The sequence below is a fragment of the Nipponia nippon genome, unplaced genomic scaffold (assembly GCF_047370975.1).
Source record: "Nipponia nippon isolate SJK-2023a ecotype South Korea unplaced genomic scaffold, ASM4737097v1 scaffold_20, whole genome shotgun sequence".
Taxonomy (NCBI): domain Eukaryota; kingdom Metazoa; phylum Chordata; class Aves; order Pelecaniformes; family Threskiornithidae; genus Nipponia; species Nipponia nippon.
The window spans coordinates 1786820-2346545 of record NW_028262337.1 but is presented as its reverse complement, the minus strand read 5'-3'; the positions used below and the strand labels follow the sequence as shown (position 1 = coordinate 2346545).

The window sequence follows — 559726 nt, the reverse complement described above, 5'->3', positions numbered from 1 at the left end:
GAAAAAGCAATGAATTTAAAGCAAGCACATTTGGTGAAAGAATGAAGGGGTTTAGGAAGAAGAACATGTATTCACATTTTTAAAGGAAACTTTAGATATGGAAAAATAGTTACATTTTATATAAGACTTCATTCAAGACGTTTCAGGTTATTAAGTTCACTAAAGGTAAGTAAGCTTTAGTAATATAAGAATACCAGTGTATGAGCACAACTTGGTAATTCATGCCCCTGCTGAAACTGATTGTCTCTATTCACACAATCAGTCATAACTGCTTCAAGGAGTGATCTTGAAACTAATGCATGAAGGCAGCCCCTTTTTTGAAGTATCAAGTATCATTCTTTACTCTATCAAGCTAGATTGTGGGGCAGAATTCATCCTCCTAATTTCCTGTTATATTGGAGAAAGAAAAGTACAACACACAACACAAACACATTTTCTGCTGCAGCTAGTCAATGTGTGATTACTGATGGTATTTTTCAGAAAAAGCTCATTGACTGAAACAATTTCAGTGCAACTGCAAATAACAAACACATGCAAAAAAAAAGTTCTTTACCATCACATTATAAACAAAAAATAGAATATGAAAAATAAATTGGTTTTGGACCTATCAGATTATGATTCATAGTTATGCTTACCTGCTCAAAGTGTTTGAACCTCATGTTTAACTATATGGGAGCTTTCTCAGAATAAGTTTGGGGATTTTCTAATGAAGCATGGTGAATCTCAAATACCTGATTGATGTCTTTTCACGCACTAATCCCAGAAAAAAATTGTAGTGTGTCCTTTGCCCACCCCAACAATGTAAAGAAAGTATGCTCTTGTGAAAGGCAAAATAAAGGAACCACGACTAAGCCTCAAGTAACTGACACGGGAGCACTAATCTCTAAGTTACTGCAGTATAAATGAGAATTTGCATTCCTGCAATTCCTCACTAGGACCTTCAGTGGTGCCACTGTATACTATTTCATTAATGCAAAATACTAATAACTCATACAATTGAATAAATGGATATGCTGGTGGTGACATCAGAAATACATGTCCTATTAGACCGTTGTCCAAATATAAGGCTATGAGACTCACAATATGTGAAAAAAACCACAGAAAATACCCCGCTGTATAGTTCTGTGCAAAATATTTAGGTCACTGATAGTATATAGGTAAGGTACCACAGCAGAAAAAAACAGAGTCTGTATTTACATCAAAGCTCAGACACTGTATTTATCTTGTGATAATGTGATAAATGAAGAATCAAGATATTTCAGGTTCTTTATTACTACTGAAATGTAAAGTGTGCGTAACTTTGGTGTAGTCATTCATTGAAGCTCCAGATGTACTAATTCACCATCCAAACTATTCTGTGGCTTGGTTTAAATTATGTTATATGATTTTTTGATTATGAAATTGTTTTACTAATTGCTCAATAAACTTTTAACCCTTTCATTTGCTAACAGTCTTCACAGAAGCCTGGGAAAAGGCCAAACAGTAGTCTACACCTGAATCTGCACTTTTTTTCTAGCTAGAAATAGCTGAAAAAGAAGATTACATTCAATGTTGTACATTTTTTCCAAATTGTACTGAAATAATCCATTCAGGACAATCAAAATGTTTTGACCTTGGTCTTCTAGTATCCATATGACTAGGCTTCAGATACAATTAACTACTTGAAAAAACTATGTTATACTCATTTGTAGAAAAACTAGTCCAGGAACAGCAGAATCTTGGGAAAAAACTCAATACCTTCTAGACGTTAGGGTCAATAGACTAGGACCTTTCAGGCAACATTTCTAACAAGTCACCATAAAAAAGTGAGGGTATTGCATGTAAATAAAAAAAATCACAGCATAAGTAGTCACATGAGGTATTTTAAATTTTAAAATTTGCACCAAAAAAATGTAAGCTCAAAAAACACATTCTTCATTTAATCTTTTTGAAAAATATAGTTTTCAGTTTACTCTTATACTGCTAACTATGTGCAGTATATTTCTCATCCAGTTATGGTAATTTCCTATGATTTCTTTCTTCTTTTACATGCAGTGATGCCCCCAAACAACAAGATTCATAAATGGTTCACTGAGAGAGCTTGCATGACTGATGTCTGCAGCATGCTGTCAGTAATGCCACAAACAAGACTCTCATTTCTCATTCCATGCAGAACATGACACAGAGATCCAGTGATACTGGAGTGTTTTGATAACCCTTGGCTCCCCTGAAATTACTTATATACTTACTAGTAAACATGCAGATTTGTGCAAAAGTTAAATATGCATTGTGAGGATAGCTTGGCTATTATAACAACCACCATGCACAAGATATGCAGGAAAGAATATGATATTATTATTGTTATTTACAGTCTTCATTGTTTTTCTTAATTGCTAGCCAATACATGACATATGCTCGTCTTTGACTGGATCTTATTTGAGTGATGAAATAGAATAGAGATATCGGCAATCTTGTAAAAGAAGGGTGGCCTTTTTCTCTTCCTTATGGTCAGCCAATTTGACTTACTGAGTGCTACTGATGTAGCATACAGTTTATGCTCACTTAAATATAGATTAAGCTAAAAGATTCCAGCTTTGGAAAAAAGAGATATGTCTCTGCTTATCCTATTAAATGAGTACTGTATCCTTTGCCTGACAGAGATAGATAAGATTTAATTCATTCATTTATTTAACCGATTGCTTCTTAAATGCTCTGAGGTGAACAATTTAGTGTGAGAGAAAAGCCTTGCTGATAGCCATAATTATTACATTTCTATGGTAATTGGGAGGTGCAATGGGAAGGTGCAGTGTCAGGACAGTTAAAATACTTCAATAAAAAATCCTGCAGCAAGGTTCAGCCTGTATTCATACTAAAAGCCACCATCAGGTTGTAAATGAATGCCTGGGCCTCCAGAATGAGGTATTCAGTTATCCAGAAGCAACAGTAGACCCTTTGCTCCCCTGACAGCTCTAGTGTCTTAACCATTCTCCACATTAAAGTCACAACAAACTTGACCCTGATTATGTCTACAGGTGTAGAATGTGAGGCAAATTCTATTCCGTCAGAAAGTGACAGCAACAAAGTTTCAGTCAACTGCGGCAATCGTGTTTCCCTTCACTCTTGTAACATTTTCCCTGGACTTCTTGTCTGAGTCCTGACACAAATACAGTTTTCCCTCATTGCACTTGAAATGCAATACAGCATGAGGTTTCTAACACCATGTCTTATGTATACCAAGTACTAAGGATGAAAATTCACTAGTGAAAAAAATCAAGTGAAAACTGTCAGGGGGCACCTTGCAAACACAACCATTGCTGAAAACTCCCTGTGACACACAGGACTGGATGTAAGAGCAGACTACTCAGCACTTACGTGACAGATATTCTGCTTGGGGTTAAGCCTTACACAGACTTCCCCCAAACTTGTAATTTATTTTGCCATAAAGGACTTCAGTGAGCTTCAGACAGTTGTCTTAGCTTGCCCACTGAGGACTATTAGTACAAGACACCAGGTTTTGGCCCAGGAAGTACTTGAGCTTCTTAGTGCAGGACTTTGGAATTATGCTTAAGGAAATACTATAAAACTGCTCCATTCTTCTTCTCATACCTCTTGCCACAGTCTTATGCTCACTGTTGGAGGCAGAACATTTTAGAGGATAGTTTTTAGTCTGGCACAATATGGCTGTTCTCATACTTTATTTGGCATGTCAGTATTTCCATTTTGGCTTCTAGACTTCCAAAAAGTTGGCCCACCTAGCCACTGCTCTTATGTAGATCAACACATAAACAGCACTGCAGTAGTTGGGCATGCCCAGCTCCATTCAGACTGACTGCATGTACCTCTGTCATTTGTGGAACATAGACACGATACATGCAAAATATCCCAGAAAGCCAGACCCTCAGTTTCTACTCTACATGTAATATTCACGTCCAAGAAAATCAAGATACTATGGCACTACGTAAGAAATACTTAAACATTTCTGCCCAAAATGCTTGTATTAGTTTACTAAATCAAACTGCAATGAAAGATATCCAGTAAGAAATTCTGCAAAATAATCCTGGATTGATAATCCTAGAGACTGACCTCTTCTCAAAAACCACAATGCTTGTGACCATCATATGACAGCATTTCCATATCACCCTGTATGTCTAGCCTCATCTGACTTTGAGGTAGAATTACTACTACTGAGGAAGCTGTTCTATTTCCAGAACCATTAGTTTAGATTAGTTCTTCAAATATGTTGAGACCAGTCAAAACTGGTTGTGTTGATTTTTGATACATGTCCAGTTGGGCTATTCTGTTATGTTGATAAATAAAGTATCCATATTTTCATCACAGATAGTTTAAAAAAAAAAATTATCAAACTGAAGTAAGGGAAATTTAAGTTTAAATATTTGGAAAAACCTTCTTAACACTAAAGCCTCTGAAGTAAATTGATTAGGATAATTGTACAACTTACTTTCTGAGGTTTAAGCATGTAAGAGCTATTAGGAATGGTTTACTTTGTTGATACTGCCACAGACAGGAGGATGGACTAGCTCTCTTCCAAGGTCCTTTATAGCAATATTTTCTATGACTCTATGAACCATCAACTGAATCTATATAAAACATGAGGCAGTCAGCTGCAGTCGTAACTTTCCATTATTACCAACAGGCTCAAACTCAAGCCAGTAACATGTAGAAATCCCATTAAAAAGTGCCCAGAGCCATCCGGTTCCACCCCTCTGCCCCAATTACTTTACACAAGTGTGTTGCAGTGCTGAACAGGAAAGAAACATAAGTAGCTGAGATCTTTCTAACTAAAAGAAATCACAGTGACTAAAAGTAGCCTAAGTGTAAGTTTTTCCAGCAGACCACAAACTCTTCCAGGAAACGTCAGCAAGATGGTATCTGGTCCCTTTTCACTAACCATTTTAGAGAGATGCAATCTGGGTCTGACTCAAGCTTCTATTGCACACTGATTGCAGGAAACGAGACTGACCCAAGCAGTTACGATATGCCAAGGTCAGTATCCACCTCCTTTTGACATTTAGTAACTTGCACAAAAAGCAACAGATAATTTTCATAGATAATTGCTATATTTTTCAGTGGTCCTTGCAAGAATAATGCCACAGTGAATAAACCTCTCCATTAACCCACTCCTTCTCAAAATGTGCTATGTCCTAATACCGGTTGACTTATGGATACTGTCCAAGAACCTTTACTTATTTCAGCTATCACTAATAGCACTATAAATTAACCAGTAAATCAGTTTGTTCTATTTAATGCAAGTTTTTGATCTGATAGCAGTTTAATAATTTGTAGTGCTCATTTTATGTTTATTTTCTTTTGTTCATTTTTAAAGTAAGTGCAGTAGTTGATCAAATGACAGACTGACTCTGCATTATATAGAGTTCTCTATTCTGGGGACAGCTGAGCCACTCACAGTTTCTTCTTCTCACACTCTGTTTCACCATTTTATATAAGCCCTGAAAAGAAGGACCACTCTAGGGAAGAGGGAAAATATGCAGTGTTCATGACTATTCTGTTACTGCTTAGACTCTGCAAGTGTGACAAGTATTCAGCATAACTAAAATACAGGGAGAAGAGGGGAAAATTATTCTTCCAGTTAATTGTAGCACTAACAAGATATGGATATATCATAAAATATATAGTATGCTACATATCCTAAACTCCACTTTCTTAAATTAATTCTATGTTAATGCATATAACATGTAACGATATTTATACCCAGTAGTCATAAATACCACACACATGCACACAGACTTCTACCACTGGCAGTTTCCTGCCAAACTCATTATGTTGTTTTCGTTTTTTTCACCCCATAGGAGCACGAATGTTATCCCCTGCTGTGGCTTCTGTAACTTAGGTAGGAGGTTAGCTTAATCAGTATCCTTCAAAGATAATGCCCGTCTCTAAAGTTCACAGCTCTTACAAATCCATATAGCAAAACCTTGTACCTCAAAGTCATTAAGGCAACTCTTCTCATTTCTCTGTATATGTAGCAGCTATCAGTTTACTATTCAGAGTGAAAATACAATTGTTAGCTACAGCTACTCCTGTTATCAAAACTCCATTGTTTTTTTACATGACAAACAATAAAAGGTAAGAGAAGACACGTTACTGCTCCAGTATGATTAGAGCTCTCTTATTTGATATGGTGGAATATGACAGAGAACAATAAATAGATGAGAGTGTTATCATTGAAGTATCGTATACCTTTAATCCATATCAGGGAGGATGGGATACAGTCCTCACTGAAGAGGTGGAATTCAAGGAATGATTCATGAGAAAGTAAAAAATTATACAGATTTTCATTTTGGAGGATTTTTTTTCCTCATTCCAATGGAAGGAAGATGAACAAAACCCCTGCAGACATACTGAAGGCAGAGGCAAAAATCACAGCTAGTATCATGAGACCAGTAAATCATATAAGGTATATCAGGGAAAGTCTCAATGGAGCCCTCTTCTTTAAGTGTGGTTAAAAATAGAAACACAATGAAAGGGTCCCAAGCCCTGTGATAGAAGAATGATTGTAGCAGCTGTGTCCTTAATACTTATAATGAGGGGACTCAGCACAGCTGGCATCTGAGCCAAAGAGCAATAGAACATAACGGTCTTCTCAGAACAAGGCACATCTTTCTCACTTAATAGTTTCAGGAAGGAGTTAGAAGTAAATTGATATTTACCTCTTTGAAATATAGTCTCTAAACAGGACTTCATTATTTTAATTTAGAAAACAAAGTTACTGAGAAAAACATAGTAATCATGCAAATACAGTTGTGCTTTGGAAGAAAATACTACATGTATTTCAGAGGAGCATAAGATGAACCTTGCCAATGCACTGTAACGACCAACATAAAAGCTGAGCGTTGTTCAGAAGTGGCAGGATCAACTGTGTTGACCAAGAGCTGGAGGAAGGGGGGAGTGGATAGATCTAGAGCCACACATGAAACTTTTATTGAAAATGTTTTACCTCTATTTAAACAAATAGTTAGCTCAGAGATATATTAAATGAGAATAAAAGGGATCATATCAGCATTGTAGAGTAAAATTAGAGTCTTAGTCTTTACTTAGAAGGTATGCCCTAAGTGCAGCAAGGTAATATAAGGAGTTTTATGCATAGAGGATAACTGTAAGAAACTGCTGGGCAAGGACAGGTGTCATATCACAAAAGCAACCAAAGAATTTAAATGTCGCTAGACCAGCAAGCACAGCAGTGGAAATAAGGAGTATTGGGAAGAACAAGTTAAATTAACTTTGCAGAACCTCAGAGAAAAGGTTCAATTTAAGTTTTGGGCAGTGCCTGAGCCTTAGGCAGAAGTTCAAATTTTCTTCAAATCCAGTCCTAGAAGCAAGTTGCTATTTGGTTCTGATTATTAAATTAAATGTGATTTTTGTTTGTTTCAGTCCCTCCCAGATTGTCCATGTTGTAAACATTTTACTGGTAACATTATTGTGTTTTATGTAAATATGGAGAATTTTCTTAACTTGAGCCAGATCACATTTAAAACAAGCACCATGTAACAAGGACAGCCCTAATTAAACAGAGGACAGCTGGCAGTACTATTGGAATACATAGAAATCTTGTGCTGTTTCCTGTCTTTTTTTTATTGAGCATGAAATCCACAACAGATTTCTTGCCACCTAGGTAGAACTGAACAAACGCACTCCTGCTCTTATTCTTCCCTGCAAATGCATATAGCCAGTACTGTACAGAGCCACAGCATTGACTGTGGGACTACGCAGCAGTCTGTGTTTACCCAGGCACGTGATACGGAGCTCGTGCCAACCCAGGTGTTTCTACAGGGGACATTGAGATAGTTTAGCACGCATGGTAAACCAGAACTCTACCATTGAACGTGCTTTAGAAAATCCATTAGGGAAGAATTTCTTCACTTTGGCAGCTGTTCACAGTTGCAATACAACATCAGACTTCACTCTTTGGAAGAATGGCAATGTAAAGCAAGAATGGAAGTAGTTTGCACAGGGGAAAAAGGGCAAATAGAGCTGATGTAATCAGTGTTTTATATGACATGTTCAGGTAAGGACTCCACTCTGCTCTAAAGATTGCAAGAGGAGAGAAAAGATCACAAAAAATGAAGTCAAGACAAAAGAGGAAAAAGGCTGAAGTAGAAAATGCAGAAAGCTGGCTGCACAGTGGGCTGGCAGACCCGGGCTGGTGCAATTAACTGTAATTTAACATACTGTCTGCAGTGACCAAGAGAACTCCATCAATACAAGAAACGATCTAATCATTCACTGCAAACACTTGACACTGTTTAAAGAACCACTGCCTCCACACTCCCACAACTGTTGTGCCTTTGATCATGAGTAATTATTTGACCAATAGTTCTATACACATATTCAGATATAGAAATTTTCAGTAGTTTTTCTTGCAAACATGATAATTACCTTGTTCATCTTTCTCTCACATACCCAAAAAAACATGAAACTAGAAGGGAATATCATTTCATCTTCACAAATTTCTCTATAGTAGCCACATTTAGCTCAAACAACTACAGCCTAATTTGTGTTTGACTAAAGCACATCCTCTTGATAATGATCTTATCTTCACAGGAGTATCTGAAAAGAGAGTGAGTCCAGTTTTGTCCCAGTTACGTACTTTATTTAATATATGTGTTTTTCTGGCTTTAATGCGAATCTTAATTTCAATTCTACCTTTTCCACTGAAGCTAAAAGGCCAGTGTTTTACTCTCTGTGAAGGACCAGAATCAAGTCACTCTCAACATTTCTGAACAGACAGAATTCTTTCAGTTGCTCAGCACAAGGCACATCACTCTTCCTTTGATAATGTTTAACACTCTTTTTTGTGTGGCGGCATCTATAGTGCCTACAGTATCCTACCATGCCGAAGCAAACCAAAACTTTCTGTTTTTATCACACCTGCTTATAAGTCTGAGGATGAGACTACTTCACCTTTTGCCACAGAATGCTTTTTTATGAACTTAGTTTGTACACGTATGTAAGAAGTTTATGTTTTTGTCCAGGTCATTGATTAAAATCCTGAATAGCATCAGGCTTAATATTCTCACTTCTGGAACTCCTGTCTAAACCCTCTGTTCAGTTGTTTTTCCCTGACTGCTGCTTTTTGCCATTGGTATATCATTTAACATGTGTTGTACTGCTATTTCATAATGTTGATTTTTGTAACTGCAATATGATATGATGCTAAATGGAAAGTTTATAGAACATAGTATATCTGCACAGTTACTTTTATCTATCAGACTTGTTATCTTATTAAAGAAAATCTAATTTACTTCATAAGGTCTAAATTTCCTTTGAGGCCTATTAGCTATTACTATGCTTTCATTCTCTGATTCACAAATCTTGTAGCAGAAATTATATAATGCTGGCTGGCTTATATACCCCTGAGTTATTCCACATGCCTTTCTGATGATAATTACAATTTTGTATGCTACATATAAGAAGCCTGATTTAATTCAATAATTTTGAATGTACTCTGTGTAGATAGGTCCCAAAGAATCCAAAAGATTAAGAAAAACAAACCTATCATCAATATGCCTAATTTGCTGAACATAGGTTCACATCTCCATTTCCATTGAATCTGCAAATTATTCATCTAATCATTAAGACAATGGCTTGTTGTAGGAACATAACAAATAAGAAAATCCATGCTAGTTTTGTTGCTTATGATTCATTAATAATGTGTCACATACAAAATTTGGCAGCTTATCCAGTAAAACAACCAAGCAATGAATTACTGAATCTCTCTGAAAGTTTACAGTTAGTTTTCTATTTGCCTAGTATTTATTACTTTTATTAGTGAGCTAAAGATATAAACCTGATAATTTTCTATTTCAGACCTTTTGTCAAAGGTACAATCCATTACCTAGAAAATCCCTGACAAAAGTTCATCCAACAGTTTCAACATATCTATTTATGGAAATACTGCTGCTTCATGAAGTAGCCTGGTTGAGTGTTGAACTGGCCTTTTGATGTGAAAGTTTTTCTTAATATCTAACACAAATGGTCCTTGCTACAGATTAACCCAATTAATTAAAGTTGTATCTTTTGCAGGGTTGAAAACACGTGATCACCATCTTCTTTGCAATAACCCTTTATGTATTTGAAGCCTGCTAACATATCCCTTCTTCATTCTTCCCTTTTTCAGTCTAAACAAATGAAATTCTTTCATACTTGCTTTGGAGGTCATGTTTTCTAAACTTCTTATCATTCATATTATTTATGATGAGTTATCTCCAATTTCTGTGTCTTTCAGAAAAATTGTCCCCTCCCCCAAAAGTGCTCACCAATACCAGGTAGCATGACATAAGAACATCCTAAATCTAACAAGTGACATGCTTTTAATAACTTTCTGGAATGACATTTGCCTCTTTTATAAATGAACATTCACTTGCATCTGTGTCCCCAGCTTGTTCCTGAGTTTGCTAAGCCAGTCCTTGCCCATTTCCTATTCATGTAGTCAGTGAACAATAGGTAAGATGGTTTTTGACCATCTGTGACCTCACTTTATATCAGTTTCACTGAGACCATATGTCCCTAACTTGCTTGGTCATGGAACAGAGGATTGCATGGAAAGCATCCAACCAATGCAGATAAATATTAACTCAGACTCTGATAATTCCCATCCAGAGCCAAAATTCTTATAAACTAAGAATCTCCTCTCTGCCTTCCAACCTTACTCTCTACAGACTCCTATCTACCTCCTGTCTGCTCCTGATCTAACAATTTAGTTAACAGGTTTGTTTCTTGAGATCCAGAAAGTGAGAGTTAAGCTAAATTGGCTCGGTTTTCACAGAAACCTCATATAGGCAAGTGTTTACTTTAGTTAGTTTACTCTAATGTGTACCACGTGTAACATGTTTACTTTACGCTAACACTCACCAAGCCTGAGTGTCTAACAGACAGCTAACTACGTCTATAATAATCTAAAGCAATCCTACACATCCCAGATATTGGTGTTTTAAATATCTGGAAATAACTAGTTAGCCTGTCTCTAGTAACAGGCCCCAGTATTATATAATACAGAAAAAACAGGAATATTTGTTATGGTTATGAGCAGCTAATTAATTAAGGTCAGCACTAGAAAGCCTTTTAAGTTTTTGCTTCTCTGTCTTAGGACAGGAGTGATCAGGATGAAGTACATCCATGAAATGCACCCTATACAGCTTGTCAGCATGCCCATGGGTGTTCTTATGTTTAATAAGAAAACACAAATCACAGGACTCAAAACTCCAGCAATAATTCCATATTGATCTCATGAAAGAAACAGAAATTTCATGATGAAATAAAATAACACAAGAGCAAAGAAATAGCTGTACACGGTCAGACCAAAAAAGTCCTTCTTTTTGGAAACACAGGTACATCATACCACACAGGTACAGAACACTAATTAAATTACATTATTCATAGGTTTTTCATAAAGACACAACTTTCCCTCTACAGTATCCATGTTATGCTCCTTCACTCTTACTGTATTTTCTTTGTATCTACTAGTCCTACTTGCCAGTATAGTTGTATCAATTTGCCTTGCGTGGTTCTTCTTTCACTTCACATACACGACAACCAGGTGATCAGGCCCAGTTAGCATGGGTTTATGAAAGGAAGGTCCTGCTTGACTAACCTGATCTCCTTCTATGACAAGGTGACCTGCTCAGTGGATGAGGGAAAGGCTGTGGATGTTGTCTACTTGGACTTCAGTAAGGCCTTTGACACCATGGAGAAACTGGCTGCTCATGGATTGGACAGGCATACTTTTCACTGGGTAAAAACCTGGCTGGATGGCTGAGCACAAAGGGTTGTGGTGAATGGAGTTAACTCCAGTTGGCGACTGGTCACAAGTGGTGTTCCCCAGGGCTCAGTACTGGGGCCAGTTCTGTTTATCTTTATCAATGGCCTGGATGAGGGGATCAAGTGCACCCTCAGTAAGTTTGCAGATGACACCAAGTTGGGTGGGAGTGTCAATCTGCCGGAGGGTAGGAAGGCCCTACAGAGGAATCTGGACAGGCTGGATCATTGGGCCGGGGCCAACTGTATGTGATTCAACAAGGCCAAGTGCTGGGTCCTGCACTTGGGTCACAACAACCCCATGCAACGCTACAGGCTTGGGGAAGAGTGGATGGAGAGCTGCTCAGAGGAAAAAGACGTGGGGGTGCTGGTCGACAGTTGGCTGAATATGAGCTGGCAGTATGCCCAGGTCGCCAAGAAGGGCAACAGCACCCTGGCTTGTATCAGAAATAGTGTGGCCAGCAGAACTAGAGAAGTGATCGTCGCTCTGTACTCGGCACTGGTGAGGCTGCACCTTGAATACTGTGTTTTGGGCCCCTCCCTACAAGAAGGACATTCAGATGCTGGAGCATGTCCAAAGAAGGGCAATGAAGCTGGTGAAGGGTCTGGAGCACAAGTCTTATGAGGAGAGGCTGAGGGAGCTGGGGTTGTTTAGCCTTGAGAAAAAGAGGCTGAGGGGAGACTTTATTGCTCTCTACAACTACCTGACAGGAGGTTGTAGTGAGGTGGGGGCTGGTATCTTCTCCAAAATAACAAGCAATAAGACAAGAGGAAATGGCTTCAAGTTGCACCAGAGGAGGTTTAGATTAGATATTGGGAAAAATTTATTCACCAAAAGTGTACTCAAGCATTGGAACTTGCTGCTCAGGGAAGTGGTTTAGGCACCATCCCTGGTGGTATTTAAAAAACATGTAGACATGGTGCTTAGGGACATGATTTAGTGGTGGACTTGGCAGTGTTAGGTTTACGATTGGACTTGGTGATCTTAAAGGTCTTTTCCAACCTAAACGATTCTATGATTCTGACACCTGTTTATAGAAAATTAGTGTCACGTTGCAGGATACTTATCTTGAACTCAACAGAGGAGACAAATGTAAAGAGTTTTCATCATGGCATGCCACCCAAAAGTTTTATTTGAGAAGACCTTTTTCTGCAATTTTATTTTATCAAAATGCAAATTACCTTTTGTTAGACTTAGTAAACAAGAATCCAAATGTCAGAAGTGAAAAAGAATATTGTTCAAACAACATACCTCATTTTCACAGACATGCTGTGAAAATGCCAGCTTACTCTGAGTAACTTAAGCACTGCTGTGCTTCAAAGAAGGGACTTGACGGTTGGCAAGAAGTTTGAATTTCATTCTGTCATTCTCCCTGTGATGATATGTCCAACTTGAGCCAATTTATAGCGGCTACTATGCCTACATCAAGCTGCTTTTTAATGTAGAGAATGTCCTGAAACCAAAGAGCAGAACCTAGGACTCTTTCTCTCCCTGAACACATCCTCGTCCTTGAAATGGATACAAGTTTCCCCTTGCTTCCTTCCTCTCTAGCCACACTAATTTGGTCCCTTCGCTCTGCAGTAGCAATCTTCATGGTGAGAGGTGGGACAATGGCCACCTCCTGCACACCTTCTAAACTGATGGTTATGTCACTTTCTTAGGAGCCAGAGGATGGTAAATGCCCTCAGATTATTATATTAAAGGTGACTGGTGGGGCTATTTTCTTCCCTAGGCGTGTTTTAAAAGAAAAACTAGACACAAAGTCAATGGCATTTGAGGTATAAAGCCTTTAGCCAAACTCTTACTCTATCTACAAGGGACTGGTTCTGCACTGTGAACCCTACTCTCACACAGACATTGAAAGCAGAAGAGATGTATGTATGGCCAGGAGACCCATGGGATCCAGGACACCTCTTCTTTGAGTCAGCTTGGGCTCAACCACGCTGCAGTGCAGGCCATCAAGAATCCCAGTGCACCCCAAATTCTTCCCCTTAATTTTTAGAGAACTCATATCCTTCATTCAGGTTTTGAACTCTACTTGCAATGCTAAGTACCAAGAAACTGCCTTGTTTAGCCATTCTCCAGAACTGGTCACTATGTAGTTACTAGGTAAGTTTATAAGTAATGTATTACTCAGCTTTCTTTTCTTTAAGCTCAGATCCCATACACTTCTACACCTGCACCCTGCAGTGTCAATCCCCCATATGCAGAGTCAGAGCATCATTGTCTGTTCACAGACACAAAAAAAAAGAAATAATATTTCTGACAAAAATATTTTTCTTCATTTTCTGTTGTTTACTGGTAGATTATTCTTTTTTACTGTAAAAAAGATAATTGGGAGATTCAGTTAACCTATTGAATAAAAGCAGCAAGTCAGCAGCTGCAAGCTCTTTAACTTTTTGTACAATTTACAGATAAAAAGAAGGCAGCCTCCAATTTTGTAAGACATATTTTACAAAATGTTGTAAATATATGTGCTAACATTTCCACTACACACCATCTGGGATGTTTTCTATGCCACTGTTCCAGTAAAACAAAAGGTTAAGATACTCATGATACAGGGGGTCAGGACGGACTGGAAGTGAGACAGATCTTTAAAACACATTGGATTGTGTTTGGGTGATAAATGAGCAGTATGAAGACTAGCTTATCTTTCAGAGCAGAAATCTACAGAGGCTCTGATATTATGGTGCATGCGAAGAACAGGTTACTGAATGTAAACAGTGCCTTACTGAAACCTGCTTGATGCAGAAACTAAGATGTTGAGGCTGGTGCCTTGATGTGATTTAAATGTGTGTCTTTAATTACAAAATGGCCAGTTAGTTTTGAAATTATTTAATCTGAACTTAGGGCCTCAAACAAGCATGTTTTTCAATTGGTTTTCAATGTGTTCTTAGAGTCATATGAGCACTGAAGCATTAAGGAACCTCACATGAGGAAAGCAGGTTAAATAATATGAAACTTTTATTTTATTTGGCTTTGACAGAACGAAATTCTCTTTCCAGCCTAAGCTGGGGAGAACAGGAGAAAACCCATATTAAACGTATTATTACAGCCTTATGCTCCACTTCTGAAGAGCAACTGTTGAGTGCTAGATCCTCATGTCACCTCAAACCAAAAGCTATCCCTCTTTGAAATGTTTACTGTAGAAGACAGGAAATCTGTTTGCAATCTTAACCACAGACCAAACTTTTCAAAAGATGTCTCTAGTGTCTAAGCATAAAGATAATCTTGTGGGGAAGGCACTGGACTGGAATTCTGAGCTCAAATCTCAGCTGCCAGAGTGGCTATATATGACCCTGGCAAGACATGCAGAGCCAGATATAAATAAAAATGCCTAAAATAAAGATTCAAAAGTACATCTGTGGCAGATGATAAGTGTCTGCATCAAAATTTGTAATCTGACAACCTTTAGTTTGTTGCTGCTTAAATTCCATAGGCATTTTTCTCTTTTTGGTCAAGATTCCCTACACTGTATGTGTTGTACTGCTTATTGTGATCCACCATCTCAGTTACAAGCCCCTTCCTAAGCATGTTTTTCTTCTGTGTGAGGTACTCACAGGGGGAGGATTCAGGTAGCTGATCTTACATCAGCAAAACCAAATTGACAAAAAAATATGGCTGCTGTCTTCCACAACACAGTGACTGGCAGAGGTGTTTTCCTTATCTATCCCTTGGAACAGTGTTCTCAGAACTTTGGTAAGTATGACCTTTTCAGCGATTCTTCCACCCTTGTGGGACAAACACCCTATCTAGGTCCATCACATTGCAGTTGCAATTACTAAGGAAACAACTAAATACTTTCAATTTAACTGGTTAAATTAAAAGAGTAACAAGTGTTTGTAAATGTTTGCATTTGGTACTTCATAGTACTTAGCTGCCCCTGGCTGGTATAAAAATCCTATAATGCCCTTCACCCACCTATGGCTCCTTTGGTGATTAACTTATTGCTTAGACTAAACTACAGTTTGGATCATCTCTCAAGGAAGTAGAAAATCTATGTTCAAGTCTGTTCTGTTTTACTGCCCTGCACATCAAAAAAAATGACATTTCTTATAGAATCAAATGCTGAATTGTAAAGATTTCTCTTGAAACTGCACACTTGGGCACAGCTCTAAGAAGTTTAAGTCTTTCCTATTAACTTTTTCTTCTTACATTGCAGCCTTTTCTTCCTGCCACAAACAGAATCATGTGCAGCAGGGATGTTTTCAGGGCTCCCAAGAATAAACTCACAGGAGGTTACCTCTATACAGGTTAACACTAAGATCTGCAGAAAATTCTCTCAGTCTGTGTGTCCTGAGAAGTCAGCTGTCTCCCCATTAGCTACAAGAGAAGCGTAGTTATCCAGCTTGGACTTTCATAAGGTTAAAGGCAGACCGGATAGTCTTAAGACTTTAATCTCTTCAGGAAAATTACTGTCTTTCTTATGTGCCACTTTCACAAAACATCCATAATCTTGATAAGAGCTTCTGTGGCAACAAATAGCAATTAAGATGTTGTTATTAAAAATTATGACTTCTTTAAGTTTATCCATTATTTTAAGCAATGCGTTTTAATAGCAAAAAGCACTAATAGACATTTTCTACTCTTTGCCCACTACAGAAAGAAAGTAGCTGCTCATTTTTTATTTCTCTGGTCCAACTGGAACCACTGGTATGAATTAAGTCCTTAGATCAAGATGAGATTAGTTTAACTAAACACAGTTAAGCGTAATTCATGAATCTCATACCAAAGCTCTAAAGTGCAGCTCCTCCATTCTGACCCCAAGGAGGTCTGTATGGGTTTATAAGCTCTTGTGTTTTACAAGCCCTTCTTCAAATGCTGTGCTTGATACAGTTGTTCAATGCTTAGGAACAGTACATTGTTACTGGATGTTCATCCCAATTCAAAATACCACGACATTAAACATTTTCAGCCAAACATAACGTCTAGAGAATGTTCCACATGTTTGGCCCACAGAGAAGAGGTTATAACACTATTGCAATTACATCCTCTACAGATGGCACATGCTGTATGGATTACAGTATTGCTTGTTCTGTTGCTGTGGACTTGGTTTGAATTGTCTGTGAAACATTGGAACCATAAATCAATTCTTCTCCTCCTCAAAGAAAAGAAAAAATATTTCAAAGGGAATTTTGTGCAAAATGGCAAGGGTCAGGGAAGCTAGGGTAACCTTCCACTTTGTATCAAGGACAAGAGGCCCTCTGAATAAAACAAAGAAGAGGAAGCCGCCTGAATAAAACAACATTTTTCTCCTGACCTCATACCTCAGAAAGAAAATCTCCATCAGAACAAACTATAATGGAAGGCAGACTATATTCAACCATGTCTTGTATAGATCGCCAGGGCTGGCAATTGTCCTCAAGAACAGCTTTACCAGCATCAGTGGAAGACTGAACCAAACTCCATATCTAAGATATACTCTTCAAAGCCAAACTATTCGTGGCTAGAAGGATTGTAAAATATTATAACAAAATGGTTTTCAAGCTGAGTGTTGAACCAGATGACAAGGTAATGTCATGGCTTGATCAAGCCTTATACAACTGTTTTGGTGTGTGGCAACATTAAATGTCAGCTACTCTTACTAAAATTTATCTTTATACACAAACTGATCATTAGAATTACTGTATTTAGAGAAACCCTTTTGATAAAAGTGCCAAATAATTTTTGCAAAATTTAATCTTGATCTTGTTTTGCAATTATTCCCAGACCTTTTTGTGGTTTCCTGCACAAAATTATATCCTTAAGCATACCAGTCCAGCATTTAATACAGGCAGAGGACAATAAAAAATCAGCAGCAGGAGACAATATGTTTTATATGTGCAGTTAACTTTACACAGTGCTGGAAAATATTGGCAAGTGGCACTTAATTATGGTACCCTTAGTTTCTTACAATGTATCACAAAGAACACAAAGACACAAAGCACTTATTTACTGTAGTTACTTTTAGGAATGACTTTTCAGAGGTACAGGCTTTGCATCTTAGAACACAATTTCAAGATGTTCTAATTTTGCTAACACAATTATTATTTCTTGTTTGTAGTCTTTGCTAACTTATAAATAATTTCCAATTAATAATTGTATCAAAAGTGGTTTCATTTGAGACATCTGAGAAATAACTCCAGAAATATCTAATTCCAATTTTTTTACCATGTTGTCTCTGGGTCTGTAAGTTTCAAACAACACCAAAGGTAGAGGATTTTCTGCTCCAATGCACAATACCTAGATCTGGAAATAGGATCAGTGATGGAAAGAACCCTATGAAACGAAAGGCAGGGTACAGAGAAACTAACAGTAGGACATTTAAGTTTGTGGCCCATTGAGACTACAACCTAACCTGAAACTGCAGGAAATGCTGGGCTAAAAGTTCTTCAGAAAAAGAAACTAAGATCTGATGGTCAAACCTTCCTGTTTTCTTTCAGAGGTGCACTCAGATTCCAATAATTTATTCCCATCTAGCTAATATTGATCAAACTTGTGTGCAGAAACCATATCCCATTTATTTCACTTCCTGATAAAATGTTCTAACAAGAAATGAAACTAGCTTAGCACAGTCATCTTTAACTAAATGCAATGAGAGCAAAAACTTACCAGCTGACAGTAATCTGTTGCTTTAGTAGCTTGTGGAAGAATAATTTTATATATCAACATAAAGAAAAATATTTGGGACAGTAAACACCTTCTAAAAATTATAACTACTACCTACACTGTAGCATGTCAGTGTACAGTGTACTCCCTCACTGTCTGAAAAAGACTAGTTCAGGGTCTGATTCAAAGGTCCTTGGAGGTACTAAAGGCAATTCTGGAAAATATTTGATCAGAAATTTTCAGCTAAAGATGAAAATGGTAAAAAGGGATAGCCGTAAAATACTTTATTCTCATTTATTAAAAACATTTGCCACCTACAAAAAAACATCTAGAGGAACTGACTTACTTTTTTGTAGATTGTAGGCTGACAATTTTCTTAGTTTTATGATTGCATTTTATTAGGAAAGTAAATCTGTAATATGATAAGCCCACATGGATTACACAAAACTTGATAATGCTGTACTTTCAATAGTATGAATATATCTTAGCAAATACTGCCTTTACTTTCACTCAGTGCTACATACAGCATTACAGCTTAAACATTGTGTTTAATAAACAACCATTTTTGTTGCTACTCTGGGAGAAGTGTGCTATTGAGTTATTATTAGACTCAGTACTGCTAACTTTTGAGTCACACATGGAAGAATTTTTCTTACCAGCCCCATAGTTTGACTTTATAGACATTTTAGTTTTGCCAGCTTGATTTAAAAATACTGACATTTGTCTCATTGCAAAAACTTCAGAAAAACAGCCGTTCCTACCATTCTCTTTTTAATTTTCTTATTACTACCAGGACTGCACGTAGCCACGAAATTGCTGTTGGCAATTCAGAAGCACATCTTTTCCTGCCATCTGGAGATGTGGAGTGTGCATGACACAAGGCCATGTTCATGGGTCTACAGTTCTGTTAGCCCCTCCTGCTGAATCCATCCTGACTAGCAGAATAAAAAGTGATGGGATTTGTTTTGTGTTTGGATGTGTTTTAGCAAATTTACATTTGGGTTCAGTTCTAAAAGAAACAACAGAGAAACCTTTGACCAGACCCTTCTCTGACATGAAATACTGTTCCACTCACTTTAGTGGCATCTATGCTGATTTATACCTGCTTAGGATCTGGTTTAGCATGTCTGTGTTAACTCCAAGGCAGAATCTGAATCTGTGTTGAGCTCTCCTGGACAGTGAAAGCTGCAAAATGAGCACAATGAAAAAGACAGTGCCATGTGAGAAACTGCTATATGTTTTGTCTTCTAACCTCACTCAAAGAAAAATGGCTGTTGTCTTTGCTCTCAAGAGGTGCTTTCGAAGGTCAAAATGCAATTCACAGAAAACTAAGACAGCACAGATTTGAAGTTATATGAACCCAACACCTTTAAAAAGATTTAGATTCTTCGTTCAGAAAAGGTAATGAAAAGTTCTTTGTGATAAGCTAGCACTAAAAACTTGGAGGAAAAGTAAGGAATTCTGCCCTGTAACAGCCTGCTAGGAACCTCTCGATGTATACCTGCACTCACAGAAGAATACAGCTCAAGGAAAACTCACCCTCTTACACTCTCAGTCTCCTTCATATTAAAAGAAAAAAAAAAAATGCCACTGGGCATTCCCCGCCCTCATAAAGTAAATAGTACATGCTGAGCGAGGTATTTTACAAAGAATTTGCAGTTAGGCTGGCAGCCCAGAAGATGAATCCTTGCTTTCCAGACTTTAGTTTAGTAGATTATGGCACATTAAAATGGATTCTTTGTTTTGTTTATACTCTGCTAAAAATTACTCTTTGAGAATACTTACATACTTTTCTTCAGCCATTTAGGAGAACGACTGCAATATAACCAGTTAGCGTAATTTCACACTACTGGAAAAGCAGGATGCAAATATTGATCCTTACCATATGAACTGATATTAGCCAGTCTAGCATTTGCTTATGACATCTGGAAGAATGGTATCCTCCTTTGTAGGAATGATACTGTCGTGCTGTGGTTTTATCTTACTTCAATTACAATGGACAGTCTGTCAAACCACAAAGATGTAAATAGTTAAACTTTACTTTGATCCTTTAACATGGTTCTGTCTCATTAAGCAGATACATTTGCAGTTTCCACTTCCTTTTCAGACATGATATATCTTTGTTTTTCCTACATTTTAATTAAATAAAAAGTGTGCTAGATAGGAAACTCTTTCCTGAAGTACATCTTTAAACCTGATAGTTCAGATGATATGAATAGATTTATAGATATAGGTTCATCTGATTCATCTTTAACCATCTAAATGGCAAGTGGGAGCCCTCTTTATTCAGTGTACAAAGTTCCATTTTAGGGTGATATGAGTCACTCTCCAGAGTTGACAACCTCCTTCCATTGACAATCAGAGGCAATCACTCAGATTAAGAGACTAGGTGAGAAAAATCTCACGCTTAGTCTTCCAACAAAATGAAATGTGTACTTTCAGGTATACTGACAGGCATTCCTTGGACACAGGCCACTTCTGTGGCCATGAACTAAAAAAACATTAAAATCAAGTGATGCATAACTTCACCACTCTACAGTTTCTGTGAGAAGCATTTTGCAGAAATAATATAGTCAACTTCTCCACAAAATTTACAATTATTTAACTGAGCATAAACAGAATGAGTAAAGGAGATTACAAAATACCTCTGATATGTCTACACTTTGGATACCCCTGTGGAAGAAACTTCTAAGCATATATCTATTCTGAAAACTAAAATCTTGCTCCTACTACTTCTTACATAGTCTCAAGAACCACAGAGCCAAAAGGAGTTCTGTTCTGCCCATGAAAAGCCACACAGCATTTGAATAGACTGTGCATTTTCAGCAAGTTAAATCTACCTGAAGCTTTTGCAGAGCCTTAAGTGTAAGGCAGTTTTAAATCTCTATCATGTGGAAATTACACTGAAATATAGCAGTGAGCCCATAATAAGAGTGGACATTAATAGACAGTTAAATTTACACAAGCAACAGACGATGCAGATCTCTTCAGTATTCCAAATTGACTGCTGACATTTTTTTATAATAACTGTTGCATCTTAAACTACTACTGAGAGTATTGAGAGTTCATGGGGCAAAAAGAATTCATCAAAAAGGGACTGAATAAGCCAAGAAGGCTGAGAAGAAAAATTGTTAAAAATGAGAGTATATTGAAAATCACAGCTATTTTTTCTTTTATTCTTCTACTGGTCTTTATTGTTCATAGTGAAGACACAGTATATGAAACTCTAAAGAGCTGAATGAAATATGTTAGCAACAAGCTGCATTTAAGACCAATTAATCATGTCAAGATGTACAGCAGTGTGTTATTAACCCACTTCTGAAGATACTGAAGTCTCTCAGCCTTTGGTCTCCAGGCTCACATCACATCCAAGAAGTATACCAGCAATCTGCTAATGTGCGCCCTTGTTGTGGCTTATTATTTTATGTCTCAGTGCAGATTCCACATGTTCCAGTTTTAAAACTGTCTGACATTTTTTGGTTGATTGCATTGTGGCTAAACATGTGCAGGAGCAGTTTTTCCAAAATGAGGCATTTAGTTATTTTAAAATGTTTATTTCCCTGAGTAGCCAAAAGTACCACTCCACAACCACTACAGGGTGGATTGGGAGGGCTTGCAAAATTACATTTCAAAAAACAATGCAATGTTTGAGTTAGAGAAGTGTGGAAGAACATCTGAAAGCAGTAACTTCCTTTTTTTTTCAGTTTTATTTGTGTTTTTTCATTCGCACTACTGTAATTTGAAAAATAACCAAACGGGTTTCTCAAATATTATGAAAACAAATGTGCTGCTGGATTGAATACCTAAGTGTCAGACTGGGAAAACATTTTTACAACCACATTATAGTTCCCTGAAAGATATCAAATGTCTTATTACTGAATGGGGAATAACTCAGGTTTTAAAGCAGTTCTATTCTGCTTTGCATTGCTGCATCCACGACTAGAGCTTCAGCATTGTTTCAGTTCACAAAAGGGGAAATATATTAGGATACCATCATAGCTTGTGGAACTCTTGTGATCTGAATGAAAAAGAGCTTTGACTTTTGGGCAATTTTCTTTTGTACTCCTATGGTGTATTAAGGCAGTTTTGTTCAGCATTTTGAGAATGGAACATTTGATTTGTTTGTTTGTCTTCATATTTTTCTTCTTTTCTGACCTTTTCCAGTTGTTTTTTGTTTGTTTGTTTGTTTGTTTTTTCACCCATTTAGGCCATTCCTATTCAAAGGCTCTCTTTCTGTTAGAAATCAAGCAGAACTGATAGACAGAAAATAATAATCCCTATTAAATATCTCTGCATCTATTTCTCATTTCTCTCCTTATCCTTCTTCTCCCTTACTGCCACTTCACTTCAGGCTGTTTAATTAATCCAATTCTTTTTCTCATTTTCCAACATTTCTTTACTTACATGCAAAGACACCATTTCCTCCCTTTTGATCTTACTTTTAGTCCTTACTGCAACCAAATTAAATTTGGACTGCTTACTTCCTCACCCACTCTGCTTTATGGAATTGCTTGCAAAGCAGTAGTTATACTGTCAGATGCAAACGCCTCACAACCATCCCAGTGAAGCTGCAGAGAGGAGAGCTTTGAGGAGACCATCTTCTCAGCTGAGGAGTACATTGCTGAACTGTTGTGGATCAAGACCACACCAGATCATAGCAATCATAGCAAAAATGCACACACCAAAAGACAACAAATAATGAGGCTATTCTTGTCTTTAAAAATGGAATATCCTTTTTCATTCTAATTACCTAGGTGTGGTCTTCATACCAGCTCCCTGTAGAAGTGACAGCTGACTCACAAGAGACATAGATGAAATAAGATTGGAATTCATATATTTATGGCCATTTCTCAGTCCATAAAAACTAAAAGGAACACCACTCAGTTCAGTGTATGTTGGATGATTCACTCTTCTGCAGGATTTGGCCAAGAAATTCCACGCAATGATGTAGTTGATTTTTGTGCAATAAACAAACAGTGCAACATTAAATTTCTAAAGAAATTATTCAAAGTTGCACTTAATTTGCATGAAAATATAAACAAAGAAGTATAGGAATAGAAAAGGCTCTTGTAGAATTAATAGCTCTTGGTCATGGCTAAGTGTTTTAAACAAAGCACTATAATACTTTCATTTTATTCTGATCTATTAGAACTATGAAATCTGCCTGTTGTCTCAAAAAATGTGTCAATACTAAAAGGCAGGCATCATTCTGTGAACATTGTTCAAACAAGCAACAATGTAACCCAAAATGAGATTTCCACATACACTGTAGAACATCCCAATTAATTTCGTGAAACTGAGCAGCTTCAAAAAAAAAAATATTCAGAGAATGGAAAGGCGTGAACAGTGTTTACATCTGTACATGCAAATATATTTACATATAGTACTTATGACTGGAGGTACACACCTTGAGGCAAAATTGTCACCATTGTTATAGAAACCTACAGGTACAGTCCAAAAGGCCTGGTGAGGAATTCTAGTCTATGCCTCTGCCTAAATCAGAATCAGCTCTTCCCTTTGTTATTCCTGAATGATGCCTTTTGGACCCAATTTTTAAAATGTTCAGTAATGGAGATCCCACTATTATCTCAAAAAAATCTACTTTAGGATTTTTCTGTCTTTAAAAACTGCAGGATTTCTTTTTCCTGTTCACCTTAAATTTCCCATATTGTTACACAAACATATCAACTTAAGAAAAGAGTTTATTTCCTTACTTTTAATAACCTTTCACATTTTTAAAGAACATAATCATGTATTTCTGCCTTCTCTTCTAGGTAAGTCTAATTAATCACAACTACTCAGTCTTTCCTTATAGAGCATGCCCAGGCTTGGGTGAGTAGAAATACTTTGATCCATTACCTAATGCTAACCAGCCATACCATGGGAACAACTGAATGATGTTAAATAGAATTTCATTTCGTACTGAGCTATGCAGTTCTTAGCACAGCTTCCATGGAGTTCTACAGAAGTTTACAACACTCCTGAGGTACTCTATACAGGATAATTAAAAATTTAAGTATATTATTTTGAATAAAAGTACAAAGTCAGTATACCTTTTCTTGTTCAAAATACAGGAGACTGTGAAAACAAGTTTAACAGAATGGTATATAGATATGAACTGTAACCCATTACATGAAAATCTATTATTTACTTCCATCTTGACCTATTCCCTTGTCTCTTAAAATTGCTTTGGCAAATTCAGTTGCCTGTATTATTGTTAAACAGTAAAATATGTTGGCCAAACTTATACTTTCCAGCTAAAGTACAACAGAGACACTCCATACAGGTCCCTGAAATTGACTTTATGAAAGTGTCAAAATATATTGATAAAAATTATTTCCTTTATTGCAAAACTATTTAAAAAAAAAAAAGGTAAGGACTATATACTAAATTGCAAGGAGAAAAACCTTGCAGGCTGGTAGGATGCAGGTCCACGAAAACTGCACAGCAGATGGTCTGCAAAATGTCTATGTGAGACTGAAGCTATTGAAGCAAAGCATTGTATTACTGCTCTTGGAATGACAAGGCAGATTTTTGCCTAAGTTAAATTGCTGGATGACTCACTGCTGGGCTTACATCACATGTAATAACTTAATCACTCAGGTTTGCCTAAATTAAAAGCTACATATCAGGAAGTGGCTTTAATTCGTCTTCCACTTGCATATAAATTTAATATTAAAGCAAGAAAATTTAATATTAAAGCAAGAAATTTATTTCAGTTTCCTAAGAATCAACGTACCTTATTAGCTAAGGTTTTAGCTAATAAAAACTACTAGCTTAATAATATATGAAAAGACGAGACCATTATTTCAATAAGTCTTTTTCTTGCACTGAAAAGATCATTAGCTTTAATCTCTAATTAAGTAGTTGCTTCTATCAGTCTATATCCTACCTGACACTGTAGAAGGAGAAAAACACAGAACGAGAATAGAAAAAAAAAAACAAACAACTTGTGGAAGATTTAAACCCCAAAATAACGGAGCCTGGATGAGAATGGAAAAGGTTAAGACACAAACAAATTAAGTTGGTAACCATTATTGCATCTGCAGATAGGTAGTGTTCCACACTCGCTGTCAAGTTTTGATGTTACAGACAGCATAAGCAAGATCAGTGAGTCCAGTACTTTGTGCTTTGTGAAAGGACAGAAAGACTCTTTATTTAATTGTGAGCCCACTCAAACACTGTGGTTATTGTGTTTATTTTCTTTCTAGGAGAATGAGAGAGGGAGACAATTCTGCTATAAAAGTGAATTAAAAATGACTCACAGAAAATAAGCAGAATACATCTTGGTCAGCGCTAGAAAAGTCAAGGTCAAAGAACAATGTTTTAAATTTAAATTAGAAGTCAGTGAGTTCTGTGACGGTTGTTAGATCACACCACAATTTTGGTCTGTTACAGACACATTGCCTGCACAAATGAACTGGCACAAAGGATAATTATATAATTACATTCAAATATGACAATCAGGACCTTCGTCCTGGAGCTTTTGGAGGTCATCAGCTACCCTAGCCCAGACAAGCATAATCTGACAGCTAGAGAAGCACAGACACCACTCCCTGAAGGCACCTTGCAGGTCACTGCTCTGTTTTTAGGGTTAAGACAGTTTACTGGTATAGATAGAGGTCACATCATGCTGGCTGGGAACAGTCTCAGTGCCTGGAAACATTCCACTAAATGGCCAGGGATGGAGGGGAGAGGAGAGGTACAGGGACTTGGCAATCATAAACTGATATCACGGACATTTGGCTGTCATGCCAGTCTGCAAAATACCCTTGCTATAAGTTCACCAGGCACTGGAAAAAAGATATTGAGAGAACTTAGTATATCAAGCTCAAGAAGTACAGCACTTATTGGTATACTCAGCATCTGAGAAGAAAATACCATTCTTTTCTGTTAAAAAGCATTTTTTTCAACTGTAAATGAAGCAAAGGAAGTTCCACTACTGAAAAATAGAGATGTGATTAACTTGCCATGTGCAGCAGCTGACTTCGGCAATACAGAAGGGTTGAACGCTACATTTTGAGCTCCATCTTCTCACCATACCTCTGCCAAAACCAGACCACTTTCAACAGTCATGTTTTACTATGCTCAATTCCACATATTAGAAAATCCTCACTGATTTTTACAGACTTTCTCACATCTTATACATAAAGTTGGGTATAAGCACATCATCAGCATTAGATATGAATTGATGATGACTATTCACTTTTATTTGATGGCCATAAGGCAAACTAAAGCAAAAGTCATCGAATATGAAAAGCAGAGAAAGAAAAGGAATACAAATTCATTGCTGTGGGTGATATGTGACTTTGGACTTCCATCCAAAAACCAAACAGAGGGTACTTTTTTGCTGTTTGCACATCTAAAAAATTTTGTTCTTTTCCAATTCTTGTTGCATAGCTCTGCAAAATATTACAGAAACAGAAAAACTATAGAGATATATATAGATAGATGCACTCGCTCCTCTGGAAATAGCAGCTCAGATCAGATAAAGCAGCAGTAAATCCAAACTGCGACCTAAAATATGAACTTTTTCAAACTTTAAGAGGTTTGGATGACAGGCTTGCTAATCTGTTTTTTATTGTTGTGTATTTCTAAAATTCATTTCCTTCTTAGGTCTCATTCTAAAAATCACATGAAGACAGGCATTCTCCAAAGGTTTTGCATGTTTTTGATTCCGGACAGACAGACAAAAATAACTTCTTTGCTTGTAACCTATTAGCACATCAGACTTTAATGTTTTTCCAGTTTGGTTTTAGCTTAAATCAGAAAATACAAAGATTTCAGAACGGGCAAGCCCTTTTGTTATTTTAGGTATTCATTCTCTGCTAATCACTATTGTATCCCAGGTGTTTTTAACTCTAAATATAACCCTCAGGTATTCTTTTAGCACTAAATATATCCCTCAGGTATTCTAAACACAAGATTCTCTGTCTTTTGTCCTTTACCAGGAAAAAAGCAGACAGAAGCGGATACAGTTCATAAGAGGTAAGGTAAAATGCAAGTGAACATAGTGCTTTTGTTCTCTGTCAAGAGTGTCCTGCAATAACTACCTGCAATATTCTAGCTTTTGGTCTCACTCTGTCATAAGTGTGGCCAATACTCTGAGATGTCCTGACTCCCAGCCCAGTGCTATAATCATGTTTGTAACAACTCTACTCTCAGGAAGCATGTACATATATGTATATATGTCATGTCTCTCTGTATATAATGTACACATCCATCTCAAAAGCCATTGATATGCCACTTGTAGCACACTTATCAGATACTAAAAAGTAATGGTTCAGAAAAAAGTTATAGGATTTACATTTTAACAACCATAGTCATCAACTAGGATAAATCAGCATATCTCTAAGTCAGAATTTCACTGATTTACACCGGCCAAAGTCTACTCTAAATGCTTGTAAAAGGCACTCTATATGCAAACCAGCCTGTTTTATACCAGTGCTATATTCTGTCAATGAACTTTACAGTAATTTCTATTCTCCTAAGCACAATTACAGTCATTAATAAAACTACCGTGACTTATGTGGATTCCTAACAAATACAGCAGAGTCCTATAGTTAGATGTTTTGCTCTATTTGCAAACCACTCCTTATATTGTCTAAGAGATTCATGCCTCATGTAACTTATGTAGGAGGTCATATTCTAGCTTTAATTTCTTCTTTCCTGTGTTCTCTATATTGATGGATAGTTTTCTTACTTAGCTGGAAAGTTGAAAAGGGAGTTTTCCTGTGAGGCCCAAGTAGGAACCAGTACTAATCCACTTAAGAAAAGCCAATGTAACAGAAAGAAAAGATGAAAGGAGTTGTAACAGACAGTGACCATTTATAGGACAGGCCCAAGCCTTTGTCTTTTTCCCCTTCGGAAGTGAGGCAATTAATAGCCACCACAGACTATTGCTTACAGTTTTCTCCCTGTGGTTGTGCATAAAGACAGTGGAAGAGGAAGCTGATTCCTTTTGGACTGCCCCAGAACAGATCAGGTGTACGTGCATTATCTGGGCTTCCAATAGCAAAAAACCACTGAAGTGATTATGGACTATAACTATGTCAATTTTTGATATTTTGTTAAGGAAATTATACTCTATTCCAGTTTGTATGGAAAGGTCTTTTTTGCTGAGACAGTTAAAAACACTTCAGCCTGGGTATCCACTGCTGGGCACGCAGCAAGCTAAGAGAAACTCATAACTTTATATGTAAAAGCTCTACAAAAATGACAATTTTAACTGTGCAATGAAGCAGCAAAAAGAAATAATTGTCGAACACATTTCCAGGGTTTGTCCATTCTGCTTTAGTTCAGAAGCAAGATATGACACTAAAGAGAAAAAGCATTAAAAAGGGAGGGATTAAACTTAAGTGTACATGGTCTAGATTCTAGTTCTAAAAAATACGGACTGTCATTAGCTCATCAATCCACTAACAAAAATGAACTTTGCAGACAGGGGCAGATATGCAGACAGTTTTTAGGAAAAAGACACACAAATTTTAGGCAATGTGTAGTTTACATGATACCTACCAAAAGAAAATAACTGTAAGTTTCATCAATGGATAACAGGACGAGCAAATGCTGCTGTGATGATTTGTGCTGGAAAACACTAAGATAACATTAGTTTTTCAAAGTACCAATATCTTGGCATTAAATTCACTGGCATTTTTTGGTCCATATTATTAACTGTGGAATAAAGAACAAACAAGGATTTGATCACCGCTACCTGTTCTGTGTAGTTTTTATTTACATATGCAAATACAGCTTCAAAGTTGTATTAAAAATTAAGCTTTTAGTAGGGAATTGCCATATTACATCCACGTCACAAGTTTATTGTTAATTTTGCAGTATTGGTTGTCACTTCCTCAGGCATGTACCCGGGTAGGGGAGTCAAAGAAATAAATGAAAACCTTGCTTTTTCTTTAAGAAACATGTTTGTTTTAGCATTTGTACCTTCACAGAAAAACGTTGAACACCTAAAGTCAGAAGACTCAAGCAGCAGAAGACGTAAAATCCCAGAAGGCATTTTATTACATCTTACGATTTTCAAGACAGTCATATATTTTAGTGAGGCAGAATTACGGAGTTTTAAGTGTCTGAAAGAATATTGTATATCTGATTCCTGCATGAACTGTGTCTGGGGTAATAAAAAAGAAATGCAAGCGGAACAGCAGCTGTATTTTTGGTCCTCTGAAGTGACTCAAACTGTTGCTAACACAGCTGAAGCTGCCATATTGAAATGAATCTTCAGAGTCAGGGATCTGCTAGGATTCCAGGCATCCATATAACTGTTCTGTATTCCAAATGCGTTTTTTAAAGGAAAAGCAATAACCAGATTAAGCAAGAAAATGGAGATCTATGTCCCAGCCAAAAGCAACTTCCTTGTAATTTTAAAAGTGAAATGCTAGGTTTCAAAGTTATGTGATTGAAGACAGAAATAAATTAACCTGCTTAGAAAGAATTTAAAAGCATGTGTCCTTAATTTTCATGATCACACACAATCTGTGCATTCAGTAAATGACAAAACTGACAAAGGATAAAACAAAAGGAAGGATCATTTCCTTGCATTCTGGCACTTGGGTGACCTGAACACAATTTCTAATTTAGATTTTCTACGTAACCAATCTCACAACACTCTTTGCCTCAATTTCCACTAAAAAATACCTTCACATTTCATAGAAGCTCTCTGAGGATAAAATTCATTCACATGAAATGTTCTGACACTACAAAACTGAGGGCTATGTACCTTGCTTGCTATTACAGTGAATCATAGAATCAGACCATAGAATCATAGAATATTTTGGGATGGAAGAGACTTTTAAAGGTCGTCTAGTCCAAGCCTCCCGCAATGGGCAGGGATATCTATCTACGACTAGATCAGGTTGCTCAGAGCCCCAGCTAGCCTGACTTTGAATGTTTCCAAGGATGGGGCATCTACCACCTCTCTGGGCAACCCATTCCAGTGTTTCATCACCCTCATCGTGAAAATTTTTTTCCTTGTGTTCAGTCTAAATCTACCCTCCTTTAGTTTAAAACCATTACCTCTTGTTCTGTCACAGCAGACCTTGCTAAAAAGACTATCCCCATCTTTCTTGCAGGCCCCCTTTAAGTACTGAAAGGCTGCAATAAGGTATCCCTGCAGCCTTCTCTTCTCCAGGCTGAACAACCCGAGCTGTCTCAGCCTGTCCTCACAGAAGAGGTGTTCCATCCCTCTGATCATTTTTGTGGCCCTCCTCTGGCCCCGCTCCAACAGGTTCATGTCCTTCCTGTGCTGAGGACCCCAGAGCTGGACACAGTACTCCAGGTGGGGTATTAAGGATGCAAAGGTCATTTTTTTGCAAGGGGCTGAAAAGGTGGCTATGTATCAATAGCAAACTGGCATGTCATGATGATAGGCCATTTTTTTTAATTAGTCTTCTAAAACAAGAGATAATTGACTAAAATAGGAATCTCTAAAGTGATTCCTATGCCTTCTTTCCATAAAAAAATCCATAACCAGTATGATCTTGTTAGAGCACAGCACAAGTCTCTTAGAGCCAGAATCCTCTCTGAACCTGCAAATTAGGTCCCATTACAGTACTCCAGCAAGAAAGAGCTGGTCTTGTTGGAAAGCTCAGAGAACAATCATAATAATTCCTTTTAACGCTTTGCACCAACTTGTCTGGAATATCTTGACTTAATGACTTAGTACGAATAAAGCCTTGTCTTTCTAGCCTGCTAGGCAAGTGTCAAAATGTACAACATATTCTAAATCAAAGTGAAATAGGTAAAAGCAGCATGGTTTTAGAGCTATTTACTATTCACTTGTTTACGTCATTTCCTCTCCCTTGCTCTCACTCTGTATCTTCTTACAATCCAAAGACAGAATGAGCTATGCAAACTTCGAGGCTGCTCCATGTGTCAGAGTGTCTTCAGAAACAGCAGAACTGTGCCTTGTGTCTGTGTCGGCAGGCATGGGATTGGAAAGACAAATGTTGTCATAACCCCTACCCACTGGAATCTGGTTGTAGGTTTAGTTAACACATCCTCTGGCTATTTGAACTGGTCACTTGAGAAGTCAACAGTAAATCAAGTTGTCATGCATTCCTTATTAGTCATTTCTTCCTACAGCTGGATCTTCTGCATTCATGTTTACATATCGGCTGAAATCTTGTTTGTACTTTGAGGATGAACTGAAGACATTAGAGGAGTATCTACTGTTCAACTCTGCAAACTAAGTAGATTTAGGTTCCCCCATGGAAGCAAACTCCACCACTTTGCTGTTTGCCAGCTGTCTTGCTACTGCTGAGTTGCATGGGTTTTTCAGTATCTGATTATTTATTTGTTTTGTTTTGTTTTGTTTTGTTTTGGGGGTGGGGGGTGAGTGGGGGCAGATGGATGACACATCCTCTCATCTCTTCTACATAAAGTACCCAGGCAGGAATCTCAGCTATTTTCAGTGAAGGAAATGCTTGAGTTATTTCATGTAGTTTTTGCTTGGCATGGTAGCACTGAGCAGTTGTGTTTGTTCATAGAAAGAAAGATGTGAATATAATGACTTTTTCTGTCTTAATGCAACAGCTATTTCTGGCAGTATTTCCAGCTATCTGGGCAACTGTTGAGACTGTGAGTCAACATAACTACTTACTTTTGCTTACATTCACAGAAGAGAATAAAAATTTTTACCTTTAGGATTTTTTTCAGTTTACTGAATGCAGAACAGGCAGCATATGAAAGCAGGCAAAATTGACATGATACAAAGGAAGAATCTGGAAAAATTCTAGCCAAATCCAGCTCATTGTCAATGTTATTTGTCTTGATGTACTGCATTTCTTGACGAAATTACTCTTTCTCTTCCCTCTAAAGAGTTACCTAAGGCATGGCCCCATCCTGCCATATCTGCTGGTATGTCATTCTTTTCCACAAATATCTTTGCTTATTAAACACAGAAGACTTCATCTATCATTTTTTTTTTCCTCAAGTATTCTCACTGGACCAATCTTTTTTTTTGACATCCAAAAAAAATTTTATTCTGTTAAAAATTGCCTTGAGAGAATGCAGAATTGTCTGGAGAAAAGCAGAATACACTTGCATTTAAAATAAAAGCAGAATCAAATAAAAATGTCCCTCAGGTAAATTTTGTTAATCTGTTTTGAAAGGCACATTGCTTATGCATTAGTCAGAACATTTTTATGAATATGTCCTTTTAAATATTTAAAGTCATTCTTTAGAAATAACTACTATCTAATCATCATCTTTTTGAAGAAGCGTTTGTATTCTTTGCATTCTTTGTATTTTTTGTGACATCCCATTACCAAGAGATTAATAAATAGAATACACCAGCTGTGAAGGTCAAACATGTCTATTGAGCTGGAACAACAGAATCTAAGACTCACACCTATTTTTTAGAATAGTTAGCCATATATTGCTCTTTGACTATAGCTGCAGATAGAAATGCCAAGATTGACTTGTGCTAAGTTGGATACCCAGAGACTGAGGAATCCAAGCATATCATCCATAAGTGGGAAGTCTGACTAACGCTCAGATTTTACAGCACTTGCTTACACAAAAACAAACTCTGTGATAGAAGCAGGGACAGTTCTCCAGGGCAACAGCCCAGTGCTTAGGCTGTACAACAATCCTTTTTTCCTAGAGTCCCTACAGTTCCCTTATTCACCAATTAGAGACTTACTATTAAGAGGTTCTATAAGCAAGCTAAGAGATGCACACTAACTCACATCACTGCCCAACCATTATATATCTCCAAGGTCAGGACCAACCCACTAAAAAATTGAAGATAAGGCTTCTCTAACTATCATGGGGAAATTTCATTGCTGCTGCTGCTTTAACATGAAAAGTGATATTTCATATTATTACTTTACGCTAAAGCTCCTCAAAAGGCTTCTTCCACAACTGTCTAAAGCACTGTCAATTTTACAGAAGAGCCAACCGACAGTTATGGGCTGCAGAGATGAAAAATCTTTCATGGAAGTTTTCTAAAATGGTGAACAGTCTTATATAATTTTTAATGTATTTACTACCAGGCTTCTTTAGTCTTTTCTAATGAATAAGAGGTTTGATGCAAAATAATTCCATTGCTGTAATGACAGAGTTGCAGCAAAATAGATGCCAGTTTCATTTGTGTATATTATGAAGCGGTAAGTACATTTTGCAAACACATCTGTTTGCACTGTCAGGACTACAGCTTTTTTCTCAGAGTTCATCTCACAGCAACCATTTTCTTAGTTCCAGATGAGACTTGTCTTGAACCAATCAAATATACATTTTACAGCTATTCGTCCACCTATATGAAGACAGATTATCTGCTTGACACTGAATGTTTTCTTGTGTGCTTGTTGCCAGTAACTAAACATCACAGCAGAAAAATATGTCTGTTGGCACTAAGTTTTTTACCTTGACAATAGAGGGTTACACTCACACACAGAAGACCCATTTTGTTCAAATTCACATTTGTGCTAATGATTTCACAACCACTGCTGATGATGATGATGCTGCTGTGTTTAAGCAGTTACCTTTCTTGCAGACCACTGTACTCTTGGGCTTATTTCCAGCAACTAATATAAACTGAGTCATAGGATGTACTTGGCCAGCAGATGGAAACAAGCAGAAGGAGGAGGGAGGCATGGCTTCCAATGCTTTGTTTATTAGAACATCCTTCCTGTCATCAATATCCGCATTCCATTAACGTATGGTTTCAATTCTGTCTTTGGGATGTGGTTCAAGCACTATAGTCAAAGCATATATGCTCCAGTCAAGCACATTTCACTTTATATTTAATCAAGTAAGCAGGGATACTACAGCAGTTTCTCTGAAAGCTCTAGCTGCTTACTAACCTGCTGCTCCTAATCATTCTCAATGGTACTGCAAAGCTTTTCCATGACGTAAAAGAAAATTCAACCTCTGATAAAATATTATGGATAATATACATGAAAAATAAGATGTACTCAAAAATTGTGGTTTTAGTTACTTATCTAGTTGTTTAAAATTTACATCATTTAAACTAGCATTCTGTCAAAAAATTGTTTTAAAAGAGCAAGAAATTAGAAACCAAGCCTGAAAGAGAACTATTAATCATTAATAAATCAAAACCTCTATATATGTTCCTTCTTTTCCATAGCATACTTGTTGTATCCAGGTTCATGGCCTGAGAAGAGCCTTAGGGAAATGGGAAAATCTTTGGAACATGAACTGACATTGGAAAGGAACTGAGGAATCTATTAAGAAGATATTTGCAGAGTATGAGCTATACTTTGTCTTGAATTGCTGAGGGTCAGCTAGGGTATGCTCTAGGTTAGCTAGAGCCCTATTGGCTGTGATGCAAGTGTAAGTACACAATTTACATGCAGACACCTATATGCAATCACCTAAATGTAGGTGTCTCAATCTGTGAGATGAATTCCACATTACAGGTCTGAAGACCCAACTTTAATTCACCTGGAGATGCATCAAGTAGATGTCTTCTATTTAAGTAGCAAACTGATGCCTGTATAGTCCTAGTTACATTTACATAGCCTGTCAGGAATACTGGCAAAGTTTACTGCATATTTTAATTCCCAATATTAAGAGGGTGCTCTCTGATCAAGCAATCGTAGATATTTCTGAAGAGCACTGCATCATCCCATGCATGTATAACTCTGCAAATACGAGGTGAATCAGAACCAGGGACTGGATCTGCTAGATCTTTTTCTATGGCTTGAGTTTATGACATTGGCACAGCCTGTGGCCAAGGAAATAAAATCACCTTGATCTGCAACTCTAGCCTCTTTTCTAACAACTAGACATTCTTGACTAATGTGAAAAATTTCCAGTAGACAATTAATCATAATAGGTATTATAATGAAATGACTAATTGCTGAAGATTGCACTAAATCTGTAACTATGTGTGAATCCATTAGGCTGCCAAAAACCAGCCTCTGGCAACAGATAACATAGATTCCTCTGTGGAAAAAGGCTTGGTATGGTCCAAATAACAATTTCTCTTATGGTGATGGGAATTACTGAAGACACAGGACGACAACTGTGTTGGGAAGGATGCCACCTGTACTAGGGGTCTATCTCTAATTCCTTTTGTCTTTTCTGAGGCTTCCTGTGACTTCTCCTGGATAATTTGTTTCTTGCTAGAGGGATATAAAACAGGATCAGACTATTGGTATCACAGAACCAGCAGCTGTAATACAGAAACTGCACCTGGATACTGCATTGCCATTTTTCTTGTTTACAGCAGGTTCTGTGTCTAACTTAAACCTGCTTGTGAGAATGTGTTACATGTTTTCTAAAATGCCTTCTCTAGTCAATATTTAAGACCGATCTATTTCTCCTTCTCTAGAAATGAATAGAACCAAAGTAAAATCATTGGCTCCAGTGGAATTACTCCCAGTTCACAAAGCTGAACTGCTCTTCAGCACAGCTTCCTCATGAAAACGAGCCTAATGACTGCTGGAAAAGGGTCTGGAATACTGCAACTTTCATATTCTTTTGAGCAAAATCTCAAGGTAATTTAGAGTAGGGTAGAGGAGGGGAGGGGACAGGAGGGGAGAAGGAGGGGAAGGAAGAAGGAGGGCAGGGCAGGGCAGGGCAAGGCAGGGCAGGGCAGGGCAGGGCAGAGCAGGGAAGGGGCTATTTCAGCTGGAAGGGACCTACAACGATCATCTAGTCCAACTGCCTGACCAATTCAGGGATGAGCAAAGGTTAAAGCATGTTGTTAAGGGCATTGTCCAAATGCCTTTTAAACACTGACAGGCTTGGGGCATTGACCACTCCTGCATCCAGATCGTTGACAAATATATTGAACAGAACTGGCCCTAGAACTGAACCCTGAGAAACACCGCTGGTGACTGGTCACCAGCCAGATGTAGCCCCATTCACTACAGCTCTTTGATCCCTGCCCTTCAGCCAGTTCTTCAGCCAGTGCACCATGAACCCGCTCATCCCACAGTTGGACACCTTGTCCAGAAGGATGCTGTGAGGGACAGTATCAAAAGCCTTACTAAAATCCAGGAAAAGCTACATCCACCACCTTCCCTTCATCCACTAGGTGGGTGACCTTATCATAGAAGGATACCAAATTAGTTAAACAGGACTTTCCCTTTGTGAACCCATGTTGACTGTGCCTGATGATGTATTATTCTTTAAATTACTTTCAATAGTACCCAGTATAATCTTCTCCATAATTTTTCCAGGAACAGAGTTTAGACTAACAGGTCTGTAGTTCCGTGGGTCTTTTCTGACACTCTTTTTGTAAATTGGAATAACATCAGTCAGCTTCCAGTCAGCAGGGACCTGCCCAGACTCCCAAGACCTTTGGCAGATGATAGAGTGGGGTCCTGCCATAATATCCACTAGCTCCTTCAGAACTCTAGGATGAATCACATCAGGCCCTGTGGACTTGTGAACATTCAGCTGATACAGCTGGTCCCTTACAATTTCAGTGTCCACAAACGGAAAGTCACTGTTCCCACACTTGTGGTCCTCTGACTCAGGGGACCAGCCAGCCCAAGGTCTATCAGTATTATTAAAGACTAAGGCAAAAAACACATTGAATGCCTCCACTTCTTTGTCTTCATCCCTCTTAGTCAGATGATCATCTTCCACAAGTATCTGTCCAATGTTTTATTTAGACCTCCTCTAGCTATTAACATACTTGAAAGACCCCTTCTTGTTATCTGACACAACACTGGCCAGTTTCAACTCTAATTGAGCTTTGGCCTTTCATGTCTTCTCCCTGCATATAAGAACCACAGCTCTATAATCTTCCTGTGAAGCCTGATCTTGCTTCCAGAGATCATACAATTTCTTTTTCCTCTTGAGCTCTACGAGGAGATCCCTGTTCAGCCAAGCTGGTCTTCTGCCCCCCCTTGCTTGACCTACCACACAATGGAATTGCCTGCTCCTGTGCTTCTAAATGGTGGTTCTTAAAGACTGACCAGCACCTGTGGACTCCTACACCTTCAAAAGCAGATTTCCAGGGTACTCTGCTAAATAGCTTCCTGAATAGCTTAAAGTTTGCTCTCCTGAAGTCCAGGGTAGCAGCTCTGCTGTCCTTTTTTCTCATTACACCAAAAATTTTAAACTCAACCATTTCATGATCACTGTGGCCGAGACAACCACCTACCATCACATCCCGCATGAGTCCTTCTCTATTCACAAATAGCAAGTCTAGGAGGACACCTTTCCTAGTTGGCTCACTGAGGACCTGTGACAAGAAGTTATCTCCTACAAACTTCAAGAATTTGAATAAACAGACATAAAACAAGGGAAAAAAAATTATGTTCCCATTTACAAAGTTCAGTTGTTGCAGAGAATCAAGCATTCTGGAATATAGACAAAACTGTTTTAAATAAGCATGTCATCTGAAAGTTTCTTGTGGGCAAAATAGCTATCATTTCCTGGAGTGGAGCCTAACTTCACTCTAATAAAAGTGACTCCAATGCTATGTGAAAGAACTGGAGGGTGGAAATTAAAAAAACAAACATTTGACCGCATTTCAATCTTGCGGCACAGGAAGTGATGGGAAGACACAAAATTACCTGAAATCCTGCCAAAGCTTGCAGAGAATCTGTCAGTTCCTAAAGAACAGGGTGTGCCTCAAAACAATTGCATGGTTGTTGTAGCCACCAAACAATGGACTTCATTAATATGAACAAGGTATTCAGGGGTGGGGGGTGTTATTTCCACAATTTAGCTTCTTGGGATTATAGCAACTGACTCCTAAACAAAATGTTCCAGCAATGTGGGTCACAACTAAGAATTTGTAATTGATACAATTTATGAGGATGTATCATTTTCTGTTAATTCTTAGGCTTCTCTCTACACGCAGCTGGAAAAACGTATTTATTCTCCTGCAGAAATTCAGATGATGTGACTCAAATACCAAAGACAACACAAAAGAGCTGCACTCCCAAGTTGTTTCTATTACTTTGAATAATTATTATGTTCCTAGTAGTAGCAGCAGTTACAATGCCTCAAAATAGGTCTTAGTTTATATTCATAGGTAAAAAAAAAGTTTCAACAAGCTCATAATACTTTTACTGGAACAAATCTTGCTTCTGACACTGTGAAATCTCCCTGACAACACTGGAAGTGATATAAGTTCATTTCATGGGAGCAGGGGGTTATGAGCACAAGGATACAGATGTCAGGACACAGAAATTAGGACTGCATGGACCAGAGTTTGTGGAGAGCCGGACAGTGAGTCACAGTGTTATGTATAATACCCATCACGAAAACCAGAGCAGGAAAATAGCTGTTGGAACTACTGCAGCTTCAGGGTTTCTTTTCACACAGCCTATTAGCTGGAAAGAACTAATTTGCGATAATGGAGTACAACTGGCCTCTGAGGGATTTTGTAGGTTTGTAAATGATTGCTCTTTCATACCCGTAACTAAATTCCTTATTGCTTGTAGTCCAGCAGGCTAGCTGAGAAAACCATACAGTAAGCAAGGCAAATTAAAGTGGACATGACCTTTACTCCAGTTTTTGCACTACAAGAGAACTGTGGAATCACAGGCTGAACCTGAGCAAATGTTAATTCCCACAGAAGTTTTTTTCTGTTGTTCTGGAATTGTAAGTCACAAAAAAAATAGAAGGTATGAACACTGGGAGGCACAGGCAGAAGGAAGAAGGCAAAAATACTACTAGGAGAAAAATGCAACCATTCATGAGAAGCTCCTGGACAACAGCATGATACCCAAGTAGTCAAATGGGGTATGTCACTCTAGTACCCATAAGAGCTGGCCCAAAGAATCCACAGTTAGATGTTGTGTGGTTAGGGATTCACCTAAAGAAGACCATATTAATGGATCTACAATTGATAATGAAAACACAGTTTGTGATTACGAATCACCAAAAGCAGACACTAATTAATTGTCCCTCAAATAAGTTGTTCAGTCCTCCTACTGAAAAAGGAATCCTAATACAGTTCAAACAATACAGTCAGTACCATTCACCAGATGACACAACAGCTCTAGCCAGAAATTGAAAAAAAAAAAAAAAAAATAGAGTGAAAGTACATCGTGTCTTCAAGGGGAGATTCAAACCAAAAGCTACGAGAACTGTGAAATATCATTTTGCTAATATTAAGTGATGAACATCTCATTACTAATATTGAGCAATGAACTGAACAGGAACACTGGCAGTTTCCACTCAAAACTTCATTCGCTGCAGAGAGCATGGATATTACCCACAGATAGCCTGGTCAACGATCACTGACTTTCATAGATGGCTTTATTAGTGGTTACATATTCTTCTCTGCCATGTGCTAGCTTGGTGGTGATTCTTAATCTTCTCACCCTTTTCTGCCCTTCCTCAGATAGTATACTAACAGACAGAGTATCATTCAGACAGACCCAGAGAAGTGGTCTGGAGGCTGGTCACAGACTAAGCCATCCTCCATCACTTATGAAAAAACCATCAACATTAACAACCAGGACAAATGGGTTGGTCAGGAAGGTACTGAACTAAGAATCCAAAATTCTGAACAGAATTCACAAATCAATATGGGAATTCTGAGGAGATTAATTAATTGTATACTGTGGTTTCTATCCTAAATAGGTGTTTATTTTTCCAGGAGGCAACCATAAAGTTCTGATTTGGAGCTTATGTTATGCCAGTGTAAGACAGATTCATTGTGGAATCTTCATCAGGTACCCTCTTTCAATTTTGCTTAATTTTTCCAAAAAGATTCATTAACTGGTCTATATTTATAAGAAAAGCAACCTTCAGATCACATAATTGTGTTTGGACAGCCATAATTTTTGTCTTCTCAGATGCAGCCAAGAGGGTAATGTGCAGGGATATTATGATTACGGTTGCTTATTATACATATCACAAATAAAAATAGTCTCTGTAAAGCATACATTGATTCTAATTTCGGAGGAAAGGAACCAAAGGGAGTTACTTTATCTGAAACCAGCAGCTGCAAGTGAAAGCCAGGTGAAATCAATAAGATTTAGAACAGGAAAATTCAGCTCTGTAAAAAAAAATTATAGCTTTACAAAGAACAATACTCATTGAAAATCACTCACCTTCTTTCTAGGGTCTCTAGACACATAATATGTAAAGAAGTGCATCTCCAAGCTTTTACCAGGGTATTCAGATTCATCTCATCTCTATTTAGATGTCTAATTGTTAACTTCTAAAGTCATAAAGAATCAACATTTAGGCTCTTTCTCCAGTCAATGAAGAGTAATAAAGTATCCATAATGCTGTGCATTAACAGAGTTGTGAGCTTGAGTTGCATTCAGTTACTTGAGTGCAATTCATATCCTCCTGAGAGAGAGTGACGAAAAATCACCTTCCCTGGAAAAAGCCATGGTACTTCACCGACTCTGAAGGAAGCTTTGGGATGTCTTATGTCTTTGTATCTTACAGATGTAAGATACCCAAATTGGACAAATTAATCCATCCCTCAGTTGCCTAAATGCCATTAATACTTAAAAGCCTGTTAGATATTTATATGTTTTATGCTCAATTTTATTTAAACTAGGGCTCTTTTGAAACCTGGGTTTCATGCTACTTGCTTACTTCATGCAAGTGCAAGATCCTCCTTGCTGTTCAGTCTTCTGCAATCTTAAATCTAATCACTAATGCTCTGAGGGAAAACTGGGCTCCTCTGAAAAAAGGTGATTAATATAATTTATTTAGTTTTGGACTTTTTTTTTCCCTTTAACAGATGGTGACCTTCTCTAACTGCCAGGAATCCTCAAGCACGTGTTGACCTGTAACTAGTCATTTATTCCAGGGAAAGTGTGTAATAGTTTGACTCTCCTCTTTCTACTGGCTGACCTACAACGTTTTTCCTAATGTTTCTACTCACAGTAAACTGGACTTTTCACCATATGACAGTGACCTCAGAAGCCAACAGCATAATCTGCTACATAAACAATATATTTTCAAGATAAACATAATGGTGGATCAAAGCATGACGACTGTTTCCAAAAAGGGGCATGTTAGCTTCGTATTTGTTACACAATCATCCTGAGCTTGTTGCCTTGCTGATTTTCTTTCCCTTGCATATTAGTTTTCATCTGTATTTTATATATCCATTAAAAAACACCATATATTTACTCCATCAGAGGTTAAATGTGCTAAAGATGTATTTAAGTGGACAATCTCTCCCACTTCTATGTGATTACATTGCCTTCCATATTGCAGTACTGGTCTCAGAATAACTCCTCAGTTCCCTGCAATCAAAACTCCTGAGCTAGTTCAAGCTCCAGGAATTCAGCCTACAGAGAGCTCAAACTAAACAGACTCTGGCCCGATGGAAATCAGGCACTTTCCCAAAAGGTGATAATGGATAGGTACCAGATGGCTGACGGAGGACAAAACAAACGCTTCTGGTGTATGCCAAAAAAAAAAAAGAAAAAGGGGGGTGGGGGGGTGGGATGGGACAAAAAAAGAGAAAAAGATTGGCATCAAGGGAAAACAGTAAAACTAGCAGTATTTAAGTGTGTCTGCAATCTGAATTATCACAACACAATAGACAGCAGTTTCACACACTGAATTCAGTTAAAACTTCTGTGCTGTGCTTATTGATAAAATCAGTGAAGCAAATGAAGTACAAGTTATGCTTTAGCTCAGCACAAATTGTTCAGCATCATACAGGCATAAGTAGGTGAACCTGAAAGGCTTGTGAAGTGCAAGGGGTCAGGCAAACGGGCCATTCCTTCCCAGCCTGAAACCCCAGAGCCTGCGAGCCCCAACCCGCCCCTCAGATTCAGCTCTAATAAGCACTTTCCTGCAGACCCTCCTCTAGATCAGCCATCCATTTCATCTGCTTGAGAAAGATATTTCAGCCCCATAATACAGAGTTAATGATCGAAGTTTCATGCAATGTCATCATGACTCAAGAAAACAAACTTTCATTACCTTTGCAGACTCCAAGGATCTTCTGGTCTCTTGTTGGCAAGGTACCTTGAACATCAAAATGAGCAGCTCCAAGAACGATGGAGGCAGTGAGGCTCTGTTTCCAGGCTGCACAGGCTCCTATAAAGGCAGAAAGTCTCTTTTCTCTCCAGGGGCATGCAGCATTAATCTTGCTTCACCAGCCCCTCTGGGAATGGGAGTCCTACACCAGATTACAATAGGGCAGGCAATCCTCACAGCAGCAGGACACAGCTCCTGCTTGTCCTCCATGCTGTGCCTGAGAGGTGGATTCTCTTCCAGAACAGGCCGCAGACCCCAGGGGAATCAAAGCATATGGGAGGTCAGAGGAGCAGTGAGGGTGAAGGGGGAGCCCAAAATCCCATTGATGGCCCTTTTTCAGAGCTCCCTGAAACCAGCTTTCCCGGGGAGCTGTGGTGCTGCCACTGCAAAGCTGAAGCATCCTCGGAGCAGCAAAACGCAGCACTGTCTGTACAGGCAGCCTCAGCCACCGCATCTGTGAGGCTCTCCCTAGCTTGAGTCTCCAAATGGTACAAGGATGGGTAGAGGCTTAGGCAAAGACAGAGGGGCCGGACAGTCATGGTTTCCACAGGAATGCAGTAAAATGCAAGGCGAGGGTGCTGCCTGGCAGATGACACAAGCCAGGAATGGAGGTGAAGGACAGCAGGATACAGGACCTCTGGAGCCAGGCTGTGGGGACAGGGACAGGCTTCAGTGGCGGTGTGTAGCCCGGTGCACAGCTGAGAAGAGAAGCAGAAGACTCCCTGGTGGCCATGCCTTGGTGGTCCTGCTCTGGCAGCAGCGGCTCCAGGCCCCCTGGAACCTTCCAGAAGGAGAAGCCATGTCAGAGCCACTGGGCAGCCTGGCCAGGCAACACCTGCAGGTGCCCTGGGAGAACAGGGAGGGCCAAGGAGGAGCCAGGAGCCAGAGCAAAGCCAACCCTTAGCAGAGAAGGGCCTTTCCCAGGGGCACGGGGGAGGCTGGGTGGCAGTTGCTGTCGCCTGGAAAGGCACTGCAGATGTCTGAACAGGGAACAAAATGGCAGCAAGTTGTCCTTCCTTTCCTCCCTGCCATGCAGCTGCAGCACCTGTGGGGAAGTGTTATCCCTTCTCCACCAGCACAGCTGTGCTTTTTAAAAGTTTGCTGTTCTGCATTTTTTAAATTGTGTGGTTTTCATTTAAAATGCAGCTTTGGAGTTTAAAAGGCTCCATTGGTGTTTGCTTGCTTTCAGGGAAACGTGACATGATCTACCTCAGAGCTCTGCATGACTGGGATTTCATCGGGGAAGAGAGGAGGAATTATGTGGGGACAAGGCAATACCACTATTGCAATAAACCAGATTGCTGGGAATAGTGCCCTTAGATTTACCCTAAAATATTCTGCCTATATCATTCAGAAAAGGCACAAAAAACATGGGCTAGGCTCACTCCCAGTGCAACTACAGGTAAACTTACTAGATTCTGTGGCATCCCTGCAAAGGCAAATTATCTCCATTCCCACTTTAAATGTTCAAGTAAGTAAGCAGAGCATCTGCAGAGTTGGGGGAATTTATTATCCCACAGAATAACAGACTTGACCATACTCAAATACTCTGAATTAGATATACAATTGCAGATCCCTGTGCTGATTTGAAAATCAAATTCTGCAAGTGAATAGATCACAAGGCAACAGATGGCAGAAGCCACTGCATATTTCACAGAGGATCTTCCTATTTCCATTCAGATTAAAGAATTTTATTAGAGTTAGTGGATTTTTGAAAGGAAAAGCAAATTAGCACAGTATTCCTTCTGCCATTATAGGCTTCTTTAAATTTTCGGCTTAGAAGTTCCATGTACATTAGCTACCACCTTAAACAAAGGAGACTGTTAGTTTTCAAGACAAAGCTACCCTAAAAATTCATATGTATAACAGGCCTGTTCATTTAAATCACTCAGTTTAAAATCTAAATATCGTTAGACCTGAGAACTGAAAGGTGCCAAAATATGGAATTTCCACAGCTGTAAACAGTAAATACCTGAAATGGGGAGAGTAAGAATATATGAAACTTCCAGTAGAGTATGTTTTGCATTAATGTACACGAATCAAATGTTTTGTGAACGATTTAAGTAAGTGAATGAAACGTCAGGAATGAAGCAATATAATCCAGTAAAATAAAGCATGCATACCCTGAGGCAGAAGTGTTTTTAGTTTTCTTGTCATAGCACAATATTTTGTTGTGTGTTTGTGCAATGAGGTAGGGGACACTCGAAACAAGGAGCTGAGAAAATTCTAGAAGGTTTTTGCAGATATTTCTGGTGCTAAAGAGCAGGTCTCCGTTTAGGTCACAAACCAAACGCCAAAGTGCCTTGAAAAAGTTCTACTTTCCCTCACATAGGTTTTCACTTTCCTCTCTGTTCTGACCACCAAAATCTTCCCCTGCCTTGTCCTGCATGCAAATATAATGCAGATTGCAGACAATGTATAATTCTAGCATTACTTGTTTATTTTTTACTGCCACACTCAAAAACCCATTTTCTTTTGGACACACATTTTTTTTATTCTCTTTTTCCCGAGCTCTGAGCTAAAGAATTTAGCAACTGGGAGCTGTAGTGTTCCGTAGGTCCAGTCTTGTCCTTCCCAAACAGATAGTCCAGTGAGAATCCAAACACCCTAAAGATTTTTTTAAGCCATTGCAAGATCAGACTTCCTCAAACAGAGAAAAAAATGCCTCTGTAAACACCCTGCCACCCACTGACTTTGCAGAGTTCAGGCATTTGCTACAAAGTGCTATCTTCAGAAGAACTGCTTTTAATTAAATCTTTACATCCTATCTTTGTCTTTTGGATTACATATCCATGTATTCATTCTTTTCACAAATCATCTCTGTGTTTCATTTCAGGTTCATACGTTGTCTATTACTCTAATTACCAGTAGTAAAATAAGCAGCTTGAGTTATGTCTTTTTGAGGGAGTTTAAAATCACTATGCATTATAGCATCCTTAGAAGTAGGAGAAGGCTGGCCCTTTCCAAAACCTTGCTTGGGATGATCACCTCTGCACTAAAAGCTTGCACTTCAGATGCTGTGCCTTAGCCCAAAATAATCTCCCATTTAATTAGAGAAGCAGTGTGTTCCATTTGTTTTCCTTGTAATTTTTTTCAGTTGTTCTGAAAGTATTTATCAGGAAACAGCAGTTATATAAAGAACAAGCCCTCAAATACATTTCTGCATACTTTAATTTCATTAAATTAAATGTGAAGTGTGCTTCATTAGTAGCCCATCATGAGGAGGTATAAATCATAAGAATCTCTGTCAGTTTATACAGTGATTTTTTTAAAAGGAACAGGCATGTTTCTCTTATGCTTTACCTTTCCCAGGTCACACAATTTATCCCTGACATTGCCATCCCTGCCACAGTACTGTGTCCTCCTGTCTTATGGGCTGATAAGTGACTGCAAGCCTGGAAACAAATTTTCCACGTTATTGGGGTGCAGGACAGGACCCCACGTGCATCTTCTTGCAGGCCTGTTTTGAGCTGTGCTACCCAGCGTTGGGCTTGCCAGAGGGTAACCCCTGGTGTTATGGTGCATGCCTTGCTGGCGAGTATACAGCACTTTCCATGCCGTCATGGTGCTTTTCACACTTCAGTGTGATTCTGCTGAAAGACTTATCTTTGATCTCTCACAGCTCTGCCTTTCAATGGTATGTATTTTTAGATGCAGTGGAGGTAAGCCATTGACATTTTTCTTCTTTTTTTGAAGAGGACTTCTCACATGTTGTTTACTCTCCTCCATCTCTGTGAGCTTTAGTGGAGTGTTTCTTCTCCACTGAAAGGAACATGCTGTTCACGTGCACTCTCTCCTGCTCATGTTTGTGTTGCCTGGAAAAGACAAGTTTTCCCTAACTGCATCATGCCACGCACTATAAATCACATTTGTGTCCCATTTAAAATATAAACCACAACAGACACAGAAGAACAAAAGGAACCACACGCCCAGCTTTTTTGACAAAACTCCCACACATTGATAATTAGAAGCACATAAAACCATACGCAGGCTAGGAGAATTCAAGCAGCTGTCATGCCTCATGCTGTCTGTCTCAGCCTCCTCCACTTTCAATTCTGCCACAAAATTGCCTGGAACAGTAAAAAGGGCAGGAGAAGATTAACATAAACAATCTGTGAAACAATGGAGATTAAAATAATAGTAAAGATTGCCTGGCAAGTGTGCTTTCATGAGACTCTGGGAAATCTTCGCTTTAAATAATTATCTGCACTTGTCTGAGGGATATCTGAAGCACTTAAACACTGCAAGGAGAACAACGCATTTTAAAAGCCATCTCTAACACAAATACTTTTCAAAAACCTTTTTAATAACTTACTGCATAGGCAAAGTGGATAAGGGATTCTGGCCGTATGTTTGTTTTATATTTTGCAATCAGACTTACTGGCTCTACAGACTTGAACTACAATCCTGCAGACTCACATGTGTAAGTATTCCCACTAGACTGAACAGAACTATTTGAAGGACTGGATTGTCCAGTTTGTTATATATACTACCAAATTTAATGAATAGTGCTTACTACATTCGCCAATATTGGTGCTGCTGTTGCAAGGCTCCATACGTTTGTGCTTACACTGTGTAAGGCGTGGTGAATCTCCATGCCTCATAGACTTCATTGCCCTATTAGCAGTTTAAACAAATGGGAAGGAACTGAACATATTAGCAAAGTGTGGAAAGAGGAATAATGGTTTGACGGGCTAAAGGACTTTACCCAAGGATGTTTAACAGATCAAAGGCAAAGCTCAGTAGGAAAACTAGCACTCTTCACTCCCCACACAATGTCACATACTAGATGGCAATCCCTACTTCACACTAGGATTTTCTCCAGCTTGCAGAACCAGGCCCTTATTTTAGGCATATTACAGCAAGTGTAACACAGGGAAATGAGTGAAGCAGAATCCCACTGATCTCAGCAATGTAATGATGAATATTTATTTTAGTCTAAAAAATTATCAGCTTTGAGCAGTCTCATTTCTCAATTTAGATAATTTTGGCACCAGTTTTTTTCTCATTAAAATATATTTATCTTCCATTAATCTCACCTCCTAATTCAGGTGAATAAGGATTGGTAGGACATAACCATTCTTAAAATGAAAGATGCCCTTTTGTAAAAACGGTTCTTTATATTCTTTCTCTTATTTTTAAATCTGCTGTTAGGTCCTCTGTGCCAGCATGTTATAGGTGTTTCACCCAAAGCAAGGGAGATGCACTTGGGGAACTTACATAAAGTCACATGAGCTCCACACCTCCAGATCATCCTGCCACATATTCTATCATATGTGCTCACTTTGAACAGTGCCAGCCTTTAATATACCCTAATTTCCCCAGGTCTACACCAAGGCTAAGTACCTACTGAATGCAAGTGAATGACTGTCAATCTAGTGATCATAAGACTAATTACTCCCAGGACAAATTTACTCCTCTTGTGTGTCTAGTTACCAGCAATCAACAAGAACAATTATTTAGTTTAAGAGCCTAAATTAGCACCTAGGTTCAAGTATACTGACAGCAGGCTGAAAGTTAATTAGCTCTATATGCTAATTTTTTAAATGCTAGTGAAAAAGACCTTCTCATCTTGAGGTAACTAATTGCCTTTTGGCCATGCAAGCTGTTCATAATGGCAAGCCTGGAAGGGCTTGTTACGTCCCAAGTAAACAAACCAGCCTTATGAAACCCTGGAACATCCTACCACCAAGCCATCAGGAAATTCAAACAACTCTTTGTCCAGAAATCAAAGAAGCAACAAGAGGAAAAAAAAAAATAAACAACCAAACTTTTGAACATGGAGTTCTAGGAAAGAAGAGTCTTGAAATACCTGTTATTAAATAAAAAGCAAGAAGTCAAACTTTCATTAACTGTATGCTGATTTTCTTGGGTACTTTGTTTAATCTCCATCCTCCATCAAAAAAACTAATCTAAAACAAGTGACATATTTCAATTTACACATTGATTGTATTATCTGAATTAATGATGCATTGACATCTGATTTTTTTTCTGAAAAAATTTGAAAATACACTTGTATATCTTTGGCTTCCTGAAAAGAGTTATTTCTTTTGTATGATCTGAAATTATTTTAAGCTTTTCATAGTAGTCTTTGGAATTGCAACAACTGAGCACAGTACCAAAAACTATTTTCAACCAATTTTTTATGAATTTAAAAAAAAAAAAGTAAATCAGACATATCTATGTCTGATTCTGTCTATGCCACTCCTGTACATAGAGTAATTTTGCTTAGCTTTTAATACTGAGTTTTCACTCTGTTGTTGCTTGTTGTTTTTATTTCACCCTTCCTATGAGCAGTATTTTTAATGTATTTAACTGTAAGCTTATTAACACAGATATCTTGTTCTTTCTCTAGTTTATTGTTGCAATATAAAAAAATCATGACTATACTAAATTAGTCTAGTAACTAAATATTATATGTGGTATCTACCTTGACTTCTCACAATGCTTCACTATTTCTTGCACATTGCAAGGCAGCACCCAGGAGAGAATCTTGAGTAACAAATCTAAGCTGCCTCATATAAGCCATTTCCAAAGAAGTATAGCAGAGTTTGCATATTTTATTCTACTTTTTTTTTTTTTTTTTAGTTAAGCAGATGCTGGTGAGACTAGCTGACTTCTAAATCACTGCAACTGACACAAGTTTTCTCAGTTCCTCAAAGAAATATTTTCACTCACAACTGGAAAAAAATCTTTCCCAAATCATTAAAATTCTTGCATATTCTCAACTGAGAAAATAATAAATTATTTTTCTGTGGGGGCTTAATTTCCCATACGGAAAAAAGGAAACTTGAAATAGTATTTTAGTAATTCCTCAGTCTCTCAGTAATTCCTATTCATAAAACTTTATGTGAATGTTTTTTTTCATGGAATTTCTTCCTAAACTCCAAACTGAACTGCTCTTTCCATGTTTTGCTTAACACAGAATGAGACCTAAAGTCCTAGCCCAAGAAATGGTGACTTAGAGGTTCCCCATTATGCGGTCAGTCAATGGTTTATAGAAAGAGAATTGAAAGAGCATATTAATTTTCTATACAGCAGACACTTCTACCCACTAAAATTGTTCACTGAAGACACACACATGCACATGAAATTCTACAAAATTTCTACATTCAACCTAGAATCTTGTCTGAAAATAATTATGTTATATTGATTTTTTTTATAACTTTTCATTTGAGTTTAATAGGAAGCTAAGCTTGGATATTTGGGACTGTGTTTTTTATAATTATTTTGGGGACAGAAAGGAGAGGAAGAATTTGCTCTTTTTATTTAAAAATTATAGGAAAAGGGGGAATTAAAATGCCTAAGGAAGTGGAGGTTATATACACTTAAAAAACAGAACCAGTCATGTTGTTTGGCTTATGTCCAGGAAGACAAATCTAGTGAGACATCTTGAAGCCTTTAAAATCGTAATTTTCAGCTCTGAAGAATTCTTATATTATCCATGCTAAAAATAAATAAATAAATAAATAAATAAATAAATAAAAAGGAGCATAGGTCCTTTTTCTCCATACATTTCCAAATCACAGTTAAAATGTATTATACATACTGTAGATGTTATTTTTAAGTCAGATTGCCTGGTACTGTATTCTAGGTCCTCCACATATGGGTCACAGAAAGTTCAGTAATAGACATACACTGTTGCTCTGCTGCATGGGTAGAATGTGTCTTTCCCAAGGCCTTTTACTCATAGAAACAACACTTGAACTTTATAAGACATTTTAAAGTGTTGTTGGTTTGTTGGTTGTTTTTTTTTTTTTTAATTTGTTACACTCCCCTTAGGAAGGTTTTTGTTGTCTCTGTTTTGTTTGCTTGCTTTTGTAAGCTGAGAAGCCATGTTGGCTAGGAATTAGTTAGCAAAACTTCCCAACTCAAAAGTAATTGACCTTTGGAAACTAAGTTAAAAATGCTGGTCCAACAGAGAACCCATACATCAGGACTGTTTCAGTTTAAATGTTTCTCACCCTTCACAAGCACAAAGACCACATGAGGCGATGGAAAGCCTCTGCACATGTTTCATAACCCTGCCAAATTATTCAGCTGAAAACTTGGTAATTACATGTAACTATTTTTGGCCATTTAAGCAGAGGCCTCACGCAAACAGTCAGAATTTCATTGTTCCTCAGCCTAGATGATTACCAATGACACATCCTCTTCACCAGAATTTTCCTTCTTCTCTGTACTTTCTACTATACACTCTGGCAAGATAAAGCATCTTTCTCAAATTCTCTTTTAATCAAAGCTGCTGTAAGCACAACAGAGAAACCAGCATGACTAGCTGGTGTGGCTGCTGCTCCCTGAGCCCAAATACACACCTGGTAGCTGCCTCCTCCTGCTGGCCTATACTATCTGTGAGTTTTGTTCATCAGTGTTAGAACCAGATTGATTAGAGCTCTTCAGCTGATGGACAGATTAGGAAAAGCATTAACAACTGCTCCATTTCAAGTGCCATGTCTTTTGAAAGCAGCCCAATCATTCCATCTAGGCAGGATTAAGAGCCAATCATAAGTAAGCCAAGCAAAGGGTAGCCAAAGCATAAATCATCGTTACATGCTGGCAGCTGGCTGCAACTACATGACAACTATTCACAAACAGGATGCTTGGTGCCCTTTTATGTGGATCTTGTGTTCTTCGCACATGTTTATTCCACATGAATTGTTCCCTTGGAAATACAGGGAGAGAACTAAGGTGCCGAGAGAATAATAAAATACTTCATTGTCTCCTGCTGCTTTTTATTCTTGGACAAAAGACCCTTCATTCATGGACAAAATAAGATTTGCAGAACTGATACAAAAAGAGATAAGCAAAATCTGCAACGTGTCCTTTAGACATGGTATGCAAAGCATATATGTTCTTGAGGTTTTGCCACCAACATAAACCAACTTACAAAATTATATGAACTGCAATCCATTCCTCAAGGTTTCCATCCAGCCACAGCATTCGTACCTCTTCACTATTACCTGGAGCTCTCTAGCTACATAGTATTTCTGCCCCACGCTATGGTCTCTTTAATCAGAGAAGCATTAAAAATATCAGCAAGACCATAGGTTCCTTTCCTCTTGGAGTGATCCCAGCAGTGTTATCACATGCATGAAGATCATCTCCCCTTCAGGAAGAAGATTGTATACTTAAATTACTCCATTTTTAAAAGTCACAGTTTGGAATTCAATATGATTTTAGTGGCTTGGGTGGCTGGGTGTTTTTTCTACACTTGTTTTACTACCTTTTCACTACTTCTAATTGTTTTTCATAAAGAAGTCAAGGATACATGTATTTTAGTCACATAGATACATAAAATTGTACAGTTACACCAAGATGAAAAAGCAAAAGGAAACCCTACTAACTTGCAGAATCCATATTTTTCCCTCATAATCAAAACCAAGCTTTGTGGCATGATTCCATGCCAAATGTTATTCTTTATGGCATTATCTCAGTTAGTTGAATACGAAGACCCAATATCCATAATAAATACCTGTAATAAAGAGTGCTGGAACAATCTCAAAATCAACAGAATAGGCAGGTAACACACTCTTTTCTCTACCTGTACATTCACATATATTCACACCTCCTAGCATGGGAAATACTTTTGAAAAGCATAATCATTACAAACTGTCTCAAAGCAATCCCAACATCTGCCATTCAGTTGTTCTGTCATTCAATACCTTATCTGTAGTAGTTGTAAATACCAGATGTAAATACCAAAGAAAGGTGTAAGAATTTCAGCATAGGCAAGTGTTGGGTAATCATCTGTCATGTTAGCTTTCATCTTGAATCCTAATCTTTGACAACGGTTTATGCATCAAAACATGACACTGAGTCCTTTCAAAATGTGTTAGCTTTAGCAGGTGTAAGTCTGAAGTTCTTAAATCTCATATAAGTGTCCAGGACTTTTCCAGGCCTTGCTGAGTGCTTCTTCTCATTGACTCTCTGGAAAAGTGCTGCATGGGTGTTTCAGTAGACTTCCTGGTTATTGCTGAAGTCTGGGAGGGCTTACTAGGGTACATTACTGTGTTGCTGTTTTTTATATAATCCTCATTTAGCTAGACCAAGAAATATTTACAGAAATTCCAGATTTTTAATTTCACACATCTTACAGCCAGCACGGACATAGTCATCTCATAGAAGAAATTTATATCCACAAGGAAAATCAGAACCCCACTAAAGTCTGTTTATACATAGTGCTATGAAAAGAGCTTAACATACTATGAAACCTCTTCCAAAAGTTAACGCGACTTTTCTGACTAAGACGGATCTTATATGATTTTGCGTCACAGTGGTTGCTGTTCTGCACAGAAATGAGCATCACTCTTATCTTCTTTGGATTACATTATGTAAACAGTAAATTCCCTCCAAATAGCCTTAGTTATTAAATGTGGCACTGGCACAGTAATCAAGTGATTTCTTCCTGCCCAATATTTTTTTTTATCCATATATTACATCTAACAGACCAATTTAAATACCTGAATGCTAGATTCACTAATATTCATTGTCAGAATTGTCAGTAGCTTCATATCCTGATAACATATTAAGTAAAATGAGAGTTGCTAATTATTCCAGAGCTGGAACCTATTAAAAATACCAGAATGCTAAACCAGGCAAGGGTGCTTTCTATTAAATTCCCAGCAGGAGTGAAAAGTCTATGAATCCAATTAAGTGACCTCATAATTTCTGCTTGAAACCAAGGCCTTGTTGGGCTACACACACTTTGTCCTGAGATAGCTTTTCAGATGAATGGGATTATTTTAAGCAAAAGCTGTATTGATATCCTGCTAATAGGGATCCTTTTATTTCAGTAAACTTATTTGCCTTCATACAGGGTATAAATCAATTGTAACACTTTTGTATCTGCATAATTGAACACACAGTAGTAACTTTTATATCACTGCAGAAGTGTTAGTAAGACAAAGTAACTTAAAATAAGCAGCTGGGAAAGGCTGGCAGAGGGTCACATAAGCTTCATAAAATAAGCTTCAAGGAAAGATGGTGTCTCCTGGCTTAGATGTTAGCCCACAAGACTTGTGGGTCCTTGTGAGTGTGTCTAAAAGCCACTGTAGTCAAAAGGCTTTAAAACACATGCTAACTATTAGAATACACTTAAGCACCATTTCTGAATAAAAATGTTTTCCTGAATCAGGGCCACAGACAGGCTCAGAGCTTCTCTCTGTGACCTGGCATCCCATGTGGGTTGCTGTAAGTGTTGCCCTGAGGAACTGGAACTGGATATTCCACACAATGATTCAACAGTCAACATTTTTCCAATTTGTGCTGGTCCTTTATATTTCCAAGAATGGGTGGTCCCAATTGGCACTGCCCCAGTGTTAAATAAGGTAAAGGTGTGTTGAAAGCAAACCTCAGGAAGATATTACTATTATACTTACTTGTATGGCTTGTAGAAGTAGTTTTCTTGCCAGCAGCAACAACAGTAGTAAGTAACTGGAATTGTTTTATTTCAGAGACTAATGGCAAATGCAAATAAAGACTTCTTTGCTCGGAAAACAACAGCCCTGTGAGTTAACAGAAAACAGAGTAACTGGTAGCTTACCCTCTAACTAACAAATCTGGTTTAACAACAATCCACATATATGTTTCAGAGGAATCTTTCTGCTACATATTTCTCCCTAGCTCAGTTACTGTCTACAGGGATACTACCTTAGGTCTGCTATTCAGAACTGCTCCAGCAGCTTAGAGAAAAAAAATATACATTACAGAGAAGAACTAAGTTAGCAGCTCTACTGAATCTGAGAAAAATTGTTTTCTTCAATTGTAAGTGCACCGTTTTATAACAAGAACAGCTTTAATTACAGCCCTTCCTGCACCATAGAATAAGCAATAAAGCTCAGCAGCTGATGCAATTTTTCTGTGCCTGATGATCAGTCCAAGAAGCCATTGCAAAATAGGTTTTAAAGTAAGTTTTGAAGCCTCCTTCAATACGAGATCCTCGTTTTGGTGCACAGGAATGGGAAAATCAAACATAAGAGATGGAAAAAATGAAGTTATGACTGGAACTATGGAAAAAGGTATCTTTTTTTCAAGGTGGGAAAAAAAACACTATTACAAACAGTCCACTCCCCTATGGAGTTTTAATATGATGCCATTATTTGGAAGTAACATGAAGGTTTTTCATTTAATGATGTCTACTCTCCTTCCTACTGGCACAAGCTTTTGTTATTTTTTCACTCTAAAGTAAAATTAATTTATTTTCTGTAAGATTCTTGTCATAACAGTGTAGTAAACAAATATTTCCATCTGTTTTGGGAGAGAAATGATTAAAGATTTGCCAACAATGGAAGTTAGTATGGATACAACCCAACCCAACCCAAACCCAACCCAGCCCAGTCCCCAGACTTAATAGCAATAATCAGAGGGGCAATGGACAGAAAAAAGGTGACAGAACACAAACTAAAACCCTGGACATAAAGGATCCAGAACTGAGGAACAGATGAGCTAAAATATCATTCCAAACTTAGTGACTTGATCTTATCCCAATGTGGACTGAAATTAGGTCCACGACTGCACTGCCTTGCTAAGTGGGAACAGAGCTGTGCCACAGCCCTGTGTCTGGTTTGAGAATAAGAGGATTCATTGTTGCAGTCTCGATAACTTAAATATTAAATGCAGATTGAGCTAGTAAATTCAGGGTCTGAGTTTTGAGCAATATGGGAGGTATATGAATCCAACACTGAGTCAGGCCTCAGGCTCTCTTGCTGTTAAGCCAAAGCTATACGTCTGCCTAGTATGCATTTCCAAATTCTGTACATAATGGTTGTCTCTCCTCCACATATTGCTTGTTCTGAAAACCCCCTTGCCCTCCCAGTTTCTGATTCTTTCCTTTTTCTTCTTCCTTGGATTGCTTTTTATTTTTCTCCTGTTGTTTTGTTGGGGATTTTTCACCTGTTCTGCACGTTGATTTGGACTTCTCTTTATGGTCCCTTTATTGCTCATTCTTTTTTTCTCTTTACTCTTCTTTTACATTGATTGACTGACCATAACTGTGTGGGAAATGACTGGAAATATTTAGCAATTAGCAAATGGCATAAAATGAGTGAGTCCTTATTACCTGAAAAATGAAGAATCCCTGCATTTCCTTTTGGTCAGGTGGTCAACATCTTTAGGAATCAGCCAGAGATTTCTCCTCTGTATATTCTGGACTCCACTGACCTCACAAAGTGTGCTAACAATGATAGCAAGAATGGAAAATGCAAACAAACAGACAATTCTGTGTGAAACTTAAAGCAAAGAAAGCAGGAACCGCATCTTGGACACTGAAGGTCACCTTACAGATACAGGCATTTATGGAGTGAAGGGACATATGTCAAAGGCATTAGAAATAAGGAATGTGATGCTTTGGTTATGTCTTCCACAAATAGAGATCTAACAGTGGAAACAGCAAAACCTTTTAATTAGTTTTTTAGGAGTATATTCCAGGAAAAAGCATTGGCAATGATCTTATTCTCATTATCTGGATGTTGTTTTCCAGAAATTTCTATGCGGTGTTACAGAAAAAAAGAATTTTCCAAACCTTTCATTTAAAGTCTTTAGTCCTCAGTGCAATGCTCAGGTGTGGCTCTACTTTGAAAGGGAAACTCATATGACATTTCATTTTCTCACACTGATTTTTGCATAAATTACCAGCTTTCTAGTACAATGAATCTGGAATTTTAAACATCCTGAGCCATCCATGAGCTTTTTCTTCCCAAATTGTCTCTTGGAGTCAAGGAGGCTAACGTCTCATTATTTTTTCTTCTCATTATCTCTGAAAATGCTCTATGATGTTTTGTTTTCTATAGCATCTACTCACACATTTTCCTTGCTTATTTAGACTTCTGGTAGACTTTACATATTAGCTTTAGGGTTGTGAGTTTATTTTCTAAGTCTGGTAAACTGAGATGTAGATGGATATGTGTCATATGCATATGCATTGCACAGGCAGACCTATAGCAAAGCTTGTGAGGATGGAAGTGAGATGAGCAAGCTCCTCCAGACCTACTCTGATGACTCAAGACCTCTGAGACATTACCTTTTACTCACACCTCAAGACCAGTCTATCAGGCGCCTGGATCTCCCTATTGACGTCAGGGTCTCACAGACTCTCCAGTGCTGCAAACTGCAGTCATACCACAGCAGGCTCCTGGGTCTCAGCTCCATCCTAGCATGCCTTTCACAACAGGACTTGCAAAAGAATCCTCAAAGACATCTTTCCAGCAGACTACCACAGTGCCTGCACAATGGGAAATAAGTCTCTCAAGGGCACCTTTAAAACAGCTAGATCACCAGTCAGATTGTGAGATGCCGCTTTCTGCAAAATATCTAAAGCATTAAATCATATAAGCTATTTTTCCACTGACAGCTTATAATTAGCCTGTTTCCACTGCTCATTTGAAAAAGTCCAAGGTCCCATCTTCTCACTGACTTGCTACTGTGTGCAAACAACCTTTTTTTTTCTTTCCTTTTTCTGAAGAAAACATAAGCAGTACTGTGTTTTTCATACAATGATTGCTAAAGTCACTTAAAGTGATATGATGCAATATGTCATCTGTCTCTACCAGCTCAAGCTCTAGTGAGCTTAAAATATCAAAGTGGGAGAAGGTTTGGCTGCTAATCTAGACAGAATGTAAGGGCTCTGAGAATGCCCATACTGGACGTTTCACTGGAAAACTGTAAAAAGTGCATTCCATACAGCTTCCAAAAAATCCCACAGCCGCTACCAACAGGGAAATTGGGAGGCTTTTAGAAATCAACCTCAAAATTCTTCCGTTGTCTGTCTCTCTGGACATTGTGTTCCAAGATTAGCACTAGAAAACAAAAAACCCAAACCTTAAATAGCTTGACACAAATAGAATTAATACATAAATTGCTACCATTCAAGAAGATATTTTTTCAAATCATATTTTTTCACAGATTTATGAAAAACACAGTGTGCTAGTGCATGTGCTTTCATATCAGAGCTATGGATTTGCAATTAGGAATGGTGAAACTGTGCACTTGCAAATTTGACCTTCAAAAAGGCCAGGACATCATAGCTGTAGGAAGGACTCAAGGACAGAGTGTTTTCATGGTGACATGTGATTCCCAAACTAGTCCTTTTTTTCTACAAGATAGCCTATAGCTTGACCTAAGACCAGACTGTAGTGGCACAGCTGTTTCAGCTGAAGAAGAGTCAGGCTATGTCTAGACTACAGGAACATGCTGTGGTTTCCCGAGACCTGTATGTCTGGGTTTTCATCCTGTGCAATCCGGGACAGGAGAGAAATACACCTGCTCGGGCCTCAGGCTGAGTGCAAGCCACCTAGAAGAAACAGTGTGGAAGCAAGATACCAGCTCTTGGGTCATCCTGAAATGTGAAGTGCTACTGAGCATACTCTAGCAACTATCTCTTTCTGAAGATTTTATTCTTCTTAGTTATGGTCTAAACTTCCACTGCTAACTTTGACTTTTGCCTTTCATGTATGTATGTATATATTATCTATATTATCTAGAATATAAGGAGTAAGACAGACATTCAGGGATTATTATTTACCCTACTTCATGATGAGCAATGCGCATAATTCTAGTTATTGTTCATAGTAATTGTGTGTACATAATACCGCACCACAAAGCAAATGTAATTCTTCTTCAGTGGTGAAAAAATAGTGCTGGTATGCCACAGCCTATGATTTGCTAAATTCTGGAAATCATACGGCTATTGTAACTCCAATAGGCACAAAGAAAACTTTTTTCACTGAACAGCCAGCTGCATTTAACTTGCAAATTCATAGAAACTGCATTCTTAAAAAATTCCTCCAGTGCTGTTCACAATATAGAGCAGTAGAAAATTTGACCAACTGGCTAAAACATGACAACCTGACATGTGCACCAGTATGTCTATGTACCTATGCTTAGGAAACCATAAAAAGATCAAAATCAAACCACATTCATCCTGAAAAGAACATATTCCAGACACAAACACTAACAGAGCCACCAAGTCTTCTAATTCAAATAAACTAGCACCTTTTGTAATGTATAAATCACTGGTTTGAACACATGTTAAAACTAAATACAGACAAACACACTACAATTTTTTTTTTTTCCAAGTGCAAGTCTTGTAATCATATAAGTCACTGTGGTTTCCAAAAAGACAAATGGCCTGGAAAATGAAAAATAAATTAGATCTGTGACTAATTGGAGTCAGAGATTGGAGGTCAGACTTGGTTCTGCAGCTGACCCTGGTGACCAGTAAAAGTCCAGCTTGGCTCGCAGTACAACTTTCTGTATTTAAGAGTTGTTTACAGTAGAGAAACACTGAAAGTGTACATTAGAAAACTTCCTCTAACAAATCTAAAACACATGCCAGTTCATAGGCAAGTAATAAACTTATAAGGGGCCATGTTGACAGTTTCAAAGCCTTTTGGTAGGACCCTGCAACTTAAGATTGGAAACATTATAATAAACATCTCTGCTTTTAAATTTTGCTGCTTGTCCTAAGATGCTTGAAAAATGTATCAGCTTCATAAAAGGTTTCATTTCCCCCAGTCTTTCTCATCACACAAGTAAAAATATCATTCAACTTTGAGCATATTTTGCTCATGTATGAATCTCATGCAATTCTCTTAAGGTGAAGAGAGTTACACTAGTGAAACACTTAAATAACTCACTTCAGAATCAGGCCTTTTATTTTTCACATAGAGAACAATATGATATTAATTTAGTGCATTGGCTTGGACTTGTAATGGCTGATATTTTCATTGTGTTCTTCAAAGTATTTTGCTCTCTTCAAAGTGTTAACACTGTTTATAAAACACATCTGTTTCCTTGCATCATGTAATCAATGAACATAAACTCTGTTTATGAAGCACCACACATACTACAGGTTATAAAATTCCTCTAAACTTTGATGAGCATGAGACTCTAATCAGAGAAAAGCCAAGCTCTTCATGAACAAGCATTATCAGTATTACTACTTGAATACACCTGTAGCCATAAAAGAGGAAACCATTTCGCAGTGGAAAAATTCATTAAGACCAAATCTTCCACTGCTTCCCAAAGCCCCAAGTAAACAGGTGATATGATAAATGGAGGAGCTGACCTGGAAGGAGCAACCTGGCTTACGAGCTCAGGAGGGAGCAGATGCAACTCTGACTATATGGCAGGGGGAGAGGAAGCTGCACAGTCACCAAGCTCTCATCACCTCACCGGTATTAGGATAGATCTGTGCTTGTCTTAATCAGCTGTACTTGCAATTTTAGATTTCCTGCTACTTTTCTAGTCTCATCTGGCCTATTTCATTTTCGTCCTCTTCACCTCACCCAACCTTTCTGCACATCCCCACTACTCCCATGCCAGATACAAAAGAAAGCAGGGCACTGCCTTTTTTCTCAGCCTGCAGAAGGGAAGGCAATCACAGTAGCTCCCAAGTAGCGGGGCATTTCAGAAAATGTTGGAAGTGCTATTTACAAATTGTCCCTGTTCCCAACACTGATCTATGATAGTTTGAATGCATTTGCTGGTCTTGCCTCCAGATAATTCTCAAAGCATTGTGAATTCCATTTTAAAGTCAATCATATCACAAAAATAGCCTTCCAGAAACTGTCTCCTCAAGAGCTGCAAGCTGGGATTTTTCCATGACTAATAGATTCCATGTCTGTTTAATCTATTTTAATTCCATTGATGCATCCATTTTTCCCCTTCCATTGTTAAGCATGCTGCTACCAGTGCTTAAATGAGTACTTCTGTCCTTGTTTGCCTCTAACTTGGGAATGTCAAGGGCAAGGACCCTTTACTTTCACTGTTTGCCCACAGGGTAAAATAGCTTCTGACCTCCACTGTCTTACCCAGCAAATAACCCAGAAGTCATTAAAAAAAGATTTTCACCATAAAATACATTTATTTCTTGGATACTACCATGGGCAGACGACTCCTCTTTAAATTTGTGGCAGTAGTATCAACTGATAAAGAGCCTATAAAAATTCCTCATACTGCATAAATTAGGAAACTAATTTATCTAAGCAAACATTCAGGGAAATATATGCATCCAGAGATTTCGTTTGTTTGTTTGTAGACAGTGATGTGGAAGATGCAGAAGGGCTTGCAGAATAGATACAAACCTGGTATCTATGAATCAGAGATAATCCAGTCCTTACGAGTCAGAAAAGTTTCTTGCAAGTCATCCAAGTTTCCAATGAAAAACCAAGCTCTGTTTATTTAGGGAAGCCTGTGAGGGACCTACCAAAGCCCAATATATTTGTAGAACAATACATATATGAAATTCAAAGGGATATTTGCCCAGCAGCACCATTGGAAGAAATAATATGAATTTACACGCAAACAGATCTTAAGGTTATTGGGAAGTTGACAGGGAAATGGTATGGGTTGGCCACGTCCAAAGAATTTTCCACTTTCACAGCAGCGAGACAAAAGACCCTACCAAATGTGAGATTGTATGACAGAGAGGAGACAGGCAGGAACTGAGAAGATGTTGAAGTGGTGTCTGCCAATATTTTGAACCATCTTTGCAGTTGTTATCTATGCCAGCAAATAGAGAGGACGTAGAATGAAAATTATCTCCATCTCCAGTGCAGTGAATGAGACTCATGTGCCACAGTGGGTGTGTGAATGTCCAGCTTGGCCGATCACAGCACAGGGCTGACGTCTTCAACATACTGCCAAAACCCCAAAGCCCCTGACAGTCCCCAAGCCATTGTGCAGTCCTGCTCTCATCTCCAGGTCTCCCTCCATCATGCAGAGTAGAGGAGATGGCCATCCCAGTCAAGAATTGAAAGAGCAGTTCCACCTCTGACCAAGTCTGCTGTTCACTCACCCCAAGAAGCACACAGCAGCTAGCCAGTTGTTCTCTTGCCCTTGAGATGCAGAAACCAAAATGCTTACAGGATATTCAATAAATAGTTCAGCCTTTAGTAGGTCCCAGAAGAAAAAGACCTAATAAGAAAGAAAAACTTTTTTTTTTCCTCATTTTCCTAGGTCCTTCTTGAGTCTCTATTACAAGACTTAATTCTCCCCAGAGAAGTTACCACTTCACTGTTGAAAAATGCTGATTTAGAGTAGGTGTCTCAGCTAACTCAGATAAACTCTACTACTGTGGATTAATAGCTCTCTCAGGTAATTTAAAAAACATACTGCTTTGGATTAAATTAAACAAGAATCTTATTTTAATAATAAGAGGGAATAGAAAAAATAAAGTTTGGCACGCAAATGAAAAAGGCATAAGGTATCTTAATGTACCCACCATAGGTGATGATATTAAAACACTGTTTAGCTTATAGTTTAAGAAAATAATATTCCTGTCATCAGATATTCTCCACTTACGTTTTACTAATGTTATAAAATACTTTTTGACTAGCAGCTGATGAGACATGAAAGGAAAACCCCCTACAAAATATGCCACATAAAAAGAGTTCAACTTACACACTGTTATTTTTTCCTAGTTATTAAAACTAAAATTTCCATTTATAAGTGTCCCCAGAGCATGGGTTTCCAACATCAATTAATTGTTAATAAAAACAAGTAATTAAACTGCATTGCCAATAAATTGTGCAATGTTAATACAAGCATGGAAAGTTACAGAAACAGAAATAATATAACAGAAGGCAAATGGGTAAGACTATGTGTATGAAATTTGTGTCTTTTCTAATTTGTAGTGTGAGTTCATCAGGGTCATAAACTAAGTCCTGGACTCAGGCCAAATTAAAATTTAGATCAGAGACCCCAGGATTTACAGGAAGATGTATTTTCCTGTCTTGGTTAATGTCAACCTATTACCAGAAGTAGAAATACTGGACTGCTGGAAGCACCATATTTCAACTGTCATATAATGCATGTGTAATGCTTATTTGTGTCATGAAAAATATCACACCACCGTTCTAACTTACAAGATACATTAGTCCTGCTATATTTGTCAGAGTCTCTGCAGAGATAAACACATTTTGCCTAGCTAAAAGATCTCCCCATACTTGCACGGGCTAGAGTCTTCTTATTTGTTTGAATGTAATTTGGATTTTTTTTAATTAAAATTATCTGTATACCAATTAAAAAAGCATACGTGCCCCCAAGAAATTAAAAGCAAGTGACCCTTAAAACATCCCTTTATTTGTGATTCTTTAACCCAAACTAGAAACAAATATTCTTAACAGTGCTACATAATCAAAAATGTGTTTCGTGTGTTTGGTGATCAGTAAATCCATGTTCTCATTCCCACAGTGGTGGATATTACTGTGACAAAAGCAGAGTCAAGAGTCAATATCATTAAAAGTCAGGAGCTACGTTCTAGTTATGGCTTCCTGTGTTGTCTGAGCCACTCTCATAAATTCTCCAGACCTTACCTTTCTGCTCTGTAATGTGGTGGTCATGTGGGAAGCTGAGATTTTTAATATGTGTTTGTGAGTCACTTGGTACCACAGAAGACTGTTTAGACCCCAACATATACATGCTAAAGGCTTACAGTCAACAAAGAATTTAAGCTTGCAATTAACTTTAAGCCTTCCAACTTGAATTATCCTATGATCCTATGATCCTGTGCTGAAACCCCACTGAAGCTGGAGGTAAGGCTTGTCAGCTGTCAATGAAAACCATTGGTATTTCACTGTATTTGTTGCCTGTGAAAGTTTTAAATCACAAGTGACATAAATGAAAAAGCTGGATGAATGGGCAGATGCTGCTGACAGCTCTGCTGTGCTTATCACTGGAGATTGTCAAAAATTTAATTTCTGTGAAACGAAAGACATTTCAAAAACTGTCAGTGAGATTCAGTTGTCAAGTTGGCTTTAGGATTTGCATCACAACATCAGCCAGTTAAAGCAAGAATGGTGAGAGTTGAACACAACACTGAAATTCCCGCACTGAACAAGGAGTTAAGAAATGCAAAGAGATGCATTTCTAGGCTTCATCTTCCTCAAGAGGCTACACATTTAACCTCACAACCTGCCTACATGTTCTCAGAAATATTTCCTGGTGTTAGGCAGTTTAATTCAGATCAGGCTTTACCTTAAAAAGGAGCTAATTCTCCACTTAGACATAAGGGCATCTGAGATGCAGGAGAGTCCACTCCAAACCCTCCCACTGCTCCACTTGGCAAGATATTTCAGTGTTGAGTCTCTGTGTCACCACCATAAACCGAGTCACCACCATGCTCCTTCTGGCCAAGCTAATTCTTATATAATATCAGAGAAGTAAAACATCTTCACCATGGGAGTCTAAACGGTGTTTATCAATTCAGAGATACAGACCATGTCTTAAAATATGGGATATCCAGGACGAAAATCTGTCTTCCAAGCCAGAGAAAGGATTTGGATGCATATTAACAATATCATGGATGATTGTGGTAGATGAGTTAGTGTAGCTCTATCTCATGGGCTACTGCTGCAGTAACAGCAGCAACAGAATCTTCAACTTGTGTAGTGACATATATTCCAACATACAGTACATACTATTCATTATCTGAAATCTTTTTGCTGAAATGAAAACACTTCTGGGATTTACAGCAACTGTCAAACTGAAAAACAGATTAAAATATATTGAAAAGGAATTATTTTTGTTCTTGCTTTATTTACTCTCCTGTAATGTTTGGGTTTTTTTTAATTAGAACTGATCAACCACATCCCATCAAAGCCTAGGAAATTACTGAATTATACAATACTTTTTAGAACTCTTTTTTCTACATTGCATTTTTTCTTGTGCATAATATGAATTAATATAACTGAAACCCTGAATGCATAATTCTCTACAAGCACATTAGAGCCTATTGTCTCCAACACAGTCTTCCCAAATGTATTTGCAGGATGCAGGTATCTCAAATTATAGCCTCCTACTATAGCCTCATAGAGTATTTAAAATACGGTGAAGTTTTTTAAATAGAATAGAAAAGACACTCTATTCACCCACATATCACAACTGAATGGTTTTAGGCTAATATTTACTGGCACCTTGAGTCTTGTTGTTGAGCACCAACCAGTTTGGTATGTACTGTCCCGTGTGGAACAGGCACATGGTTGCACGACCTCCACGTTTGGAGAGGGACTGCTTCTTCCCATTTCCATTGTGCCTGATGGATATTGTGCAATTTTTTCTTGTTCTTTCTATAGGAAAATGCCTACTTTTTTTATACTGTGAAACTACTTTCAATATGGAAACTATTAGTCCAATTGAATTTGGAATTTAGAAATTGAAAAAAATACTTCATTAAAAAACTTAATTTCTATTAAAAGAATGATACTATCCAGGTGTTCCGCTATCTTGGAAAAAGGCATTTGGGATATACCCTGTCTGTTGTAAATATCATTAGGACACAGATTAGGCAGTGTTATACAAAACTTTAGTAAAACACGGGGATAATGAAAAAAACATTGTTCAAGTTCAGTGGAATAAATTGCCAAACACGTGACATCCAGAGCACCGGAGTGTCCATATCGTCAGCAGCAGGCTTGTAACGTCTCATGCAGAGACAAACGCAATATTAGGTTCTTCTGTCACAGGCACACTAGAAAAGGATTAACAGCTACTCTGATGCTATAAAAGATTTTCTGTTAGTCACATAAAAAGTATGTTTCACTTACTCGTCGAGGGTCCTTATAATATCTTGGTAATTTTATTCAGGTTACAGGACCAATGTGTTAACCTTGACTCGTTGCATGACATAATTCTGATGCAGAAAATAATAGCAATCAGAAGTCTCCAACGGAAGAGAACTGGTGTATACCCTCTAAAGATCTGGCCCTTGGGATCAAGTACCCTTGCATCCAGTTTCGTTTATATACTATAACCACTGAGCTGTTTAAAAACAAAACAAAACAGAAAAAACTGCCCCTTTTGTTGAACTACTGGGAGAAAATACAACCTCAGGGTTAAAGGTTGCCATCGTTCACAGGTGGGATTGTCTGTGGAGGTGTACATTTGCACAGGGGAATTTACATACAGCCAAAAGAAGCCACTGCACAACAATTTGGGCAGGAGAGGAGGAGTTTTTAACAAAGCAGTAAAATAGCTGCGTCTGTTTGTAGTTATTGGGCTGTTGTGCTTTTTGCTTAGTAGGTCAACACACTGTTGTCTTATTAATTTGTTTCTGGGCCTATCACGCAAAAGCTGTTACTTCACAGGCGGTTTCAATCAGAGCAGTCAAACCAGCAAAATAGGACATCCTGGTCAGAATTACTCTCTCAACCTCATTTTGAACTGTTGCTTTTTCAATCAATCTTGGCAGATTTCATTATAAGATATTTATTATAGCACGCACATTTCACGTGACATAACAGTTTTATGTAAGAAAAGTGTGTGTTCCAGAGTACACCAGGTTACAAAATACTATTAGTCGAAGAAATAGCCTTAATCAAGTCACACATCATGAGACAAAAACAGCTGGTGTACTTCTACTACAGTCATTTTCTTTTCTTATATTCCTTGTAATGATATTCTATAACAAGTACAATACCCGCTCCTGATCCGTCAGAGGCTGAGCTGTGTGACAAGCTGACTCTTCACTTCCCTGGTCAAACTGGACAAAATAATTCAAAGTAAATCTGAAGCAGCTCAAAATAGAAAAGAAATTGTCTTTTCCTTTAGGTAAACTCCCTCTCTGAGAAAGAAATGAAAGAACTTTTATTCCGTGTTTTTAGCTTTAAAATTTTACAAGCAAATTTCAAAACAAAGTGTCTTTCCAAAGAGAAACAGTAAAACAACTCATTTGGAAACCCTTGAAATGAAACATGTAGCTTTTACAGGAAAAAAAGTAAGAGACTTTCAACCAAAATCATTCCCTAACTGCTGCATGAATTCTCAAGTAGTTCTGACTGAAACTGTATCTCTGTTTTTCAGTGAACAAAATATCCATCAAAACTTTTTCCCCAGGTCCATCTTTTAGTCTTCTGCTCTTTTCTTCTAGCTACTCCAAGCAAAGGATTCTTCTCACCTCAGCAACCCTTAATAGAGATTAATCCTCCCTAGATTTCAGCATTGTATATAACTGTTTGTTTAGCCAAAGTCAAACTTATTCCTGCAAAAACTTAAGACTTCCTTCCAACTAAATAAGAATTATTACTTGCAATATTTTAATATCATAAACCATCAGCTTTTAAATTCTTAATAAGGCAAATGTGTGCAAGTATATGTCAGCCTGAAAAGGAAACAGGAACACCAAGATGGCTGAAGATAAACTAACTTGTTTCTAATTCTGTTTGTGCTTAAATGTAATTTTCAGTTGTTAACTAGGTGACTCAATATTGCATCTTAAAAACTTACAATGAGGACATATTGATGAGACATGTTTTGACCTTGCTGTGTGATTTTACACCTCTCAAAATATGATCTTGATACAGTTCTGTTTGAAATCATAACATGCAGTTTCTATTGTAGTATCCATGCTGAGAACAAGTCACTGAGTGAATTATTCTTTGTAGCTATGGATCATGGAATATATTGAATGCATTATGTTTATTTGTAATGGAAGCAATTATGCTATTGAAATATAAGAGGAGCAAAAAAAGTTTAACTATTTTCTCTTAAATACATGGATTTCAACTTTAAGCACTAAAACTCACATTGTATTACTATACATATGTGGTCCTGTATTGTACCTTAGGCTACATACATTGTAGGCATCGTTCCAACAGCTGTATTGTCAATACAGGTAACAGGCTATTTAAGAAATCCCAAATCTGTCTGGTTTTCTTGTAGTTCATGTCAACAGGCAAGCAAAAGACACCAGCATGACTGGAACAGAGGCTGGGTAACTGGTGCTGCCTTGCTTACTAGCTACTGTGGATACTGTGGTTAAGTACTTGGCATCATCTCAGCTTTTAGCTAGTGTGGTTCCATTTAATGATGTCTTGGTTGCTAGCTACTGGGCAGCTTTGGTGCCTTCTCGATTTACTGCAAAGTGTTACTGTTTCTGCTGCACTTTTTCTTTGCTGACCTACTGGCAGGATCTGCAGGATCCTCCAAATCTTGGGATTTCTTCTCGGCCAGATGCTTGTTACTGCAAAGTTTTCCTTCATTTGGAGTTTCAGGATTCAACCTGACATCATTACATCAGTGCATTGTTGATGGATGTAACTGGAATATATGTTTTATGAGGGCTAGATGGTATTTAGGAGTTTCAAAGGTACATACAGGAGTTAGACACCCTTTTTTTAGTACTTCCTCAGGGAATGACCACTCTCTAATTCCTTGTGGCTTCTCTAAAGTCAGAGGACTTCTGGTTAAAGCAGGAACAGAACTTTCTGCTGTAACCTGTTTAGCCCAAAACTTCCTGGATATTTAGCTCTCTAGACTGGAACTTTCACGCAGATTTAAGAAGCTGTTTCTTCTTTTTTGAATGCTCTGCAGCAATGCTGCCAAATAGTTAATGGTCACATCAGAGTGAAGCAAGGAACCAAGAGATGGCTTGAGAAAGCCACCTCTCTGGGACCTCAGTTATGACAGGACATAATTCACTAGTTGCTAAGTCAGAGTTATACTCAGACCATTTTTCCTATGTAGACACTTAGAGAAAAGAGAACAAGGGTGGCCAGATCAGAGGCAATCACACATGAATGCTTTTCAAAAGCAGAATTTTCTGACAGAGTGATGGTCACACAATTACAGTTTCCCCACTTACTAGATATTTTCCCTGCTTAGTTTTTGATTTTATGTTAGAAACTTATACCTTATAAGAGAGACTGCATCTGTGCTTCATTAGACTGTAAATTCAGGGGAAGGGGGAGGGGAAGAGAAAAATCTGAAGTGTTTCTCCAAACTTCTCTGGATTCTCCCAGTGGGACTGGCAAATGCAGAAGGAGAAAGACAGAAATGAAAGATTAACGAAGAACGTCTCAAAGAAGGCATAAATGAACACATGAAGTATAAGGTCTACTACAAAACACTGCTACAGTCCAACATTGCTCCTAAATTTTTGCTTTAGAAAGCATATGTTTCACTTAAAAAAAAACAAAAAAATGTTTTATTAAATGTATAAATGAGGTTTAAAAACACAAAAAAAGAATAAAGACAAAAGATGAGAACTGTCAATTAATAATCTAATTGTTCCTCTTACATCAAGACCATCTTGTACCTTAAGTATTCTCTTCTTCCTAGTTCAGTCCTCAATCATGAGACTCCCTTTCAGTGACACATCATTTACCCCTTCAATTTATTTTCTTCTCTTCTGTCACATATCTTCCTACTCATCTGACTTTAGATTCTGAATACTGCTTCATGCCACATGTCCTTGCTTTTCCTCCACCAGGATTCATATTTGCCAAATGCCCTTTTTTTCCCTCCCACTTATTTCTTGGCCCACTTTTCTCAGTGGCTACAGTGCCAGCTAGGACAGCTTCTGTGTCCTCTTGCTCATTATACACTTACTTTTTTCCATGTTCCTCTTGTGCTCCTCATTTTTTAAATTTAATATGGGGTTTATGAAGTCACTAACACCACATGTCTTAGCACTTTCTTCATATTTTCTGCTGAGAACAAGAATCATAGTTTGTTTTTACAAAATGTAACCATGATTACTATTTTTAAAATTGACCAGTGGCCTCCTTTTAATAATCTTTTCCAAATGCACATGTCACTTACTGTCCAGTTCTAAAATAAGGAACATAACACTTTGGGGGGGGGGGGGGGGGAAAGCTGATGTCAGCTCTAAAATAAAAAGTTATTTTTTATTTACAATTTTAAATAAATTCACAGGACAAGTATATTTGTAACTTCATCCAGTTATTTGAGAAATTTACTGTAATAAACAAGTACTGTCTGTCCTCTGCATATATTAGCATAAATGCTTCTTATGAAGCTCACCACTTCAGCCATGAAGTCCACCAGACATTACTTTTAATAAAGAGCCTTAGCTCTCTCCATGAATTAAGAACTTTCTTTTGTCAAAAGACATAATTCAGCCAGAGGTCTATCATCCATCCTGGATATTTGCTCACCCAAATGCAGCACTCTGGGAATACAGGCCACAGAGAAAGGGTCTAATTCAAAACGTGCTCACCAGCTACAGTCTTTAAGATGCTTTGTGTCACTCCCTGGAACTGCAGTTCTAGTAAGTCAAATGTCTGAAGCTGATTTCTCCTCCCCAACCCAATGAAAAATGAAGAGAAGCAGAAGAAAGAGAGGTACAAACACCCAAAGTTGGAGTAATGTTGATTCACTGCCAGACACCAGCCTGGGCTTCTCTGATGCAAGAGTTTTCTAGGTTATTGCAAAAGCATGTGCAGATCTCAATGCTCAGGGATATAAAGTCCTAAAAAAGAATAAGCAAGTACCTAAATATGAAGATAGCCACGTGTGCCAAAGTCTTTTAAAAATACTCTTTTGGCTCTTTAATCACTTAATGGCATTGTACCCATGTGCTCTTGCACACAAGTAACTGTGAAGGCCACTCTGAGCTCTAGTCAGGGAACCGACTAGTGAAAAGCCGGTTCAGCTATCCCAACAGTAAACTGTAGTAATGTGCAGCCAAGACATCCCTCTCAAGAAGAAGGAGTAAATCCAGTGAAGTCCATGGAGTTACTGAGATGCTAAAGGCAGCTCTGCAGGTGGCTGTTAAACTCCACTGCCTGACACAGCCTTGACAAAACCTAAACTTGGGCCCAAGCTTCAGCTAAGTACTAAAATGCAGAAGGAAAGAGCTTTCTTTGCACACTGTCTTTCTCGTTCTCCTTTTAAACATGAAGTACTGGTCATTATTGGAGATGAAGCTTTACTAGTTTGACTTTTGCTCTGATCCACTGCAAGAGTTCTTATGCTATGGAGTGTAACCAAGAAGAAAAATCTGGTCCAGTGAGTCCACAGCTTTTAGCCTTCTGACTTTAAACAGGAGTACGGAACAACGATATTGTTTTCATTAACTCCAGCAATAAGCTGGCCTTCTGGGTCCAATCTAAAGTTACTATGAAAAGAATTAATTATTTTACCAAGCTCTCAGTTTTGAGGAATGAAGATTACATAATTCTAGCCTGGCCTCCTTAATTAATTTAATACAGGAATGTTACTTGCCCACAGTCTGTCTCCTATTGTCCAGTAATGCTACACAAACTAAAAAATAATCAGCATAAACAAAAGCTTATGTTTATTATCTAATTACCAAGAAAAATTGAGCGGTGAAGTTTGGACTTTTTCCCATGTTAAGCTATATTGGCACCCAAAAGTTAATCTAGATATTTATTTAGGCTAGTGAATTGTTTGGTACTTCCCTTCACTGGCGCCAGAAGGTAGAGGACAGGAGGGCACTGTGCCTCCTACCTGCAGGCCCTGCCAGCTAGAGAAGACTCCTCCAGGTGGACACGACCCCCAGGGAGCTCCTGCTGCTGCTCCAGGGAAAACCTCCTAGCGTGACACCAGGGCACTGGCATGACTTGATCAGCAGGGACACGGCCACTCTTCCACACTGGCAGACAGCTGCCCCAGCAGGCAAATGGATAGGCATGCCCAGCATGCTTGTGCCCAAACCACCAAGCTGCTTAAATGCACGCTGGCCTCTCTGCCTGCACTGAGGCATACCTCTAACGCCTGCTGAGCCGGTGGATCCTTCCCACCCTGAGCAGGATTAAGACGAGGCCCCTTAGTCCCATAGCAGCCCCTGAGACTTCAGCCATTGCCTTTTGCTAAGGTGAGGCGGGTTTAAACTCAGGCATAAAGCTGAGCACTGTGAATTTGGTCTGATTCTGCACTTAGGAAACACCTCTTGCCTGCTGCATGGGTGTTTGCATAGGGCTTTCAGCCACGATCTGCGCAAGAGCTGCTTGGAGGGACACTCGCAGCACAGCCGACCCACCCACTAGGCAGAAACCACAGCGTGGCCTGAGAAAATATTCGTTCCCCCAAACAAGGTTATCGGGAAAACATGGACATTTCTGGGCAGTTTATTTTCTTGATTTGTGGATTGCTCAATAAGAAAACATTTCTGATCCTACACAATCCACATTCAAAAAAAAATGAGGGGGGAAAAGAAGTATGGAAATCATGGCATAAAAACTTCTATGCTACTAAGCCTCCAAAACAAATTTAAAACACATGTATTTTTTTAAAGTAATTTTTTTCTACAAATTGGACCATGTTCAAGTCATTGCTTAATTTGTGCCAAACCAGAAAAAATATGCCAAATACAGAGCTTTGATGAATGTGCAGGTGATGTCATTTCAAAAAGTCCAGGGACATTTAAGGGGGGAAAACAATTTATGATTTCACCTCTGAATGAGAACAGTCTGCTGTTTATTCAGACTTGATGCTTGAAAACAATACTAATCTGGCCTACAGAAAATGAGATAATTTTATTTATTTCAACAAAAGAACTGCTTATACCTAAACAAAGCTGTAAAAATTTTTCCTTTCATATTGACTGTGAAATATGAAAATATCCCTGTAGTAACCCTCCAAAATGATCCTTCTTGAACCATTGCAACATTCTGCTCTTTGCTGGCTTTGCAGATTGCACTTCCATACATGATCTCCATATTTACAGTAAAGTTCCCATGTATAAGCAGAGAGCAGAACGTTAAAATGGAGATAGGATCAGCAGATCTTAGAGCAGAGTTTTGTCCTCAGGAAAATGAAAAAGATGTGAACAAGATGAGAAGTTACCTGTCTTTCTGTTGCCTCAGTGATCATCAGTTCCAATTTTCCTCTTTTTCTGGTCAGCATACAGTGGAGCATGTGAAAACTAACCCTATCTTTCTCTGTGTTCCTAAATGGCCATAACTTGTATGAACAGTGACTTGATGGATGCGGACTCTGCCGCTCTTTTCCCTATGGAGTAGGCAGAACATAGTGTGGGTATTAGGAAGTATCGCCCAGCCACACCATGCCTAACCTCTAGCCTTGCCACCTTCCAGATGAACAGGAGGAGGGTAGTTTGCTTTGCCATGTTCTTCTGAGGTGTTCCCCTTCATCAGCCACCATCTAGTTTTGCATCACTGCAGGGGAAATCTAAAGCTATGAGGTAGTTGGTGTCATTTAATGAAAATAGCATAGCCAGAAATTAACTCCTGATCATTTCTTCAAACTTGAGCAGTGTTACCTGCCCACACATCCAAGCACAATGGCCAGAGTCATCTATCTTTCCTCTCACTGAACTCATATAGCTCTAGATTTAATTATCTATATCTTTTCATATTTAGTATCTAAACAGGCTCCCTCTGTTTCACCATGGGGTGTTGGAGCTTGTCCTTCTTCCACCTTTCCCAGTGTGCTTCCATTCCTGTCCCCACAGCAGCTCCACCTTTGCGGACTATTTGCCAATTTCCCACACACATATTTTCAAGGCAACCCTGCCTGCTGCTTCCAAGTCTCTTCTTGGGAGCGTATGATACCTTGGGGAGCATGCGATATACTTTGCACTTATTTTATCTTCTTAGCTACTTCTGTTTATACAAAATTGCATTCAAGTATATCCCCTGTGGGTTTCTCTGTACAAGGAATGCATATGTTTACTTCTTTCTGCCCATGTTGTCACATTTGGCTCTATGCCAGTTATCTGAGAACCATAACACCAGGAAGACATCCCAGATCAGCAAATCTTGGCCTCTGAGACTACTGGCAACATATTTATATCTTTATATTCTTTAATGTGATTATGTAAGAGGATAAGGAAGAAAAACCTAAGAACACCCATACTCCAGACTGAGCTGAGACAATATTGGTAACCTCAAATTGCTGGAAGTTAACAGTTTTGAGTGGGCTCAAGAACATACCAGATACTTGAGAAAGCAGATACTGGGAGAGCACTTTAAGAATACTCTCTGACCAGCTTTCCTAGGATAATTTCTTTAAACAGCAAAGAGGAATCCTAGATAACAGGACTGAAAGAGAGGTCATTTAGCCTATTGCTATAGGAGCATCGGCTATACCTAAACGGTACTTAAACCGAGAAGGATGTGAAGGATTCTGTAAGCTCATGGCAAACATTAAATCTGATATATTTCTGTCTGAGACTTTCACCCAAGAGCTCACCTGTTAATGGGCCCAAATTGTGTATATCTGAGTTTTAAGAGGCAAGAGCTTTTTTTGTCTAACACTGATTGAATACAGTGATCTCCTGCATCTGTTAGTTTACATAGCAGTTCTCCCAGGCATTCCCTGACAAAAGGTCTAAAGAAGGTTAATTTTTGCTCCTTGTTTTAAGGGGAAGGAGGAGAATGAAGAGATTGGTGATGGGGAGATGGAAGGAGATTTAGTTTTGTACTACAAGGGAGCTGATGGCCAGCTGAATACCTCTGTGTTTGTGATTGTACATCTAGCAGTTTAGAAGAAATCTAATTTTCATAGCACCCAGCACCAGAGCAGCTGGAATCCTGTTTACAAAGTTAACCACCCTAAAAGGTGACACCAGGTAGCTGTTTCTGCCTAAGAAACACTTGCTACCATCTTGTCATTTTGTCAGACAAAATGACTAAGCAAAACAAATCAAGAAAATAACCAGCCTTAAACTACATAAACAGCCTAGCATTGCATCCCAGACACTACCTCCAGTGGACCGTCAAGAAGAAAAACATATACAAGCAGAGCCACTTGGCTGAGAGATTTGTGCAGCCAGGCTTGAAGGTTCAGCCCTGCAAAATCTGCTCTGCCTGCATGGTGGGGTGAAGCAGCAGAGAGGGACCTTCAGAAAACGAGGATGAAGAGACTAGTTAAGAGTGTAAAAATAGACCAAGTGCTGCTGTAAGTTTTAGCTAAAATGTAAGACTAGTGTTACAGCAACTCACCTCAGTTGTGAACGTGAAAGACTTTGCATCACATATGCCTCTCGAGAGACAGGGGCTGCTAGCAGAACAGAGCACAGTAGATAAAAGGCTGAGATGGCTGCTGTGAAGTTGCCATTAAAAAGCCATAGTTTAGTGCACAGGGAGGCACAGAAAATAAAAGGCTGCAGTGCTGTCCAGGAGAATTTATTTCTCCTGTAGGATAAAAAAAAAAAAATCTAAAGAGTTTAGCCATTTTTCCATTATTAATTACTGTCAATTATTCAATTTTAAAACATGTGTGAATTGTTGATGCCATGTCTTTTGCTTATTAAGTAATGGCCATGTTTGGAGTCTTGAAGTTACACTGTGCAGAATTCAGTGGGCTTGGTTGTGTGATTTACATGATTTTGCCATCATCATTGCTTTGATTGCACGATCCTCAAACAAATGAAGAGTTTTCAAAATGTGTTTGCGTATGCTTCCTATATGACTGCATGGGTAAATCCAGCACATTATTATTATTATTATTCTCCAAGGATGCTTCTGCAAATAAAGTTTTACTTATAAAATGCTTGCAATAAAGAGAGAAAAGGGAATGAGTTAGAATGAAGTTTGCACCTTTGAGTCAAATAAATAATTATAAGCAACGTTCACCCAGCTCTGTCCAGCCACATCGCCATTTCAGAGAAGGGCTTCCATGCTCTCCCAGTGCCAACAAGTCCTTTCTGCAGTTCTCCAGGTGCTTCTCCTGTTTATTTCACATACAGTTTCTGTCTCCTTCAGATCAAATAAAGCCTGTTCAGTTTTATCCTCTTGGCCAGTCCCACTCCCTAGCATTTATTTATACCCTAGATGGTGCGTTATCATGATGGAAGTTTCTCTTGTTCTCCTCAGAAGAATCTCGGTAGATATTTCTGGCTAGATTTTCAACATAATAATTAACTTCTGCATGAAAACCAGTCTTGTTAAAACTGTCACAATGCAACTTTAGTGAAAAGTGATAGAAATCAAATGTAAACATATGAACAAATAAAAATTCTCCAGATAACTTGATCAAAAATCACCACATAAGGCTTCTCTCAAAACAGGAGGACAAACTGTCCTTTAAAAGGTCAGGGTATTTGAATTTAAATGATGGAGAAGTTTGGGGTAACATCTGAGCTCTGCTGTCCCAGTGTAGCTACAAAGAGCTGCTGTAGAATGTGGTTAAATGTAAAGATGAGCTGACAAAGACACAAAAGCCTGATACATGCAGTGGTAGCTGTTGTGGAGGAAAGATAAAGGGAACCCCTACCTCTCTGCAACTGCTATGTTGCAACACTCATTAGCCCATGAAGCCAATCAGTCTGTAGCCAAGAAAAAATACTTTCCATATTTGTTACTTTTGTTCTGTTTGTCTTTCCTACCTCATTTAAAATCCTTGCTTTTAGAAACAAACTTGTAAATATTTACAAAACGAATCATACTAAACAGCAAAGGAGATTAGAGAAATGCTTTGGTACTAAAACAATGTATTTCACGTAGCTTGATTGTATAATTCAATTTTATATTAGAGGGGAGACATGTAAATACAAACGGTCAAATGTAACCCAGTTTTACAAGGTCATATTTCAAACAATACAGATGAAATCCAAATGAAGTTCTAGTTGCCATGTTTACTGTGGTGAAACTAAATTTCATAAATATATTAGCACCTGGAGATATTTGGATATTTCTGAATAACGATGTTAAAACCTTCATAAATAAAAATGTTTGAGTGTGGACAAAAAGTATACATTTGGCTTTTGAGGGCTTTTGCTACTGAGATTTATTTTGTTTGATCATTCATAACACCTACTTCTTTTCATGTAAACACATGTAAAACTTGTGTTAACTATTAAGAAAAAACAGTGCTCCTTTTTGTTTCTTAATGGTTTATCAATACTGCAGTAATAACGAAAACCATGAGAAACAAGGCTGCACCACATTTGTAGGTAATTAGGCTGTGGTTTATTTGTATAAACCGCATTTGCAATTTATTGAAATGCAATGTGGTTTATAAACAAAAATTACTCACATCATATGCCATCATAAAAAGACTATCTATCGTAACACCAGAACAAAGGCATGCAGACCACTTTGCTCATTAAAAAAGCACTGACACTGAAAGTATATCATTTCTAGAGAGAGCTGAAAGATAAGTAGAAAACAGGAAGAGTTTCTCCTGTGCAAAGCACTCAGTACAGCTAATGAGATTAAATATTTTATGTTAAAAAGATGCAATGTTCCTTGTGGTAAATGACATCAGATGTTATCACAGATAAATCATTTTCAGGAGGACACTAAAAAGACAGAGGAGTCTAATGAAATTGTAGCTTGTAGAACATCCAGCTTAGTGTAACAGGAAGTCTAAATGGTTCCCTGCCCATGGAAATAGCAAAAAAAGGGGGATGGGCACAGGTCACCTGCCTGTGCAGAGGACGTCCAGCACCTGCCTGACAAAGATATGAACAGAGACGAGCTGCAGAGGAAATGAGGGATGAAATCTCTCGAGTCTGGTACAGCAACCACTCCAGACTGCAGATCCTAACCTTTTCCAGAAATCCAGTCTACTTACTTCTTCGTTGGTACTTCTCAGAGAAAAACGATCCCTGTCTCACCTCACTCATCCTAAAAATTATTTATTTCCTAGAGATATGCAGCTATTGGTTGAGCTATTTCAAATCAAGTAAGACCATGAAGGTCAATAGAATAGATTCAGATTGACTTGGAAAATTCCAAGTCTGTGATACCAGCTGAGGTACAATATTACCCTGACACTGTTGTTGCTGTTGTTGCTGTTGTTGTTGTTATTGTTATAGACCCAGATGAAATGGTACTTCTTCACCATTCACAAGGCCATGCTCGGATCCAATGCCATTAGCAGCTGGCTAACAAGATTGTTGTGAGCACGTAAGCAAAACTCAAACTGAAATAAAAATTAAATTGCAACTAAATGCTAATGCCAAGGAAGGCAGTCCCAACAGAAAATGTGAATAAACTGGACATAGGAGAAGCAGTAACAACTCAAAAACAGACTGTGATTTCCTTTCCTGCCCTGAGGCCTTCTTGGCTGAATGGGAGCAATACATTTGGGTCCTGCCAGTACTTTCTGACAGGCTTTTACTAAAAAAGGCTTGCTTGTCTGATGCCAACTTCTAAGTACAAGTTTAGGCACCTAAACAAGTGCTAAAATCCCACCTCTCAGGTGTTTTTAGCACAAATCCAAGATACTTGGTTTAGACCACAGTTTTCTCAGAATTCAATAGGGGTGAAGGGTGCTCCTTGTTGGAGAAGTGTGTGGTTCAGCCCCTAAAGAAGTGACAAACTTTCTGGAAGAATCTAGCTGTCATGCAGACTGAGAAGGAAATTGTGGTAACAAGGCTCCAGACTTAGTCATGTCCTCATGATATGAGTCTACATCTTTTTCCTCAGCTGCAACATGGGAGTAGTCACATATTTATTGTATTTCATCGGACTCTTGTGAGGCAATTAGTTTAGGTCACTTTTCAGAACACTCAGTATTTATTAATACTGCTCCCACCAGCAGGTATTAATTACAATTTTATTTTGTAAATAATTTGTAGAGTTCTCTTTCAGTTGCACTTAAGGTTTTCCAAAGAAAGGAGCTTGTTAGTAGCTTCAGAAATGTCTCACTAAGCCCCCAGTTATTTGTGTCTGTCAGCTTCTCCAAGTTGGAAATGGAAGAGTTGCGTTAAACATCCCTATTAACCTTCCAACATGTGACTCAAAGCAATTCTTCTGTCTTTGATTAGGTAGAAGACATCTGCAAAGTTGAGTTTACAATACTCACATATAATCTGAAATGCAGATCTTATCTGTCATCTGGACCATACATGTTAGTGTCAACAACAGCAATAAACAATACAAGACCAGGCTCACATAAACATTTCAGAAATCATAAGCTTAATCATTGTTCAGAAGTTGGACCAAGCTATGACTAACCTCTTCAGCACTATAAGCCCTTGGCTTACTGACTTTGAAATATATCCAGAAGAAAGTGTATCCAAAACCTGAACCTAGAGATGAAAGGGAATTCATGTGGCATAATGATGTCAACAGCAATAAACAACTTTAAAAGCTGGTCAGCTATGAAACTGAAGTTGTGTTGAATTGCAAGCCTTGCTGAATGCCAATCTCCACTAGCACTGCGAACACTATTGCTCTTACAGGATAAGATCATTTCTTAATTCATTTTATTAGCTACTTCTTTTCCAGTTCATTGAAGTCTGCTGGACTTTCTATGCTGCTGTCCCTCTAATCTTTGGCTTTCCAAAAGGATTCTGGCAAAAGCATCAGTGGGTAAAATTGATTGAGAGTTGAACTTGGGGAAAAAAAAAGTGAAGCAGTGATCAATGGAAAACATTTGCAGAAGGCAGAGCCTAGAAAATGCCTGTAAAGCTGCTCTGTACACACAAATGTGAGGTTTTCACACACAAGTGCCAGTGTGACTCATGACAGTATGAATCAGAGCCCGTGCACTTCCAGCTCCTGAGGCCAGGTGGATTCTCAGTGCCTTCCTACTTGTGCCACCTCCCTGCATTCTATGATTTCCAAGCATGAAAACCTGAATGCATTAAAAAGGGAAGAACCACAGCATGTTCTCTTGTCTGATGGCAGTCTAGACATGTCCTTTGATCATTCTTGGGTTTTTGGTAAAATACAGGAAGTAAGAGGATGTGCCAGTGTTTCAGATAATAAACTGAACTACTGAAAATTGTTTTCTCCTTATTTCCATACACAGACATTAGGTCAGAGATTACTAAATTCTAATATTTCAGGTCCAGCCTGTATGAGAGTGAAAAGGTTCTTACACGATATTTTAGATAAAGCCCATGCCAAGCATGTATTTCTGTAGCGTCATTCCTGTCAGAAGTGTGAGAGCCAGCAAAGATCTATACCCTATTAGCACCATATATAACACTGCGTGTACTTGAAACAATCATCTACCAGAGTTAGCTGTCAGTATTCAGAAAAGCAGGGAGGAAAAAACTCTTATGAAAGAGAAAAAGAAAAACTATCTTTTTAGACTGCTGGATATTAATAAGCATCCCCATTTCCTCCTCTGGGAGTGAAATAAATGTCATTGACTCAGTGAAACTGGGAATTATTGCTGGTACAGAAAATTCTGCTTGGTTTTCCTTAAGACAGTAGCAAATATGAGTTATCTAAAATAACTCCCAGAAGAATGTCTGGTTTTAATCTATGGTCTGAGTCCTAAAAAGGCCGTGTTAGTGTAAGGAGAGAAAGGTAGCCCACAATTATTTTGTTATCAGATCCGTGAACCAGTGAGGGTCAAAATGCCCTCCAAAATCCCTTAGGTTGATATTTTGCACCAGTATCCAGGCATTGGTAGATGAGCACTGTTTCCCCAGGTAATTTGTTAATGCATGTCTCTCACTCCTTTGAGAGACACTAAATAGAAAAGCCAAAAAACAAGAGCTAAATTAGCTGTCATGTGTTGACTTAGATTTCAGTAATCATGATTTGATAGCCCAACAGAAAGTTATTGTGCATGTGTGCTATATTTAAGACATTCCTTCCACAGTCTGTTCTGTCCGGTACTCTTCTTATGTTGCTGTCTAAACCTTCAATGAGACTCAGGGTTATCAAAGATTTGTTATTTTAAGGCGCTAAGTAGCAACCTATATCAACTGGCAGAAGCTACAAAGTGCTTTGAGTGGCTGGAGCAATAAAAGAACGTTGCAGGCCCTCATTCAGCCCAAAACAATGATACAGCATAACTGAAGCTGAACTCCTAGGTACTTCTAGTTATAAAGCTACTGCTTAAAACAGGAAAGACACTGAGAATACTGGAAGTTTCTTAAAATAATTGATACTGCATGGCCAGTTATCAAACTGATGATTGCGTGTGTTTGCTGCAAAGGGAAAAAAGTGACTATTGTCTGTTCTGCCACCTTCTCATGCAGAGTCCAGAGCAACTCCTGTTTTGTGGATTTCACAGAAATCATCTGCTACTTAACATTGTTAGTACATAAGTTTCCAAGAGCAAAAGAGTTCTCAAGATATTTTAATACCTTCTCAGACAAGAAGCCCAAGGAAGCTGGCAGGCTCAAATGCAGTAGAGTGCCTTTGACCACGTCTGCTGCAAAGCACAGCCATGACAGGGAAAGATACCAAGAAAAAAAAAAAAAAAAGAAAACCAACCATTGCATTTGACTTTGTTGACTGCCTTTCCTATGAGATGTGAGAGAGAGTACTTAAAAATACACATATCACTTTTTTTCCCTGATTAAAAAGCAGAGGTTTCAATTGATCTTCAATAGTTGCATCAAATTAACTCAACTGAGACATTTTCTTGGGTATCTACAGCCAGGATTAAGTGTTCTTTTCTTTCCTCACCAAAAATCACAAGGCTCCAGAATCTGGATGACTGAGAGCATCAGATGGTTATGATAAAGGTAAGAAATTAAAATAATTTCTCCAAAACTGTTGTCTATTTTAAGATTAAAGCAAAAAATCACCAACCTGTAAGTCAACCGCAAAAAGCAATCATCACTAATCAACACAGAATCATTGTCCACATGTTTTCTGAAGCAAGATGGCTCATCACAACTATTTTATCATGAGACTGTAACAAAAAACGATAGCTGGCATGTTTCTATGAAAGACAACAGAGATTACAGAGACTGATTGCTCCAAACAATACATGTTCATGGAACATTTTGCTAATTCTTCCAAGGTAGGGTGATTTATGAACTTCTGATCCAATTTAAAATTTGGGGGGATTTTTTTCTGGCCTTTTTTATGGAAAAGATGTGGTAGAATATGCTTAGTATTTTAGGTGTACACCAAAGAAGAAGTATGTAAATAAAATGTTTTATGCTGGTGTAACATCATGGATTTGAACAGAATTACTCTTTATATATACAGTAGACTTTGGTGGAATTACTGTTTATTTATATGTACCACTTGTTTGGAACAAAGACACAAAATTCTGCATGTGATCCAAATATATTTGTCTTGAAAACACCACAGTTTCTCTGATTGCAAACATCTATTTTAATTTCTATTTCCATAATGCTTAGGAGCCCCAGACATGGACCAAAGCCCCATTTTGCTGGGAAGTGTATGGTCCTTTAACAAGAAAGCAACCCCTGTACCTGCAGTGTGAGACAAGTGGAGGAGAGGAAAGAAGGTTAAAGATATACGAATGGCAAGATGCTCAATACTCTCAGTTTACCAGGAGCCCAACAATCAAGAAGGCTATGTTCCACTTCTTGTTTGGATGGTTTCCCTTTTCTTGGTATCATAACAAAGCAGAATTTTAAGGTATATGTATACACTATCTAACTAGAGAAAAGTTTTAAGTTAAGGCAACAGTTAGTTCACATTACTGAGTTATCCACTTTTGTATAGTATCACTTCAAAAATGTCATGTCAAAAAAGTACCAATGATAAATAATACCATTTCGAGGAAAGCAATATGTATGGTTGATGATGGAGTGGTTTGAACACAGTGATTCAGGATCATGAACAAAGAAAATCTGAACTAAATTTCCATGTCCTTAGCATATGAAGGTTTAAATAAGCAGAAGATTGTGGTTTTATGGAATACACCTGAAATCATAAGTCTAACATGAGAAAATAAATAGATAATATAGAAATAATATTGCCTTAAGTTTTAAATGGAATTTCAGAAAAGTTTAAGACCTTAAAAATATCTAGAAATAAATGGTTCATTTAAAATATTTTCTGTTAGATTTGCATAGGTTATAAAGAATTTTAGTTTTCCTATGAATACTATGAGTTCTGTACAAATGATGTAACTCATGCTGATAGCACAGAAGGTTTTAATATTAATTTCGATGTGCCTTATTTTCTCATCACCAGGGTTCAGCACTGAACAGAATCAAAACTACAATACAGAATTATTGATTCATTGACCTATTTAAATCTTAAGTAGTTCTGATGCCTCCACATCTGATTACAGACTTGTCTTAATAATCTGTTCTCACTTACAACCATCACCAGATTGTCTATGTGCTGCAGGCTCTATGTAACTTCTTTGGCCAAATATTTTCTTGAAGAAAGTTTACAATTTTGACAAGCCCTTGAAAATATTTATGCATGAAAGCTACCGCTTATTCTCCGCAAATCATTCATTATTGTCAGGTCCCCAAATAAATAACCGAATCCTTACTAACCTTTAGAGGCAAAAAAAAAATTATTTCAAATCAAAGGAACTGACTAAGGCCACACAGGTCTGGTATGAAAGTCTATCACGCATATTTGTTGTTGCCTATGCTGTCATCAAAGATCTATTGTTATAATCCAGTAGCTGATGTGGGGAAGGGGATTTCAAACCATGCGAGATGTATCTGCAACAGCTCATAAGGCTAGGTCACTTCCAAACACTCTGATTATGTAAAAAAATTTCGTTTGCAATGTAATGTCATCTACTGCAGTTTGACTCGCTTTTTATGTATTTTTCCTGCCCAGTCCTGGACACAGAAGAAAAGCAGATGGCTGCAAACATAGTCTATCACCACAACTACTTGTTTCACGAAAAACATTTAGAACTTGCTCATGACTGCTTCTGCATAAAATACTAAAAATATCTTGTTGGGCTTAACATGCCTTTCGCTGAGAATATTCATGAAAGTGATGGTGTGACTGAATTTTATTAATTTTCAGAAAAGGTAATAGGTGCTAAATACCATAGTACTAAAAAACACACTAAATTTCTGTCAAATTTACTCAAAGTAACACAAGTTATTTTTTCTCAATCCCCAGTGTTCACAGCTAGGATAGCATTTTCAGTTGGCTCATCTGTTTAAATGCATAGACAATTTAAATCATGATCTAATATTAAAAAATCAGAGTAGAACCAAGGGTCTGCCCATAAACAGAATTCCCATTAGTTTCCAATCGCTTTCATCATCTGCTATATGGTGGAGTCAAAAATCCAGCATGAGTGGCAGGCTAACAAGTATGGGCTTTAGCAAAGCAAGGTCAGGAGAAGGAAGTCTGTCAACAGAGGACCTGCCACAGAGATCTTTTTGCTAATGAAGCTTTTCTTTCATACTGACCCAATATCATCCTGAACCTTTCCTTTAATTTTACATGAGGTAGAGGGTGAAATGCAATTGCCAAAGTAGAGGTGGTTAGCTATATTTCAACAAAATATTTTGTCTTTCCAAAAACTGAGCCTTCAAAACCAGGCTATCACACTCAACTGGAAAAAAAAAAAAGTAGGAAAAAAATAAGAAATGTTGAAAAATCTTCTGATATTTTCTTAAAAAATTATGGTTTCTCTGTTCAAAATACAGAATAGTTTCTCTGTTCTGATAACTGTAAGCAGAAAAGTCATAGAATCATATGCAGGTTGGAAAGAACATCAGGAGATCCCCAGTGCAACGACCTGCTCAAAGCAGCATCACTGAGGAGGCATGGTCTTGAAAAGCTCCAAGGATGCAAGACCACACAGCCTCTCCAGGCAGCCTGCTCCACTCTGGACTGTCCCCATGCAGAAAATGTTTTCCCTTTGTATCCAGTCTGAACTTCTCTTGTTTCAACTTATGCCTGTTGTCTCCTGTCCCGCTGCTATACACTGCTGCAGAGATCCTGGCCTTGCCTTCTCAATAACCTGCCTATAAGTAGGGAAAGGCTGGTCTGAGCCTTCTCCAAGCTGAAGCAGCCCCATATCTCAGGCTTCGCTCACAGGACAGGTGCTCCAGCCTCTGAGAATCCTGGTGGCCCTCCGCTGGGCTCACTCCAGTTTGGCAATGTCTATCTTGGACTGGGGAGACCAAACCAGAGGATGCAGTTTCTAGGTGTGGTCCAAGACGTGCCAAGCTGAGAGGAATAATCAGTTACCACCATCTCCTGGCTGTGCCCTTGCTCATACAGCACTGAGTGGTGCTGGGCTTCACTGCTGCCAGCCCCACAGGTGGGCCACTCCTGTGCAGCTCACTGTCTCTCCCAAAGCCCAAGGGACTTGTCCACAGAGCTGCTGCCCAGACAGCCAGTACCCAGCCTGGACTGTTGCAAAGGGTAGGGGCTCTGCCTTCCCAGATATGACTGGTAATGCATGACTTTGTATTTTGCTCCTGATACGCTTATGTTTTTTCCTGAGTATAAGAAAAAAAGCTTGTATTATACTGTCCTTAAAGACCCACAAGATTTCTTTATCTCCTTTGCCCTTCAGAGCTGTCTCATGAGATCCCACCTACCAGTCTTCTGAATGAGCTGAAGTCTGCTAATCACGTTCCTCACTCCCTTCAGGTTCTTGACCTCCACTAGTTCATGATTGCTACAGCCAAAGCTGACACTGATTATCATGCTCCCAACCATATCTTTTGAATAGGAGATCCAACTGTGCCTCACCCTTGGTTGGCCAATCCATTATCTTTATCAAGAAGTCACCCTTGGCACCCTCCAGAAGTCTTTTCAGCTGGTTGCATCTTGCCATGTTGCCCTTTCAGCAGATGTTGGGGAAGTTCTCCCCAGGAAACAAGGTTTGTGATATAGAGACTTCCTCCAGTTGTTCAGAGAAGATTTTGTTGACCCTGATTGAGTGGAAAGACAAAACGCAACAAAATGCTTCAAAATTACAGAAATGTTTTAATTGACAACAGTAAATCCTTCTGACCGGTTTTGTATGCTTTTTAGATTCCACTCTTTCATCTGAATTCAGATCAACAAATTTATTTTAAAATCTTGAGTTATGTCCTAGGGCAAAAAAAACAACTAAGTAAACAAAAGCCCAACAGCCAATATCTCATTTGTTTTCTCAACACATCTTGACGAGCAGACTCCAGAGCAGTTCCCTGAAGAGAACTGCAATAAGCCATGGAAAAAGCCAGAGAAGAAAGTCTGTAAAAATGGAGTTGTGTCCTGACAGTGGCCTCATTTTTTTTCTCATATGAAACCTCTTCCTCAGGGTTAATTACCTTTTCTGCATCACACTGCTCTTTACTACATAAATAACAGATTTACACTCTTTGTAATCTCAACTGGTTTTTCTTTTCTCAAGGCCAATGAAACACTAGGAAATGTCTCCTACATATTTTCCTTGCCTGGATTTCTGTTTGCCGGTCAGTATGTAGGGGAGAATAAATAGCCTAAAAGAGGACAGGGAGAGGACTAGCAAGAGAAATCTGGCCACAAGAGAGGAAACAACCAAACAGGCCAGGTTTGTTCTACTTATTGGACTCTGTTCGGCAGCTGGCAAAACATTAGAAAATAAACATTGTTTCCTGATATTTTAATTTCCCGTTGGAGTTTACTATGGGAAACTTTGCTTTTGGGTAAGATATGTTTTGAAGATTTATTTGCTTTGTGTAGCCAGAATAAAAAATTGTTAGGAAACAACCCTCACACATGCTGATTGGGAAAGTTTCCCTTTCTTCATGTTCAGATGACCTGGGAAGTCTTGTCATCACTGTTGGGAAGAAACTGCGTCCCTGAATAGAAAGACACATTTACTGGATACATTACCACCAGCCCTCGTACTGAACTTTGGAGAACCAAATCAACTGTCACATACTGATAGGAACATTGATATGAATTGAAACAAAGTCTGTATGAAAAATACAAGACAGATGTTTGCTCACTCTTACCCAACTAATCCTAGCCATCACAGCAGCATGTGGCAAACACCTGCTAAGGCCTGGCTGTGTCTTGGATGTGCTCCTAGTCACTGAAGTAAATTTGTTGTAGCATCCTGTGGTAAACTAAAAAGCATTAAAAGCTTCAAATGACAAGATATTTGTCTCAAATTACATAGAGAACTTGTCTCTTCAAGTTGCAAGCTCCCTGTTGTTTTTAAATACCCACTGAAGACTTAAGCAGTGTTCAACACGTTTCAAAAATAAACTTCTTTCATACACAGAAGCACTGAAGGAGCCTTTGACTCCAAGACAACCAACACGCAAGAGTGCCAAGGAACAAGGTCTTACCTATTCATAGGGTAAGAACTCAATCGCACTACAGCCCAGCAGCAGGATAGTAAAGAAGGACAGAGCTTTGAATCCAGTGGAAGTGGTAACAACCTCCCTCCCTCCCTCCCTCCCTCTCACTCCACACTTCAACAGTAGCACTTCAGTCTTTTCTTCCCATTGTCCTTTCAGAGATTTCTGTAAACACAGACAAAAGTCATCATTCTGAATTTATGCATCACAGACTTATTTTTCCCACTGAGGACATCTGAGCAGCCATTACTTCATCAAAATACAGGTGGGGTGAGAAGATTTTTGGATTAACTGCAGATACATGACAAGTTAGCAATGCACAGTGCCCAAAATGGAAACAATCACATCCTGAAATAGCACATTCCGTACAATAGATTAACTGCAATTACAGTTGTCTTGGAAGTATAGAAAAAATAATAGCGCAAGATAAAGTGGGTGAGAGAAAACACCAGACTCTTCCACACTGAGACATGTTGGGAGTTACCTCTGCGAAGAGGCCTGTGATGTCTCTGCAGGACTTTCCAAGGCCTGGCTGATAATGTCTCCTAATGTTCATCCATTTAACTGGCAAGTCCTTAAGTTTTTATACTCAAACCTTTCTAATGGTACTACACTTCATGTACTACAGTTGATGTCATAATCAGATAATTTCCTGCATTTTTCATTCTAGTTCTACAAAAAAGAAACAAAATAGCACATGGGAGGAAATTACATGCATAAAGAGAAAGCAGAAGTGCTGGTTTTGCAAATAGTAATGCTAACACTGGAGAGCTTCATTTTCCTACAAACATGATTTTTACACAAGTTAAACCACATGTGCTTCAGTCAAGTTTTTTTCCAACTTAAATCCACAGGAGAGTCAGGCTACCAGGCACTGCTCATCCCACTGATCTCCAAATATCTCTTTATATACTTGATTTATTAAAGTATAAGCTCAAGCACAAAGTAAATTAATAATATATCCAAACAAAAACACACTTTCACATATGTAAGAAGCCATGTAAGACAAAGACTTCACACAACTATACAGCTATTTGTTTGGGATAATGCAAATGACAGAAAATGCTCTTCACATTTACATATTTTTCTAATTCTATGCTGAGATTGTCACTTTTCTGTATATCTTGATCTAAGTAAACAGCTTACCCTTCTTTAGCATATATTCACCAAAGGCTTGTAATGAAGAGAAATTACATTATCCCCCTTTTACAGACAGGAACCTAGGCAGAGACTAGGAAAAACATGGGCCATGGCCTTTCTATGGCCTTGGATGAGATCTTGAGTTCAGACAGTAAACCACTATTCCCTGCTCCTGAGACAGGGTTGCCTCTTCTACCCAGCCTATTGGGAACAGCCCCTGATTATTGGGGAACCAAAGACATAATTGATCCAACTGCATTCAGCATGATAAGGAGAAGATTGCCTTGAGAGGAATAAAATTTAATTAATATCTGTTACAGATATTCTGCCACAAAACACTCATTTTCCACACTAGGAAAATTTGGGAAAACAGTAATAAGAATATACTTAAACAGGAATATATGAATTAACATCACAATGCTTGAAAGACTAACTTACAATAAAGAAAGATCATTTTTCACAAAGAAAAGGACATATTTGTCTAAAAGCATCTCAGTAAAACAGCAAGGTGAAAACAGTAAACAGAAGTAGAAAGAATAAATAGCTAGCAATCAGTATGTAGTAGATCTTAAAGACTCATGAGAAACATTATAAACATTTCTATCTGGAGTAATATCGATAATGAGGAGGATTAGTAGAATATTATTTAACATTGCAGTTCAAAAATATAACAATAGTTTAGCTCTCTAGTAGAAGCAAATGATAAAGTAATTAATAAGGATGAAGAAGAATCAACAAATGCAAATCCAGAAAATAAATCTTTCTGTTCTGCATTTGCATAGAAATGGGTTTATATAGTTATATCACATCATATTGACAGTGGACTTTCTACAAGTAACAAGGCGAAGTGTCAAGCACAATGTCTGTTAGAAATAAGTACCTTAAAGTCCATAAGCCTGGATAATTTGGGCCTGAGTGTGCTAGGAGTGCTGGCTCAGGTGTTCAGAGCCAGAAAGAGTGATAAGATGCTGTCAGTATGAGTAAGGATGTGCAGTACAATTGAACTAGGCCAATTAGAATAACGCCCAGGTCAAGTAAAATCATATCACTTCAAAGTTATTTCATTCTTTTAATGTTATTTCAAGTCTGCTAACTCCCTGGGGCATGGGTTAAAGATGTGACAAGAACACTTCTTACCCTGGTACAGCCCTCAGATTATTATCCATTACTGATTTTTCATGTAGGCAGGGATGATGTTGCAATAAGAAGTCCAAGGGCAATCAAGAGAGACTTCAGGGCCTTGGGACAACTGTTTAAGGGATCAGGAGCACAAGCAGTGTTCTCCTCTATCCTTCCAGTTGCAGGGAATGATGAGGGAAGAAACAGGAAGGCCCAGCAGATCAATACCTGGCTCTGAGCCTGGTGTCATCAGCAGAATTTGGGGTTTTTTGATCATGGGTCAGTCTACATGACACCAGGCCTGGTGGCAACAGATGGGGTACACCTGTCTCAAAGAGGGAGAAGAATCTTTGCACAGGAGTTAGCAAAGCTCACTGAAAGAGCTTTAAGCTAGATTTGAAGGGGGAAAGGGAAAAAAACAGGCTCACTAGAGATAAGCCTGGGGGTGGCATGCCAATGTTTGAAGAACAGTGTTCTACAGAGGTCCTGCAGTCTGCCATCTCAGTGGAGGCAGGGGATGGAGATCCATGCCACACCAAAGATGCAAGGGTTATCAATGTGTTAGAAACCATGGAGGCACTTGAGAACAGTCACATAGGAATTAGGGCTTTTCCCTCAAAAAAGGTAGCAGGATCAATAGCCCAACTGAAGTGCATCTACACCAATGCACGCAGCATGGGCAACAAACAAGAGGAGTTAGAAGCCATTGTGCAGCTGGAAAACTATGATATACTTGCCATCATGGAAACATGGTGGGATGACTCGCATGACTGCAGTGCTGCAATGGATGGCTATAAACTCTTCAGAAGGGATAGGCAAGCAAGGAGAGGCAGTGGGATAGCCCTGTATGTTAGCGAGTGTTTTGACTGTCTAGAGCTTAACAATGGTGATGAAAGGGTCCAGTGTTTATGGGTAAGACTCAGGAGAAAGGCCAACAAGGCAGATATCATGGTGGGAGTCTGTTATAAGACCACCCAACCAGGATGAAGAGGCAGACAAAATATTCTGTAAGCAGCTGGGAGAAGTCTCACAATTGCTAGCCCTTGGTATCGTGGGAGACTTCAACTTACCAGATGTCTGCTGGAAATACAATACTGCAGAGACGAAACAGTCCAGGAGGTTCCTGGAGTGCGTGGAAGATAACTGCCTGACACAGCCTGTGAGGGAGCCAACTAGGGAAAGTGCCCATTGGACCTGTTGTTTGCAAAGAGAGAAGGCCTGGTGGGTGATGTGGTGGCTGGAAGCCATCTTGGGCATAGCGATCATGAAATGGTAGACTTTTCGATTCTCGGAGAAGTAAGGAGCGGGGTCAGCAGAACTGCTACCTTGGACTTTCAGAGGGCAGACTTTGGCCTGTTTAGGAGCCTGGTTGACAGAGACCCTTGGGAGGCAGTCCTGGAGGGAAAAGGAGTCCAGGAAGGCTGGACACTCTTCAAGAAGGAAATCTTACAGGCACAGGAGCAGGCCGTCCCCATGGGTGAAAAGACAAGCCGGTGGGGAAGAAGACCATCTGGCTGAACAGAGAGCTTTGGCTGGAACTCGGAAAACAAAGGAGAGTTTAGAACCTTTGGAAGAAGGGGCAGGCAACTCAGAAGGACTACAAGGATGTCATGAGGTTATGCAGGGAGAGGATTGGAAGGGCCAAAGCCCAAATAGAACTTAATCTGGCTACTGCCATAAAAGACAATAAAAAATGTTTCTATAAATACATTAGCAAGAAAAGGAGAGCTAAGGAGAATCTCCATCCTTCGTTGGATGCGGAGGGAAACATAGTGACAAAGGCTGAGGAAAAGGCTGAGGTACTTAATGCCTTCTGTGCCTCAGTCTTTAACAGTAACACCAGTTGTTCTCAGGATACCCGGCCCCCTGAGCTGGAAGGCAAGGATGGGGAGCAGAGTGAAGCCCCCATAATCCAAGGGGAAATCGTTAGCAACCTCCTACACCACTTAGATACACACGAGTCTATGGGGCCAAATGGGTTTGACCAAAGGGTACTGAGACAGCTGGTGGAAGTGCTCACCAAGCCACTTTCCATCTTTTATCAGCAGTCCTGGCTAACCAGGGAGGTCCCAGTTGACTGGAAGTCAGCAAATGTGAGGCCCATCTAAAAGAAGGGCGAGAAGGAGGATGTGGGGAGCAACAAGCCTGTCAGCCTGACCTCAGTGCCAGGGAAGGTTATGGAGCAGATCATCCTGAGTGCCATCATGCGGCACATATAGGACAACCAGATGATCAGGCCCCGTCAGTATGGGTTTACGAAAGGCAGGTCCTGCTTGCCTTACCTGATCTCCTTCTATGACAAGGTGACCTGCTTAGTGGATGAGGGAAAGGCTGTGGATGTTGTCCACCTGGACTTTAGTAAAGCCTTCAACACTGTTTCCCACAGCATTCTCCTGGAGAAACTGCCTGCTCATGGCTTGGATGGGTGTACTCTTCGCTGGGTTAAAAACTGGCTGGATAGCCGGGCACAAAGAGTTCTGGTAAATGGAGTTAAATCCAGTTGGCAGCCAGAAGTGGTGTTCCCCAGGGGTCAGTATTGGGGCCAGTTCTGTTTAATGGCTTTATCAACGATCTGGACGAGGGGCTCGAGTGCACCCTCAGTAAGTTTGCAGATGACACCAAGTTGGGTGGAAGTGTTGATCTGCTGGAGGGTAGGAAGGCCCTACAGAGGGATCTGGAGAGGCTGCATCGATGAGCTCAGGCCAACTGTGTGAGGTTCAACAAGGCGAAGTGCTGGGTCCTGCACTTGGGTCACAACAACCCCATGCAACGCTACAGGCTTGGGGAAGAGTGGCTGGAGAGCTGCTTGGCGGAAAAGGACCTGGGGGTGTTGGATGACACTCAGCTGACTATGAGCCAGCAGTGTGCCTAGTTGGCCAAGAAGGCCAAGAGCATCCTGGCTTGTATCAGAAATAGTGTGGCCAGCAGAACTAGAGAAGTGATCGTCGCTCTGTACTCGGCACTGGTGAGGCTGCACCTTGAATACTGTGTTTTGGGCCGCTCACTACAAGAAGGACATTCAGATGCTGGAGCATGGCCAAAGAAGGGCAATGACACTGGTGAAGCGTCTAGAGCACAAGTGTTATGAGGAGCGGCTGAGGGAGCTGGGGTTATTTAGCCTGGAGAAAAAGAGGCTGAGGGGAGACCTTATTGCTCTCTACAACTACCTGACAGGAGGTTGTAGTGATGTGGGGGTCGGTCTCTTCTCCCAAGTAACAAGTGATAGAGCGAGAGGAAATAGCCTCAAGTTGTGTCATGGCAGGTTTAGATTGGATATTAGGAAAAAGTTCTTCACTGAAAATGTTGTCAAGTACTGGACCAGGCTGCCCAGGGAAGTGGTTGAGTCTCCATCCCTGGCGGTATTTAAAAGATGTGTAGATGTGGTGCTTAGGGACATGGTTTAGTGGTGAACTTGGCAGTGCTACGTTAACAATTGGACTTGGTGATCTTAAAGGTCTTCTTCAATCTAAATTATTCTGTGATTCTAAGGTACATGTAAGTCAATTTTTTAAAAAATCTTGAAAGACATTACACAGTGAATACTATTGTAGGAAAATGGACCTTGAGAAACCCAGTTCCATTCTTACAGGAGACCAAAAAATCTAAAAATGATAAGATTAAATGTTAAAAATTTTGGCTATTATTCTCTGAACATAAAGCTTCTGTAGCTTAATGCAGTATGACATTCTCGTTTAGAAATGGCACTAAACATTTTAAAATAATATGCTAACTGCAATAAGAAATACAACTATTTTGAACAAAATCAATACCTCACCTGAGACAAACATCTGATGTAAATATTAAATTGCACTAAAATGAGTGGAAAAAATATTTCTCACAATCCATGTCAGTGAATGGAGAAACATGAGTTCAGAGAGGGCTGCCCACAGATCAAGAAAACAGACAAGACCACTGATCACCTACAGTATTCCAGGGTCTAATACCAAAGGAAAACATCAAGATGATGATTTATAAGTAGTCTTTCGGGTCTCACATCCTGCATATACTTTAAAGTAAAAAATAGCAGAAAAACTGAGGAGCCTTGCCATTAATTGTGACTTAGAATTGCATTTTACTGTCTACATTACAGAACAGTGCCTTTTTTTAGAACTTTGCTATAGTTTTATTAAACAACGTCTTTACCTGTTGCTTTGTCAGAATGAAACTTGTATTACTTTTAGCCCCAAGTTTGTCTGGTGTCAGAGGGATGTCTAAGTAAAGGGGATACACCACCTCTCCTTATGCAACGTGTCCAAGGCAAATAGTGTACGCTCATAGTCCTGGAGCAATTGCACCCGATAATGTCTGAGGAACCTAGAGACTGGGGTACACTCCCCATACTCCCACAAGGCTTTCTGGCAGACTGACCATGTCCATGTGCTGGCTTATGGTGACAATCTCCCCTGACAAACACAGAGAAAGGCTGCATTTTTGAGGAGCAGAAAGCAGAGGAAGAGTTCACAGCCCTAAAGACACCTCTCATAAAGCCTAAACAAAGAAATAACAAGCGTAAACTGGTATATAATTTGGTAGAGAATGGAATGAAATCTGGCAGTGATATTTTTCAGGATGAGTGAAAGGTTGTAGATCTAAGAGACAGAAATATGTATCAGGAGAGGAGAGGACCAGTTAGTTACCCTGTAGCAAGAGACTTACTAAGAAGGAGCAGGGACTCGACTATGGTGTCTAAGTGTCATCATGGGGGGACAACACTCAGTATTAAAGCCATAATGCTGATGGAAAGGTATTAGATAGGACAGAAGGGAAATATCAATGAAGGAGTTGTGGCTCCCTACCTTCACACTGAAGTTTACATTAGAAATAGTGCTAACACCGCTAGGGTTACTAATCATATTAAAGACAGTGGTTGACTGTCCAAGTCCAGACACCTTTTAAATCTGTAAAGACCATTTTACTTGCACACAAACTATTAGCTGCAACAATGGAGTGAAATTCAATGCCTACCAGCATACTGAAGGCTGAAATAATGTCGTGATCCCTGTGTCCCTGTTGTCCAGCAGAGAGAATAAGTTCCTCTACCAGTGAAGAAGGTGAGACAGCCACCAAGGTGAGAGAGCCACCAAGGCTTCTATTATCCACTTTGGTCAATAATCTGAAGGTGAAAACCTTAGTCCTTCCCCCACCTCTCCAAGCTGGTGCCTCCAGAGGTTTCTTGCAGATGTGGCACTGCAAGCCCACCCAAGGCCACCATCCCTACTCCCTCCCCATGTGCTCCTGTGGAAGCTGAATTATAAATGTGAAGAAATAGTTCTGTAAACCATTTTGGAAGAAATCCTTTGTGTTTCCTATAACAGGCAGCTTACACTTCAGGGAGAGGCAATACTCTCCAACAGACGTCTCTCAAATGAAAGAATTCAATTTGTTTGTGTTCTTTTTTTAAAAAAAAAGAAATTGTAAAGGGGTTAAGTCCCGGTGTAACGTGTCATTTAGGGCAGAGTTGTTCCGAACTTTTCCCTCAGTTTCTTTTAATGTGGGAGTTACGGTCCAAAAATAATAACTCTGTAGAAATGTAACATTCCTCAAAATCCGTCTGCTCCTTGTGTGTCTTTGAGAAGTAGCTCCTGCTTTTTCTGACAAAAGGAATGTTTCACTTCTGTTAGTACTGCAAAGCCAATTACAGCATGGAACAGGGAGCTGGACTTGGGCCATTCTTGTGCATCAGCAGCAGCACTGTCACCTAATTTGCAAACACAGAACAATTATGACTGGTAGGGATATAAGAGGCAGCCTGGGTTTTAGGTTCCAGCTTGGATGTGAAGGATTGGCTGTAGGGAAAAAATATCTTTTGATTCTGAGCAAATGTGATCTGAAAGCAGTTTAGAAAGAAGCCACACCTACACCTATTTTTATAGTAATATACAGTAATAATATATATCAAGCTAATAATCAGCAATAAATAAGATAGAACCCCAAGAAATATTCTCATAACACTAGATTTTCTTTTATCCAAAAATTCTTTAAAAAAATTTCCAGCTTTGAATAATCAATCAGTTCTATAACTTTGACTAACTGACCCCCTGACTGTAGTTGAGAACAGACACTTACACAGTGTGAACGACTATTAGAGCTCAGAAAAAAAAAAACAAAGAGACAAAGATATTGGGAAATGGTACTTACAACAAGGGAGTAGAAGAAACAAGAGAACGGAAAGTGAAACATACATTTCAGAGGGGTTATAATGTTCACTGAAAAGGAATGTATAAATGAATATTTACAAAAATGTTATTACACTTTAAACTCAGAAATTAGTTTTATGCTTCTTTTTCCCTTTTATTCAGTGCCTACACTGAACATTTTTAGATGGAGGACATATGTAAGGACTCAGAATCTACGTCTGCACAGACTGCTGCTATTTTTTTCTTATTCTGCTGGTACTATTTTTGTGGACTACTATGTTTGTAAGGGGAAAATCTTTTTGCTATTAACAGAGAAAACTAACAGAGCAAAATAATGTAAATCAGGCTGTATGACCTCCATTTTGCTCTGCTGATTACTACAGATGAGTACAGCAATGTTTTATTATCTTAAGGAAAATATTTTCCTTTGAGAGCAGACATAACCCATAGCCAGGTATGATCACAAAGGGAAGGACAATAGGATGGGCAGCAGGACCATCACATCAAAGACACTGTTACTGCTTCCTGAATTCTAAAGTGGCTCAGTCCAACGTAAGGTAGAAGTGGTGTTATGCAGGAGGCCAGACTGGCCTTCATACAAGTCATCACCTGGTCCTCAAAGGTGGCCTCCACACTGGAAAATGTAATTGTCTAGTTTGAGCCAACAACTTATTGACATCCTCTGTGACTGGACAGAGATGAGGACATAGCCCACAGGGATTAGCAAAGTGCCACTCAAGTGAGCTCATGTAAAAAGTGGATGAGTAGAGATATTCTTCAGTTCTGCAGCCTATGACTTCAAGGCCTGTAATTTTGACTTCTGTCCATTTTCGAACAAAAGGTGGCTGCGTTTGCTACTAAATACATAACCACAGTGCTGAGTTTGTCTATTATTTTCCCTTTATATTTGCTTTAGGGATTCTTTGGCTCTAAGACAGAAATAAGATTCTAGTCAAGCCCAGACAACCCTACAGCCCAAGATTAAATTCTTGTTTGAAATATAAATTATAGCAGTTTCATTTCAACTTTATTTTATAGTCGAGGAAGGAACAAATGAACAAACAAGGGACTGAAGGAACAAAGGAAATTTAACTCTGCATAGGACACAGGACTTTGCTGTAATGGTTTTCATAAACAAAACCTATTCAACACCGCGAAACCCTCTGTTGGCTTGTAAGTATTTTTCACATGGCCGTTGTTTTACTTCCATGTCTTAGAGGCATTTTTCTAGAGGCCTCCCTAAAATCTGCAAGCGTCTGTTCAGAAATAGTCAGAACCTACAAAATCTTTTAATGACAAAAAGAAGGTTTTTTGCTTCAGAAGACCTGCAAAGCTCCTGGTCTGTATTTGCAGGTCCTGAATCCCTCATTTCTGGTGGCTATGGGAACAGGAGAAAAAGAATGAAAAACATTTGTAAGGGTATACACATAGGCGGATTTTTATTTATTAGGAAATGGACAATTTTCTGAATGTTTGCTGTTTTTTCAAATACTTCTTCAATATTTCTTCTTTGCCCCTTTTTTTTCTAAAATCACCATTTTCCCATCTTGGTATCTGTTTTCCCTCAAACCTTACTTGTGGACTTTCTGGCTCTGTCTGTACTTCCCAGGTGTTAGATTCCCTTCACTGTTTCCCGGGTGGTATTTTGGCTCTTTCTAATTAGCTTTATACTTCAATAAGACCCATACCTGCCTCTTAGGCTGGCAGGTGATCTTCACACTGGACTTGCCAAGACCTGAAGCATTTAGCTCACCCCTATCTGACATCCATCCCAGCCTGCCCAGCTTCGAAACACCACTGCTGCTAAAATCTCTGGGCCACGTCACAGCCCTGTAGGGCTCTCCAGCTCTGCAGGCACGGAGCGGGCAGGACCTGGGTTAGTGGAACTGACGCTGCCCACTCTGCCCACTCGCTTGCCCCTGCCACAGTGTGGTTCCTGACCATGCGTGCTGCATGGAGACCTGCTCCTCCCCCCTTCTGCTGCTGCGCTCAGCTGCACTTACACACACAAGGCACATGTTACCAGACTTCCCACAAGCAATTCTCTGGTTTTCTCCCAAAAACACTTCCTAATGGTCATAAATCTCCTGAAGACTCAGTATTCCTCCCTCTGTAGGACCCTCATCTGTGTGCAGCTTAATTATGCAAGGATCCTTTTTGAAGTTATTGGGGCTTGCAGTGCTTTTATAGTACTTTGTGCATTTGTTTTCATTCACAAAACACACAGTACGGCAAATTAAATAAATTACAGCTAGGATGTCTACACTCCCAAGGGTCACATCTCAGGCAATTGGTTGGTCAAAGCAGCTTCTTTTGTTCTGAAATGCTTACAAGCCTTTAATTCAGGACACTGGGGGATTCATCAGTTCCTGGAAGTAGCCTGTACAGCCACATATCTTCCTATTCCTTATTGTTGGTATGTTACATGCAATAATGTCCCAGGCACTGGAGCAGGGAAGGGAGAGGTCTGACAGGGATTCCTCCGTGCCCTACAACCTGGAACTGCACCTCTGCACCCAGAAGTGGGAGACTCCATCTCACCAAATTCAGTCCAAAAAGGAGGAAAAGGAACAACCTGTTAGGCAGCCTGCAACACTGAACATCTTCCTCACTTTTACTTCTTGCTGCAGGTATTTCCCCACTTGCTAAAATGTTCCTCCTTCCATCCCTAGCAACTCTCACATATCTGAAAACAAAAGGGTGAAAACACGCAGCGCTGACAGGCACGTTCTGGGTTTGGATCTGGGACTTTTAGCCTGCAGCGCTCTTGCTAATTTTATTCTCTTGGCAACACACTGATTGTGTTTGGCTCTAGGTCTCTAAAAAAATTTTTTCCCCAGTGCTTATTTTCAGGAGGCAATAGAAGAATGAAAATTTGAGTCACAGAGATCTCTCATATCAGCTATGAAAAGTAGGTTAAACTGACTTTTGTGCATCCAAAGATTGTAACCTAGCCCTTGCAGTTTTGCCTTTGTTTCCAGTCTTGGCTTAAAATTCTATTCATCTACAGAAAAAGCAGGGAACTCCCAATTACGCTAGGATGAAAGGATGGTTTCATTTTCCTTCTTTTATTTTAATGCATTTTTTTAAGATAATGGGCAACAATTTCTATTCTCCCAAATGACAGAGAAAGTACTTCCCCTCATCCTGCTTCTTTCTTCAGTTATTCCTCGACTGGAAAGAGCATACTCTCACTACTAGCATAATTTTGCAATAATTGGGGGTGGGAGGGTGGGCAGGGAGTTCTCATTGTCTGCAACGGAGAAATTAGTGATGATTTGAGCCACTCCAAATTAATTCATTTTAAGATGTATATAACAAAAAGGTGAGCTTCTGGAGATTTCCATTTGTTGCAGCATGCAAGTGCATTTTAAACACTTGTTGTATGGTCAGAAAATACCATGCATGCATGAATGTCTCATTTCCCATGGAAACAAGCCTAAAGGAGCTCTCTCTAATCAAGAATCATACTAAAAGTGAATCTCTGAAGAGAACTTACTCTTCCTGCAGGTGGATTACTGGGTGGGAATGTGTGTGAGGTTTCAGATAGAAACTTTCTGCCCCGGAAAGGGCAGATTTATCAGGATGCAAGTGTTGCTTTATTCCCACCCTATATATAGGGGTAGCTACTGATCCCTTATAGTATCTAACATTTCATTAATTAAAAAAAAACATACAACTGGTGGTTTATATATTTATCAATCAAGTATGAGGAAGCCTCAGTTCCATTTTCATAGACTTACACCTCTGTAAAGAGTAAAGGATATGCTGAATGTCCATGCATTGAGAATTATAAAATGTAGAAAAGACAAGACTGTATAGAATTTCTACTCCAGATGAGCAAATTTTAATGTTGCCAATATATTTGCTAGCAAGTTTTACAAAATTGAAGAATGTTAATTGCCTGTGTTTCAAATCAAATGAGATGCTCCTTTTATTGTAACATCTTTTTTCCCTCTGCTGAGTCTCAAAGCATTCTGGCAAGGTCTGCCCTGGTTTATAACCACTCAGTTCTCAGAACAGCATGGTTAGCTCCAGAGTTTGTTGAATTATCTGAGAAAGCTGCCTGAAAGCCAACATTTCTCTGAAAATATGACAGATCTAGTCAAAAGCTTCAAGAGCCTGAACAGCAGCACCAGGCTATAAACCTCTGAAATGTACCATCCAGCTAGTTAAGCTGCGGTAGACGGGGTAGGGGAAGCAGAAGTCTGCCTTTGGGCTTAAAAACAAAAAAACTTCACCACCAATGAAAATATGGTTGGGCATTAATCCAGGCGGAGTCACTGCATACACATATCTGAGCCTCCCCCCTGGGCAGAAAGGGTCAGTTTTATCCCACTGTCCAAAAGGAGCAGCAGGATGTCATTTGGGGCGGCAGAGGAGAGCCATCAATCCTTCCAGTAATCATAGGATCTGCAAATAATAACCTATGGGCTCCTCCATTCTAACTGCCTTTCTGTGCAGGAGCATAACCCCTTTTGTATTTCTACTAGCATTTTATCCAGTCTGGCTTTTCATGTTCCATGGGACAAAGTCTCTGCTCCTCCCAGGGGGGATTATTCCACAGCTAATAGCTCTCATGGCCAGGCAGTTTCCTCCTCTAAAATCTCTCCTACTGTTCTTAGCTAATTCTCCTGTTGCTAAACCATTGTAAATAATTCCTCTGTATTGTTGATGCGTCCATCTCTGCATATGTTCATGCATAAGGTGACCACAGTTTCTCCTCCTTCAAGAGTGTAGTTATATTTTAAATACTTAATTCTTCAAGAAAAATGTCTGTGCTCCATTTCCACAGCAGCCCTCCTTAATGCTGAATTCCCTCTCTTGTCAGTACCATTTGGTGCAGAGCATTGCCCAGATGATACTTCAGGTGCAATCATAGCACCTTACTGGCAAAGAGGTTATTATTGCCCCCATTTTTGACATAAGTCTGTACACAGCCCTATTCCACCAGTGCGTTTTGGTGCATACGTTTATATATAATAACCACAAACTGTGTAATAAGACAATCTGTGAATGCTGGAAAGGAGTTCACTGTTGTTTGTTTGTTAGATGCTGTTGTAAGCCTCAGCAAAGCAGCAGTAGGTAACAGGCTCTTCCATGCCTGTAAACAATTCCTTGAGACTCAGCACAGTGGCTCCTTCATATGCGTTATGTCATTTAGGCAGCAAAAGACATGATAAAACTTCAGTGGAAAAGTCTAATTTACATTACACAACTAGCTAACTCTGGACCGACACCCACTCTAGATCCGTCCCTCTGACTGGATAACTGTTTTAGGTTATCTTTCCGCATTTTTAATCAGTTTACATTTTTTCCTAACTAAAGAGGTATTTTTCAATCTCTTGACCTTCTGCTGCAGTTGTTCTGCAGTCTCGCTATGCACTCAGTTCCTCCCAGGCACTTAAATGTTACTCATAAATGTTGATACTGAGCTCATTACTTCCTCTCTTCAGTCACCAATTAAAGTACCAATTTAGACCCACAATAATCCTTGATCCTAGTAAAGATCATTAAAGATACCTCCTGCTAACACAGTATTTTCCCAGAGGCCATAACCTTTGCTTTTGCCTCTCCACAGAAAGGACATTGTCAGAGATGCAAGCTTTCCTAGCCAGCCCTTTTCCAAGAGAAGAACCATGGTATGTGGGAAAGGATGACATATCTAAAAACATGTCTCATTTTGTATAATCTTAAGACTTCATGATGCAAATATCTCTGAAAGTCTTTCACTAACTATGAAAAGATCCCTAGGACTCCTAGCTAGAATAAGATCCCTGCAGCTTCGAGCAGTGATTTCAGAAAGAAGTAGAAATGGATCTTGAGAAGTCAGTTCATGCTAAGTAGGAGGCTACCACTACTGTAAGGGAAGACCTCTAAAGAGAGAGCTATGTAAAGGCTCAACTAGAAATAGAATGCACTCATTATACTCTAATCTATAGCCAAATGCAAGGACAGAATTTAGTACAAAAATAAAGAATCCATGTCTGTATTACACCTGTCCTTACATAAAGCTGTCCAAACATGGGTTTTCATGACCTAGTTTGAGTTTTCCCTGTAAGCAGCCGAATTAGCCAATAAGACATTCTGCCTGATGCCACTTTGGATCGCATCAGACAACTTGCTGAGTGCTCATATAAGCCTTTCATTAGCATCACGAGGGCAAAGGCTGTAGCAGAAGAGCATCTTATACAGAAAATACAGACTGGTTTATGCACAACTGCTGATCATTTTGTCATGGTTTGTCTGCAAACTGAGTCACATGTGAGTGGTTAGAAGCTTATTCCACCCAGGTGAGGAAAAAAAGGAAAGGTAAATTGTTGTTTTTAAGAGAGGGAGGCAATGGAATTGCAAAGGAAGAAGAGAAAAGCAAGAACCAAAGGGATAGGAACACATGACATGGCAGAGAAGACAATTAACTGAAATAAAAGACAGTTGAAGTAAAGAAACTATAAAACTGATCTCTTAGACTAGTGTTAGTTTTTAATATTTCCTGTTAAAAGATGGCAGTTAGATCTTACCGTATCATTGATCTTTATGTAGGACTAAGGACATATCATTTCTTCTAGTGTGTCTTTGTTTAGTTCTTTATTTGCCAGCTTTACAGGGCTGTACTGAGAATAGACACATGTTAAGGTTGTAAAGAGCTCAGGTGCTATAATAGTTCCCTGGGCTGAGATTGAAGTAAGATGTAAAATGCATATGTTCTAGGTATTTACTTCTGACAAGCAGGATGCTCTATTACTCTTAAACTATATTCCTCTATTGCTTTGCTAAATGTAGAGAAACACACTGCTCTTGCAAACTGAATTCCAGATCAACTCAGTTATAACTAGCTCTAAAAAAAAATCTGGTATCTTACTAGCACTGTCTTTATATTGTGAAGAGTAAAATTATCCTAATCAGGACTGCTGTTTTGTACATTGCAGAGATATTCATTTTGCTTCAGGCCAAAAAGCAAACTTCATTTGTTCTCATAGTCCTGTGCTAAGGCCTCTCCAGCACCACAGTCCTTTCTTGAAACACGGGCTATGATTTCCAGAAGGTACCAGGAGAATCAGGTGGCCAAGCAAATTAAGGTTAAAAGTTGTGAAATGTCCATTGCTGATACTGGATAATACAATCTATAAAAACTTGTTTAAATCACATGAGCTAGCTGTAACTGCCATAGCAGGTCTTTACATCTGAGCTGCTTCTGATTTCTGGACTGGTGCATGAATTTTCACCTTGCAGCTTATGTTAAGCCTGGAGTACTAGTATTATGGGTGCACTCATCTCACTAGATCAGTGGCCAGCTTTCTGATTCAAGCTCTAAGGCTGCCTCCAAGTTTGTGTGAAGAGAATTCTCATGTATGAATCCAGCTGAATGTGAGAGAGGTTTGGTTGGCTCTTTCAACTTTGTTTTAACAAAGACAGTGGCATCATTTTACCTAGGACAAGCATGTCAGATACCATGTTTACCAATGCCTGCTTCTTCAGAATTTCAATTTGCTTTCATTGCTCAAGAAAGCACAGTGGTTTCAGGCTCAGGTTTCTCCTGGTTTCATGTCTTAGGGTTTACTTCTCTCTGGGTTTAGGATTATGACTAGGAGCTGGAGAAGACCTGTGTCCTTGTTAGGCCACTAGCCAGAAAGACAGGCAGCTTAGCAAGTCAAATCCTTACTTTGTGCATGGGTCTCCCACCTATAAAGCTAGGAAAAGGGTTTTAACCCCACTCTGTAAAACATCTTTTAGCTGTTAGGAGTACTGTTATTGGCATAATAATTGGAGACATTATAAGTGTGGAAAATATTGTCTGTCAGTTTAAGAAAGGAAATCATGTGAAGAGGACTGTCCTAGTTGCCACATAGTAAAACATATTTTGGAAATGTCTTATCAACATAATGAAGCAATGTGGGGAATTTGATAGTGGGGCAAGTAAGAATGATGCTGTGTAACCAAATTGCAACATGGCATCCTGATCCACACAGTTCTGTTAGTGTTTCTGCAGTCCAGAACTAAGAAAACAAGGCTTGCTATTATCTCATGCTTGAATTCTAGCTACACATAAGAAATAATACATCTCATAATGTTGCCAGCCAACTCCTCAAGTAGAGAAATTTTAAGATACACCATCCTTGACTATTGCAAAGCTGAAAATGGCTTGGGCTTCAAATTTTTTTGTAAATCGAGGTTACATATGAACGCCTTATAACCCTCTTCAAATCAAAATATGTTGGTGATGTCCAGGATGCAAATTATGTGAGGGTAAATATAACATGCAAGGATAAAAACAAAAATTTCTTGCAATTTTGGGAGACTCTTGGCTGCAAGTGCCAAAAGCAAATTGCAAACTACAGCATGTAAATACCACGTTGCTGGAGTAAGCGTTTTCAAAACTTCTTCTGCCTGGATTCTTTACTTCTATCCTGTGTGTACTTTGTCAGAGGGAGAAGATACCACAGATGCTTTGTACTTGGAAGACAAAGCAACACATCAAAGAGCCTCTCCATATTTTTACCTGTGCACACCCAAGTGTTATTGCAAATGCAGGCAGATATGAGTAACCATCTACACTGTAGGCTGATGTTCAAAACACAGAAGATACTAGCTTGGAGCAAGAGCAATGGCACCATGCATGTGTGCACACAGACACCCGCGCACATGAGAGCACTAACATCTTGCACCCATTACGTGTTTTGTGATACAGACATAATCTAGTTAAAATGGAAATGTATTAGGAAAGTCAAACAATTAATTGATCCAAGAAAGGTTGTTTCATGTTTTCTGTAAATCAAAGCTAAAACTTCATTTGAGGGACACTGACGTATTGTAGACTAAACAGAGTTTGGCATGAGCACAGGGCTTGGTGTGGGTGTTAAAGTTGTTCTGCACTACACATGGTCAGTAATCCTCAGCAGAAATGTTAACTCAATTTGTCAGTATTATCTTTATGTCAACAGTAATGCTTAAATATTTACAATAGACATAGTACTCTGAGGGTTCGTAACGCAAGATAAATTGGAAAAATGCTAACAAAATGGATGGTACTAATACAAGCCCTTGGCACTTTGTACTCTTCAATTTTATATACAAGAGGGTTTGCCTGAAAGTTGGATTTTATTAGGCTCTATGGTTTATTTGCTATCCCCAAGCTTTTGCTAAAATGAAGCAGAAATTTGTATAATCATTGTGAAAACAGAAATGTATTAGGTTAATGATGCATGAGGACGGGGTCCATGAGAAAGAGGCATAGATTTTTACAGATATGTTCTGGACCAGTTTCAGTCTTGATATAAATGAGTATGAATACTGTAGACCTCAAACTGAGTTGCACCTGTTTATATACTGGCGGAATTTGGCCCTGTATCATCAAAGAAATTACAAATACGCCATATATTGTTTTTTAAATAATATTCTCCATATATAATATCACTCCAAATGCATTACAAAATAAATAAAACAACTGTAAATATTGCAAATAGCTCAGAAAAGAGAGAAATAAAAAAAATAACTAAGGAAAATATTTTCAGAGCAGTTCTGAAAATAGAGGAACAATATAATTAAATGAGGCAGCCTTCCTCAACTCTTTCCCTTTGTTACTCTCCCTTTTTCAGATTCATTGCCATATATTCTTCCAATTAACCTTTCTAATGAATGCTGGCTGTGAAAGCCAAGCATTTGTTTAAAACATGCATGATTTTTGCATCACCCTTAACCTCGAATCTGTGCCCTGTTTGCCTTTCTGATTCCAAACTGTCCCTCAGCATTTGTTCACCCCTATACCTATATCCTCCCACTGTCTCAACCACAAAAGTCCTCCCAGTAGTTCCTCCAGTCATAGTTCACCAAATAGCAGCACATAAGGAATGTCACTGCCTATTTTGACATGCTTGTTTTAACAAAAAGAATTGCAACCATGCCTTCTCCTGGATCAGAAAATTTAACTTTAATTTAGCAATATTACAATAGTTTTAAGCCACTTTCATAGTTTTGTTGTGTCCTACATTTCGTTATTCTTCCATACCATTTTGCTCCACCACTTTCTACAACTAGTTTATTAGCTGTTGTCTCACTACTACTCATACCAGAACCTGCTATCTTGAAAAGTTTATTTGTTTCTCCCTGCTTCATTGTCTGCTCTTGCTTTTAAGTCTGAAAATGTTTTGGGATATAATTTTTTAGATATTCTGAGTCTCACAGTAGAACATAGATGACATAGTGCAACAAAATACTGTGATACAAAAAGGATTTCATCTATTCCACTACTTTTTTCCATTATCATTACATAGCACTTCATTGGGTGGTATCCTGTATGTTTTGCTTATGTAGTTCTTGTTCATCTCCCTGTTTCCTCAACTTTCATAACCTGCCAGTCATCATTTGACTGTGATATTGTGTAAATCTGAATAAATAGTCCAAATTAATAATAATTAAAGGAGCAACTGAGAGATTAAAAAAAAAAAAATTCTGTGCAAAACTTATTGCTCTTTCAGAGATGACTGACCTAGAAGGTTATGTCAAATGAATAACAACTCAATGTAAAACTTCACCAAAACATTCTGGCCCTGCTCCAAGAAAGTATCATTTCAGGGATTAAACCCTTAAAGGAAGCAACAGAAGCATGCTTCAAAGCATCTATACTGAACTATAGTATCAGACAAGAGTTGTTATGTCATCAATTTGCAAGACCTCAACCTATTTCCATATATATTTGCTTTTTTTCCTTCCTCTTGGTCCCTTCTGCCCCCCAAAAAATCTGCAATGCTTAACTTTAAACTATTCCATTTCAAGCTAATATACATTTACATCCCCAAAGATTCACATACTTTTAAATAGTACTGATCATAATGAGACACGGGTAAATACGATCCAGCCTCTTCCTACTTGCACACACACATGCACATTTCCTATCTACAGAACACTCACTGTTCTTTAATTAGGAAAGCCAGCTGGGATTTGAAAATTTCTTTGAAGGAAGGACAGAAGCAATGTTTAGAAAATGTATGAAATCCCATCTTGTCTTTGAGCTGTCACTCAGGCTTTGAGTCTTTTGCCCCATATTCTATTCACCATTCTTATTCTGGACCTGTGATATCCGATTCCTGTTTCTGTAATTTCCATCTTTTGTTCACAAGTCTATTCTCTTCACAATAACACTATTCAGATAAGGTATGTCTTTGAGTTGTCAGCTACTACCTTTTTTTTTCCCTCCTTGTAAAGATCCCATTAGTGCTTTGGGATTCTGTGATACAAATGTACAAAGCAAGAGCCCTCTGCTGAAATATTGCAGCTCACTTTTCAGTACTGCGTCAGATAGCATTAGCAGGGAGTTTTTATAGTTTACCTTGCAAATGATGGAAACCACTCTTTGTTAAACAAAAGAATGAAGGGAGCCCAGCAAAAGATATATTTATAGTGCACTGCTTGTGCGTTATGGTGTCCTGGCACTGGAGGAAAAATGTAAGAGGATTATTCCTAGATAAGGCACCTTGCAAATATAACATATGCATGTTGTGACACTTTGCCCATATAATCATTATTCAGTTCAAAATGGTATGCTTTCAAGGTTTAAAAAGTAAAAAGATCAGAGTAATGACCTTGAACTGAACAGCAAAAGACACAGCATATCTTTATTATGTCTCCTCTCAGCACAAGGTCTGTAGATTTTTCAGGTACAGATTGCCCAGCAGAATGGATCAGCAGTGCTGCGATGTAAGTAATGAATCTATAAGAACTCCCACTGTATTTCAAATAATTTTAATAACAATAAAAATAAGAGGCTGATATTTTGTACTCTAGATCGTGGATAGAAATGGTGCATATTTATATAGCAAAGCCCCAAGACCTACACTCCTGGTTCCTTGCCAGTCACTTGCTTTGTGACTTTCAGCAGACCACTTATATCTACAGATATTTCATCTTATCTACCTTTAACATGGGAATGATATCATTTGCATCAAAAAGACTTGATTCAGAGGTGTAATTTCATTTAACAGGACTTGAGATTCTTGGATGAAAAAGGTTTCATCCGTGTCCAAGGTCTGCACTCCAACTACTTACCTATAAAAAAAAAAAAATTCAGTGAGGTTCCACAGGCATATATTGTTGGATAAAATCTACAATTCAACAAAGCAAGCAGTATAACTAACACTAATTGTGTAGTTTCAAGCTTTTTGCAAAATTATTTAATATTTTCATAGCCGTTATTAAGAAACAGAACAATTCCTATAAAAAGCTGGATCTGTATATTCTAACTGGTCATCAGGAGTTTCTTTACCTTAAAACCAATTTCTTTTTTAGTTTTTAGAGTAACAGAGGCCTGGGCACAACTAATGGCAAGAGCAAGCAAGGACAAAAGGAGAATCTCCCTCCTTTGTTGGATGCAGAGGGAAACTTTGCCATGAAGGATGAGGAGAAGGCTGAGGTACTTAATGCCTTCTTGCCTCAGTCTTTAATAGTCAGACTGGTCATCCTCGGGGTTTTCAGGCCCCTGAGCTGGGAGATGGAGACAGGATGCAGAATGAAGCCCCATTTGTTGAAGATGTAGCAGTCACCAACCTGCTCCTCCACCTGGATGCTCACAAGTCCATGGGGCCAGACGAGATCCACCCAAGGATACTGAGACAGCTGGCGGAGGAGCTTGCCAAGCCACTTTCCATCATTTATCAGCAGTCCTGGTCAACCGGGGAGGTCCCAGATGACTGGAAGTTAGCATATGTGATGCCTGTCTACAAGAAGGGTCAGAAGGATCTGGGGAACTACAGTCCTGTCAGTCTGACCTTGGTGCCAGGGAAGGTCATGGAGCAGATCATCCTGAGTGCCATTACGCAGCACGTGCGGGACAACCGGGAGATCAGGCTCAGCCAGCATGGGTTTTTGACAGGGAGATCCTGCTTCACTAACCCGGTCTCCTTCTATGACCAGGTGACCCACTTAATGGATAAGAGGAAGGCTGTGGATGTTGTCTACTTCGACTTTAGTAAAGCCTTTGACACTGTATCCCAAAGCATTCTCCTGGAGAAGCTGGCTGCACACGGCTTGCATAAGTGCACTCTGCGCTGGGTTAAAAACTGGCTGGACAGCCGAGCCCAGAGAGTTGTGGTTAACGGAATCAAATCCAGTTGGTGGCCGGTCACGAGTGGTGTTCCCCAGGGCTCAGTGTTGGCGCTGGTCCTGTTCAATATCTTCACTGATGATCTGGATGAGGGGCTCGAGTGCACCCTCAGTAAGTTTGCAGATGACACCAAGTTGGGTGGAAGTGTTGATCTGCTGGAGGGTAGGAAGGCCCTACAGAGGGATCTGGAGAGGCTGGATCAATGGGCTGAGGCCAACTGTATGTGATTCAACAAGGCCAAGTGCTGGGTCCTGCACTTGGGTCACAACAACCCCATGCAACGTTACAGGCTTGGGGAAGAGTGGCTGGAGAGCTGCTTGGCAGAAAAGGACCTGGGGGTGTTGGTTGACAGCCAGCTGAACATGAGCCAGCAGTGTGCCTAGTTGGCCAAGAAGGCCAAGAGCATCCTGGCTTGTATCAGAAATAGTGTGTCCAGCAGGACTAGAGAAGCGATCGTCGCCCTGTACTCAGCGCTGGTGAGGCCGCACCTTGAATACTGTGTTTTGGGCCCCTCACTCCAAGAAGGACATGGAGGTGCTGGAGCATGTCCAAAGAAGGGCAATGACACTGGTGAAGGGTTTGGAGCACAAGTCTTGTGAGGAGCGGCTGAGGGAGCTGGGGTTGTTTAGTCTGGAGAAGAGGAGGCTGAGGGGAGACCTTATTGCTCTCTGCAACTACCTGAAAGGAGGTTGTAGCGAGGTGGGGGTCAGTCTCTTCTTGCAAGTAACAAGCGATAGGACGAGAGGAAATGGCCTCAAGCTGCACCAGGGGAAGTTTAGGTTGGATATTAGGAAAAACTTCTTCACGGAAAGGGTAGTCAGGCATTGGACCAGGCTGCCCAGGGAAGTGGCTGAGTCTCCATCCCTGGATGTATTTAAAAGATGGGTAGACGTGGTGCTTGAGGACCTGGTTTAGTGGTGGACTTGGCAGTGCTATGTTAACAGTTGGACTCGATGATCTTAAGGGTCTCTTCCAACCTTAACAATTCTATGATTCTATGATTCGATGATTCTATTTAGGTCACTTACTGTAAACAGCTGAATATTTAAACAAACAGCATCAGTGACTGATATTTTGTGGATATTCTAAAGTCTAAATGTCTAAATTCTAAACATCTAGATTTATACTTCTAAAGTCCATGGAAAAACATATTTTGGGATGCACCATGTACATCATACAAAGACATGCTTCAACAAAGTACTTATTGAATTTAGTTAGGTGGTATTAAACTCAACTGCATTAAGAACTGAGGTTAAGCTGTGCCTGAGTGCTCTGCTGAACCGGCGGCAATCATCTCTTGCACTTGCTAATGTGGAAGTCTGGTGCAGTCAGAGCTGAAAACATGATTCTAACAGCTTTTTTTAAAGAAAATAAGCACCAGTAAGCACTATTCTGAGCAATGAAATATGATTTATTTGGCCTTAGTGACCCATTTCTCTTTGTCCTCTCAAGCACTTCTGGTCTCAACAGTCAGCACTACTGAGGCACCAAGCAGAGGAAGCATATCTGCTAGTCATGGCACCTACTCCCTGGCAGACTCCTGTAGCAGTTGTTGGCTGTAGTTTCAGCTTTATCTAAGGATATGTCACTTATTTAGGCTGTTATGTGATCTATCTTTGCTGCTTTCCCTTCCTAAAAGCTTTCTCCATTCCCTGAACTTCTACGCTTTTTTCACATCTGTGAATTAGGTGCCATATGACTTGCTCATGAAATAGCTACATAGACTATTTTACAGCACCAGGGTGGGAGCCAGGGCTCTCCCCACGTTTGCATGCCTTCTGCCTCCAGCAGGGAAGACAGCAAAACTAATTACCATATGGGTACATCTATATGCTGGGACCATGATTTCAGTGGAGGAAGGTCGAATGTGCAAGCACAGTCTCTTGCTTGCCTTTTAAAATCATATTGCTGCATGTCACACATAAGAATTGTAAAGTAACGATACTGAGAAACCTATTTTCAAATGCCAATCTTTGACCTGTTGCCCCAGAGCCTGTCAGAGCCACAGCAGCTGCGTTTGTGGCCTGGGCACCCACCCACACAGTGCGTTTCACATCAGGGAGGATTCAGGAGAACGTTTGATTTATCATGTTCACAGCCAAGGGGCATTTGCAGGTGCAAGTCAAAGCCTCAAAGGCAAAGGAAAGCCTCACCAGTACACACTGAAGAGGATCCCTTTGATCCCCAAAGGTGCACTAACGCACTACTGCAGAGAAAACTGTCCTCCTGTGTATTTGGGAACATGCTATGTTCAATATAAGTCACAGCTGGATAAGCAGAAAACAGCAGCTAGCTTCTTTGAAACCCAGCTTTATACTTGAAACTATACTAGTTGGACAAAATAGTAGACTTACCAAACCACACAGAAATCAGAAAAAAAGCTCTTTCAATGGTTACTGAAGCAGGCCTGAAATGATCATCTGAATACCTGCACATAATTTTGTGTATGTGCTAACTATAGTATTCGTTTTTTGTTGGGGTTTGGCCTTCTAGTTCACCTGATAAGACTTTTCCATAGACTTTCTGAATTCATTGAGAGACAAATCCTACTTCCTAGACTTGCTCCTACTGGTAAATACTATGACAGGCAGTGAATTTTGTCTCCAGTTCAACCTTCAGGCTGCTCCAGGCCATCAGTGTAAACAGAGCCGTTATGATTAATCTTAAGGATTGCCATAAAGGTAGAGGGGCCTTTTAGGGAATGTGAGTCTGGTCCAGACTTACTTTGTCTTTTTATTTAATGCCAGTGAACCTTGAAAGAGGCCCTAAATTGACACTTGCTTTCCCATAAATTAAATATGGGACTTCTTCTAAGCTTTAATATGTTCAGAGAGGATTTTATTTTGTTCTAACAGAATGATCAATGAATCAACTCCATTCCACCCTTTACACTTATACAGAAATACTTTATAAATATTTACAAATAGAAGAAGAAAAGGAACTTGAGAAATACACATTTCAGAGGAGAGGTGTGCTCTAAAATTCTACAGCAAGTTACAGGAATTATCTTAGAAAGCATGAGACAAATGTAATAATGGAATATGTGCAATTCAGCATCTTGTCTTTACCAAAGACAGTGCTCTTTCTGGTTGGAAGTGGACTACATCTCCTACTGACTGATTAATTTGCTATGAATGAGTAATTCCATGAGTTTTAAGCTCCTTCTCTACTTATCATACATCTGTGAATAGATCAAATTTACTGAACTTTCTTGATATTCATTGAATTGAGATACTTGCTTAGTTCATCAAGTATTTTTGCATGTCTGAGACTTGAGCTATGCTACTGAGTTGTGATCAGTTGGATGAGTGACCAAGCATGTGATGTGCCTGAAAGCACAGATCATGCTCACTCAAAACACATGTTGGTGTAATCTATTGTCTGCTTGGAAAGGAACTCAAGAATTTCTGCCACGCATTTTCTGCATACACCTCTAAATGGGTTTCCCAGTAAAATCCCATTATTCAAACGCATACAGGTTCAGATAAACTGCCTAGAAAAATCTGCACCTTATTACCTGATTCTTAATCACAATCAGTTGAAAGCCTGTTTTAAATGTTAAGATATGTGATTCATAAAAGTGTCTCAGGTAGTTCAGTGCAGGAAGGGAAAGAATGTACCAGGATGGGAAGGCAGCACTCTAAATTACACAGCAGACTATGGATTTATACATTTATCAAACAGAAAGATGCTGCCAAGGCACAGTAGTCCAGCGTCTCTTGAACATTCTAAATACCCTCTGGACAGGTGATTCATTTGCCTTATTTTGCACTGAATCCAGAAGATAAGGAAAGAAAACTGGAATTTCACTCCTAGAATCTGATATGACTTGTGTAAGAAATGAAGTAGACATTTTTAATTATTTATAATATCACCTAGACACAGAAAAAGTGTAGGGCTTTTTTCTTTTCTCATCTAGCTCATGATAAAAGCAATAATCAGGTAAGTGCTGAAGATATGGTGCTACGGTAATGCACTTGACCCACTGTATGCACTTCAGTGAAAGTAAAAAAAAATCTGCTTTTGCAAGAAAAGACAGAAAACCATGGAAAGTATCTGAAAACACTGGAATCCTTGACGGGACAAATGTTTTTACGCAAGTCAGAAGTATTTTGGAAAAGGAGACTGGAGTTCTGCAACGACAATCACTCCCCAAAGAGACGTAAGTAGAGCCCAAAACAGTCTAAATTCAGTATTCAGTGAGAAAAGACAATTATTGCAATGCAAGGGCTCTCAGAACAGAGAAGATATATGTATTTTTCAGATGGCAGTCTGACAATGTTCTCTCCTTTCTTGCCTTAGATGTCCCAGGGGGCCTGATGATCAGGATTATATATAGAATTGACTGAATTGTCTCAAGTGTTTGTTTCACAGTAATGATCAGCTGGGGTTTTTTGAGCTGTTAACCATGAGCCAAGTCTTTCAAGATGACTTCAAGTTTTCAAGTTAAATTTGCTTTGTGGAGGATTTTGTACCGCATCACAGTTATATTTGATGCAGTTTCCAGCACCAAAATAAGTGATGTGCGAATATACATGCCATGGTGTTGAGGCATCTGCCACACATTTTCTTTGGACACATGAATTTCACAAAGCCTTCAGTTTCCAAGTCACTCCTAGTAACCTATTTGTTAAAAAACCATAATAGCATGTTATCTTTTACATCTGTATCTTTTACATTCATGTTTTCCCTAGTCTCTTCTGGAAGAACTGGCTTAAAACAGAGATAGGACAAAGGTAAGAAGGAGCAAGTAGGTGTGAAGAATTTTTACAGGGAAGAAGTTGAAGATGTTGAATAATGATCAGTGACCTTTCTTTCTTTGCTCTCAGAGGTACTATCCCACAGCAGATTACTTCAAGCACTAAAATGAAACATCTTCTGCCATGCTGTGTTGCTTCCCTGCACACTTTGGAAACACCATCTACATACAGAGCTGGTCACAAGCCCTCAGGACTTGACACTGAGGAGCAGTACATGCAAATGCAATGTCCTTAGAAATAAATTATTAAGTATCTTGTATTTGTAAGAAGAAAAGACAAAAAAACCCACTATGAGGCTATGCTCTCTTTTGTTCTTACTCCATAAAAAGATTGTATGTAGATGATTTTTGAAAAAAGGCTACATGGGTAATAATCTCCATGTGGTTAGACAGGAAAGCCCAGAAGAATTAATCACATCTGATGAAACTCTAAATAATTCCACTTGCAATGCTGTATGTCTGGGAGAGACACTCAAGTACGTGTTGCATCAGAGGCAGATAAAACCACAACGTTCCACATTCTCCCAAAGTTTTAAGAGCACCAGTCTGCCAAAATTAAGTCTTGTTGGCTTGTGGGACTCCTTGGAGACCACTTGGTTACTGACTGTATTGCCATTTCTAAGACAGAAATTTCCTCTTTCCAGGAGCTATCCTTAAGAGTTTATCTGACAGAATAGGCAATTTTCTGCAATAACCTGGAATAAAAATCTTTCTACCCTGCTTTATTGTCTGTCCTGTTCTGCTCTCACTGTATTTTTTCATATACTTCTCCTCATCAGCTTATCGCTCCTACATATCTAAGTTTCTTCACACAATGTCTATCCTACACTGAAAATGGAAGGACTGTGACCTACTTGATGGTAAAGTGAAAGTGGCTATTTTATCCTTGTGGCTTTCACAACCATTGCCTTCCGTGGTGAGCAACATGAATTATTTACCAACATAACAATGGAAAAAGTGTTCTCTGGCCAAAGTGAAAATGCAGCAATATCTGTTGCTAGAATCAGGACAGTTAGGATCACTCTCAGCTAGGAAGCACAGTGTGGAAAGACAGTGAGAACACTCTTCTAGGTAAAATCTTGGCCCTGCTGGACTAAAGACAAAAACTATTTTTTATCTCAATAGAGACACCATCTGGTGTTTTCAGAGTCAAAAGAGGTTAAGACTTTGATTAGCCAGCACTCAAAATACAATATAAGATTGGGTAATAAATTCTCTGTTCTAGTTTCACTTGTAATGTAACCTCAATTTTGTACGCTTTACTTGAAAAGACATTAGTGCTTTCTCTTTTCTTAATATAAAAATATTAAGTATAAAGAATTTCTGAAAACCAGAAATTCAGTGATGAATTTTTTTATATGAAGACTGACTGTATAACACTTCTCACGTGGGGAAAAACAAAGTCAATGCCCACCACTACCCCCCACCCCTGTGCTAAAAGGTGGGGGGGGAGTGTATGGAGCAAAGTATAAACAGTGTAGGCACTACATTTAGCTGAAGGTCTGTGGCAATACTGTCATGAGGTCTAACTGTTCTTTGAGGCTGTGTGCTACTTTTACTATTTTCTTGATAATGAGTTTTGCTTTTAGTCTGGGAGCCCCAGGTCTTTGACCTGTATCAGATTATTTTCATGGTTCTATTTATTTCATTAAAAATAGCAAAAGCTAGCAATAGATTTCAAGGAATTGTCAAAAAAAAATATTGTTAGTAAAGCAGAGGGTGTTTATTGACTTCAAACAAAAAAAGTTGCACACAAAAAGGAGCCTATACAAAGTGAAAACTGAGAGTATTTGGGAGGAAGGCAAAGGAACCTAAATACATATGGACAAGCCATTATGAACACGCAAAATGAAGTACAACTACAGCTCAAATGTGGGCTGAAAAGAAATTATGACATTGGTTCTACAAATCCATCAGGAGTCAGAGGATAACCAGGAGAAATATTGGCTTGCTACCTAATGAGAAAGACAGAAGATACTGAATATACCATAGATCATAGCATGTAATGCTTATTTTGTTTCAGGTTCTTCTAAAAGGCTCAGTCACTATCAGAATTAATACCAGAGAGTCATTAGATAAATTAGATGATTTCAAATAATCTGTATTTTAAATCTAGTCCTAGGAAACTTGAAGACCTGTCTGGAGCACTCATCACAGTTTCCAAGAATCTTTTAAAGCCTGCAGGGATCAATGAAGTTCCAGAAATGGGAAACATTATGTCTATCCTTAAAATACAGGGAAAAAGGGGAATCAGAGAATGTTGGACTAGTCATCTTAACTTCACTTTCCAGAAAAAAATTAATAAAATAAAAATGAAAAAACCCTGGCAAATATCATGAAGGTAATGGTTTGCAAACACCTGGAAGAAATAAAGAGATAAGCAACAGCCAAGAAAGACCAGTCAAGTTACCATCTAATTTTCTTCTGTGATGGGTAAGAGATTGTTTAGATGGGGAAAAAGCAGAGGTGCTGTCTGTCTTATCTTCAGTAAGGCTGTTTGTTGACACTGCTTCCAATGGTGTTCTGGAACAGTGCGAAGTCATCTGTCACCTTAATTTCCAGCCATAGAGTCCACTGGACCAACACAGACTGTTTTTCAAAATGCTATGCCTGATCTAATAAATCCTAACAGATTTGACCTGGTCACAGATCACCGTTTGATCAGGCCTAGACTGAAAAAAGTGACTAAAATGTGGGAGCACAACTAGTAACAAAAATGTGCACAGGCAGCTGATATCAAAAAGCTAACAATTAATAAGAAAGGCTGGATTGAGCCTTATGAAGTAGTCTGTCCCAGGGCTGATATTATAATTATTGAGCTGGAGGAGGAAAGAAACTGTTTTTTAAATTTCTAGTTAAGATTAAGCTTCAGGGATGAGACAGAATTCAACATGATCTTGCCAATTTGGGGAAACAGTATAAAAAACAACACAACGGACTAGGTAGTGACAATGGTCTTAGGGAGAGATTATCCACTTTAAAAATACAGGATAGTGAGCAACAGGCAGTAGATCACAAGCTGCACATCAGTCAAAAATGTCATGCTAAGAAAAGATCAATTCCAGTTTGAGGCATTTAAAGAGCAGTTTAGCCTGCAGAAGACATAAAGCAGTCTTTCCATTGTGGTAAGGCCTCAGCTAGAATACTGGCTCAATCACTTGCAAAGACACGTGGGCCAGATGAAGGAAAAATCCAGAGGAGGTCTGCAATGGTAAAGAGGCTTGGAAGAAGTGATTGAAAGACCCTGGAACTGTTTAGCTTAGATAAGAGAAAACTTGTGGAATACAGAATAATAATCATCTGGCATCTAGGCTGTTGCTAGAAAGGTCAGTAGGAGAAGGAGTGCCACAAGGCATATTTGAGGAGGCATTAGGATAAACCTTCTAGTCCTAACACTGTCAATCAGTTGCCTGGGGAAGTTGTGGTATTAGCATCATGGAACCATTAAAGAGCCATTTAGATAAATATCTTTGATGAATGACATAAACCAGGAATGGACTGAATGACTTCTTTCCCTTTCCCTGCTCTGAGCGTGCTATCACTGTTAATACATATCCACTCCTTAGAATTTCAGCAATAGGTCTCTGAATGGGACAGAATAAAAAATGGCTGTTGCTCTGTGTCACAGAAGAGATCAAACTAAAAAAGACCCAGAGCAAGACCCAGACCCAGGGCACCAAGAAGCCAAAATCCTAGGATGTCATGAGCAATAGCAGAGATGGCACATGGTAGTCACTGTTGGGCAGCCCTTGACAAATACTACCAGCAATGAACAGACATAAATGATTACGAACTGAGGAGCTGTCATAATACTAGATAGATAATCTACCACAGAAGCTACCAAGTGGCTTGGTAAAATGTCACTTCTTTGGAGAAAAAGATTGAAAAGTTTACATAGCTTAATTTTTCAACTAGCTTTTCTACAGAGACACTTGGAATTTGTTTGCATGGGAAGTTCATCAATGAAAGTTTCCCCCAGTTGCAGCAAATACAAGAAGCTAGACCAGCCTTTTGTGGTTTTGGAATAGTCTGGACAGTTACATACATCTAGAAATTATTATAATGGCCTAATAACCCACGATTACCAGGGGGAGAGGATTTGTAAGAAAGGAAGAAAGTGGTTAAGGATAGGATAACCAGATGTCAAATAAATATTTTATTCTTCCTCTTCTGCTTGTTTTATTTTGACTACTCTGGTTTGCTGCACCTTCTGAATGCGTAAGAAGCTATATCAAAATAAATACCCCTCCATAGAAAGGTGAAAATGCCCAGAGGCTGCAAGTACCTAGCCTCTTTTTATACATGCTCTATGTTAAAAAGTGCCTTACACATTCTAGGATTACAAGAAAGTGGAGAAAAAGACTAAGAATGTAAGACTGGACACATAAACCACTGATCTCAATAGGCAGCCAAGGTCTGATGCTGGGGATATTAAGTGATCCAGGCAGGGGAAAAAAAATGTAGTTTTCTTTTTTTAAAGGATAATGTAGTGGCAAGACTATTCCTTTTTTCCAGAGAAAGAATGAGAAAAGCAAGGAAACTACTGTTGGGGGAAACGAGCAATCAAAGGTAGAGAGTATGGCAGTTTGAAGGAGGTAACAGTACAAAAGAAAAATTAAGAAATAAGGTCTGAAGGATCCCGCAGAGTGAAGTTGCTGATGACATTCAAATTCTTGCATCAAATCAAAGAGCAATTTGGAACTGGGCTTCACTAAATCCTGTATATCACAGTTACACACTTAGACGTTGCTGAGACCCGGATTTTCTATTTATAAACAGAACTCTTTGTGACTTTACACATTTTAGCAGTGGGGTGAAAAGTCATTATAAAGCTTTACATTTGTATTCCGCATCAGCAGGAACAGAAAATTTACAGCCAGCACATGTCTTCCTGTTTTTTGTTTTCTGCCTTTGTTTTCAGGTTGGAAAGAAGTCAAAGGCCTAGCTTTGCAGGGCCCAGCTAGAAGTCAACAAGAGCAGGAGCAAACCCTGCGAGTCCTAGAACATCAGCCACAATTACATCACAAACTAAATGCACCACTTGGATTATCTGTTGTTTAAAATAGACTTCTTTAGTATGCTATCTATGTGAATAAAAGCATAAACATTTCAGCTATCAACTCATCAGAACCGCCTGAGCAAGCATAAAATATCTTCTTGGCACCAGGTAGTCACTCCGTCCTCTTAACGCGATTTCTCTCTCTCAAACTTAGTCTTCAGCCACATGCTAATGGGTTCATCTTAAGATAGCAAAGCGATGCATGTTTTTAATATCAGACTTCCTTGCATTGGTGAGAGCTACAGATTTTTTGCTGACAAGACAGTTTCAGAACTACATGAATGGTACATCTTTGTTTAGGGAAAAAAATGAGGTGAGTAAGAATTCTGAACCACAAATGATGCCACGTGAAAGACTAAACTGAGCACAAGAAGCGTTACAGACCTCTTTGCAAATGCAAATCGAGTAAGGTGAAGACTAAAATGAAAGTCCAGCTCTCCCCCAAATGTTTTTTTCTTAATAGCCTTCATTCTTTGCAATTTGGTCTATATTTCCATGTTTATTTTCTGATTTTGTTTTTTATTTTCCATGCTTCTTACTGAGCAGGAGTACCTGAAGCAGATCACCTAAGTTCTTTTGATTCAGCTTATTTTTTAATTTTCCCCTAAGCCTTTGGGTATTGTTATTTAATTGTTTCAGAGGACCAATCACGGCCTCTAAAGCCACGGGATAAGCCCTCCCTGACTGGTCACAGAGTCCACCAGGCACAGATTGAAGTACTCACACAGCAATTACTGCTAATGATTGAGTGCTGCATGAACTGGAGCACAAGTTTCTTTCTGCTAGGTCTGTGATGATAGGCTCACCCTAAGGAAACAAGGTGTCTTCTCTCTTTGTCCCCAAGACAAATCAGCATGGGTTTCCACTGCTCTGGCCATCCACCAGAAAGTCTTCATCCATTAATCTTCCCAGTTCCCTTTGCAGGCAAGCATGCATGGTTTTTGGTCCACTCTCTCTAACACCAATGTCGTCCCCTCAACTGCACTCATATATACACACACCCTCTTTCCCTTAAACAGAAAACAGAAAAATTAGAGGGAAGTAGGGAGAGCAGATTGCTCACTAAATCTTTGTTGCTGAAGACAGAAAAGAGCTTAATGAGCACCTTGGCCGAGAGCCCCATGCTGACTTGAACTGGTTGCTCCTGCGACGGCAGCATCAGTGCGGTTTTATTCTCAGCTCAGTCAGCAGCTCCCCAGCAAAGGACTTCGATCACACCAGACCCTATGTTCACACTGCAAGGGACTGCCAGCTTCCTCTCTATTCCTGTTGGTGACATAGCAGAGATCAGGGAGAAATACAAGAGAAATCCACGCCTGTCCTAGGCTACCGTGGTCAGCTAATTCCTTTTGGCTTTGTATCAAACTCCATTTAATGCCATCCATTTCTGTGGTCTCTTTTTTTCCCCCTGCCACCAAGGTCCTCTCAACTGTCCCACTGATAAATCGGCCTTTATCTGATGTCCCCAAGTGCCTGCATGGACACAGTATCAGATAAGCACTGGGACGAATGACTGGGTTAACTGATAAAGTTGCTAATTAAAGCCCTGTTTTCAGCACTCCTGAAAGACTAACTGGGCCAAAATTTAGAGCACAGGGGAAGTTTTACTTTTAACAATGTACACTGTTTGGTAAATAAAAGGCTCTAACAATTTCAAATAAAGTTGTGCCAAGAACCTTGCAAAAGCATTTTCCTCCTCTGAGAATTATACAAACGGTGCAATTCACTTTAAAGCTCTGTAGATTTAACTTTGCAAGTCTCTTGTAAACACTGAGGCTAATTCACTAAAATGCTGCAGCACTGAAAGCACAATCATTTTATAATCTTGACCATTCATTTCCAATTACATATTCCTAACATTTCAAACTGGCCAAAAATCAAAATTACTGGGAAATTGGAAGTGGGTTTAAAGAAATAATTCGTCTTTTCCAGTATAAGGTTAGATACACAGTTACTGGCAGGACTGTACAAATGAGATAATGAAGTCATATTAGGATGGCAGAGACTAAGCTAATACCTATTCTAAACCACTAAATGCATGCAGTGTAAACTGCGTGGATCTCAGACTGAGCTGACTAAGCCTGAACTGAGTCCCTGTGCAATCCATAGAAAGGCTGCTGTTTTTCTTTCTGGCACTGGCATAATTACCAAACAGTTCATCATTACTAGTTGTATAAAATAGTTCAGAAAGTCTAACTAGTGTAAGCAGAAATACTCCTGAGGTTTAAAAATGTTATTGGATGCCCCAAATGTGTACACACCTGTTTTGTTACTTGCTTGCAATATTCCCAGATGGAAAATGATAAAGACCTATTTTGAAACAGTGTGATGAGCTGAACTGAACTCTGTCCGATAATGAGCACAGAGATTTCTAAGCATGGTTTTGATTTAAATGCTGCAAAACTGATTATTTACTGTGAGGGTAACAGAACAGATGGTAAACACTAAGCTGACTGGTATTTACGGGTTGCACATGCAGTACATCAGGACTTTTATTAGCATTGAGGTAATGATTCTAAATTGCAGCTTGTTTGCTTGGTTCTTTTAGGAGAGAACTTCTGTTAATAAATGGAATGGAAAATGGAAGATGATTACCACTGAACGATTACACTTATGCTTTGACTACCTTGTGTTCGATTTGTTCAGATTTGATAAGGTAAAACAGAGCAGGCAGGTCATGATGAGACCACTCATTTATAATCTATACTAAGTTTAATTAAACATGGGTGATGCAAAAAATCTGATTGCAGGTGCTGACCTGATCCCAAAATTAAGTTTAACCTGGAATTTTTTTTGACATGTTATAAGGACCTGACAGAGGAGTCCAAACTGACCCCACCATTAATTTATGAATTCCAAAGGTGCTTGGTTCTGGATTACTCATTTAAGAGAACGCTAGAGTTTACTGAGACTGTGCTCTGTTGGCACTACTAAAGAGAGATGGTAAAACCAAGGTCATCATCTACATCAATATATATTTTTTATAATGGCAGGGTCACCATTGCTGGTGTTATCTCTGTTTTCTAATTAAGTTTTAGAACAGGTAAACTGATTCCTTCCAGTTAACCTGCAATAGTTTATTGACCTCTTTGTTGCACACTTTCAAACCCCATTGAGAGATGCTTCTATTGCAGCTATGGTGTATCTTTGTGATGACACTATTTCCAAGAAAAATCTTCTCAGTCTGTGAATGGTAAAGTTGTCAAGATTCTCTTCATGATCTAAAGCTACTTTGCAACATAGATATCTAGAACTCATTAAAAGGCCTGGCTTGATAGCCACCAAGGATGGAATATCTTCTTTATCCATGGAGCAAATACAGAAAAACATCACAAATACACTAAACAGGCAACATAATGTCTATTCCCTAATTTGGCCTCTAAAGGAGAGTGCCAGGTGGGACTCCCGTGTGAGCCCACTAAATTCTCATTCACATTCATAGCAACAATTTTAAACTTCAACAACCCAGGCTGAATTTCTACTGAGAGCCTAGTAGTTGTTGCAGGAACCATTTATTTTTCCTTTCCTTCAACTCCCTCTCTATGAATGTTGTTCAACTTCCTTCCTTGATGATCCCTCTAGGAGCTCTGCATATGTCCAGGAACAGCCAGCCTTTGGCTAAGAATCATTAAAAATCTTCATCACCCCATTGCTTCCACAGAAGTCAGGAGGAGCAGCAGCTCTAAGAATTTGGACCTAAAAGCAATATGCAGCAGAAAGGATGTTAGAGAACCCTTCATAAGAACAGGAACCTAAAACCTAGCAAAGTTACTGCAAAAATTATCCAAAAGATAACTAGAGCTTTAGTCCTACCCCACCACTATAGCCTGATCCTGTTCCTAAGTCTACACTGGAGAGTGAAAAGCAGTCTCAAGCCTCATTGAATTCCAGAACAGGTTGCAAAATTCCTTGATAGAAGTTTAAAGAGGAAACATTTCTTCCAGTTCCATTGACATAGGTCGGATCTCGCAAGGCCATTATTCAGTCGTACAGCCCAGCTGAAGCCAATGGGAGAGTTTACTTTGGTAAGAATAACTCTTGTAACAGTTTGAAAGGAAAGCTATGAAGAGCTAGATATGTACTCTGCAGATCGTGACTCTGTGAAAGTTTTGGGTTTAGTCCCTAACTCTAATTCAGAATAACATTGTAAGGTTTTGCCAGTCTTTCTCTGCATAAACCCTTATCTCCTCACAAAGCTCTGTTCTCAGCTTCCAGTCTACTTTTAAAAAGTATTTAAATTTCCTTCTTTTTCCAAAATAATTTATGACCTCTTTATTTTCCAGTTGTTTTCCTCCTCCTGTTCCACACTGATGCCCACGTCTTTTCCTCTTTCAATCCTTACATATTGTTTCCTTCTTAAGAATGCAGTCATCATCTAAAGCACACTAAAATTGTTTGAGAAGAAGTTGCTTAGGGATGTGGAAGAGAAAGGTCCATGGAGATTTTTGTTAATCATTTTATACATAAAATGTACAACATAGAGATCATTTTATGCCAGAAAAAGGGAAGCAATAAAATCAACAAAGCAAAAGAAATTATGGAAACTTACAGGTGTGGGGAGATCAAGTATTAAGGCTATTTAGATGCTCAAATTCTAAAAGAAAAAGGAAACTATACAATATCTACCTCTGCATATTGTGGACAATAGCACACCCAGCAAATGAAGAAGAATGAAACACATACAATGAAGAAGAACACACATCCCCTAAGAGGAGTGCCTTCAACCACAGAACTAGAAAGAAGGGGACAACTCACTGGCTCCCATCCACCTACAGATAAATTGGTAACAACAATGATGGGGACTTTCAAATGGCAGAAAATAAACATACAAGGTTCAGAGGCAATTTCTTTTGAGAGAGGTTCCAAAATGGAAGAATTCAGCAAAATCTATAGTTTCCCTTTCACGTCTTTACTTGACACCTTGTTGATTCTGTAACGTTGCAAAGCACTTTCAGGACTAGCAATTGCAGAGATGTAGAAGGGGGATTATTCCAGCAAACCTTTGCCCTGTCAGAAGCATATTGGCACAGATGTCTGCGTCTGAGTACTAGTTTGTACCTAGCCTGTGGTATGACTGCCCTTTAGGTAAAAAGTACACGTGATTTTCCTCTTCCTTTACACCTTGCTTTTAATCTAGCTAGAACTTCTATGGATAAGAGCAGGAATAGTAGCAAACAGTGTATGCACTGATATTGGTAGAAGCCCTGAGGAAGAAATGCCCTGCCGAAATTCAAACAGAAGGCTTGCCAAGCACAGTGCTTTGGAACAGGAAAGCAAATCCTGGCAACATATGAAAAAGAAGATGAGACAAAGCACTGTAACTTTGAAGTCTCACACGCAGGCTTGTGGATTACTTTGCAAGAGCAACTGCTTTCCTTCTTGTCTATGCAGGAGTTGGACTATCACCTTTTGCAACACTATGTCATGCTCCACCTCTTTCCCTCTAGCAGTATGTGGCTGCATCTAGCTCTACATACAGCTTGGACCAAGCTATAAACATGTCTCCTACCAATACTATGCGCTACACAAGATACTACAAATACACAAACTATTGTCAACACTGGGAGCTACCACTATATTTATGGTGATCGTTGGACAACTGTGTGTATCAAATGGATAACTAAAACAATTTGCTATTTAAATAAATCAGCTTTTTTCTTTCCCTTGTTTCATCTCTCCTCTGAATATCCAGTCAATTTTTAACATACTTTTTTTACCAGTGAGGAGCTTGCTTTAAAAAAAAAGCAAAAACCAAAAACCAAAAAAACTTTAATTCTCTGTTTTCCTTCAGAGCACTGCTCCTGCCAAAGGAGCTGTGAATAAAAGCCAGCTTTTACTGCCTTGTCAAGCATCTTTCATGCTTTCTGACTTCACCAGATCTGTTTCACAGATGCCTTCCTGGGTAAGACATCAGTATCATCTCTTCTCCTCTACACAGCATTGCCATGGTTTGATACTATCACTTACGCAATGATCCCATCTCCTATCTGGTTAATTAGAAGTACACAATTCGTCTCAGACTGAAACAACAATCTTCCAAGAGATTCTATAAGATCAAATGCCAAGCCAGCTGGCTATATTTTCTAGTGAAGTAATTCAGTTGTTCTTTCTAGTCGGAAATTGGGTCCAATACTGTATACCAGAGAATTACATCTTTTACAGTATACCACACAAGCAGCCTGTGATCCTCTGGTTTCCAACTCTCTCCTATCTGCATACCCCACACAACAAAGACTGTATATATGGCAAAAACAGCTCAGCTTCCCAGGACAGCTCTGCTGCCTTCAGCAGGGTTACTCCAGGCATGAGTTTATACTCTATAAAAACAGCAAAATGCACTCCTGAATCAAACATCCCTCCAAATGCTCTGAGAGAGAGATGCCTTGTGGTGACAGACCGGCTTTGGATCAGTGCCTGCAGGGAACATATTAGCCACTCTCCTTCCAACAGTAAGTAAACAGCCATACTTCATCCGTGGCCTCCAAAGGAAGGTCCTTTGCAGTCTTCTTTGTACTGACAGCTGCTATTTACATGGCTCTGAGAATGGCAATGAGTTTGACACTGTCTCACTCTCCATATAAGTCAATAAGGCTGCAAAAGTTATAAATCAGGAAATAATATTTCTTGCAAATAAGCCCAGAGTATTTAAAATAATCCTAAATAAGACAGCGTGATTATTTCTCAAAATAGCAGTAGAGAGAATGGATTGCCTGGAAAGCTGGATTTCAGTTCATCCAGATGTGTGCAATGGAATAATTTTTGTTTTCTTACAGCTATTAAAAAGTTATCTGTCTTAGCTTTCACCATGGAAAATTACCAAACTCAGGGGCTAGTCATGAATGGCACTAGAACCAATTTAGAGAGACAAAAATATGTCTGAGACAAAACTGATTTAGAGACAGGAATGATTTATAGTGTTCTTTCCCCAGTATCAGCTGTTCTTTCCACCGCAGTCACTTTAATCTCAAATATCCGTAATGTGGCATGCAGCTCAAAGAAACCTCCATGGCTTGTTTGAAAAGATGGGGAGAAAAAAATTCTCAAGTATTAGGATACAAAAATATGGATAGCTCTCCAAATATGAAATAAGTACTTTTTTTTTTTTTTTTTCTACCAGACTTGACCAACATTACTGGAGCCTTTTCACCAACTGAGCAGAAAAAAAGGCAGTGTTTTCTGTGTATTGAGACAGCACAGTGTTCAAACAATTCCTATGTCCCTTCTAGCAGACAGCACTCCCCATAAAGCCAAAAAATAAAAGATGGCAAAATGCTGTTTGGATTTTTTTTTTCCCACTCGAATCACACATTTCACCAAACATTCCTCTGTGAAAGCACAGCAGTAGGTAACAAGTAAACTAACACTATGGAGGAAAGATGTTCACCTGTCACCCTCTCCATCACGTTCATCTGCACTGACCCATTCTAGATTTCTAGCCTTGATCCATTCATCTCAATTTAGGAAAGTTTAATCCTCTATTTACCAATTCTGCAGTAGAGTTCTAAAATATTACTGAAAAATAGCATGTTTTGATCATCACAGTAAATTACTCCCATGGGGGTGTTTACAAGTGAAAACTGAAAGAACATTTTAAGTGCTTTTTTCCCCCTTTCTTCTTTGATGCAAGTGTTATGCAGCTTGAAAACAATGTCAGACTTAGCATTGGATAGAGTCCTCCATTGAGTAGAGACCAAGTCATGGGAGAGATGGCAAAAAAATTCAGTCCCTTGATAAATTAAATCCTTATCCTCTCTGCTCAAACAGCCAGCAAGGATCTCGGCTAAAGCCAAATATAGTAGCAGTGTTTCTGTGTGATGCAAATTCATCTTCACGATGGTCTGGATCAAGACAATCTAAGAGATTTTCAGTTAGCTACAAAATGAACATTTTGAAAGAAAAGAAGTCAAACTGAGATTAAAAAGGTCAATAGAGGAAAGAATTACAATAGAGTCCCTGCAAGAAAAAGCATGGTCTCTGGAGAACATGAGAGTTCATCAGCCTCTCCGGTGACTTGGAAAGCCCCTGAACGGTGTGAAGTGGGTTAGCAGTTGACTAGCACCATTTGTATATACAGCAGGAAGTTGCCAATATGTGAGTACTAATTTTACTGTCTGGAAAGGGTAAAGTAGGTGGGTTGTGGGGGCAAAGCTACGCCATACCAGTGTGCAATACCTGCACTGAAATGACCGGGTTCCTCCTCTTTTAATATACAGACAAGAAGTGGACTTCTGCACTGGGATCTGTCCACATTATCCCAGGAATGACTCTTCCTTTGGGAAATGCCATTTTGACATACCTTTTACACAGGTCCTTGCTTTGCAATGTCTCCAGTGACCAACTGAGCCTCAGGCTCACTCTTCTGAATATTGAGTACACTCATACTGGCATATGGAGACCTCAGAGGGTATTAACAATGAGAGAGTAGTCAAGATCCATTGGTGTCTGATAATGTTTTTTTACTGGAAAAAGGGGGTTTCTACCAGTAAGGTCATTGCTTCGACAGATTGTGTAAAGAAGCCAGTGGAGGGCGGGTAGTATGCAAACTAGGTTGCTCCCAGTTGAAGTATGCGAACAAAAGAACGACAGAGACCATGATAAAAGTTGATTGTGTGAGTAAAAAGGCCAAACCACTACCACATGCCTGATGAAAAGGCAGGAAAGATGTTGTCCAAACCACGACTCCCAGGAGAGATGAGATCACGCTAAGCGGGGGAGGAGGGTATGTACAGGATGTTGTTTTGAAACTGTCTAGTGTTTTCCAGAGTAAAAGTGATTGTGGCTTGGCTGAGCCCAAGTTCCTTGCCTGCCCACTACTTTATCCCTAAAGACTGTAAACAAGAGCTCCACCACCAGGTAGGCTCTCTGGAAATGCATCCAAAGAGCATGGTGCTGTGAACCAGAGACTTCGCCTATTGTCAGCAAAGTCTCTGGAAGACCCAACCTCTATACATCTGTGACATCCTATGCAGATGGAGCTGACTGCCCAAAAGTTGTAGTACTGCGTCAGAGTCCTGAGACACAGAACTAGACTGCCCAGTACCCAAAACCCAGAAGTTCAGTCAAGCTGATTTGGTGATCAAAAGTCCACTCTCACAAGGAGGAAGGGGTTTCGCCATAGCATTCCGCTTCCAAACTAGGTCTTCATTCAAAGGAAGTCACCTCCTCTTTCTCACTGAACCTACAGGCTAACAATTATGTCACTCTAAGAGTCAGGAGCATTTTTACATAATATTTCAAGTGATCTATGGTTTGCTAGTTTCTTTATTTGTGCTGAATTCCTTTTGCAGGCGCACTGCTTTAGAAGAGATTTTAGCAATTTCTAACTTTTTTGGCAGTAAATTAATCCAGGCTGCTCTTTCCTCCTTCCTTTACTGACTTCACATCTCTCATGTGCTATCTGTTCTCCTGGAAATTCTATTGCCTTAATCTCAGAGTATTTATTTCATTTGCCAGTATTGCTTTTCTTATCTTTTACACTCTTGACTTCACTATGTAATTGTTCCATTTCTCCTCCACATTTAATGTTTGATTCCATGGCTGTATCTCCTCCTTGCTCTGCATTACTTTTTCTGGTTCTCTGTTTCACAGGGCCTTCTAGTTTGTTAGTTTTTGCAAAGTCAGCTCCCTTGAAAGACTTAGCCTCTGTTTCTGCTATCAATGACAAGCACTGGTGTTCTGTTCAGAGTACGAGCAACAGCATGCACTGATGGCTATGCCAATCCTCTTGATACTAATTATTCCTTTATTCTGTATCTTCTGTTTTTCCCTTCAAACATTTTATTCCATCTTGTCAATTTTTCTTTCATGCTACTAAACTTTCCTCTGGCACAATGTAATACTCTTGTTTCTCTTATTTTTTGTCTCACTGATGGCTTAATTATAAGTCTAATTTAGTTCTAAAAATGAAGCACTCTCATGCTCTCTCTTATTAACAGTTCTACTTGACAGTATCAGACATGCTTCTCTCTTCAGTTAGTTAGAAAACCATATCACAAAAGTGAGACAATGATGAATTGAAACAAATTACACATCACCTGTTTTGTAAGCAAACCCATTACCTTGCCTTGAATGAAAGAAATAACCCTCTGAAACCTCTCTATCCTTTGTTTTCTAAGTTGTTACTACACATTCTCTGATAACACAATGTATTAAGACCACTGTAGGCCTTGTAATTAGAGCTTTGAAATCTCTAAACAGAGACAGCTACACTGCAGTATTTAGGATTTCTGTCTTTCTCTTTCCTAGCCTAGTCTCCTATAAAGCAAGTATATACTACTAAAAGATATTTGCCTTTTGAATGCTATTTCTTGCTCTCTTTTTTTCAGGGTTCCATCCATCTGTTACTTTTCATCTGTAAAGGTGTTCATCTGTCTGTGCCTGAACATAATTTTTTTTCTTTCTTTGCTATTGATGCAATTTTTGTAATTACAACATGGGAGAAAGGCATTGCATTATTTTATTTTATGAACTGAACTGCACCAATAAAGTAGCTGCCTGAACAAAGTAGTTTGGGGCAGAGAGTGTCTTACTCTTTTTTATGACTTACTATGTCCATTTATGACCATTATGTAAATTAGGCCAAATTACTCTCTGAGTAATAGCTCTGAGAAAGCTATTCTGTTTTCTCATACCCCATCCACAAAAGAGCTTTTAACAGTCATCATGATTAAAAGGATCTTCAAAGTCCATTAGGATGATCCATTCCTTAGGTTGCCAGGAAGGTCTCTGAGGCCCTGCACATAGCATACACCAGTTTCCCTGCAATCCCAGTATCTATTGACCTAGGGACCAGAGAGAGCCTAAGGATGAGAACAAAACTGTGCGGTGTCCTGTGTCCAGCTCTCATCGTTCCCCGCTGACTGGAAATTGAATGTCACTTGGCTGAGGCGTCAAGTTCACTGAAGGGGCAGGAGCATCAAGCAACGCAAGCTGTTTGTTGTGCAGCTGACTTCCTAAGAGCATGAAGAAATGGACCAAATGTTTTGTTAGCAAGAGAGAAATGAAGGCAGATTATCAAGACATAGAGAGTGCATATAAGGACTGTGCACTGAAGAATGGAGTACCTTACACATCATTAGGACCACATCATGCATGTAATCACATAAACAGGTGGATGAAACAGCACAAAAGGATCACATAAATGTTAACTAATCCATATGCACTTTTTTCTGGCTGTGTCTGGATTCTTTGCAACAAGAATCCAAAACATACAGTTGTCTAACAGAAAATACATGCAAAAATCATCACAACTTATCTACTGCTCTGACCTAGTCAGCTGATGGCAATTTTATAGTGCTGTAATAATCCTTTAGATTTATAACTGAATATATTTGCCAGACAGCATTTTTGGGACAGTTACAACAGACAGAAAAGAGCAAATATTTGGTGAGCATTTATGGGCATAACAGCATGTAAAAATGAACAGGCTGCAAATTTCAGAGCCATGCAGCATTACACTAAGGTGAAGGTTTTCCAGACATCCAAATCAAAGAAGAATGCAGCTCCCTTGGGCAGTTAACAGATATGTCCAAACTGGAGGAAGGGCTGAGGAGGAGCAGTGTGGTTTCAGTAACAGGAGCCAGTTCCAAATCCATTATCAGCTGTGAGCTGTATTTTCAGATTTTCGTTTCCCACCAAGGTCATAGGGGAGAGCAGAGCTGCTGTTCAGAGCATTTTTGGTCCCTTTTACACTGCAAGGAGGGGCGGGGGGAGAAGAGGAACATAGAAGGAGAGAGGGGAGCTTCGAGCAAGTGGATTCCTACCCATTGTCTTACATTTCACTATCAGCATGTACAAATAAACTTTATTGTTCATTCTTTGAATGCCTCTTAATGCCTAATCAGGACAGAAACCTATTGTTTCCACTGTGTGGGAGAGAGTGCATAGGCTCTGAGTGGGCAAAGGGCAGGGAGCATTCAGACACACTATGCTGGAAGGTCACTTACTACAGGCCACCAAACAGGAGAGTGGCACTGCTGGGGTTAAACCCCAGCATGCCAGCTCAGTGCCCTTTTCCGTACCATGACATATCCCTGAATTAATGTAGTTAAGCTTTTGACACAAGAGAGGACATTTGAAAATGAGAAAATATAGCTACAAGAGCTATATAATTTTCTTGCAACCCAGGTTCTAATGAACTTCTTTTTTAATCATTAATTGAAATATTGATGGGTTTATGTCTATAAAACTGGCAAGAACATCTTGCCTATGAATTCAAGACTAACATTTTTACTTTATCTTTTGAAGAGAAAAACATATACCAAGAATTAAACTCAGAGATCTTAAAGTAAAGAGAGTTGATTTTCCAGCGGGGCATGAAATGAAACTGTTGTTATGAAATGACTTGATTTTGAAGCAGAATAAACAAAGATTCCAAACATTTTTTTATGATGGACCTGATTATGTTCTGTACCAGCTGTTGTTAATGGCTACAGAGACACAGTTTTCTACCCTGTTGTAGCCACAGGAAATCAGTGGCCTTCACTCACAGAAAGAGTGTCAAAAGCATTGCTTTACATTCACACAGCTCATAGGCTACCTGATTTTTGTCCCAGCTGCCCAGACCTTCAGTGCAGCTGTGACCAGTAAGAGACACAGCATCATAACAACACTTGTCTTCACCATCAGTCTGCACTTGCTGAAGACTTGCTTCATCCTACTCTGGAAGAATTGAAGCCAGTTGTTCTTCTGCTTGTAAGTCACATCATGACACAAAGCAGGAAAGGGACTCAGAATTGATACCAAATTATTTCCACAGATGTGACCAGCAAAGTGAGCAAAGATGGAAGGCTGCAGTTCTCAGTGACATTGTATCTTCACTAATTTACATTTACCTCCCGTGGACACTGACAGGTTTTCAGCTAAAAGAGTGGTATTCTTTCATACTACATGGCCTCTGTAAGTTATACGAGCTGCTGTACATGTCTAAAGCTTTGCTTGATAACAAGAGAGTTTGCAAACAAAAACTCTTTTTGGTCTTTACAACATACTGTGCATTTTTCTCTTTCATCTTTGGATGTCTCTAAAGAAACTGAATGAGCAGGGCAAAGAAAATCAGCAGAGCATAATATGGCCATTAGCACTGCAGTGCGTGAGCTTATGAACCTGTCACTCAGAGATTAAACCAGACATGCTTCTCTCATCAAAGCCTTCAAAGTCAAGCCTGAATACTCAACTGACTTTCCCAAGATGAGATTCTCCTACTCTCAAAACAAACATGTCATTTATGTCTATGGTGGAGAACGCTCTCATATAATGCCACATCAAGTATAATTAGTTGCATTATTAAATCCAACTGCTCCAGCATCAAATTCTCTGGCAAGTTCCAGTGTGGCTGACTTGCTGCCTTGTAATTTGCTGACAGAAGACATTAAGGATCATTTCCGTATGCGTTAGGACTGCTCTGAGTTCATTTACAGTTCCAGTGAACTGTAATCTAGTGCAGTCTAATGGCTTAGAGCATTAACTGGAGAGCTGTACTCCCAGGTCAGGCGCTGGGTAACTATATGACTTTTGGCAAATTGCTTAACATTTCAGATAATCTTTCTTCTAAACTTAATGTCACTACATTTACTATACTTACTTCACAAGAATTTTGTAAAGCTCAATTAATATTTATAAGTCTTCTGGCTTAGATAACAGGCCCTGTTGAAATACAAAGTACTATCACACCTATTAAAGCTGCTTCACAAATCACCATTTATGGCTGTATCTAACCAGTAGTGCTGGAATCATGTTTAGGCACTTGTTATCTTGTTAATAGAAGCTAGGCCGCTTGCACAACAAATAAAAGTACCAGCGTGATGAATCTTCCTGCTCACAGGTCACAAAGATTGATTCCATATTTTAAAATGTGGCAATTTTTCTTTCTTTCAGTTCACAGCTTATTCAGGACAAGGCAGTGCCTTTCATCAGTTAGAATATAAATGCAGTTTTTACTAGTAAAGTTCAAAATATGTTCTTCTCCAGCTTAGTGAAATGTCACCCTATTTGGAGTCTGCTTGTTACTTCTGTGTTTGCAGTCCTGCACAAAGTCAAAGAATGAAGTCATTGGAGATGTGACATGTAGGAAAAATGTTATAGGCTTTAGCTGTTTGTGGGACAGTATACAATGTTAGCAGTGATATAATAGCTAATCTTACAATGACAGCTTTTACAAAGTAAATTGTATCCCTTTACTGAAATTATTTCCTATTTGAAAGACAGAGACTAACAGCTGAAGGTTCTTGACTCCAGCGTTGCCCAGATAGTCAGGGACTGAAAGCAGTAACCCAATGTGAATGATTGATGTTCATCCTATGAATATTTCTACCAAAGAAACAAAAAATTAGCGAAGTATTGATCTACACTCACAGACCTCAAGGTTAATCCTTTTCTGTTATAACTGACAGGAAAATTTCCTTTCTTACCTTTAGTCTCTGTTGTTAGTTAAACTCAGTCTGTGTCACACACATTCACCTCATAATCACAAATGACTATTGAAAAGACCGTTTTAGCCTCCAGGCAGGGGGTAGAAGTACCTAGGGATGTTAGCCAGCAGGAGTCAGAAGACTCTAAGTTCCTGTTTTATTTGCATAAGGGCATGATAAGCTTGTGAGGACTGGAAATAACACCACTGCAAATTCCTAGCAAGCTCTCCGTAAGACTCACAATATTGAGATTACCCAGACCCACATGAACAAGCATAATCCAGTGTGTCCATCCAGCGTCATGGGTGCAATCAGTAACTGTCTTGCTTCTCTGCAGAAACAGTGCAGTGTTCCCAACCAGTTCATCATTTGCACTTTGAGAATTTATTGGAAAATCAACTTATAAACACAGGGTAGCCATGTATTCAACTACTTCTGGAGTACAGTTTGTAGCTTGACAATTAGTATTATTTCATCATAATATAACAAACCTCTTAATCATCATTTCTGACTAAGGAAGCTCTATTTGCAGTTATAGGTGTTTAAAGGCCCTAAGTAATCAAAAAAACCCTGTATTGTTGTTCTCATCTGCTCTCTCATAGCATTGTCAGCTCATGGGATTTTATCAAGAATAGTCCAGTACATCATATTTTTCTTAAAATCCCAGTTCATGAAGAACCTCATTTTGCTGCTTTCAAGCAGGAGCATTCATTGCTTATCTTAAGCACTCAGCTGGCATGGAAACCCTAAAGCACCCAAAAAATCCATCCTTCCTGCAGAATTTAAGCAGACAGGATCTCCCTCTACAGGCCTCCAAAGACACTTCCTTCTCTCCCTTGGTGAGAAAGGGATCCTAGAGTAGTGACCTGATGTGGTTAAAATGAAGCCACACGTTGTTAGGTGGCCTGGGTACCAAATGAAGTTTCTCGTGCTGAGGTTTAAAGATGCACATCCCTCATACCTAAAAGTTCAAAGTCCAAAGGCAAAGCATGGTACATTTTATGACACGCTAAGTCATGATTTTGAAGCTACTTTCATGATTTTTGAAGTCTGTTTATTGAGTATCCGGAAGCACTTCATAGGCTCTTGGATAAATATTCCAGCTCTCAAGTATGGCCCATCACATCTCTTCCTCTTTAAATGAAGCCCAAGCAGCTTCCTTCACTTGACGGCAGTAATGGCAAGAGTGCAAGAGGCTGTCTGAGGGTTGTGAGGGCTGTATGCATGCATCCATGCACCCTTCAGGCTGAAAGGGAATTCAGTGTGTTTGGATGAGCTGCAATGGCTGATGTTTGCAGCCTGTGCTGTGTGAAGAAACAAACTGCGGGTTCAACACAGAGGAATTTTCTTTTGTAACCTCAGTGTTGATGATAGGGATTGCAATCCTGTCATGTGGCTAAGCAAAGGTTCTGCTTATTACGATTGTGCATAAACACAAATACATGCATGTGATGCTTTGCGAAAACCCTGAGCAGGGATTTTATTTCCTTTTCAAAAAAAGTCGGTGAACTCACAGGTGCATCTCAAACTCTTCTGAGAGTGTTTCTGCCACTCAGTGCCTTTTCAGTAGCAACAGCAGCTTTGTGTGTACTGCCTGCCTTGGTCATAAAGTCCCATGGTATAAGTAAGGGTCCAGAATCTCCCCATTTTATGATGATAAAAATGAACTTTAGTAAGGCCATCTGGTATTATCAAATCAGTGAAACTGTGTGGAGGCACACAGCTTTGAAATAGCCTGGAATCTTTTTTTGCTGAAGTGCCATGGTGATGGCCACAGTGAAAATAGAGCACTGTGCCTAGGAGGAAGGCAAACTGTTTGTTGCAGCTTCAATATGAAATATTTTGCATCCAATACTTTTCTTTTTATAGTTATGAAGGCTTCTCACCAATAGTCTTGAACATCACAGAGAATGGCAGTGTTCAGAAAAAACCCAGTGTGCTAGGAGCCTTGAAAGGAATTTGGAACATACTGTTTATTGGATGTTAGCAGCTACTTGAAATTGAACTTTTTCTGTGTGTATACATTACCATCCTCCAGTCCCACAGGAATTATACACAAATATCCAGCTCTACTGATGGAAAACATGACAGGGTGCATTTGGCAAGAATTTTTCATTCAGAACTGACTTCCCTGCCAGGAGGTTTCAAGGCTCATGCAGCATTGTTCGTATGGCACCTACCCTTCTGCAAACCATCAGTGTGGCTGAAAAATTTTCCTGATTACATCACGTCTTTTCATTTTCTTACCATTTAGTACAAGTTTCCTCTGGTGGGAAAAAGGTAGGATTGTTTGTCAGTCACATTAAATATTCTCATACAGCCTCCTGTCCCAATTCAAATAGATTTACTGGCAAAACTCATAATAGATTTAATGTGAGCAGGAATGGCCCAAAACAGTGATTTTTTTCTTTTTCTATTCCTGGATTTTCAGCTTTTCTGCAGGGGAGGTAGGAGGCTTGTATAGCAGATGTAAGCTGAGCAAAGCCTTTATTTCATTAGCTGTCTTTCACAGACTCTTCATAGAAAAACACTGTCCTCAATCATTAAATCACAGAGCTTAGCTTGTGCAACATTTGTCTCTATGAAGCCAGGACACTAGTCTTGTGCAGGATTATTGCCCATGATTTGGCCCATAATGCCTTTGCAGGTAGTTATTCACAAAATCTATCACACAATAAAGGAAAAGACATCTATTCAAAATGAGATATTTGTCCACATGACCACACTCTCAGAGTACCTCACGGTCTGTAGGGTATGTACACTATATGTGTACATGGTGTACTCATTTTTAACAGTGAGCAGAGAGGATACCTTTTTCAGGTATATTCAGGAACCTGATTCCAGAGGAATTAGAGGTACATCAGAAATTTTCACTTCACAGTGGAAAGAAACAAGCTTCACAAGGTGTGATGCAGAGCAAGATGCTCACATAGGTATTGTAAGTACCCCACAGTCCCCCGAGGGACAAGGGGCCCACAAGTGACCCACGCTGCAGCAAGGCCACTCCCAGGGGACTGCAGCCCACAGGGGACCCATGCCAACACAGGGACACCTCTGAGTGACTATGGCCCACAGGCAACCCAGATCAGAGGAAAGGCACTAAGAAATTGCATAGCAAGAAAACCTGAAGAAGCAAAGAGAAGCAGAGAAAATCAGTGAGAAGAAAATAGCAGCAGAGGAAAAGCAGTAAGAAGCAAAGTGCAGCAGAACAAAATAAATAAGCAAAGAGAGCAGCACAAAAAACATTTATGCACACAACCCCAGACCTCCTGTGTCACCCATCACCTGACCAGAGTAACTGGGACAGACTGAGTTTAACCCCCAGAAAACACAGGCAAAGTCAAGCCTGGAAAAGAGGGAGAGAAAAGTGTTTGGCTCAGGTAATTTTTTGATTCCTGATGTTCTCTTTTTCCTCTATACCCAAATCAGTGATGAGAAGTTGATGCTAGCTGGACATAAATTAAGTAAAAATACCCTGAGCGGAGATGTTTTGCCCATGACGGATGCTTGGATGCTCTTGACAATAAGGTGTATGTTTCCACAGGGCAGCTCAGCCCAGCGAAGCTCCCATTCCTCCCGGTGGGAGCATGTATCTCTCTCCAGTAAAAATTGACCACACCCACAGTGCCTGGCTCCCATCAGGGGTCCCAGCCAACAGTTCCCTTTAATTACTGCAACATAAAATGTCATCAAGAGCTTATTAATCAGCCAAGCCTAAAGCTACAGGAGTGTTTCAAAATATTTGTTATTAAATTTGGAGGGAAGGGGGAATAAGGAGTTATATTTGGTAGTAAAGAACTGCAGCTCAATATTAAAAAAAAAAAAAATAAATGAGAATGGATATTATTAAACGCAGAGTTGATTGTCATGTTACAGGTGAGGTTTTAACATTCAATTTTTCTTTCACTATGGTCAGTAGTAAAACATGCTTTTACTTCAACAGGGGGTGAATGGAGCCATTAAGTGGAGTTGTATTGTTAGGCCATATGGTCTCTCTCCTTGCAGTTTTCTTCACGTTGCAGGTATTTGTTTCTGTTTTGTGTTTGTATTTACATTTTCTTGGCCCTTTTAGTGCCCTAAGGAGCCATTTATAAATGGTCATAACACAGTAACCCACAAAATTACAGCCCTATAAATTATTCCCTCAGGCATTAAGAAAGCCTGGGAAAATACAAACACAGACAGACTCAAAACTTTTATTTAACAAAATTTAGGCCATATTGGCAGTGGGGGAAAGAAATCATCATTTAAAAAAGTGGAAAACTATTGTCTTATAGACAGACATCATTTGGTGGGTAACATACAACAAATGTAAGAACTAACTAGGCCTTCCATAGTATCTTACTAGGTCCAAACTGATGTTTTTATTAATGGGGAAAATGAGTTTTAAGTAAAAACAGTGACTATTGCTAAATGACAGTGTACTTACTTATCACATAATTTACAAAGTGAAACACTTAAAAGCCAGGAAATTAATAAAGGACATCTGAAATTTTGCACTTGCCACATAAAAAAAGAAAATACACTGATGGCCTCTAGTGGAATGATACCCTAGAATATCACACTCATTCATACATTTGTTCTCAAAGCTTCTCTCTGGGACAAGGACGTGACATTTTTAATCAGTGGAAAACTGACGTACAATGCAACAGATGTGGAAAGATACCAAACTTTGTAGACCCAGTGGAGACACATGATCACTCTTCGCTTCTATGCCAAAGGGAGTCCCTGATGTCCCATAAAGCTGTATTTGCAGCCCATAGGAGTGTAAGCAAGAGGCTGATGAACACACTTGTGCTCCCTGACTGAGGTCCCCATGCAGGTTCCTGGAAGCAGAGCGTATGTAGCTCAGAGACACAGAACACATCATTAGGCAATGGCTCAGGATAGCTCCAGACCCCATAATTTGGAGATCCACTCAATAAAGCCTCACAACCAGCTTACACAATGTCTACCATATGATACTGTGGTAAGGACAAGGGTAGCACGGACCCAAAGCATTCTGGCACACCACTGAGTGCCCCAAAAACCTGGCAGCTGAACTTGGCCATGTGGCCAGACACTCCCTCAACTCATACCAAGAAACAAAAAGTTGCAGAAAAAACTGAGCGCACAGCCAGGAAAGCTGTGACAAAAATTGGTTTGTGGATTGTCAGTAGGTTCAACTACAACCTCTCCTCAGAAGTTTCCCAACATGTCCTACTCTACTTAGCCTGTCAGATTTGGCAGGATCCCAAAAGAAGGTAGTATGGCCATAGATAGTCTCCATTTTAAGGTCTAGTCAAGTGATACTAGTTTCTTCACAAGAAGATTTGGACTACAGTGTAATTGCAGAACACTCTGAATTAATGTTTGCAAGAAGACAAATGTCTCCATGTTAATCCCAGAAACAATAACAATTAGAAAATGCCTTTGTCAGTTGTTTCCAAATGTTTTTTTGACCTCTTAGTCCTGGAGATTATGAATTTCAGATGGGTGTACTTTATGCCAAATATATTAACTCAAATAATCAGTGCCCTGGGGACCCACCTCTCTGGGAGACTGAATTCATCAGTAGACTGTGCTGCAGGACCTGATTTTGGCATGCATTAATATGAAATTGAGCCCAGGGGAAAGAATCTTAGAATTCACCTTAAATATTCATGGTTATATGTATTGTTTTTCTGGCTGCAGTACTGCTGTCATAGGATTTGAGGAATGTTTTGTTCCCTCTTTCTTCTGAAAGGTATGAAAAGTCAGTGAGAAATCATGTTTTTCACTAAGACAAGCTACTGAAGAGACCGTACATCTGCTGGAGAGATAAATGGAGCTGTCTGTCCACCTGCGTCTATGGGGAAACTCTGCAGGGTAATATGCTGGGGTACATTAAGTCTCCACAGTCTGCAAAGAAACAGCTCCAACTCACATCAGTGATGAAATAAGGCCCGGAAGAGCAAGGAAAAGATACATCACAGTTTCTCAGAGTGGAGACTTTGGGCAGAGCAGGGAGAAGACAGGCTACTAAGGAGCAGATCTCTGCTGAATGCACTTGCCTGCTAAAGCACTGTGCACGTTTTTTTCTGGGGCATAAAAAAACTCCCTATTTGATGTTTTTCCAGAAGGTATTGATGAATTGTTCTTGCCCATAGAAGATTTTCCTGATAAGGGAGAGTCATCATTTCAGCCTTGCTAGATGCTTTGGTTATATTCACAACAGGCCCAGGACTGTTCGCTGGCCCTGAGGCCAACGGGCCGCGCACAGAGCACGCCACTTGTGTCCCCTTCCCCATCCGCCCACAAAACCAGGGTAGCAGCATCCAGACCAGCTCCTGGGAATGGCTCCTGGGTGATCTCAGGGCCAGGTCTCCTCTGTGAATGTACCAGCTGGCTTGGGCCACAGCCAGGAGCCACACGAGCAGTTATACTAATATAGCTATATATCTTACTAATATAGCTATAGCCACTTGGACCAAATGAAGGTAAACCAGATCTACTTAAGATCGTGATGCTTATGGAGACGGTACTGTCCCCCTTACAGTGAGATAAAAAAATCCCCCTAACCATCCTATAAAATCTTTTTCTGAGTCTGAAGCAAAATTTCTTCCAGATAATTTTGTTTCTAACAACAAACAATTTTAAAACTCAAGTTTTTACATTCACAGAAATGAAAGGTTATGGGCATCATAAATGTTATGACATTAAAACTTATAAACCTGTTTTCATATTGAGTGAGGTTTGTGCCCAAGTGCCAAGTATACATTCTAATGAATTTTTTTAAATAATCAGTTATTTCAGCAGATATGAATTATCAACATTTGAGAGCTGTGAGTTAATTTTTATTTGTAAGATTATGTTCAGTAAAATTCACAGAAATAAGATGTGATTTACTGGAGACTGCAGATTGACAGCTTTGAACAACTGCTTTCATTGCAGAAGTTCCGTAAAGAAATTAATCAACAATTGTCTAAAACTTGAAAACCACACATTATTAATTTTAAACTTTGTACAGAAAAGTCAAATGATATATAATGTAATATATTTAAATTAAAACCCTGACTTCAGAACTTCTCAGAACAGACCTCCATTAATCATTTTTTAAATGAAGTTATCAGAATATTTAAATTAGTATTTGTTAGTATTCATCAAGTGTCAACAACCATTTTGCATTATGCAAAATAAAACCTGAGGACAATCAACTCCTCAAGGAGACTTCAGTCAAAATGTTGGACATTCGCATGCTACATAGATTCTTACAGGGAACCAGATCACGCAAGCAAATGCAGCAAATATCAGTGCTTTACTGGAAGAATATGCACACAAAAAGTTGATTTATCTCCAGAGAATTGACTTAATTCAGGGGTTACCACAGAGAGGCAATTGTATGAATTTAAAGTTTTCTAACTTGAGTTTTCTGATTTTTAGCAGGGTTTTCACTGGCAGCACAAACACGCATTTCAGTTCTACACCTGTTCTAAACCTGAATGGCTCACCAGCCTAGGAAGCTAAGGCAATCTATAGGTAAGAGCACAAATGGGAGCATTGTATTTACTTACCTTTGCATCTAGCAGATTGTTGGGCACTTGCATGCTGATGCCTTTCACACCTGCCCCTTGTAGAAAAACTGTCTTTGGCCCTCAAACCCTTGACACTCTACCTAGAGAACAAGTTAAATGGTGTTCAAAAGAGATGCAATTAAATACTCTTAACATTAGTGTGGGCTCTCTACTAGCCTGCTGGAGGAATATGCCAGTTGGCTACTGGAAAGAGATGAGTATCCAGACTGCACGTGCTAACTGTCTCAACCAGTGCCATGGCTTTAGAGAGAACTGTTCTTGCAGACTGTCCCTAGAAAATGGCTTTCTTTTCATTAAAAAGTTATTACTTTTCAAACCATATGACCAAACTTATGTAAACAATTGGTTCCTGTGTCTCGGTATAATTTTAAGATGACACTGTCTTTCATTCATGACCATAGTTCTACGGAGGAAGCCAGCAATTTTGTACAGAAATCTAACACCAATTCTTGCCTCGGTTTAGAAAATATACAATTTAGCTGTTATTGTGAACTGCTCAGTCCCTGAATACTATGGACAATACAAGAAAAATCCTGATCTTTTCAGAACCCACGGTTACTTGCATTCTTACATATTGCATATGTTCACATATTTATATTTTTGTCTTTTTCCTTTCACTATCCTTACCATCCTCTTCTCATTCTCTGTTCCCATACCTCCTCTGTTCTCCTGAGCTGAGCAAATGCTGAGGGTTTTTTTTGTGTTGTGGTCCTTCTATTAACAGTATAAACAGTCCCCCAGTTTTACTTTAACTGAATGAGGTTAACCCCATTTGAAACAGCCAACATCCAAAACATGATGAGCTCGCTGTCAGCAATCTTAATGTAATACCTGTGAGCTAAAGACTAGTTTCAACCTCTTGATGCTGTACCACATTCAACCCCAAAACAGGTTTAATCTTTTGCTTTAGTTGCAAGACAACTCTTGCCAACTGTTGCATTTCAGTACAAAATAAACCCATTTTATTGCATTCTTTTGAACTGCCGTTGAAGGGAGAAATCCTGCAAAGACCATTCTGTCCTGTGATGCAGTCTGGTAGTACTTTCTTTGCAGAAGTTACATCAAAACCTTCTTTGTCAATACTTCAGATTTCAACAATGGTCATCATACATGATAATAATAAAATACACAGGGTTCTTAGCAGACTACAAAATGTTCCATAAGAGAAGATACAGCTCCACAACCCCCTTACTCCAGCCAGTTCTGGTTTATATCTACGTGACATTCTTTATTTGCATGCATTCTCTTTTATACGTTGTTTAAATAGAAGTAAGGTTGCTGCTTTTCTAGCAGTATAAATATACAACCTAGAGTAGGCAATCTCAGTCTCAGTTCATTATTCAGTTGCATACACTGGATTAGCATAGGATTCCAGTTCAGCAGCTCAGGAGTCAAGCAGCATTTTACAAAAAGCTTTTTATCCTGCTTTTATGATGGTTCATAAATGAAAGAAGAAAAGTAATGTCTTTCTTAAGGCTTCATTTTAAGTAGTGTTTCGAGACTTTGACTGAATACACAGTTCATTCAAAATGGTAAAATTTTACTCAAAGGGTACTTTTATTTCTAATGCTCCAGTTAGGTTTCAAGGGGTTTTTGGCTTTCTTCCATTGTCAGGAAGTATTGTTTCCAAAAATCATCATTTATTAGAGCAATAAGTCTTTAAAAAGTACAAAGACAGGCAAAGAGGTGAACACCATGTTCTTTTTAAAAGTCTTCTAAGGAATAAAGGAAAGGCAATTCAGCCTCTATCATCATGCCTAGATCTGCATTCCTTCCTTAAAAATAGCCTTATTGATCTGTGTGTCATTCCTCCCGAAAGAACTACCTAGGAGCCTTGGAAGCCCTCTCATTATGTAACATGCCATAACATTGAAAACATGTAGGGGAATAATTGCACCATTATGCAATGTACAGTACAGTCTATGAATCAGGGCTCCTTACAATGGCCAGTGCTTCACAACAGTTTGTTTTAGTGTCTCCTGTAGTATCTCTCTGCTGGTAACTAAATATTTTAGAAGAGTTTATATTGACTCCAGGGACAGCTGTTGAGGAGAAAATTCCTTATTTCAAGCCAAATATGGAGTTCATGGCTTAGCTCAGTAATTGGCCAGTACCCAAGAATTTGTTAGGTTTTCTTCCCCTTTGCTCTGAATTGTCCAACATCCCCCCTGCCTCCTCCTCCCCACAAAACCCCCTCTACATTAATAAAATTTAAAGCATATCCAGAGTGCTTACTGTATGCTGACATTTTCTTAAAGGGATGGTGTCAGGATAACTTAGGCCTAAATTCTGGATTTAATAAAAAAGTTTTAAACAAAAATGTAAAGTTAGTAAAAAATTTAAGATGAGTTTAAACTGTCTCAGCAAAAGGAGCAGTTCATATTTTAAGAGGCCCCTAATGTTGTTGAATTTCGAAGAAATGTCTCACTCTGTAGAAGGTAGTAAGTGAAACTGAATAGATTTTTAAAAAGTCCAACACACTAGCCTGCTCTCACTGCCTAAGCAGAGAAAAATGCAAGGAAAAAAAACCCTAAAATATTTTTGGATTTTTCTTTTTTAATGTTTTATCTTATATTAATCGCACACCATACAGATACTAGTTTTTATTACAGCACTTACAACCTGGTAACCAGTAGCCCTTTAAAAGAAAATATATGCCTTTGTCCTAACACTTAAGTTACAATTGGTAATGAAAACAATAATATATCTTCCATCTCCACTAGCCAAAGGCCTATCTACTTTTCCTATGACCAATCATAACAAATACATCAAGAGTATTAAAATACAGGAAATACTGACAAAATTCTTTTCCAGAAGAAAAGGAAATATGTTTATAAAATGACACATACTTATTACAGGGAACAACTACATTTGAACTTACTGTATAAAACCTGTGTTGCACATTTAATTTCTATCTATTTTTCATAGAATCATAGAATCACTTAGGGTGGAAAAGACCTTTAAGATCATTGAGTCCAACTGTTAACCTAGCACTGCCAAGTCCACTACTAAACCAGGTCCTCAAGCACCACGTCTACCCATCTTTTAAATACCACCAGGGATGGAGACTCAACCACTTCCCTGGGCAGCCTGGTCCAGTGCCTGACTAACCTTTCAGTGAAGAAATTTTTCCTAATATCCAATCTAAACCTGCCATGACACAACTTGAGGCTATTTCCTCTCGTCCTATCACTTGTTACTAGGGAGAAGAGATCGACCCCCACCTCGCTACAACCTCCTGTCAGGTAGTTGTAGAGAGCAATAAGGTCTCCCCTCAGCCTCCTCTTCTCCAGACTAAACAAACCCAGCTCCCTCAGCCGCTTCTCGTATGACTTGTGCTCTAGACCCTTCACCAGCTTCATTGCCCTTCTCTGGACACACTCCAGCACCTCGATGTCCTTCTTGGAGTAGCGAGGGGCCCAAAACTGAACACAGTACTCAAGATACGGCCTCACCAGTGCCTAATACAGGGGCACTCTCACCTCCCTGGTCCTGCTGGCCACACTATTCCTGATACAAGCCAGGATGCTCTTGGCCTTCTTGGCCACCTGGGCACACTGCTGGCTCATGTTCAGGCAGCTGTCAACCAACACCCCCAGGTCCTTTTCCGCCAGGCAGCTCTCCAGCCACTCTTCCCCAAGCCTGTAGCATTGCATGGGGTTGTTGTGACCCAAGTGCAGGATCCGGCACTTAGCCTTGTTGAACCTCATACAGTTGGCCTCAACCCATGAATCCAGCCTGTCCAGGTCCCTCTGTACAGCCTTCCTACCCTCCAGCCCATAGACACTCCCACCCAACTTGGTGTCATCTGCAAACTTACTGAGGGTGCACTCGAGCCCCTCGTCCAGATCGTTGATAAAGCCATTAAACAGAACTGGCCCCAGTACTGACCCCTGGGGAACACCACTTGTGGCTGGCCAGCAGCTGGAGTTAACTCCATTCACCACAACTCTTTGTGCCTGGCCATCCAGCCAGTTTTTTACCCAGCGAAGCATACGCCCATCCAAGCCATAAGCAGGCAGTTTCTCCAGGAGAATGCTGTGGGAAACAGTGTTGAAGGCTTTACTAAAGTCCAGGTGGACAACATCCACAGCCTTTCCCTCATCCACTAAGCGGGTAACCTTGTCATAGAAGGAGGTCAGGTTAGGCAAGCAGGACCTGCCTTTCGTAAACCCATGCTGACGGGGCCTGATCATCTGGTTGTCCTATATGTGCCGCATGATGGCACTCAGGATGATCTGCTCCATAACCTTCCCTGGCACTGAGGTCAGGCTGACAGGCTTGTTGCTCCCCACATCCTCCTTCTCGCCCTTCTTTTAGATGGGCCTCACATTTGCTGACTTCCAGTCAACTGGGACCTCCCTGGTTAGCCAGGACTGCTGATAAAAGATGGAAAGTGGCTTGGTGAGCACTTCCACCAGCTGTCTCAGTACCCTTTGGTCAAACCCATTTGGCCCCATAGACTTGTGTGTGTCTAAGTAGTGTAGCAGGTCGCTAACAATTTCCCTTTAGATTATGGGGGCTTCATTCTGCTCCCCATCCTTGCCTTCCAGCTCAGGGGGCTGGGTGCCCCGAGAACAACTGGTGTTACTGTTAAAGACTGAGTTGCCTGCCCCTTCTTCCAAGGGTTGCAAACTGTCCTTTTATTCCTGAGCTCCAGCCAAAGCTCTCTGTTCAGCCAGGATGGTCTTCTTCCCCGCCAGCTCATCTTTCGGCCCATGGGGACACCCTGCTCCTGTGCCTGTAAGATTTCTTTCTTGAAGAATGTTCAGCCTTCCTAGACTCCTTTTCCCTCCAGGACTGTTTCCCAAGGGTCTCTGTCAACCAAGCTCCTAAACAGGCCAAAGTCTGCCCTCTGAAAGTCCAAGGTAGCAGTTCTGCTGACCTCCCTCCTTACTTCTCTGAGAATCAAAAACTCTACCATTTCATGATCACTATGCCCAAGACGGCCTCCAACCACCACATCACCCACCAGTCCTTCTCTCTTTGCAAACAGGTCCAGTGGGCACCTTCCCTAGTTGGCTCCCTCACCAGCTGTGTCAGGAAGTTTTCTTCCACACACTCCAGGAACCTCCTGGACTGTTTCCTTCCTTTAGCTTGCTTTTAAAGCATAGGACAACATAAGAAAATTAATTCCACAAGGTGTTCAGAAAATGCAGTTTATCAAGATAATATTACTCTCCACAGCTAACACCTATAAAAGTTTTCTGTGAATGACATCTTATATGTCACATAAATAACGTCACAAGTCTTTTGTGAATGACATAATACATCAGTTCCAATAGAAGAGGAACTTGCTGGGAACAAAAAAATATTTTTTCAATAAAAGTACTCTCTACCAAGAGTAAAAACAAATCAGTAACTGCTAACCTCCAAGGCATGGGTGACTCCAAGCAAATAATACTTAATCCTAGTGATATGCAAAGTATTTTAAAGATTCGCAATTGGGAATATCTGAGCAGTTATGAGTTTTAAAAAAATGCTTCCTGGGTTTTATTGAGAATTCTTGGTAGAGGCAATGCACCTGTGGGATGTTAGTGCAGCAATAACAGCTTTATTCTGACCACTGGTCATGGCCAGAGAGCTCTGCCCCTGAAAGGATGGGTAGCAGGGTAGGCCTGAGGTGCTTTCCTTGGTCATGTGCTGCAGCCTCAGAAACTGCTTTCAGCACTCACTGCAACCATCCAAATTGGCAGGAGGGCTCTGTTCCTCTGGGATGAAATGAACATAGGCCTTTCAGGCAACCAGCAGTGATAAACAAGCCTCCTGTGCGGAGCTATGCACAGTGAGATATTAAAGAAGAATCATTGCAGAGCTATAGGGTCCTAGTGCAAGGTACCCGAGGAGGACATAGCATAAGGAAGCCCTCTTGGCTGCTGCGCCACACACTGAGTTACCCTGGGCAAAGGGCTACAGCTTAGATCTTCAAGGAAGATTTTATGGCACTAAATCCATCCTACATCTGGGATTTATACTTATAGGCACCTGTATGGCTCGAAAGTACTTAAAAAGTTAAAGTCTGATTTCCAGACTGGTGTTTCTCTAGCCTAGTCCCTTGAGAGGCTTTAATCTTTCCCAGGGTTTGCCATATAAATACTTATCTGTGCAGAATCAGTTTGGGATATCTACAGCCACAGCCAGCAGAAGCAATAAATGGGATTACAGCACTATGCTTACCAAAGAAGAGGATCCAATTCCCTCCTCCCAACTCAAGCTTGTCCACCCCTTTTCTAAAAGTCTGTGCCTGTTACTGTTAAAGACTCAAGATTAATGAAAAATAGAAAAAAATACAAGACCTTTTTTAAGTAAGTCCACAGTTTAGGGAATTCCTTGGAGATATGTCTTAGTCCTCTGAGGAGGCAGATGTCTCCTCATGGCTTATAGTCTCTGCTTCCAGAGCCTGTGCTCTAATGAGTAGGCTATTTTATACAGGCTATTTTGGGGCATTGTGTGTGCCAATCCTGTTTAAAAAAAAAAAAAAAAAAAAGCATCTGTATAACTGTATTTCTGGAGGAATCCAGTGCTTTCATTGGCCATCACGACTTAAGCATCCTGGAAGAATGCCCAGTGGACTTGCATCCCAGCAGAACTAGGCATCATTCAGCCCAGGCTCAACACAATCATAAGGAAATAGGTGTCAATAGGTGTTGATTTAAAAAAAATAGATTTTTATATCAAAAATGCAGTCTCTTATGTGATCAGGCATTTCTAGTATTAGGTAGTAGCTAAATGGGTTACTTAGGGTTTGGCTTGAACTGCTTTTGAATTTGGTTCCCTGATGCTAGTTCTTCATCTCTAAATGAGGGACAACAGAAGAAAAAGTCCAAACCAGGTGTTGAGAGAATGAGCAAAACCTTCAGCTGTTAGGGTAGAGGATGCTCCATAAATCTGCATCCATCCCTACCACCACATCTTCCTGGTAACCCTTGGATAAGCCACCAAGCTAACGAAGAGGCATTATAACATCTGTTCTGAAGGAGCTGGTATTTTCTGGATTTTTTTCAGCTGGGTGGGGGTGGGGGTGTGGTTAAAAAAGATTTTATTTAAAGAATTCATTGGTAGGCAGTAAGAGAATTCTTGGTAAAACAAATATTAGGAGAGTAGCTTTAAGCATAATAGGCCTCTCAACATTGTTAGGTGGGGACCCAAAAGAAGGGAAACATAGTCAAGGCTGGATGTGTTTCACAGACCAAATAGTCCCACATTTGCATCAAGCCTGAGCTCCTAATTCCTGTTCTGGTCTGCCCTTCTAACACAGATGTGGTAAAACTTTATTTTTTCTGACAAAATTTGCAGTGCTCCTGTTTAGCAGAGTACTTTTCATAACACCTACAGGTTATCACCTACTAGTGCTTTGGCTTGTATAAGCATGGGGCCATGACGAAAAGGTCACATCTTACACATGAGGGAGAAGAAAAACATGTAAGTGTTACTGCAGTTTTTCTAAAGTGCAGTCCTGGAAAAATTCATGTAAACTGTGCATAGCTCTAATGTGAAAGGGGACATTTGTTTCTTCAGAAGGAATTATTACAGTGCAAAAATTGTCTTGGCAGATAAACAGAACATATATGCCCCGTGTGTAAATAACTTTTTCTTCTGCAAAACTTCAAGTGAATAAGTAACTTTTTGAAAGGCAAAAAGACTCCATCTCTTAATCTTCTGTACAGAGACACATACCTGTTCCTTTAAAAAAAAAAATTCTTAATTTTACCTTTTGACCTCAGTAATTTCGGCACAAGTTTCAAATGTCAAACCAAAGAGCATTGCTCATGAAAAGAAATCTGCTGGCAAAGGTAACTTTCCTATTGAGGTCACATTCTAGAGTTCAAAGTGTGGGAAAATTGATAGTTTTTTCCCCATTTTCCTAAGAGGTTAGTCATATAAATATTTTCTAATTACAAAAAACACTACACATAACTTTGCCTATTGAAATATATTAGGTTGAGTGTCTATTACGCAGTTTCACTAGAAGGAATGCCTGCCTTTCGCAAACTGTGTGTAAACGGGTCCTTCCTTATTGGCTGACCTAGGGAGGAATGAAACCTCTCCAAACCATAGCCGCTACCCGGACAGAAATTCCTCTTGAGCTCAAACCACAGGAGGTCTGTGCTTCTGGAGATGCAGCATGCAAATCTAGCATTACATGCTGTTCAGCCATGGACTATAGGTATGCAGTAGCGTGTTGGCTACGTTAACATCGTATGTTAGCACCAGGCTGAAGCTCTCAGCTGGACCCGCTGTGTTGAGCCCAGAGTCATAAAGGTTTTCTGTTGGAAAGGAGTCATTCATACAAATGTCACAGAGTTGATGCCAAAACCCGCCTCACTGGAGGGAGAAGGGTGGGGAGAAGAGATTTCTGTTCAGCTCAGACAAGAAGTTACCCTTTTTACACTAAGCTATGGTCATCTCACCAACCTGCATCATTTTAAGACCCAGACAGAAGATGCTCAGACTCCAGATAAAGACTTGTTTTCCAGTTTAATGGTGAGTCTATCAGGACATGGAACCCAGGGCTCTCCTCGGTGTTAGCATGGAGCATAAATGTACCCACTGTTAGACCATGAGTCATTTTGCCACTTGCTAGAACTCAGTGAAAAAGTCACATCTTGCCTATTTTCTTTGGACAAAATGACTCCTATCTACACTATTTTACCTGTTTTTTTTCCTCTCTACTTGTTTTGTGAGTTGTCAGTGGCAGGACTGTTTCATTATTTGCTGTACAAGAAAGGAAAAAAAGGTTTTCATTTATAGCCTACCAGGAGCTTAAAGTATACAGCCACACAAGTTTTCAAAAGAATGAACAAAACAAAGTCTAAATTACTTCTTCTACCATTTTTAGATAGATTTTGACACTTAGCAGCTTGGAACTACTTAGTCTTTTCTCATGATTCACAAGTAGGTCCACCATACGCTTGAAAAAAATTAATGACCATATCACCCTGCAGAACACTAATGCATGCATTATTCATTCTGCCTCAGCTTGTTTGAAATGTTTGCATGAAGAGGAACTCTAATAGATACTGTTTCATTTCATCACTTACAGTGCTTGCAACCTGACTGCAGTAAAATTTACAGCACTGGGCTCTTGTATGATTAATATACTACTGCCCCAAGAATCTGCTATACTTTTGGTACCATTATGCACATGGGTTTCTGTTGGATACCACTCTTCATGACTTCACATATCATGAATTTAAAGCTAGCAAATATTTCCTTAAAGTAAGTTTTTAATCTTGTATATCTGACTTAGGAGACATTCTAAGGGGAATGCTTAGGAGACATTCTAAGGAGAATGGTGCGCCAGGGGAAGTTTAGCTTGGATATTAGGAAAAACTTCTTCACTGAAAGAAGTCAGGCATTGGAATAGGCTGCCCAGGGAAGTGGTTGAGTCTCAATCCCTGGAGGTATTTAAAAGATGGGTAGACATGGTGCTTGAGGACATGGTTTAGTGGTGGACTTAGCAGTGCTAGGTTAACAGTTGGACTCGATGATCTTAAGGGTGTTTTCCAACCTTAACGATTCTATGATTCTGTGGAATTTGTAGAAGAGCTCCTTCAGAAGAAGCTGATACAATTTAAGCTAAGCAAGGAACCTAAGATTAATCTGCTTGTGTCTACTCATCTGTAATTTAGAACTAGATAAGGCCCCAGAACAAAAAGACCCATAGGACTACTAGACAAATAAATGAATAAAAACACCCAGTGAGGTCTCTTTCACTTAGTTACAAGGCAAAGCAAGGAAGAGCTGGAAACTCCACAACACACTAACCCTGACACCTTCTCTTTGCTCCTCTACCTGGAATTTCTCATCATGGAAATAGAAAGTGGCACAAAAAAACCCCAAAATAAAACTACTTGGAATGGTTTGCTTGTGGTAGAATCTGTACTGCTCAGAGGACAGAAGGCAAATGGGAAAACAGGACACAAAGCCATAATACATGCCACTGTCTACCTGCAGCACCTCTCTGCCCTCATCCTCAAATGTGAAACAAAACACCAGTTGAATACTAGTGGAGTCACAATAGAAAGAGATTAACTGTGAGTACAGCTTCTTCTGAAAAGTGGGATGGAGACCTAGCACATGAATGCTTACCTCCATGAACAGCCATGGTGGAAGCTGTTTTCTCCTTCCTTATCTGAACTCTATTAGGAACATTTGAAATTTCATGTTATAGCTGTTACAAGAAAAAAATTTCGTTGAAGTGCACAACAATAAGTTAAAAGTGGATTTTTTATTTCTTTGCATTTTTCCATTCCTGACATGTGTGTGATTACAAAAGCTCCACTCATTTTTAATTAAAATATTCAGTGCCAGAAAGCAGCTATATTTCACAAGACAAACTGCTTCAGCTCTTGTAATCTGTAGCATGGTCCTTTAGGGCATCATTTACCAAATTTGACCAATATGCTTAATTGTTAAAACAAAATTAGCAAAGGTTTGTATTATACACTGCTTGAATTGTATGTAAGTAAGAGTAAACAAGCTCAGTTGTCTCCACTGGTATCTAATATGGTTTTATAATAACCAGACAGAGGCAGCCTTTGCTGTTGGGAAATTAATACTATATAGAGTAATGAAAAACTGGGATTGAAAACTTCACTGTAGAGTTTTACAATACAACAGAACTGAACAGACAAAACTTTTTCTAAAAGGCGTCATTAAAAAACAGACAGGAAAACACTCTCATTGACTAAAAGACCCTTGGAAAGAGACCATTCTTTAATGAAAAAGCCTGTAGAGTTGGTAACCAGCAATCACCTGAGACCCCACCATGCAGTGACCCTTACTTGAGTTTTAATAGCAGATGACATCAGACAATGAAAACACAACTAGAAGGGAAAAAAAGGCTATTTCAGTTTTAAACACACTAATGAGATATTACTGTAAAAATGAAAAAGTTTTCCAGAGCACTGAATAAACCTTTAAGATAGCAATTTACCATAAATAGGTGAAACTTAATAAAAATTTACAAATACAAAGATATTAGAAATGTATTAATGTACCCTGCAAAGACACTATCACTTAAGTGTTAATGTCGTACGTTTCGGGGGAATGACAAGTAGGAGCAAAATTGTTAACAATAATTGCTGGTTTTTAGATTGTATCCACACTTCTATTCTTCAAAATCAAATGCACAGAATTTTGTAAGATACAACAACATATATTTTCATTTTAAACAAAAAAAGTTTTGTTTAGAAATAAAAATCAGAACTGATTTTTCACTGGATTATTATTTTTTTTAAATTTTATTTCCCACATGACAGGGGACAGTTCTGTTTGGTTTGGGTTTTTTTTTCTTTTTGCAAGAATGCCATAGCACTTCAGAACAACTCAGTATACCTGGGAAAACCCTGCTTAACCTGAAGTCATTGGAAGAAGTAGACCTCACTTCTCTAAGGACAAGATGTCATTCTACATTCTAAATATCAGTAACATTTTAAGAGCTGCGAACTAGACAGGAAGCATTTCAGTAGAAAAGAATATTCTGACACTGCAGGAAGTCTGTATTATTAATATTGTAAAGATGGCAATGATATTAAGCTAGATACTCTGCAGTAAATAGTCACTACATCAAGAAGAGTATACTTCCTTTTGGCTTTTGTTCCTGTCTGTCTTTTCTCTTTTTTTTTTTTTTTTTTGTCTACATCTTTCATTTTTTTGCCTTTGATGTATCTTTCCGTATGCCCACATTTTCATCTTTAAGACAATCCTACAAATGCACAGATCAAAGGCACTATTGTGAAAAACACATTTCTATTGACTCAAACTCATGGTGCAAGTCAATGCTAATGCTACAGAGGGGATGGAGATCAGCACAGTAGTAACAGAAATAGGACCTTCCTGATGGCTCTCTCATGGTTACATATTATAGGAAAAGCCAACATCTAAACCCCACTTCAGAAGCATTATAGGATAACATTGGCAGAAGTCAACTACACACATTTTGCGCTCCAAGGTAACGAGATGTCACTTCAGATTAACCTCTCTTGATTTTCAGATTAAAAAGCACAAGGCAGAGAAAGAAAAATTCTGCTGCCCATGCTCACCTAGGCACCATTTCTATGTTCACAACAGACCCACAAACTATTTTCTCCAATGCAAGACTATTAACTTCTTACATATATTTATGTGGAACAAGTGACATCCAGTGGCTGGTACAGTCAATTACTATTCAACTCTCAAGCCAGGTGCTCCTGCATGGGTATCTTTCTCCCTACCGTCTGTTCCCTGTTTACTCCAAGTGCCCATAGCAAGTCAACCAGCTTTTCTCTCTGAGGAGAACTTCTTCAGGACCCTCACTAAAAAATCACAAGGGAGAATGACACAAGGATTTGGGAGGTAGACGGGAAACCCAGATCACATTTAAATGAGGATTTGATGTTCAGGTTTGCAGTGGCATTTGATTGCAAAGCCATTTTATGTTGTAGCTTTTTTTAATCCTCACAAAAGCAAAATGAAAATTGATTTCCTAAAGGTACACCAACGAAATTTGCTACCTGTCTGTGATATACATCAAAGCTTAAAGTGCTGCATAGAATACTCTCAAAAAGTACATATTGACAGCTGAATTGAGTAGGTGTATTTAGAAATTGTTTCTGAAAAATCCCAGCAAGACTCTGCTAGGACTGGGAAAGGGAACACAGATGCAGCATTAGACATCTTGCTGGATAATATTTTTACAAATACCCGATATCCAAAGGTACTTTAAATACTTATAAACTACATTCAACCTCATTTTTATGAGCTCAAAAATCAAGCATTTCCATACTAAATAGATTGGCATAGATAATTAATGCTACATAAACACCTAGGAAATCATCTCCTTAATCTGTTTTCACTGAACGCTCCTCACAATAACATCACATGGGCAGAATTTATACACCGGGGAAGATGGGGATAGACAGATCTCCAACCTGGACATTCTGGAACAATCCCAAGAAAATGGGAGATCTCCTACTCCAATCTCAAGCATAGGGCCCAGCCACAGCATCAGGGACTTACCAGACCTTGCTGTTGTTCTTACAACTGATACCAGAACTCACTGAAAAAGGACACAGAACAGAAAAGCAGCTCAGGTCCCATCAAAAGGCAGCCACTGACCATTTGTGTCATGAAAACTGCTAGAATGAATACATTGCATGATTACCAAACAGCTTTGGGATAGCAGGCATTTATTTTACTTTATATTATTTTACTACCAAGATATAGACTGAAATCCACTTAAATAATAAGAGAATGCTATAAACTATATAATTCTGTAACAGGCTGAATTATTTTAGTTAATTTTAAAGAAGTATTTGATAAAATATTCAAATCAAGTACCCTGGTCTGAAAGACATCAAATGCTAGAAAAGACAATATAGTATTTAAAAAACTTTGCCCATTTTTCCTACCTTGAAATATCCTCTATACCTGTTTACCATGCATGCACAACTTTCTATATTTGTTGGAGCTTACTTACAGAAAGGCATTTAATTTTTTTTTTTTTGCTGTGTTAATAGTAGCGTGCATTCTACTTTAAATTCTTATCTAAGAATTTTCAAGATTTTAGGATTTCAAATGAGAAGGTTAACAAACATTGCTGCTAAAGAAAAATGGGCATAGTCATTTAAGAATAAATACCAGAAAAACATACTAGATAGATTTAATACCACATTAATATTTAACAATTTTAGACCCCATAGAAGAAATATTATTATTCTAATAAGAAATGTTAGAAGGTACAGGTATGCCTGACATACCACAGAAAACAACTTTTTTGAGAAGAAATAATGTAAGACCAAACAATATAGCAGGGAAAAGAATCAGACAAGCTTTCAGGCTAACACACTCTTTAAAGCTGAGTACAAGGCTATTTCTGACAAAAGAAGAAAATGAGGTCTGAAAAATGTGTCTATTCTTTTCCCTACTATATCAGCTGCCTAAGAAAAGATGTCAACTCTCCCTTTCATTTTTAGTCCGTTATGACAACAACAAGCCACCAAACAATAGCAACAACCAACTCCCCAAGAAGGAAAGGTCTTTTTCAGAAGACGATGTCATAGATGCACCATTACACATTCTACACGAGGATTATTTCTGAGTGGCAATGGGAACACAAGCTAAGCCACAGAGAGCTAACTTTGACATTTCTGGAACAAGCTTTCAAAAAAATCTCTAAATGTGCAACCAGGCAGGAGCGTACATAAACGTCTTAGATGTTCAAGCAAAACGTGTTTGTAGAGATAAATATCAGCCAAAACCTACATTTTGACAATTCACGATTACATACACCAACACATGTACAAACAGAGCTTTACCCCCACTGTTTGGACCTCAACAGTATTTATTCCTACAGGATTTTAATAAATGATGGCAAAACACTAGCTTTAAAAGATGTCCTTACTTTGTGGCAACTCATATTCCACATCACTTGTGGCAACTCATATTCCACATCACTGGGTAAAAAACTGGCTGGATGGCCAGGCACAAAGAGTTGTGGTGAATGGAGTTAACTCCAGCTGCTGGCCAGCCACAAGTGGTGTTCCCCAGGGGTCAGTACTGGGGCCAGTTCTGTTTAATATCTTTATCAATGATCTGGACAAGGGAATTGAGTGCACCCTCAGTAAGTTTGCAGATGACACCAAGTTGGGTGGGAGTGTCTATCTGCTGGAGGGTAGGAAGGCCCTACAGAGGGATCTGGAGAGGCTGGATCAATGGGTTGAGGCCAACTGTATGAGGTTCAACAAGGCCAAGTGCTGGGTCCTGCACTTGGGTCACAACAACCCCATGCAATGCTACAGGCTTGGGGAAGAGTGGCTGGAGAGCTGCTTGGCGGAAAAGGACCTGGAGGGTGTTGGTTGACAGCCAGCTGAACATGAGCCAGCAGTGTGCCCAGGTGGCCAAGAAGGCCAAGAGCATCCTGGCTTGTATCAGGAATAGTGTGGCCAGCAGGACCGGGGAAGTGATTGTGCCACTTGTTCCCTTCCTATTACCTTTGTATTCAACACAATTTAATGCTTGCAAACTATGGTAATTCTTTTCCATTCCTATTAATCATGGCCACCTCCTCCAACACAAAATGCAGACAATTAAGAAAAACAAAACTAATTTTCACCCACAAAATGAACCCAATAAAAGTTACACTGCAAGTTCATCAGAGTAATTCCCAAACCAATTACAACGATTCTTTAAAGTAAAAGCCATGAGGGAAACAATTTTTGGAGTTAAATAGACAAAAGGGAGTTGATATTACTTCTGCTTGGAAATGGAAAACTATTAATGAATTCAAACTCTGGCACAATGCTTTGGCATTTCCTGCAAAGAATATAAGTCTTCAGGTATGGTAAACTTAATGTCAAATTGACCAAAACCTGAGCTACTTCCCTGTCCTAACCTAATACATTATTAGGTAAGTCTGGCTAAGTCTCAAATCAGTATATGTTGAAGATAAAATAAAAGATACTGGTTGAAAACTAAGGCTCAAATACTGACTTTTGCACCTCATCAATTTTTTTTTTTTTTTTGAGAAAAAAGAAAGCATTGTCTGCAGGAACAATTCTAAGAAAACATCTTCCAAATACTAGAACTTATTTCTGAATTAAAGAGACAACTAAAGCTAAAATGCTTTTACAGCTACTTGTAGTGAAAAGTTATCTTATTCATGGAAGGCTTTGCTACAGGTTTATTGAAAACTAATGGTAGAATACCACCTAACAAACACAAAACCAACATGAGAGAACTCTGGAGACTATATGTGTTCCAGGTTCTCATTGGTAAAAGATCCAGCTTTCTTTTTATTTTTAAGAGCCGCCAATTTTAAAGACAATTATTTTGAGAAGAATGCATGCACAGAAACAATGTGTTGCTAAGACTACTACTTATTTTATTTAAAAAATCATTGCTGTTTGTAACTCATTGTATGTTTTCTGAGATGGAAGGATATCACATCCGTTCAAACACTGAGATTTAATTGTTCAGCCCAAAGCCACAGAGCTGGTCCCTGAATAGAATGAAAGAGAATTGATTGTTACAAAAGTCAAACTCACCCTCTCTTGAAAATTTTCTCATTTGTCATGTCATCAAAGGACATAAAACTTCAGATGCCTCCTTCTTCTCCAGAGGGGTACACTGCAATTCATCAGGGAGACCAACCCAGTACATCTGCAGGACCACCAATGCAAGTATTTTACCTCTAATGTTATACTATTTGTTACACTGAGCTCTTTGCACTGTATTTTGGACTTCACTGTCACCTCAGCTTCATCCCAACATTGTTTTGCTCAACCTTTTAATAAAATCCTTTTTAATAAATCTGAGGAATTGCAAGATGTGTCTAACATGAGGACAACAGTAATCTGAAGGTAATGTACTAGTGTATGTTTCCAAACTAAAACTGAATTTTCTCATTCACATCATCTCCCATTCAGGCCATATTCACTCTATTCAGATCTTTAATGAACACAAGGGATTTACAGCTACCTTAAAGAGCAAATGAATCGTAGAATCATAGAACGGTTTGGGTTGGAAGGGACCTTAAAGATCACCTAGTTCCAACCCCCCTGCCATGGGCAGGGACACCTTCCACTAGACCAGGTTGCTCAAAGCCCCATCCAGCCTGGCCTTGGACACTTCCAGGGATGGGGCATCCACAACTTCTCTGGGCAACCTGTTCCAGTGCCTCACCACCCTCACAGTGAAGAAAAATAAGCAGGTTTATATTTGAAAACATGTTAGAGCAGCAGAGTAACATTTTAACAGTTTAACCAACTGCAATGGTCAGTCTCCAGCAGAGATGGGAAGCTGCCTCTCTTTTTTAGCTTGCTAACAGATTTATAGATACAGGACAGTAAGGTGGGGCTACTGTATGGTTTCCTGTAAGTTCAACTCCACAAAAAATGCAAAGGTGACTACGTCCTCTGGAGGACAACAGAAATTAGATCCCTCAGTAAGAGTTAGCATTTAAACACCAAATGCAATAATGATTTCACGCAAACCAAAAAAGGAACGAGCAGGTAAAAAGGCAACAGATACCTACTCTTGCTCCATTGCCCTGCAGAACAAAAAAGGGTTCTGAGGTCTACAGACAAAATTCAGCAGCTCCACAGGTAACTTTAACACTGTTCACAGATCTAATTGACCAGGTAGAAAGAGTGGTTTATGGTATCTCTGAAAGTTTAGAATAAGAAGTCAATGTTACATCAGGACTGTAACATGAAAATTATAGCAATACTTAGCACATTGCACTACACTGATTACACTTCTCTGGTTTTAAAGTTCAAATATAATTAGATCACCTCATATTATATGGTTCATTAAACTAACATTCAATGGATACGTTTGGGGACAGAATGCTGATGAAAAATAAGGAATGTTGATGTGCCTATAAATCAGAGAAGAGCCAACTTCCTGTGTTGTGTCCACACATTAACAAATCCACCATAAAACACTTGAAAACTTAAGTTCATTGTACCATGGCCTATGACAACAATGAGCTTCTGAGAATGTAAAATCAGAAAACCAAATGGTCTTCCCTATCCACATCTGTAATATTTTAATACGGAGAACGGGCAACTGCTAGTTATTACTGCATGTGACAACTTTAACATCTGCTTGAGCTTTTTATGTTCCCTAGCTGTTAGTTTCCATTCAGTCAGGGATTTTTTTAAATTATGGGTTAGACTGACCATGTAATATAATAACTTAATTTCATGCTGTGCTGGAGTTCAACCGCAATCTTCTTTCAGAAGACACTTCTTACTGAGTGTGAAGCCCCCTCAGCCCTTTTGTCTTCCAGTTCCTTTGTTGCTTCCTTTCTCTAATAATGAAAGGTTTGGATAATAAGCAGTTTTATGGGTTTTGCAAACAAGGGACAGAAAAAGAAGGTTAAGAGACACATAGGCCCTTTTCCTGGTCTCACGCTTAATTGCAAAACATCTTACTGTTAGTAAATGTCATATTCAGCACATCTAACAGAACTGCATCATGTATAATCTGATTTTCAAAGCTATACTTACATGTGAAGTAAAGGTCTGATCTTTGCAGCATGACTACTTTACTTCTCTGACATACAATTTCTTCCCCATCTTGTTTGACCCACTTTGACCCTATTTTCAAAATGTGTAACAGATGTATTTTGTACCTCTTGTTCACATATTCCAAAGACAGTTGTAGTTGGTAAATAGGTTTTAATAGTTATTTTCCATATCCTTGTCTGACTGAAACTGCTTTGCATAAGTACAACCTACAGAGTTCAAAAAAGTGTCAAGAGGTGTGAATTTAAAAATTATCAATGTAGAATTCAGAAAGCCATTTCCCTAACAGGTAACTAAAACTGGGTATTAATTTATAATTTATATATGCTGTGCAGAAAATTGGACTGTGGAGTGCCGGGTTTCAGAGTGATGTACAGGGCTACATGCAGTCTTGGAGTATATGGGGAAAAACTGATCAACTGTCATTAAGGGAAAAACACAAACTATCCATGCATATGTTCAGTTGAAGAGGAGGATCCCCCTCGTTCTCAGGGAAAATCTGTCTCCAGGCAAAAGTGAAATAGAGAAAGGAGAATACTTAAGTTATGTTTCCTCCAACCCTTTTTGCTGTTCGCTCTCTTCTCATTAGCTAACATTTCTCATTATCTTTGCAACTGGAGAAAAAGTTCTTTCCTTAGAAGTCATTATGATGATCACCCTGGAATAAGGGCTGTAAATTAGTCTTTTAATTTCCCAAACAATACCTTAAATTAATGTTTTAGGACTGGTTTTGCTACTTCAAACATCACCTTTTGGGAACTTGGAGCTTCTAATATTATTAATGCGTAAGTATATATCTTCCTCTCAGAAAGAACCATGTATCACATTAGTCTAACACAGTTAATGTAGTATATCCCCTGGGTAGCTACAGAGCAGTTAGATTATGCGAGTCATTACCATTTGTAATTTTTTTTTTTTTTAAACCACCCCACACTAATGATATTGTTGGAACAATACTCATTGCAACTCTTATGAAACAAGTGTTTGAACCGCACTGCTTAGGTACAGAACAGAGTGCCTAGATCTCCCAGTATTCAAATCCCTTCCTGTAAAGTTTTCCTGCAGAATTTGAAAGCTTACACAAAAGCATGCGCTAGCAGAGCAAAAAGCTTTTTTGTTTTGGGGTGTTTTGTTGAATTTAAATTTTCAGTTAACTCACTACAAATAATTAAGCCCTAGAATGGAAGAAAGTGAATTACACATACCCTCTGATCTCTCTCTCATGCTCTGGGCATCTGGCAGTCCACCTTAGCAATTATTTTGGCACAATAGAATCAAACCTGGCGAACAAGGCAGTCTGTGCTGAGGATATGAAATCCACTCCTATATGTTTGAGGGTGTTTACTGTGGACTACCTCTAATCTGGTCCTGCAGACCAAATGTTCATTCATGGCTCTAATGCATCTTCTAGCTTAGCTTCAAAAGAATCCAAGTTTGTGTGCTCCAAGACTGCTCTGCAACAGAAATCAAAACTTAGCAAGTGGAAAAAAACTGTGATTCACTCCAAAAGCCAGCATTTTATTCAACCTAAAATGCAGAAGTAGGTCCAGTCCCCCAATTTCCCTATTTCAATGGACCAGAATTACATGCTTGCTATGAGGAACTGACATAGCAAGATATGTGTGACTCATTAGATTATGATATGGTTTCTAAAATTCCAGACTAAAGCAAGAGATTGAGAAACAGATTGATGGATTAATAGATCACATAACTGCAAACTCGCCCATTTTGTAGTCAGTGAAATTCCCCTACTTATAAGTTACAAAGCCAATTTATCAGCACAAAACAAAACTTTGTACTTTTCAGGACAGAAAGTAAACAGTGTATTTGCTAGAAACAACAGCTTTTACAAAGGTAGAATTTAATTTCTGATCTAATTCACTGGCTTAAGAAGGTCAAGGGGGAGGACAAGGAAACAATAGGCCAGGCAGCCTAACCTTAACCCTGGGAAGGTTGTACAGCCAACTCCCCTGGGAGCTTCATGAAAGACAAGGGTACTAGGAGGAGGCAGCATGATTTTACCACAGGCGAATCATGCCTGACCAACCTAACTGCCTTCTACAGCAAGATGGCTGACCCTACGGACACAGGAACAGCAGTAGATGTTGCGTATCTTGATTTTTAGCAAGGCCTTTGACAACTTTCCCACAGTATCCAGGCACATTAGTGATATATAGTTTCCACAAGTGGAACATTGACTAGGTGAAAAACTAGCTGGTACACCGGACTCAAATTGCTGTGATCGCAGTATGAAGTCCAGCTAGTGGTGAAGTACCAGTAGCATTCATGAGGGGGTCAGTACCGAAGTCAACACTCTTTAATGTTTTTATTACTGACCTGGACAACAGGAAGGAAAGTCACTCACAACAAGCTCACAGATTTTAGAAAATTGCAGAAATAAATTACATACTGGAGGGCATGACTGCCAGAGGGACCTCAGCAGGCTAAGAAAAAGGTTGACAGGAATCTCATTAAGTTCCAAGGCAAATGCAAAGTCCATTACACAGGATGGAATAATCCCATACAACAGCAGCGTGGGGGCTGACTACATAGAACACAACTCTGCGGAAAACAAAAAGATGGTCCCACTAGACCATCATGAAACAGCAGCACAACCTTGCAGCAAAGGCAAACTGCATATTAGGCTGCATCAGTAAGCATACAGCCAGCAGGTAAGGGAAGTGATGATTCCCCTGTAATTTATACTTATGAGACTGTGTCTGCATTAGTGTATCCAGTACAAGAAACTACTGACATACTGTAGTGAGCCAAACTGGGAGCCATCATTCACACATGACATACAAGGAGAAACAGAAAGAACTGGGTTTTATCAGCCTTAGAAGGATAAGGGCAGAATCTTCCTGTTGTTTTCCATGAGACAGTGGTGAAAACAGACTCTTCTTAGAAAGGCACAGTAACAGGATTAGGCTACGTAATGCACACAAGTTACAGCAAAGGAAATTCCAATTAGATATTAAAAAAAATTATTCACAATGGTAAGAACACTGGAATAGGGGAACAGAAAGGCTGTGGAATCGCCATCCAGGACATATCAAATCAAAGCCTGGAGCAATCTGATCAAACTGAATCTGTTTGCAGCAGGGGGCTGGACAAAGTTATCTCTAGAGGATCCTTCCAAACTAACATCCTCTGTAACTTTAGTAGTCCAACAACTTATATTAAAAACAAAGATCTAAGGTGTCTCACGGCCATGGACACACACTGCAAACTGGAAAAGTTCCTCCAGCTGAACAGAGATTAGTGTTCTCCACCCTCTCCTTTCGTTCTTGCTGCACTGCTTTGCCATGATCTGATCAGAACAGATTTTCATAGCCTGCTTGAGGCAGGCTAGAATAAATATCTCTTGGGTGATAAAAAGCAGATGGAGATAGGGTAGAGAGTAAAATCTTCACACTAGCAGTCAGATCCACAAAAGGACATAGGTTATGGCTTTACCATTTGTCAGACTACAAATCCATATACTGTGGGTATGTGCCTCCCAGGTGGGCTGCTCAATCAAAAGGGAAGAGAGGTTACCTCATGAATGAATGCCAGGCTGCAGCCTCTGAAAGAGACTTCCAAGTCTCAGCGTGATCAAAGCTTGAAGAAAACATGACAGTTGCATGTCAGACTTGTGCAATGATACAACTGAACAGACTCAGATGGCTAAAATTACTCATTTATCATACACTTTGAAGGTAGAAACTGAAATCATGACAACAATCAACTTGGCCACCTTGTAGAACTAAGTAACTAAGAAATGAAGCAAACTTATATGGCATCAGGCTCAAAGGGATAGGATTCATCTTGCAGCTCAGCCAATGGAAAATGGAGTACTCAGCCAAGTTAGTTCTTACAGCTTTTTTTTCTTTTTTTTTTTCCCCCCCCTCCCCAAGTCAAAAAGGCAACACATTGGGATCAACTGTTTCAGTGTCTAACCCTCTTCATTTACTAGAAGAGCTCATAGTGAAGTTGCTAAGGTCAGGTGATGTCAGTCATACCTCAAATGAGTATTTTAAAGAATGCTTCAAATTTAAAAAAGAAATATGCGTATTTCACTATGGTTCCTTTTCACTACATTCTTCAATCTCAACATCCTTTGGTGGCATTTTGATCTTCTAACTCCCAGAAAGCATCTCAGACCACTTACCAACTCAGGAAAAACACAACAGCAGAGAAAAGAGACAGTGATCAATAAAGAAAAATAATCAACTTTTTATTAGCACTTCAACTATTACCTGGTGTTCCATGGTAAAGCACAGTTTTAAAGATAACACTGGTACCTCTGATCCAACATAATAGTATGGGGTTTTTTCCAAATACAAAGGAAAAGCTAAATCTTATATTAGCTACTTGTAAGCAGAACATGTTGCATACCGCAGTTAGATACTTCAAGTTTGACAAGACAAAAATTAATACTTTCAGATGTTAAATGCCTCCAAATCCCTTTTTTTGCTGAGCTGGAAGGCAGAGAGATAGAGGATTATTTCCTTGTCTTTCCCCTTCTCCCATTTACCTCCTATTTTATGCGGAACTAAAAGAAAAGTTGAGTACAATGAAAACAAGAGGCCATACATGCTACATTCAAATATAGCTGCCGCGATATTTTAAATTAAAATTTACTTAAAAGTCTTTTCCTGCAGTGTACAACATATTAATGCTTACATGATAATTTTTATTTAAAATTATATAAAAGAGATTTGCAAAAAGGGTAGCTTCTTTCATCAATTGTTACATTTCTTAATGCATTACCTGTTCAAAGACTGTGTTTTAAGTGATCCTCACATAAAAACAGAGGTAGCCAAGTAGAAATACTATATTTTATGAGGTCTCTATACACGGTGTAATAAAAAAATGTTTGTTCTATCAATCAAGATGGATTAATGTCAAGACTTACTTCATAATAGTTTATCTTCCCCAGATATGAATGCTTTCTAACACAAGTACAGCCATTTCTATTTAGCCTTTGTCACCATGGACAGTTGCTACATCATTATGGAAACATGATAAATTCATTTTATTAGGCAAATATTTGAGTTCCACTCAAGTACACTTAACATAATAAAAACAAAACAGCAATCTATGTCATAATTTAATTTAATTCTTTGCTGAACTTAGGGGGATTTAACAGTGCTTTTAATTATATTAGGGAGAAGTCAAATAATCAAAACATTGGATTTTAAGTTTGGTATGTTTCTGTGCTGTCCAAACAATAGCTTATTTATTTAGAAAAATTCTAATAAACTCCAGCATCTTAAATATGTTCAAAAGTGCCCTTTCCAGCATCACAAAAATGTTACTTAAGAAAGCATCATTAGATTTTAAAGTAGCAAATACAGTCAAAAGTCTAAGTGAACATAAACTGAAACACTGTGGTCCAAATTCTGTGAACAGATCATATATCCAAGATGTTCTGCCTGTGCAGAACTGGACCATATTTTTCCTCAGACACTTAAAAAGGCAACAACTGGAAAAGATGGAGAATTTAGCAGCTGCTTAAAACAGTAAAGCAGTGCAAGTAAGTGTACATTTCCTTGTCAGGCTTGAAGATCACTTGGCAGGTCCCTGAAATTCTGTGTTTCGTTTTACATAATGTAAGTGCGCACTACAAAAAAGTGGAACTGTATTTTAAAGAAAAGTAGCTTTCCTAAAATGTTCCTGATTCACAGCATCCATACAATCCACAAAAGAAACAGTTCAATTTTTCTAGAGAGATGTAACAGAACATTGTATTTACAATCTCAAATCACGTAGGCATCTATTTGCATCTGCTTGCATATGTTTGTAATTTTGTTTTAAGTTTTGATGAAATAAGTAGTTGTTTTGTCCACACTGGCCAAAGAACAGCTTTGATGATAAGACAGAATACAATTTTGGCACAGTATTTTTTAGTGAATTTCCATGACAGAAGTACAGACAGTTAGGAGGAGGAAGCCAATAACTATTTAAACATGACCATGAGTTATTAGTTCCTGCTTCTAACAGCTCAATGTTAACCTTAAAAAGCACATTTTGGTTCTTTAATGCATTGCCTCATGGGAGATCTAGTTTGAAGGGCTACTGTGCCCATCCTTTCATAAAAGCCTACATCCCATGACTGAACTACATCTCCTAGGAGTCAATGCAGTCTTCTCCAAATGCCAGCTGCATTACAACAGCAAGAGATTCTTCTAATTCTTGTTTTCCATGACCTCTGTGACAAAAACTGTAGTCACAGTCATGAGTGGAATATAAATCAGTATTTAGCTTTGATACGATTCCCTGACTTTGGCCTGCAGGGCATCACATGTCTTCTTAGCATCTCCCAACAACATGGCAGTATTGGGTTTGTAGAAGATTGGATTGTCCACCGCTGCATAACCGACTCCCAAAGATCTCTTCATTACAATGACCTGCACATAAAGAGTTCATGTTTGAAACAGCAAAAACCAACCACCATCCCCCCTCAAACAAAGACAACATAAAACCAACGTCCACAAACGATGGGAGAGGAAGAGAGATCCCTGGCCAAAATAGGGGTGCTCACTGCTACAAAACTGTATTTCAAATTTTAATATAGCAAGCAAACCAATACCCAGACCAGTTTCAGAAACATTTTATTGTTAAACACAATATTATGTGTCAGATGAAGAGACTGGACACTACATATGCATATGCTTTTACTTTATTCCATGTAATAAAGTCAAAGCAAGATGGGGACTTATGATTATAACATAGAAGGTTTTTAAGGCTTTTTTATTTTTGAACTATTTTAAGAACCCAATTCCCTGACAGCAACACAATTCAGATAAGCATTCACATCAGTACTTGATGCAATGCTCTCTGGTACTTCTCCAGACTATTACTATGTATTACTTCATACATGGGACTTAATTAAAAAAAAAAATCCTAAAAGAAATATCAGCCAGTTTTAGCTATTAAATGTCAAATTAGTTAACCACTGCACCTTCAGCAGAGAGACTGTGAAGCTCTACCAACTTTAACCGTGTACATGTTTATTTCTCAAATTGCAACACATAGCTGCACACAAAACACTGATAAGTGTATGTGCCTATGACTCTCAGTACTTGAATGGCTAACGCACAGAAGAACTGAGGCTACAATTGGGTTCAGAACAAGAGATCAAAGATTTCAGATCAAGGAAACTCAAGTATATGTACTTCAGATCAGACAATGTTGCTTTCAAAGAGCAAAACTGGTGAGGTAACTAAACTGTCAGTTCAATCTAGACAGACTAAGCTCTCTACTCAACCCAGCCACTCATTGTTTGGTTTTTTTTTTATTTAAGCATATTATTCATTTTTGTATTTCCACCTCAATATTAAAGTTGTCAATCAAATTTCCTATAAACTTAAAGCAGATATTTGTACAGAAATGCCTCAGGGCTTCAGGTCTGAGCAGAACATCATTTATTCTAACCGCATTTTTTAGCAGAAGCATTTTCATTGGTCTTTTCTACTGCAGTCACCATTAGTCTCACTAAAGCACTTGATGATGATTATAAAATCATGAACAGTGCATCACACTTGCAAAGTACTGACTGTTTTGTTGGACACCTTGCAGAAAAGCTTCTCACGGAAACCAGAAGAGTAGGAGAATCTTGTTAGCTTTTCCTATGAAACATGTTTTTAAAAGCATGCTAGCTAAGGTAGGTGCTAAAGCAACTCTGTTAATCTCACCTGTTTGGACTTCCAGACCTCAAGAACTGGCATTCCAGCTATGATAGAGTTTGGATCTTCCTGAGCTGCTGAATTAACTGTATCATTTGCACCAATTACAAGGACCAAGTCAGTTTCTGCAGGAAGACAAAGAAAATAAAACTGATGAAAAATTCTCTGAAAGCTGAACACTGAGGCTGATGTACATTTTTGTGTTAAATCTGTTCTTCAGAGGCAGAAGAACCTCTTATGGTAAGCATTCTACAAACATTTATGGGGACTTCATACACAAATATTTTACAAATTTATCAGGCAAGTTATATGTGAGAGTCCATGTGTGCTACCAACTGTCTCTGGCAAACTGCAAGCATCTACAACCCCCTACCAAGGGACTCGTTAGACCACTCTACCAACAAAAGTTAAATCCTTCCGTATTTAAATGTGGTTTCATACACACATAGTATCACCAACTTCAAATTTCTTTGTGCCTGGCTTTTCCTTTGAATATTCTTTCAAAAAACCTTTTACCAGCAACTTTCTGATTTAATAAAGATGTAAGAAAGCAAAAAGTTGTCTGCACAATGCTACACTGGTTTGCAAGACATGTTAGAGTCAAGTCATCCACAACACCTGACCTAAAGAAATAACAGTAGTTTTCCTGTATGGAGCAGTAACAACGATAAAAAAGACACAGCATTTGTCATCTATTTCGCAGCTATAAGCAATTAAAAAACAAATGTTCTCTTGGATCTGGAGGAAACACGTTTCACAGGCTTATTTAACCTCCCTCCAAATATCTACTCTTTTCTTTACTCCTGCATTCAGTATTTCCCTTTGCTTCATCTGCCTGTACTCTCTGCTTCTCAGTTTTCTGCTTCTGAGTCAGGCTATTTCTTGTATTCCTCTGTGCTCCCTTGCCATCAGCTGGGAGAGTACTCAGATTGCAAGAGAAAGACCTCTGCTCTTCCACAGTGGTATCACAACAGGCACAAAGAGAAACTGAAAGGCCTAACCGAAATTTTATATTTTTAAAATCCTTGTGTGATATAAAAACAGAATGAAATAAAAATTGACAAGATCAAATCCAATCTACTGGAAACTTATAGCTCGCGTGCTAACCTGGGAAGTCTTCATTGATCTCATCCATTTCCAGTACAATATCATAGGGAACACCAGCTTCTGCTAGGAGTACATTCAGCTGACCAGGCATACGGCCAGCCACAGGGTGAATACCAAACCTAACAGGAAAGATAGTCCAACCCCATTAATACATACTGACCATTCTGTTTTATACAGTAAAATTGCCACCTGTGATCTACAAGAGGCTGAGAAGTTCTTAAGTATAAGCACACATGTGAATCAATAAAAAAGAAACGCTTAAACCTTAACAATATCACAATTACTTTTCCAGTGTTGCAGGGAACCGAGTGGGTGGGAAAGGGAACAAGGCCCATAAATTTGACTCTTCACCTGGAGAGCAGCTGTTCCTTTTCTGCAAAGTTAAAAGTATGACTGACACAACAGGTATGCAAAAGAATACGTTCATTTCCCAGTAAAACTAAAGAAGTTAGGACTATTTTACCATTTTGTCTGGCTACAATCATCAGCCTGAGCCACATCACACACAGCAAGCATTTGTGTCCACCTTCCAAGCAGTACCATATTTAAAACCTTGTGACAGATATCTTTGGTTTTTTATGAATAAGTCTTTTTGCTGCAAAACCACCACCCACAGTAATATGCTTTGCAGGTCCCTTACATCATTGAAAAGTGAAAGCACCACAGAGTAAATGAACTGGCAACAATCTAATACTCTTCATGAAAAGGCCAAAAGACTGGGCAGCCTTCCTGAAGCAAAACTACTCCTAGACCTAGAAATGCCCTTGGCAAATGACCTTATTGACTTAAGTATCTCTAGAGTATGGATGGTTATCAGAGTCTAACACTCCAACAGAAAAATTAGTAGGAACTCTACTTCAAGCACAAGACAATGCTTTGCTGAATTAGGTTAACATGCCTCTTTCTTCTCATGATTTATCTTGGGGCAGGGCAGGGGGAGAAGGGGGAGTGAGAAGGTGGAGAGCTAAGAAGCTATACCAGTTTAAGCATAACAATTTAAGAAATGTTTTCAGAACAGCTCAAAGCCAACTTAGAGAAAATACATTGCTTATGAGTTACTAAAAATTCAGACACGCACAGGGTGGCGGTGGGGGGTGTTAAGGCATGCATGCAGTTCTGTAAGAGTAAAAACCTGACGAAATTCAGAATGGAGATGTTAAACTGGTTTGGGTACAACTCCCAAAGACATTTTTTGGTTAGACGCAAATCTATTTCTTGTCGGCAGGTTGTACTTTTATGCTCATGTACTGGCCCTGAATAAACTAGGCAGATGAATGTCTGCTTTCCTGTGCATTTTCTATCCTTCCAGCTCTGGAGCTATGACTAAATGTAATGCTGACTCAAGCACACCAGAAATGCCTCAGATGAATGCTGTATATAGCTGTAGTTAAATGTTTAATAAGGAAGCCTAGATGTACTTTGGAAGACACAGAAAATACCCAAGACAAAACTGTACATTCTTGGATTTCTGCACAGAAATTTCTGAGCAGAAATCCAAGTGAGTCAGGAATACAATAAAAGGACTTCAGACTTCTTCAGAAAGGAGGGAAAGACTGATAAATCAACTTGCCATGACATAGGGATTGTCACATATTTTTATTTTCAACTCCACTGCAATGGAAGTGGATAACACATCACTGATGTTCCACAAGTCACAGTCCAATCAGTAGAGATCACTTGAGAATTTAACACTGTACAAATACATCCTTAAAAGGGCAACTGAACACTCCATCAGCAAAACAACATTAAGACAATGCAAAGATGAGACAATTGGAACTCCAGAAACAAAATTAAGGACATATGATTAATCCACATAATACTAGATATACCACAATTTTAAGCTCTAGGTCAAACAGCAGGATAAAAGTTAGCTTTAAAAGGAATGCTTTTAAAGAAACAAAGAGAATAGATTGTATTCAGCTAGTAAACATTTGGGATCCTGTTGCAAAGGACAATACCTAGAATCAGAAAAAGGAGAGTAAATATACAAGACAAAACATTAACAGCTTACGTGTCACACCACTCACTCAGTAATACAAGCCATGTGTAGTACTGCAGCTGGTCCTAAAGTGTACCAAATTCAATCACTTACAGTACAGTAGGAAAACTCTTATTCTGAAGTACACTTGAGAAAACCCATCACTCCTCTGGCAGTGAAAATAGATTTTCCAACAAAATTCTCTTTTGTTTCTAATAAAATTAGTTGAGCGCCTTTGTGACCAAAGCTGCTTTGGCAATACACAAAACAAAATACTCGTGAGGTTTCTATTAAATACTATATATACATACAATCTTATTTCAAGGGCTGGAAAGCCAAACTTTCAAGCTGCCAAGAGAACAAATTTCACCTTTGACTTCACTATTCCTGGCAAGAGGCAAAGAAAGAAGAAAAGTAAGGGACACATCATCTTCGTTCAGGAAGAGTTATGGCATCAACCATCAGTAGTTAAGAGACTTCTGACAGACTCCGCTTGAAACCACATACTGTGTACTCACAAAGTTTGAGCAAGCTGCTCATACAAAAGCTTTTTGGAAAAACATTGAAGTGACTCCCAGAAGTCTGTTTCTAAGAGCCTGTTAACCGAATATGACAGTAATGTGCCAGTACATCTTAGAACTGGATGTGCAAGTGTGTCAAAAAGAAGAATTAAAAATACGTGCTTCTCTAAGGCTTTCATTATTTCACAAGAGAAGATCTACTTATATCTGGAGTGAAATTAGCACGTCCAATTGAAAGCAGAATTCAGGTAAGCAAGGAAAAGAGATAAGCTAAAATCCTTAACGGCTCACAAAACGTCTAATAAAAGCTGTGTATCTTGCTCCTGACTCACAACAGCAGCAGCTCTCCAAAGCTATATGCGTTACTGCAGAAATATTTTGTCACATGTGCTCTCCTAGATGTTCAAAATGTGAACCTCACTCATATTCAAAAATTCAAAACATGAATGACTTTAGAAGAGAGACATGTTTTATGGTAAAAGTGTTTTAAAATGAAAAATTGCTAAGTTTCTTTGATATGCTTTTAATATCAGTTATGCAAGAGCTCCCTTAGGTTGGCTGGTTCGTTTTTTAAATCAAATAAAAATCTCACACTCTTTTTGACTTTCTCTTTACACAACATTAAGTTTTCAGTCTACATATACCTTACACATAACAAAGATTCACAATCACGCTGTGTCTGACTTGAACGTTATTCTGGTAGTCCACTGAAACACAGAATTCACCAGGAATTCTTTTTCTCTTGACCCTGACGGTGTAACATGGAGCTTGCTTATCACCTCCAACTGTCAGATACACTGACGTGAGCATACGCCTCCTTGAACAGCATGAGTACCAGACAAGGCTATTCAGCCTTTTTAACCATCCTCTTTGGATACTTTTTAGCTTTAGAAAGACAACAAAGCACACTGAAAAAAAGAGTTCCTATTTTGAATCTTTTCTTGTAATACAAGTGCAACATTTTCTTTTAAATTTAGACTAAAAATCTAAAACTCCTGACATACATGTCATATCTAGGGCAGCACTTTCAGCACAAAAAGCATTTGAATTTGGGAGGGGAAAAAAGTTACTTAAAAGTAGTATGAAGTTAATTATAGTATTATGAACAAGACAGCCATTGCATGAAAAACTATTTGGAAAAAAATCACAGAATGGAAATTACTTTTCATACAGTTCATAAAGTCAGCATCTATCCTTATTACAACGGGCTAGATAACATTCTTGTAATCCATACTGAAAGAACTAGCACCTACCTAACCCACTGAAGAACTGTTTCAAGATCACTTCATCCTTGTAAAGATAGGATTCCTGTCATTATGCCAAAACTGGACAGAGTGATGTAAGTAAGTAACATCTGGCTGGTGCCTAATTTAGCTTACTCAACACTTCAGAAGCTGTATATACAGAGAATAATTTGCCCAACGCTTTTGCCTCACTTTGTCTTCCACGCACTTATTCACTTTATTTGTGTTTTGTCACCTCTCCATCTCTGTTTTCAGTACAGACAATAACTTGTTATTCAACAGGTAACAGGAAGGGAAAAAAAAAACCACCTAGGTGAACTGAGAAGTGCATCATTCAGATATTCCACAGCTTGAATCCTGCAATATAACAACAGTTGCAGCATAGCATGACTTGTAAGTATCAGAGTATAATGCTTTCATCACACATTACAGATGACTATGTAGATTACTAGCATCAAAGCCAGCTTAGTGAGCTTAGGCCTGGTGTCATGGCTGAGGCAACAACATGTCCCCAGAAACAGTACTTCAGCATGGACTAAGCTCAGTGGCTCTGCTGGGGTCAGGTCAGTTAAATTTAAACTGAATTAAATTAGTTAAGTTAAGCATACTTAGTGAGGGTTGGTACTGGCTCCCTATTTCCAACCACTATGGTTTATCACAGCAGGGGCAAGATCCAAATACATGGCATGGACCTCAATGCAATAACCCTCCCAAGAACCCAACTGCAGGGAAGAAAGAAGAGCCTGCCTCCACAAAGCATCACAAACTGACCTAGTAAGGTCACCCGGAGCTGAGCTCATCATGTATGGAACATAACTATAATACACACACCAGGAGCATACAGCTATAGCTGCATCCTTGCAGAAGCAGATCAGGTACAGCAAGGTTTGCTAGTTCTCTCTAGCTACACCAATACAGCACTTGAGCTAACAGATCTGTTGGACTCCATTTGTCCCTTCATCTGCAGCATTAATAATTCAGAACCCACCCAGTTAATTTGACTACAAGAAACAAACTGAGAACTGACACACATGTACACATTCAGTGTCCTCCTAGTAAGCATACTGCAGCTTCCTAAAAACTTGCATCAATGTATGTTGCTCTTATGCTGTCATTCAGCAGTGACAGTAATCTCCATCTTATGCACACCTGAGCTATGTAATATGTTACGATTGGTTGGAACAGCATCTTAACAGCTCATCCTTCAAAATTCTTCTAGATTTTCTTGTAGAGTAACGAAGAACGATGACTGTAAATTGATATAATTAAATGATGGAAGTTAATAATTTTATTTATTAAGCTGTAGATAAGTGTGTAAGTGGTACCCACCCACATGTTCTGTTACTCACAAGTAATTAGAGCAATGGTGAAAAAAAAAATGGAACCCTAAACACATTTGATAAGAGCTAAGCCATAAAGGTAACAATAAAAATCTGAAGAAGCAGGTCCAACACTAAATCTATGCTATCACATTTTCAAAAATGTAAGAAACCCGGGTTTCAATGTGCTCAAAAGTAATTAGATTCTCCAGCATCAGAAGCTGCCCAGGGAAGTGGCTGAGTCTCCAGCCCTGGAGGTATTTAAAAGAAGGGCAGACGTGGTGCTCGAGGACATGGTTTAGTGGTGGACTTGGCAGTGACAGGTTAACGGTTGGACTCAAGGGTCTTTTCCAACCTTAACGATTCTATGATTCTATGACAAAAATCCGAGTCCTTCAATATGTCCACCTATAAAAATAAGGTTAAAAAAAAAAAAGCAAACGAAACACTAACATGTTAGCAACTAATTTGAAAGGCTGTTAAAGAGGTAAGCTACATTTCTTTCAACTATGAGAGTTACCAGAAAACCACCATATTTAATTATGAGTTGTATTTAGAAACTCTATACAAAGAACAATTTTTTCTCATCAAGAATTTCTGACTATGCACAAAACCAAAACACATTGATAGAAACAGTCTTAGGGAAGTCATACTGTGGCAAAAGCTAAGATAGTTAACTTGATGTGGACATGGACAGCATCAACTACCCATGCACATATGAGAATGTACACACTTTTAAACTGTACTATAATACTATGGAATAATTATATATCTATATATAGAATACTACAGAATATAATTTAATTACATAGAAGAAATCAGAATTTCACAACTAGGGGTCTACAAACAACACAGCATGTGGCTGAAGAACTTTGGTAAGGCGAGACCTTTCAACAATTCACTCAGTTGTAACTTTGCAGAAATACATCACCAGTTGTAGAACAAACATTTCTTCTCCAAGGCCAATGGATTCTGGGGACTACAGGATTTAGCCTAGGAAAAGTTTTGGTTTTTTACCCATCCATGACAAGGGAAAGCTATAATGAAGGCTCAGCAATATCCAGCTTTTTATGTGATCGTACTAATGCATTAAAGATGTGATCCGCTGCAAGACCATCTCAAGTAAGCGATGATGTTATCTATGCAATTTAATAACTAAAACAGTCTGAAGTTTCCAGACTCTCCCATATTTCTAAATTTAAACCTTAGTCAAAGGTTATGCATCATGTTATATAATCTGCGCTCTTCACTGAGAATGTTATGGCTATAGGCAAAGTAAATGAAAACAACAGCTTCTCCGGATCAATTGTGAGCCATGAAGCAAAAAAAGACCATATGACAGGCACAATTTTTCTTGGCACGGTATGGGCATTGCAAATTGATGACAATCATATGTCCATGCTGGCATCCCTCCACAGCGGATGTGTGAGAGTGTCACTACATCTGGATGGAGAGCACACAGGGTCCCGAGGCACTCCAGGCCTACTGAAACCAGAGGGACAGCAGCTGCACTCAATGAACACCGTGGGAGCTCCACAAAGTGATGAAAGGCCTGAATTACCACAAACTGTAAATACAGATTTATTTCATTAAAATACTAGGTAACCACTGCAGTGATCCCTTCCTGAAATTGACTAATTTCAAGTATAAGCCAGTTATTTCAAGGATTCATTCACATTTCTCCCCTGCAAAGCCAACGTAAAAGGCAAAACCAATAATCTTTTGTATCACCAACGCTGATAAAAACTAAAGCTCATCCCCACAGAAGCACTGGAAGGAAAGCCAAAAGCACGCAACACTCATCACATTAGCCCAGAAAGGTTCTTTTGTTGCACAGCTAATGGGTCTTCAAAATTTTTAGAGGCAAGGTAGACTCTGGATTTTTAACCTAAGAAGGGCATCTAACATTATAGTGCTGTTAATTGTTTTCAGCATTGTTTCAAACATGCCGATCAGAATTGGATGTTACTATCCATATTTATTTTACGTACAAACATTCCTGTGTAGTAGTAAGCATTACTTCTATTAATGCAAGTCAGTTATCCCAGGAAAGAAATAAGTCCTGTGTTGTTTGTGCAGAGGCTGCTACCTGATCTAGTCTTTCACTTCATACCAGACTGATACCAGCAAACACTTCTCCATACTGCAGGAGGCTCTCTTTTCCTGCCTAGGAGCCTCAACTATTCCCATTGCTCCCCTTTAACTATTCCCCAACAGTTCTACAAGCAGAGAGGTCCATTTCCTTAGCAAATTAAGACTTAAAAAATATGAAATATTAAAGCTATTTAGACTAGTAAACAATCACCCTTAATGGAGGTTTCTCTAGGAGGCAATTCAAAGCACTTCAGTTAGGCCCATGCTCTGTCCCCATTGACTACAAGCACAAAGAAAAACTATTCTCCCTGCTTTCCCTGCACCAAAGCCAGCTATTGCAATTACTCCTCACAGTAACATGTTTCCACAAAGTGGCTGCTTTCACAGAACTCTCCAACCTCCACCTTTAGAAAAGGCTGCTAACTGTTCTCTTGAAGACAATACAAAAAACTACATTAAAGTTTTTATTTTTCAAAAAATTTCACTGCTTGTTTTGTTGAAAAGTACTACTATATCTAAAGGCAGAGCATATGTATCTAAAGAAGCTAACTTACTTTTCAAAAAAATAAGATTTTGTTGCTACAATAAAGAAGTATTAAATTTTAAAGCCATTCTTTTTAACTGAACTTCAGCATGACACCAAACAAAACAAAACCAAACAAAACAACAACAAAATTATTCTCCAACTGCTGAGGCTACTTCCAAAAATCAAATGTAATAAGAGTGTAAGGGAGTAAGGATCTTAATTCCCCAAAAGCAGTAAAAGGTAGAAATATCTTTTACACTAAAGCATGAAATCTCTTGATATTCAGCTATAGCTTAGTAAAACCAGAGCATTCCTCCAGCTCGTATTTCTGAGAGAAAGGTCAGCATAATAATGACTGCTGAAAGAAAAATAAAACAAAAACACAGACTTTTAGGGGATTTTCAAGGAATGAAAAAACAAACAAACAAACCAACCTGTAATACTTTTGATCAAGGAGAGTACTTACCTGACGTTTTTCCCTTGTTCTCTCAACATCTTCACCAGATCAGCTATGGGGTACTGAGCTTTTGCTGCACACAAACCATAACCTGAAAGAATTTCCAAATTTTAAGCTATTTTTCTGTTTCAGTGCAGACAGAATAGTTACAGACAATAAGTGTACTTTCCACACAAACAGAAGTTCTAATAATTAAAAATATATATCTATATATGAAAAATATATATAGATAAATATATAATATAGATATATATTTATTATATATATTTATCTATATCTCAGATACTCATATATTCCCAGGGGAGTTTCAGCCTGACCACTGTAATTCACCTTATCTTTTTGGTCTCCTGACCCCTAACAGTGTAGTGGTTTGACCAGTCAAACTACAGAAGTAACTTATTTCAGCTTCACAAAAACACGTGTTCTTTTCTCTATCAGAAAAGGATGTTTCACACAGGTACACTGAAAAGTTGATAAAGAGGCTACTATCAGGTTACTTCACCTCAACAAAATTTTGGATTTGCGTAATGCAAATCTAGTAGTTGAATATGGCTTTTAGCAGCAAATGATCTTTTCAGTCTATGTCAATTAATTCATCAGAACGATAATGCCCAGGAAGAAAATGCAGAGTATAAATTATTAACGGTGTCCTGAAGGTTTGACCACAGGCACAAGAGGTAAACTCCTTCAAGATGTTTGCAACGTTTGTTGGAAACAAAGGTAACTTCCCAAATTAGAACCCTACCTCACTGATGTTTTCATTTAAGCTGAAGCAAAATGAAAGATGACTTTGTTTTTTAGCATTCTTCTCATTCCAATGCTAAAATAAATTCAACACAATATTTGTGCCATTTAGTTGAAGGAAAACAAGTTTTGAGCTATTCCCTACCTGGCCTCTCCTAACAGGAAATGTGCTATTGAACCACTTGAGCCTACAGCCAAAATAATAGTTTCAGACAACTCAGGGTTTTAGTTTTCAGGGGTTTTTCTACTTTAATTCCAGTATTTATTGTATACTAACTAAGTTTTAGATGTTTTTCTGCCTTTTTTTAATAAAACAATGCAGAATTGAGCAAGTAGATGAGAAGCATAAACAAAATCCTGTCTTTCAGTAACTTAACCGATATTTTGTTATTGGTACCACTGGTACTGTGGTAGTGCTTAGAAACTCACACCACAACAGCTGTACACAAAATTAACTGTAAACATAATTTGCAAGAGACAGTCTTTGTCCTGAAGAATTTAAACCCTAAATAAATAGGACAACATTTGAAAAGACACACACAAGGAAAAATAAAGTGGCATACACATGTCTATACAGAGGAATGATGACTGACCTGGGAACAAAAACAAATCCCACAGACCCAGTCAACATTTGACATGCTGCTGCTACGTTGCAACTGCAAGACAGGCTACAGTTTTTTGCTTTGTTTTGGGTTTTTGTTTGGTTGGTTGTTGTTTTTTGTTTTGTTTTTTTTTAAAATAACACATCCTCTGAACATCTTGCTGTATGAGTCAAGAGTGTCTTACCTGGAGTAATAATGATATTATTGGCTTCCTTTATCATTTCAATTGCATTGTCCACATTGATTTCTGTGTGGGTTCCAGTAATTTCCATGGGCTTCCCACCAGCTGTTGACGTGGTGCCATAGCCCCCTAGAATCACATTTGCAAGGGAACGGTTCATAGCCTGAAAGATAAGAGGGTTTTGATCAGCTAAAGATGAAATCCAAAAATAAAGGAGAGGCAATGTCCACAAAGAAAACTTCTGAAAATACTAAAGCCTTCCTGACAATAGTCTTTATCTGCTGGTTTTGCCTGCATACAACTTGAAACTTCTTAAAACAGGCTCCTTAGAACAGAGACCCAGATTAACACAACAATAGCCAAACATCAGCTTTTAACACATTACATTACACACATAATGAGAGAGCATCAGCATTTCCCCAAGACAAAGAACAAAACAACACAAGTAGCAAATATTGGTCTCTTTCTGTTCTTAAAAGGGAGGGATATAAAAGAATGCATATTTGGTGACAGTTTCAGGTTTTGGGGTTTTTTTTTGTTTGGGGTTTTTTTGGTTGTTTTGGTTTTTTTTTTACATAGATATATATACACAGACACATAATTTTTGCAACATATTTTCTTCAGTTCTTGAGCAATTCAACATGTAAGGACAGAACTGCTATACCACAGCATGGAAACCACGTAGCTTTTACAGGTAGTACAGAAGCAAAGCTCCTACAGCATCAAGACAGGGAAGAACACAACAAAGCTACGTAGCCACACAAAACTAAACAAATGCTAACTCAAAACAAATTGTAATGAACTGAAGGGGGCCATTAACTTACTGGCTGAGCACCAAAGGGGAACAAGAGATCTTAAACTAGAAGCTTTAAGAGGAGAACACATCCTGAAAATTTGGCTCCATATATAGCCAGGAAAAACCACTGGCTAAATGCTTTCACTGGCATGTCTTGTTGTGAGTGTGGTCCCAAAGCAGTATCTGGCAATATCTGGAAGTAGGCAAAACTTGTAATTGTAGTAAACAAAACTTCAGAAGCAGGAAAGGAACAGGATAAATTGCTTCTTTAATTAAACACGTGTGTCATACATCTGCTGTGCTAGCTCAGAAACCATAGCAAAATTTAAGAATGGATCTGGAGAGGCACACATACAAGGCAAGAGGAAACACCCACACAAAAGTATGCTTCCAAGTGACCATTTTCTACTGACATTTCAAATCATGCAACTCCACAGGTTTTCTGCTATAGCCTGAGAAGATATGCCATTCTGTGAAATTCATCATCTAGCAAATAAGCACAACAAAGATATTAGAAGAACTTTTGTTTATCCTGATAAATCATCACTGTTTCAGATACTATAAGGATGGTGCACAAATGCAGTGAAATCTTTCTACTGTCTGCAGTAGGCAGTAGTTCATAACCTCTAAGGACACACTGCCTTTGATGTGTATCACAATATTAAACCATCAAACACAAAACCAGACCACTTAATATATTACAGCAGTTAGGTGTCAGGTAAGACAGCCTAGACAGAACAATACCCTCTTAGATGTTTGTGCACACTAAGCTTAGAAGCAGCAAAGCACTTTCTACACATATCTAAACCAAAAAGACAGCAGTAAGACCAGGCCAAAGGAAAAAAAAAAAGTTTAAATATTATCAGAAATCTGAGAATCCACACAAAGCAAGCATGAGACTGAAGCACCCTTGCCTGGCTCTGCACCAACCAAAGAGCCGAGGAAAGAGGATGGCAGTCTGGCAAAAAAGGGGGTAGTACAAAAGGCTTCAAAATGAGCCAAGACCTCAAACAACAATTAACCAATGCAGCTAAGATCTACTCAGCACAGGGGCGCTGTGGAAACTCTTCTATAGCCTCTTTCACCTTCTTTACCATCACAGACCACAAACATACATGAATAGAGTACAGGCTTCACCATTCACAGATAACCCAACCACCAGCAAAAAGCCCTCTATGCTGTGCATACACAGGTGATACTGGCCAGGAGCTTACAGCCCAAGGAAAACCAAACCCTTGATCCCTGAGAACTTCAAGTCCTTCCACTGTGCCCACAGAAACTACACAGCTAGTACAGGTGATGGGCCAGCATACAATTCATAAGACTAACACAATTTGTTCCTTCTCTTGCTCTGTTTCATCACCAATTAATGGTTCCTCTTCCACCCGAAGGATTTTCCCCATCCCTAAGCATACTGATTCTACTATTACAGTTGCAATCATCAAGTATTCACTCGGGGGGGCGGGGGGGGGGGGGAAGGGATGAAGGACATGCTAATACAGTCAAGCGTTCTGACAAAGACACATTGTGTCAGTGTTTTAAAAGAAGTCACAATTCACAGGATGAGTGAACACTACAGGCCTTTGCTTTTTTGTTTTGAAGTTAAATCCTTTGTCCTTACCTCACCCTACTAATAGGCACAAAAGAGGAATGGGTGGAAAAATCAGGCAGATAACCGCTTAGTTTTTGCACTTTTATCTGAATGCACATTGGCCAGTTTTATCAACTCAAGCTTTAAGAGATTATCTGGATAGGCTTTGGATGATTAAGCTACAGTTTTATCACAAGAAGTAATTGGAAACATTGTAAAAAGAAGTTTTCAACCATTATGATGTTTTCACAAACACCTTCTCATCTGTATTAGATAAGCTTCAATAAATAAACTGCTTTGGATGGAAGTCATACTGGGGGGCGGGGGGAAGGGGGGAAAAAAAGGGAGGGGAAAACTGTTGCTTCATTAGCACAGGTTGCAACAGCCTAAAGTAGAGTTTATTGAAACCCTTGAGCGTTTTTTCTCCTGAAATACAGCTTCAAGAAAATGATACTGAATCCCCTGATTATAACAATGCTTTTAAAAGTAAGGATTTCCATTAAAGGAACTAAAGCAGAAAAGAAAAATGCTGGGCTAGAAACAAGTTGTTCTGCTCCTTGTACAGAAATTATGCAAAATAATTTTAATTTTACTGGCTGAGCAACTTTAATTGTCTAAGCTTATATAAAGCGTCACTACATTTCTAGAATACCACCTCAAAAACTAAATCTCCTGAAACTGGACAAATACATAGAGGAAAGACACTCTGTCCCTGCATAACTGTTTTGCTAATTACCTCCCCAGGCTTCCTGTTTACCTAGATTCCTCCAACCAAGAGATGCAACTATCTCAAAACTCTGAGTGCTGAGAGGAGCTAGCAATAAAACAAATAAAAAAGGAAGGGAACAGTAAAAGAAAAATGAAGGTACAGAGTGACTATGCCTACTGGTAAATATGTACCCAACAGATCATATTTTCACTAAAGATCAAATTCTTCTAAGTCTTGAAGAACATACTTTTCACACCTGTGCTGCCTAGTAGCATCATCTTTCTACTGATACGGACAAAATTGCTGACTGTATACAAATATATATGTATATATATTTATATATAAAAAGATGTCCTTTGAGCCACATTATCTGATTTCTTTTCAATAAGGAGATACAAAATGTCCAAGAAAGAACAAGAATCTTTAAATTTTGTACCTGGGATTGTTCATTTGAACTCACCTCCATGAAACTGCACAAAAATACTTTTTTAAGCTTTTTTGAAATTGATCCTCAAGAGAGATGAAAATGAATGATACTGAACATTCCTAACATGGTAACAACACTACTTATCAGCAGAGATGAATTAAAAGACGACAGCCAGCGCTGACCATAGGAAAACACCAGGACAGGAGAACAGCGTCACTGATCATACAAAGAACACAAGCGCAGAAGTGGAACAGAATTACACAACAGAGAATCAGGAGGTTGGCAGCTGTTGCACTGTGTTCTTCAAGTCATTACCTCTCCATCTTTGAAAACAAAAAGGAGAGAGACACAGGAAAACAAGAGACTTCTGTACGAATGTTCCAGAGGAAAGGAGACCATTACTAATAATGCAATATGGTTTATACACAGTTGAAGCTGAAGTTCGCTCTGACACAGACATTAGTATCAGCAATACATTAATGCAAACCTGCTGCCACCTCGTGGTACTTTGAAGTAGCTGCTCTGAAGAAAGTAGCACACTTTCCTACACTCCAAAAAACAAACTTTAAATTACTCTCTAATTGAACGAAACTTTTTTTTTTTTAAAGGAACTCACTACTTAAAGTATCTCCTGCTGATAAAATTTACATTTTGCTTAAATTTACCAACACTGCAGAGTGATATGACTAAAAGAAAAAAAGAGCCGAGCATAAGTAATCGTACCTATTAGTGCCCAGATTCAAACCCCCAATGCTCAAGTCAATGCAAAAGCTTTCAGCAGTTTTGAAGTATGTATCTCTCCAAACCAAAGGGAGATGACTGACATCTAGTCCAATAGCTTCAATCAAAAGTTTTCTAGTTTGTAAACACATAGCAGTTCAGTCTTCTGATTGCTTATCTTCCTAGCAAACATGCTGAATAAGGTTTTTTGTTACTTGGAAAACAAGCACAATTTCTGCTGACTTCTTACCACACACATGATGTAGGAGAGGATAGCCCCAGAGGAGCCAATGAGTGCACCAACAATGGTCAGCAAGTTGTTGTTCAGCAGGAAGCCCTCAGCACACAAAGCCCATCCAGAATAACTGTTCAGGACAGTAATAACTACAGGCATGTCAGCACCTCCAATAGCTGCTGTTAAAGTGACACCCTGGAAAAGGAAAGAAAATACTTGAGTATAAGCTACAACTAAGGATAACATGCAGAGAAGACAATCTGCCTGCAGCACTGAAAAGTAAGTATCAAGTTACTTAATAACCTATTGCAGTATTTTCAATGTAGGAGACATCAAGCTGTGGCCTGAGGATTGCACTTACCAATTCTGCCTTTTGAGAGTGGACAGGAAGGCACTCTACTGTCCTCATACTGTGCTTAGTCACATATTTTTACTCACAAAATTATCTTATCAGATCCACGGAAGTATTCATAGCATTAAAGGATTCATCCTGAGCAGTGTTTGCAAGACTCAGTTTACAGAATAGTAATATTCAGGGTAAATTTTGAAACAGCTGGTGTGAGTAAATGGGGCAAGTTACACACGGGGATAATCTTCCTAAGTTAAGATAACCTGTAGATCCAGTGTTCTTTTAAGTATTCTAAGGATAAACTTCCCAAGTAGTCTTTGAAAATATCAGTTTGTCATACAACAGGCTCCATTAAGTCATAGCTACAAAAAGTAATTATATACATACACACCTGTTCTCTGGAACAGTTCTGGTTTACAGCTAGATTTAGGAAGGTCAGTTGCTACTTGCTACTGCAAGTTAGCATACAGGCGCTATGACAATTGTGACTCAGGATGGTAAAATACAATCATTAAGAGGACACTTGCAAAGCTGAAGAACAAACTGCTTGTTTAATTTGTTTCACCTCCTACAATTCCCCAACTTACCATTATGGCTGAGAGAGCTGACACGGAACCTAAACAAGTAATTCCTGTAGTGTAACTAGGATCAATCATGTAGGGAACCATTCCACCAATGCTGGCAGCCAGCAATCCTGCATTCAATGCATGTCGACCAGGCAAGAGCAGTGGTGCAGAATTCAGGATACCTGCAATCAAATGCATGTTCAGAGATTGACACATACATGCAGGAGAGCCTGTCTCTTGGCTTCAGAGAAGACTGAATACCTCAGCAAAAGAAAAATTAAAAAAAGAAAAAGGGAGAGGTGGAAGACAAAACAAGTTAGTTGAAGCTGAGACCTTGTGCTGACTCAGTAATACTCCTGCTTAAACTCGCTTTACTTCCTAATCTTGCTGAAGTGCTTCAAAATAATCACAAAAATCTCTTCTCCTCTTGAAAAGCCTTTTTTCTTTTTCTAAAAGACGTACTTTCATTCTGGCCCCACGTCTTTGCATGTTGTGTAGGATGCTTTGCAAAAGGAAGCTTTTAGCTGGAACTTCTTAGTACAGGTATTAACTCAGTCTCTCAAAAGCTGTGTGCTTAGCAAAATATGAATATGCAGATAACTCCAAATATAAAACAGTCCTGCCTTCAAATGCTTTAATTTCACCAGTACCCTCAGTCACACAACTTCCCACAGCTTCCCACATTGGCAGAGACTTGAAGGGAAAAGAGGGTTCAGTATTTGTGTGATTCAGTTTTAAAAGACACTTACATATTTATTTTCATCCTAGTCTGTTTTTTTTCCAAACACCACAGCAAAGAGTATAAATAATGCAAGTTTATCTGTTACTTTTGGTGTAAGTAATTACCTACCGAGTGTCTCATTTAAATTTAGCTGAATTCAAGGGAAAGAATGAACTGACGGTCCCAGGTCTAGGAGTCAAAGTGCGTGACCTACCACCTCTAGTTCAATCGTATAGACAAGCTTATTATTATGGTGCTGATATGAAAATGCAAGGGGGAAAAAAAAACAAACAAAAACAAAACCAAAAACAAACAAACAAAAAAAACCCAAACAGGAGAGTGGGCTGAAATAGGCAGTGAAGTTCACCAGGGACATGTGCACAAATCACTGAGGTGGAGGGGGTAAGATGGAGAAGAGGGAAAAAAAAAAAAATAACCAAGAAGAAATAAATGAGTAACTACTTAGCGGAAATACATACTACTGACAAATCCTTCAAAAGATTACAGAGAAGAAAGCTTTCCATCCATGTCATGCTTCCTCCTTTAATGGTTGGCCTCATAAACACTAAAGAAAGCAAACAGATGTTTCCCAAAGGAACTACTGCAAAGCTAGTAACAGGATTAGTAATAGGGAGCTCTTAGCTAGAACTTCTTAGTACAGGTATTATCTCATTCTCTCAAAAGCTGTGTGCTTACAAAACCAAAAATAAATGCAATGAAGAAACCTTCAGGTGCATAAGAATCAGGAATTAGTGAGTATTTAATTTAGAAGGCATATTTACTAAAACGGTAAGAGGTATGGAGCATGGAATTTGCACAGTAGGTGAATAGATAGTGAACTGAAGGGTTTAAAGTGAGACAGTCTCGACTGATACCGCAAGCTACCTACTAAATGAAGCTTGCAATGCTAAGAACAAGATCCCGTAACTATTAGTAGTGCTCACTGAGTCCAGCAACACCAGGGTTTCAATTAAAATGTCTGCTCAGGAATTCAAAGTTGTGATCATAAAAGTTCAATAAAATCAATTAGAGAGACAGTGTCAGGTAGTGTCTTAACAACACTAAAGCAACACTTATTTCTAGACAAGATGAATTGAGGGAAACTTGCATGACTTTGTAATTAATAGCAGTAGTATGTTCAAGCACTGAAACCTTTCGTAACTAAAGCTGTACACAAACTTAACAGAATTAAAAAGAAAAAAGTACGCTCAAAAGTGTACTTATGATACAAAATACAAGGTTGCTTTCCAATTACACAGCAGTCTAAAAGCAGAGCTAAACCCTGGGGGGGGAAAAACCAAACCTTTAACAAATACTTAATGCCGAATGGAAGGTCTCACCTTGCAGTTTTCCATAAGCAACAAGAGAGCCACTGAAAGTCACTCCACCAATGTATGTGCCAAGATACGCCACCACCTTGGTGAGGTTTGCAGCTGGATCAGTAGCGAAGTGAGGATATTCAATTATGTATTCTGCTACACAGGTGAGCACAGCAGCCAAACCAACCAAACTATGGAAAGCAGCCACTAGCTGAGGCAGATCTGAAATCTGGATGCGTTTAGCAATCGTCAAACCTATTGAGATTTGAAGACAGAAGGGAAGTCTTACAAAACACAACAAATCTGTGCAGCTAGAAATTAAGGTATCATGGTTCACTGTGCAATGTATACATACAGACACATGCCTGTTCCAATGGAAGAACTTGTTCTACAACGCTAGAAATTGCTATGGTATTTAACTGAAAGCTGCATGTGTCTATTTTGTGCAATGAGGATATGCAAATTAGAAGATTAAAGCATATCACATTCTTAGAAGCTTCACTAAATATTGAGAAATTCAACATTTTCTGTGACAAAAGCACAGTGTGAAAAAGGGAATTTGGCAGCATTCAGTCAGGAACTGATGTACGAAGTTGGGCAAGTTCATTCACCTCTGCATACCCAGTTTCCCTAACAGAGGTGATGTGCTCCTGCTTTTCCACCAGTCTCCTCATTCTTTACCACATAAGCCCTGGGACTTATGATTCTTTGTTCACATATTTGCAAAATAACATACACAAACCATAAATATAAGTTAGTCAATTCACCTGTGACATGTACAGTATTTTGTGTATATACAGCTTGCATAAATGCACATATAGAGCATATATTGTTTGTTTATAGTATCATACACATACCTATGGTACCACCAAGTGCCATTGCACCTGACATCTGCGCCAACAATTCAGGTGAGGGTTTAAGGCCTCCAAGAGTTGCTGCTAAACCTCCTGCAACACCAATCATACCCAAAGCATTTCCAAGACGAGCTGTTCCTTGGGTGGACAGTCCAGCCAGGGCACCAACACAGCATAAGCCTGAGCCCAGATACATCATCTTTAAAATAAGAAAAACATCAATATGCATACCTAGAGACAAATTGCATAACCATTATGAAAATCTTTCTGATTATTATTTAGAAACATTTAAACCAAAAAGACTGATTTCTGTAGTCGCTGTAACATTTAAGCTGTAATTTAGCAAAACTGCCCAATAAATAACAAAGCACCTGGTGCTTTACAGGAAGAAAAAAAAAAACCAAACCTTTTAAAATTTGCAGATTCAGCATTTGGTGTATGACTGCAAGCTTAATCAACTTCAGATTGGTCTTGTGGGAACATACAGCTGATGAAAAGACCATGGCTCATTTGCTATTTACTCCTCAACAGAGTGACCAGTGAAGAAGCATACCATGCTATGAACAGTGGGCTAAGAGCCACAGAGTTATCTTCTTACCTGTTCGATATTATAGCCACCATTGAGAGCAGCTGCATAGCCCCCTACAAATACACCACCAGGAAGTAGGTACAAGTAGTTGTACTCAGGAGGATCTGTGGGACGTTTGAACATATCCAGCATTCTCTGTGTAACTAGAAACCCACCTGGCCAAAGTAAAGGAACAATTTTACAAATATAAAATCTGAAACTAAGCATATGCCAAGCTATAAGAGAAATATTTGGTTAAACCGTATTACCACACAAAGTTAGCAACTGACACCAATATAGCCTCTGAAAAGCTAGAAATCTGGAAACCCACCAGGAAACAAAGGTATAATCAGGGTGAGATCCTGTTGTCTTTTTTAACCTTTGGAGACAATTCATGAAAGGAGTTGGAAAGCCTGGAGGACTTGCTCTGGCTCCATACTCTATGCTGACTGTAGGATACAGCTTAGTTTATGACTGTGTCCTGCTCCCTATCTACTCTAGCAAAAAGCAGTATTTATAAGTGACATTGCACACTTTCTTATCTTTTTTATTAAGGAAGCTGGGACTTCCAAAGCTCGAGTAAGCAGAATTTTGTTCTATGCCACTAGTATATTTTTCCAAGTAGGAAAAGGAATACAACGACAAATGCAATACCATCTTGGGTTATACAGGAAAAGGTATTTCATATAATCATCACCCAAAGGATACTGTAAAAGAAAAACACACATTTAAATGCTTCCCTGAAAAAAGGTTACACCACAGGGTGTGCAAACCAGATATAATAACTACCATGAAAATATGTGGGGGGTGGGGTGGAGGGGATGTTATTTCTTGATGGATGCTCTCAGATGCTATTCCCAGAATAGTATTTCTGGAATCTATACAATTAAAGAGCTAGAAGAAATAAAAGAATTACACAAGTGCTTTAAAGTTACCCTCAGGAGAAAACTTAACATTCATACCTGCAATATTGACTGAAGAGATAAAGGTCGAAAGCACTGCTAGAGTTTGAGGAGTGTTTTCAGGGAGATAGTTTCCTCCCATCAATACCAGCCCACCAACTGCAGTCAGTCCTATTCAAAAGAGAAAAAAGTGTTACTGAATCTTAAAAGGCTCTATACCTATAGCAAGTTTCCTTTCAGCTGCCAAACAGATACCACTCAACTCAAATTTTGATCCCTACTCTACACATTACTATTTAAACAAAGACTACCGTGGTCTTTTTCAGCAATACAAACATGTTTCAAAAGAAAAAAATCAGTACGTGAATATAGTTTTGAAGTACAGTGCCTCAAGCACAGAGTCAACCACCGCATACTTGTTTGATAAAATAAACTTTGCTTTTAGCAGTTAAAGTAGATCAGACTCGTGACCTGTCACATATATATACACAGACACATAAAGTCTTACATATTTACAGAGTTATGAATTTTACAGGTCACTTAGGAATTTTTTCTTTTTCCAACCCTCTCAAAACACATAGTTTGAGGAGAGGAAAAAAAGAATGCAGAAAATATGAAAGACAAGTTATTTTCAGGGCAACATTTTGAAGAGATGGAAGGAAAGATGTGTTCTATGACAGGAGAGACTGCAACACTCCAAGTAAAACAAACTTTAAAGCAAACAGGTTAGGAGTGAAAAATTACTTATAAAAATTAAAAAAACACAACACCATATTTGCCCTTCTTTTGAAAAAAACATACTCTCAGAAAGAGTTTCAGGTGTCCTTGCTATTTATGAAAGTAAACTCAGACATGTGAAGTAGTACTAGGTGCTCTGGCATTTTAAAAGGCATATCAGCAGACTTAAGTCTAAAGTTTGAGTAAAAAGAGCTGTGCCTACTTCAAATAGAAAATAAGCAGTTGTGTGACAGCTACTTACCTGAGATAGCATTAGTCACTGACATCAGCGGAGAGTGAAGAGCAGGAGTCACACCCCATACCGTATGGTACCCCACTATTCCAGCTAGGCCAAATGTTGTCACCATTTGCGTGAAAGCATTATTAGGAGCTACAATGCCCAGTCCTAACATGCTGGCTAAGCCTGCAAGAAAAGCACAGTAACACTTTTCTGTAACTTTTCAATGCTTTCTTACATTTAAACTCTGTACAACAGGAATCCAGTATTGAGCTAAAAGCAAAAGGGAGTTTTGTGCATGGACTTGTTTCAAGATCAGCTGGATCATCTTTGTCAACTACAAGCCTCTTTCGGTGCTAGTATTTCTTTTACAATGGAAAACAAAACCATAAATACAATACACACATCTTTGTTATGCATGCACACAAAGCAGCAAAGAGGTTTTCTACACCAACACTGAATCCTGTCACTCTCTGTTCTGTAGCAAAAACGTGGAAGAGTCATAATCATGTTGAGATACTACTTGGAAAACTCAAAGCATGCATATGAAACACAGAGGTTAAAATTCAGAATACTCAATTCATTAATTACCTCATGCAAAAGTTCTGGAGAACAAAGAATATCAAATGACAAGAGCAGCCAACATTTATTTGCCAAGACAAATGTGCTATTCTCAGTACTTCAGTAGACTGTGGGCATTTAAGTCTCATACAATACACTGAAGTTTGAAGAAAGCAAAGGCATTGAATTGATTCTGCTGCAAAGTATGTGCACTGTCCCTAGCAGGAGTCCTTCAGAATTTTAAGTATTTTAATGAAATTTAAATAAAGCCAAACATACATACATGCACACAGCATTAGTCAGCACTGTTTGAAATGTTAATACTTTTGGTTAAATTTCTAAAATTTTATTTTCCCCTCTCAAAAGCAATTATTCACTACACTGAGTTTGCACTAGGATACATCAGCCAATCAACTGCTCTCCCAACTAGTTATTAAATTGAATAAGCAAGATGACGAGTCACTTAAAAGCATTAGCCAAATGAGGAGCACTCTACACTGATTCTCCAACTCTGGAAGTTGCCTACCTGCTGTGTATACAGATGCACTAGTCATAGTTTTTCTAAAAGGTGTAATAGTAGCTGCTTTTTCCGCCTCCAGCTCTGCTACAGTCTTCTGCTTCACAGGGGCTCCTTGAGGAATGTTATTTGGTGGAGGTGCTGGGAAAATCACCTTGCCATCCTGACAAGAGATATTTACAGTTATCCCTAACATTGCAGATGCTTTATAATTAGAGGAGCCTACTTTTCTTAATCCTGCAACTCAGATAAGTCTTAACATCCTACAGCCATGCCACAGGAACATTTTCCTTTTCTGCATGAGCAGAAGTTTGCAAGGCTGAATGATCAGTACAGCCTGACCAAGTCAACCATACTGCTTTACACATTTTTCAGACAAGATTTAGTATTGGTGTCCAAGAGCACCTGGTGGAAACACAGCACAAGGCATGAAAGCAGGAACCAAAACAAAAAGGTAAAGTTCCTTAAATGGAGAACGTTTATGCAAAAACAAAACAGGGTCTTGGAAAGAGCAAAATCTGCTACAGATCTGAACTGTAATCAGAGCCTGCCCAGACCTCAGCTAGGTACCAAGCACAATGTCTCACATTTCTTGCTGTTCTCCAGGCCTCTGGAGAAACAACTGGTGAAGCTGTCAGACCTGAGATGTACACACTTCAGTGTTCTGGGAGAGCTGAAGTCAATGCAAGCCTCCTCCAGAGTAGATATCATAAGCATTACAAAGTGTTGGCAATATTACACAGCAAAACTCAACAGAAATTAACCCTTTAACTAAACTGCAAATTATTATTTCCTAATAGTTGCAGGAGGAGAGTCCATACTGGTCCATACCCTAAGTTTGTACTTTATTATTTCCTAATAGAGCTTAAAGTATCCTGCATATTCTAGTTCCACCATTTTTTTCTGAAGTTACTCTTATAAGAACAGAAACATGTATTTATTTAAAATAAAAAAAAAAAAAAAAAAAAACCAAAAAAGAAGAATGTTTTTCTGGTCCTGTACTAATGTTTCAAACATGTTTTAAATAACTATGCTTTTATCACATGAATACAACATGCAAATTTAATCTTTTTCCTATTTTTCAATAGCAAACATCAGGTATTTGTTTAACCATGGCAAGATGACAAAAGCAAAAAGGTTTCCCTTCACAAAAATGGACAGAGGAACATTCAGCTGAATACAAACACAATTGTCCACAGTGTCTACCAAGCCACATCTGAAGTCTATTGGCAAGAAGTATCTTTGAATGCATTTGAAAGAGACAACACTGACAAATGTAGAAGTATGTACTCACAAATTAAGAAGGGAATATTTACTAACTTACCTTCATGACTACAGTTCCTCTAATAACATGATCCAGAGTCCCATAATCAAATTCATCTTTTGGATCAAAGTAGAAGTTTTCTTTGTCAGGACTAATAGCCTTTAGGAGTTTGATAATATTATTGGAATACAGAGTACTGGCCTGAGTAGCCATTCTGCTAGGCAGGTCTGTGTAGCCAATGTGTGTAACACCCTGAAAAAAATTCAAGTAAAACATTAGGAGATTAGTTCAATCTCTGAAGAAGCAGCATCTCTTCCAATATATCCTTCTGGAAATACATATCCAAACTGTTTCACTTATTTCTGTTTTTAACCCCAGCTAAAACTGTTACCTGCAGCTCTAACATCATTAAATCAGGGGAAGATTACTCACAACAGTTACAGAATTCAACACAGTCAAATCCAACAGCTTAAACGCTATTAGCAACAAGTCTACACAGACAGGGAGATGTATTGGTGCACAAGCTTGTCCTCTCCAAATCCTACCATTCCCTCAGACCTTAGCTTCTTAAAGCAACCAGGTAACAGATTATCCTGCTCAATGCTTGGCATCTTCTCAGTCCTTCTGCAGGGCAGGCACTGGAGGCAACTTTCTATATGACAGAGGACTGAAAGGAACTTCCTCAGAGGTAGCCAGCTAGCTGTGCAAGTAATATGACCAGGTTCACATTTATGTAAAAGATGTAACATAGTATCTCCACACTGTTTAAAGAATAAACATGAGTATACCTGGCTATCAGGCCCTTGAGCTTTTGGAAGGTACGGGAAGCTGAGGCAGGCATACACTCTTCATGTTCAAGCCAGCTTGTGTTAAAACACTGCTCCCACAACTTACAGGTAAGATCCATACGTGCTTCCAGGAATTCTGGCTTCTTAATGCAATGCTCCGGCACACTGCTAATAGTTCTGCACTGCTGCTCTTTTCTACAGCTCAGTTCCAGTACACTATATCCAGAGGTAATATTCCTCTGACTAAAAGCGCTCCATATAAATTCTTCATGCAAGTGTCTGCTTATTTCTGTTTTACATACTCTAATTTCAGTTTTTAAGCAATGACATCAAAAGCCCTAGAAAACCACAAAGCCAAATACAATGCATGACTCATGACAGACTGACACACAGCCCTGCTTATATTAATGACAACCATGTCAGCAATATGTCCTACAGGCTTCCCTAGTAACAGCATTATGTCCTTACATTACCAAATAACAACCTTGGAAATCTGCTACTTTAAATCTCATCACCCAAATTTCTGCAACTGCTAGCAGATTTCTCACAAATACCAAAAATAAAACCCCAAAAGCAGAAAAACAAGCTCTCAACTGAGCCAATGAACACGGGAGCAAAACCAAAGTAGTTAGTTCAGTCCAGGGCAAAATTGCTTACTTTAATGAACGAATTCATGCTACTCCTAGTTTGGGTTACAAGCGGTTTGGACACTCTAGGGCAGACACACTCACGTTGGCAAAGCTAAAGACATACAAAGACAGCACTCTCCTGAAGCTGAAATTATATTGAGCTAAGCCTGAGACTTTGCACTTAAGTAAACAATGACACAGTCCGAACCTGGTTAGCTTACCCATGACAGGGACTGTTAACTTCCACTTGTGGGAGGTGACAGGCAAGTCAAAGAAGCTATTGCTACTGCTGTCTCATTAGGTAGACCAAGAAATAGATAGCAAACCACACCCTCAACTCAGCAGAGACGTATCACTGGACTTGGAAGTCTAAGAAGCAACACTTGCGTACTCAACCATGAAATTAACACTATACAAAGGTGTTTGTTTCTTTAAAAATCTTCAACTTGTTATACATAGAGATGACCAGTGACCAAATGCAAATCTAAAAGAATACTTAAGCCCAAATAGCAAAATTAGCTACTAATTTTCAGTATAGTTTACCAAACACAATATGAATTCATGCAAACTGCGAACGATCTGCAGATTAAAATGCTCACCTTATGAACATACATTTCTCCAGGCTTTGTAGTCTCAATGTTTCCTCCAGCTTCTGCAGCTAAATCCACAACAACTGAACCTTCCTTCATTGATTCAATCATATCTTTCTTAAACAAGATGGGCGCTTTTTTGCCTGACAAGACAAGGCATAGTAAGTTAAACACAAAATAGGGCTTTTTACCTGCAGAGCTCAGGAGATTTCTCCCCTTCTCTCTCTCTCTCTCTAAACCTTATTTTTGTAAGCAAAATTTTCAAGTAATCAGTACCTAGGATGAAATGTCACAGAAGGTTTATACAGGCAGAGAGAAGAGATGCTAGAACATCTTGCTCCCAAGCATATAAAAAACGTATGCATCGACAGTCTACCAAAGATGCTGGCAAATCCAATTTTGTCCTCAGTAAACTGACAACATCCAATCTTACAACTCAAGTCATAACAAAAAAAAAAACCCAAACCAAAACACCACACACCACATCGTAAATTATTAAAAGACAGATGCTGTGCAACACAAGGCACTAAAACCTAAGCTCTACCTTACTGTTTCAATTACAAGACAGTACTGTTTCAACTGGACTTGCTTCAGTGCACAAGCTGGATGGCAGAAGTAGCAGTGATGCAATAAATATGCAAGAGAATTATATATTCTTACTTTCTTACTATCTACTCCTTGTTTAATAAGAAAACATGATGATATTGAGTCAAAGACTGCTAGTTTGTGAAAACAGAAGTAAAAAAAAGCACACACATTAAAACCGGCATTTATCAGGGAAGGGAAAAGGTACACGCTCACACAGACACAATTCATTAACACCTCTGTTTTCACTGCAGGCACAGCTCCAAAACATGCCAACTTACACATGATAAATGAAAATTAGCATCTTCCACATAAAACATACCTGGAATAAGCGCTGTAGTAATGATAATATCAACATCTTGACACTGCTTGGCAAAGAGTTTCATTTCAGCTTCAATAAATTCTTTGGACATTTCTTTAGCATAACCACCTTGTCCCTCCCCAGATTCCTTTAAGTCTACTTCCAAAGGCTCAGCACCAAGAGACTTGAACTGTTCCAGAGCTGCAGCTCTAGGAAAAGAAAATTGCAGGGGAAGAAACAATCACTACTTTAAAAATCCACCACGACTTTTCTGGTCTTTTTAGTAGCAGTCTTCAGACAAGAGATCTAAAACTTATTCTTGGATTAAGAAGATCATAACTGAAGCCCTCAGCTTTCTGTATTTAGTGAAAAAAGTAAGTGCATCACTAATTTTAGGTACCTAATGAAAATACTTGGATAAGGAATGAAGGCAGCCTACAGTTTCCTGTACAGTCAGCAGAGTTGCTCCAAGACAAGTCTCAATGCTGGGAGCTTAACTGTTGACTAACTTGGCTCACCCCTTTCTCTTGTCATGACTAGGTAAATCTACAGCCTAAACTTAGATGCCTAAGCCAGGGGATAAATACACAACATGTGGCTCTGTCTTTAACCTGTGAAATGGAAAATACTACTAAGTCTTATTTTCACAGAGAAAATTGGCTTTGGGGGTGGTGGTGGTGTTTTCGTTTTTTTGACAGTTATCCTGTAAGTCTGTAATTTATTTTGCACCACATGGTATCACAGTAAATAATGACACTAAATTTCAGTGTTAGGCGAACATTTGCAACATGCAGAGGATTTAACACAAACATTCTTGCACACCAAGATAAAAGCATACAGGATGTTTAACAAGGGACTTAAAAAGAATCTGAGAAGTTTTAGACAGATTTTGATCATGCTTTTAAGAAAAATAAACTCTTTCCAGTTTGTTTTAAAGCATATGCAGATTTTCTAACAAACCAAAGTAAAGGTTTTTTCATATTGCACATTATAAATCTGGAGATATATTAATTTTCATTCTTTCATACTAGATATAGCTAAATAGCACTAGGTATCACTTCTGCATGAAAACAAACATGTATAAGTAATGTTAATGCAAAACCAGTATTAAGCACATACAAATTCAATACAAGAAGGCCATTTAATAGGGAAAACTTTAATGAAGTGTGCAGTCCCTGTAGCTATAAAAAGAAAAATGTTTGTGCTCTGTAATTTTCCCGAGTCTATTGCTCTAAAAAATTACTATGGGACAAAATAATTCTTCCGAACATAAAGAGGAGACTCGAGGAAAGCAGCATTTGAAGTAGCTTCAGCTGCAGTTTCTGTTCTTTCATCTTGAGTTTCTCTCCTTCAGCAGATTAAAAGAAGTGTCTCTCCAAAGAGTTCCTAGCTGGCCTCTCTGGGATCCGGAGAGTAGAGGTGAATGAGAGTAGGCAGCTATGAACGTGGATCAAGCCAAGCTATAAATGACGTCATAAAGATTACTTCTTTCCTGTTTTCCCTGTGTCCCCAAGAACAGAGACATGAGATCCTGGATAAAAGCCCTAACTTCCTCATTTTCATAAAGCAATGATTTTTTTATTCATATAGTTCTGAATTATGTAATGAGAAGGACTCTTTGGAAGGTTTGGTTGTTTTGAGGTATAAAGAACAGAGGAATAATGATGATGTAAAAATGGTAGCAAAGGAATTGTGACTCAGTGCAGTACAAGTGCTTTCACTGTCATACAGCTACAAACTACTTAATCTTAAAATAATTTCAGATTGCTATTACCATTTTCACACACCTACCTAGTATCAAATCCACGAACCACTGCACCCATCGATTTAGCTGCTCCTGCAGAAGCCAGGCCAGCAACTCCTCCTCCGATGATCAAGACCTAGAATGATACCATCATCATGCTTGGAACATAAACTAAAAGTAGAGTTGGTTAGAAAAGCAGCAGCATTGTATGGCTTTCACACCTGCCAGGTCTCATTAACCAGCCATTTAAACAAGTTACCTTAGGACACAGATCCCAAAATTACTTTGGTAAAGCTGCCCCGTGAATCTAACAGTTTAAAAGCTGTAACTCCTAACTTCACTTATCTGAGAGCCAAGTCATCTGTAGCTAACAGTTTATGCAGGTAAGTACAGGTTTTCGCCTTAATTTTTCATATTTTTTTTCCTTGCCTAATTCTACTTTCGTTCCTCTTCAACCCAATCCACCTGCAATTCCAATCAAGCAATCCCTTCCATCACAGCCTTCAACAGACCAGAAATCCCGACATCTCTGATCCATCCATGTATAGCTAGTCTGATATTTAAAACTAAGCAAACTTAAATAAAACTTGAATTGTTCTATTATTCCCAAAAACACAACGCTACAGGTAGTGAACAAAAATTGATATGGGAATCACTATAGGGATTTCTAAAGTCTCTAGAACTAGCCCCAAGGCAGGAAAAAAGCCTTTTAACACAGTTTCAGCAGTGGTTAGCTGTGCTCAGGAACTCACATACTCTTCTGCCACAGTATCTGTTTAATTGCACATACCTTTGCTGGAGGAACTTTACCAGCAGCTGTGATCTGACCCGTGAAAAATCGACCAAAGTGATTTGCTGCCAGTACCACAGCCTTGTAACTGTCAATTAACGACAAACACATATCAGTATTTTCCCAGGCTCAGTACAATTCCATTCATGACAGCAATCAAAAGGATGAACATTTGACCATAGCATGCGTAGGATGAAGCAAGTTTAATATTTTACTATTGAGCACAACTTTAATAGTCTGTCTTTGTTTGTATGTCTTGATTTTTTTTTTTAAATAATGGAATGCATTTTCAGACAGAATTTTTGGACTGCAGTATAATGGATGTCCACAACTATTCACTCTCTCAAATAAAATTTTACCTGAATAACAAATGCATAACTTGTCAAAAGTTGACTTTGTGGTCTTGGAAGCTACCTTCAAAGGCTGTAACTTGAGGCTTGTTAGGGAAGGAAACATGAACAAGCAATTGCAAAACCCAGAGTAGTTTGGCAGTAAGCTCACTTAGACAAGTAAGCACACATTCAAAAGAGACGCTCTGACCCTAACTCTGCAGAGCTGTACAGCTTAGGGCAAATGGCTTAACCTTGCTCCTTCTTTTGTCCTATCTGCTTTGTAGCCACCCAAGAACGACTGGCTGAACACCAAGTTAACATCAGTAGAGCTATCTGAAAATGCAGATTAATGTGTGATTATGTCTTTTCTTAACAACAGTACACATTTTCTTGCAATTTTTATTAACAGTGTTGTGGTTCAACAGTCCCATTCCACTCTCTTTCCTGTCTCTAGCAGGGACATATGGAGGTCCGTATGCTATAAAATTAGTTCAAATTTGGAATACAGCTTGTAGAGTTTACACCTTTAAATACATTATGAATTTCTGTATTTTAGTAAAATTACACAGAATGAAAACACAGAGAAGTAACCAAACATGTATGTGGATGCATACTGCTGCTGTCCAGCAGCCTTCTCCAAGGGTTATTATGCCTCACAGACATCATTTATGTAAAAAAAAAAAAAAAAAAAAAAAAAAAAAAAAGGCAGCAAAGAACCTACTAATAGAAGTCAGCTTGACGACAACAACATTTTCATTCACTACAATACCTACAATACCAGTTGCAAAGCATGAAGATGCCCAAGAGTATTTGGTCTTTTGTTTATATCTGCCATGGCGATTGCATTCATACTGAGAGCTGTTTGTGTTAGCTCCCAACAACATCAGATCCCAATGACAGACAATCTGTGTTCAAGCTCTCTTAAGGATATCCTTGAGCCTGCTCTGGTCTAGTTCAGACCAAAAAGGCACTAGACAAAGCAGTCCAGGAATTCAGAGAACTCCCATTTTGTTTATTTATTTATTTTTTAAAAAGCCTTGCTCTGATTGACTGCAAAGCTGACCATAAGCAACTTAAGAAGTTGTTTGGCACCTCCAATAGCTTCATCCTGCTTGAAACAGCTGTATGAAAATAGAGATGCAGAATTGGTTTAGAAAGACCTAATATCAAATACATAGCTTTTAATCCAGCTATACTTACTCAAGCTGGGGAAAAAAAAAATAAAAGAAAAAAAGTAAGATTCATACCCAGCAATGTTGGCCATGGAGCTAAGTGCATCATATCCCTGAGCAATGGTGACCCGTGGAACCTGATCCATAGCTAAGACAGTAGTTTTTTTTTCTGCAAGTTTTTTTAGGAGGTCTGGATTTTGTGCTGGGTAGATAAAACTAATCAGGGTAGCCGCCGTCTTGAAAAGATCTGCCTCATGTACACCTAGAGCCGAGTTATATATAGGAGCCCTCACCTGAAGAGAGAGAAGTTTCCAAATTAATCAGAGGAAATAAATCAGAACACACTCCACTTCCTTTCTCCCAGCTTGCAGTCTGTCCATTCCCCTCCACAAAGTACACAAGGAAGGAAGTATATCAAAGGCTGTTTACACTACTGAACTGAGTAACCGCACTTCTTAACTGCGGTCCACATATTAGAATTAGCTCTAGGCAGATTGGTGACAGGGCAGTAATAAGTCAGCACATACCTTCACAAAGATCTGATGGCTTCTAACCAGCAGTTACTGGCTTTTATGAGAGAGCTGCCCCCAAACCAGCTAATTTTCAGCAAAATTATTATGGAACAGATGTGCCAATTAAGCTCTACAGGCTAAGAATCACTAATGAGGTTACAATGCACCATTACATACAGGGAATTTCAACTGTGAAGTCCAGCAGATACTCATCTTGATCTGTAGTCACTTCTTTTGAGTTTCTTACTTTTTTTCAAAAAGAAACTTACTTAAAAGGGTTGTTCACAAACTAGCTCACAGAAATTCTATGTTCAGTCCTGACAGGATAACTTCAAATACAGCAGTTAAAGGAAGCCTCAACATCAAGTTTAAGGTCTTTTTTCTTTTTTTCCTCCAGGACTCCACACAGCATAATACCTCTCAAGAAACTTCACTTTTAGCAGATCAGCTACAACTCATCTAGTTACAAATACTTTTGAAACACACTGTTGCTCTGCAATTGGGGGTGTCTGATTGAGAAAAGTTATAAACTTGCATCTTCAAAATTCTAAGCAACACCCTCTAAAGAGTAACTCGAGTTCTATGTTTCTAATTTTGGAGCGAAAGTTTCTTAGAGCAGGGATCTTATCTGATTAGAGTCCAGAACTAATCTGCCTCACTCTAGAAAACACAACTCCTCCAAGGTAGTTAAAAACTTGATACGAAATTTTCAGCAGTTTTTTCAATGCTGCCACTTACTAGTTTATTACTGTAGGTGTACACCTGAGCTATATAAAAAAAAAAAAAAGACAGACTAAAATCGAATCAGAACTTCGAATGGAAAATATTAATTTAAAGGAGCTTACTTACTGAACTTTCAGCAGACTATTACAAAATATTGACCTATATGTTTCTCCAAAAAGAAGGTAATAAGAAATATATTAATAAAGCAATTACTTTGACAATCAAATCAGAAGCCAGGACTTCCTTGGTCCCCTGGATCTTTGCTCCAACCTCTCTGTAATGGTCATCAGAAAATTTGGAAGCTTCTCCAGCACCAGATTCCACCACAACATTGAAGCCTTGTTTAACCAAGGCTTGAACTCCAGCCGGTGATAGAGCCACTCTCTTCTCATTCTCAAATATCTCCTTGGGGACACCTACAGTCAGCTGTTTATAAGGAATTCCTGTAAGAGTGGCAAATAAGACAGCATTAGTTGCACTGAAGATTAATGAACTGATATTAATGGCACTGTTCAGTGTTGTACAGACACATGCAGACTTGTCCCACTTAGCAATTCTCCCTCCTAAGGGATAAGGAAGCAGAATATTATTTTCTAGCAGTCTACATTTCCTTAAATTACACCATCTTGCTAGAGGTCCCTGTTCCCTCACTAATCAGCAGGTCAGCAAAATCAGCCACACAAGCAGTAACAAGTGTTTGGTGTATAGAATCATAGAATCGTCAAGGTTGGAAAAGACCCTTAAGATCATCGTGTCCAACCGTCAACCTATCACTGCCAAGTTCATCTATACCATGTCTTCAAGCACCGTATCTATCCGTTCTTTAAATACCTCCAGGGATGGAGACTCAACCACTTCCCTGGGCAGCCTGTTCCAATGCTTGACCACCCTCTCGGTGAAGAAGTTTTTCCTAATATCTAACCTACACCTCCCCTGGCGCAGCTTGAGGCCGTTTCCTCTCGTTCTATCACTCGTTACCTGGGAGAAGAGATCGACCCCCACCTCGCTACACCCTCCTTTCAGGTAGTTGTAGAGAGCAATAAGTTCTCCCCTCAGCCTCCTCTTCTCCAGGCTAAACAACCCCAGCTCCCTCAGCCGCTCCTCATAAGACTTGTGCTCTAGACCCTTCACCAACTTCGTGTAGTTCATACCCATCTGACTTTATGCAGTTCTCATTGTATAAATCAGAATGCCAATTACACAATACAGTGTCCTGGTGATAACACATTCTACCTGGGGTAAGAAGAATTTAAACCCCTCCCTAGTCACTTCAACTTTATTGTGAAGAAATAAACAAATGAGCTTGAACAGCTGAACTGCATTTTAACTGAACATGTTTTCAAATTACAGTTGTCTCAGATCACTATTCATGAATGTAACTTACATACCACAAAGTACATTGAAAGGCATAACTACATCAATAAGGTACTCCAAGAGCTACTACAGAAATGAAAAACATGAATTCAGGAGTAGTTGCAGAATAATGGAATATCCATCTACTCATTTGTTCAATTATACTTCTCTTCAATGTTACCTCCTTGTCTTAACTTGTTCAAAGCTCTACTAAATAACATCAGGAAGCTGCAGAAGCTGTAATTTATCAGCTTTAGCCTAAGGTTTCAAATTACAAACATCTAACTTTGTTCATGTACAATTTGTGGGCTTCCAGTCTAATATCTGAACGTTAAACTTCTCTGATCCAATCAAGTATTTAAATACATTATTTATAAATACACAAACTTAAGCAGAATAATTGTATATCAAACTACCACATTGCTTCAATTATACTAGACAGCATGCAGTCCAGCACACAGGCCCAGTTCTGCACCAGCTTTCACTGATGTCTGTCCCCAATTTAAACCTGGATTGTGACATTTATACATGAGACACCTACACCACATATATATTAATGAAATATAAATTGAGCAGCCTAAGCAGTCACTCATATTAAAGATCAAGCAAAAAAAAAAACCAACAAAAAAAGAAAAACACCACCAAAAAAGACAACAGAAAACCCCAGAAAAAACAACAAAAAACCCCAACACCCGTCCCAACCACAAAAAAAAAAAAAAAAAAAAAAAAAAAAAGAGGAAAGAGGGGGGTAAAAGGCTTGTTTTAAATTACAAATCTGATTTTACTTTGGCCACCAATACTGTGTATTGTACTACAAAAATTGTACCAGACTAGTAATGTGTTGCACACTTCAGGAAGGCCTCCTTTTCACTTTTTTCCTCTGTTTGTTTTTTAAGATAGAAACAAGCAAAACAAAGCCAAAAACATATCATACTATAAGAGCTTTGAGGAACTGGATTATTTTGATATTTTAAAATCTAAATCTACCTATGAAATAAAACTGGGAGTGTAAGGTCCTTAAAGTTGAACATCTGAAAATGTTTTAGATTAACAACTTTCAAGATACTATCAACTTATAATGTTCTGAAGATACAATACAGAGTTGCTAAAAACTGGTACTTAAATATCTACCTGTACTCACCAGTCTCTAACCCATTAAAAAAATTGAATGAACACATCCAACATGAAGACTGAGTGAAAGATTACCAAAGAAGTCCATTACTTCTAATTATTTTTACCTTTTTTTTTAATTTTAGCTTTCTTTTTGAAATTAAACTAATAAAATGTAACAAATAGTCTGAAGACGCAAGTGTTTTGACATTTTATATGATGGAGAACATTTAAAATTCTTTAGATTACAAGACAAAAAGCAAATTCAGAAAAACATGCTTTGAAAGGAATGTGAAGTCACAACAGGAGCGACAATGCAGATCTAACACAACAGACCCACAAAGGTAACAAAGCTTTGCAAAGATTTGCTTCATCAGCATACACCACGTCTAAACATCACCATGCAACTCAGTGCATCCCTATCACAGAGGCACTAACCACCTGAAAGCTATGGTAACTTGCTGTCACTCATACAAACTACCCTTGTCATTTGGAAGAGAACTTTTTCCTCACCTCTTCTCCTAATTACTACACAATAAAGTCCTGCTTCTGATCTTCACTAAATCAACTCATTGGAAATTAGCTCTCTTGTCTGTTAGAAGCAGAAAGGAAACCTAGAAGATTGAAATTTATTAGAATAGCGGAGACCAATCGTAATTTCAGAAAGGAAGCAGCTCTAGGATTGAAGGCAAAAAGCTCTTCAGGGAGCACTGACAAAATAAAAACTGGACTGCTACCTTCCTTTTCTCCTTTCAGAAGTTTTTGCAGCAAACAAATGCAGAGGAAGGAAGGAATAAATTACAGCATACAGGGAATGGAAGGATGACCACAAATTTAAAGGCACACAGATACTTGACTAAAGCTTATACACTTCTCAAGCAAAAAATTTATTTTTTTTTTTCCAGCTCCTAAGGCCCAAGTTCAAATGACAACTGATGCTTCTGATTTCTTTTTGTTCACTTGCTTTTGTGTGGGGTACCAAAGTAGAGGAGTAAATGGCTAGGAGGGATGGGACAGAACATGCAGTTGCTATAGGGCAAATGTGTTTCCTCATTTCTTTCTTTCACATTGTTACATCTTACATGCAATAAAAACAGGTAAAACTTTTTCAGATAGGAAGTACTTCAGTCTTATTTAGTAAGCAGAATGATCAGAGACCAATATTGAAGACTATGCCCTCCCCCAATGCTTTGGGAGATCAAATCCAAGATAAAAATTCAACAAGTCTCATTTGCCTCTCAAATTCTTTTCTCCTCTGTCCCACTATCAAATTTCTACCAACCAGTGAATATAAAAGCAAACGAATACGGAAGCAAACAGATGTCAGTTTGGCAGCCTTTAGCTACAGCAGGTATAGGACATTTTTCAAGCAGACTACCCTGAGGTATCACATCATTCCTCACCAAAAAGGAGCAGATGTCTACAACTGCAAAGCAAAGATCTCTGTTAAAACTTCAGGACAGGGTACGAGAAAATACTGTGTTTGAAGGAAGCTATACTATGAGCACAGATTTCGCTTGTTTAACTCAGTAATTTCATCAAGGTCATTTGTTTTGAAAGGTTGAAATCTAGAATTAGAAACTTAGGATCTTGATTTAGGTTTTATTTTGAGAAAGCACATCTGCTATCCTTGCCATGGGTTTAAAACTGCATGAAAGTAAAGCTTCCAAGTTGCAACTCTAAGCCTCCATATCAGATAATCTCTTTAAGAACTGCCTTGAGTATGTTTTAGCAACTTACTGCTTTATGACATCAAGAACATTTTCCAAAAAAAGACTGATATACACATACCTTGAGCACTTTTTTGAGTCGAATGAAGATTTTGAATGTATTGTTCATTGAGTAGGAGATACACAGTACTTTTTCTGATACAAAGAATCAACACCAAAAGGATTCTGCCACTATTAAAAGTAGAATCATTAAATTTCACAGACCTTAGAATTGTAGTATGGAATGTACATAAATTAGAATTTAGAAAGACTAGTAAGAAGCCACTCTTTCTCATCCCCTTAACATAATCTCAACTGTGTAACGAGGACATATTCAAAGCACAATCTCAGACTTCAAGTAAACAAAATAAGTAGGTAGTCTACACTGCCAAGCTACAGAAATCAAACAATTAAAAATAACTATAAAAGTTATTTTCTCCATTTAACTTCCATCTACAGACCCAGTGTTTAAAGAAGATCCTAAGCTAAAACTATCAAGAAAACTCAGAACATTATTTGTAGAGAAATAGAGAAATATACAAGTTTTTATCTCCTTAACCTGATTTCAAGAAGTAGCCCGTAGCAAAATAGTATCAAAAAATATCAGAGACTGACTTATAGAAAAATGAAAGGAGAAGTTTTGGTTATATGCCACATGTTCTGGGATGGGAAAACAGGATATGTAACCTGACTAATTTCTAAGTTACTCTAACATCAGCTTTAAACAAACCATCTCACCTGTTCTGAAGATGAGGACATATTCCGAAGAACAGCAATATGATGTTGGCAAAAAGAAAAGAAAAAAAAATGGTACAGAAGATTAAACAAACACCTGATCCCTCTTCCTACATAAGCAAGGAGATACAAAAAATCCAAGAAAATTAAAGGAGAATATCAATGGTTTATAAATAATGTACAGCTTATCTAGAGAATTAATTGACAGTAAACTGTTATAGGTTTAAAAGTTCTGCAAGATTTAGAAAAAAAAAAACAGGAAATTTTAAGAAAGAAGCATCAAAATAAAAAGGACATTAAAAATCCCAGGAGAGGGAGGGGTAAAAGTCACAGAGCTGTAGGACAAACCAATCTGGAAGTATATTGGAAACCTCAGAGTTGGTCACTCCATAAGCACCTTTCCCAGGGCTTGTGAAAGTTTTGCATCTGTTTCTGAAGCATCCAGTGCTAGCAACTATTTGAGACAGGTGACAGGAACACTTGTTTACTCCTGTATGAAAATTCCTATGTTTCTAAGAAACAAAGAAAATAGCAGCAAAATAAATAGCAATAAGAAAAGTATCCACCCTCCAAGTTTAGTTTTCAACTGACTTCAAATCTCTTCACTCCTCAAGCAGCTGTTTTTCTTGTACATGACATGTCCTGCACTAAATGAAAGCTAATCTGAGAGGACGAAAGTAGTAACTACAGGCTTAAGAAGAATTACTGTGATGCTAGCCTTTTCAGAAAACTTACTCTTCTTAGTATTACAATGTCACTATAATCAAAGATAATTTCTAAAAGTAAGAAAAAAATGTAGTTATTTTATACGCTGCTAAATTTTGATTCAAGACCGCTTAAAAAGTATACATAGGCAACAGTACTGCTACTAATTTGTCATTCAATGGCTGTTTTGTCCTTGATTTGTCCTCTACTGAATGACAAATCTCATGTTACCAAAATGAACTATAAGGACAGCTTAATTATCAACCAAAAGACTTATCAAACTTATAATTCTCAGCCTTAAATAACCGCACTGCATGAATACTACTTGCCCTTAAATAAGGGCTTCCACATTACAGATCTGAAGGGACAGCACTGAATGCTTAAACACATGTCACTAATCAGAATTCTCTGTCCTTGTGGAAAAATTTCTGAAAAGTGACTCATAAAAACAAGAAAATGTACACACACACACAGACAAGCATACCTATTTCAGTAAAACTGAAGAGATCTTTCAGTTTCATGATCAATTTGTGGTCAAAGTCAAATACAAAGATTGATTCTAAACTCAAACAACAACAAGGGCACTTACCTGGGACATTTGAGAACAAACTTTGAACCCAGTTTCCTACTTCCCAGGTTAACACTCCCAACCAAGGGACAATGTGCCATATCAAGACAAGCAGTTGTCTCTTTTATTCAGATACTGAATACAGAAAAATAAATTTGGAGCATCACAAATTCATAGGATGGCAAAACAATTACCTGATCAGTTCTGATCAGACCCCAGATCCCTGGGCTGTTAGTCAGAGCAAAGAAATTCAGGTTTCACCATGCAACTGCGGTAAAAAGCCATGAGATACAGATTATCAGGAGCCCTCAGAGTAAAGAAACTTTTATTCTCATCGTATCTCTTCAGAAGCTCCAAAACATTAGGTCACCAATTTGAAAGGACCCCAAAATGCACTAGCCACTGTTAGTATTGCCAGAAATTCCATGCAACAAAGGCTTCTCCGAGTTATACAGTCTAATCTTATGTCCTGTGTTTTCACAACCAGACACTTCTATTCACAAACAGCACTACTTTTCTAATACTCCAAAATATTTAAAGCAGTTACCTACTGTGTATGTTTGGAAGAATGGGACGTCACATGTACAATCAGTCTAATTCTAGGTATCAATCTGTCACAGACTGAGAAGACCCTAGATCTGCACTGAACCAGGGCCTCTGAATTCCTCCAGGGAGACATAACCCATGCAGGATAACAGGCAAAAATATCATTAAGCCAGCTTCACATATTCTCCAGTCTTCTAGCTGTCAGGCTATGCACAGCATAGGATAGAGCAAAAAATTGCCAGTTCTGATTTTCATATGCCAGGCTCACATCACAAACTGGAACCAAGGATGCCCTCATTCCCTCCTCCTTTTTTTTTTTTTTTCCTGAAAATACCTGAACCTGTCCATTATCCGCACTAAGACATAATTAGTCCAAATATACCAACAAACCCTACACGTGAAGATGTAGATCAAAAGTTCTTCAAGGTAGTACAACATAAAGAGTTCCCTGAGCAAAGTTAAGAGATTTTTTAGATGGGATAATTACATCTACTACAGTCATGCTTCCAGATGCTTTCTTTGCAAGAGTGGTATTTTCCCCTGCATGCGCACAAAGAGTTGCGCTACCAAAACTCATGGGGAACTCAGGCTTTTAACTAGAAAAGCACTTCTTCAAATACTTCCCTCAAGCAAGGTAAGTGCCAGCAGAAGCTCTGACCACCTACCATTAAAAACTATTCGGATTCAAAGTATTGATAATAAGCACCAACACCTCCTGCATAAGCCCTTTAAAACCAGCATAGGATTGTACTGCAACTGACACAAGTAAGCTGCTGATGTGATTTAAGTGTGTTCTGACGCATATCTGAAAGACAAATTCAAGCTATCTTCATATTTCAAAATAAAAGATTATTTACAGTAGTTCAATCAATTTACCTGGCTTTGGAGCTGCCTCAGACCTGAGCATCTGGTGGGTTCTAAACATCCGCACGCATGGCATCTTTGCAGAATGCACCTTAGCTGGTAACACATTGCCAAAAACAGGAGCAGAGCACCCACTAACAGCAATACGCAGAAGGCTCGCCATTTCGCCCAACCTCACAGCAGACTCCTCGCCACGTATGGAATCCCCACTGCACATGTAAAAACAAAGCAAGAATAATTAATGATACTAGACAGAAGGTATGTAAACTCGGCAGCTTGAAGTCCGGTAGACTGCCAGTAGCCACGAGATGATCGTTTCTCCCCACCTTTTCTTTCTAGCTAGAAACCAAAATCAACTTTTTTTCAAACTGAGTAAGACAACTACCGAAGTAAAGGAACAAGTCCATGGGAGGACTGACATTACAAGTTGACCTAGAGATCGTATTTCCGTGACTCAAGATGGTATTCTCTTCACACCCTTGCTCTGAACAGGCAACTCTGACACGTGAAAACCTCCCGCACCCCAAGGAACCAGACAAACAATTCAAACCCCGGCCGGAGCTCCCAAGGGAGGTGCCCTGAGCGGGACAGCAGCTCTCCGGTGCTCAGGGAACATACCGCGGTAGGCACCCGGAGCGGGACAAGCCGGGCAGCGGGGAGCGGGCAGGGGAGCCGGGCCACCCTCGCTAGCAGGCGGCGGCGGAGAAGGCTCCTCGCCCGAAACCGCGCCTCTGCGCAGTACGGCGCCCTGCCCTGCCGTCCCCTCCGGCCTCCCCTCGTCGCTGCTCACGGCGGCGGCCCGCCGCTCCCCGCCGGCCCGCCCCACAAGGCAGCGGCCCCATTTCGGTCCCGCCGCTATTTATAGCCCGCGGCCACTGACTGACCTTGGGCAGGCGGCTCGCCCTCCGCCGCCCAGGCCCGCCGCCCCCCGCCGCCACAACGGCCGGCGGCAATCCCGCCCGCCCGGGGGGGAAGCCCGCAGCCGCCACCTCTCCGCTCCCCGCCTGGGAGCGCTCCCGGAGGCCCCTTCCCGCGCCACCTGCCTTCCCCACACGTCCTTCCTCCCACACGTCCTTCCTCCCGCCCGCTCTTCCTTCCCGCCGCTCCCGGGCGCGGCGAGAGCGGAACGCCGCAGCCGCCGCCGCCTCCTCAGCAACGGCCGCCCCCCGCCCACCCGGGCAGAAAGCGGAGCTGCCGCTGCCGCTGCCGCTACCGCTACCACCCCCGAGCCCCCAGCCCCGCACCCCTGCCCACCGCGCCGCAGAGCCCCGCACCCACCAGCCGTGCCGCCGGCGCCGGCCCCGCCGCGGCACTGACCGACCTTGGGGCGAGGCGGGGCGGCGGGGCGGGGCCGGGGCGGGGCGGGCGGACGGACGGCCCTGCCCGCCAACCCGGAAGGAGTGAGGGGAAGGCGGAGGTCGGAGCGGTCGCGACGCGCGACGTCCCCGTCCCCGGTGTGGAAGGGGGAGCGGCGGGGGGTGTCCGTCACGTGGCGACTGCGTGCCGCCGGCGGCTGGCGCTCGCGCCCGTGCCTCGGGCGCCCGCGCGCGGCTGAGAGGCGGCCGGGCGGGTCCGTCAGGGGCGGCGGTACCCGCCGGTACCCGCCCGTCCTGCGCTCTGCTCCGCACCGCCGCGCCGGCGAGGGGTTCCCCGGGGGAAGCTGAGGTACCGCCGCCAGGGCTGGACTCGCCGGAGCCGTTGGGGGAGCCGTCAGGCGCGGGGCGCTGGCAGCAGGCGGGCAAGAGCGGCCGCGGGCGCCTTCGTCCCTCAGCCGCGGCGAGCCGGCGGGGACCGGGGCGAGGAGGCGAAGGTCGAGGCAGCCGACGGCGAAGAGACTTCCCGAAGCGTGGTTGCTTCACGTGGACAAGCGCCGCGGCATATAGCTGGTACTTTCTTTATTATCGTCGTTTTTTCTTGAGATGTGTAATAAAGCAGCGATGTGGTGTATGTGTTGGACTTGGAGCGGTAGGGCAGCAGAAAAAGAGGAACTCTGGCAACTGTATAAATATACTACATGACTCCATAAAGAGAACGTGCCATTAAAGAGAGAGCTGACAGAGGACAGCTGCCAGGTTGCCCATTGCCTGTATATGTTGCCTTATTTCACGCGATCTGGAGTTTCTCGGTATAAGCTAGGCTTTTTTTTTTTAATTTATTTACATCTGTGTAACTGTTCGTGCAAAATATGGATTGCCAGAGGTGCCACACAGCTTCCAGTCTCACAACTGATAGATAATGGCTAGAAGTGAAGTTAAGCACCGAAAACATGAGTCTTTGAGAGTAATTAATAGGATACTCTACTACTAGATGTTCAGGAGACTACCGTGATTTTAGATAAATTTGTGGGAAGATTCTGTTTAGAGTTACCACTTAACGTGCTAATATACGTGCTTTATGTTTTGGGCTCAGTAACCATTGACTAGCGCAACAACATGCCTCATCGGTATGATGGGGATCAGCGTAATTCCAGTTATTAGTAATCTGTTCACTTCTAAAAGCTAAAACCAGCCCTCTCCATTTTTCTAACTAGAAATATGTTGTGAGCATAAAAAAAAAAAAACAACAAACAAACATGTACGAGTGCTTGTGTGCTGAATAGTGACAAAGTTGCAGTTTGGTTTCTCAGCACCAGGCGCTGCAGGTGTGTGCAATATTGCTTCTGAATTAAGTTTTAGACTATTAGGTAACACGCATAGGACAAAGCAGGTAACTCCCCAGAGGATATTTCTCATTGGTCATAACAACATTTGGTGAAAGTTTCAATCCAGTCATTGAATGCTTAGGATATGTCTTGCTAGCTTGGCTATCTCAGGTTTTCTGCTGTTTGGTCTCAGAGGATTGAAGTACTTGACAGGACTTAGCTACTCAGGCCAGAACATTCTACACAGAATTCTAGGCGTTGTCTAAAGGGGTTGACTATTGTAGGTAGTATTTGGAGATTGTAATTTTGGATTTGACTGCCTGAGTCTTCTTTTTATTTTTGTTTTAAGCGTTTACGCTGGAGAGGAGGAATTGGGTTCACAGCCAAACACAACTGCTCTCGTAGTGCATCTGTAACAAAAAGATGGATCTGGAATCACATTCCACTCTGAACGGTAAGTAGGTGCCAAACAGTCATTAAATTAAGATAATATAGAATGTCTGCTAAGGGAAAAGAATTCACATTTATGACCAAAGGTGAAAAGTTGTCTGGTTCAATAATGATAACCTGAGGCATTTAATTCCTCATAGGTGTATACCTTAAAGAATGAGATTTGCTTTCTTGAAAGACTGGCATATTAAAAAATGATGCCAGTATATAACAATGATTTTCTTAAAGCCTCCAGATCCTGAGACCAGTGACTGAGAATCTCAACTTCCTTTTTTGCATTAATGTAAGCTTTTCATTCTCCTCCTGGTAAGGTAAAGTCTACAGATGTGACCAGAGGTCACAATACAGGCTTTAAAACTGGAGCTGAAATAACACAAGAACACTGAATATTTTTAATATGGTTACTTTAGTAGATAATTTGTGATCTTTAAAGGATTGGTAATACTGATTAAATCTAGGTTTGACAATTGTTTGCACAAGGGAAGTCCTCCGAGTTTTTTGAAGACTCATCAAAATCTCCTACATTTGCTCTCATTTCAGTTGCAGAATATAGATTTGTTAGTTTACCAGCCCTCAGGGCTGCCTAGGAACAGTTTTCCCATGAGCCTAATTAATTTTAAGTGTGTCACCTTTACCGTCTGGCCAACTTTGTCTCGCACCAGAAATCAGTCCAACTCATGCCTTGGGGAATTAACAAATATTTTATACCTACCTCCCCCCCATTAATAATTAAAAATGGTAAAATGTAACAATAATCCGAATAGGAACGTAACTTCTGAAGACACCATTTTACAATACAATTGGATTTTTTTTAAAAATACAAGACAGTGCTATTCTGATTTTTTATAATGTTTCATACATACTTGCGTATTTTTCATCCCCCCATGAGCCATGAACAGAGTTTGACCCAACACCCCACAAGCCTTTGACGTTGGCTGTGGAAGGCACAGGTGGCGAGGGCAGCACAAGCCAGGCTCTGCAGGCAGCCAAAACACACACGTCTCCAGCAGGATCCCCCGAGGTGTACGCTGGGCGCCCCGGGTCTCAGTTACCTTCCTCGTCTTGAAGGCAGGTTGTGGTCCAGAGTTTGCAAAGCAAGTAGAGCAAGGCTCTGGACTGAAACCGGAGGATTAAACTGTGAATGGACATGCGAATTGAATTGTTCACAGTTAACGCGAGAATATTAGCAAAACGCATTACACAGATGGTCTCCTTCAGTCAGTTCCTTCCTTGGTGGAAGGTTTTAAAAAATTAAATCAGAAGAGCATTTGTTACCATGTCACGCATAAATTATGCATGAAAATACATTATTCTGAACAAACACGTTTATATTAAATAGCTCTAACAGCACGGTAATATTGCCACGTTGGAGGCTTAACTTTGTTGGCTTAACTTTAGAATTTAGCCTGCAGCTTTTCCACACAAACCCCTCTCTTGTGGAAACAGCCAGCTACGCATGGTGTAGCGTCGCGCACCTGTAGCTACAGGTCTCTTACCAAGCGTAGCGGCAGTCTCGGTCCTGTTGCGGTCACCGCGTGGGCTGTTCGTTGCTGCAGGGCCGCGGTGACAGAGAACACCGTCTTTCTGAACAGGCCGTTCCCAGGCCGTCGCGGTTGTGGAGGAAGGCGCGAGGCGGCTCCACCCCGCCGCCCCAGCACCGGCCGGCGGCACAAACCGGCCCCGCGCGGGTCGGTTGCTGCAGCCGATCCCGCGCCGGGGGGTGCCGACCTCTCAGCTCTGAGTACCCGAGGCCGGCGGGGTGGCCCGACACCCGGGCAAGGGCCTCCGGACCCGGCCCACAGCCGGACCCGGCCCGCGCCGCGCCCCTCCCCTTCCCGCCGGCGGCGGCGGCGGTCCGGCGCCGCGGTTGCTATGGCGACGGGCGTGGCCAAGCCGGGAGGGGGCGCTGCCGGCCGCGACCATCGCGGCGGCGCCTGGGGGGGGCGAAACTGAAAGTGAAGGGCTGGCGCTCGGGCCGCGGCGAGGCGGGACCGGGTCGCCGCGCTGCGCCCGCCCCCCGGCCCCAGCCTACCCCCGCGCCGGCCGCCGGCTCCCTCCCATGAGCGCTTGAGCCGCCCCAGCCTGAGCATGTCGGGGAGTTTTGACCGAGCTCCGGGTGCCGGCCGGGGCCGGGGCCGGGGCCGAGGAGGCGCTGCTCCCCTTGGCGGCGCGGGCGCGTCGGAGAGCGGCGGCGGGGCCCGCCTCGGGGGCAGTGGTTCGCACAGCTCGGGCTCGGCCGAGGAGCAGCAGCACCAAACGGGCGGCCTCTTCCTGCAGCAGGAACCATTGCGGCCTCCGAAGACGGCGCCGCTGGGCACCGGAATCGCAGGTATGGGCCGCCGCGCAGCGGCCCCCTCCCCGCCGCGGAAGGTGCCGGGGAGCAGCCCCCCGAAGCCTGCCGCGCTCCGCTCCTTTGCTCGCACCGCTCTGCTCCCGCTTATCCAAAGTCGCTCCGACTCCCCACCCCCACCCCCCCTTTGACGTCCCACTGGGACGGGAGCCGTGGGGCTTCCCCCCCGCCTTCCTCCGGCCTGGCCGCGGGGACGCGTCCTTGTTCTCACCCCCGCGCCTAGGGGCAGAGAGGTCACCGCGGCCTGAGGGCCAGCGCCCTGCGCACCCCGGGCGCCTGCGTGGCTCCTCTTGGCACTGCACGGAGATGACCCGCGTAGGGGTGCCTGCACCTCTCCTCAGAAGAGTGGTCGTGTTTCTGGGTTATGGGCCTGTGCCCAGGTAAAGGTGTGATGTTGTGTTGCAGCTGCTCGCAACACCTCTCTGTCTGTCCCTCCCTTTCTGTGCCTTCACATCTGTGTGTGCGTTTTATCCACCTGTTAATCTGACCACAGATGGTCTCAGCCTTCCCCTTGTTGAAGAACTCCAGCCTAAAGGTTTGCCAAAAAATAAACCCAACCCAACAGTAATACAAAGCATGGTTTGTTGGTTAGCTTTCTCAGGTAGGTATCAGGTTCTGTTTTCAGTAAACTGAGGAGCTAATCTATAAAGATATATTTGGAAAACGTGGAAAATACGGTTTTAAAAACACTGTTTTGTTGGATTTTTCAGCAAACGTGCAAGAGCAATCATAGCTAAGTGTCTTTGAGGGTTATGTTAAAACTAGTGTTGTTAAAAATTAGGGATGTCTTCCATTTATTGACCTTCACAGTCTTGCTTTGAAATCTATGAAAAACCCACAAGGTGAGCAAGCATGCCACAAGCAGATTTACTAGTTTCTTAGTTTAGCTCTTTTAGAATTTTCATGGGAGAGGAGACACCTCTTTTCTTTTTTTCCTTCTTCTCCCCCTTTTTTTATCACCTTCACATGAACATCGTGTTTACTTTCTGTCATGTCGAAAGACATCTAGAGTTTTCTAAAGTGAAAACTTTATCCATATTTAAGAAAAACAATAAAAACAATATATTTGAAGTAAACTTGAAAGTACATTTATAGTAAAAGTATATTTAAAGTCCAAAAAACAATGTGTTCTGGGTGTACTCTGTGTGAATACATACTAGTTCAGCGATTTCTAAGAAAAGCTGTTAACAAAAACTTTTCAGAACACCTGCAACAGACAGGAATTCCATCCGGATCACAACATAAAGTTTCAGCTCCTGATTCTGGACCAGAAATGGCTGAACCTCGGGTGGCTGTGGCTCCTGTGGTAACGTCAAAGTTGTCTGTTAAAGCACCTGAGTTTTATCCATCAGGATACCACCAGAACTTCAATCAGAACTTCACAGTGAGTGTTTATCTTCTCTTCTTAGTATATGCCAATTTACTTCTATTCAAATTAACAATGTTTTCTTGAGATCTTGTATATCAGGTAACTTCAATGCTGCATTTGCTGAAGAGATTCCAAAAATTCTGATGATAACCTCCAGAGTCACAGTTAGAATACTAAGTGATAATGGGTGAATATTGTGATGTACATGAGAGCCTTTAGCGTGGGATATTTTGCTCAAGCTTGCTGCAGATAACCACATTCCTTGTTGATTACACCAAGCATTGATTACACCCAACATAAGAGTAAGCTGTCTTTCTGGCGACTGCCTCTCTTGTAGTTACATCTACACTGAATTTTAATTAAAGACTTAGCTGCACTTTTATGCAGATTTCACAGGTTTTTGAAGCAAGTGTGGGAGAAAGCTTGAACTTCAGCTTTTCTGAGTACAGGCTTTACCTTTCCTAAATTTTACTGCACCATGGGTATGATTGTCCATGACTGCTTAACTCAATGTACCATCATGTGTCTCTTAATTCCTTCAGTGCTGTTGTATCACCAAAGGGCAAAAAAGTACAGTTAGGCTCATTCCTAGGAGTTACCTACCCAAATACCTAATAAGAAATATATTTGCAGCCAGACTAAGGGTGATCCCAGATCACCTGTTGTAGATGCATTATGTAATAAAAGTTGGTGGTACTTCTTTTCTACTCCATTATCTTCCATGTTACTGCTCAGTAATTCTACTCCAGGGAAGATCTATGTGAATTCTTGGAATATCCTTTTGTTATGCAAGCAGCCAAACTCTGGTACTATATATAAACAGGTGGGAACTATTACTTTATAAATACAATAAAGTGATAAAAAACAGTTATACTGAAACAAATAGATTTTTTTAATAACTTACAGAAAAATACTTGATTTGAATGCTAAATATGGTGGTTTGGTGTTTTGGAGTCTTTTCCTCACCAGTAAAATTGGCGTTACCAGCTTTGCCCGCTTACTGAATAGAATTACTGTCCTGGATAATACAAGCCCATAGTCAATATACAACTGTTACCAAAATGCCAGCAGGAACATGCTTCAGTGAATGGATAATATAGGGGAAAAATAACTAGTTTGCCTAAGTACATGTTACATCTTTTCTATAAGAAAAGATTTCAGTTTCAAGACCAAAACAAACGCCATTTGGAATGGCATACATAGTGCATACTTACAATTACAAAGTTTTGAGGCCGGCAATGTTGCTTTTCAGCTGTTTTGCAAAAACACACAAGCATGTGGGAGTTCCTGGTTGCTATGTTGTAGGAATATGCTATGTATGTGACTCATCTATTAATAAAAACACCTCTTAAAATGCTAGCAAAATCTAGAACATTTACTTGGAAGTATCTTGCAGGGACCTTGATCTAATCAGAATATGCTAGGCATAGAATAGTGGTGTTTCAGACTTTCACCCTTCACTGTTACAAAGTTCGGGGTTTTTTTACTTTTAATGACTGAATCAATTTCATAAACTGGGCTCACTTGCAATAAAATAAGAAATTTAGCACAATTTACTATTACACAGATTTTGACCATGAGTTTTAAAATTTGAATCAAAACAAGGTTTTGAGACACTTCTGTTTTTCTGACTTAAAATTAATGCTTTTTAGCTTTCACTTATAATGTTTCCTGAAATTTTTAGATCTGAAAACTCTCATTTCTCTTATAAAATACACTGGTTTTGCTATTAAGCATTTATTGCTTTAGAAATAAAATGTTGATTTCTTGTTTGATTGTACATTACTGTAATTACTATATGTGTCCATATAACGTTTGATTATTAGGTTAGTTAATTTCCAATTAGTTCTGATACTCAAAACTATCAGTTATCTGTGAAGATAGTTTAAGGAGTACAGCATACAAGGCATACTAGAATTTTCAGAAAAACTTTACCAGGACTTGGGGAAAAAACACCTCTGTGGAATTCTGTGTTTGCATACAGCTGTCCATCCCTTTGGAAGCTGTGGATGTCTGCAGTAGAACTGGTGACTACATTTGGGTTTGGATTGCCAGTAGGAAATGTCAGACTTCTTCTCTGGCATGGGTGTGTGATAATAATATGGCTGTCACTTCATCAGAAGGGCATAATGATATTCTTTCTCACTTCATAGTTTTAGGAATTAGATTTGTATTATCTTAGGTGGAATCCTCCCCCCGTTTTGTTTTTAAACTTCAGTTAATGTCCAAACGGAGACTAAGCTGCCTCAGTGTTAGTTCTATATGTTTAGCCAAGCACAAGGGTGCCACTTAACCTCATACAGCATGGATACGTGATTTTGTATATGCAACAGTCTTTGTACTGAAGTTTGCAATAACTTTATTGTAAACTTGTTGAGTGCATATAACCTGAAGGGGAAAAAAAGCTTGTTCCTAAGAAGTCTGAAGAGAAATCAAATCAATGATAAACTATTGGTGACTAAGTTCCTAAGTGGGAATGTTGTGAATACTTTTCAGGCATAGGAAAGTGGTAATTAGCACATGCACAGAAAACAGAGCCCAAGAGCAGATTTGGCTCATGGATCTTTTCTGTAGACTTTCTGGGTTTTATATTTATGCAAATCAGAGGAGTACCTACTTAGCCTTTTCATTGTTACGTCTTTAAACTCATGAACTGACTCTTAGTAGAAGAGAGGCAAATCTATAATCTTTAAATAGGTGACTCTCTTGTTGTGAATAATCCAGGATCCCATCCTATAGCTATCAAACATAAAGGAGAAGGCTTAGACAGTGTTGGCTTGACTGAGAAATCATTGAAATTAATGGAAAAATTCTAGTTGACTTTCATGGCTTTGAATCTTAAATTTGTAATGAATGTGTAAACTTATAGCCTCCTCTTAGCCAACTGCTGTTCAAAAATAATGAAGAGGGATTTGCTGTTTTCCTTTAGTTGGTACAGTACATGGTGTTGTCTTCTCTGTTAAATCTTAAAGTCTGCCAATGAGTAATGCAAGTGGTTTATGTCTAAAAGTTATGGGGCTAAATTTAATTAGTATCTAGAGTATCAAGTGCTATTAATTTAGCAATGTAAAACTTTATTAAAATGTTTGAATTATGCATTTTTCTCGCCCATGTGTTCTGTTCCCTGGCATAGCTACTAAAACCTAGACTTGCAACCTCCTCCTAAACTTGGAGTTGCATATTTAGTACAGGTATATGAGTGTGGTGCAGAGTTTAGCCTCTTAATTACAAAATGGGAAAAGGAGTATGAATACAGGGACACCGGTATACCAAATGGTATTGGGGCCCATTGCAAAACAAGGACATTCTTCTCCAAGACTGAATTCTTATCAGGTGAGTATGAGAGGAAGATACCTTCCTCTCTGCTGAATGAGGATCTCATAACAACCTGATGGCTGTCAGAAGGAGCCGCTTCTTTTACTAGCTACAGCAATTGCATTCCCTGCAACCTGGCTGGAGAGTTTTCAAATAGGTTGTTTGGAGAGATGCTAGTTCAGCTGTATGTGATTAAAAGCTGCAGTTGCATGATAATGTCATAGTTCTGTGGAACAAAATAATTTAAGTTAATTGTAGAGAACTTTTACTGGGCTATTTGCAATTGCCTAGTAAAAGTTGATTTCCTTTAGTGAAATAGAATATTTAGTAAGTTACACATAGGCCTGTTAGCCTTTATTCTTTGGCTTTATAAGCTCCAAACAATTAGAATCATGGATATTTCAGGTTGGAAAGGACCTCTGAAGTTCCTCTGCTCCAATCCCCAACTCAAAGCAAAACCAACTTGGATCAGGTTGTTGGAGGCTTTATCCTTAAGAGTAGTAACAATTTGCCACCATTTCCATAAACCCATATTTTTTTCCTGTTTCTGATGGGCAACATGAAGTAACTTTGTCTTTAGTATTATTCACTAAGCAAATATTCTACTTAATTAAACATCATAGAAAATCTTCCTAGTTTTTCTTTTATTATTTTGATGTGTCCCCCCATTAGCTTAAGACATATACCCTTACAATATGGGTCTTTGAAGAATTTTGGAAAATCTGAAGAATGTGTGGGGAAACCAGCAGAGGTCATGAAATTAATGTCAATACTTGATTTTCAGCCGTGTGTATCTGTCTTTCTCCACAGTTCATATCCAGATAAAAATTTTTCACAGATCCATATTGCTTCACAGTAGAGGAGAGACAGAGGCATTTTGAAGACAGAAAGTAAACGACATCCCCTCATTAAGGGAGGGGTGGTAGGGAGAGGGAGACTATAATTCTAAACCTCATCAATGTATTTATGTCCACTAAGTAAAAAGTTTTTTATAATTTTTAGCTCAATTTTTCATTACAGTAGATATATTTTGAACCTTTATCTTGTTAAATAGTAGATCAGTTGAGAATTCCGATATTCTATGTTACTCTTATGTCTTGAATCGCTAATTGTAAGTCATTTCTTTAGCAGTCCCTCTTCAGGCACTTCTGAAATCTATGAGAGATGCTTTTCAGTGTCTTTTGTGTAGTGTGTTATTACTAGTGATGTCACAAAGTATGCTGCGTCCTTTGCTATTCCCCTCATATAGCAGCATTATAATTATCCAGAACAGTATTGACCTTAGATACTGTAACATACATTCATTTATAAATAGACAAAATTAGCAGCCTTCTGTTCCATCAGCGGGGGCATAAACATCAACAAAGTGGTGTTGTGCTAGCTCATCCTTTTGTTAGGGAGCAGGTGTGTTTACTGTCTGGTTTTCAACCTCAGTAGCTGCAAATTAATGCAATACCATTTAAATAGTTTAATTTCATACCTTGTAATCTTTCATCCATTGCCAAGACTTGCAAATTTGCTGACTTTAAAGGATTAGTTTTCCTGGCTATACTTTCTACCTGGGACCACTACAGTGTATTTATTGTATTTGTGTAATTTCTCACCCTTATGTATATTTTTGAGAACTATACACTCTATGTATGACCAAAATGCTTTGTTTCAAATTTTCAATTATTTTTCCTTCTACAGTTCATATATCTGCAGCACAGTTTGCGTGTGCATCAGGAATGGGTGTTGAGCCCCAGTTCGGTAGTTTTATTCTTAACAGATACACTTTCTTATTAGTTTCTTAGTTAATCTTGTACCCAACTTGGAAAACTGTGTGACTTCTTTTTAATCTGTCTTTTGACGTGTTTTGCTGGGAGACCATAATATCTATAAAAACACGTTGCCTAGTTCTTAAGATGATAGGACTACTGGAGCTTTCTGATGCATTGAGGTCTATGGTCTCTAAAAATGTTGAACTGAACTGTGTAATAAAGATCACTATGCAGAGACTCAAGACTAAAGGCTATATGGTTACTTCTGGAGACAATAAGTAACAACATTATTTTAGGTTCCTTTTAAATATTTCATATCTTCTTTCACTGCTATAGGATTCTTCCTTTGAAGACCGATATTATGGCTATCTGACTTTGGCAGAATATGTACAAGACTTCCTAAATCACCTCACCGAGCAACCAGGTTGTTTTGAAACTGAAATAGAGCAGTTTGCCGAAACACTGAATGGCTGGGTCACTGCAGATGAAGCTTTACAAGAACTTGTTGAACTCATCTATCAGCAGGTAGCCTGTGTATTCTGTCTTATAACATGGATATTACGCCTCTGTTACCTCATATCCAAGATATGCGTACCAGTATTATTTGTCATCTAATTGTATCTACTTAGTATTTTAATAGTTTGAATTTTTCTTTTTAGACTGAAACATATAGGGGAAGATTTTCCCCAGTAAATTGAAATGGTAGCTCAAGTGTGGGATGCCTGGATGGCTGATAAATTTCCCCAAGTTACTCTGTTTCCTTTGTTGTGTATTTGGATCTCACGGGTTCCTTACTAGAGTTGAAATTACAGCACTTTAATTAAAGGGAGTTATATTTGAATTGCTGTGTTTATGTAGTAGAGGTTGAAGAATCTCTTAAGCAATGCCAGAGTTGTACATCTTTATTCTGTCCAGCAAAACAATTTCTTCATAATACTTAAATAATTTTAATTTCTTGGTGTTAAAAATTAAATGTGTATCTACTGTACACATCACTCTTTGGGAAATGCTCCTTTATTGACAGACTTTCTTCTTCATTTGGAATATACCTACTTCATAACAGCATAATTGGAGGAAAGGAAAGCTTGTCTAATGGTCTTGATGGCCATGGAAATGAGGACAGAGACCTTGAGCTGAACTCTGTACTAATTGGGGGAGCCATTGAAAGAACAGCTTAATCTGTGTTGCTTAGCAAATGAGCTGCTGTTACTGTCTTTTGGGCTTGGTGCAGAGAATGAAGTCACACTTGTGCTTGCTGTTTATTACATTGGGTGTCTCTCACTTTCCTGGGTTGGTTGCTTTCAAATTCGACCTGGAAGAATGCAAACTCTTATTCACCTTTAAAGTGCAGATACTTGCAGAATATTTTAATCTGGGGTATGTAGAAGCTGCATGACTGGTTGGTCATTGTACAGAACTGTAGAGTCTCAAGTTTCTTATTATCATACAGAATTGATGCGCATTTAATTCAGAACAGTTTAGTTAGATGTTAAGATTACCTGCGCTGTGTTTGGCAGCACATGTTCCCATCCTTTATTTGAACACATGAAGGATAGTTAAAAAACACATTCCATATAAATTTATTGGAAGAAAAAAAGAGGAATTTATCCCATTTCTAACTTCACATATATTAAATACATTGACTCTCATTTAATTTAAGTCTTTAATGTTGCCTCTTCCTCTCTTCCCCTGTTTAAAAACAAGTCCAGTGTTAGGGTTGGCTGTGCCTTTCTCAGCTGAGAAGCACTGAGTGTTATCAGTCTGAAATTATGTGAGAAATAAAACAGTGCAAAAAAGCTGTGCTAGTATCCAAAAGCATCTGATTTTAGTTTTGTTGTATGTCAGGATAGGATAGTGTTTGAGTGTAAGTCAACTATGTTTATTATTCTTCTGTCTTGAGCAGAGTCTCAAGTATTTGTGTTTTCTGGCTTATCACAAAACAATTGAAACTGCTGAAGTGTATTTATAAGCATCTGCTTCACTGATGTTCATTTAATTCAATTGAGCAGATTTACAGATGCTAGCTTTGTGAAGCAAAAAGACTAAAATGAAGGAAACCCAAGTCCTGTACAGTCTTCCCTTTATCTGTGTGTCAGGTATCTTCGCCTGGCTATAAGGATTAATTAAATACTTCCCCTGTTCTTAATCCATTTATGTCTCTGGACAGAGTGAAGTGCCAGTTCTCGTGTTTTCCAAAAGTTGAACACTGACTTCATGTCTTAAGAATCTTGACTGTTCTATAGTTAATACAGTGGATTGTTCCTGTTACAGCAACTAAAATTTCTCAAGATATGTACTGGTAGATTAGCCTTCATGCTTAGGTTGTGACTTTTTTGAGTCGGAGATAAACTGGGATTACCAGCAACAATAATCAGGGAAAATGATATTGCACTGTAATGATTGGTTATTAAGAAGATGTAAGGTGGTTTTTTTTGTCTCTGTGTGCTATGCCAGGTCATAATACCTAAAATTTTTAATTGTTTCAGTATTTGATGCAACCACAAATACAGACCAACTAATTAGGAAGATAATGCTTAAAAAATACAGATGAGGTTTGAAGAATTTGTGTGTGTGTTTGTGTTGTTTTGTTTGTTTGTTTGTTTGGTGAGGAAAGAGAAGTGTAATTGAAGTGATGTATTTTGCCTTATAAAAAAGGGGGCACCTCTTCCAGTCTAAGCAACTGATTGAACTAAAGCATCAGAAAGCTCGTTAGCTATTTCACATGCCTCTTACTGGAAACGAAATTCTATTTGATTGTCTTAATTACTTAAACTTGTTCTGTCTTCCAAAGACACTTCAGTATTTTCCAGTGACTTTATGCACGTAGTACAGTTATACTGAGTGCATATTTTTCTCTGGCTGTAGAAGATAATTAGCTATAATGCATTGGCGTGCTAATGGCAAGATGCTTTTTTCAAACATGTTAGAAGCAGAAGCATGCAAGCACATCTACACCACTAATAGGTGATGAAGATGTAAAAGGAATGTTCAAAGATGATAAAGCCATAGGAGAAGTTTATTGAATTCTTAGTATCCCTGGTTTTTTTGGCAGAGCTGACAGAGTTATTTACACCAGAACCTCTTTTCACTGAAGCTGTATCTGAGAAATAATCTCAGATTCAAGTGTTGTTAGAAGAGAGCTCAAAACAAGTGAACAGTAATAAATTACCAAAGTAAGGGGACATTCTGCGTTAAGTTCTATGAGAGGTTGAATGTAGACGCTATTGAACTCCAAATTACTTTTTTTTCCACCTCTTGACATTTTGAAGTATCAGATTTAAAGCAAAATATTTTTCAGACAGTATATAATTTACGTTGTGGCATTTCATTGCTACCACCTGTTTTTAGATGACAAAAGTGTAAATGCTCAACCGTAACAGGGCTTCTTTTAGAAAAAAGGACCCATCAAGAGCTATTAACTGTAATGATACAGTTTTAACCTCGGAATCAGAAGTTTGCTATTCTGCAGATTGCTGGAGTATGTACAGGAGACAATATTTATCTTTACTTGCCATGTTCTTGTACTCTTTCCCTGGGCATTCACTATTGCCAAAAATAGATTCTGGGATAAATAGCTCTTAGACTGAATGAAGTTGACTTCTTTTTTATTTTGTTTTAGTGTACTCATTTCTCCTTGAGAGAATGCCTGTCCTTGAAAAAGTGTCTTAATGTTCACTGTTGATTTTTTTGTATAAACAGTTTGTCAGTGACTTTCAGATGCTCTTTTGTTGTAGGTCACAAGGGAGAAGTAGAGTTGAGGACACATGGCATAATGGTGGTTGTTTTCTTAAAGCCACAAAATCACGGTACAATGAACTTTCAAGTGCTGAAATGCATGTAACAAAGTGTTGATGAGATACAAAAATTAACATGACAAATAGTAATTATTAATCTTATGCTCTTCAGTTGTCTAATCACCTGTTGTTAAACACAGTTTTCAAAAAAGCTTTTAAAGAAATTTCCTGATAGCTTAATCATGAGTTATATGAATCAAACTTATTTTTCCACTTTTATTTTGGAAGGCCACATCTGTCCCAAATTTTTCCTATATGGGAGCACGGTTGTGCAACTATCTATCTCACCATCTAACCATTAGTCCACAAAGTGGGAACTTCCGACAGTTGTTACTTCAAAGGTCAGTATCAGCATGTCATTTTAAGCCTGTTACTTTCTCATGTTACATGTCTTCCTATTTTGTGTGTAACTCTTAACGTCATGTACAGAGAGGTATATATTTAAAATAGAAGTTTAGATTGAGGATTATTAAAGCACAGGTACATACTGGATCTCAAATACATGTATTTTTAAATATTTTAATATTTTTAATTATGATGATAGGATTCCATTAGGAGTTCTGTAGGCTCTTTTGAACTGAGTATCTCAGACTGATCCCGAATTACAGGGTAAATTTGAAAGCTAGTCAACTTTAGAAGTATAATAAATGCACACATATGTACTGCCCTTGTCCTTTGACTCTTGCCAGGACTTACTTCATTGTGTTTTTTTCTTTAATTACTTTTCTGGTTGGAGTTGCTGTGTAAGGTTTATTCATTGATCGGGTAACTGACTTTATATCTGTGAAGTAGATGCATAAAATCCAGAAGGATAAATTTCTTCAGTTTTCAGTTACTACAGAGTTCTGGGGGCCTATGGTTTAATAATGATTAAACTTTGTAGTTGACAAAAATGCAACATTTTTAAAATGGATATATTTCCTTTCAAATCTTACTGCATGACATTTGAAGGAGTAGTACACTTTAATACTGCGAAATTCTTCAGCAATTAGCCTTTTTTTCTTTAAGGACTTCTGGCTTTCTAAGCTTCAGGTTTGCTTCTTATTTTAAAAGTTTCACTTAGTTCACCTATGTTTAGGAGCAAAAGCATGATAAACTTTAACAGCAGTGCATTCTGATCATCTTTTATCAGGAGTGGTACCTTATGGAGAAGCTGATAATATTTTTTTCCCTTGTCCCAAAGCAGATGAGCCTTTTTGCCTTCAAAATTATCACTTTTATCTTCTGGGGTTTTTAACTATGTTTCTTACTTGAACATGAAGGAAATCCTTGTTAATGTTGGATTATCTGGATTATTCCTGGTTTTTAAAGCCAACCCAGTAGATGACATTCATTTTAGCACCCTGAAGCCATGAATTTAAAGGTGCTTATGTTTTTATTGCTAATATGGATGGAATTGGGGTTAGGGGGTGGGGATAAACAACCTAACAATATGACCACAGAGAGCTCCTCTTCTGTTTCTCAGCCCAAGTTTCTACCTTAAATTTTGTATTTCAGCTCCTTAGATTTTTCAGTTTCTCTGGTGTTTCTTAATCCCATTACGTAACCATTGAGAATACATTAGAAGTTGTCTGGCTTTCCTTTTATCTCAAATATTTTTTAATTCTGTTTTTGAGCTGCTACGTAAACTTGTACAGTTTTGGCACAGTTGTTGAATACTAGAAGTAGTACCTCACTGCCATGTTATCTTAATCCTCTGTATTTGTATTCACATCTAAATTACAGAATCATAGAGTCATAGAATGGTTTGGGTTGGAAGGGACATTAAAGATCATCTGGTTCCAGCCCCCCTGCAAGCCCCATCCAACCTGGCCTTGAACACTTCCACAGACAGGGTATCCACAACTTGTCTGGGCAACCTGTTGTGGTGTCTCACCACCCTCACAGTAAAGAATTTCTTCCTAATAGCTAATCTAAATCTACCCTCTTTCAGTTTAAAACCGCTACCCCTCATCCTGTCACTACACTCCCTGATAAAGGGTCACTCCCCGGCTTTCCTGTAGGCCCCCTTTAAGTAATGGAAGGCTGCTATAAGATCTCCCTGGAGCCTTCTTTTCTCCAAGCTGAACAACCCCAGCTCTCTCAGCCTGTCTTCATAGGAGAGGTGCTCCAGCCCCCTGATCATCTTCATGGCCCTCCTCTGGACTTGCTCCAACAGGTCCATGTCCTTTTGATGGTGTGGGCCCCAGAGCTGAATGCAGTACTCCAGATGGGGTCTCACGAGAGGAGTAGAGGGGCCGAATCACCTCCCTCGACCTGCTGGCCACGCTTCCTTTGATGCAGCCCAGGGTACGGTTGGCTTTCTGGGCTGCGACTGCTCATTGCCGGCTCATGTCCAGCTTTTCACCCACCAATACCCCCAGGTGCTTATCCACAGGGCTGCTCTCAATCCACTCATCGCCCAGCCTGTATCCATGTTCGGGATTTCCCCAACCCATGTGCAGGACCTTGCACTTGGCCTTTTTGAACTTCATGGAGTTTGCACGGGCCCACCTCTCCAGCCTGTCAGGGTCTCTCTGGATGTCATCCCTTCCCTCTAGCGTGTCGGCCGCACCATGCAGCTTGGTGTCATGAATTATGCATCTCTGTCACTTAAAATGGTGAGAGAAAGAATTTATCGAATGAGTGTAAAGGCATCTAAGACAATGTGGGCAGCACCCTGAAAGGGGGAAAATGTCTTTCAGAGTATATCTCCTTTATTTCTGTGGACATTTGGCTGCCTGTGTTAAACTTCCTGGACTCATATTCTAAATACACCTAAATGGTTTAACTGTCTTTTAATTTTTACATATTGTAATTTGCTCTGTTTCATTTTGCTGTCTCGGATATCTCAGTGCTTGAAAACACAATCATGTATTCATCTAAAAGGACACAAATCCACAGTGTCTTTGTGAAGTCCTCTCATTTCCTTCACAAATTATACTTCCCAGCATTCAGCACTTAACAGTTTTAATGCAGTTCATAAAGTCTTAGCATTCTGTTAAATAAGTAGCATGTTATGTATGTTGGGACGTCTACAGATGATACGATTTTGTTTTAATGTTTACAGGTGTCGAACAGAGTATGAAAACAGAGATGAAGCTACCAAAGGAGATGAGACTACTCGAAAACAATTTCATGCCTTTGTGCTGTTCTTAGCTGAACTTTACCTTAACCTAGAGGTAAGAAAAAAGTTGCATGTCAGGTGGTTCTTCATTAATTTTTTGTTGTGTTTAGGTAAACAATGAAACGGAATATAATTTGAGGTGTTTTTCTAAAGGGAGAGGGGAATAAAGTAAAAGGACTTTACAACAGTTTCATTATAATCTGTGTCCAAGAAACAGATAAACAAAAAAGGACGAGATCATTAGAAGAGAAGTGTATAAAGATTAAAAAAAGAAGCGTTACAATTCATAAAAAGAACCAACCATAAACCACCTTTGGAATGAAGCTTTTGGCAGTTTTTCCAGTCAGAAGAAAATACCAGGTGGCTACACTTAACCAACACAGGAAATGTTACAACCTAGCAGAAGCACATCAGGATCAATAACCCATGTAATTCAGTATTCAGCCACTAACAGGAGCTATTATCAAACCATTGAGGAAGATGTGGAAATCCTCAAAACAAGCAATTAAAATGGCAGACCTTTAAAGATATTTCTCCTGAAGATTGAGTCCTTGGCTTATGCATGAAGCATGAAATCTTGTATTTAGATTGGTTTTTTGTATCTGTGATATGTACAGAAAAGTGATGTACACGTAAAATTTCTTTGACTCTTATACCTGTGAGTTCAGTAAGTTTACTAACAGCTGTAGTGTACTTAAAAGTATATTTTTGACTGCATTATTTCAATGGTTTGACTTAAGCAGACACTATAAAAATTGTTCTGGCATGAGGAAAGAAAATAATTATCTGACTCTCCTATTTCTTTTCATAAATGGGCCTTTTCACTTGCTAGAATTAAAGAGGAAGATTTGCAGAGAGTTTGGGGGAGGGGGACTTGTCCAGTTCTGTGGAGTATACCATTTTATTTTTAAACCATTTTCTATAATTTTTTTAATACATAAAGAGTACCTTCTAGAAGTAAGCCACTACAGCTGTAGAGAATACATAATGTAGCATGGGGTTCTGGGAATTTGGGATTTTGTGGACCATTTGCAAGGCATTTGGTAGCTTTTCTTAGCAATTTATTAGCAAAGAAACAAAATGCTAGATATGCATTGTTATGTATATGTCCAATAGTAAAGATATTACTCAAAGTCTGTGTTGTAAAATAGTTACAGGATTTGGTATGTTCTTCCAACTAAAGAGCTCAACTGTGTTGATCACAAACCAAATCATACAGCATTCAAGAGAGAAAATGTGATTAAATTAGTTTCTAAAACTTAAGTCTTTTAAATGTTTTTTTCATATCTCTTTTGCAGATTAAAGGAACAAAGGGACAGGTAACACGAGCAGAAATTCTTCAAGAAGGCCTTCGGGAATTACTAAACGCGCTCTTCTCTAACCCTGTGGACAGTAATTTGATATGTGCAGTGAAACTGCTGAAGGTGAGACAGTAGTTTTAAAAGAAAAAGAAAAAAAAAATCAAGTTTTTAACCTTCTTACCTTTGGGAGCAGTGGGGGAAACTGCAAATAAGGAAGTGTTTATAGCATTGTATCCATTACATCATTAGCAGAGCAAGCTGTACTTCGGGTTTTTTTTCCTTAGCACCGTTATGAAAGTGAGTCAACAAAAAAAGTAATGTACTGCTCTAAAAGTAAAATGCGAGACCATTTGTGTACATACAGGAGCAGCAGAACTGAAGCCAAGGTGCAAAGGAGTAAGCAGTCCCTTCAGGTCTCCTTTTGCTGCTTCTGGTGTGGGAGAAAACTGTAACTAACTTGAATGAATTGCGGGGTTCTTCTGCAGGACACTCAGCAGTTAGGGTCTACTACTTTTTTGCAGCAAAAGGTTCTTGGTATCAGTTATTTCATACTGTATTGTCTGCATCATTACTACTGTAGAAATATATATATTTCTCTTTCATGATGAAAACAAACTTCTTTGCTCGTAAGTTTTACTTTTTCTTAAAAAAATTGTTAGTCTCTATGCAGGGAGAAACTTTTTATCTTCACTAGCCATGGTTATGCTCAGTTGGGAAAGCACAGTTTATTTTAAGAATGAAGGTTAAAAGCTAAACAGTATTTTTCTTGAGTTTTGTTTCTGGTTTTTTTGTGGTGGTTTGGTTTGTTTTTCCTCATTCTTCCTCCTTCCTCCCACTCCACTATTTTTCAGACTTTTCTATCTTGAATTCCAATTCTGGGAGCTTCTTTAGATATGATGAATAGGGAATGAAGATTTTACGTCTTCCAATTTAAACTGTTCATTTGAAGTTTGGATGTTTAAGCAGGTTGCTTCATAGCAAGTGTGAGGTTGTGTTCAATGAGCACATTCACTCCTGTGGTCAATCCTTATGTTGGCAGTGCTTCTCTGAGGCAGGGCACAGTGAAGGACCTTTCAAAAAGGCAGTACACACATCAGGAAGCTTTCCAGTGCTGCTGTTTTCTATAATCGTTCTCCGAAGAAGATGGAGGTCTCACTATTTCTGTGGATATTCTTGGAATATTTATTTGTCTTCACAGCATCCATTCTAAAATAAAAGACAGCGGTCTGAATTATTTTATGACATGTTGTTAAATCTAAAAAGTGTTACAGAACAGAGATTTTTTTTTTTTTAATGCAAGTGTTTTCTGATGTCTTACAGGATCTACAAATGTTGGAGTATATGTGTAGCTAGATTGCGCTACCTCATGAAACCTTGGTTTCACTACTGAAGCAATAAATGTCTCCTGTTGTCTTTTCCATTTAATACAGTAATAGATAACAGATTTTTCACCTGTTTGCTTTGCAATATGTTTATTTTTAATTAAACCTTCTTGGTGCTATTATCTAATTATCTAGGATCAAGGTAGTAGAAAACTGGGAATACCAAACAAGTGCTGATGAAGATGCTTGGTTTTATCTTTGCATTTTATTCCTTTGTGTCATCAGGTGCCATTCCAAGCATTTTGGATCATGTAATATTTACGCTGAGCAGATCAGGAATTGCTATTAACTTTGATCATACTGGCAAATTAGTTTTTTCTGATTTAACTCCTACTGTGCAGTTATTGGGCAATGAAGTACCTATTCTTAACATAAAAGGCTTTCATCCACAGCAGTTCTAGACTGCTGCTAAAGCTCTCTCAGCAGCAGCTTCAGCCTCACAGATTTTATGTATTAAAATTCAGGCTGGCTTGGTTAGATAATTCTTGGCCGGGTGAAATTCTGTGGCATGTCTGATGCTAGTTAAGTTGACTGAAGTGTTTCTCAAGTTTATTAAACTATTGGTTATTCTCAGGTAAGCTGGTGGTATCCCCTGTAAAAATAAGGTCTCCTTTTTTATAGCATATACTTAAATCAACTAAGATCTGACAAATGTCACTGAAGAGTTGTTTCAAAATCATATTTCAAGACTGAAAGGAGAGAAGTGGCTGTGAACTTCCACATAACATAAACATTGGATATAGAGCTACCATACTGTCTCTAGTCTAAAATAAACTATTTACAAGGTCTGTTAATCTAGTTAGCAAAAAGATGTATGCAGTTGGGAGTTTCAGCCCTCAGGTAGTCACACAATGCATCTAAACATTACGAATTGTTACAGAATCTCTTCTGCTGACAGTTTATTAAAGTTTTGTAATTTTCTTAAAAAAAAAAAAAATATATATATATATATATACACTAATCCCTTGTCCTTAGTTGACAGGCTCAGTTTTAGAAGACGCCTGGAAACAAAAAGGAAAGAATGATATGGAGGAAGTGATTCAGAGAATTGAAAATGTTGTGTTGGATGCAAACTGTAGCAGGTGAGAAGATAAATTTATGTGCAGTGGTTTGTTTTTATATTAAACGTAACACCTTAAAAATCTTCAAGAATAGTGAACACGTCCAAAACATTATCTTAAAAACTTTTATTTGTGAAAAGCAAGGTGATATTTGGGTCACTTCCCATGTTAAAAAAAAAAAGCTATTTTTCAATTCAGGGGGGTTGTTTTTTTTTATTTTTGTATATTATCTTTTAATAGAGATGTATGTTCCACTGTAATTATTCTTTTTTTAAAACTTTTTAGGTCTTGAAATCTTCCATAAGTGCTCTGGGCTCTAAGAGCAAGTATATATACAAAGAGACAATAATGGCGATACCTCATAGTTTATACTTTTAAATCTGAATTTAACAGTATAAAATATATACAAACTATTAAATATGTAACAGTGTTAAATATGTACAAATCACTATAAATGTAAAGGCAAAATGGAATATGCTTTGTGGGTTTGTTTTTCTTTTTTTTTTTTTTTTCTGAAGAGCATACCTTTTTGGCAGGGTCTTAACTGCAGTCTGGAAAAAAGTGAGTGGTTGGCTGATGTATTTTGCTTCTCAGTTTGCAATCAACTGTGTGCATGAGGCTATCTGATTCTGCTCTACTTCCTCCTCAGCCTCTTGCAAACTTCGTAAAAACCTATAGAGGGTTCAGATACTGTGACCTGATCTCTTGCCATATGGAGGGAGGCCAGCAGGTAGCTCATAGCATCCATGGGTTGTAATTGAGCTACCCCCAGGGAGGACGAGGCAACTTTTCCTTCAGGAACCAGAGAAAATTGATAGCGCAAGCCAAGGCTTCAGAGATGACAGGAGCACAAACTTATTTTAATAGAGAAAACAACTGAAGAATTTATTTATTTATTTATTCCTTAATAAGACTCTCCTCCATGGACTTGCTTAAAAGAAGAAAGCAATTTCTCTTATTTTAGGGATGAAATGGGTGGTGGTATCTAATGTATTGTAGATATTACTTCTCACTGTTGACTGCAGAATTTCAGTGTGAAATTTCAGAGGGCTAAAATTAGGAGCATAAATTAGATTATTAATAAAATTTGAAGATAATCCCCCTGTTTTTCCCAGTACTATCCTTTTATCAGAGAAGGATTTGTTCTTCAACTTACACTGCAGGTTTGGTATCTTGATAAAAACTATAGCAATTTCTGTTTCATATGGGCTCCTTACTTTACCACAGAGGAAGTAGAGAGGGTGAGTATCTCATATCTGACACATAAAGCATCTAGACTTGCAGCAGAAAAAAATATCTCAAAATTATCTGCAAACTGGAACAAATTTTATCCTTTTCAGAGCTCTCTGTGGGGGAGGAATTTAACTACCTAGCATATGCAAGATAAGAGAGGCCCAATTTCTGGCTTAGCACAAAACATTCCAACTTTTGTAGTCCTTCTCTTTATTTCAGAGATGTGAAACATACACTGCTGAAACTAGTAGAACTGCGATCAAGTAACTGGGGTAGAGTTCATGGAACTTCTCCATATACAGAAGCTACCCCTGAAAATGACCCAAACTATTTTATGGTAAGAATGTACAAACACTTCAGTTCCTTCATTTTATGTGAATTTAATTTGATTCATAGACAACCAAACTGCTGAAAATTACAAACAGCTGTCTCTCTGAATGCATATAATTTTCTGTATAAATTTATTCTTAGAATGAGCCCACATTTTACACTTCTGATGGTGTTCCTTTCACTGCAGCAGATCCAGGTACGTCACAAGCTTAGTATACCTGTCTTCTTATTCTTCTTTAAAAAGTTGTAATTAAGTTTATGTCCTGTTGAAGTACATAAAAAGTTGTTCTTCAAACATCTGAAACTGGTACAACTTAGAAGACAAAATTATGTCTGAATTCCTGGCTTTGTGTAACACATGCCTTATTCTTCATGAAAAGAAGGTAAAGGTTTGAAATGGAGAATATATATTTGAGTTCATATAGTTCAGAAGAATTTATGCCATGGTCCTCAGCACTTGGTCTCTCCAGGAAGCCAGAAATCTTCAAGTCTTCTTTTGGTTGTCCATTGTTAGTAGCAAAAAGGTTTCCTTCTTCCTTGTTTTTTGTTTTCTGTAATCTGAGCACAACGTGGCATGACATCGCTTGAGGTAAAGGCATCTGTGACTGCCTTTACAGTTCTCTGGGTAGATAGGTATCATTCTTAGAGGTCGATTTGATGTCCTGAGAAAACACTGTAGCAGGAGTCTTTTCTATCATATGTTTCATGCCCTTTATGGTTTCATTAAATAGGCTATTTTCAAACTGTATAGATGTATGTTAATTTAGATGACTAGTCTTACATATTACTCAATCTCATTTTCGCTTTGCCAGATTACCAAGAAAAATACCAAGAGCTGCTTGAAAGAGAGGATTTGTTTCCAGATTATGAAGAAAATGGAACAGATTTATCAGGACCTGGAGATCCGTATGTTTCTTTTTGAGTGATAGGTTTTTTTAATACTAGTTATTTTTACTGCAGGCTTAGGAATCCAGTCTTGACAAAAATGAAGCTAAATAATATTATTTAGCTCTACAATGGAAGATATGTATTTGTTTGGGTGCAAGTTGGATTGTAATCACACAATTTTGAAACAAATTTTATATTTATCCAACTGAGTACGGTAATTAAATTTCAGATATTTATGCACATGTACAAACGTACTCTCTTCTACATCTAAAAAAAAAAAATTGCAAGCAAAATGAAGCAGCAGAACTTCAAGTGTTGGTAGTGAGGCAACCTGAATTTATTTGACTGATGTGCATACACATCCCAGCTGGAGATGATTACAAAATTTTCAGTGTCTTTCAAAGGGAGGAGGTTGTTAAGTTTCTCTCTTCAGGATAAGTAGCATTCCCTCAATTAAATGGCTATTCAGTATTCCTGTAGAACGAGAAAAGCAACGTAATGGCAAAGGGGGAAGCCATAGGTAGGAATGTAGTCTGACTTTCTGACACCAATTTGTAAGAATTTAATAGGAAACCAGTAAAAGAAATATGGTCTAAAATAAATTGCTCTGAGCTTTGTGCTCACCCGGCTGAAGGAGGACTTTCAGATCATAATGTGATACCTAAGAACATTTCTAGGGTTGTGTTTGTGTGATAAGAGTGCTGGCCTGGATCAATATTTTTGTTAGTAAATTAGGAAACTTTTAGATGGCGCCTAGCTGAGGGGAGTGGCAAGAACTTTGGAAGACAAATTAGAGATGTCATCAGAAATCAGCAAGCTCATACTGAGGGGGGGGAAAAGACCCACGTGAACCTATGTGCATAGAAGAACAAATTAAATGCAAAATGGAGACAGACAGCAGTTAAAAAACACAGCAAATCCAAAGAGCCACGTGGAAGACTGTGAGTCAACCTTCATGCAAGGTGACTGTGGAACCTTTGTTGAAGGCTTAAGAAAAGCTTAGACAAATGTATGCTGATCCCCTGTCAGCTATTTCTCATGGCTGACATCAGGGAGAAGGGTTCTGTGGAGTCCCTTCTCAAGTCTACATTTCTACAAGAAAGAAGGAACAAATAAATACATAGACTGCTTCTTCAATGCACAATGCTGAAGAAAAAATACTTCTGTGTTTCTGTGGCGCTTACTGTGCGAAACATACCGTTTATGGCCTCTGTGCAGATGACACGTGCTTGTTTGGCATTAAGGCACAGAAGATAATAAACTGAGCACCCGAAATTAATGCACACTTTTTGAGAATCAATAGCTTCTGACTGTTTTTTTTACGGCTGTTTAGAATTATATACACCATCATGTTCAAGCTACAACTGCATTGTCCTAGTTCATGGTGATGAACACTCCAGCTGGACCTAGAGAAGACAAGGAACACTCTAGTTACTTCCCAATAACTGTGGGGAGAAAGCAAGCTGAAGTGAGGCCCATAACTTCCCAGCTTTATTTTGAAACTCTCTGGTAGTCTTCACGCTGTGCGATACTTACTGTCATTAATGGATTCAGTCTTTTCTGTGACCTAAATAAGACAGATCTTTTCCAAAGGACTGGTTACCATATAATAGCAGGTAATATAATGCAGATGCAATAGGGAGGTGAATTAAGGTTGCCTTCTTTCATGTATCAACAAATAGAAATGCAGGTTTTCTATATAAATATTCTTTGACTAGTGTGCAACCAAGACAGTTGATGCAGTATGTGAACTAGGATGTTGACCCACCAAAAATTATGCTAAGCGGATGCTAATTATGTTTTTTGCAAATAGATCAGTACAGAGGCATTATTAAATACTGGGAAGCTTGGATTGCATTATTGCATTTTCTATCATATCGGGAACTCTTTCTGTCTTTTAAAATGTGGACAGCATAAGATGATCTAAAATGGTGACAAACACTGCAGCTATTTGTACATATCTGTGCTGCTTTGAGGTTTGTGTTTATTTGTTTTCCTAGTACCCGTGATTTTTCTCCTTGTCATCCCCTTTAAAAAAAACATCATAGTTAACTGCTACTCATAAAGCTCTGTTTTTTTTTTCTTGACATCTACATAAATGTGTTGGAAAATCCATATGTAAACTTAACATCTTTGGTGATTCTTTTGTTTGTTTGTTTTAGGTATTTTGATGACATTGATGATGAGATGGATCCAGAAATTGAAGAAGCATATGAAAAATTTTGTCTAGAATCAGAACATAAGAGAAAACAGTGAGATGTTACACATTAATGTTAGTTTATTACGCCAGTTTAGGTATGGTTAGAATACAGGGGGACACAAAACATTTGTACCAAAAGAAGGAACTTGAGTTTCTCCGAGTACTAAAGTTATAATTTCCATTTTGTTTAACAGAATCTGCCAAAAATTGTAAACTTATGCCCTGTAACTTAAAATGTTGTGTATATATCATAGTTTATTTTATGTACAGGTATATGAACAATGTTTTGGCTGCAATAAAAATGATTTAAAAATTATCATAACTGAAATTAAAATTTAATGGGGAACTGTCCCATAAAAATTCCCTTCAGGGAGAAAGGGGGAGAATAACTTGATCTAAATTTAATTGCTTGCTTGTTTGTTTTAGTATATATTTGGATTTACTCATCCTTTTTATGATACACACAGTATCTGGTATTTAATTTTTTTTTTTCTTCTTTGCTAAGGCAAGTATGATTCAAATACAGATTTTTTTTTTTTTTTTTTTGGTAGTTAGATCACAATCATGAGAAGTGGTTTGTGAAGGTTTTGTTTTGTGTGGCGTTTTTTGTTTTGTTTATTTCCTTTTTCTTCCTCTTCCAAAACCCATATGGGTGAGATCCGGAATTTTTTTTGTGGAATAAACATGTTATACATTGATACGTGAAAAAGCAAGCAGTATTTTGGAAGTTGGGTGCTTTCAAGATCTTTGGTTCAGATAAGCTTATTTTCAACTACTACAAGCAAAAACTGTCCCTTGTTGTTTTCTTCAAGACTATATGATGATAGTTATAACCCATGCTTCTCAAGAGTATGTGCAGTGCGCAATATTTTTTTTTTTAATTAACGTATCTAACATCTCTAACCTTCCAGCAACCCTTGTAACTTTCTCCATTCTTCTAATTTTATGTAGTTTGATTTAATTTTGTAGTTGGAGTAAATTCATATATTTCATAAATGTTAACATCCTGAAGCCAACTGCTCTTTTTTGACACCATATAATCATGTTAGTTTTCCTAGGATACTCCATTGTTGTTCTTGCCAAACTCAGTTGTACTGTTTCCTGTTATCTGTTACTGGTCAGACTGAGTAGAACCCCTTACCAAAACAAATGGAAATACTCCCCAAAAGTTAGCTACTGTAAAGAACACGTTGTAAATATGCATGTAAATAATTCTGTTAATATTTCACTGTTGTTTGGTTAAATAACTTGTGCATCTGCTAACAGAGTGAGCACTGACTGTTTTCTGGATGTTTATTTAACAAACTTATTTAGGCTGGAGTTTTGGAAAATAAAATTTAACTAGCTTTGTTTCCTTTGGTATAATTTCACTACCTTGTCTCCTTGCTTTAAAAAAAAAATTTTTTTTTTGGTCCTTCTATCTGCCCTTCACCTAACACTTTTTTCCTTTAAAAAAAAAAAAAATCTTTTCATTATTATCTTTTAATGGGCATTCAAAAAATAAAATTCATCAAAGGGCAATATGGTCATAAGAACCATATTAGCATTTAAGTCTCTAGACGAAAATCCAGAAACTAGAAAAGTGAAAATTAAATTAGATTATTTTCATACACACATTCTCTAACATTAAGCATATTTTTTCATACAACACTTTTAATCCAAATACAGGTCAGACTTCCTCATGACTTTACAAGCAGATGTCTTAGGGAAAACATATTTACTCAAAACTTAGTCCCAAGGAACAAGCATTCGTACATGTGTTATAGTAAAGTAGTAGTGTCTTCAAGGGACTCCGCTTTACATGTTTTAGGTCTGCCTCTTTTGTAGTGTATCTTTTTTTTCTGTCAAGTAGGTGTCAGACTCTAGATGTATGCTCTGCCAGCTTGTGGAGACAGTATGTCTTACCCATAGATAAGAAATAGGCCAAGTCATCATGTACAAAAATGTTGGGAACTAGGGATTGTATACATGAAGCAGTTCAGACCAAGGTTTGCAAAACAAGCTTTGTCCTCCACCAGAAATACTGAAAAATCAAAGTGAGACTTTTGTTCAAAGGAGCGGTGAATGTTGTGGTCTCTGTACGTATGAAGCTTTGTAAGAGCTTTAAGTCTGTACTGCAGTAAGGAAAAATGGGGTTTAACTGTCCTGCTGAGTAAGGAAGACAGGATAATTTTTGCCTTAAATCTCACGGGAGTCTAATACAAATTAGCGATGGTGGAATGAGATGTGAAAGAGCAAAAGAAAGCAGCAGGTTTCGTACTGTCATAATCGCCATTTGCTGCTTGTCTGCCTGCTTTTAACTGCTCATAGTTCTGTGTGTAATAGAGATCAGTCTTGAGAGGTTTAAAGACGCTTTCACCTGCATTTTAGCATTTACAGATTTCAAGTGCACTGCGTAAAAGTGTTTCTCATCTACAAGTTTCTGAACAATACCTTACAGATAAACAACCTTTTAAAAAGGTTGGGGTTTTTTTGTGGCGTAATGGTAAGCCAGTGAAGGTGCAGAAGCATGGAAAGCAAACGGGGGGAGAAGTGAAGCAAACTTCTTTAGCACTGGTTTTGAAAAGAAACCTCCTTCGCATTCAAATTTGAGCACGTGAGCAGGCTTCACGCATCAGAAAAAGTATGAAAAATATTTGCCCCCTTGACAAATCAATTGTGATTTAACAAAAATATTTAGTATTTGAAAATCACACTTTGCTTAAAGTAATTTAACACTGGGCTGCAACAGGTGCTGCTTTGCGTGTGCTTTTCTTTTGAATGAGTTACATATTCAGAAATGAAGTCAGCTTTTTCTCAGTGGTTTCCTTTCAAATCTGCTAAGAATTTCTTGCTGCTGGCCTACTTTTTTTTTTTTTTTCCCCCTGGAAAACAGATGGTCACTGGGTGTGGTGGTGCATTCCCCGCCCCCCCGTCCCTGTGCACCTGGCAGAGCAGGGGAGGCGAAGCTGCTTTACAATCTCAGCAGCTCCCATCGAAATTGGCCTTTGTGTAACGAGTTTGGTGGTTAAGCGTCCCTTGACCGTATCAACAACTGGTACGTGGCTGAGGTGGGAGCAGCCCTCTCTGTCCCAGGGAGGCAGCCCTGGCAACCTTGGTACGTTTTTCATCCATACCAGTCACCAGCTGGCAGCCTTGGGGCCTATCTTATCTGGGCTGTAACTCGGGAGGATCTGTACCAGCATCACTGGAATTCAGAGAACTTTAGTAATCTTCAACACAGGTTGTGAAAGTAGGATGGAAATTTATTGGTGCCTGAAGTCAGTCATCTCGTGACTATGAACAGCGGTGCCAAGTGGGACCCCTTGAGCTCCCCTGGAGCGCAGCGGGCTGCGCCAGCATCTCCCTCGGAGCGGGACGCCTCTCGGAGCTGCCAACTCTGAGGTTTGCATGAGCTGATCTCTGGCGCTCCTTGCTCCTCGAGGTTCAACTTTCGCCCATTGAGACAGTCATTTAAAATGAGGATTTCACTAAACCCGGCAGGGAATTTTTATTGGTGCCTTTAACTGCGCATATAATGAGTATTTAGGCCCAGTGTGTGTGTGTGAATAAATTCAAATATTACAGTAAACCTCATTTAATCACTTTGTAGATGCTAGGTTAATTAATGATTAGTTATTGCTAAATTTTCGTGATTCTCTCCTTGCTGCAAACAAACCTTAAACTGCTGCTAAACATATAATCCTTAAGACACAAACCGTTGACCAAGTCTGAGGCTAGGATTGGATCCAGCCGCACCTAGGCTGCTCTCTGAGAAGGAGTTCAGAAAGCAAGGGCGTCCTTTCTGAACCTCGTGGCTCAACGGGAAGGCTCTGCTTTTCCTCCTTGTATTTTCTTCGGGCTTGATTTCCTCTTTCTTTCTCTCTATATGTATATATATATGGTTCATTTAATAAGTAATAGAGTGAACTTTGCCATCGAACTCTGTTAAATCACACTTCCATAAATTTCTATTAAAATCAGTATTTGCAAATATCTTTGATGGTGATTTTTAAGCAGCCTAATCACTCATCCATGACACCGGGTTTTGAATGTTGGTTTTAAGTGTAATTGTAGCACTACAGAAAGAAGCACGACTGGCTTGGCTATGGCAGGTATCACAAATTATGCATAGCTGGGATTTTTTTTTTTAAATAGAATAATCCGTTATGGCACTGAGTATTAGTGACACTCAGTCTGGTTTGTAATAGTAATTTCTACTTCTCTCTGGGACAGTACTTCCTTACCACATTCTGCCTTTCCTTCCTACTGCACACAACTCCTTCAGTTCGTCACAGCTCAAGTTTGCAACTTCTCCCTGACTGAACTACAGTTCTAATCATCCAGTTTATGCCTGTGGATCCTAGTAGTTGATACAGGAAAAGAAAATAACATTCCAGCCAAAAGTCAGGGCAGATACTGCAGTGTTTGTGAATTGCTGATTGGCCACCTCTGCTGCAGCCTACGTGACCTGCTTCCACAGTTCCTATGCTGAGGGTTCCAACCACAGCAGTGAAGTTGCCAGCAAAATGCAATGCATTGTCCATAAAAAATTAAAAGTAATAAAGTATTCATAACCCAACTATATACTTGGAAACTTGCTTCAGGTAAGTACTATGCAGAATAATATTCATTAAAACGGGTATTGCAAATAGAACCAGATTTATTTTGATGCATGGCTGTGTCTGCAGCCACTTGACCGGGTGTTGATCTCCTCTCCACTTTGCTGAGAAAGCAGTTGCAGGGAATGGAAAGTTGTACTGAATGCACTTTTTCCATGATTGCGTACTGATCTGGGAAACCTGCACCTCCATAGGTAAGGAACGATTGTTACAGCCAGGTGAGACCATATACCCAGTGTGGCCTGCATAGCAAAGGATCTTGAATTACATTTACTTAGTGCTTTACACAGGAATTGGTAATAAATCGTCACTTAACTGTAAACTGTCAATCCACTTAAAAGAGCTTTGATTGAACTGTAAACATTGGGGGGTGGGGTGGGGGTGAAGTGTATACATCTTCCAAAAAGGCAACTAGGCATGGTTTTTCAACTGGCCTTTGGGAATTAATCTTTTAGTCTATTCAGCTAGGGCTTCTGCGAGGTACTACGTCGGTTAGGCGTCCCTGCCCGATGAGCGCATGAACATAAAGCAGCAGTCCCAAGAGAATGACTTCTCTGCAATCTGCCCTTGGGCGGTGTTGCAGACGGGCAATCGGCCTTCTCCAGGCCGCCTCCTCGTTTCCCAGAGGGGCTGTCGTGCGGAGGCAAGAAGTGGAGGCCCGCCGGCAGGCAGGCAGGCAGGCAGGCAGGCAGGAGAGCAGGCAGGACGGCAGGCAGGCAGGGCGGCAGGCCGCAGGGGCAGGCGGGCGGGGTGCGCCGGCGCTGCTGCCGCGGCTCTCCCGGGAGCAGCCGCCGAGGGAGGCAGCTGTACCTCAGCGAAGCACAGCGACAGGTGCAGAGGGGTTTTTCTATCGCCCTAGGCCTTTGCGCTGCTGGTTTTCATCTCCGGAGCAGCAAGAAAGACATCCCTGTTTCCAGCAGATAAAAACTAAAAAAAAGTTAGGGTAAAAAGACACGGTGTGTATTTCCACCGAGCTCGTTTTACAAATGCGCGTTCGCACCAGGCCACGTGCCCCACCGGCTGCCGCCCGCAGGAAGAGCGGCCTCACCGGCCGAGCAGCGGAGCGCGCGGCGGGGGGGGGGGAGGGGAGGGGAGGGGAGCCGGGGGGCGGAGCTGTGCGGGCAGCGCCGCCCCGGGCGCGGGCGGCCGGCGTCGGTTGCCCGCCGCCTCGCGCAGGCCTCTCGGGGCGATGGAGGCGGAGAGCCTGGTGGTGCTGTACGGGGACGGCTCGGTGGCGGTGCAGTACGCGGGCGGGTCCCGCTTGCTGCTGTCTCCTTGCGGCTGCGAGTACCTGTACGAAGCGGCGCTGCCCGCCGCCGCCCACCCCCTCCGGCCGGCGGAGACCACCCGCCAGCGGGTCGCCTTCGCCCTCAGCGCCTACAGGGTGCGTGCGGGGCGGGACGGCGCTCCCGGGCCTGAGGGGGAGAGAGCGGCGCGCCCGCCGTGCCCGCGCGCGCTCCCGGGAGCGGCCTCGCGGCGGCGGCAGGCGCGCGGCGGCCGGCTGGCGGGAAGGGGCCCAGCAGAACCAAAGCGGCGGTGCCTCCCTGCGGAGCGCGGGGGCTTCCTTAGCCTCTGCTCCGCAACAGATGGGGATGAAATCAGCTTTAAAACTTTATGACTGCATAGGAAAAGCTCGTGACGCAACACTGTTGTTTTGTTTTTCTTCACGCTTCAACAGGAACGACTTCTACGAGCTCTGGATTTCCGAAACAAGTTTTCTTCTCGCCCATACTTACCTTCACGTATCATACCTCCAGAAAGAAAACAGGTGAGAGGTTACACATGTAACGCTTTTGTAAAATAAACTTCCCTAGTAGTCTGACAAAGTGGACTTAGGTAACTTCGCACGTGTATGAGTACAGGCCTCGAAGACCTACAGAGTACGGTTTGGCTAATGCATTTGTCAATTTTATGAGAATATGCCCATTTTAAATTACAGTTTTAACTGTTACTTAGTCCTCTATTTATGCATATCCTTTGTAGCCAAACGCTAAAGAGTTCATTTACTCTTAGTAAGACTAAAAGCTAGGATTTTGATCACATGATAGAATGAGCTGGTTTATGTATCGTCACTTTTCTGCACTTGGAACCTTTCAGGGAAGACTCTGTGAAATGGGACAGTGTTGTCCGAGAGGCTGTCAGGTTCAGAATCCCCTTGTTTCCCTGTTGAAGTGCGGGTGTGCGTCTGTTGGGCGGGCCTGCGAGGGGCATGGGGCAGGCGTCACTCGAGGGAACGGCTGCCCCAGGTCAAGCTGAAGGTCCGTCCAGAGATCCCATTTACCATTTCCAGCAGCTTTGCTCCTCATCAGCATCACCCCGGTGCTCCCACTGAGTGTGCGCGCCCGGTGGTGGGAGTCTTAAGATGACTGATAAACGAGGCGAGTTTTTATGTTTTAAAACTTTTAGGCTGACGCTTCATTATTGACACACTTCATGCTCGCGTTTAGTTGCGAGTTGAAAACACCGTCAGTCAGTATCACTACGCACTTCACAGCAGTCAGTCCATAACAGTCACGCTGTACGTTCCCCGCAAGGTGCAGGGGACAGAGCTGATGCTGTTGTTGGCACTAGTGTGTCACCCTCCACCCTGCCCCCAGCCAGGACCTTGTTCTTCTGGAAGATGGCTGGGTTGCTCCACAGTTTCTAACTTAAAAGCTTCCACTGTGACTGCCCGCTCCAGGATGTTGAGGGATATCTTTCCCAGGCCACAGCAAGTGCCTTATCCTGTTGCTTGGCTTTTTATTTTTGCCTTTTCTTTTTTCCCCCTTGGTTTATCAGCTGCTGCTTTTCTGAAAGCAAAAGCAGTCTTTTTGTAGCTCTTGAGATTGTACTTCTGCAGTAATTTGCTATCAGTTTATTGTTCTGTGGCCTCTATTTTCAATCAGTGCCCACATTTTCCAAGCCTTTGCTATTTCCTACATTTCAGCTGTCCATTATAATGAGATAAATTACTAAGCTCCAGTTCACTCAGCCTGTTCTCATAACAAGTTTATAACGAGCCTAACGGGCCAGCCTGGGGCCTTGCACGGTTGGGTAAGACACAGTTAGCCTATGGCCTGTGGCCTGTTACGAGCAGTGAGACTACTTATGCTGGGCTACTGAGTACAAAAACACTTCTCCAGTTATACTGTATTACTTTGCTTATGCTTGAATTCAAAACAACCTGGTACTGCAGTTTGCTTAGGCTCTGCTTTGGCCACATGAACCATCCACATCTCTAGACAGCTTGACGAAGGGCTTCTTGTCGATGGTGTGGCCTGTTCAGAACTGCCAATAGTATTCAAAATGGTGATTAACCATGAATATATTCAGTGGTATGGTTACATCTTGTGTTTGTTCTTGTTCCTTTCCTAGAATTTTCAAACATTTGATACACTGCTTAAACTGCTGCTGCTGAACATAGAATATGTTTTCATGGGACTGTTAGTCAACACCAAGATCTTATTCCTGCGTGGTAGTAGTCAGCTCAGAGCCCATCCTTTTATATGGAAAGTTAGGAGTGCTTTTCCCCATTTATATCACACTGCGTTTATCTCTGCTGAATTTTTATCCACAGCCTTATTGTCTGGTCACTTGATTTTCTTTTTTAGGGTCCTTTTGCAATTCTGTATGGTAAATTTTCATCTTTGGTGCCCCAAATACCTTCAGCAGACTTTCCCACCTTACTAATGCACTAGTGCTGCTGTGTTTCATTTCTATTGGACTCCAGGCTTTTCCAGTACCAGGCCAAAGTACGATCGGGCCTGAAACGTATCTGATTAAAGGTCAGTCAAATGAGACCAAGCTGATAAAGTTGAGATAAAACAAGCGATGAGGAGTGTGTGTACCCATTTGCTAAGTTTTTTTCACACCTTATTTGAGAAGATTTGCATTTCTGCGTTTATTTGGGATCCAGTGCTTTACCTGGAGTCTTCACTTGAAAGCAGACTTAAGGGTATTTTCTGTGTGGTTATCAGGTGTAAGGACAATACAAAGGAAGATGCATCATTTTAGGGCAGAACTTCTGCAGATGGCTAGAAAGGCATTCTCTATCTTGACAGAATGTTTCCAGTTTCAGAAGGTGATCGGTGTGTTTTCTAAATTATGTCTTCTCTTTGGGCAAAGCTTTAATCTGGGGTTTGAGGTAGATGCAGTGCTTGTTTGGAGTAATTTGTTGAGAATCATCTGCTTCATTTTTGTAGAAAGGGTAGCACAAGGGCATATGCTGTGAAAATGTTTTTCATTTGTTTTGAACAAAAGTGCTAATTGAAGCAGCAATCTGTACTTGAATATCACAGCAGTAAGATGAGGCTATTCTTTTGAGGCTTTCCAAATGTTGTATTGTAAAAGTCTAAAATCTTTATTATATTTTAAATTCTTCTTCAGAAATATGTTTTATCCACATCCTAGCAATAGCTGCGTAGGATTAAGTAAGATTGTCCACCTACCTGCAAAACATTTTCTGTACGTTTCCGTGTCGGTAAGAACACGTGAATACATGTTACATGCAATTTTACAGGCTTATTTAAATTTTATAAATAAAGAGAAGATTTCAAAGCACGTGGGGTTTTAATGTACACAGTTTTAGTGTGAGTTTTGCATGAAGTCTACTGATAACTGTTATGCTCAAGATAATTCAGGCTTTCTCTTCAGTGTTTCTTACGAAGCAGTTGGCAACATCTGCTGTCTGTGGGCAGTTGTGCCTGGTCAGTTGGCCATGTACCTTACTAGTTTATGAATGCATATTAAATAAAAACATTATTGCTAGATAGAACTCTGTTAGAACAGGAGGAAGCAGATAGGAAGGTTAGGTATTTTGCTTTGTCTTGAGTTCATGTACGCAAATAAATACACAGTAAAGTTTCTTGTTGTACCTCACCTTGCAGAAGGACTGAATTCATTTAAATATAAATCCTCCATTGTAATTTCTGGGAAGTAGGTCATTTTTATCTTGCTGTACATTCCAATCCTTTTTCTTGTGTTAGATTCTTTTCAGTGATATCTTAGAAGTTAGATGGCCTGACCCTGCTACGGCTGATCTGACAAGATGTATAGACAATGGCAATGTGAAGATCTCATCAGTAGATGGTTATGCTCACCTTTACCTGTCAGAATTGCAGCAAGAATTTACAGTGGAGTTCTTATGCAAAGTCAGCCAGTCATCTGCAGCATCCTTACGCTCCTCTCAAAAGAACGGCAACTATCAAACCGGAGATCAGTACGGAAAATCAAGTAAAAATTCTGTTGCAGAAATGTCATCGAAACAAATGAGAACAGAGAATAAGAAGAATGAACATGGTTGTGCTGAAGGTGAATACAGAGAACCAGCCAAACCAAAGGACCAAAAGGACAGAAATGGAGTCCCTCTGTTCTACTCAAACTGTTCTTCCGAATACACCTGGGTTACACAGCGTTGGTCTGTTTCCTCCTACCCAGAAGAATGGAAATACCCTTTGTTGTTGGCACTAATGTGCTATAACTTACATACTGTTAACAATGTAATGAAGACATGTGAGAAAAACAGCCATACACCTACAGAAGCTGCTGTTTTAATAGATCCCGAAACACATGAAAGAGTTTCTCATTTACCTACAGCTTTGCCACTCAGCTGCAGAGCCCCACATTTACACAGGTAATTTAAGCTGTTTGCTTTGTAGTTGTTAACATATGTTTTACAATTCTGCAATTTGGAAATTCAACCTCTAGGAAAATAACTGAATTCTAGCTATTAAAAAAAAAAATTACTGTTCTATTCCTTTTTTTTAGGAACTTCTTGAAACGTGAAATTTGTGAAACCAACATTCTGCATCCTACTGTAATGAACACATAGTAACTAGTCCAGAGAAAAATAAAGTTTATTTTCTGACATGCTGCATAAATATGTAAATGAAAAAGAGAATACTGAAAAAATAACACAGATTTTGGGTTGGTTTGGTTTTTTTTCATTTTTGAGACACTAATACTTCTGAGGTGGGCCAGTAGCATACGTTCTCTGTCAGCACCACTAAAAATAATAAAAAAAAATACTTTGCAGGTGTGAGAGAACTAATTTGTTTGGTAACTGATGTGGATAAGTAAGGAATCGGAGGACTCTGAAAATACATGGCCTCTCTTCCTTTGCATAGGTGTGCATGCATCTGTTCTTGGTACAGAAATGATTACCAGCACACACAAACACAAAAAAAAAACCAAACCCTCGACCTTCGGACTTACAGCAGCTTTTATTGTATTTTCTACAGGTGGACTTTCTGTGACTTCTTTCAGAATCAAGATACTGAAAAGTATTCATGCCCTCAGCTAATTCAAGTTGTATGGTGTCAGGGTATTTTTTATAGGTATGTAGGTCATGCATTTCATCTTTGGAAGATTTCATTTGTATGCAAATTAAGCTTTAAGATGAAATGTCTTACTTTGTCCCTTTCTCACTCTGAGAAGTTGTACACAATATTCACATAAGAGTCCGTTCATTTCTGCTCTTTGTTCATTGGATTTCAAATTTTCTAGTACAGTGTATTTCCAGGCCTGAAAGTGGGTATGTCTGAAACAATCGATCTGAAATCATGTTTGAGGCTTTTAAAGAAGGGATCTGATTATCTGATTTCTCAAAGGTTACTGGACAGCTGGAGCTCCCACAGACTTCACTGACAATTATGGTGCTTGGTTTCTTTGCGAATTACATTGCTTCTTTTGATGCTGAAGATTTCACGCTTTAGAAGTGTTTGTCTTGGTGACCTACATAATTTGTGTGTTGCAGGCAGCTAAACTCTGGATTTTCCTGGCCAATCACCTTGTCCATATGGTTTAAAAAAAAAAAAAAAAGACTTTTTTAAAAACTGCCCTTTCAAATCTGTTATACAAACTTCGAAAATGCTACAGTTACTATCAGCATCTGAAAGTCTTTGATAAAAGCATAATCGGTCTTCATTTTTCTCAGTGTAATTTGAAAATTTTCATCTCGTCTGAACAGAATGTTTAGCAGCTCTTCAGTACTATACCTCATTTCTTTGGAGGTATGGTGAGTAGCCATGCTTAGTCTTATAAGTCCCATTACCAAAGTCCAGGAATCTAACCACAGAGTTGCAGAATTGGGTCATTAAGTGGGTTTTAGGCTCCAAGATACTGTATGATCACAAGGAAAAGACCATTGATCTTGGTGAAAAACACACAGCTGCAAGTGGAAATGAAGACCTTCAGGTTGTTCATGAATCATTCAGTCTGACAGCTCCCCGTGTACACTAGGTAGGGCCGGTCCACTAAGAAAATTGGATTTTTCTCTTTAGAATCACTATATTTTGTGGTCAGTGGAATAAGTAGCTTTTGTGAGATATTTACCTCAACACAAAAAAGCTTTCCTTAGCTTGTTTAACTCCCACTCCCCATGCACACAGGCAAACAAAGAGCCTGATAATGCTAATCTTCTGTGTTAAAAGAAGTAATTGGTACACTGCTGTTTGTGAAATAGCGGAAAGTTTTTCATGGGAGAGTTGTGTTGAAAATGTGTTTAAAGCTTAGTGCTTTCTTCCAGTGTACCAACCTGTTTTGCTTGTCTAGTGACACAGCATTTTAAGTACTTGTTTAAAATCTTGTTATTTCTCTTAGATTTATCCATGGTACGACAAACATCACAGAAATTTATCCTGGTGATGACTCATTTTTCAAGTCAGAGGGAGCATTTTTGGGAAACTATTTCGTACATTATGCAATCCAAAAAGGAACAAAAAAGGTATCAAACTATAAAACAATTTTAAAAAATTTTAAAATCTGTTCCAAAAAAATTTTTAAGTATGTTCCAAATTCCTTCAAGTTAGCAGTTTTCTTAGTTTTAAGTCTATGCAGTTTAAGGCTATGCAGTCTGTAGTGAAGTGCCTACATTAGTAATTACTATAATGACTGAATCAAGCAATCAATCATACAAAAAATGAGATTACTACTTCTGTTTCAGAATGTATTTTTGTAAATTATAGACACAATAAGAAAAATCTTACTCATTGTAACATTTATTTCACAAGCTCAAGTATGTACTGCAGTAAAATTCTACAATAACCATTTTTCGCTAATTTAGAAGAGAAATTTAGTCTTTAATATATTGATTAGAGTTTAATCTTTATGTACTTGGAAGTGTTTTCTTTTTTACTGTACGGAGACAGAACCTAGAAGATGCAGGTTCTGTTCTGGCTGTGCCACAGACCAGCTGTTCAGTGCTGGAGAAATGGTTTTGCCTCTCTGTGTCTGTCTGTTCTTACATTTTCCCAGAGTAGACATCCTCTCAGGTGCTTATGCAGTGTTTTGTATTTTTAAAGCAGAATTAAGGGTCAACGTTGTACCCTTCAAACCTAGCCTTTAACTTGTAATCAAATGTAGTTACTCAGTAATGAACTGCAGTCTACTCTCTGATAAGAGAACTTCTTGGTCCCTACTGAGAGCATGGAAACTCTTGAATGTTTCTTCCCACAGAAGTAGGCTTAACGGATAAAACTGCATTTTTTTTTTTAATTTTCAAGGAGATATTTATGTGTGTTCTGGGACAAGTTTAAATGTGATTATAGTTGCTTTCTGGGAGGTCAGAAATTTCCTATCTTGCAAGCTTTTAACACTGTTTTAACTCACTCTTCTCCTTTCTGCTGTTTACTGCAGAGAGAAGAAAAGATGTATTCAGTAAAGAGCCTACCTCCTGATGTACCAGGAAATCCGTACTCTGTATCCTCCGTTATTACTCAGGCAGCCAAGTAACTTTACTTTATCTTTGTTACATTAATTCCTCTGACTTTGAAAGGACAGTAGTAAAAATTACACATAATACTTATTATGACATTAAGTATAAAAATTGAAGGAATTTATAGGTCTGATGGTGTCTATAAACTTACAGAACAAAGGGCGCAGCTATTTAGAAGACATAGTAAGTATGAAGTGCTTAATATTTTGTTTGTTTTTTTGCTCCTCAGAATACTTCAGTACTGCTACAAGACTAAACTATCATTAACTCATAACTGTTATCTCTGCTGCTGGAAAATGGTATGTAGCTGAAGATTTATAAATCTTCCAGTGTTATAAGAATGATTATACAGGCTGTAGGGAATAGGACCTAATCTAGAGGGAAGAATGGTGAGTGTATCCTCAAAGATCAGAAGGTATAGGTTTGGGAACCAAAAGCAGGCAGTGTAAAGCTGTTATTTGTGAAGCAGAAAGCAATTGCATGATAAAGAGAGCTGGTTGTGGTCTGGAAAAACAAGTGAGTTGAAAATCTGGGAGAGATACAAACAGCTGTAATGATGTAAGTCGCCTTTCCTCAAGTTTTTAATGTATTTGTTTGGTTCTAGGTACCTGAGACAGATGGACGAGAAATGTTGCCAGTTTTGCTGTACGAAAAAGTTATTCCCAGCACAGGAAGACTCCTCGTGTACTCGGATCATAAAGTCCATGCTGCTTTTTGGGATGGGGTGACCTTGAATATGGTCTGGGATTTCAGCTCTTCCTGTAGTAAGATCCAGGTAACCCATGAGTTAGAGGAATGACTGTTCTTAAAACTCTTCATGAAAAAGTGTTACTAGGAAACTAATGAGGAAACTAAACAAAAGTTTTGATGCCTGTAAAATACAAACTGAAGTCTTTTGAGAGATTCGTAACTCACAGCAGTTTGCTGCCGTGGCTTACTCTTAAGCTTGTGTACTAGTGTAAATGAAAATAGGAACTATCTGCAAATGCCACTGTTAATGTATTGCCAGTATTGTAGCCAGAAATGAGGAGGAAAAATATTTTAGTGCATAACTGATGCCTAAAGAGGCAAATGAAACTTTATCCTTTTAAGAAGTCACTCACATTGATCAAAGAAGGGAATATTTGGGTTTTATTTCCAATTATCTGTAATTGAGGAAATGGCTAGTGAAAAATTACTTAGGAAAGTAACCTTGCATGTATGGTATTCCATACACATTTTTAAATATACTTAATATAGAAGTAAAAAGATTATGTTGATTTTTGCAAAATGGCACTACAGAGAAAATTAAGTGAGTATGGGATTCAAGGTTGACTGCTGACACTTTTGGCTTCTGTGTCTTTGCTTATTACCCTAAGGTGACAGGACACAAAGAAGATGTTAAAGTGTCTGGGATTGTCTCTATTATAAACAATCTAAATATGATAGTGTGTCAAAAGATAGAGTATAACTTCCTGATGTGAGCTAGCTCAAATCTGTATGCTCACTCATGATAAAAGGAGGAAGAACTGAAAATTCTACAGGTTTGGAAACATTTCTACACACTTTTAGAAATAATTTATTCTTGCATGGCACAAAACGAGTGTTGGGGCCATCCCAGGTGTTCTCTCCCCCCTCCCCTGCATTTGTCATAGCAGACTATACCAAATTCTATCCTTAGCAAAACACAAACTTTTAAGTGTTTAAAGTGGAATGTTCATAGATACTTAATTCTTAAATTGGCGTATTATACTTGCTTTTTTTCCTTCGGACTGCAGCAGAAAATTAATACTTGTAATTTTTTTTCTTCTAAGGTAAATGAAGATGTAGGCTGGTGTAAGTTAACTACTCCTGATGGGGTTCAGCAGCTAATGCAAATAAGTCATCCTGGAATCTATGAAAGGTATAAGTAATTTAAACAATTTAAAGTTAAATATAAAAGAATTCTGTACAAATCCTTTATAAGAAGAAATGGTATTTACTGGAAATATATTGGGAGGGGAACGAAACACGTAATGATAAAAGCTCCATCTTACATCTGGCACAGATTCAGGACCTGTATGACTCAGAACCACTGCATGCTGTCATTCCATTATAATTGCTACAGTAATGTCTTCTTAAAAAATAACCAGAGATGCAAGTTGGCACTTAACATCAGTGGATAAGAAAAAGAAAAAATCTTTGTCCTATATAGAGCTGGTGCATAGAACTGGACAGCACTTTATCCAGTTTTTGCTTTATTACAGATATTGACCTCTGCTTGCAGATTGCTTTCTCTAATCTGCTCGCTCTAATTACAGACTCATTATGGGAATCATCAGAAGCTTACTGTGCTGCGTTTTAGCAAGCAGATAGTCACAAACAAAAATTAACATTTGTACACTATTCATTACAAATCATACAGCTTTGTTGTAATTTTCTATAACTGCATAGATTTAAATATGAAGGAGATTCTACACAAAGAGTGGGAATCAAAATATGGCAAGGAAGCCTAGAGAAAAAGCTAGATTTTGAATCATGGCTTTTTCTTTCAGATCCAGGTGTATTGCTTAATGCCTTCAGTTTTTTGCTAGAATTAATAGAATGTATTTCTCATATAAATAACTACTTTTTTATGAATTTCCATGTTAACGTAGGTACATCAGAATGGCAATAGAATGGTGCAGAAGTTTGAATGAAAGGAACGAGATTGCTGAATATACTGGGCACTCTCTAACTGAAGAAAATTGGTATTCATCTTTATCCTAAATAATTGGCTACAAATAATGTTGAAAATAAAACTCAAGAAGACTATAAACTCAGTTTTATAGGCTGCATTTCCTAAGGGTCAAAAATGAAAATTGCAAAGCCATTTATTTGGTGTGGTTTCATATTTTTCTTTCAGCGTTTAAAACATTACGTAAGTTGAGTTCTAGGTGAAGCTTGTTGCGTTGCGCTTCTGCCTGCCTTACTTAAAAATCAGAATTATGGTGACTTTGCCAAAGGAGGATTAATGTTACGGAGATAGTATCTTGCAAGGTGAAAAAGAGAAGCTAGACTAGGAAAGGCATCTTTTAACAGAACACCAAGCAGTTCAAAATAGTACTTTGAACTGTTGAATGACGCTCGTGTCTCTTGCTAATGTATTTGTCCTTTTTAATGCATGCTACTGACCAAAGGGCTACTGACATCATATAAAAAACCATATTTGGGTATTGAAAATGTGTTAATTGAAATCGATTACACTTGCACTTGTTATTCAAATTATAGCAGATTCAGTAGCTGATGAAATGAAAATTCTATCTATATTTATACATACATATAGCAAAGAGGCTGTCCTTAGAGCAGAGCGCTGATTTTTGGAGACACAAATGGTTGACAAATGGCAGCCGTTGACTAGTGGTATGAAAGCCAAAAATAAATCATTTTTTTCACTGGGATTTTGCTTGTCTAGTTTTCAGTATTGCTGGAAACTATTAAAAATTAAAATCTGAAGCAGAAAATACATTTGAGAACCTTTTGTGATACTAAGTTGTTTAATAATCTTTATTTTCTTGGACAGGTCTGCTGATGCTGAGCTCGAAAAAATACAGAGATTTAACTGTATCCTTTGAAAGCTGTAAACATTTTTCACTTTTATATTCTGTTGTTCATCTGCATATTCAAATCTGCATTGTAGATCATCAAAGACTCTCTGTCCTGTTCTCACCTTCTTTTATTGTCTTACCCACTTCTTAAAATTACCTTTTTAAGCCATTTTTTGTTTTCTTATTTATCATTTTTGGTTGATCATTGATCTTGTCCAACTTCTGCATCACAGCACCAGAAACAAAACCAGTGGCAGAGTACAAAACTAAAATAGAAAATTACCAAAAAAAGGAAGTCCTTTAATGGGTATTGCATCAGTTTTGCTAACACTCATCTGCTGATCTGTTCTTGAAGGAGGGATGATGCAGTTGCCTTTGGGCTTGTTGTTGCAGTACAGTACCTTTCTGTAAAATCAACCACCTCAGTATTGCTCCACTATGTTCAGCCAGCTCAAAAAAGTGTGCTGTGCTGCATGTGCTTAAAGCCACTCTATAATTGTCTTTAAGCCAGTGCTGAATTTTATTAGTGTGAAAAGTGCATACTGTTAAACTGTGCAGTGTGACATCAGATAGTTTCCTTTTTAAAGTGACTTTTGGATAAATTGAAGTCTTAAAGACATTTTCTCTAAAAGTTGTGCCATTTTAAGTAATATACTCTTTTATTTTTTAGCTTTATGTAATTACCATGCTATGAGATGTGAGACTTTGCAATGCAGAATGATGAAGACAAGTACAGAGAAGTACTTTTCTCATTAGGAGGAGGAGTTTGGTATTTTTTTTCTTAACAAAATAACACTAGTTTTATTGGATAATAGCAATGTTCTGGAAAGGACATCTGCTGCAAAAAACAGTCCATCTGGTGTTACTGTCAGAAAAACAGAGAGCGGGAGCGAGCCGGAAGAAATCAGTCAAGGGTACGTCTTGGAGGCTTTGGAAAAAACTTCTAAAGTAATTCAGGATATTGAATCTCTGCTTGCAGCGTCTGGGAGGTGAAGCTTCATAGCACGGGAAGCCCTGCGTTCCCTGCCTTCGAAGGAGCTGTCCCCGCTGTGCCTGAGGAGGCCTTGAGGGGCAAGAGGAGCGAGGGCTGGAGGCAGAGTGAGGAGTCGCCCTTACAGTGCCACAGCAGACCAGCCACCTCTGTCAGCTGCCGTTGCAACACCGCAGTTGTGTGTTGCGGGTAGGCGAAAAGAACAGGTGAAATAATAGAGCACAGCTGTATAAACACATCAGGGCTGACCTGACAGTGCTGCTTTTAAATGTACCAATGTCTGTTTGAGTCGTTTAATTTTATAGAGGATTGTGCAAACAACTTAGTTAACTGCTCGAGTGAGTAGGGTAGGGGGTAAGTACTTTTAACTGTAAAAACGTGCTTTTATTCAGAAGTTTAAACCAAGTAGTCCAATATTGAATAAAAAGTTTTCCAAACGCTTTCTACTCTACTGTTTTGTAGTAAATAAATCTGTTTAAAGCATCTTCAGCCCTTTCTGGTGTGTGGTCTGTCACTCGGTGGCGCACCGTACCTTCAGTGATCAAATACTAGCCTTTTACCGTTGATTTCTCTTCCAGCGCTTTATTTCATCTTGTCGTGAATACCCAAACCCTATTTTTAATATTTCTAGAAAAATTTCTCCCTCCGAACCAAGCCGCGCTCCCGTCACCTCAGCGCGGCACCAGGGGATGAGAGAGGCGGCTCCCTCAGCCACGGCGGGCGGGCCGCGGTCCCAGCGTGCTCCGCGGCCACGCATGCCTCCTACCCCGACGGGGCTGGGGGGCGGGCGGCTGCGCTTCACCTCATGGGGCCGAGGGGGCGGCTGGCGGCGGCCGCACTTCAGGTGGGCGAAGAGGGCGGCGGGGCGGGCTGGCCACGGGGAGCGGCGGCGGCGGCGGCGGGCGGCTTCCCGTGGCTGCCGTGGCAGCCCCCTCACCCCGCGGAGGCGAGAAGCCGCCCGCCGCCGCCCGGGCCCGGTAGACGCGGGCTTCTCCTCATGGGGTTTCGGGGGTCCGTTGGTGAGGCGACCCCGGGGGGTTTTCAGTGCAGTGGGGTTTAGTGAGGAGAAGCTGAAGCGGGGGAAGGCTGTCGTAGCAGTCCGACAGGAGCCAGCGTCAAATTCCTGTTTTATTAATAACGACCCATACGCCGTGTCAGGTCTTAACATAAGAAATGGTAATGCGGTGCTTTACCTAAAGCCAGGCATGTCACTTAGATGTAAGGCTCCCTAACACTCTTGCCTCCGTTTTTGCGGTAAAGATGACAGTACATTTTTATTTCTTAATGACTGAGGAGGTGGCTGATGAGGGGCTTGGGTGCTGGGTGTTGAGACAAAGCGTGCTCTTTCCTCAAGGCATAAAAATTGTTGCTGATCTCTGTAATTTGACGTTTGTCTGCCGCATGCCCGTCTTTCCTTCATCCCTTGCTTTAGTTATGCACACCGATTGTATTTTAATCTTAAATTGGATTAGCTGTTTCTGGTCCGAATATTGTTGTAGTTTATGATGGTAATACATAAACTGTTCATGCTTTTTTCTTCCTTTTTTTTTTTTTGTCTAGGATGACAAATGATTTTTTCTTCCACTGGATGGTACTGTGGCTTGTTTCTAGTTACTAAATGCTTTTAGGATATTTCTTTCAACTCTTTCTTTTAGGTACATCTCAGTTCCAAAGTACTCATCAAGGAGAAGGTCTACATTTGAGTGTCTTGGTATCTCTTTTCAAACACTTTAATTTACGGCTCCTGAAATAAGCAATTCAATTAAATGCTGATTTTATGGGTGTTTTGTTTGTTTGCTTGTTTTTCTTAATTTCCTTGTGGTTTTAATTCAGTTTGTATCTTGGTAAAATCCTACCAATTTATTCTGTGCTTTTGTCCTCTTTCCTCTTCAGTCTCCTTCTACCCTCCAAGCCCAATAACGCATTGTAATTATCTGACCCAAAAATATTTGCGTTATCAGTTCTTGACAGATTGTTGCAGGCTCGGATCTGCTTTTCCATGAGATGATACATTAGAAGTTTGAGCTTGTGTCTTAAATGATAATCGTACTTTATGGAGTTTTTCATACAAATTAACATCCAATATCAAATAAATGTTTTCTTAGGAGATTCTAGAATTATAAGGGACTACTGCGATCTTTTGACTTCTTGCAGTTGTGTAATTCAGCTAATTTTATGCATTAAATTCCTATATGTATTCGTGTACCTGATAACTTCTTGCAAAACGGGGGCAAAAATTTTGGAGAGCAATATTTGTAAATGATAATTTTAGCCATTGGATTTTTGTTTTGCTCTTACGTCATGAGTTGAAAGGCCTCTTAGTGTCAGTTATTTCCCTAAATGCATATTTACAGCTTTGATCTAAATATCTTCTTGTGTCAGTAATTTACAATGTTAACTGTGCATTTGTTAAAATGATTTTTATAATTTCCTTAAATGAAATTACATGTATCAGCAAAATTGCATTTTGTGGGTCTAGGCGGAGATTATGTATAATGCTTTATCTTATATAAAAATGTCATGAGAAATCACAACTCTAAGCACTGTTGCTCTATCAGCTGTTGTGTGCATGTGTTTTATGTAAACCCAACCTAAATCTTTCCCTCAGTATGTTAACCGCACTGACAACCCATAGGTTTCTAAGCATTTTTGTGTAATACGGCTATTTCCCACTGTTCTAACAAGAATGTAAGCTCCATAACTATGCTTTCTGAGATTTATAGGATAGAACAACCTATGACATTTTATTGTGATATTTTTTAAACAGTCTGAAAATCATTATTTTTCAGACAAAAAACACAGTTTCTAATTTTATATTAAAAAACGTAACTTTGGAGATTATTTTGGTTCAACAGAGTTTTGCATTCTCTAGTCTGATTTCACTGTTGATCTGCAGAGTATTTATACTTACACCGTTGTACCTGGGAACGTGACTCAGTTTTTACACAGACAGCAGTCATTTTTGTCTATAAAAGATGGCAGAGACAGACTGTTTGAAAAGAACTGCTATGCCATGGATATGGCTCTTGACTAAGGGTAATTTGAAGCCACGTTTCTGCTTCGCGTTCTTCATTCTGGCTCAAAGACACCCATTCACATATTGTCCTTGTTTTCCAGTTGGGATTGTTACCTTTATTTCACTCATGATACGTAATTCTCAAGTCATACTCATTTTGGATTTTTTTTTAAGTCTGTAGTGATACTTTTCCTGTGTACTTTATGCACATGTTAATAATATCAGAGCAAAGCAGTGTAAGCCTACCACAGAACTGACACAAACCTCTGTTGCTATTTGAATTTCTAAGTCTCTGTTTATCTATTCCAAGGTCACTGATTGGTGGGATTAAATTAAAAAGACATCCCTGAATGTGACTCATGTCATTAGGTGGGAATCTTTCAGGCACACAGTTCTTTCAGGCACACATCTGTTAAAATAGATCTCTGTATGTTTTGAAATGCAATTACTTAAAACAGAAGGCTGGAAGTGCCCTTTTCTGACTTTATGACATTGAGTTTTATTATCTTTTAATTATTATCTTGTTCCATCTGTATTTGTGCCCTTCTCTTGGTTTATGATCTTTTTTCCCTGCTTTCCTTAACAGAGCTTCTAAGCCCTATCCGAAGTTGCTTTTAGCTCAGTTATATTTGTTAAGGAATTAATTGAAAAGATGTTGCTTCTTTCTGTATTTTTTTACTATTGTTCAGTTTCCATGTATGTTTTGTAGACAGTTTGTAGAGCTTTGTGTAGTATCAGTGCTTACTGCTGCCTGGTTCGATTTATTTAGGGTGGAACAAATGGTGTGTGGTCTTCCCTGTATTGGACTGGGCAGACTGGATTCAGAAAGCACAGAGGCTCAACGCTGAGGCATAGGCCAAGTTTGCTACTGGAATAAGGCAACTGCAATGGAAAAAACATGTTCTCCTAGTCCCAGGGTAAGTTCATTTCTGAATACTGGTGTGTTTTTTAATGGCATGTTGCTACATCAGCTCTTCCCAGGTTGGATTCTTATACAGATTTTATGGTGATTTTAAATAAAATCCAATCTGACGTGATGGTAATATAGAAGCAACATTTGTGAAGAGATCACCATTTGTTACTTAAAATGGAATTTATTCAGAAATTTACTGTATATTGTAAAGTCAACCACCAGAAAATGGCAGTTCCAGTGTTTCAGGAAATACTTTGTGCCTACATGTTCATTCAGAAAAGGCACAGTCATGGTTAACAAGATGCTAAACTTGACCCACTTTTTTTCATCTGTGTGCAAAGTCCATGTATTATTCATGCTTTCTTCTCTTTTTTTTTTTTTACCTTTCCAAATAAATGCTTCAGTGGGCTTTTTTTCTGTAAAGATCAATGCCAGTAGTCATGTCTTGTGGATAATTCTACAATAAACAGGCATGTAAATAAGCCAGAAGAAACATTTAAAATATTTTCTGGGGCTTATAATCAATACTGTCTTTAAAATAATAAACTATTATGTGTCAACATTGTTAGAAGTATTCATTTTTAAAGGAAGTCTAATACACTCATAAAAAGCCCATTTAGAATAAAAATTTACCTGATAACACTGTAAGAAGAAGGATTATCAAGATTTAATGTATTGCACAGAAATAGCAACCTCTTGGGAAGAATCTGGTTTTAGAGAGGATGTAGGCTTTGGAACTACGGTCTATCTCCATGGCTCCCCAAAAGGAGAGTAATGGTTGGGACAGTTAGAATTGATACTGTCCTTCAAAGGCTTCGTTTCAGTGTGTTTAACGTAATGAAGCTAGGGAATACATCATTTATATGAGGATTTTTATTTCAGAAGTGTTCTTTTTAATGTTATCACAGAAATGAGTACTCTGTCTTTATAAACTGGGAATCCAAGAAATGCTTCTTGGGAGTAGGGTGGGAGTGTCTTTAAGATCTTGAATTATTTTTGGAGTTTCTTTTGAGGTGTCAGGTTACTTAAGGACAATAATTATTCCCAAGAAATCACCCTGTACCAGAGGGTTTCATAATAATTACAGAACATAAATAGTTTCTAAGGACTTTGAAGTGATTATTAATGCTAATAACCGTGCCTTTATTTTGAAATTACAACGGTCAACTTCTGAAAAGTAAAATGACTGGTATTAGTTAATTTTGTTTTGTTCTGCGAAAAGAGCTGTTAGGAAGGTAATGTGGTAGGCAATAGACAAGTCCTATAAGTGACAGTAGTGTTTGCTACTGGAGCACATACTGTGGAAAAGCATATGTAGTTTTGCTATGTAAGGAGTTAGTTTTGGTTACTGCTGCTTGACTGAATGATGGCTGTCTTTGTGTTTATGATAAATAGTAAAGATATTTTAGTGGTTCTGGTTTTCTTAATGCTTATTCTCCATGCCAGTCTCCAAGCTAAACAAGGAGTTGCTCAAAAATGGGTACCAGGGTGATAATACATACGTTTACAAAGTATGTAAATGAAAATAGTGTTTTGGATTATAGATTAGAAACTCAATTTCAACAGTTGTTGCATAGAAAGATTTGGGATTTTTGAGCATCAGTCCTAAGAATCCTCCAAATACAATCTTTTTTTGTTGTTACAGTGTAAAGGATTTAATTTGATGAACATCATGTATTTAAGACAAGGAGGAATCTCAAAACATATTCAATGTATTGTCATAGACATGTTTCAAATTATTTTGTAAAATTTAAGATTTCAGAAAGTGGAGTTACGAAGGTGCTTGTTCTAATTAAAACAGGACAAGTGTTCTAGTTCAGAGCTGTCGTGTTCAAGTCAACAAATTAACTGAAATCAAAGATTCCCTAGGAATATTAAGTGCAAACATTGAAAGTGGGGGTTTTATGCTCAGTTGTAGCTGTGATAAAAAATGGCTTGTGCTAATGGATTTTTTCTTTAATAGTTTTCTTTCTGTTCTCTGACATTTACAGAACAACTGACAATACAAAGGACAATGCACAGTGTATATCCTGGTGACAGTTTGTGTGCTGTGACATGGTTTTTGCCATGGCCTCAGAGACTGAAAAGGCCCATGCTCTTCTCCAAACTTTCAGCACAGCTTCAGTTATTTCTAGTCTAGGTTTGGGAATATTCTGCTTTGTAGCAGACAGACTTCTGCAGTTTTCCTTCATTCAGCAAAATGACTGGCTCCGAGCCTTCTCTGATAATGCAGTGCATGGTATACTGGGAATGTGGTCCTGGGCAATAGTGATTGGACTCAGGAAGAAAAGTGACTTCACTGAGGTCACTCTGGCTGGCTTCCTCGCATCTGTCATTGATGTGGACCACTTCTTTCTTGCTGGCTCCCTGTCGTTAAAGGTAAGTCAAGAGATCAGTGATCGTTTATTTTCCTCCTTCATCACTGTTTACTTTATTGTGCTTCTACCATACCCAAAACAAAAAAAGTTCCAATGATACTTCAAAGAGATATATGGGAATTATATTTGTATGCAGTTGTTATGGATTTAAAAGCCCTAAAAATATTTTACAGCTGCTGTTAAGTTCTGCTCCTTACAAGGCTCTGAAAAAAGAGTTCTGAAAGCCCATGTACATGGTATCCCATGTATATCACATAGTTGCTTTGTTATCCAACCTGAACAGTTAAGTGCTGCCTTGCGCGCTTTGTGTATAAAGTGGATTATTCCATTTCTGTTTACAATAAGGGGTAGAAATATCTGGAAAGTAGATAATCCGGCTGCTGTTTGATTTCATTCAGTCTTACTGCAAAGTAGTACCTTTAGTTCTAGCCAGCCCTAAATATTTCTCCCACAAACAAACTATATATGAGTTGTCACCTTTAAAAAGTTAGTCTGAGTTTGCCCTTAAATATAGTTGGTTGTAAAAAAAAAATAGAGCAAGTGTCAAACTTGTTAGTAAAAAGGTGAATTGGCACCTGTTGAGGAATATATGTGATCATCATCCGTTTGCAGAACTGCTTGTTAGGACAGAGTTTCTTAATAGGATTGGTACTACCAGGTCATGGCATTGTCTTTCAGTAGTTCTCCAGTGGTTTAGGTGTGTCCTGTTCTTGCTTCCCCATTCACACAGGTACATACATCCCTGTCTTCTTGCCTGCTCCGGACATTCCACCCAGCCTTCCCTGACCACAACAGTCTCTTCTTTACACTCTCCAAAATGTTTGCACCTTCTGTACGCTCCAGCTGTGCCATCCCCAGCCAGAGTTCTCTTAATGCTGCCCTCCAGATGACATACCTCAGGTAGACACTCCTCGCCCCCAGCTAGCTCCTGGTCCCCATAGCGAGAGCCTTGCCGCTCATTATCAGGAATTTGCTCTGCTCAGCAACACAAGTCTTCACAGTTTGATTATGCTGGTGTTGCTAGCATATGTATGCATACATGCTACTTACTCTCCCCTCCCCAAAAATGTACACCCCCACCTACAGATGGACCTGCACAGGAGAAGGGGAAGATACCAACCTTTATCCATTCAACCAGTGTAACTGGTTAAGTGTAACTTAACTTGTTTGACTGTCTTGCCTTCTTTCTTTTCCTCCAGTTTACTCATAATAGTGTTACACTCTTCATGTGGATGATGGAGGAAGTAGCTCAGAGGAAGGAAGGAGACGGAGGGAAAATTGCTGTTCTTTGTAATCCTTTAATTAAAGAAGAACAATGCAAAATGGTTTACCATGTTTTTTAAATATGTAAAGACAGCTAAATGCAAGAAGCATTATTGCTTATAGTTGAGATGTAAAAATCAGACTTCCGATGGGAAAATAGTTTTTGTTTATGTACAATATCACTGTTGTAGAGAAAAGACGTTTTCCTGTTTGTGGATTTAGTCAGTTTTCCCCTTATATTTGTCTTTAACAAAGAGGATATTTTCACAGAATCACAGAGTGGTTGTAGTTGGAAGGGTCTGCTAGAGGTCATCTTCTTGCCCTGTCAGTGGGCACCACTGGAAAGAGCCTAGCTCTGTTCTTTTTGCACCCTCTCTTCAGATATTTGTACACCTTGATGACGTCCCCTCTGAGCCTTCTCTTCTCCAGGCTGCACAGTCCCATCCTTTCCTCGTATGCAAGATGCTCCAGTCCCTTCGTGATCTTAGCAGCCCTTCTCTGGTCTTGATATCCAGTAGCTCTATCTCTCTCTTATACTGGGGAGCCCAGAACAGGACTCAGCCTTCCAGAGGTGGCCTTGCCAGTGCTGAGGAGAAAGGGAAGGATCATCTCCCTCGACCTGCTGGCAGCACTCCTGCTAATGCAGCCCAGGATGCCACTGTCCTTCTTTGCCACAAGGTCACGTTACTAGTTCATAGTCAACTTCTTGTCCCCCAGGTCATTTCCTCAAAATGGCTCTCCAGCCAGTCAGCCTCCAGCACGTACTGTTGCCTGGGGTTGTTACTCCCTAGGCAGTTCCTAGTTCTCCCCTTTTCTGTACTTTCTACATATGGAAATAATGTAAAATTATAAAACTATATAAAGAAAAGTTAAGTTAGTTTGGTTGATTCATGGGTCCTATAATATGAACATTTTAGTATAGCATTTAAATCTATAATTTTTCTAACGTGTATTTTCTTATTTTAAAATCAGTAAATGCAAGTAATGAATGACTAGTTATTAGAAACCATTGTTAAAATTTTATTGCTACTTTTTCTTGTATTTGAGATCATCACCAGTATTTTTCTTAATTATGACCACTAGATGACACTCTTCACCAGCGTCTGTTTAGAAAGTTGAGTATTGAATCATAGAATTGGGAGGTGACCTATCCCGTTACTGCCTTCAGTGAGGCAAGGTTAAATATGCTTGCACTTTCCATGATGGAGAATGTTTGTGTGGCCTATCCCTAGTATCCCAAATTATTGCAGTTTTATGACTTAATTTGATCCGGTGTTGTTTCAGTTCCCAAGCAGCTAGAAATTGTTTTTCTATATCCAGCCTAAAGTATTGTTGTTGGCAGTTAGATCTTGTTTTCTTATTCTTTAAGGCCTTTCTGCAAAGACAGCTGATTGCTGTGCTCTCCCCAAAAATGTTTTCCAAATCAGAAGTACAAGATGTTGCAGGTAGAATAGCAGCCCTTTAGCAGCCAAATTTACTTAGCTGACGTAAGGAGAAGGCAAGGTGCCCAAAGGCTTTTTCATGGTCATTGGCCTACAAAGTCTTCCCCCTTCTTTATGTTAACTGGGTGTTAACTGGGCCAATAAGGGATGTTTACCTGTAAACCACATCCTGTGTGGGTGTCTTGACCCTTACAGCAGTAACAGCATTACTCTTACAACTTGCAAAAGCATTATCATTTACAAAAAGTCTCTTCTTGACTAAATAACTTAAAAAAAAATCTGAAGGACCTGGGTTTATGTTTTCTAAATCTCTTACTATTTTTCTCGTCTCCTCTGGATTACCATTTGCCTAAATTCATAGAATCATAGAATATCCTGAGTTGGAAGGGACCTACAAGGATCATTGAGTCCAACTCCTGTCCCTGCATAGGACAACCCCAAAATTCACACCATATGTCTGAGGGCATTGTCCAAATGCTTCTTGAACGTTGTCAGACTTGGTGCCGTGACTGCCTCCCTGGGGAGCCTGTTCCAGTGCTCCACCACCCTCTGGGGGAAGAACTTTTTCCTAATGTCCAACCTAAACCCCCCCGGCATATCTTCCTGCTGTTCCCTCGGGTCCTGTCACTGGTCACCAGGGAGAAGAGATCAGCGCCTGCCCCTCCTCCTTTCCTTGTGAGGAAGCTGTAGACTGCGATGAGGTCTCCCCTCGGTCTCCTCTTCTCCAGGCTGAACAGACCAAGTGACTTCAGCCGCTCCTCATACGGCTTCCCCTCTGAACGCTTCACCATCTCTGTGGCTCTCCTCTGGACACTCCCTAGTAGCTTCGTATCCTTTTTGTACTGTGGCGCCCAAACTGCACACAGTGCTCAAGGTGAGGCTGCCCCAGTGCAGAGCAGAGCAGGACAATCATCTCCCTCGACCGGCTAGCGATACAGTGCTTGATGCACCCCAGGACACGGTTGGCCCTCCTGGCTGCCAGGGCACACTCTTGGCTCATGTTCAACTTGCCGTGGACCAGAACCCCCAGATCCCTCTCCGTGGGGCTGCTCTCCAGCCTCTCGTTCCCCAGTCTGTACGTACCTCCAGGGCTGCCGTGTCCCAGGTGCAAAATCCGGCACTTGCCCTTGTTAAACTTCATACGGTTGGTGATTGCCCAGCTCTCTAATTTGTCCAGATCTCTCTGCAGGGCCTCTCTGCCCTTGAGAGTGTCAATAGCTCCTCCCAATTTTGTGTCGTTGGCAAACTTAGATAGTAATCCTTCAGGTCCTGCATCCAAGTCATTTATGAAGACATTAAAGAGCACTGGCCCTAAGATGGATCCCTGCAGAACCCCGCTAGTGACTGGTCGCCAGCCTGATGTAACCCCATTTACTGTAACCCTTTGAGCCTGACCTGTCAGCCAATTGCTCACCCATTGCATTATGTGTTTATCCAGCTGTATGCTGGACATTTTGTCCAGGAGGATACTGTGAGAAACAGTATCAAAAGCTTTACTGAAATCCAAAGAGATTACGCTGACTGGCTTCCCTTGGTCAACTAGGTGGGTAACCTTGTCATAGAAAGAAATTAAGTTTGTCAAGCAGGACTTGCCCCTCGTGAACCCGTGCTGGCTGGCACCAATAACTGTGTTGTCTTTCAGGTGTTTTTCAATAACTCCCAGAATAATCTTCTCCATCATTTTGCCAGGCACAGAGGTGAGACTGACAAGCCTGTAGTTACTGGGGTCATCCCTATTGCCCTTCTTGAAGTTTGGGACAATGTTTGCCAGCTTCCAGTCAACTGGGACCTCTCCAGCTTCCCAAGAGCATTGAAAAATCATTGAGAAAGCTCTCACTATGACATCAGGCAGCTCTTTAAGTACCCTCAGATCATAGAATCATAGAATCGTCAAGGTTGGAAAAGACCCTTAAGATCATCGAGTCCAGCCGTTAACCTATCACTGCCAAGTTCATCTATACCATGTCTTCAAGCACCGTATCTATCCGTTCTTTAAATACCTCCAGGGATGGAGACTCAACCGCTTCCCTGGGCAACCTGTTCCAATGCTTGACCACCCTTTCAGTGAAGAATTTTTTCCTAATATCTAACCTAAACCTCCCCTGGCGCAGCTTGAGGCCGTTTCCTCTCATTCTATCACTCGTTACCTGGGAGAAGAGATCGACCCCCACCTCGCTACACCCTCCTTTCAGGTAGTTGTAGAGAGCAATAAGGTCTCCCCTCAGCCTCCTCTTCTCCAGGCTAAACAACCCCAGTTCCCTCAGCCTTTCCTCATAAGATTTCTGCTCCAGACCCTTCACCAACTTTGTTGCCCTCCTCTGGACACACTCCAGCACCTCAATGTCCTTCTTGGAGGGGCCCAAAACTGAACCCAGTACTCGAGGTGCGGCCTCGCCAGTGCCGAGTACAGGGGCACTATCACCTCCCTGGTCCTGCTGGCCACCCTATTCTTGATACAGGCCAGGATGCCATTGGCCCTCTTGGCCACCTGGGCACACTGCTGGCTCATGTTCAGGCAGCTGTCAGCCAGCACCCCCACGTCCTTTTCCACCAGGCAGCTCTCCCCCAGCCTGTAGCTTTGCATGGGGTTGTTGTGACCCAAGTGCAGGACCTGGCGCTTGGCCTTGTTGAATCTCAAACAATTGGCCCCGGCCCATCGATCCAGCCTGTCCAGGTCCCTCTGCAGGGCCTTCCTGCCCTCCAGCAGATCGACACTCCCACCCAACTTGGTGTCATCTGCAAGCTTACTGAGGGTGCACTCAATCCCCTCGTCCAGATCATCAATGAAGATATTGAACAGGACCGGCCCCAACACTGACCCCTGGGGAACACCACTCGTGACCGGCCACCAACTGGATTTGACTCCATTCACCACCACTCTCTGGGCTCGGCCGTCCAGCCAGTTTTTAACCCAGTGAAGAGTGCACCCATCCAAGCCGTGTGCAGCCAGCTTCTCCAGGAGAATGCTGTGGGAGACAGTGTCAAAGGCCTTACTAAAGTCCAGGCAGACAACATCCACAGCCTTCCCCTCATCCGCTAAGCGGGTCACCTTGTCATAGAAGGAGACCAGGTTAGTGAAACAGGATGAAGAATCCTGCAATCATCCAACAAGATGAATCCCATCGGGTCCCATTGACTTACAGGGATCCAGCTGGAGCAGCAAATCCCGCCCAATTTCGGGGTTGGTTGGGAGTTTATCATTCTCACAATCATGGTTCTCTAGCGCAGGGCTCTGAGGGTCCCAGAGCCCATCAATGGTGTTGAAGACCGAGGCAAAGAAAGCATTAACTGTCTCTGCTTCGTCTATGTCCCTGTTTGTGAGGTGACCATGCTCATCAAATCATCTTCAAAGGGTCCTGTCCCAAACTGCATATGGTATTTTAGGTGAGACTTCATTTGAGCCGAATAGCATAGATTAATTCCTTTTAATGTGACATGCATACAACACTCCTGTCTTTTTAAAAATAAAAAAAAAAAATCTGTTACAGGTTTTCTGTCTTCTTGTGATGCCATCAGCATCTTTTTAATTTGTGATATAACGTAATCCCCATAAACTTTTCTGCTGTGCTGTTGCCTGGCTAGCTAGACCTGATTTTAATATGTGATTTTTCTTTTCTCAACTTAATATGATGTGCCTTTCAGTTTCATGTCATCATTTCAGGCTGTTGCCGATGTAATTTATTACTTCATGGGATACTTTTTTACTACATATTTGTGAGTTCCAGTCCCATTCTTCCTCTTTAGATTGCAGGATTGAGAGTAACTGATTTAAGAGATTACAATGTTTACTGCTTATGCAACACAGTACTAAGTAAGTAATAATTAAGAGAACTAATTAAGTAACCACACCACTATTACTTATTTGTAACAATAGTATTTTTCACATTACACAATTATCTATAAAGCTCTTCATAATCACTCTTAAATCTGATGACTGGTTACTTTTTTGAAGTAACCCTTCTGTGCAGCACAAGGTTTTTCCTTCTACCTCCAGTTGCTAGCTTCACAGTACTCCAGTCATCTACTCCTGTCCCTGCTGACACAGCTCGCTGCTTGGGTTATTTGGCTATTGGGCTGTTTTTCACAGTGTCGTCATTATTCTTCTGGACTATTCAGGGTAAATAGTCACCTGTGGTATTTATATGTTTACTCTGACAAATACTTGTGTACCAAGTAGCGTGTGTCTGTCCTTTTGCCCACATTATTTTTGCATCAAGTATAAAGTCTACAAAGACTTTGCTACTTAGAATTTGTAGTTCTTTGTATTCCATGTAGTTTTTACTGTGTATTATATGCACACAAGTGTAGAAGAATCTAAGAATCAGTGTTTGAAGAATCTCTCTCATTGACTAGCTCTGAAGGTGAAAGTACTGCAGCCTGCCATCATACTCAGCATTACTGATAACCAAGAGCACCATGATGGGCTAAATGTGATACAGGTATGACTTCAGTGAGAAGTGTCCCCAGGATTGTAGCCTAAACACTCATGTTGCAGAACAGACATGCAGAAATTGCTAGCTTGCTACTCAAGACTCACCAGCTTCTAAAAGTGTAGAGAATGCAGTTGGTGGCAAACAAGATTGTACCAGCAAATGTACGTAACAGAGCTGGTTAATGTGCCACTGCTGACCAACCTGGGCTGCACAGGAGCATGTCTGGAATTGGAGAATAGGCTTTGCACACACACAGTTAATTTAACATTGAATGTATAAATCAGCCTCGAAACTAAGGACTTCAGGCTTGCAAAGCATCATGGAATATGAGCGAGGGAGCCCATGTTGTTACATGAATTCCGTGGTGTCTCTTTGAGCATTAAAGCAAAGAGTTTGCTTGGGTTCTCCTGCATGCGATTGTTGTCTCCTGCCTCCAGCTGCTTATCGTAATATGTGAGAGAAGCTGGAGGAGCAGAAACTTCCAGAAGATCTTGCACCTGATTGAACACATAGGCAAATGAAAAAGGTAATTTGTGTTGTGAATAAATTCTGTTTGCAACTGCAGCCTGATCTCTGTCATGGTAGACGTCCCCCTAAATCTACCCAAACCATGATCATCTTTTTCCAGGAGGTTTAAGGCAGAAAAGGCTTTTACTGTTTGGGTTTTTTTTTCAAGATCTGGTGATTTCTAAAGGTGAACAAATTTGCCTGTTACGAGAAAGAGTATAACAGCTTATATTGCCAAATAGAACTACATGTCTGTCTCTTGGGCTTGGCAGCTCAAGGATGTAAATGTTCCTCTAGTTACAGAATGTAGAAGAGAAAACAGACTGTTCTTCTCTCAGAACTTGGGCAACAGCATTTCAGAAGCCTAATGACTGTACTGCAATTACAAAATAGGGTTTCCTCTTGCTAAAATTGAGTGCTCAGGTTTGCTGTATGAACAACCCTGTTATCTAAAACTCTGTATGAAAAAAATTTAAGCATCATCTCCCCAAAACTGAGTAAAGATTGGCACTAATACTGATAAATTGCATACGTAATTAACATTCGAATTCTCCTTATTCACTGTTTTGCTGTTGGCATCTAACCTCCATAGAGCAGAGGGAAAAGACTCATTTAGACTTTTCCACTGATTTTTTTCAAAGTGCAGAAATAGTGACCAGTCAATAGGATATCTGCCAAAATGTATCACCTTCCAGGGTGGTTTTTCAAAATTAGGCTAGTATGGACTTCTTGGGCTCTTGCTGACAGTAACAAAAATCTGACTGTCTTTGTAGTGTAGGTGATAAACAATTTCACCATCACACGATTCTTCTACTTTAATCCGTGAACAATCTGCTTGTATGAAACAGAAACGAAGTTAAAGAAAATACACGCTTTGCAGGAGTTGGGTCCATACCGTTACAGTTAAAGCTGCTGAGACAGTTTGTGAGGTTTTTAATCCCATGACCTGATCGAGAGAGTAATGGACTAGTATGTGGTGGGAAGCTAATAGAGCAAAGCTTTCTGCAAGCCTTTTAAGGTTGGCTTTGGTTTAAAGCACAGGCTATTATATTCCAAGGTAGTCCGTAAGTTTCCATCTCTGTATTTCTTGGCTAAGGCTACATCAAAGTTTCCTTACAGAGCAGACAGCCTTCCAAGCAGTCATCTAAATTATCCATGAAAACTCGATGAAGCTATGCCACAGTCCCACTCTTAGGTACCATAGCTGTTGAATCCTGCAAAAATTAACACAACTGAAGTATTAATGAGTTACTGGCTGGTGTCTTGTAGCAATGCTTTGTTTGCTTTCTGCAGTAGGTGCAGTGAGGGATATGTTCAACATAACAATCAGATGCACTGTCATGTGCAAAGAGTACATCTCTGGTGCCTGTTACACCTGTAAACATCCATGAAACATTTCTTTTCTTGTCACGATTGTAGCCATTGCCAATTATATTTTTCTTTTCTGCAGGCTGCTCTGACTCTTCCACAGAGACCACTTCTTCATTGTTCTACTGGGATTCCTGTTGTGGCTCTGACATTAAAGTTTATTATGCACCTTTTCAGGCTTAAGGATTCATGGTGCTTTCTTCCTTGGATGTTGTTCATATCCTGGACTTCTCATCACGTCCGTGACGGAATTCGTCATGGCCTCTGGATCTGCCCGTTTGGAAAAACGCCTCCTTTGCCATATTGGCTGTATGTGGCAATTACAGCATCTTTACCTCATCTATGTTCATTTATTATGTATTTAACAGGCACTAGAGAATTAATGTCTATAAAACATGGAATCCGCATTGATGTATGATTGCTCTTAAAGGTTGTTTGTATTAGCACTTGAAATAAGCTCTTTATCACTGAAGTGGTTTCCTTATGTTTCCTACGACTTCCAAGTTAGGCGTTTCAAGGCTGTGGAGCCAGTTACAGCTCCTGTGTCAATTCCTTGTGGTCATAGAAACCGATTTAATGAATGATAATAATTTTATATCTATACATTCCCCTTGTAATCTCTGTTTATCTTCCATTATAGTTCATGCATAGCTAGGTGATTTATAAAATACTTAGTCTCTCTCTGTAGTAATTACATTACATTTTACTGTCATGGTGCCGTTCATCTGATCACCATTCACTTTGGATTTGTATTCTGCCTTTAGATAATACATTTCATCTAGATAGCATTTGTATAGCGCTTTAAAAATGTAAAGTACTATATAAATGCTAAGTATTAGTGAGAATTTAATAGTGTATGGCACTTCTAACAAACATCAGTTAGCCTTTTGAATTTATTTATTTGTTTTCCTGCTGGAAAAAAACATCCTGCTTGTATACAACTGTTTCAAAAGAAATGCTGTTTGTATTTCACAATGTGCAACTGTGTATCTGCACCTCTTTGAACACTGCTATCATAGTGTTTCTACTAAATTCTATTCCTCTGTAGTTGCTTGGTACTCAATTTGCAGATAATTACTAGCTATTATTTGTGGTTAGAAAGGAGAAAACAGTTTGCTTACAGTATTATGTGTATTGGCCAAATTGTTTAATTTTAAAAATATACTAATTATTAATATTATTTAATTTTCAACTAAGGAATTTTAGTAAATATTTAAGGATTGTGTAAAGGCAGACTTATTTATTACAGTAAAACATAAGCTTTACGGAAGATTCAGGAAGATATAAGAAAACGAAATTGCTCAAAGTGTGAGTTTGCTTAAAGATCTTACTACTGTACGCATAAACAGCATTTTCCCTTAAGTGCAATATCATCCTTATTATTGTAGAATAAAATGCATTATTATTATACAGAAATAGAAATTTCTTCATAAATAAGTTCCTTAAGGAAAAATGTTGTTATGTCACAGGTTCATAACGTAGCAATTTGCACTGTGAACTATTCAAAGTAACAGTTTTCACTTACAGAAATTTCTCAGAAAAAGTCCCGAAGTAAAAATTAAGCTCTTGTCTAGTTTACAGTGTACAAGCTGAGAAATGTCTATTTGTAATTGTTTTGTTACTTTTTTATTCATTGAACTCCATTGCCCATTAAGGAGATGGGGCCTTAATTATTCTAGTTTGTGATGAATAGCTGTCAAAAGGGATTATTTTTATGGAAGAGCATATACAGGGTAGCATGTGCTGAACTTAAGTTATGAAAGGGTGCAAAGATTAGGTGAATGTGTTTATACTACATTTATGTTAGTAAATGTATATTAGTATAAAGTACAAAAAAAATACAGAAAATATTAACTGGGATGGCTGGCTCCATGGGTGCCAGAGATCTTCTATGGCTGCAAAGTACTAAAAGCTCTCTGCAGCACACTAAGCTAATTACGGAAAGTGTTTCACCCTTTTAAAATGTGCCTTCCCACAAAAAGAATAGTCTCTGCCCTATTCGTCCTTCACATTAGAAATCTGTGCTTTCTATGGAAACTTGTCTGACAGTACAGCGGGCCTCTTCAGCCTTTATTATAAAATGAATAAAAGGTTTTTTCTTGGAAAGAAGATTGGAGAAGCAGGACATTCCGTAAAGGATTATCCTTATACTGTGGATTTCTGTCTTTTATAGTACGTAAAAGTTTCGCAGAAACAACATCAGAAATGTCTTGCTTTAGAGCCCTCAGAGCAGGAACTGTCTTTTATCCAAAGGCATGATGGTTTAGTAGAGGAGCAGCATTGCTCGTTCATTTACTTCTAACCTGTATTTTAAACTATAGGCTATGAAATGCCAGTAATGAATATATTTTGTGCAAGAAGTGAACACTTAAATCCCTGTAGGAAATTTTCCGTATTCTTGTTTCATGGTATAATATTTGTATAATTTTGTGCTTTATCCAGATTTGTTGCAAAAGGAAATGTATATAGGAACAAAGTGGAGAATTACACTTTCTCATTTTTAGTTTGCAGCTGTAGCATTTTTGGTAACTATAGGTCCACCAACAGTCCGTAAGATTGCTACCGTACTGTGCTAGCTATGTTTAAGGATCAGTTAATAGGTACATCTTCAGTAGTTTAAAAACATGTATTTTCATTCTCTGCATTTATAGTGGGTTTTGTGGGTTTTTTAACAATAATTTCCAGCTGTATTTCAAAATACTATTTTTCTGGTCATGTCCTTATACCACTTCTACCACAGCAATAGATGAACACCACTTAGAAACATATTAAGGAAAGTAGCAAGCACTTATGGCACGTGACTTCTTTCTCTTTGCCTCCAAACAGACATGGCATTCTCACACTTCATCCTGACATTTAGGCAACTTTAGCTCAGGCCATTGGCAACGTTTTAAGGTAAACTGACACGTTATATGTAATGCTGTCATTTGTGGGTAGCCAGATTAGAGAGAAGGAGAAGTTAAATATTTGTTTGAGCCCATGTCACCTAGGAGATATGCCTGCCTATTATGAATGAATTTCCTAACAATTTCTTACCAGTATTTCATGTACATTTCAAATTCATTGATATTTCCAACTATGCATTGATACCTGCCACATGTAGCAAAACCATGGCAAAAAATAAACCAAAATAGTAAAAACATAATGAATTTGTGCTTTACTGCATGCATTACAATAAAGAGTAAATGTGAAGTACAAAAAGCATGTGAATTACATAAAAAATTGTTAACAAACTCAAGATAATAATTTCATGCACAATGTATAATACATATAACTAAAATATTAGTTATTTCAGTGGTTCATTTACTATGCTAATCTAAACTTCTTCCATGTATTTGCAAGTTGTACTTACAAAGTTGAGGGAAGTGTAGGGTTTTTCTGAGTTAGTTTTTGTTAGAACTGTGCTGCTTTTTTTCCTGCTTTAATAGATTGCTGTCATAAAAAGCAGGTATGAATAATTGCCAAGTTAAAAGAAAAATGTTAGAATGTTTCTTCTCCCCAGTCCTCTAGAAATAGGATAAAATTTCTCCTAATTCCCTAGTGGCCTTAACAGAAAGAGTGAACACATTTCCTATCAATTTATATTCTAGTTTAAAATGTAATCTGTAGTTTCTCATGACTACTGGTACCACGTTTTTCTACAGTGAAGTATATTGTGTCATGTGCCTTTAATTGGTTATTGGTAAGTGAATTATTCGTAACTGATGCCATGCTCCAAGGAAAATGCTGATGAGTTTGAATTAAACTGAAATAATTTTAACAGCCAGGCCATTGGTATTAGCTTATTATCAGAAGAACATTTCCTTTGTTAATGGAAATAAAGTTCCGGAAAGAGAGAGGGAAGGGGTTAATATTCAGTCTAAAGGAAATGTTAGTACATAGTTAATTTTGAACACAGGCATTTTTATGCCATCAGCTACAGTCAGTATGAAGCCAAATGATGAAATGCATCAGAAAAGTACATTTCTGTGTAAGTAATTGAGCCAATCTAAGTTGTCAATTATGCAAATTTATTCAGGGCAGAAGAAATTTTGTATTTTAAGTGTTACACAGCATGGGCTTTGATCAGTTGGTGATTTTGAGTCCACAAGCTAGATTTTGTTTCCCTGCTCCAGGCAGGCCTTGCATTGAAACAAAGGAGGATCTGTCAGGTTAAGGTACTCTTTGCATTCATTACAAAAAAACAGTAGTAACACTTTTCCTCCAAATGATAAATTGGTGCCTTCAGTTCTTTCTTAAAATTCCCCAAATTTTATGTCCTCTACATTGAATTATAAATTTGAATGCTGTATTGTAGAACTGTTTTCTGTTACTTATAACATAAACCCACTATTAAAGATAAATAGTACATGTATTCATATATATGTATCACACACTGGTCTTTCCTTCTGTGTTCGTATAATCATTTTCCATTTGCTTAACCTAATTTCGTATTGAATTTTCCTGGGGTAAGGAGGAGTGTTTGTCTCAATGACTAGGAAACGCACGTATGCTACTACTTAGCAAAAACGTTTTAATGCAATGTTAAGGAAATCTTCAGAATATTGAAAACTAGAAAAGAAATTATACTGTATTCCTTTTGATGGAAATGTTAAGTAGATTTCTAGGCACTTTTTAAAAACAGGTTTGTTTAATGAAAACTAATTGAAAACATTTTTATGAGTAAATATGGGTGAATAATCTGTGCAAAAATGGATTTGGGTACTGAAACTGTTGCAGCGGTAATTGACCAAGTCAGACTGCATGCTGTTGCCATACCCACCACAGAAACAATTCCTTTGTCCAAGGAATGTTACTGATGTCCCTGGAGCCTTCCTCATGTTGTCAAAGGAATTCACTCTTACCCTGATCTTCGTCGTTTTTCCTCTTAAACATAGCATAACATTGGCTAAGGGTTCCTGGACTGGTGTGGGGTAGTTTCCTTGATCTGCTGTCCACTCCTTCACAACTACTTTTACAAATGAGCCAAAGAAGCTGGTAGCCGTGAGTTCTGGCACAGCAACTGTGGTAAAGAAATGAAACCAAAGAGAGCAGACATAACAACGGAATAAGGAATTTACAAGTTCATAATGCTGCTAGTTTCACTTCTACATTTCAGTTTAAATTGCTGATAGTCAAACAAACACGACTTTTTTTATATATTACTGCCAGCAATTTAGAAGCAAATTTTGTGATCACTGCTCTAAAAATGTCAACTGTTTCTGGGCCAAATGCATACAGTAAGATTCAAGTAATAAGGCTTTATCAATATATTTTCAACAAAATCACCTATATCTTTTTGTTCATTTAACTGTATATAATGCATGGACACAAGCACTCAGTTACTTCCTAGTCTTACTGTGGAAGCATGATTGGGGCTTGGGGAGTTTTGATACAGAATACCCTAGCTAGCAAAACTTTTTAGCACAAATATTTTTTGTTTCACTAGTCCCTGGAGAGATAGATCTTCCCTTCTTCTAGACATGTTTTGTTAATGTGGAAGTTTAAGTGAGTTGCCATCATCTTTTGAGTCTGTATGCCTTGTACATCAAACATAACTAAGCAAAGCAAATGCTCTTGCAACTTCACACCATAAAAATGTATGCACATGATTTATTTATAATTTTTCCCCCAAAGTAAAAAAAATTTAATATGCTCTTGCATCTTGCATCATGCATCTTGCATTTACAGGTCTATGTAAATGTTGACCAAGTGGTATTTCTAGTAATTTTATATGGCTACAGAGACATTAGCAGTGTTTCACGCGCTCTCCTGGTGCTTGACTTACCTCAGGTTGGATGAAAAGTATGCTTTTGCTTCAACATACCTGACCCAGATACCTCAGCTGCGTTCAGCAGACGAAATGGTAGACATCTCTCTCATAGCCACCATCATGGAGTCCCTTTGTATTCAGTGTGTAGCTAGTCAGTCTGTTCAGTGGTGCTTAAAACGTGATTTGTCTCTTTCTAAAAAAGATGTCTACTGCTGGTGTACTGAATTGCGTTCTAGTCACGACAGATTGTACTAATTCAATGGTAGCTGACTAAAATTGGAATTGTAGATTGGGCTTGTCACCATGATTTCCTATTGCTGGAGAAGGAAACTCTCTCTTCAGGGAGTATTTTATCCAGAAGATTCTTTGACATGTAGCGAAACATGAAGAAGTGAAACAAATAAAGGCAGTTCTCATGAGGCACTGAACATCACTTCTAGACTGACATATTTCAGTAGAGGGATGACCAGCTTTTTTAAATGAATTGTAACTTTTAAAATGCAGAACAAACATTTATTGTAAAATCAGATTATTTTTCTCAAAATCAAAATCTGTCCAAAGCCAGGAGTTTCTCTTTAGAAGATTTAACAATTGCAGTTAGTATATTTATCATGGCTGAAATTTTCAGTGCTAAGTCTTTGCTTCAGTTTACATTTCTTTGAAAAAAATAATTTGCTCTAGCTCCAGTGTATGGGAGCTTGGACTAGGAACATGCAATTTGTTAAAAGATTTGTACCTCTTTCTCCCTTGAACGTTGACTTGGAAGAGGCTCTACTTGTGTGTACTACAGCGGAGCTTGTACTAGGTACTAGGTCAGTCTCTCTTAATGGCAATACATAAAAGCTCATCACCTGTTATGGTCATGATAAATATTTATTGCAATTAGAAACCTTTGATACTACTCTCCAGCACTACCATGGACATGCGGGTTGTACTTGCTGCTGCCATCTGCACACTCAGTGCAAAGAAGGAGTGCTGCAGTGTTAGTTAAGGAAAACCACGTCTTGAGTATGTGGTGTATGGGGCTCCATGCTTCAGCAGTTTCCATGGAGGGTAAAAGCTGCTTCTGTTAAAAAGAAAACCCTGAGTTTCAAAAAAAGAGTTTTTTCCCCAATTAATTTCTGCCACTTGAAAGTCTTGTTGAATGATCAAATTTCTTGCAAACTTGCTTCAGATAAGAAAACCAGTTTGGCTGTGACTTCATTTACAAGAGAGTATATTCTTGCTTTCTGTTTCAAAGGGATTAATGTTGGCACATTTCTTTGGTTCTTTGTTGCCTGGATTAGCTCTGCAAAAAAGGCAGTGTTTTCCTAGTCATCAAGAGTGTGAGCATTTTCCCTCTTTATAGCGAACAGATACAAAGGTTTGGAAATGTTGGGAACAACTTTTTTGCCTTTGGCACATGTTCACAAACGTTCACCTATCATGGTTACGAAAGGCATTCAATAAAAGATGGAAAATGCTTCGGACTAGGCATACACTGAGCATTTCATCAGAACCTGTCCACGCTGCTTGCACAACAGGCTGTAAACACGTTTCCTCTGGAAGAAAGTAACTGATACCATGAAACAGGCTATGGAAAAACAAAGCGTCGAAGACAGAGTTGCTTTGCTCTAGCTTTTTTCTTCATCCGGTTATTCTACCTCCCTAGCTCGCAGGAGGACTGGCCTTTTAGTGAGTTTGTTCACATTGCCACATAGTGTACACATACTCTAAGCTTGCATGGAAGATGAAAGGTTTCAGGTGCACAGGTGAAGGTGAGTTGCATGATTATAGCAGAATGCTCTGTTCCCGAGTTGCTGATGGTATGCAATACCAGCCGGGGGGAGGGAGCATCTCTCAAAAGGAGTAGTATTGATTGAAGGTACGGAACATGTGATTTCCCAGGTGCTGGTGATATCTCCTTATGCCAGGATATCACTCCAGTTTCCCTGGCAGGAGTTACTTTATTGCTGGAGATAAAAGCTTTAGTTTTCAGTTGAGATTCCAGCTAATTTGGCACACTTTACATAATTACATCTACAGAGGTAGCAAACATTGATTTTCTCTGTGTACCGAGAACGGCTTCTACTAAAATTTTCCAAGTTTGTATTCTACAGACTTGAAAACAAAATGCAGCAGAATCTTTTGTGTTGAAGACATTGTTTGAAAACACTCTCCTGTCATGTTTACAAAGGGTATTTGCTATTTCTGCTTACTTTCTTTCCCAAAGTAACCCATACTTGCAGGCCTTTAGGAATAATTGAATAGTCTGCTTCATGGAGAAGGAAAGGACTTGCAGAGGTACATACAGGAGAAAATGGTTTTCCAGCCTTCTGGAGGAGGTAGCTGCTAGGCTTTCAAAATCAAAACAGTTGAACAGAAGTGTTCTGTGACATGCATAAAATACATTTGAATACTATCGAATGTTATATCCCTTCATAATTTATCAAAGTAAATTTATCATGGTTAAATGATATGTATCAGTCTCTGCCTGCTAGCTGACCTAAAGTAATGAAATAGTTTAGGTTTTAAAAGTACAAAAAGAGAGCAGGTTATTGCAAAAAACTTTCCAAAGCCAGGAAATAGGCTTTGGAGTAGTAATGAGGAACTAAGATACAGAATTCACTTGCCAAAGTAAATCACCTCCCTGCCCCAGGTTAGTCAATAAATACAAACGTGCAGGACTCCTCTTCCATCCAAGTTTTTGATGGACTGGAAACCACCAGTTAATTTGAAAAAAAGGCAGTGAAAGAGATTGCAGGGAGAGAGTGTGCATCATGTCCTCTGGAGGGCATGGAACCACCCCTGAGAAGGACAGTCAGCACTTACTGCAAAGATTTGTCTCTTGTTCCTGTGTGTCTTTTATTGCAACCCAAAGGCTGGATCCCTGAAGGAGTGCACAAGTCAGGGTGGCCCATCTTTAACTGGCAACATACAGTCAGTGGTACCTGAATGTAGAGGAGATGAAACAAAAGGGAATATTTACTTACCCAACTTCAAGTGGTTAACATAACCTAAAAGATTTGAGTGTAAATTTGTTCTGGTGTATTTTCCTGGATCAAATTTTACTCTGTTACATCTGTGCAGCCTCGATCTGTTAGCCGAGAGATGAGCTTGGTTCACTGTGCAAGTTTCATAGTGTAACCTTTATTGCAAATGAGGAGGTGATCACATTACTTTAAGTGGAATTAAAAAGAAAAGCAGGCCAAATCCAGTAACCGAAGCCCTTCCTGGTATTAGTGAGTGGGAACTGCAGAAGCAGGCATATTATTAACAACATTCTTATTAATAATCTGTTTGTTCTGGGTAGTGCAGGAAGGTTTCAGTCACTCATTATGTTAGCTGTTGTGTAACAGTAAGACAGTCCCTGCCCAAGTAGTCTTACAATATAAATAATCTGTTTTATATCATGTAGATAACATTTAACTATAAAAATATGAAAATAGAGGAAGTGATTCTGATCTTGTTTAGCTTCAAGTAACAGACTTTATAAATGCGAATTAGAACTAATAAATGCAAATTAGTACTTATTTTTTTCCCAATGTTGGCATTTCCCATACCCCTTGGACTTGTGAAACTCATGCACCTGGTATTCCAAAAAGAGAGCTGCTGAGAATAGCCCCACACATTTTTTTTTTTTTTAAATTCTCTTTAAAAAAAATTCTTAAGTAGATTTTCCACAGACAGTGACATCATGGAGGAGGATGAGAAGGATTTATATCCAACTCATGCATCATTTTACTGTTCAGAAATTTACTATGTATGTCTCCCATTGTTGGTAAAGTATGGTCTTTGTCAAAAGCACGGCATATCGAATTTTCTACAAATGAGGCAGCAGAAATTAAACGAGCTGCAGTCCTGCTTACTGTGTTTCATCGTAGCACATGATGAATTTGTATACTGAAGTTCTTCTGTGCCCTTCTGGGAAAAAGGAATTAAAAAATCAAAAAGGCGTGGGGAAGAAGCTGTTTTGGATGTACGCTCCTTGCATGAGTTTCCCCACTTCTGCCAAGCTACCTGGCAGCCCCTGAAACAGGATGGACGTTGATAAGAAATTTATGCAAGGAGCCGGGGTGAAAACACACCACTGTTTTTCCACTGTCAGTGGGCCACGGGGCCCGCTCAGAAAGGAAAGATCCTTCGTTAGAGCCGCCCTCTTATTTCTTAACCCAGGCTATAAGAAGCATAAAAGAAGTCTTGAAGCTCTTTTTCCTCTTCCCCAGCTTCCGTACCTACGCTGGGCATAAAGAAAGTGTGAATTCAACTCTGAATGAAAAACCGAGTATACTACGTGAGACTGAAGAGTACGTCGTAGCCTCAGAGCTGTGAGGGGACTACCCATTACCTGGCAGATGTGAGATCATGTGAAGTTGTATAAAAACCTCAGTGCTAGCCAAATAACGAAAATGTAACACGGACATGATGGCTTGTAAGGCAAAATTTAATTTCCTGGTATAAACAAGGGCTGCAAGAGATCATAGTTCAGGGCTAATAATGACTTCACAAGCCACTGTAACATTCAATGAATTTGGGTCAGGAAAGAAGGAGAATCACGTTTGTTCCCTGTAAAATTGGTGCAAGGCTGTTGATCCTGATGCATTGATGTAATGTGCTGCATGTACTCCACACAGCTTTGTGTTAGTATAACCTTGTGCAGCGGTTATATTTGCGCTTGTCCCTGCGTAAGTCTCTTGTGACCGTAAACATGTTTTCAGCCAAAGTGTAAGACCAGAACATTTGTGTATTTATTTATGTTGGTAGAAAAGAGCACCAACCTTTTTTCTTAAATGTGATTTAACGAGTTTCCATTGAACATTTGTCACTTTTTGTTATCCTCCTATACATACAATGTTAGTTTTTAAAAGATAGGGAGATCAAAATAGATGCTCAGAATACCCATTGTCCTGAAAGCCAACTTCAAGCTTTTTAGGACTCAGGAGAAGCAGGTCAGAAACAAAGCATCATGGTGAACCAGACCACTGATCTGTGTAGTCAGATATTGCCTCTGTAGGGCATGAGCTTTCACTGATTATATGTTTGTGAGTAGACCTTCTGTCGATCCTCCAATTTGCTTTTTGCCTTTTGGAATCAAAATAACGGACTTACTTCCTTATTCCAGTCAGTTAAGGCCTAGGACAAAAAAAAAACTATACAAAACTTAGGGGAACCTGGTCTTTGGCACTCAGCTTTGTCATGAGAAGTCTTTTGGGAGGCAGAGTTGGGAAGAGGCTGTGTGGACAACTGATGTAAACGTCACATTTTTTACTTGGTTTGCAAGAATGACTAAGCTATGTAGTCAAGAATTTATTTTTTTAATAATAAGGAAGCATGGAGAATTACTGGTCTTTGTTCTATTAAGAAACACAAATCACATTGTACTTATTTCCTGCTTGTGTATCTCAACATCAGGTTTTCTCCTGAGCCAGCCAACCATGAAAAACATCTGCCATTCTTTCTCCTGAGCACCTGCAGGTCCTCTCAGCACACCTCTTGTGGTCCTCCTCTAAATTATGACTGATTTTTTAAAAATAGAGATTGAGAAAGGTTTCTCCTTTTGCTCACTTCCTCGATGAATTAGGTCCTTTTTCTAAAGCTGCATAATAGTATGTCAGCTTTTATATTTCATATTGGAGATACAGAAAGGGTTATAATTTGGCTGTCTCAAATTATGGGAACACACCATTGGAAGCCAAGCTTTCCAGTTCACCAGCAATGATGTCCTCCTTGGCAGTCTTGAAGGAAGTTCTTGAGGTGAATCCTGGGGCTCTGCTCGGGGGTGACTTCCCAGAATGGTTCAACATCTGCAACATGATGCTAACACAGCCTTCTATCAAATGGTACTCCTTACTTCTTCAGTAATGGTTTCTGGGTGTCTGCCTCTCATTCTCCAGCCTGCAGCATTTTCATGCCCATCTTCCCCACAGTCTCTGTTTCTTGCCTTCACAGATGAACGGAGTCACAGAACTTTTCAGTGTCAATTTTCCTCTTAGTTCTCACTTCAGAGAGATTTTCACTTCTCTCTTGAATGCCAGTCAGCTTCTTGTCTCTGTTAGCACCTGTGTTGCAGCATCCTCTCCTCCTTTTGTGGTTTGGCCCCCAAAGCACTGCCCTGTGAGGAGCGATCCCTTTTGCTGTGTACCAGTGGTAAGGGCTTTCTCCGTGCTGTTTCCATTGGTGATGATAGCTACTACCACAGTAAGAGCTAAAATCCAGTCAACGCACCTCCAGGTGTTGCCTGGCTCTGCCCGGGGTGAGGGGGGTGTGGGGGGGTGTGTGGGGGTGTGTGTATGTGTGTGGAGTCAGCTGCTTCAGATGGAATTCAAAATACCTGGAATGAAAATTTTATTGAAATGGCCAGTAGAAAATACTAGGTATTTCTCTGCAGTTTTGGCACTGCAGCCAGAGCTGGCACCTTTGTCTTCCTGGTGTGTAAAGCCCGAAGCCTCTTCAGGACAAAAACCTGCATTCTTCCAAAGAACTCAACTTTCATCCTGTTCTATCATAATTTAATGGTCAGGGAGTGGGAAGTCGATGCCATAAGTGCCCTAAGCAGCGGGCAACAGCACAGGCTGGGACAAGCCTTTCAGCTCCTCCTGCACGGGCTGCAATGCCATGCAGCAGAGAGAGCAAGAGTCCTGGGGAGGCTGGGCACAGCAGGGGCATGAGAGCATTATCTCTTTGTGGGGACATTGACCTGATGGGAGGGAAATGGGCACTCCAGTCCCTCCTCAAGTTTTTTCTCTCTTTTATGTATCAATAAGAAGTAGTGCTGAATGTAAAATATACCCCCTAGCTGGCTCTTGGGGGAGCTTTACTGAGAAGTGGGTGTACCTATACCCTCCCTCTGAGGCAGAGGACTGAATCTGGCTGGCTTGCTTCTTAGCAAGTGCATTAACCATTTTAAATGTTCACAGCTCAAATTTTTCTTCTGGATTCTTTTTTTTTTTCTTTCCCTCCAAAGGAAACTACCCACAAATAAATGTCTGGTATGCAGAAGGCTGAATGAGATCTATGCAGAGAATTTTAAAGTCTGGGGGTTTATGGTATGCACAGGGCTAGCTTGTGCAGTCTAGAATAGGGGACATGTGAAGAGGTCACAGTTTGGGATTTTGATACCCACACAAACAATTGGAGACATTTCTAGGAAGTCTGAAGTATAACTGTAAATTATGTTCCCTGTCCATTCATGATTTAAGCCAGCCTAGGGGAAAAAACAATTATTATTGTGAGTTGATTTTTATGATCATTTACAGAATAACAGGAAGTACTGAAGTAATAGGTAAGCCTGTTGCATCTATCAGTATGTCAGAAGCCTTCATCAAATTAAGTCTTGCTGGAGACAGCCATGATCCAAAGTTGTTTGAACATGAATTATTCTGCTTTAACAAACTGAGCTGGCGGTTTTAGTCTTCGTCAGTGATCCTGTTGCAAAAGAAGATTGTCTGAGGGTAAGGAGTGGGTTAAAGAAGGACAGTTTACTCTTGAGTAACTGGAGAAAGGTATATATAACTGAAGGCATTATATTACAATGCATATTAATGTAGAAGCTACAATTACTAACTTCTGCCCAAAAATTAAAGGCTAAGATTAAAAGAGCTGTCAGTTTTAGCCTTTCCAGCAGTCCTACATTCACAAATAAAAGGTAGAACTTCAAAAAGGATTAAAACAAGGATTTGCTTTGTTTCTCAGGATAGAAGAATGACTACCTTCTCATTTGCAACACTTTCTGCCTACAGGTTTGCACTTCCATTTGAGCTTTGAATGCAATCCAAGTCAATATGTCAATAAAACTACTCACTTTCCTTTAGCTGTACTTGTAACTAATGCCACTGTCAACGAGGTCAGTGCAATTCTTGGAAAAGAATTTCTGGGTAACTTGTTCTTCCTTTGTAAGCTGGGTGGCTGCCTGCATGTTTGTGTGGAGTAATAGCACAATATTTGCTGTTGTTCCCTGGCTTTATTTTTATTTTTAATTCTCAGTCTCATAAAACAGAGTTGTTTCCTCAGTTTACATTTTGTCCTGTTCTAATAGGTTTAGCATTTTAAATTGTTGACAAATGATATAGCCTCCATAAAGTGGAAAGCATGTTCCGGGTCTGACATAATCATAGTTTCCTTGCTGCACTTTCCCACTGAAGTAAATAGACATTTATTTTATTTTTGACATATAAATGACACCATGAACTCTGAGGGAACATAAGATGTAAAACTTGAGCTCAAACAGAGTAATGTGACTGAGGAAGTAAGTTTTATTCAGTATGCTGTAGTTTTGTTGCCAGCAGCAGAGAAATGAATACCTGCAGATACCTGTATTTACTCTGCATTTTGGAGAACATGGCGTGTATGTGTGTCTAAGCAACCACCTGGGAACAATTTGGACTTGTCACTGCAGGAACCAGTCTTAAAAAGCGCCGAGTGCTTTGGTACTTCCCCCATCCCCGTCACTGCTACAGCTCCCCATACTCCATACTCCTACTGTGGTGAGACTTCTCTGATCTGTATCAGGCCTTTAAAGCTGTATCTGGAAAAGCATTTGTCAGGACAAACTAGTTCATTATCTGCAAGGACACAACGCACCCTCTTTTGCAGTGTCACACAGACACATGAATACAAAATCTAATTCTGACTGAAGCTGTTTCTTTAATGTGTTACTCCAGTAACACCTGTCTGACTGTATTTCTTTTAATCTAGCTTGTTCCTCTTCGTGCTACTTTGAAGGTCATTAAAGCTGCTAATAGTCTTGTCCTTGTCTAAGTTCATGTTAATAAAGGTGTTGTGACCTCTCTTAGCTTTGGCCGTGGCCGTTTAGCTTTTATAACAGATTTTTCACTGTAATTAAATGGTGACAATGAATCAGCTTGTTGATTTCAACATAAATGGCTTCCCTGAAATCACACTTTAAACAGCACACATCATTATCTACTACTCTTTCTCCTCTTACCAGTAGACTTTCATTCGAAAGTGTAGTACTCTGCATTTGCCCCATTCTCTTAACCTGTTAGATAACAGTGTCAAGCAGAAACCAAGAGCTATGAAGTAAAACTGCAACAGCCAGAAAGTTTGACTGCACAATATTAATTTATTATTAGATGGAATTGCAAAACTGGTGCTAGAACAGTGTAAGTTAGACTAAAGTCCCTGAGGTTAGTGATTTCTTCTACCTTGTGTTCTGGAAATTTAGGAATGGAGAATGGCTGTAATGACTCAGACCAAAGGTGAGCTTGGTTGAACAGTCTAGGGACTTTCCACACTGATTTTTCTAGTTCAGCCCTGGAAAAGGTCAAAGCGGATAGCCTGCACTGCAGTGGCAGTGGTGGAGTATGGCAAAATATGGCAACTGCTTGCTACCCATACAGCCATAGTGTTCAATTCAGAGCAAAACCACAGGGTAACCTTTTTGGCTTTTAGAAGACTGGAACCAGTGACGTATGTCAAGTGTAGCAGGAAATTTGAGGATTTATTTTGCCCAGAGACAGTTTTCCCCATCGCTTGCATGAGTCAGAAAAAGACTTTGCCAGTGCCCCTCACAGAAGCGTTACAGAAATTATCAGCCTCCAAATATGCATCCTTTTTTTTCCCCACTGAAAGCTACATGTTTTTTCAGATTGAGTCTTCCTCTGATATCACAGGAAATTTCTGAAATGGGCTGCAGAAACAAGAATCAGGAAAAAAATGGAAGGAGATGATACACCAACTGCAGCTTCTCTCCAGCTGTCTTTCACCAAAAACGTTGCAGAGTCTCTTTCATGAACACCACAGCTGCTGCATCACCAGTGGGCAAAAAGGAAGCAAGGGAGTAAGATGTGCTAAACAACATGGTCCTTGCTCAGGGTCTTCACAGGCTGAAAACGCACAGGTCAAATGCAAAGCTAGTGCAAGGCTAGGGTCTTCTTGAGTTTGTGGCTGTTTATACTACAGCAGGTTTGGCCCATGACTTTGCATGTTTAGCTTTCACGGAGATGATACCTAATAGCAGAGGGTTTTTTTTCTTCTGCCTTAATCCTGCAAATATTTGTTTCTGACGTATTTCTACCCTTGGCATTTCTATTGTTGAAGAGTCTCATCAGTGAGGAGGGCTGGGAGGGTCCAGCCATAAGGCAGTATGATCTTGGGGTACTACGTGAAAAATAGCCTATTTTCCCACCTGGCAAAACGTTTAACCACACACCTACAGGTGAGAAGAGGAATGCTGCTGAAGTCCATAGTGCCACACGGGACGGAGCCGACGTCGAGCTGCTACTCAGGGTGGGGCTTCGAGTCACGTTCACCCCCGGCAGCAGGAGGTAGGGTCAGGTGTTCCCGCAGCTCACCGCCGGCACCGCGGCCGTGCTCCTGCAGCTCCGAGGAGGAATGGATGTGAACTTGGTCTCTGTGTTGGCTATTCTAGCAGTCACGGTTAGTCAGACGTCTGAGAGTAAGTAAAATTGTACCTTATCCATTTCTATACTTTAATCTCCTAAAAGTAAAAGAAAAAAAGATCTGAAGGGTGTCTACCTGGAATTGTGTCTGCTTGAGCCTTCGCAGCTCTGTACAGGACCACAGATGATAGCTTAAAGGTCTGTGCTGTAGCATGGGAAGATTTAAAAAATGAAACCTGTCTGTCTTAAACTGCACAGAACAATTGACCTTTGTTTCAGTGGAGTCAGGGCTTCACCTGAGCGTTTCCTCGGTGTTTCCACAACAGATGTGGGGATTTCATGGTTCTGTGAAATGGCTTAAGCAAGGAAAATCGGTGTGGGTTATTTGTTGTAGCAAACATTATCAAGAACATTGTAGCTGAGAGATTTTAACTGCTGAAGGTGTAAGACCTTTAAAGCAGTGATTTCCTGAGGGCACACCTAATAAAATTTCACTATTTGTTTAAAGGGATTTCTCTAGTTCAGCTGCAATTTCCTCCTTTCCAAACTTCTTAAGAGGGAATATGTTTAGAAAATCACTTGGTCTTTTTCCTTTAAAGTTAAATTGCCCAGATGGCTAAGATTTCAAAGAACTTCTTATGACAAACTTCATGTAACTGATTTCTCTCTGCAGAAAAGCGGTTTTGCATGCAGCTTTGCTCTGCATTCAGTGCAGCATGTCTGGAGGATTTGGGAGATCTAATAACACTTCCTTTTGTGTTCTTGCATTTTCATCAAAATTAAAAAAAATTCAAAACAGATTAGCCAGTGCTGTGCTTGAATTCTTAGTTTTTCTTTGTAATTTTCTACTGAAACATAAGCTGTGTTCACAGAGAAGATAACTCAAATTCTGGAGGACTTCAGCCTTTGAGATGCTCCTTTCTCCAGCTCCACTGACTTCCGTAGGAGTAGGAATCATGGAGTTCCTTGAGGATTTAGACAACACATGGACAAAATCTGCCTTGAAATTTTATCCTGTTAAAATGGCCACTGCACCTGTTGGTGTGGGAAGGCTCTGCAGGTGCTCTTCTATTAGATTTATGATCTGGCCAGTCAGCAAGGTCTTGCACAATAGGACTGGCACGTACATGCACAGGTCAAAGTAAAGGTTCTCTTAGAACACATTTTTTTATACTGAACCTTCTGGCACAGGGGAAATATCTTTGCCACCTAACTTTCCTCATGCAAACATGCTCCACATTTAGCAACAATATTGAAACAGCAGAACCCACAATAAAAATGGGTAGAACTGAATGTGGCTGTCTGGGTACTGGCACACCCTATCCTCATCTGAACTAGATTTAGGGTTAGCCCTAACTAGGGTTAGGCTTCTTAGGCTGGCCATTATGCATCCATTTATTGGGATGGGATTTATACGGTCATGGTACAGATATACAAGTAAGATTTGGGCTGGTAAATGCAAACTTGCAGAAGTTTGCTTTGCTTGTGGATGTGAACAGGTAGCTGTTGACAGAGGCCAGGAAAGCCATCTGGTGGCCAAAATCACACCCAGCCACAGGCAGGAACGCGGCCCTGCCAGGCAGTGTCAGAAAATGAGATCAAGATTATTTTGTAGAGTGTGACAGGGATGTTTTGGGATTTTTTTTTTCCATAATATAATTCAAAAGAAGATTTTTCAATTTTACTTTAAAAAAACCCTGGTAGTCTTCCATCATCCCATCTCAGTGCCAGGGATTTACAGAGTGCCAGATGCTATCACACCTTCAGTGAAGTGGGCGGCACTGCGTGACAGAGTATGCAGCAGCTTGGGCAAGGGAACTTATTTCAAAGGTGGTCGGTTTGAATTTCAATTTGAGAAGACAGAAGTTCTCTTTCAGAAGCTCCTACATGTATTTCATCTTGAAGATATGAAGAGAGAAATTTGGTAATTTCTATACAGTAAAAGCATCCAAAACAAATGTTAAATGCTACAGAGTAGGAATAACACCTAAATAAGCCTGTCCGGGTCTTCCCAAAGGAGTTAGCTGGAATTACCCTCGTCAAGTTATTCCAGTAACGCTAGTCAGGTCAGAGTGAGGGTGATCTATGCAGTGTGGGAGATGGGTTCCCTCTTATCAAACTGCGTTGCTTTATAGAAAAAAAACAGGTGCATGTTCACATGACATCTTCTTTTTGCATCTTAACATGCAAAGCATTATCTGGCTTGTTTTTGCTAGGAATAGCAGAAATTTCACCTGATAAGGCACTAGTGTTTGTTTGACCACATCAATATTACATGCTGTTTTGCCAATTTTTGACCTGCATTTCCTTGATGCTCTGTAGTCCAGAGCATCAAGGATGTTGTTTGGGGACAGACAGCTTGCAAACTGATAGTGATTTGATGGACAAAGACCCATTTGAAAATCATGACCTATATGACATACCCAGCTGCCCATCTCCAGTCGGCCTTCCAGCCTTGGAAATGTCCATATTAACAGCAGTCCTCATAGCAGAACAGGAAAAGCATCACTGCATAACTTCATTTCTGTTTATTCTTGGCCATAAAATTAGGTAGTATGATTTATATATTTATATATTATGATTTACACTTTATTTATGGTTATTTCCACCACTTCAGCAGGTATAGTGTAGAATCCCTTCTACCTTTTGTTTGTCTCTTTCTGAGAATCATGCTTTAACTGTATGTATTACCACACAGTCAAAATAGTAGGATGCATTAGGGCATTTTTCAGCATTTGAGTTCCCCTCTCATCTCCAGCTATTAAGCAACCTCTTTGTTCTTACAGAGTACAGCTATGCTACATTTGCCAAGGATTCTAGCATCCTGCTTTGTTCACCTGCCAACCAGGATCAGAGACTCCTGCATAATGAAATAGTTATTGACTTGCTTTAGGTTAAGCTGAAAAGACCTGTTTTGAGGCACTGAACTCTTAAAACAGCCTCAGGTTTGTTTTAGATGAGAGGAACACCTTCTGGCAGCTTCACGACCAAATGAGTGCTAAATGAGCTGCCTTACAGTAGTTAATACAAAGTGTAGGTGATGTGATAGTAAATTTCCTTCCAAGGACAGAGCCTGGATTCTATGTTCATAAGCCAACAACACTGGATTAAGAGCTGAAACTTGTCTATGGAAATGGGTGTACTGAGACCAGAGCATTTCAGTACGTAACATGTTCCGACTAAGCAAGACATTAATCTGGTTAATCAATGCAAAGGAGGGTTTTTTTTCCAGACGTACAAAGCCTACTTTGTAACCACAAAAGAATTCCACTAGGAAACACTAATGCCTACTGCTCATAGCCCCAGTTGTGCCAACGTTGTGCAATCGGTGCAGAGCCGCATCAGTGCTTGGTGAACTTGAGGCACATGAGCAGCGGGTCTCACATTTCAGCGTGGACACAAGAAATGCCCCCGGTTTACAGATCTCACGGTGCAAGAGAAGCTGTCCCTCAGACCACACAGTATGTTGGGGGATCCCATTCTGCTTAATAACTATATGTGTCTTTGCTGGGCTCCCTTAGTTTGTGGAAGTGCAAGAACTATCTTTCTGGTTTTTTGGTTATGTAGAAGAACGTCTACAGCATGGCCTTTCACTCAGCAGTCCATGGGTCACATCCAGTTCACGAAGGTCAACTACATGCTCTGCCAGCCATGCTGACAGGCTCCTCTGTGCTGCCAGCAGGATTCAGGAGTGAACACCAAAGGCCTGGTCAAAATGCTAACTGCTGGAGTGAAACCTCTCAGGAAAAGAGCTGCACAAGGCCTGCCTAAGGCAGCTGGGTTGGGTCTGGAGCAGAGAGAAACAGAGACAGGGACGAAAAACGCCGTTCCCCCTGTTCTCACCTAGAGCCCAGCTTTTCCTATTGTGTTTAGTCAGAAGAGGCCAAAATGAAATCAAGCATAGTTAAGAGCAAGCACAGGGGTGGGGAACGCAGTGGCTCCATCCCTCACCATCTATTTCCACGTGGCTTCATTTCCTCTTTTTTTCTCCATCTGGCCCGCCCTTCACGAGGCAAAGACCTGCCCTGCCATGTGTTTCTCCTTACCAGTGGTCTGCCCTACCCATATTGAGACATTAACCCAGTTCTACTGCCTAAAAACTCCAGCCAGAGAGCAGCAGAACAGCCACTGGCCGCTCCGGCTCTATGCCATAGGAGGGCTCTTCATCAGGCACTACAGTTTCCCTAAATGGGTAGGCAAATCTAAAAATATCAGCTCAAAACTGAAGGAGGGGAATGTTCTTTGTTGCCCCAGAAACTGAGCAGGCAGCAATAATTTCTTCTAATATTTCTTGCCTGAACCCTAGATGACACGGCCTTCCTCAGCTGTTTAACACATGGCTCTCAAGTTTGAGAATGAGGATGAAAAAAACAAAGCAGAAAGGATGAGAAAAGCTTCTATGGACTGAGTTTGGCCAGGCAGCAGATAGGAGATGGAAAAAGAAACTTTTGGCGGTCAAAGAGACTTGATACTGATCAACAGAAGTGTAAAGACAGGTGTAATAAAGAGTACTCACGGAGGACTTCCATCAGAGCCGTTGTTTCCTCTGTGCTTCATTCTCTAGCACTGTACTGCAATCGCATCAATTCAAACTCACTGAGTCTCACAGAGTTTGAGGATCTTTTCCATTTAGGAGCAACATTTTACTAAAAGAGCTTCTAACAGGTCTAGCTGAATGCACGTGAAAACAGTAATCTAGTTGCCAACTGCTTTTGATCCTTTCAGCCCTAAGAAAGTGACCAACTACTGTATCACCAAGATTTGACAGGCTTCTGTCACATCCCACCTGGGGAGGAGCAGGGAGGAGTGACTCAGATTCGCACATCCTCTCGGTGTGGATTAAGGTGGGCCAACACTCAAGGTCTGTACGCAAACACCAGCTTTAATAGAAAGCTTCTAAAGAGACAAATATTGAGTACAAATACTCGTTACCCACCAGCCCTCTCATGGTTAGATCTACCCCAGCGGCTTCATGGAAAGTCAAGGTAGGCTGTGCAGTACTTGACTACAAGTTAATAACTTTAACAACTTAATCAACTTAGGAAAAGTGAGAGAGAGAGAGGGAAAAGAGAATCACCAGTCCTGGATCCAGCGTTGGTCCTGCCAACAGAGGTGTTTGGTGGGGAAAAAGGAGGAGAGCAAGGAGGAGGAGTGAAGGGTCTTATAGAGATGTCGATTCTGTGCAGGGTGCTTGGTGATAACTCCACAAATCAAGCACGCCATTATACAAACTACAGCACATTTATCAGGCTACATGATTAGTATAAACCCGCCTAAATTTACACTTACTGGTTAGTGATTAACATTTCATACACTATTGGTTTATTGTATTTAAATTAGCCTCGCTTGCTATACACATTAGCAGGCACGCTCCTCTCAGGTGGGGGGGGGGGGGGGGCAAGTCTTTTTGCTCCTGAATTGAGTCGGTGGTCACGATCTCCCCTCACCGCATTTACCTTTCACCCAGTTTCTGCAGTTTTATCAGACTTTGTGTTTTCCTGGCCGCAGTCCAGTCTTTGGCACCAAGATCTTCCCTTTTATCAGCTTGTTAGCTCTTCTTCAAGGCTAGAGCCTCAGTTTTCCACCGTTCCTTACTTTATACGAACACTTTCCTATCTTTTAGCTCCCTCCCAAATTCCTTTTCCAAGGCACAAGTGGTTAGTAGTTTTGCTAATTGGAAGATTACATCAGAGACACCAGTCAAATTAAGAGGGGCGACCAGTCAGACCAAGAGGAGCGATACCAGGACTGTCCCCCAGGCAGTAGGTGTGGGGGGGAATAAGAGGCTTCACAGCCCAGGGGGATGGGGCCGAGGCAAGGCCGCCCTGTCTCCACAGGGCTCCCTCCCTCACCCTCGCTCCAGGTACCATCCGGTCCTGGGTCCCAGCGACTGTGGCCCTGCATTGTGGTTTTAGCACCCAGGCTGTTTGAGACATCTCGTGGTTTTGCACTAGCAGTTGTCTACAGCTTCCAAGGAAACAAACCACCGTGGGAAGTTTAAATGAAGCTCTTGTGCTACGTTCCTTGAACAACAAGCACTGTTTCAAAATAATTCAGAATTTCAGGGATTTCCTTTTTCTTTTTTTTTTTTTTTAAGAAAAAAATCAAGTGGGGTTTTTCAGATGTGCTGCACAACTTATTCTCACTAGAAAGGCAAAGCTTTCTTTTCTCTCCACTTCTTTTAAAATTGACAAATCTATACACAGCACGTTAAATAAATCCACTATAATGCAAAGATCAGCACTATTGTATTCCACAAGCCACATGCATCTGAAAAGGAGGTCCTTGAGAGGGAAGGTGGGGTGAGTGAAGGTATTTTTCCAGTTAATATCTTGCCTGTCCTCTGCAAGGGTGCTTAACTTGCTCCTATGGACTTTTCTGCAATTGCAGTATTTAGATGCCACCCAAAAATATGAAACAAAACCTTTAAAAAGCAATAGATCTTTCCCTGGTGTGAGCTCCCAGGGAAGAAATACCAAAACAGGTAATACCACCTGCTGAAATAACGACAGAGCAATCCCTGAGTGGACCTGCCTCAAGATACATCGCTAAGCTTGTTGGTCCTTTTAGCGGCTCCTTTAGCTGTCTGGTTAAAGAGGCTCAGTGTCAGACAACAGATCTAAACAATTTTTAGGTAAGCAGCTGTGGATTTCTGATTATGCCATTGAGCCATAGAGACAAATGAAATGGGCAGCACTGAAAAAATCTCTTTGACTGATAAATGGCACACAAACATCATTGTGGAAAACCGCAGTTCTTTCCTTTTAACCACTGTTTAGACCAATGATTACTAATAAGCCTGATCTAATTGCTGAAACTACAAAAAAGTTGTGGCTTTGGGTTGGGCTGAGATCATTATCTTTGCTTATTACCTGTGGTTCCTTCCCACTTGTGGGATTACAGTGCAGTTACAGTAATAATGGACTGGGCAACGGAGATGCAGGATGGCTCAGTGCTCCAGGAGAGCAGCATCCCCTCTCCTGGGGCTCTGGGGAAATAGAGGAATTCCTTGGCTCACTGCCCTGATCGTTCTTGCCACTCAGGAAAAAAATAATCACTTTTAAAACTGACTCCCATGTAAAAAGGTACCAGTGATCACAAGTGCTTCTGCCAACACAAGGTTGCTGATGACACTTTCATGTTGTCTGACAAAAAGACCCTGATGCCATGTATTCATCTGTGATTCAAAGATAATTAATTTCTATTTTCCATATTGTAGCTGTACTTTCATGCACAGAACAACAACCAAAAAAATGTTTAAAAGTGACAGCTTCTTTTTGGTCAAAAAGAAGTGCAGATCAGAATTCCTCAAGGCAAACACCCATACAAACCTATGAAAGCAAGACAGCCTCCCCAGGCACACGCCTCAAATAAAAAGTTACTAGCAGGCTCTCAATCTCCGTAAGAAATGCTTTTGCCTCTTTAGCAAGAACATAAGCACCACCTCATCCACATTTTATAGAAAATTTCAGTCTGCTTTCTGTTGATGTATTCACCAGTTTCACTTGCAGTCTGTGGCACGTTCTCATGTTGAGAGGCACAGCTTTTTGTATAGCTGCATGGATTAGATGTCAGTGGCTTAATGCTCCAATTCAAAGACTGACTGAGCATCAGGTAATTGACTTCACTCTGAAACTGCTACTCTAGTTATATAAGTGGTATCTAAAGGTGCAATTATAAACAAGTTTCTAAAAGATGCAATTCCTGTTGGCTACATTCCTTGCAAAAGGGCAGTCTGTCACGAGTGGCCAGTGAGATACTCATAAGCTCACCTGGATGCATCAAGAATTTTGCTTTATTTTCCTTACGTGAGTTTGTGTATATTTTTCCTTATAAAGCTATAAAAGTACATCAATATTAATTTCTTAATTTTCAGCTATAAAGTGTACAAATGACTAACACAGTGCTATATAGTGCACTATATTGCACTATAAAGTGCAATACAGATGGTTCAGATCTGAGGATCAAAGCAAGTGATGTTTCTGAGCATGTCAAGTGGGATGAGGGCAAGAGATGGTAGCCAGGCACCGGAGAAAACAGGTGAGGAAGAGTTCAGAAGACAGATGGCTCACGCTAAGACCTTCGGTGATATCCAGCTGTTCCACAGGAGGCTGGCAGTGCTGGTCTTGCCAGGTATTTTAGTTTACCAGACCCCAAAGAAGCACAGGCCTAGACCTCTCCGAAAAGCACAGCTGGCAACCTCAGACAGAGTTCAATGTATAATAACCCTTCCTTGAGTTTTTGTCCCACATAGTCCTTCTGCCAGGAGCTGACTGCTGACAACAGAAGTTCATACTTTAGTGTCACCAATGCTGTCTTGAGCTCTCAGAAAAAATTAAACTTAGTGGCGCTCAATAAGCTGAATTGCCATTTGCAAATGACAATTAATTGGCTTCACAAGCAGTACGCTGTTAAAGAGAGAAAATCGAAGAACAACAGGGAAATAATACAGGTAACATTCAACACTTAATTAATCCTTCTGCACCATGATTATTTACAGTCCTCCTCTCTGGGCTGCTGAGGAGGCAGCTGCTAGGCCAGCTGCTTTCTTTCACCCTCCCTTCCGACGGTGAAATCCCAGGGCTCTGTCATACCCCACCAGGACGCAAGCCCCCTGCAAGCTGCAGTGGGTAGTATGCCTGGTCTTCGGCGACTCCTGCTGCACCGCTAGCTGCTTGAGCTCGCTGCTACAGCTTTGCCGGCATCTTGCGATGCACTCAGCGAGCACTCTTGTAAGGAACAGAGCACACAATCTTCTTGCTTACAGGAAAATTTTTAAAGAGACTTCTCATCTCCTGCTTACAGGAACTGAAATTGATTCTCCTGCTTCTTTTTTGCTTGCTCTATGTCTCTTGCGATCCAAGGCTAAATGATTATTTAAGGAACAGCATGATATACAGGCTAGGAAAAACAAAAAAAACCTCCAACAAATAGGAAGAAGACTCTTCTCCCCAGTTCTCCCAGATTAGTTCATGAACTGGGACACAGGGGTCCTTGCTGTGCTCACTTTGAAGCATGGGTGTGATCCTGAGACCCTCACATCCTAGACAAATGCTTAAGCCACATAGCCTTGCTTGTCCTTGAGCTGGTGCAGGGAATCCCTTTTAGAAGATCTATTTCTGAACTAGAGCAGAAGAAAGCCAAACACCAAAATGTTAGTATTTGTCATGAAAACAATCTTGAGTTATGATTCTGCTTTTTAAGGTTCAGTGACTTTTTATTTTCAAGATGGTATTAGCAAGCAGGAAAAAATCTGCAGGAGATCATTCCCTAGCGGAGACACATTCAGCCATGAGAGCCCTTGGGGCAAAAGAAAACACAAAACCCAGAAACATCATTAATAATTTCAAAGACAGAAGATAATGGGCCTGATTCAACCTCACAAAGCAGAGCTTTTAAATTATACTCCTGGCATTTCCTGTGTCATTAATGTTGGTCATCTTCTTCCACAAATAAAACACTTACATCTTTTAAATTTTATTTATTTTACTGTAACAAGCCTTTACATATGTATGCACAAGGAGAGGTGGAAGAAACTGTTCTTTAAACAACAAAAACACCCACCTGTCTTCTGGGAGAAGCTGAGAGGATGGTATCTCGTCCCATAAGCTGTAAAGATAACTAAGCCTTGACACCCCTCTGAAATGCCCTTCCACTAATGCGTCCAGCATGGGGAGCAAACAGGAGGAACCAGAAGTCTGTCTGCAGGTGCAGGGCTAGGACGTCACTGGGATCACAGAGACATGGTGGGATGGCTTACATGACTGGTGTGCTGCAATGGAGGGATGTGGTCCTTTGGAAGAACAGGCTGTAAGGCAAGGAGAGGGAGTTGCCCTTTATGCAAGAGAGCAGCAGGAAGGCATGGACCTCTGCCTGGGGATGGATGATGAGCCAGCTGGGAGCTTATGGGTCAGGAGTAGTGGGCAGACCAACATGGGTGACATTGTAGTGGGTGTCTGCTATAGACCTCCTGACCAGGAAGAAGCAGATGAGGCCTTCTTCAAACAGCTGGAAAAAGCCTCACGTTCACAGGCCCTTGTCTTCATGAAGGACTTTAACCACCCTGAAACCTGCTGGAAGGACAATACAGCAGTGCTGAAGCAATCTACAAGATTTCTTGAGTGCATTGATGTCATCTTCCAGCACAAGTAATCAAGGAACCAGCAAGGAAAAGCACTCAGCTGGACCGGATACTTGCAAACAAGTAAGAACTGGTCAGGGGCATGAAAGTCAGAGGCAGCATTGGCTGCAGCGTCCGTAAGATGGTGGAGTTCAGGATCCTAGGAGAAGGGAGCAGGGCAAAAAGCAAGATCACAGGCCTGGATTTCAGGAGAGCAGATTACAACCTCTTCAGAGGCCTGCTTGGAGGAATCCCATGGAATATGACCCTGGAGAGACAAGGGGTGCAGGAGAGCTGGCTGATATTCAAGGGTCACCTCCTCCAAGCTCTAGAAAGGTCTGTCCCGACAAACAGAAAACCGAGCAAAGTGGAAGGAGGCCTGCATGGATGAGCACAGGTGCCATAACTGAACTGGAACATAAAAACAAAGTGTGTAACGAAGGGGTGGAAGCAAGGGCAGGTGACCCTGCTGGAGTATAGAGTTGCTGTCTGATCATGCAGGAATGGGGTTAGGAAAGCCAAGGCTGAGCTGGAGTTGAATCTGGCAAGGGATGTGACATGCAACAAAAAAGGATTCCACAAGTACATAAACAGCAAAAGAAAGAGGTGGGAATATGCGAACCTGCTGCTGAACGGGGCAGGGCAACTGCCGACAAATAACATGGATAAGGCTGAGGTACTCAATGCCTTCTTTGTCTCACTCTTTACAATTCAAACTGGCCTTCAAGAATCCCCAGGTCCCTGAGACCAAAGGGAAAATCTGGCACAAGGAAGACTTATCATCAGTGAAGGCAGACCAAATTAGGGACCCCTTGAAAAAACTGGACCTACATAGGGCCACAGGGACAGTGCTGAGGAGGCTGGCTGATGTAATTGTGAGGCCACTGTCAATTATCTTTGAACAGTCATGGCAACTGGGAGAGGTTCCTGAAGACTGGAAGAGAGCAAATATCACTCCTATCTTCAAGAAGGGCAAGAAGGAAGATCCAGGGAACTATAGGTTGGTCAACCTCACCTCAATCCCTGGGAAGGTGACAGAGAAAACCCTCCTGGAAAGCATTTCCAAAGTTCTGAAGGACAAGACGGTGATCAGGAGTAGTCAGCATGGATTTATGAAGGGAAAATCATGCTTGACCAACCTGATAGCCTTCTGCAATGAGGTCACTAGCTTGGTGGTCAAGAGGAGAGCAGTGGATGTTGTTCACCTTGACTTCAGTAAAGCCTGTGATACAATCTCCCATAACATCATCATGGACAAGCTAACAAAGTACAGGTTAAATAAGTGAATAGTGAGGTGGACTGAAAACTGGCCAAATGAACAGGTCCAGAGGCTTGTGATCAGTGGCACAACGCCCAGTTGGAAGCAAGTCACCAGTGGTGTACTGCAGGGGTCAACACAGGGGCCAATACTGTTCAACATCTTCATTAATGACCTGGACGATGGGACACAATGTGCCCTCAGCAAGTTTACAGATGATAAAAAACTGGGAGCAGTGGCTGATGCACCACATGGTCTTACTGCCTTACAGACAGACCTCAACAGGCTGTAGAAATGGGCAGAGAGGAATATCATGAAGTTCAACAAGGGGAAATGCAAAGTCCTGTGGAAAAATAACACCAGGCAGCAGTACATGCAGTACATGCTGGGGGCTGGTAGGGGAGGGAAGAAGAAACCCATTTGGTTTGTCTGCTTGGTTCACAGGACCTTCAGGGCCTGATAATGAGAGAAAGGGAACAAATACGTGACTCGCTCGGTCACAAAGAATGGTTGCTTGCCTCATAAAATGATGTTAGTTAGGCTAACCACATTACCAGGGGTTGGAAGCAGGGGGTACCAGTCACAGTGTCGAGGGAGGTGATCCTTCCCCTCTACTCAGCATTAGTGAGGCCACATCTGGAGTGCTGGGTCCAGTTCTGGACTCCCCAGTACAAGAGAGACATGAATATACTGGACAGAGTCCAGCAAAGGGCCACAGAGATGATGACAGGACTGGAACATCTTGCATATGAGGAAAGGCTGAGAGAGCTGGGGTTGTTTAGCCTGGAGAAAGCTCAAGGGAGGTCTCATCAAGGTGTTGTAATCATCATTCCCATACCTGATGGGAATGAAAGAAGAAGAGGGAGCCAGGCTCTTTGCAGTAGTGCCCACTGACAGGACAAGAGGCAATGGGCACAAATGAAAACACATTAAATTCAATCTGAACAGAGGAAAACACTTTTATTTGCTGTGAGGGCGGTCAAACACTGGAGCAGGTTGCCCAGGTATGTTGTGGAGTCTCCATCCTTGGAGATACTCAAAAGGTATCTGGACATGGTCCAGGGCAAGCAGCTCCAGGTGGCCCTGCCTGAGCAGAGGGGTCAGACCAGATGACCACCAGAAGTCCCTTCCAGCCTCAACCATTCTGTGATTCTGTGAAGTCAAGCTATGACTTGTTCCCTTTTTATCATCTATGTTGTTTCTGACATCGTTATTACTCTTTTTAGCTTTGTTTCCTGGGGCCTTTAACTGTTGCACGAAAATTTCCGATGAAATTCCCAAAGGAATCCTCCAAAGAGTGGAGAGGTTTGAAATCCAGAAAGCAGACGGCCTGTGCCACCTAGACGCTGTTATGTAAGAGATGTTTTGAGTCCTTCACTGTGAATGGGACAGTGAATTTAAACAAATAGAATCTCAGAATGCTACCACAAATTCAATGAAAATCAAGATCGTGTGTGATTTAAGAACTGTCCTTCCTTGTGCTATTTAAACTTCCGACTGCTAAAATTGAATTTCCTTTTCAGTAACAATATTGATCATTATTCAGCCTGCGCTAACTTTGACACTTGCTTTATTTTCAGAACTGAAGAATGACTCATGCACCTTAAGACTTCTCTGATTTTCTCCAGCTATTGATCTTCTACAAACCTTGCCTAAACTTATTAAATCAACCTTTTGTACATAAGCTATTTCTAATTTTTTTTTTTTTTGGCTGGTACAATATCACACTGTTTGGGTTAAATTGATAAATTTCAAAGAAATCCTGGGCATTTTTTATTTCTAAACATTTGCATGATGATCATGACAATAATAATAATAATAATAATAATAATAATAATAATAATAATAATAATAATAATAATAATAATAATAATAATAATAATAATGGTCTACTTATTTATTGGCCATAGAAATGTACTGATTTGCCCTGTGGTTCTTTTCAGACCCACTGAAGTAGTAAAGCTTTTTTCAGATTTTGGAAGACAAGTGTAATCATGTAAACCTTAGATCCTAACTTTTACACATGTGAAACCAGAAAAGAGTGAATGGACATAGTATTAAATATAATTTAAGATTAACCAGTTCTAACTTTGTGGTCTTCATAGGTGAGTGATAAGTATGATCGTGTTAAAAAGTTGGGGTTTTTATGTTTTTTTCTTTTAAACTGACAACCGATTTTTGCTTTGGCAGTCTCTACATAGAAGGCAGAAAGTTCTGTGTGAGCCCACGGATTAAAAAGGTTAAAATATGGATGAAGAAGAATAAGCACAAGATTCCCAGAAAAAAGCCTCATGGTAGAAAGCAGAGAAGAACAAAAATTATTAAAAAGAAAGAAAAGGAACAGTAACGTGATGAAGCAAGCCCCATGATGAAGATACCTGCGGCATATGGCACTGCAAACAAAGATACTGGACTTCATCAGTGATGGATGATTGAAGCATTAAAATGACTTTTCAAATATCTATGCGCTAGAGAAAGCAGTGGCAGAAAACATCACCTGTACACAAGAACGATACTGGTCAGATTACCAGCCAAATGACAAGGTGTTCCTGACAATGTCTTGTAGCAAGTGCTCGCTGTACCTCCTAGATCTACTGGAAGACTTAAATCCTCCTCTCTCCCACCTTGATTTCATGAAACCGCCCCTGTGATTTCTATTTTAACATGCCAGTATGCCATTCCTTCTCATTGCTCCATTTTCCCAGTCCCATTCTTGGTCCTTATTCTTCCTTGTCCGCAATCATCTTTGTGCTGTTGCCTGTTTTGTTTCTATTCTTCCAGTCATTAATCTTTTTTTTTCTTTTTTGTCTTCTTACGTAATTTTACAGATACCTTTCCAGATACTAGTTCAGTTTAAGTTGGCCAAAACCATGTATCTTTTACTTATTCCAGACAATTTCTGCTCCCAGCTGTTATTATCATGAAATATCATTTCAGTGATAATAACCGAGCCTGTTCATCAGGCTCAAAGTGTGGCATCCGAAGCTATGCAATAAAGATAATCTCTATTGCTTTTGTTCATTCAATTCCCTATTCAAATCCTTCAGCTGGGTCCTTCCTACCCTCTTTGCTGAATTTCTCGTAATTAGCATTGAGGATTGCACGTGTCCGTCAAGGCCTTTCTCTGAAGACTAACGATGATGACAGTCTGGCTGTCTACTCCATAGCCTCCCTCCCACTGTATGGCACTGCCTTCTCCCATGTGGCACAGTCTCCAATTCCCTCCCTCCTTTCTTGGAAACTTCAAACTAATTAAATATTCCCACTAAGCCATCTCAGTCAAAGGCACTTTTCCTCAGAGACGCATACATGGAAAGCAGCAAATGAGGGAAAAGAGAGATCTTAAAAAGAGTAAGTGCCATAGAATGCATATGTAAAATATTTACCTAGTGAGCCAAAATATAATTAATATAGCAGCATAATTATCTCCTTCCTCCTCTTCCCCTACTAATTACTGTTTGTTTTCATGCACTGCATTTGACTTAAATTAGCTTCTCAGAGTTGTCTCTTGTATTTGTTTTGTGATTGTTGTGTCTAACTACATACTGCAAAAATGGGAGAAAGCATGGCAAATGACAGGAGATAGAAGCAGCTGCTGATGGGTTCCCTAAATAAAATAAAGATGAACATCTGTAGCAAGGTCACTAGACAATAGGTAGGATACTCCCCAGATGCATATCTGATGAAAGAAACTGACGCCTTCCAAAACAGAAAAGAGAAAACAAGAAACATAATTATCTTCTCTGATGAGCCAACAGCCTCCTAACAGGGCTGAGGCAACTCATCTAACTCTTGTTCCAGTTTGTAGGGAATACTGTGTACACCACGTGCATTGGCACAGCTCCATCCTCTGCCTGCTGAAATGACAGGCAGGAAGCCTTCTGCCAGGAGCAGGAGCTGGGATCGCTCTCCGACTCTGAACGTGCACAGAAGCCCTTCCTCCCGGACGCCGTGTTCGGCATGCCAGGGAGGCAGAGGATGCGACCCTGGCTGATGCAAGCTGAAATGGCACACGTTTTCCACCATTTCATTTGCACCCGGATGCTGTGCTGCCTGGACACCACACGGATGTAGCAAACGGGAATTAGACATGATCCAGTCCTCCTGGGCCCAAGTCAGCAGAGCACCAGGAATGCTAAATTGCTGAAATATATTACACTATGGTATCGGTATCTTACTGTTTCTGGCAGTTCTATTTATTTTCTTTATCATGTTCTGCTCTGGATTCCAGATTTTAGCTTCACGCTTCCCTCTTGAGTCACAAGTTTCTAGGTGGGTTTATGATGGCATCTCAGCTCCTCATAGCTTTTCCACAAGTGCAACCAGTGGCCTTTTGAGAGTATAGAGGGTATCCCAAGTACTGACTAAAGTATGGAGTGTACCCTAATTTCCATGCCTGTTTTATCGGAGATATTCAGCATTTCACAGGATTAGAGTATGCAACTAACTTCCCAGGCTGGCGCAGGCATGTCTGAGGCCCCTGTGAACCATCTGACTGTTTCATTTACAGAATCATTAAATATTGCCACTTGGTGAAAGCAAGTCAGGAAAGTTTGGGAGACTGGAGGAAGAAGGGAGCGGAGTAAAGCTGACAGTCAGGGTATGAAAAAGTGAAACTGTGGCTGTAGATGAGACCATAGCAGCGCTGCCATCACGCGTGGGAACTCCTGGATGCTCGGTCTGCGAAGGGAAGGGAAGGGCAAGTCCCTGTTGGTGTAGGCAGGGGCTGCTGGGAAGCTCCATACAATCCTGGCTTGCAGACCCGACCTCTGCCGGCTGTAAGAGCGCAGCGGAGCTGCGGTTCTCTCTCTGATTTGGTGAGCAGTATCTGATTCCTAGTGGTGACCTGTTTTTGTACTGTCAGCTTTCCTGGACACCAAATCTTAGATTCTTTTCTGTTCAACAATTACTGCTTCGTATTTGAAATTATAACACTGCTACAGCTCCTCCTCTTACGCATACTGCATAAAAGCAGCAAAGTGTGATCTAAATGCATTTTTATAGCTTTTAATAACCAGAATTGTTACAACGTCACAAATATTGTAAGACCCAGCCAGACCTGCAACTCAAATACTATTGAAACATTTGCATTTTACTGGACCTAGTTTAAAAGACGGGCTTTGGTAGTTTTGTTTACACTCCCAGTCCTTCAGAGCGTGTGTTACCTCGTATCAGGTTCTCTTGGGTTCACCAGACCAAATGGAGAGATCGTGAGATGGCAGAAATCCTCTCCCAGCTGCCAACTGTGTTTCAAGTTTGGGTTCCTGTGCGTTCTTTTGGGAAGCGAATTAGAAATAACTTCTGCTCGTCATTCAGTCTAAAAAACCTTCTTCCCCGATACTGGTATATGAAGTATCAAAACAGCACTTAAAAGATCTACTCCCTGGTACAGTTTCACTTATCCCTGAACCCTGACACACAAATATGTAAAAAAAAAAATCTTCCAGTTTCCAAACCTTCACTTGCCTGACCTCACAATCTCTGTACCTGAGCATTATTTTTGACCTTTGCTATTTTGTACTTGGCAACAAAATAAAATCAATACTTTTTTCAGTAAAGTCATCTCAACATCTTGTTTTGTGGAAGAAATTATTACGGCACAGGGCTTTGTTTTTCCTGAAAATGCTGGCTAAAGGTCTCTTTTCAATGGGTTTAGGCACCTAAAGACGTAGTTGGGTGCGTCTGAAAACGCCAGTATCTTAGTGACTTAGAAGTGTAGCTCCCATTGAATTAAATCCAAATTAGGCCTGTAATTAATATTCCTGAAAATTGCAATAAATTCACTCTTAAGCGGTTTTCAGGAACAGCTTTAATCATCTAGCTGTTTCGTTTATTTTAAGAGTCTTAACCTAATATGACGGTCTCTATCTCTCTAGGAGGCTTTAGAAAAAGTCACAGATAGAATTGCTTAAGAATTACTAAACAGAGGCAAAGAACCTGTTGGGTCTATTGAGACAAAACCAGCACCCTAAATTTGATACGCTGGCTTAAAACTAGAAGTAAAGGTGAGTCATTGGACAGCAAACACTTTTCTTTCAAAAGAGTACTGGATTAGGAGAGTCTGCCCACTTTTACACAGCTGAAAAATGGTGAGAGAGACTCAAATTCAAACTCCTCTTTTATCAAAACAGACTGGATTTTAATGGAGAAAGAGGAAGTGTGTTTGTCCTCTCACTAGCAGCATCTGAGCATGTTTCTGCTCCAAGGTTATTCTGAGTTATGCTGAGTTTCTTTGGTAATACCATCTTTATTAAATGGACCTCTCCTTTCTCAGGTTTCCAGTTCTAAGGTTACCAAGGTGCAGCATTCAATTTGATACATTAGTCCAAATTACCGAATACAGTCTCGATTGAAAAATCTCACTGGACAGATGGGTTAAGCTCTAGAGCCACGAAAGGAAAATTAGCTGCATTCTCACAAGCTGGGCTGGAAATACTGGCCATCACATGCCTGCAGCGTAATTTGGTTAGAGGACTGTAATTAATTACCTAAGAGTTTTGGAACAAGATTCACCAACCACTTTAATGTTACTACTGGAATCTTTCCAAGAAATTAACATAAAGCAATCGTCGTCTATCGCAATAGCAGTATAGGCCAATCCTTTCTTGTGAAGAAATAATAGTAGTTTCTTGTAAGTATTCCCTTGCAATACAGTCAGTGACAGGAAAAGCAGATAGGAGCCTCATAAAGCTGAATAAAAAGAATAATGCTATTGACAACAATTATAAAATAAATCTTACTAATTAATAAGAAAAAGTAGTAGATCTTAGGCTATAAAGAATTAAGTCATCAAACTAGTCTGCAAGAGGAGGCTGTCTGGACTTGATGTAAATTTAAATTAGCATCTGGATCCAAACACATCCTGAGGAGACAAGCACATTGCTTTTAGCAGCACAGATTAGATACCTGGTCTCTGAATTTAACTTCAGATAATTGTTAAAAAACTGGGACTGCATTGTGTCCTTAACCTCAGTTTTAAAATTCTGAAAATCCAGCAACTGTCCGTCACATTTTATCTTTTAGCTTTCCTTCATCATCTGCAGGGTGTAATCTTTAAACGCACTTCAGTACTGGCACAATAGGAGAACATGGTTATAATTTTGTTGGCTATAGGTGGTTAATTTGGTGGTGATTTTTTTTGCAAATACATTATTTTAAATTAATAGCAATGATTTCATGCATGTCTATGTCATATTATTTCACACAGAAAGTTAATGTCAAAGACTACAGGATGTCATTCATTATCTTGGATCATGGACCATGGAAAAGAAAGCAATAATATGGATCATCTCCCCAAGCTAATCTTAGTCATTTTGTCACCTTTTTTTGATCCGATCTGTGAAGCTGTAATAAAGATAAGGAGGTCGCTATTTACATCTGTGTTTATTGTTGACTACACACCAAAAAAACAATTCCAAAAACCAATTCTGCCTTTACCGTTTTAAAAGCGAATATGACATTTATCAGAAAAAAACCCCAAAACACCACCATGTAAGTGCAGGCTTACAGGCAAGCAGATTTAAGCCATCAGGGAGCAGCAAGGGCAGGCTGCTCTGCAAGGGGAGGCGAGCCAGGAGCTGAACGTGACAACAAGCCCGGCAGGGCAGCGACCTCGCCAACAAGGGCACACTCTCACAGCGCCCAAAGAAAAAAGCAGAGCAGGGCCAGTGACAGCAAGCAGGGTCAGCCAAGAGTTCAGGTTTCCAGACACAGCTGTAGTGATGAGCAGGTTGGAGGTGAAGATGGGAGGTCAAGTCAGTGGGTCAGGATCAGCAACGGACGTCGCCAGGCACAGGAACGCCCACGGTGCTGCTCAGGCAAGGGCCCCGAGTTCGAAGGCAGCTCCCAAGAGAAGGGGAAGAGGCCATGAAAGAGACTCCTCGCTGCTCCTGGTCACACAGCTCTTTTCACTGCAGCCCCATCCCAGGCTGCATCAGTGCATTGTACCGGAGCTGGCCTCGCGCACGGGCAGCTAAGCCCCCAGGGAGCAGGGAAGGGGCTGCAAGGTCTCAGGGTGCGGTCGCAGCCCTAACCCAAGCTCCTGCAAATTCAACAAGATGGACTGCTTCATCTCCTCCTGAGCGCCTGTGCTTCTCTAAAGCCAGAACACTCCAAGTATCCTGATCACAGAATCACAGAATCGTTAAATTTGGAAAAGACCCTTAAGATCATCGAGTCCAACCGTTAACCCGACACTGCAAAGTCCACCACTAAACCATGTCCCTAAACACCACATCTACACGGCTTTTAAATACTTCCAGGGATGGAGACTCAACCACTTCCCTGGGCAGCCTGGTCCAGTACCCGACTACCTTTACGGTGAAGAAGTTTTTCCTAATATCCAACCTAAACTTCCCCTGGCGCAGCTTGAGGCCGTTTCCTCTCATCCTGTCGCTTGTTACTTGCGAGAAGAGATCGACCCCCACCTCGCTACAGCCTCCTGTCAGGTAGTTGTAGAGAGCAATAAGGTCTCCCCTCAGCCTCCTCTTCTCCAGGCTAAACAACCCCAGCTCCCTCAGCCTCTCCTCATAAGACTTCTGCTCCAGACCTTTCACCAACTTCGTTGCCCTTCTCTGGACATGCTCCAGCACCTCAATGTCCTTCTTGGAGTGAGGGGCCCAAAACTGAACACAGTACTCAAGATACGGCCTCACCAGTGCCGAGTACAGGGGGACAATCACCTCCCTGGTCCTGCTGGCCACACTGTTCCTGATGCAAGCCCGGATGCTATTGGCTGCCTTGGCCACCTGGGCACACTGCTGGCTCATGTTCAGGCAGCTGTCAACCAACACCCCCACGTCCTTTTCCACCAGGCAGCTCTCCAGCCACTCCTCTCCAAGCCTGTAGCGTTGCATGGGGTTGTTGTGACCCAAGTGCAGGACCTGGCACTTAGCCTTGTTGATCCTCATACAGTTGGCCCTGGCCCAACGATCCAGCCTGTCCAGATCCCTCTGTACAGTCTTCCTGCCCTCCAGCAGATCTACACTCCCACCCAACTTGGTGTCACCTGCAAACTTACTGAGGGTGCACTTAATCCCCTCGTCCAGATCAATGAAGATGTTGAACAGGACTGGCCCCAACACTGACCCCTGGGGAACACCACTCGTGACCGGCCACCAACTGGATTTGGCTCCATTCACCACCACTCTCTGGGCCCAGCCATCCAGCCAGTTTTTAACCTAGCGAAGAGTGCACCCATCCAAGCCGTGAGCAGCCAGCTTCTCCAGGAGAATGCTGTGGGAGACAGTGTCAAAGACCTTACTAAAGTCCAGGTAGACAACATCCACAGCCTTCCCCTCATCCGCTAAGCGGGTCACCTTGTCATAGAAGGAGACCAGGTTAGTGAAACAGGATCTCCCCTTCATAAACCCATGCTGGCTGGGCCTGATCCCCTGGTTGTCCCACACGTGCTGCGTAATGGCACTCAGGATGATCTGCTCCATGACCTTCCCTGGCACTGAGGTCAGGCTGACAAGCCTGTAGTTCCCCGGATCCTCCTTCCGACCCTTCCTGTAGAGGGGTGTCACATTTGCTAACTTCAACTGATGTCAGGAGCCATTTTACCACCAAAGCATATAATGAGAGGCTGGCATTAGAAGCCTGCTTTTAAGTCTAGAACAAGGACAGAGTTGTGGTTTTGGTCTTGGATTTGTTGGGTTTTTTTTTTTTTTGGTAGGAAGGGAAAAGAAGGAGGAATTGAAGTTTTAGATTCCCAGAGCAGAAGTTCAACTTTTCTAACAAGAAGTCTGTTTGGTCTGTAGGCACAGAAGATAACAGTGTGTCCACATGATGTAACTATGTCATCACCTATTGAGTTCGGGTTTTGTCAACGTGTTTTTTCAGAATCACAAGTGGAACTGGCTTGTACACAGACTAGTGTGAGCTTATCAGAAGACTGCAGGATAACACATGCAAATAAAACTTCTCTCAATTTCTCAATAGTGTTTCTCAATCTTTGCACTACAAAGAGTTATACAACAAATCTGTGACTTCACATGACGACAGCAGAACGGTTACAAGTTCAAGTCAGATGCAACAAACAGGAGTTAAGACTTCCAATGACAGTTTTCCCTTTTTTTCGCATTATTTCTACCTGCCCCTCAGACAGTGGAAATAACATAGTTTCAACACCCTGCTACTGTGTGAGGTGAGCGAGGTGGTGTCTTCTGCGAGCTGTGGCAATCAGACGTCACAGAAGCTGACCCCAGCTGCTAAGGGAGTATATCTCTTTGACTCCAGCAGTGTTTTAGAACAAAATTATGCAGGCTTTAAAACTTGTGTGTGATTTTTATGGAGCAGTTTCCCATCTGCAGCAAAGGTTTGCACTCCCAGTCCTGGCAGGGAGGACTCCCCTGAGGAGGCTCAGTAACCTGCGCAGCAATGGATTAACTGGATTTCATAGAATCACAGAATGGTTTGGGTTGGAAGGGACCTTAAAGATCACCTAGCTCCAACCCCCCAGCCATGGGCAGGGACACCTTCCACTCGACGAGGTTGCTCAAAGCCCCGTCCAGCCTGGCCCTGAATCACCACCGGGCCTGAAGTCTGCAGAGGCCGGCGTGTGGAACCCGTACATCAGCTCGCTGTGCATGGCCCAGGCCGCAGCGACGCCACGAGATGCGGCCCGGCACGCTCCTGCTTTACCACGCCGGGACGAGACTGCCGCGGCGGGGCCGGGGCAGGCAGGGCCGCACCCCGCATCCCCCGTGAAGCCATTTCGCGGGCAGAAGCCCCCGCGCAGGCCCCGAGGGCCTGGTCCCGGCCCGCCGAGGGAAGCGGTGCGGGCAGGTTCCACAGGCAAGGGACGGCACCGGCCTCGGGCGTGGGCTGCGCTTCCCGAGGCGGGTTACCTGCGCCACGGTCCCCCGCCGCCCCGCAGACCCCGGCCCGCGCCTCACGGCCTCGCCGCCACCAAGGGCCCCGGGGCTCCCCTCGGCCACGCTGCCACCTCCCGCTGGGACCCCGCGGGCCGGGGCGCCCCGAGGGGCGACTCCCGGCGGGCCCGGGCGGGCCCCGCCGCCCGTTGCCAGGCAACCGCCTCCTCGCCCGGCCGGGGACCGGCAGCCGCCCTACTCTCACCCGCGCTCGGCAGCGCGCTCCCATTGGCTGCCCCCGCGCTGCGCTCGGCTCCCATTGAGCGCCCGCCGCCTCTGCCGCGTCCTCATTGGCGCGCCGCCCTCTGGCCACGCCGCGTCACTTGCTCACACCATTCCCCCCGCCTCCTCCGCCGGCTGCGGGCCGGCCGGCGGGCGGGGCCCGGGCGGCGGCAGCTGCGATTGGCGGGGGGAGCTGCCGCTCAGGGCGCGGGCCGCGGCCCGGGCGGCGCGGCTGTTTAAAGGCGCCGCGCGCCGGCGCCCCGTGTGTTCCCCCCGTGCACGGGACCGGGCCAGGGCGCGGAGCGGCAGCCATCACCACCATCACCATCACCACCATCACCATCGCCATCACCATCGCCTGCGGCAGGTGAGGGCGGCTCGGGCCCCGGGCGCCCCCGGGCTGGGCGGCCCGCGCTGCCCGCCGTCGGCTCGGCGCCGAGCGGCGGCTCCTGCCTCTCCCCTCGGCCGCGGCGTGGAGCAGGCACGCGTGGGGCGGCGGGGCTGCGGCGCCGCCCGCGGGGCTTGGGATGGGGCGGCGGGGCTGGGAGCGGTGCTCTCAGGGGATGCAGGCGCGCTTGGAGCAGCGCCTGCAGTGCGGCAAGGTGGGGGGGGAGGGAAGGAGGGGGGGGAAAAAAAGGAAAAAAGGGGGGAAAAAAGAGTGGAAAAAGGAAGAAAGAAAAACACACGAGAAGGCGCGCCTGGGTGCCTCTTAAGGAAGGCGCGGTCCGCACGCCGCGCCGGGCGCTGCCCCGAGCATCACGGAGCATCCCCCGCGGCGTGCGGCGCTCCCCGCTGCCGGCCCGGGCAGCCGGCGAGGCCACCGCCCGCTCCGGCCGGCATCCCCGGTGCCGGGGCCCTGGGCGCTGACCCCCGCCCCCGGGGAGACCCCCCCGGCTGGGGGAGCCGCGGCCGGCGGCTGCTGCGGGGCGCCGCCCCCGCCTCGGGGGCCGCAGGGAAGCCTGAGAGCGGCGGGGACCTCGGCGTGTCCCTTCGTCGCCTCTCGGTGTCGCGACAGAGGCGCCCACGCAGGGCGGGGCGGGCGTGTCCCCCTGCCCACGCCCCCCTATCGCGCAGGGCCCCGGCAGCCGGGCGCTGCCCCCCGGGCTGCCGTCGCCTTCTGTCGTGATGGCGGTGGTTGCAGGGGCGCGGGCATCCCGACACCCGCCCGTGTTGCCGACGGAGCCCGGCGCGGGCGGGTCCCCGGGGTCTGCGGCGCAGCCCCGGCCCGCGGCTGAGCGGTGCCGCGGTCCCTGTGCCCGGCACCCCTAAGCCTTTCGGCTCTGCGGGGATAACGAGGTGTGTTTAAATGACGTCATGGCTGACGCTGCCTGATCATCACTGTTTAACTTCTGAAAAACAGCCCGAGGGGGCTCCGCTTCCACCAGCGAACTCTCTTCTCCGGGCCCCCCAGGGGTAAAACGCCGGGGGGGGGTTACCGAGTGCATTGCTGGTCGCAAACGGGCCAGGGGCTTATTTTCCAACTTTCGGTCAAGTGTTCTGTATGAATGAAAAACCTCAGCAGGAAATAATAAAGTCAAATTATTGACAGAATATTCTCCAGTTCTTAACAAAGACAATGAAAGCCACCGGTTGCTGTGGGAGAATGTATTTCTGGCAGCACTGGCAGAAAGTCGTGGCTGTTCTATGCTGCTCGTTCATTCCCTGCAGAATCCTAAGGGGACACAAAACAAAGCAGGTTTCTCATTTCTTTATATTAAAGCATTTGGAGTTCTCAGTCTTTTAAAAGAAATTGTACTTTTGGGTACTCCTTCATTTTCAGTAAAACCTCAATGACAGGATGTTGTTTGCTGTTTGACCAGGAGGACAAAAGGCTGTTTGTTTTACATCAAGTAAACAAATTTTTTCCTGTAATGACTGACTGACCTAAGATGTCGTATGTCCCATTTGCTTCAGCGATCAGAGCAAGCTTATAAAGCAGTGATTTTCATTGCGGTACAGCCCGATAGCCCTGCCTGCCGCGACGCTGGGGACATTTGGTGAGCTTGGTATCGGGTGAGCCATGGGAGTACAACAGAAGGAGCCTCCCTTTGGTTGTCTTCTGCAGAAAGTTTTCTGATGAGAGAACTGCAGCGAGTAACATGTATTAAATGCTGGTTTTGATCTCAAAGTTCTGCAAGGAGTAAGCACGGGGCAGAGTGTTTTCCTCAGCAATAATGCAGGGTCTTTTGGCATACCGAGTTCCCTAGTAATTCACTGCCCAGTTAAAAGCCACTGTTGTTCTATGGCTGCTACAGGTCAACTCCGTTATGTGCTGCATGCATTGCCTTTTAGTGTATAACTTAATTAAAATTAAGCTTCTGAGAGCCTCTGCAGCCTCTAATGTTCAGCTTTCTGCCTCTTGGAGCAGGAATGAGCTCTGCTCTGGGTACAAGGCTTGCCCTTGTGGCTGCCAGACACTGTGCTGAGCTGGCAGCGGTCTATATTAACTTTTTGTCCCCTTTTGAAGAAAGTGAGGTGTTTTATGCCAGAAAGAGCTGGACCCCAAAGTCCGTTTCCCAGCTGGTACCTTGGGATCTCGCCGTCAGTGGCGTGGCTGCATTCATACAGGGAGCGGGGAAGCATCCTCCCTCTCCCCTGCAGCGCCTATGCAGATTTGGGGTAAAACACAGCTCTTGGAGCAAATTTTGGATCCCAGCGCGGCTCCGCATCTCCAGGAGAGGCGTGTGACTTGCTCGTTGTGCTGCCGAGAGGGGACACGACCTTGCCCCCGCAGCTCCCGGGGAGTCTCCGGGCCACTGCGCTCCCTTCCCTGGCTGTGGCTTTGGGAAAGCAGCGATGGCCACCCTGTCTCTAGTGGCGTCAACCTCCTGCTGTGCCATGGCAGATCCATAATCCTGCCTGCCAGTGCTCCAGAGGCAGAAATTATGTTTTCATTGCCTTTTTTTTTTTTTTTTTTGCGCTCCAGCTAGTTTAAAGCAAGAGACGGCAGCGCTGGCGGCACCACAGCCGTGCAAAAAAAAAAAAAAAAAAAAAAAGCGCAGCGGGCAGCATCTGAGAAACGTTAAAAAATAAATGCAAATAGAGGCGAGGTGCCGGTGGGATGGGGTGGCCAGGGGGTTTTAAAAAAAAAGAAAAAGGGGGGGGGATTTTGCGTGCTGGTGGGTTTTATTTAAATGTTTAATTGTCTTTTTGTTTGGTTTTTTTTTTTTTGCCTTCGTGGTGCTGCGGGGTTTTATCCTGCACGGTGGTTCAGGCAGCAACGTTGTCACCGCGTGGAAGTGACGCCCCGGGGGGGCGGGCAGGGGCGGGCAGCGCGTGCAGCGCTGCCTGCCCCCGCCCCCGAGGAAGAGGCGGGATCCGCGCCTGCCCCATCCGGAGGCGGCATCGGCGCATGCGCGCTCCGCCGCGCCGGCAGCCGGTCATGGGCTTCCGTAACGTGTAAGGGCCGGGGGCCGCCGCCGCCGCCGCGCGAGGTGGGAAGGCGGGAAGCGGTGGGGTTCAGCGTTGTGGTGGGTTCCGGCCGCGGGCGGGACGCGCGGCCTGACGGCCCCGGGCCGCGCCGGTGGCTCCTTCGCCGGGCCCTCGGCCGGGTCCCGGGTAACCTTGAGGCGCTGGGGGGGGCCTCGCCGCCCTCCGCGAGGCCGGGTCGGCTGAGGCGAGGGGCTTCGCGGCAGCGCGGCGGGGGTGAGGGCGAAGGGGCGCCGGTCGGGCCGGGGGGGCGAGCCGCGGCGGCGGCAGGGAACGCCGAGGGCGCGGAGAGGGCGGTGTTGCTCAGCGTCGCGGCAGGGCGCCGTACGGCTGCTCTGCAGCGCTCCTGTAAGCGCCTTGGAGCCGCCTTTTTTTTCCCCCTTTATGCGTTTTAATATCAGTAAAGGCTACAAGAGAAATACTTAAAAAGCTTATCTTACGTCCATCATAGACGTGGTTGAAACTTTGTGAGAGGCAATCAAAACGAGTGGCGAGCCGTGCGCTCTTACCTTCGGTCTTACCTTAGGCTGTGCCTGTAACAGAAAACACTCTTAATGCTTTCCTATAACGCTTGTCTGAATATGCATCCTGTAAAGTCGTCATTCCTGCGGAGGAAGGCGTTATCCCGTCGTCCGTGGCTTTATGGAAGAAGTTGTGATGGTACTTGCAGCTGGGCACAAAAGGGAGAAGTGCTCTGTAAGGGTGTAAGCAGAAGTACAGGCGGATGGTGCCTGTCTGGGTAATAGGGACAGGGTTGAAGTAATAGGGCGTCGTATATGCTACAGTGTAGTACACCCTCGAATGCAGTGACAATGAAGTTGTGGGGTTAAAATAAGAAAACTGGGTCTCTCAGGGAGAACCCCTGTGTGTTCATCTCAGCCTGTGAAATATTCCTCCAGGCCTGGCGTTAGGAATTCCAGTGTTCCGGAATGCCAAAACAGAGTAGGCTTAAAACAAACAAACAAACAGAACCAACCAAAAATACAAAAACCCCTGCCACACCAAAAAAATTTCTGCTGTCTTTCTTAAAAGTATAAACAAAATAGAGCAACTTGGATCACTTGATTTAACAGTAAAAACAATTTTGAAAAGTCCTGGTGTGTTCTAAGGCAGAGATTTCCTGGTAAGGATAAATTTTAAACTTAAGTGCTCAACTACCAACATTTAAAAAAAAATAATCCAATGTTTCTAGCTTGGCTGTGTAAAATTGAGAGTTTGCGTATAAGCAAAAGTAGAATAATGGACATGAAGACTAATTTCTCAGACACTGAACGCTTGCTAAGCCTGTGTTTTGCTTCAGTGACATAACTTGGGCATAAGTGACATCTGTTCGTCTCCAGGGCTGAAATTTGTGTTTTCACTTGAGAGTACTTCTTACTAGAAGCTTTGTAACATTTTATGTTGATGTTTACAGTATGCTCAGACCGAAGTCTCCCCTGAGGCAAAGGCTTGCCTTTTGCAAATGACGTTGTAGAATACCTGCAACTTAACTTTTTCTATAAAGCTACAGAAGATGAAACTAGGTCTCTCAAAATGGATGTGAATAAATCAGCTGTTTTTGTGGTTTTCTTTTTTTCTTAAAGATCTACCACAATGCCTGGGTCTCTTCCAGTGAATGCTGAATCCTGTTGGCCCAAAGATGTGGGAATTGTTGCACTGGAAATATATTTTCCCTCTCAGTATGTTGACCAGACAGAGCTGGAGAAGTATGATGGTGTGGATGCTGGGAAATACACCATTGGGCTAGGCCAGTCAAAGATGGGGTTCTGCTCAGACCGGGAGGATATCAATTCTCTCTGCTTGACTGTGGTTCAGAAGCTCATGGAGAGGAACAGCCTTTCCTATGATTGTATCGGGAGATTAGAAGTTGGAACGGAGACGATCATCGATAAATCAAAATCTGTGAAGACTGTTCTGATGCAGCTTTTTGAAGAATCTGGTAATACAGATGTAGAAGGAATCGACACCACCAATGCGTGCTATGGAGGCACCGCTGCTCTTTTTAATGCTATTAATTGGATCGAGTCCAGCTCTTGGGATGGTGAGTTCAGGGTATTTTCTTGAAAAGTTGCATCATCCTCTGGTTTTGAGTAGTCTGCCTTATAACGACAGCGTTCATGTTTAGCTGTATAAAACTCAGAGGGTAAACTATTTTTCTCTTCTGAAGTCTTTTTTTTAAATGCTCTGGGTATTTGCCACTAGTTCAATTACAGTGCAAAAGGTAAAGATGTGGCTAATAATCACTGGTCTTTTCCTGTAAATTGCGGTGGCTGCCAGGATATTGAAATGTGGGGGAAAATTCAGGATTGAAGATCCCCTTAATCTTGGGGTCATCTCCGCTATAACCAAAGTCTAGAAGTTGCGGATGGATATTAAAATGGGCTAGATTCTTGGCTATTTCTCATGGTTATTTCTGTGTGTTTTTGACAGGACGCTACGCGCTTGTTGTTGCTGGAGACATAGCTGTGTATGCCACTGGGAACGCCAGGCCAACAGGTGGAGCTGGTGCGGTTGCTATGCTAGTTGGTCCAAATGCTCCGTTAATATTTGAGAGAGGTTAGTCCTGTGAGAAAATGAAATACTGTTCAGCCAGATAACTGGATCTGTTGTGAAGCCTGTCCCCTGTTTTTTGTGGGTTGCTGGAGGGCTGGATTAACTCCCACTAATGTCAGAAATTGTACTTTTTCTCCTCTTGCTCTGGGCTATCTTAGCCAAGTCCCGTTATGGGAGGCAGCAAGGAACAGCTGGAGATGCTCCTATCTGTTTATTTGCTTGGGGATTCTCCAATAAAATTGACAAAGAGTGGACTAGAGCTGAATAACACAGTGCTCTACTTCCAAGGCGAAATGATGAAAATAATTTAATTGTGTTTGTCACTCTCAGTCCTACCTTACTTAACAGGCCATTGAGAACTGTGTGAAACGTTACCTTAAAGGGTCTGAAGTGCTATGAAAACCTGCTTGACTGGGGCCAAATATTGCTTGTTTCCCCACACGTGTTAAGTGATGTATTCAAATTGACTCAAAGCAGCTGAATAAAGTAATTTTCAACTTCTGTCAATTTCTGTCCATCAGGGTTGCGCGGAACCCACATGCAACACGCGTACGACTTCTATAAACCAGATATGGTCTCTGAATATCCAGTAGTTGATGGCAAACTATCTATACAGTGCTACCTCAGTGCATTAGATCGCTGCTATACTGTCTATCGCAACAAAATCCACGCCCAGTGGCAAAAGGGTATGTACTGGAACATGTAGCTACACAGACAATGTATTTTCAAGTTTTAGCATCCAATCTGAAGACTAGTATATTGTCCCTTTCTTTGTGTTGGTGTGTTCTGAGGCAATTGAAATGTTTGCCCTCTCCCATAAGAAGTGTCTTATTTCTGTTCTGGTATGGCTGAGTACCTGATCATCAGTAAGGAGCAGTCGCTACAGGCTTTTGTTGGTGCAATGTATAATCCCTTCCTTAAAAGCCTGTTATGACCCCCTCCACCCAGGCTCTTAAGATATTGAGGTTAATATTTAAATGTTTTGTAACGATACTGATTTTTTTACCCCATATGTTTAGTAATTGCTTCACTCATATTGAGCGTAGATGTGAAGATTAGAGAGTTAAATGAAGTAGATTATTTGTTGTGTCAAAATGCTGGGTAGAAATATGGAGATTCTGTTAACCTGATAGATTTTTCTTCTAGAAGAAGGGCAAACATTGTTGGTTGGTGCACAAGATCAGTAAAAACCTAATTTTTAAATAGAAGTAGCAGCAGTGTTTTAATTGAACTTGACAGCAATAGTTAGTCTTACCGTTGTCTCTTGCATGCTGACGTATCATGATGACTCGTATCCTGCTATCCCCCTATTTTATTTTCATAGTTGAAGCAAGTACTAAACATAAGTTGTAACACAACTTTTCTGCCACTTCCAGAGGGGACAGACAGACGTTTCACCTTGAATGACTTTGGATTCATGATCTTTCATTCTCCCTACTGTAAACTGGTACAGAAATCTGTGGCTAGGCTGTTGCTGAATGACTTTCTCAGTGAGCAGAACCCAGAAACAGCAAATGGTGTTTTCAGTGGTCTGGAAGCTTTCAGGTGAGAATGGCTGTTGTCTTCTTTATTCACATAATCTTAATTTGTTAAACATCCGAGGTGTGTTTTTACTTTCTGCTATTTTAGTAACTGTTTCTGAAATCTTTTTTTTTTTTTTTTTTAATAGGGATGTAAAACTTGAAGATACGTATTTTGACAGAGATGTGGAAAAAGCTTTCATGAAAGCTAGTGCAGAGCTCTTCAATCAGAAAACCAAAGCTTCGTTACTCGTATCCAATCAGAATGGAAATATGTATACCCCTTCAGTCTATGGTTGCCTTGCCTCTCTTCTAGCCCAGTAAGCATAACATTGGAAAAAAGGTCATAGCTTTTTATATGTAAGGTCATAAAAGGTTTTTGTTTCAGAAAGCCTTTTGTAAAAGCACCATCTAGCAAACGTTTTCCTACTAGATAGCCTTAAGCAGCAAGACTAAAGTTAAAAAACCATTCTGCACACACAATCAGTCCAAGTGACAAGCAGGTTCAAAATTTCTGTGTCAGAAGCTGATGTGAAACAGCTCCTTGCTGCCTTCCAAAGCAGGATCTTTATTGCAAGGTGGTGTTTTTTCCCAGCCTCAACCTTATCTCTCCTCCCCGCAACACCCCCCACCCCCCCAAAAAAACCACTGCAGTGGAAAAGAGAGTGGGAATGCCTTCTCTGTTGCACTATAATAAGCAAAGCCAAATCAAATTAGTATTTACTTAACAATTTATTTTTTTTTTTTTGCAATGACAGACTTTTACAAAATCATGTGAAGTTTAAATTCCTCTTGGATCCTTTTTTCTTTATTCTGACTTTGCCTTCCAAGATGTGGTTGTTCATTTTAGGCTTTAGGTCACTTAAGAATGAAAACTGGCTGCCTTCTAGAGAATCATATTCTAGGCATTTCTTTGCTCTGTTTTGCTTAGGCTGCTTTGGAACTCCTAACAGCAGTGTTTGAAACTGTGTTTTTAAAAGTCAGCATTTATGCACATAGCATGCTAAACGTGTATTGTAGTCAGTATCATTTACTGGCTGCTTTTTCTAAGCTAGCTGCAGTTTCTTGTTATTTAAAATTGGCACCCTGGCTTAATTCTCACTTCAAACAAGTGTTGCTTGACACGCAGGTACCCCCCAGAGCAGCTCGCAGGACAGAGAATCAGCGTGTTCTCATACGGCTCTGGTTTCGCTGCTACGCTGTATTCCATCAGAGTGACACAGGATGCCACTCCTGGTGAGTGAACGGAAGAGATGTTGATTTTAACTCCCTTGCACAGCTCACCTCTAAATGCCTTGTTACACTACCCACCGGCATAAGTAAACCTACGGAACAATGCCGAATGACAGTAACGTTAAACTGAAGATGTTCTAGCTCCAGGGAATGTTTAAGTGTCTCCTTGCGCAAGTAAATAATATTCTTCAAACTCTGTTAACGCTTTGATTGAATGAGTGGGGATATCTTTAAATGACCAAAAGTTTAGCTTCTGTAGGGCAAAATATTTTGAATGGGCTTGAAATGTTATCATGCTACCGTGCAGTTCTCAGCAGTGGTGCTGCCTTACACGATGGTTTTGTATCATAGGTTCTGCACTGGACAAAATAACTGCCAGCCTTTCTGATCTCAAAACAAGACTTGACTCAAGAAAATGTATTTCACCTGATGTCTTTGCTGAGAACATGAAGATTAGGCAGGAAACACATCACTTGGGTAAGAACTTCATAAATGTAAATCATGCCTAGCCTTAGAGCAAAATGCTCATCGCTCAATTCGCATGACTGTAAACGATTAGGGTGTAGAACGAAGGACGTGTCCCACCCTTCCTACTTCTGAAGAGCTTGTGGTCATTGGCCCAATGTGGCTGAAATGAAAATGCAAACCTGTATTTTCTGTCTTAGTGCGTCCAAACTGCAAAGGCCTGTCTTGTGTAACACTCTCACCAGGATCCAGCTAACAGTGTGTTTACTGTCTTTTTTACAGCCAACTATATTCCACAGTGTTCGGTAGACGATCTCTTTGAGGGAACGTGGTACCTTGTGCGTGTGGATGAAAAACACAGGAGAACTTACGCGCGGCGCCCGCTGATGGGGGATGGACCTCTGGAGGCAGGAGTTGAAGTTGTCCACCCAGGCGTTGTTCATGAGGTGAACACTCAGCACTCTTTTAAAGTTTGATATAAGTGGTAGAACGGTTTATGTGTTTGTCTTAGCATGTGCATGTATGTTAAAAGAGGAAGTGCTTTAACAAGTTCTGTTAAATACTTTGTTAACATATGTAACATACAAGCCAGAACTGAAAAATTGAACATGGGATTTTAAAAAGTACATGTCGTCATAACATGAATGAAACTGCACAAGAATGGAACGGGAACAAACTGGCTCTTTTCACACGATCAGTTTGCATGAAGCATGACCGATTTGATTGACTTAAGAGCAAGCCGTCCAGTGTAGCATGAATGTTGTCTGAGAGTTGGACTAGCCATGAAGTATGAATGTCTGAACTAGAAAACTGTATTTAATGTTTTTTTTCCCTTCTTCTTAGCACATCCCAAGCCCTGCTAAGAAAGTGCCAAGAATCCCTGCAACAACAGAATCTGAAGGCGTTACTGTTGCCATTTCCAATGGGGAGCATTAAGATACCTCTGTGAGGTGGGGAATGAAACAAGGTGTGAGGGTAGGGTGAGAGAGAGAGAAGGATTGCAGTAGCGCTGAAGTTTCAGTGTACAGTAGTACTTCACTGGAGCATGGAAAAACTGTTTTAAGCTCCTTGAAAAGATTTGTCATAATATGGCGTGCTGATATTTATACTATTTCCAGAACACTAAAATCATGAATATACTGGAGATGGAGGGACTTGCCAGGGGCTGTGTGAATTCCTAAACGTGTCTGAATTTTTTTAATTGCTGAGTAGTAGCTGTAGTCTATTACAAGGTCTTTGTACATAGAAAAAAAAAAAGAATCTTCTGCTTGCTCTTTCCATGCAAAATGACTTGAAACCTACACTGTTAACTTCTACTTGTACTCACGTGTGTGGCAAAATAGTCCAAGCTTTTAATGTTAGGGTTCTCAGTGCCTTGACAGTAAGCAGTCAGTCGTCTGAATACTGCACTTCTCCTTCCCTTTCTTCTCCCAGTCTACCTCCCATCGTCCCACTGCTTTGGGAGAGGTGTAGAACCAAGTAACACTCATTGCTGGAAGAGAATCTCTCTCCCCTGTCAAAATGACTGGGTCAAGAAGGGCTAAACTGACAGCTGGTTTTCTTTTAAGAAACTCTGTGACCCACGGTGTTACTTACTACGTAATTCCTCCTAGCATCCATATTAGGTGTTTTATACCTGCATTATAAATCACAGCAGCCTGGGAAGAAAGAGGAAAAAGAAGGGAGGTAGTAGTTTTTTTCTTCTAAAGAACAAAAAGGGTGTAATTCTTGGGTTCATTGATTTGGCACCTGTCAGGATTGTTTAGTAGAAGTATTTAAGGCAGCAGAATTTTCAAATAAAACTTCTAGATATTATGGAGCTGTTTTAATTGGCAAACAAAGGTAGGGAGGAAGATCACTTTGTCTGGAGCTCTGGCCTCTCACTATTCTTTATATAATACATTTCTAAAAGACTATTTCTAACTTTGAATTTGGCTTTGTACTTTGAAGTCCTTTTCACTGTTGGTAATATTGTAGGAGTGGGGTCTCTTACTTTTTTTTTTTTTATTTTTTTCCCCCCTCCCAACATGCAAGCTAAAAGCTATCCATTTTGCAAGTGGTAGATATACAATGCTAATGGGGAGTCCAGTCGGGTAGATTTTTAAAGCCCAGACTGGAAATGAACTATGACATGAGCCTTGTAAGCTTGTAATATATATTTAAATTGAGCTAATGTACAGAATGAAGTTTTGTTGAATTTATTTCTTTGCTAATTCTACAAAGCTACATTATCTAATATAAAGTAGGAGAAACTGATTTGTCTGTTAAATTACAAGGGGATTTTTGTGTGTAATGAAGTGTTTGTATTATCTGTCACTCACTAGGATTTGATAACTTGCTGTATTTGTACAGTCAAGCCTTGGTAAAATAGTTGTTTATTATAAATTGATGAATACTAATCTGTTTGTTCTGCTGAAAATGATGGAGCAATGATGCATGACGATAGTGTTTGCAAGTATTTTGGTTTAGGTTGCCCTCGTGTGAAACTTATCTTGGCACCAGAAAAACAAATTGCCATGGAACAAAGTCCATTGCTGGCAGTGGACAAGCCAAGAAGTGAGCTACTGGCAGAAGGTTAACCAGAGGGACCTCACGGTCTGTGAGGCTGATCCTTTATTAAAATAAAGTTTGAGATCTTTGAAACCTGCTGGCGTAGTGCTGACTTGTTGGGTTTTAAGGATGCATTTGTTTTTCTTTAACAGGAAAGAAAGAGGAAACTGGCCCTGTGAAAACCTGAAGTTGTGGGTTCACAAGCTGTGTGGACCTTCTGGATCTTTCATTCCATTACAGGAGTGGAAAGAAAGGGTTGCTTAAGCTGGTGCAAACCCATTATTTCAGGGCTATGTTTCAAGATAACTTAAATGCTTTCAGATGGAAACTGTTTATAGTGGAGGAATTCATTCCCAGCTTATGAAATACAATTAATCTTTATTACTGTCTTATGAAAGATGGTATTTTCTCCCCCTCAGAAAAACTATGAAGGGGGATTGGTTCTTGCTTTTTATTTACCTGAGCCTCACTGAGTCCAGTTTCCAGTGGGTGGCTTTTCAGAGTCACTCGGTTGCTCATTTACATCAATTACTCCTTTTAGAGTCAACTGATCATCGCATTAGTCCCCCGTAATAGATAAGGCATCCTGCCCTTGAATTTGAAAGCACCAGCTGTACCTCTCTAAACCTCGCATTGGTTTACTTGCCTTAGCTTAGGCATGTTGGCTCTGCCTGTTGAGAGGAGGACAGCTACTGCACTTTACCACCATTTGCATTTCAGCTGGTGGTGTTGAAGATTAAAGAACAAAATAAGCAATTAAAGCTGAAGATAGGAGTATCTACATCTTGGTGATGCTCAGAACAATTGGAGTTGTCAGGCTATCCAGCTTTTAACTTGCACTGGTCAAGAGTATCAAAATCAGCTTTTTGCCAGATTTTCTTGCCAAGGTAGTATGGCAGGAGTTACTACAAGCCTGTAATGCTCCATATATAAGCAAATTTGGTTATTGGTTGCATTCAGCTTACTGACACCTAGTGCTAAAGCAAGAATTTAAAACTACACGAGTTTTGGAGTACACTTAAATCTTTCTTTATTGGAGTGCAACTAGGTTCCAAGCAGTTCTAGACGGTCAGAATCGTACACCTAATGGAAGGTGTCAGAAGGCTGGTAGGTCATAGCCCAACCAGCTGAGCACTAGGAATTGCAACCACATGCGCAAGGTTAAAGCAGCACATCCTAACTTGCCTTTCTGAATTGTGACAAATCAGGAAGGTGGTCAACAGCAGCATTGCTGTATCTTTAAATAATAAAAAAAAAAGTTCTAATATACATTTTATCATGTTTAATTTGCTGAAGAAGTCTTAAAGAAGAATTTGCAGTTGTTTAGCTTATGGTCTGGCTTCTGCTTAAATTTAGTTCTCTGCAAAAACTGTCCTGGTTTGCAGTGGTAAAGTTGTGTCAAGCTAAGGTAACGCTTTTCAAGAAGCTAGCTGTTAGGTGCCTGTACGGAGAATCTCCCAAGCGTGTTAAATGCAGTACTATTTGATCTTTACTAAAAGGTCACCTCCGCTAATGATCCCTTACCTGTTTCGCCTCCTTGGTTCCCGCACTGGCCATACTGTGTCTCTGGAGCAAGGGACAAACAAGTGCATGAGAGCTCTGTATTTGGGTGCTTCACTGTGACTTGAGAAACGCAGAGGGGATTAGGCATTTTTGGTTTATTCAAAAATTACAAAAAAATGTCACACCAGAACTTGTGAAAAGTGAATAAAACCGTTTGTTAACAGTGTGCTGAGTGTGAAGCCTGCAGTGCAATTTATAAAATGGAACACAGCTTGGATATGTGTTTCACTCCGCTGTGAGAGCTGATTCTTCCCCTCACGTCTTGTTCTTTGGGGTCTGGATGGGACACGATAGGAACACATTCAAGTGCCCTTTTCTTCTGCACTTTGTGCAAAACAATTCTGTAGACCCCTGTTATTGAGCTGCGCGCATCTCTTCCCCGGTTATTTTGAATGTGCTCTTCTGTGATTCCCAGGTCTTCTAGAATATTTTTCACTTCGAGTTCCTCCTCTTTCAGCGTGCTGATGTCTGATAAATACTTTGGATCCAGTTTAAATGGCTGTAAAGGTTTGGGGTACGGTATCCCTTGCATCCATTCACTGTTCATAATAAGTTTGACAGAGTATCGTTCTGTTGGTACTGGCTGAAGGACTCCTTTTATCAGTTTCTGGCAAGTTTCTGAGAGGCAGGGAGGCAAACTGTATGTCCCTTCAAGAATGCACTTCTTCAGTTTGGCCACTGTATCTGCCCGAAACGGCATGATACCCGTCGTCATGAAGTATAACAGGATTCCCAGTGCCCAGATGTCTACGTAAATGCCAACATAGTTTTCATCTCGGAAGAGTTCGGGGGCAGCATAAGGAGGAGAGCCACAGAAAGTATTTAAAGTTTCATCTCTTTTACTTATTGTGCTGAATCCAAAGTCTCCCACCTTAACACAGGTGTTACTGGTGTAGAAGACGTTTTCTGCTTTCAAGTCCCGGTGAATGATGTTATTCTCATGCTGTAGAACAAGAGGAAAATTTGGTATTAGCTTGTTCCCAGGAAAGTTCTGAAGTGAGTAGCTCTTATCATCGATTAATTACCACACAGGAGAAAGGGAGTTGTCTTGGACAAAGTCAGAAATAAGCATTGCAGTGAAACTGAAAAGTATTTAAGCAATTTTAACTTAATTCTCTACTGACACAAAAAACAACGTAGGTGGAGAAGATGGGAAGAAGGATGCTGGTTTTTTTCAGAAGAGCAGTCTCAACTTGGTAATTAATACCAACTATTTTCATGAGGCAGATTTGTGATGACATCATGGCTAATCCTACAAGACCAGATACCTCCATGTGCAAAATCTGTATCTTTTCAGAGTTCAGAACGCTTACTTTTGCAATTACTACATTTCTATAATGATGTAAGTAAAAAATAATTTTTCTTTTTAACTAATTCTATTTTTCTATATATTGTAAGCTTGTGGACTTAGGACGTGAAAGCTTTTAGTTCACCAAGTGAACTTAATCACAGATAGAGCAAGAAAGTTGCTACAATTCTGTTGCGTGATCTAATGTCCTATGAGGAACTGGTGGTGGCAGGAGAAAACGACCACAGACTTGTGCCTTCTGGTATTTCACATTGTTGCAGGACGCCAAGTTCAGTGGTGTCTTCTAGTTTTAGAAATCTGAAATAAATACATACTTGTACTTTCTTCCCTTGGAAATGGCAGTAGTAGCCAAGGATTCAAAACGGAATTTGCTCTGCTTAGTGGCGATATACCTGTCTTGATTAGGTGAGGGTTTAGCTTCATCTTTGAAATAACTAGGAGGACTGGACATGTTTGAGCACTCTCTGCCCTACCCTTTGAAGTAGGAAGGTGCATGTATCTGGATGCAATAAAGAAACCCTTCGGCATCCTAAGATTTTTAAGCTTTCATCAAGAACAGGCAGGGATCTTCTGTGCTCGTGTGACCGGCAGCAGTGAGATGCGATTTAAGTAGCCTGGATTTGATGGCTTAGCAAAAGTAAAAAGTTTTGCAGAAGTCTGTGTGTACAAGTGAAGATGTGGCCAGCGTGGCAGTCTGGGTTTAATGCTAAGAAATAGATGCGATCTTGAACTGCAAAGTTCCAGTAGCTGCAGAGTACCTGTCCTATGGAAAAGGTGTTGAAGTTAATCCATCACTTACAGGACATATGATCATTTTGTCAAAATATGTAAAAAATGCATACTGTTTATATATGCCACGAGCAGTTTGTAATGCAGTTTCTAGACGTCTGACCTGGGAACACCCTTGCTTTTGACTTTGCCTGAGGCTATTCCATGGCAGGAGAATACGAGCCACCGGAGGGCACCCCCAGCCAACTTTAACAAATTTTTTTGTTCTGCTTCTCACGCTTGCAGAACAGTCTTCCCGGGTTTTTACGCTGTTGTTTTAAGTAACTGTAGTTACTATGCAAGGTTCAGACAAGATGGTACTAAAGAAGTTGATTGCTTCTTTCCTGCCTTTACAAGATGCTTTGGGCTCTACACAAATAGCATCACCCTAAATCCAGATACTGGAGGCTAGGCAAGGGGAAGTGACTTGCTGGGTGTTAGCTTCACAGATTTGCGCCAAAGCGAGGACTAGGAATTAACTCTCTTAAGTGCCAGTCCCTCACATTCATTAATAAGCAAGCCTCTTATCTGGAGCGCTTTCTTCTAGCAGAAGAGTGACCGATCTTCAGGTGGAGGGAAGAAATGAAGCTTTCTTAGCTGGAGCCTACAGCAACTTAAAGCAGCCAGGAGCACACTGGTGCTAAAGGGATGGTTCCAGCCACCAGCTGTTCCCAGTTCAGTCTCCTCTGAAAAGCTGTCAACAGAGAGGCAGCAACTCGAGGTGCCTGTGAAAGCTCTCTCTGATACCTTTAAGACAGCTCTTCTCTACCTGTTTTGATCTTCAGAAGTGTAAGCCTGAAATCGTGGTAACAGTAAACCTACTAGTTGAAAACCAAAAGATATATCCACAAAATCTGCTAGAGTAGTGAGGGGCAACATGCCTGTGGAAGAAGAGCAACTTACCATGTGCTTCACAGCAGAGACGATCTGGGAGAAGATTATTTTACACTCCGTTTCTAACAGCTTCCCTTCTGTACTGATTTTAGTGAAGAGCTCCCCACCTCCTGCATACTCCATCACAAGGTGCAGTTTTGAGAGCGTCTCCACCACTTCATACAGTCTGATGATATTTGGGTGGTGCAGTTTTTCCATGCTGGATATCTCACGAGATAGCAAGCGTTGAGTCTTCCGGTCTTGCTTTGTCTTGTCCAAAATCTTAATTGCAACTTTCTCTGAAAAGAAAAACGCTTTTCCATGTTGTTGATGCAAAAGGTACAAATGGTAATACTATTTACTTACAACAATGCTTGGTTATAGAAGTCCAATGAAAGTTCACCTCTGACCAGTATAAGCTAAGCTGCAGAGGCCTGCTAAGCCCTGCAATCTGTCACACGCCCATGCTCCTTTCCGTCTACAGCATCCTGCTCACTGCTGAGGTAGCAAAGGGCTGGCAGAGCCTCACAAGGGCTCATCAAATCACCTGCTGTCTTAGTCTGCTCCACTGCTGACAGGCTAATACCCGACTGATGGGCACAGTTAAAGCATCTGCTTTCGGTGTCTAATGCTGGTACAGAAAGTCTGTGCTTTCTCTTTCCTTGTTAGCTCGTCGCTCTTCAGATGAGCTAGGCCTGAGCCTGGTACTTGCAGACTAATGGAGTTCTCAAATTCAGGTGCTTTGTTTCAGAGCAGACAGACAAACTGGGGGGTAATATAGGGGCCCTGGCTATAACCCTGCAAGTTCATCGTGGAAATCTGTTTTTAAGTTGGTGTGACTTACAGAACTCCTCCCTAACTTCTCATCCCGTACCCCCACAAATTCTCAGTTACCAAAATCAGTGTTGTAGACGTTTGTCTTTCTCAGGGTAACTGTTCCGGTTTTCCTAATGCGTTCACATTCCTGGGAAGAAGGTTTTTTTCCCAAGAATATCTTAGTCAAACATTCACAGATTTCTTAACAATTAATCACCTTTATCGAATCTTTCAGGGAGAAACTCCACCTCAGTTTCTAGTACATGGGGGCAAATAAAAAAAAATGTCAGTATTGTTTACTTGTTGCTTTAAGGGAAGAGTGAGAAGGACATTACATTTGTACATGTGTTCCGGTATAACAGCATTCAAAATGTTTTTACTTAATATTATAAAGTTATTTAACTCAGTGTTTCACTATATCTAAAGGAAGTGTTAAGGATACATAAGCATATATCTCTGTACAGATCAAGAAAACTCCATGTTTGGTGTATTTACCTTTCTTAGTAACATACATGCATAAATTGATCCCCCTGCTAAAGTGCGGCAGATATTCCAGGCAAATGTGATTCTTGTGAAAGGTGCCGAATTACCCCTTGATGTGCCTGTTTGCAGAAGGAGCCCGTGCTGAGTATCGGGCGGTCTTCCCCAGGTGCTTCTCTCTGACCTGCTCCATGCTTTCTAGTGAGCCCGTGAGGAACACGCGTACCTACTCCCGCGTGGTGCTGATGCTGGTGTGGTGCATCGGGAGGACATGCAGCTACTGAATGGTAACAGCACACGACACTGATCCTGGCAGAGCTCTGACTGCTGACCTAGGGGCGAAAGACTAAAACCCTGGTCACATTGGTAGCGTATTGATCACCTAAACCAAGAGGAAAGAGTATCAGCTCGCAGTAGGTAATATTTGCACAACTAAATGCTTAGATACTACAGGGATAACAATTCTTACAATCATCTTAACTATGGAATTGCATCATTACATCTTGGTTTATAAATGTTGGGAGCATTTGGGCTTTAAAAAACCCCAATCTTCCAGGTTAAATTCCTTCCCTTTCCTTTTGCTGGAATTTAATATTCCTCCTGCTCAGTTTTCCTGAAAAGTTTTAAAATGAAACGGGGGGTGGGGTGGAGTTTTGAACTGAAGGGCCTGATCCTGTTCACACACCACCATAAATCAGGACCAAGCTCCTTTAAATCTACATCATTGCAGTTGCATATGCATAATATGCAAAGAAAACCAGCCCACCTAAAGCGTAAAAAACCTGACACCCTCCTTTGCTTTTTTAAACTCCTTCCCTCTGCTTCCAAAAAATGCTTGGTTTACAAATCCTGTATTACCCTTGCATGGCAGCAGTGCTGAACACAAGGGCATTTTTAGCAGGCAGCTTATTTACCAAAATACTGAAACTGAGTAGCAAGAGATTTTGATTGACTATACTCAGTGTATGCTGAGGTTTGAAAAGAGCTAGCTGAAATCTTAATAAGAGAAGTTAAGGAAAAGGTTGAGAAATAATTTCAGGAAGAAGTGATGTATGCTATGATGGCAAACGGAAGCAAAACACAAACAGAACCAAGTTAAAATTGCTTAAAAAAAAAGCAAACTAGGTGCCTGGACATTCTTGCTTTTGCAATTGATGTTTCACATTAAGCTGGCTTTTTACTAGCTGTAAATTTTGGATGCTCTTAATTGCATCTATTCAGCTGTGCTCTCACACTACATTTGTCACTGGAAGGTGTGTAAAATAAAGGTTACACAGAACTTAGGAACCTCACAGTCCTCAGCAAGCAACTCCGCAGGTCTCTGGAGAAAATCTCTGCCAAAATTCAGGTTAATAAAGTGCAATGCTCCTGAATGACTCAATACACATCATAGGACCAAAGATTTTCCTACAACCAAGACAGCCCTTGTGAGAGAAACAACGTTCTTCATCTGATATGATCCTGCAGTTTTTTCCTCCCTCCCTCTAGAAAACTTTTTTTTCACGTACCCTGCTGCGACAGATCACCAAGGCTACAGAACAGCACACACGTGCAATTGTTACAAAAGCTCACCTTAGTAAAGAACAAAGTTGTTTCCTTTTTTAATATAGGGTGACATGTAAGGGGAAAGACCGCACTTAGAACTTAACATTATGACAATAACTGAAGAGCTGAACAGCTGCCCGACATATACACCTCCCCTTACCACAGGGACCCAAACAGCATTAATAATGCAGCCTTTGTACTTACATAATTAGCAAAAAAAAATAGACTTGTACTCATTAGCACTGTGCAGGAACATCACTTCACTACCAACTATCTATTATCTACTGGAAAAAACAGAATCTTCTTTGTGGGTGGTGGTGGTGTGTGTGTATGCATGCGTGCATGTGTCCACGTGCGTGCACACGTGTGCGTGTTCCTATTCTCCTATCCGCGTACTGTATTTTATGGGGACGGATAAGCTCACAGGCAGAGATGATCAGAAGATGTTTATCCTTCATCCTTCTTTCCTCATGACAGTTGAAAACTTAGTATCAAGAAATGACCTCCTTGCCCAGTGAACATTTTAACAAAAAAAAAGCTACTAACAAACCAAAGAAAAATAATTTGAATGATTTCTGGTGAAAAAGAACCTTTCAAGAAAAAAATTTACAGTTTGGTATTTAGTTTGTCCAAGCTTACTGTATTCACTGAAGTTCAAAAATTTTCAATCATCAGCTCTATTCAAATGCTAAAGCAACCTGTCTCCTAAGTTTGTAACAGGTAAAAGGTTCATCTAGATCAAATTTATAATTTCCTTTCATTAGCATTCCTCCTGTTCCCAGTACAGGGCAGCATTTCCTCCAACAGTAAGCACAAGACAGTTTTCTCTGGAAGAAAAAAAATCACAGAACAGAAGAGGAAATATCTTCCTGTGGGCCAAGTGGAACAGAGATGCTTTTCTGAAACAAGCAAAACCCAAAAAATCCACACCCAGTTAAAGCAACCCTTAGGTGCAGGCAGGCTTAAATTTGGAAAAAATAAATACCATCAGTTCCCCACTTTGATTCCCATTGCAACAACTGCTTCATACGAAGGGTAAATGTGAGCTTTTATGCCTCTGCAGTCTGGGCTGAAAGAGGTGGTTAGAGAAAATAACAACAGGTAATACAGCATGAAGGCTTTGGGGTGTATCTTGTTCTCTCATCTGTAAGATGACGGAGGGAAGGAGAGTCAATCAAATTGGAAAGGAAAGACTATGAGAAAAAAAACAGAAGATAGTAGTGTGCAAAGATGTGGGGAAAACTAGTCATCCCTCAGGGAAAACAAGAACAGTTTCTATTATTGCCAGACAGTCAGAGGCAGAAGAAGAAGATGAAAACGAGGTCTTAGTTATAACTGAAGTGTTCGCTGCACTTAGTGACCTAGCCTTTCTAGTTCTTCCTAGGAGCAGCATATAGGGTGCTTTTCTGTACTTCAAAAAAGAAAACTGATTGACAATTCAACACAAACCCCTGTTTGGCTGTACCAGAGCTTGTTTCCCTGCACTTGCTCAGCCAACACCTATCGCCCTGTCCCATCTTTTAACAGTAATGAACCACCTGCAAATGAGTCAGTGAAGCAGGCATAAAATTTCTCACCAAAATTACTGTGACCAAATAAAAGCTTCATCCAGACCAGTAAAATTTGCGATGAAACAAAGGAAGCCTTGCTAACTCTGTCTGCGGGCAGGAGCGTGCCTAGCCAGGCCGCCCTGGGGGTTCACCACCTGTAGCCCTGCAGCCCACGCCCTGGGGCAGGGAAGAGGGCAGACGGACAGGAGGAGTTGCAGGACGGGAGGCACAACACCATGATTCAAAGTGTGGGGTGCTTGAGCCTGGGATGAGATATGTTAACTCCATGAAGTGCAGAGATTAATTCTTCCTGTAACAGCTGCCATCTAGAGAAAACACTTCTGGTTTCTTTAAAGCCTAATCCAAATCTGAGCATTTATCTGTGACCCTGCCTATAGATTCACTCAGCAACAAAAATCAGACACACACAAACTATATGTGTATTTAAGGTTCAGAGAGCATCTTTCTTCCCAAAGAGGTCCATTTGCATACGCACAGAACTAGGGTGTTCAGCACGCAGGTGACCCGCGCAGCGGTGCCTACCTTTGGTTAGGGAATGAATTCCAAGCTTCACTTGTGAGAAATTCCCACTTCCTATTTCTCCTCTGACTCGATAGAAGCCAATTCTCTTTCCCAAGGTTAATTCTTTCACCACTTTTTCATTCTGGGACATATCCTGCATTAGTTTCTCAAATGGGGTCAGCCTGTGCTGCCGGCCCTCTTCATCTCCTCCATAGCACTCCAGGTGCCCATCATCTTCTCCGCTGTCCTCACGATGCCACCTGGAATAGCGGTGTTTTCCAAGACTTCCTCCATTCACATATCCTGTTGTCATAGTCTATAGGGTAATCACTTCCCCATTTAACAAGATGTCCTGATAAGGAGTGTAAATGAAATAATTCTGTATGAATATGCAATCCTGCACATAATGGCCACTGCAACAAACTTAGCAAAAAAAGCAGCTTACTTAAAGTCCAAGGATTAGTTTGGAAATTACTTCAAAAGCAAATCTGGCATATCTACATATTGCAGTCCTGGTCAAAATCAGAGATGAAACTGGAAGCTGTTTCCGTCTCTCTCTCACTAACCGATTTAGTGTGTCAGGCTCTTCATGTACAAGGTAAAAGAGGCTTTGCAATTAAAACTGTAAACTTTGTGCAAGAAAGCGGTGAGTTGCTCACTGCCTATGCGGTACATTTGACACACGCAAAACATTTGACATGAATTTTCAGGCTTCAGCTTGCTGCTTTGAAACTAACTTGACAGATAAAGGTCAAACAAATAGCTGATTAACTGCTCTGAATAAATCCAGATGCTTGCAGTTCATTTTGAATAGCTGACCTTCCGAGCATAGTTCTCCTTGATTCTGGTACCAGTCCAAGAGCTGAATGTAGGGTTTGCCTTTGATTCATTCTTCAGCCTGTGAGCTTGTCAGTGTGCCTTGGAAATGTCACGGTGCCTTGAAGCCTTGCTGTAAAAAGTTTGTTGCCCCTCTGTTTCCTTCCCATGGCCGGTTTAACAAAGCAACTGATCCTGGAAGATGACAGGAAAAGCACAATCTGTGCACCAGGCAAAAGAAATGCTGCGCTTCAGTATCCCTGCAGTCACATGGCAGGACAATACAGGATTAAGTAACTGCAATGTCACGTTAACCCTCCTTTATTTAGATGAGCTTTCTTTAACGCCTTGAGCCTTCTCAAAATTTTGCCAGACGCATGGTGCTCCTAAGCAGACAGATGAAGAAAGTCATTAAAACCTTTACATAACAGCCATACCCTTCACTAAATGACAGCACACCACATACTATTTTTCCAATTTAACTCTGCTTGGCAGCACAGATGAAGAAGTCCTTACTCTAAATACACAAGCAATCACTTACCTTTAAAGAAGTACACCATTTTTTTCTTCTTTACCTTTCTTCTTTAACCTTGAAATATAGTTGATCAGCAACTGCTAATCATGCAGCCGTGTGCCGGAGGGTGGTGAGCTGGACACGAAAGCTCTGAGATAGCACAGGCAGTGGCAATGCTCACCTCCCCTCCTCTCAGCCTGCAGCACCACCCGACTGAGGAACGTGGGAGACACCTCACTGCCGTCATGTACAGATTCACCAGACTGAGGGGGAGAGAATTAGACCAGTAACACAGCGCCTGGGGCTTAGGGAAGGCAGACAGTCACCTAAGGTGCTGCACTGGAAGAGGGCATGTGACACTGCCAGGTGGAGCTGCCCTCTAAACCCCCATCTCCTGCACGAGCAGGAGGAGGAGAGGCCAAAGGCGCCACGTAAGGGCGAAGAAAAGGCAGCTGGCGACAATTTCATTAAATAGGAATTGGAGTGGCACAGAAGCACTTGGCTACTCCTATGGAGAGGCCGAGGTGAGAGACCCAGCCCGGGGGACGCTGCTCCTTGCCCTGAGACGCACGTGAGTGGTTCTGCAAATTGCTTCACGTCTCTGTGCTGCGGCCACGCCGGTGACAGCTCTGCCCAGGGAGAGGCAGAGAGCCTGGCTTCTCCTCACCCTCAGGGTACAGGAGGGACCGTCATTTCTCCCTGTCACTTCTCTGAGCCAGGGATGCTTCTTACTGTGCGTGCTGCAGACTTAGAGCTGACACAGTTTAAACCTGGAACGGAGGAAGAAGGTACTTGTTTCATGACACCTTTGAACTCTTGTTACTCTTTTTGTTTTACTCCTATTGGAAGAAAAGGGCTGTTTTCGTGGTTGACAGAAAGAGTAAAAAACAACAATAAATAATCATGTTATTCTCTGGATCTAAATAGAGTCAAAACCCTGACAAATACTACATGTATGCAACAACTATTGGCCAAATCTTGAAATTGTTGGACGGGGAGAGACTGAGTGGCAACCAAACAAAGTCTTCAGGATTCTCCCATCAAACTAGCCTCACTTAGCACCAAATGTTCCCTCTCACTTGATTATTTGATACCAAGGAAGAAAAATCTCTGTGGAAGGACAACCCCTCCTCAACCAACCCAAAACCCCACCTAAACCCAAACCTTACATTCTCTGTTTGTTCTCCTTCTCCATTTAGGAAAAGGACGATTTCTTGCAGAATTGCCTGAATTCTGGCCCATAGTTGTTTTCTGTTATAACCTGTTTCATGTCACAATTTTAAGAGTATTTTAGGTAACAAAGAACTTTTGTTATATGAAACTTAACTATATTTCAAAGTTTTAACAGTGGACGGCACTCTGGCAGAGCAGGCCTTTTGGAAGCCACTTGTCTGCTGTACACCACCACAGTGATTCAGATATTAGGCAGGCTGAACTCTGTTCCTATTCTGCTGTTTGATCTTGAGGAAAACCACAGCAGCTCAGGTTGTCAATACGAATGGTCTGGAAAACTCCATGAGCAATGTCAGAGGTGCCATGCAGAAGCTACAAACTATTATTTAATTAAGTATTTTTGGATGGGCAGTGATATCCTCATCACCTTACTGAAGACCAGCTGTAGTTTATGGCTTTAGCCTGAGCACTCCAGAGTGGCAGGTATGGCCAGTTCTGCTCCTGCAGAAGGATAAACACAAAACTACTCCTAATGGCAAAAAAAGAAAAAAAGAGAAAAAAAAAAAAAAGGGGGGATGCTCTGGATACCAAAGTCTTATGCATACCAGCCTATTCAGTGTTAGAAGTCACCCAGCTAAAGACCATCTTCTGCAAAGATAATCAGGGCCTTCGCAGTTAACTGGCTGTACAGAAAGGTCTGACTGCGTAAGAAGGATTTCCTTCAAAAAGACCTATACAAGGCGTTTAGCTATACATTCGGTAAAGGCAGAGAAGGCAGCTAGCCCACTCTATGTGAATGTTCAGTATCACAGAGACAAACACACCACATGAGAATGTCAGGACCTTGCAGGGACGGGGGGTGTCAAGAGAAAGGCAAAACTGCATTAAGGCATCAGCACATGGCCCTTCCAGGATTTGCCCCTGCCAAATTTCTCCTGGGGCCCAGCATGCTCTTTTTTAGAGCACAGCCTACCATTAATCTCCCTTTCAGGCTTTGCACTAATTGTCAACCCTGGAATCTCCTGGCTCTTCGCCAGCTGGCTAGGTTTCCCCTGTCTTTTAAGATGAGCTATTTCAGTATTCCTGGAGTTAGCACAACATATACCATCTATTTATGGCCTAGGTTCCTTCCTGTAATCTAAACCTGTAAAATCCACCCTGATACCATATAAAAGGGCACTGGCTATAAAAGAAAATAATTCTAAGAGAGAAAAGAGAAACAAGGAAATCAAAAGTCATCCAAATACAAGGACAATGATTTTTTTTTTTTTTTCCCTCCAGTCTGGCTGACCAGTGACCTGAAAAACCTCAGGACAATTAATCTGCCCAAATTATTACTTTAAAAAACAAAATAAATGAGTGAAAGAAAAAACATTACAAAAAGCAGCACAAGACAGAGTGAGCAGATGTATCAAGCCTTTAAGACCCAGTCCAGCCCAACACTGCTCCTGTTTGATGTTGTTGTTCAAATATTTCCAGGTACTGAGATTCTGGTCCTATTCTAAGAAGTGCTAAGAGGGTATTTAGCCTCAGGCTTCAGCTGTAGGCTCAGTTTAAACCCTGCATCACAGCTCTAAGGAAATTTAGAATGAAAGGAATTGGTTTAGAATTTTAGAATTTAGAATTTTAGAATGAAAATAATTGGGTTTGGTCAAACCAAAAAAACAGAAATCACTGGATATACAGACTTTGGTTCCTAAAATCCCATCTCGACAGGTAAATAAAAGTGACCTGGTTTTAAGGAGCTTTGAATGGAGCCCGTGGAAACATAGAAGCAGCTAGACCAGGGCTCCAAACACTGTGTTTTGCAAATTGGTCTCTTTTATTAAACCTGTCTTTCAGAGAGGCAAAAAACCATTCAGCTTTGTGTGCTTAAACTGCTGCAGCTCCTGTTCCAGTGAATGTGAACAAAGTCACGCTGGATAGTCTCCTACTGCTCAAGTCCTCAGAGTAACAGGGCTTTTAATGAGGATGCCACTAGATATTGCAACACAGTCACTGGAGTTCCCATTTCAGCCCTCTGCTGACTAGCCTGAGGAAAGCAGGATTTTGGAGGTATTTCCTTACGGTAGGGAATTAGCTCAGTTTATTTGACTACCTTTGAAGAACAGCTTGTCTCCTGCTTAGTACATTATATGCACTGTGAGCCAACTGTGGAATCAAACTGAATTTAGAGTAGCAAGGCTTTTGTATAAGTCATCCATAAGGAAACATTGACCTTTTTTTTACCATAGCTTTGAAAGTTCAGTTATTGCAAGAAAATACCAACAGTCTAGTATATCCCTACGTTTAGAAAGCCTACCTTTTATAAAAGATGAGAGCCCAGCAGAACAGTCCACAAGACCTGTACCACAGACCAAACACAACACAAAATGTCTCCTGTGCAGCCACACAGCACGTTCACCAACACAGGGAAAGTAGTAGCTCCACTTTTGTGCTTCTGCTCAGGTAACATTGGTTCAGTGTATGGCTGTTGTGGCTGAAGGAAATCAATGTTTGTTCAACGTTTCCCTGAGCACATTTTTTGGATTTGAGTAAGAAGCACTCTCGGTGTTGTCTGTGAATGCCAGAAAACAGAGTGACTATACAAAATACACACCCCAGAGCTTCATACGAGTGGTTAAAAGAAAAGATTCAAAACAGACAATACAGCACAGTTACAGGCTGAACACAGACCTGTATTCTCCCAGCTCAGGTAGGAGGAAATGAAAACAGTGCATTGACTGTGGACAGCCTCCAGAAACAACTCGCTCTCTCTGCCCAGGCCCACATGCCACCCATTTCAGTACATCTCAGCATTACTGCTGTTAGTTAGCATAGCATTCAGTTTGCCAATTATTGTTTGATGAAAAACCGGCATGATCAGCACCATTCTTAACCTTATAAATATCCTTGCTTAAGACACGACATCATTGTTTTTCCACGCATGGAATATTAACATATGCAGCAGCCCTGGCCAAGGCAATATAAAACAACACTGTACACACTTTTATGACCATGCAAGTACAACCACGAGTGTCGTACCAGAGGGAAATAAGAGTTGTTTAGGACAGTGAAATGGGAGACAGGCCCTGTACAACAGACTATGCATAAGCTCTATTTACTTTTTCAGTTAAATGAAAGCCTATTTGTTTAGTACAAGATATACGCCACAATATTGTAAGAGAATGACTGTAACATGCATTGTAGTGAGTTACAGCACTCACTCCTTCCATCACCTCATTTAGCACATTTTAGGTTGCGACAAGGCACAACGGTATCAACACGTAAGTGACTACATACAGGTCGCACTGTAACACAGCACCTCGAGGGCAGTCACCTTCACCTCTTCCACCTCCCAGTGCTGCCACACAACAACGCGCGGACGGACACTGGGTAACTGCAGTCACTTGTGGCAAGCTGTGGCAGCACATCAGCTAGAGTCAGGTCAAAGCACTCTGCTGTCCTCTATGCGCATCTTAGACAGACCACAGATGCAAGACTACCTTCAAGACGACAAAGTGAAAGAGAAGGCTAACAAAAAAATAAAATTAAAAAGATCATGGACTCTGTTATTTTTCCTGCTGCACATTACTTGGTGAAACAGAACACAAACACCTTCAACGGCTTCCGTGCAAAACCTCACTTGATGGCCACAGCACCAAGTGGGGAACCAGGAGGCGGTAACAAATGGTTGTATTGTACCGACTCCTTCACCACAACAAAAGGCCTGTTCTACATTCTGAAGCCAAACCAATAAAATAAGAAATCATGGTGTAAAAAGGAGAAAGAAGCCAACCGAAAAAAATCCCACCCTGGAACACACTAACTCTAGCCCGCAACTTATTCTACAGTTGTAACAAACAGGAGAAGACAACAGAGTTTGCACCCTATTTAGAAGTTTAATAAGCTGGAGCCCCTGCATACTGAAGCAGAATATAGGTGGATGCTTGATCAAGTGCCCCGCCGCCCCCCTCAGAAAGACTGAAATCCTCATCTTTTGGGTTGATCCCACATTCATTCTGGGATGGACCCCTAAAGACAGAGATACTTCCCTGTTGCACCTGAGCTCTCACTCAAGGATCTTACCTGACCAGCCTGCTCCCGGAGCTGCTGACCGGAGACAGGTGGGAGCATGGAGAGCACCACTCAGCACAGGTCACTGTGGTGGAAGATTATAGATCCAAGCAAGCTCCCACATTCATCTAGTCCAACTTCCTTCTCGCCAAGAGCAGAGAGAAGAAACAGAGGCAAAACCCACAGGTGTGCCCTAATCTGTGATCCACTGCTAAAAGACCTTACCATGATCTCTAATAGGTAGTTACTGGCTATGTCCAGGGAGTGCTACAGGCTGGCCCACAGAGAGCCACCTAGCAGATGGACCACCAGGCTGGGCTGGCATAAGCACGGTCATCTGCCAGGCAATACCTGTATCAGTGTCTGCACGACAGCGGCAGCTCAGAGGAGTCCTGCAGGGCTGCTGACGGGCAGCTCATGCGATACTGGTGTCAGGGCGCAGCACAGACTCACCTTTCCACCTCCCCAGCTGTTATCTGCTGATGGGCTGGAATAAGCTCTTGGACAAGAGCATCAAGGAAGACAGGCTGCACAGAGCCCTCAGCGTTGAGATATAACCCCCCAGTCCCAGCTGAGCTGATGCCAACACAGGCTGGGTACAGCCCAGCTGGTGGAGTCTAACATCAAATCCACAGTCTGCAGACTGTATGGGGTATATTGAAAAGAAAATAAATGCACAACAATCAACATATAACACAAAGTATACTAAGCTAATACATGAAGACCTGTGAAGTAGAAACTAAAATACGGGAGAAAAAAAATCCCTTTCATCCTTTTGCAGCATTGCATGATAAAAACAGCTAGAGAGAGAATAAATTAGTCTTTGAATTGCAAAGAAACTTGCATTAAAAGCAAAGACAAAAAAGAATTTATTAGTAGAACCCATTGATTTCCCAGGTCTTTGAAATACATGGGAGGAATTAATTTGAAGTCTGACTGTATTTTGAAATAAAATTTACCTTCTCAAAACTCTAACCTGGCCAGTCTCTTTTATTTCCTTCCCCGAGGTATAATGCAATTTGGTCAGTTTCCACAGAACTGTTCTTCCAAGGCAAAATCAGCTTCCATTAAACATGTATTCTGAGGCAACAGAGACGCAATGAAGTCTTTATTAGCCTTTTAAATAACAGGACAAAATTTACATCTAATTCAATTACTTCACTAAAAACGAATTTGACTCATAGGCTCTCAGTAAATAAATTAAATTCTCTGGAAAAAGCAAGCTATAATACAAGAAGTAACAAGTAGGCAATACTTTGAGTCCCACTGAAATCACTGAGGAAATCAATCTCTACCTATTTCAAGAAAATGACTTTATATATAGGCAGATATGCATTGCTAAGCATATAGCCTGCAATAAAATCACCCTGCCCTTGTTTGCAGGAAAGAGAAACCTAAATTGTGTTTCCATACAAAGGAAAACAGAAAATGTTCTGTTTTATATTTATCACAGTTTTGTTTCACTATTCCCCACTTACTTATTAGATGGGCCCTAGCAAATACAAATAACTCTGGTTCCCTCTTATAAGGTAATCAAGTTTAGTTGCATCAACATATATGCACTACTCAAAAGTACTGAGTAGTAAAAGGTTGTGTTCATAAGGTAAATTTTAAATGGATCTGGGCAGAAGATAAGCAGTTCCTACTATTTTCCAGGGAGGTATTTGGAAAGATATAAAACCTGCACTGCCCTTTGAAATGTACTTTATACTGCCTGGCATTTCCAGTTTTTCAGAGTAATGTTTGAGACACTCGAGATTTATCCTGAATTGGCATTAACAAGCCACCGCATTACAGTAATTATATTACTGAGCTTGACTAAAAGAAGACATAGATGTAGACATACAATACCCACATAAAAGCGGCAGGAGCCATGGAAAAACAGAGCAATGCCATAAAGACTGTCTGCTTGGTTTTACAAATGCTGAAGAACTATCCCCTGAAAGTGTCATTGCAACTGCTCTGTCTTTGCCAATTTTAAATGTCCCAAAGTGACTGCAGTACTGAGTACTTTTAGAACATTTAGAGAAAAAAATCTAGATAGACAGACAGGTATTTGTACTTTTTATCTAATTGACAATTAGATTGGAAATCTCTAGGACCCATCAGAAAATAACACTGAAATGGAAGACAGTCCCCGCTGTATTTCTCTAGCGATATATGAGCACACCACCTTCTCAGACTGCCGTGGTCCTCCCACCATGCAAACCACCCGCGCCTCACAGCGGCTCCTGCCTCTGAACCTATATTCAGATACCACGTACTGAGAAGTCTCTGCACTGGGCAGAGCCCTGCTACCAGGTCCGCCATCCGTATGTCCTCCCCGACCTTTGCAGGCACAGAGCCATGCAGGGGAATAAGCACAAGCTCACCAGAATTGCTGAAGCTTCAACTAACCTCTGGAAACTGCTTAATGCATAGTACGTCTTCAAGACTCAGCAAGAAGCTTAGCAGGAAGTCATCTGATCTTATCTGACATCCTACAGGTCATAAGTTACTAATCTCTGCATATCAAAGAACTGTTGCCCATTAAAGGCTCCCCTTCCACTGGAATGAGAACAGAAGTGAAATTAGGATGGGTATTTTTGAAACTGGGATCTGGAGAAACAGTGTAACGGCAGCAAGCAACATTCAAGACAGCCTACTGCAAACCGAACTGTTCTCTCCACTTCAGCTGCTGTGGCGTACATTAAGGATCCTAAGTGGGGAATATTAACCCAAACACGATGGAGCACAACTCTAGATTTTACTCTTCTTTCGCAACCTTGGCTTCAGTATTGCAGCTAAATGCTTTGACATGCATCCTACCAAAAAAAGCCTTTTTTATTTTTCTCTTACACTTGTCTGATTTTGGAGCCCTGAAAAGTTCATAATATTGTCTCTCAAACCCAATAGCCAAGTACAGTAGTGCCAAGGAGCCTGTACGCCAACACATTTAGGCAACTGCCTTGTCCTGCTGCAAGGATCGGCAGGGAAGCCAGGGTTTGAGGGCAGGGGAGGCTGCCAGGGTTTGAGGGCAGGCACAGACCAAGACTCCTCTCGCTGGGAAAGTGCAGAAGACAAACACCTCAGAGGTCCAAGCGATACACAGCTTGCTACTGATCCACTGAAATTCTGGGTCATGCTAAAAAGTAGCTACATCCCAAATCCCTAAAACCATCCTGCTTTTCCTACCACATTTGAAGAGCAAAAGCTTTCCTGACTTGAACGAATATTAATGTTAATAAATTTGGCTGGTATTTAATTTCATTAGCTAATCTTATTGAGATTTGTCGAGCATCTGTCCTGAAACACAGACTACTATTATTATTATTATTTTTGTCAAACTGAAGACTTATATAAACTGCTTTCCATTGGAAAGAATAGTGCAAATCTGAGTATCCAGCAGCATTAGGAAACCAGTCAGTGTACTTTCCATTTAATTTTTTTAATTAAATCCACTGGAAAAGGAACTGTTGTTCCAAAGATTTTTGGAAATGCTAAATATATATCATGTGGCATATGAACCACCATACAAAAATCGTAAAATTTACCACGCAGAAGACCACAAAACATCTCAAAAGCTCAGACAGATGATACTCGTTAACAGTTTAACAAAATAACACATTCAATGTTCAAGTTTGGGGACAAGATTTTGACAAACTTGCAAAACTGGAAATGAAGAATAAGTCCAACTCTATGGCATTACACAGATACAGATTACATTCCATAGTATCAGGAAGTGTAGGTTCACTAATGAGGCAAAAAGCCAAGGTACACAGAAGTAGAGCATAAAGCAATTTTAGAACATCTTTAAACCATGATCTTCCCTGCAAACATCCACTCCCCCGATGCAGACGGTTATGTGGTGTCTGTACTTTCAAAACCACCATTCACATCACACGATCCAAAATCCCAAGTTTATGCAAAAGTCTGTAGGTAAGATACTCCAGTTCCTCACCTTCCCTCCGTTTCCTCCTTGAAGAAATCTGCAGGAGAATTTTAGATTATAATCCAGAAATGCATCCAAGAATAGAGACACACAGGAGAGTTTATAAGCTATTCCTATTAGACTAAAGTTCTGAAACAGCAATCTATTTTTAAATAGATGACAATATAATGTTTCTAGCATTTAATTCACTGACTAATCTATCCTGGATTTGCTTAATGCTCTACCCCTTTCTGGCAGCCTTTTAGCAACACAAGAAAAGGCAGCTGCCCTGAGCGCAGCAGGGAAAAAACTCTCTAGTTGCATTTTACTTTGTAAAGTGGGGAAAAAATCAACAGGAGAACAATCAGTGGAACTAGCTCATAATTAGTGTTTAAAAATAAAAAAGAAAGAAAAGAGAAAGAAAATGTGGAGCGTCAAAATATTATAAGAGTCTGTACTATTTCAACAGTGATAATTGCTTGAGCACAACAGATTTTTTTCCATTTATCATTATAATTAAACTAGAAAATCCATTGGGTGGGTTTTTTTGTCAAGACACTTAAGAATGAAACTGCCGTGTAAGTGGTATGCACATGAAACTGCATGCTCGCAGGAAAAGATACTGAAAAAAAAAGCTGACTTTAAAACCATAATGATACTTTTGTACAATACTGAAGTTCAAATGCCTGCACATTTAAAAATATAAAGCTATAAGACATGCTAAGGTTTCTAGGATAACTTTTGCAATTAGAGGAAAATGTGAACAGGAGATACAGAAGAACAGCCTGTTCAGATTTTCCAAACTGAGCAGGCTAGCACCATGAGGCCAGCAAGACGAAATGAGACAAGAAATGCTTAATGTTGCCCTGAAACCTGAACAAAGTGCAGCTGGCAATCCAGAAGGTCACATTGTCTCAGGGCAAACTCTGATTCAGTCAGGTGCTGGACAGGATGGCAGCCTGGGCACAGCCAGAGCCTCTGGCAGTAGAAGCCAAGTTCCCACGTGATGGATGCATCACCCCTGAGCTCAAAGGCATGATGGCAACTCTTTTCTTGAGAAGGGCACTCTTCCACCATCCTGATTATTAAAAAAATTCATGGTGAAGAACTGTAAACTCAAGACCAAAACCTTTTATTCTTCACAGCAGTTTACAAAAGACATTACCTCGATACAGGGTGATAGCAGCAAACAGGTCTGGAAATGAAGACATGCAAGGAGTTGCAGTATTTGCAGTAACAGATAGCTATATTTACAGCTAAGAGGAGACTCTGACTTGTTTCATCTCTTATACCCTCAATCTAAAAACCATGTTCCATTAAGAGTCTGAAACCTCCCAGGAAGCAGACCCACGATCAGCTCCTAAAGAGGTGTACTGAAAGAAACTCTCCAGCAAGCAGCTCAGAGTAGACATGACACCTTCTTTAATTTTGCCTGATGACGTACCACATGTGAACAGAGTCAACACTGCCTTGAGCTAGCTCTGCCTGCTTTGCTGGCACTAAGCTTTTCAGCCTCTACCGTAAAGATTAACAGATTCTTTTGGCTCCTCCAAAGCTTGGTCTCTTACTGAACCTTCATCAACAATATTCACTCTCTTGTCTCTCCACGGCAGCAGCATTTCTCAGTGCCACAGCACAAGCTGAGAGAGGAAAAGAAAGACAATGCATGTCTCTTGTATCCTTTTCATAAAATTACCACTTAAACCCAACTAATCACACCACTTAATCTGGTGACAACATGCAGAGCTCAACAGGACTGGAAAGAGATTATTCTCATAACCTCTAAATCATAGGGCTGGCATGAATGAACAGTTTCTCATCACTGTTTACTGGAAGAAAGAACTCATCCATTTTTGTCTCTCATTTTTAAATCTGGCGGGAACCACTCAAAAGGCAAAGATATTCTCTCCATCTCCCTGAGCTGGGAGATGGAGATAAGATGCAGAGTGAAGTCCCCGTTGTTGAAGAGGTAGCAGTCACTGACCTGCTCCTCCACCTGGATGTGCACAAGTCCATGGGGCCAGATGGGATCCACCCGAGGATACTGAGGCAGCTGGCAGAGGAGCTTGCCAAGCCACTCTCCATTATTTATCAGCAGTCCTGGTCAAGTGGGGAGGTCCCAGATGACTGGAAGTTAGCAAATGTGACACCCCTCTACAAGAAGGGTCGGAAGGAGGATCCAGGGAACTACAGGCCTGTCAGCCTGACCTCAGTGCCAGGGAAGGTCATGGAACAAACCATTTTGAGTGCCATTACGCAGCACGTGTGGGACAACCAGGGGATCAGGCCCAGCCAGCATGGGTTTATGAAAGGGAGATCCTGTTTCACTAACTTCTATGACAAGGTGACCCACTTAATGGATAAGAGGAAGGCTGTGGATGTTGTCTACCTGGACTTTAGTAAGGCCTTTGACACTGTCTCCCACAGCATTCTCCTGGAGAAGCTGGCTGCACATGGCTTGGATAAGTGCACTCTGCACTGGGTTAAAAACTGGCTGGATGGCCGAGCCCAGAGAGTGGGGGTGAATGGAGCCAAATCCAGTTGGTGGCCGGTCACGAGTGGTGTTCCCCAGGGCTCAGTCCTGGGGCCGGTCCTGTTCAACATCAACTTCATTGATGATCTGGATGAGGGGATCGAGTGCACCCTCAGTAAGTTTGCAGATGACACCAAGTTGGGTGGGAGTGTCGATCTGCTGGAGGGTAGGAAGGCTGTACAGAGGGACCTGGACAGGCTGGATCGATGGGCTGAGGCCAACTGTATGAGATTCAACAAGGCCAAGTGCCGGGTCCTGCAGTTGGGTCACAACAACCCCATGCAATGCTACAGGTTGGGGGAGGAGTGGCTGGAGAGCTCCCCAGTGGAAAAGGACCTGGGGGTGTTGGTTGACAGCTGCCTGAACATAAGCCAGCAGTGTGCCCAGGTGGCCAAGAGGGCCAATGGCATTCTGGCCTGTATCAAGAATAGTGTGGCCAGCAGGACCAGGGAGGTGATAGTGCCCCTGTACTCAGCACTGGTGAGGCCGCACCTCGAGTACTGGGCTCAGTTTTGGGCTCCTCACTCCAAGAAGGACATTGAGGTGCTGGAGTGTGTCCAGAGAAGGGCAACAAAGTTGGTGAAAGGTCTGGAGCAGAAGTCTTATGAGGAAAGGCTGAGGGAACTGGGGTTGTTTAGCCTGGAGAAGAGGAGGCTGAGAGGAGACCTTATTGCTCTCTACAACTACCTGAAAGGAGGGTGTAGCGAGGTGGGGGTCGGTCTCTTCTCCCTAGTAACAAGTGATAGGACGAGAGGAAACGGCCTCAAGCTGCGCCAGGGGAAGTTTAGGTTGGATATTAGGAAAAACTTCACCGAAAGGGTGGTCAAGCATTGGAACGGCTACCCAGGGAAGCGGTTGAGTCTCCATCCCTGGAGGTATTTAAAGGACGGATAGACGTGGTGCTCGAGGACATGGTATAGTGATGGACTTGGCAGTGATAGGTTAACGGTTGGACTCGATGATCTTAAGGGTCTTTTCCAACCTTAACGGTTCTATGATTCTATGATTCTATGGTATAGTAATTTACCACAGTGATCATGGTAGTACTCAACATAAAAACCAGAGAACCATTATTCTGAAAGTCTGCTCCCACGTCAAAGCCAGCATCAAGCCTATATCCTGCACCCCCTGCACTCTCCATATAGAATCCCAGAATTTTTCACAGACATGATACAGAATTGAACATATACACTATCTGTGGGCATTGTTAAATCAAAAGCAAAGCAAAAAGACAACCTCTCCTTCCATGCTGTGCTCTCTTCTTGTTCGTGAAAATAAAATTAGATGTGCACATAGACTAACTTATTGTTCACACTAGGCAATGTCACAGTTCCTGCCTACTACCCCTAGTGATGATACTCCTGATATTCCTTTAGGGTGTTTTTCATATTTTTCCATTATAACAAACAAATGCACAAAATTACTGCTTGTAGGTACAGTTCACTTCGGAGAAGTAAACAGGTTAAGCCAATGGCTTTAGTGAGTTGTTAGTGTATGCCTAAGACACACACACAGATGACCACAAATTTTCATAAGCTGTAGGAACTGAACTTGAAAGATTGCTGGAGGAACCAGGCTGCTAGCCTGATGGCTGAGATGCCAACGATGGAGTCTCTTTTCTGACAAAGATGGCATCTGGTCCCCTTTTCTATTTTATTACCAACATGGAATTTCTCATCACGTAAAGCAGTCCTGGCAGTACATTTGCTAATTCTGAACTTCTTGTATTACAACACTAAATTTAAGACAGAATTCTGAGCTTTCTTTGAAAAGTTCTGTAATACTATTGAAGCAGATTAAAAACATTTATATTAGGACTTCTAATATGGCCTGATGAAGCTGAGTTCTCTTCCTTCAGCCCATATGAGAATTCCAGTTCTAACAAAGTTTCTTTTCAATTATTATTTCAGAGTAACTTAGATTCTTTTATTCCAATTTCTGACATACTAATGCAAGAAAGAAAGAAAAAATAATGTAAATAGAGGCATTCTTTCATACTTTCTCAAATGGTTTCACCAGATAACCTAGTGTTTGCACTCCAAGATTTAGATAAAATACAGACATCTTTTGAGCATCTCCATATCTGTTCTGTACTGAAACACATTTGTCAATCCCTCTATTAGCAGAATGTCTTACACATATGAAAATTGTGGTAGCAGATGTAAAACTTGCCTACAAATACAAACAGAATCAGAGTCCAAATCAGCTTTAAAATTCAGGAGGCCTTGGCAGACAGTGCCTGTTCACAGCATTGAAATCCCTTACACACACCATGTTGTATTTACTGCTGGGAGGACTAGCGGAGACCAAAACCAAAAGTGAACTCCCAGTGCTAAAGCTGCCAAATTTAGGGAGTCCTCACAAAGCACTTCTGAAAGATAAAATTTCTGTGGAACTGTATTGCAACTAATTGTCATCTCAGTATCTACTGGCTGAAGCTCAGGTCCCTGGTGAAAAAAGATTCCAATATGAGCAAGGAATTGATTCTCATTTTTGTGCTGTAGCAGTCAGAAACCAGGCTCTTCTGTAGCACCATTTTGTGTAGACTACCAGTCACAACATCAGGATGATTGCTGAGTCTGCAAGACTTCAAAGTCCAGACACATTTACTGAATACGTTCTCCAAAACTAGCTCTGACTTTAAACATTTCTCAGCATTTCTCCTCACATTTGCAGATAATTACACTTGTCTCTAAGGTGACCTGAATGGTAACATCAAATCAGAAGAAAGCTTTTCTTGTTGCATGGACACGTCAGAGAAATGCACGCTCCTTCAATGGAACCAGTGAAACAAAAGCGGGGTCAGATGCAAGTGTGTGACCTCAAGAGTTCTTGCTCAAGTTTTTTCCCCTGTACTACAGCCCTAAATTCAACATTTCCATTTCATATCCTTCTGATCCCAAATTCAACTTAATCTTACAATATACCTATCGCACAGACACATATGTAGGCAGATAGCCACCACAGACTCACACGTGCAATATCCAAGGAAAACCACTAATTGCTGGAGAACTAGAGGTTGCTGGAATTCCTCTTCCCATGTTGGCTCTGACCACCACCGAAGCACACACCGCTGATACCATTGGCTTGTCACTCCTGACAGACTGTCAGTGTTTGTTCCCCACTTGCCTGAAGAGAGCAAAGCATCGAGTGAGGTCAATGGAAACAGCTTCTCCCATTCACTCCCAGATGTTTTAGAGCCACCAGTTGCAGCACTTTCCAGTTAGATATTGCTGTCACTGTGGGCAGCCCAGTGCAACACAGCACATCCAAAATCATTTAATGTACTCATCCAGCCATGCAAATGCTTTTATTACTATGAAGTTCTCAGATCAGACTGAGCAGAGGAAAAATAACCAAGAAGAAAACAAGGAAACTGCCAAGACAGGCTTTTCTCTGAAGGAAACAATTTCTGAAACAACACATCTGTTAAGGACGCTACATTCTTGCTGTGAGTTAGTGATGTGTTGGCTCTACTTTTAAGTTTCATTGATACCAATATCTTTTCCCTATGAATAGCATAAGAGTCAACGTCCCAAGACAGTTTCTTTTTTTGTAAACGTCCTGTGTTGCCTCATATGATGGTTACATGGAGCTGACAAAGACAATTCAGTTTCTTTAAAGAACCTGAAGTTATTCCACATCTGGACTAGAACAACTTTCATATGTTTTTAAACAAAACAAACAAAACCAACAGAACCCAGGTCAAAAGAGCTACCACAAAGTAGCCTCATAACTGGAGCACCTACTCAGACTTTAGTGGTGTATTTGAATCCCTGTCCTAAACCCTGAAGAAGGGTTTCAGACACAGTCTTTCACCATGCAGGAGAATGCTGTCACTGCTCAACTCTCCTACAGGCATGCTTTGAAAACCGTAAACACCATTAAAGCAAGTTTCTAGAAGGGTGGGGGGAGGACAACTCACTGACTGTAATGCAGACCCGTATAGCAATTTATACATAAATTTTATGTACCAGACTATCACCCACTCATGTGAAGAAAACCAAAAAAATAGTTTCTCGGTATCAGGCTTATGGGAATCGCTCTATGCAAGATACCCAAATGAAGTAATGTGATGTTTAGCAGGAGTTAAGCCTCAGTCACAATGTGTTTGTTCTGACTGTTGAGTATAGAAGTTTTGGCAACTCCAGTCTATATTCCTATATATATACAATACATTTTGCTTGATGACTACATTTTCATGTGACATGTAAGGCTAGTTTCTAGGTATCTCTGAACTTCAAGCTTTCATTTTTCTGCCAAACACATCCTCAGGAGGTCATCAAATCCTGGGTCACCAGAGACCAAGAGCAGCAAGGAGGATGACATAATCCGCATCTGGGAAAAAGGCCGAACCCAGCTTTTACTGATGCTCCAGCACTTTGATTCTGAAGGGAAACCTGCATCTTTTTTTTTCTACTTAGCAAGATATCAGCTGTTTCAAGTGACATCAAGCAGCCAAAAGGCGTTTGGGACAGAAAAAAGCACAAGGGATTTAGGAAAAAAAAAAAAAAAACGACAAGGAAAAATAAGGAAGAAGGCTTTGAAACAAAAGATGTTAAAAAAAATCTTCATTACTGATGCAAGAAGTTCTCAATGTTAATTACAACTGAACTGCTGTCAAGAGAAACCTCATCCACCAAATGGAGCTGATTACACTTCAAATTAAGATAAAAATCAGTCATTGATATGCTGCAGAAGAGCTGACGCTTTGCATTAGCACTACTTCTGAAATGCTCTCCTTTGATGTTTTTATAAAATCCGATCTTGCTAGAATCTGAGCATTTTTCAAGATGTTGTGAATGTCCCCAGCTTCAGGGGAGCCCTCCACGTGCACCCCCAGCCTCTAGATGACACCTGCAGAAATGCAGTTCCAGTGATAAATATGACTACAAGTCCTTCAGGAGGAGGGTGCAGCTGCCCTCTCCCCTCGCTGTGGCAGCACAGATGAAGGAAGCCTACACCGAATTTGATTCCTTCCAAGCAGAAGGACACCATACATAGAGCCACAAAGGTCTGCAGCGTTCGTGTTTAGTGTGGTGGTGTAGCTGTGCAATGCACCCACGTGTAAACAAGCTATGGACTATGAGACAAGGGGCAAGTTGTCGGTAAACGCCTTACAGCTTTTCCAGGCAGCTCTTCACAAGAGTGGAAAGCATGACACTCAGAGTGGCTGCTCATTCCTGGAAAACTCAGACGCCCATGCCCCCGCGGCATGCTCTTTGGTAGCTCAAACAGCATTGTGCACTGCTGACAGTAAGTACTAATGCTCAAGAGATTTAGTGCCTGGCTCATCCTAAGGCTGAGCTTTTCAAGAGGGGATAGAGTTGTACAATAGAACCCTAACCAAAAAGCAAACGCGGCAGATGCCCTTCCCTCTGAAGCTTTAGCTCTTTATCCAGACAACTGGCACACATTATTAGCACCTACAATCTTGCACTTTATTGTCTTGATAATGACAGTCTTTATGAAGGTAACACCAATGAGAAGCTACTAAAATGGAAAATATTAAACAGCAGCTCACATTGTGTTCACGAATCAACATTTACACCTTCCAGACCATTACAACCTTCTAAATACTGTTTTCACTTTTGTTCCCAAAACTACTCTCTAGTAAGACATACTAGAAATTCACATGTCAGAGCTACAGGCAGAGGATTAAAACAATTGTTTGAGAAGTGCTTTATCCTTCCACCTCATTCTTAGAAAGAAAAACCTAAGCTATTGTAAATCTAGAAACCAGAATTGAAGTAAAAACATTGCACAATATCACTGCTTCCCACCCTCCACTTCCCTCTGTGACTTAAACTGGGGTAGGGGCAATCGCTTACACTAGCACACGTCTCAGGATACTTCCAAATGTTAAATACCAATTATATCGAAGAAAAACATGTATGCAAACACAAGTATGTAAAGAATACCAACACACTGAAAATATAAAAAGTAACTAAATCAGCAATAAATACTGTGCTCCAAGAGAAGCACCACTTTAACTGGGTGATAAATAGTTGCCTACAGAATAGATATTTCCAAATATGTTACAATGAAGCAAACCTATAATTATAAATTCAGGCCTCTGGGTTGTGACATGTCACAGCCTACCAGCATCCAAAAGGAAACAACGCTGACAGAGAAGCAATAACGTTACATTTTTTTGACTTATAAAATAGTAAAATGATGGAACTATAGAGCTAAATCCTATCCTGGACTTGAACAGTGGTGCTGGGAGAGCAAACAGGCCTGGCTGCTGCACGCAGCGCCAGGCAGCTCCTGGGGTGACAGGTTGAAGGCGGCATCCAGAGACGAACCCTCACCTGAGCTCATTCCAGGCACCACTCCCAGCCCAGGGGCACAGCTGTAACACTAAGAGGCGATTTCACCATATGGTGCAGGAGCATTGGGAGCAAAATGATAGACAATCTGTAAAAAAAATGTACAATTTTGGCATGCTGAAGGTGTAAACCATAAGGACAAAAAATCAGCAGCTAGAGCAAGTTACAGATGAAAACCTGACACTGACAGCTGATAGCAGAAGGTTTTTTGCACTCTACAGATCTAAATCAAGCACTTAATCAAGAATGTTTTCTTATGCTTAAGGTCAACAAAATAAAAATTAATAAAAATAATTTACATTTAATAATGAATTAGTTGTTAACGAATTACTAGAATTATAATGGGTATGAGTCAGTGACATCCATATGCTTTGAGGGTGAAGCAAACACAGTGTGGGCAAATACGGTGGAAAGAGCTGCCTACAGAGGCAGCCTCGGGGAGAGCAGCCCAAGGCCACAGTACACACTGCAGCATGACACCCCCGGGAAGGTGGCGGGGGGGGAAAGAGAGGACTTTTAGGGCTTATCACCAGGCTGAGGCAGCAAGCATATAAACTGTTTCCTAATGTTCATTCCCGCTCCTTTTATTTGTTTCACTGCATTTGGAAAAGCAAGACTTACCTATTAAACGCTAGTGAAAATGATCACTGGGATTTAAACACTGGCTGCTCCTTTTAAGTGTCATATTTATTGATGCTGGTAAGCGATGAGCTCTTCTTCAGTGCAGTTATGCCATGTTTGGCCAGAGATGTGGAACTTTCCTTAAGAGCAGAGCCCCAGGCTCAATTCTACAGTGTAATTTTTGTACCTTCTGAATATCGGACCGGAGCTGACAGAGACTCTTCAGCTTGACTTCTGCAAAACCAAGTTTCTAAATGAGGATTCTGTGGAACCTGTAACCAATAAGAAAAAACAACTTATACAACTCTGGCATGTATAAAAACGAAACCGAAAATGAGAAGCACTGGTGGACTCTCCCTCTGTAACTATTAGCACAGTTTCATGCTGTCCCTCCCAGCCCAGAATTAATTCACGGTGGCCTAGCAGGGCAGAGAAGACAACCGCCAGCACAATCACTTCCTGCAGGACTTGGTAAAGCTGATTCTTACAGCTGTGCTGTACAGAAAACGGCATTATATATGGCCCTATTGTGGAGAAGAGGGCTGTCATTTTACACAAATGCAGCATCTCAAAGAGGCCACCTTGCACATGTGAACTGGGCCTGGTTACCTTGACTTCATGAAGGCTTTCACAAACACTGAAGTTCACGAGTACATCTCAGCAAACTATAGGAAAAACTGTGGAAGTAATAACATAGTAATTGCAAAATAACACAAGAGGGATCTATAACTGAGGATCAGCTCAAACCAGAAGTAGTTCTCCTGAATTGTTCAGTGCCAGATGAGTTTTCAAGCACGCTCCAATCACCTTGCAGGGCATACTCACATCTTCTAACTTCCTTCCAGATTAAATACTTTCTCAGTTTGCAACAAAAGCTTTAAAAGTCACAATAGCATCAGCACTCATTGTTGCACAGTGTAATAACCAGATTATCTTAATGAGGGACTAAAGAGTCCTTAAACTTTTGTTGCAATTTCTAAAACATAAATGACATAATAATATATACTGATAACAATGACTTATTATGAACACCTCAAAAGCATGGGGCTAGGGACACTGAGCCCAGTCATACACTGCTACTACAGCAACAAATTGCTCCATGGTTTAACACTGCATCTTTCCTAGAAGATTGTAGGTGCATCAGTTGGACTGCACACGCTATTTTAAAAGAAGGGAATGGAGAGCATTTAAACCAGCTGCTACCTAGCAGCTCAATATTGATGATCTAATTTGGAAACTGGATTAAACTGCATGGATTAACACAGCGCTGTACAGCTGCATGGATTTATGGTTGTCATGACAACCAGCAGAAAATTTATCCCTCTAATCCTCTCCAAGCAGATCCAACTCCATGCAGCATTAACAAGATTTATCACTAGCACAGACATACTTACAGTGATTTCACTGCAGATATCTAGACTGGTATAATCTCTAACTCTCTCTGCATCTTAAAATACCAATTCACAACCAGAAGGAAAGAGAGGCTCAGCTTATGAATGAATGCTGGAAGCAATGAAACATCTTTGGATGTTATGTGAAACGTGTAATTTCTTAGAAAATATTAGTGTTTTCCAATTAATTTTCCAGGGTACTGAGTGTGCAAAAATGTATTTATTTTATAAACACAACAAAATGACGACTACCCTATGCTTCCCACATTAGGCAGAGTTCTCTCATATTTCAAGCAAAAGACACCAATTTCTATTTTGGAGTTATCTATCTCAATAACTTGTTTTCCTTGCTATGAGAAGAGTCTGTGACTTTATGCTTCGGGAAAGACAGTCAGGAAGCTGGACAGTGTTTTTAGTTTCACTACTGCCTGCTTGCAGAATTGTTTACTCTGTGTAACCATAATAAAGTACAGAAAAAGAAAAAAAAAAGCGCCATTTACCTACTTTACAGGAACAGAGGCTGAGCTAATTAATATTTGCCAAGTGTCCTAAAAGAGTAGGACTACTAACCTAAAAGAGTAGGACTACTACCTAAAAAGTAGTAGTCCTAAAAGAGTAGTCTATGCACAAAGGACTACTTTGTTCCAAACACACAGAGACTCCTCAGGCTGGAGATTTTCTCAGTTAGCCAAGAGCTTCAAAGGTTGAAGTTTATTCCCTGCCTCACAGTAAAAATCAGGAAGAGAAGCAAACACTCCCAACTTCTAGGGGTCCAGAATAACACCACAGGCCAAGACTGGCCATGCAAAAGTTGTGTGGTGTTTCCAGCTGTAAGGAGCTAATCCCATTACTTGTCAGTATGGTTCAAATTCACATGCTCTCATTTGTTATGATGTTCCCCATCCCAGTGTAACTTCACCTCCAAAAAAAAGAGCAAAAACCCCAAATCCCCCCGCAAAGAGCACCTTTTGAACATATATCTTACAACCAGCTCTGTCACTCATGCTTCCCCCAGGCGAAGCACTACAGCTGCCACGATGCCGTATCTGCTGGGGTCAGCGCTCTGTATCTTGTGGAGTGGGAACTCCCAACGCCTCCCCTCCAGAGAGCATCTCATTTCCCCAGTGGTGAAGTCCAGAAAATCCTCTCATGAAGTTCAACCTATAGGACCCAAAGAAAAATTGTTTTTAACAAAGGGCTAATTGATTAGTTTATTGTAATGTGGCTACAATATGAGCAACCAATTCTTTTCCAGTGTGACTTAATTGCCTTCAAAACAGAATGTATTATAATAAATTATTTAGATTTGCAATAGCACAGGCCCTGTGTTAGTTTACGAAATCATTTTGAGTATTTTTATATGACAAAGCTAAGGATCCCACAACTGGACAACATTTTTTTAAATACCCCAGAAGCTCCAGTTTTTAAAACAACGCTCTCAAAAGATCCCAAACAAGTAACTATAAGAATAGTAAAACCGGCATATTCAGGCATCTTAGTTACCAATTCCCAAACAGACCAACTGTCCAGAACTAAAATCCTGAGGTACTCACATTTATTTGTGGGATAAGATGTTATTTAGAAAAGAAGTATCAGTTGAATTAAAGGCACTAGAAGACAGATGATAATATTTAAACGGTCAGGAAAAATAAACTCAACCAAATCATTCACTCGTTTACAGCCATGGGATTGCTCAGCCCCAGGAACTGCTTTAGATCTGAGAGAATATTCAAAAAGAAATTACCCAATGCAAGAGAAGGTACTATATATGTAATTTAGGACCCTTTTTGATACGATACTTTTTAAATTCAGTTTTTTACACACACATGCCCAAACACCCTTCTCTCCCTGAAAATGAGTACCTGTTTCTAGTTTTCCTCCTGAAGTGTGGTGGGGGACAATCTAAACACGCTGTAACACATGTGCACCCAGCCTATTCGGTGTGAATCCACTGAAATGTCACTCTACATCCTTAAAGGAGAAGGTCCCGAAACTACACATTTCTTGTGACACTCGCCGTTACGCGTTTGACAGCAACTGTCCCAGCCACTCGGAAGTTATATTACGCTACATAAGGCGTAACAGCCCAACCCAGAAAGCACTGAAGCGTGTCCTGACTCCCCCGATGGAATTAGTCATATGTTTTGTACGTTAAACACAATATGGGATTTCTTAGACTGGAAATATTTTGGCTGTGGGCTCCAATGAGAGAGGGCGCCAGGTAAAACACACACCCCTCTCAGTAATCTGCATTTAAACACCGATCAAAGCGCACCCACCCACCTGCCCTGGCGCTGGGCGGCACCGCCACCCCCCGCAGCCCCGCTGCCCCCGGGGCGGGCCCCGGCCCCGGCCCCGGCCCCGGCCCCGGCCCCGTCCCGGCGCAGGGCACCAGCGACGAGCGGCACCTGGGAACACTCGTGATCTTTAGAGTACCCTGAAGAAAGGTCAGAATTTGAAAAAATGTGGGATGTTATAGCAGTAACTTTACCGAGAAAAATAATTCCGTTTAGCCAGTGTGCCTCCTCGAGGCAGATGAACATTCAAATTAAACCAGCAGCGACAAAGCATTGTTGACATTATTAAACCTCCTCCAGCGGCATAACCAGAGGCTCGCCCACAGCGGCGGGAGCCTCCCCACCGCCCCGCCGACCCCCGGTCGAAGCGCAGGGGGGCAGAGGAAGGCGAGCTCAGCTCCCTGGCAAAGGCCGCCGGCCCGGCTGCGCTGCAAGAGCAGGTACCTGAAAGCCGGCTCTCTCCCGCCGCCTCCAGCAGGGCCTCGCCGCCCCTTCCCGCCGCCCGGCGAACCAGACCCGGATCGCGGGCCTCAGCGCCGCCGCGGCCCCACCGCCCCTGCCCGCCGCCCGCCATTTGCTCCCGTCGGGCGGCCCGCCATTTGCCCGCCTCCCTCCCCTCCCGCGGCGGGGACGGGCCTCCCTGCCCCACCGCGCCCCTCGCCTGCCCTCCGGAGAGGCGGGGGGCCTGCGCGGCTCCCGGCGACCCGGCCGAGGGGGCGGCGGCAGCCCGGGCTGAGGGGGCTCCCGGCGACCCGGCCGAGGGGGCGGCGGCAGCCCGGGCTGAGGGGCCGCCGCCTTTGCCGCCAAACCTTGGACAGCTCCGGCGGCGGCGGCGGGCTGCGCTCCCGCCCCCGGCAGCCGCGGCCCCCGCACCCCGCTTACACCCTCCAGGTCCCCCTCTCCCCACGTTTGAGACCCGCAGCCCGGGAGCTACAGGCTGCAGCCCCAACCAAAGCTGGGTCCAGCCGTGGCTGATGGTGGCCTAGGTCTGCGCCGGTGAGTCAGGAAAGGGCTCCAGCTTCTGCTGTACTTCCCTGAGCTGCCGGTTGTTTGACAAGCTACCAATTATTTGTGTTTTCGTTACAAACAGGTTGCTTTCAGTTTTACATTAGTTGCTAGCAGCAAACACTACAGTTTAACAACAACAACAACAACAACAAAACCTAACTGCACATTACATTTTCATGATAGTCCCTGCAGAAGAGATACTTCAACCCTTAAAAATAAGCAACCATATTAAACACCTATTATAAATGTTTTCTCATGGGAAACAATACCGAGTTACAGAATTTGTGTAAGAGAGTACCATATTCTGCACCACTGGCTAATTAAAAGTTGCACTGCAGGCAGGCGAAACAAAGCAGAGGCTGCACGATGCTCCCCTGGTGAGCATTTCACGCAGGACCTGCATCCGATTTCGTCCTCGTGAGCGGGCAGATGAAATGTGCTTTGGCTCAGGAAGACTGTTTTCCAAAAAAAACCCCAAAAACCCAAAAAGGGCAGCTAGTCCTTTCTTATATTGTCTGAATAACTCAGTGTCTCTCGAACTACTGATCAGCTCCCTTTCCCCTCCCTGCTCTATTTTCAGAAATAGCTTATGGCCCCTCACATAAAATCTACAAGTCTTCCTCTAACCTCAGTCTCAATTTTATCCTCAATTTTATTTTATATCCAGACACACCTCACGGGTTTTTATTCATTCCCACTTTTCCATTTCTTACTGCTTTAGCTGACGAGTTTCATTTGGCATAAATTCAAGCGTTCACCAGCGTGCCACCCCATTGCAAGCTACAGACCAGTACCCGCATAACAGAGGGCTCTGGGGACCAGCAGTGTATGTGTATTTAGAGGGAAGAAATCCTCCAATGGAGTGTAGGTAATACAGAGTTCAGAGAGGTCTGTGCGTCTTTACAGATTGTTGTGGCAGAAAGAAGACGGCAAGGTGGCTGCTACAGAGAGCAGCCAGAGCTTCTGACTCCTCCATCAATCGTCCCTCCTCCAGTATCAGCTGTTGCAGTAAGGAGGCATGGGGGACTCCAGTGGTGGGAGCAATTTGGGCTTCAAACACTTGGGAAGGAAATTATAGGGAAGAGGGGCTGCAAAGGGAAAGGCTCTCCAGCAGAGGTATGACTTGAGGAGAGCCTCTGGCCCGGTCCCTCAGAGTGAGGAGGGGATTGCTCATGGTCCCGCCGTGCTCCCACCCCGGCTCAGCGGCAGTCTGGATGGGGCAGCGCCGAGCGCAACAACAGAGCATCATTTCATTTCTCTCCTACCAAGTTCATGAACTGTTGTTGAAAAGGGGAGATCAGAGCAAAGAAATAGCCTAACTCTGCTTACCAAACCATTGCGCTGCTACCAATACAACGACTGCTCAGTTTACATTGGACTTAAATTACCTGAAAGTGAGTTTCATTGGTTAGACAGACAGCCAGATCGTTCCTTTAATTCCACAGGTACAGACCTTGTGTCTGTATGCATGAATACCTAAAAAACCAGTTATGCAGCTAAGCAAGTAGGCCTGTCCCCTCTGTGTTATCAAAAGACAGGCTTCTTATCAGAAGCCAGGTATAAATACAATAGCCAGCTTTTACTTTCATGATTAACATTGGGCCACATTCTTCCCTCTGCACAGGGAATCTCATCCATATTACTTGCATCTCAGAAAACACAAAACATCATAAAAAAGAATGCAAGTTACATTAATCAAATTGTTTGAAATTTTAATTGAGATCCATGTTTGTTTTGCAACAGTTTCTCAAAGGCTATGATGAAACACAAGAATCATTTTGAACGAGACTAAATAAAAGCACAAATCCCAGGAAGTAATTCTGTATTTGGAGAAGACTGAATAGAAAAGCCTGATTTTAACTAAGATCTACAGGATTACCAAGAGCATTAGGGAACATCCTTGCAAAAATTCCTCGCTTCAGTTAAGGCTTTGAAAAGAAAATTTTTCAGAAGTGTGGTGCACCTCTAATGTCAAGGCAATAATTGAGAATTAGAAGTCCTTAGCATCCTTGAACATAGAGCTAGACAACTATTTTCTAAACAAATCTAACTTTACAATAAAGAGCTACTAATCTTATTAAAAATGAGATTGATTCTTACCACTGGGAGCTGGCACTGTAATTGCCACTCTCAGTTGTTCCTAATTTATTGGATGAAACAAATAATGCAACATTTCATGGTTGGTATTGTTTTATTGTCTAATATTGATTAAATTATTTACACTCCTACTTTTCAATCCACAGATTAGCACTCATACCTATGGCTTTTACTTTTATGTTTAGCACATCTTTGTGTCAAGTGTCAGAATTTCATTTCAAAAAAACAGGAACATGATACCATATAGACAAGTCTCCTCTATATTTATGTTTAAACATACTCATTTTCCAAAATGATGGTTTATAAAAGAAGAGTCTGCTGGTAGCTTTCTTCCAGCTGATGTTTACCACAGATTCTACTGTGCTTTTCCTATTTTAAACTGTCCCTTTTAGAGTGTCCTGCTGCCTTCACGTGGAATCTGTTTCCTCCCTCAGCCCCCCCTGCCTCTACATTTAATGCAAAAAAAAAAAAAAAAATCAGTAGCTGACAATTTTAAGCAAAAATATAAAGCGCTATAACATTACCTACATTGCCTTTTACTGAACTAGGTTCTTGAACACTCTAGGAACTTTGCGGAAGTTTAACCAGTTGGTGTTGAAAAGGCACAGGATTTTTGTGCTCAGAGACCTCCAGCAACAATGTTTTTTTCCCCAGCCTGAAAGTTAGGGACCGCTGTTAGGATACAGCAAACAGCCTGATCTGAAAATTCACAGGTACCCAATTGCCACTTACAATAGAACGCACCAGATTTTACAGATTCTTCTGCCACAGACACCCTGCAAATCTATAACAAGATTTTGCTTCTATTGCAAGAGGGAAAGAGGTGAAGTTACTCTTACATATACCCAGGGATGGTGTAACAATGATACAAGCTATTAATTATTAAAATCCCCACAAAGCTGTCCATATCTGTGGTAGTTTCTGTTCCATGGTATTACATGAATGGGAAAGTTATTTTTCACATATGAGAGAAGTTTACTTGTACATGAAGAAAGCTAATTTTGGTCCTCTTGTCCAGCTTCCTAAGGACAGCATATTGGAAAGGTGACCACTGATGGTTCAAAAACCAACATAAAAGTTAACAAAAATAATTTGGTATTTCATTCCTAAACCTGCACAGTGTGGTTATTTGTCCTAGTCATCAACCTTTTCATTCTGCGTGTCCACTAATTGTTGAGTTTTTAAGTCTTCAGCTTGTTCATGATCTTCCTTATCTGCATCATCCACTTGATTAGGCTCCTTTTCTTCTGCTTCTCCTTGATCAACACTTTCATATTCTACTTGTTCAAGGTCTGTTCCATCTATAAGTTCTGCCTGTACTTCTTCCATCTGTATTTGATTTACGTGCTCAACATGTAACTGCTCCACATGAACTTCAGCACCTTGTTCAGTCTCAATGTGTTCAACTTCCAAGTAACTAATTTGCACCTGTTCTTGCAGTTCGTCTATCTGTGCGCCTTTCACCTGATTGTCCTGTATGAGATCCTGGTGCATCTGTTCCACAGTTACCTGTGCAGGATCCACTTGTACCTGAATTACTGGTAGGACATGGACTTGCTCCACTTGTTCTATAATAGTCATTGATGTTACTGGTTCAGCTTCCACAGCTTCCACTGGAAGAACCTCTTCTGTCACTATTCGTTCTGAAATATTGTGCATTTCTTTGAGGTGCCTTCTCAGCTCACTGCCTTGCATAAACCACAAATCACATAAGGTACAGTGGTTGGGTTTGTCACCGGTGTGTATTACCAAGTGATCTTTGAATTGATCCCAGCTGTTAAACACGCTGTTACAAACCTGAAACAAAAGATACCGTATGTTAAACAGTGTCACCAGAAATAATGACAAAGTATAGTGCCTGTTTCAGATCATGGCTTCACATAGTGTAGCTTCTTGCTACTTGGATTAAAAAACATTTATGTCACAAGGTAAAAGCTGAGAAGTCAGCTTGAGATAAACAGAAGATCTGGTATTTATTTCTTTTTAAGAAACAGTGTGCTACTTTGAGTTGTGCATACACAGGATACCTACAAAATTTATGAGTCAGTACAGCATTTGCAAGTTTTCTTATTTTAACCTTATGTGAAATTCATGTACAGTATCATGCCCCAATAAATGTCTGGTGCTAGAGTTCCGGGTGGAAAACTATTTATATAATAATACTGTACAATGAAAGTGTAATACAAACTGTCCTTTTACTGAAGCTCTAGATGCAGTACTAGCCATCTTTTCCTTACCAGCTTTCATTTGCTCACAGCATCATGAGGTTTAACTGGTTAGACTGAACTCTCCCATTTTGCCATTTCAAAAAACCACTTGAGTGATTTCAGCAGATAAAACTCTCTTAAAACTCCATCCCTTTAATTCTCTTCCAGCTAAAAGTACTGCCTCAACAGCAAACATACTATTTTCACAAAGCACATGAGCACACTTCCTTCCCTTCAGCTGGCAGTGAGGTAAGTAGACTGAAAACAACACACAGAGACTGCAAAAATGAATGAGGTGCCAGGGCAGAAGAGAGAGAAGAGTGGGGTAGAATCAAGCTCGGAGTAAAGAAACAAGCTCAGGAGCCTTTGTCCATGCAAGTGTTCTTGGCTGCTTTCTGCAGCGTCTCAACACACCTTCAACTGCTGGCAAACAGTTTTGAAACAGAATGTTCCATCTCCTCATAATTTTCAGCAACAGCACAGAAGGATGATGGAGTATCTGACAGACATTAACTTAAGAACAGGTCTGTGTAGTGGAGCTAAGTATCTCCATTCTGCTATTGAAGTCTGTTAAAACTGGTTTGTGATGCTAGTGCCGTGCTTTTTTTCCCCCCTAGGCTCACACTTCAGTGCAATGAAGTTGCACATACACTCCTTAAAATACTAACCTTATAGATAAGCACTCAAAATTACTTAGTCATACATAAAGGTAATGACTATCGGTAATGCCCAAGCACACAATTATTGTTCTTTCCACGTGAAGCCTAATTCAGTACTCACTGAAAAGCACCAAAAATGCTCATCAAGGAAGCACAATTCTGTTTTCTCCTCTTTGTTCAGTGAGCCTAGATTTATTTATTGAATGCTATTCAAATTTAGTTCTAAAGAAAGAAAAATTCAAGAAAAAACCATCCAAAAATTTATTCGCTGTAGTTTCCGCAGGCTGAAGAAACACTAATCCACATTCATAACATCTGTGAGAGGATATGGTATCAATTTAGAAAGAGAAAGCTATGACAAAGTGATTAGACCGAAGGATCACAAAGACAAAACAGTATGTTCAGTGAAGCTATTAGGTACAACTCTGTGTTATACAGTAATTCTCACATTCAGGACAAACTTACCTTTAAGACAAAGGTAAGGTCCCAAGAATTAACTTCACAACTAGCACAACAACTAAATGATGCAACAGCATCAGCGAAACTTCAGATTAAATGATTTGATTAGCAACACAAAATTAATTCATCTCATGCAGTATTCAGTGCTTTCTGTGAATCAGATCACTTTCTCCTTTGGAACAAATAAAGCCAATACCTGGCAGTTTTTTTCACTACACAACCCAATTTAACCTCAAACCACAGCCATTCTGTGAACTGAATAAGGTGAGAGCCTTAAGGGAAAAGAAAAAGAAAGAGTGCAAGAGAATGACTGAGAATGAGCGCGAGAACATGTGAGAAAGAGAGCGGGAGTGCGAGAGCACAGGAGTGTGCGCGAGAGAGCAAGAGAAAGAAGTGTGTTCTTATTTGAGACTGTCACAGCAGTGGGGCAGCAAAATGGCACACAAAAATGCTACAACCAGCCTCAGCTCTTGTATCTTCCAGCTTTTCAGAATCAGCTTTGAAAAGATATGTAAGATTTATCTGAACAGCTTTTCAAATGTCAGTTACATATGGTGACCAAATACCCTAGCTATCCATCTACAGCATTTATGTTTGCTTAAAAGACATTACAGATTGTAATCATAAGTTGGAATGACTTTCCAGACAAAGCCAACATATTGGATATCAAACAGAAGAATAATAAAATAGGAAATAAAATAGTACTTTTTATTTTGGACTTTAGTGAAGCATGCTCACAAGCAGGAAAGGCCTAGGTCAGTGCATCAAGAACCTTGAAAAGGAAGCAGAAAGATCAGTAAAATGCAGATGAACACTTACCAACCCATAAGACTCTGATTACAAGTATTATGAGGGTCCATATCAGTAATTCCATATTTTAAATGGAACTACTCAGATATAGGAATTTATCTGCACATTGTGGTTGAATGCGATCCTTATATTTATTTCACTAAAAGTAGCTCGTGGAGAGATAAGCCCGCTCTTGTTGCCTTTCCTGCTCAACATTCCCACACTCCCTCAGCACAGGAAGGAGCTATCTAGCCTCAGACTCTGCTGCTTCCATTACCCACCTGACATTCGTACAGCTTCTTTCTTCCCTTTTTAGCTCCAGCTCCAGACTGACAGGCCGTCAGGTGACATTTGAGCGTGCTATTCCTAGCAAAACGTTCGTGGCAGTTTGGACATTCAAATGGTTTTTCACCTGTTAAGACAGATACAGGGATTTGTAAGTGTATAAAACCAGGCAGTTTTCTGTCAGCTCTCTCTTCTTCCCCTCTCTCCCTTTTGTGTAGCTTGATAAATATGCCGTAAAGACGTGGCCAAATGGATTATTCTAAAAAGAAGAGAAAGACATTCTATGTAAACTTTACTTATGTAAATAAAAGGGAAAAAACCTAATGTGGAGTCATAACTCTCATTTAGAAAAAAAACAATGTAACAATTACCAGTGCCATTTAAGGTACATTTAGGTTTTTATGGAAATTAGATTACTATTCTGATGAAATATCTTAAAGAAATAGCATCTATTTCTCTCTTTTCATCTGATAATATTTACAATTAAAGAATCAACAGTAGTAAATACACAAAGTGACACGTTAAAGAAGGAAGTATTTAAATAATACAAAGTTTTATTTTCAAGAACAATAACAGCTTATGCTTGAGAGCTGAAACTGATCTCCAGAAAAAGAAGTTGGCATGGAATAACCCCGAAATAACACTGCATCAGTATCAAAACAAACAAACAAATGACACCCCCTCTCGCTCCCCAAACACAGTGAAAAGAAAGCACAGAGGGACATAAATGGGCACAAGCAAGATAAAAATTCTTTTCAGTTTGGCCACTTCATTTCAAACCTGGTACCAAACACAGAAGCCAGCTAAGGACAACAGCAGGGGAGGCTGAAAACAGGTCGTTTTCTCTTTTTCATCCAAAGTAGTATATTGTTGTTACTGTCATCAGGTAGATCAAGTAGTAACAAAGAACAACTGGTGTCTCTGTTTACTAATTCCATCATGCACAAACACAATGAAATCCATGGAAATTAAAGTACAAAAAATTAGGAACAGTGTGTTTCTTCTGAAAGTCTGATAATTAATCTGCGGAGGTACTGACACCGACATCACTACTGAAACAGACGGCTTAATGAACTCCGAAAGAGGCTGAGACATTTCAGTGAATAACATAAGAATCTATCCTAGCTAGTTTAAAACCCTGCATTTTCAGGAATGCAGTAGTTATTGGCTATTGAGATGGAAAGCCAATAAACCCGTATTTTCAGAAATAAAGATATTCAGAAGTTCCTAATTAGCTTTTCAGAAGAAATCCACAAGTAGCCTATAATTCTCACTTATACACCTAAAGGCTACAGAAAAATGTTAAATGGTGGGAACATTCCCCTTAATGGTTACAAAATGCTATGTTTTTGGAGACTGTTGTCCACGTAATGCAGAGGATGCTGACGTGCCATCAGTCTTGCAGGTCAAAAATCACAGACTTTGCCCAAGCAACCAATGGATACTACAGAGCAAAGCTCACACCACAGACCTTCACCTGCTCTGTGATCTGGTCACATTTAAAATAGCTACTTGGAGCAAGGCACCAGTCAGGGACAGATTTATTCTATTCTTACTCAAATTCTTCAGTAATCTCCAACATATTCTGCTGAAAGTGTCTGAAAGTGACAATTCAAAGGTAATGGTGGCAATATCCAAAGGCCAAAGGACATTGTGTGATTTCTTGCACAATGTGAATCAACGCTGTGACCTGGGCTGCACCCGTCACAGCAGTGATGGAAAACACAGAGAGCGTGCCAGCTGTCTGCTCTCCTCTCTCTTCTTCGGGAGGCTTCTGGCCTAATCTAATGATTATCTTTCTCTCCCATTATGAGAATGGATGAGATTTCACTTGCCAATCGTAAGTAACTCACAAGCCAGAAATTCTGACCGGAGATAGTCCAATATTGTGCTGGTCCTTTATAGTGTGACAGTCACAGGAAGGAGACTGCCCCAAATAAATATTTTTTAACCCAAAGAAATTCATAACAACTAACATAGTGACTTTTATTTGCCTAATATGTAAGAAATACCAGGGAATTCAACCATAATCATAAAGCGACCATATCATTACTTAGATTGGGTTTAGAGAGAAATAGTAAATCTAGTTATTAGGTTTTTTTTCCACAAACACACCAAAGGCAGGTGTGTATCAAATGAACTTCTTGGTATCATTTCTTCAAGGTACATAACTAGAGTCCATTTATTCACTCCTATGGAAGATGTAAACTACACTTCCTGTAAAACATATTTTAGATTTACCAAGAATGGCAAGGACCTTGATTAATTTTTCCTACAAAGTTTGTATACGAATCACTTCAGTTACAGGGTTTTCAGACAAGGGCAGATTAATTTAGCTGCTTGGAGCACATCACGACTTCTTCACTTCCACCTTCACTCACACACAGTCTCCATAAAAGTTAAAAAAAAAAAAAAAATCAAGAACACCTAACGTTGAGAAATATTCAGCAGTCAAAATTTCCAGTAAAATCACAGGGAATCAGAGCTGTTCAGTGTCTCTTTCTGCTAAGGAATATAATTTTTGTGAAATATCAGGATTAGACCAGCATATTGAGAGCAGTATCTTCATTCTAAGATTGATTTCTGTATGAGGAAATTGCTCTTCTTGTGTAAGAGAAATTAGAGCTATTGAACTCAACAGATGTACATTACTTAAGTGCAGCCCTGCAGAATTTCTGTCCTGTGCACTATTTACGATTGGCAAGTGAAATCTCATCCGTTCTTATAAAGAGGAAAAAGATAATAATGACATCAGAACAAAGCCCCTCTCTCTTTATAAGTTCTGGAGACGACTTTGTTAATAGTTTCAGAGTTACATGACATGCATAACATTTCTGAGGTATTTTTTCAGAGACTCAGAAGCTGCTTAAGGCACTGTACGCATGAGTAAGAAAAAACTCGACGGATCTCCTTCCTTTCTTTTATTGAGATGAAGATAATAGTCATTGATAATGTCAAATTTCTACATTAAAATGAATTACCAACACTGATAAGGTGGTCTATTTCTGCCTCAATTGCTATTTTCATGTTATTACTGGTGTTATGATTAGGCAGCAACAGGTTCAAATACTTTGTAGGATGTTTTCTTGTAGGCCTTTTAATTTCATTTTAGAATTCAACCAGTGCTATACAGAATTCAGAACTTAGAAAGCCTTTGGCTGAATGGGAGTTTTTCCACTGATCTTAGGAGACCACAGTTAAATGGTAGTATCTGTTCTGATTTTAAGCTTAAGGCTTTTGAAAATGCTAAACCAGAAGTAATTAGATTCCATGCATTATACTTGTATCAACAGATATTTAGGAAGTACTCTGTAACATGTGATATGCTAAGTTGCATTGTCCTCAAAATCCTTTGTGGTAACATCAACCAACATATTGTGATATTTGGGTTACTCTGTTAATCTGCCACAAACTTTTCTCTGAAAAGACTTCTGTTACGTAACTTGTATTTGGATTGCTTATAATGGAAAAAACACTCCCTGCTTCATAGAGGATAAGCATTTGCCAAAGACTGTTTATAAATGGAACCTTTAAGGGGCTATTGGGAATAGACTGGACACAGTGTCATATATCAATACTCAGCAGTCCCATATACAGATACAAAGAAATTTGAATTCAAAGGCTTTAACAACAATAAGGAGCTGTGAGAGAAATAGGGCTGCTACCCTCCATTTAATTCTTACTGATGACTCATGACTGACATATTAAATAAAAACATCTGGAAGATCGGGACCACATATATTTTACATTCAGAGTTAACTGTATAATGCTCAGTACCTGTTCAGATAGTAGACTTTTCAGTGAGATGAAGAAGTAGAATCTTAACCTCCCATATCATAAAGAAGGAGCACAAGTCATTTTGTACTCAACGATGCTACCCAGATTTCAAAGATGCAGATTTCACAGTAAAAAAAGTGTACTATAGTCACTAGAAATGTTTTGCTCTGTTAATTAACAAAGAAAAATCAAATCATAGATGAGGTGTCAAGAGCAAGGGTGAAACTTTCCAAACAAGATGGTACCAGAGAGAATTGTTAGGGGGTATTTTATGCTTAATGCATTAATAGGCATTTGCTCAGAAGTTCTGTTAGACAAAGAAACCCGCTAAACTGTATTCCACTGAGAAGCTCACAGTTCAGATTATATTTCAACAGAAACATTTACGAGTAGAGTTGTGAAAACAAAAGTACCAAACTGAGGAGTTACTTTTAAAGAAGGAAACATACCGTAGGAAATGATTTTGAAAAAATCTAAGATTTAATACACTTGAGAGAGAAGCTTCATTAGTTCCTTCTGCTTTGAGGTCCCTATTTTTAACCACCTCAGTCCCTCAAAAGTTTCCAGCAATGGAAAACAAAACAAACGAACAAACAAAAAGACAAACCAGCATTTCAGTTGTAACTAGAAGCCACGTATTTCTAGCACTCAGAACCCATGTGTTCTCTTCAGCATATTCGCTATTTCCCCAAAACATGCAAAAACCCAAAACGCTAGAGCCAAGGCCCCAAGGACAGGAATATAGCAGTACTCTTACCTGTGTGCTTCCGGAGGTGCTCTTTGAAATGTCCAAAGTGGTCAAACTGCTTATCACAGTACTGGCATATATGTATTTTTTTGCCAGGTCTTTGCTTCTTGCTGGCACCACCTTCATCAAGGTGGTAACAGGTGAGGTGCTGTTTCAAAGCACTCTCTCGTAGGTACCTTTTATTGCATATGTCACACTTGTAACTCTCAGTAGAGTGTGTTTTCATGTGTTCCTTAAAATGGTAAAACAATTTAAACGAACGGTTACATTTCTCACAGTGGAATAAATTGTTCACGTGTGACAGCTGAAGTTCCACAATTTCAATACCTTCTACCTGTTTGCACGAGGGATCAGTTGCACTATCACCTTCTTCTTGGATCTGGCATTTTCTCTCTCCCTGACGATACTTGCTGGTGATATCTGCCAAAAGAGCCAAAGCAGATTCATCTGATGTACCCGTTGTCTGTATGTACTTTATGGACTGCTCTGCAGAAGCTACTTCTTCAAGCGTTTCGATGCTGTCATCTTCCACTTCAATCGTCCCTTCGGCAATCTCAACCTCAATTTCAACAGGCTCCGATTCTGCAGATGGCAGTGTTTCTGTTATAACATTAGAGGTTTCAGCTATCTTCCTCTTTTTTGGTTTATTTTTACCCTGTGCTTGATTTGATTCTAAGGGTGATGAATTTTCTTTGTTCCTGTAAAGCATTTGCATAAACATGGTTAAGACCCATAAGCACTGACACAACAATTCCTGCCTAATACTGAGCTTCTGCATCCAACACTCTCTAGCTGTTTCTCAAAGAAGCCAAATGATGAACGACCACATAACCTGTGTACATGTCAGAAGCTAATTTGTCCTTAATCTATACTCCTTACAGCTGTAAAACAGCATGGTTAAAGCTGTAGAGCCTTTGACATAAGGCTACCAAAGTGTTTTAAATAGCTCTGCTTCAGTGATACAAAGCACCGACCAAGAAAAAAGGCCAGTTAACCTAATGACATAGGTTTATCTGAGAAACTTGTGAAATTTTGTACTTGGAAAGGAAACTTCCCCAAAGGAAGGAGTTCTTTGTCCTGCCTACTCAGAAATAAGATTCAAGTCCTTCCTATGCTATTCACCTCTTAAGCCCTGGAGCGTGTGCAATTGCCTGCAGTGCTTACAGCTTGTTAGAAAACACTATAGCTGTGACTTCACACAACGATTATTGTAACACCTTGTACTTCAGGAAAGCACACAGCTAACAGCTGAGGTAAAAATAAAAGCCACTGTGATGTGGCAAGAGTATTCTAGTTTACTTTATGGGTTTAAACACAACCACCAGCTCTGTTCCTGTTCTTTCTGCATCATACACACACAACGTCCTTCCTCCAAGACATTCGGGTAGCATGCAACCTCAAACACAGACAGAGCTGAGTGGGCCAATGCTTTCAAGTTTGATGCCCTCAAGATCATCCACAGCACTTATGTGCTGGAGGTTTTACTATGATTATCAGTTTCGAAAATGAGTGGCTATCTTCCCCTCAAATCAGACTGACGGGAGTAAGCTGTGCTTTTACCTTCTCCTGCAGCCTGATGAATCCTTTCACATAATCTACTCCCTATCACCTTCACATTTTCTAGTAACAGGAGAGGTAAGGCTCTCACCAGTATCTGTAACTGATATGTCAAAGATGTGTGGCTAATGATCTAATGCAGGATACAGCTTATTAAATTGTACGTTACCCTATTCAGACACAGGAAGACAGAGCAAGATAAACTTACAGTTTCATCTAGCCTGGATTTCTGATGTCTAGAAGGGGACAGTTACTTTGCACATTACTGCAAGGAGCTCCAGGATCACGTACCAAGAGAATAATCTGCTCAGCAAAGAGCAGGCGACCGTCCTTGGCCACATTGTGTGAACTTTGAGTGCGGATACAGACATACAACACAACTGCACTTTAAGGAATAACAGCTGGTTGTTTTCTTTCTAGTTTAGATTATGCGATGTGCAACTCTGGTGCATTATACAAATAGTTAGTTCTATAATCATCTCTACTTCAGCTGAAGCTTCTGAAGCTTATCCCTTTCACTCAAAGCTCTGACTGAGGCACTGTATTGCAATTCTTACCCCTTTTACTGTGGAGGAAAAAACAGAGACTGGCAATGGCACTCAAGTTTGTATTTCTAACAAAAAACAAAACAAAACAAAACAAACAAACCCCCACAAAAAAAACTTTTCAATATCTATGAACAATGGAAATAACTCTAAGAATAGACTGGCTTGCATGTGTGTTTGTTAAGCAAAACATTTGTTTTCTTGTAACATAAGAATTACAGTGTTTACTAGTGATGAATAACCAACAAACTGCATAACATTATACAATAGTGGGCAATAATCGCAGGCTGGACAGTTTAGCTTGATGGATGGATCTGAATCCTGGTTCAACAGCTCTACCAGCGTACACTGACTCAAAGTGACACACTGATTAGAATGTACTTTTTCAGTTTCAAGTTTCTTTTAAATTCCTCAAGCAGACAGCTAAGGTCTGCTTTTTTTCCTGAATTAAAAAAAAAAATCTTTTGGTGGTACCATGCTTAATCTTAATAATGTCAAAAAAGGGTGTTCACAGCAGCAGAACAGTGTCGGACGCAGAAGGAGTGAGGACGTGACAGCATTTTGTGACAGTGAAAGGGAAGGAAGGGGAAGAAAGACAGTGTGATGGGACTGGCACCTGCTTTTCTCAGGTTGGAGTCTGGCAATGGAGTACCGCTCCTGGTACTTGAGAAAAGGTGCCACAGCAACATTTGATTAAGTACTGATCCCGTGTAAAACTGATTATAACAGTTACATTCATTTAAGAAGTTTCAGAGGTGAATTTTGCAGCAAGAAGTTTTACGATCACTGCTTATTCTCTCAGAAATAGCAGAAAGCTGCATGAAATCAAAACACCAGCACAAGCTTGTTAATGTGGCCTAATTACCTGAGGCACATGGTCACTGTACACCCAGCTGTCAATCAGGTGGGCAGTCAGACAGCACAGAGAACTGGTGTTAGTTACCACAAAGTCACAGCCCTACAATGTCTGCAACATTTACCAGCCACGTCACTTGGCATCAAGTTCCAGCCCAAAGAATGTGACATTCATTTTTCAGCCTGTATAATTCTGACCCATATCTTATAGTAGAAGAGTATATGGTCACACACAAGTTCAGGAGGTTCCAGGATAAGGAACAGGACTGCAAAATACTGGCAGCCAGCTCTTGTAAAAGGATTCTTGTGACTCTACATTTCAGTGTTGGGAAGAAAAAGATGCTTACGTGCTTACCTGATTTCAAGTGCTTTGATCGCTTCTAACATCTGTAGATACTCAGCTGCTTTCCAAACATCATTTGCTTCTTCCTCACCTTGGACCATTAGTTTTGCCGTATAGGTGAACTCAATGAGGTGACGAAATGCCATGTTACTTACACCTATATACAGGCAAGAAAAACAATGCTTTCTTTTAGCAATTCCTCAGTCCCTTCTATCTGATGAATCTTGCACACTTGCCTGTTCACCATTTTGCTCATAGTACTGTAGCTGCCTTAAAAGGCTTATGTTGGAATAAAAAGTCTACTGCAGAAACATGTGAATCTGGAATAACCACAGAATTACGCCACAACAAAGATAAAAGGAAGGATAAGATGGACAAAACCCTGTTTGAATAATAAAAAGTATAGATTTAAACACAAAAATACAATCTCCCTCTCAAGAGACCTCTGAGCAGCAAGATACTGGAGGCTGAAATCTGCTCCAGGAATTCGCTCCTTGCCTACCAGGCAAGTATTGCTCCACGTCTATCCTGCTTTTGCATCCCAGCCAAGACATCTGCCATTGGCCATCACTGGCAGGCTTTTTCATCTGACTGGAATGGCTGTTGTCAGGGAAAAGATTGTATGTCACACTGCTAGTCCTAAAAACATACAGGGTCTGGCTGACCTCCATTAGCCATGTATTGGTGGGAAGAAAAAAATAAAGGAAAAAACCACCCACAGAACCTCACACTTTCTGTTCCAAAAGATTTAATTCAAGACTGTTCTTTTTCTTTTCAATTTTTCTTCAGGGGAAGTTTTTTTCCAGTGGTGGTAGCTGCTTCAGAACCACTCAAGAGCTGATATCTAGAAAGCTAATTGATATGACCAAGCATGTATGTAAGCCCATACCAACGATACTACATTCATTTCCAGCTTGGGCACACAACTCTGAAGGTTTTTATATGCACAAATCAGATTACCTTCAATCTCCACCAAGGGCTCCTGAGTGAAATCTTGGAAGAATTTGTAGAAGAACTGGCTACAGGCAGCAAGAACAGCCTTATGAGCTTTGAAATGGTGACCTACAAATAGAGACAAAAATTTTGGATTAGGGTAACACCTTCCTCACTCATAGTGCAGAATAACTGCAGATGCAGAAAAGAGACCACCCAGTCTACAAATCTATTCCAGCAGCATATAGTCACTTAGTATGTCTCCTTGTAACACGGGATACTACTGCAGATAACCTGTCCCATCTCATGCGGACCCTTGCTGACATCACCGAGCTTGCTTTAGCTCTGCAACTCAATCAGCTGGACGACTCACTCACTCCAGTGTTTCTCTTTTCAGATATTTAAGTTACGGGAAATTCCTATGCAAACTTTTTCCTGTATGTCTTGGGCTCAGCTCTCAAGTTTTATCCAGGTTCTCCTTGGTTTTTGTTGCTCTTACAGACAGATGTAGTTTATCACCACTTCCGCCAGCATAAACACCACTGCAGAACAGAAGTGGTTCTGCTCTGTTCTTCCTGTTTTCCAGACTGTGTATTCCCCATCACTGTGTTGCCTTCTCCCTGGCGCACACATGAACATTCATAAGGCTCCATGGGACAGAGATAAGAGAAGCAACATGGATTAGAATTACACAGCTGCACTTAAAAACAGCTTGGAGCTCAACACATGGGTCTGGCAATACAAGAGCAGGAACAAACATTCACGGTAAGTTTTATGCAAGCACTGTCAGTTAAACTACGGCAATTCCTGAAGGGTAATTTTTTCTTCATTTGTTTATTTTTTTCTAATCCGGGCTCTGTAGGACCCTTTTCCTTCAACTGAGTTCTTGCTGTCCTTTTGAAGATCAGGTGGTACTCCTTTAGCTAAGTCTGTCCTAGTGAACACTGCCTATCTTCCTTGAAGTCGTCATCTATTCTAAGACATGTTTGGGATAAGAAGCAATCTTAGGTCATCTACCAGACACCACTTTTTCTAAGGAGATAATAAGCACTTATATCTCTGTCATCCTTTTAAACTAATACTTATGTCCTTACAACACATATAAAAAGAAAAGTGAGTGCCTCTACCCTAGTTTAACTGTATATTAAAATAGTAGGCAGACACCAGAGAAGCAAGAAGTAAATCTTATTTCAAGGTGTTTTGGTTTTTGTGTTTGTTTGTTTGTTTGTTTGTTTTTTAAACACAGTATTTGTACAAGTTCTCTGCATGCAAACAGTCAGCTCAAGTCAGGGAAAAATATTTTAACATTAGACAACAGGTTAAATATAGCACAGTGGTTTCAAAGTGGGCTTCTATCTGAAAATATTTAGCCCCTTGTTTGGAAAAGCAGAAGCCAAATTATTAATCACTGCTGGAGACTGTTCACCCCAAGATTTTAAATGAAACTCTGCAAACAACTCGCACACCAGTAGAGAACCAAGAATCTGATAGCAGCCCAGTTTGACAGCTGATCTGTGACAAACACAACAGCTCCCCAGCACAGCTTTCAGAATTTTCTGTGCACCAACTAGTTGTCAGGCCTGTACGTACCATCGACAATCAGAGTGATATCTGTAAACTGGTCCTGCTCACGTTGTTCATTCAGTCTATCCAAAATAACTTTATAGTGTTCAGGGAATTCCTGGATACACTCCATCGTTTCTTCGGCTTCCATGGCAAAAGGACTGGTCTGCAAGAGACGTGGTACGGAGTGAGAATACTGCACGACTCAGTAAATACCATGCACAGTCAGGTTAGTATACAAACATGAACTAACTAGCACTTTTCAGGGAAGACAAAACCAATAGGAACACTCAACTATCTTGGTAACAGGTTTACCTCATTTTAGCTGACATGTAGGAAATGGTAGGGTTAACGACATGGAATATTGCCTCATTTATACACATGAAAAAAACAGTCAAAGTGTGTAAGTATATTTCTTTATTCTACAGATTCAGCAAGGACTCACCTCCCTCAAAGCAAATACTGCAGGGATATAACATCTCCACAGCTAACTATTCAACAACACCTCAGCAGCATTAATGTCACAATTTACTTCTCGCAATTCCACCAATCCACTTCGTAGAAGAACAGGTCTTAAAATTTTCATATTAAAGTCACATTTTGCACTTAGTGAGCACAAGATATTTACTTCCTTTAAATAAGGATGTAATAAAGCAGCACTTTTCAGCCTCTGAGTACATACGAGTTGCCAGGGATTTAACGTGCTGTCGCACCCAAGAGCAAAGAGCATCTTATTCACCCAGCCTACTTACACTTCTCCCCCTGCAAGGTGAAATATTCTTTGCCAACTTTTTGAAGGACGCATACGCTTGTAATCTGATTGCCCTTCCTCCCTTACTTATACAATAAACATAGCTGGGGTTGGGATTTGCAGAGGTTCTCAAACCTGAAGAGGTTTAGCAGAACTCTGTGCCTGTGGACAAGACGCAGATGTTAGTCTGCTGCTTATGCAAAAGAAGCTCGGGAGAGAGTCCAAGCGCTTCAGTGAAAGCACTTCACAAATTAACTCCAGGCAATGACTTCAGATCTGTGCAGCAGCACTCATCTTCAACTCCCACATTCACATGGCTCACACTGAGAATGCTGTAGAAAAAGCAAAGCCATTTCAAAGTCACATTAGCACAGAAACATTGTTTCTTCTCACAGTCTTTGAAGAATATGTGGTTTCTGACCAGGCTTGAATGAGTTTTGAAGGAATGTGAGGCATAACCTTCGCTGTACTGTTATACTCGGCATGGTGGAAAGGATGAGCCCCGGGCGCCTGCACTGCGAGCCCAGAGGCCCTGCCGGGAGTCGAGAGAGGGTTAAGTCACGAGGAGGGGCCTAGTGCCACTTCTCTTGATTCGAGGGGTGTCTCAGCCACTCCTGGAACCGGGACAAGAAGGCTCCACAAGTCCAGGAGCTGGGGCCAATCAATAGGGCCACCTGCGAGTGTACAGGGGCTCTCCTCACCCAATGCCCCCCTTGGCAGGCCTGACGCTGCATCGAATAACGCAAGGCTTACCTTCATTTCCCATAGAGCCGCATAGCTTAGGTCGGTATAACTGCTAGAGGGCCAACCTTTACAGAATATTTGTTTTATGGAAATCTCCCATTAAAGCTGATGTATGTACAGACCTTGAGTGTTATTTCACCTTAATCCACACCGAGGGGATTTGCGAATCTGAGTCACTCCCTGCTCCCCACAGCTGGGACGTGCCCATGCACAAAAGGAAGCAAGTGAGGAGAGCAGCTACCATCAAACCAAACGTTGAATACAGAGAGGGAAATATCTGGTGTGGCAAAAAAGCCGTTTTCTCCAGAGTGTTAGGAGGAACTAGAGGGCAGGTGCCCCCTGACTTCTGGTGTGGATTTTTTTTGTGTGTGGTTGGAGTTGGAAAGTCCTGGGCCCAAAACTGTTCCTGACGTGTACTAACCACATCTGAGCTGATGCCACCACGCTTGCTAACTCCCCTCTGCAGCTGTGTGAATTCTGCCTCACTTACAACAAACGCACCTACGGGTATATGGGGTTTGATAGAAGTCAAAGGTATATGGGGTTATGATAAAAGCAAAGTTACAAACACCAAGTAAAGGAAATTGTGGAATTCCTATTTTCACCACAAAACACACTCTTTCTTGCATCTCAGAAGAACTGGCCCATGGAGAAGTCAAGTTTCCAAGAGCATGAAAAAAGAAGAGCAGAAGCAGCCGCTTATGAAGTCTAGCTCTACCCGCTATCACTGCTTTGCCAAGCAGATGCTGAAATACCTATCAGGGCCTTAAAGAGGACAGAGGAGACCAGCCTGTGAGGGCCAGGGGAAAAGCGAGGCGGATAGGAGCGGCTGCGGCATTCCCTTCACCTCATCAGTAACAATGGGTGTAAGACAGATGACCAGCAGCTCCTGCCTTTCTTCTGTCATCTGGTATTCCACATAAAGTCTCACATGGGAAGCTGTCAGCCATTTACTTCACTGTTCGATTCTGCGTGCCCATTTTTGACACATCATAAAAGGACAGATGACTTGCAGTTAAAAACATAATTCCTTAGAAGTAAAAACATACAAAATTTTGATCCCCGACTCTCATGATTGCCACCTACTAAAATGCAATTTACTTCTAAATTGAATGTTTGTAGGGGTATCTTACAAAAAAACCTCTCAAAATAATAGAGCAACCTCCTCCCTACCAAATCTAAGAAATTAAAAAAAGTTTTGTCTTTCTCATAACAGTTAAAAAACATGAACAAGAAAACATACACCTTATGACAGCTAGTTTATTGTCATGAATTAACACAGAACTAGTAAAAAGTGTGACTTTATTGCATCTCTAAATGCAGGTGCAGCATTCATTGAGTATTCTCATTTTAAAAGCCCAGTGATATTGCACGAAAAAGCCCAACAGAACAGCAGGTATTCAATAAGAGCGTGGCAGCTTTGGAGGAAGAATTGAAAGGCAGAGTCCTCAGAGAAAACTAAGAAGCCAAGGCAGGCAGACAGAAGCGATCCAAGCCACCACTTATGAGCAGGCTCACAGATGAGTGATGGAACCTGGACCACTCCAGTTGTTTACCTCGATTTCCTTGGAAGACGCAGCCAACTACTGACTTATCGGCTTGTAACACTGGATGCATCTCACATGATATGCATGCGTTTTGCAGATCTGTTTTTACAAATCTACCTCAATGAAGCCATCTTACTGTTACTAACCTCCTGGACTACCACAGGAACTCCTTGTATTTTAGGCACTAGACATTTGTTTTCTTTGCCTGCATGGATCATGTAGGAGTGCAGGCAGGCGGAGCAGTGTCAGGGCAACTCAGATGACCGGTGGCCAAACCGCTGCCATCTCGCTGCAACCACCTGAGGGAAGGGGAACCTGAGCGCTGTTTGGTGGACAGCAGCAGCGGTTGCTTCCAGGTAAGGCAGAAGCGAGAACTTCCTGCGCACCGTGCCGCATATTTTCCCTCAAAAATAACAACGGCGGACCAAGCACCCAGCCAGCCCCTCGGTCCCCGCAGCCACAGACGAGGCCTCGCTCCCGCTGAGGCGGAGGCGGCCCAGCCACACGCCGGGGGCCGCACTGCCGAGGAGCGGGAGAGGCTTCTCGCCGCCCACAGCGGCTGCAGGGGGCACCGGGGCCGGCGCCATCGCCCGGGGCCCCGCCGCGCTCCCGCAGGCCCCGGCCCGGGACCCGCCAAGGCGCCGGCGGCCGCGCGCGCCTCCCCCGGGCTTCAGCCCTCGCGCCCCCGCGGCCAGCCGCAGCCAGCCGCAGCCCCATTGGCGGGCGCCGATGGCAGTCAGCGCGGCCCCCGCCAATCGTGAGGCGGCGGCAGAGCCCGCCCCGCGCGGAGGAGCCAATGAGCGCCCGCCGGGTCCCAGGAGCGGGAGAAGGCGGAAGGCCTAGCCAGCGCCGAGCGCCCGCCGGGCACGGGCGCCCCGAGAGCGGCGCGGGCGACGGCCGGCGGGCGCGAGTGTCCCGCGAGGGCACGCCCGAGGAGGGGAGGCGGCCGGTGCCGGCCCGAGCCGCGCGCGTGGCAGCACGGCCGCCTCGTTAGTCCCTATTACGTCATCAAAGCGCGCATTAAATCGATCCCTTTTCAATTCCCGGCCGGGCCGCGGCCCGGCGGCGCGGCGCCCCGCGGGGTGGGAGGGCGGTTCCGGTAGGTACTCACCGCGCGGAGCCCCTCGCTCCGCCGCGCCCGCTCCGCCGTTGCCGCTTCCTGCTCGCCAGCGCGCTGGAAAGCGGGGCGGGCGCCGGCCAATCGCGACTCGCATTCCCGGCCTGCACCGCGCGGAGGAAGTGACGGCAGGGTCACCTTTAGCGCGGCGGGGCGCGCGGGCGGTGGGAGGGCGGGGCTCGGCGGCCCGGTGCACCCTGGGAGTTGTAGTCTCGGGGGGGCGGGGAAGAAGCGGTGGGCGGGCGGCGGCAGGCGAAGCGCGGGTTTCGCCCCGCGCGGGCGTCCCCGTCGGGCAGGCGGCGCCCGCCGTCGGCAGGGGGACGCGGGCCCCCCGGATAAACCCGCGTAGTCGTTCCCCGTGTCGGAACGGCACGGCGGTCGTCCCGTCGGCAGCCTCTGCGTCCCTCAGGGCACGGGAAGAGCCGCCGCACGCGACGGCCGCGTGTTCTGAGGAGCTTGCTGACGCAATGCCTGTGAATGGGCTTGCTAATGAACGCCGGCGCTCTCCCCTCGTGCCGGATCTACCTCATCGCGTTCGCGGCCCTCGCCCTGCACCAGAAGGGTCAATGCCTACGGAGGCAACGCAGCCGTTCCGCGTAGAAACCCTGCAACATCAAACGGAACATCAGTAACGGACGTTCAGCCAACTTCAAATCAATTTTTGTATACCCTTCAACACATAAACGCCTAGGACTCTCCGCCCTGTTTTATATCACAGTAACACAAGAAAGTTTTATCCATACTGATGGCTCGTAATGTCATATAAAAAAGTTTGAAGCCAGACGTATGTCCCTGTTATTCCCTCGTGTCATTGCTTAGTGGCCCGCTGATGTCACAATACTGTTGCTCTCCTCAGCGGGGCTGCTCAGACGATTGTCCCCTGTTCTTCTTTTCTGGTACACGGCAGTACGTTAGGAATGCTGATGCCTCCTGCATTTAAAAAAATATAAAGGTTCGCTTTAAACTATTATAGATCTAATTTTTAGCTGAAGAACTGTATCTCCAATAGCTTTTCATTAATTTATGTTTTTTTTTCTGACCATTTGCTTTTTTTTTTCCCCTTGGCATTTTCCATAGTATTTCTTTCTTTACTTCTTTCCTATGGCTTCACCCTTCTAATTGTACTGTCAGATTAGATGGGAGCTTTTAAATGAACAGTTCCTAATTTGTCCTAATAGCTTTTCGAATATAAAATTAGACTGATTGAGCTATAACTTCTGGGTTCTCCTTTTCCTCTCTTAGAGATAGGTGTGGTGTTTCCCAGCGCTACCGCTAGGATTTCTGAGAGTTAAGTTACAAATACACAATTTAGTTGTAAGTCTCAAAATAACCTGGTTTATAATGCATTTTATTTACATGAGGGAAAAAATGTTAAGCAAACATCCAAATGACCTCTATCCATATCTCTAGTTCAATACACATGAGTCATTTCTATGGCTAAAAATTCCCTCTGTTTTTTTCCTTTTCCAGAATCACCTCCGTGACGCTCTAGAGAGATCTGTATTCGTTAAGATAACCTGATAACCCTTCTGGACACAACATTCAGCTGAGTTTGGGAATAATACCAAAGCACAGACGTTCTCCTCCAGCTCTGGGCTTCTCACGGCGGTGTTGAAGAAGGCAGAGAACATCCAGCCAGGCTGAGCGTTGGTAGCCTCTCCCAGGGAGAACTGTGAAGTAGCAAATGGACAAAAATGAATACTAAACTGATCAAAGAAAAGTGTGAATCATACATTTTCCTTCTTTAATAAAGAATCCCCCTCTTGTCTGAAGAAATGAAGGGATTAATAAATCAAGAATTCAGAAGGCGTGCTCATGTGCAGGATTGAGTAGATAACTGTTTTCTGAAAGCAGTTGATTCAGATTATAAACGAGGACCAAAAGGGACCATCAGCTTATCAAGTGCAAGCCTCACCACTTAGCAGCCTGTGACCTACACCTGGCTTGCTGCAGGCTTCTGGCTGGCTCCCCAGATAGTTTTGAAAGCTGTTAGGGCACTGGTGCACGCCCAGATCTCCTGCCACACGGTCCCACATCAGGACCGAATGATTCGCCCAAGGAGGTGCAGAATTCTGATAGCTGCAATGTGGCCTTTCCTGGTCGCTCCTGTTAAAACAAGTCTTACGAAATCAACTGCTCGTTCCTGTAGTGATGTCAATCGTTTGCATGAAATCTTCTCTGTATCCAGACGACTCAGCATGTCTCCGTTGCGCAATGACTTGTTCTGTGCATGAAAGGTCTTTACTGTCCTGCCCAGAGCAAGCCAGATGTGTGCTGTTACGCAAGAGAAAAGCATGTCTCTCGAGCCCCTTTGATAGGCATGCCTAGTGAAACAGTATCAGTGACTGTTTATAAAGTTTTAAAGGAAAACAAATACGGGCTGTGCCTCTGACAGAGGGCTGTTCTGTTAATCCTCCTCATCTCTTTACTATTTTAAGAGGGAAGGGAAGATATAAGGAGTTAATGACTGTCAAAATGATAGTGGTAGCTGTGAAATGCAGTGCTTGAAAACTGTAATGTGCTGAATTGTGAACCGATGTTAAAAATCCTTGAACCTTACATCTGTGACACACAGATGTCAGCTTGTTCCTTTGTTATCTTTATATTTTCAGAGGAGATGCCCGGCTAGGACAGGATGTGCGTTCATATCTACTCGGTATTATCTGCTGCCCCACAAGCTCCACACTAAATCTTGTCTACCGTGTGCAGGTTTCATAACTTTGTGACCCCACAAAGATCAGCTGACTAGTGAAATCAGGGAGATCAGTGTCTGGTGAACACTGCAAGAGAGGGTGGTTGAATTCTAGCATTCTTATCCAAATATTTTCTTTTCTATTATTTTAAATATCTGGAAGAAGCAGCAGCAGCAAGGCTAAGAACTTAGTGTCTATCAGTTTCATAAACCATAGTGATTTGGATTCTGCAGAATTATGAGAAGCATGCCTAAAAGAATTGTATAGTGGCTTAGTGCTGAAATAACAGTAGGTGTTAAGTACTTTGGGATTTTTTTCCTCTTGTCCCAGAATATAGAATCATAGAATTAAAGAATCATAGAATGGTTTGGGTTGGAAGTGGTCCTTTAAAGGATCATCTAGTCCGGCTCCTAATATAAGTTCAGCAGGCATTGGCTAGGTCAGTACTTGTTTGGGAAACCTCTTACGAAAAACCTCTGTTAAAAAGTTACCCGTGTTAATTGTTAAAATAAATACCTACCACAACATTTTTGTATGGGTATGCATTGTGCATCATGAGTAGAAATAACATACATACACATTGGTTATAAAGATTTTGTATAGGTAGGTATTACCTCTTGGGAGGTGACCCACATTTTCACAAGCAAATCTTTGGTAACCTGATTTGCAAAAATATTTTTGTTTTGTGTTTTTTTTAATAAGCAACAGTGAGCATAGTGCATCAGGGCATGAGATGCGGTGATTTTTCTAGCTCTCTCTAATAGTCCATGAAAATCTGCAGAGTCTGGAAAGGATGAAAGCTAAACTGGCAGAAAAGGTTTTGACCTAGCCCACTACCAGTGCTGTTGTTCCCTGCATTATACATGCAGAAACATGAACAGATAACTTTAGATTTCTCCTCCTTTCTGGCCATGTAATCTTCCTAGAAAAGCATAGACCTATGGACTGTAGTATTCCTGAGAGACGTTATGTCTGACTGATAGGTTCATATAATGTTCACTATAGATGAAAGTTTACTTAAGGACCTGGAGACAATCAGGGAAACGTTCCACATGCAATTAAGATACTATTAAGAGCAATAAAAAGTTGGAGAGTTGGGCAACCTAGAAATAATTCTCCCCAGTATCTAGGGGAAGATTTTTTTTTTCCTTCAAGAACTTTTTTATTTCTAGCACAGCCTTCCAACTGTCAAGAGCATCTGCCATCTGTGCAAGACCATGCATGCTACATGGCCCATTGACTGTAACTCTGCCGATTATAACAGCAACTTAGGTACTCCCTTTGCAGACACACGGGTGGAGCAGGTACCAAAGCACATGTGCTACTGAAAGAGCACCCGGCCTCTGTCTGTTCTGTCATTTAAGTTCTTGAGACCAGCCTCATGCACGATCCACACTGCAAGCCTCAAACAGTGCCAGAGCCACTGCCTGCACAAGGGTTTGCCTGAACAATGGAGAATGAAGTCCTACGTTTTGCTTCAGGACAACTAGGTATCTGAAATCCCACATGATCGTTCAATCATGTATTTTGTAACTTACCTCAGGCACATGTCTGTGTTAAAGAATCAACAAAAAATTTATCATTAACTTACATCATTTACAAGCAAGACATCATGAAGTCTTTGCAAAAAGGGGAATATAATTAAAAAGCACTTATTGTTAATTATTACTGTTATTGCAGTCATGGGATCACTTATGCATTTAGTTTCCTGGTGTGTCTCTCCTTCTGAATGCCTGCTAGCTATGTTGGAGAGAACGTTCTGCAGCTTTATTGCCATGATTTTTAAAGTGCTACAAGTTTTTTTCGCTTCATGTTCATATTTTGTTTCCTCTTCTGGAGCTCTTACAGGAAATCTGGCAATGATCGTGATGCAGACTCAGCACAAATCCCTACTTTGTTTTTCTTTTTTTTTGCTGACAAAAAAAAAAGTTCAGAGAAATTCAGCTTGCAGTTTAGAGGGCTGGATAAAACACTGGTGGTCAAAGATAGGTGTCAGAGCTGCTCAGCTCTTCCACCATGAGACGCTGACTCTGAGCTCTACTGGGGATACGACCACCTCCTTAAATCCAATTCTTAAGACTGTTATATGCCTGATATGTAAATAATAACTAGTAAATAATATAAGGCATACATGAGTAATATTTTGAACATGTCTTCCTGCCAAGAGACAGCCAGTAAAAAATGAAAACAGAGGTCAGCTAGAGATGAGGACTTACCAAAGTAAAATGTAAACCTGGGTCCCATCTCTCCTGTAGTTCTACAAGAGTCCTAACAAATGACCACCCATGCAAGCCTCTATTGACTGGAGAAATGCTGAGGCGTGGTGCGATGACCATTCCTTGTCAGGACCAGGACTCACTTCTCAAGTTCCACAAGTTGAGCCAATGCTTTTGGAACGGGATGAGGAGACTCCAAAGCGGGTATTGCTGTTGTTCCCTGTCATTAGAGAACATGACACGAAGCCTGTTCAGTGTGAATTCTCAGACAAGCCAAGAGGCCCATCCAAACACATGTGAACATAGGAAATAACGGCAATTTCATGCAAGCAGCCAATAGTGGCTGCTTGAATTTGGCAGGGCAGGGTTTTTTCATGTCTTTGCTATTTGCAGTGATGTGGAGTAGTGTGATGGCTTGTGCAGGTGACTTCCAAAGGTGTCCTCAGACAAGATGTCACTGTATCTTCTCTACTCTCACTTCTCTTTCTTTCAAATACTGAGTTATTTCCTCTGTGTTGCATTCTGCACCCTTTATTCTGGAATGCTATTACAGTTCTACCACTCTGATTTTGACTTTTCCCTCAACCAGCCAAAACCTAGCAGACCAAAGCTGTAGGAAAAATAGGAAGACCACCCGTGTCAAGGTAGGGCTAATATGTTTGTCAGATATAACCATCTCCAACCTTTGCTGGCCCACTGTCAACGTAATACAGAAATAATATTCTGTATTCAAAATTTTACTTTGCCTTCATTGTTACCTTCAAGAGCCACATCTGTGGAAAATGAAATATAGGACTGTAATATCAGAAGATCGGGGACTTCTGTTATACATATTTCATCCAAAACACACAAAAAGAAATGTACGCTAGTTAATAATTATAATTTTCAGCAAAAATGTGAACTCTTCAGGAGAATAGGAAATACTTGGAAATCTGTAGCTAGTAATGGTCTTCCTATCTTTTTTTTTTCACCAGTTACTATGAATTTATGACAGCTACATTATATACTCTAGCATTAAAGCTGTTCCAGTCTATTCAATCAATAAGCATTTAGCACTTCCAGGAGGTGTGCAGTTATCCAGCTGACTATAGGCACACCTGTTACATTCTGACTGTGAGCTGCAGGTTCCAAGTAGCTATATATCAATAACCGGTACTGTACCTGCTGAACATTTTATGAAGTACTGCCTGCTGAAGGCACAACTTGTAAGCCAGTATGGCTCTGTTAACAGAAATCAAATCTAGGCAGAGGCTGAATGCTAGTCACTATTGCTGACTCTTCAGATAATGGCACAGACAGCAACAGGGAAGGTGTTACTGTAAGATAGCTGCTGTAAGTCCTCCTCGCATATCAAATGAAGTTTCCTGATACAAATCAGACAAAGATCTGACTTTTCCAGACTTCCATCAGCATTCAAAAAACAGAAGGAGGCAGTCAGTCGGTTCAGGATTTGATTGTTGCACGCATATGCATCAGCACAGCTTTCCCTCTGCTTTTGTATCAAACACATTTAAGGAACAGTTCAGTTCCTCCATCAGCCCTCAGAAGGTCAGTATTGCTTTACAGTATTTCTTTATCTTGAGGTACTTGCGTCTGAAGTCCATTATGGTATGGGGAGGCCCCTTTTTTGTGAAAGTAGTTTTTACTCATGGTGGGAGCAGATGGCTATCAATCTCAGCTTCCTGTGTGCTGCAGCAGAAAAGTATACTTTGTTAAGTGAAAACTGTCACTTCGGCCGATCTACTTTTGTATTTCATTTGCAAATTGTTTCAGCAGCTCACAAACAATTTGCTACTTAGAGTGCTTTGATGCTGAAAGGGAAGCTGCTTTTGAATTTCCAAGATGGACAGAACAGTAAAAAATGGTTGATTTAGCCAGTTATACCTTTGTTACTGGTGCTGGTGGCACATTCACATACTCCTGCCCTAAGAAGGGCACACAAATTTTTGTTCACAGTTCAGCATTCCACGACTATGCTATCTGAAAAGAAGTGTCATCAACAATCAACCTTCAATATCATGTATTTGAAGCCATAAGTGTTTTAGTTTGTCTGACTCCATTTAATGTAAAACAATCTCCATCTTGCACGCAGCTATCTGAATCTGTCCCTAAGCTCTCTTAACATCTCTTGCAGACCATGTTTGCAGCCACTGCTGTACTCCCAGGAAAATAAAGCAACATAAGAGCCGCAAAAAGAAATTTAACCAAACTCATGTCATCCATTTTTTAATCACAACTGAACAGTTCTTGAAAGAGAATTTTTTTCATACAAATCCCTCTTATTTATTATAACTGGATCCAGTTTTCACTTCAGTTTTCATATATTTCACAACAGATAAGCAAAGAACAGACTTGAACTTCCTGTAAGGTTCACTGTATACTGTCACTGAATCCCATGCACTGTGCTGTCATAATTTCCCTTCCTTGGGTAGGGTTCAGTGCAGTGAACTATGCTTGGATGACCTGCTACAAATCATTAACAAGGATTTGCTTGTACGGCTATTTCTGGTGAGAAGCCCTTACAGTCACCTGGAATGAACTGCTGTGGATTTAGCTGATGAATCGTTTTCCTCCACATCTCCGAAGGAGAGTTATTGGGTATAAAGACTTTAATGGGAATTGTATGTATTGCTGATGATACTTCTGAAGTTATGATTACAGTGACACTCCCTTGAAGAGCTGATCTGTTAATGTAAAGAGAACTGTCTGAATACAGAAAAATCAAGGGGTTTGTTTAACTTTCTTTGTATTCATTAGTCCAGAACCTTAATCACTTCAGTTATGTGTTGACTCAGTGCACCGTACTGGAAAGCCTAAAGCTGCCTGCTGAATTCCTGGTCCAACTGCGTCATTCCTGTAGAAGGAGGGATCGCTGATCATTGTGTGGGGTATGAGATCCATATAGGAGATCTGTACAGATACCCTGCTTTGGGCGTTGCATGATTACATTTGCTTCTTCCTGATTTACTATCCCCAACACCAGGAGCCTAAGCAGAGTCACACCAAACTGAAGGAATTTTCAGTTTTCTTCTGTATATCACAGGACTGCCAAGTATTACTAAAGACACCGAAAAATAAAAAAACCACAGAAGATGTCATACAGCTATGACCTTCTTAACCACCTCTTGGGTATCATCTGGTAATTTGCCCTTCCTTCAAACGATAAGAGGACCATTGGTTTTAGGCCCACTGAGGTGACGTGGGGAACTTGCAGGCTGATAGAATTATTGCAGGATAAATGCAGAAAGTAAACAGAGCCAATATGGAACTCAGAACACCTGTAGGTATTCAGCAGCTAGGGTCAGTTTGCATTTGATTATAACTTAGGACACGTCTGATAAAAAACAATTTTCCTTGCTAGTTACAGTGTGCTACAGATAGGTTCAAGCAGAGAAAGATACTTCATTATTATAATGGAATTTCCAAACAGAAAAACCAAAACATTTATCTACAAGATCAGAGCTCCTTTAAGTCTCATTTTGTTTTTAAGTAGACAGCTGCGTGTATCAGCTATTCCTTCATTCACTGAAACAATTTCCAGGCCTGTATCAGAGGATGTCAGCTTTTGTTGCTTCCTTTGAATTCTGAGAAGTATGCATTTAGTTATCTTATGCTGTGCTGGACCTCACATGTGAGGAGCATGAGACCAATATTGCACCAGTATCCTTCTTTCTGGAGTTATTTTAACTAATTAGAAACTTGTGTTTCTAATTATTTTGCTGAATTTACTTTGCTTTAATATATCTTCTTAGCAAATTACCCTTTATTTACAGCATTTAACCAAGAGTTTAAGGTCTCATAAACAAATGGAAATTTGTTTATGTAAGCATTAAGCTAACCTCAACAGCCTGTTTTTGTTGCAGTTTATTCTGCTATAAAGTATGAGTGACTCCACTGAATGACACAGTTATGCTGTTATAAAATGAGAAGACATGAGAAGAATCAGTAGAGACTTACAATCTGTCAGTGGACTTTGAATTCCCTGTTTGTGACATCCTTCAGTCACAAGAGCAAAACAGACACTGAAGTCCTAAGGTCTCATGACAGAAATTGTGCTGGATCCATGTTCTGTCTCTGTCCTCTCATTATTTGCACATGTTGCACATCACTACAGCAAACTTTACCAGAATATAATCACTGACAGCCTCATAATTCCATGTCCATTTGAGATTTTTTTAAAGAAATGTATACCTTACCGATCCAGATAACAGAAATAACAAACATCAGTTAATTTCCAAAAACACCGGAATGTCTCTGCTGTGATGCTTTGAAAAGTTTGAAATATGTCAAAAAAAGGGGACAGTTTATGTTCAATAAGAAGGGAAGGGGGCTGTCATTTCCACCAGGACCATTATTCCCCCGTAAATGAGAAAGAGAGTAGAAATAGGATAATAATTAAAAAAATTATTGTTTGAAACTGAAGACTTGTCCAAATTAAAGTTCATAACTGCCTCCTGCAGTGAGACTGGAACATAACAACTAAGAAAATACTTGCAGTGGAAAGCAAAATTAAGACAATTATTTCTTTAGAAGCTATGGACAAAGGGCTCCAGAAGCCTATGAATTCAAGGGGGATTAATATAAGAAATGCAACAGTGAGACTCTTAGACTGTAAATTTAACAATTATTAACATCTTTATTCTACTGTTGTAAAAATAATGTGGAAGTGTTTTGTTTTCCACTCAGAAAGCATAATGCTTCAGACTGGAGTTTAAACATATTTAGGGTTTATATCTTTCTAAAACAACTGAATTAGATCTATCTAAACTCACAGCCAACATTATAATATTCCCTACCACTTGCTTTAAAACAGAGGAACTTTTTTCCTCAATAAATCTTGAGGCAGAACAATGATCTCGGGTAAGGTGAATGTTATAAAGCATGATGCTTATGGCTTATCGCGATGAATGTAGTTAGGCTCTCCTTAATATTATAAAGGTTATAATAAATACAATGGAGTAGAATAATAAATAATATAAGAGGTAGTATTTATTGGCACAGTGATAATTGCTAACAAGAGCTGCTCCTCATCTCTCTGTAAGGGAACTGAGGGTCTGCAGGTGTCTCGGCATACTATACGGGAGGAAATGCCGACTTTTCAGTAGTGACCGCTGTACATTTCCACCCTCAATGTGCCTTCCATAGCAAGGCAGCTGTTTTACGTGTTACCTGCTTCAGCTCAGTTTACTCTGTCTGGACCCTTTATTCTTCAGTACTTGTCAGCTGCTAGTCTCAGCAGCACTCAGTGGTATTACATGTAGCTCATAGGCTCAGCACTTGTTAATCGAGCCTTGTGCACATCCCTCTCTACACAGCTGAAAAAGAAACGGGAATGCAATATTGCTCTTTATGTGACTCTGTCTCCACCTGTGTTGCAATAATTGGCAAGAGACCAACTATCAGTCACTACTGAGCTGCATTTTATTCCTCTCCCTATTAATAGAACTATACCTGCTTCATTTCTTTTTCATTGCTTCAGTGCTTATTTAGGTATTGACAGACGTGATGCATACCAAATACTTCCAGCCACCCTTGCAAGGCTTTATTAGCACTGAAAATCCACACCCTAGCCTGAGGCAGGAGGCCCAACAAATCATCTACCATTTGGAATAGCAAAGGACATCATCACAGTTATGAGGGCTTGGTCCCAACCCAGCAGAGAATACAAGGATACGTTTCCCTAACGATATAAGGAATGTGAGCACATTCCACCTTTTAAAAAAAGATCAGTGCCAGTCGGATGTCTGTCTGTTTCCTGCACCATGTCCTCCAAGCCTATTGAATAAAACTTCAGATCTTTGTCCTTCTCTCCATTGACTTGAGCATAGGACTTCCACAGGATGAACCCCGAGGTCAGCAGCTCCATTTCGCGCACCCAGCCAGAAGCAGAAAGCTCGTCTGTGCAGGAGACAGAGTCGCAAGCCATGGAACTAAGCAATGTAAATCTCACCACCTTGAACTCTGAGGGCACACCGTTTTTAAACCTTTATTTCTCCATAAACACACATAACACGTACATCGAAGGAAATCAAACTCAAGCAAACTGCTGTCAAAATAAAACACGCCATACATAAACAATTCTCTCACTGAGGAAAGAGAGTAAGGGAACAGTTTAACCTGAACGTCCACAGATACCCCAGTGATGATGGCGTCAAGAAAACATAACAGAGTAACACAGAGAGTTAAGTGGCTATTGCCAGTTGGTAGAGCATCATGGCTTTCATGTAGCTACATTGATTTAAATGGCTGAAGATCTGTGCTCTAACCTTCAACATAAGTTGATAAACCGGCAGGTTCTACAGAAATAAGTTTTAGAACCGAGTGAGGTCATCAAGAGCAGATGGGCAAAAGGAGCTGTATACTGCACATGCCCTCAGACAGGGTACACTCATTCTCTAAGGCAAAGATCAGACAAAGCATATGAGAGAAAAACCTGCCAGCTCAGCATTTTTACAAATGGAGAAGTACCTTCCCCCTTTCACTGTGGTTACCACTGTGTTCAGAAAACAATGACTCTTTGGCCCACCCCCCTGGTCTGACTGTACCACTACCTCCAGCTGACTGGGGTGACCCACAAACGGCACAGCCTGATGTTCAAAGTCATTATATGAAAAATACCTTGCCGTTTTGCACAATAAATAGTTTCGGCCTGGAATTAGTTAATGGGGAAATATTTTGGCTACTTTTGCTGGAGGGGTTTGCTTTGCTTGCAAGGTCGTGCAGAAGCAGCTCCCTGAACTTTGAACCGTATCTGCAAAGCGAGGTAAACAAGAGCCATATAAATACCACAGCCCTTTTCCCCACACTGTTTTCTTCTGCGGCGGCGTTCGGCAGAGCTGCCAAGGAGGGGGGGGAGGAAAGGGTAAGTGCACTGGTTTTGCTATGAAAGAGCTTCATGACTTAAGATTTGGCAGTGTCTCCTCGTTTCTTTGGCTGAAAAGGCCGACTGGAAATTTCCGTTGGGAACCAGCTAGAAAGCTGAAATGCGAGGAGAAGCGTAATTCGGAACACAGCTCTCACCTCGTTCACGGGGCGAGACAGCTGTCGCTGGGCACCATACGCCAGCACCGCAGAAGGCTGTACAGGCGTAGCAGGATCTCAAGAGGTCACAGGAGTTTCACCTGTTTATAATGGATATAAAGGCGGGCAGCTTTCCAGATGCGTGGAAAGAGTAAGGAAACAGCCCTGTTGGTATCTGTTGGACCACAGTTTAATCTTCAAAATACTGTACCTACAGTGCTTTTGGTAGAACAGCAGAAAAGTAACACGAGGGACAGACGGATTTCACAAATGATGTTGGCTTTGCAGCAGCTGGCTCTTGTTTTAAAAGACGAACTATTAAAATGTTTTAATTTTTTTAGAATATGACAAGATCGATGAATCGCATGCTGTTCATCAGCACTTAGTGTTTCCAAAACTTCTGTGTTTACTATCAGACTTGGATGCGAGTGGTAAAATTACACAATTCCACAACCTAGGACATGTTGGGGAACAGTTTTATAATTTTATATATTTCTTGACAATGGGTATTTTCTGAACATATTAAGCCAAAATTATTATATTAATGGAATAAAAGGAAAGGATAATTACAGAATTTCTTGTGTGCTTTGATTTTCATAAACATTAAATGGACTAAGTGTGGGTAGGAGATTTTGTAAGATCTGAGGAATACTGAAACTCAGTTTTCATTTCCTGTTTTTGCAAAATTGTTTCTAGTGCCTCTGTTCTTAAGAGATTTTTCTCAATGGGATCCAAATACTACAGACGGACTTGTAAAAATCTTTAAGTCTTTTTTTTTTATTTTCTGCCAGGTTCTGCAATACTTGCTGTGTACCAAAATACACTGTTGGTGCAAGTACTTTTAGGTCAGTGGAATTACTCTGCAATCTGGAGTGAACTGGTCTAGATTCTTACTGGTGTAAACTGGCTCAGCACAACTGATTTCAAAACACAAGAAATGAGGCCACTTTAAAATCACTGAAGTGTGAAAAACAGTCAAGAAGAAATAGCAAAGAGGAAGGAACAACGTAGTCTGATTAGTAGCATTAAAAGAAAATCCAGTTACTCTGAACACTTACTTTTCAGCTGTTTACATACAACAACACCCTACCCCCCCGCCTATTTATTTTAGGAGAACTCCACTGCAAAATGAAAGAAATATGATCAAGCAGTAAACAAAGTAGCTCAGATTTATTCTTACAGGTTTTTTTTTAAACTGAACGGAGCCAATATCCTGCTGTGCTTTGTTATGGGAATTTCAGAGTCTGAACTTCGCTTAGGCATTGATCTCATTTTGTTTATTTTCTCTCTTTTCAGATAAAGCCCAGCCATGTGGGCAGGGCTGGGGCTAGTTCTGGCTCTCTGTCTCCTCCCAGGAGGAGGGACAGAGATCCAGAACTGCAAGGAGCCCCCAGAATGGCGTATTGGGGAGGAGAACCCAATGCTGAACTCTAGGGGCTCAGTGACAGTGGTGGCTCTCCTCCAAGCTAGCTGATACTTGTGCCTGCTGCAGGCTTCCAGGTAAGTGTAAATACCTTTCCCAGTTTTTGTTAAAACATGACTGGTCAAATTTTTAATGCCATCTGAGGATAATACATGTGCCCAACTACAGATGCACTCAGTGAACTCTAGCTCCCTCAAATGCCGCTGTCCCAGCTGGCATGTGTGACCCAGTGACCAGGTTAACTCTCAGCAGGAGCGTTCTGTGCCAGGGGCTCAGATTCTTCATCTCTTGACTTAGTCCTGACTGACGATGGATCATCTTCTCTGATTGTATTGACAATGTAAAAGTACAATCAACTTGACATGAATGAAACCCGAAACACATGAAACCCAACAGAAACAGTTCCTCAAGACCTACACTTCAGTTAGCAACAGATGATTAATGTAGCAAAGGTGCTGAAGCCAAGAAATAACGTAATTCTCTGACACGGCTAGAACACCTGCAACAGAGAGATCCGTGATCACTCATTTCTTATGTAGGATCTGTAGGGGAAAAGGTAAATCAAAGCATGTGCTTTTAATGTGTTTTTCCAGCCCCTCTTTAGAGGTTTTTTATTAAAAAAAAAAACCAACAACAAAACAAAAACCAGAAGATAAGGTAAAGACTGGCCTTTTGATAAACAGGTGAAGCATTCAAGGGAATCATCAGTGTTCTATTTTCATACAAGACCTGGGACATTGGTGCTCTGGTTTCTAGAACCTGCTTCTGTGCAAATAGTTAGGTATCATGACACTATAATTTTGAGCTGACCCAAACAGGAATTGCATACAGCCCTATCTTGGATTAATTTAGTGATTGTGAAATAATTTTGGTTTAAAAATTCATAGTACCGGTTTCAGAACTTGATTTTAATCACTGTAATAACATCTTAGTTTCCCCCTCTAGGCTGTGTAACTTCATATTGTAACAGTCTTTGCAAGTTTTTAAAGAACTAAATTAGAAAAAGTGGTAAATCTCTGGCTTCACCAAAGTCAAAGTGGGCTCTGTGGTTGGCTTTCAAGGTAGTTGGGTTTGATTTTGTACATTTTAGAAAGGTTTTAAAGAATCTTTCAAGCTCTATTTCCTGAAAAAAAAAAAGTTTTGTAGAGCAGTTCAACAGGAAGGATACAAATGAAACGGAAAAAACCCCACATCTTCACATCTTACAGCAAGAAAGCAGCTTTCTGTATATAGAGGAAAGAAAGACTTTTGTGGTGGGAAGCCAAAGGGAAAGACTAATAACTGCCAGCTAGGTCATGCACACATTCCATAGCCATCCTTTCGACCCAGTTGCTGTTATAGCCCTATTACAGAAAATAGCCATGTCAAGATGAGTGGGAGAGCTATCCGCCTTTTACTGCAGGTTTGCTTTATTGATTGCTTCCTGCTGTATTGACGGTATGCCAACTATGTGACCAAAACCTCAGCATTTAAACAGAGACATCAGATAAACTAACAGTGTTAGACCATGAAGAGCGTGAGAGAACTGAAATAAAAATAACACTGAACTCAGTCTGAAAGCAGACGTCTGCTTTACTTAGTATTGCATTCTACTTACAAGGACAGGACCCATGGCATATTAGCTATTGTAGAGTCTGGTTTGGTGACAGTATAGTTGATGTCATAGCACATGGCAAGAATGTTTTAATAATGTTAGATTGTTGCCATTAAAACTGGGAAAAAATAACATTCACTGTAGTAAAAGCAAGATGGAGCGTATTAACTTCCATTGAACGTGGCAAATCTTACGATTCTGTAATGATTTATGGCCTTGCTTTTTTACATTCTCCACTAGATTGGAGGAGCTGCGAGTGAAATTAGAGAATGAAGGACTGGTCAATATCTCGTATGTCGTTGTCAACCATCAGGGAACTTACTCCCAGAGGAAATTCCACCTACTGAAAGAAAGTGTTTCAGACTATATTACTGTCTACCAGCAAGATGAACAGCAAGCTGATGTCTGGACTACCTTAAATGGAAACAAAGATGACTTTCTCATCTATGACAGGTCTGTGTTTAGAGGGCAACACAGGAAAATATTTGTATGTGTTTAGAGTAATGCTTTGTAAATCTCTATATTATTTCATTGATTTGCAAATAACCTGATTACCTCACAACAATGACATCATAATCAACTTCTAAGCTGCACTAACTAAAGCACTTGCATTTAGTGGAAAAAGGAAGCTACAAAAGAGAAGTCTGCTAATGCTTAAGTAAGTTTGGGATAAATAAATTTTTCTTTATAACTACTGTGGATTTAGATTAATATAACTGAGTGTAGAATTTGATAGCATGATTGTGGTCTTACCCTGTTTTTATTTTCAGACAACTTCATTACATCCACGCATGTGAAAGTAGAATCAAATGAGAAAAGCTATCTGAGTTCTCATGGAAATATTTTGACTGGAGTTGTTGCAAATGTCATGTAGCCATATGGAAAAATTAGTCTTCAGGTGAAACTTAAAACTTTGGAATAAAACAGGTTTTTGATCATAGGATTCTGGGACATGTATCTTTTGCCAGAACCAGTAGTAACTCCTTAAATGATGATTTTTTCAGTTTTGATGTGATGGAAATTATTTGACAAGTCCTGCACTTCTAACATGTCCATCCTAATTACTGTTGTGTTACTATAACGAACATTCTCAGTTCATACTGAGGCATAATTAGGTTTAATAAAGAATTAGAAAGTTAATTAACTTTTTTTTGGTAATATGATGAAATTGAATGAATTAGCTAAATTAGGCTTGTGGGATGAAACCAGCACTGGAATGATCTTTAGAAAGTGATGGCGTGTTATGCAAGCAAATATGCCTCCGTATGGGAGGCTGGTGCCATATGACAGAGAAACAGAACAAGGCTGTATCTGTCCATGGAGGGGCCCCAACGGTGGTGCCTGGCCCGCGGCATTTGAAAGGTTGAACAGTTTGTGCTGTTGACACATAGGATACGCCCATGCTATGAATTCGTTTGGCCGTAGTTTGGCCATGATTGATTATGGTTCTAGGAACGTACGTCCTTATTGTGCCTTTATTGGCAATGAAGTCTTTGCCTGTTGCTGGTCCTCGACATGCACTGCAGATGTGTAAGGAGCCAAGGCTGGAGGACTGTGTGTTGACACTGCAGGTGGGGTACTTAAGAAGGTGCCCTTGTGTACAAGTTCTGCAGGTACTCCAGCTCCTCTGAACGTACCAGTTGCGTAGTCCAGTGCATACCAGAACACTCAAGTACAGACATGGGGCAAATAGGCACCATAAAAATGCCCTCATCCACGCTGAATCAGTAATGCAGATGCACCGCAATGCACATTCCAATCAAAATACATGTTCTGTTGCATTAAAACATTCTTTGTAAGGATGCAACAACCACGTGTCGATTTGTACCACTATGAAAACAGCCCTCCTCATCAGCAAGACAGGTGTGTAATGAGCATACCTTTGCTAGTCTAAGTGCCACTAAACTACGGGCTTCTGCCAGTAGAGTTACTACGTCAGCCAGAAGTCATGCTTCACACTACTGCCGATGATATTGGCAGATAATGTTTTTGCCTGTGAACTCCTTGGACAGAAACATTCTCCATGGGACTGTACAGTTTATCAATATGTAACCACAAAGTTCTTTCTCTCCGTAGATGCGGCCGTCTAGTGTATCATCTGGGTCTGCCCTATTCCTTCCTGTCTTTCCAATATGTAGAAGAATCTATTAAGATTGCATACTGTGAAAACAAGTGTGGAAATTGCTCTTACACGGTATTTCCTTGTTTCATTCTATATATACTAGGAAAGGAAACTGGATTTGACTGGTACTTAAAAAAAACTATTTCAGTGTGATTAATCCAAAAAGATATGATTTAGAATCTCTTGACAGAGAGCTTTTAAACATTTTTTCAAAGTGAATTAGATCTAATTTATAATAGACTGATTATCTAAAATCCTGCCCTTGATAGAAATGCAAATAATTTTCAGAAATCCAAATGCAATCTTGAAGGCTAATTCTGTTTTTGGAGTTATGTACAACTAGTGAGCATTTAGCTACTCTAGTTTTTGGGGACAGGTAAGTACTTAAACAAATAGTATTTTTTTTTTAAAACCTGGGACCAAATCTGAGCTGGTTTGAGTTACTATTCCTTTTAAATACAGTATACAATAGTTACATAAAAAAGTGATAATACAAGGTGACATTATTGTTACCATTCTAAAAGAAGGGTAGCTTTGTTTTACATATAAATAAAGATCAGAACTACTTTAAGGATTATCAAGAAACGTACATACATAGTCATGAAAGTTCAATGAGAAGAAGCATTATTTTTGATCCCATCATACAGTTTTCCAGCTAAATGTAGGCCTCGGGCAGGTCAGATGTGGGATCCTAGAAAAAGAATACTTTTTATTAGCAATTACTTGAATTATGATTCCTACAAGTTTACATTAAGAGCCCTGTCTAGTTATCAGCGGTGTTGTAAAATAAGGTTCTTTTCGAGACATTCATATCTTTCTTCAGCAAAGTAGCACAAATAATTTAAAAACAGGTTTCAGGTTCTGCAAAAATGTTAAGATAATTAGTATTTTACACCTAGTTTAATTAAATATAATGCCTTGTATTTAATGTAAGCTTCTGTTTGGCAGGAACCTGATATTGATGGTATATGTGAAAACATCACTAAAAAAGCAGATGAAAAGCTAGCAGAGAGAGAACTCCAACCAGCTGATCAACATTCACATCACCACGACCCGCACAGACATGGACACCACCACCACCATCGCGAGGGCAGTCATCATTCCAGAAATGAGAACCATCAGGCTCTGTCTGAAACTCAGAGACGTCATGCTCACAGCAGTCGGCGTCATAGGGTTTTTGGCCGTAACAGACATGATCAGACAGGTAGTCACGAACAGGTAGACACTGTTCCTCCAGGGGAAAGTGTGGATATTACACAAGATAAAAAGCTATGAAAAAAAGGGAAGACCAGCTGTAAAAACCAGTTAACTTGAAATTGGCAGACAGCATCAGACTCAACTTCTAGTAGCTGATGCTGTCATTGTCGACACCTTTTGTTTGAAGAGCTAGGAAATTCTGTCACTTGACAGTGTCGTGGAGCACTTCCAAACTCTTGCAGGTGACATGGCCAGCTGTCAGCAGAGGACATCACTGAATCTTGACAGTGACGTCTGCTCACTGCTGCCTGACAGTCACCAGCAGCAGGAGTGAGTGACAGTAGTGACACCTGACAGTGACAGGAAAAGGCAAGAAACTGAGCCTGAAAAACAAACTAAGCACCTTAAAAATGCAAGGGAGCCCTACTACCTAAATTCATATAGTTGCGAGAGCGGGAAAATTAACAGATTACGTGTTTTTATTGCCCCCAATTAAAAACTATACTGACAGGTGTGTAGAGTTAAAACATGGCAAAGAAGTAGACTTCTAGAGCAGTGCTCTTAGAATTACACAATACCTGTCAAATTCCATCAGTGAAAAGCTTCATAATTTTAAGGAATTTCATTGACCTGTAGTTTGTTTTTCAGTTGCACTACAAAGGTGTCTGCATTCTTGATTAATTTGTCTTTCTTGTTTCTCTTCTAACATTCTGCTTGCATTTGTGAGGACAGGAGCATAAACTATGACCTAGGGGCTCCTGTCTGATGTTTTGCAATCAAGAACAGAAGATAACCAAAAGAGATATTTTAATCATTTTTATTGAGAAGATGGAATATATTCGGAAGTTGGTTTTTTTTTTTTCCTAACCTGGGGATACAAATTATGTACAAGTAAAGCTTATTCCTAAGCAATGTGCCAAAATAACTTTTTATCTCAGATGTAAGATACAAGCAGTAATTGCTTTATTTTAAAGTAACAGATTTATATGCTTTTGTGGCTTAGATGCGGTATCAGGGTCCATTAATGCATAGTACTACAGCTTGTACAATCCCACTAAACCAGTAAGATCGTGCCTAAAGTGAGAAGCAGTGTTAACAACTCTTCATGCAGAATCAGTATCAGTTTCAAAGAGGGAGAGGCAGAACAAATTTAATCTTGGTTTAGTGTTTATCTTTGTTTATAACAGTGCTGAATTTGATAAATCTGTATTGATTAGTACGGTAATATACCACTTAAACTTGCGTAACTTCTCTGTCTGTAGCTTAGCATTCCTAACCTTTGGTTAACTGACTTGAAGTAAAAATACAGTTGTTCGAAGGATTCCTGGATGAAGAAGAGAATATTCAAGAAAGGAAAACTGCTTTGAAAGTGTACACCATAATTAATGATGGTTTAATAGGGAAATTATTACTCCTACGAAACCTGAATCTTTTTATTGTGAATGCTGATTAGCAAGAAAGTAGCCCTGAACATACACAGAATGCATGCCTTTGGAATATTTGACAAGAGTGTTTTCAATAAAAAATATTCTGTATTTCTTCATATCTTGTTTTTTACTTTCAGCGGCAGTTTGAAATACACTGTTTCTGTTTCTCGTTGTATGTACTGCTGAAATACTTCATGTCATTTACTCAAAATCGCCTCCGTTTGAAGTGCAGGTCTTGGCCTTTATTAAGACGTTGCTCTAAGTCTCTTATGGTGTTTCGGAGAATTTCAATTTCCTTGTTTTTCTCCTCCTGGAGATGCTGCAGCTTCTGTAAAAACGCAAGCAAAGGCTTCATTGATAAACCTCACATAGAATTATGTAACAATACAATATGCTACTACTGGTGAGAAATATTCTAATATTTTTCTCAGTATGTCGCATCACAAAATTACAAAGATGACTTCCCCAGAATCCTCTTTTTGTGACATCCCAAAGTCCCAAGCCTCCAAAACCAATAATGCACGTATATAATTCACATCACAGTCATTTATGTCAGTTCTATCTTAAGTTCCCAGGTTAACAATTCTGGACTAAAACCACTTCACGTGGGCTTTTGTTGTTGAACCCCAGCTATATCAACATCGGTGCAGAGAGACATGGAATTAGTTGTCTAGAGGTGGGAGGGATGTGTGGGAGAGTGAGTAAGATGGACCCTAAGGCATAAAACTCCACAACCCCCACTCCCCCACCCCCAAAGTTTTGTTGGAGAACAAGGGCAGTAAAACCCCAGGGAACTGCTGTTTGAAACAGGCTGTAACAGTATTTAGTATCTGCAGACTACAGGCTATTAAAGCACATACCCTTCGATAAATACTTTGTGGCAAGACAGAAGCATCTGAAAATGGTTTTGTTGTTTTATTCTGAACTCTTGCTAATTTAGCATTGAACTGAAAGAATCGTGAAAAGACAAAACATTAAGAACCCAACAGGAAAAAAGTATAATTTTCAACTTTTTTTTTTTTTAATGGATTTTGTACCTGAACGTAGTAGCAAGAAGCTTACATACTATTTAATCCTAGGAGAATGATGCTACTTAAGTTTATTTAAAAAAGAAAGCAATTACAAGTTATGTTTCTTAAAAAAAAAGTTTCAATATATTGCAAAAATACAAATATTATAATCCAAATACATTTAGATGAACAAGACTACTACTAAAAAAAAAAAAAATCTGAAGGCTCCACAGCCGTGTCTGCAGGAGGAGAAAATGCAGAAGATGCAAGAAGCCTCTGAAATCATCACCCTTCCCTGATGTTCCAAGGATAACTCAGCCTGAACACTTTCACACCTTATTTCTTTTTTAATATGTGAAACATTTTAAGTATTTCCTTAATTTTTTCTGTAATGAGAGTGGCTTAAAACCTAAGCCATGAAATACATCTTGAATTCTGTGACTCGAATCTCTGCAGGATTAGAAGACTTCAAGCTCTTGGAAGTTTATTGAAAAAAATATCTTCCCAGCATTCAGAAATTAAAAAGAATAAAAATAAGCAGAAAACACTTCATTTTTTTATAGCTCAAAAACTAGCAAAATTTTCAAAATAATTTAATTTAAAATGAGAACACAGCAAACTTCAGTCTCCCTATACAGTGGGTAGAATTTGATTCCTGAGCAGAAGCGACTCGGATGCCGTTATGGAAGGGAGCACATGACACTGATCTTTGTAAAATGTTAGTCAATTGTTTTTTAAGTTTCCTAGATTCCATCATATTACTTTTTAAAGTACTAATTAATGTTTTTCACTACAGTCTCTTCTAAGTTTACCCAATGCCCAGCTGATCTTTAACTCAGCTTTGTAACGCATACCTCTATCTGCAGTTTTATTATTTCATTCTGCTTCTCTTCATTTTGAATTTTCAGCTGTCTAGTTAGCTCTAATATTTCCAGCTCTTTTTCCTCTCTCTGTTCTCTATACTCCACTTCTTTTATTTCAACTAGTAACACAGTAACACCAATGATGATTATAGAAGATGTTTAGACGGAAAAATAACATAATTTACCAAATATTAAAACTTTTTTGAACAGCAGGTCAGTATTTCATAGGAAAACAATTTCATTCAAGCAAAAAACATACTTTAAAACTATGTGAAAACCACCCTGTCCCATCCCAGTAAGATGGAGTCTCTTTAAAGAAGCATCATATTTTACAAAGAGTTTGTCTGGCTTTTTTCAGCTAAGTGGATCACCAAAAAATCCTGCTTTTCAAGGCTATGCCAGTAATGAAAACAATATTGAAATCAGTTTTTTCTCATTGCAGTATTATTTACCTGTGAAAATAATGTCCTACTCTCCTAAGCATAGCCGGAACACTGTAACAGCAGTCCAGCTTATAGTTCAAAGCAATTTTCCAGTCAACACTTAACTGAAAATTGCATTCTTTCAGATTTTTAGGTCCAAGTTCCCAGTGTCTGTTCTACCTGTTTTGGGGAATTTCTGCTCATCCTGTGTTGCTGTACTATTGCCTCATTGCCAGTGTCTACTCTCTTGAGCAAAGATAAAATTCAGTTAAACACTGTCCACTTCTAACTTTCATGTTTCCACTAAGAAGTGAACTTGTACTTATCCTAGACGAAGTACAGCTCCTACAGGTTACAACATGTTTTACCCAATGCTATAGCATTCAATCTTCGTAGAACTTACATTTTTTTCTTATATCGCAATTCAACTGTGTTATTTCTAATTTGTGGTCTTCCTCTTTGTTTTTAATTTCTATCATAAGTTTCTCAATCTGATCTTTATATTCCTGTGAATGTAAAAAGCTTCATAAAAATCTTGAGGTGTCTGTGCTCTTAGCCTTCTGCAAAGCACAACATTCATGTCAAAATGTCCAGTACTCTATAATTCAGTACTTGTTTTATCCTCAATCTAGTAAATTCAAAAATGCCCAATTACTTCTTACACAATCTGGCTGAAGTCCACAGATAAAAAATATAGCAGATTTCCTTGTATTACAGCTGTCAGTTAATATAAAATTACGAATTCTACTTATTAGGAGAACAGGTGAATGGAGCGGTAGTATTCCTTTCCCCATTCCAGGATCTGATACAGTGCTGCAGTTAGTTAAGTGACTACAGTTTTACTTTTGTGGATTTTTGACTGTAAGATTATGTAACAAAAATCATATTTAAAGTATGAATTTCGTTAATATTGCCTATATGAAGTTTTCCACAACTTCATACTGGCAGCAGTAGAAACATCAGTGGTATTAGCATTAGTGATGCTGGTGGCACTGATACTGAAGTAAACAGACTGAGCACGCCTATTATACGTTTGCTCCAGTAAGTACTCCAGAATTATCGAAGAACTGGCTGTAGCTGCCAATGTAGATGTGCTTACTCCAAAGCTCTTGTCAGAGCCTTCTGACAAGGTAGGTAGCCACTCACCAGAGCAGTGCTCAGGGGCACTCACATAGGCAGTTACTGATTGGTGGTTATAGTATATATATATATATATATATATGGACGTAGTCAAGTAAGTGCCTTCACAACACCACTAGGAAGTTCCACCATGCCTGTACATGTATATAATGTATAGAATCATAATTTCCTCATGCCTTTCAGAAGGCATTACTTATTTTGTTCTCAAACCGTCAAGATAACAGCTCTACTGGTATAAAAATTTAAGTTTAACTCATAGTTAGTACAAACACAGGCAAAGAAAATCAGCAGTGAGATTCCTAGTCCTATACAGGTAACAGATGTGCAATCTTAAGCACAGAGAACTAATACGTCTTGTGACTAGCCCTGCTGATGCTACCTCCTTTCCAAAAATGAGTGGCATAGATAAAAAGTAGAGAGATCATAAATGGAATTTATTATGAGACACAGAGACCTATTCTCTTTGTAGCATTTACTCCCAAAGAAACTATGGACAAAATTCAGACAGTTCTTAGTTTTCCGGCAGTACAGCAGGCATTGTGAATATCAAAACCTTATTTCCACATAAAAAATGTACTTTAATGCAAGAGATTAGATATTAGAATGTAAAGTTTAAATTAAATACAGCTAAAAAAAATCAAGTGCATCTTAGATTGAGCCAGAGTTTTCAGCACTTAGTTTTGACCTCTTAGTCCCTCTAACACATTCTCATATCGATGTCATGAGAACAACTCTTCTCTTTTCACACATGATAAATGTTAGGAAAAGTGCAACAATAATGGTATCAGTAGCAAACCCAAGAATATAAAGATATATGAACAACAGGGCAAAACCATTATTCCTTTACCTAAAGAATGATCATTTGTGACGTACCTGTTCACAAGCCTTTAACTGCTCTTCCAAGATGTGCATGGTACTCTTCAGTCTATCATTTTCATCTACATAAATAAAAAAACCTATGTGATACACTAAAAAGTACATTTTGACAGTATTATTAGCTTGAAAGTAGAAAAAGGAAATTACTTTCATTTTTTGACTTGTCTGAACTTTTAAGAAATTTGTTTGAAGATATGATCATCATCATTTACAGAACTACATAATCTCAGTCCCCATTTTTTTAAAAAGAAAATTCATAATTTAATCATAATATTTGCTTGGTATTACTACTTTGAACTGTCTTTAGCCTTCTGATAAGTGACGATTTAAGAAAATCTAGATACAAAGTTCTTTGGCTTGCAAAATAAAATATTATTATCATGGCTACAACAGTGTTGAATTGGAAGATGCAACTTTTTAAGTACTTGTTTCCCAAAAACTAGAAAGTAGTATCTCAAAAACAGAATTTAGAAAAAGCAGATAATGTCTTTTTATTATTAAAAGTCTCTTTGAGTATTAAAAGCAGCCATATACTTCCAATTTTTAGAGGTTTATTAATATTTCTGCTAATATGCCTTGAACACACAATGGGTATAAAATTAACTACATGGTGTAGAGCTAAACTGTGGTATAAAGATATAGCAAAGATTTATATATTTTATTTTAAAATAGCAATGAGTAATTGTCAAGTATTTCTGGATAACAGCTAGATTTTAATAACATTTCAATGCAGATTAACTCTTTGGTTTAACAAAGTGATAAAAGCTATGCATAAATGCTTTAATAGACTACAGTCCAACAGCTGAATGATACTTTCTCACTTTTTATAAAATTGCCTGTGTGATGATGAAATAAATTTAAAGCCCAGCTATTGATTAAAAAAAACCTCACTGAGACAGAACTTCTTTTACATGTGTATTCTAAGTAGGATAATAGCAATTTATTAAGCATATAGACCACCAAAATCTGCAGAGAATTAATTTTAGATATTTTTTTTTCCTGTCTGTTTGGCTGCCAGTGAGGTTCTCTCTCTGAAAAAAACAGTAAATATAAACAAAAAGTTTAAATGCATGCTCAGTCTACATTACAGTACAGTACATAAAAGAACATTTTTGCTTTTACCTTTCATGTTACACTGGTTTTCAATGGTTTGTGTTAGACCCTTTATCACATTCTGTAGAGCAGTACATTCTAGAAGAAGTGAAAAATCCAGTATTTTTGAATAATTTCTTCACCTTTTTAATTATATATTTTGTTTATAAACTTTTCTCAAATATTTTATAATCATCTTGATTAAATATTAGTCTAAGTCTTCTTACCGACTACACAAAAAACTGAGATCATTATTGCATGGTTACTACTTATTTTTAGCTTTTAGTCTGATGATAGATTAAAAAAAAAATTATCAAGCAATACAAAAAACTTCATAAAACCATTATATTTTCGTTTCTAGCCAGAAAATAAGGATGTCATTGTATTATTGTATTATTGCATTCCAGCAATTTGATGTAATTAATGAAACTTACTTTGCTGACAGCATTCTTGCCAAGATTCTTTTTAACAAGGCCAACATTACCCACTCATTACAGTCTCTCACTCCCTTTTTAATGCATATTAACATTCATCTTATGGCTCAACATAAACTCAGAGAGATTCAGAATATGCTACTATATCCCCATGATCTCATTTTAAACAAAATAATTACGTGTGTATGTATGTATATACATGCAACTTGTTTATATATTTGTTTCATAATTTTATTTTTTTTTAAATTGTATTTTTAATACTTGAATGCCACATGGACTGTCTGTAATATAACATTTGGTTTTCATTAAATACTATTTTTATCTCTTATGTTTCTTGTAACCTTATCAGTAAAGTTACAAAACATTCAAAGACTGGGAAGACAGCGGACACTAAAACTGAGGTTACTTACTCGTAAAACCTTTTTCTATTTCCAGAGTACCACTGCATTTCTTAAGTAGCTTTTAATTTCTGCAACAGATCAAGTACACTAAATAACAGTTACTCATCTCAGAAGACCAAAGCTCTGTTGAAAATTGTGGATGATATAATTAAAGACTACATTAGAAATAATGGAGTCAGCTAGATGAATTAAGATCCCGGCTCAGAGATTCAGTTTTCCGCTCAATCTTTTTGATCTTTAGTCAATTTTTCCATCAAGTCCACTTCATGCAGCCGAGTACGTTAGCCAGCTGTATTCTCCCGTTCCATGCTTTCAAGAAAACAGTAGAGGGAGCACGAACAGCACAGAAACATTGGCTGCCCTCTCTTCCTGTACTGGATCAAAAGCATTTGTGGAAAAATCCTAGCCAAAATCTGAGGCACTAGGTTAGCAAGTCCATTTGTATCAACTACTTCTACTACAAATTTTCTTCCATTTGAAAATGTATGTAAATAAGCCCAAATGCTTGTAATTCATGCACAAATTGGAAAGTCGTCTATACATTTGTGTAAACAGTAGGACAGCAGCTAGTCTTACAAGGAATCACAGCTATTTAAGTGCAAGCCACTCTTTTGTCCAGTCACATGAATATCTGCTTATCTTTCTTTTCTTTAAAGGATGTATCTTGGCAAATACCTTATGTAATTACAGTAGTGACTGGAAAAAACTACTGGGAACCTGCAAGTTTTGCTTGCCTACAGTAAGGAGGAAAGAGCAAAATTTTGCTAAATGGTTGGAACTTTGTGGATCACTGGCATAGCATCTGTTATGGATTCTGTGTGGTTCCTTCCCTGTAAAGAATACTCCCCACATACAGAAAGACTGAACAGCCTAAGTGCTCTTTTTCCATGTTTAATATGTATAATTTATTGTAGTTTCTTCCATCTGCATTTATAATTGAAGCTATTGGCTTTTTTGTATGGCCATTACATCAATGACTTTTTCCTTTAACACCTTTGAAACACTAAGTCAACAAATAGGTAATCCTGAAGATGCTAAATACAGCCACCTTAAGTGTTCCATAGACAATAATGTGATTGCTGTCTTTTTTAAAACCACAGCAAATTTTACTTCAGAATTGTAGCCTGCACCTCAACAGTCCATTTAATCACCATAGAAAACATTTAGGAGCAGAAAACAAGAATGCCAGACTTGCGTCTGTCTTAAGTGGATCTGCAATGATTTACACTAATGTCCTCGTTTTGGCTGGGATGGAGTTAATTTTCTCCTAGTAGCTGGTATAGTGCTGTGTTTTGGATTTAGGATGAGAATAATGTTGATAACACACTGATGTTGTAGTTGTTGCTAAGTAGTGCTTACAACGGTGAAGGACTTTTCCGCTTCCCATGCCCTGCCAGGTGCACAAGAAGCTGGGAGGGGGCACAGCCAGGAGAGCTGACCCAGACTGGCCAAAGGGCTACTCCATACCATATGACGTCATGCTCAGTATATAAACAGGGGGGAGTTGGCCAGGGGGCAGAAAAGGTCAGGCCAGTGGCACCGAGCATCCCTCCACCCCTTTAGCACATGGCCTGATCCTGCCCCACCAGAGCCGGGAGAGCTCCAGTGCACCCTGGCAGCACCCACTAAACAAAACTGTGGTCCTGAATCTCACCTTTGTTTAGCAAAGAAGGTATCAAGACAAAAAAAAGCTCATTTATGACCTTTCAGAACATGTATACACTTGCCCAGTTGCTCATCTTTTCCCACCTTATCTTTGTGTTTCACTCTCCTCTCTCCCTTGAGCTTTAGAAGTTTTCCTTTGCATTTCCTTCAGCACTCCCACTCTTCTTATACCTTAAACAGTTCTAGAGAGAGACTTCTGGCAATCAAGGTGTCAAGGAGCCCTCAGGTTCTCACTTATACTTGTTGGAGATTTCTTGGGGTGTGAAATGCTATTGCTATTTCTGTTTCTCACACTAACAAAACGTTGTTAAGCCAGGATAAAATTCCACTCCCTCCACTCCACCACCACCAGCAGCCACAAACCCTTCAGGGTAGGCAGAACAACAGCCTCTCCTTCTGTGGTGCTCTTTCTCTCTGCTCCTTTGCTGTAAGCAGCATGTTTATTAGGAATCATTCGTGAACCATTCAGGAGCATGTGGTCTCTCATGTTTTTTACTTAGCTGTTCTGTGAATTGCTTTGTGGTTTACTGCTAAGCTTTACATTCTAAGGCTGAGTTTTCCACCTATCCTGTAAATTCATTTGCTCTTGTGTTAAATTCCTAATAGGATGAACTTGAGAATAGTCTTCAACTTGACAATGTACATACATTAAGATTGTATGTTGACACCGTTCATCAAGAAACTGACGCAGCTGTCCAAACCCAGCAATTCCAGTTGCCTTTGAACCAACTCTTCAAATGATACTTTCAGGAAATGTGGCCGAGCTGGGTTCTGGGAAGCAGCTTGGGACATAAGGCTGGGACAAATCTTTTTTCCCAAGCCACAGTTGGCAATATCACTGTGTAAAAGCCATTCTCACAACCAGAATCTGTTGGAATAACTTCCCAGAGTAAGAATGGAAGTATCAATGCTACATTTGGTCCCTTGCATCTTCTCCAGTTCTGCACAGGATCCCTCTATAACCCCATCAATAATAAAGAGTGGGTTTTTTAATCCCACAGTGCTTTGACTTTCAAAAAGGTTTTACAAAGAATCAAACTATTAGATGCAACACTTTTAGTGCTCCGATTCTGAATACACTGTATGCTATTATCCCTTCTGAAGGGCCAATGTTGCAGGTGAATTTGATAAAGGTGCAAAGACCATTTTATCCATTTCAAAAAGAAAAAGCAAAATGCTTTAGAAACATTATATACTTACTATAATTTCTAATCACTACACCAAGCTTAATGTCCTTTTGAAATACTTTTAACGTTACAGTCACTGCTGATCTCCAGTAATATGGTAACTGTTTACCTGAAGATTCCTCTGACAGCATCCGCTGCAGATTATGGCAATTTGCTGCCCAAGATGGTTTGTGAAACTCTGCTCTCTGATCACCATTAACGAACACAGTTCAAAAATATACACTTACAAACACTTCATACCATGACACTTGAAGTGTTAACCTTAAGCAGGTTAACCTAATCAAACAGCCATGATAACTGTCTTAATTTCTAAATACATTCTATCCCTTTGGCATCTCTCATTTACCTTTTACTTCCTTACCAAGTAGCTTTCAGAACCACCTCTTGGATGTCCCACGTTGTTCCAAGTTCCTGCTTTTCACTTTTTTCACTACTGCTACTAACAGCCCTGTGATCTCTCTTACTCATTGACCGTTATCCTTGGCTTCCAACAATACATTCCTTGGCCTCCTATCTATCTCTGTACTGATTTGTACAAGTACCATGACTTCAGTATTACTGAGATTTGTTTTTTCCTGACTATCCCTGCTGCTAAAACTTTAGTTTATATTTCATGCTGTCTGCTCTGGTATTTTTACTTGGATTTCTGCCATCCGTGTTGTTGTTTTTTTTTTTCCATCATGTGTTTCAAAACAGCTCCAGAGGTCGTTCTCTTCAGTTATATCAGCATAACTATCTCCTCAAATCATTTCACTCTTACCAAAGTGAGGCACTACTATTTACAAAGCTCAATTCTCTCTTCTGACTTCCATCTGTTTTCAGTCCACTCTACTTCCACAGTCCCTGTTGCAGTCATCACAGCTGCTCCGATTTCCTGCATTGTCTCTTTCACTTTCTCTGCTATCTTTTATCCCATGGGTTTTACGGTAAGAATAATTTCTTCTTTTTGTCCACCTTTTCCTTTCCCTTTTTAAAATCTATTTTGTATAAACCCCCTCCTCTCTGTTTGTGTCAATAATGAAGCCTCTTGATCTGTTTCTGAATGACTGTCCTGCATTGTCTTTTGTATTAATAAACAAATGGCTCCAATGAGTCAGACCAAAGTTCCAGCCAGTTCACCATCCCACTTCACAATACCCAGTAAAAGATACTTCAGGAAAGAAGAAAAAAAGCTGGATTAACACTACTCTTAATATATATCCTCTCAGCTTCCAAAACACAAGAATAAGGGAGGCCTGAGCGACAGGTACTGTCTTTGTGTTTAACAAATTTGTTAAGTTTTATTACATGAATTTTTCTAATCTTTTTTGACTAATCTATATTTCCGCTATCCACAAGCTTCTGTGGAATTGATTTAAAAACGTTATTTTGTAATGTATGGAAAAGTTCCTCCTTTTGTTTGCTTTAAATCAATCAACAAGTTTGATTTCCATCTAGTTCTCTTATTACATTGAACGGTGAATATTCATTGCCCAGTCACTTTCTCTATGCCATTCATAATTTTACAGCTATGAGTCATATCAGCTCTATTCTTTCTCTTCAGGCTGAAAAGTTTCCAGTCAACTTAAGTCTTTCTTCAGATGTTCCAAAATTGTGACCAAACCTGTGAGGGCCCCAAGTGCATTCTCCCCGACCCACCTCCTGGGTGGCTGGCTGGGATCAAGGGCAACTTAGAAAGAGTACAGCTGGTGACCTTCAAAAAAGCTGTGTGAAGAAAGCTGGAAGGAGACTCAGAAATGGCTGCCCCTCCTTCCCTTGGGAGCTGCTTGTAAGCTGAGGCTTTTGCCCTTGGCCTACCTTGAGCTACTTCGCAGCTGTGTTGCAGCCACATACCATGTAGACCTAGACCCTCGTCATGACCTAAGGAGTGACTTCCTGGCTTGATTTCAGACCTGCCTCATCACTGTGGACCTGCTAGTGGTCACTAGACCACGTCTGGCCCTTGTTACCATTTCTGGACCTGATCCTGACTCAGCCTCCTGTCTTGACCTTGGACCTGCTCCATCACTACGTACTTGTTTGGTAACATGGACTTTTGGCTGACCCTGGCAGCCCTCACTGGGCCAGCCCTGCATAGGTACAGTGGGAGCGAGTCTCGGCTGGTGAAGCCTCTACTTCTGTGGGCCTTGTTACATGATGGGTTCCCGATTCCCTGTCCCTTGCTCCTCCCTGACAATACCAAACCTTGCCACATTCTCTGCTATCTTTTCTGCTTCTGGTATGTCTGTTTTGAAATGTGGGGACCAGAACATTACGTGGAAATCACGGGATTTTCTGGTACAAGAACATGATGTTTGTTTCTGTGTTTCTTCCATAATCATGCCTATCACTGTGTTTGCTTCTTTGACCACTGATATTTTCAGAGAACTGTACAGAAGGAAACCACGATCTCTTTCCTGAGAAGTAGCCAACTGGAGCCAACCACTGTTTATATTAAATGCCTCCCATATTCACTGCTACTGGTCTTCATCTCCCTTTTTTATCACTCGTCATTCTGTATCATGAGATTCTTGGTATAACTGCCTAGATTAGCATCCTTAGCAAACTTCACTCACATACTCAATAGCTTTTCCAAATCATTTCCGATTATGCTAAATTATTATTAAATTATTATTAAGTCCCAGCAAAGATCTAAGTGAAACCAACTGGCAATCTCACTCCAGCATGAAACTAAGTTTATTCCTACCCTGCTTCCTAACTTTTAGCAAGTTGACTTGTCAGAGACCAAAGTTCTACAAAAAGATGCACCTTTCAGCAACTCTACAAATTGCAAAAGAATAAGCAACCACAAATCTAGGCTAAGTACTAGATATTATTTCTCTTTTCAAACACCCATCTGAAAAGATATACTTCTGGAATTAAAAAAAAAAATCTTAATTTAATAGTTTTCTCTTTAATTCCTCCTTTAGTTGGCAACTTTTTTATTATGACATAGAGGCTTAAAAGTCCCATCTGTAAAATAGTAAATGCCATTTCATTACTTAGCTTCCATTGAACAGTTTGAATCCTCTTAACATGAAAGTAAACTACTATTACCATTCATAACTATTTAGCACCATAATGACATCTGCTATACAACGCAAAAGAAATATGACCAAAACTTGGATCACGTTAAAGATGACAGTAACACAAGTGCAGCCTATGGAATAAACTTACAACAGTGGTATCAGCTTAACTGAACTCAACCTTGAAGGATTATATGCTATTCCTTACACTTTATAACTGAGTTGGAAATGTCACCGAGATAAAATCTTGACAGTGACATTATAAACACAAAATGGGCTGTCACATTGTTTAATCTGACCTCTCAGAGATTAAATCTCACACAGATAAAAAGTCTAATCACTTTGGACAGCTCTTCAGTCGTCTAGAAGTTAAAACAGATGCCTAGACAGAACAAGACACTGAGATTCCACCAATACCCAAGGTCCTGACAGAATTAATTTCAGTGAGCAAAATTCAAAGTGGAATACTAAAACTTCAATATAACAGCATGGTACAGAGAAAATGTTTTCCAAACCCCAAACTGGGCTATCAGACTGTCCCTAAACAAATCAAGTCATACAAGCAACTAAGAAATACAATTCCTTATGTTATCTCGGAGCACCAGCCCCACCAGTCTGACATGCCATCTCCAATTACAGGCAAGCTTTGACATTTCAGAAGGCAGCAAAATATGCATTCAAGAACGCATCTGGCTCATTTCTCATTGGGCAAAAAGTGACCAGGTGAACCATAACATTTGTCATATTGATACCAATGGAACAGCTCAGCTGGGGGCACCATAGTGTCAGTGCTGACCTTACTTTTCCCAAATGTTGACCCTATTGTTCTACACAGACATCTGAGCTGGTTATGGATTAACCTAAGTCACAGGCTAGCACTTTCAGTAAAACTACTCATGTTAGTTTGCTTAAAAATGCTGGCTTTGTAAACTGTGGCAGTTCACTAGAAGCTCAAGAGGCCTGTATGGATGTGAAAGGTAAACATCTGGGCACAATAACATCATCAGGTGTACCAAGCTCGTCTGATCCTCTCCCTCTTTCCCTGCCAACACCTTGTTTCCTTGGAAAAGGAGATAACACAATGAAAAGAAAAAAGATGAAGAGGAAAAAATGACAGAAAATGCATAATTTTTTCTTTCACAGGTACTGCATGCACTCAAAAATCTCTTGAAGTGGATGGATATTAACATCAACTGGAAAACAGTTACTTTAATGCAGTTCTCAAGATAGGTTTGTGGATTAAAGTTATCTGGTTTATGCAAATGAGATGGATTCCATTACAGGACCCAAGATTAAACATTACTGTTTTTCACACCGTATCTGAAGATCCTTGCTATGTTATTTTTGTATTTTATATGACTGAAAAAAATGGAAATATTTCTCAGAACTTCCTGAATATATGCAAAAAACATACCTTTTTTTAAAAAAATAACTTACCTTCTTTTACTGATTCCTCCTTTGATTGGCTTAATGTTAACAATCTGTTACATTTTTCCAGCTGAAGAACTAGCAGGTTATTTGCTTCATTAATTTCTGATATTTTCTAGAAAATTGGAAAAAGACTAATATTAATATCTTCTGATTTAAGTTTTAAATCTTGAGTTTTAAATTAATATAAAATTAAATTAATGAATATTAGATTAATAAAAAATTTAACAGTTTCACAACATTGCAGTCACAAACCTGTATTATTTGCCATTCTGGAAATTCCGTTATAGAGAAGAACAATGCTAGACTGGAGAGCCTGTGCTATTGCGAGTTTACCCTGCAGAACTAAGAATGACGACTTTTACATCACTAGTTACAAACTGGTTTGTTCCCAATTCTGTAGTCCACAGTCTGGACAAGGTTCTTTCTGCTGTGGTGCATATGAGGCTGTTCATGCCCTTGCTGAGCACCAACAGGAGTAATGGGTGTGAATAGGAATTGGTATAATATATTTTTTCCATGAGAAATGTCCCTTTTATATTATCTCTAGTATGGATTTACTGATCAGAACATCACCAGGGAGCTGGTCAACATGGGTCTAATGAGAAATACGGTACTGATTTTCCTCGGTGGATCAATCTTTTAAGAAGTGACATCTACATAAAATAAAGAGAGCTCAATGCATATGGAATGTAAGAACAGATGCTCCTGCTATGGCAATGACATTTTTCTGCAACAATGAACAATTTCTGAAAGGATATGTCCAGCAAAGCTGTGTAATACTGTTATCTCCAGTAGCAGCTTCTGATACAAAGGAACACCTCCACGGTTTTCCTGGGAAGCCAAAATTGGCCTCTGCACCATTAAAATTCTAGCCCAGAAACAAAGGCTTCTTGGACTCCACAGAAGTCACTCATATCACTCTGAGATACAATCAATACAAACATTTTCCAAACAAAGTTGGTATTACAAGGCATATTAATAAGCTGATTCCACTTAGAAGAAATTTTCACTTGAAAAGTTTTTTAAAATGTCACAAAGTATTTATAGATAGCAGTTTCGACATTTTTTACCTTCTTCACTTACCTTTTCTATCTCTGAGAAGTTATCCAAAAGCTTATCAAGGTTCACCACACTGATTTTCTGCATAGTTTCTTCATGGCTGTGATTCATTTATTTCTGGACCGTATAATCCAGTGATCACTGTATATATAAAAAATAAATCTATGAAGTAATATATTTCTCATTCATACTATGTCAAAATATTTCATATGCACAAATGTAAGAAGAACAAAGAACAATTCTTTTTTTAATTAAACTATTTTTGCATGTGAGGCTAAATTTCAACCAACCTAAGATCTTGCAATTATAGGAAACTCCATGAATGTCAGAAAGCCCAAGCAAAATCTATCAAACTGTTAGATGATATAGTTTAATTTGGAATTTTTTTTTCTGCAATTAAAAAATAAACCTGAATCCACTTCCATAGACACAGTGATGCAGTTTTACCTAAATATAATAGTGGTCTGCACATAGGATGCTTTTAAAACATACAACCAATTTCTCTTTAGATATGCTGCTCAAACAGACTGGTCTTCCTGTCCTCACTTTAAAGTAGGAAATTCAATCAATTGAAACTATTACTCATTCTCTACTTTGCGTGTTTTAGAGGCAACAGATAAAATTTGGTTAAGTTTGATTAACTTAAAAAAATGTTACTTAAGTAAATGAGATTTTACCAGACACACATTAATGCTGGATTTAGACCTTTTACCTGCGTAGACGCTCTAATACTTAACTATTCAGGCTTCAAGTTACTTACACATTTTCTTATAAATAGTCTGCATTAATATCAGTGATGAGGCACTGCAGCACATAAACCTTATCGTATGAGTAAAAAGACAGTATTTTGAAAAGCACCCATATAATTCCAGATTATTAACACAATTCCTATTTTTAGTAGAAATTCAACTTTCAGAACCTTCAACATACATTTGCAAGGTGAATCTCAAAGACCCAATATGAATGCTTCTAAAAATACTGAAACTATCTCTGAACATCAGGCTCCATGAAACAAAAATTCCAATACCAGATAAACCATGTATTCCAGACAAAAATCATCATTTCTATGTGGTAATGTGTGAACTGTCTTTTTACAAAAAACAAAAAATTGCAATGAGAGAGATGAACCAGAAGTTAGAATGTGTGCACTAACCAGAAACGGAATGGATTTCCAGACAGAAATACTTACAGTAAAGTTAGGCGGAAATAGCTATGTAAATGAAAACTACTGAGCAGGAACCAAGATTACATAACTGAATCATTTTCTCAGGCATTCCATATTTACAAGTCTTTACGTGTATGTAACTTCTTTCCCAAAGCATTAAGACAAAGGTATTGGTTCTGTGTGTTTAATACTCATTTTTCTCTTGTATCCACTGTTTCCTCAGAGGGACTAAAACCAATTCATTAGCTAAAGCTAATTAACTTTTTTTTTTTAATCAACAATTTTTAAGAATATATGTGACATTAAAGAACTAATGCTTCTACGTTAAATTAGTGATTTTTTACTAAGTTAGAAATCTTAATGACTTCTGTTATTACAGTGCAATGATGTGTTAAAATAGAGTTTAAAAAAATTTATTCAGGACATTCAATTTTGTAAAATACTTACATATCTTAATATTTTATTAGTTGATAACCTAAGTGTACACTATGAAGCCTAAGCCCTGATCTTTCCAGTCCTTATCATGGGCAGTATTTTATCTGTTTGTCAATCACTGTTTCTTTTCATCATGCTCTTAAAACTGTGTTTTACCCTCTAAATTTTGACTGAGGATGGCAGTTCAGGGAGCTGCCATGTTGTGTGCTGTTTTGTTTGTGTATTTCCTTATTCCATGGCATCAGTTCTTCTCTCAGAAGACAAGATGTGCTCAGCACTTGGCACCATTGGGCAAGAGTGCCACTGGGAATAAAACTCCTGCTGAACTGAAACAGTAAATTAAAAATAATATGCTGCATTATTAATGTTGTGTCTTTCCAGCAGGAAAACTCATCACTTTTATTTTTGTGTATATTATTATTATATGTCTTCCAAAGGCAATTTTGTTAAGCCTCCCACCCCTGTTTTGAACTACAATATTTATGTTGCTAGGGGGAAAATTAAAGATTTAAAATGAATTTTCGATTGTCATAAAACTGACACCTTTATTTAATCTGTCTTTAACCCCTTGCTGTCCATGCTCTCTCAGTAGCCTTTTTTAAGTATTGTAGCTGATGATCTGCTTTTGGAATTTAAGGTTTCATTTTTGCTTCATGCAACAGCGAAACCTGTACTTATGATCAAAATAAAATTAGTAGATAGTGATTTTTAACTCCATATCTCAATTGAATATAGTAGTTACTCAATAATAGGCACTTCAGATATTCTCATTATTTTTCTGAACTCCGCCCTTCTTTAAGATATGCACCCGACATTTGCATTGACTATAACCTTGCTTTAATTACTCACTCTTTGAAGACCCTGAGCACATTTAAAACATGGTTTGCAGATCAAAATTATCACCACCCAAGTGGCACCCACAAGCCCGGTGAATCCCATCCCCTCATCCGATTTCACAGAACAACTGCAACAGGACAGAGGCACCAGCTGCACCACTTGCAAACGCCACCGACGACCCCGAGTCCTAGCGACCCTCTTTCCCACCTCTCCAGTTTGTCTACACAAAGTGCCCTGAGTAGAAGTAAGACCTTCTCACCACAGCCTCAGGTGCACAGGACACTCAAAGCACTGCCTTTTACTCCGCAGTGCGTGGGCATAACCGCTGGCCGGAGCAGGACGACAGCGCTCACGACACGACACGACACGACACGACACGACACGACACGACACGCCCTGCCCTGCTGCCCCACAGCCACCTGAGAAGAACTGGCGCCCACGCACCCAAAGGCGGGAAACCCGCTCCGCCGGCGGAGCGTACCACTACCGACCCTGCGGGGGTCGCTTCGCCCTCCCCCCCTCCCCCGCCGGCCCGCTGGTGGGCTCGACCCGCTGGTTGGAGGCGGTGGGCCTGCGGGGCGGGGGCGGCGGTGGCCGGCGGTGGCCGGCGGGCTCTCGCCGTCCCTCACGAAGTCTCCACCGCGTAATCGGCTCCGCGGGGGCAGGGTGACAGGGGAATTGGGGACAGCGAGCCCCGATGCTGTCTAGACATAACCCCAGGGGCAGTGCCACCGCTCACCACCTCTCCAAAAAAGCCAGGCAAGCCCCAAACACCTCAGCAGAGCACCTGAGAGGCCCTGATTTCACTCTTCCGTGCAGCACGTTAATTATTTTATCAAATGGCTCTTCACATCGACATGAACATCGGCTGAGGGGGAACTTCGCGTGCGAATGACCGTCCCTTTGAACAGCAGCAAACAGAGGTCGGATGGGGGCACTTCTGCCGGTGACAGGGAGACCCATCGATTACCGTTGCCTCTGGTTTCTCAGGACTTACACTGCACGTGGTACTATGGCTACTGAGCAGCGATACTCGCCGGCCTATCACTCTTTTTTTCTGACGGAAATTACCCCAAAGGGCTTCTGAGAAAAGTTTCCAAGACATCCACCTCAGTGGCTGAGTACGCAGATGCCGCGGCGGTGCTGGCGGTGGCTGAGGGTTGTGCCGCTGTGTTGGTAGGCTGGGAAATTCATCGTTCTCCTTCAACATGAAAAGGAGCAAGTTATGTCATTATTTTTTTTCTGTTACTGAAATTTGATAGCAAGTCCTGTTAAGATCACCCTAACATATTTAGTATCCTGCCAGACATTTTTTCTAAAGTAGACATCTTGGACTGGTAGGGACCCGCTGGGTTGCTGAATAACATCCCCATGAAATCAGAGGCAACCAAGCCCTGCGGTCCCCCAGGAAAACAAAACAACTCCCCCTCCTACAGCTTCTTCACACCTGACTAGGTATAAATTGCTTCTTTTCTAGGCTAGAGTTGAGTTGATGATCAAGACATACCAACGTCCCCTTAATCCTCCTAGGAAGGACTGTCTAATGTAAGGTTTAATATCCTGCCTTACCATTCAAACAAATTGTGCTGAGGCAGTGGGGACTCTTCAGCAGTTGGGCTCATATCCGTAAGTGCTGTAACTGTAGAATAGGCTTCTTAGCTAGATACCCTTGCTGAAAACTTCACAGAAAAACATCAACCATTTTGTCATTTAAATGATCATAACTAGGTTTCGGGGTTAGTAGTGCTGGGTGAGTGACTATTTGTAATACTTGAGAGAATCACCGAATAATTTAGTTAGGAAGGGGCTTCTGGAGCTTGACTGGTTCAAACCCCTTCTCCAAGCAGGGCCAGCTTCAAAGCTAGAATGGGTTGCTTGTGGCCGTGTCAAGTTTGGAATATCTTCAAGGAGAAGATTGTCTTATGGCATAATCTGAAGAGGAATTTCTTTACAGGCTCGGACTTAGACAGAAACAACTGTTGATTTAATTTATGGACATAGATTTTTTCAGAAACAGGCTGTAGAATTACATTCCTAGAGCCACATGTGCATGCTAGAATAAATGGACTTGTTCTCAGAAATGCCAAATATGCTGTATCATTCTCAGATGGTCTGGTTTTGTTTGTAATGGAGAGGAAAGGTGTTGCATCTTGAACACTTGTTGATGCTGTCCTCAAGAGCAGGACTTCCTGCCATGCAGATCAGAAGCCGTGGGAGCATGCAGGACCCTTCATGCCTGAGCATGTCCAGAGAAGTAACCTACCAGTCATGGTCACAAATGCTGTTTGCAGGCAACTGCTTTGTCAGAATGCCTGAGGGTTGGTGTCCACTGGGATATTGACATAGACAAAGTGATGAAAATAATTTTTGTGGAGGGAAGATCTGCAGCTGAGATACAAGTAGGGAAAGGACTGTCATAGTCATAGACCAGGCTTGGAACACCAAGTGTGTCACGATGACGGATACTAATAGGGAAAGGTGTACTCCTGCCATCTCCCAGTGAACTCAGTACATGCTGCTTGTGTTTTCTAGCTCACTTTTCCCCGCTTCATTGAGCAATTTTTACAAAATCTGTTACACACTTTCAGTTGTCCTTGAAAACTACAGCACCACCAAAAACCTGTTCAAAAGATTTGGTACTTAAAGAAAAAAATTACAAGTTTAATAAAGTTATTTGTTAGAGAAGACTAGATCAGTGTTATAGTCAAAGTGAAATGTCACAGCAATAAGTGCTCGTCTTAGACCCAGAAAAAATGTGCACAATCACTGTTGATTGCCATAAAGATAAAAAGAAAAACCAACAGACTCTGAGTGGTAAGGATTTTAATGAAGAGTAAACCACAATGTATTGCACAGACTGTTTTTTGTGTTAATTATTTGGTGGTGGTTTTATTTTATAGGTTACATTCACAAGAAGACAGGGAATGAAGACTGAAATCCAATTCTCATGACAAGGCAAAAATATTACCCTGTGGCCGTATGTTATATTTGCAATAACGCTATGCTAAATGACCCATGTGTAAATATGTCATTTAACCACTGGGAAGGTGATTACTATGACCAGTCTGGGAAAAAAATGCAGGGAAAAAAAAACTTTGAGGGAAAAATGTATGACAGACTTTGACACAGAAATACATGGAACAAAAACCCCATAAGATAGGGGTAGAACATTTAACTTATAATAGGTTTAGCAGTTAGAAAATATTCTTTTGTTTTAGCTTTTAAAATATTGCTGCTAAACTAGTAAGCAGTTTAGTACTGCAAACTTCCAAAATATGAGAGCTTTTCTATAGTTCATTTGCAGTTCATTCTATTTTTTTTCCTTTTTATGGGATAGTAACTTCTGTGGCAAGACAGTTCAAGCATCTAGTGGTCACTGAAAAAATGTCTGACATCCACCATGTATTAGGCAAGTAGGGAGGTCTTTTCCGGCAGAAACCGGCAGGTGGCTGGGTAATGCTGTATTAATACAGTGTGACCTTCGGGGGGTTACTAACACAAATGGAAAACACAAATCTCTTTAATTGCCGTTACGAGCATCCCTATAAGAGAAACTTCTTTGGCAGAGGCCTATGACATGGCAGTCCCGGCCACGCTTCCTGTTGTGTTTCTCACAAACAGCAACATCTGTGTATGTTTAAGATCTCATGGTTAGGCACAGGCGTGAGTAATTTTTTACTGATCTTCATTATTATTACATTTTGATGGTCTTTAATACCCTTCCTTACAACCCCAGCCATATCAGAGGAATGTGTCAGCTGCATTTAAAGAGTTAAGGTTTGCAAGATTCAACTTGGTTTACAAAATTATTGTTTTCCTCTTATTCTGAAGACCACGTGGAAGGAAGAGCATAGGTTTTAACCTGCTCTAGACTGCTAGAGCATTCATCACAGTCTTTAACACATTATAGTGTCAGGCTGCAGAGTAGCTTAGTAAGATGGGGGATAAATTGTACTATCATGCATCTTCAGCATCAACATACTGTTTGCTATGTTGTATTCCTCTTGCTAGAAGGATTTATTTTTCTGGTTTAGGAGATGAAAGCTGTCTGTCAGGAGGGATTTTTGGTATAGAAGCACCCAATTCTGTTGCATTCTCCAACATGTTCTATATTTGTCCAAAGAATGAAAACATACAAATATATACAAATACATATAAATACATGTTTATTAAGTAGGTTAATATACTAGAACACATGTAAATATATAAATATACATTTAAATGTATAAATAAATATATATGTGTGTAGGCAAATATATCTGTTAAAACAATATCTGTAGCCATTAAAGTAAACTCAGTAAAAACAGTTGATTGCCTGTTACTATCATTCGTCCGTGTTTGTTAACTAAGTCTTGGGATGGGAGGTTTTAGGAAAAAAAAAAAAAAGACTGCGTATGTGGCCTTATCCTCATAATTGGAGCCATCAAACAACATAAAAGGCCACCTAGTTTCAGCATGTGCTTGAGCTGTTATTTTGTTCAGAAACAGAACAGGAATATTCTTCCACAAAGTATTTTTTTCCTCTGTACTTGTGCCTTTTTCCTTGGCAAAGGATGACCTAATTTTTGCTTTATAGTTTCAGTAATAAAAAATAATGGCTTAGCGTTAGTGTTTATGGTATGTACCAAAATAAAAGTTTAATTGTTTGTAACAGGACATTGGTAGGCAGTAAATTTCTGGTGTCACTTGTACGAATTCCATGTTCTTCTAATCTCAACAGCAGTGTTCTGTGATGCAGGATGAACTAAAAAAAAAAAAAAGGGAAGGTAAATACTAGGTAAATTGGAAATTAAATTTTCTAAAATGTGTATCATTCCGTGACTCTGTAAAAACCTGGATTTTGTAATCTCCAGAAGGAGTCATTAGGGTCAGATCTAAAAATCGCACAATATTCTGTGTTAGATGTACCACATGATCAACTTCAAATGGCTTTGGTTTGCCTTCTGAAGTAACTTTCTAAATTACTGCAGATGGAAAACCAGCTCACTGTATTATGCTGTCTGCAAGTCTTTGTCTGGAATAGCCTGTGTTCGTCTGCAGCATAACTTTTAATAAAATATTTAGCCATATGGTATTGAGGGTAGACAGCATGTTCTAGCACTTTGTTGCATAGACAGACTGGTACGTGCTGTTTCCAAGAGGAAAAAAGCCCCTCATGTGTCATTAGATCCTAAGAGATCTTTGTAGTCATTTAGCTTGTCAGAACAATATTTTGTTTTAGAAGTCTCAACCATCACACAAGCAGCAGTGAAAATATTAATTTGTAGCACAGCTTGTTTGCTCTTTGTCTGACACAGATGCTCATTTATGTTGATGTTGTTTAAATTTTGTCAAGCATATACATACCTACCCATGCCTAATCACATACCTAGACTACATAATTTAACTACATTAATACGAAAGTTTAATCTGTGCTACCAGGAAGAAAGTGTCTGTCTGCCCACAGGCAGATTCAGATATTCTTATGCCCTGAGTTCTTCAGTAGTCAAGTATTGTTCATTAGAGTGTATCAATATCATCCACTTGGAGTCACTTTCAGAGAGAGCATAGTTATGCAAAAATAGATTGTTGATTTTGATGATTTGCTTCTGTAAAACTTGAAGTCACTAGAATAATTTTCTCCTCAAAAGATTTTCAGCTTACGAATTACTATTTACTATTTATACTGCAGCCATGTCAGCATTGCAACCATGCCAAAGCTCTGTCCTCCAAGCCACAGTGTGAGCCTACAAAAACGTTCTTTGCTTGGAAGCATTTGACAGATAGATACTCTATCCAGCTTAAATAGTATATGACAAAGAAGACTGATGAACCTTAGGGATGAAGAGCAATAGAGAAAGAAGGACGAAGTCAAGAGAAGGAATTGTATTGCTTCCACTGGTTTCCTAAGTAACCTAGCCTGCATTCCTTTGCTTTCCCATTTACATCAGATTTATCTTTCTTTTGACATAGTGATGGGTCAAACTGTTATAATTTCAATTTTAAGCACAATTATAACAATTAAATTCTCATAATTTATTTGTAATTCTGTATCTCTCGTATTTTAAAGTAATGCTGAACTTCTGACGTAGTTTTCTTGTACTCCTAAAAATATCAGTGGTAGTAGCGAGTGTTTGAACCACACAAATGCGTGTGTGTCAGATTGGCAGGGAGCATATTTTCTTAAATACACCTAGGACACCATAAGAACATACTGCTTTGTTACGGACTACGTTTTCCAGAGATTATAAAATCCTGTCTAATTGATCCTGTCCGAAGGAGTCCATTTGGACAGTATTTTGTTTGTTTTCTTTTGTTTCTTACTTTTCCCTCTATTGACTACTAGCCCTTCTTCTATGGAAGTTATACAGTTGGGGGTAGTCTTATGAGAAAGGAATGCTTGTGTCTAAAGCACCATTTACTACAATATGGAAGCAGGAGGACAACTTGTAAAGACACATATGCTTCTACTTTCTTTTATTTCTGATTGTGACAGTGCTCAACTATTAGTGCCAGGTTAAAAGCATGCATTTTGCTTCTAAACGGTCATTAATACATTCCTCAAGGATGTAAATTCAGAAGGTTATTATAATTGATTGATTGGTGTTTGGTAGAAATCAGCTAAGTAATACTAATCACATTCTGAAGAAAGTGATACAACTTTGCCATTATTTACACTGTAAAAGCAAGAGACTTTGTGTCCCTAGAGCTTTTTGTAAAATAGGTCATTCTTCGGCTAGCCTGTTCTTGTAGTCTGACTACCACTACAAATTTTATAAACTATGCTTGAGTAAAATTTTGAATTTTTAAATACTGTAGGTTTACAAATCTAATTGTAGTTAACACAGGTCCTTGCCCAGAGTTGCACATCAGTAATTTGGCTCAGGAAATTTCACTTGAAAGTTTTCATGGCATTTCAAGGCACTAGCAAATCTTTCTGATTCCATCAAAAAATATCCCATGACAAAGAAGGAATTCTAACACGTTAGCTTAAGGAATCCCACACAGCTAGGCCACAGATGGAGGACAGGGTGCTCATAATGATCATAACATCTCTGGGTAACGAGCATACGGCGCTCAGATGGCTCTTGAAGAAGAGTTGGACCCACTCATTTGGTAGCACAGTTCCACTAGGAATGGTGTTCCAAAATTGTGCCTTACTCTTCCAAGGAAACTCCATTTAGTTGGCTCACAGAATTAGTTCCTGAAGAAGTTTTCCATTCAGAAGGTCAAGGTTGGTATTTCCTTTGTTTGTAACTCGAGATTGCAGCACTGTACGTGCTACACAGATAGCTGCTGCGAAATAGACCACAAAATTTAACTTCTTTCTTAGTATGAGAAAGTTACCCGACACTGTATGGTTCTATACTTCCTATCTTTCTGGCATAATATCATAAGGTGTCATATGCAAATGAAAAAATATGTAAAATGTATGTTCTGTTAGTTTTACTACTGAAGCAAGAAGTGTGAGGAATCAGTTTCCTGGCATGCCTAGGCCTCAAGTGTCTCCTAGGGAACAGATTTTATTTCCTTCAGCATAAGCTCAAAAGCAGACCAAGGACCGTAGTGGAAGCGTCATTTATAGCATCCATGACAGGAAGCTACAGAAAGTTGTCAGCTCTTCAACTATGCTTTTACTCCCACTAAGCCTTCTGCAGACTTCTATTCCTTCCAGTTTGGAGGAGGGGAGTTCAGCTATGTTCTCTCACAATTTGCAACATGATGTGGAAGGATTCTCTGCTTTCTCAGACTAACTTCAGGAAGCTAATGTATCATTAGTCAGCTAAATTTCATATATTAAAGAAGTTCATATTATGCAAAAGAAATACCAAAGCCTGTAGTGAAAAAAATTAAACCTATCAAATATTTGTGTCAGCTTACTAGATGCATCGATTTTAATAGCTGCATCTGCTTTTCATTACAACTGAATCCAGTTGTTGTCATCTACACCACTCGTACAGGTCCACCTACAGCTAATTTCTGTAGAGCACAGATATATTTTCCCCCACTTCAAAGAAACGGTGAGTAAATAAACAGGTTGCTTTGCAACCATGTAATGTAAGCTTTTCTGTATCTGGCAAGTGCATCATATCTTGAAATAATAGGTTGCTGTGTTCTGTAGGAAAACAGCGGATTACCATTAGAAAATGTAAAGTTCAAGTCTGACACTTGGATTTATCTTCTGAACACCCATCTGTGAACTGTATGCAGACTGCGGTCATTAGGCATGTGATCACTTGAGCTGCACTGCTGCTGGAGGTGGAAAGGAGCTCAAGCTGGATTTTCACTGTCCCTTTAAGCTGACCACAGTGATAGTTACCACCAAAAGAGGTCATTACACTATGTCCCTGCCAACACACACCTACCTTGAGCTGTGTGTTCCTCCTCTTTCTTGTCTGCATGAGTGAGCTGCATGAGGGAGCTGTTTTTGCCAAGAAGATACTCCTGGGAAGATCACCCTAGCTCCTCCCTCCTTTGCTCTTGGCCATGTGGTCCTGCCTTTCTTCCCTGGCGTTCATCCAGGACTTTGCTCAATCAGTTTAACTCATTAATCAACTGAAGGTAACTCCTGATACTTCACTTTTATGATTTTCTCAGGTTTTAGAAAGCTGGATCAGCTCATGGAAGGGCACTGGCAGAGAGCACTGGAACTAGCACAGGTGAGCGTAGTGGGAGCTGGAGTTCCCCACGTGGCAGTGGTGAACCACCGTCTTCACCGCCGTTTCTTAAAGTCCAGCTGTGAATCCTCCAACTCCCACTGCAGCTCAGGTATTTTTAGAGCCTTATAAAAGGCATAAGCCTTCTGAAGGTTAGTTCTTCAAGCAGGAGGTATAAGCAAGCATATTTACTCATCCTGATAGTTCATTTGCGTTGAGTTCTACAGACGAATTTTTTTCTACGGACAGTGTAAGAGAACACCAATGCCCCTCTCTGGCTTACCTTGTCCGACAGTTCAGCTAAGGTGAAATTCAGATCAACATCAAGACACCTTAATTCACAAATATATTTGGCATCTGAATGTGGGCAAGATGTCCATGCTCCCAGTCTAGTCTGAAGAATGGAGAGCCCCTGTCAGCTCACCTAAAGCAGACACCTCTATCTGGTCAGCTACATAGCTCTTTAGACTATTAACTATAATGGTAACTTAGACCTACCTGACACAAAGATGTTTACATTCCTGGAGCTGTTTTATTCCACTGGGGAGCAATTCAAGTGTCGAAACATGGGCATCTACCATCATTCAGGCTTTTAGATAAGACGGAATCTACACAAGACCTGTGCAGTTCTGGACCAGCACCTGGAAGCCCCATTATGTACCTTAAATGGCACTGGACATCTGTGTAGAGGAATGGAATCACACCCTGATTCCCTTGGGAGGAAAGGGCTTACCCTTGTCTAGTTGGATTCCTCCAACAGCTCCCTCCCTCCCGCTAGAGAGAGAAGAGAGGCAGTAGTACATTACCAGGTTACACACTAGGAGACGTTCAAGATACGGCATTTTCCACAGAGACAGACTATCTGACATTTCAGAGTTCATATACTGCTAGGTTTTAATTATCACTACAAGTAACTATTGAATGTCTGATTTGTGGATTCAACTGTAGGTATAAATCTTGAACTAGTGCACCTTATTTATTTGCAACCACAGGCTGTTCCAGCCAAAGGTAAACTGGTCTGCTAAATTAGTAACACATGTCTTGGCCAGTTCTGGGTACAGCATGTCCTATCTCCATCTATAAATTTAGGTCCGTGCTTCTATTTTTAAATATATACATATCAATAAGTGAGAACGCTGATCTCATTAGGCATTGCTTCTGTTCTAAGGAAAGCTGCATTCTACTTTACTCAACGAGAAATACTTGATTTTTCCTTACAAAATCTCTGTTTTCCATAAAAAAATTAATTATCTGCAATAAAACGCATTGTGTCAGGACAGATCAAAGACAATACATTTATTAAACTCTGAGAAAAACAAACAAAACACTGACATAAGGCAAGTTAAATAGAAACTGAAAGACACATCTTCTGACCGGCGTATAATGGCTTGTGTGACCAGTAAAGTACCAAAATGACATTCTGAGTTGATTGAGGTATTTAACTATTTTTGGCAATAGAAACAGAGTAAGAAACTTCTTCCAAACACACACATAGGCATTACTTGCATTAGTGTCTATCATCTATGAAATTTTATATGAAACTAAATAATGTAGCTGTTAGAAAAATATAGCAGCAAATTAGCAGAATATCTAATGCACATTTACCATAAAGTACGTGCTAAACTTAAAAATCCCACCCAATAGCTGGGCCCACTCCTGTAGCCCTTGGTCACAAAGAGAGCATCAGTGAGTTCAGTGGGAGACATCATGAGTAAGACCTGCATTCGCTGCACTTCATGCACTTCTGTTCAGGTCAGAGAGAAGAAATTAACGTCCCTATTTGCCTTTTAAGAAGAACCCTGCTATGATGAAACCATGGCCTCGGAAGGTAACTTCTGAAGCAATAATAGTTCATTGCAAAGCTCCGTCAAGTTCTTAATATGCGTAAGAACAAAGAGAGCTCTCCCACTGAGTTTCAGTTTTCTCTCCTGTCCTTCTCAAAATCTGCCTAACATGGTCAGAGGAGAGGCTGTTAGGCTGCAAAACTGAAAAACACTTTTGAACAATACTGTATTCAATTCCCTGGTTCCACTTAAGTCTTTTAATCCTGTTATATCTTTAAAAATTAACTGCTGGCTAACTCCTGAAGTCCTTATTTTATTTTTTCAATCAAGACTTTATGTGGCGCAAACTAATAAATGTAGTGATACCTTTGGCTGTAGGAGGGCTTCAGAAGTTGGTCAAATGTGAAGAGATTATGCTGCTAAGTCACCAGAGCTTATTCATGTGTTCTCAAAAATTTTCAGTGAAAGTATAGTTCCACACTGTTTAATACCGTGGTCAACATCATTTTGCTTATAAAAAAGTATATTATTAGCATTAATCAGAATCTGATGAACAGAATAATTTGCCCAAATATTCTGTACATTTTAAAGTTTTCTACAAAACTTTAAATTGAATGTATATTTTTATATTAGTTACCATAAGAAAGTAATAGAATCAGTTACTTTAAGTTTCTACAATATTTCAAAATTTCTCTACAGGTTTCTTTGGAGGTATAAAATGCCTCTGTAAAAATCTATTTTTTCTTTTTTGCTGCAAACAAAACTTTTATAAAACAGAAAACTCCTTTTTAAGATTGCAGCAATTACATTATTTAGATGGGTCTTCATAATTGAACTACAGTGTGTAGTGTAATAGAAAACGTTTATGTTTTTATGACTGAAATATTAAAATATATTTTATTAATTTATATAAATCAAAATAGATGTGTTATTTATTCAACATACTCTTGTTTTTTCACCTATATATTCAGTTCCCCAATATTGATATAAAGATCTCTGCCAACAGCACGGTTTTTACTAAATTCTTAGACTTTAAACCACCTGATTTTTAGCTTTATCAAAATGCATGATTTACGTTACATTACACATAGTAATTTCAATGTTTAGTATCACAAAAATCAACACCCACAAGAACAAGACAGTCACTGCTAGTAAAACAGTCTCAAGACAAATTCATAGATAATATTTACAGAACACAATAGGAATATTCTGATGAATATTTTATGTTGCAACATTTCAGTTAAAATTATAAGAACCACAAGAAACTTTTAGACTTCATTTTGGTTTCAGCATACAAGCCCGAGCTGACTCTCTGCTGTGAAATACTGCACACACCTAGTCAAAGAAGAGCTACGGCATGATTTTGTTCAGCTGGTCTGTGCTCACATAGCCACAAGACATGTTGAATTCCTTATCTGGCACAGGCAGTGCAGTTGCATTGAGCACAAGGCCTTGTGGAGAGTGAACAATATGAATAGATGTATAGTCTGGGACAGGCATCTCTGAACTTGGGGTTTCTGCTGTTGAAGCTCCAAGATTGATAGCGGTAGTGGTAAGGCTCTCTGTGGTGAAGTAAGCATCCTCGTTACAGCTTTGCTCCTGAACGTGCAGCTCATCCTCTTCGTGGGAAGTCACAGCAATACATTTTTTCACATCTGCCTCACAGAAGTAGGCGTTGTCCATGGTAAAGTTTTGTTCTGTGCAGCCTTCACACTGTGCTCTCCCCACCTTGGATTTCTGCCCTGGTGAAAGTACCACACTGCCTGCTGGAGTAATATCACTCACTTGCGCGTAAAAGTCCGTATTTGTCAATGAATTCTGGTTACTTAGCTGAGTATGGACCGATGGACTAGCTGAGTCAATGCTGCCTGCAAAAGGTGGCCATGGCTGGCTGTTTTCGGACTGAGTACTTGTATGTGGCTGTTGGGTGTCTGTGTTGGCAAGGCTTGGCAGTGACTCATCATTATCTTTTCTATCAAGGCACAAGAGATCCTCTTCTTTTTCAGTTACCTTTTTGAACTGATCAACATCAGAGATGGCATCACATGTGTCGCTTGCACTGAAGTCTGTCTCTGGAATATCTGGTTCACAACAACTGGCCCGTCCAGAATCATCATCCTTCGCTCCCAAACAACTGTGTGATTTCAGATTATCTTCACTCAGGAGCCTGTCGGTATCCGAGACTCTGTTCTTTTCATCAGGGTCTTCTATGTCCAACTCAATAAACTCAACCCACAAGTCATCATTGTATAGCTGCGTCTTGTAGTTGTCATGGCTGGCTAAGATGGAGTTCACTTCATCTAGCTTTCCTTTCTATAAAGCAAGAAAAAAAGAATGTCATAAAGGGAATAATAAAAATGCTTGTGCTTTTTATGATATTAATTTAAGGAAAGGTAACTGCAGCTGATTTAATAATTGCAAGGGTTTTTTTTATTATTTTATGAAGACTAATTCTGTGGCAACTCCCCCATGTCATAATTTTTTCCTACAAAATTTTTCTGCCTGGGACAACAATTATCACCTGCTACTACTACAATGATTCCCACTGTAGATTTTAGAGCACAATATTACCTTCAGGAGATCTGGGTCAATCCCTTTAATCTTTGGAACTGGCACAGGAGGAAAAATCAGCATTTTTAACCTGGAAAAAATAAATGATGGCTTTTAATTGACAGTGGTCCTTTTCGAGGAAGTTAGAAAGAAGAGAGCCTTACATTGCATTTATACTTAATTACTTCAAAACTGAAATGTTTGAAGATTCAATTTCAAATAGTCCTAAGGAAAAGAATGATTGTTTTCTCTCACTGCAAATAAACCCCCCAAGTTTTCTGCAGCCTTCCTTGTTGAAATCACATACGTTTATGTGGGAATCCATTTTGGAGTCCGGTCTTTTTTTGATAATTTAATGCTCTATATAGAGTAAATTCCTAGAGCTCTGTCAATAGTTTCCCTTTTTTATGTAATTTTCAAAGGAACCTGATACAAGCCTCAGTGTGCAGAGTGACTTTGCCAATTTTTTTTTTTCAGGGACACAGTAGTCTTGCATAAGTCAAATAATTTAAATAGGGGAATAGAAAAAGAGAGTTGGTGAAAAGAGGGAATTACTTTAGAACTAATAAATAAAACAGAAACACAACTGCAAAAATTTAGGCTAGTATTTTGCCATCTCTATGACACTTCTGTTTTCCGAATTATTAATATAACAAGTAATATATGATAACAACAGGGTTTTACCCTTGTAGAGAAAGGACTAGTAACTTGCTTCTGCATGTACATACTGTGGAAATACATATTATTCTAATCCTTCATAAAGTGAATTTCTAATTCTTTGAGGGGACCAAAAAAAAAAAAAAAAGGAGAACCCAAACAGAAGGATGATTTCCCATTAATAATAATCCAACAATAGCAGGTCATGCCTATATCTCCTCCATTTTACCTCCCTGCTTCTTTTGCAAACAGATAAAATGTAGTTCCGAAAAGGAAAATTCAACATTCTCTTTATACTGGGTTACTTGCCTGTTTTAGAAAGTAAGCTGTGGGAATGGTAGATCCAAATCCAAATACTAGTTTTGCTGCCTTGTTAGTGACCTTGGTAAGGTCCAGAGAGGATGAGAGGAGTCTTATGAGTGCTAGAAAGAAATTTAGGCACCTTCTGCTTAACTATGGAAGGCTGAAATCCCCCAGCTGTTTCTGTTTTTGGCAGACCCTCAAAGTTCTGCCCAGCAAGCCTCAATGAGAGCCAGAAATCCTGTAATTTTCCACCTAATCCCTGGAGGGGCTGTGTTAGCTGTGCACTGGCTGGGCTCTCATGGTACCAGTTTAAGACTTGCGCTTAGATGTGAATCCACAAATCAGCTATTCTGACAGGACCAGGCACTGCTTCTAAGGCAACAGACAAAGGATTTTACCACTCGCTGCCTGGAGAAATCATTCAGGAAGGAGAACTGCACTCTGCTCCTTTCTTAGCCTTGCATAATTCAAGCCTGCATCTCTCAACTCTTAAAAAGAGTATGGCCTAACCCTATGGCATCTGTCCTAGGGAGCCTGGTTCAGATCTTGTGAGATCAGAATGGAGGGAAATATGAATTGGTATCTTTTCAGATACAGGAGGAAACTGAGCCTGGATATTTTGCATTACTGGAAACCTGAGCAGCCTGCTCTTCTGTAGAACACATTGCCACTGCTACCACCACATGAACCAGGGTGCAGGCCTACAGGTCCAGAAAAACTTTCCAGATGAAGGGTCCTCAGTGGAGAAAAGCCTCCTCCAGCAGTCATGATTAGCATGGAAGATTAATAAGCTCTGATCAGAGACATGCTTCAGCCCTCAGGATCTTCTGTGACCAAGCCACTCCTTGCTCACTGTGCTGACCTTAGTGAGCTCCTGATCCTACGTTGCGAGTTGTTCTTGCCCATTCTGACACATCAAGCTTTTGTCATGCATTGTATCAGGAGCCTTGCTCTTAACTCTGCGACCAGGGTGCTATGGCAGGGAGTAGCTTCCTGAAATTAAGCTCTGCCAAAGCATAGTGCTGCTTGCCTGAATTATTTTTTTAGAGCTGCTCCAACTGCACCATATTGTTTTCATTTATGTCCTTATGCTGGTACATGCAAAACACCTCAGTGTTCATTTTTGAAGTGTATATACAAGACCACTGACAACAAGCATGTGCGCACTGGGATTTGACCACGGTGTTGTTCCATAGTCTAGGACAGTACTGGTGTGACATCCAAGCTGAATTATTCTGCCAGAGCCTATCCCCATATTAGGGGATGAATTCACTTTGAGACCATTTTGTCATTTTTATATATGTGTCATTGTTTCATTTTTAGCAATGACACAATTTTATAATTTTTATAAATGACACAATCCTGTGCTTTGTTTTATTTTATTCCTGTTATTTATAGGAGCTGAAGCCTATCCACAGAGACCAAATACTCCCCTATGACTCAAGCTCTTTCCCTTGGCTCAATGAAGAAATAGTCAGAGATTAGTGGAATAGTCCAAGAACAAAAACAAATATATAGACATATGTTTCTGTGAAACTTTTGAACAGTATGTGGGTAAAAATAGTATTTACAAAATTTGAATTGACTAAAAAACCAATCCCCTTCAAACCCTAAGTAAACTAAGTATGTAAATACTGTAGAATAAAATGTTCTGCAATCCAAAAGGAAGAGGAGCTGTCAACATAATCAGATACCCACTGCTGAAGGCCCAGTACGTACATACGCCAGCATCCATGTAGCTTATGAGAATGGACAACAATCCTCAAAATAGTTTCTAGTCCCCCAGATTTGAAACAACGGAAGCACCCATTTTTTAAGCTACAAGTACATAAAATCCAACAAATAAAAACTCTCTACCTTGGTTGTTTAGACAGCAGGATTAAGATCACTGTTACGGCCAGCCCACATGCTCCGAAGATAACAACTAAGAACCATGGAAACTCAATTTCTGAAACAACAACAACACGTTAGCAGAAATCTGTATCTCTGTTGCATCTTTAATTTCAACCTTCTCTTCCACTGCCTGAGGATTCCAAAGTGGCAAAAACTGACAGGAGAATTTTTGGTTACTTAAATGTGACAGTTCTCTGTTAAGCAGAAATAAAAATACCCTTTTGGTCTCAATAGTTTCCATACTGCGTTTTTGTGTCCACTGAGACTCCTTGCAAAAGCAGACTGAGTTTTTAAATATAAACAAGATCTTAGTACAGACAATGTATGTAGCAAAACCAGCCATGAGGAACATTCTGCCTGCTTGGAATATGCTACCAGTAGTCCTGACGGCATATAATGCTGCAGACCGTGTTACCACTTGTTCGCCCAAGCTGAGAGAACATTATTAATAGCATACTAAATCACAGGCAAGCTATTCTTCTTTCACAGAAACTAAAATATGGTGGTGTCAAAAAGCATACCACTCCCTTTTCTAAAGGCCTAACATTAATTATGTTGTGAACCATCAAGTGAAAAAAAAAAATTCTCCCTGTTATTTACCTTGCAGGTGGCTACAGAGAATTTAGGTCATTGAGAAATGCAATTTGGTAGGAATGAAGAATAATGCCGATAAATGAAATGTTTCATCTTTTGAATACTGGCAATTCCATTATACTTAAGCTGACGCTGTAGAATACAAAGTATAGAGAAATTTATTCTGGCTGTAGACTTAGATTCTTCTCATTTGTTCCCAATTTTAAGTTTTCCATACAAACTTCACTCATGTTTTGGGCCAAGAAATACTGGACAAAAAGCTTTAGAATTCTATACGTGAACATAAATATATGTCCTTTTGGTGACATATAAATAAAATTCAGGTACTAGTTTTAGCCCTGTGGTCCCAGCTTAGATTTTGATTGGACACGTTTTCAGGCATGAGTAAAATCCTATCTGGATATGTCTGTGTTAGGTCCCTATTTTAATGGAGAACCAGTAACTCCTTGTCATGTCAGCAAGACCTGCAAATGTCCAGCTGCTTCAGAAAGTTAGAATATTACATTTGAATTTAACTACTTTAAATTTTTAATAGACAGAAAATTCAAATTTTAATTCTGTGTTCCTAAAGGTCATATACAAAACAGGCAAGAACAAATTCTCAATCAAAACAGATCATGGCTGCTGTGTGAGATGTATGGATATGGATCAACTTGCAGAATCTGGGTAGTAGTGACTGAGGAAAACTGTGCTTGTAGGATGGCCTTAGATTTTCATAGTATTTTAATTTTTTTCATATGAAAACCTTGACAACTTAATGCAGCTGGGGTTAATAAAATAACGCCGTATGCCCAGAACATTACCTGCTCATATAAATTAGGAAAGAAAACCAGTAATATGGAGAGTTAAAAAGGGGAATCTAGCAAGATTTTGAAAGATAAGAGTTATGGGTGGTTTTATTTAACACCTTCACTAATACCCTGGAAAATGAAGTGAAGCAGCTTGTTAAAATAATTTGCTGAAGAGCTCATATTTTGAAGAGTTAATTTAGTAGCTCAGACCTGAGAATGCTTTAGGTAAAGGCACTGTCTCATTCTTTTAATAGAAAAAATGTGGTGCTCAATGGCTGTTTCTTCTGTCTTTAATAGCACTTCAAAAACAAGTACAAGAATCAGAAAAACACTCACTGTCCTTGATAGTATCAGGCAGATCAGAAAAGCACATCGTTCTGATAACAAACTTAGCCAGCAGTATAACACTTTAATAGAAGTGACAATTCTCTTTGCTACCAGAGTGCTCATTTTACAGGATGAAGTATGAGATTTAACCGTATTTTAGGCTCTATAAGATGTGCAACAGCAGTTACTATTTCTGATTCTTAAAGCTGTCTGTATTTTTGTTCTCTGATGAGCTGTGAAACAGTCATGCTGAGTTTACTTCTGAACGTGTATATGGAACTTGTACATTCTCAATCTCACTGACTGATTTTCATGTAGTAGGCTGAATTATCAATCTATTCAAGCATACAACATCAATGGTAAGGAGATAAAAAAAAACCAACACCACCGAAAAGACAAAATGACAGCATGGTTATAAAAACACTTTGCTGCACTTTGCTTATTTACCTTCAGCACAATGAACAAATTCAACGCCTGTTTGAGAGAAAGATACATAAAGGATTTCACTGAACTCCCCAAATTTTTCGGAGGTACGTTGTCTTGATCGGACTCGTATCTCATAATCTCTTCCCATCTTCAGAGAGTACAGTGGAACCATTGTTGAGAGCCTGGGTTCTAACTGTAAAGACAGAAGGACTGTGATTTATTTGTTTGAGTTATACTGGCAATTTTACACTGCTTCTTGATTTCAGAAATAAACATTTGAAGGCATTTTTGCTACTTGGAACTGTAAGGATACCATAAGAAGAGTTCAGAGAAAATTCACACCATTTACTTTTGACTTACTAGCCACCAGGCTTTGCTGTGATTCAGGGGACGAAAAAGTGGAGAATCCAAGCTCTCTGTAAATACAGTCAGTGAAGAAAGGCAGTTGCCCCCAGTTACATGCCATAAGTAGGTGGTGTGAACATCTTCCACTGATCTTACCAAGGTGTAAATCCTTTCCACTGTTATAACACAACATTACTGACTTCATAATGCCAGAGACCTTGTTAAAACAACACAGGAGTCTTAAAACTAGTGCAATCTCCACTACAGAATTAATTTTAAGAAGAAAAATTATTTAAAGGCCTTTTAACAAAATGTATTGCATCTTACAAATATATTTATTTGGGGAACACTGCATAGCTCCCAAAATCTTCAACTATATATAAAATGTGATAATGGAGACTCTGTGAGAGCTGGCATCAGATTGTCGGTCTTGAGACTTCTATGTTATTAACTGCAACATGCTTAGATACTGCTGCATATCAAACTATGTAGGAAGTCACATTAGAGGTCTTAATATGTGAAATCTCTTTCTTCTTCTATTACTCCTCTAAGAATATGTATTGTAGCCCCAACAGCCCAGCAAAAGTATATAAAAACAAGGAAAATGTGCTCAAAATAGAAATCAATGTGGAAGATGTTATAGTCTACTTTTACTTCAGAATCAAGGATGATACTGGCAAACTCATCATGGGCTAAGAAATAAAACACCTGGAAAACAGCAGTCATTGGAGATTTGAAGGAAGCTTCAACAATACAATCCTATAGTCACTGTAGCTGTATAATCTAAACTTGAGACGCATTCTGTTGGCAGCTGTCATCTGTGGAGTTCTCCGATTCCTGGTGGCTCCAGACTCAAGTGTTCTGAGAACCAACCAGTCAGATTTTGGAGGAGGCAGCAATGCCAGACAGACTGCTTTTCTCTGCTAGTGGCTGAGCACAAGGTCATGGAGAGCCATTGCTCTACACCACAACGGTTTTTAACATGTGAAGACTATCCAGCTGGGAAGTGTTGGGAAGGGAATACAATATATACTACTCCAGTTTATTTATTTCATGCTATGAAGCCACAAAGAAAAAGTACAATAAAGTTTTACAGGTAGGTTTTTTAGGTTTATTTTTGGTTGGTTGGTTGGGGTTTTTTGGTTTTTTTGTTTTTTTCTTTTTTCTGAGACAACTAGTGGAGATTCTTAGGGATGCTGGACAACACAAAATTTTATGTACCCCAAATAATGGTGGCACTTGGAAAAAGCAGTACGCAGGCTAAATTAGAGCCCTGAAAAATATGAGGCAAAATCACTGTAGCTGTGTACCTGAAATTGCAAGAGTTGCTAAAGAACAGATAATCGATTAATGGGCAGGATGGCTCTACTCCATCAATGAACTAATAAAACTTTACGTAAGACACCTGGATGGAGCAAGATGTATAGCCTGGGGAAGGTTCAGCATGAACTGAGTAGATGAATAGCATTTGTGATACGGATTAAATCAATTAAAAGCCTATGAGAGAGACATTATAAAAGACAACTAATAAAAATGCATGACAGCATATAGCAAACTCATTTAAAGTATGTGAAGGGGAGCTTGGAACCAGACCGTTGGCTTGCTGGACTTACTGCATGCTGTTCAGTCAGTGCACACAGCGCGATGCTTGTGATTGCCATACTAAAGAAACCTGCAGCAAACCTGCTGTCACGCTGAGCTGCGTGATTGCGCTGCCTGCATGAGTCTGGCCCTGTCAGAGGGGGTTAACACAAACTGCAGAGCAAATGTTTGTCACTCGTCAGCTGGAGCCCCTGGGACACTGAGAGTGCCCACTGGGATGGGGGCACCAGGGGCAGAGGCTGGCCCAGGCACCACAGGCAACACAGCAACCAAGGCAACAGCTTTCACCAATTTAATAGAAAAATGGTGAAAACTGGGAGATGGGCAGTACCAGGGAAAGGTTCAGAGGTATCCTGGGTAGGCATAGCACAGGGTTGGGCACCCATACAACACCTGGAGATATTAGGCTGTATATCCAACACAGTGCAGGGAGATGAGTTTCATATCCCTCAAACTAGTAAGCCCTGCATCTTAGCCGCAGTGCTGTATGGACACAACGATGGTGTTCAGCTCTGGAGTTAGTACTCCGTGCTTCCCTGCCCTAAGCGCACTTCACTGCAGTGTGAAATGGACCTTTTGCAGCAAAAATTCAACGAGATGAGAGCCAGCAGAGTCCTCCCTGTTGCAGCCCTCCTCACTGAGGACAGAGCTGTGATCACCAATGTCATGCCATATTAGGCGGCTCTGGGCCTGGGTTGTTTGGGTTTTCTTTAATAAGTCAAAAGATCAGGCCAATCTAAAGTATGATAAATAACTAAAGGAAAATCACACTTTCAAGATTCCCTATCACACATACATTTTTAGGCACTTCATAGACAGACACTTCACTCTGAAGTCATCCTTCTTCACTATTGCTCAGATGATGTGTGTTTTCACACCTTGTTTGAAAGACACAGCAGCCTCAGAGGGTCTGTACAGCTGTTGCTAGTCATGACAAGTAAACTTGGATACATGTAAGAGGGGACAGAATTTTAGTCTAGTGAATGTAATGGGCAACACTGAAGATAAGAGGGTAGAATTTTAGAAGGATACCCAGCAAGGAGCTAATAACAACAATGAAATTTTTTCAAACTGTTAGCCAGATTACATTTGCCTCTGTCTCATAAACACCTTCTGTATGAGGGTGGGGATTTTATTGGTTTTAGGAAGTTTCTCAGAAAATAATTTTGATCCTCTTATCACTATAACTTACTGTTATAATACTTTACTAATTAATATTTCAGTCCTCTTTCAATTCATAAGTTATCTATTTTCAATTAGCAAATGGATTGAAAAAATGAACGCTACACATGAAAAATCAAACAGGTTCATCCCAAAACATCTAAAAAATTACAAACAAGTCTCAGTAAGGAAGAGACTTAGTACAATTTAAGTACTATAAATTAATTTTTGTATCAGTTATATGTACAAAGCATTATGGTATATTTAAGCAGTCAAAGATTATCCTTTGTGTAAAAAACTAGTAATAACAGTATAACTAGACATTTATCTCTTTACTGCTTCAACAATCGTTACAGAAGATATTTGTAGCAAAGAATGCAAAGAGTGAAATCGTTGCTCCAATGCTGTTATTCAGAGTTTTGCTATTGTCTTAGGCGAGACCAAGATTTTGTTCAGAAATTTCTCTTTTGTGCTCTGATAGTGTCTCCAGAAATTATGCCACTTTTGTGCTTTTAAGCTGAAAGGCACAATAGCACACAATATATACAGCTGCAGTACAACATAATCTATAGTACTATTTGTCTTGAGGTAAGTATAGTATTCAGCAATTCCTTATCTGTTTTCTGAAAGAAGAAACACTGATCTTCAAACCTTTGCTCTCCTGAGAAGAACTATTCTCAAGGCATACTGGAATTATTGATGGTACTGGAGCAAGAACAAAGCTTTATTAGGGTATTTATAGGGTTGATACCTAAAGGCTTATAAAAAAATAAAAAAATGTGTATTTTTAAAGAGGTATCCGTATTGCCACCTGCTTTTGTAAATCCCATAAATACTCTGCAGATTTTCAAGTTTTTAAGGAGTACTGATTTACTGCGTAAACTTAACTGATTTCGTAGGCTTTAAAATATAGAGGTTGTACAGTAAGTATAGCTTAAATCAGTAGATAGAGAAATTCAGACCAGTATTAGGAAAGAGTTATAGACTATAGGCCTATTTGGCTGTAGACTTACTAATAAGGAGTAGAATAAACAGAAAATGCTACCATTGAGAAGGATCAGAGGTGAGGAGGGGCCCAAGGTCTTTCACAGATGAAGGCAAGCAAACCAGTTTGACTACGTTTCAATTGGTAAATTTGCCTTTTGTAGGTTAAGACAAACTCATAACAGTATTATCTGCTTTCATTCTGTCAGTTAACTCAGTTCATATTAATAAGAAAGGAAATGAAGGGTTCTGCTCTGAAATGATGTTCTTATTGCATTGAACTGGTATTCAGGAAGAGTTCTCCATATGCAAATATGCCATGACACACTGGCACTTAGCCTATGCATTCAGGTAAGCTGGGTACAGTTTCTTCCCCATAACAGGAAAACTAACTACATGAGAAGTTAAGTGATTTTCAAAAAGAAAACTTCAAAGATTTGGTGTGTGTATATATATATATATATATATATTTTCATGGACTATCCATAAGGTCACAAATTTCCCATTGCCGTCTGGTATGAAATCTGTATGTCTTATCTATGTTTCGTTATTTTTATCTGCTTATTGTATCAAATTTTAAATTACAACTCAAAGCTTTTCTTTCTTTTGTTTAATCTACTGAAATGATTATTATAAATATTAGAACTTTACATAATAATTATAAATATTAGAACTTTACAGCTACCCTGGAGAATCTGGACAGACATGGTGACATTTTCCAAGCAAAATACTCCTGTTCCAACTACTAAAAATACCATGCACTGTTTCAAATAGCTGAGGTTTAGAAAAACAATAGAGAAATATTTCATCCTTGAAAAAACTTCTATATATCTGACTATTACTATACTTTCTAATCTAACACAGGGATTTCAGGTTTGTTATTATTATCCTGTGTGCCAGCTGTCTTGACACATAAAGTTACAATGTTTTCTAGAAAACTTCAGAAGAACAAGGGTATATTGTTTAAGACTTAAGGTATCATCTAATTAGCATAATAACCTGTTGCTCTTCATAGCCGTACAAAAGTGTTAGGGACAGAACAAGCCTGCACTGTACTATGACTAATGTATAATAAATATTTGCTTCATACCTCCTTCCATTTTGTCTCATTAACTTCTTTGTACTGCAATTCATACTCCAGAGTAATCCATCCCTTCTGAACATCTGCTGTTGGTGGTGGATCCCATCTTACTTGGATATCCCCATGGATCCCAGTCTGACTAGTATTTAGCAGAGTCCAGTTAAGGTGGACAGGGGGATCAGGTAGTACTGTTTAAACAGAGTATTTGGAATAAAACAGCCAGTTTTCAATGTGAAATGATCATTCTTACTACACACTGTTAAATGATTTCAGGACTAAAAAAGCATATTAACCACATATTTGCTGATTAAAATCTAAACCTATGAGTCAATGACAAAGTCACTACAAGTTTGGTAACAAGAAGGCACCCTGCCACTGGTGGTAGACATGCTCTGCATAAATCTCACCTGAGTGACTAATAAAGAAGACTAAGAATGTGTTACCTGTTGCACTGCATTTCCCAATAGCAGCTTATAAAACACTGAGACATAAACAATTCTCCATCAAAATTTAAATTTAGAGTTCTCACTAGAAATAAAAACAATAATTGGAGTAACACAGAAAGATAAATATTTAGTAACTCATATCGAAGTACAGTGAAAAACTATGGTATCTGAAAAATTAATCTAATTTTGATCAGCTGAAGAAAAGAGAGCAGTGGGTATTCTAGTCACTTGCAGGAATAAATTAATTGCATATACATACACCACTGCTCTGAACAAGCAATAACATCTGCAAAGTCCCAGACAGTCACAATTCATATTGCAATAAATATAAATTCTAGCTTAGAAATGCTAAACAACCTGATTCTGTAGATTAGTGTTAATTCAGGAACAAAAAACTGTTTTGTTCCAGAACTTTGCAGAATCAAGATTTTAACACCATCCTTGCTCACACTGAACAAGGGTATGTAGCATCCATTAGAAAGGGCTCAGAGTGACAGCAAAGGCAAGTTCATCTGCACACATTTGAGAGACCACCGGTATTCAGAAAGAGAAACCACATATTTGCTTTTATCCTTTTAGCTTTCTTCCAATCTGGGCAATACTTTCTGGGGTGGATCACATTACATATGTTACAAAACCAAATTCCTTCCTATATATGATATTTTTTAGAAACTAACCTTTCTGAGAGGAAAAATGTAAATACGGTATGAGTAATACGAAAGCTTATAGCATCACACCTATTGTGACATAAAAATATAGAGATAAAATGCATATGGAAGCATACCTATTTCATCAACACTGAAACATTTTTCATCAAATACTTCATCTTTATTGGCAAGCTTAACACAATACGGTATCCAAATAGAAGTGTAGGACGTGTTGAAATAACAGCTATTTTCTCCTGCAGTGATATAATCAGGGCATTCTTTCCAGTCTTCATCATTCCTAGAATGACAACAAAAATGTAATATACATGAGAGAGAGATTTATAGATCTTATAAAGTACAGATTTTAGATGTTATGAGACACATTGTTGATACGTCATAACTTTTATGGAAGTAAGAAAAACATGTCAATATTGATTGTGATTTACGATGAAACCAAACCACTATCCAAGCAACCTGCATAAATGAGTTTAGGTTCTCATGTACTGTTAGCGGCATTTCTATGCTTTGGATGCTGCTTCCAAAAGAACAGTCAGAGAGCACATCTTGCTATGCTGGTAGGTGCTAATGACTAAGCACATTAGGTAAATTTGATATGCATTTAAGCAACTGTTGTTCAGGCGAAGTTAAGTTGCAGTAAGATGCCCATTTACATAATGAGGTCTGAAACAGTGAAAGCCAGTCCTTAAGGCCGATCACTGGTGCAACACCTGCAAAGACAAGGACAGGGGTGTTGCCCTGGGGAGCTGAACTGGGATATAGGCATTGAAGTATTGATCGCTCACACGGGAAAGTGCCCAAGGGTGGGTGCTGCAGGAGACCTGGCACAAGCCAACTCAGGACTGCAGGATGTGGATGAAGGAAAGAGAAATACAGCGTGGTGAGTGAGGAAGGGCTAAATTCCTTGGGATACAGAACTTGCAAAACAGGCTTGGAACTACTAGCCAGAAACCTCCTACGTTTTTCCATTCCGACTTTGTTCAAAAATTCATAAATGTTCTTCGTAAATAAAAGAATTGCAGCAGGTCTTAAAAAAGACAAACCAGTAGAGTTATAAAGAGCGGCATGAACTCTGAGACTGAGAAACACTGCTACTTGTGTAGGGTCATTTTCATACGGCGAAGCTGAAACTACTCAGCAGGTTCAAAACCAAAAAAGTCTTCAGTTAAAGCAAAATGGGAACAACCAAATTGTTAGAAGTAGTCTACAGGAAAAGTGACAGACATTTATTCAGTATTTCTGAAGTCACTTTACAAAAATAAATCTCATAGTGAACAGATCTGCTGTTGCTGTTCTTTACCTCGGTATCTCTCAGCCCAAATACAGACCGAACAGGGATCTTTTCAAAAATTACAGTCTTGGTTTGTTAAAAAAATACCATAAATGCTTTTTCTTACTAAAAGCCATTGAAGCTGTATAGGAGGATTAAGCTAAATCAATTATGCCAAGTGTAGCCTTCAATACTGGAGTGGGTGCTTAAGAAGTAAAAAGGCAGATGCTACACAAATGGAGTAAGAAGCACTTCTGCCACCAAGCACCAGTCTTGTGCTTAGCTGATGAGACCAGACACTTTTCTAAAGGAAAAGCTGTAGCTCTGCCAGAGTCAGGACTTGATGAAGGTGTATGCAGTTAGACACCATGGCTTGTGTTAAATAGGAGACTGGGTTAGATGATAGAGTTCAGTCCTGAGCCTTAAACGTTGCTTGCACATTGAAACAGAAATATTTTTAACATGGATGTTCAATTCACATCTTTTATTGCAGTACTCTGATTTGTAGGACAAAGATGAAATATGTGATCTGCTCAACATACATGGTACTGCTTTATTGTAGAGTTTAATTAATTTTTAAAGTTTGTACCCTCATGATACATGCCACTGACAACCATCAGCTAAACATTTCCACTTAAATAGTGGTTTTAACTTGGATCCCAGTATTTCTGAGAGGTCTCAGAAGAGTAAGTAAGCAAGCCAGCCTTGCCGTTTGGCTTAAGTTTGCTGAGCAAATATATCATCACCAGTAGAAAGTGTCTGTAGATAAAAAAGGTTGAAACCCAGTACATTAGATGGAACAGAAACTCACATCCTCCTATTCCTGCGAACAAAAGGCCAGTTTTCCTTAATAGCCATTACTAGTAATGTCTATGTCCTCTTTCAGGCTAATCATTGATAACAACCTGAAAATTACAAAAGCTTAAGTGGAATGTGAATTAGAATTGAACACGGCTCAGTGAAATGTAATCCCCAGGCTCAGAGCAGCCTCTTCACCTGGACCTGCACATTCAGACTTCACTCTAGCAACTGATCAATGGGAGCTTTATAAAACTTAAATAAAAATTTGAAAGGGGCTTCTATCCAAACTCCACATGTGTGCACAGATGTAACAAATCTCACAGTTGCAAGTTAGGTTGATAAGGAATAAACTGAAGTTCCCTATTAAAAACTCCTTTCCCAAGCCATACGGTGTTCAGTTTTGGATTCTGTGACCTGGACCTGAATTTAATGTGTTCTTAATTATCTGCCAAGTAATGCTTATTGCTGCAAATTGCTTGATAATTAACAAATTTTTACATTGAAAAACAGGCACTTAAACCACAATTCTATGCCCTTAAAAACAGTATGGCTCATATTATAGCAAAAAATTAACAGCAACGAGCTAACAGGCATAGCAAAATATATGACTTCTCTCTCTTTTCCTCTTTCTTTTGTTCTTTCCATAGTATTACCTTTTCATGTACAATAGTTGTATTGTTCCTGGAGCAGTGAGGTTATAAATATTTCCATCAGTCCAATAACATGAAAATGTCTCCAGTTCAGGTGATCTGCACTTGCTGATTTGTGGCCACCGCAAAAGGTCTGTCAGGAAAAATGGCAGGGGACAGAAGGAGACACATTAAAGAAATCCGTACACCAGACTAACATGCTGTTAAAATGAAACTCATCATTTTTAATGACTAATTAACTTTTCTCCCAACTCCTTATGTACAATGAGGCAAGATTTAAATTCTTCTTATGTGCATATATGTAGATAACTATACCTGCAGGAAGCCAAATTTGAAAGGGTCAAGCTCTCTTTTGTGCAGTGTAGAAGTGTCAGTATCACAGCCTGACACACAGCGTGGGGATCTGCCAACCCTGTAGCTGTAGTTGAATAGAATAGAATAGACTATTTCAACTGGAAGGGACCTACAACGATCATCTAGTCCAACTGCCTGACCAATTCAGGGATGAGCAAAGGTTAAAGCATGTTGTTAAGGGTACTGTCCAAATGCCCCTTAAACACTGACAGGCTTGGGGCATCAACCACCTCTCTAAGAAGCCTGTTCCAGTGTTTGACCACCCTCTCAGTAAAGAAATGCTTCCGAATGTCCAGTCTAAACCTCTCCTGACACAGCTTTGAACCATTCCCATGCATCCTATCACTGGATGCCAGGGAGCAGAGATCAGCACCTCCCTCTCCCCTTCCCCTCCTCAGGAAGCTGTAGAGAGCAATGAGGTTGCCCCTCAGCCTCCTTTTCTCCAAACTAGACAAGTCCAATGTCCTTAGCTGCTCCTCATAGGGCATTTCTTCCAGCTTTGTTGCCCTCCTCCGGAGGCTTTCAAGGACCTTTGCATCCTTCTTCAATTGTGGGGCCCAGAAGTGCGTGTAGTACTCAAGGTGAGGCTGCACCAAGGCTGAATACAGCAGCACAATCACCTCTTTTGACTGGCCGGTTACGCTGTGTTTGACTAGTTCAGTACAGGTATACCTGAATTAGCGCTGCATTTGCTTTAAAGAAAGTGTGGTACTGCAGAGCTTGGTATTAGACTAACCACAGCTTAGTATTTACGCAGCTGAGCAGTTTTGCAATGGGTCTACACATTAGAGTAGATACCTTGAACCGAGTTCAGGTTTGTGTATACAACACTGTGTAGATATAACCTTGCTCTGAGAGAGATAAGGACAGCTCTGAGCATGTGCCTGGTCTGCCACATGCCGCTTCTATATTCATAATTTCTGTTCTGTGTCAAAATGGAAACGATATAGGGCCATGAAATGATGGCTACAATTAGTCAGCCTCATCAACCCTTATGAGAAAAATAAAAACAAAAGTTGCGGGTATGAGTCACGGCTTTCAAAGTCAGTACTTAACTTCTTCCTGATTTTTAAGGGTCTAATGCCAACGTTTCCTATTTGGCCTGGAAAGCTTTCCAGAGGAGATCGCATGCGCATGGAAGTGTCTACCTCTCTTCACTGACTATCTGGGAAATATGATTATTTATTTAATAAAATTTCTCCATAAGGCACTCAAAATGCAGATATTAGTCAGGTGTTTATGATTGGTGAAATGATCCCTGGCCAGGGAATGATGTCATGCTACTGTACTCTGCATGTGAATTTCTTTGCAAATATTTTTGCAGTATCACACTGTGAATATCAGAATTTCGGACTGGGTATGAGGAAGAAATTTCTTACAATGAGGGTGGTGAAACACTGGCACAGGTTGCCCAGAGAGGTGGTAGATGCCCTGTCCCTGGAAACATTCAAGGTCAGGCTGGATGGAGCTCTGAGCAACCTGATCTAGTTGAAGAGGCCCCTGCTTGTTGCAGGGGGGTTGGACTCCATGACCTTTAAAGGTCCCTTCCAACCCAAACCATTCTATGATTCTGTGATGATATTTGGTACAAAATATTTACACTCAAAGACGGAAGAAGTATTAAGGTACAGACATCCACATGCACCAGATGCTTCCCCCTACGCATAAGGATTTTGTAGCCTTCCTGCATGTTGACTGCTTTATTTACGGCTCAGACAGACACAGCCACTCAATGCCAGAGCAATTTGGGTTTCTTGGGCTTAATGGCTCAAATTGTGTGCTTTATATTACACACTGCCAAGCATTCACATTAGGCAGTAACTAATACACAAATATCATGAACTTCTGTTTTGCTCATCCCGTATCAATGCCTCATTTCACACTTTGGACATTAAACAAGGCCGAACATATGTATATAAATAAGAGATTTCGTAAGTTGGGTGGCTGATACGCCCCCACTCTCCCCACCCCCCGCAAAGCATTTAGAATTCTTCTTGCCAACCTAAAATAACTGATGTTTGATTGGAAAGATTTAAAGAGGAAGTTTTTTTCTCTTTCTTAGCCTACACGTCCCATTTCACTGAACTTTAAATAAATTTCTTTTTAAAATTGAAACAAATATTGAAATTAAGTGTTACAGCAAATCACACTGTTCCTTTTCAGAAAATATTGAAACAAAACATTTTGACTATTGTGTCTGATTTTGTTTGGTATGGTATTCAATATTTGACAGCTTAGGCCTAAATCCCAAAATGTTTTTGATTGACCTTGATTTGAGCTTTTACACATTTTTACATCATTCATCAAACAATTTTAATGTGGCAGAAATCTTTGTTAAAAACAGCACATGATCATGAAATCGCAAACTGTCATAACACAGATCCAAAATAAAACAGAATAAAAGATTCAAGAACAGTATTATATTTATAGCTTGTTGAATGTATGAACATTCCAGATTTCAAACTTGAACTTTCTTCCCTATTTAATTGAAAATCAAATTGTTTAAAAACAAAACAAAGAAAAAAAAAAGAAATTTTGTGCCTTTACTTCAAAGACATGAGTAAAATTGCCTCAGTTGCATAATACCTATAATCAACAAGACATGAGTCTCTCCCTTCTTCTATAAACAGATAGTGTGCAAGGAAGTACAAGTTATGGCTTTTCCTGTTTCTATCCTCAGTTACATGCATCAAGAACAAATATAGCTATTTTTACTGAAACAGGTCAAGAATTTCAGAAAATGATATACCAGAAAACCCTCCTAAATTAGAGTATTTCTGTTGATGACTGCACCATATTTATAGCTAGAACATACAATATTTAAAGCCCATGTGGAGTATGTCCTCATCTCCAGGGGTAAATAAAGTCACACTGTCACTTCTTGACATGATGAAATGAACTGAATGGCATCAAACTTCACTTACATTTTGAGGGTCCAGCAGGATCTTAGATATAGGCTCTACAATGTCTTAATAATGAATTATGTTGAATTCACCAGCTTGATATACAAGCTAAACCAAGGACTGTAAGATGTTCAAACTCTTCTTGGAAAATGGATCATAACACAGCCAGAAGTGGCATCAGTTACAATGGAGAGGATTAGCAGTGCACACAGAATACAGATTAAGACTTGGTCTCTTACAGCCTAACTTCAGAGGAACATATCCCTCAGGTCCCACTTTCTTTTCCAGTTCCTCATGACAGGACTTGTAATTCTTTGTCTCACAGGTGTTCCTTCAACAGGCACAAGAATTTTTGAGTAGGGAGCAGTTTTGTTTGGGACTCATATACTCTGGGTTTACCAGTTTATACACACACACACACACACACACACACATGCATATATTTGTGACCAGTTCCACTTCTAAGAAAAATTATCTTCTGATTGATTGTTTCCAGTTTCCATGGCAAGTTTCCAGCCTTCAAAACTGCAGGCTTTTGTGACTGACTGGAGGAAATTTTGCCATATTGACTTGTATAAGGCTTGGCACTCTTAGGGTAGATCTCCTGAATTCCTTGTTTCCCACACAAGTCAATTATCAACGTTGTACAGGACCCTGTGTGAGCCCCATCTCCTGAACAAACTGTACCAGAATGTGATAAATGAACACAATAGCTCAGTTGAAAGCATTTAGGCATAAAGGCAGCAGGGTACTGAAAGTAAAGGCTGTCAAACTGAGATTTTAAATAGACTAGAAAAGCAAATCAAAACATGGATACACACTTGCTCTTTTCCTACCTGATCCAATAAGTTCCGGTCAAATTGTCATGAATAAAACCACTCACTTCATTCAAGATAATGGCTTGGCTGAATACACAGGTCCAACAATAGAAAATAGGGAAAGAACTGGTAAATCTCTGGCTTCCACTGTGACTACTAAGAAAGTTTGGTAGAAAAGTTCCTAGTCCTGCCCCTGGGTTTAGCTGAACGTAAGTGTTCAGCTGCCACAGCTGTGCTGCAAAAGAGTAAAATCCCTTCACATTCTGCTCTCGATATGTTATGACCACAGATTAGCCATGGTCTAAACTCTGGCTCAGCCAGAAGAAACTGTGCCAAAACAGTAGCTAAAACAATAGTGTGGTTTATGGAAAGAATCGGGAATGCAGATGTGCCATCTCTTCTGCTTACATTTGTTTGTGGGTCACCAGCCTACAGTTTTCCATTTAGCGTAGTTTCAATGCTATATATTCTTTAATCTTTAAAAAGAGAATATGGTACGATAATTGCAGCTTACTGGAAGTTATATAGAGACGGACTTTAAAACAAAAAAAAATCTTAAAATCTAGAGGAAGGCTAATTCCTTTAGAGATTAAGGTCCCTTGTTTTTTTTTTTCTTAAAAGTCCCTCTAATAAAATTTAACTTTAAAGGGAGCTAGTCTTGTGTGTGGAAGAGTAAGGAACTGAAGTTTGTAACTGGGTTGTAACAAAATAGGTTATCATCACCTTGGGGAAAGTCCTACTGCCACCAGAGCTCTGGTACTTCTGCTGGAACAATGGTGTTATACAGAAATGCTTCTTACTAGGGTTGGACTTAGGTAGGTGAAATAATAATGAGGATATGAATGATCCAAAAAAATCAAGCTAACTAAACAGAAAGTGAAAAAAGAGGATATATTTTTGCTGAACAGAATTCTGGTTGTGGTAATTTTAGATGGCTTATGTAGAATTATCACTTATTGGAACTTAGGATACCTATCAAACCTAGAGCAAACTTAAACTTACAGAAGAATAACATGATCCGATATGCAAATCAATGACAGAAGAAACCTTATGCAACAGTATATATCTTCATATAATCCACTCTCAAAGCATGTATAATGTGTCGCTGCTAGAGCATAATAGACAAAGATGGAAATGGAAAAGTAAACCGGGAAATTAGCTACATTTAAAATTGGAAACAGTTATGAAGACCTGGAGTATTATTTACTGTAGCTCAAATTTGTACATTGAAAGTGAATGGTCTATCAATTAGGTTCTGCTTCTGAATCTACCAAGCTCAATAAATATTGGGCAATTTACTTTAATAATTGATTTCTCTGGTACCAGGAAATTTTGATTCATTCAAATTGTGCAGCAAAATGAACAACATTTGCTGTCAGTGGATGATATTGTAAATAGGTACTGTCTAGTACTAATAAATTGTCAGACATCCTATATACCGAGAGCGGGATGCAGTAAGCGGAGACAACAACCAGGTGACCTCCTCATCAGGCTGCTTGCTAGTCTGACTCAGCTTTTGCTCTAGGTACAACCTGTCCATGAAGGGCCAACAGTAAAGTTCTGGAACAACTCTTTGGGTAAAGAAGAGAATTTCTTTCATATCAGTAATAAATAAGATCGTTTTGCATAAAGTACTCAACAGAAACAAAACGAAGTTTAATAACTCTAAGATGCTGTATCGCAGTGAAAACTGAAGGGGAATGCTGCACAAGAGAATATTTTGCCCATGGAGTAAGTCTAAATATTGTAATGATAAATATGGGTGTTTTGCTGAGGAACATGAAAGAGGAATATGGCTTCACCTCTGCATTGAAGACTAATTTGGTGACTGCTACTTTGAGCAACAATATGCAGGCATCCCTGCATAACAGATGGGGGGTGTGCACAGTGTTTTGGAGAATGCCAAAAGGATTTTTTAGCAAGTTTGCGACGTAATCAATGAACAAAAAAATAAAAAAAACAATCCTGGAGTTTGGTAACACTGAATGAAGAGGCAATGGCTCTTCTTTTTCAGGTTGTTCTCTTTCAGAACAAACTTCTCCCTTTTTTTGTCAAGTGAGATTGACATAGTTAAAAGAATAAAAGCCTTGCAGAAACAGAGCTTTCCCACCGCATCAAAGTCCAATGGCTGTGCTAGTTTCCCACACTCTCTGTCCTACTGAGTGTCCACAGAACAGAAATCAGTGTGGCTCACTGATGTGGTGTCCATAAGGGTACACGCAAAAATTCAGTAAATAAAGCTCAGGACCGAGGGAAAACCAATCATGCAGCATTACTCAGTACGTAAGTACTGCCCATCAGACAGTACAGGGATGGGCAAGGATGCCGTGTTCCTCTGTCTTTGGCATATGCTTTCCAGATCATGCCCTCCCATGTGCAGTGGTGGAATCACATGCTTTCTGTTACAGGCAAGCCATATCAACTGGCCTGCCTACATATGTAACACATAAAGGGAAGCAGAGCCAGAGGTCACGGTATATGAAAGGCAGTTATGTAACAAACCCACTTCCAATTATCTCTTAATTACTTATATAGTTACAACTCAAATTGAAATTACATTTTCAATAAAGTATGTATAAAAATAATAATGAATAATGCTTTTATCTATTACAACCATTGCTGTAGATGTTCAGTATTGACTAACATTATGTGGTAGAGCATATGAGGAAATACGGAAGCACAAATGAGGTCCCGCGGGCGAAGCGTATGTGCAATAAACAAACATCACAAAAGGTCTCCCATGCCCTTCTCAGAGCAAACAAATTCTACAGTACTGACAAAAATCTCCAACATCCATCTTTCTTCTGCACATGCAATTTCCAGCTCAAAGTTAATAGCTGTCTAAAAGCAAACCCATTGCTCACCATCATGCAGCATAATAAAGCCAGCACGCAGTGGTGAGGGGATGTCCTAGCTGAGACACAGCCTCCCCGAAGCCACCAGCTTCCCACCAGAGACTGGTGCTCAGAACCAGGACTGACTTTTCTCCAGAAAGGCAACCTCAAGTATAATCCAGCATCTCCAAACTGGGCTCCAAGCCGACACTCACCTCCCCAAACTCTAAGAGGAAAAAACTCAGAGGATCTGGGGAGTAAGACTGTTAGGTGTGAACCCAGGTTAAGAACTGCAACTTAACAATTACCTTCATGGAAAAGGCACACTAGGGCACATCTTGATGGTCCTGGCTAAATTTGACAACTCAGCCTCCCTTGTTTTAACGTTAGCTCATTTCCTATAAACAAGAAGCCGTGCAGAGGGGGCACTTTGACAGCACCGGGGTGAGTACTCGCAGAGGATAGCCATGCGCTGGTCTGACTGGGGGACAAGGCGGGTCCAAGCCTCAAGCGCCAGAGCCAGGCAGAGGCAGCCGGGGGTGAGCGGAGGCTGGCGGCAGGCTGGGTGCTGCAGTGAGCGTGTTGCTGTGTCAGGCGGCAGCAAACGGCTGCACAGCGGTGTTAGGAAAGCAAACAACACAAGTGCCAACCTGAGAACAATATGGACAGTGTTTTTACAATGGGAAAGTTACGGCACAGCTAACGTCTGCAGCAGGAGTGGACAAAGGGAGCAAAAGCAGGGAGCGCAAAATAAAGAGGGACAAAGACACAGGAGGGAAAAAGGATGAGAAAAGAAGATGACATGTTTGGCAAGAAAAGCACAAGAGGACACATAAGCGTGTATGAGAGGAAGACAGAAAAGGGTAGCAAAAGACTGGAGGTAAAGGCAGAAGAAACATAATATTGACAAACTGTAAACACAACGTGGGAGCTGATGCAAACCTGCAATCACACTGTCACTCAGTTTAAGTAGTCGTCCTGGTTTTGGCTGGGATAGAGTTAATTTTCTAGTAGCTGGTATAGTGCTGTGTTTTGGATTTAGGATGAGAATAATGTTGATAACACACTGATGTTTTAGTTGTTGCTAAGTAGTGTTTACACCAGTCAAGGCCTTTTCAGCTTCCCATGCCCTGCCAGGTGCACAAGAAGCTGGGAGGGGGCACAGCCAGGACAGCTGACCCAGGCTGGCCAAAGGGCTGTTCCATACCATATGACATCATGCTCAGTACGTAAGCTGGGGGGAGTTGCTCAGGGGGCAGCGACTGCTGCTCAGGTATTGGCTGGGCATCAGTTGGTAGGTGGTGAGCAATTGCATTGTGCATCACTTGTTTTGTATCATTGTTGTTGTTATTATTATTTTATCGTTGTTGTTGTTGTTGTTATTTTCTCTTCCTCTGCTGTCCTGTTAAACTGTCTTTATCTCAACCCACAGGTTTTACTTTTTTTTTCCCCAATTCTCTCCCCCATCCCATCGGGGGCCAGGGGGAGGGTGAGCGAGAGGCTGTGTGGTGCTTAGTTGCCGACTGGGGTTAAATCACGACAACAGTGAAGATGACAATTTCTTGGTCTGGCATGTACATATCCTGATAGCGCAGAGAAGAAATTGCCCATATCCGGGATCACCCAAAAGAGATACTGAGGTAAGAGACTGGAGGAGAAAGCAGGTGGCTGTAAGAACAGCGTGAAAAGAAACAAGCAAGCAATGACGTGGTGCACCTCTGTTTAAGGACACCTGCAGAATAATGACAGCGCAACAGAAAGACTGAAGTCTTCCTCACAAATCTAACAAGGTTTCAATCATTAGGTCCACTATAATCAGTGCTCCATAAAAGCACGACCATGAATTTGCCAGGTTTCATTAGACAGATGCAGCTGTGTATTGTCAATTACCAAGGACAGTATGTCCCAAACTCTGTATTTCATCATGGAAACAGTGCTGGTTATGCACAAATGTATCCTGATGCTTCTTGTTATTTATTCTGCCACCACACCCTCGTTACATCTGAATGAAGTAACTCATGAAGATACTGGCCCTCAATCTGGCCTTGTTCTTGACATTTGGTCCTTTTAATTCACGCTGCTTTTGGGAGACCAGAGTCAAGCTGTAAATTCTTGTACTTCCCACTGTTGAACTTTCAAGCTACCTCTGGCTTCTGCAGATTTTAACCATTCTTCAAAATAGTGACTGCCTGATTTATGTGCAATAATACCTGCATACATGACAGGAAAATCCCACCTCCTACTCTACAGATATTTTCATGGAGTACAAATCATCAAACTCCATTTGAAATTTGAAGTAGTAGAGTTTGGTGTGGATTTTAGTCAAGTGAAGTAAGTGAAGGAAAAATACCAGTTCTATCCACAGAACAACTATCTGAATGTCTTTGAAGAAAACTCCCAAAAGTGAGCAGCAATCTTGTTCTTCAGTCCAGAGGGAAGTTCCCTGTTACAGTCACCATATATCATATAAAAACTAAGGAGACAAAAAATGTCCAGAGGCTGTTATTGAGAGTATCATTTGTTACCCTCCACACCTAGAGTGAAAACTCCAAGGGACATTACTGACCTGTCATTCAGAGACTCCTCTGAGAGGTCCTGCTACAAGATCCACCTGACACAACAAGGGCCCGTGCACCAAACACAAGCTGAGCCCTCAAAGCAATCCGAGGAGTTACTTCCCATACTCTGAGCAGTGACAGTGACAACTGAAAATTATATGTGGCTTCGAATACCTTAAGACTAAAAATCATGCTGATTCTTCACAGTTCTTCATGATAAGAGCCACTCAATTTCACCTCTACAGAGACTGTGAAGTATACAGGGGCTTATACAGTATTTTCACTCTTTTTGCACATCTGGACCATAATATCTTTTCTTGGGTCCCAAAGAAGACTGAATTGACTTGAGTATTTTAAAATATTCTGGTACGCAGTATTTCTCGTGTGCTTTTTAGAGTGTCTGTTTTATTACTGTAGCCAGGATGTTTACTCGTTCAGTAATTCAGAGCTTTATTATTGCAATGAATCATGAATGATGAGTTATCAGCTTCAAAGAAGATCCAGTGAAATTTTAAAAACAAACTAGAGAAGAATAAAAGTATTGTTTTCCACTCTATCTATCCTCAAACTTAGCAAGAACCCGAGTCTTTGCAGTTTTGCAGTGTTCTTGTAAGAGCACCCTTTCTAGTAGGTTTCAAAAGGAAAACCACTGTGACAACAGATCTGTCCCCCACTTAAGTAGAGTTCTTGTAGACCTACCAGGATTGTCCTTTTACTAGTATTTATAAAGCAACAATCTCCACTCTTCATTGTCAGAAATTAAGCCAATATTGTGATATATCATGTAAAAATCCTGCTAATTTACAAACTAGTTTTCTTTGAAAAAAACAAACCACCAGAGCACCAAGCAGTTCCCAAGGCCATGACTTACATACGTCCTTTGGATCCCAGCGGGACTCTTGCACACGAAAGGAAATGTATGTGACACATCTAAAGCTACAAACAGGGAGTATCTGATGTTCTTCCCAAAATGGGAAAGTTGCTGAGCTGGATACGTTTTAACTTACTTTGAAATTCAGGATGATGTAAAAACCAAACAAGAGAGAAACCATGCCAATGATATTAGACTGTTGGAATTAAGTTAGCAGTGGAAAAACAACCCCCCCAGAAGTGCTGGCGATTCAGCGCTAGGATGAACAAAGCACTAGAGAACACGCGAAGCGGGAGCACTCATGACTCAAGGGAGTTGAGCTTAACAGAATAATACATATTTTCCTTCAGCTTTTATTTCTGTGATCTGGCTATAAGCCTAAAAGAATCTTCTGATCATCTGTACAGCGCTGAGTGGCCTGAAGTAAGCCTCCAGATTCATCCTTATTTTACTATTACAGAGGAGATTTGGACAAAACAATCACATTCAAAAGCACAGTGGACAGATTTATAAAGGAAATATCTTTTTTTTTTTTTTTTTTTTTTTTTGACAGACTGCCAAAAGTGATTTAAGTTTTATGTATCCTCTGCTGAACTTGACCTTCTCTAACACCTGTTCCCTCTTTGCGAGAACCCACTGCTGTCAGTCCTGGGCTTCAGAGCTTATTCAGGGAAGAGTCACAGACAGAGGTGGCGGCTTTTCTTCTCAGTACTTGAAATATAGGCTCCAGAGATATATCACTGTTAAAAAATGGGCCGCTCTCACTTGGCTTGTTTCCCATATTCCTCCAATGTCTTCTCACAAACCAGTCTTTTCAAATAACCATAGGAGGAGTTCAGAGGGAAGCCCTGATTTTTTTCATTTGAAAACACAGCCATTTCCTGACTGGACAAAACAAAGAGCAAACATCCAAGTTAACTAAAGACCAACCTGGGTCTGTAGAATTACTGTTATATTAAGTCTTTAGCATGCCTAAGAAGCCTCCACTTCTGACAAAAGCATGGACTTTAAGGATACTATGCCAAGAAGGGGCTCATTCCCTGACATTCATGCAGAAGCAATACAGTTTTCATGGTTTATTTACATTAAAAAAAGATTAATAGGCACTGTCAATACGGCTACACCTGATGATTCTTTAAAACAATCAAAGAAACATAAGTCAGTCAAAAAATGCTCTTACACACCATCTAGAATAGTACTTCCTTCTCCTCTAGGAGCTTTCCAATATGCACTTAAGCTCAGCAGGTTCTGGACATTCAACACACAATACATTAAGAGCTTTGTACATGCCCTCATTCAAACTATCATTCAAACAATCACACATAATCTCCCTAAAATTATTGTCACATATGTATTTCTCTCCTTTTTGCAATGGGAAAACAGGGGAGGAAGAGGGGTTCATTATGTGAACCCCAACTGAGCTTAGAAAGAGGGAAGGAAGAACAGTTGCCAAAGCCAAAATGATTGCTCAGAAAATCCTGGCACCAACAACTTGCTTTAATGTGTCAGACACTGCATTGCCAGTCAGTTAGGAAGTTCCATTTACATTCAGGTTTCTAAATGCAGGTATTAATCACTGATATATGTCCTATAGATTGACACTGGATATTATCACGAGATACACCTTTCCTGTTCTGGAGACCCTGTAGCTCTGGAAAGCCTGAAGGCAGGTACTGTAGAACTCGTCTCCCACAGTGATTGTGCATCACCTCCCTTCTGGCCCAGCTTTCCTTGTTCTCTACATTTTTCTCTCAGTATCCATCTGCTATTCTGTAAGTGTCAACAAATGCACTGCTTAAGCCAGCACTCGTTCTGTTGATTTTGCTCCAATGCCTTAGTAAGAGAAAACTGAGCTTACAACAGCCCACAGATCACTTGCGTGAATTTAGCCAGATTTCTATATCTTGACTACTGTCTCAGCAACTGTGATTCCATCTACACCTCTGCACAGTAAGAGAAAGAGTTTGCTACTCAGAGAGGTGTCAAGAATAAAGTTATAATGGCACCCTTTCCTCAGCAAGCTGAGGAACAAGCTCAACAACCGCAAGCTGTAATTATACAAAATGACCAAAACTACATTTTTGGCACACTGAGGCAGATGGGATTAAGTGGTTCATAAAACCCCCTCTACAGGTGAGCAGAAAAACATGAGTGCAAGAGGGTTAGTCTTGTCTTTAAAACAACAGAAATAGCTATGAGGATAATTCATGTGATAACATCACTGAGTGATGATATTAAATTTTACTTCAAGAAATTGTTCTGCCTGGGTGAAAAATTCATCTCTAGTTGGTGCTGGTTTTACTATTGTATGAATCAACATCAGCAGGTTAAATGGATTTACACAAGTATAAGAGAGCGGCAAAACTGACATCCATTTTAGTTTTGGGTAAAAAGTAATTCTGTAATTTCCTATTACATTTAATGTTGGCAGCCTTGTTTGACATCCCATGTCGTTTACCAATTTTGCTCAGAATATTTAAATTCCTCTATGAAATTGCCTTGGAATGTGTCTTTAAGGAAGTCTCATAGAAGTTACCATGATCCCACATAGTCACAGATCTTCTGCATTAGTCCTGGTAGGTCCAAACGCAGTGGACCTCAGTAAAGAAGGATTTTATCTTCTTTTTCAACAGGGAGACTTCGATAGCAATATCTTCCAAGCTTTTAAGGGGTAGAATTTTAGTAATCTACAATAAGTGTATGCTCATTCTTATCATATCATTTCTGAAAGTTCTTTGAATTTTCCTGCATTTTTGAAACCCAGGTTTTCACCATCATACTTAGTATGGAGTTTCCCATGGTACAAAATGTTAGATCCCAATTCCTATGGACACATAGCAACTGTACATTTTTTTATTGCTCACAGACGTCTGAGACACTCTCAGCAGTAATATATAGAAACTGAGATTTTGCTAGTCGTGAATTTTTTTTTTTTTAGTAAAATACGCTGTCTTACAGGTCTCTTAAATTTGAAATGTTATGGATAGTATTTTTCTTAGTCATATAAATTAAGAAATGTCTAAGGATATATTGATATAATTTAAGAAAACAGAGACTGAATGGTAAGATTAGAATTAGAAAACATTAGGGCAAAAAGTAAATGCAAGCACCTTTAAAGCAGCTAATGTGCAATGTCAATATGTGAAAGAAAAGGAAAGGAAAACTAATCAGCTTTGGCTCATCGTCAGTAATGTACTTAAAATCTGCTGAAATAAAAGACAAATTACATGTTTGATCAGATTTTAACGATAAAGTAACATCTGAAGAGGGAAATCTAATGTTTATAATGACTGACCCAGCGTATCTCCCACAGTATACTATGTTTCTTGATTGCAATTCTAATTGGATTCAGTAAGTCTTCTTAATTATTCCCATTCTTTCGCCATACAGACAGCTGCTTTTGTTGCAGCAACAAGAGTGACCTTGTGAAATGTCGCCCTTTTATTTAGATGCAATTCTTGATTATACACTAAATCATACTGTCTCAGTTTATTTAAGCAAATGCTAAATCTTGATGGCCCAAGTGCAAGTTTGGAAAGGTGAGATGAATTATACATTATGGCCCCTGTTTCAACAGAATTTGTCAGAGATGGTTGCAGAATCTTTACCTTGAGATTTATAGTGCTGAACCCTTCACCTAATCTTTAAATATCCCTGTGTTTTCAGTCACTTCAGATGTTACGTTGAGCTACAAGCAGCCCAGAATAAGTAGGTGGAAAAAGGCAGAGGAAAAAAAGGAACAAAAGGCACGCAGAAAGAACAACAAAAAACCAAAGCCGTGAACTATAAATCCTAACGACATCTATACTTGGAAGCTGCTTCTTTTTAAATGCATGCTATAGAAAGCAACTGCTAAACAGATACTAAAAATAAACCTAAATTTTGTGACTCTTTGTAACCCAAAGAGCTGTATTTGCAATGAGAGGTTTGCTTTTGCCTGGCCGGGTGTCGGAGCTGCCCTCCCGCGCGGGAGAAGGGTGTTGATTTCCCATGCAGGTGGGAGTCTCCCCATCCCCCCGCTCCGGACGGAGGCCGCCTGCCCCGGCCACCCCACCACATCTGTGCTGCTGCCTCGCACCATGCAGAGCAGCGGAGCGGGGCGAGGGGACGCTTCCGAGGCAGTGAGGAATGGCTGCTTGGTGCCAAGCTCCTCTTACGGGCGGGAGATTCAAAGCCGTTTCCAAGTCTGGACAGTGAAAGACCACCTCACACAAACTCGATGGCGCAAGGGAGGCCAGCTGCCTTACTTGGTGAAATGAATGCTTGGCTGAGTGCTTGACTGATGGTCAGAGAGGCTAGAAGCTATAGCAGGAGATTGACTAAATAATTCTACATAAGAAGATAGGAAGTAAGATTTCAGCGACATACACCTGCCTATGAACAGAAGGCCGAAATATACACATGGCTATTCAACGCAAACAAGTGACACCAATTCTTCTGTATTACAGCCATGGGTCATATTTATTCTGGTTTTCCAAAAAGTCAGAAAGTAAAACCTGCACAAATTGGCACTTGCCTTAAGAACCAGCCTAGGCTCACACAAAAGCTGTCAGTAACAGAAAAAAAACCCCTCATCTGAAACAAACGCTGGTTCTTTCAGAAGATTCAGTCTGTGCTATTCCGGGTAGCTACAAAATTATTTTTTAATGAAAACAGATAAAAAGAAAGAGCAAAATCTTTCTGTGGAAGGTTGACATTCAAGAAATGCAACAGAAAGGCATAAGATACAGCAAAAGACTAGATCTCAAAAAGCTCATGACAGAGGAAGAAGACTAGATGGTAAAAGCAAACAAATAGTCTGTAGAGCATGTTGCAACATTTCAGACCTACTTGCACTTACTGGCATGTCTAAGAAGTGCACTCATCAATAAAAGCCCATAATGTTTGCTCTTCATCATTGATTTTGAGGCCAGAACGATCCTGAACAGTCAGACAGGTTTACACCGACTGTCAATGTTGAACCTTGCAGAGTGTGAAAAACACGGCTTTGTCTCCTAAAACACTGCAGTAAAGACTCTACCAGAAGAACAACACTATTTCCACTAAAAAGCCGTTCCTCAGCAGACGTGCATTAGCGCTGAATGCTGGTCACAGCACTGGACTAGCCTCAGGAAAGCTGAGCTCAGCACTTCAAGCTTGGATGCTTATTTGCATCTCTAGAGACAAATTCTTCTTCAGCTTGCAATCCTGCTGGCTTTTGCGTGGCAAGTGTTACAGGGTTTGCCCCATGGCCTGCAAAGCTGAGTTGGAAGTCTCTGAGCAAGGCCCCTCCTGTGACTTCCAGAAACCTTTTATAGCTGGGCTATAAGTAATGCTAGAACAGGGAATGCAGTTATGCTTTGGAAAAAATAATTATGCCTGGAGAGGCTGTCTTGATTGCTTCCACCTACTCTGAAACACTCAGCACTGCACCATGTGTAAAGATCAGTCTCCAGATGGAATATGCAAACTGCACAGGGGCCATTTAAGGCTCAAGTCAGCATTGAAATCTGCAAAGTTTTGTGTTTATGGTGAACTTCAGTGTTTCTGTCACCTTGTTTATGGCAGTGACCAAGACAACACTATACTGAACGACTGGAGCCATCATACTCTGATGGTTACTCCAGAAATAAAACGCAAACAACTTCTGCTATGTCTGCACAGGATATGGTATTAGGATGTATGATTAGCCACTGCATGTAAACCTAGCACAGCACAGAGTCAGGACCAAGACAATAAAAATACAAATAATACTAACTATTTTAATTTCAAATTAGGAAAAAACTGTTGGTAATTTAAAACACACAAAAATCTTTCCTTCTCCAGCTGCTCTTAGAGGAAAAGGTAAGGAAAAACATGGATCACATCTGACAGTGTCCAGGCAATCACACAGATCTCTTTAACAAATTAATCTTTATTGAAACAACAGGGAGCTGAAATACATATCAGCTTAGCTTAAAAAAGAAAAATATCTCCAAGTAGATATATCCAGTAATGGTCTTTTAACTTTATTTAATTTAACTTATAAAATTTCAGCTCACCCTTCTTCCCTGAGATAGAAGAGTAATATGATAAACAACAGGGACTGCCACAGAGACAGAGGCCCCACTGGTGACACAGAAAATTCCCTCTCTATTTTACAACTTCTCTCTCTGCACCCTTTCCCACCAGCCAGCCACGAGATGCTATGGCTTCAGGACTTGGAGAAAAGAGACATGCAGACACGCTCTTCATATCCTTTGGTCAAAGTCTCCAGATGTTACAGCGGAACAGAAATGGCAACAGTTGTGAGAAGAGAGGACAACCGAGCTGCGAAGGGTCACGATCCTGATGACAGCGCTCAGGAGCCATGTTCCCTGTACCGCAGCGCATGTAGCCAGCATTGGCTCTGCAAGGGATTTCTGACTACACGCTGCTGCTCTTGGGCAATGCAAGCATAAAATTAACAGTGCAATTACAATCCACAGCTCACAAAGCCTTTCTTCACACTCACAGGACCAGCAATGAGTTTTGATACAACTGTCTGATGCAGTTTTATCATTATGTCAGGCTCTCAGGAACCTCATTTACACTGACCTTGCTCAGCTGGTACCTTGGTTGCCCATGAAGGACCGAATGCTACCAGGGATTTCCTTAAACATATCAAGACACAGCTATGAAACCTAAACAGTAAATCAAATCATGTCCTAAAATAACGTATTTGCATTAAGCAGGAGGGATAGTATATACAATAGCTACAGGTTGGATAATCTCTTTGTGGGTTCCCTGCTGGTATCAAAGCAAGGGAATCTTTCCGTGCTGCAATCTGTTATGTCTGATCTCTACGAACAAGTTTGACATCTTTTCTTCAACAATCCCATCACAGTACTGTCAAAACTACCCCCACTGAATGCTTCCCAGAGTGCTATGGACACGTGCCACTAGTGTTGCCTCAAAGCCTTCCTTGTTCTGGGTGGGCTCTAACACTTTTCTTCTCCCTGGGCTCCTTGGCATGCATTCTGGGTGCAAAGACATGGATCCTTGCCTTCTAACTTCAAAGAGCTTAACTGATCCCCATAAGGAAGGAGCTGAGGTGCTCTGATCTGCCATGTGAAGATACTGATCTGCCATCTGGAGATACTGATCTCTCCTCCTTGACTGCAGTTCAGCCAACTCCTGCAGCAGGCACAGCTGGCTGTGCCATGGGAAGAAGGAGGCTCCCAGGCCACTCGCCCTCTCCTGCTCCAAAAGCCCGTATGACGAGGTGGACTAGGGAAGGGAAGCAGCTGACAGCTAACACTGGGGGGAAAAAAAGGAGTATTTTCCAGCCAAATCGGTTCCTCAAACCAGCTTCCCATGTGACTGCAAAAAAGCTTGTGCCAGCACGTGCGAGGCAGCAGTGAACGTTTGGGAGTGAGCAGCCAGGCACAGATGAGCCCAATGAAGCGCTTATTTTGGGGAAAAAAAACAAAACAAAACCCCACTCTTCCTCCTTATGAGGTGCCTAAAGCTGAGTGCCAGTGATTCTGCACAGCTTAATAATGATGTGGGGCAAACAGTACAGAGTAAGAGGCTCAAGCAGAAATCCATTCGGTCCCTTGTCTTGACTTGTGGTGTGACTCTAGCAGCAGGAATGAGCATAAAAGAAAAAAGAAATCAGCTTGCATAGTTTGCACTTGCCACACATGGACTTACAGAAAGTAATTTATATTGATTAAATTAACTTGAAATTTTGAATAATGTCTCTGTGTTGACAGTATAACCAGCTCCAGCAATTCTGGCTCTAACAAATCTGAGATACATATATATTAAAGAGGGCTAGGCAAGCCAGTTTAGGAAATAACAGCATGAAGTTTTATACAAGCTTACTACTCAGCTTTGCTTTGTTTGAAATTTGAAAAAATGAAGGTATTTTTTTCATTATTTCCAATTTTTTGTTCTTTAACTATATTTTTTAGTTCTATCAGGAGGAATAAATGGAAATGTCAGATTATTATTCGTTATTAAAAAGAGGAATTTCAAAGTATAAATTGTTTCAACAAAACCAGGAACAAAAGACTATGAGAAATACTGATGTACACCTTATAAAATTTCCAGGTTCATTTCTAGATGATTAAGCTTGAGGTAAGCATCCAAATTAAATCACAACATTTCAAAGGAGAAAAAACGAAAATTATGGTAGTCAAGAGACTGCAGTTATAACTGTAAAACAAAACTCAAAAACTTTAGTAGTTTTTGGGACCTTATAGGAGAGAAAAACTGTTGGAAGATGGGAAGAGTAGTGAGAGTAGAGTGGGTAGATAGAGTGTCCACATGATGGAAGAGAGATAAAAGATGCCAGAAACACGTTAAAATAAAATATATATCAGTAGCAGAGCTAACAATGCCATCTGCTAAGTCTTCCTTACACATCCCACTACAAAATCTGGTATTCAATTGCTTGACGCTTTGCTATAATTTATTCACTTGAGGTGACAATCTCAGTATCAGGCGCCTGTCTTTTATGGAAATCTCCATCTGAAACAGTTCAGCTATTCCTAAGCCGTTTGCTCATGCTAAGTACTCTGGTGTTCTTCACTTTGAAAATAGCTTTTCAATTAGGAACACACCATCATCTTGTGGAAATCTGTCCCAACTCTATTATGCACCACACTGAGGGCTTCACACCGTGCCTAAATTTGCCCTGGCGCCTTGCACGGAGCACAATTTTATCACATGAGGCGCAAACAGACCTATTACTTTTACGAAGCTAACTGCTTATATAATGCTATTGTAGGTCAGCGTAGGTCCTGGTCTGTTGGCGAGATGTTTGTGCTGTTATCTGAGCTGGGAAACCAAACCCAGGAGTGATCCCTTTTGAGTCCTGAGGGCACAGAACATGGTGGCACATGTTGGAAATTCCTACGACAGTGGCAAAACGCTGACAGATTAATCCACACCTGGCCCCCGAACATGCCTAGTATATCTCACCAAACTATAAATCAAATATGTTTCTACAAGTCTTCTTTTAGAAATCACTCAGCAGATATTTTGAGCTCAAATCAGGATCCTTTTTCTCATAGAAGTGCCAAGCCCTTTTCAAACTGTTAACTGAGGAGCAGATTAAAGTATCAGTTGCTTAAGCATCTACAGGAACAGCACTACAAAGAAGGAGTATCTCTAATGCTGCTTTGCAGAAGGTAAGTCAAAGATCCATTACCCATTATCACTGCAGAAAGCCTGTAAACTTCTTCCAAACAGCTGCCGTCATGTTTGACAGCAGTGCGTTTGCATGATGGGGCTCTCCATGCTCTCGTCTGCCCTCACCCAGCTGCATTGTGTGAGTCCTACAACAGAGTTAACCTCCGAGGATGAAACCACCATGCTGTGGAGGGCAGGAGTGTACGGATGCATGCATGGACACATACACACCTCTTCTTCCCGCCTTGAGCAGAGCTGGAAAGAAAAATGATTTCCTATCTTAAACTGCTTTCAGACAAGGCTATCAAAAAAGCTACAGAAGAGATTTTTTATGATTAAATAAGCTACGACTTTCTAGCCTGGAAAAAAGACAGCTTAGTAGGGAGATCTACAAAGCTAGAAAGAACAGAAGAGAGGACCTGGGATTGATTATTCACTGTCTCTTGAAATAAAAAAAAGGGGGGGGGGGGGGCAACTAATGCAACTAGTACGCGGCAAGTTCAAAGGAACAAAAGGACACATTTCTCCAGTTAGTTTGTAGTTGAGTTGTGAAAGTCCTTATTACATGGCATTTAGGATCCTAAAATTTTATACATCTGTACGTTCAAGAGGACAATTGTCAACTTTACAGGACAAAATACTCAAAAGTAATAAATATCAAGGCACCACCTCTGGCTCCAAACCCCACCAAGACATACATCACTGGAGGAAGGCAGAATATTCAGTGCTTGCTCTGTTCTTCTGCTCTTCACTGTGCATTTGGTAAGAAACCATTGAAGATAAGGAGATAGGATACAAGGCTAAAGGAATTTTGGGCCTTCCTTGGCACAGCTATTACTGTTTTACAATGCTTTTGAAAAGGGAAGCCTGCGAGAAAGATGGACATGAGTATCAACCAATGGTGGTTTAAAATATTTTTTCTACCACACAATAAAGTAGACTTTATTTTATCAGTCAGCTTAGTTTTGTCATCCCTGGTCAGTAAGTGACAAACTTACTAAGACTGGCTATGTTACACAAATATGACACAAACTTTCTCTTCTACTTTCAGTCAAAAAATACTGGGCAAGCTCATGTCAGTTCATAGCTCTGTGCCAAAAACTGCTATTCCATTTTACTGCTGCAAGGAAACCTGAGTTACGTATAATGTATATACAGAGAGCTCAGAAAGAAGAGTATGGCAAGGTTAGCATGAAATTCACGGTTTAGGAAGGTGTAAAGTCCTGTCCTCTTCTCTTGAACTCTACCCTGTCTCCTGTCTGTAAATGGCACCTCTGAGGCTCACTTACAAGTTACTATATAAGCACCAGTCTGGGAGTGTAGCCAAGCATGGGGCGGACTAAGCTATATCCCGTTTAGTCCCTGGGCGAAGTAATTTGTTTGCTCTTTTTTATAAAAGGTGGCAGAATGTTGTAAGGGAGGATGTGCCAAACTGTAAGGAAAGGCAGCTTAATAAAGCCCTTCAACATGTAGTCATTTAGCACCAATAAGACTGATATTCCTGACCCTGTGAAAAAAACTCCTCTTAAATTTCTTAGTTATCAGAATGCATACAGCATTCATGGTCGTTTTTAGCTTGCTCCCCAGGCAGAGCTGTGAAAAGCAACATTGACTTGAAGAACTGAAGGAACAGAATATTTCCTGAACTTTTGCCATGTGCTTATTCTGCTGCTGAGATTGTACCAGAGGTGGATAGAAAAAGCTGTTTTTATTGCAGGTTATGGTCTTTTCTCCCCACGCCCCCCTTGTAAATCTTGCAGATCAATTCATGCAGCATTAACTCTCTCTGTGACTTCTGCACTACACATGAAGATACGGTAGAGGATGCACATCTTTTGGGGTCCAGTCAGTGATGATATACCACGATCGGTTCGAGAGATGAACAGGAGGGCTCAACAACGGGAAGGGGCCATCATGGCTCTTAAGTCTGTAAACTGTGAGAAGAGCCAAAAATACCTCTCATTTGCAAGCTCTGAAGAATCAAATGCGTGGTATTGTTTGCGAGTGATGTGTGATAGTGCGGCAGGGCCAAGGATACGCTACTAAGAAAATGTGATTAGTGAAATAATCTAATCCAACTGCAAAATTAACTTTCATACATTTCAGTGGAAACTGAGCACACTTGGTGCCAGGCTCGTAGGAAGGTGAGAGTCAAAGGAAAGGCAACGCTGGGATTTTTTAAGTCCAGTTTGCAAAACAAGAATTTGCTTCCACCAATGAATTCCGTGCCTCTTTCCTCAAGGTGCTTTCCCTCTACCCTTATTTCCGTTCCTTTTCTCTTTGATATCCCACACTTCTTGACTGCAATTCTGAGTTCATTTTCAACATTGCGCCTGATGGATGAATGTGGGAGCGTGCAGCGATGCCCAGGAGAGCAGGCTGCTGCCGAGGGACAGACCCCACCATGGTCCCAGGGCTCAGCTCTGTTTTGTGTTCAGGGCCAAAAGTTCCCAGCAAGCCTCCTGAAGTGGGAGGATGGAAACTGGCTAGTTCAGCCCAATCCAGGAAAAAAAAAAAAGCTTTACGAAGGGATCTACCTTGGCATCCTCAAGTAGTACAATTAGGGTGCATCTGACAATTGTGCTGCCAGCTCCACAGGGAACACTGAGCTCTTGCTATCAAGACAACAGAACTCAACTACCTAAAAAGTCAGAAAATACATTTTGGTGAACATTTGTGTGAATTCTGTTTTTCAATTTGAAGTCCAGAAGGGCCCATGAGAATGACAGCGCTGCTATATGACTGTGAGCGCTTACTGAACCATGTTTAAAGATTGCAACCACGAACACATTAAATGAACCTCACAAGTATTAGAAATGAAAAGGTATCAAGTCCCTAAAATAATGCAAAGCTCCCTCCAAACTGCTGCCACAGAATCCTTGTCATCCTTTCTAAAAGCCTTGTATAATGCAGCTGTTGCAGCATTTAGCCATTTGTTACAGAATTTGTAAATGGATTTGCTTTTTGTCACACCCGTCCTGGTGAGAAACCTCTTGTTGACACAGACAATGGCAATTTCTTCTATGAAAACCATATTTTAAGTTCACATCAAACTTACATTGACTAGACATTAACATTTCAACAGCTTTTTAGAAAGCTGGCTTATAAATTAAAATGTCAGGATCACAGTGACTCCTGAGCATTTTAAGTCCTATCGCTCACACTAAAAAAGACACAAATTCATTACGAAATGAACAGAGGGTGGGACTGGCTCTACCATGCTTACTCATTCTGAACAGGGTGTACCTAGACAATTCCCCCATGGGACCCTTCTGCAAAATGTAGTACAGGCCTGTTCAGATTAAATTGAGAAAAGAAATGTAATAAAACTTTCCCTTTTTAATGCTTTAAAATGCTAATCTGTTGCTTCTAATGAGACCAAACTGGTGCCCTTCTGGTGCAATGCCTAGATGAATCGCAGTCACCAGCAGATTTATGTTTTCTTTCTGCAGTTCTAGTGCACAGTGGAAAAAAGACATATGTACATAGGAAGAAAATATGTAATAAATATGAGCCAACCTTCCTGAATGCCAACTGCAACAACACTGCCTGGATGGGAAAGACCTAATTGCTGGCGCTCCATAGCTGGCTCGGACATGCGCCTTGCCAGTGAGATTTGCATCTCTTCGGCGTGAAGCAGCAGACTGATGAGACGAAGAAATCCAGTTCTAATTCAGGCTCTGGAAGAAAGTAGGCTGTAGTGCTTATGCAGCGCTTTTCTGTACATTTCTTTGCCAGTGTGATCTCTTGTGTCTCAGCATCACAAACCCGTCATTTGCTTCTGACTTCTTGTCCTTATCACAGGATCCAGTCTTCAAGCTCTTGTGCTCAGTCCCACTTTTTCCATTCAGGCAACCCTAATCTTTTCTTTGCTTGCCACAGTGGTCCTCCAACACATAGCAAGCTGCTGTACAGGTGCCTTCTCTTCCACCCTGTCTAAACCAGTCCAGCTTAGCTCCTTGGTTGCATATCCATCACACCTGCTGCCCTGCACTGCAGCACGCCCCTGGATGCAGGACTACATGTCTCTTGTTGTCAGCCAAACACGGACCCTGGCTGCTTCTTATCTCATCTGCCCTGAAGTTATGCAATCCCAGATCACCTTTAGGGAGTATCTGCATGAATTTAACAAGCCAGCAGCAGACAATACAGGTAGCGGCTGTACAGAGAGCTGGGTCCAACTGCACCGCAGGTAAGCTTATTCTAAAGGACTATCCAAACAAAATTTCAATACTTTCAGGAAGCATGCCCTGGAATATGGAGAGGGTCACTCCAGCCAGGAGGCCCAAAGGTGTGCAAGCAGATAAGTAAAGCTGACAGGCATCTATGGGGCCACTGAGACTCCTTCAGCTTATGTCTCCACAGCTGCATGCATACAACCCTTGCCCATATCCCTTTCCCCCAGTTTAGTTCTTGTTCCCACTAAATCTGAAGCTATTCCCTCCTCCACACTGCCTTGGCACCAACAAGGGGGTCACTGAACGCACACAACAGACAGGCTTCCTGCTCTTGTTTCCAGGCGTTGGCCACGTCCCAGCCCGCGGCAGCTGGCTGTGGCCGCTAAGAGAAACTCTGCTCCGTCTCTGCAGCCCTGGGACACAGCATGCTCAGGCATCCTCTGTCGGCAGCACACGCGGGCTCATCAGTGCTAATTGCTAGGAGAGCCTAAGCAAACTGTGATGTCAGGGTCTTTGCAGATTTTAGTTACTAAGTGCAAGCAAGTTTCTACTGAGCATACACGCACAAAACTGACAATTCTTGCAGGAGTACCGAAATCTGAGCACATTTTCACAAACACAGTAAAAGACAACTCGCTGGTGAGCTACAGGCAACTAGGAACATTTCAGTAGGACGACTTAGGCAATCATAATCACATAAAGTGTTAGCAACACTGCCTACAGTCATTCTATCATTGGTGAGCTTGGAAGCGCAGAGGAGCACACAAAGTTGTGCTTATTTATGACACATTTATTTATGAGAACAATAGAATAATTTTGGTTAGGAGGGACCTCTGGGGGTCCTCTAGTCCAACCTCATAGTCAAAGCAAGGCCACCTTCAAAGTTAGATCGGGCTGTTGAGGACCTTGCCCTGTCCTGCTTCGAGTATCACCAAAGATGGAGATTCTGTGGCCTCCATGGCAAAACCTGCTCCCGCTTGCAGGGGAAGAATTTTTTCCTTACACTCAAACAGGTCATCTTCTGTTGCAGTTTGCGACCATTGCCCCTTGCTATTTTGTGTGTACCTCTCTGAAGAAACTGGCTTGTCCATAAAAGCTCTTGTAGGTAATGGAAAACAAACCCAGTTTCTTCAGCTTCCCCGTGTGTATCGTGTGCTCCCGCCCTCTATCCATCCTAGTGGCCTTCCGCTGGACTGCCTCCAGCTTGTCAGCAGTATTTGTAAGTATTTATAAAGCTCTCCAGATTGCACAATCCTGCAAGAACACACTGACTTAACAACAGTAAAATAAATATTATGAATACATTTTATGGATCCTTCATGATTCATTAAAGAAAATGATTGCTAACAAAGTAGTAGATCTGGGCAGTAATTACAGCAGAGGACAGGGCAGTTTCTGCAGACACGTTCTACAATAAGGTTAAAAAATAAAGCTTATGTGAGAATATAAATATTAGGTAGGAAACGTCCTGAGGAGTTTGGTAACTCTAAAAAGAAATAACTGAAAGCATGTTTGGTGTAAGTACAGGTTACAGATTTTCAGTTGCGATTCTTTCCTGTTACAATATTCCACTTATAGCAAAGCCACATATTTCTGTGAACTGAGATGACTTTGATGAACTTACGAAAAATATTTCAGAAAAGAATGCCTCATTAATCACCTCCACATTTAGGAACTGGAAACCTTGTGACTGAACACCGGTCAGTTTATTTCAACTTCTGTCTTACAGAGAAGCTCTCCAAATTATCCAGCCTCATCTTGGGAAACAGCAACTGAAGAGAACTCGTCCAGCATAGCAAGGGCAGTTACCTTATCCTATGGCATTATTTTGTAGCCCTCACACAGGGTTTTATGGATTTTTCAGGCCATAGTTGAGTTCTTCTTGCCCTCGTGAAGCCTGTCTCCTCTCTTTTCATTGTTCAGAGAAACAATGGGGAAAGCGGGGACCATGTCCAGCAGTTATGATAGTCCTAACACCAAAAACTGTCTTAGTGGCTTTGGGGAAATGCAAGGCCAGGTTTCCTGGGAGCATCTTTCCTCCACAGAGCACTTCTGAAGGGGAAGCGGACAGAAGAGCTGCATCAATACTGCTACTTATCCATATCACACCAGAGGTGCCACTCTACCCACTTGGTCATGCCATGGTGGATCAACTGCGCATCGAAGGCTCTGCACTCCAGTGTTCATTCATGACCCATAAGATTGATCTACTTCTTCAACTATATTTAAAAACACATTTTTAATCTCTTTTTCAGATAATAAAATTAAACTATTTTGGATTAGGTTATGAAGGCTGGTAAAAAAAATACACTGAAAACATCAGTATTTGTAACTCATAGTCTATCTGTTACAAAAAGGACTGTAGTCATGGTGTTGAGCGAGACTGACAGAAACCTTGCAATATAACTCCAAATATTTATTGGTGGTACTACTCTAAAATAATAATAAAAAACACCAAAACAAAAAAATACTTCTGAGAATTAGCATTATGATGCATTTGAAATTGAAGGGCTAAGTACCTTGAGACTGGTGCAAGTACATTTAAGGCCCCAATAACAATTTCAATTAAACACATACTGTCTATTACTGAATTTTTAACATCATTAGAAGTAATAAAAATAGTAACAGTATAGTAGCATCATTGCTAAAACTGGTGCTAGAAAAATATTTTCTCTTTAATTCTGCTTGCCTCTATATTCTTTGTAGCAGGAAGTTTTCTGTCTGTCTTGGTAGAGTTATTAATATCTTTGCAGTTGGTCTGTCTCTTACACAGCAATGTGATAGCAAGAAAAAAAATGGAAAATGAAAATGTGGACACTACACTGCTAAAAAGCTTCTGGATTTGGGGACAGGAGGAAAATATGTAAACGTTTCAAACATATTTTTGAAGATCAATTATGGAGGTGTCTCTTCTAACTCCTATGCGTTTCGACATATCTAAATAGCAGATGAAGACCGCCGCTGAAGAGAAGCAGGGGTCGTGCTTGATTTGCAGTGTTAGCTAAAAACCTGTAACAGCTGTCGCCTTTCCCTCCCTATCTTTAACAAAACAACTGTTAAACTCTCCTAACAACTCCCTGTTTCAGCTTCACATATTCCTTTCCTATCTGGCACGGCACCTTCTGCTATGATTTCCAAATGTCCTCTTGACACACGCTTGTGCACGTACTGCTGCATCTGCTACTAATTAGGGAGGGATATTTAGCCTGGTTTGAGAATGAGGCTCTTCAGCAGGGAAAGGAAGCCTGCAAGTTAAAAACACCTTTTCACTCAATTTCTATTAATTTTTATACACACTGAAAGAGAAAGAAAAGAACCTGTGAATCTTCTCCAGAAAGCCAGCCTATCTGTGCAAACAGAGTCAGGTTTCTTCCCAAGATGCCAGAAAGTGATTTCTTTTGCTTTCGTTTGAACTGCCAGTCAGACTGGCATTTTTCCACATACCTGTCCACGACAGACCTTTTCTATCAACAGTTGTTAAAACTCTGTCTAGGCTTGCACAGACTGAACAACAAATTCATATTGCCTAACCCAGCCAAAATTTATAGTATGTCACTGTGGAACAGAAACAGCAGACCAAGCTATCAACATGTCAGCAAATATGCACAACGGACAAGAAAGCCCTTATAACCTACGTTAATTTAAAAGGCTTTGCAAATATTTTGGAGCAAAGGAACAGGATATTTAGTGCCAATAAAAGTGTTGTGCTAAATTAAAGTATATTCTTGTGAATCCTAAATCAGTAAATACGGTGCTGTTAATACGACAACAACATTCCCCTAAAGGACAGGTACATCAAAACATAGCATCTATCATATTCACTAAGTATGTACCCTGACTTGCGGAATTAATTTCAATATCCACAAGCAAGAGAAAGATGTGGTCATCTATGTAACAGTCAGAAAAGGTGAGATTCACTTAATTCAATTCTAGATATCCACAATGTACATTGTACAGTCAGCAGCCTTTGCAATCAGTGGAGAGGAACAGGTGTAATTCACATAACATTTTATGGACATCTACTTTAGGATGAGCTGAATCATGGTTGAAGTGTGCCCATCATTCTTGAGTTACTGTCAATCTATCTGCTAAAGCATCTCTAGCTACAGATGTCTAAAATTTCCCCAGAAATGTTAGATAAGGAAGATCTACTTTCAAAATCCAGGCAATTTGAGTCCCTTGGGGACAGTTTTTTACTGCAGACACTGGACAGGCCAACTGAAGGAAATGATTTGCAGGACCTGCAATTACGGAAGAGCTGGTAGGGAATTTGAAGATCTACAGCAGCTTCAGCTGTGGAGACCATGAGAGCTTCAGAACTGGTGGAGGCAACAGAAGTTGCTGTAAGGCAAATTCTGGTTAGACATAAAGATTGTTTTTTTCCCCACAGTGAGGGTGGTCAAGGACAGCAACAGGTTTGCCAGAGAGTTTGTGGTGTCTCCATTGTTGGCGACATTCAGAACTTGACAACACCCTGAGCAACCTGACCTAACTTCAAAATCAACCTTTCTTTCAGTGGCTGGTTGGACTAGAGACCTGAAGAGTTTTCTTCTGATTGAAATTATCCTGTGACCGAATGATTCCATGACTCAATAGGGACCATCCAGAACAGCTGCTTAACTGTTAACAGCAGGCTGTGGTTCTTCAGTTTAATAATATGGGGTTCACAGATATTTGGAGATGTGGTGACAACTTCTAGGGCTTTTCAGAAGCAAGGCTTCCTCACAGAAAATCACTCCTTACACATTCAAAGACCCAAGAGGATTTCTTCCCTGCCGCTGCAAAGGAACACAAATTTGGTAAACTGCAATGAAAAAAACGAGAAGACAATCTTATAGGCTCTGCCCCTCTTGATGAGCCAGCATTATGCAGCTTTCATGGCATACAGCATTTTTTAGAGCGTCCCTGAGTTTGATTTCCCTCATATTGGTATTCCTACCTTTCCCCTTCTTACTTCAGCTCTCTTTTATGCATTTTCAGTCTACACTAGCCATACTCTGCTGTCCAGTTCATTCTTGAACTGCAATACTAAAAATTACTTCACTTACTCTGTCTATATTCATGTGAAGACAAGAGATTAAAAGCCTTGTTCAACAAGGCTAAGTGCTGGGTCCTGCACAACATGGGGTCACAACAACCCAATGCAACGCTACAGGCTGGGGGAGGAGTGGCTGGAGAGCTGCCTGGCAGAAAAGGACCTGGAGATGTTGGTCAACAGCTGGCTAAACATGAGCCAGCAGTGTGCCCAGGTGGCCAAGAAGGCCAAGAGCATCTTGGCTTGTATCAGGAATAGTGTGGCCAGCAGGACCAGGGAAGTGATCATCCCCCTGTAGGTGGCACTGGTGAGGCCATACCTCGAATGCTGTGCTCAGTTTTGGGTCCCTTCCTACAAGAAGGACATTGAGGTGCTGGAGCGTGTCCAGAGAAGGGCAAGAAAGCTGGTGAAGGGTCTGGAGCACAAGTCTTATGAGGAGCAGCTGAGGGAGAGACCTTATTGCTCTCTACAGCTACCTGACAGGAGGTTGTAGCAGGGTGGGGGTTGGTCTCTTCTCCCAGGGAGCAAGAAACAGGACGAGAGGAAATGGCTTCAAGTTGTGCCAGGGGAGATTTATATTGGATATTAGGAAAAATTTCTTCACGGAGAGAGTGGTTAGGCATTGGAACAGACTGCCCAGGGCAGTGGTGCAATCACAGTCCCTGGAAGTGTTCAAAAAACATGTGGATGTGGTGCTTAGGGACATGGTTTACTGGTGGACCAGGCAGTTATGTTAACAGTTGGACTTGATGATCTCAGAGGTCTTTTCCAACCTTAATGATTCTATGATTCTAAAATATCCAGGTGAATATGCAAAAACGTATAGTTAACACACACATATACATACTTGCTGCTTCTGTTTCCATCTAGTGGCCACATGATGTTTAATTTTTCCTAATCTTCCATACACTAGTCTTCTTTTTGTCTTATTGCAAAGAGTTTTACAAAGTTCACAAAAAAGCTAGAAAATGGATATCTGTAAAACAATGCATGAAATTCTGCTGATTCACTGCAGGTTTTTCACCATAATAACGTTTGGAAAAAGGCTTCTTAGACATCTGGCAACAAGACTAGGAAAATGATAGTTGCACATCTCTAAACCCACCAAGAGTGCTTCCAACAGTAAATCTTACTGTCTCCCTGGAACCTCTTACTGTTCCTCACAAAAGAAAACAAATCTGGAAAACATTATTTTAAATGCTTGTGCCTCTGTCAGTAAAAAATGGTGCCACTCATTAAGAAGGAAAGGCCATAATTATGAAAACTCTAAGTCTTCTTGACAAATGGAACAGCTTATCATGTCCAGGACAAACGTTATAAATCAACAATTAGTTACGACAGGCAGAGAGTTAGTGCTCACTATTCTGACATAGAAACATCTCCAATTTCCATGACAATACTGCATGTAGATTCCAGTTGTGTCTGCTCATAAGATCATGTCAAGGCCTCATGAGCCTGATGGACTTAAGCCATGATTTGCTTTCAGAGTGGAATATGTCTACTTTTTAGAGAATCATCTTAATAAAGATCCTTAATCATTCTCCAAAGAGTAAAAAAGATTGCCCAGCTTGTGACTGCAGATACAAAAGTCAAATCATACACTCAGCATGGTGAGAAACTTCCTATTTCCTAAACCAGAACAGAGTTTGTTCGCTTGTTTCTGGAGGCAACCTAACTCAAAGCATTAATATATTTTATGTCTTGCAACCCAAATTTCAAAAGCATAGGAATGGTTTCTTATGCTGGCTGTGGTACGTATGGAGCTCAGATGTACAGCTTTGGATGTTCATCAACCAGAAGTATTGCCTGCCTTGTTGTCACACTGTTTTATGTTAAAAATATGTAGTTGCTACAAATTCCTTTTTTCCACTAGAGAAGAAAAAGCCTAAAATACTTTTTGCTGGAACCCATTTTGCTTTCACATGCAGGGAAAAAGCAGTATCAGTCTTCTTCATTTATCCCTCTTTTTTCCAGGAAAGTTTCATACTCAGTTCACGTTTTCTAATTGCTCTGGTCTTCTGGTATTTCCTTTGTTTGCATTTCCATGTTTTCCCCAGTGAACACTCAGAGCAGAATTGGTGTCCTTCAGCACAGCTTACCATTTTCTAGCGTTAGCTTCCCTGAACCACTTAACAATCCTGGAGATTTTCCCCCAAGCAGTAAAATAAATCCAGGAAGAGCCTTTAATTTTGAGCATTGTTGGGTGCAAAATGTTCTCAGCTCCTTACAGAATGAAATTAGGGCCTAACAGCCATAATTAATCCTTTGAAACGTAAATGTTGCCAGAGATTAATAAATAACCTTTACAGGACTGTAAACTGCAGTACAGAGCACTTGTGAAAATTTGCTCCTACAATTATTTAAATACTAATGCAATTGAAAATCAGTAAACTCTGAATGTTGTTCATTCAGAATACAGATATGCTGTTCCTACCTTTCAATTTAATACATATCAGATGATGTAATTGTCATTACAATTACTAAAAGAGTATTGCAACCTATGGGGACATCTCTACATACAATTCCACCTCATACAGAGGACTTGCTCTCTGTTTATGAAATGGTCGGGCATCAGGTCCTCAATAGAGGTCACCTCTGACGACCCACTATCTCAGCCTGTCTGGGATCACACAAGCACAGAATAATTTAAATGGGAAGTCTCTTTGGTGGCTATCTAGTTCACCTTCAAAGCAAGGCCAACTTCAAAGTTAGATCAGGCTGCTAAGACCCTTGCTGAAGCCCATGCTGAACATGTCCAAAGACAGGGTTCCTGCAGCCTCTCTAGCATGCTCCAGTGCTCAGCCACCTGCTGGGGAAGAATTTTCTCCTTTTGTCCCAGGGGATGTTTCCTGTTGCAGCTCATGACCACTGCCCCTTGTTCTTCTGTGTGTACTTCCAAGAGGAAACTGGCTCCACCTTACACCTAACTGCCCTTGCTGTACTGATGATTGTAGAAAATGGAAACCTGACCCCCCTTCTTCAGGTTAAACAAGCCCTGTTTCTTTAGCCTCCTGTACACCAAGTGCTCCAGCCCTCCATCCGCATCGTGGCCATCCACTGGATCCTGGTCTGTTGTTAGGTCTTCTGCTGGGATGTCCCACACCACAGGAAAACCAGACACAACACACCAGTGTGGAATGGAGGGGAATGATCTCCTCCCTTGACCTACTTGCAGTGCTCTCAATAGTGCGGTCCACTGTGTAGCTAGCCTTTAATCTCACCCATCATCATCCTCCTCTTCTGCTTTTCTGTTTCCTTTTGTGGCAGTAAACAATCTTTCAAGAAGCACCCTGGTGTGAGGATGTGTACAGAGCTCACCTTTATGAATTCACCTTGTTAAACAGCATGATCTGTACCATAACACTTTTTTCTTTGCACATTTTGCATATTTTTTCCAGGTTTCCAGACATCCTTCATATCATTCCATAAACACATCTCTGTTTCAGAAAAGCCTAAGTATTCTAATAAATTATATACGGTAAATAAGTGAAACTGTCAAGATGTTACTTGCCAGGAATTCTTGATCTCAGCAGACTAAGAGCTAATAAAATCTGAGGAGTGATAGCAGCATTACAAACCAAATCTCTCTACTTCATGCTTTCAGTGAGGGGAATAGTATCTGAAGTTAAGTAAAACATAAAATAAAAACAAACACGAGAAATTTTCTTCCACACCTTCCCAAAACACCAGATTTGACTTGTGTGTACAAGGTTCTATTGATCTTCCCTTTCAGTAATGGAAAAGTCAAAAAAGGTTGTTCACAGTATTACTGAATCATAATGTATCAGTGTAGTGAATACTTTAAAAACATCACCTTTATTACTAATATAACAGAAAAATGCAAACCTCAGTAAAATGAGAAACCTGGCTCTCTATTAGGATTTTAGGTTTTTTTCCTGCCAAGTCACCACATTCTCAACCATCACATTCCCCTTAAGATTTCTGGAAAATTGCTGTTTCTCTGTATCTCTGTTTCCCTCAGCAGTTAAATGAAAATAATACTCCTGAAACATGTTGTTGTCGTTCTATATTAAATCTCTATTAAGTATTTTGATATTCTCAAGCGCAAGGTCCTCTATAAGAAGCATACGCTGTGGTCTTTTTTATCTATATATATGGTTCTGCTGCCAACTCTGCACTGTATATGAAGACATCAGGAGCTTTCTAAAGATCATTTATCACAACACGCTACACTACTACTACTACTAAACTATTTCATTTATTTTAAGTCAAATTGTAACACTAGTATAGTCTAGGGATTTTTTGTTTTTAAATTACATTGCATCTTGCCTTGGATGGGTGATGAGGTCATAATCCTCCCACAGCTGTGGCTGGTGAGATTGCTTTAAACGGGCACTGCAAACAATTATTTGAAAGCAGCTCGCCCTGTTAAAACAATGTGGTGATCCAAACCCCACAATTTTTTTTCCTTTTTTTTTTTTTTTTCACCAAATGTGCTAACGTTTTATTGATAACTATTTATCCAACACTATGCTTAGCTATACAACTTTGCCTTTAGCATAACTGAAGAAATTGGAAAATAAGCCAACTGCACTTACGAAAGAGTATAAAACAAGACTGAACATTGATTTAAATGACTGAACATTTTCCACATAATTCAAAAAAGGCAGAGAGAGAATTTGGATTTCACAAGTGACAGCAGGTTTGATACCACTCACTACATCCTGTATTATCTTGGTGGGTAAACTGTTCAGCTGCTTATTTTTGAGAGGAAAGAAAAAAAAACAGCACAAAAAACCCACCCTTAACGTCCTATTTTCTAATCACACAAAATACACTAAAACCTAACAACATTAGATAGCCATGCCCAAAGACTTTTACATCTGAAGTTTTTCCCTTAGAAGAGTAATTTTCAGTTCTCTAGCTACATCAGACGGCACCAGCTCGCTGCCAAGAGCCTGTGTTCTTGGACGTGGCTGCAGCTCCCGAGGAGGGATAAAGTCTCCTCATCTGGAAAAAGCTGGCTGCAGAAGGAACTACCAGAAGAGACGCTGAGTGCTGCCCATCCTTGTTCTGAAATGTTCTGAAGTTTTCCTTCTGGTGTTCCCCCCCTCCCCTTTTTTTTTTTTTTTTTCTTTCCCCCCTCTAACTGGAATGGTACTCATTTCATACCAAAAGCAGAAAAGGAGCCAAGGACTCCCTCAAGCTGACTAGAGACTTGACTATTTCCAGTATTTTCTGTGGAAATAGCACAAATACCAGAATGCAGGAGGACATACCAACACAGGAGCTGCCCTAATTCTGCACTGTGTTTCTATTACTCCCGCTCAATAACTGAACTTTCATTTGGGCATAGTATCTTCAAACTCTAGCTTAAGGTTGGCAGACAAGGGAAACATCCATGGAGAAGTAAGACGTACTTCCATGGAGAAGTAAGACCCTTACTCTTTTACCGCTTTCTTTTAAAAATTGGCTGTGTAGTATTTGTCTCAATTAACAGTATTTTTGACCATGTTACTCCAGAAAGCTTTTATCAGATGCAATAATTAGTATAAAATGGACTACAGCCAACCGGAATTACTTCCACTATTCTGCACAGACTAAGACACAGTGTAAAATTAGCTACGCCAGCGGGCTTCTTCCTTCCAGGGTACAGCTTGATGCAACCTGTGCGCTGCCATCAGGTAGTATCTGCACCCAGCATCCCAGCTGCAGGTTGTGACAGCGCGCGCGAGAGAGACACCTTTGCTGTTGAGGCTCTTGGTTCGTCATTTCAGGACATCAATTTTAGGGGCATACAAGGAAGAACGGCTTGGGGAAGGCCACACCGAGGAAGACCTCCACAGAATCTGTTCCAGAGCTTTGCTCATCCTTGTTGGCCGCCTTTGCATTTTTCCAGCTCTGCTGCACGCTTCTGGGGTGGGGACGAGTGGAGCTGTGACGAGCAATGAACTGACCTTCTTAGGGGACAGCCAGCCACAATGGCAAAATCCCAGCTCTGAGTCATAACATTTGGAGCCCATGAATTTATGTGCCACGTTAGGGTTGTATTTTGCTTACAAGCATCGTTCCACATTTATGTACACCAAGTATAATTTGCTGATTTATTGCCCAGGCACTTGCCTTGTAAGGACTTTCTGCAGCTCTTCAGCTGGCCCTTCACGGTCTAGTGGAGCACTGGCAAACTTCTTGTTTTGCAAACCTCAGCATCCACCTCCTTTGCAGAGTTGTTTATGAATATGCAGAAAGAACAGGTCCTAGCACAGATGCCACCTCCCCTCACTGACTCCTGCTCTCTGTTTCCTAGCCTGCTTGTCCATGCAAGTACTGCCTCCCTTTTACCTCTAAGGGATTAACTTCCTTACACAGATTTGGATGGATTCCCTTTTACTATGCTCGCTTCTTAAGTATCTGCTGTTTTATGTCTGCATACTAATGATAATTCAAGATGAAAAAAAAAATCCAATCAATTGTAATCAATCAACTAGATTTTTTTATACCTTCCTGAACTGTTGTACTCTCCCACATGGCTTTGCTGGTTTGGCACACTGTGCCTGCTGGTTTTAAGGAAGAGCTGCCAGCCTCCATCCAGAGAGAAGGCTATGTACCTGGCCCAAGAAATGTAATTTTTTGGGCTCTCTAAGTTTTCTAAACACTTTTATTCACTGATCCTGCATGCAATGTGAAACTAAGCTGGACGTCTCAGGAAATAACAGAAACAGGTGAGAAACTAATTCAGCAGGAAGACTGAATCCTGTTTCATGAAACCATTGTGATCTAACCCTGTCCTGGAAGCATATATTTTAAACTTCCCATCCTATTTCATTTTTGAGGATGAAAGAAGGAGTTCAGTTTCCACAGCCTTCAACACACACCATTTCAAGTACACCAAAAATAATTTTAAATAAAAATGAAAACACACAAATGGAAAAAACCCTAGCCCCTTCCAGTAAGAAACCTCCCACAACGCCAAACTGAAATGCTCAATATATGTCTCCTCTAGAGAGACTTCATTTGCTGTATTTTGCTGTGTTTTCTGAACAACAAACTATTTTAAGCATCTAAATTGCCACATGATTCACACTGATGATAAAAGCCAGCAGAACACATTTGAACTTTGCACATATCCATCTCCTCTTGTTTTTAATGGTTTAGAACTGCCCTAATGTATTTACACAGGTTAGGCAGCTTAAAACGCTGGAACACAGGGAATCTTTGGGTTAAGCTCCACATGATTAAAGTTCACAGTAATGGATGAAAAGAAAAGTCAGAACAAGCAACAACAAAAAAATTCAAAACAAATGTTTTGCAAACCCTTTAAATAGTAGAATTTTGTTGTTGAAAACACAACTAAGTGCAATTTTCCCAGTTATTTAAAAAAGACTGTTTTACTACAAATTTGTCTTCATGTTTCAAAAGAGAAGTTTGGCAAAAGGACTAATTATGACATCTAGAAGACGTTGTTATGTATTACATTTCATGCTTTAAAGTAAACCACACTCCTAAGAATACATATCCTTCAGTAAGGTATTTTACAAAGTGAAAGAAAAATGCAGTCAATTAGAAACTCCCATTGTGCCCATGGTTCTACAGCTGCAACTATAATGTGACAAATATCTGGATACTTTTATGTAATTTCAAGGAATTGAAACCAGAGATTTATCTACTTAGAGACCTATAAAAAGAAAAACGTTTTAAGTGGCCCACGTAGCACATACAACACATTAAGATAACTCATCAAAAATACAGATAACAGACAAACTACCTTGAGGGTGGAAAACAATTAAAATTATTCTTCTTTTTAATCTGCAATATTGATATTTCACTGAGAAAGACACTTTCTAGGATCCTTAAAATCTTTTGTAGCTTGAACTGTCGTCTGCTTGCATTTAAGCAATTTGGTTTAATTAATTCTTAACATTCTTTAAGACCATTTAAAAAGAGTAAAACTTTTATAAAATATGTTTTATATTCACTTACTTTTAGTAATGTCTTTTCTTCATTAGCAAATTACTCGTATTAGGAAAGCTAGGTAATACACAACAGGCAGCTACATAAGGAGATGTTTAATTTGCTACTTTCACTTTCAATATTGTTAGTTGCTACTAACCTCAAAACAAAAAAGGGAGGAGAGCAGGGGAACAACCTAATAAAAGACACAAAGCCACAGAGTTAAGGGATCACTAAGGCCAACGCTCGTGTGATGCCTGCGGCACATCCTTTATTTAGGAAAGGACCTGCTGCTGGTAAAGCTGCTCACACACACCACAGAAGTGCCAGACAGGAACAAGTGTTTGCTTGCTGTCCTAAATGATGTTATAATTGACATTTATATTAATCCAGTCAGTATTTGGATATGCAGAAGAAATTGGCAAGTTAGACTGTTTTGAAGGCAGGGAGGAAGCCAAGCATTGTACTCTAGTGCTGGTGTTTCTTTTGTCTCACTAAACCATGCCAAATTCACAGTCCAAAGCAAATGTGCAGCTCAGCCAGTGGCAATGCAGCCTTTTCCACATTTCATCAATATTTTTTAACGTGGTTCACGCAGATCCTCTCTGAAAGGACGGTGGTGCAGCTATACTTGGAGAAGTCCTTGCTCTGCTGACGCACTAATAGCGAAACAATTACATTTTTGACCCCCGTGATTTTCTAATGTAGCTTGCTAGCAAGCAGCTTGGCTTCAATAGCATATCTAAAAGCTTTCAGAAACTAAACAGCTTAAAAATAAGCCAAATTTAACCTGTCAAAGAGTGTACCTAGAATTGATACAAGCACCTGCTTGTACAAGTACCTTCCACAAGCACTTGCTGGTTAGCAGAAATGATGGACCAGTGGCATCCCTTCTCCTGTCCCAGCAGAGACGCCTCGGTCCCCACCTGCCACCATGGGCGTCTGGGTCACTTACAGCTTCTCCAAACTTTAGTCATCTGAGCTGAGATTTTCTAAATCAGGTGTATGTCTCATGACAGAAGTATTTCAGAAAACTTCACACAGGACAATACAGCCTTTTCTGAGTACCAGAAAAGGGGAAAATAGATTCATAATTCAAACCAAAATACTTTCTTTTTTGAAAAGTTCCAGCATTTCCACTTTTATGTTTGGATCGTATTATTCCATGGGGAGAAGGGCTGCAGGGTCACGTGAGCAATAACTAAAGAAAGAAAAGTGAAAATTTCTTAGGACGGGCTGTGCCAATGAACTGAAGCAACACCAAGCTGTACTCTGGGCATCTCAGCTACTTGAGCAGCCCCACAGACCAAGTGTTCCAAGTGCTGCTGACGCTACCAAAATCTTTAACATTAAAAGCAACCTTTTGTATCTCAACTTGACCATGCTACACCAGGGAAGAAATACATATACACCCTATGTGCATATGTTGACGCACAGATTGAAGAGTATGTCTGAACACAAGCTCCATTCAGATACAGAAGTGTGGGTGGCCATTTCAGAGTTTCCCATGGCAACAATTAGTTACGGGCCCACATAGCATAACTCCTTGCCTGCTGGAAGTACAGTTTCTGCAAGTAAGTGGATTTATGCAGAAAACAAATATGCGATGAAGCAAACGTCAGTGTTTTCACTGCTCGCTGGTGGTGTCCCCTCCCTCCTGACAAGCACACAGCCATCTTCCCCTGCCTTGGTGGAGAAGGCAGGCCGCCAGCTTCGTGAGTGCTGGAAGAAGAGATAGATTTTTCTATTATTTTGCTCCGCACAATAAATGTGATGCTGTTGACAGAGGATATTGCACAACCTCAGCAATTCCATCACCATAATATCTGATTGTCTCAAACCGATTAAGGAGTCCATCCTTAAAGTGCCTTCTCACTTTACAGCTGGGGAGCTGGGACACAGATATCAATCAATTTTCCAAGGACACAGAGGAATTTCTGTGGCACAGCCAGATGCTGAAAGCTTGTTTCAGACCAATGTCGTTATGACAGAACTATTGCTCTTCCTGGAGTCACAGGGATTTTGCCTACTTCAGGACAAGTAAAAGGCTTTGGAAGCTCACCCGTTTCTGTCAATGTGCCTCAGCCTCATCTGAAGGGCTCAGGTTATTGTCACCCCTTTGCCTTTCTGCTGAGACCCATGACAGGTACGGCTGCTAGTGACAGCTCAGGTAACTGGGGCACGTTTCCTCCAGGAAACAATACAAAAATGAAAATGGTAATTTCACACCAATTGTGTGGGAACCACCTACTAATAAAAAAACCAAAAAACCAACAGGCTTAATCAGTAAAACAAATCTCACTGACATCCTAGCACTGAAATAAACACTTGAGAACTCAGGACAGCCTAAGGGCTCTGCACAGCAGCTCTCCCGACACATCCCATACGTTGAGCTGCAAGGATTTCAGTATGCCAGCTCTGTGTCTCCTAGGGACACATCCATCCTGTAGCCATCCCAAATACGGAACAATTTTTATTCCTTATCTGTGACCTAAGCTGTGCCCTGATTTAAAGGAAGGAGGATGTCTTCTTATGCATTTTTGTAAAAATCATGTGCCTTTCTAACATGCTGCATTTAAAAGCTACAGTGTGTTACGTTAACAACCAGGAAATGCTGTGGGACTTTCCGATCTATATAAGAAGTCAGGGCAGCTTACCTCTAGTAAAGTAGAGATATGATGGATTCGTGGCTTTTCTAAAAGTAATTTGATAGAAGACTATAGCAGCTTTTCATAAACTGCAATTGAATGCATGATGGGATTCCCACAGGCAAGTAGAACAACATACAGAGACCATTTTTCTTTAAATCCAGGAGTTCTATCAATGTAAACCATATATTATTTTTATTGATCCCCACTTCTGCTCTTAAAGAGGGTTAAGAGCTACATACTAAGTCTAATATTCTATTTCCTTCAGGGATAGCTATAACTTTGGGAAAAATAATGCTGTTTCTAGAAAGCTAGTGTGTATATACAGGTTATTTTGGGATTACCGGAGAGCTTAATTGTATTTCACACATCTTTGCAAGTTGCTGAGATGTAAAACCCATGAAGTGCAAAGCACTGTCATGGTCATAACTCATGTTTCTTGAGGGATTTCAAGGGGATATAATGAAATTAAATAGCAAGACTTTAACTGTTGACATTTCTCTAAACAAGAAGAAAACAGAGTCTCATTCTCTTAAAAAAATTTCACATTTGGCCTAACAAATTGGAAGAAAAAACATGTTGAATTCCAGTGGTAACAAGACCTCATAACTGAAAAATGGCATTTAACAATAATTTACAATCTAGTCTTCTGTTATGAAGTTGGACAACACAGACCAAATGCTAACACCGATAGATGTAATCCTTGCACAGTCTTTTCTGTAACTAAAACTGCTACTTAAGTCTATTAGCTAGATAAACTGGTGTAGCAGAATATCAAGCCTGCTGTACTGGGGGGATAAGATAACATGTCAGACTGGGAGCTCTGCAAGGAGAATATATTTATTTTGATATGGTCAGCACTTCTGGAAAGAAGCCCTCACCTCCTACAGATCACCAACTGGAAGCTGTCACTCACTTATCTCAACAAAACATTCACAAGATTGCACCACATGCAAACGTGCCAGATTCTGTAACGCATGTTCCTCCTGGTAAAAAACAAATGTTTCTTGGCTTGGGGAGGAAAAAAAGGGCAACCCGGAGAAAAACCTGCTTCAAACAATGAGCAGTGTTCATGGCCTTGGAAAAGTAGGTAATAGCAGCTGGATATTTTGGGCAACCACATTAAATTCTGCTGCTTTTGTCTTTGCCACCTCTCTTAACACGAAGTCTTGGTCAGGAGGGTTCTGCAATATTATTGTAAGTATTTTTGTAGACAAGAATGTAACTCAACTGGCTTGGCCAGGAATGGGAGGTTAAACAGTCTCAGCTATAACAGCTGGATACCCTGAAGCGCTCCGAGTGCATCCTTTCTAGAGCAAAGTCTTGCCTTCTACCTCTGTAAAGTATGGCATAATCCAGCCAGGACTTTAATTTAGTTCTGAAAGGCCCTAGGTGTGTTGAAAGGCACGTGCCAAGAGTAACAGGAGATACCTTGGGTTTTTCTGATTAACTTCCACAGCTTCCTATTGTGCAAATGCTATAGAGTCAGAGAGGAATGATAATAAGTTATTGATCTCACATACATTTCATTATTTGTGGAGCTGGCCTAGGTGCAAGTGTTCTTCCTGTGAAGTGGCTTGATAGATCTTCAGAGCACGAAGAGCTGAGCCCTGGAGCCAAGTGGAGCCATCCTTGGATAACAGGGCAATTTCTGACTAAAATGGACAAGGCAGTTACATTCAAAGCTAACTAAACTAGTTAGCAAGACCAAACATCCCCTACAAATCCACTGAAGAAGACACTGGAGAATGAAAAAGTTCACTAGAAAATAAATTCTTTTGTTTACGTACACACAGCAGCATTTTTCCACATTGTTCACCAGAACACCTCCTTTTTAATAAACCACTCATACTTCCTTTGCCCTATGAAATAAATGGACTTAATTAAGCAGTGAAGAATAATCAGACCAGTGACTTATACTTCCAAACACCTCACTGAGATGAACCCCAAATATCAACACATAGCCTATGACAGAAAACACTTCTGCATTACACTTCACCCTCAATCATTTCTGGTGCAAAGCCCTCTAAAAGAGACACTAAGAACTTAAAAAGGCATTTATTTTCATTGCCAAACCATGAACCACTAATAATTTCCATTCCTTTAATAATTACTTTTAACTTCCAGAAAAACACTTCACTGCAAGCAAAGATCAACCCGGGATATATACAAGTGGATTAAAACAGACGGTTTGAATTAAATCCTATACAACAGCAACTATAGTTGACATCAGCATTTTCATTGAAGTTATTGTATTGAGTATTAACTATTTGATCATTAACAGCAAATATTAAACAGACCATGTTAACATTTATTACCTCCATTTCCTTCCCTAACACTTGCAATTTTCTGTTCCAAGTCAAATTATCACATTATTCTTCGTTTTGTGCTTCCGTGATGAAGAAACAGAACACAAATTCCAAGGGTATAATGACATTATTTTACTTTGTACATGTTCTTGTTTAAGATTTAATATTTATTAAATGTTAACAGTTTTTCCTGTTTTACAGTAGGCATGGGCGACAAACACTAAATGCCTTTTAAAAGAAACATGACCAACACGGTGTTTGCCAGCCAGGCATTTAATTGTTCTGGTTATTTTGCCTTTACAAACGAAAAACCAGGGGGTTCTAGCAGATAGGGATTCAAGGGTAAACTCTTGATCCAAGTGAGTTTTCAAATTTGCTTCTGAAGTTACCGTGTCAGTCCTAAAGCCAAGAGTACACATTGCTAGGGGAATAATAAACAAACAAAATCCCAGACCAAATACAGAATAAACATATTTCGTTTCAGCATGTTTCCCTGAATATGTTCCGGGTAACAGTTACGGACAGCCCACAAAAGACACACTTCTTGGTCTGGGTGGATCTTTCGTGTTTCCCCAGCCAGACCACACTCCATCACTCCAGCAGTGCAGCGCTGAGCGTTTGCATGCACGGATGTGGGGCTGCAGCAGCCCCCGGAGGGCTCCTGCCCACTCACATCCTTCTCTTTCACTCCCTTGGCACCATGTAGGACTGCACTGGTTTCTGTCCTGTCCTGCCATGGAGCTTTCCAAGCAGAAGAGATCTTGTCGATTTAATTTCTGCTTGTATGGTCTGTAGAAGGGAAATATCCTTGGATGTTACCATGGGAGCTGATCATCTGTTCCTTTGCTTCCCCTTTTCATTAATTTTTAATCCATGGAAATCCTTCTATTTTATCACCTAGCTTTTTTTTAAGGAACCTGTGCTATGGTGTTGTATCAAAGGTTCTCCGAAAATCCACATTGTAGGGACTGAACAACCATTTTCTGTGTGCACGTTGAAATCTTTTTTTGAGTCAGTAGCTATGGGTGACAGACACTGTCTTTTCAAAGAAACATGACTTACACAGACTCCCAAGTATATCATATTTATTGATGCATTTACCAATATATGCTTTTTTCAAGTTTCTTCCAGCTTGCCTTGCCCAGAGGACAAACTTTCTGCTGTGCAGTTTCCTTGAGTTGTTTTTTAGAATCGGTGTCAGGTTTGCTACATGCCGCTTCATTGGTGCCAAGGCTGATACAAATGATAAGTTTCCAGCTACCAATATTTAACAGTTTCCTGTTGCATTCTTTGAAACTCCCAGGGAAATCTCCCTGACCAGCTTAATGAAACACGGGACTGAACTGACATTATGCATGGCTCTTTAGATAACATACCACTCTCAAGGGCAGAGAGGCCCTGCAGAGAGATCTGGACAAATTAGAGAGCTGGGCAATCACCAACCGTATGAAGTTTAACAAGGGCAAGTGCCGGATTTTGCACCTGGGACACGGCAGCCCTGGAGGTACGTACAGACTGGGGAACGAGAGGCTGGAGAGCAGCCCCACGGAGAGGGATCTGGGGGTTCTGGTCCACGGCAAGTTGAATATGAGCCAACAGTGTGCCCTGGCAGCCAGGAGGGCCAACCGTGTCCTGGGGTGCATCAAGCACTGTATCGCTAGCCGGTCGAAGGAGATGATTGTCCTGCTCTGCTCTGCACTGGGGCAGCCTCACCTTGAGCACTGTGTGCAGTTTGGGCGCCACAGTACAAAAAGGATACGAAGCTACTAGGGAGTGTCCAGAGGAGAGCCACAGAGATGGTGAAGCGTTCAGAGGGGAAGCCGTATGAGGAGCGGCTGAAGTCACTTGGTCTGTTCAGCCTGGAGAAGAGGAGACCGAGGGGAGACCTCATCGCAGTCTACAGCTTCCTCACAAGGGAAGGAGGAGGGGCAGGCGCTGATCTCTTCTCCCTGGTGACCAGTGACAGGACCCGAGGGAACAGCAGGAAGATATGCCGGGGGGGTTTAGGTTGGACATTAGGAAAAGGTTCTTCCCCCAGAGGGTGGTGGAGCACTGGAACAGGCTCCCCAGGGAGGCAGTCACGGCACCAAGTCTGACAACATTCAAGAAGCATTTGGACAACGCCCTCAGACATATGGTGTCAATTTTGGGGTTGTCCTATGCAGGGACAGGAGTTGGACTCAACGATCCTTGTGGGTCCCTTCTAACTCAGGACATTCTATGATTCTATGAACTCTATCAGCCTACCTTACGGCTCTTCTACACCCCTTAGCATGGAATTATCTACTTTGTAAAAGATTTTTAATATCTGTAAAAAAAAAAAATAATCCTGTACTTCAGAAAAAAGAAAGTCTTCACTGCATTATGCAAGAAGAATTCAAAATCCCTAGCAGGGTGACAGTTTTCTAGAAGTTCTGCACAAAACTAACCACTGCTGTTACTACTTAATTTTAGAGCATGCTTCTACAATGGGCAGGAAGAGAAAGCAAAGTAGAGAAACCTCTGTCTTGTTAAGTACCAGGACTTCTTCCAGATTCAAAAGCTAGAGAGTCCTTTACTGGTAGTCTGTAGCCCTGCCTCTCACCTACAGCATCATTCCTAAGCTATTCTTCTTCCATAGTTCACTCTGAGCACCTCTCCAGTGGCAGAGAAGGGAAACAGCCTAGACCAAGTGGTTTTATTCCCCAAGGGGAACCTTGCCAGAGCCTTGTTGTGCAGGGCCACATAACAGCCAAGCTCCCCAGCACTACCTCATTCCCATTCTCCTTTCCATCATCCTTGAAAGTAAATAATCACCTGGGTACCAGTAGTCTGCTGGAGTGTAACAGGGAAGACTGGCGGAGCAGCCAAGGTTGGAAACAAGCAACTGAGGGACTCTCTGGAGCCCAGCTGACTAAAAATTCTGCAAGGCTGGGCCCAGCCATCCTCCAAATAGTGGTTCCAGTTCCCAAAGTACCCAACTGTGCTGGAAGTGCTGCTGCAACCCTGAGAATCATCTAGTTCTGCTGAGGGTGGTGACCAGCAGAAAGCTTTCAGAGTCACTCTGTGTAATTCAGCGATGGAATTCTGTGAACTCCTACTCTAAAATGTTTCTCTTTCACTACTGATCCCTTGGAACAGCTGAAGAGAACATCCGATATGCCAAAATATTGCTGAGGTGCATGCAATGCTCCCTCATTTATACTGGTAGGAACCAGGTCTGTTCAATGATGGCTCTCCAATTCCCAGTCACTTTTATTCCTGATCCTGACTGCCACTTTTGAAGAGCACATCATGGAAAGAAAAGGTGCAACATTGCAGACAGCCTCTTGGTTCTACAAATCTCTTGTATTTTAAATCAGACAGTGCAAGCTACTGCACAATAACTGCATCATCGTTTAAATTAATGAAAAAACGTTACTCCTTCCCATGGTAATTTCACTGTATGCTATGAACATGCAGTAACAAGGGTTTCTTTTTCTTTTTCCTGTTACAGATGGGTGGTATTGAAAGCAATTTGCTCTGTGTGTGCTCCACTGCATGGAATGATTCATTATAGCTCAGGCAATATGCTGTTATAATACAGCTTAGTGTTTATTTGCTTAAGCTACTATTCCTTCCCCTGATGGGGAAGTTTAATAACTGAGTTCATTTGGCTAGTGACTGACTTCTCCTTCTGACTACACCTGGCACTAACTACAGAGGTGTGGCTAGTTCTTGCAAATGACCTCAAAACCCAGCAATGAGAGGACAGCAAATCAGTGAGTTTGTGTTCAAAACAGAAGAAAATATGATGGCAACTAAAGAGCAATGAAGGAAATACACACAATAGCAGGAATGTTAAAGATAACAGAGATAACTGGATGGGACAACTATGGCATGTACGCTATTTTGCAGGGTGTCTGACTGAAACTGATTGTTCGTGACGCACTTTTGGCAGGCTTGTGGGTGAAGACAATGAAGTCTTGAAAGTCTTCAGTAAATGCTGGAGTCACAGATGTGGTTTGGAGGAAAGGACAAAGGAGACAAGTCTCTGGCAACCCAGGTGTCCTAGTTTTGGCTGGCATAGAGTTAATTTTCTTCCTAGTAGACACTGGTGCACAGTGTACCCTAATGCCATCAAGCTATAAAGGGGCAAAACCCATCTGTATTTCTGGAGTGACAGGGGGACCCCAACAGCTGACTGTATTGGAGGCCGAGGTGACCTTAACCAGGAAGAAGTGGCAGAAGCACCCCATAGTGACTGGCCCAGAGGCCCCGTGCATCCTTGGCATAGACTACCTCAGGAGAGGGGATTTCAAGGACCCAAAAGGGTACTGGTGGGCTTTTGGTATAGCTGCCTTGGAGACAGAGGAAATTAAACAGTTGTCTACCTTGCTGTGTCTCTCGGAGGATCCCTCTGTTGTGGGGTTGCTGAGGGTCAAAGAATAACAGGTGCCATCACCACAACAACGGTGCACTGGCGGCAATATCGCACTAACAGACTCCCTGATCCCCATCCATAAGCTGATTCATCGACTGGAGAGCCAAGGAGCGATCAGCAAGACTTGCTCACCCTTTAACAGTCCCATATGGCCAGTGTGAATGGAGAGTGGAGGCTAACAGTAGACTATCGTGGCCTGAATGAAGTCACGCTGCCACTGAGTGCTGCCGTGCCAGACATGCTAGAATTTCAATACGAACTGGAGTCAAAGGCAGCCAAGTGGTATGCCACAATTGATACTGCTAATGCACTTTTCTCAATCCCTTTGGCAGTGGGGTGCAAACCACAGTTTGCTTTCACGTGGAGGGGCATCCAGTACACCTGGAATTGACTGCCCCAGGGGTGGAAACACAGCCCCACCATTTGCCATGGACTGATCCAGACTGCGCTGGAACGGGGTGAGGCTCTGGAACACCTGCAGTACATTGATGACATCATCGTGTGGGGCAACACAGCAGCAGAAGTTTTTGAGAAAGGGAAGAAAATAATCCAAATCCTTCTGAAGGCCAGTTTTGCCATAAAACAAAGTAAGGTCAAGGGACCTGCACATGAGATCCAGTTTTTAGGAATAAAATGGCAAGATGAATGTCATCAGATCCCAATGGATGCAATCAACAAAATAACAGCTATGTCACCACCAACTAGCAAAAAGGAAACACAAGCTTTCTTGGGTGTTGTGGGTTTTTGGAGAATGCATATTCCAAATTCCAGCCTGATTGTAAGCCCTCTCTATCAAGTGACCTGGAAGAAGAACGACTGCCCTGAGCAACTACAAGCCTTTGAACAAATTAAACAGGAGATAGTTCATGCAGTAGCCCTTGGGCCAGACCAGGCAGGACAAGATGTAAGAAATGTGCTCTACACTGCAGCTGGGGAGAACAGCCCCACCTGGAGCCTCTGGCAGAAAGCACCAGGGGAGACTTGAGGTCAACCCCTAGGGTTTTGGAGTCGGGGATACAGAGGATCTGAGGGCTGCTACACTCTAACTGAAAAAGAGATATTGGCAGCATATGAAGGGGTTCAAGCTGCTTCAGAAGTGATTGGTACTGAAGCACAGCTCCTCCTGGCACCCTGACTGTGCTGCTGGGCTGGATGTTCAAAGGGAGGGTCCCCTCTACACATCATGCAACTGATGCTACGTGGAGTAAGTGGGTCGCACTGATGACACAACAGGCTTGAATACGAAACCCCAGTCACCCAGGAATCCTGGAAGTAATCATGGACTGGCCAGAAGGCAAAGATTTTAGAATATCACCAGAGGAGGTGGTGACGCATGTTGAGGAGGGCCCCACTGTATAATAAACTGCCAAAAAATAAGGAGCAATATGCCCTGCTCACTGATGGGTTGTGCCGCCTTGTGTGAAAGCACCAGTGGTGGAAGGCTGCTGTATGGAGTCCCATATGACAAGTCACAGAAACTGCTGAAAGAGAAGGTGAATCGAGTCAGTTTGCAGAGGTGAAAGCCATCCAGCTGGCTTTGGGTATTGCTGAATAAGAAAAATAGCCAGTACTCTACCTCTGTACTGACTCATGGATGGTGGCAAATGCCCTATGGGGTGGTTACAGCAACGGAAGCAGAGCAACTGGCCGCACAGAAGCAAACCTATCTGGGCTGCTGCACTGTGGCAAGATATTTCTGCCCAGGTAGAGAACCTGGTTGTAAAAGTACGTTAGGTGGATGCTCATGTACCCAAGAGTCAGGCCACTGAAGAACATCCAAACAACCAGCAGGTGGATCAGGCTGCTAAGATTGAAGTGGCTCAGGTGGATCTGGACTGGCAACATAAGGGTGAATTATTTATAGCTTGGTGGGCCCATGACACCTCAGGCCATCAAGGAAGGAATGCAACATCTATAGATGGGCTCATGATCAAGGGGTGGACTTGACCATGGACGCTATTGCACAGGTTATCCATGAATGTGAGATGTGCTGCAATCAAGCAAGCCAAGCAGTTAAAGCCTCTCTGGTATGGAGGACAATGGCTGAAATATAAATATGGGGAGGCCTGGCAGATTGGTTATATCACACTCCCACAAACCCGCCAAGGCAAGTGCCATGTGCTCACCATGGTGGAAGCAACCACTGGAGGCTAGGAATATATCCGGTGCCCCATGGCACCTCAACGCTATCCTGGGCCTTGAAAAACAGGTCTTATGGTGACATGGCACCCCAGAAAGAAATGAGTCCGACAACAGGACTCATTTCCAAAACAAGCTCATAGACCCCTGGGCAAAAGAGCATGGCATTGAGTGGGTGTATCACATTCCCCGTCATGCACCAGCCTCCCAGAAAATCGAGCGATACAACAGACTGTTAAAGACTACACTGGGAGTGATGGGTGCTGGGACGTTCAAACATGGGGATACACACTTAGCAAAGGCCACCTGGTTAGTCAACACTAGGGGATCTGCCAGTCGAGCTCGCCCTGCCCAATCAAAACTTTTATGTACTGTAGGAGAGGTTGAAGTCCCTGTAGTGCACATAAAAAATATGCTGGGGAAGATAATCTGGGTTATTCCTGCCTTGGGCAAAGGCAAACCCATCTGTGGGACTGCTTTTGCTCAGGGACCTAGGTGAACTTGGTGGATAATTCGGAAGGATAGGGAAGTCTGATGTGTACCTCAAGTGGATTTGATTTTGGGTGAGAACAGCCAATGATTTGAATTGTATGATGTTAATTGCTATATAATGCTGTATGTCACCACTACTATGGTTGCTATATGACGTATCAATGGTATTACAGTAAGAATCACTCAAATTAATGAAGAATGAATTTTTATGAAAGTAAGCAAAGTGCAGTGATCATAAAATCATAGAACCATTTAGGTTGGAAAAGACCTTCAAGATCATCAAGTCCAACCGTTAACCTAGCACTGCCAAGTCCACCACTAAACCATGTCCCTAAGCACCACATCTACACGGCTTTTAAATACCTCCAGGGATGGAGACTCAACCACTTCCCTGGGCAGCCTGGTCCAGTGCCTGACTACCCCTTCAGTGAAGAAATTTTTCCTAATATCCAATCTAAACCTCCCCTGGCGCAGCTTGAGGCCATTTCCTCTTGTCCTGTCACTTGTTACTTGGGAGAAGAGACCGACCCCCACCTCGCTACAACCTCCTGTCAGGTAGTTGTAGAGAGCGATAAGGTCTCCCCTCAGCCTCCTCTTCTCCAGGCTAAAGAACCCCAGCTCCCTCAGCCGCTTCTCGTATGACTTGTGCTCTAGACCCTTCGCCAGCTTCGCTGCCCTCCTCTGGACATGCTCCTACACCTCAATGTCCTTCTTGTAGTGAGAGGCCCAAAACTGAACACAGCATTCAAGGTGAGGCCTCACCAGTGCCAAGTACAGGGGGACGATCACCTCCCTGGTCCTGCTGGCCACACTATTCCTGATGCAAGCCCGGATGCTATTGGCTGCCTTGGCCACCTGGGCACACTGCTGGCTCATGTTCAGCCGGCTGCCGATCAACACCCGCAGGTCCTTTTCCACCAGGCAGCTCTCCAGCCACTCTTCCCCCAGCCTGTAGCGTTGCATGGGGTTGTTGTGACCCAAGTGCAGGACCCAGTACTTGGCCTTGTTGAACATCATACAGTTGGCTTCAGCCCATCGATCCAGCCTGTCCAGAACCCTCTGTACAGCCTTCCTACCCTCCAGCAGACCGACACTCCCGCCCAACTTGGTGTCACCTGCAAACTCACTGAGGGTGCTCTCGATCCCCTCATCCAGATCATTGATAAAGATATTAAACAGAACTGGCCCCAGTACTGAGCCCTGGGGAACACCACTTGTGACTGGCTGCCAGCTGGATTTAACTCCATTTACCACAAGTCTTTGGGCCCGGCCATCCAGCCAGTTCTTTACCCAGCAAAGAGTACGCCTGTCCAAGCCATGAGCAGCCAGTTTCTCCAGGAGAATGCTGTGGGAAATGATGTGATGATAGATGAAATGATGTGATGACAGAACCAGACAAGTACAGCGGTGATGGAACCAGAACTGGCTTCAGCATGCAACAATCCAACACCACACACCGTGTCTTCTGCCCTGAAGGACTGTTACGACAGATGGAGCCCAAAGTCATTGACTAAATGAACTCAACGGACGTTTTAAAGGGATGGCCCATAGACTAATGGAATGATCCCTGTGTGTATATATCAAAAGACTGGAAAAGTCGTGGTGATTAACTGGGATGTATTGGAAAGTGTACGACCTGGGCATGATGTAGATGGGTGGATATTGGGTTGGATAAGGGGTGGATATTGTCCTGGTTTCAGTTGGGATAGGGTTATTTTTCTTCTTAGTAGCTGGTATAGTGCTGTGTTTTGGATTTGAGATGAGAACAATGTTGATAACGCACTGATGTTTTAGTTGAGCAGTGCTTACACTAAGTCAAGGACTTTTCAGCTTCTCATACTGCCCTGCCAGTGAGGAGGCTGGAGGTGCACAAGAAGCTGGGAGGGGACACAGCCAGGACAGCTGACCCAGATGGCCAAAGGGCTGTTCCATACCATACGACATCATGCTGAACAAAAGCACTGCGGGGAGTTGGCCAGGGATGCATGGCCACTGCTCAGGGACATGCTAGGCATTGGTCAGCGGATGGTGAGCAATGGCATTGTGCAGCACTTGTTCTGTATATTCTTTTGTCATTGTTATTATTTTCCCTTCCTTTTCTATCCTATTAAATTGTCTTTTATCTCAGCCCATGAGTTTTATGTTTTTCCTCATTCTCTCCCCCATCCCACTGCAGGGGGGAGTGAGCTAAACACTGGTGTTTAGCTGCCTGCAGGGTTAAACCACGACACCAGGTTAGCATTTGAACCATTGGATCTACTCAGTTACAAGCCTAAACACGGATTTTTAGGGGCGTAATTTAAGGCTACTATACCTGAAAATTTCAGCACTATGTTTTTATTTTCTGTGTTTTCTTACAAAATATAGGCCTGTCTACAATTCATTTCCAGCATGTGTCTTCCACTCTTAGAAATCCCAGATCCTTTCCTGTTAAAATACCATGTATGCTCCCAACACAGAGCAAAGACAACGTGAAATCCTTTCTTCTCCATGTGAGAGCATAGATACTGTCACATTGGCCCAGACAAATGGCTTGTCTGAAATACTACCAGCTAGGAAGCAAGAGTGGTAAAAGTAACTCAGAAGTGCACAGACTCAAGTGTCTGTGGATGGATTTTTCTGCTAGCCATCAAAACCATGCCTAATCGCAATGGAGAGTGATGATGGAAATACTACTTTGCCCTCTGCCAAAATGAATATTCCCTCCAGCTGAAATGGCTTAGCCAGATCAGAGTGGTATAACTTATGCTTCCCTGTGCCAAGCTTTCTCATCCTGGCTCCTGGAATGGCTCTATAGCAATTTCTTCTACATAACGGGATATATTTCTTGCTCAGAAACACTTAAACTTCTGGAGACAAGGCAAGTATTCTAAAGGCTTTGTCTGCAGGTCAATGTTTTAAATTGGCATTCTTGACAGTTCTGTCCCTGTCCACATAAACCAGGATGCACTAAGCTTTTGAGCCTTTTAGGTTTTACTGCCAGCTCTGCTTTGGCTTGTGTTCTGTACTTAGATAGCTGCATATAATTGAGAAAGTAGGTAACACAGAGAAAGGACATAGCAAAGACACACCAATTAGAAAAATTAAGAAGAGAAAATGACCACAATGAACAAATGACTACCAACTATATTATGGCACTACTATTTACCAAGAAGAGGCAAGAGAGTTTGCAGCTTAAGCTAAGGAAGATTCTGCCCTTTCTCATTATCTTTTGCCACTTCCTAACAAGATTAGGATTGTTATATATCCAAATATGTTTAGTCTTCCTGATCATCAAGAAGTTGTTAAAAATAAAAGAATACCATTCATATGTGAGAAATGGCTTGTCACTGCACGGACTGCGATCTATAAAATTTGAGTTCACCTAAATCACAAAACATGTCTTCAGCCAAGAGCCCACACAGCTATTGATCTTTTTTCCAAATATTTCAAGCCAAGCAGCAAGTCCCTGGTACCTCCTGACTCCATGAACAACGGACACATTTCCCTTTCTCAGCAGAGAATATGCTACAATTCAAAGGCACCTTCCTGCTCTAGACTCGGAATTCCTCCGCGTGTCACAAAAGTCAAATCCATGCCTTTAGACAACATCTGTCTGCTACTGAACTTCATGGCAATAGCAAGAATCCAACTGCTATCCTGTCAATTCAGTGAGAAGACCCCTCAGCTGGGCTGTAGCAGAAGACCTAGAGTGTGTGGCTGAGCAGCTACGACACTACCCAGAAGAAAGCAGGCAGAATTATACATATCCAAACAAGGCAGATAAAAGGGTGAGGCTCAGTTCAAAATGAAGACACCTACATTTAGCTCTCTTTATGCAAGGTAGGGCAAAATCCAGTTGCCTAAAGATCTGTAGCTATCTCAGACCGCCTAGGATATTCTGCCTGCCTTCCAGCCTCTGCTTGAAAAGGCACAGATGTCCTATCTACACGTCTCATGCAGATTTTTTGGGTACCTAGAGGTGCCACCATGTACCATGGATGAATCTCATCCTTAGGTGTCCAAGCTCCCAACAGTGAATGAAGAGCTAGTCAATATGGTCCCTGGAACAAAGAACAGCTGATGTAGTTGATTTAGTTGCCTGAAAACAGATGTTCAGGTACATATGAGATGCCTAGCCTTAAGCTTTTTATAGAGCTCTTTAAGGTTCTGGCCATTCCAGAATGATGCAGATGTCCTGCAGGTCCTGTGTCATTGCTGTGAGTCCCATGCAGATGTCTCAGGTACCCAGGGTGTGTCCTTAATGACACTAAAGCCCTATGCATGGGTTATGGATACAATCTCCAGCTCCATAATTGAAGCTTTAATATCCAGTGCACACTTATACTTAGATGGTTTAATCTGGATATGTAATGCATGCAAAGCATCCAAGTACAATAAGTGAGCAGACACCAGCATAACAAAAGGACATTTTGATGGAAGTGAAAATTAGGTTTGATAAGTCTCAGAAGGGAAAAGAATTAATTCTACTAAATAGAGCATTTGAGCATAACAGCTTCATACAATAATTTTAAAAAGTTGCGATGGAAAAAAATAAATAATTTCTAAAATCAGATTAGATAAAATGAACAACAAATTCATGCTTGTAGCTCTTAAAATTATCATTGTACAAGAATAGTTCACTCAAAACTATTTTTATTGTGCTATCATTAAATATGAATGCCTCTCTAAACCTGCTTCAGAGGATGAATTAGCATAGCTGTAATAGTCTGGAACAAACTTTAATCCAGTATAAAAAAAATCATAAAAGACATTTCCCACTTCTTTTCACTGGGAAGAAATTAGTTTTGGAACTGCTTGAGCTTATGCATTGTTTTATTAACTGGGACTAATTCCCAGTTTATTCCTCTGTGTCCTTATGTGACCCGCACTCATCAGTTGTAGAGAAGGAACAAGCAGACAAAATATATTTTGCTTCCTAAACATTTTGCAGTCTGTGTCTGAAGCAATTCTCCTCAACCACTTCTGATGTCAGGAGGTATAGTAAACCAAAATACCTAGGTGTATGCTGAATATATATTTGAAACACCACAGTTACATTAATGTAAATACCTCAAACACAAATTGTGTATGTATACATGAATATAAGCTCTTATATTTTTCTTGAACGACAATATTGCATAGACATAGGTGACCTACTCATGAAGCAGTGCACTTTCTTGTTCATGTACCTAATTAACTAAATTAAACTAAACTTTCAAAATCACACAATTCTCCATCTTCAAAGCAACCTAAACTCTTAGAAGCATAAGTTCTGTTGACTTAACAAAAATGTCTTCATTCGCTGTGAAAACGGGCCTTATGTTTTCCAATCCCGAAGGCACAAAACCCATTTACCTATGGTAATTACACACCAATTAGAAATTACCTTCCTGTCACTGTGGCCTTTACACTTTCTTTCTACCACTGCCTCTGTTTTGCTCTTACCATCATATGGCAGGCACCTTGAGGACATGGACAGCATGTGGGTCAGTGTCCCCTGGTAGGAGGCTGAAAGTCCCAGCCTTGCTCAGCTCCGAATTACACTAGAAGACCTGGTGCAGCAGACATGCTTGGTCACATTTAGCATTGCCATCTCAGAGATGGTGAGCACCCCTGTCACTTCACGCTAGCCACAGCCTCAGTTTAAGGAGCCAGCAAGCCAAGCTCTTTGCAAAAGGAGAGCACAAAACTGAGCTAAATCAATGGAGTCTCCAGCAGAACTTGGCACCAGCCTGGAGACAGCAAATAGGTGACTAATTGTCCAATATCTGGTCTCAAATGCTGTGCAGCTGCCTGGCCAACTGCTGGCCCCACACCCTCTCTCCCGCCAGGAGGAAACACGTATGGGATTTCACTGCGTGCCAGGGGTGGATCCGGCCCCACGGCGCAGAGCCAGCTCAAAGCACAGGCTCTTGTAAGGCTGAATGTAAGCTTTAGTTACTTTCAAGACATAAAAGCCTGCCATGTCCCAGTCAATATTACACTGTCTCAGTAATGTGTAAGATTACACATTACACCAAAGTGTAAGATTAGCAAGTACGTGTAATTTTTTTAAAGTGCTGCCAGAAGAAATACAATTACTGAAGTGGATTTTTTAGGGAACCGTGACACTGTAGATCCAGTCCCTTGGAAAACGTATCAGATATGGTACAGGTATGGAGCACATCTTATTAAGTTTATACGAAGGCCTCAGCAAGACTGTGCTGGGCAGAGCTCTAAGATTGTCAGGATTCATCACCTGAGTGGGGCTGGATGCTCAGAACTTTTGCAGGTACAAGCACACTCACATGGGGGGAAAAAAGAACAAAACACGCTAATAAACAGATCTCATCTAATACTCTGTCCTAAATCATGCAAGAATGGCAAATGCATGTTCTCTCATGCTGTCATCTCAAATATTCCTGTTCAACTTATACTTTCTTGCCTGACTTTCTCAGCTGAGCATTTCCTCTACTGAGAACAAATGTGTTACAGTATTAGAAGCAGTTTAGTGGTTAGAAATGTATTCTCGGGACAACAAAGCTCTGTTCCCTTCACACATACACAATTCTTTAATACTGCAGCAAATCAGGACATGTATATTTAGTATTGTGTATTGGATTTAAGCACAGGAACACAAAATGCTCATTTTTTGATTCTGAAGGCAAGCTCATGAAACTTGCTATTTCACCAGTATAGACAGAGTCACACAAAGGTGATGGTGTGCTTACGTTTTATTTATAACAGACTTTTACTGAACTTAGGACATCTGGACCGCACTTTATCTGCCAAGGATCAAAAAAATCCTCATGTGCTCTTAAACCTTGAGAGAGAAATCGATTGGTCCAGTAGGCTGCATCTAGGCAGGGATTACTTTTGTCTATTGAATGAATGTACTGTAAAATGTAAAAAAAATGTAAAAAAAAATGCAGACACTGGGGGGGAAGGATCAAGTCAGGACACGTTCATTTTTGTTCTACTGACCGTTCTGTACGAGGCCAATGAATAGAAGCTGGTACGTGTATCATATTTCACTGTGAAATACTGACTTTCCACATTTCAGCAGAACCAAGGAGGAATTTGCAATCTTATTTCAGTTCATAGGTCTAACTGAAGAGATTGGTACGCAAAGGGGGAAAAATGAGTATATAGTTTTATTCCGCAAATTCCTATCAGAAAATTCCTCTTCTTCTAACCAAATCAGAAGACAGAGAAGGATTCAAAACACATTAAATAAAGGCCTCACATTGTTTCAGCCCAATTCTAATATGAAAATAAACACTTCACTGCCCCACACTTCCTTACACACTTCTTAAACAGGCACACTCCTTTCCTATGGGACATGTAGGTAGCAGAATGAAAGTACTGCTGCAGGTAGGAAATTAAAGTAGGGAACAAAAGTGAAAACCTGATTCATTCATTGCCTTCAATGGTCACATACACTAGGAACTCAAACCAAATTTGGTAAATGTTAAAGAAAAAGCCTTAATTAGCAAGGGAGGATATACTGATAACACAGAAGACAAGCACCCAAGCCACACACAGAGAAGTAAATAAACAGAAACTTGTGTTTTGCCTATCCAACTCCCCTTTTTAATAAACAAAATGAACTTTATGGAAAAATTCTCTGAAAACTGATCATTTGAGTTCTAATTATATTTTATTTCAGCTTAATATCTCCAGTAATAACAAAGTAATACCCCCTTAAATCTCTCCAGCACTTCTGCAAATATGGGTATCTAGAAATTTTAAGTACACAACTCCAAGAAAATACAGAACTGTATCAGGGCGAAGGAGGATGACTATACCTTTAAACTGTATGACAGTTATGACTACAGGCAACTACGCCATAGCCCTCTGGTTTAGTACCATATTCTAAAACTAACACTAGAAAGGCTAATGAAACATGGCTTGCAACTCTATAGGTATGTAAGTTGCATTCAGTAACACCTAAGTATGGAGCTAAAGAGAAAAAAAAAAAAAAAAGAAATTGAGACGTCAGAAATTGTCATTGAAAATTTTGTCAGTTTATTTACAGTTTGTTGTGGAAGCTGTTTCCACCCCACTTTTTCCAAAAATACTCGTCAAACTGCCCTCTCTGACTTTCTCTGCTAAGACTGATTTTGGCTAGGAGGTCAGGAGGGGCACCTGCTTAAGGAGCCACCCTTCTGCAGCTGCTCCATAGCTCTGGGAGAAGTGGGACATGTTTGCATAAAATTAGTAATTATGGAAAACTCTCCAAAGGCCAGAACAAGACAGAGCAGACCAGGTTAAGTTGCATTTGTTTACAGGAGCAGATCATAACCAGCGTAAGCAGATCAGTCTGACACCATGTAAAACTCCCACTGGAGCTAATGGGAAGTTTTTGTTCTAAATGAGTAAAAGACCAGTCCCAGAGGACCCACCAGAGTCAGGACAGGCCTCGGGGTGATACAGAAACAGTTCTAAATCATTACTGGTTGCAACAAGACAAAGCATCAGAGAAAGCTCAGCTGGACAAGCACTTTCCAGCCTGGCATTTAATTCAGAAGATGGAAGAACTGAGGTGAATAAGGACAGGAAGGAGAACTGTGGAAAGCCAGAGGTACATTCAGTGGATGTGAACCCTGGGCTGATCTGTCGAATCATGAACATCACAGGATGTGCATTCAGAGCTTCTCCTCACTCAAAAGGCTTCTGCTGGCTACCCACAGCCAGCTGGCTGGTTGAGGGTACATGTTCTTTTCAAATCCCTTTTATAGCCTCTACTCAAAAATCTCTAAGTGTATTTCTTATGAAACTTGTTCATATTGGCCTCAGACCCGAAGTGTACAGTCTTAAAATGCTTCCTCTGTACTTCCAAATAGTTTTACACTTAATGTATGAATATACTAAACAGACTTGCTAAGGAAAAAACCCACGTGGTTTCTATAAAAAAAATTAACCCCCTACAATTCTTTCATAACTTCAGTACCTAAGCAAAGAAAATCCAGATATCTAACACCAATCCTGATCCAGCCTGTTACACATCACACATCTAACACTATAAAATTCACCTTCATTCTGCAACACGTCCCAATCTTATCCACTACCTTTACAACAAGATTAACTGATATATTTTTCACATTTCACCTTAGGTACACAGGTTACTGCAAACAAGGAACTTGCACAGTCCTGACACAGAAAATATGAAAATGCTCTTTATATAAAGCTATATATATATGTACACACACAAAGGCACAGAAAGGTATCATAAAACTTACCATCACTTGCAGAAAGTGAGTCATTTGCACAGACCAGTGCCAAAGTAAACAGCAGATGCCGAAGATCCATACCTCTAATTCTGTAATAACAAAAGACAATAAGAGAGTTTCTTTATAAACTAATATTACTAACTAATATGGCATGATGTTTAAACCATTATCTAGTTTTATTGAATTTCTGATTGGATTCAAACTAAAAGTGTATTTAGTTTACGGTTTATTGCCTCATTAAGTCATACATCATCTTGCAGTCTAGGACAGAGAGTAAATACTATTTTTACAAGAAAACTAGCTTATGGGTTTCTAGTTCATTTAATACAGAGAGGGGGAAAAATCAAGTATTGTCAATCTCTAGCCTGCTTCCAGGGAGTAGCCATGCCCCCCCCACATCAGCCTTTGGGGGCTGGATCCCAATGAGTAGCCTAGGTTAAATGTGAAAGTAGGAAAAGAACAGTATCTCCTCAGGGAACAAAGATATGATGACCCCCTTTCCAGCTCATGCTCCTCTGAAGCTGTATTCATCTTTGCATGCCATGTATAACCCTTCCCAGCTCTGGGACTGCATGCAGTAAAGCTGAGAAGAGTGATGGAGTTTAATAAGCCAGCTCCCACACCAGAAAGCCAAATGGCTGTTAGCAGAGAAACACTGGCTTAGTACCTACGGCCACTGCCTGTGGCAGGCAGCACTCCAGGAGTGGAGAGGGCACCAGGAGCTGTGGGACTGCAAGAATGAGTAACCCGGGCTAATTCTCTGGTCTCTTCCCTACTGGCACCCTGCACAGCCCTGAGCACCTGCCTCGGTGCCCCTGCTCTGCTATGCTGCTCTTTGGGGACTGCCATGGAGGCTGTCTCATGCTGGAAACTTCTACCTGCGTCCCTTCTGAGAAGGCAGCTTCCAATGGACCCAAGCACATCCACACAAGCCTTTACAACCTCCAAGCGTACAAAACTTTACAACCCAAGCATAACCCAACAAGCCTTTACAACCTCCCCAAAAAACTTACTCCTCCTTCTCCCTACTTCACCTGCGCCACACACACATATCCTACAACACCATCACACGATCCTGTTTGAGGGACACTGCTTTGCTCCTGCCATTATCACCAGCATCTGATTACAATGGGGAAGGGCAGAAGCTGGGATACGCTGGACTTGTGGGCAGTGCAACCTTCTGCACGAAACTGTACCATGCCCCCAAAAGCTCGTGAGGTGTCCGTAAGTAGTAGGGAGAAAACATACATACCATGGATTACTACCTGACCATTTACAACCATGCCAGTGGAGCGCAGAGATCAGTGGAGACCTTCAAAATGATAGCTACAACACCAACGCTGAACACGAGTGTTTTCAGTTAGACATTTTCTTTGTTCATCTAACAGGAGATGAAATCACAAGTGTCCAAACAACAAAGTCCACTAATGAGTAACAATCTCTAAGTGGGTGTTACTGATGTGACAAACGATGCTGTCAAATCTGGGTATCAAAAACTAGTCGGTCTCCTAGCAAAGTTAGCAAAGTTTGAATTTAGTCAGAAACCGTAAAACACAAGCAAGCTGTGTATGTAAAACTATGGTAACACTGAATTTAAAAGATAATTCCCTCCTTAATTTTCTTACCCCAAGAGAACAGATTGAATCACACTACAGAAAAAAACAGAACTATTACTAACTCCAGATTTCTCATTCATGCTGTTTAGTACAAAACTTGAAAATCACAAGGTATTTCTCACACCATCATTAACACAACTGCTCAGTAATTCTTGAGTTTCAGGCTCAGTATAGGAAGCACTCATTCCAACCGCTCTAGGCTAGCAGGGTCTAACCCAGACCTGCAAAGGCAAGCCACGGGATGCTCCCCACCGCACCCACACCACGGCAGGGATGGCCGGCTGCACCACCCGGGCACCCTGCAGCCAGTCTGACAGGGCACAGGGCAGCTGCACAAAGAGAAGAGCTGGGAGAGCTCTGGGGACCTGCCAGGCGCTGGGCAGGGCTTTCCCCTGGGCAAGCAGACACGGGTCTCTCCAAAGGTGACTCCACTGTTCTCAAGTGGAGAGGGAGGAAGGAAGGGGCACCGTGAGGCTGGAAGCATGTTAGTGAGGATTTGGGGCGGTGTGAGAGTGAGGCAGCCTGGGGAGCAGGACCAGGAGCAGCAAAGGCTGCAGCTGCCCCACAGGGCTGGGAAAAAGTTCATAAAGCAAACCACAGGCCAACAATCCTCCTACTCTTGGAGAGGAGCTACACTGGCACAGTGTGAGGTTCATCTGAGATCAGCTACGTTTTCAGCTAGCTCAATTGTTCCCCTGGTCCATCTGTACTCTTGTTTAAAGGATTCTTATTGTCTCTTATTAATAAATCTTCTGCAGAAATGCTTCTCTGTATTTGCCAGTGCCTCTCCTCTCACATGATTTCTACACCATCGAACAGGCCCCCCCTGCCTTCAGCCCTTCCACTTTCTGCCTGAAGTTTTGTTTTCTCTTTCACAGGCCTGAGCACAATGTCACTTTATTTACAACCCTCCTGCAATACCGGGGCATCCCGTGCTGCCTCCATATTCACACTTCCCTGCTCTCCCATGTCCACCAGCCTCTGCCAATCCTCCTACCACTCTTCTCCAAGCTTTCCTACTTCTTCCTGCCTAACAACAGCCACAAGAAAAGCCCAAACCCTCAGGGAGTTCTCCTGTGAGAACAAATGTCATCAACAGAGTCCGTCATTCAGAGAACATCTGTGAACACAGTTTCATTTTTCATAACCACACCAAACAGCTCTGTGCTGGGACCAGGATCAGCCCCCACGTGCAGCTGTCACAGCACAGCACAGACAGCTCTATCCCTGTGCTGTGACCGGCAGCCATCCCAGCTTCCTCCCAGGAAGAGTGGTTTGACAGCCGGAGCACCAACCCAGGAGCCTGGAAATACATCCCAGAGGTCAACAATCACATTGAACTTCAGTAAGGTCTTGCTGCTGCAGATGAAAACAATCTCATTCCAGTACTGTTCTTCCTCTTGCCCTGGCAGACTTGTTTACATACCTGCACGCGGACAACTCCATCAGGAAATTGTCCCAGTTAAAATTAATCCATAAACATTTATTGTAACACATCTGTTTGCTGACCGGGTTTATCAGGACTCCACAAAGACGCACCCCGGGAGCAGAGCTGGGGAAGCACACGCGTGGGAGTGAGCAGCCAGGGTGGAGGGGAGGACACAGCCACGCCTCCAGCAGCAGCTACGACTTGTTTAAGAGCAATTCTAGAATTTTTGGGAAACTTCCTGCTGAGCCATAGACCTTGACTAAAACATTTAGCTCTCTGAAACAGAAAACAGGATTAATTTGAGTTCCTAAACCTCAAAGGTGATCAAAATTGCTGCTTAATCACTTGCCTTTTCGCTAGTAAAATGCGGTATAAAAATAAATGATGCTTCTTCTGTAGATTCTCACAAATACCACTATATTAGCAACGCAAAGCAACAGTGTCTCTGCTCTGTCTAAATCCACATGGGATCCTGCATTGAATTATTGGACCAGACAACTTGCATGTGGGAGAAAAATCCAATTGGTGTACTCTGAACATGCGCAACACGGACAGGACTGAGCTCAAAAATGGTAACTACTCTCATTTGAGGATATGGACTGGCCATGCTCCACCCTTCTTAAAACAGCCTCTGGAAGGGGCAAGCTGTGCTATCCTCCTCAAAGTTCAAACCCAGAGCCCTTGGGACAGGGCTCATACTCAAGGTCTCTCCCAGACAAAAGGAGCTCTGCAAGGGGTGTGAAGCACCAGGGACTATCTGGTGTTCTCTGCATCCAACACATATACCGAAAGCTCTGCTGGGCTGCAGGTATGACTATCACTTCTAGAGGTATTGGAGGCCAAGAGAGAGCTACACTGCCATGGCTCTGGTCTCATGGGAGAAAATCTGGTGCATAGCAGGAGCTGCCCCACCCTGATACTGCTTTTGGTGGTACAGAATAAAATTTCCGAGAGAAGAGTACTCTTAAGTGCCATCTGCCCCACCATCAGACAACTACTGCCTTGCAGAAAGTTCTCACAAATCTGTCTTGTAACCACCCACTGCTGTTCCTCTAAGACACTCTTGCAAGCTCGCTGCCAACAGTATTGTTCAGAGGCTGCAGTGTTAACGTAGCAAGATACAGCTTCTCTGTCAGCTTTAGGACAAAACTGACCTTCTACAATCTAGTAATATCTACCTCCCAACACCTACCCCTGTATGCGTATGAAAGACAAATGCCACTAATTTGCAGATGACACCAAGCTGAGTGGTGCGGTTGACATGCCTGAGGGACAAGATGCCATTCAGAAGGACTTGGACAAGCTTGAGAAGTGGGACCATGTGAACCTCGTGAGGTTCAACAAGGCCAAGTTCAAGGTCCTGCACCTGGTTCGGGACAGTCTCTGGTATCAATACAGGCTGGGGGATGAAGGGATTGAGAGCAGCCCTGAGGAGAAGGACTTGGGGTACTGGTGGATGAAAAGCTGGACATGAGCCAGCAATGTGCTCTCGCAGCCCAGAAAGCCAACCATATCCTGGGCTGCATCAGAAGCAGCGTGGCCAGCAGGTCGAGGGAGGTGATTCTGCCCCTCTGCTCTGCTCTGGTGAGACCCCACCTGGAGTACTGCGTCCAGCTCTGGGGTCCTCAGCACAGGAAGGACATGGATCTGTTGGAGTGGGGCCAGAGGAGGCTACAAAAATGGTCAGAGGGGTGGAGCGTCTCCCCTGTGAGGACAGGCTGAGAGAGTTGGGGTTGTTCAGCCTGGAGAACAGAAGGCTGTGGGGAGACCTTATTGCAGCCTTTCAGTACTTAAAGGGGGCTTACAAGAAAGATGGGGACAGACTTTTTATCAGGGCCTGTAGCGACAGGACAAGGGGTAATGATTTTAAACTAAAAGAGGGTAGATTTACATTAGCTATTTGGAAGAAATTCTTTACTGTGAGGGTGGTGAAACACTGGCAGAGGTTGCTCAGAGAGATGGTAGATGCCTCATCCCTGCAAACATTCAAGGTCAGGCTGGACGGGGCTCTGAGCAACCTGATCTAGTTGAAGATGTTCCTGCTCATTGCAGGGGGGTTGGACTAGATGACCTTTAAAGGTCCCTTCCAAACCAAACCATTCTATGATAATGGAGTCCCTGTTATTTAACACAAAAAAAATTTCAGTGTCTGTAATATACACTATTCTAAGGAATAATAGTCTATATCTTACCCAACTCCAGCAGTTTGTAAGAATGAAGAGAGCTAAAACCAGAAAAAAAAAAATACAGCAGCTGACTGTCCTCAAGCCAGCTGAAACTTGACCACAGGAACATTTGGCTAGAGGTCAGCTCAGGCTAATTGCTTCAGTACAGAAAGGGAGCCAGGAGTTATAAAAAGGATAAAAAAAATTCTTGGCCCTTTTCTATAGTGTTGTTGGAGTAAGGTCAATCACAAGTGAATTTAAACACAGCATCTCTCCAGTGGGATGTGAACGTAGTCAGCATAAACAGGCAAAACTGGGCTAAGAAAATCCCTGAGAAAAGAAATAGTTTAGTCACAGCATACTGAGTGGTTTGCATCTACTCTCGTCAGGTAACAATATTAACACTCAGAGTAAACCATAAGGAGTTTTGCTTATAAACAAAACTGTTTGAAGAAAGATCTTTATGTTTAGATAGCTCCTGAACCTGAAAGGACCTGAAAGGACATTACACTTCATTAAACTGCGCCTATGAAGGGACTTCTGCTTTTGCCATCTCCATTAACTCACTGTACACCCAATATGAGAGAGATTTTTCCCCTGTAACCTCCTCCAGCTTAGCATTGCTTGCCAAAGCAGCACACGTGCAGCTAGGCCAGGAACAAAGGTGGCCTCTCTGCTGGAAACCAAACCACAAAATTACTGAGCGAAGGATTAATCTGAGGAACTTTTCTATACATTGCTACGTTTCATCATTCCATCAGATCACAAACAGGCAAGGATACAAGAGCGTGCAATGCAGATGAATACACACCAATATATCCACCATCAAGTAAGAACAAGTGGTGAGAAAGGAATGTAACTGCAGGCTCTCCAGATCTGTCCTGAACCTTGTTTATGCAAATACCAAATACACATACATACCCTTGCAAAATTTTTCTCTGTGAAAGGCATTTGTTTTTCACAGTGCACATATTCCTTACAAGCTATCTCACAGCAAGATTAGTGACACCAAGAGGAAATTTTCTTTCTGTGCTTGTGTAAAAAACATTCACACCAGTTTGGCTGATCATGCACAGCTGAGATCACTTTGCCTGCTTACCCTCATTCCCCTGAATGCCAACAGGACAGAGTAATTCTGCAGATGAAATGAGTTACAGCCCTTCCAGTCAACACAATCTAAACTGCCACGGACCTCAAGACTTCTTCCCTTGCTTGCTGATATTACAGCTTGATTGAGTCATCAGCAGCACTTGGATGAATGCCTGTTGTTATAGAACCCTTGTCAGTGCTATATACCCAGCCGTGTTAAGAAACAGAAATAACAAATTGTCACAGTTGATATGAATAACACACCATTCACCTAGCGTGTGTGGTTATCTGGGATATGAAAAGAACAAGGAATAATACCGTAGAAGCAGAAATTACATGCTGCAAATTAAAAAAAAAAAAAAAAAAAAAAAATCTCGTAAGGGCCATATTTCAGAAAAAAAAAACCCAAAACCTAACAACAAAAGACAATACCAATGGGAAAGAATGAAGGACTCTGGCATAAAGCTGCATTTATTATGCATGGTTTGACGCAAATTTAAGGATTATTAAAAGGTACATCATTATGACAAACTAGAACTATGGAACAGAGGCAATTTTATATTATTAATTAGAGCTCTATGTAAGCTAAATGATTTATAATGGTTTTAAGTACTAAAATTGAAAGTAGAATCTATTAAAATAATTGCTCACTTTGGATTTAGAAATTTTTTTTCTTTTTCCTAAGCAAACTTTCGATTTCGGAATAGAGACTATATGAAAGCTTCATTTTAACACCAAATTTATTTGTCTCTCCACTGTAACAGACACCATCAATTCTTTTACCAGAGCTGATTTCTTTTTCCCATGCATCGATGTGCCAGCTATTACTCTGATTTAAACTGCTTTTAAACTGGTAACAGACTGTGCTGGTTTAGCTGGGGTAGAGTTAATTTTCTTCGCAGTAGCTAGTATGGGGCTATGTTTTGGATTTGTGCTGGAAACAGTGTTGATAACACAGGGACGTTTTGGTTACTGCTGAGCAGTGCCTACACAGAGTCAAGGCCTTTTCTGCTTCTCACCCCACCCCACCAGCGAGGAGGCTGGGGGTGCAAAAGCAGCTGGGAGGGGACAGAGCTGGGACAGCTGACCCCAACTGACCAAAGGGCTGTTCCATACCATATGAGGTCATGCTCAGCATATAAAGCCGGGGGAAGAAGAAGGAAGGGGGGACATTCGGCATGATGGCGTTTGTCTTCCCAAGTAACCATTATGTGTGATGGAGCCCTGCTTTCCTGGAGATAGCTCTAAAAACCTGCCTGCCAATGGGAAGAAGTGAATGAATTCCTTGTTTTGTTTTGCTTGTGTGCACGGCCTTTGCTTTACCTATTAAACTGTCTGAGTTTTACCTGTTAAAGCCATGAGTTTTCTCACTTTTACCCTTCTGAATCTCTCCTCCATCCCACTGTGAGGGGCTCAGTTGCTGGCTGGGGTTAAACCACGACACAGGCCAAATGGTTATGAGTTCTTGGATGTGGTTAAGGAGCCCTGAGGTCAGCAGGAGCTTCATCATTTTGAAACAGGGCTTGGTTATAGCCAAACATTTCTGAACAAAGCATCCTCAATTTCTCTTAATCACCTTGAACTGAAACATGCTTTTCAGACCTCAAAGAGCAATTTCAGGAAATGAGGAGGAGCAGGGTTTTCATTTTAAATAGTATTTATGTATAAAAAACATGTCTTCCAGGAAAAACATCTTCAAGAAGCTGTAAAATTTAAGTTCAAGACCCTGGTATTTATCTTAGACTACTGGAATTACTTAACAGCCCATTACCATGGGACAAATTAATTACATGGTTTAATTGCACGCTAAATTATTCATGTGCTCCTAATCAGATTAAAGAGTATGTAACAAAGCCTGTATGCCATTTACGAAGTCATTAACTTAAATAGCAGATTAAGTGAAAGCTGGTAATTGACAGACAACGGACTTGAGCAGCATTTCTGGATGGCCACTCGTGACTCTAAGTACTCATATATTTACTATCAGCTGGTCAACATACAAAGATTAATCAGCTTGACAGAAGGCATAACAGTAAACACTGCATTTTAAATTGGTACAATTTTGTATGTCCTGAACTTCATATCAGTTTAAGACATGATTTATATTGATTTAATTTGCATGTCTAATTTACAGATTGAAGCTAACTTGAAATCTTGTTTAAACTTATGTAGAGTTAGCATATGAGCACATCTATTCAATGCAACTGTTTCAAAATAATTGCAACCAAAAAGTAACATACTGCATTCAACACCTGCATAAACGGCTTTGTATAGCCATATACAAAGATTTTCCAAGTGGGCAGCTGCAGCTAGCATAGCACTACAAGGAAGGCTATCTTCTGGAATAAGCAAGGTAAAGGGCGATGCCAGGTTACAATTAGAAATTCATACTGGAACCTGAAAGAGTCCAAATGCCCAACATTTCCTCTAAGAAAACCCTACCAACAAAGAAATTAACAAGTGTCTGCAAAATAAGCAATAGAAACAGCCATATTAATTTGAAAGGTAATTTGCCAAATCTATTTCTAAAGAGGTCTTTTAATGCTGTCAGACAATGTTTTCCATCAGCAAATCCTGAAGCAGTCTCCAGTGAGGGTCAGTGGCATTACCCATTTTACAGACGAGGAAATGGAGACACAGGGAAGAGGAGCAGCTTGCCTGCATTTACACCACGGCCCAGCCCAGAGTAAGGCATGGACTGCAACCGTCTCCAATGTCGTACCTACCACAGAAGATTACAGAGTCTTGTGGATTTATTGCCAGCCATCTTAACATCACAAAATAAAGCGGTGGTGGATTAAAAAAAAAACCACAAACAACAAACTAATAGTTTGCATTAAGAGAGAAAGAACTGCAATTAAGAGAAAGACCAGCTCATCTGAAACACTCAAGCAACTAGCAAAACCTTCTTACTAAGTGCAGAGCTCTATTTTACAAACAATAAGAATGAATCATGCTCTTTAGCTATGATAACCCCAATGTAGTGGATGTAAACCTCTCCCTCTACATTTACCACTCCTAAAATGTCAGAGACTACAACAGTCACAGTTCTGCGTTGCAACTTTTGCTTTTAGACATCACAGATAAAACCTGTGATCAACTCAGAACGCGACACACTGCAATGGTGCTACAAACAACAGAGCTGCTCAGTGCAAGGCTGGCCGGCGGGCTGATGGAGAGCGTGTCCACCTCCGCTGATGCTAGGACTCCCTCTTCTGCAGGAACTCCATCATGTTTCCAACTATCTGATTAAGAAAGTGAACCTTTGGAGCAGATTCAACGGGTTTTTATTAAAATAGACTACTGCATTCACGTTTCTCCATTGCTGTTATTGTTGTTTTACACAGAACCATGAGGAAATAGGTGTTTACAGACAAAATTCACAAAGTATCTGCCCTGAGGAGCACCTGAGGGCCTGAGCCTTCACCCACCACTACCACAAGCATTGCTCAGACTCAAACCCATCTCGTGAGGGCTAGTCACAAAAATAAATCCCATACCAACCTACACCTCAGGACTTAAATTAGACACACAGTACAATAAAAAAAGAGTAGACTAAAGGGGAGGACATTGCACTGTAGTCACAGAGAGGTTTGCAAAACCCTGCTGGGGGGCTCTCCTGGTCTAGCACAATACCCAGCTCCTCTGAAGCCTGACCAGTAGTCTTGCCTCAGTACTCATTTTTATACTGAAATAGGGAACAAGGCTGCTTGCACAGAAGCCTGTCAGCAAAAGTCTTAGCAACTGGCTGCCTCCCTTTAATCAGTGTTATCAGTCATCATCCTACTCAACACTGGGCCATGTGGACTAAACTGCAGTCTCTTTAGGCTCACCTGTGTGACCATGTGTGGAAACTGTTCGTGCAGAAGGGAAAGAGTATGAATATTCCTTTTTGTGGTTCTTACACTGAATAACTTTAATATCACAGGGAAGTTTATTTTTTTGAGAGATAAAAGGCTTCTATTTTTACAAAAACCTTACCATATAAAAAAAATTTTTTTTTTTTTTGAAGTCATTAACAACGATATCATCTGCTCCTAAAATATGTATGACACTTACCATTCACACTTGAATCCTGCGTAAGCAACCATGTTCACAATAAGCATGATGAGACTGACTACTCTTAGGTTCTATTACAAAGCGTATGGCAGCATTAGACAAATAACTTCTGCATAGATTATAATTTTCACAGCATTACTAAAACTGTGGAATATCACAGCAGATGGAGCTTTGAGTTTTGAATTGCCCTGATGCATAAATTAGTCCTGATTTTTAGCTCACTTATTGCATTTAAGTTTTTCTTCAGCAATCAGACTTGATAACAGGTAACTGGACTCATACACAAAAGAATAATGAATGAATAATGAAAGAATAAGTATAGTTCATTCAAGGAAGATATTCTTCTGTTGCTGCTTTCAGAGATTTTAAAAGTGATAGTCTGCAAAGATTTTTGACAGCTTACCAACCAGTTAGCTCTGAATATAAATTGACACAGGGTGCTTTAATCACATACAAAAAAAGCCCAAGCCCCTCAAAGTCTGTAGTCCTTTCATAGCTTAGGGAGTGAATCCAGATGTCAGCTGTTCTATGGGCTGCAGAGAACAATGAATTGCAGGATTACTTGGTGGTCTATAAATTAGTTTCTTGGCTAAAGAAGGGTCTGGTTTTGGCTGGCCTGGAATTGAGCCTTTATCTCCCTAGGAGAGCAGGCTTTCTTCCAGTCTCAGACACACTCTATGGTAGACATATAAAACTCAGAGAAAAAGCACAGGTTTCTCCTGAATAGGTCAGCTGGTAGGGAGGTACCCAACAGCTGTATCTTTGCACAGTAGCAAAGTCCTCAAAATGTACAGCTTGCAGTTGTGTTTTAATTTCACTATGTCTTTTTGTTCCATACTAGAGGAAATTTTTTTTTTAAGATTTTAATTCTTAATTAAAATATGTGCATTCCTTTGATATAGATACTTGTTCTAGATCTTGCTATAGATACTGCTAGGTATTCTTGCATACATGTTTGATAAAGGATCTATGGAACAGTTACGAGCCTGAAAAAGTATCATACTACAGAAATGTTAGGAACCTTGTATCATATGGTATATGATTTTTTTTAAGCAACTATCTTATTTGAAACAACCCAAAAGCTATTTTTTTCAAGAAGAATTTGTCCTGATGGGAGTAGTACATTTAATTTACTGGTGTGGCTGAAAGTCATCTGATATGGTAACAAGCAGCTGTTACTAGGAGCTGTAGCACAAATTAATAGCGATGGTGGTATAGCTTTACAGAGAAACATCTGAAAAAGAGGACTAGCATTTCTTTCTTTAATGAAATTTGGATTCTTTAAGTAGGTTTTAATTTATGGCATGCAGTTCATAAACCAGACCTAGCCCATGAAACCATGCCATCCAGCCTATGTCACTTCTGCCTGAAGGAGATGAGAAACAGCTTTAAAGCTGTGAAGGCTGCCTGACCGCCCCCAGCTTCTTCTGCCAGCCACAGCCCAAAGGAGAGCTTGGCCTCCTCCCTCTGCCATCAGTGCAGGAAGATATGCTCATCTGTGCTTTTCCAGCCCCTTGCTTCCCTCCCTGCCTTTTTCCTATTTCTTGATGTCTGCTAGTGATGGAAACAGGAGGGCAACTGTCTTCATGAAGAAAAAAGATGGGAAGAGGAGGGTTGCTTGCAAAGCGTGGCGAAAGGCATGAGCTGCTTCCCCGGGACAGGACATAGAGGGTGCATGGGGTAAGATACAGAGGGTTGATGGGGTAAGAGTTGGATGTGCAGGACCACTGCAGCTAAGTGGGAATATTGAGCTTAGTCTTTCCAAAATCCAGATTTACTTCCCACGTACTATTGCAAAGATTAGACCATATGGACATATTTTTACTAGTCACGCATAATAAACCCTACAGTAGTAGGTGCAGTGTAAGACTTGATTTGCTGGAGTGCATTTTTAAAGTACACTGAGCCCTATGTGGGAGGATAGGTTTCCAGAGATTTATCTAGCCTGGTTCTTTGCACCGGTTCAGTGTAGTATATTTAGTCTGGAAGATCTATTTTTCACAAATAATTCCCAAGCAGCATATTTATGAGATACTTCACTCAGAAACAAGAGCCAGAATAAAAGTGGCTACCAATGAGTGCAGAGCATTATCTTTAAAAGAAAAAAGACCATTAGTAAATACTTTGTGCAGTATATTTTAATGTTAATATTCCTAGTTTCCTTTCTATTTTATGCACAGTAGTTAATAAAATATGACTGCCTGTAGCCCTTTGCCAGGACATAATACCTGACTTTGCCAGACTTGTTCAAACTGAATATTAACTTTGATTTCAAATCTGCAGTAACATATGACTCAACAGCAGCAGAATTTAACTCAATTTAACAGCAAATTAAATTGTCCTACTGATGACTGTATCATTAAATGCTAAAAAGCAAACCCTTCAAATTGTATGATGAACTGATAAAGCAAAAGTATAAACAATAGCGATAAAGCTAAAAAAAAAAAAAAGTGGTCTGGGTTTTTTTTTTTAGTTAAGCATATATGTCTCTGATCTATTCATAACAGTATCATCAAAGGATTTGGATCTGATCCCAGTCACAAACTAGCAGACATAACCCAGACATGGTGGATACCTAGTTTGTGGTAGCCTAACATCACCAAACAAGTTGCCGGATGAGATGGCATCTTGGTATTAAACCAATGGATACATTTATCATATTATTGACATTTTCAGTGTAGGGAAGACCTTCCCTGAACTTAAAAGGCTGTTTAGAAGAAGCAGCCCTGTGTTCCTATAAGTTTTTTCCAAACTGTTGAGGAACAGTCAATTTTATTTCCATACTCAGCTCTTCTCAGGCTCTCAGAGCACCACAAACGGCTTCCATGCTCCATAGGTTGTATTCCACAGCAAGCAACTTAGCAGAGCTTTATTTAAAGGACAGAGAGGTGTGCTGACCTGGTAGCTGGATAAGTGTTAATAGCTAAAGAAATTACGGTTACTGCAATATTTTACAGCAGTTATTTTACAAACATCTCTGCTACTTTTGGCCAGATATTATTTTTTTTCCAGCATATTCAGCCGAACTACCAACACTGTCAAAATCTATTTAAAGCTGTGCCTCGTGTTATCTTCCGTTGGGATTGTAAATGTCCATGAGGCACAAACTACTCTCGCCACATCTATGGGTCACTTTCAGTATCCAAGACTTGAAATAACATGGCATCTGTTTAATTTTTAAGGAAAGAATGCGACACATTCATTTAGGATAAACAAAAACCTCATTCAGAGTAGAAGACTTTATTAATCACAGCCTAGAAAATGTGCAGATGAACATTTCCCACTGTGCCCAATGCATTAAATGTCTCAATTTCACAGAATAGATGAACAGTAAACTTGCCTCCAGATGACTGAGTCTGGGGCTGGTATTGCCAAATGTGTACTGAAAGGCAAATATATGAAGGCTAAGCCATTAATTGATCTACATGGGGACAATTACCACATTTCCAGTTCCTGATCTAAAACTAACTTGGCATAGGTAATATAAATTCAGACATGTCATTTTCAAGACACCTGGTCAGCATCATCTCCCCTCCCCTATGATCATGTTATCCTTGGATTAAGTTAGTTGCTCTTCCCTGTGCCAAAATGTTCTTTATCCCTAGTTACTGGAAAATACCAAGTGAGAAAGCACCACAGAAATTATTTTTACCGCCCAGGGATCCACTATCCATTTCCAAGCCCAGGGTCACACTTGAATGCAAAGGGTTTGAACTCTCCCCTGGTAATACAGTGTCAATATCACATCAAATATGACAGGCACTGTGTGAGTAACAGCATTTTCCAAGGATTGTGATTCTTTGGTCCCTTCTGGAAGTTAAGGACTATTAGCTTTCATTTACAAATAGGAAACTGAAACACAACAAGGTTGCAGAGGGTGGCAGAACCCCTGTGTCAGCCTGTGGTGGAGCTGAGAAGCGAGGCCAGACCCCACGTCCAAGCTGTGTGCGCCCAGTGCTGGGCACCCTTCTTGCACCGCTGCTCACAGAGGAATGGGAATGGACAGCTTAGCTAGGGATCGACTGGCTCGCTGGGCACAGAAAGCCAGGAAAACAGAGCACAGAAGCAGCTTTCTGTATGGTTGTGTTGCCATGCTTCAGCTATACAATGAGAGAAGTCATTCATAAATTGTTTTTCAGGTGTGCTTAACTCTGTATGAGAAGGCATAGTAACCACAACAAAGAAGGCTTTGGCTGAGGAAGTCCCTGATGACTCTAAGTTACGCCTACTTTACAAGCATTTTTACAAGTAACTTTTCACTCTTCTGACCTTCTTATTTTGTTAGTGGAATTGCTATATCCTTAGACAAGTCTCCCAAGCAGAGATCCATGGTGCAATGAAGGCATCTAGAATTCCACCATCTGGTTTCAGAAACATTAAAAACATGGACACAGGGTGGCAAGTTTTACGTATTGTTATCGCAACCAAAGCAAAAAGTGTCTAGAATTTCTCTTCTATTTAATGACATTACATTTGTGCACACTTAGACAGGAATAGCCAGTTAAGTCTCATAAAACTGCTATAGTACACAGATAGCAGCTGTGAAGTCTCATGCAGCCATTTAACTAACACCAGATAACAGCTTTGCCGTTCCACGGCATGAGCAATCATAGCTCTGAATCCCCTATACCACAGTGTATTTCTGATATTTGATTCAGATTTACCCCACTGTAATCTCATTAAGCTTTCGGTAATACACTCCAGAGATGAATTAGACCCAATACATACATTCAAACTAGGTCCCATTTAAGTGTCATTTAAACCAGGATTTGTTATCTACAATGTTCTGGTATGCATTTTCATGTTCTCTCTCCTTGGAAAAACAGATTTTTTTTTTCTCTATTTGTTTCAATATTGTGCATTTAAAAAGTCAGGCAATTAATACTTTAAATAACATTATAAATGAGAAATGGCTCATTAAAATACAGCATAATAATTTTTCTCTGACATGGAAAAATGTTTTTTAAGCACTTCTACCAGTTACTGAGTCCTTTGTCTCAAATGCTGGCTACTAGAGATTAGTAGAAATGGGCTTGAAGCCATCAATTTACATTGGGATTGAATTTGATAGTCTTAATTCAAATATCTCTGTTAATAAAATATGATGATTGGATGCCAATCAGAATACTGTACACTGCATATTATCATTATCACCTTCTGTAGAAACAGACCATGGGATCTGTGAGGATTATCTGCAAAGCGCTACAGGATACTATTGATCGCTCTGCTTAGCCAACATTCATAATAAAGTCACTTGCAGGAAAGGTAAAACTTATCACACTACCTGAAATGTCAGCAGGGGATGGATGATGCTTCACGCCTCCCTCAGCTCAACTGCAAATCGCGACCTTCTCTGGCCATCCCAGCACCTACACGAAATCAGGGTAAACAGAGACAAGAGATGAGTTTTGGAACAGCAAAGGTCACCGGCGGCGGGAAGGCGACATAACAAAATCTGAGGGAGTGTCCTGGCACTGCTGTCCCTGGGGGAAGGCCACCTCGGGAAAGGCCACCAGCTGGGCAGTCTGCACAACAGCCCTGACCAGAGCACCTGGGCTTCTCGCTCAAACAGCAGCGGCTGCCTGAACCCCCCTGTGTCGCTGGGGGCTGGCCAAGCCGCAGGATCCCACGCTAACCTTGACATTAAAATGCATGAACACAGACTTAAATGGCAAAGAGAAGTCAGGGTGCCTGATCAAGACTCATTTTCAATGTACATCCACGGTGGAAATCAGCTGGACTGGAAGTAAACGCTGAATCACCAAGAAGGGGGTGTGGATGAGTAGTATCTCACTACTAGTACTTTAGACAATAAATTACAGTGTAGTAACTTGTAAAATTGTAATTTTAAGAAAGTAACATTTCCTTTTTCTCTAAAAGGACAGTGTGTAAGTTTCAGGAAGACGGCATGCCGTGAAAAAAAAAAAGAAGTACGTCATTTGTTATGTTCAGAATTCCTAAGCACATTATCACTTCCATGATATTTGGCACAGCAGCAACATCTAAAATGGTTTTGAATTAGTAGTACTTCTATATTTAAATAAAAATAACATTAACTCAAGATGGCAGGTTACTTCTTCCCAAGGATGCAAGTCAGCTTTTTCAAGCATTTAAAAAAGTCAGCCATGGTGCCCACATTAATTGAATAATTCATAATAATTTGGTTTCTAGTGGGTGGGAGTATGAAAAGAAGACCGGATTTCACAGTACTGGGCTCTTTAAATAACCAGGAAAAGAAAGCAGTCTGCAAAACCCCACAAATAACATCTAAAAACATGCTATATACATTCAGACTGAATGCCTAGGGCCACGCTGCCCTAGCCTTAACAAGAAGAAAGCAATATTTTAAAAGAGAGTTTTCCTTGACTGAGTACTAGCACTGGCTTAAGAAAGAGCGGCAGGAATCTTGATTTTTACCCATAGAATTTTCTTCCTGTTATGTATATCATTTCAATGTATGGATAGATCCCTGAACAAGTAATCGAAAGAAAAATGTGATTGTGAGTGACAATTTCATCATATTTCTCAGAAATCATTCTTCAGTGCAATGTGTAAAAGGCTAAGTGTCATCTCTGTATTTATATTAAAAAAAGAAAACAAAACACCACCACCCCCAAAAGAGAAAATCCTTGAACTGAACAGAGAGAAAAATTAAACAGACATTTGAAAATAGTAGAAGGCATTTTCCATGCAAAAGTAAGAATAATATGCAACAGCAATCAAGGTTAAATAAATCATCCTGTGTGTGGCTGGCTAAAGTGAAACCTGTAAGCAGGGTTCTCTCCTGGTTCACATCATGAAACAAGAGGACTAGACAGGTCCATATGTGGTACGTCTTTACCTAATCTGCCCCATAATGTGCACAGCCAAGTTCCAATATCCCGCTTTTCAGAAAGAGCGTGCTCACATTTCATCAGGCTGAGAATCTAACTGATTGTGTGTCCCATTCATATATAATTCTATAAAGAATCTTATGTTGATTTAATTGCTGATTTTCAAAAGAACTCTTAATTTCAGAGAGGACTGAAACAAAGTTGTAAAGTCTAAGGCAGCTGTTGACTGAAGTGAGCTACCAAGGACTACTGACAAATTCCTGTTTCAAAACACTTGGTAGGGTATTATCAAGTGGAAATGATCTCCATGTGACAAAGTCAGAATCCTACTACAATAGGACATGGGAAATTATTCCAGTAATCTTTCCAAAATATTTTGAAATCCTGCTCAACAGCAGAAAAGATCACTTAGTTAATTTATGGCCAAGAAAAGGGAAATGTCCTAACTTCTGATTACCTAATTGTACTCAGAACATTTTGTTTCACTCTTGGTAGCAAGTCATGATAGCACAAAGACTGCACGCAGTGACACTGTTTATTTGCAATATTGCAGTTTAGAACAAGCCACACAAGCATGAAGACAGTTATATTTGCACTTGGATCTGACACTTCATTATGTGTGAAGAAGAGGCACTACCGCACATAAGGCAGTGAGCTAGATGCTTAAATGGCAAGCAGCCACCTTTTAAATAATTCTTGGAAAAACTGCAGCTTCAGCAAAAGGAGAACACAGATTTGTGTGAATAAACTATACAGGTGAGGCTTTTTCAGAGACACATATTTTCTCAGAAAAGCATTTGATTATTCTAATCCACGTGGCAAACAAAAGGATTGCAGCATTGAGTTAAGATAGGACCCATCCAAGACTAGTTTGCTTCACAAACTAAGAAACAGACTGAGATTCATCACTCCCTTGATTGGGATGTGAGGATCTGTGCCCATTATATTTTCTCAGTACGTCCCATGCTAACCTACCAAAAAATAATAAACTGGAGAAGATGAGACGGACCCGAATGTGCCAAAAGATCTTTTGGTCTTCAAAAGAGCATCTAAGCAAAGGCCCAGTACTGAAAAAAAGTTAGAAAGGCTTTTGACACTGTCCCACGTAAAATCTTCATTGACAAATTGATGAAGTACAAACTAGGTAAGTGGACAGTGAAGTTGACTGAAAACTGGCGAAATGCCCAGTCAAAGGGTTTCAATCAGTGGCACAAAGTCCAGCTGATGGCTAGTCACTAGTGAAGTAGCCCAAGGGTAAATACTGTTTAGTATCTTCATTAATGACCTTTTTCACTGAAGAGGTGATCAAACAGTGGAACAGGTTGCTTAGAGAGGTTGTGGAGCCTGGGGATACTCAAACCCCAGTTGGACATGGCCCAGGGCAATTGCCTTAATGAAACCTCACTCTGAGTAGGAGGGTTGGACTAGATGATCTCCAGGATTCCTTCCAACCTCAATGATCCTGTGATTCCATGATTCTGTATGTTTAGATATGGAATTGAAAAGTTGCTGGCAGCAGACAAAAAGAAGAGGATATAAATGACAGGCTTTGGAAGAAAGATGGTAAACTATGGACATCCTATGATTGCATGAGCCATTGAGGAAGGATGGATTATTTCCAGGCAGACACATGACCTGGATTCACAAGTCCTGATGCTGTTCAGAAGTCCTGCCCCTCCATTATGCTGGGCTACCAACAGGTGCATAAGAGGATCTCTGGCATCTGCGATGAACTGTTTCCAGAGTGTTTGTGCTTGTAAGATTTGGCCTACAGAATCCTTATTTTCTCTTTATTGTATTTTTCCTGTACTGTACTTCTATCCATTTCCAGTTAAACAACTCCTCTACAACTAAGCTCAAGGAAAACATAATTTGCCTGAGTTTTATTCTGATTGTATCTGATATGTGTTTTATTCGTCTCTCCAGTTTGCATCAATTGTGATGTGTGGCACTTGCTGAGAGTCCCAAACTACTTTCTCCTGAACCTGCTTTGAAAATACTTGTCTTGAACAGAAGGAAAAATGGGTTCTTCACATGCATTTTTAAGATTTCTCCAACCAAGTCATTCCATCCATTTCATGGCAAGTTGAATATGAGTTAACAGTGTGCCCTGGCAGCCAAAAGGGCAGCCAAAAGGGGTGCATCAAGCACAGCGTAGCTGGCTGGACGAGGGAGGTGATTGCCCCACTCCGCACTGCACTGGTGCGGCTCCACCTTGAGTACTGTGTGAAGCTTTGGGCACCTCTATGTAAGAAGGACATCAAACTATTCAAGTGTGTCCAGAGGAGAGCGACCAAGATGGTGAAAGGCCTCAAGGGCAAGACTTAGGAGAAGTGGGCTGAGGTCACTTGGCTTGCTCAGCCTGGAGAAGAGAAGGCTGAGGGGTGCCCTCATCACAGTGGAGGGGGCAGTGCTGATCTCCCCTCTCTGGTGACCAGTGACAGGACATGAGCAGATGGAATAAAGCTGCATCAGGGGAAGTTCAGGTTGGACATTAGGAAAGGTTGTTCACCGAGAGGGTGGTCGGTCCCTGGAACAGGCTCCCCAGGGAAGTGGACATGGCACCAAGCCTGCCAGAGTTCAAGGAGGGCCTGGACAATGGTCTGAGTCATATGGTTTAGGTAGTCCTGCAAGGAGCAGGGAGTTGGACTTGATGATCCGTATGGGTCCCTTCCAACTTGAGATATTCTATGATTCTATGATCCCTCTTAGATTCAAACTTCTTACCTTCAAACTTTACTTCTCTAATGTAATGAGGTTTCATATCCTCAGCTGAAATACCATTTTGCAACTGTGAACTCACCCCTTAAATTCTCCCATCAACATTCTTCTCTGCACAGGAATTCCCTAAATACTTTCAAGGAAACATTAACAAAACCCGTAAGAACCTTCCATCATCTTTCGTTTTTTTCCTCTATTCAGATAGCTAAGGCTTTTAACCTGTTTTCCTCCTTTAACCCTTCCACTTGCCTCATCGGCATACTCTGGACAAGGGGTCACAGTCTAGTTCCAAATCAGAGCCTCTTTTTCCCCTTTCAACCTCTTCATATTCTTAAGCGTCTTAACAATAAATCTTGCCCTTCATATTTTAAATACTTCACTGAACCACATTTCTCTTCTTACAGATTTGGCAGTCTTTGCTTCTTTGACGTAACAATAACCAGAACATTTTCTTAGCAGCACAAAGCTGAGTAACAACTGATATTTGTTTTGGCACTCACAGTAGGGATGAAAGGTGAATGTATGTTTTCCACTGCATTATGCTTACAAGTATATCTGTGGACAGGATAGCTCAGGAGGTCTGCACTGCAGTCCAAGGCCAAATATAGGAATTAATACACTACTTTGGGTTATAAAAGAAACCGTCAGCATTGTAAAGGATGCAAACAGACAAGAAGGCCAAACTTTCTAAGTAGGTAGTGATTTCACTTGACATACAAGATAGCTCTCGTGGTATCCAGAAATTCAGGCTGTCTTCTATGAGTGAAACATGTCATATTCCCAGCTACAGTTAATTATCTGCTTGAGCTGGAGGAATGTTATGAAGAATAATTTAGTCAATGTTTACGTAAAGTATTTTGAGATCTGGGCAGCTTGAAATCCAGAACTCTACTAGCTGAAACTGTTGCTGACATATCAGTAACTTAGAAGGGAAATTTTCTTGATAAATTAACAGGGAAATACCAAATATAAACTGAGAAGAAAGATGTATTAGTGGATCATTGTAGCCAGTTCTCATGTCCACACTTAAGAGACTAATAAACTTTGAAAGAGCAAGGACCTAAAAATGTTATTTCAAGTCTGGGGCATCTTTTTATAATTAAGATAATAGCCCCAGCTTGAGAAAAATATGTAATGGATTACTCAGTTGTACCTGATAATAACCTGTATGTGGAAGAAGCTATGAACACTACATTGCTCTTTAATGAAGTAGAAGAGATACTGAGGAATCAAGAATAGAAGTAAGGAAAAAAAAAATCTTTTACAAGGATTACAAGGATGAAATAAAGTGAAAACTGGAATTTACTAGAGGCTGAATTAAAAAAAATAATCTCCATCACTTCAACTTGCTTTTCAAGTAAAACAAATTACTGGGTATGAGTAACTGGCGACCTGTGTAACAGAACTACAGAAAATATGGCTGGGCAGGACTGCCAGACATTATCTGGTCCACTCCCACTCTTTGCAGCCAGATCAATTAATTCTTGCTTGACTCTCATCTTTGCCTACTGGATTTTTCTAAAGACCAGTGAAGACCTGCAAAGATTTTGCAGCCTCCCCAGGCAATCTATCCCAACGCATGACTACTCTTGCCACTAGGAAGGTTATTCTAATACGTACCTCAAGTCTCTATTGATGTAATTCAGTCCCTCTACTTTTTTTTCCCCTCCCCATGAGAATGAAGAATAGGTTATTCCCCACTCTTTTTCCATGTTTTTTTACATACCTTAAGACTGTTATACTTCCCTTCCTCTCTAGATGAAACAAAACCAATTTTTCAACTAAGTTTTCTGGATTGCTGATCATTCTCATAGCTCTCCTCTGGACTCTGTCCAGTTAGCCCAAGTCTGAGGCTTTATCAAAGCTAAGCTGAAAGGACTACCTCAGGTAGTTCTCTTTCAGCTTTATACATCCTACTATATCTTTCTTTTTGTAAGAGGATGACATTGTTGACTCATGATCAGCCAGCTCCAGATGATTTTCTGCAAAAAAAGAGGAAAGCCCGGGTTTTGAATAATATGATTCCCTTTCCTCTCACCATCTCCCACTCCTTTTTGATTAAACATTTCTAAATATGCAAATAAAATATAAAAGGATATGGGAGAACAAAGCTGTTCATTTTAACTGAAGACAAAAACTACTGCAAGGACAGGAACTGTGGTTCACGGAACTAGGACTGTAAGAAGGGAGAAGAAAACATTTTTCCAAAAGGAAATACAGAATATTAAGAAAATCACCTATTAAATGCATGTTGCCAAAATTGTCACTGCTCTAAGAAAAAACACAGTGTATGGGACGATTTGGCAAACTGTTAATACAGAAACATACAAACAAAATTTACTGGATCAAAAAAGCTCATGACTAATGAGCACAGTGAGTGAGCACTTTAGTGCTTTAAAGTACAGGGCTTAACATTCAGAGACACACATTTTATTTCAGGCTTACTGGTGGCTTCGTATGTAACTTTGGCAAAGGTAAAACCTCCATAGCTCTCATTTCCTCCCCACTTTTGGAAATGGTGTAATCTGCACCTTAGGAGAGTGCTCTCGAGGACGAAGGAGGGAGATTTAGGGGGTAGCAGCAAATTTACCTAATGTCCATCACTGCTACGTTTGAGTTTAATTTGGCCGTCAAGTGTTGCAGCTGCTATCCTAAGCATTATTAAAGACCTTCATTTCTAAATGACTGGCTTACAAGTTCCACAAATGGCTCACATTGAAACAAAGCACTACCTGTGAACTAAGATGGTGGACACTTTCTTCAACCTTCTCTTCACTCAACAGCAAATCCAAAAAGCCCAGTTTCTTGTTCTATCCCAAAACAGCTACTCCTGCCTCACTGACTGCTCACGGAATGCTCCATCACTTCCGTTCCCCAAAAAGCTAACATTTATCATTGTACAGGTTCACTTTCAATTTAGCAGGGGTCAGATTTCCCCAAGACAAGGAGAAAATACGAAGAAAATGCTTTACGAGCACCCAAAATTACAGAATGCAGCAAAACAGACTCAGACTGATCTTCTCCTCTCTCCGTACTTTTGCAGTCAGATGGTTCTAAGCTTTGCAGTCCTGAGCTGCAACCTCCTCAGCCCTTTTGCAGAGTCAGGGAATCTTGGCTATGCAGAGCAATGCCTAAAACCTACACCGCTGAGAGTACAGCTCCAAGATCAGCATGACTGGTGCTATCAACAAAGAGTGCACGTGAATAGATTAAGCATTAACGAAACAGATTTTCAGAAGTTTGCTAAGAAGGAAGATGCTGAAGTCAGCCAGGAGTGAAAAGTGCAGCTCAGAGGTGCGTACGCACGCGGGGCTGAAGGGATAAAACGTAGCTCCTCCACCCACTCTAGATCCCTAAGCCATGGGCTGTTCCTTGAGTTAGGCATCCAAGCCTCGTCAGCCGTTCCTGCAATATGCTGAGATACTTGTGGCTTCAAATACTACTGGAATATCAGTGAATGTAATAATCATGTTAAAAATAAACATTTTATTAATATCAAATATTGATCACATTTTTGTTCATCAACAATCACTAATGTGGTCTCATACAACAGGCAATAAGATTCACTAACATTTACATTTTAGTTGTGGCTTTTCTATTGCCTTCTGTTAGTTTTCTGGGATGAATTATTTGCAAGCTACACATGTACTTTGTGTATTTTCATATTCTAAATATATTTCTCTTCTGGCTCTCCTCCACAATTTTGGATAACAAAGAGCCTTAATGTTAGAGAGGTCTCTGTTTAACAAAGCTGCGGGAGCCATATACACTATGACTTTTAACAGTGGTTTTGCAAACTCTGTAATTGCTTAAGAAGAACCATTTCTTGATTTCAGTCTTCCTTTTCTTCACGCTTTCAAACATTTCTAGTTTCTAAAATCTGAATCTGAAGAATGACTCTACCAGAAAAAAATTACTAGATCAGAAAAATAAAAATCTTGTAAAGTTCTCAGCTGAAGGCATTCAGTATTTTATTTCAGAGTCAAATATTTCACCTGGGGCCATCTCAAATCCAGCTCCTTATCTCAGTGAAGATGACATGGCATTACTTGCCTATAACACCCATGGAATTAGAGACCCAGAAGAGATTTCCCATGTCACAAATTTTGGCCCCTATCCAGCAATGACAATATGTATTTGCTTTCATATTTTTCTTCAGTTCAATTTTAAAAGCAGTCCCCATTTGCTTTTGGGTAATACTCAAATCAATAAAAAAAAAAAGGAACACAGCTCCAGAATACCTCCCTGCAAGTCGATCACAGCAAGGCACCTGGGGAATCTGAGCATTTAATCCGTACCCCTCCATCCTTCTTCCCTAAGACTGCATGTGATTGCATACATGTATACATTTTAATTACAGGATTTATGCATATGATATGTGTTTGTATCACACATCTGTTTCATGTTGTTGAGTTCTTGTCATGGCTGTCATTTATTTTCTCTTACATCCTGCTTCTGAATTTCATGGGTATTTTGCATCCACACTGCCTCTTTAGCTTGAAGTCTTTTTGATACATCCCAGGAAAGGTGCAAAACAATGTGCTGCCCATCTGATGCAAAACAGAGTCCAACTGTAAGAGCATCAGTATCAAAAATTAAGGTTTCTTTACATGTGACTAACTAGGGAACAGAAAGTATCTGTGGCAGGAATTTTTTTGGGGGTGGAATGGTCAAAATTAACACAGGAGTGGGGTGGAGAATTCCTCCAGAGTGTGTTTTCCCTGAGACGCCAAGTGAGAATATGTATCTTGGGCAATTCACATTTTAGCCAATTATTTCTCCCCTTATTTAGGCTTGTTTTCTCTTCTAAAAATATTAAATCAACAATCTTAAATCAGACTCAGGAATTCAAAGAAGCCTATTTTCAGGGGTTGGCAGGAGCGCCACTGATGGCGGGATTCAGACAGCTTCCAGCCTGTAGCCAATAAGAGACTATATTAGGAATATAAATGTACTTATGTATTTGCATATATACACTTATGTAATATAACATATAAGTACTTCTCAGCAATTCTCTCATGTTTGGTTATATGGTACATGACAGAAATGCCGAGTAATTGCAAAAGAGAATCAGGTAACTCACTTAATACTTTAAATGAAAAGAAATGGAGAGTGCTTCCTCTTCCCATTTCAGTATGCAGATATCACAAGGGATTGCTGAAGACATCACCAGATGCCAAATCAGATAATCTCTAATAACTTCCTTATGAAACACTTATAATTTGATGGTAAATGACATCATTAAAAAATTAAGGCATTTGCAGTTTTCATGCATTTCTAGGGTATGTTTACCAATGTGTTTGTAAATTTTATTGCCTTTGTATAAAACAGAGCTGCAAGTTATCAATGCCTCCCAACTATTTACAACAGGAAAAAAACCTAAAGCAAAGAGATTTGGGTTTTTCATTTCTTTTTAACCTCAGATCATTTCAGAAGTTTTCATCATAATGGACTAATTGATGCTGACAGTAACTGAGTGGGAGATGTTACAGAGAATGCTCCTGGGCATAATAATTACTGTCTCCCCACAGAAAGCATGTGCATTTGTACAGATGCAATTTATGATTCATTGTGCTTCCGCTTAATGGTAACTTTAATGCAGAGTTCATTTATACTTCATCCATTCTTCTAAGCCTTTCCTCTGAATCTTCCTTTTTAATTACTGAATCATTAATTTAATGAACCTCTAATTTATCTTGTCAGTGTTTAAGAATCTAGATAGGGGATCAAGGGTTTAATTTTGTTACACTGTGAAGCTTTGAAAAGATTACTGACAAGTAGTTATTTCTGCAAGCAGTTGTGTACTGGGCATAAAGAAAAATAAAGTCAGTTTTCTGGAATTAAAACCTGAACATGATTTTAAAAAATAAAATACCAAACTCAGAATGAAAACAAGTGATCTATACAGATAAACAAAAATAAGTTATACTGAAAAGAAACATTGTTAAAAAAAAAGTGTATTTCAAACAAATTTCAGTTCAACTTATTCTCCATAACTCTGGTGCATGCTACCTTGCCTTGCCAAAAATGATGAATCAGAACAGTGGACAGCAGTTAGATTGCCAAGGCAGCATGAATTATACAATAGACCACTGTCAGACTGAAAACTCACAACCATGGTTATAAAGATAAGAGAAAAGTATCATTTCAGGATTTGGTCACAGATCTGAAAAAAATGCATAGATAACCTAAGATTTATGCAATCTGCATAGTGCTTTGTTTCCTTCTAAAGTAGCACTAAAGTCCTCAGACCACATGTTGGTATCAGAACGTTTTGACGTTTTGATAATTTTATGACTTGTAACTTTTGAGCGATCAATGATTTGACCCTTTTATGAAATATATTGTACTTAGGTAGCAGAGATCTAAAAAAAGAAAGACATCCTCTCCAGCGACTTGGGTTGCAATAGTGGTGTGAGAAGCTGAGAGTGCTTCTCACTGCACTGAGTGCTTTTCTCCAAACAAGCTAATGAATTTTGTATGAAAATTATCACATAAAGTCAGACTGAAATACCAAAGCAAGCTGCAGTTACTGTTCCATGAATCTGTTGTTTCTGAGTATCAGCCTGCTATACAGAGCCCAGCAGAGAGATCACATCAGCTCTATCTATCCACCTGTGAAAGTCAGTTCACAGAATATTGAAGCAGAATGAGATTTTTCCTGTGCTAGTTTTTCTGCCAGAGGCAACCCTTTCCTGTAACCACAGCTGAAATGAGGACCATCAGGAGAAATCAGAAGAGTTTCACCCCAACAAAGAACTGAATTCCTTCGATAATTTACACAGGCAAGCAATTTTCAAGCACCAGGTTAAGAGCACGTCCTCTTTTTTCCTAAGCATACAACAGACACTCTCCTTCAGTCTGTCCTCGCTGCCACAGTGATGCTATAGGATATGTCAAGATTGGCAGGTACAGTTAAATGTCATGCCCCTCAGGCCTATCTTTCAGAATGAGTTCATACTCTTGATGAATGTCTCCTAAGCGTCTTTCAGCTGCTGGATGAATAGGACTTGGCGGGTAGGGACCTACCACATTTCTCAGAACTATACCTGTCGATAGAAAAGTAGTGCGTAAATAAGGGCATACTTGAATGAGCACAGATGGATGCAGCTGTGACAGTGCAAGAAAGAGCTCAAATGACACTCACTACACTTTAGAAAAATTAAAAGTGGAGGTCTAAAACAGCCCAGGAAGAGGCTGGAATGAAACATGTCGAGGGAAATTAGGAGATTAATAAAACATTATTCACTATGTACATTTAGTTCAAAGGGACAAGAATGACCGCACAGGCAGGACGAGAGGGAAGACAAGAAAAGCCTGGTAGGGTAAAATGTCAGTGAGACAGCTCCCAAAAACCTGCACGTCTCATTCACCATGAGCCAGCAGAAAGTCGATGGCAAACATTTCAAAATAACCAAGAAAGGTCCAAAACAGACCAACTAAATTCACAGGACGGCGCAGTCTGTACCAACCAACAGCTCATCTCCAGGCCTACCCACAGGTCGGCTCTCCCCGTGGGGGCAATGACTCAAGGATAGCATCATTCAGACAGAATGGGTGGTGCTGCTCTGCCAAAAAGTAAGGACACCTCCTTTGCCAGGCCAGCCCATAAGAGGCCTGGCTTCTTTTCTAGGTATCCAAAAAGTGCTCCAGGGGCATTACGCAGAGCACTGAATGAACATGATGTTCACTTTATGTTCCAACATTCAAGCTGTTCTAAGGCAGAGCCCAGGAAAAGGAAGGTAATTACAGGCTACATCAATCTTCTGCTTACTGAGAGGTCTCTGAGAAGCACAGATAAAACATACTAGGGAGCTGCCTAACAGCTTCCCCAGGCGGGCAATCATCCCAATGCAGCCACGAGGTCGCCAGCCAGAAGAGTTCATCTAAGACTTTTCCCCTCTGCTTTCTTTTATTTTTGAGGAAGGAAGAAAGGAATGGATTAATGCTGAAACAATCTGAAGATTTCTCTCAAGTATTAAGTGGATGCACATTTTTTTCTTGTCTACTCTAATTTCTTCAGCTCCCTCCTCTTGCTCTCTGTCCTACTACTCCTCCCTTCCTCTCCTTTGGGCTTTCTTCTGACCTTCCACTATCTTCTGCCTCTCCTTTCCCATTACAAATGTGCTCAGTATTTCTCATCTTACAAAATCCTCTGCCCTTTCAGCCCAGAACCATCATGAGACTTTCCACAATTTGCACCTCAAACTCAGCAAACATAGTGCTTTCACTCGCTGGAGGTCTCATCCTCTAGTTTGGGTCCCTGACTCTGAAGGACTATCTTTTACACCTCAATGAAGTTTCTCAAGATCTGTTTTTGGACAAAACTCAGAATCTGGATTCCACCCTCAGTCTCCTTTGCTCATTCTTCTGACTGCACTCCTGAAATCTTGTTTTCTGTGACTGCTTCCATGGAGTTTCTCACTTCTCCACTCACAGTGCTCCCTCCTTCTCCCTTACCTTTCATAAATTTCACCCAGAAACACCAGCTTCACTGATATGCAAAATCGTCTCGCTGAGGATGCTCCTCCTACCTCTTACTTCAAATCCATTTCTCTTGTCACACTGAAAAATACAGTTTGAGATAAGTTGAAAATAACTGTAAATTCAAACTGAATTTCACAGAACTGAGACACAAAAATGTCTGCAAAAAGCTTTTTTTTTTCCTTCCCCCTGAACTTAGTACCACTCCAATGTTATACAAAAAAGGCAATGTTTTGTTTAAAGACATTTTTTATATTTAAAATTTGACCTAAAGCTAATTTTGAAAGGTTAAAGGACACCTGAAAGTGAAAGATAACATTTAAAGGCCAAAGAAAACTTAAATTAATCACCCCCCTGCCTTTTTTAGATGTTTCAAGCAATTCAGAATTATTTTTTTAAAGAAAATTCTTGCCAGAAAATAAATTATTTGAACAGCTCTTGAAGCTACACAAAGTAGAAAGTCTTCAAGTTAGAGTTCATAAGCCACTGATTTCATTTTTAGCAAAAGATTTCATACAGCTGAAGTACATATGTAATTTTTTTTATTACCACATCAACACAAAAGAATGCCAAGGCAAATTTGGTTGGCATCATATTAGAGACACTATCAATTTGAAAAGTCTCTGTCTGAAATAAGGAGTTCTTTATTGAAAGTTACTTTGTTACTTCTATTTGATGCCAAAATAACAGTAAGTCTGTGCAACCGGAAGGGATTTCACCACCACTGCTTATACTTTGATTAAGCACAAACAGCTAATGCTTTTAAATGATATTAGCCTTCTCCACACTAAGAACAAAATCACACTGGCTTCTGATTAATCAAAACATATCAGTTACTGTACTGTTTACTGAACTGAGTTATAGCTTCTTTGGAAGCTATTTCTAAATATGCATTTATGAATATAAAATTGCAATTGCCTTGTTTTCATAATAATTTGTATTTACTCTAAGAATGACTGTTGTATTTTTCCCTTTAGATGAACATGTTTCCATGCCACATACTTAGGCAGATGTAATTTTCGGTAGAGTACCACTTTAATATGGATTTTCTTTTTAACAATCTCTAATCTTTTTTCTTTTAAGAAAAGAAGAGCAGGTACAGCACAAAGCAGAGTCAGTGAAGTGTGGCAGGCAGAAACAAGAGAGTAGGAACCTGAGAACACTTCACATATTTGCGACAGATGTAGACACTGGCATCTCAGAAATCTCGACTCTCATACATACACATCATGGCCATATGATGTGCTCAAGTAGTACAAATGCCACAGGAAGGATCAGGGCAGAGTTGAGCATTAGGAACATCTTATAACTGGGAAGAGACACTAACCCAAATACCGTGCGCTTCAGCCACAGGAATAGTGATTTTGACATTACTCATATAAGCTTCCCTCATTTTTAGACAGGGAAAACAATGTAGTAGGGCTATATGTTAAGCCAGCAATTCAGTCACTTACCAACTAAATTATTCCTTTTTCTTAGCTCAGAACTCATTAATCAAGAACTAATTATCTTCCAGTGCCACTTTGTTAAACACCCCAGGAAGAAACGAGCCCCAAGAAGCAGTGTGAGCTCTCCAAAGTCACTGTACAGCAAGTGCAGAGTATCTACAACAGGAACAGGGCTTCCAGGGAAGAGTCTGCACCTTAGTCTTATGCATAACAACATGGATAATGTCTGAAGACATAAAATGAAAAGTTTGAAAGCGGAAGGTATTAAGACTTAATTTTTAAATAAACACTTATTTCCCTCTGCACACTGCTTGAAGTCTTCAGAGTGTCTTTTCTTTAGAGTCTTTTCCCCTCCTGATTCTCCAAAGTGTTCATACAGGTAGCTGTATAAACTGTTCTGTTTTTGTTAAACTGGTCCTGTTCTGCCCACCGACGACAGTACTTGTGTACTGTCAGGTCCATGTACTTACACAAGGCTAGAGAATACATTAGTTGAGGTATGCTGGAGTTGGATTCTACTTTTTAAAGGTAAAAAGGCGAAACACCTCTCATACAGCAAAGAAGAGCACATATAAAACGCTCGTCTCGTTTCCAGTGCTGACTAGCTAAGAACTGCACAGTTTCTAACATGGAAAACCGCCAGTGCCCCCTGATGCAGCAGTTAAATGGAGAGGTGGACTCAGTTCTTAGCTATGAATCTGTTTAGTAAGAAGCACTATGATCCCAAAGACGCTGCAATATTCAGGCATGTTCCTTCTTCCCACTCTTATCCCCCTGGAGTGCTGAGAGTAATGGTCTGTAAAGCACCACCGCAGCCTATTAGACAGATGGCTGTGTGGTGCTCTCCCTTAGATCACTGGACAGAAAATGGGGGATTTGTAATGAAAAGCTGAAAGCTCTATTTCCCACAATCCCCTCACATGATTTACAACAATCATGATAATTTAAAACTGGCAACCGCAGACGGGAGTGCTTGACTACTATTGTGTTAGTAAGCACAACCAAGTTACCCATTTTGGTTTTGTACAATTAACTTGTTACATGCATATGTTATCACTTCCTAAACAGTAATATTACCAGATGGAGAAATTCAGCAGGGAATAGCAACAGAACAATATTCTGAATATAGTTCCTAATCTGAGCCCCAGTGAGAAGTCCTTTATCATAATATGTATTTAATGCAGAAATATGATTTTAGAAATTTTATGTCAGTCTGTTCTTTCCCATTCCAGTCCTAGAAGAGAAAGGAAGAAAGGAAGGTAGGTCTTTAAAACTAAACTTTTAAAAATTCCTGAACACTAAGATAATTGCACAGATGTGTAAGTAATCTCTCAGGCCCTTAAAACTTTAATTAATACCCTAAGCTACAAAGACGCCTACTGCCAAAGCTAACACCAGCCAGATACCTGCTTCTTTCCCAAGTCTGGATCATGAATTATGGCAAGATCCCTTTGTAAGCATGTGTGATGAATCAGCCAGAACTGTAAAAAGTCATTCTTTTCTTACACTTATCTTACGTTCACTTTTGTGGAGAGATTTGTCAGCAACATTAATAGTTAATTCCACATGACTGACATGCAGCTGTGAAGCACACAGAACATCACGACAGACATCACTCCTGTGCACTGTGGTATTACACACAGCAAGAGGGACACAGAAGAAAGCTTTCTTTATACATCACCTTGAGGGAAAAAAGATGAATCACACCAAGTGGGCAACTTAGCAGTATTTACTCTGTAAAATAATGATAAAGAAAAAAGCAGAGTCACCTGGCACTTTTACTAAGAAATGTGGATGTTTAATGAACGACAGATTTAAGAATTTCAGTGAAGAAAGTTGGTGGTTCAGAGAAATCAGATCCTTTCCAATCTAAGTGAGGGGAACCCTAAAATGGCATCACAACACCGGCAGACATCGGCCGTGTTTACACACTGTCCTGCACAGCTGTGGGTGAAAAGCGAGCCGAACGTTTGCAGATCCTCCCTCACTGCTCAAATCCTGCCTTCACAATCAGGTTTGTTTTACTGTGTTCTGACCCTGGAGAGACACCAGCTCCTCAGAGGTATATCTGCTACTTGTTTACTCTGCGTGTGATATTTCATGCAGCCATCCTTGCAGCTTGCTCTTGTTACTCCAGAGTTACATTTGCCTAAAGCGTTAAGGGGACAGCCCAGACCACCCATCTTTATGCAACTGCAGCTGCAGAAACGTGTCTTGTAGTTAAATGAAGATTTTGCAAATGGTATCACTACTAGCTACCACTTAAATGCAGCAGCAACTGTATTTCTTGAAAATCTGCCTTCTACTTAAATAAACTACGAGCTCTCAAGAGCAGTTATCTCACTGCCATGAGAAGTTACCACCACCCAGGTGAGCAGCACCAGCCTCTCCAACTGCCTGCCCGGTGCTGATGGCTGCGTGAGCACGGGGGTCTGCTTTACTACGAAAATCAAATAGGTACTTGAAACCACCACTATTGCAAACACAGTGCTCATTTGAAGAGTACTGCTATCTTTCAAAGCATCAACGGATACTGAATTTGGCTTTAGCTGTATGAGAAGCCCAAAATGGTTGGGTTTATGCTAGAGGGCAAATGTGTTGTGCCCAGATCCCTACTCAATTGAAATTATAATGGAGACATACAACAGCATACAAACCTAGGTGGCTTTGCTACAACAGTCCTCAAGTGAAGCATGAGGAATTCAAGTGAATTTCCCTTACTTTCTCTGAAGTTTAAATATATAAATACTTCAGTAGTTTACATGAATATCAAGTTTAAATAAACCAAGTCAATAAGGGAAAAGAAGAACAATACTTCCACCATTCAGAAAGAGATCTAATGATGAAGGTAAGCTTTGCCTTTTCTTAACAAAAGATGAACACACCCCTTGCACTTCTGCTTCAGGGATGAAGTGTGAAGATGGTCACTTGCCACAGGTGCACATGATTTTTCTTTGCCTTATTGTAAATGAGTTTAACTGCTTATAAAATCTACTATAAGCACAGAAGTACAAGTTCTAACTTAGAAGCTATCTGAATTGGCATGTAATAAAATATATTTAAAACAGTCTGATAAATTACAGAATAAAACGGTTCTATGTTAAAAAAAACCCCAAACAATACAGACTAACAATTTAGCATGGTTATTGGCAATGCTTATTAGGTGTGGTGAGCATCTCATCAGAAATATATTTCAAACCCAAAATGTTCCTTTGCCTGCAGCAGTGTAGCACACCGGCTATTCACCCGAGCGGACATCAGCTCATCGATGGACTGAATCCACCGTGGCCTCTTGTGTCACATTGAACCATCGGTCCCCTCACCTGCACCTCGCTCTTCTCCTGTGTCGAGTCTGTCCTGCCTGGCCTGAGTGTGCCAAGGCTTGCTGTCCCTGATGCTGAATGTGTGGTGCTTAACACACTGCAGCTGTAAAAAACACACATCAAAGGCATAATATGAAGACCCCTGGGTTATGTTTCTCTAGCCCTTGCTTTGAAGGGGGTCACATTGTATTGCTGTAATTCCAGACTCAAAAAAAAAAAAAAAAAATCCACCAAAAAAATGAAAACAAGAAGCCAACAATCTGCGTGCCCATGAAAAACATCCCTAGTTACACAGCACTATTAATCCAAACTCTTCTGCACAGGCGTAGCATCTTCTAGGACTTGTCAGCAAAGGCACAGACAGAAAATTATGCATTGGAAGCAAATTACATCATATGAATGAGCGCAAATATTACATTACGCTTCTGCATTAATAGATGTTTAAGTAATCATATCACTGTACTGAACTTTCAGTGGGGTTGAAATAATCTATTACCCCATTGTTGAAAGAATTAACCACTGTCCCTGTATTTAGAAAGTGGTATTTGTTTTTCCAGTTATGAAAAAAGTGGAAGGCTGAAGCTACCAGCCATGGTAGCTTAAGATAAAGCAGAGGTCTGAATTTCCATTAGTTTTAGATAAACGGGATCAGGCCATAAATGCGTGAATTGAGTTGGTCTTTTCTTGTTCCTCTCTATCTGTCATATACTTACTTTATTCTGACTGAGAATATCAGGGATCTACAATCTTCTTGCACAGTGTTTAGCTAATAGTAAGAGTATATAATATTAAAGAGCAGAATGTCACAATTGTATGCATTATACAACTCAGGTGCAGGTCAACAGCCTGACAAATAATAAACAAACAGTTTTAGGCTTCTGGAGACAAAGGCTCCATGCCTGCAGAACTATCAGTGGTTTTCTAAGGCACACTTGCAATTCTTGGGCTTTTATTTCTAGCCCAAATCTTGAAGAACCTCCTGGTGTTTATTCTTTGATGAGATCATGTATTTCAGGTATTTCAAAAGCATATGAAAAGCATTCCACTGAGATGCAAATTATTATCCTTTGGTTTATTATCAGCCACAATTATTTTCAGGTGTATTCTTTTCCTTCAAAAAATCCTGGTAGTTCAATATTATATTAATACAAATCAGTTTCTTTTATTTAGATAGCCCTTTCCATTTAGGCCATCCTGCTTTGAAAGCTAATTACTTGCTAGTTGCTAGCTTTAGAAAGTAAACGCTACTTACAGAAAATCGCCAATTAATTTGCAATTCAACAGAGCTAAACAAAGACAAAAAATCCTTTTCTATTTAAACAGAGAATTGTTTTTTAAGTGTGGGTCTTCAGTATGAATACACTCAAAGCCTTCATATCTTATATTTACTTTCTGTGCAACTTGAACTTGCTTACTTTTCGGCAGAGATCTATCACCATCTATAGAGACTGGGCTTGTGGTAACCAAATAGCTCCAGCAAGAACGACATGATTTATTTATTATTGTTCCATCCTCCAAACCGCTTAGGGGTAAAATCCAGTAGATGCACCACCTGGACCAGGGCACAGTGATCTCTCCTCTCTCTAGGCTGTGCTGCGGGACAATTTTCCAAGGAGTTCTGATAGGTCTGCTCCAAAAACTTGATTGATTTCAGATATTTTCCCACTGCAAATTGATGTTGCTGAATACAGCTTGCACTTAATGCAGCCATGATGTTTTAAGAAACATCCTGTTAAGTTCAACATACGTCAAAGTTTTTTTTCATATAAATGCTACTTATCCATATTCTATTGGTAGTAGTAGTAACTGATACATATGCATAAAAGCCATCATAGACCCAAAAGCTCATGTACTGAAATCCTGGACCATTAAAGCCAAGCATGGAGATTTTTAGTTTGGATGCTATTTTATTTTTAATGTAAGTTGGACCACCATGAATCTTCTGAGGAAGCTGTTATGTATCTATAAGCTTTTGAATCCAATCATGATCTATAAATCTAGATAAAAGTACTGCCCAGTGACACAGTGCTGGTAATCAAAAGCTGAATTGATGCAAGCACCGGATATTCCAATTTGAACATGTTACTGCATCGAGTGCCAAAACTACAGCACAGCACCAAAGCACACACACGATTCAAAGCGTCTCATTGTTAAATAGGAGGTTCCAGGAGAGCAGACCTTGCTGAGACTGAATTGTAACATTTAGAGATTAATTATGTTACTGAGAGAGACTTCCTAGTGGTTTGATGCTACCAGAAACCAATTATACAATATAATAAGCACAAGAAGAGTAAAAAGAAAAACCTTGGGTGATGTCTCTATTGGAAAGTCATTAGAAACAGCAGTTTTGTGTGATTATGAAATTGTTGTATAACATCTTACTGACAAAACTGCAGGTAAGTTTCTAGGTTACTACAAAAAGGCAACTTCTTGGATCATAATCACATTCTTTACAAGTCCTACGTAAATGGAAATACTTTGTAAAAGCACACTGAGCTATGCCTCAGCATTATAGAAAAATATGTTTTGAGTCCAAGCTATTGGAGATTGCTGTAAAAGGAATCTAGGCAGGATTTTATAAACTTGGAATTTTTAACTTGATCAAGAGGGAGCATGTAGATGGGATCAAGGAATCGCAAAAACAGGATGAAAATTAGCTGAAATTAGGTATTAGGTGAAAATGCCTAGGCTATAACATGCTATAACAGAAGCCAACTCCTCCTCCTATAATAGCTCCCTCATTAGTCTAAGCCTAATTTTAAGTACATGAGCAAGACACAAGGAAATCAAGAACTCTCAAGTTCAACTACGCACTGTCAAGTTGTAACTGGAAATCTGTATTTTCCTGTTTAATCTGCTTAACTTCAAAATTTGTAAAATGAAGGGCCATGGTAGTCAATCTGATTTTTTAAATTTAGCAAAAAAAAATTTAGCATGACTCCTGGATCCAGGTTTCACGTGGAGAAAGTTCTTATAGCAAAGAACTATTTGAAGAACAATAAAATATATATAAATAAAAGGGAGGCTGCACACAGGATTATTATTAGGCAAGTGTACTCCAATTACCTAGTTTCTAAATATAACCCTCCATTTTTTCAGTGTACTCTCTGACAGTGTTGATCCAGCGACATCAGCAGTACAAATTGGCACCACCACCCCCACTAGTCTCCACTCCAGGTCCCTGCTCCATAGATTAAACCACAGGTGACGATTCAGAAAAGACTCAGAGGAAAAAAGATCCTCAGCATTAAATGGTATAGTCAAGTGGACTATCTGTACAGAAATCCACATCGGACCTGCTGCAAGAAAGCCCCCATCATACAGCATGTCAGCAGCAGCGAGAATTTTCTCCATCTCTCCAGGCTTTCTTACTACTACTCACTTTCTTTAAGGACTGAACCAGGCATCCTCAAAAGTCACAAAACATAGCAGAACATTTGCTTTGCAAAAGAAATTGAAATTAAAATACTGTTCTCTGCTATTCAAACCAGATCTCCACTGAGCTAAGACTTTCCTCATGTTCAAAATCCTTGGCCAATTTGGCCTTAGCATCCATCTGGACATTCCCTCCTCCATCGCTGGGACTCATGATGATTGCTGCTTTTCACTCAAAACGTCAGAGGCCTGTCCACATCTTGACCACCGGCTTGCTGAAGCCATGCTGACCTCCGTGTGGAAAGGCGGAGGAGGAGCAGAAGGGCTAGTATCGCATCTCCCCATCTGGGCTGGATCTAAACTAAACGGTGGACGGGAATGCTCCCAGGCACATTGTCTGTGGAAGAGCATTTACCCAGTTCCCATGACGTTTGGTTATCTCTAGAGCTGAACTGTTACCATGATCCCTGGCAGACCCCCGGCTTGGGTCAAGTACCACAGTTAAAAGCAGTTCTTAAACATGACTTAAGAGCAAACATTTTGAGGGTAAAGAAGTGGGTCGTTCTGCACCAGCTGGTCCCAGGGCCAGGAATAGTCCCAGGCATGCTTAAGGTACCAATACTTCGCTCCTAGGCAGCCATTTCCACCCACTGCAGCACACTGCTAAATCGTATAGCTATTTCTCCTATTTTTCCATAGTGTATTTGTCTCCCTTGTTAATGTAGTACTAGATAAAACTGTGCGATACATACTAAAAACAATACTAAAATGCAATCAGAAGCACAAAGCAAACAACACCCAGCAATAAAGAGAGAATAATAATTATTTATTAATTAAATCTTTACTAAGAATCAACAATTGATTTGTTTTCACACATCCTTTTAGGGACTACCATTTTTCAGGTCATTTGTAACAAATCTTATCTTCCACTGAGCATTCATACAGTGTCTACTGCAAGTCGTATAAAATGATAACTACACCACTTTTGAAGTAAAAATACACAAAGGGAAAACAAAAAGAGGTATCTCTTCAAAAGCTAATTACTTGCCAACTGTAAGCCATTCTGCACTCAGAATCCAACTACTGAAACGTATGCAAAGGGAGAGAGGGAACAGAAAAACAGGAGGTCAATGTAGACACATGTACAGCACCCTGCAAATATAAAGTACTAATGACTCTGGGAACAACAGAAGGGAATGCCATCTCAGCCTTGCAACCATTTTTCTGCACAGGTAAATAAACAATAATTAGTTTATAAAGAACTGATGATAGAGAGAGTTAAGCAAAATCTGTGTGTCTATTTCTGGACAGCCTTTGTTGACCTGGACAGAAAATTACATTTATTTAATATCCATATAACCATAATTCCTGGGGCCACAATTACATGTAAAATCAAACGCACTGAATGCTTTACAAATAAAAAGGCAGAAAAGGGTTTTGAGACTTTAATCTCACTCACTCTATCAAATAAAGAAAAAAATTATCAGAAAACTGAGACCAAATTAATGTTAGGTTTGTTTTTCTTTTTTAAACTAAATTGATTGCAGCAATCAATAAATAAGTTTCAAAGAACTCTTTTAGTAAAGGCCAGGCCTAGCCAGAAGGTATTACATCAATTAGGACTTGCTGGGAACAGACCTTATTTACAAAGCAAGAGTTCTGGGAATCCACTCGTGTGCTAAAAGAACCTCCGTATTGCTCCAGAGCGATGTTAGCAAAGCTAAGTGCTGCTTCTTTAAGTGCCGTGCGCATGTTTCCTAATGCAGAGCAACTCTAATAGCCCAAGGAAGTTCATCTTCACCATCTAATGTGGGATATACACATTCATGTTAGCAATTTCAGAAATGAGACAAAACACTGCTTGTTCATTTTTCTTCTTTTTTTTTTTCCTTAAAATAGGCAGAATATCATGAAGAAAGAATTAGTGTAAACTAGAAAAACATCCTTCACAGTTACTAAACTTTGCCAGCCTTTAGCATGTTTAAATGTAGCAAAGAAAGGAAGGAGGTTAAAAACTGCAGAATATTCCACCTTCTAAGAGCTATCTCATATTCTCAATCCTATTCAAACAGGCATCGATCACTCCACAGTTTATGATGGAAATAGCCAAACACGGGAAAGAAAAGAGGACAAATACTTCTGATGAGTCATTTTTCTCTGTCTCAGTAACTCCTTCCCTTCCCTTCTCCAAATGGCTCTTCCAGTGGATATAAACATCAGAAACACATTTATTAAGTCAGCTGTACTTTCCAAAAGGTTGTCTTGTGATATTTTGATGATTACAAAGCATGCAAGTTACAGAAACACAGAAATATCACTGCATCGCTGTAGCTGCATTCAACTTGAACACACAAAGGGAGCCTATTACCTACCGATGCTGATGATCTGCACAGTAAGAAACCAAACCTCTATTTTGGGTAATCGGGACATGGAAGATTTGGTTTTGGGTGTGATAATGTGAGCCATAGGTGACACAGAGATAAACAGCATCATTCCATGTGAGAGGAGGCAGCTGTGGAATGCGGTTAGCATTTGCACTAAGACATGGAAAAAACATGCAAATGAATATACCAGTCTCTTTAAGGAGGAAAACATCTTAGGTAGTACAATTAAAAAGGCACCCCCCCCCCCCCAATCAATCAATTAAATATAAGTGCCTTTCTTTTTAAGAGAGGTTGTTTGTCACCACCCTGAAGGTGCCTATAAATTGCAAAGGGCAAAACTGTTTTCCAGCTCAGTGTTCATCTCTCTCCCAATGACAAATGGCATTGAGAGTTGGATGGTTTAACTTTTGGTTAAAGAAACAGTACAAAGAACAGAGGGCAGGATGATTTCTTCACTTTTAAAACCAGCTTAACTCTGAAATGCTCTGAAATTCCTGCACTTTGGTAAGGTTTGGGTAACGTCCTATTAATCAGGAGAACACTCTTTCTCCTGAAATAACAATTTAACTGAGAGAATTCCAGCAAGCAAACACAACTGCTGCTTATTTTAATGAGAAAACTCATTTTTTATATATAAACAAGTATGACTCAGTCCTACACAGTAGTTTTACTACTAAGAACTTCCTGTCCCTTCCCTGCACTTGAAACAGTCTGTCCAGCATTTCCACGCTAAAACATGCCTTGTCGCTCTCCCTCAGCACTGCCCAGACGTGAAACGAGCCCTTCTCAGAGAGATGCATACCTTCTCATCCTGCACCAGTGATTTTAACAGTGGCTTATGCTTAGGTGACTCACTGCAGGATAGGGAGCTAAGTAGTGTCCACATAGGAAAGCAACTAATACACAACACGTGTATCTGTAAATCAGTTTGCTCACAGGTTGAGAAAGATGATGTGGAGAAAGATGCGGTTTCTACTCGCTTTGTTTTAAGTAGCTGAGGCACTCATACACCAAAGACAGTGAATGGGCTTGTATTAAGAAGTTACTTGACTTGCCAAGCTTACCACAGGCATTCAACATTCATGAGGTTGGCTTAAAACCGTGCTTAAAAACGAGCTTTCTTATTTCTTCTGGGGCCTCAGCCTTTAGGATTCACATTTGCAAAATTCTGTAGGCAACGAGGAAGGCTATAAACTTTCACCAAAAGCAAGAGACAGACATACTGCACCTCTTCAAAAATGAAATGCTTTCAGGCATTTTATAGCACCACGTGTAAGATCAAATCTCTAGCAAGGTGCTAAACAGACATGGAGGTATGCAGGGAGTAAAACACACAGAACGAACCTTGCTACATGCATTCACCTCTTTTCAGCTCCCCCACCCCAACCCTCTGAAGATGACATTATCAAGAAATAAGCAGGACCAACCAGAAAAGGAAGGTTATACCCCCGATCAGGCATTTTTTTAACATTACTGAACTTCACAATATTCAAGTGGACCATGTCCTTTTTAAAAGTCAACCCCTTTATTGCAGTCAATTGGCTGTAGCAGAAGCTCATACTCATCATCTCTCAAAAAGACACCCAGCTTCCCTCAATTAGCTGGAACGTAAAGGGTAACATTGCTTTTGTGTACACTCTTCCCTCCTGTGTAGTTTGCAAATTTTTAATTAAATATAAATAGCATTAACTTTCTCCATGTGATTCATTTAGCAGGTTAAAAAGTTCACAGTACTCATCTAAGTAGCCCATGGTGTGGAGTAATTACAGCTGAGCTGTCACAGTTAAAATGGAATGCAAACTGATTAATGCCGTACAAAGAAAAAACATTATTCCTCAATACTGAACAGCCCCACCTTCAAAGTCTCTGTAAACCAATCCTCATAACTTCTGTCCTTCCTATCCCCCCAAAACCAAGAAAATAACAATTAAGAGGTAAGATAAACCAGCACCTGGATTGGGAGCCCAGCCAAAACAAAGAAGCAGGCCGTTCAATGGGAGCTCACCTTTCGGCACACGTGCAGCCAAGGTCAGCTTTAAAGGAAGAAAGAAGCTGTGATGTCCAAGAGAAGGAGGTGGGCTGGAGGATGGGGGGACAAGCTGTGCCAAGGAGAGTGGGTGAAGGTCAGGAGATCACCACCGGCAAGTATTGCCTGCCGCAGCTCCTCCCAGCTACCACCCCTTCCCACTTGCCCTACAGGCAGAGGCTCCCAGCCGACCCCCACGCCTATGTCCTACCTGCCAATCTCCCTCTCTAGGTATGCACCCCATCCATTCATCCTCTCTGGTAATTCAAATATTCCCATCCGCAGTGCTAAAAAATCAGTAACTTGCAAGTGTCCACAATCTGTCTCCCCAAGCGCTCTCACAGCAGAAGAGAACTATCACCCTCTGCACAATTTGGAAACTGTGCTCACATTCGATTTTCCAGGAACGAGACCTCTGACAGAAAAGAGAATAAACAAGAAAATGTGTACAGGGATCATCTGGAAGTTTAAGGGCAAAACTGTGCTGAGTGAGAGCAACAGCCCTGTGTACCCAAAAGTCAACAACCAGATTCCAAGTATTTTGGAATACGAACTCAGTATTTCTTTGGTTAACAAAGTTTACAAACCTGAGTTGATGCCAGAGACAAAGGGAACATTCTCATTTTGCAATAAACCTCAGGGAGAGCAAAAGCTCTTAGAAGGGCTCACCCTTTAACTGAAGAAAACCAGCCTGCCAGCTTAGGAGCTGTATTTGCAATGTTTTCTAAGTAGCAGTTAGGGCCAAAGGGGAAACTATACTGTCAGCAGCTTAGTTTGGCCACCACAGTTATCAGCTTAATCCATGAAAAAAGCAGTGCCAGGATCTTTACTGACCAAAAACCAAACAGGACTTTGACCGTTTGCTCTGACAAAGGACAGTGCCAGCAGCAGAGCACCAATGTCGTGCTAGTGCAGCCGTGGGACCTGTCCAGACCCACAGCAAAACCCATTACGCCCACCCCTAACCTGGAAATAAAGACGGATTTTTGTATTTCACGAAAGCATTTTTCAGTCTGAAGCTTCTTCTAACACACATTTATTTTGGGCAGTGTTTAAACAAAAACCAACCAAACAAAAAAAACCCCACAAACAAAAAAGTGATTACATCCAGGGATTTCCCATGATTCAAGACAGTTTTCTCATTGCTTTATTAAAAGATTAAATGTCAGAGTGTCATATTCTACTGCTGACCAATGTAAGTAAGGAGTAACCGGCTAGAAAAGAGAAAGAGGTATTTGGGATAAACCACAAACTGAATGTAAGTCAGCGACAAAATGCCATTTTCTCACAGGCACCAGGAATTCTGCAGCGCATTAACGGGAGCGGCGCGCGCCAGACGGGTGACTAGTTGCCCCACTCCTGGGTGCTACTGAACACCACTTTCCCTGCGGGCTGCTTCTCCTTTCCAATGCTGTTCCCAAACCAAAGAGTGCGCCGAAGAGGACAATGAAGATAGGAAGTTCAGAAAACCTGACCAGCAGAGGAAGGTTTAGAGAGTGGCATTTGGCTTACAGAAGAGCCATGAGACATTTGGGGGAGCAGGAGGAGGGAGGCAAGCACAAAGCCTTGCAGCTTGGAGAGGCTGTTGCAGAGGAAGCAGTGGTCAGTGGCTCACCGTGGCTGCCATGCTATCCCAAGCACCGACTGCAGTGAAGAAGGTTTTTTTTAATAACTTTCCAGCGAGGTAATTAAGAAAAGCAAAACAACCCCGGAGTGCTGCCGAGTCTCTGCAGACCCTCTGGAGCTCACTCGGTGGGACTCTGGGGCTCCGCTGCCCCATCCGCACAAGGGGTGACAGCTTTCCTATCCACGCTGTAAACTCTTCCAGGACAGGGAGGTGTGTCCGCTCCGTGCCTACCACAGTATCAGCAGCAGCAGCAGCTTTGTATCTACTGTAATCCTTATCCGAGATTATTATCTTGCACAATCAATACCTGGTATCAGTAAATAATCATTTAGTAAAATTCTATCTGTTCTAAGGCGTTTTAATATCTTCACGGACATCACAAAAACACTGGCCTCTCTATAAAAGAAAACTGACAACAGCAGTTAGCCGAACAGCAAAAACCAGTTCAGTAACAGATCCTTGTGCTGTGATGAAAAAAATTCAGTTGGCTCCATTCATACTGATATAAAATTATATAGGAGGACTGCAGTTTTTATTTCTCGTCAATTCCTATTGTTTTATGCAATACAAAATAAAAAGTATTTTATTTGAATACACTTGAAAATATTTGAACTTATTTGAATTTATTTGAAATTACTTTTGTTTAGCTGTTTTCAACTCATTAAAATCATGCTTCAGACTGAAAAAATGATTTTTATTAAAAATGTGTTTAACTAGTGCAGGATTTATGAGCTATATATTCCCAGCTGCTTCTAAGAAATGAAACTATTATTCTAATTCAACCCAAAATTATTAACTGGCTTGGTTTCTTGAAAACTTTGTTTTTCCAGCAAAATTACTACTTTATTTCATCCAGTCAGAGGCAAGCTTTTAATGAAAAGCTTCATTGCACAGAAGAGACTAATTATCTTCACTCTAAATTAAATATTCAAGGATTCCTTAACTGTCATACCTCATCAGGCTATATTCAAAATTCCCTTAAAACCTCAGATTTCAGAAAAATATTTTCCTACAGCTATTTTAGCAAGCCACAAAGAGGCAACTAACATTGGGGAGTGTCAGATTTCAGCAGGCATACGGCCAACAAAAAACATATTAAAAGCACAAGTCATCAGCATGAAGTGCAGCTGCGTGTGACTGTATGTGTTTTGTTCTGCGCCATAAATTATCCTGCCATTCCTGAACACCGCCTGCCAGTTCTCCAAGGCAGGTATCTTCATATTTGTTTAGCATAGCTGACTGAATCGCAATCTATGGCTATGGCACTGTATTAGTAATAAATTATTGTCACCTGAGGCAAGAGTCTTTGCTCCTGTTTATCACAGCAGACGGTGCATACCAGGGAAATTCTGCACATACCATTGAAGCGTAGGCACTAAACAGAGATGGCTGAATTAAGGTCTTAGGCTTATCATAGTCAGCAGAGTCTTTAGAGAAGGCAAAGAATTCAAGTATCTAGTGCAGACACTTAATATTACATCATGTGAGTACTCTACAGCAACTTTAACAAACTTACCGTATTGCCCAGACAGACCAGCCACCATTAGGTCATGTTTCCCATCTGCTCCTGCAGCTAAAACCTGCCCACCCCTGCTTGCCTAAGATTTGCCTTTGAGTGCAATGCCCTGGCTGTAGAGCTCTCGGATCCCTTGTCCCTGGATATACAAGCCTTTGGGGGTCACACGATGGACGTGGGCCACCTTACAGGTGACTGAGAGCAGACTCTGATGCCCCCCTCTGCCCCAGGCTCCAGCTGCCCCAAGGATGCCTCCAGCCCCAGCCCTGCAACAAGGCTGGCAGCACCTGGTACGTGGGGCTGTCGAAAGGCAGCTTCGTGCCTGGCCAAAACCAACCTGGCTGTGGGCTGCTGCCAAAAGGAGCTGACTAGCCCTTCCTGATGACAAGGCAGCCCCCTGCCACGGGCTCCCAACCTCTCCTGCTACCAGGCAGCTGCGGGACGAGTTGCATCAGCCCAGTGAAAACCCTGCTCCCAGCCAGGGAGGCAGCTCAGGCACCCTACACCACGGCGTACGCTGCACCCACCACGGCAGAGAAACAAGAGCCTCGCCAATTAATCCATTTTACGTAGAATATATTTGCCTTTAATTTCCAGCCACAGCCTTCGAATGTATTTCACGTCTGGATCTATCCTAAGCAGCCTGTGTATTGATACATGCCCCACAAAGCTGCGTCACTCTTAATTGCGGTGAGTCTGAAGATTTACATTCAGACTCAGCAACCACAGCTCTTTTGGGAGATAATAGGCTTCTGATGCTCCAGCACATTGTCCGGGTAGTCAAGTTGTCAACTGACAGTTAAGAGAGAATAAAATCCCAAGAAGCAAAGGGAAACTCTCATTTTTTCACTAACGCAGTTTCTGTTTACCACCAGCCTCAGGAAAGTTATTGTAGCTCACTGGTAGCGTATCTCAAGGGTCAGAATTGCAAATCTGCTTCTCTGTACATGTGCATTTATGAATTTATGTGTATAAAATCTGGTATGCAAACACGACATTTTCCTTTGGGAAAACATGCCACGGTATATAGAATACCTGCACGGAAAAATCACACACTTATATGCTCTGCAAATAACCAAATATGCTTGATGACTAATTTCCAGTTATGAAATGTAAGAGTCTCATTCCTTCAGGACAAAATGGTCACTGATAATAAGAGACAAAACAAGTTAGTCTTTCAGAAAGGAACAAGTGAATATGTCCAGACATTAATTTCTCCCAATAGTTTTCCACCTCACAGAATATTTTTCTTTTTTGTTACCTTAGTTATGGAGGCATTTCAGCTGTGTGTTTAAAAAAAAAAAATCAAATGTATTTTCCTGTCTACAAAACATCCTGGAACATCCCAGAAAGTAATTAGGAATGACAAGCATATAATGACATGTGAGCTGCAAGTACTTAGTTTTTAGTCTGGAAAATAAAACACTTAACAACGGATATGGAATGATTTTGCTCCAGCTCTTTTATGCATAGCTGGCATGACTAATTTGAAAAATAAGAGAACATGTGTCAATCTACTTTTCAGGCAGAGTTCAGACAACAGAGACATTCAAACAGAGGAAAGAAGATGAGACTAACCGCAGCAGGTGCCTACATTAACTTTGCAGAGGAAGAACCAGCATGCCAGAGGGCCTGCGGGTGAGTCTCCACAAAGAGACTGGTCTGCACTTGGGGCCTGCCAGATTCCCATTTTTGCTAAAGAGTGAGCTTTTAGCCATTCTGAGATTGGTGAAGTGCTTGTTTCCTGCAGATAGGTCATCATGTGACAGAGACCAGAATTAGAAATTAAGATTATCTAAGAGGATATCTACTGGTGGTGTTTAGTTAAGTTTTTCTGGATTTATGAAAATAACTTTTAAATAAGTTTGACACCACAATCTAAATTTTCTGGAAGTATGCTGAATTTTGAGCAAGTCCCTAGATTTCTAGCATGGTATGGAAAACTTCAGAATAAGCACATTTGCTGGCGAGAGACAGGACATGCCTATTGACACCTTGACTAGAAACACCCCCTTAAATCTTAGCAGAAGCAGAGTTCCTCAGGCTCAGCTTACTGATGAACAATGCAGGAATGTTTTACGATGGAGAAAAGTTGTTCTTTTTATCATGAAACTTTGCAGCAATAGATTATCAAACACATATCTGTCCAAAATAATGTTGGCAGTGTATTTCAATTACTTAGCAAAGTAGCTTTGCAGGATATTATTGTCCAGTGCCTCACAAGACAGGCTGGCTGCCAACTGGGTCATACAATAATCAACAAACCAGACTCCAGAAAAGATACCAGATTCCTCCCAGCAACACCTACCATTGAAGAAATTACATATATTTAGTCCGTATAGTGCTGGATTTTCACTTCTTTATTAATGAACTGCTCAAGGGGATCTGATCAGCAGATAACTTTCATGGCCTGACTTCATACTCTGCCATGAATCTTTAATTCATGCAAACCTTTCAGGTCATGCTACTGCCAAAGAGAACAGCTTCAAGAAAAGCAACAGTCTGTCTGTAAGTTCCCTGGACTCTTGGGTTGGATATGTTGTTCGTGAAATACAAGCAGCACCTGGCTTAATACTAATTCCAAGACTGCATAAAAACTAAAAGCACAACACATTCAAAACAACACCCAAACACTCAACCAAGTATTCCCCTGTTCTCAGAAAAAAAGAAAAATAAAAATAACAGAACAGCTGTAGTGGTCCTGCTATGGTTTGGAAAGCAGTGCCATGGGCACAGGCTCTGAAGGCTCACGTCTGGCTGAGGTCTTTCTGAGCTCACTGCAGAGCCTCCCTTGCAGACATGGCCGGGGATATGGCCCTGTTCCTAGCCACAAGCTGCACATCGCTTCCAGGAGCTACTGCTTGGGAAATGCAGACCAAATCTTTCACTCTGATCCTACAATCTATGCTACAATCCTTTTTTTCACAGCTCTATTAAACTCCCAAATAAAAGATGCTGTATGCACTCCCAGAGCTAACAAGATAGACGAGAAACACTTTCCTCATAAATATCATTTCTACCTGCTTGCTTGTCATTCAAACTGTAGGGTAGTCCACAGGGTATTAATAAACCCCTACAACAACAGGACTGATAATTGACTTTGAGTATTTCAGAAAACTAATCCCCCCAGTGGTGACTGCTGCTCTCTCTCATTCAGCATCAGCATCTGGCAACAAGTGATTCCACTGAGTAATCTTGGCAAAACTTGGAGAGATTGTCTCGAATTTCCTTCACAACTTCTCGTTCCCCGACTGTATTAATAGCTGAAGATGAAACACCACTGTTGTGGGTCTTCTTGATCCCATGATAATTATTTCTAATGGTCCATGTGGTACTTCTTTACCATTTCAACATTTGATTAAATTTATTACAATTAAATGACTGTGTTCTACACAGTGACTTGCTGGTAATAAGGGGAAGAAGAGCAGCCAGCATTTAATGTCCATGGATATGTCTTTGAGCCAAACAATGGCCAGAAATACTAACACTCCTTAAAATACATCCAAAGTTTGTAACACTATCTGCAGAAAGTTCCCTACTTTCTGAAGAAAAAGGTTGAGGGAATACGAGTGGTTCTGTTTGTTTCTACTCTTTTGAATGACAAAACAACACAATAAATGGCAGTAGTCCTTTTCTGTACTAACTGAAGTGCTCTGCTAAGACAAAGACAAAGGAATGAATGGTAAGAGCAGTAGGGGTCAAAAGTCAAGGCCCAAAGCCAGAGCTGCCGATAAGCAACTATTTGTAATGTAGAACATCCAAAACGGCCCGTGCTGTTCACTTAGAAGTACATACCCTCCATCCTTGAGCTACAGTGCTAGAATTACTGTCTGCTCTTCATGTCTCAGTCCCTTAATGCATCCCAGAAAGCTTATGCAAGGTAAAGAATCAACGCCAGCCTGTTTGCTGTGCTTTCGATGCTTTTCTGTTGTTGCTTTTCAAATGTCTGAATTCCTCTGGTATTGTTTGGGTGATTATAGCACCTACAAATGATTGCCAGCCAGCTGTGCTATGAACTGTACCAACAGAACAAAATGAAGATTAACATTCATCCTTCCTCAGAAGATGTCTTATTTCTGTCCAGTAATTGCAGTAATGAATATGGTTGCTTTTTCAGCCTTCCTGCTATTCTCCGTTAGCATGTTTCCACCTCTACCCATGCCACACGTCCACCAGCTTCTGCAGCTCTTTTCTTTTAGGGACACTTAACACATGGGCTTTATCATCTGGTGCTTCTCCTGTACTGGTATCGGAGCAAACCGATTGCCAAGTTACATCAGCACAGACTTCAGTTTCTGCTCAGCAGCAGCCCAGGGAGAGGCGCTGGGGAGGAACGGGGAACGGCGCGCAGGCAGCTGTGCTCGCAGGCTGCTGAACGGGCAACCAAAGCCCCGGCCGCCATCTCCTCGGGCTGAGCACAGCTCAGCACTTTCCCTGAGCTGGCTTCAACCTGCGTCGTCTGGAAGTGCTCCACAAGCCACAGCTTGTGAACAACTGCACTGCTTCTGACCAGGAATTTTAATAACATTTTTTAAGAGCACTTATCTGTATTGTTAAGGTAGGGAGTAATCAGAGCATCTGGAAAATACCAATCTGCTAGGATATGAAGCAACACCACAAGCAGAGGGTTTTGCCAGTGCCCACCGGAGCCACCCTGCCAAAGCACGATGATGTGTGGAGAGATAAAGATTGCTCATTCGTCTTATAAAAGAAGCTTCTGTCAATCCTTCCACGCTTTCTCTAAGCCGCACAATTCAGAAAATCCTACCGAAAACTGAAAGCCAACTTTCAATTAGAAGAGCTGGAATACAGCAAAAGGAAGTAAGTTTGCTAGGTCTATTAAATATAATGATAACATGAGGCTCACCTTGGATTGTATACAATAAAGGAGCACACAGTTCAACAATCTGGATGCATTTTTCTTCTTTATGGATTGTTCTCTTAAAGATGTGTTGAAATTTGACTATATGTCCAGTAAGCTCTGGATCACTATTCTGGTATTTGGCTTTGTCAATTATTTAATACGACTGCTTAAAAACAGTCAGAAGAAAATAAGAAAGCCTCCTATAGAAGCCCCTGCAAGTAATCTGCCTTATTCTCCCTCATGGCTGGTATCGACACTGAGACAGCAGAGTTTAAAAGTGTTCCTTCCTCCCATCTCCATCTGTTCCGCTGCACTCTCTCTGGCAGGCTGGCTCATGGTCACTTTTCCACAGAATAAGAGTCAGTAACTCTAATGAATATCAGCCTAGTAGGTTACAGGGGCTTTCAACCTAGAGACCCTATAAAAAATGACAACATAAAGGATGTTTATATATACTGTAACATAAACATAAGAAATTTCTAAAACGGTTTGTACCCCGCTAGAAGGTGTTTCAGGGTTCAAAGTTATATTAAAAAAAATTACTTGACTAAGCCTATTCAACTCTTGCTCTCAGCTGAGCAAAGGTTTTGGCATGTGGCTCCAGGGGCAGAGGAGCCCGGCCAGCCCCAGTGGGACAAACAAAAAGCCCCAAGAACAGACAGCTGTGTGACCTGCAGATCCAGAAGCCACAGCTGAGGTCACTGCTCTGTCGTACTGCTCAACCTGAATGGGAATAAATGTACTTCTCATGCCAATTTTCAAGATATCTGGTTAGTGCAGGTGTCTGAGATGTAGAGGGTCGGAGGGATAATTCTTCTTTTGCCCATAAGGGCACACTTCTGCTTCATACAAACAGGATTACCAAGCCATTGTCTCTTGTCAGATCAGGCTCCTTGGCAGGAACCTTTTAAAATCAGTTTAAAAAATCCAGACAAATAAATAGCTAGTGAGAGACACCTCTTCTGTTTCAGCCCTCAGAACAAATGATGCCAGTCATTTTTACTGACATCTTACATTTTTTCACACTTCGGCATCAGTAAATAAAACAAAAACTGTGTCATAAACAAAAAATGTGTACCAACTGCTCACATATAAAATGAATTGGTGAAAGACATCAGTTGTTTGATGCAAAAATACCATTTTTCCATTCCCTATGTTTTGTTACGAGTTGCTGCACTGACAGGCTCCTACAAAACTCTGCAACCAGTATGTCACTTGGAGAGCACAACAGTGCAAGCCTCTGGCAAAACAAGTCCTACACTACCAAAACCTTTTCTACTCTTACCACACATATCTACCCATAAAGTGGCGTAATCATTATAATAATAAGTCTTTTAAAAAATCAGTACAAAAATACGCTTCTGGGTGCAACTCAAGTTACATTTGAATTTTTAAATCATCCTGAGGGTTTGGTTTTTTTTTACTGTGCTTTAGTCCAGCCATCTCAAACATTCCTAAACAAACTGTTACACTTAAACATGCCCTTTTGATTACTGGTCACGTAACATCCAGGTTTCACCTTAAGATAGACTCTGAACTATTTGGTTGCACTTTAACTTCAGTCTTTCCAGTATTAGCCAAAAATTCCCCAAGCTTTCATGTTCTGGTCTTTCTACTTACACATATTCCATTTTGTTTCAGAAATTATTCACAAGCTATGTGCAGTCCCTGGCCTTTTATCCCTCACACCATAAAACCTCCTCTACTTTTCTGCATGATTTAGCAAACTGAAACACCTGTAGAAAATGTTTGCCCACTGTGGAAAACTTCCTCCCTCTTCTACTCTGAGATCTCCTGCAGTTAACCAGGCTCTCGGGTTCCTTAGGCTTGAAATAACATTCAAAATTCTTTAAAAAATTAATTATATCTGAAATTCAAACCTCAGCATACAAAACAGAAGTATGACTACAGAAGTTTCTGTATGAAGATTTCCATTATATTGTTCAATGTCAACATGAACAATTAGCCAGGAGGCATCTCTCTTCCTAAATCCTATGTTCTTTCTGTTTGACAGATGGACTTTTTATTCCCACTGGATCCATAAAGCTCCCTTCGGCTCTTACAGAGAAAGCCCTCCACCTCCAGTAGTAGAACAGGAGAGGAAAAGAGACCTGCAATGATTTTCACAATACTTTTGGTTACTTTAATAAAACATTAACTTTTTTATAATTGGAAAAAAGCAACCGAACAGGCTACAACAAATGCATGGGCGCAACAGTAAACAGCATTACTTTTTCCGTCATGGCATTAAGTGCATTCATCTATGCCACACGCTAGATCAAAGATACAAGGGCACAATGTATTGCTTATTTCCTGTGTACGTCAGATACCAGTTCTACACAGTTACGCACAATAAGCCTGAAAAATCAATGATGCATCTTCATGCAAGTATTCTTGCTCTCCTCCTTGCGCCAATGCAATTTAGGCAGGCCCCTCACACCACTTACAACAGGTGAATGTCATCCTTCCTTAATGTCACCACCAGCATCCCTGCAGTCAGCCAAAGCCTTAAGAATCATCAAGCAGTATCCACTGTAGTTTCACACTTCTGTGTGCCTTGTGGTGGATAAACTACATGCCACTGAAAAGAAGTGTGTCTGGAGCCAGTACAATAAAAGAAATTTGTTCTCTCAAAGCTACCTATTATTTCAAGGAAATTAGCTATTCAAGCAAAACACTTAACTAAGAACCAGCAGTAACGAGGCACAGGCTGTTTTACAACAGTGACCGCTTTTTCTGAAATTGTTTCTGAACTGGTATGGGCACCCTTATTAAATGCACCTTAGAGCTGGAAGATACCAGAGCTCATCACACAGTTCCACAAAAATAGCCTTCGTCAGAGGGAGGTGGAGGGGCCATTTCTCCCTGTCCGAGACTGCAGTCCCTCCATGCCGTACACGCTGTCCTGCGCGAGCAGAACTGGCCGGCGTACAGGAGGCCAGCAGTGACCGTATCACATAACAAGCGTCTCTCCTCTGCAGTGTTTGTTACCACCACCCAGCACGAGCAGACCCAGAGACTCACTGCTGCTCTCCAAAGGTCAGAAATCAGAGCTAAAAAGCGTAAAGCGCCATCGCACACACTCTCTTTGATCCTGTTGCGGTAATGTTGGGGCCATGAGTAAGAACAGTTCATCCGCACGTACTGGACCAGCAGGTTGGCACTGCCTGGAACAAGCACAAGTCAAGCCTTAAAAGTTTTAGCTGCATGTGTGTGTTACATTTGTGGATGAGCCAAAAACTGCTAACAAATTCAAGAAAAAAAGAGCAGGATTTCCCATCGCACGCTGCAAATCGTTCCTTCTGGTGGCTCAACTCACTGCAACAACCATGGCCCTAGAACATGCCCTACAAAAGCCAGGACTCAACCTGGAAGACCAAAGCGCCAGCCTAAGCACATCTCACTGGGCTTGATCTGCACGTGCTGTGAAGTACAGATGGGCTCATGGAGCCCTGAGCGCGCCATATTCTGCCCTGTTTACTTAACATCTGACTTAGTCCTTAGAGCTGCTCCGTGCCCGAATTCAAGCTGCCAGAGTCATTACAAAAGCGATGGTTTTCTTGGGGATTTCTTTGTAGGTAAAAGTTCCACAGCATTCCTCGGACATACCTTACTAGGCTCAGCAATAAAAAGTAATCAAAGCCAAAGATACAGCAGCTCATGGCATCTAATTGCTTTTCTCCTCTCTATCCTCATCCCAGGCCTTCCTTACTCTAAGCAGAACAGATAAAGCTTGGTCCCAAATGCAATCACAACCAGTCCTCTTCAACTCACGCAAAGCAAGGGACAAGAACCATCATCTAGAAGGAATTCTGCTTTCTTTTTGCTCACTTTTTATAGCATCACATAAAGTCACTGACAATCTCATGAACAGTCAAAACACCAAACGGTTCGAGCTTTCTTGGATGAAAACAGTATAAAAGGCATCACTCAGTTATAAAGTAGGTTCATAACATGGTTCTTGAGCAAACACAATTTAATAAGCATTCGGTACCAAATTCAAAGAATGTTTGCAGTCATGAAATAAAGGACAGCCCACTGCACCAATCCATTCTCAAGATAACACTGACATAAATTCCTATATGTGTGTGAAAAAGAGAGGCAAAAAAAGAAAAAAACATGAAATATAGCAGAAATCAGACTGCTAACTGAACATTTGAGAGCAGCTGGGAATAAGGCATGCAGTTCGTGAAGTGAAGCAAAAACTGACAAGCATGCTTATTTAACTGAGACAGCTGAAATAAAATTTGTTGGTTCTTTCAGTCTGTTTCTCCTGGCCTACAGACTCTCTTTCATGGTCAGACTATCACTACCCAATCCCCAAACTCCAACAGGCACAAAAGGAGTTGTTTGGCTACATCAATAAGGTTGTAGAGATGAACCATGTACAGATTAAACCCCCAAACTGTTGCATACTGCTCAGGCACACAGACATCTGTTCACAGAACTAACACAGGTACAGTTTCTACCTACAGAGTACCATCAATGCATCCTAGACATCTACTGGAATATGGAGCCAGCCCACTGGGATTTGAACGAAGCCAGCATTTTACAGGTGCAGCAGACTTTCAAGGCTAGAAACAGCCATTGGATGTCTGTACCTGGAGAAGAACAGGCAAAAATACTTCTGTTCTCCCCAAATTCTAGGTTGGTCAGACCTGAACCAGCACCAGAGCTAAAGCTTGCGTACTGAGTGACTATACCAGGCTGCCCAGGACTGCAGTGCCACAGCAGCCTGAGGTGCAAGCCAATAGCCAGTGAGCACGGTGCTGGAACAGCTCCTGATAATAGGTCAGGATTTGATTTTTCTCCTACTGAAAGGCCAAGTTTTACCAACCTCATCTTCTTCTGAGGTAGTAAAAGTTAAAACTCAATTTAAGCGCTTGAATGATGCAACACGACGATGTTATTAATAACCTAACTCTTTCCAACTACCCCTCAAGAGCTGTGTGTTAGCTGCCGACAAACCTGTATTGCACAAAATTACTCTGTGGAGCATGTGAAATATTACATTATGTTTGGACTGACTACTTATAAACTGAATTTGAAGACTGCAATGGATTTATGACGGTATTTAAACAGCTTTTAAAGTTCTAAATGTTAATTATCTTCATCCCTATTATTGTCTAGTGCTTAAATAGTACCCAAATGCAACTGATTATTCATATTTATGTCCTCATGGATCATCTTTGTTCTAGGATTACGAGCAGTAAGCTTATTAAGTGATCAGAGACAGAAATCTTCCGCCTTAATGAGTGTAAAGCCGGTGAGGCATCTTCTCTTTGCACATTCCGAGTTCAGTTTCCCACATTACGCACCCACCAGTGCTTGATGCACAGGCCTAGCAGGTCTAGCACTGTGATACCCTAACGCTGTGTGTCTCTCTAAATGGCTACAGAAAAGGAGAGACAGGAAAGCATAACTCCTTCCACACCAGAAGAATGGGTGCTATGTTTACTCTCTTAATGCAGAGAGGTTAAAATTTTCTGCTAAATTTACCAGAGCTCCACATCCTCCCATCAGCGCTCCCCGCGCAGAGTTCGTTGTCTGCACCACCATCTCCAGCATCCCCCATGCAGCCCTGTATGACCACCATCCCACGCAGCGGATCCCTTCCACAAAACATAACCGCTAGTTCGGACAGGTAGCAGGACAAAAGACTATGCTACAGACTCTATTGCTACAAACAGCAGTATCTTAATAACTCAAAGTTATAAAACTGAGCATGATTTAGAAGATATGGATGTCGGCATCACAGTCAGTGGATTTTTTGGAAAGTCAAAAGACTAACATAAATGTGATTCGCACGATTAAGTATGAATAGCCTGACAAATGGAGTTTTAAAGCTCATAAATGCTTGATTACTGCTCTAATCCTTCAGTGCTGACTGCATGGATAACAAATGAAGTGGGACAACCTTACACCTGAAAGGTTACTGTGAACCGAGTGCCTGTGCACGTGCATCCACACATTTAATACAAGTATCTCATGCATCAGTGACCATTACTGCTCGAAGCAGAAGACTGGACAAGGGTGTTTTCCAGCAGGTATTCCTTCAGTAAAAATAACATTAATTGTCCTTTACATCCTCACAACATCATACCTCTGAAATGCTCAGCAAACAGTAAGGAACATTACCTTGCTTAGGTAAGATGTTAAGTCCCATCCTATTGCAAACCACCCTGCTACTGTGAAGTGTTTCCGAAGTTAATATTAACTTATTCATAAAAAAAATAAAGTTTCTGGTGATGACTTTCTTTTCAATAGAATATCTGCTTTCTAAAGGTCAATAAAATATCATGCTTAAATGTATTTTCATTTCATAATCTGCAGTAAATGTGATATGGACAATATCCATCTCTGCCAGGAAACAGCCTTTATAATTTAGTGGGAAAAATTGTTTCTCATACATTAATAACCAGCTCTTTGGTAAGAGGACGGTTGTTATATCTCTCACAAATTAAAATGATGTGTAAATAAACACCCATCTCATACAAAGAACTTAAATTGGGATTCATATACAATAAAGAAAGATTTCCCTTGTGATAAACAATTTGAGCACAAAGTGTTCCTTTAAGTCCTGACACAAATCTGTTCCTGCCAAGCTAGTATCTCATCGCGTCACCCTTTCGCCTTCGCCGTGACGGCAGAGGCAGCCTCGCTGCCTCTCTGCCTGCTTTCCTCACACTGCCCTCTTCCCAGAATTACCATCCCTGCTCTGCTGGGCCAAAGATTTGTCCTTCCATCAGATCAATATTTGGTGAAAAAATAAGGAAGATCCTTTTAGTTAAAAGGAACCCGACCCTCTAGCGAACCCATCATTTAGGGACTCCCATGTGGACTGAGCAGACTCATTATTGCACTGCTGGTATCCTTGCCCGTCCTTTCCCCACTGACTTTACCCCCTCTTGCTATTCCTGTCATTTTCATTTATTTTCAATGCTTTGAAAATGTTTTGACACTTACCTTAAGATTGCAAGAGCTTCAACTGGGCTGAATGTAAGTGCTGTTGTGTCTGATAAAACTTTTTTTTTTTTTAAATCAGACAAAAAAAAAAATAAAAGCATTTCTGCCTATAGTGCTTTCTCAATGACAAATATTCATAGCTTCTGTTTTGTCCATGTAAATCTGGTATTTCAAACAAGATACACAATGTTGTATTTATTCAGCTCGATGCTCTCATTAGTAGCGCAAGATAAATACTCGCTTTGATAAAAAACAATTTTTGCAGCAAAAGGAAGCTTCACTTGATAGGAGGAAGGCCTACCTCTAGTTTATATACACATTAACAGAAATGTACATACAGTCAAGGGAAAGAGACACTGTGAGTCAAAGTTATACACTAAAAGGACCAACATATGTTATACTTCCTCAGCCTCCACATTATGGAAAAGAAAGGTACCAAACCAGAACCAGGGGAATTGCCATCCAGGATTTATTTGAGCTTTCCCTACTGGAAACGGGCACAAGAGGTCACACGCAGTAGCACATGCCAGTTCAGTCAGTAAAAACGTGCAGAATCGAGCTCTGTACATCTCCCCAACCCACCCAGCGTGGCACAGACACCCAAGCGCTCTCTGGGAGCAGTGCTGCCACGCTGCACGGTGCTACAGAAAATAACACCTCGATAGAGACCCCAAGTTTATGTATTTGCATGGTGCTGCACCGTGCCATGCAGGTACATCAACACCAGCAGACAGTGAAACAGCCCATGGCAATGAAAACGATGCTTGCGTACTCAGAGAATTTGACTCCAAAATGTTTGGGGAGTTATCTATGACTTCTTTATACATTAGAGTAAGTTTCAGCAGTTGTTTTCACATATTTACTAAAAGTACCACTACCATTTACTGGCAATTTTAGAAATTACTCCTCAGAAGCATCACAAGCTGTCTTGGTTTGTCAATCCTTTATAATTATTAAAACGTGCTAACGTCCTGAATTTACAGGGTCAGTAGCAATTCTAGTAATGCGAGACTGAGACATTGTGGAGATGAAAGACACCACATTCCTATTTAAACATTTCAAGTTGTCTGAATAACTTCCAGTAACACTTATATTTATCACCCAGAGCAACAAAACATCTCAACTGCAATCTACTCTAATCTCAGTATTTAAAACAGCATCTTTTAAATAAACGCCGGTATTTACATAAATCATAGCAAATCTCCTTATATTGATTCTATTCCCAACTACGCCTTCATCACTGATGTGAGCAACCAAGTCTATGCTATAGCTAAGAGCCTTTCAGATTTAAGTTAAGCACCTCTTTACCTCATAAATAACTTCAATTTTTCTTATCAGTAAACACTTGCTTAAAGCATTTATAAAACGGGATCCAACTCAAGCGGTGGGCTACAGTTTTTTAATTGCTTCGTTCTTATTTCTGATTTAACCACGAACAGAAGGATGACCAGGTGTGGGTCTTTTGTAGCTGCTACACGAGGAGGAAAGTGAAGCTGTGACTGAATACAGTGAGTTAATAATACACTAGATTCCGAACAAGATACACACTACTGAAAAGATGAGTAACTAATGCGCATCCACACGCTCGATCTCTAGAATGAGCCCCGTGAGAGTTTGCAACACATATCACTGAAGACGCTGCTGTGAGAAAACACTGGTTATTCCTCTGCGATAACAACCTCCGTTTTGTGTACCTCTGCTCAGAGTATTTGCGGTATTTGTTTTTTAAAATACTATCTTCAGGTTTTTTCCCATGCAATGTTTACAGCAGACCACACTAATAAATGCAATCCATTACAGATGGCATGAAAAGTTAAAAAAAGGGTGCGTGTGTGTGTGTGTATAAACTGGAATAAACCACACCGAAGAGACACTCCGACTAGGTCCACTACAGCAGGGAAGCCCGAGACGCTGGCAGCTCATCCACCGTTCTCGCTCTGCCCTTTAAATCCAAGCCCACAGAGAAAACTTCTCTGCGGAGCGCTGTTTCTCCAGACCTCCAAGGCCACGCTTCCCTCCCCCGCCCCCCCCCATCACCCACACCACGCGGGGACACAAAACTTTTCGCCCCCCGCCCGCCCCCGTCCCAGCCGCGGCTCGGCGGCCACGGCCACGGCCAGGGCTGCCGCCCGCTGCCCACGCCAGCGGGACGCGCCGGCCGCCGCCGCTCCCGCAGGGGGCTCCGGCACCGACCGGGGCCGTGGGGGCTGTCCACAAACCCCCCGCGGCCCCCAGGCGAGAGCCGGGCGGGCGGGAGGCGAACCCGACGGCAGCCGGACCCCGGCCCGCCGCCGCCGCTGGGGCTGGGGGCGAGGAAGCCGCCCCGCGGCCGCCCCACGCGGGACGCGGCCGGGGGAGAGGCGCGGAGCCGCTGCCCGGTACTCACCGACTCGCTCGGAAACTTCCCCCAGGTTTCGGCGGGGCGGCGGCGGGCGCGGCCCCCCCCGGCGGGCGCCGGCACCATGGGAGCGCCTCAGCGAGCGGCCGCCGCGGCGGCGGCACCGCCGGGCATCGCGCTCCCTCCGCCCGGGGCCGGCCCCAACTTCTGAGGCGGCAGCGACCGACGGCGGCGAGGGAGGGCGGCCGGGCGCGGGGCTGAGCCCGCACCCCTCCCGCGGGGCGGGGCGGGACGGGGCGGGCGGGGAGGTCAGGCCGGGGCGGGGGGCGGCGGGGAGCGGAGCCCGCCGCCCCTCCCCGCACACCCACCCCCCCTCCGCTCCCCCCGCCGGCGGCCGCGGCAGCAGCGGCAGCACTCGCGTCGCTCGCCGCCGCCCCGCAGCCCCCTCCGCGCCTGCCTTGCCCTGCCTGCCGGGGCGCAGGGCGCTCAGCGGCCGCCGCCGCCTCTTCCTCCTCCTCCTCCTCCTCCCCCTCCTCCCATGGCCGCCGCGCCCCGCTCGGCAGCTGGCTGTCCGCCCGCCGCGGGGAGGAGGGGGTCAGGGAGCGGGGCCGGCGGCGCGCCGGGGGAACATGTCTGGCGGGGCGGGGCGGGGGCGGCTCGGCGCGTCCCCGGGAGCGCGGCCCGCTGCCCGGCCGCCCCGCAGCCCCGGCCGGTGCCTGACACTTTCACCGCGCCGCGGGGCTCCGTCTAGGGGAAGGCGGCGGCTACTGCAGCGCCTCTCGCTGCCCCCGCGGGGGAGAAGCGGCCTCCCGGGACGCCCGCTCCGCGCTGCGGGCGCGGGGGCTGCGCGGACGGGCCACCCCGCTCCCCCGGAGCGGCCGCCGGAGGGGGGCGAGAGCCCGGGCTGCCGGCCCCGCCGTGTGCCGGTGAGGGCAGGGCTGGCGCCCGGGTTTGTTTTCAGGGAGGCGGTGAATTCTCCGATTTTGGGGAGGAGGGGGTGGCGGCGGGCCGCGCCTGCGGCGGCCAGGTAGCGGCGAAGTGGTTTTGATGGGCTGAAAGTGCAAGGAGGGGCGCGTTCCTCGCCCGGCGCCCGGCAGAGCACGGGCAGGGCGAAGCGGTGCGGGCGCAGGCAGGAGCTACAGGAAAGGGGAGAACGACTGCTGGGACTTTTCTTGCAATAACATAGATTTCTCTTTTGAGAGGCATCGTAGGAAAGAAAACAGTCAAAATGAGGATAGTGCCATCAGTTTATTTTATTGAGGCATCATTTACGTTGGCAAAGCACCAGAGAGAGACCCACATGCGCAAAGGTGACTTCAGCAGTGACATACGGATCCTTAAGGCCCTTGTCCCCTCCCCCCCCCCCCCCCCCATGCTGGCTCAGCATCTGGCTTCCTCATACAAGGGAGGTGAGACAAGAGCCACACACGCCAGTGTTGCAGGAGTTTCGCGATCGCTAGGTAAGCCAGAATGCAGAGACCCCTCTGAAATGAACCCAGAACAGAAGAGAATTGTAGCTCACCCGGGTGCCCTGCTGCGGTTTGATGAACACGAATGCTGGTGCCACCACATGGAAGTTGTTGGGTTACAGTGGCCAGGGACGGTGCAGTTCCTGGCACCTTTTGCTGCTCAGGTTGGCACTGCCCTTCCCTTGTTCTTGCACCAGGAGCTGTGCGACTGGGTGCTGCTTGGCTTCGGGGAGCTGGCATGCCTCAAAGACTGACCTGCAAACAGCTGGGCTGGCTCTCCAGGCTGGCTCTCTGCCCACTCCTGTGAGTGCCAGACCAAAGGCGGGGGGTAAAAACATGTAGCTGGGGCAAGATGGGCCGTGACATGTGACCTCATCAATTTTTGATTGGCTTACGGGAATTGAAATCTGATGTTTCGATAACTATCTGCCAGAAGTGTCACTGAGGTTTTAAACTAAGTGCACAGATAGATCTTTCTTATTCCTACACAAGAATCATCTCTTGCCTTTTCCTCATTTAAAAAATCATGGAAACAGAACTCTATATTCTTTCAACAGTGTCAAGCAATACCATAGCCTTTCCATTAATATACATGCAAAGGACATTAAGTTTCAGTTCCTGCCACTGGTTAGGGGGATTCATATCCACATCTCCCGGGAGATGCGTGTGATGCCAAACTAGCGGTTGTTCCTCAAGCCTTTCATTCTTACCTGCTGCTACTAAATCTATGGCAAAGCATGATTAGTAACCCTTTGGGTCAGAAATTGCAACCACAGACCGATCTTAACTCTGTAGTTTTGTGGTTGGAGTACTGTGTTAGGAGAAGACGACTTGTATTCCAGCTCCAGAGATATTTATGGCATTTGTTTAATACAACATTCCCATAACATAATAAGATCTGAGATTATTACAAATTATTTTGTGTTGGCCAAGTAGCAGTGAGAGTTGGACATCTAAAATACAACATAGATAAACCAGGGAAAATACTTTACTGCTTCCTCATTATATGTACGAATAAGCATAGATAATAATAAATCATTGGTTTTATTATATATTTTGGATTTATACCTCCCTGCACTTTCTGTATACTAGGTAGTGTTTTCTGCTTCTTCACAAGGCAGGTGGTTTAGTTTCATGGGGATTCTGTGGTAAATGGAGTTAACTCCAGCTGGCGGCCGGTCACAAGTGGCGTTCCCCAGGGCTCAGTACTGGGGCCAGTTCTGTTTAATATCTTTATCAATGATCTGGACGAGGGGATTGAGAGCACCCTCAATATGTTTGCAGGCGACACTAAGTTGGGTGGGAGTGTCGATCTGCTGGAGGGTAGGAAGGCCCTGCAGAGGGATCTGGACAGGCTGGATTGATGGGCCAAGGCCAACTGTGTGAGGTTCAACAAGGCCAAGTGCCGGGTCCTGCACTTGGGTCACAACAACCCCATGCAACGCTACAGGCTGGGGGAGGAGTGACTGGAGAGCTGCCTGGCAGAAAAGGACCTGGAGATGTTGGTCAACAGCTGGCTAAACATGAGCCAGCAGTGTGCCCAGGTGGCCAAGAAGGCCAATAGCATCCTGGCTTGTCTCAGGAATAGTGTAGCCAGCAGGACCGGGGAAGTGATCGTCCCCCTGTGCTCAGCGCTGGTGAGGCCGCACCTCAAGTACTGTGTTCAGTTTTGATCCCCTCTACTACAAGAAGGACACTGAGGTGCTGGAGTGTGTCCAGAGAAAAGCGACAAAGCTGGTGAAGGGTCTAGAGCAAAAGACATGTGGATGTGGTGCTTAGGGACGTGGTTTGGTGGTGGACTTGGCAGTGCTGGGTTAACAGCTGGGCTTGATGATCTTAAAGGTCTTTTCCAACCTAAATGATTCTATGATTCTATGATTAATGTCAAACACAGTTCACTGCCAACGAGACACAATTTAGGCAAAAGCAGCCAAAGTAATTTTCAATCAGAAAGCTTGTGGGGGTGCGGATGGGGCTGGGAAGACAGGAGACTGGTAAGAGTGCAGGTAGGTGCTGGTTTGGGGTGCTGGCTTGGGATAGCAGGGGGTCTTTGGAGGGGTGAAGGTCATCAGTACACAGGTAGGAGGCAGATGAAAGTTTGTGAAATGAGTTCTCTGAAGTTGGAAAACAAGAGAATTTGATTTTTTTTTTTTAATAATTAGGACTTTTCCCGTAAATTAGATTTCAAGTCTCCACACTGTCTACAGCTAGTCCTGGAGCTCCAAAAGCACTAGGGTGTGTGTTATGTGTCTGTAGGATAAATATTTTTAATTTTCTTCATTGCTGCAATACAAGTAATACAAGGCTTTCTTGGATTGCCTTCCTGCACTTAGAGATTCCTAAATTCCATTATGTTAGACGCCTAACTGGTTCACGTTTCAAAGTATTTTACATTTTATTGCTCAGAGCATGCACTTGCTTTCTACTCACATTTCATGACCATTTTCCTGCAACTTTTGCTACATGTTTCCCTTCGCCACCCCAAGTTCTCTTTGTCTTGTCAGATTTAGGTGGAAAGGAGATCACAGGAGCTAGAGCAGAGACTGTGTTTGATTATTTGGGTACTCAAATTCACTTTAAGCTAAAACACTAGTGTTACCATGAAAAAGACGACAGACAAGAATTTGACCAAGGTCACAGTGTATAAAGCAGGAGATTTAAATTTCTTGGGCTAGTTGAAGAATGAAAACAAAACCACAGAGTAACTTTGTTTTTTGTTTTCGTAAGTCTGCTAGTTCCAGAAACAGTAGCATCCTTTAATTTATGATTCAGCTTAAAGTCTATAATTGACAGGTCTTAAGTGTGTGTGACGGCAAGGGATTCAAGACAGGCAGGCTGACAGAATACATGTTGTTGCCTTCTGTACATAACTGATATGCTTTCTATTGAGGATGACATTAACCTTTTTCTGAAGAGCTTGTTTTTTTACATCAACTAACCATTTTGAGAAAAACATAACATCAGTAGAGGAAAATCTTGTCTTAATATTATTTTGTTGGAGTATCATTCAAATGCTCTAGAGAGGAGTGTCTTTCAAAGCAGTTTATTGTTATGTACATGGAAGTTCATAAGATGATGTGAGATAGCACTTTTTGACTCTCCCAAAGCACCATGTTCATTCATGTGCTTCCCAACCCTGTTCTGTATCATGCATCTAATCAGGAGTAAAAAGCAGACCCACTAGTTTGTAGTTCCCAGGTTTCCCTATTTCAGAGCCCTTTTTGCTGATGGGATGACACTGATAGTTCTCCCTTCGGAAATCTTAATTGAGCCATAACTACCTTGCAGTCAAAATGCAGATCTCTGAACCCTTTTGTTCTTGCTTGACAAGTCCTTCTTTCCTCCATGGCATTCTCCCATGGACTTTCCGTTTCATTCATAGAAAAAAGTTTGGCTGTCCATCCACATGACCTAATGTCCTTTGGCCCTCGACCACTGCCTGGGTGAAATTGCTGCACAAGGTTATTTCAAACTCATTTAATCCTGCATGCTTGTACTTCGATGATTCTCAGTGCTCATAACAGTACTGAAAGACAGTGAGGGCAAAAATCAGCTGACAGAGAAATGACCTTAAGAGTCTTCCAGTTCGGGGAGTGTCCAGCCTTTCTGATTAATGGAGCTGCAGAACAATGTCTTACCTTGGACGGAAGCCACGTGATGCACACCATATGCCTTGGAGAGGCCAAGAAGCAGGAGTCCTATGAACAACAAAGTTCTTACAGGACTCCAGAGCTCCAACATGGGATGAGGGGAAAGCTGAATATAAAGGTGGGTTCCAGGAAAATAGATGACTTCACTCTAAACAGGACCTGTTGACTACTTCTTTTCATGGGTGGAGACTCAAAGTTAGCAGTAGCTCCCATACCAGAACAGACCACCTGCTCATCATGTACATGCTTGATGTGTCATCATTTTGACATGGTAACCACATTTGAATTACTGAGGAGCCAAATGCAGCTGAAACCTACAGGTTACCTACTCCTGACGTAGTTCATTCATATGTCCCAGAGAAGGATTAACTGTCCCTACCTAATTCTTGGTATTTTCTTGACTAACTTTTCTAACAAGTCTCAGTGATAAAGACCTCCCTACCTACCAAAGTCACCTGTATCAGAAATTCACAAGTTTATTATTAGAATGTATTCCTTAATTTTTAATTCCTTAACCCTTCTTCTTGCTACAATTTAAATTTCTGAATTCTTCTGTCCATGGTGGAAATGGTGGTCATATTATTATCTTCTGTGTTTGAAAAGAATTGCCATCTACACCTCAATCTTTTCACTTTCTTAGGCCAAATAATCTCTATTTTTAAAATCTTTGCTGATAGATCACATTCTCTTTACTTCTAGTCACTTGCACTGGTTTCAGCTTTCTCCAGTTGGCCCACGTCTTTTCTGAAGTGTAGTGCCCCAAAGGGACCAAGTCCTCTACCCAAGGTTCTAGTAGTACGAAGAAAAGGAAGGCTTGAGGGCTCTACTGCTATTTATAGATCACAGCATATTCCTTGTGTCTTGCATTTGCAATAGATTGTTAGTTTTGATACACCTTCAACTTGTGACCTATTACCTCCAGGTACTTCTCTGAAAAATTAATTCTTAAAAAGTCATTCCCTGGCCTGTATTTTTTTTTTATTATTATTTTATTATTCCCACCTAAATGCAGTATATCATCCCTGTTGCATTTAATCTATTTTTCATTCCACTACTGGAATTTCTCAAGATAATTCTGAATTCGAATTATGTCTTCCAACACATTTATGTTTGCATTTCTTTCCAACTTTGTCTTTTCTGCAAGTTTAATAAGACTGTTATCCAGATTGTTAATAAAAATGTTGAATAAAGTTCCCTGTAAACCCCTAATTTTGTGATATGACAGTAATAAAGTTAAGTAAATGCGTTTAAAAAGATAGGCATTAGCAAATTAGTTTTTATGCTATTGCTTTTTCTGCTACCTTTCAAGTGTTTGCAAATAGTTTGATTGATTCTAGATATTTCTTTTTTTCTGTGAGTTGAAATTAAATTGGTTATTTCCAATGTCTTACTCTGCTCTCTCCCCTCTTCTTTTAAAAGGCAGCTGTTATTTTTCTCCTTTACCAGTCTTATGTCTCTTAGCCATCTTTCATGAATTCTCAAGTAATAGCTAATCTGACTAATTCATCTCATTCTTAAAATATCCCAGGCCATAGTCTATCTGGTCTGGCTGACTTGAGAACATTTCGTAACGCTCTCCTGTCCTATTTCTTCCCTGTTTTAGATTGAGTTCTTAACCCTTTGTCATGAATGTTAATTATGCTAGTCATGTGCCTGCAGCTGACATGTAAAAAAGGTTTTAAATACTCTGACCTTCTTGGGATCATCAGTTATGTCATCACCTTCCCCCCCTACTCCCGCAAATAGACAGGAAAAACAACCAACGTTTTCCTTGCTCTTCCTTATTATTAATGCACATTAATTTTGAAGTGTTTTCTAGCTGTGTGTTGGTTTTGTACCCTGGTTTTCTGATTGGGTTTTATACATATATATTGTTAATTTATATGTTTTAGAATTTGATCTGATTTCCACTTTCCAGGTGGAACTTTGTGAACTTGAGATCAATTTAAAGCTTCTGGCTTACCTGAACTCATCTCTCAGTACTTTTCCCTTCTGATATGGATAGCTTATATTTTCTGCCAGAGCAACTTAATTACATTTTCCTTTGAATTTGTTGTTGACTTAAGTTGGTGGAAGTTTGCCTGCTTCAAGTCCATGATTGTCTCCTTTTCCGCTATTTTCTTTCTTAGGATTGCAAACTCTATAATTTCATATTCACTGTCTGCAAGTTGCCTTTCATCGTCCTATTCTCGAACAACTACACTTCACTGGTTAGAACCACATCCCGAAGAGCCCCTCCTCTGTCTGTTTTTTCTACTGCACCAGAAATGGTGACCTATGCTTTTCAATTTAGAGCTTGCTAATTGATCTTTGTCCTGATGTTTTCCTTTCCTGACCGTTCTTTGGACAGTTAAACTCTCTCGTGACTCTCTGGTCTGGTGTGTTGACTGATTTGTCATGTTATTCATAAAAAAAGGCTTCCACAGCAGATATTCTCTGTTCAGGTCACTTGATCTAACAACAGTCGTGTCCTCCTCTTCTTTCACTGTCACCCAGAGGCTTTCAAGTCCAATGTCCTCCCCTGTCTGGAGTTCAGGATCATTGTAGAGCTATATCCTTTAGTAGTAGATAGTCCTATTATGTGAGTTATCATACTCATAAGTCTATGGCTTGCCAACAAGGTCATTTTTCTGGTCATATTATATGTTTCCTTACTCCTCTTGTTGATTTCTTGCATTCCCTCATACTTTTAACTTGGCTTGTCGCAATCCTCTCCAATGTGCACATTTGTCTTTTTTTAATTAAATTTGTTCAGATATGCTTTATGCACTTGAATTGGCCACAGACATACAGAGGGACACATAGTATATAAAATTAAATCTAAGCATGTCACTTTTTTCCTGTTCTTTCTCTTTGAAGATTTTTTTTTAAAGGATTTTTATAATATTGACCAAGTGAGCAGAAATAACAGAAAGAGCAAACAGCTGAACAGGGAAAAGAAGTCTTTTATCAAACTTCTGTGGCAGTCCCATGTTTCTTTTCTCTGTGGTGGTGGAGTTGAATTGTGCTTTTATTTGTCACTGTTGACTTGAGCCCAGTGCACTTCAGATACCAGCCCTGAAGTCATTTGCAAATGCAACGTTTAAATAGCTTCACACAATGGCAGTGACACTTACCTAGTGTGGTTTTTTATTTTTAATTGGAACAGTTGTAGCCCTGAAGTGGAACACCAGCAGATGTGTCCTTTTCAGTTCCCTCTGACTGTAGTTGATAACATTCCATCTGTCCTGACACTTGTAAACAGATGCTTAGATACCCATCCAGCCAAAACCTCTGACACAGGTCACATCTAGAAATAGCTTGTACAGAAATAATCCCATAAAATATTTGACACAGGCAAGAAGAGGGCCCTGAAACGTTAAGAGACTTGTGCTACTTGCATGCATGCTGTTTAGCAAGAACACCACTGACCTTCACCCCAGCGATCGTGCTCATGACTTCACATGTGCTATATTATACACTCACTACATGACATGTTTACATGTACTTCCTCTAGTAAGAAACTCTCGCAAAACTGCTGTTTCCCATTTTTGTAAATTCAACCTGTTACATTTATAATTTTGAAGTAGTTTTCAGCTATTACCCCTGGGGCAGACATAGCCCTGACATGACGAGGAGGCCAGCAGCCAGAGCCGGGTCTCTGTCGCACACCGAGGGTTAAAGGTCTGTTTGCCTCTGCCTTCACTCCCAGATCAATCCATGCCTGGCCAAAGCCTCTGCACAGGAGAGCCACTGGAGTATTCCTGTTGGGTTCTTGAAGTTTAATTTAAAGTATGAAACAAGGCATTAACTTTCCAAAAGGCAGGGAAATGTAAGGGAATTTGTAATTCTGGAAATATATCACGTGAAAAAGTATAGCTTCTGTTGCTCGTGGAACACAGACACTGTTCTGACACCCAACGGAAGTGGAACCTCAGTGCTGAGGTTTCATAGCTGCCTAAAGGACTGCGACTTCCAAGCCCCGTCCATTTATCTGCAGTGGAGAGATTCAGGGTAACATACAGCTGGGTAGGATGGGCTGGGGCAGGCAGAACGAAGATTATGACAGTGAGATTACTGTCTTTTGGTATGTACATATTTCAGTGGTTCCGACAAAATATTGTCATGACTGTAAACCTACTCACGTGTTGGGACTGACCCATATTTATTTTTTCTCCAGATCCACCAATTTTAGTGAAGTTTACAGAGACAGCAAAATTAGAAATGGAAGGGAAATTCTGAATAACTGCTGAAAAGTGAAACAAAGACATCCACAACCTATAGGATCAGGTATATAGCCTACACACATCATGACAGCTGGGCGACATGAGATAGAGGTATGGACCACTGACTCCCAACTGCTTGCTTACACGGGCAGAGAGGGAAGGATGATGTTCTTCAACACCTCCCCTGCAGTTTAGATACAGGGATCTAGTCCACTATTTCTAGCTACTGTGTCATATAAACATCTCGAACTCTCTCAAACTCTGTATTAAGCAACACAGGGTTGAGTTTGGGGCATCAGAACTCAGCTTCTCTAATGGTTATGAGTATTTGTCTCATTTCAGCTTAAAATGTATTCATAGACTGCAAAAATCCTTTTCTTTGTGTGTCAAAATTGTCCTTCACCTGACATTACTCACCTCCTCCCCAGTGCTTTCCCTAGGTATATTGATAGTTACTTAATTGCCTCTGAGCTGTCACTTTGCTTTTATCAAGCTGCTTTTGTCCACTCAGGGAGAAGGCTGCCACAATGGTTGATTCTAGTAGGAG

At 40.5% G+C, this 559726-nt stretch overlaps 11 protein-coding genes and 1 long non-coding RNA gene across 30 annotated transcripts; 6 read left to right on the top strand and 6 right to left on the bottom strand.

Moving 5' to 3' along the window:
* Window positions 1-161368: 161368 nt before the first annotated feature.
* On the bottom strand, window positions 161369-205835 carry NNT (nicotinamide nucleotide transhydrogenase). The gene is made up of 22 exons (XM_087759651.1): window positions 205709-205835; window positions 204443-204639; window positions 197054-197283; window positions 195681-195898; window positions 194102-194189; window positions 193359-193447; window positions 191589-191776; window positions 190691-190824; window positions 188735-188926; window positions 187420-187573; window positions 186357-186518; window positions 185438-185548; window positions 184506-184651; window positions 183911-184106; window positions 183075-183308; window positions 181035-181195; window positions 180114-180293; window positions 175624-175783; window positions 174103-174184; window positions 165955-166073; window positions 164857-164972; window positions 161369-163569 (listed from the first exon to the last, which is right to left on the bottom strand). Exons 2-22 carry the CDS (start codon window positions 204591-204593, stop codon window positions 163420-163422), a joined length of 3261 nt encoding a protein of 1086 aa, XP_087615777.1. The 5' UTR covers window positions 204594-204639; window positions 205709-205835; the 3' UTR covers window positions 161369-163419.
* Window positions 205836-206174: 339 nt separating this feature from the next.
* On the top strand, window positions 206175-232964 carry PAIP1 (poly(A) binding protein interacting protein 1). 2 transcript variants are annotated; one of them, XM_087759653.1, is made up of 12 exons: window positions 206175-206316; window positions 207421-207525; window positions 211074-211255; window positions 216652-216840; window positions 220338-220450; window positions 223159-223270; window positions 224514-224639; window positions 226874-226980; window positions 228412-228529; window positions 228664-228718; window positions 229335-229428; window positions 231573-232964. In XM_087759653.1, exons 2-12 carry the CDS (start codon window positions 207495-207497, stop codon window positions 231664-231666), a joined length of 1221 nt encoding a protein of 406 aa, XP_087615779.1. In that variant the 5' UTR covers window positions 206175-206316; window positions 207421-207494; the 3' UTR covers window positions 231667-232964. The 2 variants fall into 2 exon arrangements, with proteins under 2 accessions (XP_087615779.1, XP_087615778.1); XM_087759652.1 differs by lacking the exon at window positions 206175-206316 and adding an exon at window positions 209114-209850.
* A 4378-nt stretch (window positions 232965-237342) lies between these two features.
* Window positions 237343-249914, top strand: CUNH5orf34 (chromosome unknown C5orf34 homolog). Its single transcript, XM_087759831.1, has 12 exons — window positions 237343-237595; window positions 237890-237979; window positions 241176-241822; window positions 242430-242525; window positions 243790-243913; window positions 244825-244916; window positions 245133-245202; window positions 245508-245678; window positions 246697-246785; window positions 247519-247611; window positions 248424-248464; window positions 249248-249914. The coding sequence occupies exons 1-12, from the start codon at window positions 237401-237403 to the stop codon at window positions 249439-249441; spliced, it is 1902 nt and encodes a 633-aa protein (XP_087615957.1). The 5' UTR covers window positions 237343-237400; the 3' UTR covers window positions 249442-249914.
* A 279-nt stretch (window positions 249915-250193) lies between these two features.
* On the top strand, window positions 250194-267904 carry TMEM267 (transmembrane protein 267). Of its 2 annotated transcripts, none has more exons than XM_087759833.1 (4): window positions 250194-250283; window positions 253225-253372; window positions 255360-255747; window positions 264842-267904. In XM_087759833.1, exons 3-4 carry the CDS (start codon window positions 255424-255426, stop codon window positions 265175-265177), a joined length of 660 nt encoding a protein of 219 aa, XP_087615959.1. In that variant the 5' UTR covers window positions 250194-250283; window positions 253225-253372; window positions 255360-255423; the 3' UTR covers window positions 265178-267904. The 2 variants fall into 2 exon arrangements, with proteins under 2 accessions (XP_087615959.1, XP_087615960.1); XM_087759834.1 differs by lacking the exon at window positions 250194-250283 and adding an exon at window positions 251094-251150.
* Window positions 267905-280782: 12878 nt separating this feature from the next.
* Window positions 280783-297703, top strand: CCL28 (C-C motif chemokine ligand 28). Its single transcript, XM_087759817.1, has 3 exons — window positions 280783-280907; window positions 293456-293582; window positions 294420-297703. Exons 1-3 carry the CDS (start codon window positions 280844-280846, stop codon window positions 294574-294576), a joined length of 348 nt encoding a protein of 115 aa, XP_087615943.1. The 5' UTR covers window positions 280783-280843; the 3' UTR covers window positions 294577-297703.
* A 5855-nt stretch (window positions 297704-303558) lies between these two features.
* HMGCS1 (3-hydroxy-3-methylglutaryl-CoA synthase 1) lies at window positions 303559-316804 on the top strand. 4 transcript variants are annotated; one of them, XM_087759702.1, is made up of 11 exons: window positions 306640-306724; window positions 308338-308795; window positions 309185-309310; window positions 309829-309993; window positions 310684-310852; window positions 310977-311147; window positions 311957-312063; window positions 312412-312537; window positions 312808-312971; window positions 313369-313475; window positions 315228-316804. In XM_087759702.1, exons 1-10 carry the CDS (start codon window positions 306678-306680, stop codon window positions 313459-313461), a joined length of 1626 nt encoding a protein of 541 aa, XP_087615828.1. In that variant the 5' UTR covers window positions 306640-306677; the 3' UTR covers window positions 313462-313475; window positions 315228-316804. The 4 variants fall into 4 exon arrangements, with proteins under 4 accessions (XP_087615829.1, XP_087615828.1, XP_087615827.1 ...); XM_087759703.1 differs by lacking the exons at window positions 306640-306724; window positions 315228-316804 and adding an exon at window positions 303559-303692 and having other exon boundaries at window positions 313369-315172; XM_087759701.1 differs by lacking the exon at window positions 315228-316804 and having other exon boundaries at window positions 313369-315172.
* A 21-nt stretch (window positions 316805-316825) lies between these two features.
* NIM1K (NIM1 serine/threonine protein kinase) lies at window positions 316826-348734 on the bottom strand. 11 transcript variants are annotated; one of them, XM_087759715.1, is made up of 11 exons: window positions 348589-348734; window positions 346813-347008; window positions 344457-344728; window positions 343818-343923; window positions 340477-340632; window positions 335844-336048; window positions 335001-335028; window positions 325321-326601; window positions 324523-324761; window positions 319619-319887; window positions 316826-317581 (listed from the first exon to the last, which is right to left on the bottom strand). In XM_087759715.1, the coding sequence occupies exons 8-11, from the start codon at window positions 325389-325391 to the stop codon at window positions 316832-316834; spliced, it is 1329 nt and encodes a 442-aa protein (XP_087615841.1). In that variant the 5' UTR covers window positions 325392-326601; window positions 335001-335028; window positions 335844-336048; window positions 340477-340632; window positions 343818-343923; window positions 344457-344728; window positions 346813-347008; window positions 348589-348734; the 3' UTR covers window positions 316826-316831. The 11 variants fall into 11 exon arrangements, with proteins under 11 accessions (XP_087615841.1, XP_087615836.1, XP_087615833.1 ...); XM_087759710.1 differs by lacking the exons at window positions 335001-335028; window positions 335844-336048 and having other exon boundaries at window positions 324523-324853; window positions 325321-325703; XM_087759707.1 differs by lacking the exons at window positions 335001-335028; window positions 335844-336048; window positions 340477-340632 and adding an exon at window positions 327432-327505 and having other exon boundaries at window positions 324523-324853.
* Window positions 348735-350847: 2113 nt separating this feature from the next.
* On the bottom strand, window positions 350848-370232 carry ZBTB35 (zinc finger and BTB domain containing 35). Its single transcript, XM_087759864.1, has 8 exons — window positions 370123-370232; window positions 366856-367052; window positions 365997-366135; window positions 364434-364535; window positions 363486-363630; window positions 360183-360871; window positions 355645-355775; window positions 350848-353046 (listed from the first exon to the last, which is right to left on the bottom strand). The coding sequence occupies exons 3-8, from the start codon at window positions 366118-366120 to the stop codon at window positions 352384-352386; spliced, it is 1854 nt and encodes a 617-aa protein (XP_087615990.1). The 5' UTR covers window positions 366121-366135; window positions 366856-367052; window positions 370123-370232; the 3' UTR covers window positions 350848-352383.
* A 142-nt stretch (window positions 370233-370374) lies between these two features.
* Window positions 370375-373035, bottom strand: LOC148055563 (uncharacterized). The gene is made up of 3 exons (XR_015705247.1): window positions 372044-373035; window positions 371694-371798; window positions 370375-371058 (listed from the first exon to the last, which is right to left on the bottom strand). It is a non-coding gene; the product is annotated as an uncharacterized LOC148055563 (long non-coding RNA).
* Window positions 373036-381740: 8705 nt separating this feature from the next.
* On the top strand, window positions 381741-389936 carry SELENOP (selenoprotein P). The gene is made up of 5 exons (XM_087759820.1): window positions 381741-381899; window positions 383354-383557; window positions 385315-385527; window positions 387151-387268; window positions 388145-389936. The coding sequence occupies exons 2-5, from the start codon at window positions 383367-383369 to the stop codon at window positions 388790-388792; spliced, it is 1170 nt and encodes a 389-aa protein (XP_087615946.1). The 5' UTR covers window positions 381741-381899; window positions 383354-383366; the 3' UTR covers window positions 388793-389936.
* On the bottom strand, window positions 389493-407238 carry CCDC152 (coiled-coil domain containing 152). The gene is made up of 9 exons (XM_087759821.1): window positions 407102-407238; window positions 404430-404546; window positions 403353-403458; window positions 395254-395322; window positions 394129-394193; window positions 392519-392621; window positions 391685-391812; window positions 390681-390767; window positions 389493-390148 (listed from the first exon to the last, which is right to left on the bottom strand). Exons 2-9 carry the CDS (start codon window positions 404514-404516, stop codon window positions 390026-390028), a joined length of 768 nt encoding a protein of 255 aa, XP_087615947.1. The 5' UTR covers window positions 404517-404546; window positions 407102-407238; the 3' UTR covers window positions 389493-390025.
* Window positions 407239-416759: 9521 nt separating this feature from the next.
* Window positions 416760-550132, bottom strand: GHR (growth hormone receptor). Of its 4 annotated transcripts, XM_087759825.1 has the most exons (10): window positions 549904-550038; window positions 507235-507319; window positions 491602-491681; window positions 433812-433941; window positions 431207-431367; window positions 429986-430164; window positions 424825-424996; window positions 422630-422720; window positions 419834-419903; window positions 416760-419575 (listed from the first exon to the last, which is right to left on the bottom strand). In XM_087759825.1, exons 3-10 carry the CDS (start codon window positions 491669-491671, stop codon window positions 418613-418615), a joined length of 1836 nt encoding a protein of 611 aa, XP_087615951.1. In that variant the 5' UTR covers window positions 491672-491681; window positions 507235-507319; window positions 549904-550038; the 3' UTR covers window positions 416760-418612. The 4 variants fall into 4 exon arrangements, with proteins under 4 accessions (XP_087615951.1, XP_087615954.1, XP_087615953.1 ...); XM_087759828.1 differs by lacking the exon at window positions 507235-507319 and having other exon boundaries at window positions 549904-550132; XM_087759827.1 differs by lacking the exons at window positions 491602-491681; window positions 507235-507319; window positions 549904-550038 and adding an exon at window positions 470439-470515.
* Between the last annotated feature and the right edge of the window lie 9594 nt (window positions 550133-559726).

Excerpts from the sequence above, each read along its gene's own strand:
- NNT (XM_087759651.1), bottom strand. The coding sequence starts at position 204,593 with ATGGCGAGCCTTCTGCGTATTGCTGTTAGTGGGTGCTCTGCTCCTGTT. Across the intron at positions 184,107-184,505 it reads GTGGCTATAATATCGAACAG|ATGATGTATCTGGGCTCAGG; the intron begins GTAAGAAGATAA and ends CTTATTTTAAAG. Across the intron at positions 181,196-183,074 it reads TGCTTATGGAAAACTGCAAG|GTATCCTGAATTCTGCACCA; the intron begins GTGAGACCTTCC and ends ATTTGATTGCAG.
- PAIP1 (XM_087759652.1), top strand. The coding sequence starts at position 209,610 with ATGTCGGGGAGTTTTGACCGAGCTCCGGGTGCCGGCCGGGGCCGGGGC. Across the intron at positions 211,256-216,651 it reads ACTTCAATCAGAACTTCACA|GATTCTTCCTTTGAAGACCG; the intron begins GTGAGTGTTTAT and ends TCACTGCTATAG. Across the intron at positions 223,271-224,513 it reads AACTTTACCTTAACCTAGAG|ATTAAAGGAACAAAGGGACA; the intron begins GTAAGAAAAAAG and ends TCTCTTTTGCAG.
- CUNH5orf34 (XM_087759831.1), top strand. The coding sequence starts at position 237,401 with ATGGAGGCGGAGAGCCTGGTGGTGCTGTACGGGGACGGCTCGGTGGCG. Across the intron at positions 244,917-245,132 it reads GTTATTACTCAGGCAGCCAA|AATACTTCAGTACTGCTACA; the intron begins GTAACTTTACTT and ends TTTGCTCCTCAG. Across the intron at positions 245,203-245,507 it reads ATCTCTGCTGCTGGAAAATG|GTACCTGAGACAGATGGACG; the intron begins GTATGTAGCTGA and ends GTTTGGTTCTAG.
- TMEM267 (XM_087759833.1), top strand. The coding sequence starts at position 255,424 with ATGGTTTTTGCCATGGCCTCAGAGACTGAAAAGGCCCATGCTCTTCTC. Across the intron at positions 255,748-264,841 it reads CTGGCTCCCTGTCGTTAAAG|GCTGCTCTGACTCTTCCACA; the intron begins GTAAGTCAAGAG and ends TCTTTTCTGCAG.
- CCL28 (XM_087759817.1), top strand. The coding sequence starts at position 280,844 with ATGGATGTGAACTTGGTCTCTGTGTTGGCTATTCTAGCAGTCACGGTT. Across the intron at positions 280,908-293,455 it reads GGTTAGTCAGACGTCTGAGA|CTTTGTTTCCTGGGGCCTTT; the intron begins GTAAGTAAAATT and ends TACTCTTTTTAG. Across the intron at positions 293,583-294,419 it reads TGCCACCTAGACGCTGTTAT|TCTCTACATAGAAGGCAGAA; the intron begins GTAAGAGATGTT and ends TTGCTTTGGCAG.
- HMGCS1 (XM_087759702.1), top strand. The coding sequence starts at position 306,678 with ATGCGCGCTCCGCCGCGCCGGCAGCCGGTCATGGGCTTCCGTAACGT. Across the intron at positions 309,311-309,828 it reads TCCGTTAATATTTGAGAGAG|GGTTGCGCGGAACCCACATG; the intron begins GTTAGTCCTGTG and ends TCTGTCCATCAG. Across the intron at positions 312,972-313,368 it reads ACCCAGGCGTTGTTCATGAG|CACATCCCAAGCCCTGCTAA; the intron begins GTGAACACTCAG and ends CCTTCTTCTTAG.
- NIM1K (XM_087759715.1), bottom strand. The coding sequence starts at position 325,391 with ATGAATCAAAGGCAAACCCTACATTCAGCTCTTGGACTGGTACCAGAA. Across the intron at positions 324,762-325,320 it reads AGGAGAACTATGCTCGGAAG|GTGGCATCGTGAGGACAGCG; the intron begins GTCAGCTATTCA and ends CCGCTATTCCAG. Across the intron at positions 317,582-319,618 it reads TCTCTGCTGTGAAGCACATG|CATGAGAATAACATCATTCA; the intron begins GTAAGTTGCTCT and ends CTTGTTCTACAG.
- ZBTB35 (XM_087759864.1), bottom strand. The coding sequence starts at position 366,120 with ATGGAAGCCGAAGAAACGATGGAGTGTATCCAGGAATTCCCTGAACAC. Across the intron at positions 364,536-365,996 it reads TATCACTCTGATTGTCGATG|GTCACCATTTCAAAGCTCAT; the intron begins GTACGTACAGGC and ends CTCTATTTGTAG. Across the intron at positions 360,872-363,485 it reads ATCAAAGCACTTGAAATCAG|GAACAAAGAAAATTCATCAC; the intron begins GTAAGCACGTAA and ends AATGCTTTACAG.
- CCDC152 (XM_087759821.1), bottom strand. The coding sequence starts at position 404,516 with ATGAATCACAGCCATGAAGAAACTATGCAGAAAATCAGTGTGGTGAAC. Across the intron at positions 403,459-404,429 it reads ACTTCTCAGAGATAGAAAAG|AAAATATCAGAAATTAATGA; the intron begins GTAAGTGAAGAA and ends CCAATTTTCTAG. Across the intron at positions 390,149-390,680 it reads CACAAAGTATTTATCGAAGG|AAGCTGCAGCATCTCCAGGA; the intron begins GTATGTGCTTTA and ends GCGTTTTTACAG.
- GHR (XM_087759828.1), bottom strand. The coding sequence starts at position 491,671 with ATGGATCTTCGGCATCTGCTGTTTACTTTGGCACTGGTCTGTGCAAAT. Across the intron at positions 431,368-433,811 it reads CAACTATTGTACATGAAAAG|GAATGATGAAGACTGGAAAG; the intron begins GTAATACTATGG and ends TTGTCATTCTAG. Across the intron at positions 422,721-424,824 it reads ATTTGTTCATTGTGCTGAAG|AAATTGAGTTTCCATGGTTC; the intron begins GTAAATAAGCAA and ends TTGTTGTTTCAG.